Source organism: Geotrypetes seraphini, chromosome 2, assembly GCF_902459505.1.
Source record: "Geotrypetes seraphini chromosome 2, aGeoSer1.1, whole genome shotgun sequence".
NCBI classification, from domain to species: Eukaryota; Metazoa; Chordata; class Amphibia; order Gymnophiona; family Dermophiidae; genus Geotrypetes; species Geotrypetes seraphini.
Window position 1 is genome coordinate 426,900,542 of NC_047085.1, and position 576,716 is coordinate 427,477,257.

The 576,716-nt window shown below is 43.7% G+C and overlaps 5 protein-coding genes and 1 long non-coding RNA gene across 13 annotated transcripts; 4 read left to right on the plus strand and 2 right to left on the minus strand.

The window, feature by feature from the left end:
• Positions 1 to 21,085: 21,085 nt before the first annotated feature.
• FAM171A1 (family with sequence similarity 171 member A1) lies at positions 21,086 to 314,067 on the plus strand. 2 transcript variants are annotated; one of them, XM_033931204.1, is made up of 8 exons: positions 21,088 to 21,495; positions 131,206 to 131,433; positions 154,549 to 154,641; positions 171,737 to 171,895; positions 179,021 to 179,197; positions 280,228 to 280,344; positions 297,929 to 298,043; positions 310,215 to 314,067. In XM_033931204.1, exons 1-8 carry the CDS (start codon positions 21,375 to 21,377, stop codon positions 311,830 to 311,832), a joined length of 2,628 nt encoding a protein of 875 aa, XP_033787095.1. In that variant the 5' UTR covers positions 21,088 to 21,374; the 3' UTR covers positions 311,833 to 314,067. The 2 variants fall into 2 exon arrangements, with proteins under 2 accessions (XP_033787096.1, XP_033787095.1); XM_033931205.1 differs by lacking the exon at positions 280,228 to 280,344 and having other exon boundaries at positions 21,086 to 21,495.
• Positions 314,068 to 341,058: 26,991 nt separating this feature from the next.
• Positions 341,059 to 429,884, plus strand: NMT2 (N-myristoyltransferase 2). Of its 6 annotated transcripts, none has more exons than XR_004538133.1 (12): positions 341,060 to 341,418; positions 356,431 to 356,569; positions 369,522 to 369,666; positions 377,982 to 378,100; positions 378,218 to 378,309; positions 378,418 to 378,534; positions 391,168 to 391,338; positions 396,694 to 396,802; positions 397,758 to 397,928; positions 398,598 to 398,765; positions 399,712 to 399,810; positions 410,379 to 410,435. XR_004538133.1 is itself a non-coding variant. In XM_033931208.1 (12 exons), exons 1-12 carry the CDS (start codon positions 341,309 to 341,311, stop codon positions 427,612 to 427,614), a joined length of 1,497 nt encoding a protein of 498 aa, XP_033787099.1. In that variant the 5' UTR covers positions 341,060 to 341,308; the 3' UTR covers positions 427,615 to 429,884. The 6 variants fall into 6 exon arrangements, 5 of the variants coding, with proteins under 5 accessions (XP_033787100.1, XP_033787099.1, XP_033787101.1 ...); XM_033931208.1 differs by lacking the exon at positions 399,712 to 399,810 and adding an exon at positions 427,594 to 429,884 and having other exon boundaries at positions 356,434 to 356,569; positions 410,379 to 410,516; XM_033931207.1 differs by lacking the exon at positions 399,712 to 399,810 and adding an exon at positions 427,594 to 429,884 and having other exon boundaries at positions 341,068 to 341,418; positions 410,379 to 410,516.
• A 1,072-nt stretch (positions 429,885 to 430,956) lies between these two features.
• LOC117354188 lies at positions 430,957 to 437,109 on the plus strand. Its single transcript, XR_004538134.1, has 2 exons — positions 430,957 to 435,125; positions 435,161 to 437,109. It is a non-coding gene; the product is annotated as an uncharacterized LOC117354188 (long non-coding RNA).
• Positions 437,110 to 459,164: 22,055 nt separating this feature from the next.
• On the minus strand, positions 459,165 to 465,498 carry RPP38 (ribonuclease P/MRP subunit p38). The gene is made up of 2 exons (XM_033931212.1): positions 465,262 to 465,498; positions 459,165 to 460,250 (listed from the first exon to the last, which is right to left on the minus strand). Exon 2 carries the CDS (start codon positions 460,224 to 460,226, stop codon positions 459,324 to 459,326), a length of 903 nt encoding a protein of 300 aa, XP_033787103.1. The 5' UTR covers positions 460,227 to 460,250; positions 465,262 to 465,498; the 3' UTR covers positions 459,165 to 459,323.
• A 23,002-nt stretch (positions 465,499 to 488,500) lies between these two features.
• ACBD7 (acyl-CoA binding domain containing 7) lies at positions 488,501 to 512,183 on the plus strand. 2 transcript variants are annotated; one of them, XM_033934956.1, is made up of 4 exons: positions 488,501 to 488,652; positions 490,140 to 490,257; positions 506,852 to 506,914; positions 512,040 to 512,183. In XM_033934956.1, the coding sequence occupies exons 1-4, from the start codon at positions 488,641 to 488,643 to the stop codon at positions 512,117 to 512,119; spliced, it is 273 nt and encodes a 90-aa protein (XP_033790847.1). In that variant the 5' UTR covers positions 488,501 to 488,640; the 3' UTR covers positions 512,120 to 512,183. The 2 variants fall into 2 exon arrangements, with proteins under 2 accessions (XP_033790847.1, XP_033790846.1); XM_033934955.1 differs by having other exon boundaries at positions 506,852 to 506,913; positions 512,036 to 512,183.
• Positions 512,184 to 528,481: 16,298 nt separating this feature from the next.
• Positions 528,482 to 561,751, minus strand: OLAH (oleoyl-ACP hydrolase). The gene is given in 7 exon segments (XM_033931219.1): positions 528,482 to 530,697; positions 543,511 to 543,593; positions 552,850 to 553,019; positions 555,105 to 555,204; positions 556,147 to 556,285; positions 561,621 to 561,639; positions 561,641 to 561,751. Coding segments are annotated over 7 exon segments (765 nt in total). The 3' UTR covers positions 528,482 to 530,554.
• Positions 561,752 to 576,716: the final 14,965 nt, after the last annotated feature.

Sequence of the window (576,716 nt, forward strand, 5' to 3'; positions counted from 1 at the left end):
TACAAAACACAGCCGTTAAACTTATCCATAACGGGACGAAATATGACCGTATTACTCCTTTCCTGATCAATTCACACTGGCTTCCAATCAACCATCGTATCACCTTTAAAATATTACTCTTAGTATTTAAAACTCTGTCCTCCAATGAACCACAATTTATTAACAGAATGCTTATTCCTTATAATACACCGCGCTCCCTCCGATCTACAAACCAAAAACTTTTAGTACCGTATTTGCCGGCGTATAAGACGACTTTTTAGTACCTTAAAATCCTCCCCAAAGTCGGGGGTCGTCTTATACGCCGGGTACAGTTTACATGCCCTTACTTGCGGGGCTGGATGTACTCAGTCGCGCGGCTCTTCTTCTCCCTACCTTCTCTGCTTGCAGCACAGAGCCGAACGGAAGTCTTCCCGACGTCAGCGCTGACGTCGGAGGGGAGGGAGGGCTTAAACAAAGCCCTCCCTCCCTCCCTCCGACGTCAGCGCTGACGTCGGGAAGACTTCCGTTCGGCTCTGTGCTGCAGGCATGGCAGGTAAGGAGAAGGAGAGTAGCCTCGCGGTTCGAGTGGCTACCAAGAGAGAGGGGCGGCCGCCCCGCCCCGGGTGCAGCACAGCCGGCCAGGTTCCCTTACATTTGTGGCACTTCCCCGACCGACCGATAACAGCCCGGGTCCGATAATCCTCCCTGCCCTGTAGCCGCGAATCTAAATACCTTCTTACAGCAGCTGTAAGAAGGTAATTTAGATTCGCGGTTAAGGGCAGGGAGGTTTGTCGGACCGGGGCTGTTGTCGGTTGGTTGGGGAAGTGCCACAAAAGTAAGGGAACCTGGCCGGCTGTGCTGCACCCGGGGCGGTAGAGAAGGGGTAGTCTTATACGGCGAGTATAACACAAAACTCTATTTTTTAACTAAAAGTTGGGGGGTCGTCTTATACGCCCAGTCGTCCTATACGCCGGCAAATACGGTACTTCCTTCCTTGAACTTTATCGGCACCAGATGCCACGATATGTTTTCAGTGATGGCCCCGCAACTTTGGAACTCTTTGCCTCAATATATAAGAGAGGAAAATTATCTTAGCCGTTTAAAAAATAATTTAAAAAGTTTTCTTTTTAAAGAAGCTTTGAACCTTTAATCTGTAAAGTAGTTATCCTCCAGGCTTTTACTACCGTATTTTCACGTAGATAACGCGCACCCGTGTAAAACGCGCACACGGGTATAGCGCGCGGAAAACACAAATTTATGTACAGAAATTTTTATATACCGCGCACACCCGTATACTGCGCATGCTGCCCGACTCTCCCGTCGCCGCCCGACTCTCCTTTCGCCCACCCCGACTCTCCTCTGGCCACCCCGACTCTCCTTTCGCCCGCCCCGACTCTCCTCTCCCCCTTGAAGTCCTGTCCCCACCCTGAAAACCTGATGCCCCCCCCGACGTCCGATTCACCCCAACGCAGGACCGCTCGCACCCCCACCCCGAAGGACCGCTCGCACGCACTCCCACCCGCACCCCCACCCTGAAGGACCGCTCGCACCCCCACAGCCTCCCGACCCCCCCCATCATGTAGAAGCTCCTACCGGTGTCCTGCTGCTTTCTCTTGGCGTTCCTGGCCCTTCTGTGAGCCCTGCGCCTGCGTTGCTTCCTCTTCCAGTGGTTCGCCCTTTCTCTAACGTCAAGCCCTCTTGCCCCGCCGACTCCCTGACACGATCGGGGCAAGAGGGAGCTCAAGCCCTCTTGCCCCCCCCCACACGATCGGGGCAAAAGGGAACCCAAGCCCTTTTGCCCCGCCGACTCCCCAACTCCCCGACAATATCGGGCCAGGAGGGAGCCCAAACCCTCCTGGCCATGGCGACCCCCTATCCCACCCCGCACTACATTACAGGCAGGAGGGATCCCAGGCCCTCCTGCCCTCGACGTAAATCCCCCTCCCCCCAACGACCGCCCCCCCCCAAGAACCTCCGACCGCCCCCCCAGCCGACACGCGACCCCCCTGGCCGACCCCCACGACACCCCCACCCCCCTTCCCCGTACCTTTGTGTAGTTGGCCGGACAGACGGGAGCCAAACCCGCCTGTCCGGCAGGCAGCCAACGACGGAATGAGGCCGGATTGGCCCATCCGTCCCAAAGCTCCGCCTACTGGTGGGGCCTAAGGCGCCTGGGCCAATCAGAATAGGCCCGGGAGCCTTAGGTCCCTCCTGGGGGCGGGGCCTGAGGCACATGGGCCCAACCCGACCATGTGCCCAAGGCCCCGCCCCCAGAGGGACCTAAGGCTCCCGAGCCTATTCTGATTGGCCCAGGCACCTTAGGCCCCACCAGTAGGCGGAGCTTTGGGACGGATGGGCCAATCCAGCCTCATTCGGTTGTTGGCTGCCTGCCGGACAGGCGGGTTTGGCTCCTGTCTGTCCGGCCAACTACACAAAGGTACGGGGAAGGGGGGTGGGGGTATCGTGGGGGTCGGCCAGGGGGGTCGCAGGTCGGCTGGGGGGGCAGTCGGAGGTTCTTGGGGGGGGCGGTCGTTGGGGTGAGGGGGTTTGCGTCGAGGGCAGAAGGGCCTGGGATCCCTCCTGCCCATAATGTAGTGCGGGGTGGGGGTAGGGGGTCGCCATGGCCAGGAGGGTTTGGGCTCCCTCCTGGCCCGATATTGTCGGGGAGTTGGGGAGTCAGCGGGGCAAGAGGGCTTGGGCTCCCTTTTGCCCCGATCGTGTCGGGGGGGGGGGGGCAAGAGGGTTTGAGCTCCCTCTTGCCCCGATCGTGTCGGGGGTGCCGCGGTTGGCTGGGGCAAGAGGGCTTGAGCTCCCTCTTTCCCCGATCGTGTCGGGGGTGCCGCGGTTGGCTGGGGCAAGAGGGCGGGAGTGCGTGCAAGCGGTCCTTCAGGGTGGGGGTGCGGGTGGGAGTGCGTGCGAGCGGTCCTTCAGAGTGGGGGTGCGGGTGCGGGTGGGAGCGCGTGCGAATGGTCCTTCGGGGTGGGGGTGCGTGCGAGCAGTCCTTCAGGGTGGGGGTGCGAGCGGTCCTTCGGGGTGGGGGTGAGGGTGCGTGCGAGCAGTCCTTCGGGGTGGGGGTGCGAGCGGTCCTGCGGGGGGGGGGGGGAATCGGACGTCGGGGGGGGGGGAACTATGTAAAAAAAATTTTGTACAACGCGCTCATGCGTATACCACGCAAGGTTATGCACGGTTTGTAAAAACACGTATAACGCGCGCGTTATATGCGTGAAAATACGGTACTCCTTCCCCAATGTTTCTTTCCATTTTTTGGTTCTTTTTTCTACTTTAAAGCATTGATTTGTAACTTTATTCCTCCCTTCCATGTGTATCAATTAGTTTGTAAGTTTGTCAGTCTAACCCATTATTTTAAAAATTTTAAATAACATGTCTAAATGTATGTTCTTTTTTTTTATTATTTTACTGTAATTCGCTTAGTAAATTTGAATAAGCAATTATCAAATCAAAATAAAACTTGAAACTTTTAATTATATCCATTCAAATATATACAGCATATAATGAATGCAGTTCTCAAAAATCATTTAGCCAGGGAATTTCCTGCCCTTCCTCTAGGTAAAATTTGCCTGGACTACTGCTTTGCTTTCCATGTAAATGTTGTTTATCTCCCTCCCCAAATCAGGAAAACTGCCATCCCAGGTTACTACCTGTATTACCTGTGGTTAAACCCAACCCTTTTGTTCTGCAATTTTCCTGGAGACCATAACTACAATCTATGGCCAGTTTTAGCAGACCAAAGCTTCAAATGCCAAAGGTCTTTCCTGACAGGATACAGCAGAGATGGACATAAAGGCCACTGTGTTAAGGTAAAAGTACTTTCAAAGAAAAATTAGGACAAAGATCGTGATTATGCTGACTCTGCCCCAGCTCGCAATCCCCACAATGACCAGGAAGTCTGAACACTGCACACAGCAAGATGCAAATTCACGGTGGACTTATAGCCTATCTGTAATAGTTCACTGCTAATTGGTAATCCAGTACAGCTAACCTCTATTTATTTGTTGCCTTTAATTATATACGTACTTTCAAATAAATCTTTCTCATTGCTGGCCTGTGGGTTTGTTAACTGCCCACACTTCCTAGGAAAAGCACAAAAGAGGTTAAGGTTCTGCATTTGCTTTCAGCTTGATCTGAAAAGGCCTAACAAGGATATAATATAAATGAAAATAATTATGAAAAAAATGTGACGCCGAAAGGCAGACATGACTACAAAAGCATATTCCCCAGGTCAGCAATCAAAAACAACCTGAGCAATTAATGCTACCCTTCATGTGAAAGTTTAATTGGTTGAAGTATGCTCTCTGAATTGGCAGTATACTGTACTGAAAATGCACTTAGGTCTAGGGCTCCTTTTACTAAGGTGCGCTAGCGTTTTTAGCGCACGCAGGAAATTACCGCACGCTACGCTTCTAGAACTAACGCCAGCGGCAAATGTAGCGTGCGCTATTCTGCGTGTTCAAGCCCTAATGCGGCTTAGTAAAAGGAACCCCTAGATGCACTAAAGAGGATCGGTAAGACCATGTGGTTCTGCTCCAATCTGATTTTGGGCCGATTCAAAAAGCTATTCATGCACTAAAAGAGTTTGCATGCAAATGATTCACGCGGAGGTTCTTCATAATCCCCGACTCTGCCGTCCGATTAAACGCTGTAAGAGCGACTCTCACACATACGCAGAGCCGGTAGGGGATGCCCGAAAGCAGCCTCCTGCCCTTCAGTTGTTCGGGGCAGAAAACCTTTTTTTTTTTTTTTGTCCATATGGGCACAAATGCTGTGTGTGTGTCACTGCTGCAAATACTCGCTGTGAGACAGCAACCTCTGCTTTTCCTATGCAGATATATGAAAGGACAAAGCAAAGCATACAAATGCAAATTGAGGCTTCCCTGCATTTCTAATGTATCATAAATACATCAGAAGGATAACTATGCAAATACTGCTCTGATGAAGTCCCCAGAAGAATACAAAATTCCAGAATAAAAAATACACTGTATACTACAATGGAAAACCAGACTGTGGGCTGAATTTGACTTCAAAGCAGTGGTGTAAATTCCACTCATTCAGCCCCTGCAGTGTAGGAGAAAGGGGGGGGCCCACTTATAACTACTGCCGTACCCTCTGAGATAGATCTCCCTCTCCCCCCCTCCACCCCATCCTGCTCTGTGGGGTCCTTAATTTAAACTTCTGACACTGTTTCAAAGAGATGCTTAATAAGACTGCAATCCATGAAGGGACGGTGGGGGGGGGGGGACAAAGCACAATTATGTAACAGGATATGGAACAGAACCACAGTTCACTTGAAGACACTGTGCTTGCCTGCATTGATTATTCAGCCTAGCAAAGGCAGAAACACTGAGGCAGTGTGTCCAATCTCTGTTATTGTTGTCTGACCACTGTTGTCCAGCACCACCAGATAGCATTGTGCATACTCCAGGAAGTAGGGCAACACACATTAGTGAATTACATGTGCTGGATAAGACTAGCTTGTTGTGTAATAACATCAACACACCAGTATCCCTCCTCTACCTCTTATTTGTTTGGGGGGGGGAGTAGTATGGTCATACCTTCCCCCCCCTCCCAAGAGGTAAGAGGCAGATTTTTTCTTTGTGTGTTTCTGCAACCCCAGGACCTTTTTCAAGGTCTTTTCAGTTTTATTACTGAATAAGCCCAATCCTACATCAAAGATAGGTGCTTTGGGCTTCTTTCTCCTCACCCAAGCCTTATCCTATACTCCTTGCCGAGTAATCCACTTGTCTAACTACCTACGAGTATATACCATTTACACAGGTCCAGGTTAATTAAATTTGCTTAACTGCTTAGGTACACCAAGTCATTCAAGTGGAGTACAAACAACTAAATTAAAAAGCAATGACATGAACACCATAATTCAAAAGAAAGATAAGAGCAAAGCAACCTATCCCCTTATAGACCACAATGCCATAATGTCATACCATCCAACACTGAGCCCCAGGAATCCATGCCACTACTGTTGCAAAATCCTTCCAGGTCACCTGAATGAGCTTCCTGCCATGGATCGTTCTCCTTCAAATGGCTTACTAGTATTTCTGACAGAGGACTGGATTGACATTTGGAAATTTATCTGTGGTAGGAACCTGTCCCAATGCATTCCTTATAGCCCTATCAATACAATTGCCACTCACAAGGATTTCAGCGCAAGATGAAGTCCATAAAGCCTTTCCAGGGCTCTCTGGAATACCCAGTCTCAACCATTCTGACACCAAGCCCCCAACTGTTCTTGATCTAAAACAAAAATATTAAGTTATTCGTTTGCCCTCACTTCTTATCTATGTGGTTGTATCTCACAAAAATCCTTGATTTTCACTTGCCAATGCATTTGATTGTAACTAACTGGCTTCTGTTGTCCCTTTTCCATAATCATCCCATAGTGCTAGGGTGGTCTCGAAATTTGCTTGGACAGCCTAAATGTTTCTAGCATCTGGAGTAGCAGCCAGCTGGAAAGGTTGCAGTAGGGTCAAAGTGGCTGCCAGCATCATTGATCCACATATAGCTAAGAAACTTTTTTAAAAAAATCTTTATTGATTTTCCAAACAACAACAGTGCAAAACACAAATATATATACATATAATAATACCAAGAAAAGCACATTCATCTTACAGACATACATGAGCAATCATTTTAACTCACCCAATAATTAACAAGAAAACACAAAGCCTTAGAATCTTTCAATAACCTTTCCCAATTTGAAATAATAGTGCAATTTCCCCTTCCACCTGCCCACCCTGGATGAGTATGTTGAAAGGGCCAAAAATAAGATCAATTATCATTCCTTACAGAATTTTGTCAATGGTTCCCAAACATCCATAAATTTCCTATAATGTCCCTGTTGTATGGCCATCATACATTCCATTTTAAAAGTGTGGCATAGAGATTCACACCAGAAAGTATAATTTAACTGATCCCAGTTTTTCCAGTTCTTCAAAATAAGTTGTATGGCAACCCCTATCATTATAAAGAGAAGTTTGTTATTATGAGAAGATATTTGGCTTTTAGCCCTCATTAACATGCCAAATAGCACAGTAACGTACGTCAATGCCACTGGATTTTCCAATATTTATTCACTTGACCCCAAATGGATCTCCAAAATTTAAGTATCAAGAGACAATATAACAGTAGATGATCCAATGTCCCTAATTGAGGTGACAGTGCCTGCATCTATTAGACTTAGAGCTATCTAATTTCTGTAATCGAACTGGGGTCCAAAAATCTCTATGTAACAAGAAAAACCATGTTTGTCTCATAGATGCAGATGCCGTATATCTCATCCTCCAAGTCCAAATTCGTGGCCATTGAGACGCAGAAATCTGCTGCTTTATCTCAATGTTCCTAATGTCACAAAGACCATAGAATCGCATAGAAAATAAATTTACAACCTTAACATCATACATCCCAGGCAGACTGGGCCTCTGAATAAGCCAGATTCAAACAGTAGAAAAAGTTTACAAAACTACCTGCCAACAAAAAACCACAGCCAAAACTTGTAATCCTAATCAATACTGTCATCAGCCTGACCTCTAAGCCACTGGATCAAGCCATAACTTGAGTACCTGAATGTAAAACACGTGTAGGCTATAACTGTAGAGTTGCCAGATTTTCCTTTCGGAAAATCCGAACCTCTAGCCCCATCCCCAAGCCCACCCTAGCCCACGTCCCCACTGCCTGCTCTTGTTGGGCAGGGAAGAAGGCCACGTATGCACAATGCCTACTTCGGAAACTGAAGAACCATGGGATGGAAGGAAACATACACAGATGGATCAGAAATTGGTTGGCGAGGAGGAAGCAGAGGGTAGGAGTAAAAGGCCACTACTCAGACTGGAGGAGGTCACGAGTGGTGTTCCGCAGGGGTCGGTGCTCGGACCGCTGCTATTCAATATATTTATAAATGATATAGAAACAGGGACGAAGTGCGAAATAATAAAATTTGCAGACAATACCAATCTATTTAGTGCTGCTCAGACTAAAGATGACTGTGAGGAATTACAAAGGGACCTGAATAAAGCTAGGGGAGTGGGCGACGAGATGGCAGATGAAGTTCAATGTAGAGAAATGTAAAGTATTGCTTATGGGAAGCAGAAACCCGAGGTACAGCTATACGATGGGAGGGATGTTATTGACTGAGAGTACCCAAGAAAAGGACTTGGGGGTAATAGTGGACAAGACAATGAAGCTGTCGGCACAGTGCATGGCGGCCACTAAGAGAGCGAATAGAATGCTAGGTATAATCAAGAAGGGTATTACAACCAGAACGAAAGAAGTTATCCTGCCATTGTATCGGGCGATGGTGCGCCCGCATCTGGAGTACTGCGTTCAATATTGGTCGCCATACCTTAAGAAGGATATGGTGATACTCGAGAGGATTCAGAGGAGAGCGACGCGTTTGATAAAAGGTATGGAAAACCTTTCATACACGGAGAGACTGGAGAAACTGGGGATTCTGTTCCCTGGAGAAGAAGGGGATTAGAGGGGATATGATAGAGACTTACAAGATCATGAAGGGCATAGAGAAAGTGGAGAGGGACAGATTCTTCAAACTTTCGAAAACTACAAGAACCAGAGGGCATTCGGAAAAGCTGAAAGGGGACTGATTCAAAACCAGAGGGCGTGATAGGACAGAGTACGGTAATAGGGTTCAAGAAGGGATTGGACAATTTTCTGAAGGAAAAGGGGATAGAGGGGTACTACACAGGTCCTGGACCTGTTGGGCCGCCGTGCGAGCGGACTGCTGGGCACAATGGAACTCTGTTCTTATGTATTTATTACCTTCTGTTTTGAAGCAAGACATCAAGATATTTGTGTTATTAATGTCTATTCTATCAGCAAAACAATGTAACTTTATTGTCAGGCATCTGTCTCTGCCTCATTAATATTCATTCTTCCAACATGAGAATGAGGCTTTACTGCACAATATATATTGTTGAGTGAGCAAGCGTGATTTATTTTTGGTACCCGTGCTTTTACAGGGAACTGAAGAAGAGAAGGTATGCTAATATTTTTATTTAAGTTTTAGAAACTATCACTATTTATTGTTTCTATTGCTCTTGTATATTTCTTTAGCCTTCTTGTATCAGAGTGATGTAAATTAGAGGTGTTTTAATGTCATCTGCCTCGTGGTTTAGGTGCAGTTAGAATTTAAACAATGGAATTATTTTAAATAATAGGTTTATTCCTGTTTTGTTCTATTTTTATGTTGCCTCTCTAAATATTGTTTTTTAAAATACATTTTTGTTCACAGTTTATCCCTGGCTATACATCCATTTTAGAGTTACAAGATTGTCTTGCATCTCTTTTATTAGAAGATTCACAGGATATGGGATGTTTTCCCTTGTGGATGGTATTAGTGATATTATCATCCATAATTTATTACACAGTTTGGATATATATATAAAAGTTTACACATGATATGCATTTAGAGTACATTCAATTATCCATTTATTGATTTTGTCTGTACATGTATTGATTTCTACATTTACTTTTTTATATGAATATATATATTTATGGATGTATTCTAATGATGATGATTAATATTTGATCTTAAGGTGGCCAAACAGGTTGAAAAGGTGACAGTGAAAGCTAGAAGGATGTTTGGGTGCATAGGGAAAGATATGGCTAGTAGGAAAAAGAAGGTATTGATGCCCCTGTATAAGACTCTGGTGAGACCTTTTAGAATATTGTGTACAATTCTGGAGGCCGCACCTTCAAAAAGATATAAAAAGGATGGAGTCAGTCCAGAGGAAGGCTACTAAAATGGCGTGTGGTCTTCGTTTTAAGGCTTATGGGGACAGACTTAAGACCTCAATATGTATACTTTGGAGAAGAGGGGAGATAAGATAGAGACATTTAAGTATTTATGAATGGAGCAGATACAGTAAAATTATTTACCTGGAGAGGTGAGGAGCTCTGTTTCTGAGGCTTTTCCTACCCTACAAGAAGAATAGACCATTAGTCATTTCAATGGGATTTTTTTGGATGATTGGTAATTATATACAAGTGCTAAGATTGCCATTAGCGCATGGCCAGTAGTGCATAGACCCTCACCTTCACCCAAACAACTACCTTCCGCATACAATTCCAGGTACTTTCCTACATTGATCTTCCCACATAAAGTTGCTGGAGCCACACTGTTTCCCTGATTGTCTCCTGGGGTACTCAGGCATCCCATCATTATGTCAAAGTGAAATGGTGAGTGTTGTTACAGTTTGTGTGACTCAGAATTAGCAGTGTAATGTTAAATTGAAGGGATGTTTGGGGTGGGAGAAGTTATTACCTTTGACTTTCTGAATAGAAGATTTCAAGTATTCTAATGCATCCAGTAGCAATAAAAAGATTGAACATAAAAGGGTTTGGGCAGGTTCCTAGAGGAAAAGTCCATAAATGAGAATTAGCCTGGTAGTTTAAGGAAAATCAGTGCTTGTCTCTAGGAGTGAGGCATTAAGTAGGGATCAACTCTGTGGGAACTGCCAGGGATTTGCTGTTCACCCTGAACTGGGCACTGTTGCAGACAGGGTGCTGGGCTCAATGAATTTCTAATCTGACCCAGCATGACATGTTTTGTTTTCTTATGTACATTAAGATTGGTTTATAAAAATAATTGAAATCCTGTCATTTAAAAAGTGATGCAAAGGTGTTTTTCTGATAGCTGTTTGGCTACCTTAAGATCATCACATACAATCACACCCAAGTCCTGCTCTTCTGTTGTGCATATAGGTTCTTCACCCCCTAAACTGTACTGTTCCCTTGGGTTTTTGCAGCCCAAATTTCAGACAATTCTTCAAGCTTCGCCAGGAGTAATCTAAGAAATTTTTTTTTTTACAGAAAGTGTGGTAGATGCGTAGAACAGTCTCCCAGTAGAGGTAGTGGAGACAGAGAATGTGTCTGATTTCAAGAAAGCCTGGGATAGTCACGTGGGATTTCTTAGAGAGAGGAAGAAATAATGGTTACTGCGGATGGGCAGACTGGATGGGCCATTTGGCCTTTATCTATCATCTTGTTTCTATATTTTCCTTGGCAGTTCATACTAACCCTTGATCAGGGAGGGTTAGGTAATATGCCATCAGCTTCTTGCATTTGAATCTAAATTTTTAGTGCTGACCCAGGCTCTAGCTAGTTACTTTACTAGTAAAGATATGGAAATAGAAAAACATCTCCAGGAACAGCAAAATGCAAAGTTCTAGATGGGGTACTCTCTCTGCTGTACCCCATTTAGAACTATGTGCAAAAAGAAAAAAATGCTGAACCATACTTGATTCATTACATTGCCTCATTTCTATCAGCTCCATAGCAATCAATGGGGGAAACAAAAGAAAATTAAAACACACATGGCTACACCAAATTTAGCCCTGTGTGTTTTAATCGGGAGGGAGGGAGGTTGCTGGACTGCGCACGCTGAAGGTAAGTGGAGAGAGGGGGGTTGATAGGAACAGACGCTGAAGGGAAATGGGGAAGAGAGAGTGGGCTGAAGACATTGAAGGGAAATGGGGAAGAAAAGTGGAGAGTGTGGGGAAGATGCTGAAGAGAAATGGGCAAGAGAGAGTAGGGAGAAGACGCTGAAGGGAAATGGGGAACAGAAGTGGAGAGTGGGGATAAGACGCTGAAGGAAAATGGGGAAGAGAAGTGGAGAGTGGAGAAGATGCTGTAGGGAAATGGGGGAGAGTGGGGAGAAGACACTGAAAGGAAATGGGCAAGAGAAGTGGAGAGTGAGGAGATGACGCTGAAGGGAAATGGGTAAGAGAGTGGGGAGAAGACACTGAAGGGAAACTGGGAAAAGAAGTGGAAAGTGGGGCAAGACACTGAAGGGAAATGGATGAGAGAGTGGGGAGAAGACGCTGAAGGGAAATGGGTAAGAGAGAGTGGAGATAAGATGCTGAAGGGAAATGGGGAAGAGAAGTGGATAGTGGGGAGAAGATGCTGAAGGGAAATGGGGAAGAGAGATGCCAGACTGTGGGGGGGGAGAGGAGGGAAAAGATGGGTGCCAGACTAATGGGGGGGAGGAGAGATGGAAGAGAGAGCCACAGTAACAGCATATGGAAGAGGCATCGAAAAGGCAGAGAGTGGATGAAAGGAACTGAATGAGGAGAAGATGAGGAAAGCAGAAACCAGACAACAAAGAGAGAAAAAAAGTCTTTCTTTTCTTTTTTTTTTGCTTTAGGATAAAGTAGTATATTAGTTGCGTTGATGAACATTTATAAACAAAGCCCTGCCAGCTGAAAATCTGTTTCTCTAGTTTGGCAGCCAGAAATTTGATTTATAAAATGACAATTGTACAGAATATTGTTTCTTTATTTTACTTTAATAAGTTCAGTATTTGAGGCTTGTGTGGATGGAATCAGATGGTTTGTGAGGAAAGAGACCAAGCTTGTGGGGACAGGGCACTTAGTGATTCTAATAGGCGATTTATCAAATTTATTAATAAACTTGAAACTTGAGACAAATTTTTTCCCCATCATTCTCTACCTGAAATCTCAACAGACATTCAGTCTTGGGTTTCAACCTGCTTGTCTGACCTCGGTACCTGAATGGCTCACTACCATCTAAAATTAAACTTGGCTAAGACTGAGCTCCTTATCTTTCCACCTATCTTATCTTGTCCCCTGATACACCTTATCTTTCTTCTTCCCCCATTATGCTTCTGGGGTAATCTTTGATTCATCTCTTTCCTTCTGTTCACTTATCCAACAGACTGCCAAAACCTGTTGTTTCTTTCTCTACAATATCACTAAAATCTGACCCTTCTTTTTTGAGCACACGGCTAAGACCCTCATCACCTCTCACCTAGATTACAACAATCTGCTTCTCACTGGCCTTCCACTAACTCTGCTGCATGCCTCATATTCCATCAATGTCTCTATGCCCACATTACCCCTCTCTTCAAGAAATTTCATTGGCTTCTATTCGTTTCTGCATACAGTTCAAACTCCTCTTATTGACCTACAAGTGTATTCGCTCCACAGTTCCTCAGTTTCTCTCCTCTCCCCACACTACACCCCCCCCCCCGGCACTCCACTCATTGGATAAGTCTCTCTTATCTGTTGTAACCTTCTCCTCTACAACCAGCTTCAGACTCCATCCCTTCTACTTTGCTGCACTGTATGCCTGGAACAAACTGCCTGACTCAGTATGTTAAGGCTGTCTCTGGCAGTATTCAAATCCAGACTCAAAGCCCAAATCTTTGAAGCTGCTTTCAATTTCAAACTCCAATCACCTTCTAAGCACCAATATCTGTCTTATCATTCCCTCTGTTAATTCCCCCACCTGAGCACAGTATATTGATGTACTTTCTTGTCCAATTTGTCTGTCCTGACTAGATTGTAAACTCTTTTGAGCATGGACTGCGCTGCGTATGTCAGGTTCAAGTTTATTATATTTTTTATATACCACCCATCAAGGTTATCTAAGCGGTAGACAAACCTGGTTTTATGTATTTATGTTATATTTTTGTTGACTAGTTATTGGATGGGTGGGTTTAAATGCTGACTTTTCCAGGAAATGAGTTATATCCAAATTATCAAAGGGCAGCTCCAGCCAATGACTTTCAGCAATTAGACATTTTTTTTCTTTGTGAGAGGTAATGCATTTTTGATATCTTAACTACCTCATAAGCTGATCTAGTCAGTAATTTGGAAATTAATCAGATGCACATTCCTGGATCGCATTTTCCAAATTTTGTATCTTCCCATACATATTCCTACTCTTCTTCATCAGAATAAAATTACTTGTTTCATGTTTTGATTCTATCCTCATATCCCGCATTCATGTTTCAGTTTTAACTATGTCCAATATAACTTGAATAGAGTCCCAGATATTTGATAATGGTGGAACAAAGTCTGAATTTTTACAGAAAGTTGCATTAGCCTCCCATAGAGTTTCTATATTGAACGTTTGAGGACTCTTCAGCATTAAAGTAGCAAGAAAAAATTCACTCATAATTCTTCCCGTTTCGTTGCACACTGACCTTCTCCTGCCAGATATCTCAGATAGAGACATAAGACTTTGTGTCCTCTCTCTATACCACTGAGACTCCACCATCTCCATCCATTCAAGACATACCTCACTGGCTGTCATCAACAGGTACCAACACACCCAACAAGACTGCACTGTTCAATGCCTGGGGTCCTGGAGGCACTTGTCCCCTGATACACAACAAAAATGGTTCAAAGAAGGGGGATCTCCAAAACTCATGTATGATGTCAGTGAGGCCCCCAAATTGGGTAGAAGAGACTGTACCTCAGATGATGAAAGTATGGATGGGGTCCTGAGTAAGTGTCACAGATGTTCTCACAAAGGGTTTCTGAGGAAATGGGTGGGATAATGATAAGCACTTCCTCACTGATAGCACAGTTTAGCTGCCTGGCAGCAGGTGGCGCTAAACTGGCAGAACAAGTCCTCAGTTAGTAGGCATGGAGGAGTTTAAATATGCTGGAGTAAAATAGTTCAGTGAGGGACGAGGACTTTGCATTTTGCTGTTCCTGGAGATGTTTTTCATTTCCATCTCTTTACTAGTAAAGTAACTAGCTAGAAGAGCCTGAGTCTTCACTAAAAATCTAGATTCAAATGCAACAGGTATTAAGCAAGTGATGTAAGATTTACGAATGTCATTTTTTACCCATTCTATAATGAAAATATAAGCTATGACTGTGGACTGCTTTGCAGTGTTTGTCGGGAAAGGCAGCATATCGAATACAATAAACTACCACCTCCTTATAGGAGGTTCCTCTGCCTAATCTGAAATCCAGTTTTGTGTCACTTTTTAAATCACAGGATTCAATTATTTTTATTAACCAATCTCAAAGTACATAAGAAAACAAAACATGTCATGCTGGGTCAGATTAGAAATTCATTGAGCCCAGCACCCTGTCTACAACAGTGCCCAGTTCAGGGTGAACAGCAAATCCCTGGCAGTTCCCACAGAGTTGATCCCTACTTAATGCCTCACTCCTAGATACAAGCACTGATTTTCCTTAAACTACCAGGCTAATTCTCATTTATGGACTTTTCCTCTAGGAACCTGCCCAAACCCTTTTATGTTCAATCTTTTTATTGCTACTTGATGCATTAGACTACTTGAAATCTTCTATTCAGAAAGTCAAAGGTAATAACTTCTCCCACCCCAAACATCGCTTCCATTTAACATTACACTGCTAATTCGGAGTCACACAAACTGTAACAACACTCAACATTTCACTTTGACATAATGAAGGGATGCCAGACCTTCAGAAAACACTGTTTGTTTTTCATGGATCTACTAGCAGGCAGATGCCACTAATGCACTGGCAGTACTTCTGCATGCAAAAGATATACATCTTGACATCCCATCCCCAGCTCAAAATTGTTCATGCTATCCAAGAGACAAAGTGCCACACTCACACTCATCTTGATGTTCAATAACTGATAAATCTTCAGACATACTCGTTCAAAATGCATAGGAAATATCAAACATCTTATTTTTGAGTTTGTCTTTTCCCACAATTTTTGGTTTGAAATCTGGGTAACAATCAGTGCTATACCACATATCTCAACATCTCTTACTTACAAAATAATTATTTTGGAAAATACTTTTATACGAACGCATAGCGTCAGTTTTAGCGCCGACAGCGGCGGTAACTGCTTCGACATTCATAGGAATTCTATGAGCATTGTAGCAGTTACCGCTGTTGCCGGCGCTAAAATCCGCATTCGTGAAAGAGGAGGTATGTTTCCAACATATTTTATCTAGTACTGAGTGTCAATTATTAGATCTGCTTATAACCATTGATTTAAAAATTATATGTTCTTCATGGAATGATTTGTCGCAATTATCATTTGACAAATGGTGGAACTTAACTTGTTTTACTTATAGATATGAATGTCATATTGCTAGAAAAGAAAAACTTGCCAGAAAAGATAACAACAAATTGCCTGTTAAAAGACTACTTATCTCAGTGAATTTATAATCTTAACCTACTTTACTCCATTTCTTCAAGTTTATCAGGTCTTCTCATAAATTGTATTATCTGCTCTATGTATTTTGCACTTTATACATTTTTGTTGATCCATTTTGCCTTCTAATGTTATGAAGGATGTTTTTCCCCTTATGGTTTAATTGTTGTATGATTCTATTAATAAATGAAGACTAAAAAAAGACAAAACAAAACCTCATTTATACACATATATGACCAAACTGGGAATGAGGTCAAATATGTTTTTTCAGCTGCACTATCCAGAGACTGCCGTTGAAAATCATTGCAGTTTGTCCTCCCACGATCTGGAAAGCGCTGGGGAAGTCCATGGGTGGAACAAGAGTAAGCCCCTAAGTTATCTAGTTAGCAGCGATATTTAGTCCAGTAACCCAATAACAATCTAGATATAGGGCTCCTTTTACAAAGCGGTTTTACATAGTAACTTAGTAGATGACGGCAGATAAAAGACCCGAATAATCCATCCAGTCTGCCCAACCTGATTCAGTTTTAATTTTTTCTTCTTAGCTATTTCTGGGCAAGAATCCAAAGCTCTACCCGGTACTGTGCTTGGATTCCTACTGCCGAAATCTCCGTTAAAACCTATTCCAGCCCATCTACCCTCTCAGCCATTGAAGCCCTCCCCAGCCCATCCTCCACCAAACGGCCATATACAGACACAGACCATGCAAGTCTGCCCAGTACTGGCCTTAGTTCAATTTTTAATATTATTTTCTGATTCTAGATCCTCTGTGTTCATCCCACGCTTCTTTGAACTCAGTCACAATTTTACTCTCCACCACCTCTCTCGGGAGCGCATTCCAGGCATCCGCCACCCTCTCCATAAAGTAGAATTTCCTAACATTGCCCCTGAATCTACCACCCCTCAACCTCAAATTATGTCCTCTGGTTTTACCATTTTCCTTTCTCTGGAAAAGATTATGTTCTACGTTAATACCCTTCAAGTATTTGAACGTCTGAATCATATCTCCCCTGTCTCTCCTTTCCTCTAGGGCAGTGTTCTTACACCCGTGGACCGGCAGAAAAAAAAGAATTATTTTGTGGACCGGCAAACTACTAGGACTAAAATTTAAAAACCCCGTTTCTGCCCCATCTCCGCGAGCTCGGTCCCCACAAATCATCTGATCCCATCCACACAAGCCTCAGTTATGATTTTATATTGAATGTATTTTATTAAAGTATAAAAAGAAACAATATTCTGTAGAATTGTCATTTTATAAATACAAATAATTCAAAGCAAGGATCAACAAAACCCCTGTCTCCCCTCCCCTTAACATATATCCCCTCTACTATCAAGAAAACTGAACAAGCCAAATTATTACAGAATGCTACACAGAAATATCATGCTAACAGAATACTGAAGTAACACATGACAGGAATAGTTTTAGGGGAGTGCAACTAGGGCAACTGCCCCCTGGTCAGAGAGCGCCCTAAGCCAGCTGGAAGCTAAAGAAGCACTGCCTGGGTTTTGCAGTCCCCAGTTATGTCTAACACCAGCTCTAGCAGGATATATATTTCAAATCTGATATATTCTAATCACAAAATAGAAATAAAATTATTTTTTTCTACCTTTTGTCGTCTCTGGTTTCTGCTTTCAATCTTTTTTTCACTCTTCCTTCCAGCGTATGCTCTCTCTGTCACTTCAATCCAGCATCTGCCCCTTCCATATGGTATCTGTCTTCTTTCTATGTCCCTCTCCCCTTTCCATCCAGCTTGTGCCCCTCTCTCCTTTTTACATGATTCATTCCATCTTCACTGCTCTCTTCATTTTTATCTCTCCTACATCAGATCTATCATCGTTGTCCCTCTGCTTATTTTTCTGCTGACCCCTTCCTATCATCAATCTCTCTACTTTCTCATACCTGTGTCTCCCCTTCCCCTCCTCTAATCTCTCTGCCTAGCTGTTTCCTTCCTTTTTTCATTCTCCCTTCCCTCCTCCTCCTGTCCAGCAGTAACTCTCTTCCCTTCCTCCCCTCCCAGCAGCATCTCTCCATCTCCCTCTCCAGTAGCAGCTGTCCCTTTTTTTTCCTAGCCCAGCAGCTTCCCAGATTCCTTTCCCTCCTCCCCTCCCAGAAGCATCTCTCCTTCTTCTCCCTCTCCAGTAGAAGCTGTCCTTTTTTTTTTCTGGCCCAGCAGCTTCCCAGATTCCTTTCCCTCCTCCCTTCCCAGATGCATCTCTCCTTCTCCCTCTCCAGTAGCAGCTGTCCCTTTTTTCCCCTGCCCAGCAGCTTCCCAGACTCTGATAGTGGTTTTCTCCCCTCCCAGCAGCTATTCTTATTTCCCAGCGCAGCAATTCACGAAGGCAGCCTCGGGTCCTTTGTTGGGTCGCGCCGCCTCTGAGGAAAGAGGAAGCTGCATCATCAGAGGTAGCCGCGACTCAGCAAAAGCCTCGAGGCTGCCTTCGTGAATCGCTGCGCTGGGAGGTAAAGGAGAGCTGAAGAGAGGGGAGAAAGCCACTGTCGGAGGCTCCCCAAGATCTCTCCGGCCCAGCGCACGCTTCCAATGCTGATCTTGCCGGTCCTGCGCGGACCGGCAGGAAGTTGAAATGAGTCAATCTTGCCGGTCCTGTGTGGACCGGCAAAAATTTCCTGCGGACCGACACCGGTCCGCAGACCGGCGGTTGAAGAACTGTGCTCTAGGGAATACATATTCCAGGCTTCCAGTCTTTCCTCATACGTCTTCTGGCGCAAGCCTCCTATCATTTTCGTCGCCCTCCTCTGGACCGCTTCAAGTCTTATTATGTCCTTCGCCAGATACGGTCTCCAAAACTGAACACAATACTGCAAGTGGGGCCTCACCAATGACCTGTACAAGGGCATCAACACCTTCTTCCTTCTATTGGCTACGCCTCTCTTTATACAGCCCAGCATCCTTCTGGCAGCAGCCACTGCCTTGTCACACTGTTTTTTCGCCTTTAGATCTTCAGACACTATCACCCCAAGGTCCCTATCCCCGTCCATGCATATCAGCTTCTCACCTCCCAGCATATACGGTTCCTTCTGATTATTAATCCCCAAATGCATTACTCTGTATTTCTTTGCATTGAATTTTAGCTGCCAGGCATTAGACCATTCCTCTAACTTTTGCAGATTCTTTTTCATATTTTCCACTCCCTCTTTGGTGTCTACTCTGTTACATATCTTGGTATCATCTGCAAAAAGGCACACTTTTCCTTCTAACTCTTCAGCAATGTCACTCACAAACATATTGAACAGGATCGGCCCCAGCACCGAACCTTGAGGGACTCCACTACTCACCTTTCCTTCCTCCGAGCGACTTCCATTAACCACCACCCTCTGGCATCTGTCCGACAGCCAGTTTCCGCCCTACATGGCTAGAACTAACACCAGCTCAATGCTGGCGTTAGCGTCTAGCGTGGCCGGCAGTTTAGCGCACGCTATTATGCGCGTTAAACCGCTAACGCGGCTTTGTAAAAGGAGCCCATAGTAATGACAGCAAAACGGCTGACCTAACTTTATCCAGTTATCCATCCAAATTTAGTGAGTCACTACCATCTGGACAGTGCTGGCACCAGGGCCAGGGTTAGCCAAGCTGAGGCCCAAGGTAGAAATTTTCAAAGGGGACCCAAAGCCTGCCAGCAGGGTGTACTGCCTTGAGTTTGAGGCAGGCTTGGGGCCCTTTCTTGCATGGAAGACTAGAACAAGTGCTCTGTTTGTAACCCCTATAATGCTGGCCCTGACTGATCAGTCTATCCAGATATTCAGCACTGGCCACTATCCCTATATCAGCACTGAATATCCAGATATATTTCAGTCACAGTGACTGGGAATTGCTGATTGCTTTGGTTGAATATTGACCCTTATGTACTTAATTACAATTAAATAGCACTGGTCCAAACATTAGGCAACTTAGGCATTGCCTAGGGCAGCAGCAAAGCAAAATAAATTTTGACAGCTACCCAGACTCAAAGAACCATCAGAGAGTAGCTTTACCTGCAGAAAGAACAGGCAGTTTTAAAATAGCTCATTTGCCTTTGGTAATGGTTTTTGGAAATTGCTCTCATTATGTGTATAGTCACAAAATAAAGTTTAATTAAAAAAAATGATATCCAAATATATCTTTTCATAAACAGTATTAAATTTGACATCAAGTCTTGAGGTGTTGATGCTAGCTTCCTATGAGTATAAAATTAATTGAAGCTTTGCCTAGGGCAGTTCTTCTCAACCCATTCCTGGGGGCACACCCAATCAGTTAGGTTCCAGAATATCCATAATGCATATGCAGGAGATAGATTTGCATACCGAGGAGATAGTGCATGCAAATCTATCTTGTGCATATTAATTATGGATAGCCTGAAAACCCTAAGGCAGGAGTAGAGAACTCCGGTCCTCGAGAGTCGTATTCCAGTCATGTTTTCAGGATTTCCCCAATGAATATGCATGAGATCTATTTGCATGCACTGCTTTCAATGCATATTCATTGGGGTAATCCTGAAAACCCAACTGGAATACTGGCTGTCAAGGACCGGAATTCCCTACCCCTGCCCTAAGGGCTGGATATGCCCTATAGCAGGGATCTCAAAGTCCCTCCTCGAGGGCCGCAATCCAGTCGGGTTTTCAGGATTTCCCCAATGAATATGCATTGAAAGCAGTGCATGCACATAGATCTCATGCATATTCATTGGGGAAAACCTGACTGGATTGCAGCCCTCAAGAAGGGACTTTGAGACCCCTGCCCTACAGACTATGTTGCGAACTACTGCCCTAGATAACTGACTACCCTTATTAAGGCCCTGTTACTAATATGCTTTAATTAGTTAATGCAAATCAGGGGAGTGAAGCCTAGGTTTGGGTACCAGAGGCACTGGAAGCTGTATTGTCCAAACAATATCAACACAGTAGATGCCATCCAGAATCTCCACCATAAACTCTTTGAAAAATAATTTAAGGAGCTGGCTACACAAAAGCAAGAAGAGGAGCAACTGAAAAATAAATGCACAAAGTCCTCCCTCCCATAAAACGGTAGAGCAGGGAGCCCCGCCGGGATGATGCTGAAAAAGCATGGGCCCTGGAAGCTGCTCTACCAGCGATGAGCCGGCGGAGGGCGCCCTTGTCCTGCGTTTCCATGCCCGTCCCGGGCTCGCAAGAGTTAAAAGCTCGCTGAAGTCGCTGTGATTCCTCCAGGGAGTTAAAAAAAAAATAAATAAATAAATAAAACGGCTGTAGAGAAGAGATCGAGGGAAGCGGCAGAGGAGTTACAATACGGAGCAAAGGAGCAGCGGTCGAAGGAGGAGGAGGGGAGGGAGGGAAGGAGATTGCAGCAGTGCACCAGGGAGCAGCATGGAGGCGGCTGCGGGAGGAGCAGCAGCGCTCTGCACGTCTCCTTCCCCTGGCTGCTGCTGTTAGCGGTACCGGCGCCGGTGCTGGAGCCGGAGCGGACATGAGCGGGGGGGCGGCGGCGGCGCTCCTCCTCCTCGTCTTCTGCTTGCTGGGCTGCAACGAGCGGAAAGCTCTGGGCAAGAGTCTGCGGGAGACGAAGAGCCCCGCGCCGGTGGCTGAAGGTCAGTGGAAGGGAAAGCGGAGGGGAGGGGGGAGCTGCAACCACCACCACCACCACCACCGCAGGAGAGGATGCGCCCAGAAAAGTTACGGGGAGGAGTGGACCTGGGGGGGGGGGGGTGTCGAGCTGCGATTGGGGGAGGGGCTGTCACTGCGCTGCTGCTGCCACTGCCACATTGCTTCCAGTCCCCGTTATAAACACCCCCTCCCTGTGCAGACGGAAGGGGGATGAAGGTCTGCAGATTGAGAAGTAGGGTTCACCGGGGGGGGGGGGGGGGGAGCGATGATTGCCGCGCTCTGACTGGAGTGGAAGTTGATCCAGCGGAGATGGGGGGCGGATGCTGCGCCCCCTCCCTCCTCGGTGTCCTTTGCAGCCGAGGGTCCTGCGGCGCCGCTCCGCATCCGCAAAGTTTCCTATGGCTGCGGGAGCCGCGGCCTCTCCGCTTCCCTTTGTTTATCGCTGCGGCTTTGTGGTTCCTCCCCCCCCCCCCCACGCTTGCAACTGCGCGCGAATAAAAGGAGCGTGCTCTCGCGCCGGAGCAATCACACCGTCTCTTCCGTTTTCCAGGATATCAAAATTATTTCAGCGTGTTTCCTGCTCCCCCCCCCCCCCCACACACACACACACACATTTGTTATTTTGCACAGAAATCACAGCAACGACCTAATGTTTAAAAAAAACCACCTCCTGTAGCTAGTAAGGATTTTCCACTTCAGATGTAGGGAAAATGCAGCCTTGATACCATTTACGGAAATGCAAAATTTCCTTGCACGAATCGTCGTTATTTCAGTTGTGGCATGAAAGTGTGATGTACCGTAATTGAATTTGAAAACCAGCCACACAGTACGTGAAAGTGGGTTCAGCTTCCTGCCACTTTGTGACTTTTTTAGTGATCTCTGATTTATTTTTTTTCTCTCACAGGGCTGTTCCATTATTCTTGGCAATGAAAAGATCCGGGTCTTTGAGGCTCGGTGCTGTATTTCTCCTTGCTGTTTTTCATATCATCACAGAAAGGGTGACTTGGTTTTAAACCGTGGAAAAGCCGCCTGTTGATGGTAGTTGGGCAGCTGCAGTTTTCAGACTTGGGCAATTAGATATGCTTCTAGCCGTTTAGAAGCAGTCAAGTCTTCTCTACTCAGTTCACTGCCACAATTCAAAACTTACCCTCCTCTCTCCTTTTATTTACTGAGTCTGATGGATTCAGTTTTAAGGGTCCAAATCAATGACACTTGGGAGAATTGGTAAATACCACCAAAGTTCAGAAAAAAGGAGAGCCTCTTGCTCAGTGGTCTCAAACTCACAGCCCGCCAGGTATTATTTTGAGGCCCTCGGTACGTTTATCATAATCACAAAAGTGAAATAAAAGAGTTTCTCGATCATATGTCTCTTTAGCTATAAATTAGAAGATTATTATTAAGACCAAAAGGAAAGATTTATAAACTATAAAGAGTTTTACCTCATGCAAAATTGTCGTTTCTTTAATGACATTAACTATTTTTTTCTGAGGCCCTCCAAGTACCTACAAATCCAAAATGTGGCCCTGCAAAGGGTTTGAGTTTGAGACCACCGCTCTAGCTACTCTAAACCCTTTTGTGATCACAGTGATTCCAATGGTGAGTGTCACTAAATGAATGGGGTACCAGAATTTCAGACTGGACTCAATGGGAACCTGTGCCCCTTGTCATCATGCATTTACCCCATCTACAGGCCATTATAATAAACTGTTATGTAGTCGGTGACATAGTGGTGGGGGGGGCAACGGCTGTCTGCCCTGAGCGTCCTCCTCTCTGCCCCCCTCCGCTCCTTCCTTGCCCCTCCCCCCACTACCACGCGCATGCCCCTTCCCTTGTACCACTGTAACATTCTTGATAAGAGCAGCAACCTCAACTTGCTGCTCGCGCTCTTCCTGGACCCGCCCCTAGAAAGTGACATCAGAGGAAGAGCCAACGCTGGCACAAGCAGCAGGTTGGGGTTGCTGCTTGCGCCGGAAAGGTTAAAGAGGCAGGCGAGGACGGGGAAGGGTGGGGGTGGGGGCAGAGAAGAGGGCAGGGGAGGGGCGGCGCCGCCCCTGGTGCCTCTCAACCTCGCTACGCCATTGTCTGTAGTGTATTTATTTATTGTTGACTGGGATTTATTAACCACCTTTTTTCATTAAGAGATTCACCCAATGCAATACACTGGATAGTAGTCGGGTACGCAAGTATTTTCCCTATCTGTCCTTGGGGCAATGAAGGGATTAAGGCCCTGATTCTATAAAGTCCACCCAAAGTTAGGCGCCAATATTGGTGCCTAATCTAATTGAGCAATAGGCTCAGTCAGTGTCTATATTGACGCTCAACACCTCACAATCAGCTTTAGTTGGACTTAATTGAAAGTTGGTCGCTTAACTCGAAAAACTCAATTCTGCAAAAAGTAGGTGCCTAGTCCAAAGTGCCTATACTAAAACTGGGCATGGTTAGGGGCGTGTTTTAAAGTTAGGCATCTCTTTGTGAATCAGGTGCAGTTGGTTAGGCACAGAAAACCTTAGTATAGATTGGTGACACCTAAATGTTGGGATTCTGAACGCCATCTAAGCTAAGTGTGATTCTAAAATGGGTGCCTAAGATTTTATAAAATCGGTGCCTGTGTCATCCCCTAACTTTAGGAGAACTTCATAGAATTGGGGCCTGACTTGGCCCAGAATTACAAGGATCAGGCTGGGAATGAACTTGTAACCTCAGGGTGCTGAGACAGCAGTTCTAACCAACGCTAGGCCACACCTCAACTCCACTGTAGTGGTTTTCTTTGGAGGTAGCATAGATGTTTTTCTGCTCTGAGATAATGTCTAATGTAGCAAAGATTTTTGTGCACAAACAAAATTTGCTCTGAGTGGGAAGTAAAGCACTGTGCTAATCTTAATTCAGTTGTCATGAACTGCATGCTAACCACTACCTATGGACTTATTTGCTTTGCAACAAAATGCACAAAGTTTTAGCTCAGTGTATTACTTTCAGCTTATTGCGGAACCTTTCCTTCACCCCTGGAGGTGAAGCGGGCAGGAGCGAGCTTTTCGCGCTCCTGCCTCGCTGCTAACCCGGTCATTGGTGGCTGCGGTGAGCTCTCCTTTCTTCAGCCGCTGTACAATAGCGAGCAGGAGTGCGCTTTGGCGCTTCCGCTTGGCACTGAGCAGCTTCCTGACTGGCTCCGAATTCGAGAAGTCACGGGAGCCAGTCAGGAAGCCACTTAGCACCGAGCAACAGCGCCAAAGCGCACTCCTGCTCGGTACTGCTCAGCGGCTGAAGAAAGAGCTCGCAGCAGCCACAGACGATTGGGATAGCAGGAGGGCAGGAGCGTGAAACACCAGGGATCGGCAGATAACATACAGGACAGACATGGCAGGAAGGGGGGGCAGGATGCAGAGGCTGACAGGGGAGGAAGGGGGCTGGGTGCAGAGCCAGGGTGGGAGGGGGGCTGGATGCAGAGCCTGTCAGGGGCAGGGAGGGAGCTGGGTGCAGAGTCAGGGAGGGAGGCTGGGTGCAGAGCCTGATGGAGGAGGAGGGGGGCTGGGTTTACTGCCTGGCAGGGAGGGGGCTGGGTGCAGAGCCTGCCAGAGCAGGGCACTTGAATATTAAGCCACCCGGCTTATATTCAAGTCAACCATATTTCCTCCTTTTGGGGGGGAATGGGGGTCTCGACTTATATTCGGATTAACTTATATGCGCATATATACGGTATTTCCTTCCTTCCCCCCTAGCGGGACCCTGCCGCACAACCTCTTTCTTCGGCTTTCAACTCTTGACTCCCGACTCCCAAACTCTCCCACATACCTACCTCCTCCCCGGTGTTTGTTTTTTTAAATCTACGGGCAGTGTCGATGAGATAGCGTCTTGCCATTGGCCTGCCTCGAAGTCTTCTTTCAGCAGCAATTTCCTGTTTCTGCATAGGTGGACTACTGCTGAAAGAAGACTTCCAGGGCAGGTCAATGGCAAGATGATGATTTCATCTACGCTGCCTGGAGATAGGGAGTTGGAAAAGTTGGGAGGACAGATGCTCAGGGGGTTAGGAAAGTCAGATACTGCACGTACTGGGAGTGGGTTGGGAAGGACAAATGCATGGGCCGGGGGGGTGGTTAGGAAAGGAGGAAAAGAGAGATGCTGCACAGGTGGGGTAGTAGGAATGGAGAGAAATAAATGCTGCTGGTGGGGGAGGGAAAAGGAATGGAGAATTGTTGGACATAGTGTGTGGCATGAGAGGGGAAGAGAGATGATGTATATGGAGAAAGGAAGAAAGAAGGAGAATTGTTGGACATGATTGTGGTGGAGAGGAGGGAGAGAGAAATATTATACTGGGAGGGAGGATAGATGACTCAAAGAAGGGAGAGATGTCAGACCACTAGAATGGGAAGGAGAGATAGAGATGTCAGACCACAGAATGGAAGGGAAGAGAGAGATGATAGACCGCAGAAAGAAGAGGAGAGAGATGTTAGACCTCGGGAAGAGGGAGGGAAGGGGAGAGAGATGCCGGACCATGGGAGAGGAGAGAGATTCCAGGCTATGAGAAGGAGAGGAGAAAGATGCCAGACCATATTAGGGGGGAAGGGGAAGACAGAGGGAGGAGATGGTACCCAACAATGGGTGCGGCAGGGAAGAGATAAGAATAAATGCTTCTTATGGATAGATGGAAGTAGGGGAGAAGAAAGAGGGAGGAGAAGGTACATATGAATAGATGGGAAGGGAAGGGAAGGCTTGGAAAATAGATTTTGAGAAGAAAGCAGAAAAATGGAAGAAAGTTTAATGTTAAAAGTTAATGCTAAAGATGGATGAATGGCATAAAGTGAAGGAGAGAAAAACAGCAAATGGATAAGGTGGCCCTGGATACACAGTTAAGAGCACAGACAGAAATAAGGAAGTACAGCCAGAGTCTGGGAAAGATGCTTTGAAAACCAAAATCACCAGACAACAAAATTAGGGGAAATGATTTTATTTTCCATTTAGTGATTGAATTGTGTCAGTTTTCAGAATTTACATCTGCTGTCTATATTTTGCACTGTTTAGGAAGAAATACATTTGTTTCTATTTCTCTGCGGTTGTACTGCATGCAGAGTCTTGCATCTTAGGGTTTTGTTTGTATATATTAGTACTTTTAGTTTGTGGTCCTGTATTTGTATCTGCATGTGTGACCAAGGCCAGGTGTTCTGGTAGGAATGAATGTTGACAAACATACAGTGTGCTTTGTGTAGTTTAATTTTGTAGTTAACCATTATGTGTTGTTAATAAGATTATATTGTGGGTGTATACAGCTCTCCCTCTGGATTCGCGGTTTCCCTACTTGCAAATTTGATTATTCACGATTTTTTTTTTTCTTTTTGCAGACTGCCCAAACCTTACCTGGTGGTCTAGTGGTGAGGTGGGGCAGGAACAATCTTCCTATGCTCCTGCCCTGTGCAGAGCCATCATCAAAATGGCTGCCGTGAGTTCCCGTTGTAGTCTCGAGACTACAACATGAACTCACGGCAGCCATTTTGATGACAACTTTGCACGGGGCAGGAGCATAGGAAGATCGCTCCTGCCCCGCCTCACTGCTAGACCACCATGTAAGGTCCAGGGACACAGGAGGGAGGCGGGGGTGGGTCAGAGCCAGCCCAATTATTTGTGATTTTTCCCTATTCGTGAGCCGTCTCTGCACCTAACCCCCATGTATACGGAATGAGAGCTGTATATGAAAAATGAATGGAAAAAATGGTATTACAATTAGTACTATTATGAGGGCGGGGTCTGTGGGGGAGATTGCGCTCCCCCAACAAAAAAGCGTTCCACTGCCTATGTCTGTATTTAGGTACAAGCACTTTCACCGGTTTGTATACCTAAATTATAGGCTTGTATTTATATTTATGCTGATTTATGCAAAAAGAAAAAAAAATCATGAATAATAATAAATGAAAGTAGGCATCTGCGTTCCTGTATAGAATAAGCACAGGTGCCCTCTGAACTCCTATTTATAAGGGCACAGTTACAGAATTACCAGTTCTCTGCAGGACATTGCTTCCCATTTGAAGTGGTTATGTCCTATCCTAGCATTTTCCTGTTTCTTGACTTTTGATAGCATTTACGTTCTTTTTAATACAGATTTCACTGTCTAATTCCCATTTAGCACACATTTCTTTTTATGTGTCTCATTAATTTATTGCATCCAGTGTTCTGTTAAAATTTAATACAGATTTTTAGTTCATTGTTACATCAGCTTCCTGGGATCCCAATGTCTTTATACTGTAGTTTTTCATTTGCAAAAAAAAGCTGATGCCACATGATTTTTATATCTCTAGCCGTAGATTGATACAATGAAACTGAGCTTCACTGGTTTCCTGGCTCTTGCAGTCTTGTGCTAAAAAAGTTTCATTTCACCTTTCTTTTGAGACAGCTCTTGCGCTCTAACATGCGGATCTGTAAGCCACAAGTTGTCTTCCCACATGTAATTTCTAACAGCAACATAGAATCACATATACCGCATTAGTGGTCTGCAAAGGAGCCAACTTTTCAAAATAATTGGGAGTGCTCAACTCATCACAGATTACTAAGTGCATATCAAGGAAATTAAAGCATGGTGGGTTATGAACACAACTGGCAAGGCTGTCCTTAAATTAAAAGCAGAGCAGGTGGTGCCAAACAGGGAGGACTTATGGGTAAAAGAAATGCTAGCGGTGGCACTTTAAGTCCCATCCGTCTTCCTTCTCACCCCAACCCCAATTCATCGCCACAGTTTACCATCCTACTCCCAGACCATCTATACCACACTCATGCTATATGCCTTCCAGTCCATCCTGGTCCATCTATACAACCTATATTCTCCCCCTCCCATCCAGTCCTCAATAGTCTCTCTTCCCTAGCAAACCTATGCACACTATGCACTTTATTTTCTCTTAGACCATCTTCTTTCTCAGTCTCTCCCTACCGTAATGTCTTCTTCCTGCTTTTCTTATTAGATTTTTCCCTCACTTCAATGCAGTTTGACTTTTTTGTTTTAGGGTAGGATGCTTAAAATCACCTCCTGTCCCCCATTCCTACTCCAACCCCCTTTTCTATACTTCTCTGCTCTCTACTTCCTCCTGACTTAACCAGCCTTGACCTTTATTAATTCCTTCCGCCAATGGGTTCCCTCTCAACCTTGATCTGTGCCCCTCCCCTGCAATCTAGGCACACCCATCCCTCATACTTTCTAAACAGATTCATTTTACATTTCAAAATTTTTATCCCCACCCTTCCTGGCAAGGATCATATTCTAAACTAAACCTTAGGCTTCTATACCGTATTTTTTCTATAACAATAGAGCTTGGCACGGTTTACAAAAAATTAGAAAAGAGTACAAGTACAATATGAGTTTGGAATAGTATGGAAAGGAGCGGAATTTACAGCTTTGAAAATAGCCAAGTTTTCAGATGGTTTTCGAAATATTTGGAAAGAGTCCAGATCACGCAGTTGAAAAGAAAAATTCCACAACTCAGTAATTTTGAAAAGTAGAGCTTTCCCTAGTTTGCCAATGTAGATAACGCCTTTCGACATTGAAAAGGACAATTTAAATTTTTGAATAGATCTGGTGATATCAGATCTTATAGAATTCCAAGACAGGGGAATTAAAGGGGGAAGGATGTCATGCAAGATCTTGAATGTTAAGCAGGCACATTTAAAATAAACCCAGAGCCCCAGACACCATTCATATCTAGAGCTCACAGACCAGTTCCACATCCAGAAAGGCCCTATGATCTGCTCCAGCACCTGAATGCACAAACCTTGGAAGCTTAGCAATCAGTTGCTCCACAGCCCCTAGGGCTACATTTGCACATGGTGCTTCTTGCTCTCAGACTGAAAATCCCAAAGGAGAAAATCAGTGAACTTAGAGGTGTTCATTCATATCAACCCACTGTGTGCCAGCCCACCTGCTAAAACTCCTGCAGTTACCGAATAAGTGCTTGCTCAGTGGGGAGCTAAGTTAGCACTGACTCTAGTGCCTTCTGCAAAATTGGAAATTGTCACTTCATTTGGTGGTAACAACTTTAGCACAATGCCCCCTCCTTTATTAAGGGTGACTCTAGCACATCCTTCTTACTCTCTGCTTTTACCAAATACCCCCTTCTTTCTCATCCATTCTCTGACCAGCAGCATTATACCCCCCACTCCCCTCTTTTCCTGGCCCACATTATGTGGAAGGATATAGGGTGGCATCCCACTATAGCATTACCACCTCCTCATTCATGGTGCCCTGCATAGCCTCAAAGGTCATAGACCCCATAAAGCTAGCCTGTAGCAGAGCTGTGCTGGCAATGAGAATGGAAAGTAGAGAGCTGCACGAGAACAGGGATGACGGGAGTCCTGCTGAAACTGCGGGGTCCCCCTCTGGGGATCCCGCAGGGATGGAGGCACCTCGAGGGGCTCAAATGCTACCTCAGTAATACACCTCCTTTTCCTGTCCTCCAGCCACACTTGACCCTTCCACAAAGCAGCATGTCGCGCTCCTGGAACACCGCCCACAAGTCGGAAGCCTTCCCTCTGACATCAGAGCTGACATCAGAGGGAAGGCTTTCGGGTCAGCCATGTGTAGCATGCAGGAACTGTGGCACACGGCCCTGCCAAGAAGTAAGTGCAGCTGGAAAGCAGAAAGGAGGCGGCCGACCTGGATGGCTCTATTACAGTCTCATGGGAGAGTGGCATGGAAATAGTTGGGCCACAGAAAGGAGGGTGGGAGTGAGCAAATGAGCACATGCACATTGGGCCAAGGAAGGGAGAGAGTTCTAAGGAACTTGAACTTGGAATAAAGGAGGGAGCATGTTGGAGCACGAACTTGGAACAAAGCCTGGAAGGAGAGAGGGGAACACAAACTTGGGACACAAAAGGGAGGGAGGGAGCGCATTTGAACACAGAAGGAAGGGAGGGGGCACAAACTTGGGATATAGGATGGAGGGAGGGAAAGAGATGCTGAGGTGGGGGAGAGAATAGAAAGGGCAAATTGTTGGGCATGGGTGTGGCACGAACTTGGAACAAAGCCTGGAAGGAGGGAGGGGAACACAAACTTGGGACACAAAAGGGAGGGAGGGAGGGAGCGCATTTGGACACAGAAGGAAGGGAGGGGGCACAAACTAGGGATATAGGAGGGAGGGAGGGAAAGAGATGCTGAGGTGGGGGAGAGAATAGAAAGGGCAAATTGTTGGGCATAGGTGTGTGAGTGAGATGGAAAGAGAGATTGTGCACAGGGGGTGGAAGAAAGAGGAGAATTGTTTGGCATGGGAGGGAGAGGAGTGAGGTAGAGATGCATGGGGAAGAGAAAGACAAGAGGAAGAAATGTTGGATGTGGTGAAGAGGGAACAGTGGGACAGATTGAAAAGGATGCAAGACGGAGGAATGTTGGACATGGTGATGAAGGGAATGGTGGGAGAGATGTGACATGGTGCTAGAGAGGGGTGATAGAAAGAGAAATTGTTGGGCATGGGGCTGGTGGGCAGAGACGAAAGATGCTGCACATGGTCCGGGGGATGAAAGAGGGAGAAATGTTGGATGTGGCAGTAGAGGGGATGGGAGAGATGCACCCTGGACCCCTCTCTTTCCTCACTCCCATTGCAGCAAGGGAGAGAATGAAGGAAAGAAAGATGATGGACAGTGAGGGAGGGAGAGAGAGATATTTACACACGGGCGTGGAGAAGAGAAGAAGAAATGCTGTGCAGGAATGGGGAGGGGAAAAAGAGGGGAGAGGAAAGAGAGAGAAGAGAGAAATGCTGGACATGGTACAAGGAACCAATGGACAGCAACTGCTTGAACAAAAATTTGCAGAAGACAGGAAAGCAGAAAAAAAGAGAAACTGGGAGAAACTTGATGGATAAATAAATCTCCAGGCAACAAAGGTATTAAAAAAAAAAAAAAGGAATTTATTGAAATATGTTAGCTTTGGGAAATGTATATAGCAAAAGTCTTTGTATTGTGTTCAAAAGAAAAGGAAATGCATTTCTGCTTTTATATCTCTAGTGCTGAAGTACTTGCTGACCCTTGCTGTGGCTGGTGGGGATCCCCACGCACCGTCAGCTGAGGACCTCCTCCAAAGGTGACTAGAACTTCCCTCCACCAGGCCTAGCAGTTGCTGAGATGCCAGCATCTGTGACTCAGGGATGCTGCTGCTGCCTGTCAAGCTTGGCAAAAGGGACCCCTGGCCATATTCAGAGGAAGCTGACATAGCTTGAGGGTCCTCATCAGCTGAAATATTTATATTTTATATTTACATTAGTGGCTCTGGCAGAGACCTGTTTACAAAGTATGTATTCTTCCCAATTAATATTTCCAAATTAATAAAGTGTCTTTGCTTATTTGTAAATGGGTCTCTACCAGAGCCCTTAATTCAGTAGCATAATTAGCCCCTCCTTTTACAAAATTGCAAAAGCGGTTATTAGTATGGGCAGGCGCGCTGAATACTCTGCGCTGCTCCCAATGCTCATAGCAACTCTTTGAGCGTCGGGAGCAAGCGCAGAGCATTCAGCGTGCCAGCTGGTGCTAAAAACTACTTTCACGGTTTTGTACATTAAAATCCTTTAGGTCTTTGCTGGCAGTGAGCAGCAACATATTTCCCCTGTTTGCACCGGCCCAAGTCTTCCTCTGATACAGCTTCCTGTTCGTGGGACTAGGAGGATGCGTCAAAGGAAAGGCTCAGCTGGTGTGAGCAAAGGGAATGAGTTCCTGCTCACTACTGGTAAAGACCTAAGGAATTTATAGGTAGTGGGAAGGGGAGGTCGGAAGAGTGAAGTGAATCCCCCGATTGCCTGTAGGGGGGAGGGGAGATGTGGGATAGGGTGGAATGTGTGTGATGGGGGGGGGGGTGTCATGTCCACCCACTTTGGGCTCAGTTCTGTCCACAGTTGGGTGTCTGGCTATGCTCCTATTCTGCTAGAGACAGCAATGTACAGACGCTGCCTTTAGCCTGCTCTGGAGCATTCCCTGTGACCAGTCCTTACCCTCTCTGAGTTCACTTCCTGTTACCGCAGGGGTGTCAATGTCCCTCCTCGAGGGCCGCAATCCAGTCGGGTTTTCAGAATTTCCCCAATGAATATCCATGAGATCTATTAGCATATAATGGAAAACAGTGTATGCAAATAGATCTTATGCATATTCATTGGGGAAATTCTTAAAACCTGACTGGATTGCAGCCCTTGAGGAAGGACTTTGACACCCCTGTGTTTCCACATACACAGGACGAATCAGAGGGAAAGCTTCAGAGCAGGCTGCGGGCAGCATCTGTGCATTGCTGCTGGGAACTGATAGAAGACCACCTTTAAGATAGACCTTGGGAGGGGATTGAGAGAGGGGGTATTGAACTGCTAGGTAGAAAGGGGGAGAAGACGCTGGATCACTCCGAAGATTGGGGTTTGGAGGAGTGGAAGAGAGAAGGAAAGACGTTGTGAGAAGACAGGAAATGTCAAAATGACTGATTTTTTTTAACCATGACTAATAGATAATGTATTAATCATAGCGTTAGCTGCGATTAACGTGCAACTCTGTTTAAAATGTGAAAGGAATTTAGAAACCCACATCTTTGTTAAGTCCTGTCTGATTGGTTTCAAAATATTTCATCGTAACTTGAAAAGGTATTTCTGTGTATTCCTGGATTGTTTTAAAATTTCCTTTTGAGTATTCCAACCATTGATGTAGTGCTCTGGCCTTGCAAAGAGTTCTCCCAAGATTGGCAAGAATGGCAGTTTGAAGTTTCATTTTAAATGCAGGAGCCATGCAGACATGACTCTGTGCAGATTTAGATCTATACTGGAAGATGAACATACCAGAGCAAGGAGAGTGTTGACTGAGCAGCATCAAGCAGTATCTGGCACATGCAAAGGGATTTTCCTCAGACCTTGCCAGTTGTTTATACACCACACAGACTCCACTGTTGGGGTTTACCACAGAGAAATGTGCCTGCTATAAATTTCCTTTTCCTTAACAGTGCTAATTCTCCCTGGGCTAGATTCCAAGCTTGACAGAAAATGCAGCAGCACTAGGGGAAGGTTTAACTGGAATAGTTTGTAAGCCGTTATGAACTTGTATTAAACAAAAAACAATGAAAACCCCAGTGCGAGTGATGAGACGATTTGAAGAGGAAAAAAAGTTTTTTTTTAAGGTGTTTGTAGACTGCTTTCAAAGTATTGCTACAAATACCACCGGCAACCCCAAGCGATATAAACATCTGTAACAGACTCGAGAACCTCAGAGACACCACTCAGGACTCATAATATTCATTGTCCTAAACTTTATGTGCCCTCTCCTCACTGGTTCGTATACATTTTGTAATAGCATTCAGCATTTGATACAATTCAAACTTCAGGCACTTTACTGAATTTAAATAGCACTTAGCTTTGGTGGTCTTGTTTCACTTCCCCTTTAACTCGCCGACATCTGTCCTGACCACATTCTTGAAAAAGCGGGACGTGAAACGTGTTGACTTTCTCCTCAGCTTACAAGACCACCAAAGCTAAGTGCTCCTTTTACAAAGGTGCGCTAGGGCCTTAACGCGCGGAATAGCACGTGCTAAATTGCCCCGCGCTCTAGCCGCTACCGCCTCCTTTTAAGCAGGCGGTAATATTTTTACTAGCGCGCGATAACCTAAAAACTCTAGCGCACCTTTGTAAAATTTAAATTCAGTAAAGTGCCTGAAGTTTGAATTGTACGAAATGCCAAATACTGTTACAAAATGTATACGAACCAGTGAGGAGATGGCACATAAAGCTTAGGACAATGAATAGGTATTATGAGTCCTGAGTGGTGTCTCTGAGGTTCTTCAGTCTGTCACAGAAGTTTATATCGCTTGGGGTTGCAGGTGGTATTTGTACTGAAGATTTCCTCAAGTTAATATAATTTAAAGTCAAGTTGGAATCAGTATTCAAAGCATGTGTGTTTCATTTTTAGTTTAAAATTTCATTTCCTAAAAGGGCTCTGTGTAGATTTTAGTGGTTAACTGATTTATAAATCGTATTTCTTTCCAAGGAATTCAGTTCAGTAACTGGGAAATAAGGCTAGTGCTGGGCAGACTTCTGTGCTCCCCGATTATGACTAGACACATCTAATAAGGTAGCTTGGGCTTTGACAGCAACTCCAATAGTGGGGAGTATGTTCAGTGCCGGGCAGACTTCTGTGGTCTGTGCCCTGAAAATGGGAAGGACACATCAAGATCAAAAATGAACTGTAGACTCTCTGTTAACTGGAACTCAAGCAACCAGAGCTCTCAAGCAACCAACAAAAAAAAAAAATCTCAAAGAAATACTGTAATACTTTATATAAAAATGAAAATAATCTATTTCTGGCAGAAATTTAAGTGTAAACCTGGCCCAGTTGGTGTTCCTGAAGTTTTCCTTTGTGAATCGCTTCCTTCCTACATGTTCATGCAATTCCCTCTCATTTGCATGCACAGATCGGATTGGGTAGGAATCAGATCAGGAGTAAGGTTAGTGAATGGGGACGGGGTCGCAAAGTGATCGCAAACAATCGGTTTGCTTAGTGAATCTAGCCCTAAGTCACTCACATGATAAAGCTCAATATAAAATCAATAGGACTGGCTGCAATCAAGCCTGGCTGTTTTCAAACAGCTCAATCTAATTATCAGTTAAATTAGGTCAACTGGTTGATTGAGTAACTAAGGGCGTTTTACTTTTTCATGACATAGGTGATATGAGTGTTGGATAACTCTGAGGCCCTTTTACTAAGCCTGAGCAAAATCTGGGCTTAGTGCATGCTATTTTCTCACCTGGTAAACCCAGCTTTACCGTGGCTTAATTTTAAAGCGTTTTCTTTTTTTGCAGGTCAAGTGCTAATTACATTACATTAGGGATTTCTATTCCGCCATTACCTTGCGGTTCAAGGCGGATTACAAAAGGTTAATTTAAAAAAAACAGAGTTACAATGATTAGCTAGAGAGGTAAGTTGTAGATCTTATAAACATTTAACGGGTTGTTGAGGGTGAGGTGGTTTGTAAAAGAATTAATAGGTGGTCATAGTGGAGGTTCTTTTGTTATTATTAGTGCGGTAATGGGTAGATCAAATGTCAGTTTTAGAGTTACTAAGAGGTCGTGATGTTATTGCTGCTTCAGGAATTTCTTGAAAAGTATGGTTTTTATTTCTTTTCTGAACGTCCTATAGTCTGGGGTGGTCATCAGAAGGTTGGATATCTGGTTGTCCAGCCTTGCGGCTCGAGTGGCTAGGAGGCCGTCGTGTAGTTTTGTTCTTTTTACTTCCTTGATTGGGGGGGTATGAATGGGGAGTGCGTTTTTCTGTGTCTGGTAGTGGGTGCTTGGATGAGGCGATTGTTCAAGTATGATGGGCTGTCTCCGTGTAGGGTTTTAAATAATATGCAGTAGAATTTGAATTGGATTCTTTCTTGGATTGGAAGCCAATGTGAGTTGATGAAGGCTTCAGTGATGTGGTCATGTTTTCTCAATGAGTAGATGAGTCTCAAAGCTGTATTTTGGATTGTTTGGAGTTGTCTAATCGTCATTACAGGGCAAGGAAGGAAGAGGATGTTGCAGTAGTCCAATATACCTAGTATTAGGGATTGTACTATAAGTTGGAATTGTGTTCTTTCAAAGAATTTTCGGACTTGTCTCAGATTTCTCATGATTGCGAATGATTTCTGAATTGTTTTATTTATTTGCGGTTGCATAGTGCAGCATCTGTCTATGGTCATGCCAAGTAGTTTTATGGTGGTTTGGATGGGATATTTGATTGCGTTTATATCTAGGTTGGTTGTGGTTTGGACCTTGTCATTTTCGAGAAGGATGAATTTGGTTTTGTCTTGGTTGAGTTTAAGTTTGTGATTTTTCATCCAGGTTGTGACTGTTTCAAGTGTTTGGTGAAGTTTGTCTGTCATGGTAGGTTTAGAATGATCGTATGGGATGAGGATGGTGATGTCATCAGCATAACTATAGGTGGTTATGCCTAGATTGTCCAGATGCGTTCCTAGAGAAGCAGTGTAGAGATTGAAGAGGGTAGGGGATAGTGGAGATCCTTGTGGTACGCCGCAGGGGTTTGACCAGGATTCTGACTTTTCTTTGTTTGATTTTACACTGTAGGTTCTGAGTTTTAGGAATCCTTCAAACCAAGAGTATACTTTATCTGAGATGCCTATTGCGTCTAAGATCTGTAGAAGGATGTTGTGATCCACTAAGTCGAATGCCGCAGTTAGGTCCAGTTGTATGAGAAGCATTTTTTTCCCTGTACTAAGGTGTTGTCTGACGGTATCCATAAGGGAGCTTAGTAGTGTCTCTGTACTGAAGTTTGTTCTGAATCCTGATTGCATGGGGTGGAGTAGGTTGTGGTCATCTATGTAATTGGTGAGGAGTTTGGCTACTAGGCCTTCTATAATTTTGACATATAGCGGAATTGAGGCTATAGGTCTAAAGTTAGATGGGTGGTTTTGTGGTGCTTTTGGGTCTTTTTGGATTGGGGTGATGATGATTTCGCTGAGGTCAGCAGGGAATGTGCCTTCTGTGAGCGTGTATTGAATCCATTGTAGAATTATGGTGCGGAATTTTACACTAGAGGTGGTAAGGAGATATGAGGGGCAATGGTTGAGGTCACAGGAGGCATGACTGTATTTTTTGTAGAATTTGTTGAATTCTGACCATTGTATGTTGGGGAATTGAGTCCAAATTCTGTCTGCTGCAGTTGCCTCTTTTCCTGAAGGGTGGATTGTGATTGTGTTTTGATGGGATGGGTTAATGATGAGAGTGGCTCTGGTGTTTGTAATTTTGTTCTTCAAGTGTTCTGCTAAGAGGGTGGGTGATGGTGGAGGGGTGTTCGTGGTGGTTGTGTATGGTTTGGTGTCTGTTAATTCTTTCAGGATTTGGAATATTTTTTTGGAATCTTGGGTTTCCGTGCCTATGAGATTAGTATAGTAGCTTTTCCTCTTATCCCTTAGTAGATTTTTGTATTGTTTGTTGATTTTTTTCCAGTCGGTTTTTGTTTGATCTTGGTTCTTTTTTCTCCATTTTCTTTCTAATCTTCTACACTGTCTTTTGAGTTGGAGCAATTCATTATCAAACCATTGGTCTGATTTCCTGCTGGTTCTGGTTTTGGTTTGTAGGGGGGCCAGATCATCAAGGATGTTGGTGGACACATTTTTCCAGTGGGAGATGAAGTTTTTTGGGTCGCAGTCTTGGATAGTTTCGTCTACATTTGACCAAAAAATGGTTGGGTCGATATGTTTGCATGTGGTATATGTGGTTTTTTTAGATTGAGGTGTGTGTTTGGTCTTGGTCCAGTTGATGTTGAAGTTGTATGTGTAGTGGTCTGACCATAGGGATGGGGACCATGTTCCGTTAGGAGTTTGGATTGCTGGATTGGATGGTTGGTGAGTCATGAATGCAGCAATGTCCAGTTGATGACCTTTTTCATGGGTGGTTTGTGGGTTTAGGATCTGGAAGGATAAGGCATTGAGGAAGGATAGACAGTTATTTGCTGGTGTGGAGGTTGTGTCTTCTAGGTGCAGGTTTAGGTCTCCTAGGATGAGGTTATATTCTGCTGTTAATGAGTTTTGGTAGATGAAGTTTTCAAATTCAGGTCTTACTGTGGTCCAGTTTCCTGGTGTTATGTAGCAGAGCAAGCAGTTTAGTGAGTTTTTTAGTGTTGGGTTTGTGAGATGACACGCTAGGAAATCCATTTGCGGAGTGGATGTTTTTTCAAGTATGTTTAGAGTTAGGGAGTTCTTGAATATTATTGCTAGTCCTCCTCCTCTTTTTTTTTCTCTGCAGGTTACTGTTATTTTGTATCCCGGCGGGCATACTTCTTTTATTCTAGGGTCTGTGTCTGAGGTTAACCAGGTTTCAGTGAGAAATAGGCAGTCAAGTTTTTCTGTTTTTATCCAATTTTTTATGTTTTCTGTTTTGGGTCCTAGTGCTCTGATGTTAACATAGGCACATGTAAGGGAGGTCGTGTCAGTCTGGGGAATGTGAGTTGTTTCCGGGTATATGAGTGTTGTGGGAGATGGATGAGATTTTGTTTTCGGAAGTGTTGATCTTCTTCTCCAGGTAACAGTGATGGAGTGTTGAGTGCTGGCGTGGTGGTTCGAGTTTCTTGATGTGAGTATTCTTCTGTTGGGAAGTTGGAAGTTGGTTGTACTGGAGGATGTGGTTGTGGTGGGTAAGTTGTTTGCTGCTGCTTTCCAACTAGAAATGAGGAGGATTATCAAAAGGGTGGCTAGAGTGTGTGTATGCAGGGAGAGCTTCATTTTTTATGTCTGGTTCGGAGTGTTAGATAGAAGGAATGGTTCTCCCTTTGAGTCCCGGCTGGATCGGGAGTGGCTGGTTTTTTCGTGCTGGGAGGAGGGGGAGGAGCGGGGAACTCACGCTCCTTACCTTATGTTGGAAGTCGGCGGGAGGTCCTGTGGAGTGGTATTTGGGGCGTAGGTGTTCCCGGTTCCAGGTCCGCAAGTGCTCCTCTCAGGTGCTCCACGAAGGCGCTCACTAAGGCGCAGGCGCCTTTGTCGTGCGCCTTCGTCGGCACGCCGAACGGCGGCACGCCGTTGGCGCTGGGTCGTTTTTAAATGTAAGATGTCCTCCAGCTGGATCGGGGGGGCGGAGCAGGGCTCCCACGCCGGCCCGATCTGGCTGGCTTCTATGAAGTGGTGCGCTGGGTCGTTTTTAAATGTAAGATGTCCTCCGGCTGGATCGGGGGGGAGGAGCAGGGCTCCCACGCCGGCCCGATCTGGCTGGCTTCTATGAAGTGGTGCGCTGGGTCGTTTTTAAATGTAAGATGTCCTCCGGCTGGATCGGGGGGGCGGAGCAGGGCTCCCACGCCGGCCCGATCTGGCTGGCTTCTATGAAGTGGTGCGCTGGGTCGTTTTTAAATGTAAGATGTCCTCCGGCTGGATCGGGGGGGCGGAGCAGGGCTCCCACGCCGGCCCGATCTGGCTGGCTTCTATGAAGTGGTGCGCTGGGTCGTTTTTAAATGTAAGATGTCCTCCGGTTGGATCGGGGGGGCGGAGCAGGGCTCCCACGCCGGCCCGATCTGGCTGGCTTCTATGAAGTGGTGCGCTGGTTCGTTTTTAAATGTAAGATGTCCTCCGGCTGGATCGGGGGGGCGGAGCAGGGCTCCCACGCCGGCCCGATCTGGCTGGCTTCTATGAAGTGGTGCGCTGGGTCGTTTTTAAATGTAAGATGTCCTCCGGCTGGATCGGGGGGGCGGAGCAGGGCTCCCACGCCGGCCCGATCTGGCTGGCTTCTATGAAGTGGTGCGCTGGGTCGTTTTTAAATGTAAGATGTCCTCCGGCTGGATCGGGGGGGCGGAGCAGGGCTCCCACGCCGGCCCGATCTGGCTGGCTTCTATGTGGTGGGGTGTGAATTAGAGCGGCAGGCAGGACCGGAAGGGGAGGGAAAGACATTGGACTATGCAGAGAGGGAGGAAAGGTGTAGTCCTGGGGGACCTTGGGGATCTAAGCCCCCTACTGTGGGCTCAGGCATTTTCTAAAGCTGCAGTACCTGAGAAGGTGATGCTGGATGGGGAAGAGAGTCCTAGAGAGAGAGAGACTGGATGGGGGGAAGAGAGACAAAATGTGCTTTTCCATCAGTTCTTTAGTCTTTCCTTAAATTTGAATTTTGAAAGTACTGCCTGAGAATCTTGAAAATCTGCACCGACCCAATTCCCAAGCAGTCTAGATTTATCTGGGGGGTTTCAGAATAGCTAAATATATATAAATTAACCTGATTCACAGACCAAACATAATATGAGGAGGCTTGATTGTGGATCATCTAAAATAGATCTTTTTTGCTGCCTTGCAGACTGGATTTTCATATTCCTAGACCATAGGTGGCCCGCAGTGCAATGCGGCATTTTCATTGCCGCCCCCAGTGTTATCTTCTGGCCAGCTCCCTCCTCCTCACTGCCGCAGTGTACACAAAGCTGGGGGCGGTGGCTCCTACATGCGTCCCGCGCTTGAACCAGAAGCCTTCCCTATGATGCGCAATGTCAGAGAGAAGGCTTTTGGATGAGGCGCGGGATGTGCGTGGAGCCACCACTCGCAGCTTTGTGCACACCAAAAGTGAAGAAGAGGGAGCAGGCCAGAAGATAACACCGGGGCCAGCAATGAAAATGTGCAGGCCGCATAAAATGGCCAGGCGGGAGCAGGCCAGAAGGTAAGACACCCGCTGGAGGGAGGCACCTAGTTGAGGCACAGCATGGAGGGAGGGAATCAACAAAGGTAGGGGGAATGGTTTTATTTTTAATTTAGTAATTGAATTGTGTCAGTTTTGAGAAATTACATCTGCTGTCTATATTTTGCACTGTTCAGGAAGAAATGCATTTGTTTCTTTTTCTCTGGGGGTTGTACTGCATGCAGAGTCTTGAATCTTAGGGTTTCGTTTGAATATATTAGTACTTTTAGGGCTCCTTTTAGAAAGCTATGATAGTGTTTCTATCGCACGCAGAATTTTAGTGTGCGCTAAACCCGCGCTACGCGGCTAGAACTAACGCCAGCTCAATGCTGGCATTAGCATCTAGCGCACGTAGCAATGTAGCGCTCGCTAAGCCTGCCCTAAAATTGCTAGCGCAGCTTTGTAAAAGGAGCCCTTAGTTTTCGGTCTCGTATTTGCATAAGGGTTATCTGTGTTCTGGTAGGAATGAATGTTGGGAAGCATGTAGTGTGCTTTGTGTAGTTTAATTTTGTGGTTAACCATTATGTTTTGTTAATAAGATTATATTGTGTGTGTATATGTGAAAAATGAATTGGAATGGTCTTAATTATTGTTTCTGGTGGAATTTGGTTTGTCATATATATAAAATGGAAAGAGCTTTAGCTGTCCAAAAAGGGAATTATAACAAATTTCAAGATGTGTGGAGGCCATTGATAGTCTATTGTAAAGATTAAAAATTAATCTTCCCTGAATAAAAAAAAAAGTTTAAGACATTAAGGGAGGGAGGGGGGTGGGTATTTTTAAATATATTTGAAATAAAATATCTTAATAAATGAATAAGGGAGAGGGTATTATTTTATTTTAAAAGGATCAATTATAAGATGTCAAGTGTATTTGAAAGTTGAATTGATATACGTATTTTTGTACTTGAATTCAGATTTAAAATGAATAAAGTTTAAAAGAAAAATGGTGTTAAAATTAGTACTATTATGGTGGTGGGGACTGGGGCGGAAATGGGCAGGGTTTGGCCCGTGACTTAGCCTGTGTTTTGGATTTTGGCCCCTTAATGTGATTGAGTTTGACAGCCCTGCCCTAGATATCATGAAAATATATATATTTAGTAAGGAAATATTATGGTCATATCGTGTATAAAGTTGTTTTAAGTCTGCTTTATAAAGGATTTCATAAAATTACATGACCATATGTACACATAAATACCAGGTACTTTGCACTTATTTTCTTTGTGCCAATCCTGAGGGCATCTCCTTGTCAGCCATTGTGCCCCTGTGAATGACTGTGAATTCAGTTGGACCTTGCAGAGAATGTATTCTGGGTCTTTCTCTTGCTCAGCGCTGCGATCTTTGAACAAACTTCAATAGGCGTATTGGAAACATTAAATAAGTAAACAAACTGTTCTGGAATGCTTCACTTCTTTAATACCTTGTTTGCATGCTGCAGATTTGAGATGTGCCTCGGCATTGCTGATATTACGTTAAATGGTATTGTTCAAATCAAGGTTGAGATAAGGGGGGCCCAGTTCTGCTGCACAGTATATGCCTCTGCTGCCTCCTTGGCCATGTCTCTACAGTGTCAACAGCAGGCCGTAACATCTGGTGCTCATTGCACTAGGGCATGACCTTGTCTTCAGTCCCTTCTCCTTGTTATCCTCTCTCTTGTCTGCTCTCTGATCGCCCCTTCCCACATCTGTTCTATCTCCTTATAAGCGCCAACTCTCTCCCCTCCCCCACCCCTTGGCTCTTCATTTTTCTGAAGCCCTGTGTGCATGCCTGTTCCTTAATGCATGCTATTTCCAATTCCTCTTGCCATCCATGAGATGGTGCTCACCTGAGCCTGATGGTGAAGTCTTACTACGAACTCTCAATTTACTAAGGCACTATAGAAATACCCAAAGCCAGTTTTGCATTTCAAAATCATTCCTTACTGGTTCAGCGCTGGTCTTATTAGGTTACGTATATACTTAAAGAATGGGTGATGGGGGAGTGGTTTATTCTGTTCTTTTAAGCTTTCAGCTTTGTTTGAATTCATTCTTGCTGGGGTTATAGTGCTATGAGGCTTTATTCATAATCATGCTGTGTTCCAACTCTTCCCATGTGACTGAGCCACGCAATGACAGAGACAGTACTCTTGCTTACAGACACAGATCACATGGCTCTCTGGAACATTTTACCAATACAATAAGCCAATTTCAATGCAGTTTACAAAAGATTAATGAGAGATGAACAAATGAATACTAATTACCTATAAACTTATTGAAAAGATGAAGTTTTAATTGCTTCATAAAATGAAGATAGGAATGAGACGAGGATAACAAATGCCTAAAATCCTTATCATATGTGGCTGCCTGAAAGTAAAGTAAATGCTCGTGATATTTTTTTAATTTACAGTCATTGGCTAACGGAATTATGAAATAAGCATGAGTTTTTCTGGGATTCCTCTGAGAAGAGAAAACGAATGAGTCTATCAAGTACAGTGGTGCTTGGCCAGTAGTGACTTTGTAATAAATTTAGCCCAATTTGAAAATAATGCGTGCTTCTACAGGAGTCAATGTAAATCTCGATATAAAGGGGTGACATGAACAAACTTCTTCAGATTATATATGTTTGACTGTGGTGTTCTGAATAATATGTAATCTTGAGATATTTTTCTTGATACCCGCAAGATATACAACATTACAGTAGTCCAAATGGCTAAATACTGGACCAGGGACTTAAATGTTGGAACATCAAAATATACGCAGTTTCCACAATATGTAGAAACCCTTATGGACCACAGCATTGACCTGATTTTTCATTGTTAAATTTTGGTCAAGGATAACTCCCAGTATTTTAATAGTGGAGTGAATCGGATATTGCATGGCATTTACAGTTATGACAGAATCAAAAGGTAGCTGTCGAGGAGTGGCAAAAAAGAATTTTGTCTTGTCAGAATTCAACTTCAATTTAAATTCCAACATCCAAGCCTCAATTATGCCAAAGACAGCCTCAATGATGTGAGTTATTTTACTAACCAGTGTTTTGCAGGGAATTATAATAGTGACATCATCAGCATAACTAAATAATTTTACTCCAAGATTACATAATCTTGATCCAAGAGAAGAAAAATAGACATTAAAAAGAATTGTAGATAGAGGTGAACCCTGAGGAACTCCGTAAGGGTTTTTCCATGATGTTGAGTCAACGTTGTTAACTCTAACTTGATAAGTGCAGGATTCAAGAAATACCTGAAACCAGGAATAGACTGTGCTTTAAATACCAAGGCCATCTAGGCATTCCAAAAGTTTGTTGTGGTCAATCAAATCAAACTGCAATACAAGTGCATTACTGCCCTTACTGAACAGATTATGGAGATAATCCAGATTCGCAGCCATTACCAACACAAGGCATCCCCCACCTCACCCTGCTTGACTGTATCTGTGTCCATCCCTCTCCTGCATCCCTTCTGATGACAGGCATTCCTACCCACCCACTCTTCCTCCCGGTGCTGTCTCTCCTCCATCCGCACCGCACCAGCAGTTCTCCCACCATCATCCCTAGCAATTTCCCTGTCAATGTGTGCTTCCCTCCCTCTCCCCCCACCCTGAAGAGGCACAACCCACCTCCCCTCCTGGACCCAGCAGTAGGACCCCCAGGCCTACCTAGATAGTCTAGCGGGGCATTGGGGCAGTTACGATTCTCACTTGCTCCTGCCTGCACTCTCTTGGTGCTGAAAATAATAATAATAACTTTATTTTTGTATACCGCAATACCACAAACAGTTCAGAGTGGTTTACAGGGGAAGAGACTGTACATATACAGCGATGATACAAAGAAATATTGTCAAGTACATTAGTAACAAATTTCAATTACAAGAGAGTACCGAGAGGGGATAGGCAAAACCGGAGGGAATGAAGTACATTCAGAGAGAGGATGCAGAGAGAGGAAAGGGAAAATCAGGAAAAGAAAGAGAAACGGTGTTTCAGTAGTATAGCAAGGAGGGAAGGAGTTAGAGAAATTTATCAAGGAGATATGATTTGAGTGATTTCCTGAAGGATTGGTAAGATGGAGCATATGAGATGAGGGTGGTCAGGCAATCATTCCATTTGCCAGCTTGGAATGAGAGAGTTTTGTCGAGGAATCTTTTGAAGACACATCCCTTCGGGGAGGGGTAGGCAAACAGGAAGGCACTGCATGTGCGGGTGGTGCCTGGAAACCCCAAGTGGCATGACAGGTAGATCGTGGATGAGCCCGTTAAGGTTTTGAAGCAGAGGCAGGCGAACTTGAAGATGATCCTTGCTTCTATTGGCAACCAGTGAAGTTTTCTGTAGAAAGGGTTAACATGATCTGACTTTTTGAGGCCATAGATGAGACAGACGGCGGTGTTCTGAATGATTCTCAGATGTTTAATGGTTTTCTTGTAGGATCCCAAATATATGATGTTGCAGTAATCTAGGGTGCTTAAGATTAGGGACTGGACCAGCAATCGAAAGGAGGGGAGGTCGAAGTAGTGTTTGCTAGTACAGAGTTTCCAGAGGGTGCAAAAGCATTTTTTGACCTGGGCATTGGTATGGTCTTCAAAAGTAAGGCAACGGTCCAGAATGACTCCGAGAATTTTAATGGTGGAATTGATTGGGTAAGTTAGCCCGTTTAATTGCAGAGTGGTATTCATTAGTTTGTGGTTGGGACTTGCAAGGAAAAACTTAGTTTTTTCTTGGTTTAATTTTAGTTTGAACTGCATAGTCCATTGTTCTACCATAGTGAGAACAGATGAGATGAGTTGTTCTGTCTCTTGTGTCAGTGATGTAATAGGGATGATGATTGCAATGTCATCTGCATATATGTAGGATTTCAAATTTTGGTCAGATAACATGTGTCCCAGTGGTGCCATGTAGATATTGAACAAAGAAGGAGATGGGGGGGGGGAGCCTTGAGGAACTCCACAGGGGTTGCACCAAGTAAGGGAAAAGGTTCCATCACTGTGGACTTGGTAGGTGCGGTTTTTTAGGAAGCTTGTGAACCAGGTTAGTACCTGTCCCGAAATGCCAATAGAGTCGAGGCATCTAATCAGTATGTCATGATCTACAAGGTCAAAGGCACTGCTAAGGTCAAACTGGAGTAGCAGTGCGCTATTTCCTAGAGAGAACAGATAGAAGAGGTGATCAGTTAGCGAGGCTAAGATGGTTTCCGTGCTGTAGTTAGTGTGAAATCCTGACTGGGAGTCGTGAAGAATGTTGAACTTCTCTAGGTATGTCATGAGGTCAAGATTGACTAGACCTTCCATTATTTTGAGGAAGAGAGGTATATTGGCAGTGGGTCTGTAATTGGCGGCTGAAGAGAGTGGTTCTTTGGGGTTTTTGATAATTGGAGACACGAGGATGTGGCCGAGTTCCAGTGGGAAGTAGCCGGTAGACAAACAGAGAGAGACCCAGTTGAAGAGTTCGGCTTTGAAGGGGAGGGGGGCTGTTTTCATGATGGTTGGTGGGTAGTTATCTAGTAGGCAATTGGATTTGGAATATTTAGAATATAGCTTGAGGAATAGGTTCCAATCTGGGTTTTTGAAATGACAGCCAAGACTTCTGGCAGCAGCCAAGGCTACCGCTGGAAGTCTCGGCAGCCATTTTCAGTACCGAAAGAGCATGGACAGGAGCGAGTGAGAATTTCTCCTGCCCTGTTGCCCTGCTAGACCACCAGGGAAGCACAGTAAACCTGGGATCCTATTTCTGGTCTGGGGGTGAGGGTTGCGCTTCTTTGGGGTGGGGAGAAGTGGGAGGGGTACATTTACAGCAGGAGTGTTTCCGAGTCAGGAGGGCTGACGACAGGGGAACTGCCAGTTCCGGGTAGAGAAAGGATGCTACTGGAGGGAGGGTGGCTTCAGCCTAAAAGTCATGAAACCAGACCTGTTACTGAGAATAAACACAAGAGTGAGGTTAATCAAGGACAGCAAAAGGCACTAGGAATTAAAGATATTTCTAGTCCAAAAAACTTATTTGCCCTTGTATAATAAAGGTCCTGTGAATAAGAATCCAGTCCCGCATTCCACATTTCCCACACCAGGTAAAGCCAAGAGAGGGGGTGGGCTGGAACAAACAGGAGCAAAGAAAACGCAGGAGAAAACTCTAGGGCATGCAAGTGGCTGCCTAAGCAGCAGCCAATTAGAGCCTTAGATTCACCTGTGGAGGTAGTTAAGCAAGCAAGGACTCTGACATGGGTGAGAGAGAGCCTCATTCCAGGAGAGAGCTTCCACCACAGCAGGCAGCTGAATCCAGTACGCTCCATTCCTTTGAAGCAGCAGGGTGATTGCAGAGGCCCAACTATCACAGCCACTAAAGGGAGAAAGGCTGACAAAAGGAACCGGGTTAAAGAGCCAAGCAGCTAAGTCTCTCCGAGGTATAGAACTGATACCACATGAGCAAGAGATAGAAATACTTTCACTGTCTGGAGAAAGTGGGAATGAGCCTTGGTTAGCGGAAACTATGGATTGTGTTTCTGTTTGTTTGCTCAGATGATAACAAAGAAATGCAATGGGAGCCAGAAGTTCAGACTTAATGTATGTGTGGTTTCAGCATGAGTGTAGTGTTTATGAGCGTTAAGCCTAGGTGAAAGTAAGGCTAACACATTGTCACAGTATTTTGTTATGGAGAAAATTCCCAGAGGGGGGGAGGGATTACTTAACCCTTCCTTTCTAGTGCTAGTAATAGCAGTGATAAGAGTTCTAGTGTTTATAACCAGCAGAACCTTATTACTGGGGTTTGGGAGGGAATACCATCCAAGGGAGGAACACCCCTACCTCACTGAGAGATAGTAAGAGCTCAGTGAATTACTGTTTCTAACAATAAATAAGGTGAGAATAATTTAGCCTAGTATGCACTGCTATGAGAGAGAGCATGAGAATGCCATGTAGAATTGCATAGTGGTTGGTTAACCCAGGAGAAATGAAAGGGAACTGAAGCCACTTGTAAACCAGGCCAAGATAAAGCCAAGCTGGAACCCAGAGGGGCTGAGTGGGAAGCCCATACTGGACTGTGCTGTACAGCCTGTTTAAACAAAGACTGACAGAAGCCAGTGATCCAGAACTTGGGGGCTTGTGTTTTGTTATTTGAAAGCTAAAAGGAAAGAACCCAGAATTTGGGGGCTTGTGTTTTGTTGTTTGACAATTAAAAGGAAGAAATGTTTTTGTGCTTAATTTGAACTGCTATCCTGAGGAAACAGCAAATGAAATTAGACTGTGCAAATACTGTTGTTTATGGCATTGATGATGCACTAAGTTTGGGGTGCAAATGAAAGCACCTGCATGAACTCTTTTTGTGTTTGAAGTTTGTGGAATAAATAAGAAAGTTCACACTTATTTTTGCAAGACATATTTTATTTTGAGTTTGTAATCATACTTGGCCACTCCAGTTCCACTCGGCTGATGCAATGTGAGGATTAAGGTCAAGCCTCGCACTTCCCTTACTCCCTGCCATAGTGGATAGACTCGAATGTAAACTGAGACTCCCATTTTTGAGCCATTTGTTTGGCCCAAAAATCTTGGTTTATATTTGATTATATAATTGCTGAGGCTTAAGATGCTTCAAATATTTGTTTAGTTTGGTGTGCAGGTCATGGTTCTCTTCCTTTTTTCTTTTAATTTTATGTAAATTGCTTTGGCTTATTTTATTGGTGAAAGGAAGTGTATCAAGATTCTGTATAAACGAAGCTAAACTATGGTTGCCACTTAAGCCCATATCCATTGGACAAACTGCTCTAGGCCTGGTTTTGCAACATTGCTTGAATGAATTTACAATTCTGTTTTAGCCCATTGATTTCTACAAATTCATGCATGCTTTGGGGCAAAACCGGGGAGAGGCAGCCTTACCTGAACTCTAGCCAGACTGAAAAGCAGACTCTGGATTAGGTTTGCACACAATCTCCCAAATTCTGTATACTGTATAGTGTATACGATATAGGTATGAGTGCAAATTGGTGCGCAGGGCCGATTTGCATGCACAACTTGTTTAACAAGACCAATTGGTGCTGATAATTGGCAATTGACACCTTATAACTGATGCTAATTGACACTAATTAGAAGTTATGCATACAACTTGGTAGGCACATTCTTTAAAGTGGTGTGCGTCAGTTCTAGTGCTTGAATCTGAAAACAGGGTGTGGCCAGGAGAGGAGCAGGGGCAGATCATGGGCATTCCCAAAAATTAAGCACACTAATATAGAATATGCCCAATCCTCACACAACTTAGGTACAGGCATTTAGGCCTGGTTTTCCTTCGCCTAAATGTTATGCATGTACAGCTACTAATCTTACCTGATTTACTTGATTTTTTGTTGTTGTTGTTGTTGTTGTTTGTTTTATTATTACTGGCTCACCTTTGAGCTTCATTTTTTTTAAAGATGACCCGGTCTATAAATTTAAGGTCTAGTTTAGTTTAGTTTAGTTTAATCTTCTCACTATCCCCTCATTATGTTACATTGTTTACAATACTACGTAACAGTTTTTACTTTTTGGAATGCTATGCCTCTATATCTTCATCAAGAATCTTCCATGGACAGGTTCAAATCAAACCGCAAAACTTTTCTATTTAAAGATGCTTATAACATAATAATTTATTTTCTTGTATACCGCCCCACCAACAGTTCTAGACGGTTCACAACAGAAAACTGAAACATTTCAGCAGAACATACAATTTCAAAAATACACTACTACATACAACAGCATTAGTTAAAATACAATTTCAGTGCATTGCTATCATTTAAAACATAGGTTAAAAATAATTGAAATGTAAAAACACCATCGTAAATATTAAAAAATCAGCATTCTTGTTTATCAAATAAGTAAGATTTTAATAATTTCCTAAATGTAAAGTAAGAGTAGGCTTGAGCAGTCAATGGGCTCATCCTGGAGTTCATCTTCCCTTCCTGATACTCCAATGTCCTGTCCAAAAAAGTCTTGTAATGGCAGACCCTTGGGGTAGGGAAGATAAACATACCTGAATTTCTGGTACATTTTATTGAATATGACAATTTCAAGTAAGATACCAAATAAGAGGGTAATAATCCAAAAAGTGCCTTATAACAAATACACCCAAACTTAAAAAAATACTCTGGCCCCAAATGGCAGCCAGTGCAGTCTGGCATAAAAAGGATTAACATGATCATATTTTTGAAGACCAAAAATCAAGCGGACCGCAGCATTCTGAACTAATCGGAGTCTTAATAAAGTCTTTTTTGGTAACCCTAAATAAACAATATTACAATAATCCAAGGTAGATAATACAGTAGACTGGACCAGCAACCGAAAGGACTCCTTATCAAAAAATCTTCTTAATAGTCCTCAGTTTCCACAATATTGCATATATAGCTTTTTTTTAATTAACAAGTCTGTATGCTTCCTAAAAGTTAAGCTACGATCCAAAGTTATTCCCAAAATTTTCAAATTTGGCACTATCTCAAAGCTTTGATCCTTCAATTGAATAATTGTTTCCTGAATTTTTTTGTTAGGGCTAGCTAGAAAAATCTTGTCTTTTTCAGGATTAAGCTTCAACCTAACTTGTGACATCCACAACTCTACCTTTTCCAAAATATTAGAAATTTGGGTAATCAATTCATTTGAAATAGCCTTGCAAGGTAATAATATGGTAATGTCATCTGCATATATATAAAACATTACATTTAAACTTTGAAGTAAATATGCCAAGGAAACTAAATATATGTTAAACAACGTTGGAGATAAAGGAGAACCCTGCGGAACTCCACATGAGTTCTTCCATGAAAAAGAGTATTTATCTTCAGTAAACACTTCATATGTTCTTTGTTTCAAGAACCCACTAAACCAGTTTTTTTACATTACCACTAATCCCAATTGAATCCAAGCAGTTTAACATGAAAAACAAGACTGAGATTATTTTAATCTAAACTTACAACTCTGGACAATCTACTATAATAAAACGCTAAAGTGTGCATGCGCACTCCTATCTGTGTGTTCCGTGATCTGTATGTCCTTGGCAGGCAGGAGAGCGCATGCGCGCTTAGGGTTCTATTAGCTTGGAAGGAAAAACGGCACGCAGAAGTTATTTGTAAGTTCATCGAACCCCAAAGTAATGTTCTGACCAAAGTTATTTTTAAGTTCAAAGCCGCCGCCGCGACTCCTCTCACGAGTCTCACCTGCATCGGAGAAGGCTTCCAACGCAGGCGGGGATCGTGAGATGAGCCGCCGCCGTGGCTTTGAACATAAAAATAACTTCCGCCACAACTAAGGGAGTCATGTCTCCAGAGGCCCCAATTGTAACAGTCGGAGACAGAAATCGGCAATTCCTCGTGATCCCGGCTGCTCCTCACACCCACTAGCCCGCTAAACAGCTTCCCGATTACCCTCTAACCTGGTTACAGCCACGGCTTCTCAACCTGCCGAGCATGCGCCGAAGGGTACGCGAACGCACTGCCCCTGCGTGACTAGGCGACCACTTTAGCTGGGTGCCTGATTAGGTTTTCTAAAACAGTTTGCAGTTCTGCACTGAATGGCAATCGGCTCCCTGTTACAAAATAGTTCCTGCTGATGAATTCAAATAGAACTTCCCGATTCATTGCTTTTCTTCTGTGATGTAAGAGTGAATTTGAACAAAAAGTAAATAAGAATGTGGTTTTTATAACTTAACTTCGTGTTCAATCGTTCCCTCATCGCTGTGTTTCCTTATTCTTCCACAGGGTCGACGCACATTAGCTTAGCTGCTCTGACTTTTAAAAACTGACGCTTCAAAATCTTAACTTTGGTCATGTATCCCCCCTTCATTGGATTTCTGCTTATTCCCCACAGATTCTGCACCTCTTTGAAACATCTCTACACGTTCTAAGCAATTTAAAGGGGACCTTTCTTATGCACCAAGATTTCCATTGCATCCCTGTAAAGGTCAAGCCACCGGTGCACCGAGTCCAAGGTCCTTTCTCTGCTAGCTGGATGGTTATTATTAGGTCACACCCTCAACATTTAGCACCACAGTTATAACAACGGAGAAGTGAAATCTGTCATTTTCCTGCTTATCCACTGTGGGGGAGGGAAATGCTGCTGCTGCACAGGGAAGTGAGGTGGGGGAGGGAAATGCTGCTGCACATGGAAATGGAGGGGGAGGGAATGCTGCTGCTGCTGCACAGGGAAGTGGGGGGAGAGAGACAGATAGAAAGAAAGACAGCAGACAGTGGGAGGGAGACAGAAAGAAAGGAAGAAAGACACAGAGGTAGGGAGAGAGACAGAAAGAAAGACAGACAGACATATATTCTAGCACCCGTTAATGTAATGGGCTTACAGACTAGTTTTAAATATATTTCCCCCTTCATTTTATGTAATACCTTTATATTCTTTTTTTTTTTCTCTTTATATAAAATATTATATTTCTCCCCCTTTATCCTTATGTTTCTAGTTGACTGTTTTGGGAGGGTTTGGGTGTGTATTTGTAAGTTAACCTTTTTTTTTCTATTTACTATTATTGTAAACCGCTTAGATATTTGATAAACGGTATATCAAGATTTGAATAAGCTTGAATCTTGAAACTACTAAGCGTGATTCGTTCTAGTCGGCACCAATTTCTTTGGTGCTGTATATATAACCAGGCCCATTATACAGCCTGGCTGGTGAGCCATCAGCTCAACCCTTCTAGTTTAGTCTTTTAAGGTCATCTCCACATACCCCAGTTCCAGACTTGAACTCATGTCCTAGATACACTGACTAGAACGGTTGTGTATTTTTAACTTGGAAACATGTTTACAAGTGGCGTATAATATGTGGGAATTTTTGTGGTCTCTCCCACTGTAATCCATCCCAGAGTATGTGGTGCCCAGCAAAGCTTTCTGTGCCTAGGCTGTAATTTTGCTTTTCTTCCTTGCTCTCTATTTAAAACTCTACTGCTAAGCAATCTTGTAGTTTATGCAGCTGACTGTGCGTTCTGAGAAGAGATGTAACTAGATTAAGGGAAAACAAATTAAAAAGGTTTGTGTAATCTGGCCAGAGGATTGTGTTTGGCAAGCTGGAGAAATGCCTCAGCTGTATGTAACACAATACCTGAAGAGTGCACTCAGTTTTACATACCAAGCTTAGTATTTGGACTGGTCACAGTGTGTTTAGGAATGTGAAATTTAGCTTTTTAGTCTAAAGGAATGTTTAAATCACATATTATCCCAGGACAAGCAGGCATGATATTCTCACATGTGGGTGACGTCATCTACGGAGCCCCAGCGCGGACAGCTTTTCAAGCAAACTTGCTAGAAGTTTCAAGTTTGCACACTGCACCACGCATGTGCTAGCCTTCTTGCCACTAGAGGGCGCATCCCCACCTCGTGGTCCTCAGTTCTTTTTCATCCGCGGAGCCAGAAGCCCTGTGGAGAATTTGTGCTAATTGTGCCTTCTGTCGCCGCGGCTGTGTAGGGTTTTTCGCACGGTCGCTGCGTTTTTTCGTCTTTTTCTTGCTTTTTTCTTTCTTTTTCAAAAAAAAAAAAAAAAAAATCTTTCGTATCCGTTACTACCGGGGGCTCCCGGTAGCCGTGGCCGAGGAACCTCGCTTGTTCCCGGCTCTCTTGTGGGCCCATGTCCCGGCCCGTAACGGGCTTTAAAAAGTGCGGGCGCTGTGAAAGACTCCTTTCGATTACTGACCCGCACGGGTGCTGTTTGCGGTGTTTGGGGCCCCAACACCCGACGGCATCCTGCGATAAGTGTGCCACTTTTCAGAAGCGGGCACTTAAACGCCGCAAGGCCCGCATGGCGGAACTTTTCTCTGTAGAGTCCCCGCCGGGGAAGGCCTCGAGTTCGGCCTCGGCTTCGGCCCCGGCCTTGACCTCGGCCTCGACATCGGCCTCGACCTCGGCTTCGGGACCGTCGGCTTCGCCTCGGGCCTCGGTGCCTTCGAAGCAGCTGGCCTCTTCCAAGGCCTCGGGTAAGTCTCCGCTTCCCTCCTCAGCTCCATCCAAGAAGCCATCCTCGGGCTCGTCGGCGGGTGGGTCCGCCTCGGTGAAGCCCAAGTTGCCAGCGTCCGCTGCCCCGAGGGAATACTCGAGACCGAGGTCGCCCTCTGAGGAGCAGCGGCAGGTCTTGCCGCAGGGGATGTCAATCCCCGTGTTCCAGGAATTGCTCCGGGCGTTAATCGCCTCGGAGCTCACCGGGGCCATTGACCAGCTGCACCAGGCTTCGGCCTCGGCAGCTTCGGCCTCGGAGGCTTCGGCCCCGGTGGCCCCGCAGTTGGCGACCTCGGTCTCGGGTACCGGGGCCTCGGCTCCCGAGGCGCCCACGGCCTTGCCCTCGGTAGTTCCCTCGGACCCGGCTTCGCGAGATCCGCCGGAGCGTAGTGTGCGCCCGAAGGACAAGGGGCGCCGAGTACGAAGACTTTCGTCTTCGTCCTCGGGGTCCTCGAGGGGTTCATCTCCCTCGGGCAGGTCTCGAGCGAGGCGCAGGCCGAGGAAGGCTAAGCGGTCTCGGACCTCGCCTCGGCGGCGTGGTCGCTCGTCACCGGCCGGGGGCGGTGCCTTGCAGGTACGGGACTTGCGTGTCGATAACCCCATTTTGTTCCGGTCTCCGGCCAGGGAGAGCTCTCGGGCTTCCTCGCCCGGGCCGAAGGGTCGGGCCTCGGTGCCTCGGACCCCGGGGGGATCCCCGAGGGGTTCCTCCAGGCGCACCCGGTCTCCGACTCCGTCGAGGTCGCAGGACTGTGCCTCGTTGGGGTCGGGGTCGGGTAGGGAGCCCAGATACTCCAACCAGGCCTCTCCCTTCGGCTCTGCCGGGAAGTCTCGGTCTCCCTCTCCTGCTGCTAAACCCTCATCCTTTACGAGGTTTGTGCAGGATATGGCTGCGGCTTTGGGTGTTGACTTGTCTGAAGGGTCCACTTACACCAAGGAGTTTTTGGAGGAGCAGGATCTTCCTGCCCCCCCCAGGGAGTCGCCGCGCCTTCCAATTAACAAGGTCCTCTGTCAGACCTTTCTGAGGAATCTTGAGGCTCCATTGACGGTCGCTGTGGTCCCCGCCAAAATGGAGTCTAAGTATCGCACCCTTCCCATCAAGGGGTTTGAGAAGGGCCAACTTTCCCATACTTCGCTCCTGGTGGAATCGGCGGTCAAGAAATCTCAGCCTTCCCGGGTCTCGGCGACGGTCCCGCCTAGTAGGGAGGGCCGGACCCTTGACAAATTTGGGCGCCGTCTCTATGCGAACTCTCTGATGGCTACCAGGGTCCTGAACTATGCCTTCTCGTACTCTTCCTTCCTCCGTACGATGGTGAAGGACCTCCCCTCCTTTCGTGAGGTGATGCCTGAGTCGCATAGGGACCGGTTCGCCACCTTTAGTTCCAACCTGACCCAGCTGCGCCTATATTTATTCCACGCGGTTTATGATGCATTTGAACTCGCCTCGAGGGTGTCCGCCTGTGCAGTGGCCATGCGCCGGCTGGCGTGGCTTCGTACCCTCGAAATGGAGTCCAATTTGCAGGAACGCCTGGCTAATTTGCCTTGCGTTGGGGTGGAATTGTTTGATGACACTTTGGATGCGGCGACGGAGCGACTTTCCAAACAGGAACGCTCCCTGGCCTCTCTGGTGAAGCCGAAGCCTAAGGCTCCTGCCCAGCGTCCCTTCAGACAGCCTCCGAGGAGATACCCCCAGAAGTCCACACCGGCCTTCTCCAGACCGCCCCCTCGAAGACAGCCCCAGCAGAGTAGAGGCGGCCCCTCTAAACCTGCCGCGCAGGGGGCAGCCAAGGCCGCGCTGTCCTTTTGACGGGATAGGCGGTTTGGGGCGGGCCCTCACCGCAATATCGAGCCACCCCCTCCCCATCGGGGGTCGGCTGACGGCCTTTGCCGGGGCCTGGTCGGTGATCACGTCGGACGCCTGGGTGCTCGGGATAATCTCAGACGGCTATTCGCTGAACTTCTCCTGTCCGCCTCCGGACTTGCCCCCCGGGGCTTGCCCTCCCAATCGGAACCAGCTGGCCCTTCTTCTGGAGGAAGCCAGGGCCTTGTTGAGCCTCAGGGCGGTCGAGGTGGTGCCTCGCGATCAGATGGGCCTGGGGTTTTACTCCCGTTACTTTTTGGTCCCAAAAAAGACCGGGGACTTGCGCCCCATTTTGGACCTCCGGAAGCTCAACAAGTTCCTGGTCCGGGAGAAGTTCCGTATGTTATCGCTCCCGGTTCTCTATCCTCTTTTGGAGGAGGGGGATTGGATGTGCTCCCTGGACTTGAAGGAAGCTTACACCCATGTTCCGGTGCATCCCGCTTGCCGCAGGTTCTTGCGTTTTCAGGTCGGGGATTTGCACCTGCAGTATCGGGTTCTTCCCTTCGGGCTGGCATCTTCCCCTCGGGTATTCACCAAGTGTATGGTGGTGGTGGCGGCGGCCCTGCGCTCGCGGGGTCTACAGGTCTTTCCCTATCTGGACGATTGGCTGATCAAAGCCCCGTCCAGGGAGGGGGTTATCTTAGCGACCCGACAGACTATCAGTCTTTTACAGGACCTGGGGTTCGAAGTGAACTTCCCCAAGTCCCAATTGCGTCCGGCGCAGTCTCTCCAGTTCATTGGAGCCGTGCTGGACACGGTTCGCCTTCGCGCTTTTCTCCCCCCGCCCCGGCGGGAGACTCTGCTTCGGTGGAGTCGTCATTGTCGAGGGCAATCGCAGGTGTCGGCCCAGCACATGATGATTTTGCTGGGTCACATGGCGTCGACGGTTCACGTCACGCCGTTCGCTCGCTTGCACCTGAGAATCGCGCAATGGACTCTGGCGTCGCAGTGGCGCCAGGATCGCGATCCGGTGTCTTCCCGGATATCAGTAACTCCTTGTTTACGTCGATCGCTCCGTTGGTGGACCGACTCTTCCACTTTGTCAGGGGGTTTGCTGTTTCGCGTTCCTCCTCACACCAAGGTCTTGACGACGGACTCTTCCGAGTACGCGTGGGGAGCGCACCTGGACGGTCTGAGGACGCAGGGTCTGTGGTCGGTCGAGGACCGTCGGTGCCACATCAATGTGCTGGAGCTTCGCGCCATTTTTCTGGCTGCGCGAGCTTTTGTCCACCTGCTGCACGACCAGGTAGTACTCGTGCGGACGGACAATCAGGTAGCGATGTACTATGTCAACAAACAGGGGGGTACGGGCTCTTGGCCTCTATGCCGAGAGGCTCTCCGTCTTTGGGACTGGGCAATTTCCCAGAATATATTCCTGCGGGCGGTCTACATTCAGGGAGAGCAGAACCAGCTGGCAGACAAACTCAGTCGTCTTCTCCAGCCGCACGAATGGTCTCTGAACTCCCGAGTACTTCGCGAGGTTTTCGACCGCTGGGGAACTCCTCAAGTGGATCTGTTTGCCTCTCCGGAGAATCGCAAGTTACCCCTCTATTGCTCTCGGATCTACACTCCGGATCGTCTCGAAGCGGATGCCTTCCTCCTCGAATGGGAGGGGAGGTTTCTTTATGCGTTTCCGCCGTTCCCTCTGATTTTGAGAACGCTGGTTCATCTCAGATCGACCGGAGCCTCCATGATTCTCATTGCACCTCGGTGGCCAAGGCAGCCCTGGTTCTCCCTACTTCTTCAACTCAGTACCAGGGAACCTCTGCTTCTACCGGTGTTTCCCTCTCTGCTGTCTCAGAGTCGGGGTTCGCTGTTGCATCCCAATCTTCAGTCTTTACATCTGACTGCTTGGTTTCTCTCCCTCTGACTTCGTTTCCGGTCTCTCGGGCCGTGAGGGACGTTTTGGAGGCCTCGCGTAAGGTCTCGACTCGGCTTTGCTATACTCAGAAATGGACCAGGTTTACATCCTGGTGTTCTTTGAATAGTCTGCGACCAGATTCGGTGCCTGTGGCTTCGATTCTGGAATATCTTTTGCATTTGTCTGAGTCTGGCCTGAAAACGACTTCCATTCGGGTGCATCTCAGTGCCATTGCAGCATTCCATCGGCATCTTGAGGGTCGTTCTCTCTCTCTTCATCCTCTGGTGACACGTTTCATGAAGGGGCTAGTGAATATCCATCCTCCTCTGAAACCTCCTCCGGTGGTGTGGGATCTTAATGTGGTCTTGGCTCAGCTTATGAAGCCTCCCTTTGAACCCATCGACAAGTCGCATCTTAAGTTTCTTACTTGGAAAGTAGTCTTTTTGATTGCACTCACATCTGCTCGTCGAATCAGTGAGTTACAGTCCTTGGTTGCGGATCCTCCTTTCACGGTCTTTCATCATGATAAGGTGGTTCTTCGCACCCATCCCAAATTTTTACCTAAGGTTGTGTCTGATTTCCACCTCAATCAGTCTATTGTCCTTCCGGTGTTTTTTCCGAAGCCCCATTCTCATCCTGGTGAGGCGGCGCTTCATACCCTTGACTGTAAGAGGGCGTTGGCCTTTTATCTCCAACGCTCCAAGTCTTATCGGAAGGTTCCTCAATTATTTTTGTCCTTTGATCCTAATCGTTTGGGACACCCGGTTTCAAAGCGCACCTTGTCCAACTGGTTAGCTGCTTGCATTTCTTTTTGCTACGCTCAGGCTGGTCTCCCGCTTGCGGGTCGCGTTACGGGTCATAAAGTCCGGGCGATGGCAGCTTCTGTGGCTTTCCTCCGATCTACACCTATGGAGGACATTTGTAAAGCTGCCACTTGGTCTTCGGTTCATACGTTCACCTCCCACTACTGTCTGGATACTTTGTCCAGAAGCGACGGCCGGTTTGGCCAGTCGGTGTTACGTAATTTGTTTTCATAATTGCCATCCTCCCACCTGCCCTTTTTTGGTTGGCTTGGAGGTCACCCACATGTGAGAATATCATGCCTGCTTGTCCTGGGATAAAGCACAGTTACTTACCGTAACAGGTGTTATCCAGGGACAGCAGGCATATATTCTCACAACCCGCCCACCTCCCCGGGGATGGCTTTCTTTGCTATGTTATGGAACTGAGGACCACGAGGTGGGGATGCGCCCTCTAGTGGCAAGAAGGCTAGCACATGCGTGGTGCAGTGTGCAAACTTGAAACTTCTAGCAAGTTTGCTTGAAAAGCTGTCCGCACTGGGGCTCCGTAGATGACGTCACCCACATGTGAGAATATATGCCTGCTGTCCCTGGATAACACCTGTTACGGTAAGTAACTGTGCTTTTCTTTCCTTCTGTTTTAGTTGAAAGGAGCAAGGGCATCTGAAGTAGGAAGAATGAGGGTTTGGGTTGCATTTTCCTTCCTCTATTTTAATGGAGGAGAAAATGTCTACATCTGTGTACAGTAAACCCCCGCAAATTCACGGTTCGCAAATCACGGACTCAGTAATGCGCGGTATTTTCCAACCGCCTCTTCCTGGTACTAAAGTCATGGTTACACCAATCAAGAGCTGCTTTGACACGCTATTTGGCGTATCAAAGCAGCTCCTGATTGGTGTAACCATGACTTTAGTACCAGGAAGAGGCGGTCGGAAAATGTGCCTGTCTTCGTAAGTACAATTTAAGCACCCGCCGGCACCCCAACTGCCCTCTCCTGCCTTCGATCAGCTGAAAAACCGTATTCACGGTTTTTCAAAATTCATGGGTGTTCTTGGTATGGAACCCCCACGAATTTCGGGACGGACTACACCTTAACAAGGAAGGAGCAAGAGTATTGGCAGGCAACGTGAAGAGGGCCATCGAGAAGGCTTTAAACTAAAGGATAGGGGAAAGCCGACAGTTGACCACCAGTTGATGGCCCGGGCGACAGGATGCCCTGAAGAAGGAACTACGGACAACTACTCAGACACAGGAGGGGACGACCACAAAGCAAATAAGGGAGGCAACGCAGGAGCAGAAAAGGATACCATGAAAGAAACAGTAGAGACTGCTAAGCTTAGAAAGTCCAAGAAGGTAACACAAAGGGAACTCAAATGTATGTATACGAATGCTAGAGGTCTGAGAAACAAAATGGGAGAACTAGAGACAATAGCAAGACACGATGAACTGGAAATCATTGGCATAACAGAAACGTGGTGGAATGATGAAAACAAATGGGACACAGTACTACAGGGACACAAACTATACAGAAGAGATAGAATAGGGCAGAAAGGTGGAGGTATTGCCCTATATGTTCAGGAAGGAGTAGAATCTGTTAAAGAGGCTACGCGGAAAGGAAAGAGAAGCTGGAGTCCCTCTGGATCAAGATTCCTAGACACAATGGTGCAGACACAAAAATTGGCCTTTACTATCGACCTCAGGACAGATGGAGGAGACAGACTCAGAAATGATAGAGGAAATTAAGCAAGAATGTAAGACAGGTAATGTAATAATCATGGGAGATTTCAATTTCCCGGGGATAGACTGGAACCTGGGAACCTCGAACTGCGGCAAGGTGGCCAAGTTCCTGGAAGCGCTAGGTGGACTGCTTCCTGGAACAAATGGTGGGAGAGCCGATGAGAGGAAACGCCACCTTGGACTTGGTCCTAAATGGCATTATGGGACCAACAAAAGAAGTAGAAGTCACGGTCCCGCTGGAGACGAGCGATCACAACATGATCAACTTTAAACTTGACATCAGAAAAGGGAAATGTACCAAAACCTTAACCACAACCTTAAACTTCAAGAAGGGAAGATACAATAGCATGAGAGTCATGGTGAAACAACGGCTCAAGAAAAAGATGGACAAAGTTAAAACGGTAGATCAGGCATGGTCCCTACTGAAAAATACTATCACGGAAGCACAAAATCTCTACATTCTGCGGATTTCCAAAGAAAGGAAAACTAAAGGCAAAGGAGAACCGTCATGGCTTACTAGAGAGGTGAAGGAAGCCATAAAAGAAAAGAAGGATTCTTTTAAAAAAAATGGAAATGCACGAAAACAACTGAAGCATGGAACAGACATAAGGATGATCAGAAGAAGTGTCACAAGGCGGTGAGGGATGCCAAAATGGACTATGAGGAGAAAATAGCGCAAGAGGCCAAAAATTTCAAGCCCTTCTTTAGATACGTAAAAGGGAAAAAACCCACAAAAGAGGCAGTGGGACCGCTGGACAACCTGGGAAGAAAAGGGTACATCAAGGAAGACAAACAAATTGCAGACAGACTAAATTCCTTCTTCGCGTCTGTCTTTACGAAGGAGGACATCGCAACAATACCAGAAACAGTGAAAGTGTTCAAAGGAGTAATAGAGGCAGCCTCACCACAGTAGAAGTGGACTTGGACCAGATATACTACCAGATCGACAAAAAGTGACAAATTCCCTGGACCAGATGGAATTCACCCGAGAGTCTTAAAAGAACTGAAGGTTGAAATCGGAGAACTATTGCAAAAACTTGCCAACCTGTCAATTAGAACTGGACCGATACTGGACGACTGGAAGATAGCGAATGTCATGCCAATTTTCAAAAAAGAGGAAAACCGGGCAACTACAGACCTGTGAGTCTTACGTCTGTCCCTGGAAAGATGGTCGAAGCACTGATTAAAGATAGCATATTCCGGCACTTGGATACACACGACTTGATGAGAGCCAGTCAACATGGCTTCAGTGACACTGCCGCTAGCTGCAGAGCTTGGAGATTTCTGGCTACTAGACCAAAGGAGGTAGTTTTCAACTGGAAGGGTTTTGGGATTTCCACTATCCCAGGCCCAGGTCCACCAAAAATTAGCCACCTCCCATAGCAAGGGCCTGGGATCTTTGTGTATTCAGTACAGAAAGAAATGCATATCTATTTTTATTTCTCCAGTGTTGTAATACTTACTGAGTTTAATTTCTTAAGGTTCCCAGTTCAATTTCTATTTGTGATCTCTTGTTCTGTATTTGGTGAAGGTCTATCTGTGTTTTGTGTGTGAAGAAGTCATTTAAAGTTATTTTATGTGTGTTAGTAATGGGAGGGGATATCGGGAGGGGGATTATGTGTGGTAGTAATGAGAGGTGGGGATATCAGTAGGAGGGTACAGAGAGGAGAGGCGATCAGGGGCCCCTCTCCTTAATTTTTGCCCTGGGCCCCAGAATGTCTAAAACTGGCCCTGCAGCTGCTGGTGACTTTTCCTCCTTTCCTGCAGCTGCTGGTGGCTCTTCCGTTTAAATTTTACATTTCTTTAGAAACAACAGCAGATGAATCCAGAGACTAGTGGGATAGCACACTTTTACCAGCAGGTGGAGATATAGAACTGATTTACAGGTGTCCCTCTTGGATGCAACAACTCCTGTCCACTCAGGGCAGGATTAATTCGTCGAGGGCCCCTAGGCACACAAGTACACTGGGCCCTCTGTCCCACCCCACCCCACCATGCGCCCAGGCTGAAACAGGAAGCTGCGTCAGAGGGAAGCTTTGGGCAAGTAGCACCGCTTGCACAATTACAGTTCCCGTTGTCTTTCTTACCCACGTTGCTTGCTTGTCTTACTTTCCGTCGATGGCGGGGGGGGGGGGGGGGCCCGCGTTGCCGATCAATGCTGGAGGGGCCCATCGCCGTTTGGAAAAAACAATGTTGATGCCCTCCTTCATCGGGCCCCCCTGACCATTTCGGGCCTTAAGCACATGCCTACTTGGCCTATTGGTCAATCCTGCCTTGGGTCCACTCAGTATTCTATATCTCCAGCAGGTAGATGGTTGCAGTTCCACTGGTTCCTGGAAGTTTGCTGTGTTTGTTCTGTGTTTCTCCTGTTGGGGCTACCCTTCAGTGAGATAGGGGTGTCCGGCTGAGTGGTGCCGACTTTGGGGGTTATACCTGGGCTCCCCCCAGTTTCCTGCCCTCCCCTCCCCTCAGTGGAAGTGAGGTGGTGTAGAGTCTCTGCATTTCTTCTTTCCCATTTTAAAAATTTTAAAAAGCGGAGTAACTTTTCAGTAGTAGTGTATTACTGTTTAGTATGTATACAGGCTACAACTACCAGGCTGCTATTGATTTCGGATACAGTCGGGTATGCAGTTTAACTTTTGTTCGGGGCAGTTTAAGCGGCTATATTGTACAGTATTTGTTGGCATGAATTTATTCAGGTACTCAAGCATTTTTCCCTCTCTGTCCTGGCGGGCAATTGCCTCTTTGTTTCACCTATCTAGATAGTGCTGCCATAAAGTTGACAAATGAAAGAACCTCCCTCACCCCAAGAAGTCTACAAAGATTAAGGAAAAGAGATGAAGTCCAACTCCAAACTGAGCAAAGAATGAAAATAATTCTATAATTTAATTTAAGAGTATTAACCGGACAAGCCCTCAGTCACACAGCAACCTCTGGAAACTCCAGGGAAAAGCTGTCGCGGATTTACACCCAGGAAGGTGTTAACTGCGAAACATCCCCGGGCTTGCTCCGGATAATATTTGTGGTGCTTAACTAGTGCAATGTGTGAAAAAACTCAAATGAAAAAAACACACATTATCAAAATAAAGAAGGAATTCATCTCTTACCCCTAAGCTGGGGGCCAAACTGGAAAGTTAGTGTCCAAATCCAACCAAAGCTCAAAAATACACAGGCTGTAAGAACTTAGCTTCTCCGTGTGTAATGGAAATGGTGATCCATGAACAGTAAATGAAGTAAATGTGAATTATTTTCATTCTTTGCTCAGTTTGGAGTTGGACTTCATCTCTTTTCCTTAATCTTTGTAGACTTCTTGGGGTGAGGGAGGTTCTTTCATTTGTTAGCTTGTTGTTGTACCTCCTCCATTTAGGGTTCTATTTTTTGTCTTGGCCATAAAGTTGACAGCATGCTTTGGAAAGGGGGGCTACTGGCTTTCGCCAGTGATTTGCAGAGTCACTGATTTACTAAAGTTTTTCTTTTTTCCCTTAGTAAATCAGTTTCTAAGAGAGCTGCTGATCTGGAAGGGGATTCCCCTCCCCCACCCCTTCACTGGGGGCAATGTTGGGAGGATGGGAAAGGAGAAGCAAAGCGGTTATCTCCTAAATTTGGGGACTGGCTTCTAGATTTTGTGAAAATCTGTTGAGTTCTGTTTTACAAGATTTGGCTTAACAGGCACATGTACAGTATCTTTTGTTTTGGACTTTTAAGTTTAAATCCTCAGTGGCAAAGTGATATAGAAATGATACGTTGCCCTTTAAAAGCCCTTCTTGAGGGTGGAGTTCAGTGTCTGATGGTGAGCTTCAGGAAGAGAAGCCAGAGCTGTCATTTTTTTTGAGCCCTCTTCCTGAGCACTAGTCCAAACAATACAGACTGTTTCCTGCTCAAATGTCTCCACTGATTGGCGCTCTGCTTCCTCTTGATTAAATCTGCTTCACAGGAGCACTGAACAGTACCAAGAGTTGTTTGGCTTTACACTGGCATAAATGGGTGTCAAATGTCTGGCACTGATCTGTAGTGGTGTGTGTATGGGAGGACAAAGAGATTGCTGTATAAGAAGTGTTACAAAGGAAAGTGGGCCTTGGGTAGATTAAACAGACCATTGTAGGCCAAACTCAAGAGATACCAATCAGTCAAGTTTTTTAGGATACCCATTCTAGATTCGCATGCCCAATCTCATACATATAGAGTTTGAGACCACTGTATTACAGTGATAGGTAAGATGCAGTGTGAATAATTTAAACCAATTTATGGGTTGTCATCAGCCAACAGATATGTGAGGGCATGATATGTGAAAAAAAACCCCAAGCATTCTGTATGAATGATAGTAGAGAATGACACGGTGACAAAATTCATCACCGTTCCCGTCCCTGCGGGAAACCATCTTCATGTCATTCTTTAAGGAGAGAGGGAAGAATCAGAGTATGAATGGCCACAACCACTGACCCTCAAGCTTTGCGTTGAAGAATGCTGGGGTTGAAGGACTGAGGTTGAAATAGACACTACAAAATTACATGGGATTATTTTCCGCGGTTATCCACGGGGACGGGGACGGTGATTAATTTTGTCACCGTGTCATTCTCTAAATGATAACTAGAATGTGTTGTTAATACAGTGGATAGACTAACTTGGCAGACTGGGTGGGCCGGCTGGTCTTACACTATCATTTTATCTTTTTTTTTCTTTTTTTCTGAACTTACTACTGCTTTGTCGAGCAGAGCAAAGCAGCTCACAAAACTAAAAAGGTTGAAACAGAAAGGAACTCCAGGCAATACTAGGAAAGGAACAGCATTTATACAGAGTAAGTTTATGATGTTCCTGGACCATGTTCTCTGGGCACTTTATACAGCTATCCGTATCTGGAAAAAAAAGAATAATGTACCAGTTTTCCCCAAATTGCATCAATTTTTGGACAGTGACTTCTGGATTTTAAATAGGTCACCCAAATTTGGGTGCAGATCCCAAAATTCATGCATAAAGTAATTAGTTAATGAGCTATTAAAAATCAATAATTTGTGTTAATTGGCATGCAGTTGGATTAACGTGACTGTCTGCCATGTCCTATTCTATAATACGGACGACTAAATTTTATAGAACACGACTCAAAAGGGGCATGGCCATGGGAGGGGCATGGGTGAATCAAGTGTAGTGCAGTAGTTAGAGCTACAGTCTCAGCATCCTAAGATTGTGGGTTCAATCCCCACACTGCTCCATGTGACCCTGCACAAGTCACTTAATCCTCCACTGCCCTGGGTACATTACATAGATTGTGAGCCCACCGGGACAGATAGGGAAAATACTTGAAGTCCCTGTATATAAACCAGTTTGAGTGTGGTTGTTAAACGACAAAAAGGTGGTATACAAGTCCCAATCCCTGATCAGCTGAAAACACTGCACTGTGTAGACTTGAGGTGGGTATTGCTTTTATTTCTCATCTGCAAAGCAGCAAACATAATTCAGGTATCAACAGCAATTGTTTATCTTCAGCAACAAGGGGGATAAAATAGATCCAGGAAGGGAAGGCTAGAGAAAATATTGGCAGTAAGACCAGTCACGAGGAGCCTGTGCCTATGCCTGCAAGCAGGGATCTATCCCTCCCCAGGGAGTGGCCCGGCACACAGAGCTTGGCTTTTGTTCAGGCACAAGCTTTCTTCCCATTGTGCACAATAACCACCTTTGTACTCAGTGTTGTGGCTGGCAGAGGCTTCTTGGATTCATTACGACAGGTTCTCTGAAAACATTAGGCTAATCTCTCCTTTTCGTACCTGGGGCAGTAGAGGGTTAAGTAAGTCACTTGCCCAGAGTCCCAAGGAGCTGCAGTGGAAACCGAACCCACTTCCCTAGTTCTCAGCCCACTGCTCTAACCATTAATCTACTCTTCCGCTCCTTTTTGAACGTGTGGGAGGTATAGAAAGCAAAAGTGCAGGGGGGGGGGGTCTGCACACAGGTTTGGAAAATTGAATTGACGTACATACAATACGTCGGCACATAAATATTGGTATTACAAAAATGTTATGCACAGAATAGCATTCCGTAGCATTTGCAGATGTGTGAACACATGTAACTCCAGGTACCAATCTGTGCATATGTTATAGCTCTTCTAACACAGATTCGAGTGTGCATACATCTAGTGCACTCCCCTATGGTTGATATACATTTTTATGTGCGGGGCAAATTTGCTTATTATTGGGCTACGGCCAATGTTGAGCAACATTTTGGCATTACTCTTGCATTACAAAAGCATGCACTAAGCATTAGCACATAGCCCTATGAGTAGTGCGAGGTTTCTGTATCAGCCCCCAAAGGATCTGAATTTTAGATTTCAGAATCCTGCTGAGTACGCTCTTTATACACAATAACTTAATAAAACAGCAGCGCTTACTGGATTCCTGAGAAATACTGGCTTGTCCACTTTTGGCTGCTTTTTTTCATCTCTCAGACACTTTTCTTGGTTTCATTTTTAAATATTGTGGAGTAAATTTTTAGATGCCTAGTTAGGAACAGGCGGATAAAATCGGAGGATACACAGAATGATTGAATTTAAGTGGCTTTTCACCTGGCTGAAATTGGTTGCATAGTGGATAACTTTGAATAGGTGTGTTCCCTCTAAGCTGAGCAGGAGTCCTCCACCCACAGTCTCACCAATAGAGGGTGCTGTTTTACTGTCACATTTTTCAATTGTGAGGGACAGGCAAGTTCTGCAGGACTCCAGGGAACATACCTGTCCTTAGCGACTGAAAATATTCCACCCCCTAGTGGTAGCAATGCAGCTGGAGGACACCTGCTCAGCTTAGAGGGAACAGGCCCATTTAAAAATTATCCTAGTATTTTATAAAAGGCTTAATTAGTACTGAGCCTTTTATAGAATACCTAGGATGTCACTGAAGGAGTTGATTATTTTAAATGAAAATCTTCAAAACAAAGAGCAGCATCAGTAGTCTAATCTAATTTAAAATTTATTGGTCACTCTATTGATATCTAAGTTCAAGGTGACTTACAAATTAACACACACACCCCTCCCCGTTTACTAAACCGCAATAGCGGTTATTAGTGCAGGGAGCTTCTCCATCTGATCCCGATGCTCATAGATTTTTTTTTCTCAAATATTTTTTATTAATTTTACCAAGTAAATACATCAAATACAAATAAAACTAGCAACATCAATTAATTACATACAATAATACACTATTATATTGAAAACATCAGAATAGAGGAAATAACCTAAAACAAATTAAACATAAAATAAAACAAAATGCACAAGAGCTGCAGATAACCTTTTCAGATATAGAGAAGCCAAGTGAGATTACAAAGTGTTTCTACAGAAATTGTCTAGTGGGGCCCATTTCTTATTGAAGCTAGCAATAATGTTATATTTGAAAGCAATTATTTCTTTAAATTTTCTAATTATACCCAAATGATTCCACCATTCATGAAAACTGAGATTAGAATTGTCTTTCCAATTGCAGGCAATGTGATGGATAGCCAGAGCTATCATAGTGTCAAATATTTTAAAGAACTTTGATGAAATTGAGATATCTGGGTTCGAAGAGCACAAAATAAAGGCCCTATAAGAGATAGGCAAACCAATGTCTAAATGAGTTATAGAAATAATTCTAGGCCATACACTTGACCAGAACAAATGTACGTTATGACATTTATAAAGGAGATGTATAAGAGTGACACTCATTTTTGTTTTATATTTGTGATATATTAAATAATTTGTTTTTAAAAATTGTTTGGATCCCAGTTTCGGTAACAGCCTTCCTCAGTGGACTAGTGAAAAGTGCTATAAAAAACCACCGTGTTGGTGTATCAAGCTCCCATGATCTCTATAAAGCTCACGGCTTCTAAAATTTATTCCATAGTTTTGCACTGTCCATACTTTAGCTGCAGTAGAAAGAGTTATTTGTAGGGGTGTAATTTTGGTCAGGGGAGAAAACTGTGACTTGAAGTTTTGAAAAATCTATTCCCCCCTTTTATGAAACCATGTTAGGCTTTTTTATCACTGGCCGCGGCGGCAAAAGCTCCAAGGCTCATAGAATTTCTGTGAGCGTCAGAGTTTTTACCACCACGGCCGGTGATTAAAAAAAGCCTAACGTGGCTTTATAAAAAGGAGGGGAGGGGGTATGTGTATTGCCAACCCACATACTTTTTATGCTTCTGCTGGATATGACTGAGAATGTAACCATCTGATCCTGAAACAAACATGCAGATAGTTTGTACACTGATGATCAGGTATGTTTGTGTGGGCTAAAAATATGCATATACTTTGTCAGCAATGCTCTTTACATACAGCATTAAACTTCAGGTTTTTCAGAATATTGAGGCTCATATAGTTGTGAGCGGTTCACTTTTGACAAGCTTTTGTTTCACAGACTAATTGGCTTCCTGTAATGAAACACCCATAACATACATAATATAACATAACAAGTCATTTCTATACCGCAGAGCCAGTAAGTTCAATGTGGTTAACAAATATTAAAAAGACAATATAGATTAGGAAGATTTGATTAATTAGCAAACAGATATGTCTTCAGTTGCTTTCAAAAATGATGATAAGACTCGGAGCTCAATAACAGAGGTTTTAGTTCCTTATTCCAGCAAGCCGCCTGGTAAGAAAGTGAACATTGAAGATGTTTTTAATAACAACAGCCTTTGATTAGAAAATTAAAGAGACTATGGACTCCAGAATAGCCCTTATGGCTGCAGGAAGCACCCATTTAGCAGTAGGATTTGAGGGGATTTGGTGGGCTTACATTTTCCACCATGAATGTAGTGGTTAGAGTGGCTTATGGGACTTGCCACTCCTTTCTATGGTTTACTAGCCCATCCACCAGACTACTTAAGACACCTGTCTACTAGGCTTTCCTATGCCAGGTGCTGATGTTCTAGAGACACATATGTACGTTTGTATTCTGATCTTTGTGGGTGTGAGGGGGTCTATTAGTACTGGGGGAATGTGGGGGTGTCTTACCTTGATGCATTCAATGGTCATCTGTTCAGTTTGGGCACCTTTGTGGTACTTGGATCCTTCCAAAACAGGTCTAGTTTCAAACATGTAAGTTCTGTCCAGGATGTCTTGCAAAATGTTTGATTATCGCTGCAAGACATCCATCTCTAACCTGCCCTTTAGACTGCCCAAAGCCCACTCATAACATGCCTCCACCATGCCCATCTCGTGCTCTGAATATACAGAGGCTGGAACACCTTGTTGGACGTACAGAAAGACAGTTTTGATTATCAGCACTTAGATATCCTGGCGATTAGGACGGTCAAGTGCTGATTTAGGATGCTTTTTGGACGTCTTTATTTTTTGATTAACAGGTTAACAGGTTACAATTTGCCATAGTTACAGTACAAGTTTTTTTGGTACAAGCTTTCCTTGGTCTATAAGAGACGCAACCCAGTTGGGTTTTCAGGATTTCCCCAAAGAGATATGCATGAGATCTATTTGCATGTACTGCTTTCATTGTATGCTAATAGATCTCATGCATATTCATTGGGGAAATCCTGAAAACCTGACTGGATTGTGGCCCTCGAGGAGGGACTTTGACACCCCTGCATTAAAGCGAGCAATAAATCGATAACCAGTCATGCTTCTTGGAAGCCAATAAAACTTATTATCAAGATCATAGGATCAGCAGCATTTAAAAAGGTAACAGGAAATGGGAACACTTTGATAAATGGGGTCAAGAATACCCCCCAATTTATTTTTTTTTTAAATAAATCTTTATTGATTTTTAAACTTTGACAATGCAATACAATTATCTGAACATAAATATTTCATAAAACGCATTATTAAACATACAATTTATACTTAGAACAATCATTTTCTCCCCCCATTACCAAATTACCACAATAAGACAAATTATGTAATTATAATATTATAATTAAGTATTTTAATAAACAAAATATCTTTCCCTCCCCCTCCCTCCCCTGGATGTGTAAGGAATTCTACCATCCTCAAAAAATATATAAAATAAATACATTACAATTATTATGATGTTACAAATATAGTCAATGGACTCCATATTCTATTAAATGTACTGCTAAACCCCAAACACTCTGCATTCATTTTTTCATATTTATACGTGCTACAAACATTTGTCCACCAAAACGTGTAATTTAGTCTGTCATACTTCTTCCAATTATGTGTAATCAATTGGATAGCTATTCCTGTCATTATCATAAAAAGTTGACTTTTATATTTATCCAAAGAAGGCTTGACATGTAAAAGTGTACCACAGATTATGGCTTCATATGTTAGGGGAATTGCTGAATCAAGAATAAGATTAATTTGTCTCCAAATTGATTTCCAGAAATTAAGTATCAAAGGACAATAATATAACAGATGATCCAAAGTCCCTATATCATTATGACAATGCCAACATCTATTAGACCTGGAATTATCTAACTTTTGTAAACGAACTAGGGTCCAAAAAATCCTATGCAATAAAAATAACCAAGTTTGTCTCATAGATGCTGACCTTGTACACTTCAACCTCCAAGACCAAATTCGTGGCCAACGAGATTCAGAAATATACTGTTTTATCTCGATGCTCCAAATGTCTCTAAGACTATTTTTTGGCTTTTTATTCAAAAATTTAGAAATTAATTTATACCACTGGGCAGCCTGATGTCCTACTAAATCTGTCTGGTAGCAAAGGATCTGCAAGCTGTAATAATTTTTAAAATTTTTCCATTCAGGGAACCCACTCCGAATGGCCTGCTTCAACTGCAACCACCTATATTATTGAGACCTCAGAATGCCAAATGATTGTTGTAGTTGTATAAAATCAAGCAGTTTTACATTAGAAATAACATCATCCAATGTTCGAATATCTGCCTGCATCCAATTCTTCCAGGAGATCCCAGCACCACCCACTTGTATCTTGGAGTTTAACCATAAGGACTGAAAAGTAGATTTTATTATAGGAATATCTGTTAATTTATCAATAAATTTAATTGTTTTCCATGTGTCCAATATTATTATGTTGTCTTTAGCATATCTAGGTATAATAATACTTAATACATGAGATAATCTCATGGGAGACATAATTTTCCATTCTAGATATAGCTAATCTGGATGATGTTCCATGAGCTCTGGGATGATCCAATACATTCCCTAGCGCATTATATAGGCCTGATGATACCTATAAAAGTTAGGAAAATTTACCCCACCCTCCACAATTGGTTTTTGCAAAGATACTAAAGCAATTCTTGCATTTTTCCCCAGCCAAATAAATTTTGTAAGAATACTATTTAGTTTCTTATAAAAGGACCCCTGAAAATAAACTGGTATCATACCCATTTGATAGCAAACCACAAACAAAATCATCATTTTTACTGTTTGAACTCTCCCCCACCAAGACAAATGTAATGGGTTCCATTGCTCACACATTTCAGTGACCTTCAGCAATAAGGATTTTTCATTTATTTTTATCGTTTCTTCCAACGTTTTCTGAATCCAAATACCTAAATATTTTATGCCCTCTTCCTTCCATAGGAAAGGGAATTTATCAAATAATCCTTTGGAACAATAAACGTTTAAAGGAAGAACCTCTGATTTACTCCAGTTTATCTTATATCCTGAAAATTTCCCAAATCTATCAATCATATTAAGTAAATGTGGAATGGTTGTTTCAGGATTCCTCAAATGAAGCAAAATATCATCTGCATAAGCAGAGACTTTGTATTCCCGACCTGCATAAGGAATACCCTGAATCTCCTCTGCCTGTTGAATAGCCAATAAGAAGGGTTCCAAAACAATATCAAACAGCAGAGGAGATCTCTGTCTAACTCCCCTCTCCAGACGAAAGCGTTCTGAAAAAGTATTATTAATATATAATCTGGCAAAGGGGGAGCTATACAAGGTTTGAATCATTTGTATAAATCTAGAACCAATACCAAACTAATCCATAGTTTGATACATAAAGGTCCATTCCACACAATCAAGGCCTTCTCTGCATCCAAAGAAACAGAGAAAGCCAGATCATCCATGGCTTTTGTTAAATTCAACATATGAAATGCTAATCTAGTGTTATTAGAAGAATGCCTTTGAGCAACAAACCCCGTTTGATGCATACCAATGATGTAAGGGAGAGCCTTAGCCAAGCGTAAAGCCAATAACTTAGCCAAAAGTTTTCCATCCACATTTATCAAAGAAATAGGCCTGTAATTTGAAACCAACATGGGATCTTTATTTGGCTTTGGTAAAACAATAGTTAACAATTCTGCCATAGTACCTGATATACAACCTTTAGTTAGTTGAGCCTGATATAAATTTAAAAGATGAGGTAATAGGGGTAATTTGGAATGACTTGTAAAACTCTACAGTGAAACCATCACCACCTAGAGCGGATCTAACTCTAAGGGACTTCAACGCTGTTTGTAATTCTTTCATTGGTAGTCAGTATACAATAAAAATCAATATTCCACACGTGTGAAACGATCTATATTCTGTCACTCATTCTTATATTCTTCTTAAACCAGTTGATTAATAATGTGTTGAATATTTTTTAAGCATTTTTTTAAAGCACACTGTTTATGCAGGAAAATGCCTCAGAGTTAAGGAGTACTACGCTTATAGACATTCACTGTCAGTGTAGATATAGTCCAAATATATACTCCATACTACAATCACTGGCCAAAAACCAACTTAGTGCATTTTTACTATTAGTCTTTAACTTATAACTCTTTAACTATTTTTAACCTATTTTATCTTTTTTTCTTAATTATAACTTGTGATTAATATATTCAACACTGGAGCTCTGAATACAGACCACTTCACAGTTTGAAAAACTAGCAGAGGTTTACTTATCTTTAGTGTTTGTAGTTGTTCAGTTTTCAATCATAGATTTCATTTACTGTGTGCCACCACAAACTACCAGGACCGGAGCTGTTCCCTACTCTTGGAGCTGGAACTGGAGCCGACACGGCTGGCGTTTCGTGGACCGCTAGTTTGTCCACTGCTACAGGGCCAATTTTAGGGCACAATAGTATTGCCTCCTTAATTAAATTCAAAAATTCTAAACCTTCATTTTCATTATTTGAATAAGACTCAGAAGAATACAAAGCTTTATAAAACTCCAAAAACTGTTTTAAAATACTTGCAATTTGAGGGTGAGTCTTACCTTTTTCATCTTTAATCGCAACAATTTTTACTTTTCTTTTTTTAGCTTTGAGATAATTAGTTAAAATTCTTCCCGCCTTATTTGAGTTTCCATAATATAAAGCTTGCTGAGAAAACAATTCTTTTCTAGCCAATTGAAATCTCATTGTATTTATATTTAGCTTTTAAAAGAGCCTGTAAAATTGATTGTTCCCATTTTAAAGCCAGTTGTGATTCTAATTATTTAATGTTTTGTTCAAGATCAGAAAAATCCTTTATAAGTTGTTTCCTAATATGAACCGAATATGAGATTATTTGTCCCCTCATGGTAGCTTTAAAGGCATCCCATAAGATCTCGAATGAGATTTCCTCTGAGGCATTAATTTGAAAATATTCATTCATTTTTAATTGAAATTCTTCAAGAAATTTTGAATCTGCAAGCAATGTATTATTAAATCTCCATGGATCTCAAGTGTTCACAGTCATAACGCCACTAGATCATGTCCCGGCGTAAGACTAAATCGTGAACTATCATCGGTCCATAGAATTGTTTAAGATTTTGTTTACTCGAACTATGTTCTTAAAATCTCATTTATTAAACACTTTTTAATATTTTTTTATATCTCTTTATGTATATAGCCATGTTGCACTGCATATTCACTAATTTCATTCAAAACTTTTTCATCTATTGGTGATATAAAGGTACTTAGCTCAGGTTTTAATAAACCCGGCCAACCTTACATATATTTGGATTAGTGACTCTGCAGTAGTCTATTTATAGTATTTTTGAGAAGTGGGTGCGTAGCACATCAACATTGAAGAAGGATTTATTTATTAAATCTCCATACAGGTCTACTAGAATACCCCCAAAATTTAAAGAGAAATCCTGGCTCTCCTTTCACAGGAGACTTTGTTAGAAGCAGTATGAAATCCCAGAATGTTGACGACTGAGATTGTCCAAAGGAGGGGTACGGTGGAGAACCAGAAATCTTGGGATATTTTTGGATAGAATATCTTTCATGTATAGGTGTGTAAAAGGGTTTCCAGAGCATACAGAATACTTTGCTTATCAAACCTGACGTTGACTACTTTATCATATATTGATCTGTATTTTGTTATTCTAGAGCAGTGGTCTCAAAGTCAAACCCTTTGCAGAGCCTGAAAATCCATTGCCAATCGTGTGACACCCTGATTATGGCGCCATTTGCAGACTCGTGGCCTGCGTCAAAGGTAGGTGCCAGAAATGTAGGTTAGGGTTTTACGGGCCTACTTTTCTGGTGCCTACCTTCGATGTAGAGTCACACTTAGCGGTGTCAAATGCCAATCCTGCCTATAATTACACCTCTTTTGATATTCGGCGTTGCTAAGCATCTGCATAGATGCAATTCTGGCACTGTGCTTTGAAGGCACCTCATGGCACCTACTTTTTTTCTTTTACACACTCCCCCCCACACACATTTTATGAAGCCACGTTAGGCTTTTTTATCGCCGGTCGTGGTGGTAAAAGCTCCGACATTCATAGAATTCCTATGAGTGTCAGAGCTAATATCTCTGTGGCCAGTGATTTTAAAAAAAGCCCAACGCAGTTTTATAAAATTACCATACCGTTAATAACCAATTAAAACAATTAACTTAGGCACCGGTAGAGTGTCTACCAGCGCCTTCCTAACCGCTGATTTTAGAATCCGGGCCTCTGAGTCTTATTAACATCTTTAGAAGGCAGTAATAAATCAACTTGAAGGGTGTTCAGACTTTTGCATCGGTGATATTCTCTTTCTTTTTCAATATCTTATAATGCAAAAAAAAAATAAAAATTTAATATTTCATTATTTTAATTTACAGAAAGATGGCTCTATTTAGCTTTGTTCCAGGCAGAGGTTGCAGCTTCTGTCCACGTAGGGATTAAATAAAAAAATAAATAAAGTACAGTACAGTGATACCTTGGAATCCAAACTTAATCCGTTCCACAACCCTGTTCGAGTTCCAAAACGTTCGAGTTCCAAGACAATTTTTCCCATTGAAAATAATAGAAACTGGATTAATCCATTCCTGGGTCCCACAAACTGAAATTTTAACACGAAATACACTGGATTTTAAGGTAAAATATTAACAAATATTCCAAAGCAGCATTCAGATTCTGGGACACAAACACACACATACAATGTGCAGGGTGTTCGGATTCCAAAGCAGAGTTCGGATTCCAAGACAAAATTTACTACAAAAAAAGTTCGGATTCCAAGTCGTTCGAGTTCTGGGACATTCGGATTCCGAGGCACTATATATAGTTTTACCTCAGGTACCAAACTTTTGCATACACCTCTATTATTGCCTACAAGGAATCTTTTTAAATAGAAATCTCTGTTTCAGAAATTTAACTCAATGACAAAGAGACGTTAGGGATCAATTTACCAAATCATTCCTTCCTTGGATATGGAATAGAAGAAAAGCTGGGTAAGTCAAGCCCATATTGACTTTCTGTGTTGTAATTACCTCCTTATTTATTTGATTGAATTCATTGGAACGGGCAGTGTATGATGTGTGATAGTGTACACATCTTTTTTTTTTTTTAACTTTAGTTTTTAATGCCAACAAAAAGTGCAATACAAATAATGATAATTAACCAAGCACTTATAATCAATCAGTATCTATACAAAAGATAAAAATTCCCTCCCCCATCCATCATTACCATCACACACAGATCTAATTCTGGAGATCCTTAAGTAGGTCTGGTGTTTAGAGCAAGCAAAAGGTAGAAATGGATTTGGTTTTTAGACCAAACTATGTGTAAATATATCATAAATATTCATGTCTATCCTGAAAACTCACCCTTTTTGGCAGTCTCCAGAACTGAATTTGAGAACCTTCGGCCAAGGGCTTAGCAAAAATAACAAGATAGCCAAGAATTTCTACAGTGTGGAGAGAAAAACTCGAGGTGGTGTTTATAAGTAATAAAATGAAGATTCCTTTACTGTCAGGCTTCAGTATTGTATTGCATGGCACTGGGACAGTGAGTCCATCTGGATTGGAGTCCAGCTGTTTCCCGGGGAACACCGATTAGAGTTTAGCTCTGAACATCTTTGTATAACCATACAGTTGTTCTCTTGCATTATCCACTGGCAGTGAAATCTCCACCCAGGGATGAAGAGGTTAGAGTGCAAGTGGACTTGGAGGGAGTAGATTTTTGAAAAGAAACTAATAAATGTCTGTCTTTTTTTAAAAGATGAAGCTTTAGTGCTTGATAAGTAGTTGATCCTCAGTATTAACTTGATATAAATGCTCCAGAGGCAAGAGGCTATCAAGAGGGTGTCTGGACTGTGTACCAAGTTTGACTGCAGTAGAGTTGAGGAGAGGTGCAGAAGTTGGCAGACCTTTTAAACTGAAAGCAAAGTTGACAGCAGTAGTATTATTGTATATCTTGTCACAAGAAGTAAAGATTTCTAATTTAATCTGAGATTTATGAATCACACTATGCTAAAATTTCCGTGACATCCCTGGGATATTACAAAATGTGTGTGGGGAGTTATCCACTCTGTGTATGTTTTTTTTATCTAGTCTCTCTTCTGATAGAATAGATTCACTAGGTTAGACCTGAAAGCCAGAAGGATGCTTGGGTGCATAGGAACAGGAATGGCCAGCAGGAGCAAAAATGTGACAGTAGGGTATGTCAATCAACAATTAGCTTTAAATTCTGTGTAATATATTATTTACCTACCTGGAATTTCTAGAAAGTTAAGCAAAAATACACAAATTATTGAGATATGTTTAAGTGCTCCACTAGACACATCTACAAGAAAGAAGATCTTTATAGTGCAATGTGTCTAGTGGTTCTGGATGCTAGGGACATATCAAAGCAGTCCCTGGAGTCTAGGGCAGGTCCGCTAAGCCTGCCTTTAAAACGGAGGACCTGAAAGTGATGTCCAAAGATTGGATGTCCTGCCTGCCAAGATGTCCAAGTAGAAGAGTTTAAAAAAAAAAATGTGGACATCCAGCAGTTTTGAAAATGAGCATCGGGAGCTGCGTGCAGTGTTCAGCGCGATAAACACTTCTGGCGATAAACACTAGCGAGGTTAGTAGAAGGGGGCCCAGTCTAGAAACGGTTCCACGTCCCTCCACTCGTTGTCTGTCAACGTCGTTATGGTGAAGAAGCCCGCGAAGGAGCAGGATGAGGTCTGGGGTTGGTGAGTACAGGAGCTGGGCTCCAGCCTGCCCAACTGCCACTGCTTTGAGTGTAAGCAGCACGGGGTGACGTAAATTGACATCACCGTCGGAAGCTTCGTGTGCACCTCCTGCTCTGGCCTCATGTGAGTATCATCTAATAGGAGTCCCGGCTGGTAATAGGGTTTATGCTGTTCCTATGTGTATTCCCTCTTTCCCTATCATAGTAATGCAACTGTCTGTTCTGTGTCCTTTCTGTGAATTCTAACAGTATTGCTAATACCATAAATGTCCGCGAAAAAAACCCATTATTGGCAAATGCGCTTTAACGTGGAAAAATGCAAGGTCATGCATATAGGGAAAAAGAACCCGTTGTTCAACTACAAATTGGGGGGGGCATTGTTGGGAGACAGCAGACTTGAGAGAGACTTGGGTGTACTGGTGGATGCATCACTGAAGCCATCTGCACAGTGCGCAGCAGCCTCGAAAAAAGCCAACAAGATGCTGGGCATCATAAAGAGGGGCATAACAACCAGGACGCGGGAAGTCATCATGCCATTGTATCGAGCGATGGTGCGTCCACATCTGGAATACTGCGTTCAGTATTGGTCGCCGCACCTCAAGAAGGACATGGCGGTACTTGAGAGAGTCCAAAGGAGAGCAACGAAACTGGTAAAGGGGCTGGAGCACTGCCCATACGCCGAGAGATTGGATAGGCTGGGGCTCTTCTCTCTGGAAAAAAGGAGGCTCAGGGGAGATATGATAGAGACCTTCAAGATCATGAGGGGCATAGAGAGGGTGGATAGGGACAGATTCTTCAGACTGAAGGGGACAACAAGTACGAGGGGGCATTCGGAGAAACTGAAGGGAGATGGGTTCAAAACAAATGCAAGGAAGTTTTTTTTTCACCCAAAGGGTCGTGGACACTTGGAATGCGCTACCGGAGGAAGTGATCAGGCAGAGTACGGTACAGGGATTCAAACAGGGATTGGACGGATTCCTGAGGGATAAAGGGATCGTGGGATACTGAGAGAGGTACTGGGATGTAACACAGGTATAGAAAGCTAACCAGGTAATAAGTATAGAAACCCAACAGGTCGTGCATGTGCAAGACCGGAGGGTTAGGACTTCGATGGGAAGCTAGGACTTAAATGGGAAACCAAGGTGGCAAGGGGACCCCTTCTGGAGATTCAGACAGGTCGTGACCTGTTTGGGCCGCCGCGGGAGCGGACTGCCGGGCAGGATGGACCTATGGTCTGACCCGGCGGAGGCACTGCTTATGTTCTTATGGCCCTGTACTTAGTTATTCCTGCCTACACTTCTTACATGGATTGATTGCTTCCCTACATCAGCTTTAAAAAATGAGCAAAAAGAACAAACTTTTTTGTTTATTTTGTTTACACCACACCGCCTGTGTGGGTAGGAGAGGGCAAATGGGGTGAAGAGGCTATAAAATAAACCCACTAGGACGTTTGAAAAAAACATCCAATTGGGAAAGAAATCGAATCGGAAAATCGATGTAATAGGCTGAATCGAATCAATTTTTTTTCCTGAATCGGGCAGCACTAACCACTACCCCGTCATCTTCCACTCAACCAGTTCTTGACCCAGGCTGCCACTTTGGGGCCCATCCCGAGGGCACTCAGTTTATTTATTAGACAGTAATGCCCTGTGAGGTATGGTATTTTTAAGCCGTCAAGAACAGCTAAACGTGGGTGTAGAGTAGCTGTTATTTGTAGGACCTCTTTGGATTTGTATAAGGTTTATCTTCTAAGTCCACAGGATTGTGATTGCCTACTGATCAAATTCCTACAGTGTTAGTAATTTATAATCAAGCTGGAGGAGTGCAGTAAGAGTTGGATCCTTGTTAGGTTGTATTATGGAATTATTAACAACATTACAAGGGGGTTGTTATTCTTGGAAATAGAGGAACAGAGGAGAAGCCTAATAGTTACAGCAAGGAACTGAGAACCAGGGAACCCAGGCTCAAATCCCACACTGCAGCTCCTTGTGATCTTGGGCAAGTCACTGAACCCTCCATTATAAGCCTTCCATTGACAAGAACATACCGGTATCTCCTGCACCTGAAAAAGGGATGGGCTAAATCCAAAATCCCTTCCCTTGTTGATTTTACTGTTTATTTAGATTGGTTATCTTTTTATCTCAGGGGTTCATATCAGAAATGCAGTTCATGATTTAATAGTTTATTTGCCAGAACACATTTCTGGGATCACACTAGATGTTCTTTTCATCTCTGAAACTTTATGATAAACTTACAGCATTTTATTTTTTTGTCCTTTTCCATTTTGTGGTCAAATTATTTCCTGATGTGGTTTAAGTTACAAGGATGAGAACTCAGTTGCGGGCTAAAGGGTAGAAAGGGTTATTCTGTGAATCACATAATAGAAAACTGTAATTGAGCCCGAAGCTTTTTGGACTAGGGTTGGTGTTGCAGTCCAAGAAACAGATGATAGCTTTATTGATTCACTTGTAGAGAGATGAAACCAATCTGTTATGAGGGTTGTAGAAGAAGGTTAAAGGAAAGAGTCGTGCATTTCCTTTTCTCTCAAAACCTTCTGTTTCTGAAAATTCAGGTTCAATTGAATTAGACTTTTATGGAAAATTATATTTTCTGAGTATTAAAAATTTAAGGTTAAAGTTATCAAGCTATGTTAGGGCACTAATCTGTGTTATTTGCCCCTTAATGTGTGTTAAAAGGGTCTAGCACAGGGTAAAGTGCTCTAACACAGTAATAATTAAGTCACCTGGTGCTGCATAGTAATGAGATGAAAAATATGCAAATGCATGTAAAGTAACTCATTATTATATAAATACATTACCATAGGTACACAATGCAAGCCATGATATAGTCGAAGCTGAAGTTATTTTACAAAACTGTTGACTCCAGAACACCCTCTCCCCAAACAGAAGGCCCCTCCAGGATATGAACCCCTACATAGAAGTCCTGCTCCTCCAAGGTCCCCTCTTGAACCTCGCCCATCCACACCCCAATGTACCTTACATAGTTCCTGTCCGTCCAGTAGATATCAGGAAATATCTCCAATCACTCCTATCCTTACCAGCAAATGACACCAGCACCCTCTAGTGGTAGTCTCACAGTACTACTCTTAGGGAGTCATGATTGTGAAGGGTCTATTAGGACACTCCACTCCCCCTGCTAGACATTTCCTCTCAAGGAAAAACCCATACTATGGAAGATACACCCTGCCCAAGGAGGGGGAGGCGAGAAGGGGACAAAACTGTGAAGCAGACATCAGGAAATATAAAAGAAAGGGCTAGACCGAAAGCCCAGAGTGGGATGGGAGTGAGGGGTTTTACAGAGAGAAGACTGTGAAAAGAACAAATTCCCTGACTAAGATAAGCCAGAATTGTTCCAAGCAGTAAAGGTTCATTTTTGTTGTTGTTGCAGCTGGGCTACTGAAAGAAGGTTTAGGGTGTAGCAGCAACTGAAGAACTGATTTCTAGCCCAGTTTCTGACCTGAGATTTTTTGTTAAAATCTTAATGTTTGATATGCGGGCTGGTGGAGACCACAGGCATGGTTTTTGTAAAGTTACTACTAGTGGCGTAGCACAGGTAGATAATGCTCCCCCACGCCCTCCTCTCTGCTTCCCCCACTCCTTCAACCCACCCCTGATACACTTGGGCCCTCCCTTCCCCGTACTTCTTAAATCTTCATCAGCACGAGTAGCTTCTCCATCCTGCTGGCATTGGCTTTCCCTCTGATGTCACTTCCAGATCTCTCTCTCTCTCTTCTCTTCGCTCCCCATCCCCAGGCCCATCATCTTTCTCCCTTTCTCCAGGCTCTCCAGGTCCAGTAACCCATCCCTCCTCTGCGGGTTCAACATCTTTCTTACCTTCTTGCCTGCTGTTATCCAAACATGTGGTGGGTCACTAGTAGAGCTACCAATGAAAACAGGCTGCATCTGGCCAGCAGTGTTAGGACCTTAACTTCACGGTGTCTCACCTCAACATCCTATGGGCAGGATGCTCGTGACAGCGTCTACAGGAATCTACCACTCCCCCTGCTGGCTACTCCTTCATAGTGTCAGAACAACCTAAACATAGATAGCTTCTTCTTAGGGGGAAGTGACATGGGAAGGAGGAAACAGCAAAGCAGCTACCTGGAAGTATAAGAGACAGGGCCAAAACTAGGTTAGAAAGGACCAGAGGAAGAAGTGACCATAGCATATTCCTTAACTACTAGACTTTCCTTAACTAGCTAGACTTTCTGCTTGGCTGAGATAAACCTAATATCTTCTTGCTGAGTACTTGGGAGCTTGACTCATAGGTCTGGCTAAGACCAGACTTTGTTGCTTAGCTGAAGGAAGACTCTGTTTAGGGTCGGGCTGTTACAAACTACGGCCCATGTCTTGGGCTCCACCAGCTGCAGGCCCATCTCAGAATTTTTGAACTAAAGACTGTCCCTTGTATGTTTGGCCCTGTGAAGTAACAGGGTGCAGGATTTTTCTTTTTGAGTTAAGAAATAATTTTCCTTTAGCTTTAGGGTTACCAGATTTTCAGGAAGGAAAATCCAGACCATGGCCACGCCCCCCAGGCCTGCCCAGTTCGCCTGTGTCATACCCTGTTCCGGATGCCCCATTCTGACGTGATTTTGACGGGAAGCTTTTCAAAACCGGGCAAAGTGGTGTAGTGGTTAAAGCTACAGCCTCAGCACCATGGGATTGTGGGTTCAATCCCACGCTGTTCCTTGTGACTCTGGGCAAGTCACTTAATCCCCCCATTGCCCCAGGATAGATTGTGAGCCCACCAGGACAGACAGGGAAAAATGCTTAAGTATCGTTCCTGGTCAGCCTGTCTTCTAGGACTCCAATGCGCAAAAGTCATGGAGCCAATGGACATCTGAATATCCCTGGTCCCTGCCTGGAGTTTTCGGCCTGCATTGAAATTTGTCTCTCTTTCTGCTCCTTGGTTTTTGTCATCAATCCTTCACCCAGCCTTCCATCAGACTGGTATGAAGACAGGACGTTATTTATTTGTTTATTTATTTATTTTATGTTTATGTTTTTATTAACATTTGATATACCGCTTAAGCATATTACAGATCTAAGCAGTTTACAATAAAATACAGATAAACTAGGAAAGAACTCTATTAGAGATAGGAAAGCTAGAGATAAGATAGTTTGTTTTTTTTATTCTGTTGAGTCTTATTCTAATTTTTTGCCTTCCTGTTTAATTTCCTCTATTTCTTTTATATTTTGCCAAATATATACATATTTCCTCAGGCACTTTAGTTGAGAATGTGAGCCCGCTTGAGACAGAGGGAAGTTTTCAACGTGCTTTAAGACGATGCAATTTTTATGCTTAGGTTTAAGTGGAATGAAAATGTTAAAAATAAATAAATAACATCCCTCCCTTAAAACCACACTAGCGTTTTTTTAGCACAGGCCGGAGCACTGAATACTCTGCATTGTTGTTAACACTCATAGAGTTCATATGAGCATCGGGAGTAGGGTTAACAGCCGTCCAGATTTTCCCAGAAAACTCGGCACTTTGTCCGGGCTTTGAAAAGCCTCCTCAAATCACATCGGGCAGGGAGGAAGTCCGCTTATGTGCGGATGCCATGTGATGACGTCACACTCACGTGCATGTGTGTGTGATGTCATCTCATGGCATCTGCACATGCGTGGACTTCCTGCCTGACAAGGGTGGGGATGGGCGGGCCTGGGGGCAGATCTAGGGGGGGTCCAGATTTTCCAATTGGAAAATCTGACAACCCTAGTCGGGAGCAGCGCACCGGCCTGTGCTAAAAACTGCTATCGCAGTTTTGTTAAAAGGGGGCAAGGGTAAATAAGTTAATTTAAACTATTCTGAGTTCCCTAGGGAGAATGGTATAGAAAACTGAATTAATGAATTAAAAAAATAAAAGCTTTCCATGTAATAAAGAGTCATTAAAGCACTCTTACTGGCATAGAAAGCTGTCCTCCCAATGCAGAAAAGAGCTCTCCTTAGCGGCTACCGAACGTCGTAGCGGCCATCGAGAACCCTATGCAAATACTTAGCTAGAAGCTCATTAGTATTTAAATGAGCTCCCCTATCAATGCACAAAAGGGAATGCCTCCCCCAGCACCAAATAATCAGTGTAGAAATTTTATGGCAGCTCTGCACCAGCGGGGGAAGCCCTAAACAGCTGAGCAGCACTTGCACAACACACCAACCGCACCCCTCAAAAAAGGGAAAGCATCTGGGACTGGGGCAGAGGAATCAGATGAGTGACGGGGAAAGTCCCAAACTGCCAATTGGCGGCTTCGGAGAGTCCTGCCGGATCAGCAGACTGGGGAATCCCCCTGCTGCAATCAGCTCAGCCGGCAGGGAGTAGCAGCAGTTAAAAGAGCCCCAAAAAAGCTCTTTAAAATTTTTTTTTTTTTTTTTTGTGATAGGAGGAAGGAGCTGTGCCTAGCAATTGCTCTTCTGAGTAAGCATCAGGCACAGTTCCTCCCCCTTTTACCTAAGCTGCTTTTCACAAAGAGCATGCATATAATTTGCATGTTTTTGTGCTGATCATCACTTGGTTAAAAAAAAAATAAATTGATCCCACCATGGTATTTTTTTTACCATGGTATTGGAGTATTGTGCATTGGCTCCTAAGTGAACAAGTAGGAGAAGCCTGGTCACTCTTTTTTTTCCTTCCCTGTTATTTCACTCTTGCAGATATTTCTGCTTGACAGAGAAATAGCATTTTCCAAGAAATCCCTGTGCCATCTGTTTCCATCTTGGGTCAGATCAGGATTAGATGCTGGTACCACATATGAAAGGGTTTCTGGCTTGCTGCAGTAACGCACAATGCCACATCCTATATTACTAACCCAAAGGTTTTAAACTTGCAGTCTTTGGCAGCACACCATGGAAGCTGAGCTCAGAGAACCTCTGTCACTTACTTCTAAGTTGTTCATTTTCTTTCATTCTTATTTTTACCCTGTCGAATATAGTACATCAAATTAAGACAGGGGCTCTCAAACCAATCCTCAGGACACACCTAGCCAGTCAGGTTTTCAGAATACCCACTGTGAATCTATTTGAGATATATTTGCATAAAACGGAGGAAATGCATCATGTGCATAATCATTGTTTCGAAGACTGGGTTCCCTGGATTAAGTGTGATCATCTATCTCTAGCACAGCATTACTTTTTTTTTTTTTTTGGTCAAAACTTCCTGTGAGAATTTTGAAAAGAAATACGATTTTATGTTTTAGTAGTAGCCACATGAGAAAAAGATGTTATCACATGTGCTAACAACAATTTATTATTTCTATAGCGCTACCAGACACACACACACATTGTACACCCAAGAGACAGTCCCTGCTCAGAAGAACTTGCAGTCTAATTCTGACAGATACATAGGACAAAAGGGGAGTCAGAACATAGTGCACCAGTATCTTTGAGATGCCCTTTCTTAATCTCCCTCTCTTACAGGATGCATATGCTTAGGTCCTTATGTCTTAATTCTGCACCATTTTAATATCCTTCCTCTTGTCTAGAATTCAGCATGGTATGATACTAAACTTGCTACCTGAAAACTCTTCAGATTTCACAGATACTTTTTTTTTTAACCTGCTTGATTTGCTTTACAGAAGATATGTGGTGAAGGTGGGGATTGAAATGATAGGGAGTTTCTCTGCTTCTCTGCTTTTATTTGTACCATGTTGCTTCATTTGCTAAATATGGTGCTCACTGGTTCCAACGATCTCCCTCACCAGATTCTCCCATGTGGCTTGAGATGGAACATTTCATTTGTATTCCATACCCTATTTTTGTTTTTGCCACTATGAATATTCCTAAGCGTTTGTGAGAATACACCTTGCTGAGTGCAACACAACAAGCTTTATATTACCTGGATGCTGCGGCTGATATATCTTTCTATAATAGCCCTGATATGTCTATCTGGAATAACTTGAAACTCAAATATAATGGCAAAACTTTCTGCTGGAAAAAATGGCTAACAGCTGGCATATGGACAGTAAAACAATTGTTAACCTCGGACTCGATCATTCCGTTTACATCATTATGCTCTCAATGCCCACTACTTCACAATTGCCACTCTCAATGGCTTCTCCTAACCTCAACGATTTCCAAAGTTTCATTGCTTTTCAATGATAAAACATCGTTGAACACTGTTCGGCGTTGGTGCACTTTAGTACTCACCGGTGGCAAAGCTGTCTCTATTTTCTATCATATCCTGCGGGATCATCATTTCACCTTCTCTGTCCAGTCTATGAAACACTGGGAGAATATGCTTTCCACACCTCTGCATAATATCAACTGGGAGCTTCTATGGTCAGCGACGAATCGGCCCTTGATGTCTTCCAGAGTCTCCCAGTCTATGTTCTATGTTATGTGACATGCTGTTTGGACACCATTTTGTATGTGGAAGGCCAAGCTTACAGCAGATCCTAAATGTTGCCATTGCCTGGAAGTTGATGGTACTCTTGATCATATGCTGTTCCACTGCAAAAACATCTTTCTATTTTGATCCTGTATCTGGACTACCATGAAAGCCATCACGTCGTGCACCTCTGAATTAACCTTTGATGTTATTATTATCCGATCTCAATATCCATGCTTTGCTCATTCTGACTGTTTCCCAGGCTGATTGATGCCATGCTTGTGACAGCAATTATGCATATTCTTAAAAACTGGAAATCAGCCTCTCTGCTAGATTACACCTTCTGGTGGAACTCACTATGCCTTTATAATAAATATGAATCTTATGCTTTTGAAAAACGCTGTATCTCTCGAATGTCAATATGCTCTTCTCAACCTCTTTCACCATGGAAATTCCTGGATCGTTTTATACAATCTAGCTAGCCGACCACTCCTGCTACTCGTTGCTTCTTCTCTTTCACCTCCCTTTTTTCTTTCTCATCTTTTTATCCCCTCTTTACCTGCTATATTCTGCCTCATTTGTATTTGTATTATCTATCTCAAATTGTTTAGTTACTTGGGGCTACTTTGTGCAGTGAATCGTAGTTACGATGTGTAGACATTTTTTCATCTTGATTGTATTTTTTCTGTTTGTTATCATTCCCAAATCTTTCAATAATAAATTTGAACAAAAAAAAGATTTCACAGATACTTTTTTTTTTAACCTGCTTTACAGAAGATATGTGGTGAAGGTGGGGATTGAAATGTTAGGGAGTTTCTCTGCTTCAGTAATTTCATGCAAAAGGTTCTATTGAAAATATCTGTGCTTGGGCAGTAAGTACAAGGATTTTGTCCAGTGCTTTTTTTATTTTTTTCCTCCTGGAAGCAGCTCTTGGCACCATTTGTGAAAATAAATCAGTCTTAAGACTTCTTTTTCACCTTAGGTCAGGGGTGTCCAATGTCGGTCCTCGAGGGCCGCAGTCCAGTCGGGTTTTCAGGATTTCCCCAATGAATATGCATGAGATCTATGTGCATGCACTGCTTTCAATGCATATTCATTAGGGAAATCCTGAAAACCCGACTGGACTGCGGCCCTCGAGGACCGACATTGGACACCCCTGCCTTAGGTAAGCTGGTGTTTAGGTTGGTCTAGCCCAGGAGTAGGCAATTCTGGTCCTCGAGAGCCGGAGCCAGGTCAAATTTTCAGGATAGCCACAATAAATATGCATGAGATAGATTTTGCATCTCAAGGAGGCAGTGCATGCAAATCCATCTCATACATATTCATTGTGGATATCCTGAAAACCTGACCTGGCTCCGGCTCTCGAGGACCGGAATTGCCTACCCCTGGTATAGCCAAACGTTCTATAGCATCACTAGAAAATCAAATCGCCATTCAGTGTTTGCAGTTCAAGGCGTGTTGTTGTGGAACGCCTTGCCATTTGAAGCAAAGAAAGCTCCGTCTTTATTAAGCTTCAGAAAATTAACTAAAACAGTACTGTTTGAGCGATTCTATTCAGTTTAAATGCTACTTGTACCACTGCTTCAAGATGCAGCAGCTTTTATGTTGTTATGCTGTCTGTTTTATGATTGTGAAACTGATGTATGTGTTTAATTATGAACTAGTCTTTAAGCCCGTTACATTAACGGGTGCTAGAGATTCCTCGGCTTCCTCCCCCTCCCTTTCCCCTTCCCGTCCCGTCAACCCCCTTGTTTCCCTTTGCACAGTCTCCCTGCTTCATCCGCTCCTTCTCCTGCGCGGGCCACCGGAGCAGAGAGGACTGGGCAGAGGGGGCTGCCAGCCGGGGCCGGCGGAGAGGAGCTAGGCGGCTGGAGGAGTAGCAGCAGCCGCTGCCTATTGCAGCCTCCGTCCCGCCTTTGCCTCCCTGGATTTGCTAGAGCGGCCTGTAAGGTTCGCTACAGTGGCTGGCGAACCTCAGCAGGCCAATTTGAAAAGGACCGGCAGTGGGAGGGAGGAGTCGCTGGCACACGCACTAGCGCAGGCGCCGTGAGCACTGGCACAGAAGCACAGCTCACGCCACCAGGACTCACGGATTTTCGACAGCGCATGCGCGCTTAGCCTTTTATTATTATGGATGTTTTTTTGTGACTTGCACAGAATTGTAGGATGTTGCGAGTAAGAAATTTTTAAATAAATCAATCTCTGTTGGTATTAAATCTGCCACGTCTGTTCTTATTTTCTCTGTACCTTCCATCGCTGTGGTTTATGTAGCCCCTGATTTATTTGTTTAGAATAGTTTTCTGATGTAGGTGCTGACTTGTGGCACACTCTGAGCTCTTTCAGTTGGAAAAACAATATATTAATGATGCTGGTGGTGATAGAACATCTAAACAGTAAGTTAGTTTGGATAATAGAGTTTATATTGGCTTAACATGCAGTAGTTTAAAGAGGCTACAGATGGGACAGACTAGAGCAGCAGCTCTCATTATGGGATTAAAACATTGGAATTTGGTTAATTCTACAAGAGGGTGCTGAAAAATTCTCAGCCCAACCAACCAACTTCCCAAATTCTGAGCATTATTTTGCCACTCTAGCTGAAAAGAGTCTTATCTTCTTTCATTGGGCAACAATTTGCAAAAAACAAAATTCTGTGTTTTTTTGACATGGTTTCAGATCATTGATTGAACCATGTCCACGTCATTCTCTTCTTGGTTAGGCTGAGAACTTTTCAGGACCCCCTCGTGCTTTGGCTTCTTGCTGGGGCAAAGGTTCATTTTAAAATAGCATTCTTAGGGGTAAATTCTTAAAAGGTCACCAGGTTTAGGCCCTGGAATGATGTGCATTACGCTTGAATTCTATAACAACAACTGTGCACACAACCGCCATTATAGAATACTAGCGTAAGTCTGCATTTACATACCCACCTTTAGGTGCGAGCATTCATACTACCTCAGTGGTTGGTGTAAATGCTTGCATTAACTCTAGGCAGTTAGATGCATAAATGTTAGTATTCTGTAACCCACATGCATAACTGCTTGGCACGATCCCGATTCACCCATGCCCCTCCCAGTTGTGTGCTCTGGAATTTGCGTGCGCAACTTATACGGTAGAATAGCGACTAAGGGCTAGATTCACAAAGAAAACCAATCGTGTACCGATCGGTTTGCGACCCCTGTACGACCAGATTTCCCTCCTGCACTATTCACTAATGCCTGTAGCGATCCGATCCTCCCATGCAAATTAGTAAAACCCCATGCAAAATAGCCAACAATTGCTTGGCTATTTTGAATCGGGTTATACTACATAAGAACATAAGAATTGCCGCTGCTGGGTCAGACCAGTGGTCCATCGTGCCCTGCAGTCTGCTCCCGCAGCAGCCCCCAGTCAAGGACCTGAGCCGTAACTGATTCTAGCCTTACCTGCGTACGTTCTGGTCTAGCAGGAACTTGTCTAACTCTATCTGGAATCCCTGGAGGGTGTTTTCCCCTACATCAACCTTCAGAAGAGCATTCCAGTTTTCCACCACTCTCTGGGTGAAGAAGAACTTCCTTACGTTTGTACGGAATCTATCCCCTTTTAACTTTAGAGAGTGCCCTCTTTGTTCTCTCTACCTTGGAGAGGGTGAACAACTTGTCTTTATCTACTAAGTCTATTCCCTTCATTATCTTAAACATTTCAATCATGTTCCCTCTCAGTCTCCTCTTTTTCAAGGGAGAATCTCTCACTGTATGACAACTCCTCCAGCCCCTTAACCATTTTAGTCGCTCTTCTCTGGACCCTTTCGAGTAGTACCGTGTCCTTCTTCAAGTACGGCGACCAGTGCTGGATGCAGTATTCCAGGTGGGGGTCGCACCATGGCCCAGTACAGCGGCATGATAACTTTCTCCGATCTGTTCGTGATCCCCTTCTTAAGCATTCCAAGCTTTCTGTTCGCCCTTTTCACCGCCCAACTGCTGCAGACCTGTCAGTAACTGAGTTACCGCCAAGTCTGCAGGTTTTTTGACAGGCCTGCCTGGTTTTTTTTAATTCATTTTTTTCCATGGCACAGATGTTTTGCGTGGTTTACACATGCAAAATATCTGCCCATTAAAAAAAAAAAAATGAAAAGACAAACAGGCCAGCACGACATCTCCCTTGTACCTAAAAGTTGGGAGCAGGAGGGGTGCTCAGTCCCTCCTGCTCCTTAGACCTCCAGCGCTGTCTTCCGAAGCAGGAGGAACCACAAAATCCTCCTGCATGACGCACCGCAAATGTGGGCCTTAGGCCCCGCCCCCGTGCATCATGTGATGCATAGGGAGGAGCCTAAGGCCCTGATTGGCTTAGGCACCTCAGGCTCCTCCCTTGGGAGGGGCCTGTGGTGCCTGAGCCAATTAGGGACTTCCTTAGGCTCAGTCCTAAGGAAATCTCTGATTGGCACAGGCACCACAGGCCCCTCCCAAGGGAGGCGCCTGAGCCAATCAGGGCCTTAGGCTCCTATCCATGCATCACATGGGTGTAAGGCCCACATTCGCGGTGCGTCATGCCGGAGCAGGAGGAGGAGAAGGAGTAGAAGGACTTTGTGTTTCCTCCTGCTCCAGAAGACAGCGCTGGAGCCTAAGGAGCAGGAGGGACTGAGCACCCATCCCAACTTTTAGGCACAGGGGAGCTGTCGGTTCAGGCTGGGCCGGTCTGGTCAGGGGTGCAGTGGGCTGGTCGGGGGGGTGGTGCGGTGGGCCGGTTAGGGGTGTGGTGGATCGGCTAGTTGCAGTCGTTTCGTGGCATGAAGGAGTTGGCATCCCTCTTGCCTTTTGTGCTGCATCGGCGCAGGGGGGGCATTTTTTAGGGGTTTGGAAAGGGAGGAGGCACTTCGGGGGGGGGGGGGGGGCTTTTTGTTTTTTAACCGAGTAGTTATTTTGCATGTGTAATACATGCAAACTATCTGCCTGATTAAAAATAAAAAAAAACCGCAAAAGCCCTGATAGCAGTGACAGGAGGCTGCTTCTCCTGTCACTACTGTCAGGGTCTGCGCATGCAGGCCTTTTGTAAATTCATCGGCCTGCATGCAATCGGGAACGGATCGGAGACAGACTCGGGGGGTTAGTGAATCTAACCCTAAGAGCAAATGTGTGCAGAAGTACTAATTGGTGCAAATTATAGCTCATTAACACTAATTTTCAGCTAATTATTAAATTAAGTTACATGCACAACTGACCTTATTCTCTAACATGGGACAAGTGTATGTTGGATCTCTAAGGGAGAAGAGGGCATAATAGGTGGCATGGTTAGGCAGACTACTGTAGATAAGCCATACGGTCTTTATCTGCCTTATTTTTATGTTTCTATGTAACTTGCATGCACAAATTTGTACACTAGTCACAAATCTGAGTGTGCAATTTTCTAGCATTAGAGGATTAATATATAAATATATTTATTTATTTTGATTTCTATCCCGTCCCCCTGGAAGCTCAGAACGGGTTAGAAAAAAATAACAATTTACAGTAAATTAAACATTCAACAGTAAGTCAAGGACATGACGACATGAGACATAGTATCCATAAGAGGAGTGTTATAATGTGGTGTCTGTCTGCTGGTGTCCGTTTAGTTGACGAGGAGGGTCTTCACTGCTCTTCGGAATGCCATCAGTGAGTTCTATGATCTTATCTGTTCAGGCAGGTGGTTCCATAGTCGAGGGATAAAGTGGCTGTAGGAACGCTCACAAGCCGTTTCTATTTGGAGGGACCTTCCTGGGGGGGATGTATAGTCGTCTCTCTGCTTTGGAGCTGAGTGAGCGGTTGGGGTGTAATGATGTATCTTGGATGTAATGTAATGTTCATTTCTGTAGGGATTGCTGTCTTCCTCCAAACTTAGGGCTCCTTTTACAAAGCTGCTGCTACGGTAATTGCTCTGATGCCCACAGGGCATTAGAGCTTTTGCCTCACGGTAGCCTGGCATCTACTCATGAAAGACTTTTTAGCTAAACAGGTCTTTGTATTTGGAGTAAACTTCCTCTCTCATTAAGAGAAACTATTATTTCCAGTTCAGGAAATTGCTTAAGGTCATGTTGGATTATAGCTTTGGCAGTAATGCGGCCATTTTATTGAATTTTGACTATATGATTTTACTGTATTACATTTGAGCGATGTATGTGTTTATTTTATTTTATCACTGCATTATATATTTTTCATTGTAATCTGCCCTGGTGCTTTCTGAAAATGGAATATTAAGTCAGCAAATCAAACATATGTAAAAGACAAACAAAACATAACAAAATTACAACAAATGTGGTAGTGTCTGCTGGGTGTAAGGCTGAATTCTGTAATTTGGATTTTAGGGCTCCTTTTACAAAGATGCGCTATAACACTATAGCGCACGCTACCCGAAAAACTACCGCCTGCTCAAGAGGAGGCTGTAGTGGCTAGCGTGCACGACATTTTATCACGTGCTAAAACCACTAGCACGCCTTTGTAAAAGGAGCTGTTAGTATAGCATCATCTATATGCATGGTATTTTTGTTATGATTATTTAATTAGCATCTGTTAACAATATTTTGCATGAAAGAATGCAGAAGGGGTCAATGTAAGGCTATGTAAATGATCAATTTTCTCAGCAAAAAGGTGAATAATAGAGTGTTCCATGGATCTGTACATTTTAACATATGTATTAAAGTAACGTGATCAAATATGCAAGGACGCAACCCCCTTTTACAAAACCATAGTGCAGTTTGTAGCGCTGGCTGCGGCGATAACAGCTTCAATGATTATAATGCTTTAGTGCAGCCGGCACTAAAAACCATGCTACAGTTTTGTAAAAGGAGGGGTGAAGAATTAGTCAATTTTATTAAATCATAAGAGGATTGTGAGAAATTGCAGGAAGAACTTATGAGACTGAAAGACTGGGCACTCAAATGACAGATGAAATGTAATGTGGACAAGTGCAAAGTGATGCACATTGGAAAGAATAATCTTAATTATAGCTACATGATGCTTCTACCTTGGAAGTTGCCAGCAATGACAATATGTTGAAAACCTTTGCTCATTGTGCAGTGTCGGCCAAAAAACTAAATAGAATGTTAGGAATTATTAAGAAAGGAATGGAGACTAAAACAGAATATCATCATGACTCCTGTATAACCCCATGATGCTGCTGCATCTTGCATATTGTATGCAATTCTGATTTCCACATCTCATAAAAGGTATGGCAAAATTACAGAGATACAGAGAAGGGTGACCAAATGATTGCGGAGATAAATTGCTTCCTTATGAGGAATAGGCTAAAGAGGTTAGCGATCTTCAGCTTGGAGATATGAGGGGAGAGGTCCATTTTGACTTTTTCAACTTGGATAAAGGACCGGAGCTGCAATACAGGTCTAGAAAACACTAGGGGTCCTTTTACTAAAGCGCACTAACTGATTTAGCTGGCGCTAACGATTAGGGTGCGCTAAATCGGTTAGCGCGCCTTAGTAAAAAGACCCCTAAGTGGAGTGGATATACATTGCATTACATTAGTGACTTTTATTCCGCCATTATCTTGCGGTTCAAGGCGGATTGCATAAGAGGTTATCTGGACATTTCCAGAAGAGTTAGAGTTGAATGGGTTACTTCGGGGGACTGAAGAGCTTCCTGTGGTGTTAGGTTGTTTTGATGGATTTCTTGAATAGCAGGGTTTTTATTTCTTTTCTGAAAGTTTTGTAGTCTGGAGTCGTGGTCAGTAGATTGGATAGTTGGCAGTCTAGGTTCGCTGCCTGCGTGGCCAGTAGGCCATCGTACATTTTTTTTGCATTTGATGCCTCTGATTGGGGGTTGTATGAATGGTGGCTGGGTTCTCCTTTGCCTGGTTATGGTGGTTCTGATAAGGCGGTTGTTTATATAAGCTGGGCTATCTCCATTCATGGCTTTAAATAGTAGACAGTAAAATTTGAATAGTAATTGGTTAATTGGTTGTTTATGCTTTAAGGAGAAGTACCTTACAATGTAGAGTAGTTGGAGAAAGTATTTTTCACTCAACACATAATTACTCTGGAATTTGTTGCTGGAGGATGTGATAGCTGTGATTAGTGTAGCTGGGTTTAAAAATAAAGATTAGAACAAGTCCCAGGAGGAAAAGTCATAGTAACATCATAACATCGTAGATGATAGTAGATACCTGTATGGTCCATCCAGTCTACCCAACTTAATAAACTCTTAGCATAAATCCATAAACCATTATTAATGTAGAAGATGGTGAAAGCCACTGCTTATCCCTAGAGGTAAACAGCATGGAATCTAACTACTTTTGGGGATCCTGTCAGGTACCTGTGATCTGGATTGTTCACTGTCAATAAAAAACGAAACAGGATACCAAGCTTCATGAATCTTTGGTGTAGCTCAGTATTGTATTTCTTGTGTTCTCCTGTTAATGTTCCTTTTTCTAGTTTGGCTTTATCCTTAGGGCAACCAGAGTTGCACACAGTGCTCATGAAGCGATTTCACCATTGACTAAGAGAGATAAATAATTTTGAGAAATTTAAATCTTTTCTTAAGACATTCCTTTTCAAAGATGTCTTTCAAGTGTGAGTGTCCTTTTAAGGATTTTAAAATTTATCATCTTTTATGATGTCAGAGGAGGGCGGAACCGCGGCGCAGGAAGCAGCGCCGAAGCAGCTCAGGGATCGCTAACATCGCGATCCCTCTGCGGGCTGCTTCATAGGTGGTGCAGGGAGGCCAGGGGGGCGAGCGGTCCTTCGGGGGTTGGGGGGACTGAACGGCAAGGCCAGGAGCACCCCCTCAGGGCTTGCACCCGGGACGGACTGCCCCCCCCTTAGTACGCTACTGATTGGGGCACTAAAAACCTGGGAAGGGAGCACTAAAGACATAGGAAGGGACACTAAGGACTTGGGAAGGAGGCACTGGGGGCACTAAAGACATGGGAAGGAGGCACCGGGGGCACTAAGGACATAGGAAGGAAAGAGGGAGGGAATAGAAAGGGACAATTCTTGGGCCTGAGCGCAGAAAGAAAGAAATGAAAGAAAGGATACACAGACAGAAGGAAACGCAACCAGAGACTCATGAAATCACCAGACAGCCAAGGTAGGAAAAATTATTTTATTTTCAATTTAGTGATCAAAATGTGTCAGTTTTGAGAATTTATATCTGCTGTCTATATTTTGCACTATATTTGTCTATTTTTCTATAGTTACTGAGGTGACCAAGCTTGTGGAGATGGGGCAGAAACGGGGTTTTTAAATTTTAGTCCTAGTAGTTTGCCAGTCCACAAAATAATTATTTTATTTCTGCCAGTCCACGGGTGTAAAAAGGTTGAAAAACACTGGTCTGAATGACAGCTCAACTCCTCTTTTGCTTATGCTGCCATTACAATTTGGAATAATCTACCTGTTTACATTAGGACGGATATCAATTAGATAAGGTTTTGTAAAATTCATGTTACGATGATATTTTAATTATTGATTGTTTTTGTATTTTCCCATAGATTTTACAGCCTCTTTGAATGTAAATTAGAGAATGACACGGTGACGGTTTACCCGCGGCCACCGCATTTAAGCCGCGGGTCACCGCCGAAAACGGGGAAGAAAACTAGCAGTCGCTGCGGTGACGGGGACAAGGCCATTCACCGACCGCGGAAACGGTGAACAGGTTTGTCCCCGCGGGCCAATGTACCCCCTTCTAGGAACCGCTATTTACCTGTGTTTCACCGTGCTCCTCATTTGTCAGATCAACCCTTCCTGCCAATCGCAGCAGAAGGGTACCCAACCCCTCCTGCCGGTCCTCCCAATGGCCTCCCCTAAGATCGCCGGCAGGAGGGTACCCAACCCCTCCTGCTGGACCCCCCCCCAACGAACCCTCCCACCCCGGAACCCCCTTAGTCTTACTTTCCAAGTTGGACCGGACAGCTCCTCGCTCGTCTGGCCAGCAGGCCTGCCTCCGTCCAAATGAGGCGGGCCCGCCCCTCCCCTCCCCTGCCTAACCCACAGGATCCTAGGGCCTGATTGGCCCAAGCACCTAAGGCCCCTCCTATAGCGGGAGTGGCTTTAGGTGCCTAGACCAATCAGGCACTAGGATCCTGTGGGTTGGGCAGGGTAGGGGCGGGCCCGCCTCATTTGGACGGAGGCAAGCCTGCTGGCCATACGTGTGAGGAGCCGTCCGGTCCAACTTGGAAAGTAAGACTAAGGGGGTTCCGGGGTGGGAGGGTTCGTTGGGGGGGGGTCCAGCAGGAGGGGTTGGGCACCCTCCTGCCGGCGATCTTAGGGGAGGCCATTGGGAGGACCGGCAGGAGGGGTTGGGTACCCTTCTGCTGCGATTGTCGGGAGGGCCGTTGGGGGGGTCTACAGGAGGGGTTGGGTGCCCTCCTGCCGTGATCGCTGGGGGGAGGGGAGACTTGCAGCCGTAGCCGCGGTCACTATGCTAATCACGGCAGGGAGATCTTTGCCGCGATTAGGTACAGCGGCCGCGTCTAATTACCATATAGGCTAACATTGTAAGCATTTAAAGTACATGTCGTGTTTGTTTTTGCATTGCTAGCCCCAGGGGTGGTGGAAGATTAGTGATTGAAAAACTGTATGAAAAATAACTATTTTAAATTTAGTGATCAAAATGTGTCAGTTTTGAGAATTTATATTAATTAATTTTTTCTCTGCGTGTTTTGTTTTTGTATAGTTATTAACTAATATTTAACTAAGTTTTAAAGTTTTAAAGAATGTTTCCTTTATACGTAAATAAAGAAAAGTGAATGGGATTGCAGTGGCGGTGACGGGGCGGTGAATGGGGTGGCAGTGGCGGTGACGGGGCGGTGAAGAGGATGGTGAGACGGGGACGGGGCGGTGACGGGGATGGTGAGACGGGGACGGGGCGGTGACGGGGATGGTGAGACGGGGACGGGGCGGTGACGAGGACCAATTTTTTCACCGTGTCATTCTCTAATGTAAATCACCTTGAACCTTTTTGGTTTAGTGCAATTAATAAATTGTGTATTGGATTAGATTAGATTAGAACCTTTCTGCTGTTCTACCCAAGATGACTGAATGCACAAAAAAGACTTAGGGACTCTTCAATTAAACTGTGCTAGCAGTTTTTAGCGCAGAGAGCTGCACTGAATGGCCCGTGCTGCTCCTGACACTCATAGGAACTCTATGAGTGTCGGAATCAGCGCAGCATTCTGTGCTAAAAACTGCTAGCACAGTTTAATAGAAGAGGCCCTTAATCTTGCACTCGCTAGCAGCTGAAAAGTATCCTTATTGGAAGGACAGAATAATTGCACAGACTGAATAGGCCAGATGGCCTTTTTCTGCTAATATTAATTGTGTTTCTAAAGCTGGCTTTCCTGAAGTCCCTTTTCCTAATATTATTTAGTTCAGGTCTGAATCTAAGGAAATCTGAGGAAGGATAAACACAGAATTTATACTGCAAGTCCTTAGACTGGAAACAGAACTGTTGAAATAGACCATTTGTTTGTTGCAATAAATCTTCATGGTTAAACTGTAAGACTCAGGCAGTCAACAGGCAAATCCACATATATCACTCGATATTTTTGGCAGATAAGGCGTTCTTCTGTTATTCAAGATTTCTGATAGTTTTGATTTTAGACAGATGGGTTTGAATATTAAAATTAAATCTGTTCACAATGTCCCAAAATTAGAGACAGGATACCACGTAAGCTGCAAAGATCCTCATTTTACGGTATTATCTTAATTATTATGTTAACGTCTCCGTTAATTCCTTAGGCCACATAAAATCTTTCAGAAGATGCAAGTGAGACAGGACCATGCCTGGAAATGTGGCAGGTACTCTTGATTTTTCTCTTGACTGATGGTAGCCTGAGAGCTTTACAGCCCATATTGTATAAACAGCATCTTAACTTGAAAACCCTGGCCTACCTTTTTGGCACTTACCTATCCCGAAGGTGTGATTCTTTAAACCACGCCATTGCTGGCCTACATTTCAAATAGACGTGGCTGCAGCAATGGAACTCCCATTTTAGAATGTTGGGCCTGCCAGCCAAAGGGTGTAAGCATCCCTCCAGCTGAACTTTCTCCACCAGGTATGGGGGGGTGCTGGGTGGGGGACCTGCAGCCTTGGAGGGGGGGTGTTAGGGAAGGGGGTAAGGTTCACTGAGTATCGGGAGTGCTCGGGGGTTTGTGGGGGTGGTGGCAGGAGGGAGTGGGCATCCCTCCTGCCTGGCTGCTTTGGAGTGGGGGGGGGGTTGGCAACAGGAAGGAGTGGACATCCATCCTGCCAATTTTGGCGGGACTTGTGGGGGTGCCGCAGTTGCTCAGCCGATCATGGCAGGGGGATTACCTTGCTGTGATCAGCTGATAGCAAGGAATCAGGTGCGATTCTCTAACCAGCGCTTGTGATGTGGGCACCAGTTAGAGAATTGGGGCGGTTAGATAGGGTTAGGCATCTGTCTTTTAGGGCAGACGTAATTCTGTATAAGACGCCAGTGTGCTATTCTCAGCTGCTTCTTAGGCGACTGCTGAGATCGACGTCCTATACAGAATCAGGCCCTATGCATGTAAGAAACAGTCCCTGCTCAATAGAACTCATAGTCCATTAAAGACAGAAATAGGACAAGTAATGGATTAGGGCAATGGTCTCCAACCTTTTTCATGTAAAGGGCCACAGTGTGAACAGGAGAGAGCTCTGAGGGCCACCAAAAGAGTTCAAGCTTACACATACTACTGATTTTGTTCAGACCGGGTATTAAGCATTAAAAATTAATACTAATATTGATTCTACAAAACTTCAAGGATATATTTTAAAAACTCACTTTATTTTGGATTGTCAACGGTAGCAAATTCCATAAATGAGGCACCTTAGTAACACACTTAAGAGATTGGTAAACCTTGAAGATGTACACAAGCAGATAGAAAGATTAAAAACTGACAAATCCCCGGGCCCGGACGGAATCCACCCTAGGGTACTGAAAGAACTAAAGGAGGAAATAGCAGAACTACTACAGCAAGTTTGTAATCTATCCCAGAAAACAAGCGTGATCCCGGAGGATTGGTAGATTACCAATGTTACGCCCATCTTTAAAAAGAGATAAAGAGGTGACCCAGGGAACTACAGACCAGTAAGTCTGACCTCAGTTCCGAGGAAAATGGCGGAAGCGCTGATAAAAAGACAGCATCAATGAGCATCTAAAAAGGAATAAACTTATGATAACAAGCCAACATGGCTTCTGCAAGGGAAGATCGTGCCTAACGAACTTATTGCACTTCTTCAAAGAAATTAACAAACGGATGGACAAAGGGGACCTCATAGACATCGTATACTTAGATTTCCAAAAAGCCTTTCACAAGGTACCCCATGAACGCCTACTTCGGAAACTGAAGAACCATGGGGTGGAAGGAGACGTACACAGATGGATCAAGAATTGGTTGGCAGGTAGGAAGCAGAGGGTAGGAGTGAAGGGCCACTACTCGGAATGGAGGAGGGTCATGAGTGGTGTTAGGCAGTGGTCGGTGCTCGGACCGCTGCTGTTCAATGTATTTATAAATTATCTGGAAACAGGAATGAAGTGTGAAGTAATAAAATTCGCAGACGACACCAAACTATTTAGTGGGGCTAGGACTAAAGAGGACTGCGAAGATTTACAAAGGGACCTGAACAAACTAGAGGAGTGAGCAACGAGATGGCAGATGAAGTTCAATGTAGAGAAATATAAAGTCTTGCATGTAGGAAACGGAAACCCGAAGTACAGCTATACGATGGGAGGGCTGTTATTTGGTGAGAGTACCCAAGAAAGGGACTTGGGGGTAATAGTGGACAAGACAATGAAGTCGTCGGCACAGTGCGCAGCGGCCGCTAAGAAGGTGAATAGAATGCTAGATATAATCAAGAAAGTTATTACAACCAGAACGAAAGAAGTTATCCTGCCGTTGTATCGGGCGATGGTGTGCCCGCATCTGGAGTACTGCTTCCAATATTGGTCGCCGTACCTTAAGAAGGATATGGCGATACTCGAGAGGGTTCAGAAGAGAGCAATATGTTTGATAAAAGGTATGGAAAACCTTTCATACGCTGAAAGATTGGAGAAACTAGGGCTTTTTCCCCTGGAAAAGCAGAGACTTAAAGGGGACATGATAGAGACTTACAAGATCATGAAGGGCATAGAGAAAGTGGAGAGGGACAGATTCTTCAAACTTTCAAGAACTACAAGAACGAGAGGGCATTCGGAAAAATTAAGAGGGGACAGATTCAGAACCAATGCTAGGAAGTTCTTCTTCACCCAAAGGGTGGTGGACACCTGGAATGTGCTTCCAGAGGGTGTGATAGGACAGAGTACAGTATTGGGGTTCAAGAAAGGATTAGATAATTTCCTGAAGGAAAAGGGGATAGAAGGGTATAGATAGAGGATTACTATACAGGTCCTGGACCTGATGGGCCGCCGCGTGAGCGGATTGCTGGGCACGATGGACCTCTGGTCTGACCCAGCAGAGGCACTGCTTATGTTCTTATGTTTACAATTACTATATCAAATGGGCAAGATTGAAATTTAACACATTTGCAGATTTGAAGTGCATTTCAGCCAACAGTTTTGAGAGCCACAACGGAGGACTTCAAGGGCTGCATGTTTGCCCTAGGTTCCACACAGAGACCACAGGATTAGGGAGTTATTTATTATGGGAATGATGAAAACAAACATGGGTATTGAACAGGTGAATAAGGGGTTAAGAGTTAAAAGAAGCCTCAGAGATATGGAGGGGCATAATCAAAAGAAATGTCTAAGTCTCCTTTTGGCCCAAGTCCCTAGACGCAGAAAGTAGGCAGCAGGGAAACGTCCATTTTCAAAAAAAGTCCAAAATGAGTTTTGTTTTGTTTTTTAGAATGACTTACCTCTACATTCAGCAATGTAATCGCCCAGACTGCCACTATGTCTATCCTTACCACACATTCCCGACCAAAAAAATCCCAAATGCCCAAAACAAGACCTTTTAGGCAAAGGAGGGGCCAGTCCTCCACCTAAAAGCAGAATTCTCTAACCGGCGTCTGTCAAAAACAACGCCAGTTACAGAATCCTGGAACTGTCATGTCCCCCCTTTCCCCATCCGCTCGCAATGATCACGGCAGGAGAGATGACTAATATCTCCTGCCGTGATCCCTCCTAACCATCTCGGCAGGAGAGATGCCCAATCTCTCCTGCCGGACACAAAGCACCCCCAAACACCCGCACAATTACCGGCAGGAGAGATGCCCAATCCCATCTGCCAGACAGAAACCCCTCCAAGCCCCCAACACCTGCAATCATCGGCAGGAGAGATGCCCAAGACCCCCTCCACACACACACACACACACACATACTGATCATCGGCAGAAGGGAGCCCAAGCTCAGGGAGTCTAATGATAAGACCAACAAAAGACCAGGAGCCAATTTTGATCTTCCTTGAGGATGCTGGACCAGTTTAGAATATGATAGAAACTGGATTCTTCGATTGTATTTTTGTTTTAAATATGCATGAGATAGATTTGCATCTCAAGGAGGCAGTGCATGCAAATCCATCTCATACATATTCATTGTGGATATCCTGAAAACCTGACCTGTCTCTCAAGGACCGGAACTGCCTACCCCTGTTCTATGACATAGAAATTTGGCCATGTCATTGTCGCTGCCCCACCAGTTCTGGCCATGACTGGTCCAGCCTCAGTGAGGCACCACTGCTTCTCCTGCTCTGATAAGCCATTGTTTCCTTATCCAGCTATAGAGCTGCTGCTGCTGCTGGTGCTGCTTTTTTCAGACCCAGCCCCATCTTGCCAAATGCATCAAGTTTTGGAGAACATAGTATTCAGGATTTGTGCAGCCATGTATGCGGGATGCCAGAGGTGTAGAAAAACATGCTGGAGTGAAGGATGCGAGAGCACTGAAAGTACCAAGGTAATACACTGATGAGGGATCCGAGTTATTTTATGAGAAATGAATAAGTGTTCACTGATCTTGGCCTCATACTCTGCTGTGAGAATTAATGTGAAAAAGAAATTGACAGTATAAAATTCTTCTGAATTGTAAAAGCATAAGGTAGATCTGTTGAGTTAAATTGGTTGGCTAGGTTTCCTTTGTAAACTAAAAAAAAAAAAAAAAAAGAACAGCTTGAAGATCATGAACTTGGAGTCCTTGTATGATAAATGAAGCTCAGATGAATTTAAGTCTATGCCTGTGTTGCATGGTTATGGAAAACATGTGCCTTTGAGCTTCTACAATAGTGCTTCGTGTCGTCAGTTACAAATATTTGCAGAATAGTCCAGAGACGTGATAGGTAGTATAACAGAAACCAGCTGTGTTTGCCAAGTTCAACATAACGTTATCTCCATGACTTCATTGTTCCATCTCAGACGCTCTTCCAAACGCATGATAATCTTTCCAAACTGGCTTGCCCTCAACTGTATTTCTAAACTTTTGGCTGATTTCTTCTCTTCATGAAAGACTATTGTTCAAATCATTTTTTTGCAAAACACACAGATTTGGATACATTGCCCCTTTTATATTAGTTATCATAATGTGAAAATGCCAAGTGATACACCATAAGAACATAAGAATAGCCTTACTGGGTGAGGTCAATGGTCCATTTTGCCCAGTAGCCTGTTTTGTGACCAATCCAGGTTACAAGTATCTGGCAAAAACCCAAAGAGTAGCAAAATTTCATGCTGCCAATTGAGAGGAAGCAGTGACTTCCCCCATGTTTGTCTCAATAGTAGACTATTGACTTTTCCTCCAGGAACTTGTGTTCCAGAGGCTAACCATTCTCTGATTGAAAAAATATTTCCTCCTATTGGTTTTAAAAGTATTTCCATGTAACTTCATTGTGTTCCCCTAGTCTTTGTAATTATTGATGGAGTAAAAAAAAAAAAAAATCAAACCACTTGTACCTGTTCAACACCACTCAGGATTTTGTAGACTTCAATCCTAACTCCCGTCAGCTGTTTCTTTTCCAAGCTGAAGATATTTTTGTTGTAATGGATTTATGTTTGTGGAGTTGGCATATCCCTCATATCATTTTAATTTTTTTCTTTATTGGGAAGTATTACTCACCTTGGGCTCCTTTTACTAAGCTGCGGTAGTGTTTTTAGCGCATGCTGCAGATTAGCGCACGCTAACCCCCACGCTATGCGGAAAAATAACACCAACTCAATGGAAGCATTAGCGTCTAGCGCGTGCGGCATTGCAGCGCTCGCTAAAACCGCTAGCGCAGCTTAGTAAAAGGAGCCCCTTGTGTTCCAGAGCCTGAAGGTTTAAACATAAAACTTACATTTTATTAAGCATAATAGTAAAATGACCAAATATAAACATAGTTGAGGTAAACTTAGAACAGCAAATTGAAATCTAATAGGACTAATATGAAACCATGGCTTATTTTCTAGGGGAATGGCCTAGATTATAATGCCGTTCCGCCTTTTCTTTTCAGACTCCAGAGCAAAAATGACTGTTCACTCTAGTACATCTTTTACAGTATGTCTGGATTTCCCCAGACATGTCCTCTCTTTAGAGGACTGTCTGGCATTTTATCAAAAAAAGCCAGCATTTTGTCCAGATTTGTGAGCTTGGGGGCCACATCGGGAGTGCATCCACACATCTCATAATGTCACATCTGCACATGCTCGGAGGCCAGATCTGGGTGTGAGAGAGAAGGGAGAAAAGTGGTCATTGCTGAATTGTCTTGGGTGGGCCTGAACCCACCCAGGCCCCCTCATAGCTACGCCACTGGTCCAACCTGCATCTTCTGTCTTCTGATCCTATATATCACATGTGTCAAGCACAAGGCCTGCGGGCCGAATTCAGCCTGCCTGGCCATTTTATGCTGCCCGCAGTGACTGTACGCCAGCTTGAGGGCGATGTGATGTTTTCCTCATTGCCGGGGTGTTTTATCTTGTGGCTGGCTTCCTCCTCCTCACTATCGCATTCGGGTTTCTATGCACAAAGTCGCATGCAGCGGCTCTTCGTGCATCCCGCGCCTCATCCGGAAACCTTCTTTCTGATGTTGCGACGTCAGAGAGAAGCCTTCTGCTTCAGGCTCAGGACATGCATAGGAGGGAAATAATTTTATTTTCAATTTAGTGATTGAATTGTATCAGTTTTGAGAATTTATATCTGCTGTCTATATTTTGCACTGTTCAGGAAGAAATGCATTTGTTTCTTTTTCTCTAGGGTTGTACTGCATGCAGAGTCTTGAATCTTAGGGTTTGTTTGTATATATTAGTATTTTTAGTTTGTGGTCCCGTATTTGTATAGGGGTTATCTGTGTTCTGTTAGGAATGAATATTGAGAAGCATACAGTGTGCTTTGTGTAGTTTAATTTTGTGGTTAATCATTATGTGTTGTTAATAAGATTATATTGTGTGTGTATATGAAAAATGAATGGAAAAAATGGTATTACAATTAGTACTTTTATGGGGGCAGGGTCTGGGGTAGAGATTGGGTGGGATCTGGCCTGCAACTTAGCCTGTGTTTTAGATTTGGCCCCTTAATGTGATTGAATTTGACACCCCTGCTATATATGATAGGCTTGCTTAACCCTGTGGGGATTGAGGGGGAGTCTAATAGTTAAAGCAGAAAATGGAGCACCAGGAAGGCCAGGGTTTAAATCCTAATGGTGCAACATGTGATCTTTGACAAGTCACTTAACCCTCAAGCACAGATTTAGATTTAAATCCATCTGGGCAGGAAATTAGTATCTGAAATTAGGAGTTTGCAACTCAAATATTTGTGTAGTATCATGCTTATGTCTTTTACAGGAATGTCAGGGTTTTGTTTTGGGGGGGGGGGGTTCACTTTTTGTTATGGGAGCAATGCCATTACAAGTGTGCACTCCATTGTTCACACATGCATGCACTATTGGGAAAGTGTACACTTTCTTTGCAAATAGTGTGTATACTCTTTTTTTCATTTGGCACTAATTGCAAAAGTTCTGATTGGCATGTTATATTTGCAGTGCACTAACTACAAAGTGGCCAGAAAATTAGATCAGAGAGAACAGGGTCAGGGTATTTCTATAACTAGGTGCCAGCAGCTACGTACAGCTAGCATGCATCAAGACAGTTGGCTTTTATGTATGTCATTACATTATGTGCTGTTCTGTAAGCTAGCATGTAACTGCAAGAAAACCCTGAAAAAAGAAATAATGCCACAAGTTTCAAACTCTACTTCTCACTAAAGCCAACTACCCCCAAACAAATAGCCTTACCCATTTCTTACTCTCTTTGAAAATGACCAATTTTCTTTTTCTTTTTTTTTTTTTGTAAGTTCTTGTTGTAATATATCCTGGATAATTCTTTTGTAATCCGTCTTGAACTGCAAGGTAACGGCGGAATAGAAATCCCTAATGTAATGTAATGTATACACATGGGCAGAGCGTGGCAGGGAAGCCAGATATTGGACGAAAGATGTTTGCTAATGCAGTTTGAGATAAGTCCTTTTCATATCTGACAATTTTTCTTGTTCCACGATATCAAGAACTCTTTTGAGACTAAGGGGTCCTTTTATCAAGCTGCGGTAGGGGTTTAACGCGCGTTAAACCACCTGCCGTGCTAGCCGCTAACGCCTGCATTGAGCAGGTGTTAGTTGTTTAGCCGGCCGCGGGGGTTAGCGCGTGATGAAATGTCCAACGCGCTAACTAACCCCACTCGCGCGGCTTGATAAAAGGACCCCCTAAGCTGTTGCCTTTACAATTGTTTTAGATAGATTGGATTTTGATTCACACATCGCGATGCACGAGACTAAGTGAACTTTGAAAAGAAGAATTTTTTGGAAATGAATGAAATGAAATGAAAGTAGATTGATATATTTGTACAGAGTGTTTTTTTCAAACCAGTGACGATACAGATGGCTTAGGGCACTTGTGTAGTCCCGGCTGCCTGCGTATGAGGTTTGTTTTTCTCCGTTTTTGTATTTATTGTTTTTGTGTCCGTGATCTTTTTAATGTGGTATGAATGAGGCCCTTGTACTAAAATGATTATACAATACGTTTTAGATTTTTTTTCTTTTGGATATATAAGATTGTAACCCTCTAATATTAGGTTTATCACAGAGCGTGGCAGGGACATGAGTGTGCCTTCAACTTATATACCTAACTTGTAGAATACTACAGTATAAGCCTTTCAAGCGGGTAAAGCTCAATCTTGGTTAGGTAATTTGATTCATCGAACTAAATCGTATTGTTCTTTCAGGAAACTAGTAAAGACCTACTTGTTCGAGAAATTTTTATCTGTCTAAGAACTATGCAATTATATCTGTCTTATGCTCATTGTATTTTTATCACTGATTGTCCAGTTCCTCTTATCTGTAAACCGCCTAGAACTCTTCTGGGTGTTGACGGTATAGAAAATTAAAGTTACTATTATTATTAGGTTCACTCATTTAAACCTGCTATTGATCTAGCATAAATGTTTGCACTTAAAAGTAGGCATGACCAATTTGGGGTTATGCTAGTGTTTTAGAATGGAAAAATCAGTGGAGAAACTGGAGTATAAATACCATACCAAACACAAACTAACCTCCAGTGTTATGCACTGAGTTTATCGCCTTTAATTTCTAGTCAAATATAAAGCGTTTCTTAAAGGATGGCACACAAAAGCTGATATAGAACTGGCACTCAGCACGTGGCCTTGGTGTGCCTAATGACAGGATGCCAAAAATCAGTGCTCTCTGTTGTTGGAACCCTTGAGAAAGCCTGCTTAGGTGAAACGGGCATACAATTGTTGGGGCAAGCAATTTATACTGCAATAAAGGATAAGTAAACAATGATGGACTAGCTGTTGATTATTGAACTATAAAGAAGAAGCTTGTTATAGACTGAGCAAATTTTGCCTTTTTTGAAATTTGGTGATTTAACCCTGATAAGTGAGGGAATTTTTGTACTGTGGAGTTTTCCATTTTACCTCACTTCCTGTCTTCAACAATTTTCGTTTTAGAGGTACCTAATGAGGCACCAAGTTATAGAATTGCCCCCTCCCCCAATCTACTTGTTGTGTACTTGGATTTTTGCAAGGCCTTTCATTTCCCAATGGATTTTGAGCTCATAAGTGGTTTTATTTCTCTAAAAAATTTCTATTACACTTATAGCCTATGCGGATTACAATATTCACATACAGTACATAAATCCATAATAGGATAACAATAATACATCTTTACAGATAGTGAAACAGACTTAGCCATAAAAGACATCCTATAATCTTTGGAATGAGGCAATGTTGTGGTGTGGAAAATATCTCCCATTAATTTTGGCCACTTGCCCTAAATTTGAGGCGATGTCAGTCAGGGCGTGCTCATTGTGTCTTCTCCACCCTAATCCAGCAGTGTCAGGGGAGCCTCTTTGGGATTTAGGAGATTCCTGCACATTGTAGTGAGGCTGATATTGTAAAAGCAGACTGAAAACCCACCTTTCTGATTTAGTCTTCAATCCATAACCCTACTCCCCTCTGCTCATTTCTCACCACCCTTGCCAGCAGATTAACCACCCCCCCTCCCCCTAACTGTATCCCACACTGGCATCCTGTTTGTCCATCTTGTCTGTTTAGATTGTAAGTAGAGAATGACACGGGGAGCGATCCCCGCAGCGAACCGCTGCGTGGCTGCGGTTTGGCTGCGGGTTATGGTGACCTCATTAGCAAATCGCCGCAGACGCGGGGACAAATCCTTTCACCGACCGCAAAAACGGTGAATAGATTTGTCCCCGCAGGCCAATGTCCCCCCTTCTAGGAACCGCTATTTACCTGTGTTTTCACCGTGCTCCTTATTTGTCAGATCAACCCTTCCTGCCAATAGAACCCGCCCCCCCCCCCCCCGACGATCGCCCTCACTGGTAGGAGGGCGCCCAACCCCTCCTGTAGACCCCCCAACGGCCCTCCCGACAATCGCAGCAGAAGGGTACCCAACCCCTCCTGCCGGTCCTCCCAATGGCCTCCCCTAAGATCGCCGGCAGGAGGGTACCCAACCCCTCCTGCTGGACCCCCCCCCCCCCAACGAACCCTCCCACCCCGGAACCCCCTTAGTCTTACTTTCCAAGTTGGACCGGACGGCTCCTCACACGTATGGCCAGCAGGCCTGCCTCCGTCCAAATGAGGCGGGCCCGCCCCTCCCCTCCCCTGCCTAACCCACAGGATCCTAGGGCCTGATTGGCCCAAGCACCTAAGGCCCCTCCTATAGCGGGAGTGGCTTTAGGTGCCTAGACCAATCAGGCCCGAGGATCCTGTGGGTTGGGCAGGGTAGGGGCGGGCCCGCCTCATTTGGACGGAAGCAAGCCTGCTGGCCATACGTGTGAGGAGCCGTCCGGTCCAACTTGGAAAGTAAGACTAAGGGGGTTCCGGGGTGGGAGGGTTCGTTGGGGGGGGGGTCCAGCAGGAGGGGTTGGGTACCCTCCTGCCGGCGATCTTAGGGGAGGCCATTGGGAGGACCGGCAGGAGGGGTTGGGTACCCTTCTGCTGCGATTGTCGGGAGGGCCGTTGGGGGGGTCTACAGGAGGGGTTGGGTGCCCTCCTGCCGTGATCGCTGGGGGGAGGGGAGACTTGCAGCCGTAGCCGCGGTCACTATGCTAATCTCGGCAGGGAGATCTTTGCCGCGATTAGGTACAGCGGCCGCGTCTACTTACCATATAGGCTAACATTGTAAGCATTTAAAGTACATGTCGTGTTTGTTTTTGCATTGCTAGCCCCAGGGGTGGTGGAAGATTAGTGATTGAAAAACTGTATGAAAAATAACTATTTTAAATTTAGTGATCAAAATGTGTCAGTTTTGAGAATTTATATTAATTAATTTTTTCTCTGCGTGTTTTGTTTTTGTATAGTTATTAACTAATATTTAACTAAGTTTTAAAGTTTTAAAGTTTTAAAGAATGTTTCCTTTATACGTAAATAAAGAAAAGTGAATGGGATTGCAGTGGCGGTGACGGGGCGGTGAATGGGGTGGCAGTGGCGGTGACGGGGCGGTGAAGAGGATGGTGAGACGGGGACGGGGCGGTGACGGGGATGGTGAGACGGGGACGGGGCGGTGACGGGGACCAATTTTTTCACCGTGTCATTCTCTAATTGTAAGCTCTTTTGAACGGGGACTGTCTCCGTGACTCTGTACAGCGCTGCGCACATCTGTAGTGCTCTAGAAATAATTGATATAATAGTGGTAAAGCAGGGGGTGATTATTTTATGGTTCAATTCAAAGCTGCATATCAGGTCATTTGTGGGTTTTCTGAGATATGCAGGGTATCTGAGACAGGTAACCATAATAGAAGGTGATTTTATTTTTTATTTGCTAATTTAGTAGAGGGTACATCTAGTTCTACTTTATTTTTTTTAAACCCCAATGACAGTGAGCTCTCTCTCAGTTGTGCACATGTGCACGCACACAGGTCAGAAAGGATTCATTTTCAAAGCACGTAGATATACAAAGTCCCATAGGTTTCTAGAGCACTGTTCTTCAACCGCCGGTCCGCGGACCGGTGACGGTCCGCAGAAAATTCCTCCTAGTCTGCGGAGGGCCGGCGAGATCGACGCGGTAAAATTTCCCATCGGCATCTCTTCCCCTTTCCCTTCCAGGGCTTAGGATCGGCTGCAGACAGCAAAAAGAAACACAGAAGCCGCGGGACTTTTCCTCTTGCCTGCATCGCTATAGGCTCTGCCAATCCTGATCCCGCCCCCCTCTGAAGTGACTTCCTGTGTTTGAGGGGCAGGATTGAGACCGGCAGAGCTTATAGTGAATAGCAATGCAGGCAAGAGGAAAGGTCCCGCAACTTCTGTCTTCGTTCAGAGTTCTGGGCAAGGGAACTGTAAGTAAACTGTTAAGAACCAGGCTGCTTCCAATTTAGTGTCAGTTATGGTGAGACCAGCCATTGTGACACTCTGGGGCCAGCAGCAAAGGGAGGAAATAAGATATGCTGGATTCCCACGTGTTGTGGGAAGGGGATGATAGACCCGGGGGGGGGAATGGTGTGACAGAAGGGAGATGGTGGATCCCCTTGGGGGAGGATAGTTATTGGAACTAGGTGGGAGTTGGAAGAATAGGGACACAAAGACAGATGCTGGACCTTGCAGGGGGCAGAGAGACATGGAAAATGCTGAACAGGAGGGTGGAATATGAAGACAGAAGTAAGATGTTGGACATGGGTAGAAGGAGTAGGGAGACAGAGGGGATATGCTGGACATGTTGAAGGGGGAATAGGGAGACAAGGAGAAGATGCTGAATAAGGAATGGAGGGAGTAGGGTGATGGAAGGTATCTGCTGGATTAAGATGGGGAAAAGAGGGGGAGTACTGGAATACATAGAAACATAGAAGATGACGGCAGAAAAGGGCTGCAGCCCATCAAGTCTGCCCACTCTGCTTACCCACCTCCTGTCTATGACCTAATGACCCAATTTTCTTATCTTGACCCTCGTAGGGATCCCACATGGGTATCCCATTTATTCTTAAAGTCTGGCACGCTGTCTGCCAATATAAAATCATAACTGAGGCTTGTGCGGATGGGATCAGATGGTTTGCGGGGACAGAGCTTGCGGAGACGGGGCGGAAATGTGTTTTTTTAAATTTCAGTCTTAGTAGTTTGCCGGTCCAAAAAATAATTCTTTTATTTCTGCCGGTCCACGGGTATAAAAAGGTTGAAAAACACTGTTCTAGAGCACTTTGAGTGTCCAAGTCCTTTGAAAATGAGCCCCATGCCTAGCAACTGCACACTCAAATTTTTTGCTGGCTTTCTTTATTGTGAGCATAGGCTGTACCACACACATTGGGTCGAGGCTGAAAACTTGCACACAAAAGCACAAATTCTATAAAAGGGGAGGGGGGTTGCGATGCATAGGCCATATGGTCTTTATCTGCTTTCATTTTTCTATATTCCTCTCTAGTCTGCCTTGAACCATCCAACATACTTGTCCCAAGCTTTCATGAATTCAGATACTTTTTTTTTCTCTACCACCTCCACCGGGAGGCCATTCCAAGCATTCCCCACCCTTTCCTTTGGTATGGCTTAATTTGTAGCTTATTAATTCATAGAAATTGTTTGCATTGTTACATTACGCAATGTCTCTTGTCTTGGAGAAATCAATTCTATTCTTAACAGACGTATAGTACAACCCTTATTTAATGTTCCCATAAGTGAATTTGAGATGTATTCTGGTTCATTGCAATTACGTTTGTGTAAAGTGAACCGTAAACGAAATATGCTTTGCTGTGCTTATTTGGAAAAGGCCTCCAGCAAGAAAGATCTTCCCTAATTTAAAGGGAGCTTAGTTAGGTTTTTTCCTTCCAGCGCTTGCTGCATTTTTATTTAAAAAAAAAAAAAACCCAACAACCAATTGTGAGGTTTTTTTAAATCTACCGTACTTTTGATAGACAAAAATTGGTCTCCATTTAGGTAGTTAGAAAAACATTACAAGGCATTTGTAACTTTGTACAAGGCAGCGGCTAACCCCAGAGGAAAACTACGCTAGCTTGTAAAAAGTAGAGGTTTCTGACACAGGCCGGTGAGATACGGTAAATGCTCCGACACATAGAATTCCTATGAATATTGGAGCATTTACCTCGCTGACCCGTGGTAGAAACCTTTACCGCAGCTTTGTAAAAGGGGCCACAGGTAGGTAATGCTGCTGAATATTGCCTCTGACCTGTATGGTACTGTATGGCTAGTGCTGGGGTGGTCCAGAGGCAGATCTTGGGTAGAGCTGGCACTTAACTTGTTAACAATGATATTCAGTCCCCTAATTGGTTAAGTAAGCATATAAAGTTAGGGGAAAGGTTGTCCTAACTTCATCCCTTGAGCTTACCAGGCACTGGTCTGAATATCAACCAGTGCCTAGCTAACTTCTGAGTGACAGCACTTACACAACTCCCCCCTTACCTTTTACAAAGCTACAGTAGCGGCTGCTGCACAGCAAACACTCTGACACCCATTAAATCCTTTTGGACGTCAAAGCGATTACAGCCGCAGCAGCCATTACTGCAGCTCTGTAAAAGGAGCCCCTAAATGCAGTAAAACTCAAGATAGCAAACTACTGTATTTGCTAGCCTTAAAAGAAATGCCAGCCATGCTTTGCATGCATTGGTCAGATTAGATTTTCACTCTTGCACTTTGCAGTGGATTCAAACCATGTCACAGTACAATAAAGCGCTCCCTGTTCTGTCTGAATGCTCATTTACAATAGAATTTGGAATTTTTAATTCTTTATCCACTACTTTGGGTGAACAGTACTCTTGGCTTTCCAGTATAAGAGTCTATCTGTCGTTTCTGTTGCTTTGCTGGATGTGACATCATAACCTTGGGGGTGGCTGACCCCTGGAGAATGAATGAAAGAACAAAGAATATATTTAATTTGTGACCTTTAAATAGTCCCTTAATGTTTGGCTTCACACTAATTGATATTTGCAGGAATTTTTACAATGGAGCAAAGAGCAGGAACACTACAACGTCCATTTCATATAGTCAAGGGCTGTCCATTGGGGATCGAAAGGAAATACATCATTTACTGCTGTTGGGGTGTCAGAGATGATTCTTTTTGTCTGTTTGTTTAAGCTTGTTGAAATAAAATGGTTTCATCACTTTGCTTCTGTTTCTGGATTTCTTTTTTGTTCAGAATCAAAGTGTCACAAATGCCAGTCACTGAGATCCACAAATCAATCATTTTTTTAGGATATCTTTAAAGCAGGAGTTCTTAACCAGTGATGCGAGAGGTCAGGGTGAAATCGGAGGCAATATATTGAAATTTTCTAGACAGAGTGAAGTTTCAAGTTTAATAATTCTCTTGATTAATCGCTTAATCATACTTCAAAGCGATGAACAAATTTAAAATACATTCAATAGAAAACAATACAGTACACACTTTAAATAATAACATTGGGTTAAAAACTAACACATCATTTAGTTAACACAAGGTAAAAAGGGATTGTGAAATACAATTCAATATAGAAAAGCAACACAAAGGAAAAGTACAAGAGGGAGACAAGTGAAAACATAGTTTAATACAATAAAATCTTTGGCCTAAGGATTATTAAATTAAGCACCAAAGGCATCTTTAAAAAGAAATGTTTTTAGATTACTTTTGAATTTTCCTAGATCCTGCTCCTTTCGCAAATAAATTGGGAGGGAGTTCCAAGTCTGTGGGGCGGTTACCGAAAAAATAAACTGCCGTCTAGTATTGATAATCTTAAGCGAAGGAATAGTTAATAAATTTTGTTCATTGGATTTTAAAGTTCTGTTTGGATGATATAGAATTAATAATTTATATATAAATGCTGGAGTTTTATTGAGAAGAGTTTTAAAGGTAAGCAGACAAAGTTTATATGTTATCCAATGAATAATTGGAAGCCAATGCGCATTTTTTAGAAGAGGTGTAACGTGGTCAAATTTTCTAGATTTGGTTATAAGTTTAATGGAGACATTTTGAATAATTTGGAGACGTTTAATTTCATTCAATGATATTCCTTTAAAGAGAGCATTGCAATAGTCTATTTTGGAAATCACCAAAGAGTGAATAAGAATATTTAGTGATTTCGGACATAAGAATTTTGAAATTGAAGGCAGTTATTAGGACTGTTTTCAAAGGAATTTGACCAGAATAGAAACGGATTAAATGCATGTGATGATATGCATGTTGTTCTATCAAAGACTGAACCACAGTTTTGAGTGTTGGTTGAGGGTAGCCACAGCAGTAATGTTCTTACTAATGGCAATGAAACAAGTTTGGGGTTTTTTTAAAAACTTCATTTGCATTCTTCTTCTCTGGGTTGCACAATTATGTTTTTGTGACAAAGGCTATGACTTAATGACTGAAATTGCTGAATTGTTTGTTGCAGTGCTTAGGAATGAATTATTTCCTTGCATGTATCAATCAAAGCTGAAAGTCATAAAATGGGATTAGAACTGAACATAAATAAGACAAAGATCATAAACTTGAAAAATGAAGATTTTGAACGAAGGAACCCAAAAGATTAAAACTATTTACAACTTCTATTCTAAGGTGATAGAATAGAAGTTGTAAATAGTTTTAATCTCTTGGGTTCCTTCGTAAACAAGGAAGCAACTAGTAGTGAAGAAATATACTTTAGACTGGCACTTGGTTGCTGTATAACGAAGGCTCTTGACTAAGCATTTAAAGGCAAGTAAGTAACACTCAAAACGAAGATCAGACTTGTCCACACACTTATTTTCTTGGTTGTTAATTATGGATGCAAAAGTTGGATGTTACAGAAGTAAGATCAAGAAGATTGATTCATTTGAAATGTGGTGCTGGAGAAGGATTTTATATGTGCCATGGACCTCCAGAAGAACTAATAAATCAATTTGGGGAGAGATTGAACTGACTATGTCGCTTGAAGCCCACATGATGAAGCTTGTCTTATTTTGGTCACACCGTTAGGAGGGAGAGATCATGGGAGAAAAATTTAATGTAAGAGAAGATTGCAGGAAACAGGCGAAGAGAGCATTCTGCAACTAGATGGCTGGATACATTGAAGACAACTATGGGATGACATTGGAGGACCTTGTTGGACTAGCACAGTACCGATTTCTTTTTGCATAGCTCTCTAGCTTTAAGTGTGACTTATTTGGTAGTGTAACTGTAGACTACTGCAATTTAGCGGCATGTCAGCACTGTTAGCGGCTAACAGCAACATATGTAACTGTCAGTAGTTGCTAGTGAACATATGATTTAGAAAGAAGGTGCAAGGGTTTCATTTATCAATTAAAGGAATGCAGGAACCAAAAAAAAAAGTTAATGACCCCTGTTTTATATGTGAGATGGATTTGCATGCTCACTGCCTCCATTAAATGCACATCTCTTGTACAGTATATTCATTAGGGATAGCTTGAAAACCTGTCTCATTTTTGACCCTACAAGGACTGGAGTTTGAGACTTCTGAAGACTCCTTTTTAAAACTAAAGAAAGATGCACAGTTTTTAACCGTGGAGCAGTAATGCTTCATGTATAATAATTAGATAAAACCATGATAATTGTGTATGTTTTTCCACCCTAAATTGATATTTTGAAACATAGGAAAGTGAAGACTAAACAGTAATAATCAAATATAGCCCTTGTATGCTTTCATTGTGGAATGTTCCAGAAAATCCTATACTGAGCCCTAAGTCACACAGTCTGGGTGTATGAAGGACATGGCGGTACTTGAGGGAGTCCAGAGAAGAGCAACTAAGCTGATAAGGGGTATGGAAAACCTCTCATATACTGACAGACTGAAAAAGCTGGGGCTGTTCTCCCTGGAAAAGCGGAGACTTAGAGGAGACATGATAGAAACCTTCAAGATCTTGAAGGGTATAGAAAAAGTAGACAGGGACAGATTTTTTAGATTATGGGGAACCACAAGTACAAGGGGGCACTCGGAGAAATTAAAAGGGGAGAGGTTTAAAACAAATGCCAGAAAGTTCTTTTTCACCCAGAGGGTGGTGGACACATGGAACGCGCTTCCGGAGGCTGTGATAGGCCGGAGCACGTTACAAGGCTTCAAAGAAGGTTTGGATAGGTTCCTAGAGGATAAAGGAATTGAGGGGTACAGATAGGAGTAGCAGTTATAGGGATAGTCTGGGACCATTGCTCAGGCAATGGGCCTGATGGGCCACCGCGGGAGCGGACCGCTGGGTGAGATGGACCTCTGGTCTACCTCAGCGGAGGCAACTTCTTATGTTCTTATGATCTGAGCATGTTCCAGGAATATCTTTGTTGGAGGGTGAGTAGGAGTGAGCAGCCTGTCTGGGGTTTAGCAGGTTCTAGGCTCTGTTGTATAGAGAAGTTGGTGTGTGAAGTAACAACAAATCATTTATATACTGCATCTTCCTCGCAGTTCTGTGCGGTTCACAATTCCAAGATAGTGTACATTTGCAGGAAAATACAATTCAGCCTATTTAAGTACTTTTCTGAAAGTAGGTCTTTAATGATTTCCTAAAGCTTAAATATGAGTTGGGTGTTAGAATCAATGTGCCAAAATTACAATCCCAAAAGGCCACCTAATAAGCCAGTATTCAATTCAAAAATCTTTTATATTGGCAATCCTTTACTGATGGAAATTCAAACAATCTAGGGCCTTGCACATAACGCAAGGTACCTGCAAACTTAAAATGATCAGGAAGATAAATCGGAACCAGGCCATTTATTATCTTATAACACGTGCAGCCAAACTTAAAAAATACTCTGGCCTCTATCTGTAGCCAGTATAAACGGAATAAGAGGAGAAGTACTGAACTGGTTTCGAGGTTTCCTTATATCACGCACATACCAAGTCCGTTTTAATCACGATCTCTCAGATACATGGAGCAATCCATCTGGCGTGCCACAAGGATCACCGCTATCCCCTTTGCTCTTCAATGTTTACATGTCCTCATTGGGTGCACAACTATCCCAGCTGGGGATAAAACTATTTAGTTACGCTGACGACTTCACAATAATCATCCCATTCACCAACTCTGTCTCAGAAGTCACCCCCAAAGTAACAGAAGTATTAAATCGGATGGAGCAATGGATGACCGAATTCAGACTAAAACTAAACTCAGAGAAAACAAAATTTTTCATAGCAGCGCCATACCCACTCAACACTAAAGCACCAATGTGCATCAACAACCTTAGTTATCCAATTCAACCCACTATGAAGATATTGGGTATAACACTGGACCAAAACCTGACCATGAAAGACCAGGTAGACTCCTTAATCAGAAAAATCTTTTACACCCTCTGGAAACTTCGGTCCATCAGAGCTTACTTCGACGCCTCATCATTTCGAATTCTAGTACAATCCCTTATTCTGAGTCAACTCGACTATTGTAACATCGCCTACTTGGTACTCCCCCAGAAGTACATGCGGCGATTGCAACTAGTTCAAAATACAGCGGTTAGACTACTTTGTGGACTGAAGAAGTTTGATCATGTGACACCTTCCTATCGACTTTTACACTGGCTACCGATGGAGGCACATGTGAAATTCAAGTTTGGTTGTTTTTGCTTCAAGGTACTCTATGGCTTAGCCCCTAAATACATAACAGACCTTTTCTCTTTCTCAACCAACAGACACAAGCGAAGCTCACACCTGAACTTTGTTTCGCCACCGGTTAGAGGTTGTAAATTTAAAAGTCATCATCAACATCTTCTAGCACATCAAGCAGCTTTATGGGGTAAAGACCTTGAACAATTGCTTGTGCCTACTACCTATGGAGAATTCAGGAAACGCCTGAAAACACATCTATTCCTGAAATACTTAGGAAGCCAACCTATTCAATCTTAGTCCTTAACAACCGAACGCAAGAACCACCTGTCGCTAAATCTGTACTTTGTTTATTCATTCAATCTGTAACTTTGTTTATTCACTCAATCTGTAACATTTCTAATCATTGTAAACCGCATAGAACTTCACGGTCCTGCGGTATATAAACTGTTATTATTATTATTATTAAACGTCGGTAGTATTCCAAAATATGATTGAATTTATTTAAGTTGAATATCAATTTGATGTCTGTATTTTGAATGATCTTCATGCTTTTGATGTTCATTTTACTTGTAACTAACTCATATATCAGGTTACAATAGTCTAGAGTATTTAAAGCTAAGGATTGGACCAAAAGTCAATGCATCGAAAGTGAAATAAGGTCTGATCGTCTCCATAACAAAAAATGGCATTTTTTAATTAAAAAAATTAATTTGAACATCTAAGGTAAGTTCTTGATCTAGATAGACCCCTAAAATTGTTATTGTCGAAAGGATGGGATATTCTAACATAGTAACATAGTAGTTGACGGCAGATAAAGACCCGAATGGTCCATCCAGTCTGCCCAACTTGATTCAATTTTAATTTTTTTAATTTTTTCTTCTTAGCTATTTCTGGGCAAGAATCCAAAGCTCTACACGGTACTGTGCTTGGGTTCCTACTGCCAAAATCTCCATTAAAACCTACTCCAACCCATCTACACCCTCCCAGCCATTGAAGCCCTCCCCAGCCCATCCTCCACCAAATGGCCATATACAGACACAGACCAAATGGCCACCCCAGCCCATCCTCCACCAAATGGCCATATATAGATACAGACCGTGCAAGTCTGCCCAGTACTGGCCTTAGTTCAATTTTTAATATTATTTTCTGATTCTAGATCCTCTGTGTTCATACCACGCTTCTTTGAACTCAGTCACAGTTTTACTCTCCACCACTTCTCTCGGGAGCGCATTCCAGGCATCCGCCACCCTCTCCGTAAAGTAGAATTTCCTAACATTGCCTTTGAATCTACTACCCCTCAACCTCAAATTATGTCTTCTGGTTTTACTATTTTCCTTTCTCTGGAAAAGATTATGTTCTACGTTAATAATATCTTAAATCACAGCTCTAAAATTCTTGTTAAAATATATCAATATTATAACTTAATTGTGACTAGCTCAGACCTATAATCCGTGATTCAGTGATAACACCGAACTGAGGTTAACTGGAGGACCATCATCTCCTTCACTGTCCCCTTTGCCATCCACATAACTATTACAAAAACAGTCACAAAATCGAAAAATCAAAAGAAAAAATAACTTATCTGAAAAGGATGGATGGTTGACCGCTGCTAAACCTCAGAGGTGTTAAAGTGATGAGTGCTTGTGAATATCAAGCAAACATTTCTTTATCATACCATTCTGTTATCCCTGTCCCCCCAACTCGAGTTTCAAGTCTTCTTCAGGGAGGGACACTGTTGAATATAAAATATAAGTGTGTTAAAAACTTGTCTCTACGGGTGCCAAAATCTTACCTCGTAACTTATAATTCGTTAATACGTTAATACCCTTCAAGTATTTGAATGTCTGAATCATATCTCCCCTGTCTCTCCTTTCCTCTAGGGAATACATATTCAGGGCTTCCAGTCTCTCCTCATACGTCTTCTGGCACAAGCCTCCTATCATTTTCATCGCCCTCCTCTGGACCGCTTCAAGTCTTCTTACGTCCTTCACCAGATACGGTCTCCAAAACTGAACACAATACTCCAAGTGGGGCCTTTCCAATGGCATCAACACCTTCTTCCTTCTACTGGCTATGCTTCTCTTTATACAGCCCGGCATCCTTCTGGCAGCAGCCACTGCCTTGTCACACTGTTTTTTCGCCTTTAGATCTTCGGACACTATCACCCCAAGGTCCCTCTCCCCGTCCGTGCATATCAACTTCTCTCCTCCCAGCATATACGGTTCTTTCTGATTATTAATCCCCAAATGCATTACTCTGCATTTCTTTGCATTGAATTTTAGTTGCCAGGCATTAGACCATTCCTCTAACTTTTGCAGATCCTTTTTCATATTTTCCACTCCCTCTTCGGTGTCTACTCTGTTACAAATCTTGGTATCATCTGCAAAAAGGCACACTTTTCCTTCTAACCCTTCAGCAATGTCACTCACAAACATATTGAACATGATTGGCCCAAGCACCGAACCCTGATGCTATTTGTGATTTGCACAGAGTTGACTAGAATGAGATGACTTACTACCATGTTTCCCCGAAAATAAGACACTGTCTTATATTAATTTTGGGTCTTATTTTGGGGGATGTCTTATTTTTTTCTTGTACAATGATCATCTCTCCCTTCCTCTCCTCCATCCCAATTCTTCCTATTTCCTTTCTCTCCCCCACATGTGCAGCATCTTTCCTCCCCTCTCACCCATCCCCTTGTGCAATATCTTTCTATCCTTCCCTCTCATCCCTTGTGTAGCAGAACCCTTGCAGCTTGTATCCCTCCCTCCCATCCCTTGCAGCTTCTATTCCTCCCTTCCTCCCATCCCCTCATGTAGCATCTTTCTATCCTGCCCTCCCCCCCACCCACTGACCCATTTCTCTCTCCAACCGCAAGACAGAAAGAAATGTACCTTATAATAAACCGGCAGCAAGCTAGACAGGCTCCTTCACGGCCTGGGCCATTCTTCTGCCACATCACTGATGACATCATCAGCAATGCAGCAGAGGAACAGCCCAAGCCACAAAGGAGCCTGTCTAACTTGCTGCCGATGCTGCCAGTTTGTTATAAGGTACATTGATTTCTGTCTCGCATTCGGAGGGAGAGATGTGTTGGCTGGGGGGGGGGAGCGCTGCTGCTGCTGCTGGCAACTAGGGCTTATTTTCGGGGGTAGGGCTTATATTAAGACCTACCCTGAAAATCATGCTAGGGCTTATTTTCGGGGTAGGTCTTATTTTTGTGGAAACACGATAGCTCCTTTTAAACCAGTTTGGATACTCTTGAATTGAGCTGTCCAACATGGAGGCCTCTTTAAACGAGGATTAAACCATAAGTATTATAAATTACCTCCATGGAGATGAGTAAAATGGGGAGACAAGACATTTATTAGATATATTAGTGGTAGGAAGAAGTTCAAAAGTAGCATTGTGAGACTCAGAAGGTGAAGAGGAGGAATATGTAGAAGCTGATAAAGATAAGACCGAATTGCTTAACAAATATTTCTGTTCTGTGTTCACAACTGACGCGCCGGGAGCGGGATAGCAGAAGCCAAACATAGAAAGGGATGGAGGTGTGGCAGACCCTGATTTTTCAGAGGATTGTGTTTGTGAGGAGCTAGCTAAACTAAAGATGGACAAAGCAATGGGGCTGTACATCCAAGGGTAGTGAAGGAACAAGGAAGTTCTGGTGGCTCCTCTAGCTGACCTTTTCAATGCTTCTCTAGAATTGGGAGAGGAGAAGAGCGGATGTGGTCCCTTTCCACAAAAGTGGAATTAAGGAAGAAATAGGAAACTAAAGACCGGTAAGTTTGACTTCTATGGAAAGTAAATTAATGGAAATGCTTTAAAAACAGAGAATGGTGAAGCTTCTGGAATCCAGTGGATTACAGGACTGGAGGCAACATGGATTCACTAGAGGTGGGTCTTGTAAGACAAATCTGATCAATTTCTTTGATTGGGTGACCAGAGAATTGGATAGAGGGAGTGCGCTAGATGTGGTGTACTTAGATTTTATCAAAGTCTTTGACAGTGTTCCACACAGGCATCTAATCAATAAACTGAGTTCCCTCAGTATGGGCCCCAAAGTGACAGAGTGAATCAGGAACTGGTTGAGTGGAAGACAATAAAGGCTAGTGATCAATGGAGATCACTCTGAGGAAACAGATACTACTACCAATGGTGTGCCTCAAAGATCAGTTCTTGGGCCTGTTCTTTTTAACATTTTTGTAAGTGATATTACTGAACATCTGTCAGGTAAGATTTGCCTCTTTGCAGATGATACCAAAATCTGCACTAGAGTAGATGCCCCTGTTGGTGTGAATAACACGAGAAAGGACCTAACAAAGTTTGAAGAATGGTCTGAAATTTGGCAGCTAAGATTTAATGCTAGGAAATGCAAGGTCAGCATTTGGGCTGCAAAACCCCAAAAGAACGGTATGGTTTAGGGGGTGAAGATCTTCTGTGCATGAAAAAGGAGCGGGACTTGGGTGTGATAGTATGTGTTAATCTTAAGGAGGACAAACAGGTTGAAAAGGCAATGGCGAAAGCTAGAAGGATGCTAGAGTGCAATGGGGGGTGGGGAGGGGTTCGGCAGGAGGGAGTGGGCACCCTCTTGTCAAGTGGCTGTCATGGCGAGAAGGCGGCAGGAGGAATTCAGCACTCCTCCTGCTGCGGACATTTAGGGGTGGGGTGGCTTCAGAGATTCCAGCAGGAGGGAGTGGGCATCCCAAGTGTAAAAAGATCTTGTTCTGGGTGTTTGGGACTTGGACAATGTTTTGGTCAAGAATGTGATATAAAGATAGATGTAGTTGTGGTCTGGCTGATTAAATGCCTGGACGTACAGGTAGATGATTTTTTTTTTATTATTATTATTATGGACGTACTTTTCGGGAATGGACGTTTTGCTTCTGCCAACTTTGGGCAACTAGCGCGCTACATCCAAATAGGATGTAGACGTTTCTTTTCATTACATGTAATCAATCCCTCCCTTTTGATTACGTGTAGTCAATCCACGTGTAATCCATCCCTCCTGATGTAGAGTTAATAGGCACTTGTGGCAGCAACACCACAGCAGTTTCAAACCTTGTAAGTTGAGAGACATTGCTAATTTTGATTGTGGGTTTGTATAACCCAGAGTCTCACAAACCATGTGCCGCAGCACAGTGGTGTGTCATGAAGAGATTCCAGGTGTATCGTGAGAGATTCCAGAATATTTTTAAAATTCATAAGAAATAATTCATAAAATAAATATACACTAGAATAAATGACCTGTAACATAGTAGATGACGTCAGATAAAAACCTGAATGGTCCATCTAGACTGCCCAACCTGATTCAATCTAAAAATTTGTTAGGGGGTTTTTTCTTCTTCTTCTTAAATATTTCTAGGCAATAATCCAAAGCTCTGCCCAGCTGTTCTTAGGTTCCAACTACTGAAGTCTCCATCAAAGCTCACTCCAGCTGATCTACACCCTCCTAGCCATTAAAGCCCTCCCCACCACATCCTCCCCCAAACGGCCATATACAGACATAGACCGTGCAAGTCTGCCCAGTATTGCCTTAGTTCAATATTTACTATTATTTTCTGATTCTAGATCCTCTGTGTTCATCCCACGCTTCTTTGAACTCCATCACTGTTTTCCTCTCCACCACCTCTCTCGGGAGTGCATTCCAGGCATCCACCACCCTCTCTGTAAAGTAGAATTTCCTAACATTGCTCTTGAATCTACCACCCCTTAACCTCAAATTATGTCCTCTGGTTTTGCCATTTTCCTTTCTCTGGAAAAGATTTTGTTCTACGATAATACCCTTCAAGTATTTGAATGTCTGAATTATATCTTCTCTGTTCCTCCTTTCCTCTAGGGTATACGTCATGTACACAAGAGTCTGTCACCGCCAGTGCCTCCTTTCTACCCCCCGTGTAAATGTTCACCAGCGCAAGCAGCATCTTCCACCTGCTGCTCCTTCTAGCCTCGGCTCCCTTCTGATGTCACTTCCTGTCACGGGACCAGAAGGGAGCCAAAGGCGGCGCGATCAGCAGGTGGAAGATGCTGCTAATGCCAGCGAACTTGTGCAGAGGTATAATTTTAGTTATAGTATGCCGCGAGAAACATATGCTCTGTTTAGTGTGCCAGAGCTAAAAAAGTTTGCGAGATACTGGTATAACCCTTGATTAGATATGAACATCAGATGGGCTATAGAAGAGGTTCTCAACCCAGTCCTTGAGACTCGCCAAGCAAGCGTGGTTTTTAAGATATCTACAATGAATATGTATGGGATAAACTTGCATGCACTACCTCCATTGTATGCAGATCTACTTCATGAATATTCATTGTGGGTATCTAAAAACCTGACAAGCTAGGTGTGTCCCAAGGACTGGTATGAACACCCCTGGGCTACAGAAATTTTATTTGGGCTGGTTGAAGGCAGAGCGTCAGAGCAGTTACCGCCACTGCCAGCGCTAAAATCTGCACTGTGCATTCATAAAAGAGGGGATTAATTTCCTCACCAGCAATATATGCTCAATTATATTCTGTCTTCATCTAAGACATTTTCACAGAAAATCTGGGCTAAATGTATAAAATGATCAATATCTTGAGAGGATCTTGTCTGATGCAGTATAATATTTCAATCTTTTATTCATATCTCTTTGAGAAGGAAGTGCATTTCTAGGCCATCATCACTCCTATCAATATATCAATTTCTTTTCTGTGCTCTTGCCAGATTAGCAGAATAGTTTTCTCTTCTGATCTTGCTTCTTTCCTCTGCTATAGATTTTTAATTTTTTTTTTGATCACAAGTGTTTCTCAGATCTGAATTTTGAAAACAGATTTCTAAAAGCAATGCAGGCACTACTGCAAAGGACCTGATTATATTTTGGCAGTGATTAACACCCATATTTTTGTGAAACTTGGGTTAGATGCTAATTGGGGGTGCATATTGAAAAAGAATCTCTGCTGTCTTAAAAATGTAAAAATCCCCTTCCGGGGATGTGCATCACCTGGAGCAGCATTAAGAGCAACCTTGCAGTATGATCAGAGTTCAACCCCTTTACATCTGTTGTCATCTGTTGTGGCAGCACCAGGAGGAGGCTGAAGTTTGTCCTTGCTGCTTTTGAAAACTTGCCCTATGCTGCTGATGCTAACGAGAAGCCACGAGCCCACCTCTGTTTGCCACCATCACTACCCAATGATGGTGGCAAACAGAGTTTAGTTGGTATCCCAACTAAAAAAAAAAAAACAACCTCTATTGTCAAATAAATGCTCCAGAATCTGATGGGTACAGTGACAAACGTGTGCACAAGGCTGAAATGAGGGTAGTGAGGATACAGTGCCCAGGATGATTCAGCTGGATTGGGTACCTCCTTCTTTACTGTGATAGAAGGCCACCTACTCCCCACTCCACCCTCAAAGCTATCGAGAAGCAGATGGATTGGGGAAGGAAGTTAGAAACTTCACATCCTGACCTGGCCTGTCACTGTCATAGCACATCTTTCTCCATGACACTCTTGGTTGTCGGATGGAGTGGAACTACTGTGGCAGCATAGGACCCCAGAAGTACAGGGCTAAAGCCCCGACAAGCTTCGGCCGCATCTGGAGGTCCTCTGACATCACACACATCAGTGCATGCTCCAGGCCCTCCAGACATGGCTAGAGCTCATCCAAAAGAGAGGAAGCTTTGTGGGGGCGGGACTGGGGGTGCAATAGGATGGGGCTGGAGGTGGGACTGGGCATGGCTAGAACTGGGTAGGGCTGAGGCAGGGGTTTCCTGGAGAAAAATATGGTAACGAGTGTTATGCTTCTTGGTAACTTGATTCATTTGGACCTAAAACTCTCTTGATTCATTTCAGTATTTAAGTGACCGTGGATTGACCTTGCGATGTTTGGACTTTTTTTGTGTACCATTATATGAAGTGTCATTTTCCAAACAGAATATATCAACAGTTTGATTCCAGAGGAAGGCACTAAGGTGCTGAAACCCAGGCTGTGTTGAGTCTGCTGTTGGTTTCAGTGCAATAAAGTCCCAGTTGAAGCATCACTTTCATCTCAATTTTTGTTGATTGAGTGTGATATTTCATAGAAGTGTTCCTCCGTTGTTTTTTTTTTGTTATACCTAATTCAGCCCAATGGACAGGTAAAGTGAACAGTCAAAATTTGAAAGAACGCTTAATGAAATAAAGGTCAGACCATGGTATAATGGTAGTGCTTCTTAGCATTTTTTTTGCTACTTCAGCTTGTCTGCGGTGTTCTTTGCTCACATGTTTAAAGACAATAGACTGTTTTCAGTCCAATTCTTTATATGTGAGGTTGCAAACCATAGGACCCCTGAGGAAGGCGTGTTCGCCGAAACACAGACCGTGTAGGGTCCCGTTGGATTTTTATCACAGTATTTTTTATCATTATACTTTTTTAATTGAATTTTCATGGTTTTATATGTCAATGTTTAATAAATTATCTCCAGAACATCTGTATCCACAGTTTTTGTTTTTGTTTTCATCGGTGGATTGTTTTCACTGTGGATCATTGGGTCTCCCCATTTTTCTTTGTAGTGCTGAATATATTCCTTTAAAGAAAGCATATACTTCTTAAATAGAAACTTAGAATAGAAACATAGAAGATGACGGCAAAAAAGGGCTACAGCCCATCAAGTCTGCCCATTCTGCTTACCCACCCCTTGTCTATGCCCTAATGACCCAATTTTCTTATCTTGACCCTCGTAGGGATCCTACATGGGTATCCCATTTATTCTTAAAGTCTGGCACGCTGTCTGCCTCGATCACCTGCACTGGAAGCTTGTTCCAATGATCAACCACTCTCTCTATGAAGAAATACTTTCTGGTGTCGCCATGAAATTTTCTGCCCCTGAGTTTGAGCGGGTGCCCTCTTGTGGCCAAGGGTCCCTTGAGAAAGAAAATATCATCTTCCACTTCGACACGTCCCGTGAGGTACTTAAATGTTTTGATCATGTCTCCCCTCTCCCTACGTTCCTCGAGAGTGTAGAGCTGCAATTTGTTCAGTCTCTCTTCATACGAGAGACCCTTGAGCCCCGAGATCATCCTGGTGGCCATCCGCTGAACCGATTCAATTCTGCACACATCTTTACTGTAATGTGGCCTCCAGAATTGCACACAGTACTCCAGATGAGGTCTCACCATGGCCCTGTACAACGGCATTATGACTTCAGCCTTTCGGCTGACGAAACTTCTATTGATACAACCCAATATCTGCCTTGCCTTAGATGAAGCCTTCTCCACTTGATTGGCAGTTTTCATGTCTGCACTGATGATTACTCCTAAATCTCGTTCTGCTGAAGTCCTAGTTAAAGTTTCTCCGTTCAAGAAGTACGTCCTGCATGGGTTTCCGCTTCCGGGGTGCATGACCTTACATTTCTTAGCATTGAAGCCTAGTTGTCAGGTTGAGGACCAACTTTCCAATGTAAGCAGGTCCTGCGCCATATAATTCTGTAAACTGCATTCACTTACTATATTACATAGTTTGGCGTCATCGGCGAATACTGTTATTTTACCTTGAAGCCCTTGAGTCAGATCCTTTATGAATATGTTGAAAAGGAGTGGACCCAGGACCGAGCCCTGCGGCACTCCACTGGTCACCTCCGATGTTTTAGAGAGGGTACCATTAACCACCACCCTCTGAAGTCTGCCACTCAGCCAATCATTGACCCATGCAGTTAGTGTCTCTCCTAACCCCATCGATTCCATCTTGTTTAGCAGCCTGCGGTGTGGGACACTGTCAAAAGCTTTACTGAAGTCCAGGTACATGACGTCCAAAGACTCTCCCAAGTCCAACTTTCTTGTTACCCAGTCAAAGAAGCTGATGAAATTGGATTGGCAGGATGTACCCTTGGTGAATCCATGCTGACTGGGATCCCGAAGATTCCCTTCATTCAAGAACGTGTCCAATTTGCTTTTAATTAGTGTTTCCATGAGTTTGCACACTATTGATGTGAGACTCACCGGTCTATAATTCGCAGCCTCTGCCCTGCAACCCTTTTTATGCAGAGGAACGACATTAGCTAATTTCCAGTCCAGGGGAACTTTCCCCTTACTTAGGGAGAGATTGAATAGCTCAGCCAATGGTTTCGCCAGGACATCGCTCAATTCTCTGAGCACTCTTGGGTGCAAATTGTCTGGTCCCATGGCTTTGTTCACCTTGAGTCTTGCTAGTTCACTGTAAACTTCACCTGGTGTGAACTCAAAATTATGAAACGGGTCTTCTGTGCTTTGTGTTGCCTTCAACTGTGGACCGTGTCCCGGTGCCTCACAGGTGAAGACTGAGCAGAAATATTCATTCAGTACTTCGGCTTTATCGGAATCTGCTTCCACGTAACTTCCGTCCGGTCTTCTAAGGCGTACTATCCCACCTGTGTTCCTTTTTCTGTCACTAATATACCTGAAGAAGGATTTGTCCCCCTTTTTAATGTTTTTTGCCAGAATTTCTTCCACTCGAAGTTTTGCCTCCCTAACTGCCATTTTGACCGCTGTAGACCTGGTCCTATATTCTACCTTTGCCTCTCTTTTCTCCGTGCGCTTGTAGGAGAGAAACGCTTTTTTCTTCTCCTTAATGGTGCGAGATCTCCACAGTGAACCATTGGGGTTTGTTTCTTTGTCGTTTATTTACTGATTTTATGAAGCGGCTAGTTGCTTCATGTATGGTTGATTTCAGTGTTAACCACTTAGCTTCTACATCATCGGTCTCCGCTTGGTCCTGCAGCGTCCGATGGACGAAATCTCCCATGCGTGCGAAGTCTGTGCCCCGGAAATTGAGTACCTTTGTTTTCGTGTTTGATCTAGGGAAGCCTTTCCTAAGGTTGAACCATACTATGTTGTGGTCGCTGGAGGCTAGTGTATCTCCTACTGAGACCTCTGAGACGCTTTCCCCGTTGGTGAGTACCAGGTTGAGGATCGCCTGGGCCCTAGTGGGCTCCGTTACCATTTGTTTGAGACGTGCTCCCTTTATGGAGGTTAAGAGCCTCCTGCTACCACTGGTTGTCGCTGAAAATGAGTTCCAGTCTGCATCAGGCATATTGAAGTCCCCTAGCAGTACAGCTTCTCCTCGTAGAGTAATATTCTCTGTCTTCAATTAATTCTGCGTCCATGTCTTCCAGTTGTCTTGGGGGTCCCAGACTTTAATCATGTGTATAATATTTTTATTTTTTTTTTAATCACCAGTATGCTCCGTTGTAGGTTTTAGACCCTTCATTCCCACAGCAAGTTATTCTTAAGTCATAAGGTGGCATTTCAGTTCTTTTAAGCTTTCCGGTTGGAGGATTATTAACCAGTAACCTTGCTGTGCAAATTTATAAAGATGTGAAACTATTCCATGATTCTCTTAATTATTGAGCAGCTATCGGAGACAAAAATTTGCCCAAGCTGACCTTCTTCCACCAAGTAAACAAGCTGCAAGACCGAGGGTTTACACAGCTTTGTCTGTTCCCTTTACTGCTGGAAGATTTTGAAATAAGTGACACACAAGCTGCAGTGCTCAAACCTTGTCAGCAGTTTCTCACAGCTAGTATATGGGTGTTGAACTAGAATCGGTGCCCATCAGATATAATTCATTGTCCTGAAAATACAGCTCCTAACATTTTGTCCCAAACTAAATGTGATGAGTCATCTGGCCTATCTCCCTTTGCTCATTATCACTGCCTCAGAATAAGTGATTAACTCACATATAATTACTCTTATAAGATAATTTAAGACTGGCTTCAGTAAGCTTCTTTACCATAGGCACAGAATGAGAGAAACCCAATAGAAGGAAATTCTGTAAACTAACACCTAGAGGTTTGTGCCAATTACATGCATCAAAGCCGCCATTAATTGACAGGCATTTTTTGTTCACTATTCTGTAATATACCAAATAAGCGCCATAGGGACCGATATACAGACCACAGGAGGCAGCCTGGCTACCTCCTGCAGTCGGCAGTGAACCTGGAGGTTCAATGCTGGGGCCGTATCTGGCCACCAGCATTGAATTTCTGGTCTAAGTTCAGCAGCAGTAGACATAGCCTGCCAGGCCTGGATTCATTGCCTGACCATCTATGTCATAGCAACCAACGATAGACCTGCTATTTAGGTGGGTCTGTCTGGCCGCTAGATTTGGCCAGTCTGCCAATGAATTTTGGTGCTGACTAAGCTATGTCACACAGTGTAGCCAGGACCGGGTTATTCAGCGGGAGATAGCCGTCTCTCTCCCACTGAATATCAGCGGTTAGCCAGCTGAGCACTCTTTAGCCGACCAGAAGCCATTCCCGGCTGGCTATATAGTGCTGAATATCGGGCAGATAGTGCCTAACTGCAAAAGAGTACAACATGGGCATGTCTTCCAATTAGTCGTTTCTAGAATACTATAAATTCCATGTATAAGTTTGCACATCAATCCCCAGATACTAAATACGGTGCAAAAAATTGGGCACGGATATTTGAGCGCCAATCCAAGATGTGTGCCAAATTAAATTGGCTGAGGTGCCACTTAGTGCTGATAATTGGGTTTTAATTGGCATTGATGATCACCAATTTGGAACTGGGTGCACATTTTGCTGTGCATTATGCTATAACGATGTGCTTCCAAATCCCGTAGCTCACTAGCCAAAAGGAGGTGTGTGGCGAAGGGAGGTACATGGGAGAGTCAGGTGGGTTCCTAAAATTTGTACACAATGTTATAGAATGCCAGGGATGTGTGCCCAAGTTGGGTGCCGCTAAGCTCGATTTTATAATGGGCGCCTAAGTTTGATTGATATGCAATAGGCGCCTAACTTTATGCACCTACCTTTTTTCTGCACCAATTAAGAATTGTCATACTGTGACAAACCAAAGGTCCGTCAAGCCTAGTATCCTGTTTCCAAGGTTCATAGGAAGAAGGCACTAGGGGCAACAGACCACAATACTGCAAACACAATATAGACCTGCGCCCATTTACCTTGCGCTATAAAGTCCTGCACGCTATTGTCTTGCGCTATAATGACTTGCGTGCTATTGTCTTGCGCTATAAAGTCCTGCGCGCTATTGTCTTGTGCAATTGTCTTGCGCTCAGTTGTCTTCGCGCAATTGTCCGTGCGCTATTGTCTTGCGCTATAAAGTCCTGCGCGCTATTGTCTTGTGCAATTGTCTTGCGCTCAGTTGTCTTCGCGCAATTGTCCGTGCGCTATTGTCTTGCGCTATAAAGTCCCGCGCGCTATTGTCTTGAGCAATTGTCTTGCACTCAGTTATCTTCACGCAATTGTCCACGCACTTTTGCCTTGTGTGCATTTGCCTTGCCACCTGTTTCCAACAGTGGCCAATCCAGGTCCCAAGTCCCTAGCTAGATCCCACTTACAGAATCTGGCCCTCAGTGCTATTCTATAATGGGTGCTCATCTTTGAGTACCCATTGTAGAAATAGCATTAGGTGCTGGGGTTTTTTTCAGCTCCAATTTTTGAGTGCCATTATAGAATTTTCCCCTCCAAGTGTGTTATCTTATGCCTACCAATGGCATGGTATAAGAGGGCATGCCTAAACATGGGTGTGCTGATTCTGATTTTTGTAATGGATTCTTGACACCAAGATGCCATTATAGAATTGGCATTAAGCGCACAACTTTGGGTTGCTTAAACTGAAGTGCCAATTTATAGATTTGTCTGTTTAGTGACCAAGGCACTTGGTGATACTTCTACTACTTATCACTTATATAGCACTGATAGGCGTACGCAGCGCTGTACATTTTGACATTTATAGATGGTCCCTGCTTGGAAGAGCTTACAATCTAATTTGGACAAACAGACATGACATATAGGGTTGGGGATGCAGAACCCAAGGTGAGAGGAATTAGGAGTTGGCTTTTAACAGGGACTTGAACACTTCCAGTGATGGAGCCAGTCATAGGGATTCGGGCAGCTTGTTCCAAGCATATGGTGCAGCAAGGCAGAAGAGACGGAGTCTAGAGTTGGCAGTTGAAGAGAAGGGCACAGATAGGAGGGACTTACCAGCTGAGCAGAGCTCACGGAGGGGAGGGGGTAACATAGAGGGAGATAAGTGAAGAGAGATAGTGAGGGGTAGCTGAGTGAGTGCATTTGTAGGTCAGTAAAAGGAGTTTGAATTGTATTTGGAAACGGATGGGAAGCCAATGAAGTGACTTTAGGAGAGGAGTAATGTGAGTAAAGCGGCACTCCCGGAATATAAGTCGTACAGCTGAATTCTGGACAGATTGGAGGGGAACAAGATGGCTAAACGGAAGGCCTGAGAATAGCGAGTTACAGTGGTTTAAGCGCGAGGTGATGAGGGTGTGGATAAGTGTTTTGGTAGTGTGCTTAGAGAAGAAGGGTCACATTTTGAGCCATTTGAATGGCCTCAATCAAATACTTTGGTAACCCCAAAAACAAAATAATTAAACAGGAAACACAAAAGCTTGAACCACTGTACGAAAATTGCTGCTACTCAGGAAATCACAAACATTAGGCAGCAAGAACACACATAAATGCTGGTATTCTAGTCATTTATGCATATGGGCAGAGTTTTGGCAGGTGCACTTAATTTCTTATAATGTATATGGAATCAGCTGGACTATAAAATCAGCCTTGCAGCAGAGAGCAGAAACAGGAGGCTGTGCCAGTGGCTTTCTCTGGTTTCCTAAGAAATAGAGCTTCAGGCTGCTTTGTGCAAAGACAATTGATACATTACTGAGGGAAATGATTAAAAGCAAGTGACCGACTATATATATATATATATATATATATATATATATATATAGTCTGATGTAGTGATAACGGAAATAGTCTGATGTAGTGATAACGGAAATTGCACCATCCATGAGCAGGTAATCTTTGGTAACGCTTTCCATGCATGAACTCAAAAGGCCGGCCACGGAGGCCCATGTTGTAACTTCTGTTCTTGCATTATACTTTGGTGGTCTGCTGGTGTAACTTGTTTTATGTTTTGCTTTTATGTTTACAGAAGTGACGTTGAAGGTTCAAGTAAGCGATGCCAGTACTCATCAGCCAGTGACCGATGCTTTCATTGAGATTTTTACCAACCAAATTTCCATTGCCTCGGGCTACTCAGGAGCCGATGGTACTGCCTTCATCAAGTTCCAGTATAAGCTGGGCAGTCACCTGATTGTTACTGCCACTAAACAGGCTTATGTACCAAATTCTGCACCGTGGAAGCCCATAAGACTGCCTGGTAAGATGCATCTCTTCTCTCTGCTTTTGAAATCAGAAAAATATTTTAGGATGAGAGTTCTGCTTTCACAATTTAGTGCTGCATTGCTGGTCTGTGTTTTGCATGCATAGATTTTGTGATGCTGCCACTCAGCTGTTGTAGAGAGCAACTTCATCAGCATTTATCATATGTTTGACCTAATGTCGAAATATATGACCTTTGTTCGGGGAGATTTGCTATATGAAGCACTTTGTCCTGGGAGATTTGCTTCACTGTGTGTCAGGAACCTCCATTTTACTATCTCAGATAAATCTACAGCTTTGCTACATCTGTCGCTCTCAGATCCTGCAGAAAGCATTGCTTTTGGCACCGATTTAGAAAGATATTAATTTAATTTTAGTTCATGCATTTATAATTCCACCTACCTATAGAATCCTAAAAGGCTTTATTATAACTCTGGTACAGTTAAAGCCTTTGACAGTTCGTATTATTTCCATTTCATCTTCCAGTAAGTTCTGTCTTTCCATTTTTGAATTACGAATCAAGCCTGTCTTTTGAATTTGATGCTGAATAAGAGTTTTCACTGTCTATATAGAGCCACACAGAAATGTGGTGAGGACAAAATAACAGTAACAAATGGGAGATTTGGCTCGAGTTCTAATATCAGAGTCCTCTTCAAGGAAATATTTTGTGTCTGTAATATTCCAACATCAGACTTGGCATTGGGGGGGGATGGGAAGATGAAATGGAGATGATTTTTATTTTTTTTTTTTTTTTTTAAATGGGGAACAGTAACTTGTGAGAGCTGCTCATAGAAATTTTTCAGCACAAGTCAGGTAAAAAATACCTGAATCCTCTATTCTCTCCTTTCCTGCTCAGTGCCCCCATCTCCACCCCTTGTTTTTCTCCCCCTATTCTTCACCATCTCCATCATGTGTTTTCCTCTGTGTCTGCTGTCGTAAGAACAGCAGCAAATCATTGGGAGCTTGTGCTGTCAGCTCCCCATGGCTGTTTCTGCCAACTTATGCTTCACACAGGAGGTAGAGGGCTCAAGGGAGAGTGGTGATTTTGTTTGTCACTGTGTTGGTGCTGCCTTTCTTGTCTACGGTGACAGGGAGGAAGAAAAAAGAGCAATGCTTTGGGTAGTAGGGGGGAAAAAAAAGAAAAGAGTAATGTCAGTGCAGGTGTATAGAGAATGAGGGATAAGGAAATACAGGCCTGAGAGGGAGAAGGAAGAAGGGAAGAGTGGATTCTCTGCAGTGAGGTGCCAGGTTAAAGTTCGATTGTGTTCTGGGCCCAGTGAATTGCTGGCTGGTTTAGATGCCATCTCCCAATCTGCAGCTTAAGCACTGATAGATTTTTATACATGTGTGTGCGTATGAAAAAGAAATTGGGCTAACCTTGATAGGCAGTATATAAATATCTAATAAAATTAAAATAAATATACTGCACACCAAACACACTCCTGTAGTGTAGCTATGGGAGGGCCTTGGGGACCTGGGACCTCCCCCCAAACAACAGTACCCTGAATAGCCAGTGGGGATGGCCAAGCCCCACCAGCTGAGGAGCTCCAGACCCTGAATCTCCCCTGGCATGAGGAAGTTGTTGATATGCTTTCCAGCCACCAGTACTGGCATGCATGAGGAGTGGCAAGCACGCCTCTGAGTTCTTCACACCAAGAGAGGTTCAGGCTGTGGAGTTGCTGAGGTGGCGCAGCTTGAATAAAGGAAGATAAATTTTCACACACACACACCCCATGTTTGTTTGGTTTATTTGGTTTTGTGATTGATTAAGGTCTATTTTTCAGTCCTCTGTCCATAGAACATTATTTCTGGATAATCCAGATGCTCTTTACTACAATGCTTCATGCTCCTGTTCTGGAAGCATACCAACAAGTCAGGTTTTTTGGATATCCGCAATTAATATGCACGAGGTAAATTGTGGATAAAGGAGGACCCGTTATCCTCATGACCGCTGCAGAGATTAAAGGGTTGTGGATTTGATATATTGCCTTTTTGTGGTACAACCAAAGCAGTTTATATTTTATTCAATGCAGGTTCTTTCTCTGTTCCTAGTGGGCTCACGATCTAAGATTTTATTCCTGGGGAAATGGAGGATTAAGTGATTTGCCCAGGATCACAAGGAGCCACAGTGGGAATCAAACCCAGTTCCCCAGGGTTTAATTACTCCCAGAATAAATGAAACTCCCTATTTGTTTTGTTTGACTGTCTTGAATAGATTGTAAGCTCTGTCTAGCAGAGACTGTCTCTTATGTGTTTATGCACAGTGCTGCAGAAGTCTAGGAGCACTACAGAAATGATAAGCACACTAGTAGTAGCGTTCACTGCAAGTAACTTATGTTTATGTTTATTAAAAATCTTTATATACCGCTTAACTAGCCAAAAAAAGGATCAAAGCGGTTAACAACATAATTCAAAATAATGAAAAGAACTCCATTTAAATAGTATAGAAAAAAATAATACATTTCTAATATATAATGCAACAATCTAAAATAAAAATTAATTGATTGATTCATTAATTAATGCAGATTGAAGTACTGAATTCAAATCCTCTCAATGTAAGAAACCCAATTGAAAGGCTCCTTCTACAAAGGTGTGCTAGTGTTTTTAGTGCATGCACTAGATTAGCACGAGCTAGCCGAAAAACTACCACCTGCTCAAGTGGAGGCGGTAGCAGCTAGTACGCGCAGCATTTTAATGTGCGCTATTCTGCACGTTAAGGCCCTAACACACCTTTGTAAAAGGAGCCCTAAATGTCTTTTAAAATTTAGGAAAGATTCTTCCTTTTTCAATTCTACAGATAAAGTTATTCCATAAAATTGGAACCAAATAGAAAAATGCACAATTTCTAGTTGAAGCAAGATGGGCCTTCGATATATGAGGTATAGCTACTCTGTTATAGTTCAATGACGGTTGTAGTTCAAATAATGCATCAATAAATCAGGGGAAATCTTTCTGAAAGAACATTGCTGCCCACCTCAGGTCTACCAAAGCTGTGCTTCTCAACCCTCTTCTGGAGGCATGCCTAGCCAGCTCGGATTTCAAGATCACTCCAGTGGATCGTGAGCCCACTAGGAATGGAGAAAGAACCTGCATAAAATAAAATATAAACTGCTTTGGTTGTACCACAGAAAGGCAATATATTAAATCAACCACCCTTTAATCCTCAAATTGCAAAATGCTAAAGATTTGATTCAAATTTTGGATAGCGGTGCCTAGCAAATAAATTGCCATCAAATGTGGTCACATCTTAGAACTTGTGCAAGCCTTTAGGTGGGTTTATTTTTATTTTCTTAATTGAAACCTTGTCTATTAATGCTGTGTCCGAACACAGGATTCCAGTCCTAGCATCGTCATTGTTTCTCCATATATTTATTGTAATGGTTAAAAACTGCCCAAGGCTATTTTCATTTTTCCCTCTTTGACATTTACTTAACAAAATTAGCTTGTGTTCTGCCTTATGATGCTTCCACTTAGTTTCAGTTTGGTTGGTAATTAATATAACAGGTGTCTTGGGAGCGAACTGTCATATGGTTAATTAGAAATGCAAGGGGAATATTGTTGATATTTGCACTTACTGGGTTCATGAGAGTGAGGGAGCTCATTTGTCATGTCTCATGTCAAGAGATGAGTGTGCATTCCATGGGTCAGAGGTTATCTATGCGCCAAGTAGTCTGGGCTGGATTCTGCACTTCAGCTCTGGTCTCCAAAGATGCTTGATTTACACATGCTTTCATTTAACAAATTGATTTGTCTGACTAAAAGCCTACATTAAAATTTTACAAAATCATGGTTTACTACACTGTACTGTATTACCATTGTCTCTTTGGGTCTGCCTTTTTACCTTTGGGTTCCTTTTTCTGCTTGAAGATTCGTTCGTTCACTATATAATTTTGTAGGAGGAGCATATGATGACATCTTCTGAATTTATTTTCAAGCTTTTTTTTTCTTTGCATCAGCAAACTTGCATCTTTCAAATCAGAAACCACTGTGGTAGTTCCTACCGTCTCCTCACTCTCTGCAGAGGTCATGAGGAACGACCTCAGCAGCTTCTCTGTTGTGCTACTTTAGAACCCAGTAGCATGTATTTTCAGTCCTAGGTTACTCTATGTGACTCCTGCTGGGAAAGAAGGCCTTTGTGTATGTAAGCTTCCAGTTGTTACTCTATCCATATAAAACAGGGATCTCAAAGTCCCTCCTCGAGGGCCGCAATCCAGTCAGGTTTTCAGGATTTCCCCAATGACTATGCATTGAAAGCAGTGCATGCACATAGATCCCATGCATATTCATTGGGGAAATCCTGAAAACCCGACTGGATTGCGACCCTCAAGGAGGGATTTTGAGACCCCTGATATAAAAGGACTGCTGGCCAAAGCCTTGATACATAGCAGACTACCTGACTTCAGTGCTGGGCAGAATGGTTAAAGCTCTACTAAAAAGCAAAACTACGAGCCAGCATGGTTTCAGTACAGGCAACTCTTGCACTACCATTCTATTTGATTTTTCTGAAAGTCTAACCAAGCAAGTTTGACAAAATGACAGATTTTAGATAGAACAAACAAATCATAATTTGAATGTCCAGGTTGAGAGCCCTATATTTTAGAAAAAGAAACCCCAAAAACTGCTGATGTCAACCTTTTCTAAAACAGATGCAAGAATAAATTTTTCTGTGCTGGTTATGTGCAATGGGAGCAGCCATTTTACAACTGGCAACATTGGAAACTTCAGCAGGAGCATCACAGCAACATACATGTCTAAGTCACAGCACTTGGCGCACATGTGTTGACATTTCAGAACATAGATGTGTAAATGCTGAAAAATAGGCATGTAGGTCTGAAAGTTTGGAAATGTACACATCTACATTTTCCCAATTAGGTACAGAGCTTATAATCATTTGCAGCAATTGATTTGGGGGGTGGACAAAAAAAAAACCCTCTGTGGGAAAGTAAGGGGACAACCTCTCCTAATCCCTTCAGTGGGGTGCTTCCCAAAACAAGCACTTTTTCAGAACTTAGTTGTGTCTAGGAGCAGCCATCAATCCTGATGTTGATGTCTGTGCACGTAAACACACATTCCCCTTCTGAAATGTGGAATGTATGGGTATTTTTTGGGCCACACTCAAAATATGCCCAGACCATTTCATAAGAACATAAGAATAGCCTTACTGGGTCAGACCAATGCTCCATCAAGCCCAGTAGCCTGTTCTCACAGTGGCCAATCCAGGTCCCTAGAACCTGGCCAAAACCCAAGGAGTAGCAATATTCCATGCTACCGATCTAGGGCAAGCAGTGGCTTCCCCCATGTCCTTCCCAGTAACAGACTATGGACTTTTCCTCCAGGAACTTGTCCAAACCTTTCCTAAAACCAGCTACGCTATCCACTCTTACCATATCCTCTGGCAATGCATTCCAGAGCTTAACTATTCTCTGAGTGGAAACAAATTTCCTCCAATTGGTTTTAAAAGTATTTCCCTGTAACTTCATCGAGTGTCCCTTAGTTTTTGTAATCTTTGACGGAATGAAAAATCAATCCACTTGTACCCGTTCTACTCCTCAGGATTTTATAGACTTCAATCATATTTCCCCTCTGCCATCTCTTTTCCAAGCTGAAGAGCCCTAACCGTTTTAGTCTTTCCTCATACGAAAGGAGTTCATCTCCTTTACCATCTTGGGCGCTCTTACTTTCTTGCAGTAATCATTAAAGTAGTCAGCTACATTTTCACTATCCTAGTAACTGTAATTAATTGCTGTTCAAGAGTAACTATCACATGACATGACATGGCAGAGGATGTGGTTGGCATGAATTGGTCAAACCTGCTTGAAATAAACATCAAATGATGAAGTTATGCAATATTCACATTGAGGTTGTATATAAGATGGATATTTTATCTCTTCACGTACCTTAAGACTTTTACCATAAGTTTTCTTGGATGTGGTATTGGTAAAGGAAAAGTGATTAGTTACCCTAAGCAGGCAACTGCAATCAGTAATCAATTACTTTCCTAAATGATAATATGTAGAAATAAAAAAAAGGCATTATATATTTTTTTCCTTTGTTTTTGTTTTATTTCTACATATTACCTTGAAGAATGGACTAATACGGCCACCATACTTTTCTAAATGAGTAATTTAATTACTGTAACTAATTTAAGCTGAGAAGTTACTAGTAACTGTAATTAATTACTTTTGAAGAGTAACTAGTACAACACTGGGTATCAGTAGCATGGCTGTAAAATGGCTACATTTCCTATTTCTCCCCATTATTTCCCAATTAGTGCTTGACTAAAATACTTAACAATGAAAACAGGTCACGTATATCGACAGATAATCCAAACACCAGACCTGTGTCTATAAAAAAATGGTTAAAGATTTATTCAAGTGCATTCTAATGAAGATAATGTTATAGACAGGTCTGGTGTTTGGATTATCTGCCAATTAGTGCATGGCCATTCATGTGGGAGTCCTTATCGGCGCCTATTTACTAGGCAGTAAGGACTCCCGTGCTAACAACACACTAATTGGTTTGTGCATAGTGATGCAGCTGTACTAACCGATTAGCACTATGCACGTCTACTCTCTACCTTCAAACACTCCCCAGCGCTAAAATATATTTTGGGTTTTTTTTTATCACTTGGGTAGTGCATGCCAAACACAAAACTGCCACAGGACACCTGAACATGCCCAAGGTAGTGGATTTTAACCTGTGGTAAACACACATTAAAAAGGCCTTCTAGACTGTATGCCCTCTAGAGCGGTGTTCTTCAACTTTTTTACACCTATGGACCGGCGTAAAAAAAAAAAACGTATTTGATGGACCGGCAAACTACTAGGACTGAAATTTTAAAACCCTGTTTCCGCGAGCTCGGTCCTCACTAGTGCTGCCCGATTCAGGGAAAAAAATTTCGATTTGATTCAGCCTATTGAATTGGTTTTTCAATTCGATTCGATTTTCCTGCCCAATTGGGTGTTTTTTCAAACATCCTGGTGGGTTTATTTTATAGCTTCTATGCCCCCTTTGCCCTCTCCTACCCACACTGGCGCTGTGGTGTAAACAAAATAAAGAAACAAAAAGGACTTTTTCTCTCTCTATTAAATCCTAGGTCACGTTTGTGGTCTACCAGCTCTGGCAGGATACACTTTTCAAATCTGACATATTGTAATCACAAAACATAAAATAAAATGATTTTTTTACCTTTTGCTGTCTTCTGATAACTCGCTTCTTTCTTCTTTCTCAGTGCTAACCATCCATCTTCCATCTGTGTCCTCCCCTTCCATTTCCATTCCTTTCCCCTGATCTGGCATCTGTCTCCTACCCCCTCCCTCCCCCACCATGCCCTGACATCTCTCCCTCCATGGTCTAGTATTGCCTTTCCTTTCCCTCCCTCCCATGGTCTTGGCATCTCTTTCTTCTCCTCTCCCTTCCTGGGCTTCCTTATCCCTCCTTCCCTCTCTCCCCAATTGGGTGCAGCAACAGCATTTCTCTTCCCCCTTCCCCTCTCACTCTCCTCCTCCACTGCTCTCCCCCTCCTCCTCAACTGCTCTCCCCTCAGTCCTGCTGCAGCTTTCCCTCTTCCATTTTAAGTCCAGCAGCACTCTCCTCTGTTCCCAATCCAGCAGCACCTCTTCCTCTCACCTCCCTCCTCCACTCAGCTCCAACATTACCTCTCCCTCCCTTCTACTTCCGTTTCCCCCACCAACTAGCTGCAGCACTTCTCCTTTCCACCCCCAGGGCAAGCAGCATCTCTCCTCTCTGACTTACAGGGCTCCTGTCCCTTCCCTTTCCCTCCCCTCTAACTAGAAGCAGTACCTTACCCACTCACATCCCAGGTCTAGCAGCATCATTCCCTCATCTCTTCGCCTCCTATTAGCCCCCCTCCCTCTTGTCTCCCAGGTCCATCGGCACCATGTCCCCCTCCCAATTAACAGGTTCTCATCGGCTCTCACTGACTTGTAGATTCCCCGGCCTGACTCTGCACAGCCTAAAGTTGTGTTTGACTCCAGCTAAAGAAAGTACAAAAGAAAAAAAACAGGCGATTTTTCAAACCCTCCCCGTAACACTAGCCTTTATTAGAAGCTACACCGCTCTCTCCTTCTGTAGCTTTAGTGAATCAATTCCCTTCTGCAGCCTCAGAGCCTCTGCTAGGCCGTCCCGCCTCTGATGATGCAACTTCCTTCTTCCTCGGAGGCGGGACGGCCTAGCAGAGGCTCTGAGGCTGCAGAAAGGAATTGATTTGCTAAAGCTACGGAAGAAGAGAGCGGTGCAGCTGCTAATACAGGCTAGTGTTACGGGGAGGGTTTGAAAAATCGCCTGTTTTTTTTCTTTTGTACTTTCTTTAGCCGGAGTCAAACACAACTTCAGGCTGTGCCGAATCAGGCCGGGGAATCCAGAAGCTGGTGAGCAGGGCAGGATTAATTTGTTGAGGGCCCCTAGGCACACAAGTACACTGGGCCCCCTGCCCCGTCCCACACCACCATGCGCCCAGGTGGAAACAGGAAGCTGCGTCAGAGGGAAGCTTTGGGCAAGCAGCACTGCTTGCAAAATTACAGTTCCCGTTGCCTTTCTTACCCGCATTGCTTGCTTGTCTTACTTTCCGTCGATGGGGGGGCCGCGTTGCTGATCGGGGGTCCACATTGCTGATTGGGGGAGCCCACGTTGCCGATCGATGCTGGAAGGGCCCATCGCCGTTTGGAAAAAACAATGTTGATGCCCTCTTTCATCGGGTCCCCCTGACTGTTTTGGGCCCTAGGCATGTGCCTACTGGGCCTATTGGTTAATCCTGCCCTGTCGGCGAGAGGGTTTTTTAAAAAAAAAAATGTTTTGAGTGGCAGGATTCGTGAGCGCGATGATAGCTGGGCACGGGGAAGTTGGGCTCCGAATCGAAGATGCCGATTTTTTAAAAATACACATCGATTCGAATTGATTCACCCAAAGTGTACACCTGGGAGGGCATCCGCATGTGCGGATCGCCGGACTTGATGGACCGAAGGTCTGATCCGGAGATGGCGCATCTTATGTTCTTATGTAAGTGAATCGGTGAATCGATTCGAATCGAAAATCGGGCAGCACTAGTCCTCACAAACCATCTGATCCCATCCACACAAGCCTCAGTTATGATTTTATATTGAATATATTTTATTAAAGTATAAAAAGAAACAATATTCTGTACAATTGTTATTTTATAAATACAAATAATACAGAGCAAGGATCAACAAAACCCCTGTCTCCCCTTCCCTTCACATATATCCCCTCTACTATCAAGAAAACTGAATTAGCCAAATTATTACAGAATGCTACACAGAAATATCATGCTAACAGAATACCACAGTCACACATGACAGGAATAGTGTTAGGTGAGTGCAACTAGGGCAACAGCCCCCTGGTCAGAGACAGCCCTAAGCCAGCTGGAAGCTATAGAAACACTGCCTGGACTTTGCAGTCCCCAGTTATGTCTAACACCAGCTCTAGCAGGATATATATTTCAAATCTGATATACAGTGGTGCCTCGCATAACGAACGCCTCGCACAGCGAACGCTGCACACAACGAACTTCATGTCTTGATTCATACAACGAACTTCGTTTCACACAACGAAGTCGCCCAAGCTGCGTTACTCACTGCGCTTAACTGCCCTCTCTCACAGCCCTTCGCCTGGCTCCCTGTGCAGTGGCGGACCGTCGGCTCGCCTCCTTTTATGGAGGGGCCCGGCGCCTACTGCTGATGCGTTGGGGGGGCGGAGCTACTCTCGCCGCTTCCCCGATGCTAGAAAAAAAAAAAGAAAAGTTAAGTCCCAGTTTTTGCCGCTGAGACTCTGCCCTCTCTCACTGTATACAGTCGTCCTTTTAAGATAAACTCAATATTTTTTATATATCATGGCTTCTAAAAAAAGCAGGAAGGTGATTTCTGTTGAAATGAAACGGGAAATAATTAGAAGGAGTGAATGTGGGGTAAATTTATCTTTTTTTATGTCATCTTAGCATATTATATGCTACAGAACGAATTATTTTTTTTAACATGTATTGTTATGGGAAAACGCGTTTCACATAACGAACTTTTTGCATAACAAACTTGCTCCTGGAACGAATTAAGTTCGTTGTGTGAGGCACCACTGTATTCTAATCACAAAATAGAAATAAAGCTATTTTTTTCTACCTTTTTGTTGTCTTTGGTTTCTGCTTTCATCTTCTTTTCACTCTTCCTTCCAGTGTCTGCCCTCTCTGTCTCTTCAATCCAGCATCTGCCCCTTCCATCCACTGTCTGCCCTCTCCCCCTTCCATATGGTATCTGTCTTCTTTCTATGCCCCTCTCCCCTTTCCATCCAGCCTGTGCCTCCTCTCTCCTTTTTACATGATTCATTCCAGCTTCACTGCTCTCTTCATTTTTATCTCTCTTACACCAGATCTAGCATCTTTGTTCCTCTCTATTTCTCTGCTAACCCCCCTTCCCATCTCTCTACTTTCTCATTCCTGTCTCTCCTTTTCCCCTCCTCAAATTGCCAGCTGTTTCCTTCCTTTTTTCTTCTCCCTTCCCTCCTCCCCCTGTCCAGCAGTAACTCTCTTCCCTTTCCCCCTCCCCTACCAGCAGCATCTCTCCTTCTCCTTCCCTCCAGGTCCAGTAGCAGTTGTCCCTTTTTTTCCTTGCCCAGCAGCTTCCCAGTCTCCAACAGTGGCTTTCTCCCCTCCCAGCAGCTGTCGGTACTTACCAGCGCAGCGATTCAGGAAGGCAGCCTTGGGTCCTTTGATGGGTCTCGCCGCCTCTGAGGAAAGAGGAAGTTGCATCATCAAAGGTGGCCGCGACTCAGCAAAAGCCCCAAGGCTGCCTTCCTGAATCGCTGTGCTGGTAAGTACCGACAGCTGCTGGGAGGAGAGAAAGCCATTGTTGGAGGCTCTCCATGTCTCCCCGACCTGCGCAGACTTCAGCTTGATCTTGCCGGCCCTGTGCGGACCGGCAGGAATTTTTTGCGGACCGGCACCGGTCCACGGACCAGCAGTTGAAGAACAGTGCTCTAGATACAGGCAAATATCTACTGTACCTGAATGTACATTGCTTTGTCTTTGGGCTAAAAGGTTATATATAAGTAATTAAAACAAACACACCTCAAAAACCCAGGTCAGAAAGAGCAGCTAGCTCACACTTACATATAAAGTATAAATGACAGTGGGAAATTTTTTATTTTTAAATGTACATGTTTTCCAAGTATAAAATGGGGAGTATGTATACCTGTATATTTTAAAATTCCACTCACACCATACCCAGACATGCCCTGTAAAATTTGTTCAACCGCCTCATCCAAACTACCTCAACCAGACTAGAGGAATCCCCCCTAACCCAAGGGACTCCCATGGGGACCCCCCCTCTAGCCAATGGGACTCCCACGGGGATGGAAGGCTTTGGAAGCAGAGTTCGTCCATATAATATAATGGACACGTCAGCCTTTGTAAAAGAGGGGGTTTATAAGTTAATTACCTGAACAGAAAACAAAAAAAGGGTTCCACCAAAGAGATTCCACAAGGAAAACAGCAGCGCAAACACAAAAGAAACTGTGGAATTGATGATCCTGTCAGAAGTAATTGCTGCTTTTTATGGGGATGGGCGGGGATGGAGGTAATTCCTTGCGGGGATGGATGGGGACGGAGAGGATCCTGGCGGAGACGGGCGGGGATGGGTGGGATTTCTGTCCCCACGCAACTTTCTAAACCAGACATAGAAAAACACACACCCCATCACACACCCTCCAATCAAAGAAGTTAAACGGAAAAAACTATATGATGGCCTCCTGGCCACTCAAGCAGCAAAACTAGATAACCAAATCTCCAATCTACTGATAACTACCCCAGACTACAAGATGTTCAGAAAAGAAATAAAAACTATATTCTTCAAGAAATCCCTGAAACAGACTTAACATCACAAATACCTCTTTCCTCCCACATTCCTCCTGCCGCACAGATACTACCTGATCCACTCTCTACCTTCTCTAGAAATGACCAATGATCTTCCTTTGTAACCCACAGTTTATAACTCTTTTGTAATCCGCCTTGAACCGCAAGGTAATGGCGGAATAGAAATCTCTAATGTAATATAATTACAGATACATATGTATATAGAGGCTTCTCTAAAATTATTATGGCGCTCATTTTCAAATCAGAAATATGTCTAAAAGACATTCATGTCTCCCTCCCCTCCACCAGATACAGGGTTTCCCCCTCTCACCCCTTTCTACCTCTTCCCTCCCTTCATTTCCTCCTCCCCAATAATTCTTCCTCTCTCCCCCCATGTGCAGTGTCTTTCCTCCCCTCTCATCCTTCCTCTCCTCTCACCTATTCCCCTGTGTAGCAGCTTTCCATCTGTTGCATCCTCCCATTCCCCTGTGCAGTAGTTTTCCATCCCTCCTTCCTATCACCCTGTGCAGCAGCACCCCACCAACTCTCACACCGTGAGACCTGACATACCTCCATGGCCTCCTAAAGCAGCAGTGGCGGTGGACAGTCAGCAACAGCATCGCTATGAACAGGCTACCCATGGCCTGCCCCGCTAGAGCTTCCCTCTGCCGTGTCATCAGTGAATTCATCAGTGACACGGCAGAGGGAAGGCCCCAGCGAGGCAGGCCACAAGCAGCCCATTCAGAGCAATGCTGCGAGCAGCCATTTCAGAGTGATGCTACTGCTAATCATCCACCACTGCTGCTTTAGGAGGCATCGGAAGTATGTCAGGTCTCACCTGGGAGGAGGATGGTATAGGTCGCTGAATCAGTGTGTCAAATCGATTCACCGAAGTGAATCAGTGAATTGATTCAAATTGATGAATCAGACAGCACTGGTAAGCAGGTCCTTGGAGAAGCCTAGTGGCTAGTGCTTTGGACTGTAGTTAAGAGAAAACAGATCCATATTCCACTCTATCTGGTACACTTATGATGGAGCCTTCCAAAGACTACAAAATACCTACTGTGCCTACATATTGACACCTACAGACCATTGTAGTCTCCTGGAAGAAGTGATGGAGACAGAGACTGTGTCTGAATTCAAGAAGGCTTGGGATAGGCACGTGGGATCTCTCAGAGAGAAAGAGATGATGGGAAAGACTAAATGGGCCATTTGCCTTTTATCTGCCATCATGTTTCTATAATTTACATATGTAACTGTGCCACATTCCCATGCATAGCCCATCTTCAAATTATATGCCATCACTTTTAGGTACCATGTTATAGAACAGCCTGAAGCCGGATGTGCATGTGTTAACACATATGCCAGTATTCTGTTCATTTGTACTCATTTTTGGCACCTAAACGTTGGCATCCACTTTATAGAATTACCCTCTTTTGTGTCTGAACAGGAAAAGGTCAAAGGTTCTTAACAGACCAAGAGGTGCAACTGCAGCAGAAAAGTAAACAAATGAAAGAAAACAGTCCTCCTTCCCTCTTTAATTTAGCTCCATTACATTTTATGGAGCATTGACCAAAGGACCAGGAAGTTCTGAACCACAGCATATGTACTTTTCTGTAACACTTCCTCTGATAGTACATCCTGAATTTATATTGGTGTTTAAATGTATTGTCAATTAATATAAATGGGATAAGTGCACTGCAGGAACTGTTCAAGCAAGCATCTACATCAGATCTGCATTGCCAGATTGCTAATAGTTGGATGAGCCAAACTGTACACATAACATAATTTCTTATTACAGATTTATAGCAGCATGGCAAATCAATAACGCAGTTCTTTGCTTAGATGTGGTATGATAGGTGAGGTGTAAATACTCTAATACTAAAAATTGGAGTGCATTTTTATAGTGGTTATTATTGCCCAGCACAATGCTTATTAGACGCCTGAAAAGCTGTCTAAACTTCCACATGCAACCACCGATATTTGCTGGTCATGTAATACTTTTACAGGTACCTTATCTCATATGATATTTCACTGTAAGAACGTATCACATTATTGGTTTCAAATATGGAGTGTTATTTCTAATGTATTCTCCTTATCTGTTCCTTTGTCGTACAATATTGTTATATTGAGGTCATCTAATCCCAAAATCGATATTACCCCCATTAGCACCAGATTATTTAATCTTATGCTAGCTTTAGCTCTGCACATTATTGTTCTCCACTGGAAAAATAACCAACATGTATTATATCATGATTGGTGGAATCATTTATGTGCATATAGGAAGTATGAAGAGATTTCAGCAATGCGACAAAATCGTCTACCATCCTTTATTAGAAACTGGAAACTCCTAGATACTTATTGTACGCAGCAATCTATAATTAATGTACAGTGCTCCCCTGCAAATTCACGGTCGGCGGTTTGTGATCCCGGTCATTTGCGGTATTTTCCGACCACGAATGACCGGGCAGGAGAGGGCAGCCGGAGCGCCGGCAAGTGAAGGAAATCACTCTCTGTATACTCCGACCGCCTCTTCCTGTACTAAAGTCGGGCCTTACCAATCAGGAGCTGCGTGTCAAAAATTGGGATATGCTGAATTATAGCTTTTGGTGGAACTCTTTATGTCACATATTCAAAATGGAAAGGGTAATTGCCATGCAGCAGGGGAATTTTAAGAAATTTCAGGTTATTTGGGAGTACAAGATATTGTAGGTCTCGACTTTTTGACAAAGAGTGCTTGATATGTTGACACATTTTCACTATGCAAGGTCTATCATGTTGATGATCTGAAAAAAAACAGCTGTCATTCTGCAAAGTAGGATGAATTAATTGAAAGACTCTTGATGCAGGCCGTTTGAGCCGAAACACTTACGTGTTAAATCATTAACCCCCTCGTTTACTAAAGCGTGCTAGCCGATTTAGCGTGCACTAAATGCTAACATATTAATTATATTCTATGGTCGCGTTAGCGTTTAGCACTTGCTAAATCGGTTAGCGCACTTTAGTAAAAGAGGGGTAAATGAATAAAGCAGGGTTTTGAAATAAATCATCACACCTGTTTCTTCGGACATCTCCACTGTTTGCTACTGGAGGTGACTCGTGGAGGTGACTCCTGTTTTTTTACGTAGAAGTTAATGCAGGGGTAGGGAACTCAGGTCCTCGAGAGCCGTATTCCAGTCGGGTTTTCAGGATTTCCCCAATGAATATGCATGAGATCTATTTGCATGCACTGCTTTCAATGCATATTCATTGGGGAAATCCTGAAAACCCGACTGGAATACAACTCTCAAGGACCGGAGTTCCCTACCCCTGGGTTAATGGAACAGGAATTTGGTGGTAATGGGAAAAAACTACAAATGCTTCATTATTTTATTTGTAATTAATATCTACATTGCCTGTAGCACAACTTATTAAATGTAATGAGAAATCTGTGCAATAACTCGGGGTCCCTTTTAATAATGTGTGTGGTATGTTGTTGTGCTTTAATAGCAGATATTAATGCACCGTCCCTCTCATTCTTGAACAGATTGCCTAATTTAAGGGCTTTTGCTTGCTTACATTTATAGAATACCGCCAGATTAGTGTACATTTACAGGTTAATGGCAGTAGTGTGACTAAACACTATTCTACGAGGGGATGCTGAAAAGTTCTCAGCCCAACTTGTCATAAATGCATGTGCCAAAATTTTCCCCCATTTCACAAAAAACAGGAACTTTTTCCTTGATTTTAATTAGCAGCCTAATCAAAACGACTTCTTAGGCCCTCAGCGTCACCACTCAGAACTCACAACTTATCACTGTTCTGAGCTTTACGTGACAAATCATCTCTGGGTCTATTTTTCCTTTTTGTAAATTATCAAGAGCTTAAAATAGCTTAATTTATTTTATCTTCTTTAAATAATCTGATTTTACTTAGCTTTATATCTCATTTTCTCTATGGAGAAACATCTATGTCATGTAGGGTGTCACAGCCGACATGTTTCGCGGGAACCGCTTTATCAAGGCTCCACCCCCCATTCCTTAGTCGACAGCAAAGGAATGGGGGGTGGAGCCTTGATAAAGCGGTTCCCGCGAAACATGTCGGCTGTGACACCCTACATGACATAGATGTTTCTCCATAGAGAAAATGAGATATAAAGCTAAGTAAAATCAGATTATTTAAAGAAGATAAAATAAATTAAGCTATTTTAAGCTCTTGATAATTTACAAAAAGGAAAAATAGACCCAGAGATGATTTGTCACGTAAAGCTCAGAACAGTGATAAGTTGTGAGTTCTGAGTGGTGACGCTGAGGGCCTAAGAAGTCGTTTTGATTAGGCTGCTAATTAAAATCAAGGAAAAAGTTCCTGGTTTTTGTGAAATGAGTGATATGTGGTAGCCGCCTGAAAATAATTTTCATGCTAAATATATTTGATGAATTGAAAATGTGCCAAAATTTTGGCATGTTGATGTGGGTTTATGCTAGTTGCTAATATTCTGTAAGAACACTTATGCGCCTTTGGGGGGAATTCAAAAGATGTTCCCACATTAGCGTGCTAACTGTGCCCATTATGCTCCTATGGGCGTTATTAGTGTTTAGCATGCGCTAATGCAATTAGTGTGCACTAACGTGGTAGCTCCCTTTGATGAATTCCCCCTCTTAGGGCCTTAGGCATCTGAGCTAATCAGAGCCTCTGTATCCCATGTGATATACAGGGCGGGGCCTAGGGTCTGAAGTCTGATTTGCTCAGATGTCAGACCTTAGGCCCCGCCCTATGCACAACTTCCTAAATTCTGAGCGTTATTTTGCCACTGTAGCTGAAAAGATTTAATTAAGTGCCAGTTTGCAGAAACAAAATTCTAGGTTTTGACATTGTTTCAGATCACTCATTGAACCATATCCACGTCATTCTATTCTTGGCTGGACTAACTTTTCAGCACCCCCTCCTATAATTGTGTGCTAAAAGGGTTTGTTAAGGAGCATTCACAGGAGAGGAGCTTGTGCAGGGGCAGGGCTATTATTTTGTGCACCTATCTTACAGAATACTGTACTGTAAGTCATGCAAGTAAATGTTGCCTTTAGGCACTAATATTTTGTTCAGCTATAGTCTTCTCATAAATGCACGTGCCAAAATTTTGCCATGTTGATGTGGGTTTATTCCAGTTGCTAATATTCTATGAGAACACTTATGCACCTTTGGGGGGAATTCATCAAAGGATGTTCCCACATTTGCGCGCACTATATGCTAACAATGCCTATTATGTTTCTATGGACGTTGTTAGTGTTTAGCACACGCAAATGTAATTAGCGTGCACTAACGTGGTAGCTCCCTTTGATGAATTCCCCCCCTTAGTGTCCTTTAGAATAGGCTCATTATCCTTGGAAATGTGACATGTTGGTGCTGTTTTCTAGAATTGCCTCCTGCAATTGCATGGGCTGTGTGGTAATGGTTGGAGATGTGCCTGGCATGTGTTTTACAGTTGCCACATTCAAATGTTCATTTCATACATGAAGACTATTCACATAGCACGGGATGCGTGTAACATCTCCTCTTGAGGAGACAGTAAGGTTGCACAAGCTAAATGCACGAATGATAAATACCATACCCTAACTCCCAGATCCTATAAAGGTACAGATTCCAGATCCACATGCAAAGTAATTAGTTAACAAGCCATTAACAGTTAATTATTGATGTTAATTAGCATGTCTTAGGATGTATGCATGGATCTGCATATGCCCTTTTCTATAGTACTAGACACCTAAATTGTCTTGCATGCAACTCAAAAAAGGGTGTGGCCAGGGGAGAGGCATGGGTGGGTCAAGAGCATTCCCAAAATTTAGGCACAGTATTATAGAATAAGGTCCTTTAGGCCCCAACTGCCTCTGGTTACGTGCCAACATTTACAAAAGGGTTCATTAAATGAAAGTCCTTGCACCCATAGTCGGGTGCGGTAATCCACACTAATGCCCGGATTCTGTAACTGGTGCTGTTGTCGGCAGCCACTTTAAAAGTGACCGCCGATCGCATGTCAGTCATGCAACGGTGCCGGGTACAAAATCATGCCTCTGGCAAAGAATACGCTGGAAACGTAGGTTTTTATGTTTTCATGGCCTACATTTCCGGCACCCATCTATGATGTGAATTGCGCCTCAGTAGGTGCTTTAGACCGCCTAATGCCACTTCTGGTATTAGCCACACCCACAGTAGCATTAGTGCCGTACAGCGAAAGATTAGAGAAACTGGGCCTCTTCTCCCTTGAACAGAGGAGATTGAGAGGGGACATGATCGAAACATTCAAGGTACTGAAGGGGATAGACTTAGTAGATAAGGACAGGTTGTTCAACCTCTCCAAGTTAGGGAGAACGAGAGGGCACTCTCTAAAGTTGAAAGGGGATAGATTCCGTACAAACGTAAGGAAATTCTTCACCCAGAGAGTGGTAGAAAGCTGGAACGCTCTTCCGGAGTCTGTTATAGGGGAAAACACCCTCCAGGGATTCAATACAAAGTTAGACAAATTCCTGCTGAAGAAGAACGTGTGCTGTTAGGGCTAGTCTCGGTTAGGGTGCTGCTATTTGATCAGAGGGCCACCGTGTGAGCGGATTGCTGGGCATGATGGACCACTGGTCTGACCCAGCAGCGGCAATTCTTAGGTTCTTATGTTCTTATTAGCCTGCCTAAAGCGCCTCCAGAGACGCGATTCCGGCACCTTGAAACTCAGCTTAAAATTTCATTTCAATGGTGTTTTATTTACTGAGTTTGGGCACCTACCGGCGCCTAAAAAACGGCGCCATTTAGAGAATCCGGGCCTAAGTGCAGCCTTTATAGAATTGGTGCTTGGCACAGATCTTCCTGGTAGCTAACCTTAACTGTATTGTGCGGTCCACGTCCATTCTTTGCCCATATCCAGCCCAGTTCCTACTCCCCTCAATAAAGCATGCAGTTAATGTATGATTTAGCGCAGTGTTCTTTAACCTTTTTACACCCGTGGACCGGCAGAAATAAAAGAATTATTTTGTGGACCGGCAAACTACTAGGACTAAAATTTAAAAACCCCGTTTACGCCCCATCTCCGCGAGCTCGGTCCCCACAAACCATCTGATCCCATCTGAACAAGCCACAATTATGATTTTATATTGAACGTATTTTATTAAAGTATAAAAAGAAACAATATTCTGAACAATTGTGATTTTATAAATACAAATATACATAGCACGGACCAACAAAACCCCTGTCTCCCCTCCCCTTCTACTATCAAGAAAACTGAACAAGCCAAATTATTATAGAATGCTACATAGAAATATCATGCTAACAGAATACTGCAGTCTCCAGTTATGTCTCTAGAAGGATATATATTTCAAATCTGATATATTCTAATGACAAAATAGAAATAAAATTATTTTTTTCTACCTTTTGTTGTCTCTGGTTTCTGCTTTCATCTTCTTTTTTCACTCTTTTCCTTCCAGCATCTGCCCATTCCATCCAATGTCTGACCTCTCCCCCTTCCATATGTATCTGACTTCTTTCTATGCCCCTCTTCCCTGTCCATCCAGCCTGTTCCTCCTCTCCTTTTTGACATCATTCATTCCAGCTTCACTGCCTTCTTCATTTTTATCTCTCCTACACCAGATCTAGCATCTTTATCCCTCTCTCATTTCTCTGCTGACCCCCTTTCTAGCATCAATGTCTCTCTACTTTCTCATTCCTCTCTCTCCCCTTTCCCTCATCTGATCTCTCCATTCCACCCTGACCCCCTTCCCCTCCTGTAATCTCCCTGCCAGCTGTTTCCTTCCTTTTTTTCTTTCTCCCTTCCCTCCTTTCTTTTTTTCCTTCTCCCTTCCCTCCTCCCTCTATCCAACATTAACTCTCTTCCCATCCCTTTCCCTCCTCCCTCTATCCAACATTAACTCTCTTCTCTTCCCATCCCTTTCCCTCCTCCCCTCCCAGCAGCATCTCTCCTTCTAACTCTCTCCAAGTCCAGTAACAGTTCTCCCTTTATCCAGCACCTTCCCAGCCTCCTACAGTGGCTTCCTCCCCTTCCAGCAGCTCTCAGTACTTGCCTGCAGGAAGTTGCCGGTAAATCACTGCCCTGGCAAGTAGGAGAGCTGGTGGGAGGGGAGGAAGTCACTGTGAAGGCTCCCCAGGATCTTGCTCGCACACGCTGACCATCTCCCTCCACCTGCACCTGAAGCTGCAGTTCTCTCCGCGGCCCTCTTCAGCAACTCGGCAGGGGCGGCGATCAAGACAGGCTGCCACGTCAGGACCTTCACTCTCTGAATCCCGCCTATTTTGCTTCAACTTCCTGTTTCCGAACAGGCGAGACTCAGAGAGGGAAGGCCCCGACGTCGGCAGCCTGTCTTAATCGCCTGAGGCTGGGAGGAACATTAATGAGCAGGAACCGCAGTCGGCAGGAAATTTAACTGCCAAATTAATCTCGCCGGCCCTGTGTGGACCGGCAGAAATTTTCTGCGGATCGGCACCGGTCCGCGGACCGGCGGTTGAAGAACTGTGATTTAGCGTACACTATCATGCCACCATAAGTTACTGCACTCATTCAGTAACAGTACATATTAGCGTTGCCCGATTTAGGGAAAAAAAATTCAATTTGATTCAGCCTGTTGAATCGATTTTTTGATTCAATTTTCCTGCCCAATTGGGTGTTTTTTTCAAACATCCTTGTGGGTTTATTTTATAGCCTCTTCACCCCCTTTGCCCTCTTCTACCCACACTGGCGCTGTGGTGTAAACAAAATAAACAAACAAAAAAGACTTTTCCTCTCTCTGTTATATCCTAGCTCACGTTCGCGGTCTAATACCAGCTCTGGCAGGATACACATTTCAAATCTGACACATTGTAATCACAAAACAGAAAATAAAATTAGTTTTTCTACCTTTTGTTGTCTGGTCATTATTCAAATCATTTTGGTCCCAGGCTCTGCGACAAACATCTTCTGATATCTCGCTTGACAGGGTTTCTTGCCCATTTGTCATTTTCTTCTTTCTCCGTGCTAACCATCCATCTTCCATCTCTGTCCTCCCATTCCGTTTCCCTTCGCTCCCCCCACAGGTCTGGCATCTTTCCTTTTTTTGTCTCTATTCCCGTAGCTGCAGCGATGGACCCCACAATCCCCAGATCCACCATCTCTCCTTTTCTCAACTACGCTTTCAACCAGTATCAAGTTTATTAACTTTTTAATATACCGACCATCAATAAGTATCTGGCCGGTTAACAGTAAAATTTTAAAAAGAGAAAGAAAAAAGAAAATAAAATAATAAATATTTAAAAATAAATAGAGTGAACATCAAAGACATTAACTGGACAGACTTGAAAGTGAGGGTAAAAGGGAAAGGAGAGGAAAAGTTACATATTTTGAGAAGAAGAGGAGAAAGTGGGAGTGGGGTAAAACATATTGGATAGGGTATCTCTCCCTCCTTCCCCACCAGCTCTCTCTTTCTCTTTCTAACTACCCTCCTATCCCGTATCTCTACCCCCCCCCTCCACACACACACACCATCCCTGGTGTCCAACTTCTCTCCATTTCTGTTATTTCCCTCCCTAAATCCCATTGTCCACCATCTCTCTCCCTCTCCTGTTTTTAGATCCATTATTTATTCTATCCCTCCCCCCATGTCCATGTCCCCTGTCCATGATCTCCCCAAGTTTATCTCTCCCTCCCCCATATCCATCTCCCCCCTCCACCATCCATCTTCCCCTTCCACCATCCATCTTCCCCCCTCCAAGTTCATCTCTCCCATCCATCTTCTCCCCATCTCTCCTTCTCCAGTTTACCAACTCCCCCAAGTCCATCTCCCCCAAGTCCATCTCCCCCCCTCCACCAAGTTCATCTCTCCCATCCATCTTCTCCCCATCTCTCCTTCTCCAGTCCACCAACCCAAGTCCATCTCCCCTCTGCCTCATCTACCTTTATTTTGATGATACAACATGTTGTCACTGGTGGTAGTGATTTAGTGATTCACTCCTGCCGCCACTCCTTGCATCTTCTCTCCACTGCAGCCCGCCCTCAGTGAAAACTTCCTGTTTTCGCTTGGGCGGCCAAATGGAGAGAAGATGCCCGGAGTAGCAGCAGGGTAGTGAATCACTTTCGCTACTGCCGCTTTTGCCTGGCCGGGGAGGAGAGAGCCTTGCTGCCTCCGATCTGCACGCAGAGACCCATTCGGGCTTTCCCTCTGCCACCAGAGTCCTTGCTTCTGATGTAACTTCCAGTTTCGCAAAACCGGAAGTTACATTAGATGGAAGGACTCTGGTGGCAGAGGGAAAGCCCGAACGGGTCTCTAGCAAGGGGGCCAACAAATCGGTAAGTTTGATTTTTTTTTTTTTTGCCAAAACAAATCGATTCAAATCAATTCACCCGAAGTGAATCTGTGAATCTATTAGAATCACGAATCGGGCAGCACTAGTACATTCTAATTTGGATGTTAACTGATTAGTGCAGTTTAGTAAAAGGACCCCTTATAGATTTCATTATTTTTTTACTGAGCTATAAATAAAACACCTAGTTAAAATTCTGGGCATGTACTATTACCTTTCAACAAGGAGAAGCAGAGGATAGGTTAGCACTTATCTTGCTCTAGTTTGGCAACAAAGTTTGAGGTGATAGAAATAGAAAGTCAGAGGTGTCTTTTAGAGGGAAATAGAAAGGAAGAAGAGGGGTAAGACATTGGGGTTTAAAAAATGAGGTTTGATGCTCAAATGGAGAAAAAGCCTGATACTCGGAAGGAAGAAAAGAAAAGGGAACTTTGGAGGAAGTCATGAAGTGGAGTGTCTTTGAATAATTGTCAGTTCCCTCACAGTAAAATATATTTGTTATGTTAACATTTGATTTTTTTTTTTTAATTATTTATTGTTTCGCTGCCAGTCTAATATTTAGATATATTTTTGATTATTTTAAAAGATATAGAGCAATAAATTGGTACAGCATTATGCTTTGCAAACTGTATTTACAGAGTGACTTTTCATGTTACCAGTGTATGGGCATGAAAAATGTAGCTTCTTGTCAGAAACTCTTCAGCTAGATCTCTTAATTTAAGCATGCATGGTCTAAAAGCCTATCTATCTTAGTGATTTACCATGAAGATTAATCGGTGTTATTAATTTACAAGCCCCTGATGCATGAACAAAAGATGTTTCCACATTAAGGAAGTGAATTGCTAGGAAAGGAACATGAATACAAACATTGTGCTTTTGTTCCATTAAAAAAACATGAAGGGTACAGACAATATTCTCAATTTAGTTTTTTTCCCACAGTGTTTTCCTCTCTGAGCCTTGGTCTCCTTCCGGAAAGGTCAGCAACACTAATGGTGTATGATGATATCGTTCAGATAGTATCGGGATTTCAAGGTATGTATTTATTTATTTGGTATTTAAACATTGCTTACAGCCTAAGTATTTCTCCCTATCTGTCCTGGTGGGCTCACAATCTGACTAATGTACCTTGGGCAGTGGATTGTTATGTGACTTGCCCAGGGTCACAACAAGGAGCAGTGCTGGGCTTGAACTTGCAACCTCAGGGTGGTGAGGCTGCAGCCCTAACAACTAGGCCTGATTAGTCAATATTCAGAAACATTGTGCACTTAGTTTTGGATGCTAATTGCTTCTGCTTTGCTTTAAAAATTTGCCGCAAGCAGACAGATACATTTTGGCCATGTATTGACTTCTACAGACAAAGTTTATTTATCTAAGTTGAAGCAGGGCTGAGGCATTGGAGTTGGGTTGAGGGTTGGGTGAGTGAAATTCAGTTGCTATCTGGATAACTTTATAAGTGGACAGCATATATAGTAAATTTCCTAACTTTAACTAGATAATAACATAGGGCAGTGTGTCGCAAACATTTTCAGCTACTGGTGAAAGGTCACTTGGACACACAAAGTCAGAGGCGTGAAGAAAGTACAAGAGTTTTATTCACAGCATGCATGCTGGACCCCTGAGCTCCAAGCTGGCTCAGAAGTGCCGAAACCAGGAAGTTACAGAGATATTTATTCATTTTTCTGGCTATACAACTGAATTCTAGAAAAAGCTTTTCACGTGTTACTTTTCTTAACACTCATTGGTTCTAAGCTCACACTAGCAGGTCACATTCCATTTTTAGCTAAAACAATTGAAAAAATTGTATTTAACCAACTAACAGAATACATCGAAAAAACCAACATATTGCACCCAAACCAAACAGGATTTAGACAAAATCATTCTACGGAACACTCACTAATTGGTATGACTACGTCTTTAATTTATCACTTAGATCACCACTCATCTGTAATCTTGATTTCCCTTGATTTATCATCTGCATTCGACACTATTGATCACTGTCTTTTAATAAATAGACTTAAGACAATCGGTCTAACCGACCAAGTTTTGCTCTGGTTTCAATCGTACTTCAATAACCGTTCTTCAACTGTCTCCTTCAACGATTCAACATCAAAAAGCTATTCACTTCCCTATGGAATCCCACAAGGATCAATATTATCGCCTATTCTATTTAATATTTTCTTAGCTCCTCTGATGACATTATGTCAGTCCATAGGATTTACAGTATTCGCGTATGCAGACGATATACAATTATTACACCCAATTAATACCAAAAATCCAAATGAAATAGTAATAATTAATGACAAACTGGATCAAATCCAATATTGGCTTGAAAGTAATAAATTATCTTTAAACATCCAGAAAACTAACACTATGTTCTTTCCATGGAAAGAAGACGAAACACTTTCCTCTCCTATATCTATTAAGGGTATTCCTTTGCAAATGGCCAAAAACATTAGGATCTTAGGAGTAATATTTGACAACAAATTATCTTTTCATGACCATATAAGCCAAGTGGTCAAGTCAACCTTTTACAGACTCCGTCAGATTCGTTCTATATCAAAATTTTTATGTACTCAATCTCTGAATATCCTACTTCATTCTCTTGTAATTTCTAAACTCGACTATTGTAATTCCCTATTTATTGGTTTGCCACAAAAAGAAATTAGACGATTACAGATAATACAGAACGCCTCCATTAAAATTATATATAATGCTAAAAAATTTGACCATGTGTCACCTTTACTCAAGAAAGCACATTGGCTTCCGGTCGCACACCGCATCATTTACAAACAATGCTTACTTACACATAAAACTTTAGAATCTAAAACTCCTGCCTTTATCTATAGAGTATTAATACCGTATACTTCTTCTAGATCTCTCAGATCACAGGATCAACATCTCTTAGCTATCCCCTCATTGAAAGTCATCAATACAAGACGAACCACAATCTTCTCTATAACAGCCCCTCAGTCCTGGAATAACCTCCCACTCTACCTAAGACTAGAAAAAAATTTAGGAAAATTTAAAGCTCTTCTTAAAAGCTTCTTATTTATAGATGCATTTAATGATTAAGTCTACTACTGAATAAATCTCTCTGCTTGTCAAGCTAATTCTTTGAATTTATTGTTTACCCATCCTAATGTATTTCCCTTGAATTTTTAAACATAATAACTGTATGTAACCCCCGAATTAAATAATTTTCCTTATGTTTTAGTATTGTCAGTTAAATCCCATTTAAGGTTTAATTTTTCTTTTTTATATTTGTATTTATTGTAAATGATATTAATTTGTACATCGCCTAGAAATGTGAATAGGCGATAAATCAAGACATTTAATAAACTTGGAAACTTGGTCACTAGCAGGACACTTATCTAACTCTTACAGTTAAATGTACAGAAGGGCAGGGTAAATCATGGCTCAAACTCTTATCTATTTAGCTTACAATGTGGTAAGGTAGGGACATACATTTTAGGCAGATGAAGTAAATAGATTGTACACTTTCTTCAGCTATGTAGGCCAGAGCAATATTTTAAACAACAGTTAACCATTTCATGACCCTACACTGGCACACTAATCTCGGGGCTTTGGCTGGAGGGCACCCGAAAACGCACAGGTGTCTCCTGCTGCGATCGCGATTCACCCCCACCCCCGAACCAATACCAGCAGGAGGGAGTCCAACCCCTCCTGCCGAGGTGCGAGCCCCGCGACCCCCCCCCCACCCGACACAATACCAGCAGGAGGGAGCCCAACACCTCCTGCCCACGGTGACCCCCAACCCCCCCTAAAATACTGGCAGGAGGGATCCCAGGCCCTCCTGCCCACGGCGACCCCCCACCAAGTTGCAACAAACTATCCTCCCTCTGTGGTAAGTGCTAAATGACTTTCAGTCTTCTCAAAGGACATTTATTTATTTATTTAAAAATTTCTTATATACTGCAAATCTAAGCAGTTTACAATGTACATAGAATATATATAATATTAAAACATACTTCTCTTCAAGACGTAGACTAGTTGCAAAAACCCAAACAGCAGTAACATTCCATGCTACAATCCAGGACTTTCCTCATATCTTTCTTAATAGCAGGAGGGTGGGCAGAAAAAATACCTAAATTGAAGCCAAGAAAAAACTGCCTTCCTGCCACACCACCATTCCTCCTATTGGCTTCCAACCCTGACCAATTGCCTCACCCCCTGCCAACAAATTATAATTACTGGTTAGGGCTGCAGATGATCAGTCTGGTGGTGGGGTGGGGTGGGGGGGGGTCCTAGCTATTTAAGAGCATATATTGAGCAGTTCAACTTATACAGAAAGCCTAGGAGGAGTGTGTGGCGCAGTGGTTGAAGCTACAGCCTCAGCACTCTGGGGTTGTAGGTTCAAACCCCGCACTGCTCCTTGTGGCCCTGGGCAAGTCACTCAGTCCTCCACAGCCCCAGGTACGTTAGATAGATTATGAGTCCACCGTAACAGATAGGGAAAATGCTTGAGTACCTGATTGTAAAATCGCTTAGATAACCTTGAGAGACGGTATATAAAAACCTAATCAGCTTGAAACGAGTAGTTAGTGCAGCAGCCTGAGGACCTGGATAACTGGGTTCAATTCCCACTGCAGCTCCTTGTGACTCTGGGCAAGTCACTTACACCTCTGTTGCCCCAGGTACAAAATAAGTACCCAGATATGATATATAAACTGCCTTCAAACAGAAAGGCAGTATATAAAGTCTCATTTCCTTATATGTTTATAATTTTTTTTGAAGGGGTCTTAGACCAGACACATGTATTTAGGGCTTGCAGTCAGTGGCGTACCTAGGGTATGTGACACCCGGGGCCCATAATTTTTTGACACCCCCCCCATGTAAAAAAATATTTTTTGTAATAACCATGAAACTGAATAAATGGTCTTAATAGAAACAGGCAGTGAAAATTTTCTTTTATTGAACCTCATATATGTAACCATTATTCCAAACATACCATAACATAACATAAATTATGTCTGAATTATCATGACATCAGAAGTACATATGGAGTAGTTGCAGGTGATGCTTGGGACAGTTCTGATTGTGTTAGTTCGGTTTTATGTGTTTTTGAATAGAAGGGTTTTTATTTCTTTTTTGAAGGTTTTGTAGTTTGTGGTCGAGGTCAATAGGTTGTAGAGTTGGGGGTCGAGTGTTGCAGCTCGAATGGCTAGGAGGTTGTTGAACTGTTTTATTCTTTTGACGTTTTTGGTTGGAGGGTGTGTGAATGGTGCGTGAGTTCTCCTATGTCTGTTTGAGGTGAATTGAATTATTTAGCTGAAGAAATTAGTTACCCCCCCATTCCACACACATTAATTCTCTTCCATTTTTGTTCCCATTATAAAAAAACACTGATAAGTTCCCAGAAAAAAAATACATTAAAATAAGAAGTGAAACCAAAGGCCCCTACAGATGAGAACATAACATAAGAATAGCCTAACTGGGTCAGACCAATGGTCCATGCCCAGTAGCCCATTCTCATGGTAGCCAATCCAGGACACTAATACCTGGTCAAAACCCAAAGAGTAGCAACATTCCATGCTGCTGATCCAGGGCAAGCAGACACTTCCCCATGTCTTAATAACAGACTATGGACTTTTCCTCCAGGAATTTGTCCAAATCTTTCTTAAAACCAGCTAAGCTATCTGCTTTTACCATAACTTCTGGCCACTTCATTTTTAAGCTTAGATCTTTCCTTCCAAACAGAGACTTTGCTAGATGTCAAATACAACACAAGGGAACTTCACACGGACTTAGCTGTGCAGGGAATGTGAATCTCCTCATACACCCACTTATAGTGCAAAAATGTGCAAAGGTCTGTTTTTTTTCTTTCGATCACTAGATAGCCTAATGTCACACAAGCAGCACTGTTACAAAAGGTCAATGCTAAGGTTAACAAAGTTTCCTTCCTTGGACCACAAGGAGATATTGACAAACCACTGGAAGAGATCCCAAAACAACTACCTAGGCACAATACCCAAAGACCCACTCAGTGTGTGAACCAGTTGAGTGGAGTGGACTAACTGGGGGGTGTAAATGGGCCAGGAGTTTGCTCAGGAGAATTTCCCAGACCACCTCTTCCTCTCAACACATTGACACATTGCCACCACCACCACTAGGAACACCTCACTGGGTAGGCCAGCAATGCTTATAAACTTTATAAAACACATTATTATATTTTTTTTATAAAGCACATATTTTAACTGAACTCTCTGACATCCTCAGCCTTTCCATTCACAAAAATAGAAGGAAGAAAAGTTCCCATTTCCTGCTGTCTCATGTCCCCGGCCTATACAATATTTTTCTTCTGCAGACCCTTCAAAAGTCTGACCAAATCCTCATTTCACTTGCATTATAAAGTACTGAGGATGCCATCTCTCCCCAATCCCAGGTCCTAAAGACTGAGACAGTAGCTCAAACTGCCCGATTCAGGAAGAAAAATTTTGATTCAGCCTATTTAATTGGTTTTTCGATTCGATTTTTCTGCCCAGTTGGGTGATTTTTTTTTCAAAAATCCTGGTGGGTTTTATAGCTTTTTCACCCCCTTTGGCTTCTCCTAACCACACTGGCGCTGTGGTGTAAATAAAATAAAGAAACAAAAAGAACTTTTCCTCTCTCTGTTAAATCCTAGCTCAAGTTTGCGGTCTAACACCAGCTCTGGCAGGATACACATTTCAAATCTGACATATATATGAAATTAAATCGACAGATATATTTCAGAACATTATTATATAAATAAAATGTATTGATTTCAGAACAATATTGTCTAAATAAATGTCTGCTTGACTTTTGATATTGCATTCATGAATAAGCATGGATATCACAGTTTTGTTTTGAAATCATTCTCTGTGGAATACACATTGTTAACAATTTTGCCTGGAATGTGAAGTAATGCAGCTAGTTTGCTTGAATTTGAGCTGTCCTTTTCCACAGCTACAAGTAGTCCTAGAAAAGATAGAAGGGGTGGGGGGGTGTTTTGGCTTTAATCTATTAGGAATTTTATTCTGCTGCTTTATTAGAAACAATAATAGATTCAAAGTTGGAGATAATGATATGTCAAATTTCTGACACAGAATTTGCTAGTAACTTGGGATTAATTTTGATTTATAGACCTCTAGGTACCCAGTTATTTATTTATCTGAAATTATATGATATTATATTGTGTTATTCAGCAATTTTATCAAATTTAGGCCCTCTTTTACTAAGCCTCATGAGGCGAGTCTCTTTCATTTGAAAGGAAGCTCCGGAATGAGAGAGCATAGGATGAAGTTAAGAGGTGATAGGCTCAGGAGTAATCTAAGGGCATACTTTTTACAGAAAGGATGATAGATGCATGGAATAGTCTCCCGGTAGAGGTGGTGAAGACAAAGACAGTGTCTGAATTTAAAAAAAGCATGGGACAGTCATGTGAGATCTCTTGGGGACAGGAGGAGATAGTGGATGTTGTGGATGGGCAGATTGGATGGACCATTTGGCCTTTATCTGCCATCATTACATTACATTAGTGAATTTTATTCTGCCTTAACCTTACATTTCTAGATGGATTTCAAAAGAGGTAATCTGGACATTTCCAGGTGAGTTACATGATAAAGAATAGATTACAAGAATTAATTGAAGGTCTGAGATTCGTTCCGATGATCACAGGGTCAGGGATTATTAAGATATAGAATTAGTTTGTCTTGACGAATTTCCTGAATAGCAAGGTTTTTATTTCTATTTGGAGGGTTTTGTAATCTGGAGCTGAGATCAGTAGGTTGGAGATTTGGTGGTCTAGTTTTGCTGCCTGAGTCGCTAGTATACCATTGTACATTTTCTTGTGCTGTGTACCTTTGAGTGGGGGGTGGTTGAATGATTCTCTCTTTCTCTGTTTTACTCAGGGAAATGAGAATTTTTTTTTTTTTTTTAATCTTCATTCATTTCAAATCTTAAAACAGGTACAATCAATATATATAATAAGATAACTTTCAAATATACCTGACATCTTATAATTAATTCTTATAAAATAAATATTATATCTCCCTCCCTTATACATTTATAAAAATGACTTATTCCAATTATACTCAAAAATACCCACCCCCCTCCCCCCCTTAATGTCTTAAACATTAAAAATGAGAATTTTTTTAAAAAACTATTCACCATGGTTTAATGAAGAATTATTAGAACTTAAAAGAAGTTGCAAAAGATTAGAATGAAAATGGCAGAAATAAAGGATAAGTCACACTTTATCTCGTATGTTACGATCCTCTTCTCAAAATCTATTGACAGTTCTCTCGGCACAAGATATAGAAGTAGAAGGAACACTGGGAAACAGCGATCACAATATGATCCACTTCAACCTGGAATTAGGGGGCGAAACATTGGTCCAGAACAACGGCGATGGTGCTAAACTTCCGAAAAGAGAATTATGAAGGGATGAGACGCATGGTGGGGAAGAAGATTAAGAAGAGGATGAACACTGTAAAGACGCTAAAGCAAGCTTGGTCTCTTTTTAAGGATAAGGTCACCGAGGCACAAAATCTATATATACCGTGTTTCAACAAGGGATCAAAGAGAAAAAAGAATAAGGAACCGGCATGGCTCACTGTAGAGGTAAAGGAACACGTTTTTTCGTATGTATTTACTGAAGAAGGTATACACAGCATACTGGAACCCATCAGGTTATATGCTGGAAGTGAAAACGGAAAACTGGCAGGGTTAAAGGTCAGTCTAGAAGAGGTATGCAGGCAGATTTATAGACTTAAGGGCGATAAATCCCCGGGACCGGATGGCATCCATCTGGGGGTCATCAAGGAACTGAAAGGGACCACAGCTGAACTTGATCTGTCGATCAAATCAAGAAAGTTTCCGGAGGACTGGAAGGTAGCGAATGTTATGCCAATCTTCAAAAAAGGTTTGAGGGGAGAACTGGGAAACTACAGACTGGTGAGTCTGACCTCGGTACCAGGAAAGATGATAAAGGTGCTGATAAAGGACCGCATCATTGATCACCTTGACGGACACGGTCTGATGAGGACCAGCCAGCACGATTTCAACAAAGGCAGATCTTGTTTGACAAACTTGCTGCACTTCTTTGAGGGAGTAAACAGGGAGATAGACAAGGGCGACCCAGTTGACATTGTATATCTGGACTTTCAGAAGGCATTTGACAAGGTTCCGCATGAACGACTACTTCGGAAAATTGCGAGCCATGGAATTGAGGGTGAAATACTCTCGTGGATTAAAAACTGGCTGGAGCATAGGAAACAGAGAGTAAGGGTAAATGGACAATACTCGGACTGGAAGAGCATCACCAGTGGGGTGCCGCAGGGCTCAGTGCTTGGACCCGTGCTCTTCAACATCTTTATAAATGATCTGGACATAGGTACGATGAGCGAGGTGATTAAATTTGTGGATGATACGAAGTTATTCAGAGTAGTGAAGACGCAGGGAGATTGCGAAGTTCTTCAACGTGACATAATCAGGCTTGAGGAATGGGCATCGACATGGCAGATGAGGTTCAACGTGGATAAGTGTAAAGTGATGCATGTCGGTAGCAAAAATCTCATGCATGAATACAGGATGTCCGGGGTGGTACTTGGAGAGACCTCCCAGGAAAGGGACTTGGGAGTTCTGATCGACAAGTCGATGAAGCCATACACACAATGTGCGACAGTGGCGAAAAGGGCGAACAGAATGCTAGGAATGATAGAGAAAGGAATCATGAACAGATCGGAGAAGGTTATCATGCCGCTGTACCGGGCCATGGTGCGCCCTCACCTGGAGTACTGCGTCCAGCACTGGTCACAGTACATGAAGAAGGACAAGGTACTACACGAAAGGGTCCAGAGAAGAGCAACTAAGATGGTTAAGGGGTTGGAGGAGCTGCCGTACAGCGAAAGATTAGAGAAACTGGGCCTCTTCTCCCTAGAACAGAGGAGATTGAGAGGGGACATGATCGACACATTCAAGGTACTGAAAGGAATAGACTTAGTAGATAAGGGCAGGTTGTTCACCCTCTCCAAGGTAGGGAGAACGAGAGGGCACTCTCTAAAATTGAAAGGGGATAGATTCTGTATGAACATAAGGAAGTTCTTCTTCACCCAGAGAGTGATAGAAAGCTGGAACGCTCTTCCGGAGTCTGTTATAGGGGAAAACACCCTCCAGGGATTCAAGACAAAGTTAGACAAGTTCCTGCTGAACAAGAACATGCGCTGTTAGGGCTAGTCTTGGTTAGGGTGCTGGTCTTTGACCAGAGGGCCGCCGCATGAGTGGACCACTGGTCTGACCCAGCAGCAGCAATTCTTATGTTCTTATGTTCTAATACACTGTTCTTCAACTGCCGGTCCGCGGACCGGTGTCGGTCCGCAGAAAATTTCTGCTGGTCCACGCAGGGCCGGCAAGATTAAAATGACCATAGGTCCGTTTTCAGATCTCCTGTCCCGTTGTCCCCACACATAGCTTCGGGACAGCATTCCGAAGCTATGCTCGGGGACAATGGGACAGGCGATCATTTACTGTCCCTCCCTCCTTCCTTTCCCCGGGTCCCCTTCTCTTACTGCCCTGCCGCTACTGCTAAAGCCGACAGGAAGTCTTCTTTCCGACGTCAATTCTGACGTCGGAAAGGACGTTCTGGACAAGCAAATCGCTGCCTGGTTGGCCCAGAACGTCCTCTCCGACGTCAGAATTGACATCGGAAAGAAGACTTCCTGTCGGCTTTAGCAGCAGCAGCAGGGCGGTAAGAACAGGGGAAAGGAAGGAGGGAGGCTTTTTTTTTTTGCGGGGCAGGGAGGGAAGGTGGTAGGCAGGCAAGTAGGCTGGCTTTGGCCAGGGAAGGAAGGAGAAAGGTAGACAGGCAGGCAGAATGGCTTCGGGGGTGGAGGTGGGACAAAATGTGTAAGGCAGTGAGAGGGACATAGGAAGGATGCACTGGGGGCACTAAAGACATGGGAAGAATGCACTGGGGGCACTAAAGACTAACCCAACTAGGAATAAAACTATTCAGCTACGCAGATGACTTTACGATCATCATCCAATTCGCCAACTCCATCTCGGAAACCATTCCCAAGGCATCCGATGCCATAAATGAGATGGAACAATGGATGACAGATTTCATGCTCAAGCTCAACCCAGAAAAAACAAAATTCTTCATTGCCTCCCCTCACCCGCTTGACAATAAAACCCCACTATGCATCAATAAACTCAACTACCCTATTCAGCCCACCATGAAAATACTAGGTGTTATTCTAGACCAATGCCTAACAATGAAGGAACAAGTGGATTCCCTATTCAGAAAAGGTTTCCTTACTCTCTGGAAACTCAGAACCATTAAATCATACTTCGATACGTCAACATTCAGAATCCTAGTGCAATCCCTCATACTGAGTCAGCTTGACTACTGCAACATCGCCTATCTAGCAATCTCACAAAAGAATATGAGACATCTCCAAATAATGCAAAATGCTGCGGTCAGACTTATCTTCGGGCTGAAGAAATTCGACCACGTGACACCCTACTATCGGCAGCTGCACTGGCTACCAACGGAAGCCGAGTAAGGTTTAAATTTGCCTGCCTCTGCTTCAAAGTACTATACGGCCTGACCCCCAAGTACATAACGGACCTTTTCGCATTTTCTATTAACAAACTCAAGAGAAACACACACCCAAAACTCATTTCCCCTCCAGTTAGAGGCTGCAAAATGAAAAAACACCACGAACACCTTCTCTCTCACCAAGCAGTCCTATGGGGCAAAGACCTAGACCAACTGCTTTCGCCCACTACATACGGAGAATTCAGGAAACACCTAAAAACATACCTGATCCAGAAATACCTAGACAATTGACCCGCTCTCCCTCTCCCTCCCCCCTCCCTATTCCACCTGAACTTACAGCACATAAATATAATCTGTTATCTTCATCTTGTCGTAACTTTACGTTGCTATTTATCACCAACAGGTCCTGTCGGACATTACCTACTAAAATGTACATATTACATTTTCGCTCAGCAAATTGTATTTCTATACTATTGCCTCCTGAGGTCTCTGATCTCTGTATTTCCTCTGAATATCTACTTATTGTATTTCGCTGAATGTCTAGCACTCTTGATTGTAAACCGCCTAGAAGTCGCAAGATTGTGGCGGTATAGAAGAATAAAGTTATTATTATTATTAAAGACAGGAAGGGGCACTAAGGACATGGGAAGGAGGCACTGGGGGCACTAAAGACAGGAAGGGGCACTAAGGGCATGGGAAGGAGGCAATGGGGGCACTAAAGACATGGGAAGGAGGCACTGGGGGCACTAAGGACATAGGAAGGAAAGAGGGAGGGAATAGAAAGGGACAATTCTTGGGCCTGAGTGCAGAAAGAAAGAAATGAAAGAAAGGATACACAGACAGAAGGAAACGCAACCAGAGACTCATGAAATCACCAGACAGCAAAGGTAGGAAAAATGATATTATTTTCAATTTAGTGATCAAAACGTGTCAGTTTTGAGAATTTATATCTGCTGTTTATATTTTGCTCGCGGAGATGGGGCGGAAACGGGGTTTTTAAATTTTAGTCCTAGTAGTTTGCCGGTCCACAAAATAATTCTTTTATTTCTGCCGGTCCATGGGTGTAAAAAGGTCAAAAAACACTGTTCTAATACACGCCGTAATACATCGTTTTCCATAACAGCACCCCTTATATGGAACTTGCTTCCTGCTTTTTAAGGGCTCTCTAAAGTGCTTTCTTTTTAAAGATGCTTTTGAATCCTAACTCGGACATACCTCCGCCATATTAAATCATTAATCCGCTCTTTCCTCTTTAAGGTTTTTCCCCTCGCCTCTCATGTTACCCTTATATATTTTTTTACTTTACAAATTGTAGTTCTTCCTTTTCTTTATGTTCCAGTTTGCAATTGAAGTCTCTGTCTTTTTTTTTCATGTTTTTATATAATTACTTGTTTCCCCTCATTTTAATTGTAAATCGCTTAGAATTTTATGTAAAGCGATCAATCAGATATTAATAAACCTAAACTTGGAATGGAAATATAAATTTAAAATATTTAAAACTAAAAGGAATTAGGTGAAAAAAGCTTACTATGATGATAGAATTAGTCAAATAGTGAAATTTAAACCATGGGCTCCTTTTACGAAAGTGCGCTAGTGTTTTTAGCGCATGCACAAGATTAGCGCGCGCTAGCTGAAAAACTACCGCCTGCTTAAAAGGAGGCGGTAGTGGCTAGCACGCGCTAAGCACACGCTAAAACCTCTAGCGCACCTTTGTAAATGGAGCCCCATGTTTCAAATTTTTAGAGTTGACCAATCATGACCCTGTTAAATTTGTGGCAACAGAATCTATCTAAATCTAAAGTGGAAAATATTTGATTGGTCCTTTAAAAATCTGGCTCCATGTGAAGTACCAGATTCTGATATTTTTAATACGGAAACAGGAATTTTGGGAGACTTGAATTAGGATGTGTTCTCCAGAGTCTCAGAACAACAAGTTTTAAAGGTTTGGTTGTGATTTTTGCGTAAATCATGTGTTTTTGATATTTGTCCTGCTGTTTTACTGCCATCAATTCCATTTGGGATTTTATATTGGTTGACTAACTTTGGTTCTCTTTTACTAGGCCGCCGTAGAGGTTTCTATTGTGGCTTGGAGCACCAAATGCTTTGACACTGCTCCAATGCTCACAGGAATTCTATGAGTGTCAGAGCAGCATCAGAGCAGTTAGTGCTCTGGACGGCGATAGAAACCTCTACCGCGGCTTAGTAAAAGGGAGCGTTTGTTAATAAGGTGTTAACAGAAGGGGTATATCCTGTTCAGCTTACTGATATCATATGTACACCAATACCAAAAGCATCAAATGCTGATTTAAGTAAAGTTGAATTCTGTCATCCAGAGGCTGGTATTCCATGGCGGGCCAAATGGTTAGAATTTGTGGTATATCAACAATTTTCTGATAACATATTATCCAAAGGTTGTTTACATACAACCCAGCCTGATTTCTGCCCACTCCACAGCACGGAAACCTTATTAATTTTTGTTTCTTTTGGTTCTCCTTCAAGCAAGGTTGTACCCATATTCATATCCACCTCTTGTTTTATGAGTATATACTGACCTAGAGCCAAAACACAGACTGTGTTGGGTCCGCCACCAACCCCTTTTTAGGTCAGCCGCTCTTTACAGTGGATAGTTTTGTTTAATTTATCTTAATAAACATCACATCAAGAACATTGAATTCCACAGTATCTACCGTCTTTCGGAATTTTAAAAGTGCCATGCATAGTGCTCATTTCAGTCAGGGCTTTACACAAAGGATTAACACCCCCTCCTCCCCCTTTTACTATGCCATGATAGAGGTTTCTGCCATTGCGCAGAGCGCTAAATGCTCCAAGTCATAGAATTTCTGAGTGTCGGAACAGCATCGGAGTATTTAGCATTCTAGGCCACTGTAGAAACCTGTACCGTGGCTTAGTAAAAGGGGGCTTAAAGGAGTAGATTCAAAGGCAACTCTACTTTACGGAGAGGGTGGTGGATGCCTGGAATGCGCTCCCGAGAGAGGTGGTGGAGAGTAAAACTGTGACTGAGTTCAAAGAAGCGTGGGATGAACACAGAGGATTTAGAATCAGAAAATAAGATTAAATATTGAACTAGGCCAGTACTGGGCAGACTTGCACGGTCTGTGTCTGTATATGGCCGTTTGGTGGAAGATGGGCTGGGGAGGGCTTCAATGGCTGGGAGGGTGTAGATGGGCTAGAGTAAGTCTTAACAGAGATTTCGGCAGTTGGAACCCAAGCACAGTACCGGGTAAAGCTTTGGATTCTTGCCCAGAAATAGCTAAGAAGAAAAAATTTAAAAAATTTAAATTGAATCAGGTTGGGCAGACTGGATGGACCATTCGGGTCTTTATCTGCCCTCATCTACTATGTTACTATGTTCCTTAATCTTTTTATTTATTTCCACCTTCAAATTAAAAAAAAATAATAATAATGTGCTGCTTAATAAGTGGAAGCTGCCAAGTTAATTTTGCTCTTTCTGTGCATTAGTATTTCTGGAAAAGGCTATGCCTGCTGTACTTGCTGACAAATATACATGCACTCCTAGTCCTTATATAGATTTTACCAAAGGCTCCACGTTCAGCAGAGCCTTATGTAAAATACCACAGGAACTGTAAATATCCTGACTTGGATGTACCAATTCTTATCTCAACATTCTATGCAAAATGGCCATTTTGGCTTTGAGCTGTTGGTTTTAATCAAGGTCCTGCTGTCAACAGGTAAAAATCAAAAACACAGTATCACAATTGGTCTAAGTAAATCCTATGTACTTATAATACCTAACTCTATTTAATATTCCTGACATGTGACCTGCTGTAATTTATATTAAGATGACTTTGTATAAGTAAAAAATCAACCCCAGAAGCATATATGTCTTACTTCACAGAAGGACCACAACTAAGGAGTCTTTTTATCAAGCTGCGGTAGGGGTTTAACGCATAATACCGCGCGTTAAATCGCCTGCCGCGCTAGCCGCTATCGCCTGCATTGAGCAGGCGTTAGTTTTGTAGCTGGCCGCGGGGTTTAGCGCGTGATGAAATATCTGACCCGCTAACCCCGCTACCACGGCTTGATAAAAGGACCCCTAAAAAATATACTCTAATTCCAGCACTCCTGCAATGACAATTAAAAGAGCTCTTTTTTTAGCTGCTGGAAAATGCATTTTCTGACTGCTGTTGATGGGTATTGAGCTTGGCACAGGGACTCCACAATCCATATGCATGAAAGCTAAGCAGCCGCTCTCGCTCTGCTATAGACAGGCCAGAGCTTTTAATTTTTCACTGGGCCAAAGCAGCCTGGGGGATTCCAAGCAACACAAGTAAATAATATCAATAAGTATTTTACCAGGTGCTTGCAATCGAGTTAAGTTGCTCTTACAAAAATGGGAAGGGCGTTCTGACAGCAAAAAGCAGCATAAGGACATTTGTCCCTGTAGCTGAGGTAAGTGTTGGCTGGGGTTTGAATTTAGGATAAGGGAAATTTATGTGGGTGGTTAGGAATAAGACAGCTTGGTTTTGGACCTGCTACACAGAAAATGAAAGCAGAGTAGCTTTTTCTTCCTCTCTGGTAGGTGAGCTGTAGCTCAGCTATATTATTTTGTCTTCTATGACCAGTGGCATAGTGAGGGTGAGCGATACCCGGGGCAGTGTTGCCTCTCCCTCACCCCCCCCCCTCCAGCCACTCGTGTACGCCCCTTCCCTGTTCCTTTTTAACTTCCATGCGAGCAGCCACCAACTTACTGCCCGCGTTGGCTTCAGCGCTTTCTCTGACGCCACTTTCTAGGCACGGATCCCGGAAGTGGCATCACAGAGAGCGCCGAAGCCAACGCGGGCAGCGAGTTGTTGGCTGCTCGCGCCAAATTTAAAAAGGTACAGGGGAAGGGGCACGTGCGCAGCAGGGGGAGGAGAGAGGGAGGCGGAGGAGGAGGGGTGCTAACGCTCCGTGCAAGATGGCTCCTGGGGAGGACCGCCCCCCCCACCCATTACTGCGTCACTGTCTGTGACCAATGGGAAGCATGAAGCAATGAAGAAATTGCCTAATACCGTGTTTCTCCGAAAATAAGACACTGTCTTATATTAATTTTGGACCCAAAAAAGGCACTAGGACTTATTTTTGAGGATGTCTTATTTTTTCATCTACAATGATTATCTCTCCCTTCCTCTCCTCCACCCCAATTCTTCCCATTTCCTTTCTCTTCCCAACGTGTGCAGCATCTTTCCTCCCCTCTCACCCATCCCCTTGTGCAGTATCTTTCTATTCCTCCCCCCCTTCCTCTCATCCCCCTGTGCAGCAGAATGGGGGTATCAGAGGATATTTTATTTTGTAAATGCCAAAAAAGAGGAGGACTGCAAACTGAATACTTTGAGGGGCATAATCAAAAGGGACGTCTAAGTCTGTTTACGTCCATTTCTCAAGTCGTACAAAGTTAAAAAGAGCCTAAGACACATTTTCGAAATGCTGCTCACATTTAAACCAGCTGTACGACTGATGTAACTACAGATGGCTAAATGTTAAGTGCATTGATAGTGGGTTATGCTACGTAGTACGTTATAACAGAACCTAGGCAATTAGGATCCATTATAGAATAGACTCTTATCTTGTGGCCTCATGGTGCCTAAATGGAGGTGATCAGTTCTAGAATTGTCTCCTTATTGTCTGGCAGTAGTGGTTTATGAATTATGGTTATGGCTTTTTGCCCTTGATCCTACTGCCTTTCATTATAGCATAACAAAACAGTTTACATAGCAAATTCAAAGAGAGGAAAAGAATGCATAATATTATAGGATAGAGGATAAATAGGTAGAGAGAGAGAGAGAGGGAGGGAAAAGAAAAGGTGACAGGACTAAAGAAAACATCAAACTGAACGCATTTGTTAACAAAGGAGGAAATGGAGCTCATTAGAAAATACTTGGTAAATGTAATCAGTGCTTGATGGATTGTGAGATGAGTGTAAGATGAAATGCACAGTGTTACCTCTCTTTGGAAAGCTGCAGCTGGCTGTGCCCTATAAACAGGTCACGCACACATTGTCCTTTATTTCAGTAGGCGCTTTGAAGCCGACAGCTGTTCAATTGAAATTAATTAGTGGTTTGTTGGGTTTTTAAAATTTTTAATTTTATTGGTAGCATTTTAATTAAGTTCTCTGGGAAGTACTCAATTAGTGTTGATGATCTTTATAAATTCCTTACAATTATTTCTCCCAAAGAAGAATGGTTTAGAACAGTGTTTCTCAACTCGGTCCTGGAGCACCCTCTTGCCAGTAAGGTTTTCAAGATATCCACAAGAAAATGCATGAAAGAAATTTGCATATAATGGAGGCAGTGTATGCAAATCAAGGGGGTACTCCAGGACCGAGTTGAGAAACACTGGTTTAGAAAATATGCTGACTATTTTTAAGTGTTATGTCAAAGTTGGGGATGATAAAAATATACTGGAGACTACTCGGCTCTATCCTGTTGTGATTTACACCTAGGTACCCAGACGTGATGCAACCCACTGTCCTAACTGTGCAGTGTTGCATATGCTGCTGTATAAAGAGGGAAAGAGAGAGGTAGCTAAAGATTCCATACCGTCTAACGTAATGGTTCGTTTTCCCAGGCTCACGGGTCCAGCCTCGAGTTCACTTTCAAAGAAGAGCATTGAACTTACCTGGGAATGCCACGTACAACGATCTGACTGCATTTTTGACTACTGCCAGCTCGCCGTGGGAAGTGGATAGCTTTCCTTACTTACAAGGCTTAGATGGAAATGGAACTGGTAAGTGTGTGCTTGTTGGTTTTATATGAACATAAGAATAGCCTTACTGGGTCAGACCAGTGGTCCATCAAGCCCAGTAGCCCTTTCTCAGGGTGGACAATCCAGGTCACTAGTACCTGGCCAAAACCCAATATTCCATGCTACCGATCCAGGGCAAGTAGTGGCTTCCCCCGTGTCTTTCTCAATAACAGACTATGGACTTTTCCTCCAGGAATTTGTCCATATTCTGCACAGAGTGTGGAATGAAATGAGTTTCAAGTTTATTAAAACTTGAAACTCTTATTTCATTCCACACTGTATGCAGAATAAGAGCAGTAATTGTAGGGCCTAAAACTCAGCCAGTAGCAATCAGCATTTTGGTGACTAGTGCATGGCCCTATTAAGTGTTTATCCAGTACTTATCCAGCTATGGATTGCCGCATACAGATGGAGCTGACTTTTATGTGGTCCTCTTTATGTGTTAGCCTGGACGGTTACATGCTGAATATTGGCACTTACCTGGCCAAGTGCCAGCTTTGCCCCAGAACACCCCCAAAATAGCTGGTTTTCAGTTCAGTACTAACCAGTTAAATGCTGCTTAAAATTAGCAGTTGGCCCTGAGCAGGTGATTTAATCAATTGAGAGCATTGAACTTACCTGGGAATGCACCTTGAATATTGACCCCCCTTGCATAGGCATCGGAACAGGGGAGGCCACAGGGGCCATACCCTCCCCAAAAACTGGTGCCCGCCCGCCCGCCCTCCCGACTCCCAGGGTTTAACTTAAAATGACCAGGCAGCCGCCGCCACGCAGCTTCAAGGAGCAGGCCTGCCCCCGGAAGTAGAATGAAGACTTCCGAGGGCAGGCCTTCTTCTTGATGCTGCGTGGTGGCTGCCCGATCATTTAAAATTGAAGCTGCCGTATGATTTCTGCCGGGGCTAGGGCGGAGCGCCTTGGTCCCCCTAAACAACATGGCATTCCGCTGCCCTGCCCCCTTGATTTAATTTGGGTTTCTGTTTTGTTTTGGTACTGAGTATTTTCCTCAATTCTGTGATCATATAGATAGTCTGAATACTAATTATTGTGGTTCTATTTAATCAAGAAGTATAAGCATTTATTTACACAAATCCAAGAAAGAGACAAGGGATCAGCCTCGATTCTAGTGCTGCTGGATTTCTCAGCAGCCTTCAGCATTCAGGACCATATCATCATGCTTGCTTGGCTGGCAGAAATAGGTATCAGTGGCACAGTATTTGCATGGTTCCAAATCCCATTTGTCAGACAGACAACAGGGATCCATACTGTCACCCAGTGACGTAGGGAAATCTCCTAACTTTATTCCCCCTCCACCCTGGCTGTGGGTAGATCTGGTATAACCATCAGCAGAGAAACCCAGCATCTCTCCTTCCCCCACCCCTCCCCCAGCGATGGGGGCATGGATAGGGTTACCAGATTTTCCATTTGGAAAATCTAGACCCCTAGACTTGCCCCCAGGCCCACCCAGTTCCACCCATCCCTGCCCCATCACGTCTCCTGCCTAACACAATGTGGAGGAAAATTTTTCAAAACCCTGACAAAGTGCTGGGTTTTGAAAAGCTGTCCAGACCCCTGGACATGTCCTCAAAAGGAGGACATGTCTGGGGAAATCCATACGTCTGGTAACCCTAGGCATGGGGGATCTTTTAAATACACTGTACTTCCACCCCCCATACCTCTTAAATCATGCTATTCTTCATCGGCAGTGAGCAGGGTCTTCTACCTGCTGCTTGTGCCAACTTGAGCCTTCCCTCTAATGTAACTTCCTAGTCCTGCAAACAGAAAGTTATATCAGAGGACTCGGGGATGCTTTTTAGTAATGGTGAAGAATAGCAGGATTTAAAAGATACTGGGGGAGTGCAGTGCAGTTAGGAGACCCCCCCCCCATCACTAGGGTTGTGGGGGTGGAAGAGGAGAGATGCCAGGCTTCTATGCTGCTGCTGGGTGGCGCCCTGCCAAGACAGCACTTGGGGAACACTGCCCCCTCTTACTACACCATTGCTGTCACCTATTTCATTCAATATTTACTTCAAATCTCTATCTGAGCTGCTTTGTTTAGTGAACATACCGTACGTTTCTACATCTGGACTGATGATGTACATCCTCTCCTACCAGATCTACCCATAGCTTTGAGAGACAGCATGATAGCTGTCAAATAAGTAAGCTATCTAATAATGAAACGGCCTGTTTTGTATCTGAAAAATCAAGGTACTGCATAGAAAGACTATTAATCCAAAATCAGCTCTCACACTTCTTTGCTTATTCTCTGTAACTAGAGCTAGTTAGCAATAATAGAATTTTGTCCATACTAATAGAAGAAAAAAAATCTCAACACAAACCCTTCTAGAGGAGAACTCACAGGGTCAGGCACATTTCAGTCATTGGTCCTAAAATACACTCTCCAGTCTTAACTTCTTCAATCCAAAATAAGTTATTGGCATTTATTAACTGCCTATATGAAGATTCATGTTATTTAATTAATCTTCTGAAAAAAATTATCCTTGGAAGGATCATTAGGACTTCACCTCCTATATATGCCCAGTAGAGGCCTTAATTTTGCAGAAAGAACTGCTGCATCAGGGCTGAAACTTCCTCAGTCTTCTAATAACAGAGGTCGCATTCAAAATCATGGCAGGGCTGCTGTTATATAGACTTTCACCTTGAAAACAGCCAGTCAGCACATCCAATTGAAAAAACTAAAAGAAAACCATCCAGTTCGTGGAAACATTCAGACTATTTGGCTCTAAAGTTTTTGATTTCAAAATCCATTTTTGTTCAACCCCACCCCCACCCTCAATTCCAGAATCCTATCCAGTATTATGAGGGCCTTTTTGAAAAGTTCTCAACCCAGCCAGCAAAGCTGGGACAGTCTCGATCAAGGGCCTTATACTTAGGCCCAAATTCTGTAAAGGACACCTAAAGTTAGGCCTCTTTTGCACCTAATTTAATTGGCAAAATACCTTTAATAGGCTCAATAATTGGAAAAAAAAATTGTGTGATAGACGCCTATCGCACAGCGTTTAGCAGCTTTTTATGGTCAGAGCGTGACTTACACTGGTCAGAGCACGATTCTCCAAAAATTTAGGCACTTGAAATGTAGGCCTTTAAAACCCTCACCTCCATTTCAGACACCTAAGTTTTTACATAGGCATCGCTAGCCACGATTCTGTAACCGGTGCTCATGAGCGTCAGAGCATTTAGCACTCCGGACCATGGTAGAAACCTCTACCACGGCTTAGTAAAAGGGGAGAGGGTAAATAAGTACAATTCTCACAGAATCTCCCCAAATCAATAAATCTTACACAGCTGAAAACCTAACTCTCCATAAAAGCTTTCACAAAACAATGAGTTGTCATTCCTTTTCTAAACTGTTGAAAATTTGAACAAATTCTCAAATATAAGAACATAAGAATAGCCTTACTGGGTCAGACTAATGGTCCATCAAGCCCAGCAGCTCGTTCTCACGGTGGCCAATCCAGGTCACTAGTGCCTGACCAAAACCCAAGGTGTAGCAATATTCCATGCTACCGATACAGGGAAAGCAGTGGCTTCCCCCTTGTCTTTCTCAATAACAAGAGTATGGACTTTTCCTCCAGGAACTTGTCCAAATCTTTCTTAAAACCAGCTATGCTATCCGCTCTTACCACATCCTCTGGCAACGCGTTCCAGAGCTTAACTATTCTCAGTGAAAAAAAATTTCCTCCTATCGGTTTTAAAACTATTTCCATGTAACTTCATCGAGTGTCCCCTAGCCTTTGTAATTTTTGACAGAGCGAAAAATCGATCCACTTGAACATGTTCTACTCCACTCAGGATTTTGTAGACTTCAATCATATCTCCCCTCAGCCATCTCTTTTCCAAGCTGAAGAGCCCTAACCATTTTAGTCTTTCCTCATACAATAATAATAATAATAATAATAACTTTATTTTTGTATCCCGCCATACCCGGAAGAGTTCTAGGCGGTTCACATCAATTAAACAAGGTTACAAGTGGTTTACAGCAGTTGAGCGGGGTTATGAGCGGTTCAATAACAAATTGATCAAAGTTGCCAGGGGGGGGGTGAGGGAAGGATGTAGAGGGGAGAGTTCCATCCCCTTTACCATCTTGGTTGCTCTTCTTTGAACCTTTTCTTTCACCACTATATCTTTCTTGAGATAAGGAGACCAGAATTGAGCGCAATACTCCAAATAAGGTCGCACCATGGAGCGATACAGTGGCATTATGACATTCTTAGTCTTGTTAACCATCCCTGACAAAGAATTCCACATTGAAACACCAACCACAGAAAACACACAAAATGAAGTTTCAGATTAATTATAAGTTGAGACAACGAGAACATTCAACTGCGTTCGCCTTCTATCAGCATTTACATGCATAGAAACAGAGAAATATGATGGCAGATAAAGGTAAAAAGGCCCATCCAGTCTGTCCATTCAGAGCATCTACTAGCTCCTCCTCTCCCTAAGAAATCCCAAGTACTTGAATTCAGACACAGTCATTACGTTTGTATTTTGCAGTCCCGCTACCAGCTATGAACACAGAACAGAAATATTTATTAACCAATTCAGCTTCTGCATATTTCTTCCATTCACTTTTGAGCCTCACAATGCCACTTTTGCACTTCTTCCTATCACTAATATACCTAAAAAAAATGTCTTGTAATAACCCCCTACCATGTCAGCTATTTTTTTCTTTCATTTGCATGCTTTCCTGACTACTCGACCAACCTCTCTTAACTTTTCCAGATATTTTTGCTTGTCTTCCTCTTCTTGTGATCTTTTGTAGTTTATAAAAGCTAACCTCTTTTTCTTTACCTTCTCAGCTACTATTTTTGAGAATCTCTTACTTTTACTTACTTTCCTTACAAAGTGGTTAGTTGATCTTACAATAACTCCTTTCAGTTTTGCCCACTGCTTTCCTGCTTCCTCCAGATGTTCCCATCAAGACAACAATTCCTTGACGTACAAAGTTAGTTGTTTTTTTTAAGTCTAGAATCTTTATTTTTAAATGAGCCCTTTCTACACCCATCTTAACAATTAAACTACATCATGTGGTGATCACTGGATGCCAGATGATCACCCACTGTAACATCAGAAACACTTTCCCCATTTGTAAGCACTAAGTCCAGTATAGCCCCATCCCGCATGGATGCCATTAACAACTGCTGGAACAGTTCTCCTTGTAGAGAATCCAGGAGCTCCCTACTTCTAGGAGATCCCACAGTAGGGATGCCCCAATCAACATCTGGCATATTAAAATTATCTATTAGTAGTACTTCCCCTTTTACAGCTATATTTTGAATGTCTTCTATTCAATCTCTTTCCACTTCTTCCATATGTGAAGGATGTCTGTATATCACACCAATTCCTTTACATTTCCTCTCTCCAGTTTGATCCACAGTGCCTCTTCCTTCCCCTGTAGATTCTACAATTGTGTGGTTTTAATACGATCTTTAACATTTAACATCACTCCCTCTCCTTTTCTTCTTACCCTGTCTTTCCTAATCTAATCTAATTCTTAGTCTTATATACCGAATCATCTCTTAAAAATAGGAGCTCGATTCGGTTTACATAATTAGATCACAAAGAAAGATCCATTAACATTCATTGGCAATATTGCCTAAAAAGCGATGAAACATAGTGGTTTTTAAGGTTTTGTGAAAGATCTGAAGAGATAAACACGATCTAATTTGAGGAGGTAGTCCATTCCATATTGTAGTTAGTAAGTATGGAAATGAGTGTGAAATTTTACTAATGGACTTGATTCCTCTCAATGATGGAAAATAGAACTTATTCATATGAGTTGTTCTTGTGCCCAAAGATCTCATGGTGTTTAGAGATAAAGGCATCAGAGGAACAAATAGTCCATGTAAAATGTTAAAGACTATACAGGCACATTTAAATTGAACTCTCAATTGAAACGGAAGCCAATGTAGTTTCCTCAGCAGAAGTGACACATGATCAAATTTTTTTCTTTCCAAAAATCAGTCTGGCTGCACAGATTATAGCCCAGTATAACTATATCCCAGGATAACTGTATCCCAACATAAGTGTATGTTTGCCCATGTTAAATGCTAGTATTCTGTATGGGCAATATTCAGCCAGTGGCGGTCAATGTTTTTTAAAATGCTGATCGTCACCAGCTAAATTAACCCCAGTATTCATTGCTAGGCTATGTCCCGGCACCGGCACTGAATATCAAGGGCTAATTTGGGGAGGGCTGGCCACCTGAGCTTATGTGGGCCCAACTGATCTCCCTCTCAATCTCCTGACAAAGCCTCCCTGCTTCTCCCCCACATACACAGACAATCTAGGTAGCTCACCCCTCCCCCAAGGCCTACCTTTGCTCCTTGGTGGTCTATTGGGGGCAGGAGCAAAGCCCTTTGTGTCTGCTGGTACCAAATGGCAGCCACAAGGAGCTGGAGTGAGGGGGCTTTGCTCTGGCCCCCAATGCCCCCACTGGGCCACCAGAGAGCAAAGGTAGACCCAGGGGTGCTACCCAGACTGTGGAGGGAGTCATCTCATGGCTTGGTCTGGGAGGGGGTAGGAAGTTGAGAGCTTTGTCAAGGGGCTTTCAGGCCAATCAGGGACTTTTTAAAGCTACAAATGGTTATGCAGGTGCTGGCATTAAATATTGCCGCCACATGCATAACCCCTGGTTCCTCCTTAACTTCGCCCCCCTATACTGCCCCTGACCTACCCACTTTTTTGGCAGCAGTCAGAGACGATATCCAGTGGCACTGTCCATTTTAGGGCCACTGAATATTTGGGTAGGCAGTGACAGGTGATTTAAGCAGGAAGGAACCCCTACTACCCACTTAAATCGCTTTGAATGTCGGCCTGTGTAAATGTAGGGGAGCATAAATGCAATCACCCAGTCTTGGAATTAGGGGTTATGCTTCTACTTAAGTATTTTATAAAATATGTAGATTGCAACTGGGAATACTTGCACTCCTCCCGCATAAGCACGTACCATCTTGTTGGCGCTTTTGCTTGTGTGTATGTATTTGGCCACAGTTTTCTGGATGTAAAATGTGCTTTTATCAATTTTCCTCAGATGGGTGTTTGTGGCATGTTGTACACAATGTTTATTTTTTTTGTTCTTGGTAGGAAATAGCACCAGGTACGATCTGACTCCTGTCACTGCAGTCAGCGTTCATTTGCTCAGCAATGATGGGACAGAGATCCCGGTGAATGGTCCCATCTACGTGACAGTGCCTCTGCCATCCAGCAGCAGCCTGAAGCACAATGCTCATGTTCCAGCATGGAAATTTGACCAAAAACTTGGTAAGTAAGAGAAGCTGGCAGTGCCATCGCAGGATGTAATAATGGCAGACAACTGAAATCCTGATGTAAATCCTGGTGTGTGCATGGATCCTTGGAATCCTTGCGCGCTACATTTGTGAATGTTCCTGACCCACCCATGCCCCTCCTGTGGCCATGCCCCCTTTTTGTTGTGTGTGAGAGGATTGGGTGCAGATCATAATTGAATTGTGCGTAGCCAGATTCATGTGCACATGCAGTGTAGTGCCAGTTAACGTCAATTATTGCTTTCTTAGCCAAATATTGATTGCTGAGGGCTCATTATCTAATTTATTTGTGTGTGGCTCTCAGGATTGCATGTAAATTTGAATGCAATTCATAGAATCTGGGAGCAAGTGCATGGTTGAGTTTTGTGAGTCTAGTGTTCAGCACAGGAGCCAAAGTAATATGTATATATATATATTTTTTTTTAATAAAAGTCAAAGAAGGTGGGAATGGTGCTTTATAGACTATAAGAGTCGAGGCCTAGCTAGGAAATGTTTTTGTCATTTGAACAAGAGTTATTGCTGGGAAGGGCGTCTTAATGACATTTTCCAGGTCCCCTTGACTCTTTGTAATGAGTTCTCTGCCTTGCTTTTATTTGCTTACAGTGATATAAAGGCAAGGATTACCACCAAACTCCAGTTTATTTTTCCACTGCTGATCCTTTTCTGATTTTACCCCATTTCATGCATCCTAAGAAAACCAGTAGGACTAAATCAAATTTGGATTGGCCTATCTTGAAAAAAAAAAATGGAGCCAGTTGTCAATCCTAAACTGAGTGGGAGGGGAAGATTCTCATCTCTAATGTAATGCATGTTAATTTGTCACTAAGGAAGGTTCATCATAGATACCATATTGAATATGAAGGTTGGTTAAGTAAGATGCACCCGTCTCTCTCTGTTCATTGTTCCTCTTTGTTGTATCCATGTTTCCAGATCTTGAGTGTGTTAATATCATCACACTACAGTGCACCCTCATTCCCTCTGTCTCTCTTTCCTTATATTCTGTCAACAGGTTCTATGAGAAACACAATATTAACGACCCCTCTAGTGAATCCAAGGGAACGTGGAAAATAACCAAACATACAGATAAATATTAATAACTAGTATTTTAGCCCGTTACATTAACGGGTGCTAGAATATATGTCTGTGTGTCTTTAGTTCTGTCTCTCTCTCCCTCCCGCTGTCTGTCTCTCTCCCTGGCCCCCTTGTCTGTCTGTCTTTCTGTGTCTCTTCCTGCCCCTGTGTCTTTCTTCTTTTCTTTCTATCTATCTGTCTCTCTCCCTGCCTCCTATGCACTTCCCTGTGCAACAGCCACAGCAGCATTCCCTCCCCCTCCATTTCCCTCCCCCCACACCACTTCCCAGTGCAGCAGCAGCATTTCCCCTACCCCCCCTTCCCCTTCCCGCGGTCTGGCCGGCTCCCTTAGTTCCCTTCCCCCCCCCTTCCCTTCCCGTGGTCCCGACAAACCTTCCGATTCCAGCAGCGTCTGTAACACTCTACACACGCTGCTTCGGGGCCTTCTACTGCCCAGTCAAATCAGGGCAGTAGAAGCCCCCGAAGCAGCGGGTGTAGAGTGCTGCAGACGCTGCTGGAATCAGAAGGTTTTCAGGACCCGCAGCCCTTGCCAGACCCAAAGCGAGCTCTGGGGGTTTTGGGGTTTTTATCCTTCAGACGGCAAGAGCTGCCGTGGCAAACAGGCTCTGCGCCGCTGCGCGCATGTGCACTCCTACCTGCGGGTCCCTACAGCGCATGGAAAACGGGAGCACGCAGGTGGGAGTGCGCATGCACGCTTAGGGCTTTATATTATATTATATATGACATATGATGTGATTACAATATTCTCTCTATCCCTTCCTCTGTATCTTAATTTCCCTTCTTATCCTTCAGTTCAGTCTCCTTTTTTTCTTTCTCTCTTATCCCCTGTATAGTTTCCTCCCCCCCCCCCCCCCCACACCTTTCTTTCTGGCTCCCTGGCTTCTCCATCAGCTAGAGGGAGCAGTTTCCTCAGCAGTTGAGTTACTTGCCGGATCAGGCGCTTCTCTTTCCTCTTCTAGACCTGGCCTCAGCCCATCCTTTCCCAGCACAGCCCGGAAACAGAGAGGCAGGGACACGGTCGCTGGAGACACTGAGACTCGCTGCCACTTTCCTTCGCGTCATCTTCCGCCGCAGCCTGCAGCCACCAACAGCCGCCGCGGCGGCTGACATCCGCCTCAGGGGATTCTTGCACATGCGCACTCCTACCTGCAGTGCCCTACAGCGCACAGAAAATGTGGTGGGAGTGCACATGCGCACTTAGGGCTTTATTATATTAGATAAGTGAATCCTCAGTGTGAGGTTATGAGCCCTAAAGAGCACTATCCCCCAAAAGAGGAAATAAGCTCCTTTGCTCATATGTTGCCACAGAGAAACCAATTCCCACTGTTTTAGCTACACACCATCATCGGATATCACTAGCATGCATTCAAACAAAATGTGAAATCACTGAATCAAAATGAAAATTTTTGCGAGAGTCGTAACTTTCCACGTTTCACAAATAACAAAGAAGTCCCTGGAACCAGCCACATAAAAAGCAAGCAATAAAATGGCAAAGACAAAACCACAACTTGGTGCAATAGCGCGTTTGTAAATTCATCGGGAGGTCCGTTATTCAATAGCATTCAATATACTTAAACTGAAAATTGTGCTGTGGTTTTGGGGAGGATGCTGTGTATGTTGAAGATGGTCGCTGTTGACTGTTTTATATTTTTATTGTTATTTTGTATGCTTTGATGTTTATAATGGTATTTATTTTGTCTGTTCATTTGTCCTTCGCTTTGTATAAGGCGAATAATAAATAAACACAATACAATACTTCCACTGGCTTAAAGTTATGCTTTCAGGTTCAACTAAGCTTAGGGCTCCTTTTACTAAGCTGTGCTCGTAGAACTGGCGTTAGTATTTTTTGTGTAGTGCAAGGTTAGTGCGCGCTAATGCTGGGGTTAAGGTCTAGCATGCGCGGCAATGTAGCACACGCTTTTCCATGCGTTAAAGCCCTAGTGCAGCTTTGTAAAAGGAGCCCTTAGTTTCAGGGAGCCACCCCTTCTTCAGGAACCTCACAATGCTTCAGAGAAAATGTTTCACAACACCACGTCTCCACTGCATTTGGTACTTCTGGTTCGGAGAGGACAAACCGATGAACTTACAAACGCACTATTTCATCAAGATAAGTTTGGGGTTTTTTTGTCTTTGTCATTTTATTACCAGATTCTATGAGAACATAATCAGCAAATTTAAATTTTACATCCAGTTAGATCCTCTGGGTTTTTCCACCTTCAGTCATCTCGTGGACTCCTTCAAGTCAATATTCATCCTTTTTGCTGTCCTAACTTTAACTAGGTAGCTATCCATATATACATAATAATGTACACAAGAGTTGCTGTAATGGGACAAATCAAAGATTCACCAAGCACAGTATTCTGTTTCTAACAGTAGTCAACCCAGCTCACAAGTACCTAGCAAGAATCCAAAGAGTAAAACAGATTTTATGCTGCTTATCCTAGGAATAAGCAGTGGATTTTCCCAAGTCCATCTCAACAATGGCTTAAGGATTTTTCTTTTAGGAAATTATCCAAACCTTTTTTTTTAAACCCTGCTAACCTAACTACTTTCACCACATTCTCTAGCTTATTCCTAGGATAAGCAGCATAAAATTTGTTTTACTACTTGGGATCTAGCTAGGTACTTGAGACCTGGGTTGGCCACTGTTGTAAACAGGATACTGGGCTTGATGGACCTTCGGTCTGTCCTAATATGGAAATTCTTATGTTCTTAACAAATTCCAGAGTTTAATTACATGTTGAGTGAAGAAATATTTTCTCCAGTTTCTTACTACTTTGTGACTTTATTGCATGCCCCTAGTTCTAGTATTTTTGGAAAGAGTAAGCAAGCCATTCACATCTACCTGTTCCACTCCACTCATTATTTATAGACCTTTGTCATATTTCCCCTGAGCTGTCTCTTCTCCAAAATGAAGTGCTCTAGCCACTTTAGCCTTTCCTTATAGGGAAGTCCTCCCATCCCCTTTATCAATTTCTCTGTACCTTTTCTAATTCCGTTATTAGGGACATTTTCAAAACATTAAGATGTCCAAAATATGGCAAAAATCTTGCCAAAACATCTAAGTGCAGATTTTTTTAAACTATCTTTCTGGACATCTTACAAGGCTTATCTAGGTGGTTTACAATCAGATACTCAAGTATTTTCCCTGGCTCACAATCTATCTAACGTACCTGAAGTTCACAGCAGTGCCCTCTAAGGTGCTCCACTGCTCTATTGGCATGTCTGTGTGGACAGTACCTACCTACCCACTGTGTGTCCAGAATTAAAGGGGGCATGTTGGGGGTATGTTCTGGGCAGCCTTTTGACAGGCTTAGACTTGGATGTCTTGTAGCAATATTCAAACTTTTCCCAAGACGTCCTGGATGGAACTTAAGATGTTCTGAGCTAGACCTGTTTTAAAAGTGAATTAAGTGTCGAAAGATACCCAAACTGACCAGATGACTATTGGAGGGATTAAGTTATGACCCTCTCACTGATCCCCTTCCACCTACCCCCCAAAAATCTGAATGAAATAGTACATACCTGTATGGGAAAAACCTAGTAAGCATCACACAGGTATCTTAAGTAGCATGTTGAGTGGACTAGTAAGCCATAGAGAAGAAGACCCTGGCCCAGAAGCCATTCCTAATCACTGAATTAATGGTGGAAAGTGTGAGCCCACAAAAATCCTAGTATACTGCCATATAGATGCCACCTGCAGCCATAAGGGCTATTGGGGTGGTAGACAGTAGGTTTTGGGGGACTATTGGAAGGCTCACCTTACATTATAAGGGGATTATGGTGAGATGTTCTTCTGGCACCCTTTATGTGAAGTTCACAGCAGTGCCCTGTCTGTATGGCCAGTGTATTCCAATGCTGGCCCTTCCCACATTCAAATGGTCTGAATTTGGACGTTTTGAACTTGGATGATTTTGTGGTAAAACATAGCAAATAAAATTGGACATCCTAAGGGTTAGACATCCTAGCAGCCAAGATGTCCAAGTAGGCGATTAAAAAAAATTGGGGGGGTTGTCATGCAGTGTTGCTGGTTTTTAAAATGGTTGTTTCTTTGCCTCCAACTTTGTAAGTCTTGTGGGAAATGTCCAAAATCGTACTTAGACATCCTATTGAAAATCTCTTTTTGAGATGTGACCAGAATTGCACACAGTATTCAAAGTGTAGTCATACCATGGAATAATACAAAGGCATTGTAACATTCTCATCTTTGTTTTCCAATCCTTTCCTGATAATTCCTAACATTCTATTTGCTTTCTTAACCGCTGCTGAGCGCTGAGCACTGAGCAGAAGGTTTCAACATATCATAAATGATGACATTGCATTACATTACATTAGTGATTTTTATTCCACCATTACCTTGCAGTTCAAGGCAGACATGGCCAGAGGTGTTACAGAGTAGAGCGGGTTGCTTCAGAGGATTGAAATGTTTCATACGGTGTTAGTTTGTCTTCATAGCAGGGTTTTTATTTCTTTTCTGAAAGTTTTGTAGTCTGGGGTCTCGATTAGTAGATTGGAGAGTTGGTGGTCTAGTTTTGCTGCCTGTGTGGCTAGAAGGCCATCGTACAGTTTTTTCCGTTTGATGTCGCTGATTGGAGGGTAGGTGAATGGTGTCTGGGTTCTCCTGTGTCTGGTTGTGGTAGTTTGGATTAGGCAGTTGTTCAAGTAGGCTGGGCTGTCACCATTTATGGATTTAAATAATAGACAGTAGAATTTAAATAGTATTCTTGCTTGAATTGGGAGCCAGTGTGAGTCGAGGTATGCCTCGGTGATGTGTTCGTGTTTTCTTAGTGAATAGATTAGTCTCAGGGCTGTGTTTTGTACTGTTTGTAGTTATTTTATCATTGTTGCGCGGCGGGGGAGATATAGGATATTGCAGTAGTCAAGGAGACCTAGGACTAGGGACTGGACCATGAGCTGGAATTGTTTTCTGTCAAAGAATTTTCGAACTTGCCTTAGGTTTCTCATGACCGTGAATGATTTCTGTATTGTTTTGTTGATTTGTGGTTGCATGGTGCAGCATCTGTCTATCGTCATTCCCAGAAGTTTTAGAGTGGGTTGAATAAGGTATGTGATTGAGTTTATTACTAGGTTTGTTATGGTTGGGATTTTTTTTTTTTTTAGAAGTATGAATTTTGTTTTGTCTGGGTTCAGTTTTAGTTTGTGGTCTTTCATCCATGTTGCCACTGTTTCTAGAGCTCTGTGTAGTGTGTATGTCATGGTAGGCGTTGGCTGATCAAAAGGAAGGAGAATGGTGATGTTGTATGCATAGCTATAGGAGGTTAAGCCTATTTTGTCTAGGCAGGTGCCGAGGGATGCAAAGTAGAGATTGAAGAGTGTTGGGGATAATGGCGATCCTTGGGGTACACCACAGGGATTGGACCATGGTTCTGATTTTTCTTTGTTTGTCTTTACTCTGTAGGCTCTGGATTGTAGGAATCTTTGAAACCATGTTTGTACTTTGCCTGTGATTCCTATTGTTTCTAGTATTTGTAGCAGGATTATCGTGGTCTACCAGGTCAAATGCTGCGGTGAGATCTAGTTGAATAATTAGCATTTTTTGCCTGTGCTGAGATGTTGTCCAGTTGTGTCCAGAAGGGAGCCTAGTAGTGTCTCAGTGCTGAAGATGGTTCTGAATCCAGACTACATAGGGTGGAGCAAATTGTGGTTTTCTAGGTAGTTGGTGAGGAGTTTAGCTACGAGGCCTTCCATTAGCTTGACATATAGTGGAATTGAGGCTATGGGTCTGTAGTTGAATGGTTGATCTGTTGCTCCTTTTGGGTCTTTTAAGATCGGGGTGACGATGATTTCAGAGAGGTCTTGTGGGAAAAGGCTATCTGTGAGCATGGTTTGTATCCATTGCATGAGAAGAGTGTGGAATTTTAGGCTGGAGGTTTTTAATAGGTATGGAGGGCATTGGTTGAGGTCGCAAGCTGCGTGGCTGTAACATAGTAGATGACGGCAGATAAAGACCCGAATGGTCCATCCAGTCTGCCCAACCTGATTCAATTTAAATTTTTTTTTTTTTTTTTTTCTTCTTAGCTATTTCTGGGTGAGAATCCAAAGCTTTACCCGGTACTGTGCTTGGGTTCCAACTGCCGAAATCTCTGTTAAGACTTACTCCAGCCCATCTACACCCTCCCAGCCATTGAAGCCCTCCCCTGCCCATCCTCCTCCAAACGGCCATACATAGACGCAGACCGTACAAGTATGCCCAGTAACTGGCCTAGTTCAATCTTTAATATTATTTTCTGATTCTAAATCTTCTGATAGTATTTTTTATAGTATTTTTATAGTATTTTTTATAGAGTTTGTTAAGGTTGGACCATTGTACTGTGGAGAAGTGGGAACAGATTCTATCTACTACAGATGATTCTTTTTCTGTGGAGGGCATTGTGATCTCTTCTAGGTGGGTTGGGGTTCCTGCGAAGTTTGTCCTGGCAGTTGTAATTTTGTTTTTAAAGTATTCAGCTAAAAGGGTGGCTGAAAGGGGAAGGTTGTCGTTTTTGGCTAGGTAGGGTTTGGTGTCTATGAGTTCTTTTAGTAATTGGAATAGTTTTTTTTGTGTCTTGGGCTTCTGTGCCTATTTGGTTTGTATAGTATGTCTTTCTTTTTTCTTTTAGTTTTAGTTTGTATTGTTGGTTTAGTTTTTTCCATGCTGCTCTTGTGTGTTCTTGGTTACTTTTTCTTCATTTTCTTTCTAGTCGTCTGCATTGTCTTTTGAGTAGGAGTAGTTCGTTGTCAAACCATTTGTCTGATCGTCTGCTGATTCTGGTTTTTGTTTGTATTGGGGCTAGCTCGTCTAGGGTACTTATATTGCACCATTGTGAGATGAAGTCTTTGGGGTCAGATTCTTGGATTGTAGCGTCTGTTTTATTCCAGAATTTGGAGGGGTCAATATATGTACGTGATTTGTAGGTTAAGCTTTGAGATTTTGGTTTGGTTTTGCCTTTGGCCCAGTTGATATTGAAGCTGTATGTGTAATGGTCTGAACAGATGGATCTGGACCATTTTCCAATTGAGGTTTGAATCTCTGGTAGAATGGACTGTTGGGTCATGAAGGCTGCAATGTCTAGTTGGTGACCTTTCTCATGTGTGGTTTGTGGGTCTAAGATCTTGTAGGTTGAGGCTTCAAGGTAAGATAGTAGGTTTTCTACTTGCTTAAAGGTATGGTCTTCGAGGTAGAGATAGAGATAGAGGTTTAGATCTCCTAGGATTAGGTTGTAAGTTGCCGTTAGTGAGTTTCGGTATATAAAATCTTCGAATTCTGGACTTGCTGTGTTCCAATTCCCTGGTATTATGTAGCAGAGCATGCAGGTTATGGATCCTTTTAGTGTGGTGTATGAAAGTTGGCAGGCTAGTAGATCCATGTATGGGGTGGACGTTTTGTCTAGTATGTTTAGGTTTAGGGAGTTTCTGACTAAGATGGCTAGATCTCCTCCTCTTTTTTTTTTTTTCCCCCCTGCAGATCACTGTTACCTTGTATCCCTTCGGACAAACTTCTGTTATCCTGGGGTCTGAGTCTGATTTTAGCCAGGTTTCAGTGAAGAAGAGGCAGTCTAGATTTTCGGTTTTTATCCAGTCTTTTATGTGTTCTGTCTTTGGGCCTAGAGCTCTGATATTTATGTAGGCACATGTTAGTGTGGTGTATTCTGTTTGCGCACTCTTTGTTGCTTTTGGGTAGACAAGTGCTCTTGATTGGGGGTGTGGTTTAATCCTAGAAGGGTTTGTTGGTCTTCTCCTCCATGTTGGTGTGATGAAGTGGTGTATGCAGGTCTGGGAGTTTATGTTTCCGTCTGTAATGGTTCTCCTGGCTGGGTGGTAAATTCTATTTGTAGTTGAAATAATTGGTATTGGGCAGATGTTGTTTGCTGCAGCTTTCCAGTTGGTTAGGAGCAAGATGATCATTAGGATAGTTTGTGTTTTGGTGGCAGTATATATAGATAGTGTAGAGGCGATCCGTAAGAATATTCAGCCATAGTTTCTGGTCTGTAAGGATATGCAGTGCAAAATAGGACTTTTGGGCACAGCCATTTGGGCATCTATACACATTGGCGCCCAAATTGGCAGTGTCTAAAAGTCCTCTCCCATACTCACCAGGATCTGGGGGCTAACAGAAGCATAGTAGTGCAGGTGGGGTGGTGCTCGAAGCTTAAGGGAGAGCATAGCTGCCCCATAACATGCCTGTGAGAAAAGATGGAACAGGCAGCTTCCTCCCTCACAGGTAATGCCTGAAGTAGCTATGATCTCCTTTGCAACAACAGTTCTCAGAACAGAAGGGAGAGCATAGCTACTCTAGTCAGTGTCTATGAAGAGGGACACTGCCTGTTCTGTTCTCTCTCATAGGCACCTCCTGGGGCAAGAACCACTCCACCTGTAGCATTGTGCCTCTGCTGGTTCAGATGATCCCCAGCTCAGATTTCAGTGAGTGTAGGCGAGTGGGGGGAGGACTTTTGGGTGCCCAAAGGTCCAGTGCCTAAATGATATCACCCAGAAGTCACAGGCACCAAAACAGCAGAATCTAAACAGAGGTTCCCAAAACTCATGCTCCCTATTCAGTGGCACTATCTTTAAGTGGTCTTAATTCAGTGCGCTGTCCGAAAAATGCAGAGGTGGTATGCAAGGATATTCAGTGCTCTGAATCTCAGCAAAAAAGGCCCAACTAAGCCATGTATCTGGAAAAACAGCAGCTATTATCTGGATAAATGGCTTTGACTATTGAGTGGTTCAGAATTCTTTTATAGCAGCACATTTCCAATGCTTGTATCTTCTTTCTGATCCCTTTGCTATGCAGCTATGATAATGCCAGTTTTTGCCTAGTAGTAGACTGCAAAGACTCTTTCCGCTGTAGAGAAGGAACATCAGAACCTCTAGCACAGAGATGAAGTACCATCCATCCTTACAATGTAAAGGCCAAGTTTTTTCCATGCTGCTTCTTCTATTGCTTCCTCTAAGAAATATTTTTGCTTAATTTACCACTAGAACGCAGCTGGTCATTATTTGAGCCCTCCCCAAGGTCTCCTTCAACAACTGATTCCAGCATTGGATGGCAGTCTTTCCAAATACATTCACAGGCAAATTGTGTTATGTGCAGCACTGGTCTCCTTGCTCTGCCTTTTCAGAGGGTTCAATAGTATTTTCCAAGTTCTGACTAAACAGAGTCAATGTTTCTTCTTCAGGTAGCTAGAAATTGTTCTTTTTTTATAAGCATGCAGCCCTGAATTAAAAAGAACTGAATCGATCACCCAGGGGAGAAATAGTGCATGAAATACCTTCTGAATCTGGCTTTCATTCTTTTTGGGGGGTGAGGTGGGGGGGGGGCGCAAGTTCTTGTTTTCAGTACTTGCCTGTCATTAGAAAGAAAGACAGATTTCCATGTACTTTTCTACTCAAGAAGCAATCCATCTCAAATCCTTCCTGTCCGCTGTATCGCAGCTTGCCCATGAATATGTGGAAACAGACATTTATAAGATCAGAACAGGAAATCTTTCTGTTAACATTTTGCACCCTTCAAAATGACAGTGGCCATTATTATGTCTCATTCTTAGCCAGGATAATGTGCATACTACAAAACATAGCACTGAAAATCTGTCCAGCTGTCACTGTTTTGTGGATATGATGATGCCCTCCTGATGTTTTTATTTTTAACATTGCATTTTGAAGTTCCCATGGTTCTCAACAGTAGCACTGTATTAAGGGAAAGGGAGCAGCACTGGGATTTGATCCCACAACCTCTGGGTGCAGAGGTAGCAACTCTACCACTAGGCCAGGGGTAGGCAATTCCGGTCCTCGAGAGCCGGAGCCAGGTCAGGTTTTCAGGATATCCACAATAAATATGCATGAGATAGATTTTGCATCTCAAGGAGGCAGTGCATGCAAATCCATCTCATACATATTCATGGTGGACATCCTGAAAACCTGATCTGGCTCCGGCTCTCGAGGACCGGAATTGCCTACCCCTGCACTAAGGCGACTACCGTATTTTCTCGCATATAACGCGCGCGTTATACGTGGTTTTTACGTACCGCGCACACCCTTGCGCGTTATACGCGTGAGTGCGTTGTACAAAAATTTTTTTACATAGTTCCCCCCCCCACGTCTGATTCACACCCCCCTCGATGGAAGCACCCCCACCCCGAAGGACCGCTCGCACGGACCCGCACCCCCACCCCGAAGGACCGCTCGCACCCCCACAGCCTCCCGACCCCCCCCCCCCCATCATGTAGAAGCTCCTACCGGTGTCCTGCTGCTTCCTCTTGGCGGTCCCGACACGATCGGGGCAAGAGGGAGCTCAAGCCCTCTTGCCCCAGCCAACCGCGGCACCCCCGACACGATCGGGGCAAGAGGGAGCTCAAGCCCTCTTGCCCCCCTGACTCCCCGACACGATCGGGGCAAAAGGGAGCCCAAGCCCTCTTTCCCCGCCGACTCCCCAACTCCCCGACAATATCGGGCCAGGAGGGAGCCCAAGTCCTCCTGGCCCTGGCGACCCCCCCCCCCCCGCTAGTTGTTCGGGCCAGGAGGGAGCCCAAACCCTCCTGGCCACGGTGACCCCCCTACCCCCACCCCGCACTACATTACGGGCAGGAGGGATCCCAGGCCCTCCTGCCCTCGACGCAAACCCCCCTCCCCCCAACGACCGCCCCCTCCAAGAACCTCCGACCGCCCCCCCAGCCGACCCGCGACCCCCCTGGCCGACCCCCATGACACCCCCACCCCCCTTCCCCGTACCTTTGTATAGTTGGCCGGACAGACGGGAGCCAAACCCGCCTGTCCGGCAGGCAGCCAACAACGGAATGAGGGCGGATTGGCCCATCCGTCCCAAAGCTCCGCCTACTGGTGGGGCCTAAGGCGCCTGGGCCAATCAGAATAGGCCCGGGAGCCTTAGGTCCCACCTGGGGGCGGGGCCTGAGGCACATGGGCTCAACCCGACCATGTGCCCAAGGCCCCGCCCCCAGGAGGGACCTAAGGCTCCCGGGCCTATTCTGATTGGCCCAGGCGCCTTAGGCCCCACCAGTAGGCGGAGCTTTGGGACGGATGGGCCAATCCGGCCTCATTCCGTCGTTGGCTGCCTGCCGGACAGGCGGGTTTGGCTCCCGTCTGTCCGGCCAACTATACAAAGGTACGGGGAAGGGGGGTGGGGGTGTCGTGGGGGTCGGCCAGGGGGGTCGCGGGTCGGCTGGGGGGGCGGTCGGAGGTTCTTGGGGGGGGGCGGTCGTTGGGGTGAGGGGGGTTTGCGTCGAGGGCAGGAGGGCCTGGGATCCCTCCTGCCCGTAATGTAGTGCGGGGTGGGGGTAGGGGGTCGCCGTGGCCAGGAGGGGGGGGGGTTCGCAAGAGCCAGGAGGACTTGGGCTCCCTCCTGGCCCGATATTGTCGGGGAGTTGGGGAGTCGGCAGGGCAAGAGGGCTTGGGCTCCCTTTTGCCCCGATCGTGTCGGGGAGTCGGGGGGGCAAGAGGGCTTGAGCTCCCTCTTGCCCCGATCGTGTCGGGGGTGCCGCGGTTGGCTGGGGCAAGAGGGCTTGAGCTCCCTCTTGCCCCGATCAGTGTCGGGGGTGCCGCGGTTGGCTGGGGCAAGAGGGCTTGAGCTCCCTCTTGCCCCGATCGTGTCGGGGGTGCCGCGGTTGGCTGGGGCAAGAGGGCTTGAGCTCCCTCTTGCCCCGATCGTGTCAGGGGTGCCGCGGTTGGCTGGGGCAAGAGGGCTTGAGCTCCCTCTTGCCCCGATCGTGTCGAGGAGTCGGGACCGCTAAGAGGAAGCAGCAGGACACCGGTAGGAGCTTCTACATGATGGGGGGGTCGGGAGGCTGTGGGGGTGCGAGCGGTCCTTCAGGGTGGGGGTGCGGGTGCGAGTGGGAGTGCGTGCGATCGGTCCTTCGGGGTGGGGGTGCGGGTGCGTGCGAGCGGTCCTTCGGGGTGGGGGTGCTAGCGGTCCTGGGGGGGGGTGAATCGGACGTCGGGGGGGGGGGCATCAGGCTTTCAGGGTGGGGACAGGACTTCAAGGGGGAGAGGAGAGTCGGGCGGGCGAAAGGAGAGTCGGGGTGGCCAGAGGAGAGTCAGGCGGCAACGGGAAAGTCGGGCAGCATGCGCGGTATACGGGTGTGCGCGGTATATAAAAATTTCTGTACATAAATTTGTGTTTTTTGCGCGCTATACCCGTGTGCGCGTTTTACACGGGTGCGCGTTATCTATGTGAAAATACGGTAGTCCATTCCTCACCTCCTTTAAGTATCCCTCTCTCCACAATGTTCTTTATGCTTCAATCTAGTCAATATTCTAAAACATGTATGCGGGCAGCATTATGTGGTAAAGAATTCTGGCCCAGCCAGCAGCTATGTTTTGCCCATCCTACTCAACGCCTGCCAAATTTTATCTCTTTATATTTAGAAGATAACCAAGGAGACTGAAAGGCCAGAAATTGATAGAGGCAAAGAATTAAACAATCCGGAGAGGTCAAGATGTTGGACATACTAAGATGGGATTGGGTCCCCTGACTCTCTGTCAGGCTGTTCTGACCATTAGGCTATTATGTGGCTATTTTATAACATGCGAGTGCGACTTTAACACGGACCATTCCGTGCTGTCGGCTCTTTCATTTCTAAGAGCAGCCTTGACAAAGCAACAGGCGAAACATGTTGACAGCACTAGTTCCCCATGCATAAAACCACAAGCTAAGTAAAATCTAATTAATAATACCTTTACTTCAAGTTTAAATTAATAAATTAAAATATTAATAAAGTAAGAGCCGATGAAGAGCAAACACATAAAGCTTTAAGTGATGAAGATCCTGAGCTTTAAGTGGTGTCGCTGAGGCTCTGGTTCAGTAAGGATAACGTGCTTGCATATGAGGAAATACCTTTACATGCATAATTGATGTGAAGAGTTAAAGTTATCTGAAAATAAATATTGAGCTTGAATTAGGTAATATTTTATAACATGGACATTCTTATACTGCTACAATGACATCCATATTTCTTTTTTTGCCCTATTCATAGATTCAGTTTGTAAAATGGAGCAGGCTGTATTCCCGTAGATCCTGTACTGACTTATTCTGAATTATGGAGGCAGATTTTGGAAAGGACATCCAACTCAATAAATGGAGTCTAACGTTCAGGAAACTATTCAAAGAATAGAAATGGTGGAGGAATCCTTTAAAACGTTTTCTGATTCTGAGCCAGCTTTAGTTAAAAGACAATTTGGCTCTCCATTGTAGGCTTAAGAACTTGGTTAATGTAATGAGAAGAACTTTGAGGTTTTTAAATGTTCCAAAATTGACAGTTGTGACTCCTATAACTACGTTCAAAATATATGTGCTTGAGATTTAGGAGATACCTGAAGCTTCTTGTTCTCTCATCATTAAAGCTTACTGTTTACCACCTTCTGTAAAAAAAAAAAAAAAATCTTCTCAGACTTTGGGTATAGAGTTTGAAGTATGCTTAGAGTCTGTGAATCTTTCTTAGATTGTGGAGAAGAAAGAAGCTGAGACAGTTATACTTGCAACTTTGATTGTGAATTTTATGTTAGAACCAGTTAGAGACTGGGTCTTGAGATTAATTTTTTGTAATTGTGAAGCCCAGTTCCATGGTTATAAATTTAGAGCTTATCCCGATATGGCAAGGGCTATGCAAAAGAGTGAGAAAGATGTTCTCCTTCTACATTTTAGAGTAACACAGCTTGGCTAAATTTTCCTTATAAATGTGTTATCAAATTGCAGTCTGTAAGACAAATATTTTATGAAGTAATCCATCTGTTGGCTTTTTTTTGACATCCAAGTCAGGGACTATCATTTCAGTACCTTCCAGGTGCCCTTGGCTGTTATAGGGGAAAGCACTCTTCAGGGATTCAAGGAAAGGTTAGATAAGTTCCTGCTGTACCAAAACATACGCAGGTAAGGCTAGACTCAAATAGGGTACCGGTCTTTGACCTAAGGGCCGCCGTGTGAGCGGACTGCTGGGCACGATGGACCATTGGTCTGACCCAGCAGCGGCAGTTCTTATGTTTTTGCTGTAGATGTTACATTACATTAGTATTTATGGATCGCTAATATGCCCCGGAAGGAATTCAATGCAATTTATAATTTTGAAGAGCCTGGCCATGTCCAGGATTTCATTAGGGTTCATGACATAGATATCTTGATTTGTGTTAGTGTACGCATACGAGGGGGGTGCTGAAAAGTTCTTAACCCAACCAACCATCTAACTAAATTCTGAGCGTTATTTTGCCACTGTAGCTGAAAAGAGTATTATCTTATTTTGTTAAGTGCCAATTTGCAGAAACGAAATTCTGTGTTTCTTGACATTGTTTCAGATCATTAATTGAATCACGTCCACGTCATTCTCTTCTTGGTTGAGCTGAGAACTTTTCAGCATCCCATCGTATGATTATGATATATGGGGCTCCTTTTACTAAGCTACGCTAGTGGTTTTAGTGCGCGCGCTAGATGCTAACACCACCATTGAGCGGGCATTAGTTCTTACGCGTAGCGCAAGGGTTAGCGTGCACTAATAGTCAGCGCGTGCTAAAAACGCTAGCGCACCTTAGTAAAAGAGGGGGATGGGGTTTTTTGTCTTGTGTTTGTAGAAACGGGATAACTGTACAAGCAACATCTAATAAGACTCCTGAGGAAGGCTCCTCTTTGATGCCGAACGCTTGCAGCATTGAGTCAATGAGTCAATAATTATCTCTAAAAGTTTCCATTAAGAAGACATCTTGATGCTTCACACTGTCTTTGGTGTCTTGGAGAGAAGATTGGCCATATCTACTGTTGTAATCTTGACATTATGGGTTCTGGTATGAGTAAATTCCCAAGAAAAAATTGGAAAGAACTCCAGGTCTCATGGAAAAAATGTTTGGAAAATAAAGAAACAGCAAAACTATCTTGAAATAATGGATATCAGTATGAGCCTTGGAAATGCCACACGAGAGATTATTTGGCTCAGGCAGGAACTCATTAGTGACTAGCACTAGACCTAAGTCTGAATATGAACTGCCTCATACATCAGGTCTAGTGCTAGTCACTAATGAGTTCCTGCCTGAGCCAAATAGTCTCGTGTGGCATTACCAAGGCTCATACTGATGTCCATTATTTCAAGATAGTTTTGCTGTTTCTTTATTTTCCAAACATTTTTTCCATGAGAACTGGAGTTCTGTCCAATTTTTTCTTGGGAATTTAGTTTTGATTCTATTGGCAGATTATTTTTTAGGGTTATAATTGTTGAGCTATTCTGGTATGAGTGTCATTTTCCTGGTTTGTGAGATGATAGTCATGTAGAGATCGTGATATGTTTGGCTGTAGATGTGTTTAAGGTTAGTTGACAGTGTCCAGGTCTTCATGTCCATTCTTAGGAAAGGGAATTTTGTGTCTCCTTTGTTTTACTTAAATTGAGATTCTTGATTTCATGATTCCTTTTGAATTGGTTTGGAAGAGAGATTTTATTTTTTTTTTTTTTTTGCCTTGTACCTTTAGGGTGATAAGAATGTGGCTACCTGGGCTACACCTGCCTGAATTATGATTTATATGGAAGTCTTTTTATCTAGCTTCTATTATTTTTTACTCTTTTTGGATGTAATTTGGTGGAATCTAATTGGAAAATTCTTATTAAAAAATACATTAATAGAAAATTATCCAGATAAATATATTTATTTAGGACAGCTGTTCTCAACCCAATCTCGGGACACACATAGGCAGTTAGGTTTTCAGGATGTCCAGAATGAATAGGAATAAGATGGACTTGCATAGAATGGAGGTAGATTATGCAAATTTCTCTCATGCATATTCATTGTGGATATTAACAATACCTGACTGGCTAGGTTTGTCCTAACTTCTTAGAGAATGACACGGGGACAAATTTGTCCCCATCCCCATGGGGTCTGCCTCCATCCCCACCCTGTCCCCACAAGCTCTGTCCCTGTTCCCACCCCGTTCCTTAAAGCTCCATCCTCATCTGCACAAGCCTTGAATACTTTAAACTCATAAGTGCTTGAGGCTTGTGCAGATGAGGACAAAGCTCACAGGAATGGAGCAAGGACAGGGTCGGAGTTCACAGGGATTGGGTGGGGATGGGAGACCACAAATAGTGGCCATTACTTTAAATAGATGTCATTATTTTATGTTTACAGCCGCATATTCAGTGCTCCCTACCTGAATGAATAGGGTTGCTGAGTATCAGACATTAAGATGAGCAGATAATTTGTCCTCTGCATCTTTGAATACTGAACCCCCAATGTATTTAGGATATCCCAAGTTCTATTTTTTTTTCTCACCATGGTGCCACCAGCTTGCAGTTTCTTCTCTCCTCTCAGGTCACTAATTGCCTTAGTAGCTGTCATGGGCGTTTTTGTCCTCTTTTCCTGAATGTTTGGAAACTGACATGGTTCAGTAACAGAAACATCAGAAACCAAGGAGAGCACTGAGTGTGGTCTACCCCAGCAAAATAATCAGTCTCTGTAGTCAGGGGGGATGACTTCAGACCATACCAGCTGCCATTCCTGCTTTCTTGGAACAATACTTGAATTTAAGAATGTATTTTTTTTTAAAATACGTGGGAAATAGAATCTGCTGGAGCCGTGGAGAGTCCCCGATGCAGAGTCGAATCGAGAGAAGCCAGCAAAAAGTCTCTTAAAAAAATACATGAGAGAGATTTATTATGATATAACGTTTGCTATTGCTGTTAAGAGCTTATTGCTCCACGTATAGCGCTTTTTGAGCAGTTTGCACTGCCGTGTTATTGAACGTATCGCTCTTTTCATGTTAGATTAGTTATTAATTTTCAGATTTCTGTTAGTATTTGGGTTCAAGGAGCAGCTTTAGCCAAATAGTCTGAAATACATCTGTAGCCACAAAATTGTCTTTAAAATGTAATTTATACAGTTAATTTCATGTTATTTAACAAAATCCAGCAAAAAGGTCATATCTTGTTTGTTTCTGTTTTGGCTCCTAAGCTCCCTGCTGATCATCTAACCCAGTGGTTCCCAAACCTATCCTGGGGGACCCCCAGCCAGTCAGGTTTTCAAGATATCCCTAATGAATATGCATGAGAGAGATTTGCATACCTGTCACTTCCATTATATGCAAATCTCTCTCATGCATATTCATTAGGGATATCTTGAAAACCTGACTGGCTGGAGGTCCCCAGGACAGGTTTGGGAACCACTGATCTAACCCCTAACATAATGTTCCCTCCTCTCCTGATTGTACACATGACCAGCAACCTCAGTTGCCATTTTTACACACCTTTCTATAGATTAGGTGTGTGATGACCAGTCTGGAACCACCATGGACTTGCTCAGAAATGCCTTGAGCTCTGCTGTTGTCATGATACAGGTCAGAGGATGCTCAACTACTCCGGAACTCCAGTCAAGTAATTGGGTGCATGTAGTTGCCTCAGTGTTGATGGATGGTGTTTTCCTGGGACTCACCCTGCTGTCTCCAAGTGTTGTCTTCTCCTCTGATCGCTTCGGTTTCTTCTCCATTGTATCTCTTCTCTCCTGTTCCTCTTCACTACGCAACATACGAGTAGCTTGCAGAACAGACTTTGCTATAACCATAACAAACTGACTTTCTCACTGTAGACATGACTATCTTCCTTACCTCTTCACACTTCTTTCAACAGTTGCAGGTGGAAGAAGAGATGCCTGGGACCTTATGTACAATTCCTATTTATTTTTATATTAAACCCCAGCACAGAACTCTACAATCATTCTTAAGTTTTTCAGATTCTTTCCTTTTAGAATAGGCTTAGAAATTCATATTGTCATGAACGTTAGAGCTGTTGTGAGCCATCTGCTATGTGACATATGTCCTATTTCCAACAGAGCCAGATCCTTTTTCAAGACACCTGTTTTAATGGTAGTTATAATTCCGTATCCATAATTTTGGTCTGTGCTTAAATCTTTGATCACTACATCACTGAGCGGAGGAAGATTAGGATTTGTTTCCCAGATCAGTAACCGAATTTAACATTTTTTGTAATGGGACCTGCCCATTTGTTGTTGCTTAATGCCTTCCCATCTAAATCAGTCACCAAGTAGTTCACCTGTATGCAGGTTAGACAATCCACACCAGCTTCCTTTGTAATGTATCACCCCTTCCTCCCAACCAGTCTTTACATTACAGGAATCGCCTCCAATAGCTTGAAGAGTTTTCTCTGCTCCTCTTTCTCTTAGCCATGCAATCAAATTATTAGTCTTCTCTTTAGTTGCTTTTGCAGGAACAAAATGACACAGATATCTGCCTTCTGGTCCAGTGGCATCCCTCCTGCTGATTTTTGTATTGAAGGTACAGGGGTGTGTGGGGGATGTCAGGAATGTTTAGAGATGGCGGGGGTGTCGAGGGATGTTGGAGGGGAGGGTTGTAGTGCAGACTCTCTGTGGTGAGGGCTAGGGGTCAATGACTGTGAGAGAGGAAGGGAGGGAGAGAAAATCTCCCTGCCAGTTCAGATGATCCTGGCAGGGGAAATCCCAATCAGCTGAGCCGGCAGGAATCCCCAAAACCAGTTCAGCTGATGGGGATTCCCCTGCCACGATCAGCTGATGGGAAGCCTACTTGGGGGGGGGGGTTTGATTTCACAGTTGGTGGGAGGGGGTCATGACTATTGGGGGAGTAAGGGGGAGGGGGGTCATACATTAAACCCTCCAGTGGTCATCTTGTCAGTTTGGTCACCTTTGGAACACTTAGACCAGTGGTCTCAAACTCAAACCCTTTGCAGGGCCACATTTTGGGATTGGCCTCAGAAAAAATTGGGATTGGATTGGAGGGCCTCAGGAAAAATAGTTAATGTCTTATTAAAGAAATGACAATTTTGCATGAGGTAAAACTCTTTATAGTTTATAAATCTTTCCTTTTGGTTAAGTCTTAATAATAATATTGTAATTTATAGCTAAAGAGACATATGATCAAGAAACTGTTTTATTTTACTTTTGTGATTATGATAAACATAGCGAGGGCCTCAAACTAGTACCTGGCGGGCCACTTGTGGCCCCTGGCCTGCAAGTTTGAGACCACTGACTTAGACCCATGTAAAACAGGTCTAAGTAAGTTCTGCCTTGGATATCCTGGGAAAGCTTTGATTATTGCTGCAGGATGCCCAGGTTTAAGTTCGCCTGATGCCCTCCCGTAACAACAGCTCCCAACACGCCCCTTTAGGCTCTGGATGTTCAGCAGCTTGAAAGTCCCGCTGGATATCCAGAAAGTTAGTTTCAATTATTGGCACTTGGAGACATGCTGGCTGTTTGGACATCCAAGTGCCGACTTAGGCTGGTTTTTGGATGTTTAAATGTTTTGATTCTGAGCCTGTTTACCCCTAGATAGAAGATATTTGGTGTCTGATACAAGTGCAAGCAATGCTGTTTTGGTACTATGAAAGGTTATGAAACTGAACTGTAAAGGGCTAAGACGATCATGATATTCCCAAAAAATTGGTTAACAATTCTCCACAGTGGCTTCAGGCATGTTTTTTCTAGTAACGGAATTCAAGCCACAGTAATGAAACTGGAAGGTTGCCTGAGTCTAAATTAGCTTGTTTTATGATTGAGCAATAACACAATGCCACCTAAAGATGTTGGAAAGTAGCCAATCTTCAAAGACCATTCTGGAGAGAAGTAAGCCACTCAAGAATCTGTATAGGAGGTTTTGTCATTAAATAAGACTGAGAGCTGTTAGTAAGCAAGAAAAGGCAGACAGTTTCCCTAATAACAACCTGATTTTGATTATGTCTGCTGTTGAGAAGGAATTCCAAAATAGCTAATGTAAAGAAAATAATAAGACAACTACAATAACAGTAATGTTAAAAAAAATGTCAGAATGTAGTAAAATGAGGAAAATAGGTAGAAGAAAATTAAAAATAACACAGAGATTAAAAACATGCTTGAAGCATAGAGAGTTTTAAAATACAAGCAATCTGGGCTTACATGATAGTATTCTATAAACAAGCAAACAAAAAAAAAGGAATATGTATTCATTTCATTAGTGCAAACTAAATCTGTTTAATGTTTAATCGTCTTCATAAGTTATTGTTATGGGAATTCCGGGATCTTCGTTTGACTTTTAGGAAATCAAAACTTTTTTTTTCTGTATGGGGCCCCTATATACAATCGTTGCCTCATCGTGTGCACAGCTCTCTCAATCGCTTGGGGGATGCGGCCGTTCCTCCTATTGGGGGGATTTGATATGGTGGTTCTGACTGGTGCACGCCACACACACTTTCATGCTTATCTCTTTCTTTTTCATTGCATGACTGGGGGGAGGGGGTTTGGGAGGGCTGGGAATTAATGGTCTAAGAAGGGGTTTCACTGGGTTTTCATAATAATCCAGGGTCCTGGTGTGTTATAATGTTCCTTTGGGTTATTCCTCTGTTGGCTTATCAAAGAGTTATTTATTCTTTTTGTATAGTCATGGCCTAATCTCTTTATTGTTCACATCTCTTGAGGTTGTGGGGGGTGGAGAGGTAGGAATGTTGGTATATTATGTACTTTTCATGATTGTATTTTCATTCTTGCAGTGTCAATATTTCTGTATTATTCTGTCTTCTGATGCTACAATTTTAAATTGATGCAGGACTTTAGATGTTCTTTGTATTAGCTATATTCCTAAATTTGCCATTGGTGATTATATTTGGTTTTTGCATCAATAAAAAATTGTTTGGTCGTAAATCTATTTAATGTGCCTTAACCTTTGAACTGACACACACTAAGGGCCCCTTTTACAAAGCCGCAGTAGTGATGCTGCCACGATAAACCCACCAAAGCCCATTGAGTTCCTATGGGCTTCAGTGTATTTACTGCAGCAGCATTACTACCACTGCTTAGTAAAGGGGGCCCTAGGTCAGGGGTAGGCAATTCCGGTCCTCGAGAGCCAGAGCCAGGTCAGGTTTTCAGGATATCAACAACAAATATATATGAGATAGATTTGCATGCACTGCCTCTATCTCATGCATATTTATTGTGGATATCCTGAAAACTTGACCTGGCTCTGGCTCTTGAGGACCGGAATTGTCTACCCCTGCCCTACGTCAATCAGTGTGCTTTAATGTCCTAACAAATTTTTAAAAATCTTTATTAAAATAATCAGGAAAGACCCTTATATTTAGTTCTTATATCCAAAGGGTCGTAGTTTGTTACATATTCTGGATTAGGTCCCTGTGGGGATAAGCATGAGTGAGATGGGGGAACAGAGATTTTGTTGGCAGGTACAAGGAAGCATTATACCTGTGTTCTGTTATTTTCTGTTGTATTGGGCAAGTTTACTCTTCCTCAGTTCTCTGAAAATGTGATGACTTGGATTTCGGGTTTTCTATTCCTTGTGTAACTTTTTCTCTGCTGTTGATTGCACTGTTTTATTGTTCTGCCAATGGTTTGTCATCAATAAAAAATTGTTTAAACATAAAATAATCAGGGAAAATGAACTGAAATTGTTTGACCTATGCACATATTTATTTAAAAAAAAAAAAGGAACATCTACAGGCAAGGTTAAATGGTGCTGTGAAAGAGGCTATTGAGCCAAAAAGGCATCCTTTAAAAAATTACAGATTATGGCAGTTTCTGGCAGGAGATTCTCCAGTGGCATGTAGGAGCAGTACAAGGAACCCTCCTTGGCAACTTCACACCAGGGGAGTTTTACCAGCTAAAGCCAGGAACAACGCTCCATACAAAATACAGGGGGGGGGGGGAGAGGCCTGGACTTGATTACTGCCAGAAGTATACTCTCGGCGGCAGGAAACACCAACCAGGAACTCCGGTGAGGTCAGCAAGCATCGATAATAGCTTCAAGGGTAGGAAACAGGGGCAGTGGCAGAAGATGGGTCCTCGCTTCAAAGCTCCACACAGTCAGACACTTAGCCACCTACCAGTCCTCCAGAACAGGTCTGGTATTTATAGGGTTACCGTATGGCTTCAGAAAAAGGAGGATGGATTGAGACATATGGATTTTACTTCCATTGAAAGCAATAATAATAATTTATTTTCTTATATACCGCCCAACCAGTAGTTCTGGGCGGTTCACAACAGGAAAAAAGCTGAGACATTTCAGCACATGATACAATTTCAAAACACCCTAGCTGCGTACATCAGTCTAATATTACATAATAAAATATTATGGAAGTAAAATCTGGAGCCATATGGTAACCCTAGGTATACAGTTCTCAGAGAACTTCGGGTAGCCAAATCTGAGATTGTGGAGGTGGTGGCTGAGGAGCTGGAAGACCATTTTGACTCATTAGTCACTCAAATAGAAACTTTGGAAGGGAAAATGTTGGAGGCAGATGAGGAAAGGCAGAGGACAACAGTGAAAGAGATTCCCTTAAGTCTCACTTAGAGATGTTGCATGAAAAAGTGGAAGATCGTAAAATCATATCAGGAGGGTGAATTTGCTTATACTAGGAATACCTTAGGGCAGTGGATCCCAAACCTGTCCTGGGGGACCCCCAGCCAGTCAGGTTTTCAAGATATCCCTAATGAATATGCATGAGAGAGATTTGCATATAATGGAGGTGACAGGTATGCAAATCTCTCTCATGCATATTCATTAAGGATATCTTGAAAACCTGACTGGCTGGGGGTCCCCCAGGACAGGTTTGGGAACCACTGCCTTAGGGGATAGAAGGATCCAATTGATATGGGCAAAAAAGTACTAAGCGCTTGCTTTTCAGGGATGCATGCTAACCTTCCTTATGAGATAGATAGGGCTCACAGAGAGCTATGCCCCAGACTGGGCACAAATATGCAACCTAGAGCAATGATGGTAAAATTATTGGTATCCCCAACTACACAAGCCCAATGAGAAAAACAATAATACTATAAACCACACTCTCAAAAAATTCACATCACAGCAATCATATGCACCATTCAAAACAAACGGAGCCACTTAGAAAATGTCTTTGTATTCACATGAGATACATTCAGATACCTCCGGTTAAGCACATTTAAGGTTTTCACTGCAAAAATTACCACGAGGTAGGAAAAAGCCTCAGATCCCCTCCTCCACCAACCAAACAACAAAAGTCATGAAAAAGTGGAGGCTGTCGCAGTGCAAAGTTAAATCACTGGCATAAAAAAACCTCGTTTAATATTTTACTAAAGAAAAAGCCTTGTGCAGTTCAAACCAAGAAGGTATCTGGATCCACCATGAAATAAATATCTATAGCGACTGGTGCTCTTATAATCACAATAAAAAAAATACTCATCTGAAATAGGAGATAGGAAGCACACCACACATCGACGATGGCCAGCGTTTCGCCAATCACAAGCTGCCTCAGAATGTAAAGGTGGTTAATCTTTCACTGGAGCTCCGAGTTTACACATGGCGGGTCCTCGAACATTGTTTTGCATGGTGCATATGATTGCTGTGCTGTGAATTTTTTGAGAGTGTGGTTTATAAAATGATTGATATACTGTACCACAATGGCTGCTGACTGATTAAATCACACATAAATAGCTTTCTCGGCAAGAGATTACCGGTTAACCCCACTGAATATTCACAGTTAATATATAAATGGGAGCTGGCTGTCTCAGGGGGGCATTTCAGGGGTGGATCACACTTAGGGCCCAATATTCAGTCCTTTTTTTATTCACTAGACCAGGGGTGCCCACACTTTTTGGGCTTGCGAGCTACTTTTTAAATGACCAAGTCAAAATGATCTACCAACAATAAAATTAAAAAAAACACACAAAGCACACTGTACGCATAGAAAATGTTAATCATCATTCCTATTCCAGGGTCTTTCAAAGATGTCAAAGCAGATGACTCTATGCACTATCACCTCAGTAACAACCATACAAAAAAAAACCCAAATATACCCCCCTCCCTTTTTACTAAACCACGATAGCAGTTTTTAGCGCAGGGAGCTGCGCTGAATGCAAAAGCGCTGCTCTCGACACTCATAGGCTCCCTGCGCTAAAAACCTCTATTGCGGTTTAGTAAAAGGGGACCTTAGTGTAAAATATAGACAGCAGATATAAATTAAGACACATTTTGATCACTAAATTTAAAATAAAATCATTTTCCCTACCTTGTCTGGTGATTTCATGAGTCTCTGGTTGTATTTTCTTCTTCTGACTGTGCATACAATCTTTCTTCCCTTCTTTTAGCCTGTATGCTTCCTCTCCTCCAGACCTCATTCCTTCCCCCAACTTTTCCTTCCTCTTCCCTGACCTTTCTTTCTCTCTGCCTCCCTTTCATTTTTTTCTGTTTCTCTTCTTTCCTTCTGTCTTCCTGCCTGCCCTTTTTCTTTCTCTGCCCTCCCCCAAGCCACTGCCACTGCCATTACCATCGGGGACCAGGACCCAAACGCCACCAATAACAGGCCCCAAGCTCTCCCTGCTTCGGCCAACCAGCATTCCTCTCCCCGACGTCAATTCTGCCGTCGGGAAGAGGAAGACTGATCAGCCCAAGATCGTGATCAACCTATTGGGGGAAATGCTGCCGGGTCCTGCCTTCGCAGAAACAGAAAGTAGGCAGGACCCGGCAGGAAGAAGAACAAATGCTTCACTAACCTGTCTCCCGCATTAGCCCGTAGCGAACGCTTGCTTCAGGGCTCTCAACATGTGCGTGCCGGCTTCCCTTCTCCCCCCCCCCCCCCCGGACATAACTTCCGGTTTCGGAGGGAAGAGAAGAGAAGCCAGCACGCACACGTTAGAGCCCGGAGCATAAGTTGCTACGGGCTGAAATCTCCAAGCCAGTTTTTTTTTGGGGGGGGGTTTAATGTTCAGCAGCGGCAGATGACACCTGGGCGGACCGCCCAGCTAAAAGGCCCTAGGGAGAACACTGGAGAGAAAGGCTGATCGGCCCGTAGATCAGGACGGCAACACGAGTCTATCACAGAGCCCGGGATGGGCTCCGCGATCGACTCGCGTTGCCTTCCTGAGCTACTGGTCGATCACGATCGACGCGTTGGGTACCCCTGCACTAGACAATGGCTGGTTAGCACTGAATACTGGCTTAACCGGTTATTGGCTAGCAGCTAAAAATGAATCCAGATATTCAGTGTCGGTCACCAGAATTGGCTTGGCATTGAATATCCAGATTCAGCACCACCAGCAGGCAGTGTGGTGAAAGCCTGCCACCAGCTGAAATTCAGGCTGTATCGCCTCAATTTTAGACAACAATTGGTCTAACTTAATTGATTATATTCTTTGAATATCTGGTTAAAGATAGCCAAATCTCCAGCAGCTATATATCAGCCACTGAGAGAATAAAGTCATAGCAAAAAAAAAAATGTCATGAACTGTGTGCTCTGCTGTTTATGGTAGAGGATGCTGAGGAGATAGTCACAACAGAATCATTTTTTCTAGATGATAATTCAGAGGATCTGATGATACTCATTGCAGATTTCTGAAAACTCAGATATAAAATTGCATGTCTGTTACTGGTATTCTGTAACCCATTATACAAATCCGTCTCTGTACTAAGGATTGAAAAGTAGTCAATGTAACAAATTCAAAAAAGGCACCTGATATCCTTGCTAGGTAAATTGTTAGAAGCTATTAAGAACAAAATTATTGGTCTTATGGATAAACATGGATTTAGCAAAGGGAAGCAATAAGGCATGAATAAGCAGGTGGATAAAGGCGAAGTAGTTGATACAGCAGGTTTGAATTTCCAGAAAGCATTTGATAAAGCCCCTGGTAAGAACCTCAAGAATGTAAAAAGCAAAGGGATAAGAGGTGATTAACTAATATTAAAAGATAGGAAGTGGAAATAGAACTAAACAATGTTCTAAATGGAAAGAGATAAATAGTAGACTCCCTCAAGGATTTGTAGCAGGACCAGTGTTTTTAACGTATTTATTAACAGTCTGGAAAAAGAGAACATGTAGAATGATCAGATTTGCAGATTTTCAAGGTAGTTAAACACACATAGCCTGTTGGAGAACTGCATCTTTCCAGTCAGAGGCACTAAGTATCTGAAAGGCAGATCAAATTTAAAGGGGACAGGTGAGAAGTGATACACATAAGAAAAAAATATGCCCAACCATAGGTACACAATATTGAATTCCTTATTAAGAGTTGCCATTTGAATGATCTTGGAGTTATTGCAGATAACACTGAAATCCTCAGCTCAGTATTAGGAGGGATAGGAATTGGAAAAGAATGGAAAATAAAACCAACACTATCATAATGACACTGTACAAATCTATGTTGCGACCGCACCTTGAGTATGGTGTGGAGCTCTGGTCATCCCATGTCAAAGATATAGTGAAAGTAGAAGAGGTACAATGAAGAGTGACCAAAATTATAAAGGGGTTGGAACAACTCTCTTTTAAAATGAGGCTCAGTAGGTTAAGGTTCTTCAGCTTGCAGAAAAGACAACTGAGAGGGAATATAATAGTTTCTGCACTAGTGACAGGGCCAGGCCATGGGTATTGGCCTTTAGTTGTACCCCCGACACACATAGGATAGCTTAAGGCCCTACCTCATGTAGTTCAGCATCTCCCCTTCCCCTCTCTATACCCCCTCTAACTCCAGATAGTCAGAATCTCACCTTTCCCTCTCTACCTTCACTCTACTGCTTCCCTACAGTAACCTGTGTCTCCCTTTTCCCTATCTACCTACCCCCCACAGCAGCCAGCATGGTTACTTCCCTTCTAATCCCTCCCTGGTTGGCCAACATCTCATCTCTCCTTCCCCACCACCACCATGTATCTAACAACTTCCCTCCTCATTCCTGGGCCTGCTACCATTGTGGACCCCTTGGCCAGTAAGTTTAAAAATCATCTGGCGCTGTGTGTAGGGTTATCTGATTTTCCGGTTAGTTATATGGGAGTTGATATTCTACCTCCCCACAACATGCAGATCAGAACTAGAATATTTCTCTATGGAAGTCAGCATACCAAAAAAAAAAAAAATCCTGATTTTCATGTTAGCTGAGCAATTGCAACACAAAGCTCTCCACTACCAGGCACATTGTGAAATACAAAATCTGAAAAGGGACTCCATATTTTGTACTGAATACAGTACAAAGACATCTGCAATTAATATTTCCCAAAGCTAACATATTTCAATTAATACATTCCAAATAAAACACTATATTCTAACTTTATTTTCTGGACAGTTTCATGTTCTATTATACTGGTTCCAGTTACTTGTCTGCTTTCCTGTCTTTCTTGTTTCCAGTGCCTGTTGTCTCTTTTTCAATTCTCTCTCCTCCTGCCTTGTTCCCTCAGTATCTGTCTCTGACATACTGATTTTTCCTTTCTAGCTCTTTCCTTCCTTTTTTATTTTTTCCCTGCCACTCAAATTTCACGCTACTCCTTTCTACTTTTCTCCTACCTATCAACCCTCTCACCCCTAGCTGTCCTATTTCCCATCTTGCCCCTTCCCCAGCCTTCTATTCCCATTTCTCTCTTTCTCCCCATTTTCCCCTCCTCCAAGTCCATCTCTCTCTCCCCATTTTCCCCCTCTACCAAGTCCGCCTCTCCCTTTTGCTGTGTCTCCCTTTCCTGTCCCCTCTGTCCTTCCCCGAGGCCATCTCTCCCTCTCTCCCCATTTTCCCCTCCACCAAGTCCATCTCTCTTTCCCCATTTCCCCCTCTACCAAGTCCTCCTCTCCTTTTTGCTGTCTCTCCCTTTCCTGTCCCCTCATCCTTCCCCAAGGCCACCTCTCCCTCTCTCCCCATTTTCCCCTCCACCAAGTCCATCTCTCTCTCCCCATTTTCCCCCTCTATCAAGTCTTCCTCTCCCTTTTACTGTCTCTCCCTTTCCTGTCCCCTCATCCTTCCCCAAGGCCATCTCTCCCCATTTTCCCCTCCTCCAAGTCCATCTCTCTCTCCCCATTTTCCCCTTCTACCAAGTCCATTTCTCTCCCCCCCATTTTTCTCCTCCACCAAGTCTACCTCTCCCTTTTGCTATCTCTGCCTTTCCTGTCCCCTCTGTTCTTCCCCAAGGCCATCTCTCCTGCCCCCTCCATCTTCCCTGAAGTCTCTCTCCCTATCCCTCTTCTACCCCCAACCCACCATCTCTTCCTGTCCCCTTCTAATCTCTCTGTCCTCCCCATCCATCTCCCAAATCTAACATCTCTCCCTCCCTTCATCCCTTCCTCCCTTACCTCATCCCTGAGTCTATCTTTCCCTCCTTTCCTCACTTGAGTTCAACATCTCTCCCTTCTCCCACTTCCTCCCCTGAGTCCAATATCTATCTTCAGGCGGCACTGTTGAGGGAGCAGCATCTTGCTGCCGGCCCTCTGTCACTCCCCTTCCCAGCATCTAATGCTCTCTCCCTTCTCCCCACAATTGGCATTTTTCCCATTCTAACTCCACCCCCCGCCGCTGCACCTACCTTTAGTTTTCTGTAAAAGTTGCCAGTCGTCAATCCCGTGTCCCTGCGTCTTTTCTCCACTGCAGCCCACCCTCTCTGACAACTTCCTGTTTCCGTTGGGACCGGCAACAAGGAATCAGTACCGCCGCCCAGCAACTTTTACAGAAAACGAAAGGTAAGCACAGCGGCGGGGTGGGGGGAGAAGTAGAATGGGCAAAATGATTGTGGGGAGGTGAAAGCATTAAATGCCGGGAAGGGGAGCAGCAGAGAGGGCCAGCAGCAAGATGCCGCTCTTTCAAGAGTGCTGCTACAGGCCGCCGCCTCGGTCTCATTATAGGGCCACCCCTATACCCCACTATTCATTCAGGGCTGGCCCTGCCACTAAGTGAACTAAGTGAATAGTCAGTTACCCTTTCAGATATAATTAGGACTGTGAAACATGCCTTGAAACTAACAGGTAACAGTTTTAAAATAAGAACATGTTTTTCTCACTCAACGCACAAGCTATGGAATATGTATGTTACCAAAGCATGTGGTAACGTTACTTATCCCAGGACAAGCAGGCCGCATATTCTTTACGCATGGGTGACGTCACCGACGGAGCCCCCGGTACGGACCTTTTTACTAGAAAGTTCTAGTTGGCCGCACCGCGCGTGCGCGAGTGCCTTCCCGCCCGACGGAGGAGTGCGTGGTCCCCAGTTTCTTCGTTTCCGCGGAGCGAAGAAGACGTGCGTTTTTCAACTCCGATTGAAATCCTCTTTTTGCCTTCCCGCTCGCGTTCTTTTTCATTTTTATTCACCTTCGGGTGCTTTTTTCTTTCATTTAAAAAAAAAAAAAAAATATTTTCTTTTGACTTCGTTTTTCGTTCTTGCCCCGGCGGGGCCTGTTGTCACGATCCAGGCCTCGGGGTTTGATTTTGCGGAGGCCGTGTTTCCATTCATGCCCCCGCAGCCCGGTTTTAAGAAGTGCCAGCGGTGTGCACGCCCGATCTCCCTCACTGACCCACACAATTGGTGTTTACAGTGCTTGGGACCTGAGCATCGGGCGGACTCCTGCACCCGCTGTGCCACTCTTAAAAAACGCACTTTGAAGAATCGTCAAATCCAGCAAAGTCTACTGTTCGGCACCGGCCCGACTATGGACTCGACTTCTTCAACTGCGGCACCGTCGAAATCGGCACCGACCACTTCGACACCGCCTGAAACTACATCGGCGCCACCGGCGCCAGGTAAGCCGGCTAAGAAGCCTTCCACCCTTGAGCGCCCTCCCACCTCGGTGGCGACACCAGCTCTTTCGGCTCCACGCCGAACCAAAAAGCGCTCCGCTCCGATATCGGTGAGTGCCTCGTCATCGGCCTCCTCATCGCCGGAGCGTAGAGCGGCACCCATGGAACCAAAGCAGAAAAAAGTGGTTCCGGTGCCACCCCTGGATGACCGCATTGCGGCCATCCTCCAGGATAAGTTGCAGGAACAACTCCAACAGCAACTTAAACAGCTCTTGCCCTCTATCCTGGCACCGCTACTTTCGGTACCAGACCGGCCCGAGCCCCGCACCGTCCAACCGGTATCCACGCCATCGGTACCTATGGACTCCTCCATGCCCATTCTCTCGGCGCCACATCTCCAGGCCCATGCCGAGGCTGTCGCCTTGACGACGACCAATCCTCCTCGGGACCGAACGGAACACCGGTCTTCCCGCGAACCTGACCGGCACCGTTCTTCCCGGGACCGAGACAGACACAGGTCTTCATCCCCCGGTACCGTCCCGGTACGCTCAGGCAAGTCTCGGTCTAAGACTCACCATACCGAGCCTTCCACTCCAGTCTCTCGACACACGCACACCGATGTCAGAGACCCGGACCTCTGGGAAGAATCCCCCCTCGGTACCGAGGAGGATGCATCGTCGTCGGACGAAGAGCCTTCGGCCCCCGATACCACATCTAAACCTGAGCAATCTTCCTTTTCTAAATTTCTCAGGGAGTTATCGGGGGCCTTATCCTTGCCTCTGGAATCTGACTCTAAGAAGTCACAGGCTTTCCTGGAGGCATTAGATTTCGATCAACCCCCTAAAGAGTTCCTAAAGTTGCCCGTGCATGACATCCTACGGGAAACTTTTTATAAAAATTGGGAGAATCCACTGACTGTCCCTGGGGCGCCCCGTAAACTGGATAGCCTTTACAGGGTTATTCCAATCCCGGGATTTGATAAACCCCAGCTGCCCCATGAGTCTCTCCTGGTAGAGTCCACTTTAAAAAAGACTCAGGGCTCTAGTGTTTATGCCTCCACCCCTCCTGGCAGAGAGGGCAAAACTATGGACAAGTTTGGCAAGCGGCTCTACCAGAATGCCATGCTTGCCAACAGGGCAAACAACTACTCTTTCCATTTTTCTTTCTACCTGAAACATCTGGTAATGCAACTCTCCGCCATGCAAAAGTACATGCCGGAGCACAAGGTTCCACTATTCCAGCAGCACATCTCCAGCCTGCTTCAACTGAGAAAATTTATGGTGCGCTCTATCTATGACTCTTTTGAGCTCACCTCCCGTGCATCTGCCATCGCTGTGGCTATGCGCCGCCTGGCCTGGCTCAGGGTCTCTGATCTGGACGTCAACCATCAGGACAGACTAGCCAACGCCCCATGTCTGGGAGACGAATTATTCGGAGAGTCCCTGGATACCACCACACAGAAACTCTCCGCCCATGAGACCAGATGGGATACTCTCATTAAACCAAAAAAGAAGGCGCCTCCTGCTCGTCCTTACCGACCGCAGACTTCTTATCAGCGCAGGTTCTCCGCTAGGCCGCTCAACCCACCTTCGCAGCAACCTAGGCGGGCCCGCCAACACCAACACACCCAGGCTCGTGCACAGTCTAATCAACCTGCCAAGCCTCTTCCTCCTGCCAAACCTTCTCAGCCCTTTTGACTTCTCTCTCCAGGGCTTAGCCAGTCTTCCACCCTCATTGCCTCTTCCTCAGCCAATCGGAGGCAGGCTACACATTTTCATCAGCCGTTGAGAGGTCATCACATCGGACCAGTGGGTCCTCAACATCATCCGCCACGGCTACTCTCTCAACTTCCAGACTCTTCCACCAGACAATCCTCCCGTAGAGTCTGCTTCTCTTTCAACTCAAACCCCCCTCCTTCTGAGGGAGGTCCAATCCCTCCTTCTTCTCAATGCCATCGAAGAAGTACCTCCGGAACAAAGAGGCCGGGGATTCTACTCCCGTTACTTTCTAGTTCCAAAGAAGACAGGAGACCTACGTCCCATTCTCGATCTCAGGGACCTCAACAAGTGTCTAGTCAAGGAGAAGTTCAGAATGCTCTCCCTTGCCACGCTTTACCCTCATCTCTCTCAGAACGACTGGCTATGTTCCCTGGACCTCAAAGAGGCCTACACTCACATCCCAATCAATCCAACTTCACGGCGCTACCTCCAATTCCAGGTGCACCATCGCCATTATCAGTACAAAGTGCTACCTTTTGGCCTCGCTTCATCACCCAGGGTGTTCACCAAATGCCTCATTGTGGCGGCGGCCTTCCTCAGGTCTCACAACCTTCAGGTGTTTCCCTACTTGGACGATTGGTTGGTGAAAGCACCTACGTCTCCGCTTGTGCTACAAGCCACTCATCATACCATCTCTCTCCTCCATCTTCTGGGGTTCGAGATCAACTACCCCAAGTCGCACCTGTTTCCCACACAGCGCCTTCAATTCATTGGAGCAGTTCTCGACACCACACTAATGAGGGCGTTTCTCCCCTCCGACCGTCAGCGGAATCTGCTCCGCCTGTGTCGTCAGGTGCTCCTTCATTACTCCATTCCTGCCAGACAGATGATGGTCCTCCTGGGCCACATGGCCTCGACGGTGCATGTGCTTCCCCTGGCACGACTCCACCTCAGGACACCTCAATGGACTCTGGCCAACCAGTGGTCACAGACCTCGAACCTTCTTTCTCATCCCATCTCTGTGACATCGTCTCTTCAGCGATCTCTACAATGGTGGTTGAACTCCTCAAATCTTTCCAGGGGCCTTCTTTTTCATCTGCCCCCGCATTCCATGATCATCACCACGGATGCCTCCCCTTATGCATGGGGAGCTCACCTGGGAGACCTACGCACCCAAGGTCTTTGGACCCCACAGGAGCGTCTACATCACATCAATTTCCTAGAACTACGAGCCATGTTCTACGCTCTCAAGGCCTTCCAGCACCTTCTTTGTCCTCAGGTTCTGCTCCTGTGCACGGACAACCAAGTCGCCATGTACTACATAAACAAACAGGGCGGCACCGGATCTCGCCTCCTTTGTCAGGAGGCTCTTCGCATTTGGACCTGGGCCACGGCCCGCAGTCTCTTCCTCAAGGCTGTCTATATCCAGGGCGAACAGAACTCCCTGGCCGACAATCTCAGTCGCATCCTGCAACCTCACGAGTGGACTTTGGATCCTCCCACGCTCCTCTCCATTTTTGCTCGCTGGGGCACTCCGCAAGTGGACCTATTTGCAGCCCCTCACAACCATCAGTTGCCCCAGTTCTGCTCCAGACTCTTCTCTCCTCACCGTCTGGCCCCGGATGCATTCCTTCTCGATTGGACGGATCGGTTCCTCTATGCCTTTCCTCCTCTACCTCTGATGTTGCGGACTTTATCCAAACTCCGCAGGGACGGAGCCACCATGATCCTCATAGCTCCCCGGTGGCCTCGTCAACACTGGTTCTCCCTCCTGCTTCAACTCAGCTCCAGGGAGCCCATTCCTCTACCTGTGTTTCCTACTCTACTTACACAGCAGCATCAGTCTCTACTACATCCCAATCTGTCTTCGCTCCACCTGACAGCTTGGTTTCTCTCGGGCTGACCTCTCCAGGAAATCTATCTCAGCCTGTCCGTCTCATTTTGGACGCCTCCAGGAAACCGGCCACTCTCCAATGTTACCATCAGAAGTGGACCAGGTTCTCCTCTTGGTGCCTCCGTCATCATCACAATCCCACCTCTTTAGCGGTGGAAACTGTTCTGGACTACTTGCTCTCCCTGTCCAACGCAGGCCTCAAGTCTACCTCAATCAGAGTCCATCTCAGTGCCATCACGGCATTTCATGAGCCTGTCCTCGGAAAACCTCTCACGGCTCACCCTCTGGTTTCCCGATTCATGAGGGGCCTCTTCAACATCAAACCACCTCTGAAGCCTCCTCCGGTCGTCTGGGACCTGAATGTGGTGTTGTCTGCCCTCATGAAACCTCCTTTTGAGCCACTTGCCACAACTTCACTCAAATTTCTGACATGGAAGGTGCTTTTCCTCATTGCCATCACCTCTGCCAGGAGGGTTAGTGAGCTTCATGCACTAGTTGCCGATCCACCGTTCACTATTTTTCATCATGACAAGGTGGTTCTGCGCACCCATCCAAAGTTCCTCCCCAAGGTGGTCTCAGCTTTTCACCTCAACCAGTCCATTGTGTTGCCTGTTTTCTTCCCGAAACCTCATTCACATCCCGGGGAACAGGCATTGCACAGTCTTGATTGCAAGCGTGCCCTGGCTTACTATCTTGATCGTACAAGGGCTCACCGCTTGTCCCCTCAGCTCTTCCTGACCTTCGACCCGAATCGTTTGGGTCGACCGGTCTCTAAACGGACGCTATCCAACTGGCTTGCAGCTTGCATCGCGTTCTGTTATGCTCGGGCCGGTCTGTCACTGGACGGTGCTGTCACGGCCCACAGGGTGAGAGCTATGGCCGCTTCTGTTGCTTTCCTCCGTTCCACACCCATAGAGGAAATCTGCAAGGCGGCCACCTGGTCCTCAGTTCACACATTCACTACTCACTACTGTCTGGATGCTTTCTCCAGACGGGATGGGCACTTCGGCCAATCTGTACTTCAGAATTTATTTTCCTAATGGCCAACCATCCCTCCTCCCTCTTTGTTAGCTTGGAGGTCACCCATGCGTAAAGAATATGCTGCCTGCTTGTCCTGGGATAAAGCACAGTTACTTACCGTAACAGGTGTTATCCAGGGACAGCAGGCAGATATTCTTACGTCCCACCCACCTCCCCGGGTTGGCTTCTTAGCTGGCTTATACTAACTGGGGACCACGCACTCCTCCGTCGGGCGGGAAGGCACTCGCGCACGCGCGGTGCGGCCAACTAGAACTTTCTAGTAAAAAGGTCCGTACCGGGGGCTCCGTCGGTGACGTCACCCATGCGTAAAGAATATCTGCCTGCTGTCCCTGGATAACACCTGTTACGGTAAGTAACTGTGCTATCTGGACAAGGCAAGTAACATAGCTCGGTTTAAAAGCAGTTTGGCAAGTTCATGGAAGACAAGTGTATCAATTAATAGCAGGGTAAACACATGGAAACCCATTGCTTATTTGTGGAAGTGAGCAATAAGGAATGAATCTAATCTTTGGGACCTGTTCAGTATTTCTTAGTGCAGTGTATCTCAAACTGTGTGCCGAAGCATACTAATGTGCCTCCTGAAATTCCATGTGTGCTGCAGCACACTGAGGAGGAAGAGAGGCCCTTGCCAGCTGACTTCCCTACGCGATACAGTGCCAGCACTGCCTGATTCACCGAAGGCCTGCATGTTTCCCCCTTCTCTCGAACATCCTCCAGCTTCCCCCATGGCCTCCCGGACTCACTTTTAAAGCTAATTACAGCAGCCTGCAGAGGATCGCCAGTAGCTAAAATTATTTTATTTTCAATATAGTGATTGAAATGTCAGTTTTGAGAATTTAGATCTGCTGTGTATATTATGTGTATATGAAAAATGAATGGAAAAAAATTGCATTATTAGTAAAGGGGATGGGATCTGGGGCAGAGCTTGGGTGGGCCTAGGGAGGTAAGTGGTTGAGGTACTCAGCTGATAAAGAAAAAGAAACAAAAAAACTCTACTCTTCAAAAAATACTTAAAACCTATTTAACATGACCAGTTCCTTCCCAAGCTCCATCTACCACACTGTCTACTCCTATCAAATCAAAAATGTTCAAAATACCCAACATGTATTACCTTAATTTCTCGACAATTCTTATGTAATCCGCCTATATATCTTGTAACTTCATGACAATTCTTATGTAATCCGCCTTGAACCACAAGGTAATGGCGGAATAGAAATCACTAATGTAATGTAATGAGATTTGTTAGACTTAGGGGGTACTTAGCTTGAAGTAGTTGAGAAACACTGCTGTAGGCAATCAGCTGGCACCAGTGCCTCTCCTTCTCTCCGGCCCTCTTCCCTGCTGGCATTTCCTACTGGCGTCTCAGGGCCTATCTGGAGGGCCTCTGCACATGTGCGAACATCGACGTGATGATGTAATGCATATGCGTGATGTCATCACGGCGACGTCCGTGCACTTCTGGGTGCCTCAAGCCGTGGCCACTACCTTTAGTGTGCCCCGGCTCGAGAAAGTTGGAGAGACACTGTCTTAGTGATTGGCATTGGCCATTGTTGGAGACAATATCCTGGGCATGATGGACCTTTGGTTTGACCAAGCAATGTACATTATATGTTCTTTAGTTATAGATATTCACAAATGTGAAGCCAGACTTCATTATTTAAAACAGATTTATAGTCAAGAGAGCTGTTATTCCCAGAGATGGACTCTGCTCAAATTCTACTGTGCAGTATTCCAAGGCCCTTAAAATACAGCAGAGGACTATATGTCTGCTGCATTCATGTAGACAAAACTATTCAAGGGCATTATTAGCTTTGGGGCTTTTATTTTTAAATCAGTAATTTAAAGGTACTGTGGTTATTTTTATTCTACTGCTATTTTAATTGCTAGGGAGGGTAGTGAAGTTAGAATGGTGAATTAGCTTTAGGGTGAAACATCTCATTTTACCTTCCTCTCAGAATGGCTTTATCCTCCTGCCCTCCTACTGAACTAATGTATTATTGACCTTAATGTGTCAACATTTTTTTCCATTACATGCTGATAAAAGAATGTTAGAGTGGGTAAAGATTAGGGTCTAGAGCTGGCTATACGATAGGATTATTCCCATTTTAGGTCCATCAGAAATGTGCTTAATGCATTTACCCCCGCCCCTTTTTTTTTTTTTGTTACAAAAGCGTAGTGGGGTTTTTAAAGCCGGCCATGACGGTGACAGCTCCAACATTCAAAGAATTCCTATGAGCGTAGAAGCTGTTACCATCGCGGCCAGAGCTAAAAACCGCACTACACTTTTGTAAAAGGGGAGGTTGCTCATAGTTTATTTCCATCTCTTTTTCACATACTGATACTTCAGTGGTAACATTACAAAGAGGTCATATGTGTAAAAATTATCCAAAACTATTTTGAAATCTTTTTAATAGTTAAAATGAGTCATTACTACTCAAGAGCTAAAAATTAGCATTATTCCAGCAAGGTTTACATTAAATATTATTTTAGTTCTTTCTATCTGAATTACAAGGGGACGCTGAAAAGTTCTCATTACGTCTTCCAGGTTCACTGAGATTTCTTTCAGTTCCTCCGCATCATCACCCTTGAAAACTATTTCCAGTTCAGGTAGATCTCTTCTTCCGTAAAGACTAAAGCAAAAAATTAATTCAGTCTGTCCGCTATGGCCTTATCCTCTCTGGCAATTTTGAGCCAATCAAAGCCTTAGGTCCCTCCCACTGCATCCCAAGATGCATTGGGAAGGGAAAGGCCCATCATTCTCAGCACGTGGCCCTGTAGGAAGGAGGGAATGGGCTTACCTCCTGCCAATTTTGCATCAGAAGGTACGGGGGGTTGGGTGATGTGGGGGGCAGTGTTGTCTGATTTTGGGGGTGTCAGGTGATGTGGGAGGTGTTGCCTCATATCGGGTGGCGTCAGGTGATTTGTATGTAATGTCATATTTTGTCCACCCTTTTTTTATTTATATGCATTGGAAAATTGTTATACGCATTGAAATATATGATACTGCGTAGATAACAAATCTTATTAAACTTGAAACTTGTGGTGTTGCCTCATGTCAGGGGTGTTGGGTGATGGGGGGTCCATGGATGTGGGGGGGATGTTGGGGTGTCAGCCAAGGGGTGTAGGGCTCCAGCTGAACCTGGCAGGGGAAATCCCCATCAGCTGAGCCAGCAGGACTCCCCTAAACTGGCTCAGCTGATGGGGATTTCTCTGCTGTGATCAACTGCTGATGGCAAACCTTTAATGTGCTCTTCCCACCCCCCCTTCCCATCTGTGGGTGGTGGAAGGGAGTCATGATCACTGGGGGAGTAAGGGGGGGGTCATGCCTTAAACCTTCCAGTGGTCATCTTGTCAGTTTGGTCACCTTTGGGGCACTTAGACCTGTTTTACTTTGGTCTAAGTTCTGACATGTAAGTTCTGCCTAGGATGTCCTGGAAAAGCTTTGATTATTGCTTCAAGATGTCCAGGTGGAAGCCTGCCCAATTCCCGCCCATAGCACACCTCCCAACGCGCCTCTTTGAACTCTGGATACACAGCAGTTTAGAAGTGCTGCTGAACATCCAGAAAGTTTTTTTGATTATCAGCACTTGGACATCCCTGTTATTAGGACGTCCAAGTGCCATCTTAGGCACGTTTTTTTGGATGTTTTAAAGTTTTGATTATACCCCTCATAGTATTATTGACCATATAGATCAGTGGTCTCAAACTCAAACCCTTTGCAGGGTCACATTTTGGATTTGTAGGTACTTGGAGGACCGCAGAAAAATAGTTAATGTCTTATTAAGGAAATGACAATTTTGCATGAGGTAAAACTCTTTATAGTTTATACATCTTTCCTTTTGGCTAACAATAATATTGTAATTTATATGATCAAGAAACTGTTTTATTTTATTTTTGAGATTATAATAAACATACCGAGGGCCTCAAAATAGCATGTGGCCCCCGGGCCACGGGTTTGAGACCACTGATATAGATGCATATTTCTTTTTGGGAATGTCACCATGGATTCAGCAAAGGAGAGTTTTGCCTTATCAATTTCTTATATACTAGTGTTTAAGCCCGTTACATTAACGGGTGCTAGTAAAGCCTCCTTCCCTCACATGTCCCCTATTTTCAGCCCCAGCTCTAAACCCATTTTTACCCCCCCCCCAACAGTCCAACAACACCTCTTCCCTGCTCCCCCGGTCAGCAGCACCTCTTCCCTGCTCCCTCGGTTCCTCTTCCCTGCTCCCCCAGTCAGCAGCACCTCTTCCCTGCTCCCCCGGTTCCTCTTCCCTGCTTCCCCAGTCAGCAGCACCTCTTCCCTGCTCCCCCGGTCCCTCTTCCCTGCTTCCCCGGTCAGCAGCACCTCTTCCCTGCTCCCCCGGTTCCTCTTCCCTGCTTCCCAGGTCAGCAGCACCTCTTCCCTGCTCCCCCGGTTCCTCTTCCCTGCTTCCCAGGTCAGCAGCACCTCTTTCCTGCTTCCCCGGTCCCACTTCTCTGCTCCCCTGGTCAGCAGCACTCCTTACCTGCTCCCCCGGTCCAGCATGTAGCCTTGTGAGCATCACGGCCAGCTTTTGCGAACCTCGCAGGCCGCTCTGCACTTCAGTAGCATGTTCCCTCTGACGCGATCACGTACGTCAGAGGAAACGTTCTACTGAGGTGCTGTGTGGCCTCCACAGTTTGGTACATCCGGCTGCGATCCTCAAAGAAACAGCACCCGACCCTCTGCTGCACTTTGGAGAGAGTCTTCAGTGGCTCGAAGCCCTCCTCCTGGCAGACGCGGCCAGCACAGCTCCGCACCGCATCAGGCCGCCGAATACGGACATTGAGGGCAATCAGGGCGGCCAGGACACAGGCAGGGAGAGTTGGTGAGTGAGGGCGGGAGGAGGGGAGTGGCCAGAGTGTTCCCTGCTGCCACATTCTAAAATAGAATCTGGCCAAGGATCAGAAAACACGGCGGCAGGGATCACGAAACCCTAAGTGCGCATGCGCGCTTAGGGTTTTATTATATAGGATATTTTGAAGGTACAAAAAAAAATGTGGATGAAGGTGAGCCAGTTTATGTGAAGCTCCATTGTGGAGAGGGGAATTGATATTCGCAATTCCCACTGTATTTTATAAAGGCTCTGTCAGACATGGAGCTGCTTGTAAAATATATATAAGGTCATGTAGGATTTGCAGCTACATCCACTGGGACAAAATTAAATTTGAATATACTATATAAACTTATGCTATTACCAATCAAAAAAGGATCTACTTAGCATCCATGTTTTTAAATCATTGCACTCTCTCATCTTTGTTAACCATTTTTACTTTTTTTCTACACCCACGGTGCTTAATATAACTCAGTCCAAACACATTAATCCAAAATATATAGCACTTATTTTCTGGGGTTCTGACATGGCTACTTCAGGGAACCTGGTAGAGCAATGTTTGTGACTCACGTTAAAGATTTAAATTCATGCTGATCTCCTTGCTGACATGCATAACAAAATTAATCTCTCAGCATGTCACCTGTTTGAAAGAAGATGATAGTAGTGAATATTGGGTGGGTAGAATTCAAATGAGGTTTGGACAAGTTCCTGGAGGAAAGGTCCATACAAAGTTATTAGCCACATTGACTCGGAAGGAACATTGCCTATCCTTTGGAATCTTTAGACCTTTTTATATGTTCTTATTAGGAAGGTGTCTCTAGCACAATAAGAGCCTCTTTTATCAAGCTGCGCTTGCAAGTTCTGCGCAGCAAATGCATCGAAACCCTTTAAATCCCTATTGGCTTCAGTTCATTCGCTGCGCCAGCCCATGCTATTTGACTTGATAAAAAAGGCCCTAAGCGTCGGTTGCATAAGGTGGCTTATATTTTCAAAAACTGTAGAACTGCTGTAGTACTTTGTATTTAACCTAATAACGCCATCCAGTACTACTTTATAATAGTGTCTGCCAGTCTAGCCGGGGGGGGGGGGGGAAGGGGGCATACTTAACCTATCTGGTTTTCAGAATAGCCATTAGTATTTATGGAGCACTAAATATGCCCCAGAAGGAGTTCAATGTGATTTTACAATTTAGAAATCAACAAACAAACAGAAGAGCTTGGCCATATCAGGGGATTACATTATTTCATTAGGGTTCATGACACAGATAACTTGGTTTAGTGTTCGTGTAGGCGTATGGTTTGGAGAGAAAATTGGTTATATTGAGTGTAGTCTTGACATTACAAGTTCTTATATGGGTGTCGCTTTCCCAGTTTGTAGGGAGCTTGGACATCTATCGAGATAAATTGGTTATCCCAGGACAAGCAGGCAGCATATTCTCACATGTGGGTGATGTCATCCACGGAGCCCCGACGCGGACAGCTTTTCAAGCAAACTTGATTGAAGCTTTCAAGTTTGCTAGTGCTGCACCACGCATGTGTGTGCCTTCCTGATCCACTAGAGGGCGCATACCCTCCTCATGGTCCTCAGTTCTTAGTTTTCCGCGGAGCCAGAAAGCCCTGTCTCTCTTCTCTCCGTTTGTTTAAGTGCCTTTCTAGCACCGCGGCTTCTTTATTTTGTTAGGGAGTCGCTGTGCGCTGTTACTTGATCGTGTATTTCTTTGTTTTCAAAAAAAAAAAAAAAAAGGACTTTTTATTGTGTTTCTATCCGGCAGGCCCTTCTTGGGCCTCAGCCATGCGGCTAGGCCTCTTCTGGCTGCAGCTGTATTTCTTCTTCCCGGGCCTCTCTCTGGGCTCACCTCGTGTGAGCAGGATGGCCGGGACCCTTGTTCCTTCGTGGGAATCGGACTGAGTAGCTTCGATCCTTGGTAAGTCTTCTTTCTTTCTTTTTGTCTTCTAGCTGCATTACCTCGGTAATGCCATCGGCTGAGTCTCGGGCATTCCAGGCATCGAGTGCAGTCGTGCCCGCCTCTACGAGACCTTCAAAGCGTGCCTCCTCCCATGGGAATACTCATATCGAGGTTGCCCTTATGGAGCGCACTGCTGCACCTTTCTTACCTGTTCATGGGTACGGTGCTGACTTCTAAACCTCGATGTGCCTCGATGTCGGCTGGAGCTTCGTGCCTCGACGTCGACGAGGGCTTCCTGCCTCGACGTCGACTGAGGCTTCGTGCCTCGGCGTCGACTGAGGCTTCGTACATCAGTGTCGACTGAGGCTTCGTGCCTCGACGTCGATCGAGGCTTCGTGCCTCGACGTCGATCGAGGCTTCGTGCCTCGACGTCGACTGAGGCTTCGTACCTCGACGTCGACTGAGGCTTCGTGCCTCGACGTCGACTGAGGCTTCGTGCCTCGACGTTGACTGTGACTTCGTGCCTCGACGTCGTCTGAGGCTGCGTGCCTCGACGTCGTCTGAGGCTGCGTGCCTCGACGTCGTCTGAGGCTGCGTGCCTCGACGTCGGCTGAGGCTGGCTTCGTGCCTCGACGTCGGCTGAGGCTTCGTGCCTCGACGTCGGCTGAGGCTTCGTGCCTCGACGTCGACTGAGGCTTCGCGCCTCGATGTCGACTGCGGCTTCGTGCCTCGACGTCGACTGAGGCTTCGTACGTCGACTGAGGCTTCGGGCCTCGGCGTCGACTGGGGCTTCGTGCCTCGGCGTTGACCGGGCTTCGGGCCTCGGCGTCAACTGAGGCTTAGTGCCTCGACCTTGACTGATGCCTCAACGTCGACTGAGGCTTCGTGCCTCGACATCGACTGGGGCTTCGTGCCTCGGGGTCGACTGGGGCTTCGTGCCTCGGCGTCGACCGGGCTTCGTGCCTCGGCGTCAACTGGGGCTTCGTGCCTCGACGTCGATCGAGGCTTCGTGCCTCGACGTCGACTGAGGCTTCGTACCTCGACGTCGACTGAGGCTTCGTGCCTCGACGTCGACTGAGGCTTCGTGCCTCGACGTTGACTGTGACTTCGTGCCTCGACGTCGTCTGAGGCTGCGTGCCTCGACGTCGTCTGAGGCTGCGTGCCTCGACGTCGGCTGAGGCTGCGTGCCTCGACGTCGGCTGAGGCTGGCTTCGTGCCTCGACGTCGGCTGAGGCTTCGTGCCTCGACGTCGGCTGAGGCTTCGTGCCTCGACGTCGACTGAGGCTTCGCGCCTCGATGTCGACCGGGCTTCGTGCCTCGACGTCGATCGAGGCTTCGTGCCTCGACGTCGACTGAGGCTTCGTACCTCGACGTCGACTGAGGCTTCGTGCCTCGACGTCGACTGAGGCTTCGTGCCTCGACGTTGACTGTGACTTCGTGCCTCGACGTCGTCTGAGGCTGCGTGCCTCGACGTCGTCTGAGGCTGCGTGCCTCGACGTCGTCTGAGGCTGCGTGCCTCGACGTCGGCTGAGGCTGGCTTCGTGCCTCGACGTCGGCTGAGGCTTCGTGCCTCGACGTCGGCTGAGGCTTCGTGCCTCGACGTCGACTGAGGCTTCGCGCCTCGATGTCGACTGCGGCTTCGTGCCTCGACGTCGACTGAGGCTTCGTACGTCGACTGAGGCTTCGGGCCTCGGCGTCGACTGGGGCTTCGTGCCTCGGCGTTGGCCGGGCTTCGGGCCTCGGCGTCAACTGAGGCTTAGTGCCTCGACCTTGACTGATGCCTCGACGTCGACTGAGGCTTCGTGCCTCGACGTCGACTGGGGCTTCGTGCCTCGGGGTCGACTGGGGCTTCGTGCCTCGGCGTCGACCGGGCTTCGTGCCTCGGCGTCAACTGGGGCTTCGTGCCTCGACCTTGACTGCGGCTTCGTGCCTCGACCTTGACTGCGGCTTCGTGCCTCGACGTCGACTGAGGCATCGAGGGCAGTCGTGCCCGCCTCTACGAGACCTTCTAAGCGTGCCTCCTTCCATGGGAATACTCAGATCGAGGGTGCCCTTATGGAGCACACTGCTGCTCCTTTCTTACCAGTTCATTGGTACGGTGCTGCCTTCTGACCCTCGATGTGCCTCGAGGAGCTTCGTTCCTCGACGTCGACTGGAGCTTCGTGCCTCAAAGTCGACGGAGGCTTCGTGCCTCGACGTCGACGGAGGCTTCATGCCTCGACGTAGAATGGGGTTTCGTGCCTCCACGTCGACCGGGCTTCGTGCCTCGCAGTCGACTGGGACTTGGTGCCTCGCCGTCGCGTGGGGCTTGGTGCCTCGCCGCCGCCTGGGGCCTCGTGCCTTGACGGCGTCTATAGCTTTGTGCGGGATTTTCTGCCTCAATGTCGACTGGGGCTTGAGGTCTCGATGTCGACGGAGGCTGGCTGCGACCGTGTGCTCCGCGCCCCTTGACGCTTGTGCTTCGACGTCGCCTGAGGCTTGTGCCTCTTCGCCGCCTGAGGCCTTGCGCCTCGATGTAGAAGGCGGCTGGGTGCCTCGACGTCGTCTAAGGCTTTGTGCTTGGATTTTCTGCCTCAATGTCGACTGGGGCTTGAGGTCTCGCCGTCGACGGAGGCTGGGTGTCTCGGCGGATGCTTTGTACCTTCGCCGTCGGCTGCGGCCGTGTGCTCCGCGTCCCTTGACGCTTGTGCTTCGACGTCGCCTGAGGCTTGTGCCTCGACGTCGACTGAGGCTTGGAGCCTCATCGTCGGCTGGAGCTCTGTGCCTCGTCGTTGCCGAGGCTTCGTACCGTCGACGGGGGCTTTGTGACTTGACGTCGCTTGGGGCTTTGTGCCCTGTGGTTGACTATGGCCTTGTGTTTCGAAGTCAACTGTGGCTTGGTGCAGCAACGTCGCTGGGGGCTTTCTCCCACGGCAGCGGCTGGGTTTTGGACCTCGGTGTCGACTGCGGGTTTGCACCTGGGCATCTCCAGCTCCGGTTCGAGAGGGTTCAGACTCTCTCCCTGCTCCGGTTCTATTGCTCCCGCCATGCGGCCTCTCGCTAGGCGCCGAGTGTGGCTGAGGTTCCGAGCCTCCAGGCTCGTCTCGCCGTTTTTACTTACGTGAGTTCAGCGCTTATTGAGGCCTCTCTTGCGGTGGCCACTAACCGCCTCTCAGATCGCGACCTATCGGGACGCCTTCAGCTGAATCCCGTCTGTCCTGGGGGTTTGGACTCCTCCGGAGGGGGCCTCCGGACTTTCTTGTGTTACCTCGGCCTCCTTCGCAGCAGCCGCAATAGCTGCTGCAGCGCCGGGGTTGGGGTTAGCCGCCGGCTTCGGCGACTCCTGGTCGTCTTTTGTCTATTCTCGCATAGCCTCTGGGCTGCTCTCCTTCTGGGGATTCCTCCCCTCCCTTCGGGAGGGGTGTCTCCGTGTCTACGCACCGGGAGTATAGCCTCCCTGCTGTCGGTCGGGCATTCCCTTCCTCCATCGGCGTCTGGTCCTGGCCCTTTGAGGCCTGCACTAGTTCTAGTACGGTAGTGGGTCTGACTCAGCCCGCCCCAGTCTCGGGAATCCGTCGGGGCGGACCTGGATCTTTGTCTCGGCCTCACAGGAGGCCCTTGTTTGTTTATGCCGGAGGGTAGGCCCTCTGTCATCGGTCCGCCTCCGGTCTTTTCTGCCTCTGCCTCGGCAGGCTGCCTGTCGGCGCCTGTGTCGGCTGGTGTCTCAGCGGTCTTCGGCCTCGGCCGAGCTGATGCTGATCCTTTTGGGATCAGGGGTCTCCACGGTGGATGTCCCGAGGTTCGCCTGGTTTCATCTTCGTGTTCCCCGCTGGACCCGAGCATCTTAGTGATGGCAGGATCGGGATCCCGCTTCCCAGCACATTGAGGTGCCTCCCTCCTTGACACGCTTGTTTCGTTGGTGGGTCACCTCTTTGTATTCCCGCATCAGAAGGTTCTGCCGATGGACTCCTCGGCATGGGCGACGGCCTTCGGACTCAGGGTCCTTGGCCGGGTGCGGACTGTCGCAGCCACATCAATCTGCTGGTGCTCCAGGCCATTTGCAATATCAGGGTATTGGTTGCAAGATAGTGGGGTCCTGGTGCGTCCCGACATCTCGGTGGCGATGTATTCGGTGACCTAGCCAGGGTGTAGAGGTTCCCTGTTACTTTGCAGGGAAGCCCTTTGTCAATGGCAGTGGGCGTTACATCACTGCTTCTTTCTTGGGGCGGTGTATTTCCGGGGCGTGCAGCATTGTCTGCTGGACGCGTTGAGTCACCTTTTTAAGCCGCATGAATGGTTGTTCCATTCTCAGACTCTGCGGCAGGTGGTTGTTCGATGGGGAACCCTACTGGTAGTGCTGTCGCTTGACCCCTCACTCACTGGTTGCCTCGCTTTTGCTCGAGGATGTCTACCGAGTTCGCATCGAGGTGGATGCTTCCTTCTCGATGGAATGGGCGGGTTCTATGCATTCCCTCCCTTGACTCTAATTCTCGGGTCTTTGATACACCTCCTGTGGGTCTGCGCCACCAGGATCTTGATGGCTCCTCTGTGGCCTTCGCGGCCATGGTTCTCCCTGTTCCTCCAGCGTGTCAGGGAGACTCAGCTTCTACCGATGTTCCCGTCTCTGCTGTCTCAGTGTTACGGGTTCTGTTGCATTCCAATCTCCAGTCTCTACACTTCTCAGCTTGGTTCCTCGCAACATGCCTCCCTCCTTCTATTTCTCTCAGTCGGTGGGGGTGTTCTCGAGGCCTCTCGAAGGATCTCCACTCGGCAATGCTTTTCCCAGATATGGGCCTGAATTGCTGAGTGGTGGGCTGAGCACCGCATGGATTCGTTCTCTGCCATCCTTGCCTTTAGTGCTGGATTATTTGTTGCCCTGGTCTCGGTCTGGTCTCTCATCTACATCTATTCGAGTCCACCTCTGTGCATTTGCTGACTTTCATCGGCCGATGAATGGGACTTCGTCCTTCCGACGGTTTCCCGCTTTATGAGGTATCTCTTCATTGTACATCCTCCGCTCAAAGCCCCTCCGGTGGTTGGGATCTTTGTGTGTTCCTGGCTCAATTGGTGGTATCTCCATTTGATGGAGCTCTTTTGAATTCCTTCACCTGGCAGGTGGTATTCCTGGTTGCTCTCACGTCTGCTCGCAGAATCAGTGAGCTGCTAGCTCTGATTGCGGACCCGTCTTTTCCTGTCTTTCTTCATGACACGGTGGTCATGCGTGCTCCACCCCAGTTATTGTCCTGGGTGGTTTCGGACTTTCCTTTCAATCTTTCCATTGTTCTTTCGGTCTTTTTTCCGAAGCCCCACTCGTCTCCTGGCGAGGTGGCGCTTCGCACACTTGACTGTAAGAGGGCGTTGGTTTTTTGTCTTCAACGCACATCAGTCTCCTTGGACGGTTCCTCTATTCTTTTTGTCCTTCGTCCTAATTGATCGGGACGCCCAGTTTCCAAGCGCACCTTGTCCAACTGGTTGGCTGCTTGTTTTTCCTTTTCAGATGCTCGGGCTGGTCTCGCACTGTATGGTCGAGTCACAGGACGTAGAGTCCGAGCGATGGCGGCTTCTGTAGCTTTCCTCAGGTCGACGCCTGTCGAGGAGTTTGGCGAGGCTGCCACTTGGTCTTCGGTTCATACTTTCACCTTCCACTACTGCCTGGATACTCTGTCCAGGAGCGACGGCCGGTTTGGCCAGTCGGTTTTGTATAATCTGTTTTCTTGGATTGCCAACTTCCCTCCGTCCCTTTTTGGTTAGCTTGGAGGTCACCCACATGTGAGAATATGCTGCCTGCTTGTCCTGGGATAAAGCACAGTTACTTACCGTAACAGGTGTTATCCAGGGACAGCAGGCAGATATTCTCACAACCCGCCCGCCTCCCCGAGGTTGGCTTCTTTGCTAGCTATCTGAACTGAGGACCATGAGGAGGGTATGCGCCCTCTAGTGGATCAGGAAGGCACACACATGCGTGGTGCAGCACTAGCAAACTTGAAAGCTTCAATCAAGTTTGCTTGAAAAGCTGTCCGCGTCGGGGCTCCGTGGATGACGTCACCCACATGTGAGAATATCTGCCTGCTGTCCCTGGATAACACCTGTTACGGTAAGTAACTGTGCTTTTCTGGTGGTCATAGCCTATTGGGGAGGAGGAGTAAGGTATTTTCCAAATAGATATGTTTTTAGGCCTTTACGAAAGTTTTGGTAGAAGGGGGTGTTCCTTAATTGTGCTGGTAAAGGATTCTACCATTTTGCTGCCAGGTATGGGAAGGTTATGGAATAGTTTTGTATTTGATTCTTAGGATTTGGAAAACTTATTCTCATATGGTTGCTGATCAGGTTGTATTTGTCTTTGGGTGGTATTTTAATTACATTCAGCGTGTAATCTAGTGTTTTACTACGGAAGATTAAAAAGATTAGTGTACATACAGTAGTTTAAAAATACACCTTGCTTCGAAGGGAATCCAGTATAGTTCAAGGTACAGAGGTGTCACTTTGTCATATTTGGTTGCTGAGAAAATAAATCTGGCTGCTACATTTTGAATGGTTTGTAAGGTTTTTTTTCTGTATATTTTCTTTGAATCCTAGTTGGTCTAGTACCAGTGACTGAACCAAGATCTGAAAGCTTTCTTTAGCAAAGCAATGCCGAATTTGTCTCAGTTTTCTCAGTGTTGTGAATATTATCTTGGTTAATGTTCACGTTTGTGCCTCCTGAGATAGGTTCTTGTCATATATAATCAATCCCTAGTATTCTCGGTTCTGATGTGTACAAACTTAGTTCGTGAATATTCATTGTGGATATCTTGAAACTGTTACTGTAATGTAAGGTATGTTTCCAGGACAGAGTTTTGAAAAACTGCTCTATCAAAGCTTTTTTTTTTTTTTTTTTTTTTCCATTTTTAATAGTGTAATCTTTTCCATCACACAGACATTTAACTGTAGACTCCGTTTTCTCTGAGATGGATAGCAGACAGTGGTGTCTAGAAGCCAAGTGCACAAATTGATGGAAAGGAAACCATCCATTTATCAGGTCTAGTCCTAAGGGTATTCTCTCCTCTCTTCTGTAGCTTTTCTTAAGCACACATCTCTAATTTTTGTGGAGAAAATAAAATATGCATGGTGAGAGTGAGAAAATTATTTTATTTCATGTGTTATGTTATTTTTATTCTACAGTCGGCTTCTCACCCTTGTCCAGACTTCACAACTTTGTTTTTATGTGTACAAGTTCCCCGCATTCTTACATCTCCCTCATTCATAGCCCTGTGGTGAGATATACCCACAGAAGCAGAAGTAAATAGCTACAGATGCTTAATCATAGAGTCCAGATGTGAAGACCAAGAGGCTAGGCTAAGCTGTACCATTTTTAGCATTCCCTTAGTTGCTTTCCTCAGAAATCCAGATGCAGTCAATCCCAGAGCAGTATCTGGAAACTGGAAATTTCTGGTCTTTTTGTATTTAGCGAAGTTTTAATATAGCATTAATACTAAGAAGGGGTCATTACTAAGGTGTGTTAATGTAATAATGCATGATAATTTTCCTCTTAATGCATGCGTTATATTACCATAAACAAGCAAACAAAGTAGAACACAAACGTCCAAGTCAGCTTTAATGATACATAAAAATGTCCATCAAATCAAGCTGCGCTTAGAAAAGGCCCCAACACTGTTCCAAAGTAGTCAGTGGAATCGAGAGAAACTGACTACTTTGGAATAGTGTTTGCCTTTCCGGAGAGCAGCTTGATTTGATGGGCGTTTTAATGTATCATTAAAGCTGATTTGGTCTTTTGCGTTCTACTTTGTTTGTTGACACTCCGTGGAATTTTTTTCTGCTCCTTTTGTTTGTTATATTACCATAGGGCACATTAGTTTAAGTCAGCACAAGAAACATAATAATGAGCTACAAAGGCATGCAGAATACCTCTCACTCGATATTCAAAATGATTTAATGGCTCATGGCCAGCTAACCACTGATATTTGGCAGCATTTAACCAGCCAGTGCCACTGAATATGAACTCTTGACTGTTCATCAAAAAAGTGGTCAGGAGAAGGGGTTAGTGAGGGGTGGGCAGTTATATGGGTGCACACCTGTACAGCTAAGATGGTGATTTTATGACTGCTTTTGAGTAGCACTAAATTCATCCACTTAGCTATGTAAGTACTGGCAGATTATAGGCCAGCACCCGCACAACAATAAAAATATGCAGATGCTTTCCAACAACCCACCTCCAATCTCAATCTCCCTCCCTCCTCTTTTTCAGGGGGGGCTTCTTATTAAGGTGCGCTATAAAGTGGCCAGCGCTATCCCTAGTGTGGGTCTTTCCTGTGCGCTGAAGCCACTTTTAGCACAGCAATAAAATGACTGATTTTCCATAATTCTTGTCATTTTCCCAGTAGAGCCTGAACACTTACTGACACCTGTTTTATAAGCAGTAAGGGCTCATGCACTAACCACACACACTACACTTCCCCTTCCGTATTCACGGGGGTTAGGGGTAGAGCCGGCCCGCGAATATGGAAAAACCACAAATAATATTCGGTCCAGTTCTGCCCTTATCCCCCGCTTCCCCTGGCCGTTTTTAGCCCTGTAAGCCTCCCCCCCCTTAAGCCTTACCTGGTGGTCTAGCGGGTTTTCAGGCAGGATCGCCCACGCGCCTGCCCCGTGCAGATTGCTCACAGGAAATGGCCACCTTGAGCTCCTGTAGTCTCTCGAGCCATTTCCTGTGAGCGATCTGCACGGGGCAGGAGCGTGGGAAGATCGATCCTGCCTGAAAACCCGCTAGACCACCAGATAAGGCTTAAGGGGGGGGGCTTACAGGGCTAAAAATAGCCCGAAAAATGAAAAAAATTTCTGGTCAAAAATCTCGAATAACCGAATCCGTAGATATGGAATTCGCGAATACGGAGGGGGAAGTGTAGTTGTAATAGCATAAAATCTGTTTTTCTCTTGGGATCTTGCCAGGCACTTGTGACTTGGGTTGGCCATTGTTGGAAACGATACTGGGCTTGATGGGCCTTCAGTCTATCCCAGTATGACAACTCTTATGTTGGTTATTGCAATAACCAATTAGTGCAGTACATGCTTACTTCCTGCCCCCAGCGCTAAAAAATAAAATCTATTTTTTAGCATGTGGGAAACATGTGCCAATCCCAAAACTACCGCAGTACACCTGAGTGTGCCCTGCATTAGTGGTTTTTGACCTACGATAAACATGTATTTAGTGCTTACCGCAGCTTGGTAAAAGGGCTCCTAAGGTTCTAGGAAAATTCCATTTTGGGGAGAATAGCAATGAGGCTGTGGGGTATTCTATGTTTGTTTTATAAGGCAGAGATTGTTACAGGGAATCACGCTTTCATATGTTTCATTCCTCAGAAAAAAAAATGTATTAGCCTGCTGAAAGATTTGTGAGAAAAATCAAATGCTAGTCTTATGTTAAATAGGATTTGCTCCCTGTTCGGTTTGTCCTTCATTATGATGTTATGGGCCTGGCAGCAGTGAACACGTGCTGAGAATGTATGCTAGCAGCCTAACAGCTGAATAATTCAAATGCAGTGTGCACCAGGGTGGATATGATTTAAATTAAATCAGTTTAGATCAAAATTTAAATCACTAGTCAGGAATGCTCTGTAAATTTGATTTAAATCAAATCCATTTAAAATCACTAGGCAGGAATATTCTGCATCAATAGAAATGAAATTGTAAAAGGGATATCTGCCCCTTTTATTTTAACTGCCTTAAAATGATCCCACGTAACAACTGACTTTGTTCGTGCACAAGAATTCAAGTAGTTGACTTCAGAAGACCACCCAAAATCTGTGGCCATGGAAGACAGATAATCATATTGGAGGTCTTTTACATTACATTAGTGATTTCTATTCCGCCAGTACCTTGCGGTTCAAGGCGGATTACATAAGATTTATCAGGAGTTACAAGAATTGTAACTTTACATAAGAATTGTCATAGGAATTACATAGGAGTTATATAAGAATTGTCGGGAACTTGAGACGATACATGTTGGGTAATTAGAAACATTTTAGATTTGAGAGGGGTAGTGCTTCCATCAACATCACTTTGCTGTTCTCGTACAATCCATCATTCTTTCCAGACTGGATTACTGTAACTCCATCTACTTAAGCCTGACAAAGAAAAGCCTTCATAGACTCCAGCGGATCCAGAACACTGCGGCTAAACTAATCTTCGCAAAAAACAAATTTGACCATGTCTCCCCACTTCTGTCTAAGCTTCACTGGCTCCCAGTAATCCTTAGGGTTCACTACAAATGCGCCTGCCTAATCTTCAAGTCTCTACACGGTATCCTGCCTCCCCTTTTTCCACTATCTTGGAACTCCTCTAATCCCAACACCACCAGATCCACTCAAAAATTCGAACTATCCTTCCCCTCTTTAAAAGGCATATACCATGCAGGAAAATTAGGGACTTCCCTCTTCTTCAGGATCACCGAACTCTGGAACAGCTTTACTACCCCACTTCGGAGCCTGACCTCCCTCCAACTCTTCCAAAAACATTTGAAAACTTGGCTCTTCTCTAAAATGCAATGACCCCTCCCTCATCGATATTCCCTCTAAACTTCTCTTTCTAAGTCCTTCTACTTTCTTTGTAGTTCCTTTCTGTACCAATTCCTGTAAACCGTGCCGAGCTCTACTTCTGTGGAGATGATGCGGTATACAAACTTAAGGTTTAGTTTAGTTTAGTTAGGGTGTGGTGGGTGGAGATTGGGAAGGAACTGGTTGTGTTAAATAGGTTTTATGTATTTTTTGAAGAGTAGGGTTTTAGTTTCTTCTTTGAAGGTTGTGTAGTCTGTAGTTTTGCACTGGCCGATTTAGCGCACGCTAAATGTTAACGCGTCCATAGAATACAATGGATGTGTTAGTGTTTAGCATGCAGTAAATCGGCTAGCGCGCCTTAGTAAAAGACCCCCAATTGTGAGAAAAATATTAGGATAGACTATTTCATAATCTAAGGATTCTTCATGTTCAGATATACGTCTTTCATATCTCCAAATCAGGAGAAACTTTTATGATGCTGTTTGATTCAAGAACCACACCTTATAGTTTTTTATATTGTACTATTTGCATTTTGCACGTTTGCCTTACCCAGAGGCAAAGGAACTTCATTAAAACATTCCCAAATGGAGTCTCCCTTATGGCTTGTGGTCATGATAGATTTACGTTTCCTCAGTAGACCTAAAAAGGTCAGTGGAGGATACTTCAGCGTTAGAATGTTATTCCTTAGATGTATGGTTTCACTTTCTATTTCTCTTCTCTGTCTCTCTTATTTATATTCAATCTCTTTCTCCCCTAAATCCTTTATTCAGTGACCTTGTCTTTGCACTTTTAGAGAGAAAAGTAAGGACTTGTGTGCAGGGCCAGATTAACACCATATCAGGTCCTAAGTAAACATGTATTTTTGGGCCTCTCTCCCTCACCATTATTTCACCTCTCCAGGAGTAGCAGGGAAAAGAGCAGGGCCTAACTGTGGATACGATAGCAGTAATAGTTAGTGAGTGAGCATGGAGACTATGCAAGTACAGTAAACTTTCAGCTATCCAGCACCCTTGGATAGGATTTCCAGATTTCCCCGGACATGTCCTCTTTTTGAGAACTCTGTCAAAAGTCCAGGCGGATTTTCTTTTTTAAGTTCAGTAAGTTTTTATTAAGACTTTTACATAAGTCTTCCTCCCCACACACACCTATCCAGAATCCTCCTCCCTCCCTAAGATTACCAGATGTCTCTGTAAACCTGGACATGTCCTCTTTTTAGAGGACTGCCTGGGCAACCGGAAGGACTTCCAAAACCTAGCACTATGTCCAGGTTTTGGAAGTCCTGAGCTCGGAGGCCATGTAGGAAGCCTTTGCGCAAGTGCGGCCGTCACCATGATGATATGCATGTGACGTCATTGCGTCAATGTCCATGCATGCGTGAAGGCTTCCAAATGCGGCCTTTGAGCTGGGAGAGGTTTGTGTGGGGGATGGGAGGGGCTGGGGAGGAACAGGGCGGAGCTGGAGGCGGGTCTGGGGTAGAACAGAGCAGGGCCCGCCATCCTCTTTTTCAAAGAGGAAATTTGGCAACCCTATCCCTCCCTCCCCCCCCCCCCCCCCCACACACACGCGCACCTATCTGGAGTCCTGTTGTCTCTCCACCTCCCTGTGCACCTATCCAAAGTCCTGTTGTCTTTCCAGCCTCCCCCCCCCATGCCATGCACCTATCCGGAGTCCTCTTCCCTCTCCATCCCCCCCCCCAGAGCACCTATCTTTAGTCCTCCTCCCTCCCTCCTCCACACACACACACACACACCCGCGGGATCCTGTGTTTGCTCATCCAGCACTTTTGTAACTCTTTGGCTGTTATCAGCATCAACTAACTAATCATGCCTCATTCGACGACCTGGAAGCGGTCTCTCTCCTGCTATGGGGCTGGAGAGAAGGAGGGAGGGAAAGGGGTTGGCAGGTCAGGACTTCTGCTGCTGCTGGTTCAGGTAAATGAAGAGGGGGAGGGTTAGTGGGTCAGGACCACTGTCACTGTTGTTTCAGGAGCTGGAAGGGGGAACAGAGGAGAGTTTGGGGGTCTGGACTGCTGCCGCCTCGTGGGCTGGAGGGAGTACGTTTTTATTTTTGCCAGCAATTTTTTTTTCCCCCCCGGTTGAGTGAGAGTGCCGGTTGCTTGAGTACTGGATAATCAAGATTCTACTGTATATGCTTTGAATGGAGAAGCTTAATGGGTACTGCCAGAGAGCAGCCAAGTTACCCAGGGAAACTCAGTCCTGGATTTCTGCAACCCTTTCTTAGTACTTGGTGTTTGGGATAAATGCTGCCCAAACTAATTGCTGAATATGATTCCTGATGTGATTGAGCAGCATACCATACCATCTGACCTAGGTTTGTCCCTTATTACTGTGCTGGTTATTCCTATACAGGTACTGACCTCCTCTGGGCCTGTTTGCTTGTAATATGACACCCAGACCTGCCCTAGCATGCCAGGATCCCTTGTTAATGTGCTTTACAAAGACCTTTACAGTTCTGTGGGTTTTATCTTTTTTTTGGGGGGGGGTTATCTTTTAATTGCCTCTTTGAGGATATTTGGAAACTTTATACAATTATTTGGAAGCTGGTATCTGCTCCTACAGGCCTGCCTTTAGAGTTTAGAGCATGCTAAACAAGCATCTAACAAACTTAAAGACAAGCTATACATCAGGAGATGGGTTTCTCTCATCAGAGGTCTACTTCCTGTGAAGATCTAGCCTGGTCTGCCTGCAGACACGCCCAGGCAGCTTAAATATAGTTTTAATTAGGAATATATAGCACCTGCGTTCTCCTCCCAGCCTGTCTGCAGGAGGATTATAATTCTGGTGTCCCCATTGGATTATTCCAGTGAAGGTATTACACATCCCATCACATTTGGTAAGAAAAATAAATGTTTATAAAATCGAGCAGGAGTCGGTCAAATACTTTGCTTAGCTGCCATGCTGGTTTTTTCTCTACTCATAACATGCCTGCTTGAATGCAGGAGACCCTCTGTTGAAAAGAAGGAGAATTATTTATTTTTAGTATTTATATACCACTTATAGCTTAAGTGGTTTACATTCAGGTACTTGAGCATTTTTTCCCTGTCTGTCCTGGTAGACTCACACTCTAATGTATCTGGAGCAATGGGGGATTAAGTGACTTGCCCAGGGTCACAAGGAGTAGTATGATGAGGCTGTAGCTCTAACCATTGTGCCACACACTCCCCCAGAGGCTCCTAACTTTTTTGGTTAAGTGGATCCCTTCTTAACCTCTGAAAAGTTCAAGGATCCCCACCACTCTTCCCAGACTTCCTTGTCGCAGCATCATTCCTGTACACACCATCCCTCTTTATCTCCCTTCCTCAGAGATGCCAAGGGTGGCCCAACCCAAGAGTGAAATTCACTTCCCCTTCTTATCTCCACCAATCTCTCTCTCTCTCTCTTTTTTCTTTATGTTATGTCAAACAGTTTGTGTTTTTATATATCTAGAAATTGCGTATTTAGGGGTCCTGTTACTAAGGTGGCTTTAGTGTGCCCATGTGTGTGCAAAGGCCACTTTTACTGTATCTAGAAAATGACTGATTTTCCATATTCTGATTTACAAACACCCCACACACACCCTTTTACAAAACTGTGCTAGCGTTTGTTATCGCTGATTGCAGCGGTAACAGCTCAGACACTCATAGAATTCCTATGAGCTTCAGAGCTGTTACCACCAAGGCCAGCACAAAAAAAATGCTAGTGGGTTTTGAAAAAAAAAAAAAAAAGGGGGGGGGGGTAAAGTGGCTATTAACAAAAACTAGCACTTGAGCTCTTGCCAACACCTATTTTGTAGGTGGCAAGGGCTCACCCGCTAATCCTGTGCTAATCAGGTAGTGCGCAGTAATGTAGCTGCGCCAACCGATTAGCAGAGATACAGCCATTTGTTACCTCGCAATAAGGGTCATGTATCTTTCCTTTTCTTAGATTTCCTTACACATCCAGGGTGGGTAGGTGGGGGGGAGGGAAATGTATTTCGAGGATTTAAATTACTTAATTATAATATTGTAATCACATCGTATGTCTTATTGTATTAATAATTGGGAGGAGGATGGGAGAAAATGATTGTTTTATGTATTACTTGTGTAGTTAATAGTGCGTTTTATGCAGTATTTTATGTTCAATTAATTGTTTTGCACTGTCAAAGTTTGAAAATTAATAAAGATTTTTTTTTTTTTTTTAAAGAGATACACCTACTCTCTACTCGCTAGACATGCCCCCTCAGCAAAAAAAATTCTTTTTTTTTTTGTGCACTAGTAGCTTGTGCACTAGAGTTGTACAGAAAAATGTGCAAATTGAAGTTTTTCCAATGAATTTGATTGTGCTTGATCAAAAATATATATTTTTTAAATTTTTTAAAGCTCATCCTGGGGTCGCTCAAAGCTACTGATTACATAGAGCACTGGTTTTCTTAAAATTTGCTATTATTTTTGCTTAATGTAGCAAATTTCATGGTATTATTGCTATAACTTTTATGTTTTCACACTCAGCAATGATACTTTGATTTTAAAAAAAGACATTTTATGCAAAAAAACTAGCAGTATTTTATGAAATGAACCATCCATATCGGCTCTTTATTGTGGAAAATAGACATTTTTGCTAATACCGTAGCTAATTAAACACGTACACTTTGGTGTAGTCATCTACCAATGGTGTTCCAAATACTCAAGCATTCAAGGCTGACTCTAAACAGTGCTGATGGTAGCGGCCGCTTAGAAAAGCAGCACCCATCACGTGTCAATCACGTGATGGCGCCATGTCGAGAATTGCGGCCATGTCGAAAGTAGGCGCAGAAACGTAGGCCAGGATTTTACAGGCGACGGTGAGAGGCGCCCGGGGCAGTGGTTCCCCTCCCCTGCCCTCTTCTACGCCCTCGTCCTTCCCTGCCTGCCTACCGCGCACACGCTCCCCTTCTCTTTCCCAGTACCTCTCTAACTTTCGTGGCACGAGCAGCGTCATCAGCTTGCTGCCCATATCAGCGGCGACTCTCCCTCTATGTCACTTCCTATGCACAGGACCCGGAAGTGATGTCAGAGGGAGAGCTGATGCACGAGCAGAAGGTTGGAATTGCTGCTCACGCCAGTGAAGAGCTAGAGGTAAGGTGGAGGGAAAGTGGTGTATGCGTGGCGGTGGAAGGAGTGGGAAGGAGCGGAGGGGGGGCTGGAGAGGAGGATGGGTGCCAGTGTCCAGGGCAGACCACCCCACCACCACCACCACCACACACACACCCCTTTACTACGCCACTGAGTGTAACAAATGAATGACTGTCAAAACAAATTCAGCCTGTCTTTCAATAAACTTCCAGCACATGGAAGTACAGTGGTGCCTCGCATAAAGAACGCCTCGCACAGCGAACGCTGCACACAACGAACTTCATGTCATGATTCATACAACGAACTTCGTTTCACACAACGAAGTCGCCCGAGCTTCCACGATCGCTGCCGATGTATTGCATCCTTCCGCGCAGGCACTGCAGGCAGTCGTTAGTTACTGCGCTTAACGCGTTTCACATAACGAACTTTTCGCATAACAAACTTGCTCCTGGAACGAATTAAGTTCGTTGTGTGAGGCACCACTGTATACTAACAACATGGAAGGGGGGAAGTCAACCGACACTGTCAAAGACCTGCAGGAGAGAGAGAGCATTAGATTAATTGCAGCAGGAAACACACTCTCCTGTGGCACTGCAAAATAAAAAAATATATATAGCAATGCAGAGAATGCTTAAACACTTAAAATTAATGAAAGGTACTTAGGGGTCCTTTGATCAAGCTGCGGTAGGGGTTTAACGCGCGTTAAACCGCCTGACGCGCTAGCCACTAACGCCTGCATTGAGCAGGCGTTAGTTTTGTAGCCAGCCGCGGGGGTTAGCGCGTGATGAAATGTCCGCGCTAACCCCGCTAGCGCGGCTTGATAAAAGGAGCCCTAAATGTGTATGTTTGTAGATTTTTTTTAAATATACTGAGTACCCGAGGATCCCTTTTTATTTTTACTCTAAGGATCTCCATGTGTCAGGGGTTTTATTTTCTAATGTGTTGGATGAGCCACGTTGAGATGTCTGATGAGCAGGGGAGAGTTTGTGCAGTTTTGATGCTCTTGGCATACACCATGTCTCTCAATTAGAGGTAACGTGGCTTTCTTGTACCTGACATCCAGAGGTAGCATAAAGTGCAGAGCATTTCCCTCTGTAAATAAAGATGGTTTTGTTTGTAACACAGAGGGATGTCGATGTGGAGGGTGCTGATCTCCGGGGATTCAATTATGTTTCATAAAATATAATGATTTCTGTGTTTTCTGTGATCATGTAACCAATTCTTTCTGCATATATTAGTATTTAAAATAATGAGTCTATAAAAGAGACACTGTGTCGGTTTTCAAGAACTGCGTAATTAGAACATTCCTCTTGGTAGCTCATCATCTTACAGTGAAGCTGTAAGGAGAGGTTATACGTGATCATGTGGCACTTGCCTACCTGGTTGTGTTTCAGTTCAACGTTATAATCCTTTTGTTAGCTGCTAAAAGGAAATCCAAATCTGTTTATGATTTGCCTCTCCTAGAAGATAGCATATAGGCAGTGAAAAGGGTAGAGCAGACCAAATCATTTTGCTTGGTACCCTCCTCAAGGACCAACCACAGTGATACAACCTAATTCCCCATGGACTTGATGCTCCAAATATTTGACTCTTCCTCAGGCCTGGATTTAAGATTTTGGTGCCCACAGACAACACCAAACAGTAGATCCCAAAGATTGGAGGGCTAGGAAGGCCGCGTATGTGTATGGCACTAAAGTAAGTTAGATCAGGCTCCTCATTGGTCTGATTATTTCGTACCTTCAAAATTTGGCAACCAAGGCAGTTGTCTGTGTTGCCCTTTCCTAAATCAGGGCCTTTTTCTTCTTCCTCTTTTTGTTTCCTCATGGATTTCTATAAACTCATGGACTGAGGTAGGTGTGCAGCTTGTGCTTCTGTCCTTCTTTTGACTCGCCAGACTGTAGGATCGTTCAGGAGTACCACCAGAGGAACTCTTCTGCATGATCCTTTGCCTTTAGTACAGGACACTATTTGTTTATGTATTTATTTATTAATTTCATTTAATATAGGTCAAAAGGCTTTGCCAAGGTTTCTAAGCAGTTTACAGAAAAAAAAAAAAAAAAAGAGTTGAAAAGGGAAAGAAGAAAGAAAAAAATAAATAGGAGAAAAGTAGAGGGAGAGGGAAAGGTGAAAGAAAGAAGATAAAAATTATTTAATTGCTGGTAAGGCTGAAGGTCTCAGTGAACAGGTATATTCTGAACTGTTTCTTACACTCAAAGATGAAGAGTTGGTTCCTGAGGTGAGAGATAACTCCTGAGTTGTGAGGTACCTAAATTCCATTTCCTGTGAGATTAAGTGTAAGCAGTGGCCTAGTCGGGGCGGGGGGGGAGGTTGGCCTGCCCCAGGTGCCGTCTTTGCGGGGGCACCCGCACCTCTTCGCCCCTCGCGTACCTCTTTAAATGTTCACCAGTGCAAGTAGTATCTTCTACTTGCTGCTTGCGCCAACCTCAGCTCCCTTCTGACATCATATCCTAGTTGCGAGACCAGGACGTGACATCATAAGGGATCTGAGGCCTGCACAAGCAGCAGGTGGAAGATGCTACTTGCACTAGCAAACATTTCAAGAGGTACGCGCGGGCAGGCAGGGGGTGCTCAAGCAGCAGGGAAGAGTGGGGGAATGCATGACGCAGTGATGTCGGTCACCATCACCCTGGGCACCAACCTCCCTCATTACACCACTAAGGGGTCCTTTTATCAAGCCACGCAAGCGGGGTTAGCGCGTCGGACATTTCATCACACGCTAACCCCCGCAGCCGGCTAAAAAACTAACACCTGCTCAATGCAGGTGTTAGCAGCTAGCGCGGCAGGCGGTTTAACGCACGGTATTACGTGCGTTAAACCCCTACCGCAGCTTGATAAAAGGACCCCTAAGAATAAGTTTGAGAGAGATGGAAATGAAAAGAGGTTATTGTCTGCTGAACAGAGGCTGTGGAGGGGATTATAGGGAATAAGAATTGTAAATTGATTTTACTGGATCTAATTATGTTCATCAGATATATTATATGATTCTGATTTTATTTGTATTATATTTAAGGCCCTAACACACCTTTGTAAAAGGAGCCCTTAGTATAACTGAACGATGAAACCACTGTTGGTCAATATCAGTGGTTCATTGCATGGTCTATCTAGCTCTCTATTTTCTTTCTGAAATGTGTTGCAATTTTTCAGTAAAGAAGAATCGTACAAAGAAAATAGATAAAGCAATCAATGAGATGAGCATAGATTCAAATTAATTATTTCCCCATTCAAAGGGTGTGTCTGGCCCTCTTCTGGAGATAGACAAACCCTATGATATGAACATTTATACTACCTCTGTTTAACAGATGCATTTTTGTATAGGCAGCTTGTGCTCCAGTCAAACTTTATCCAATGCCCCCCCCCCCCCCCCCCCCAAAAAAAAAAAAAAAGTTTTGCTGGGGGGCATTGTCAGGGCACAGTTTCAGTCCAGCTGTCAGCAGGATATACAGCAGTGGCTGATTTACAATTCTCCAAGCAGCTTAAGAGGAAGAACTCAGTAGCAGGCCTGAAGTTAACCAGGCATTTTTGGTCATCTTTATACTGATTGCTCAGCCCAGATTCAAGCTGAATATTCAGATGAAGTTAGAAGTTAAGTGGAAAAAGTTACTTGGTTAACATTACCCAGACATAGTCAATCAAATATTAGTCTCAGTGAGTGCTCAGGGGAGAGAAACAGGCTACTCCTCCGCCCTCCAACCCAGCCCGCTGATTAACCATTTCCCCTTAACTGTAATCCATGACATCCTGTTTGTCTGTCTTGCCTGTTTAGATTGTAAGCTCTTTTGAGCAGGAACTGTTTTCTTATTCTTTGTGACTCTGTGCAGCACTCCATGCATCTGGTAGTGCTATAGAAATAATTAATAGTAGTAGTAAACAAGAGTGAGAGGAAGCTGATAGACTCCAGGTAAAGCCGGAGGAAGTGAGCAGAAGCTACATGAGATATGTTATTTACACCTCATATAGATGCGTGTTTATCAGTATGCTTAAGAACCCCTGATAGACTGTGGGTATAAGGCCAATCCAATAGCTACAGAAGATGCATTAGTACAATTGTAGTTCTAATTGAGGGCTCCTTTTACAAAGCTGCGCTAAATTTCCGCACGTGTTAGACGCTAACGTCAGCATTGAGCCATTGAGCCACGTAGCACGGGTTTAGCGCACGCTAAAATTTTGCATGTGCTAAAAACGCTATCGCAGCTTAATAAAAGGAACCCTGAGTTTGAGAGGTTTTTATAATAGAACACCTATTTTTAAAAAAAGGTTTATTTAAATCCTATTTTAGGCAACAAAGCAGCAGAGCAATGAAAATTGTCCAAAATCAAAATTTATTCACCACAACAGGATTAAAATTGCTCAGCTAAAAGCCCAACACAGCCCGTTTTGTCCTTACAAAGGCTGCCTCAGGGGCTATAAAACCTGAACTTAAGAGTTGTCACACTGGGACAGGCCGAAGGTCCATCAAGCCTATGATTCTGTTTCTAACAGTGGCCAACCCAGGTCACAAATACATGGCAAGATCCCAAAGAGTAAAACAGATTTTAAACTGCTTATTCTAGGGTTTTATGGACTTTTGTTTTAGAAAATTATCCAAACCTTTTTTAAACCCTATAGGTAAACATTTAAAGGAATGTTAGTAGAAATCACAAAAACTACTCTGCTCACAAATATTAAGATGATAGAAATTAAAACTATTAAGAGACATTAATGTGAGAGATAATGAAGAGCTCACATACCGAAAAATCTAGTATATCACTTATTAGTTAAAAGCTAAAACAAATAGAAGCCATTATTAGAAAAGGCATACAGGGGGGCATTTTCCATAGCGTGTCTTAAGTCCAATTTGTATAAAAGAGCACTGTTGTTTAGTCAATCAAATCATATACTGTATTTGTCTTGTTTAGTATCACACCAAGGACTAACAATAGATATATTAATCAAACCACTTAAGGTGTACTTTTCATATGTATGGACCTGACTGCTCTGAAACATTGGAGAGCTTGTCAAAAGCAAGCCCATATTGGGGCCCCATAACAACAGGGTTGTGGCAGATGTCAATGGTGCCACCTTACCACGTCAGGTCAATGTTGGGTGCACCCGGACACTGGGGTCAAATATTATAGTCAAGCTTCTACTAACTGCGACTCCACATGTGTGGTATATTTAATCCAGTGCCCATGTAATAAAATTTACATTGGGCGCACGATGCGTTCCATCACAACCCGTTTAAATGAGCATAAATTGCGGGTTCGTACTGAACGGGATACTGCCCCTTTGGTTAAGCATTGGCAGCTGATGGGTCATGAGTGGGCTGACATCAAATGGAGAATCATTGATGCCGTTATAGTAGGGTGGGAGGGAGGAAATATTCAGAAAGCATTGGCTTTCAAAGAGCAGAAATGGATATACAAACTTAAATCCCTGGCTCCTACAGGATTAGATGAGGAAACTGAGTGCTTATCGATCCCTATGAGTGCCCGATAATACTAGTTCCGGTCCTGTCAGAGATGAGCCTCGCACTGGGATGATGATGATGTCATACGTTCTGTGATGTGCGTCTAGCCAGCTGTATTTAATGGCCGTAATTGCAAACCGTGGCCATGTTACAAGTTTATATTCAGCTCCCTCAAACGATAAGCGTCGGGTTCTTTCTATTTAATTTAATTTACTTTATTTAAGAAAGGCATTATCTTTTGTAGTTTGTCTTTTATATATGAGAAAGTAAGGCATATATTTATTGTATTGTAGTTTCCCTCAACCCTGAAGAAAGGTTTCTTTTTGAAACATGCATGTCGGGAGAGGTGAAGACAGGACAGAATCACCATAAGCTAAGTGATGTTCCGTTGTCATTAAACAGAGGATATTTTAAGAAATACTAAAACAAAAACAAAGAAAAAATTTTCAAAATGAGTTAAATATAAATAATTAATAAAGGCTGGACCGACGAAGAGCAAAGCAATCGGTAGTCGTGTACCCAACTGCGGTCTGAAGGTCCATACATATGAAAAGTACACCTTAAGTGGGTTGATTAATATATCTATTGTTAGTCCTTGGTGTGATATTAATCAAGACAAATACAGTATATGATTTAAGTCCAGTTTGGATATTCTGAGAAGTGTGTCCAAAATTTGGATACCAAAAAAGTCCATTTTCGAAACCTCTAGACATCCATCATTCTTTTTTTTTTTTTTTTAATTCACCTATTTAGTGTCTTGGCTATTAGGAAGTACAACCTTAGAACACCTAACTTTTTCGGCCATTTTAGACTACAAAAATGTCCAAGATCAAAACGTCCAAACCCAAGCCATTTTGACATAGGGCCATCATTAATTTTTTTTTGGTAACTCTGTATTTAAAGGGCCACCATTTATAATACACTGGCTACACAGAATTTCTATCAGAGCAGTGGAGCACCTTAGAGGGCACTGCTGTGAACTTCACATAAAGAGTGTCAGGTACACATTGCACCATAACCTCCTTATAATGTATGGTGAGCCCTCCAACCCTCCCCCCCCTGCAAAATCCACTATATCCACCTATCTACCACCTATATGGCAGTACAATAGGGTTTTGGTGGGCTCACACTTTCCACCATAAAAGTGGTATGTAGGATGGGATATGGGCCTGGGTCCCCCTCTCTATGGTTTACTATACCACCCAACAGCTTATGCCAGACATCTGCTTGCTGCTGTACTAGGATTTCCCATACCAGGGGCTGCTGTTATAGGCACATGTATGTACTGTTTCTTTCACATCTTTGGGGGGGGTGAGAGGGAGTCAGTAACCACTGGGGGTGTGGGGTGGGGTGTAGTCATGACTTAATCCCTCCTGTGGTCATCTGGTCAGTGGTACCTCTGGCACTTAGATGCTTCTAAAAGAGATCTAGCTCCAGATGTCTAAATGGCATTCTGGACTTCTTGGGAAATGTTTGATTATCACCGCAAGATGTCCAGGTGCTAAGCCCACCCATAACATGCCTCCAACATGCCCCCTTGAACTTTGGATGCTCATCGGAAAAAATCTAGCAAGAAGACTAGAAAACTGGTTTTGAAAATCGGCAATTGGAGATTTCAGTTATTAAAACATCCAAGTGCCAATTTATGCCATTTTGTGATGTCTTTTTGTTTTAAAATGAGCCCCACAGGTTTTTTATATTTTATTTTGGTTATTTTCCTTTACAAATACAGCATTATAAACCATTACAAATTTCCATAGTATAATTCTAACAAGTCAAACTGGTAAACAATAAACCTCCATGTTGTTCCTTCATGGTGGTCTAGTTATACAAAACCATTATAAACCCCACTGTCCACCACCCCCATCCCTTCCCACCCATCTCTCAGAAAACTCTATTATCATAAATTCAATATAATACTACAAGCCCGTTGTGACAATCCTTTCCATACTGGAGGCCAAGTTTCTTGAAACATTCCCCACTTCTTAGGTGATCCTCTCCTAGCGTCTAGACCAGGGCTGCCCAAGTCCAGCCTCGAGATCTACTGGCAGGCCAGGTTTTCAGGATATCCACAATGAATATGCATGAGAGAGAGATTTGCATACCAAGAAGGTAGTGCAGGCAAAGCTCTCTCATGCATATTCATTGTAGATATCCTGAAAACCTGGCCTGCCAGTAGATCTCGAGGACCGGATTTGGGCAGCCCTGGTCTAGATAATCCATTTTCAATAGATAAAATACTTCATTTCTCCATAAGGTAAAAATAGGAGCCTCTGACTGCCTCCATCCCAAAAGTATACATTTTCTTGTCAGCAAAAAGGCCTTATGAAGCAAGGCATTTCTACCCCTATGAAGACCCAAAGAGAATATACTGAAGAACAATTGTATGTCCACCCACAATGGAATTCTTCTTTGCAATTTATCCTATAAATATTTCACAATATAGGTCCAAAAAACTTGTATCTACTCACAGGACCAGAACATATGAACCAAGGTTGCAGGTGAAAGGCATACAGTTTTTAAAATCTTTAAACAAGAAACACCCAAGCAACTCTAAGCCATAGTATTGCCAGAGTCATTATACTGTAGTACATACCAGTCTTCTGTGCCTACACATGCTTCCTTAACATGCTTGTGATGAGGTCATAGGTCACAGCATAGAATAAAACTGAGAAATATGTCTTAAAATGAGAATACATTTAAAATTGCCTAATGATAATTGCTGGGTAATTATCACTCACTTAAAAAGACTAGAGAAGATATATATTGATTAATTCCTCTGTTTAATTGCCTCCTAAGCATTAGGAGAATAGTTTTAACACTTCAAAATATTTAGCAATCTAAAAACTGCAAAATCAATGGTGGAACAGGAAGAGCATGGCCTAATTAGCTGAATCTGTAATTTTTCACCATTAATATCACTTTAAAAACCACAAAAAAATGCTACAAATCTGTGCATTCCAAAATGCACATTCCAGTGGTATCACTGCATTCCAGTGACATCATCGTGCCCTCCAATGTCAGGGAAAAGCTGGAACAGTGTAAAAAGGAGACAATAAGGCTCGTTAAAGCACTAACATGAGCAAAAAACACTTATTTCAAAAGTAATAAATCTCAAAGGAATAAATCTCAAGTAGTAATAGTAGTAGTAATAGATCTCAAAGTAATAAATACATTAAAAAGGACATGGATATAAATAATGCACGCAATAAATAACAGAACCATCATAAATATAATAAATAAAAACCTCCTTTTATAGTGTTAGGCTTTTTTATTGCCGGCCGCAGCAGTATTGGCTCCGACACTCATAGAATTCCTATGAGCGTCAGAGCTAATACTGTTGCGACCAGCAATTTAAAAAAGCCTAACGCAGCTTTATAGAAGGAATAAATAACTAAGGGCTCCTTTTACAAAGCCATGCTAGTGATTCTCACACGGCAAATACGATGAAGCTCATAGGAACTGAATGGGCTTTGTCGCATTTGTTGTGTGAAAACTGCTAGCGCAGCTTTGGAAAAGGAGCTCTCAGAGCACTTAGTAATTATTAAAGGAATACTGACAGGTCCATTTCCATGTTAAGAGTGGTATATGTTGCAGTATGCCCTTGTAACCTGTTCTGTACTGGAAAAAAACAAAGAGGAAGTTCAGTGTAAGGATCATTGAACATAAGAGTGCAATTGGTAGCCAGACGAAAGAGAAACCGCTTGTGCAACATAGTATCCAAGCTGGGCGTGTTTTTGAGAGGGTGATGTGGACAAACTTCTGTGGACAGAAGAGACTTATTTTCAAATACTAAACACTGACCCTTGAGAAATCATCCCCCCTTTTATCAAGCTGCGCTAGAGGTTTTTAACGCAAACTGGCAAGGTAAGTGCTCTCGTAGGAATACTATGAGCATCGGAGCATTTACTGCGCTGGCTCGCACCCATAACCTCTAGTGTAGCTTGATAAAGGGGCCCTGCCTTACTGGTACACATGTTAGCCACACAAATCAAGCGGGTGCCAAATCTGAAGTGCCCATTCGGTAGTTTTTTTCTTTGACGTGACAATAGATGGTAATGCACACAGGACAAATACTGTATATCTCTTAAATTGTGCACTCTCTTATACGAAATCATGAAATATTTTCCTATGAAGTGATCTAAACTTTATATGATATGCCAATGCTGTTTCAGAATTTTTAATGTATCATGAGATACAAGGGGCTGCAGAGAAGTTAGCCCAACCAACAAAGTTGGGGCAGTCTCCCTCGAGGGCTATACACCTAGTCCAGCGATTTTCTACTTTTTTCGTTCCGTTTTTCTGATGATGGAAGAAAAAAAGTAGAAAAATCACTGGACTATTCCTCCCTCCCTTTTTATAAAACCGCAGTAGCAGTTTTTAGCGCAGGCCAGCACGCTGAATGCTCTGCGCTGCTCCCAACGCTCATAGGAAGGAACTCTGAGTGTCAGGAGCAGCGCAGAGCATTCGGCGGGTCAGCCTGCGCTAAAAACTGCTACCACAGTTTTGTAAAACGGGGGGGGGGGGGGGAAATAAGTGTATAGCCCTTGATGGAGATTGCCCCAACTGTGTTGGTTGGGCTGAGAACTTTTAAGCGGCCTCTCGTAAATCCGTGAAGGGTGAATACATTTTGATTTTGGACAAATTTTCATCGATCTGCTGCTTTGTTGCCTATTATGGATCTTGCTGATGGCCTCTCTTTCCCCTTCCTATACAAAGCCGCGCTAGTGTTTTTTTAGCACCGGCCACCGCAGTAACAGCTCCGACACTTACAGAATTCCTATGAGCATCTGAGCTGTTACCGCCATGGCTGCCGCTAAAAACGCTAGCACGGCTTTGTAAAGGAGGGGGCTTGTGTCTTAAATCCCATTTTATAAATGCAACAAAGGCTCCAATAATGTGCAAATGCTGACACAGAAATGTATACCTGTTCTGAATGTGTGCGCATGTACTCCATGTGTGTATGCAAATATTTTTTAAAAAGTTTTTCATGAGAGACTCCTGAGACAATTAAAGAGTCATGGGATAAGAAGCAATGTTCTTTTTTGGATTAGGAATTGGTTATTGGACAGAAGACAGAGGATATGGACAAATGCAAAGTGATGCACATTGGGAAGAATAATCTAAATCATAGTTACCTGATGCCATAGGGATCAGCACCTAAAAAAAAAAAGATAATAGACAAAATGCTGAAATCATACTCCCAATGCATGGCAGTGGCCAAAAAAGCAAACAGGATGCTAGGAATTATTAGAAATGGATGATGAATAAGACTAACACTGGGTTTTACTAAGCAGCGTAAGAGCATTTTACCACTGGCTGGTGAGGTAAATGCTCCGACGCTCATAGGAATTCAATGAGCGTCGGAGCATTAATTTCATTGGCCCATGGTAAAATCTTCTTACGCTGCTTAGCAAAAGGAGCCCTAAGTATATTACAAGAGAAATTCCTCTTTATCGCTCCATGGTGCAACCTCACCTTAAGTATTGCATTCAGTTCTGGTTGCCTTATCTCAAAAAAGATATATTGACATTAGAAAAGGTTCAAAGAAGAGTGACCAAGATGATAAAGGGGAGGGAACTCCTCTCATATGAGGAAAGACTAAGGACCTCTTTTATCAAATTGCGCTAGCAGTTTTAAGCGCAGTGAGCCGTGCTGAATGGCCCGCGCTGCTCCCGGCGCTCATAGGAACTCTATGAGCATCAGGAGCAGCGCAGGCCATTCAATGTGGCTCACTGCACTAAAAACTGCTAATGCAGTTTGATAAAAGAGGGCCTAAAAAGGTTAGGGCTCTTCAACTTGGAAAAGAGACAACTGAGGGGAGTCTATAAAATCCTATGGTGCTGAATAGACACAATTGAATTGATTTTTTACTCCATCAAAAAATTACAAAGACTAGGGGGCACTCAATGAAGTTACAGGAAAATACTTTTTAAACCAAAAGGAGGAAATATTTTTTTCACTCAAAGAATAGTTAAGCAGACGACGTGTTAACAGCAGTCAATATAGATGGGTTTATAAAAGGTTTGGACAAGTTCTGGAGGAACAGTCCAGAGTCTGTTATTGAGACAGACTTGAAGGAAGTGACTGCTTGCCCTGGGATTGGTAAGCATGGAAGGTTGCTACTATTTGGGTTTCTGCCAGGTACTTGTAACCTGGATTGGCCACTGTGGAAACAGTTTACTAGTCTAGATGGACCATTGGTTTAACCCAGTATGGTTATTATGTTTTCCACCAAAACTGAACCCTGGAAGCACCTACAGGTTTTACTTGCAGAAAAACAACATAAAACTAATCCCCTAATGTTTCATTTTAAAATTCTGTTCCTCCAATTTGTTCTTGGTATCAAGCCAGCTGTAGCTAGTCAAGCACCAATAATACCCTGGCGCCAGATGATCCAGTTAGGTTTTGCCAGTCCTGGGCTTGCCATATGGTAATTTGTGATGTCTGACTTAAAAAAAAAGACCGCAAAGTCCATAGATGCAGGTGGGGCAAAACCAGAACTGGCCCAGCCTATCCACAGTAACAGGAGTGTCTGGTATTGTACCCAGTGATGCTGTCTTATCAAGCAGAGAAATGAATCAGGCAGATGGAACAAACAGGACTGAAAAATCATTGCTGTGTTTTTCTTTTGATGTGTATTGCTCCACTTTAGATGCTTTTCCCCATTTATAGAGAATTACACATTTTTATTGTATTCCAATTTGTTTAATATTTCTTATAATTTTAGGATGGTGAAAGAGTAAAAGGACATTTGTTTAAATGCTGGGTAGCCATACAAGAAATTCAGTAAAGAGAGTAACACGTTTGATCTCAGAACATAGGCTTTAATGTTTTGTGTTGCTTAGCAACTAAATACACAGTTTTATTATATTGAAAACTAAATTCTGAAGTCCTTCTGCAATTCTGACAAAGTTATTAGTGTGTGGAAAAAAATAACTAATTCAATGCAGACCTGTGACATTTGGTTTTTGGAATCAGTTTATCATGTTTCCAAATCCGAGCTCAAGACATGTTATAATTCAGATATGCTAGGTAGGTGCCTTCCCAGAAGGGCTTACATTATCAAATAAATAGAGGATGAAGTGACTTGCCCAAGGTCAAAATGAACATACTCGTATATGGAAGGAGCAGGATTTGAATGCTGGCTTTCTAACAAATAGACTACCCCTCCACTGTTATATGTATCAACTTGTATACTGTATATTGTTATTATATGGCTGACCTTGGGAATATTTTTATCAACAGTCTTTTAAGTCATCTACACCAGTGTTTGAAAGCTGTGAAGAAACTCCAGTGGCTGGTTGTTTGGGATGTTTTTTCCTAAAGGTCCTGAGGTCCTGAAAGAAAAGGATCTCAGTAGTAGATGCCCTGGAAGTAAGAGAACTGCTAGGAGGGGGTAGTAAGGAAGTCTTTTAAGTGGAGTGATAGTAGCTCAGCTACAAATCACTGCACAGTGACAGTGACCTGGTGACAGTGTTTTCCATTTGACATGGAGACATGGCTGTGTGAAGTATTAGATCCCAGGGGGAGGGGAAGATTACATAAGAAATCTAGTGGTTAGAGAAGCCGATTGCAAACCAGAGAAGCTATGTTCAAATCCTGTTTCTCCCACTGGCAAGCTTCATAAACTTGGCTAAGTCACTTCACCCCGCCTCAGGTGTGAGCCCATTTGGGCAGGGAACAGCTCATATTCCTGTATTGACCTCAGATTTGGAAAAGAAAAATAATGCACCTAAAATCTAAATCTAACTGGAGGGAAAAAAAATTAGTGTGCCTTTTTGCGGGTTTCACAAATGCATGCAACAAAATGGGCACCCTTGAGGGGATGAGATAGAATGAGAAGTGATCTTAGAAGGCATTGCAAAAAAAAGTGGAGTCATATATTTCAAGTGTAGTCATCTACTGTAAAAGAGCAATGCGCTCTGATAAATGAAAAGTTGATGTGTGATCACCTCTGTTGATCTCAAGGTAGCAAAATGGTGTGATGCAGCTATAGACACTACCAGAGGGATGTTGGGAAAGAATAAAACAGCAATAAAGGTATTTTGTTAAGATCCAACATGGGCACTGAGCCAGCACACTCTGAGGCTATGGGGTCATTTTAAAAGGCGCGGTAGCGGTTTAACGCATGGAATACCGCGCGTTAAACCGCCTGCCGTGCTAGTACCTAATGCCTCCATTGACGAGGCGTTAGGATTGTAGGCTGCCGCGGGGGTTAGCGCGTGATGACATGTCCAAGGCGCTAACCCCCATAGCGCGCCTTGATAAAAGGAGCCCTATGTGGCTCTTATTGCTTTATGTCTGTGTTTTTCGCCTAAACCTTTTCCCCATTCATTTGTTATGTACAGTACTTCCCCGGTCATTCGCGGTCGGTGATTCGCGGTCCCGGTCATTCACAGTATTTTCCGACCACAAATGACCGGGTAGGAGAGGGCAGCCAGAGAGGCAGGAGAGAGCAGCAGGAGCACCGGCGAGTGAAGGAAATCACATGCGGTATGCTCCAACTGCCTCTTCCTGCACTAAAGTCGGTCCTCACCAATCAGGAGCTTGCGTGTCAAAGGAGCTCCTGATTGGTGAGGCCCGACTTTAGTGCAGGAAGAGGAGGTCGGAGTATACCGTGAGTGATTTCCTTCACTCGCCGGCGCTCCGGCTGCTCTCTCCCTCTCCGGCTGCCCTCTCCTGTCTCCCCCGCTAAAAAACGTATTTCAGGTTTTTCCAAGATTAGCGGGGGTTCCTGGAACGGAACCCCCGCGAATATCGGGGGAGTACTGTATTCCCGTGCAACCAACTTGTACGAAAGTTCTTTGCCTATGATGCTTGGGTGGAAGAGTGTGAGTACGCCTCTCCGTTTGTCTGAGGCTTTTCTTTCGGTTAAGTAATAAGCTAGCTTTCTTGGCTTGTGTGGTGCTTTTGTGATATTTTTGGATTACACTTCCCTCCATTCCTCCCTGGTTTTTTGTGGTTCCCCAGCACCCAACCATAGGCTGATTGACAACTCTGCCCTGTAATGGTTGTGAAGCTGGAGCCACAATATAAAAGAAAGCCATGTGGCAGTCCTGCATCTATGGGGATGCATCGCTGAGCTTTGACCCATGGTCGCTCCCTTACCACTGACCCCTGCTGCTTACTACTACTATTTATCATTTCTATTGTGCTAAAAGGCATACTCACTGCTATACATTTAACATACAACAGACAGTCCCTGCTCAGAAGAGCTTATAATCTAATTTGGACAGATAGACAGGACACCTCATGGTTGGGGAGTTTCTGGTAGAGGAAATGATACAGTGGGTATAGGTATCTGGCAGCAGTAAGTGGGAGTTAAGAGTTGAGAGCAGTTTCAAAAAAGTGGGCTTTTAGCTTGGATTTGAATACTGCTAGAGACGGAGAATGACGTATTGACTCTGGCAGCCTCTTCCAAGCATATGGCATGGCAAGAAAGACAGCACAGAGTCTGGAGTTGGCAGTGGAGAAGGGTACAGGTAAGAGGGACTTACCCGATGAACGGAGTTCATGGGGGTGAGCATAGGGGGAGATAAGTGAGTGTTGTGGGGGGCTACAGAGTGCACTTGTAAGTCAGTAAAAGGAGTTTGAATTGTATTCAGAAACAGATGGGGAGCCAATGAAGTGACTTGAGGAAAGGAGTAATGTGAGAATAGCGGCCCTCCTGGAATATGAGTCGTGCAGCAGCACTTTGAACGGATTGAAGGGGTGAGAGATGAATGCGCGGAAGGCCTGAGAGAAGTGCGTTACCCCTGCCAGACCTAATGTCTAATGAAATTTAATATGAACAAGGGCAAAATAATGCACATTGGAAAGAATAAACCTAATTATAGCTAAATAATGCTAGATTCTATGTTAGGAGTCACCACCCAGGGAAAAAAGATCTAGGTGTAATCGTGAACAACATGTTGAGATTTTCTGCTCAGCGTCTCACAGCAGCCAAAAAAAAAGCAATGTTAGGAATTATTAAGAAAAGAACAGCGAATAAAACAAAGAATATCAAATTGCCTTTGTATTGCTTAGTGGTGCAACGGCACGTTGAGTATTATGTGCAATTTTGGTTGCCACATCTCAAAAAAGATGTAGCCAAATTTTAAAAGGTTCACATTGCCCACCTGGACAGACATGGAAAAATACTTGAGTACCTGATAAATTCTGAGCTCCCCTGAGAGAATGGTATAGAAAATTGAATGAATAAAAAAACGTTAGCCCCAAACAAGTAATTTAACCATCCGGGAGTCATGGAGGTTTAAATCACTTTGAATATCAACCCCTTTAAAAACATTATGATAATTGTCCATTTACTTACTTTACATTACATTAGTGATTTCTATTCCGACAATACCTTGCGGTTCAAGGCGGATTACAAAAGGAGTTATCTGGCCATTTCCAGAGGAATTGAAGGGAAGGGCGGGTTGCTTCAGAGAATTGGGATGAGTCTTGTGGTGTTAGTTTGTCTTCACGGATTGCTTGAATAGCAGGGTTTTTATTTCTTTTCTGAACAATTTGTAGTCTGGGGTCGTTATCAGTAAATTGGAGAGTTGGTGGTCCAGTTTTGCTGCTTGTGTGGCTAGAAGGCCATCGTTCAGTTTTTTTCGGTTGACGTCTCTGATTGGGGCACGCGTGAACGGTTTGTGGGTTCTCCTATGTCTGGTTGAGGTAGTTTGGATTAGGCGGTTGTTTAGGTAGGCTGGGCTGTCTCCGTTTATGGTTTTAAATAGTAGGCAGTAGAATTTGAATTGTACTCTTGCTTGTATTGGGAGCCAGTGTGAGTCGAGCTAGGCCGCCGTGATGTGGTCATGTTTCCTCAGTGAATAGATAAGTCTCAGCGCTGTGTTTTGAACTGTTTGTAGTTGTTTTAACATGGTTGCGGGGCACCAAGCACCAAGCTACACTCTCAGGGGACCCTCGGACGCAAGAGGACATCCGCTCAAACTCAGGGGAAGGAAGTTTCGTGGAGACGTCAGGAAGTACTTCTTCACGGAACGAGTGATAGAGCATTGGAACAAGCTTCCAGTACAGGTGATCGAGGCCCGCAGTATCCCAGACTTCAAGAATAAATGGGATACCTATGTGGGATCACTGCGAGAGTCAAACCAATCAATAGGGTCGCTAGGATATAGACTTAATAGAGCAGGTCAGTAGAGTTAAGGGGGTCAGTAGACTTAAAAGGGGGTCAATGGTATGGGCAGACTTGATGGGCTATAGCCCTTATCTGCCGTCATCTTTCTATGTTTCTATGTTTCAGGGTGGTCCTGTTCTCCAAATGCACTAGGCCTTCTTGTCCCCAAAGCCTAGGCATGCTCCTTGAGCCCTTGTGCTCTGCAAGAGGGGCAGAGAGGAAAGAATCCCTCCCAAAACCTAGCCCTAAGCTTTACCTGCAGATGCCTCCCTTGACACCACATCTTTAGTGTCATCAAAATGTACTCCTATGACAAATACATTATTGCCAGGAATTTTGGACTCATTGAGGCCACTTTTTCACTGACCCACTTATATTCAAGTAAGATAATAATAATTTATTTTTATATACCGCCCTACCACATAGTTCTAGGCGGTACATATACAGTAAAAATTATACAATCGGTGAATAAAATACAATTTACTAAAAGTACATTAAAATCCACTAAAATATGCAAGCTCAAGGATGATGTCTAAAACTAAGAAATAGCTGAAGTTTTGAACAATCTAGCTAGTATAGTACTTTAAATCAACATTTCAGAAGGGAAGTGGATAGGATTCCTCTCATATGAAGAAAGGCTAAAGAGGTTAGGGCTCTTCAGTTTGAAGGAGAGAAGGCTAAGGAGAGATATGATAGAGGTGTACCAAATCCTGAACGGAGTGGAAATGTTAAGTATGAACTGATTTTTGACATGGAAGATATGGATTGTAAATATGGGTCCCAGATTGAAAGAGATAGCTTTTCCTCTTTTGCTGAGAAACCTACCCCCTTACTTTGGTGGGACCAAGATAGCGTCAGAGACAGACACATAAACTGAGAGCTCTGAACGGAGTGGCTTACATTAGCATTCTCTATGCTTATGGGTAAGCGAAAAGGAAACCCCTGGCCAGGTCCTCTAGTGGCAGTGACCTCTTCTCACCATGCGCTGGAGGTACTGCCAGCTTTGGGAGGAACGCAGGAGTTAGCGGCGAACCTCTGCACGGATTGGGCTTCATTGAGCCCAGATCAAAGACAGGCCCTCTTCAACCTGGAAGAACAAACCTAACAGAAACAGAGGCTCATCTGTTTCCTCATGAGGAACGAATGATACCTAGCCCTGGAGGAACAGTGAGGGAGGATATGGTGGTTGAGAACTCTCCTGCTGAAGCCCTGAAATAGGCAATCTGTATGGAAGTCAGCCAGCCTTTGGGAATTCAGTTTGGAGAGATGTTATCATTAATTTGGATGCACTGTGGAAGGCCATTGAAGTTATGGACTCCAACCTAAAAGAGGCAATTAACTTTATTGAGGAATGACTGTAGTACTATCAACTCCTTGGTGAACACTCAAGGTGAGATACTGCGAGAGCACAATGAGAGTATTAAAAAAAACATGAAGAACAGTTTGTTCAGATTAAGACTGTAGAAATGGAAATTATATCCAGAAAAGTTAGAGCATATGGAAAATAAGCAAAGGAAAAATAATTTGAGAATGTTAAACTTTCCTAAATCTTCAATTGTGTCAGCTGTTGAGATGGTATGGAGATACTTGCATGAAATATTATTAATCCAGCAGAGAATTTGTCACCAGTTCTGAGAGCTCAATATCTCACTATTAAAAACAAGCCAGAGAGCTCTACTCTGTCTGGCACTGTTGGAGAGGCTGGTGGAGAAATGAATTTAACTAATTTTCTGGAAAATTCTGGAAGTGATTACTGAGAGAACTACTCTTATAGTGATGTTTGCCTTAGAGCAGGGGTGTCAAAGTCCCTCCTCGAGGGCCGCAATCCAGTTGGGTTTTCAGGACTTCCCCAATGAATATGCAGGAGATCTATTTGCATATAATGAAAGCAGTGCATGCAAATAGATCTCCTGCATATTCATTGGGGAAATCCTGAAAACCCGACTGTATTGCGGCCCTCGAGGAGGGACTTTGACACCCCTGCCCTTAGAGTATGATAGAGATCTAATTCTTAGGACTTATTTCAGACATATTAATGAGCAATTTCTAGGTTCATCAATTCATCTATTTCTTGTATCATAAGTGACACAGAAAAGAAGGAAGGAATTTCTGACCTATCGGTCTAGAGTCTTGTCCTTGGGAGCTTCCTTCATAATAAAGTTTCCAGCAAAATGTTGTGTCACGCTTGCTATTAAAAATCTTCTTTTTTTCTTAACTGAAGCAATTGCTGGACTTTATCATGGCCAGAGAAGGGGTAGAGTTAGACGATTGGCCTCTTCTACAGATTAATGCATACCAGCTGCTGACATTGTACCTCCTATTGCTGTTTCCCTTAATATATATAATTCACCTCCCTATTTTTGTTTAGATTTGTTCTCTGAGATATTGTGGACTGAATAATGAAAATTTCTTATAGTTAGGTGATTTGTTTATTTTTTACCACAAATTTTCCTGAGAATTTATGAATCTGTATTCAAGCATTGTATGCTTGTCTTTAAATTTGTAAAGTTATAAATGCAATAAAAAAAGAGAAAACTACCTCTTTAGCTTCCCAGTGGGCCAAGGCATGAACACAACCACTCCATACCCAATAAGATGGTGGTTTCAGAGCAGACCAAAAGTATTAGGTTTCCTTTTATCAAGCAGCAGTAAAGCTTTTTACCGTGGGCCGACAAGGTAAATGCTCTGATGCTCATAGGAATTGTATAAGTTTTCAGAGCATTTACCTCACTGGCCTGTGGTAAAAAGTTGCATCGCGGCTTGATAAAAGGAACTCTTAATTTACAAACCAACACTTTCTGTTCCCCACCTACCATTCCCAACCCCATAGTAGTATTAAATAATATAAGGTCAACAGATAGGTGAACTCTCTGTTCTAAATAGAGCTCAATATTTAAAACAAATAGGAGAAAATATTTTTTTCCATTCAATAAATAGGTAAGCTCTGGAACTCATTGCTAGAAGATGTAGTAAAAAGGTTTGGACAGATTGCTAGAGGTAAAGCCCATAAGCTGTTTTTAAGGTAGACCTAGGAAAAACTGCTTATCCATGGGGTTAAGTAGCATGGACTCGGAATACCTTGAGGGAGATTCTGCCAGGTACTAGTCACTGGCCTGGACTGGCCACTGTTAGAATGCTGGGCTAGATGGACATTTACGGCCTCTTTTACAAAGCCGCGCTAGCGGCTGCGCTGTGCTAATGGCCCCGAAGCCCAGAGAGATTTAAAGGGCTTCGGGGCCGTTGCCGCGCAGCTTTGTAAAAGAGGCCATAAATCTGATACAGTATGATATTTCTTACGTTCTTATGCTGCTTTTTAAAAAATGAATGATAGTAGTATTTTGGTGAGTGTGCTAGTAGATTGTTCTTGGTTATCTATCACTCCTTCTTTTGTTGTTTTGACCCAGTTGTCTAGACTTTTATTTCTAGTAACATGTTGTTGGCGAGTCTGTTTAATGTTTCTCTCCTTAACATCTGAGTTAATCTCAGTGCCATAGTTAAAAAAATTTGCTGACGTGCCAAGGTAGCATCCATTAAATTGATAAATTGAACAGTGGATCCATTTCAGCAGCAGGTTTAGTGTACTGCCGTAAATACAGAAGGATTAGAAAAATGTACATCGCTGTTTGTAGATAATTAGATTGTTGGTTAAAATGTAAGGACCTGATATATAGCTGGCAGCGCTCAGCATTTTGCTGACCACCACACCAGCATTATCCCTTAAAATTCAATGTCGAGCCATGCCCGGGCTCTAACGTTGAAATTCCAGAATTATAGAGCCAGCAAAACATTGTGATTTTCAGCACTTTAAACCCCTCCCTTTTTTTTATAAAATCGTGAAAGTGGTTTTTAGTGCAGGCCAGCGCACTGAATGCTCTGCACTGCTCCCAACGCTCATAGAGTTCTATGAGCATCGGAAGCAGCGCAGAGCATTCAGTGCGCTGGCCTGTGCTAAAAAACGCTTTTGCAGTTTTGTAAAAGGGGGGGTGGGTTAACCAGCTATGGGACAGCACAAAAAGACAGAACTGACTTTTATGCGATTGTATTTATGTGGCTATCTTCGATGGGCCGGAACTTTCTCTCTGATGTCAGAATTGACGTCGGGGGGGAAAGTCTTGTGCAGTCGCTGCACGCACATGATCTGTTGCTGTGTCAGCGTTGGGGAAGCAGAGAGAAATCCTGGGCTCCGCAATCGCCTGTCCCTTTGTCCCCACGCACAGCTTCGGGACGCTCTTTCTGAAAATGGGACATTTCGGCGTCCCGAAGCTGTGCGTGGGGACAACGGGACAAGTGATTTCCAAACAGGATGGTCCCATTCAAAACGGGATGTATGGCAAACCCCCTCAGCATGCTCTCCAGCCTTCCAGCAACCATTCCCACTATACAGCCCCCGTCTGCTCTATTTTTCCATGTGCAGGGGAGGAGCCCAGCTGCTCATCCAGCCACATCCTCTTCCTCCGGCCACTCAATTTCAAAGTGATTTGAACCACATGGCCGCATTGTATCCCATGCCGTTCAAATTAACAGTCAGACCCAAGGCAAAAGAGGAAGTCTCAGCCCAATAAGAAGCCACTCGTTTACTCTTCACTACACATTGACAAAATAGAGCAAGCTGGAGCTGTGGCAGCGGGAGTGGTTATGTTGTTGCTGGGAGTGGAGGGAGCACTCTTAGGATGTTTGCCATGGGGGGAAAAGCAGAGGAAACCAGGCTAGCTGTTGCCACTACCTGTGCTACATCCTTCTGTAGAGGAGGGAAATGCTACATTGCAAAGAATTCCCCCAGGAGAAGTATGATGGCTTGTGTTTTTTACGACTTTCATTTAATAAAGGTCTCTGTTTTCTAATTTCAAGTTAAATGTGGGAGTACCATCTTCATGATGTGGTATACATTTCAACTCACAGTGAGAACAGAGAAAAGGTAAAAGGGGTAACTCTACAAACTGGCACCTCCTTTTGGCATCCCAGTGCAGCATGGGGAATGCCAATTCTGGAGCAGCATCAGGATGCTCTGATTCCATTATAGAATATACTTGTGCAGATGGGCCCTATGCCACTTAACATATGAGCTTCCTGAATACCGCTTTGGGCAGAAGCGTGCAAAAGTGGCACTTATTCTGCAGTTATGCATGTCGGACGCATGTAGCTGCAGGCAACCCTTCTACAGAATTACCCTTAAAAATATTTGGTGGGTTTACCTCTGCTCTCCCCTGTGCATCGGTATCTAACCAATGCATTCTGGCATTTCTATCTCCCCCCACCACTGTTGTCTGTGATGTTTGCATCGTAGACGATCCATTTGGCATCACCCACACATCTATATATGAATCAGCTGCTTCAGTGTGTCTGTACAGGGAATGAGAAAAGAGAATAACAAATGGAAAATATTCTGTGATTGTTTCCTTTTTAAATTTGCTTTTGGCACTAATATTTTAGTTTCCACAGCATGTGAGGAAAAGAATAATGAACGGTGAGAGCTTTGGTGCCGCCACCTGATCCAAAGGTGGTGTGGTTTGGGTGTTTGTTTGTTTTTCCTCTGTGTGTGTGTGTGTTAAGATGCTTATGAATAGAATTTTGCATGTCTTCACATTCAGAATCTTGAACTCTGTAGCCAGTGTCTGAGTTATTGTACAAACTCTTGACATAGTCTTCCCTGCCGCATGTGAGAAGATAAGTTATTTTCATTCTCACACGTTTAGGGTGAATTCTAGATAGTGAGTGGTAATATTTACATGCTGAACACTCCTAGGGTTACCATATTTGTAAAGACAAAAAGAGGACACATGACCCTGACCCCACCCACACCCTGCCATCCGTCATGGACTTAAAAACTTTAAAGCTGTTACATGGTCTTATGGCTTTCCTGACTCCCCCCATCTACCTGCTACTACTTTAGCGCTATTAGACCTAAGCATAGGGTCACCATATTTGTGGCAATTGGGAGAAACTTCCTGATACATCCTCCTTTTGGTTGCCCCTAAACTTAGGACAGAGAGCATTATTTTATTTTGTCCCAATGTCAGGCTAACTTAGGCAGCAGAACTCTGGTGCACCTGCACTGTCCGTGTAATAAGTCCCTCCCGTATCCCGGCTGGCCTCTTGAATGTTTCCTTTTCTCCTCGGGCCTTGGTGGCTGCCGGCTACATGCAGTGCAAAAGACTGGAGGAGAAGGAAGGCTCTTTTAGCTTGCCGCACGGCACACACCAGGAGATAAGGTGATCCGTGTGGCCTCTGCGGCTGCATGCTGTGCGTCTGTGATAACCGTCGGTGTTGACTGCTACAGCAAAGGGTCTAGAACTCCCAGTCCATCCATCAGTGGCATACCTAGCATATTTGACACCCAGGGCCACTCATTTTTAAACACCCTCTCCTCTCTATATATTTTTAGCAGTAATCCACGAGTCATACCTAGGAAAAGGCAGCATCTTAACCTTTGCTGTGAGCACTAGAACATCAATACACTCAATGTAAAACTAAACAAGCCAGATTAGTACAGATTGCATAGTAAATAGTAGATGACGGCAGATAAAGACCCAAATGGTCCATCCAGTCTGCCTAACCTGATTCAATTTAAATTTTTTAATTTTTTCTTCTTAGCTATTTCTGGGCAATAATCCAAAGCTTTACCCGGTACTGTGCTTGGGTTCCAACTGCAGAAATCTCCATTAAAACCTACTCCATCCCATCTAAACCCTCCCAGCCATTGAAGCCCTCCCCAGCCCATCCTCCACCAAATGGCCATATACAGACACAGACTGTGCAAGTCTGCCCAGTCCTGGCCTTAGTTCAATTTTTAATATTATTTTCTGATTCTAGATCCTCTGTGTTCATCCCACGCTTCTTTGAACTCAGCCACAGTTTTACTCTCTACCACCTCTCTCGGGAGCGCATTCCAGGCATCCACCACCTTCTCTGTAAAGTAGAATTTCCTAACATTGCTCTTGAATCTACCACCCCTCAACCTCAAATTATGTCCCAACAGAAAAGCATATCTTTTTTTGCATGCATGGAACACAGCTATAATCTCACCCAGTATAGAATATGTAGACAGCAATGAAACTGCGCCCTAAGAAGCCAGATTCTGCACAGAATGCAGCACCACATAAACAGTGATACATGTCTTCTAGGACTGTGCAAAATATAAAGGCAGCAGATATAAATTTGAAAAGACTGACAAATACCAATCATCGCACAGAAATAAAACAAAAATGGAAAATAAGATACCATGTTATTGGACAAACTTTCAGAGACTAAAATCTCCTTCCTTAGGTCAGTACTCCTCCTGAGCTGAGGAAGGAGGCTTTGGTCTCTTAAAGCTAGTCAAAAATGTATTAAAATTAGTCTATTAAAAAGATCACCTTATTTCCATTTTCAAATTATAAACATTATTAACACAGCTTTAATATTACTTTATCCTCAAGCAAAACAAACAACTTTTATCTACCTTGGTTGTCTCTGCTTTCCTCATCTTCTCTTCATTCTCTCATTCTTTCCTATGTCTGTCCCTCTTGAAATAGCAGGCCCCTCTCGCACACGAAACGCCCACCTATTCACCTTTCCCTCCCTAAAAGGCTGCCTCTACAAGAGATTCACTGATAGAACCCTAGCATTCCAAGCGGGCAAATGGAACAATTGCCTTACCGCCCTCATCTCCAACTCTCCACCCTACCACCTGTTCAGGAAGTCACTAAAAACCTACCTCTTCGACAAATTCCGCTAACGCTGCCTTCCCCCCTTCCCTGCACCCTCCTGACCTCGACATGCCTCCATTCCCTCTGACTACGCCCCCCTCCCAAGCCACTATGGCCTCTCTTTCTCAAGCTCTGTTTTATCTAATTGCCCTGCCTTTTCATAGCCTCATATTTAACATCACTGTAAATGTACCACCGCTTTAACATGGAACATCGCTGTATACGTACAGTCTCTTCTTTAGTATATGCCTTTTTATTACTGCTATTTATGTAACATCTTTGTAAATGTAATAACACTGTAATATGTATCATCGCTGTAAATGTACAGTCTCTTCTATTGTTAACCGCATTGAACTTCCATGGTATTGCGGGATACAGTGGCGTACCTAGGGGGGGGGCGGGGGGGGCGGGCCGCCCCGGGTACCAGCCCTAAGGGGGTGTTCCCGGCCTTGCCGTTCAGTCCCCCGCCACCCCCGAAGGACCGCTCGCCCCACTGACCTTCCTGCACCACCTGTGAAGCAGCCCGCAGCAGGATCGCGAAGTCAGCGTCAGCATCCCTGCGCTGCTTCCTGCGCCGCGATCCCGCCCCTCCTCTGACGTCAGAGGAGGGGCGGGACCGTGGCGCAGGAAGCAGCGCAGGGATCGCTGACGCTGACTTCGCGATCCTGCTGCGGCTGCTTCATAGGTGGTGCGGGGAGGCCAGGGGGGCGAGCGGTCCTTCGGGGTGGGTCGGGGCATCAGGCCTTCAGGGTGGGGCGGGCGGGCAGGCAAGCAGGCTTTCAAGGGGGTGGGGATGACAGGCAGGCAGGCAGGCCTTCAAGGGGGGACAGGCCTTCGGGGGGGGGTGCAGACCTTCAAGGGGTGCAGGCCTTCAAGGGGGGCAGGCAGGCCTTCAGGGGGGTGCAGGCCTTCGGGGGGGGTGTAGGCCTTTGGGGGGGTGCAGGCCTTCGGGGGGTGCAGACCTTCAAGGGGGGGACAGGCCTTCGGGGGGGTGCAGGCCTTCGGGGGGTGCAGACCTTCAAGGGGGGGGACAGGCAGGCAGGCCTTCAAGGGGGGGACAGGCCTACAAGGGGAAGGGACAGGCCTTCAAGGGGGGTGCAGGCCTTCAAGGTGGGACAGGCAGACCTTTAAGGGGGGGACAGGCCTTTGGGGGGGGACCATGATTTAGAAGTACACGGAGGGAAGGGGGTGTTCAAAGAGACATGCATATGCCAAACTTTGGGGGGGGGAAGAAATAATGGGTCTGAAAATAGAGGAGAGGGAGAGAGATGATGGACCATGGGATTTAGGAAGGGAAGGAACAGAAAGGGAGAGAAATTGGACACAAGGGATGGTGTGGAGGAGGGATAGAGATACTGGATAGGAGGGTAATTAGGAAAAGAAACGGAGAGATGGTGGACTCTGGGATGGTGGGGAAGGAGGGAGAGATGCCGGATGAAAGGGTATTTAAGAAAAGGTGGATCTGTGGAGGGAGATGAAAAAAAGGAAAGATACCAGACTTCCTGGGAAGGGAAGGGAAATGGAAAGGGAGGACAGAGTTGGCAGATGGATGGTTAGCATGCAGAAAGAAGGACACCCTGGCAAGCAAGTTATCAGAAGAAAACCAGAGCCTTGGACCAACAAGATTTGAAATATAACCAGACAACAAAAGGTAGAAAAATTAATTTTATTTTCTGTTTTGTGATTATAACATGTCAGATTTGAAATGTGTATCCTGCCAGAGCTGGTGTTGGACTGCAAACGTGAGCTAGGATTTAACAGAAAGAGGAAAAGTCCTTTTTGTTTCTTTATTTTATTTACACCACAGCGCCAGTGTGGTTAGGAGAAGCCAAAGGGGGTGAAAAAGCTATAAAACCCACCAGGAGTTTTGAAAAAAATCACCCAACTGGGCAGGAAAATCGAATTGAAAAACCAATTCAATAGGGCTGAATCGAATCAAAATTTTTTTTTCCTGTATCTGGCAGCATTAGTTTGTGCTACTGTCTTAGACTTTAGGACCTGGGATTGGGGAGAGATGGCATCCTCAGTACTTTATAATGCAAGTGAAACGAGGATTTGGTCAGACTTTTGAAGGGTCTGCAGAAAAAAAATATTGTATAGGCCGGGGACATGAGACAGCAGGAAATGGGAACTTTTCTTCCTTCTATTTTTGTGAATGGAAAGGCTGAGGATGTCAGAGAGGTCAGTTAAAATATGTGCTTTATAAGAAAATATAATAATGTGTTTTATAAAGTTTATAGCATAGCTGGCCTACCCAGTGAGGTGTTCCTAGTGGTGATGGTGGCAGCGTGTCAATGTGTTGAGAGGAAGAGGTGGTCTGGGAAATTCTGCTGAGCAAACTCCGGGCCCATTTCCACCCCCCAGTTAGTCCACTCCACTCAACTGATTCACACACTGAGTGGGTCTTTGGGTGTTGTTTTGGGATCTCTTCCAGTGGTTTATCTCCTTCTGGTCCAAGGAAGGAAACTTTGTTATCCTTAGCATTGACCTACAGAATATGTTTGTAACAGCGCTGCTTGTGTGGCATTAGGCTATGTAGTGATCGAAAGAAAAAAACAGACCTTTGCACATTTTTGCACTATATGGTGGGTGTATGAGGAGATTCACATTTCCTGCACAGCTAAGTCCATGTGAAGTTACCTTGTGCTGTATTTGACATCTAGCAAGGTCTCTGTTTGAAAGGAAAGATCTAAACTTAAAAATGAAGTGGCCAGAAGTTATGGTAAAAGCAGATAGTGTAGCTGGTTTTAAGAAAGATTTGGACAAATTCCTGGAGGAAAAGTCCATAATCTGTTATTAAGACATGGGGGAAGTGTCTGCTTGCCCTGGATCGGTAGCATGGAATGTTGCTACTCTTTGGGTTTTGACCAGGTATTAGTGTCCTGGATTGGCTACCATGAGAATGGGCTACTGGGCATGATGGACCATTGGTCTGACCCAGTTAGGCTATTCTTATGTTATGTTCTCATCTGTAGGGGCCTTTGTTTTCACTTCTTATTTTAATGTATTTTTTTTCTGGGAACTTATCAGTGTTTTTTATAATGGGAACAAAAATGGAAGAGAATTAATGTGTGTGGAATGGGGGGGTAACTAATTTCTTCAGCTAAATAATTCAATCCACTTCAAACAGACATAGGAGAACTCACGCACCATTCACACACCCTCCAACCAAAAACGTCAAAAGAAAAAAACTGTTCGACATCCTCCTAGCCATTCGAGCTGCAACACTCGACCCCCAACTCTACAATCAATTGACATCGACCACAGACTGCAAAACCTTCAAAAAGAAATAAAAACCCTTCTATTCAAAAAACACATAAAACCGAACTAACACAATCAGAACTGTCCCAAGCATCACCTGCAACTACTCCATATGTACTTCTAATGTCATGACAATTTAGACATAATTTATGTTATGTTATGTTTGGAATAATGGTTACATATATGAGGTTCAATAAAAGAAAATTTTCACTGCCTGTTTCTATTCTGACCATTTATTCCATTTCATGGTTATTGCAAAAAAAAAAATAAAAAAAATTTTTTTAAATGGGGGGGGGGGGGGGTGTCAAAAAATGATGGGCCCCGGGTGCCACATACCCTAGGTACGCCACTGGCGGGATACAAGAATAAAGTTATTATTATTATTATTATTTCTCCCCATTCCATCCAGCCTGAGCCCCCATCTCTCCTTGATCCAGCATTTCTCTTCTGTGACTGTAAGTGTCACCATTCCACCCCTGTTCCAGCATCACTCTTCTGTGTGCCCATCTCACCTCTATTCCAGAATCTTCATTGTGTCCCTGTCTTTATCCTCTCCCCATGTTCACTATCTGCCTTCTCAATGTCCTTATATTTCTCTCTTTTTAGCATTGCTTCTCTCTGTCTCTATTTTACCTCCCCTTTTCAAGCACTATCCCCCTTCAGCATTGCTTCTTCTCTGTATCCCTATTGCCTCTTCCTCTTTTCAGTATTGCCCCATCTGTAGCCCCATCAGCCCTCCATTTCAGTATTATCCCCTTCTGTGTTCCAATCTAGCCTCTTTTAGCATTGCCTCCCTCTGTAAACCCATCTTTCAGTATGGCTCCCTCTGTGTTCCTTCTTCCCCCTTTCAGCATTTCCTCTCTGTATCCCTATCCTTATAGTTCCTGCTTGCCCCTTCACTATGTCACTGTTTGTCTCCATTTTCATCGTATCCCCTCTCTTCCTTTGTTAATCCGGTAGCCAGCATCTTTCCAACCTCCCTCCACTCCAGCCCAGCTCGTTATGACATCTTTCCTTTCATTTCCCTCCCCTCTCTCTCTCTTTCTCCCCCCTCACCCACAAGTTCTGCATCTGGCCCTCTCCCTTCCACCTGCATCCCCTTGTCTGTGGCCCTCTTCGGTGACTCAGCAGTGGCGGCGATCAAGACAGGCTGCCGGTGTTGGGGCCTTCCCTCTTCAAGACCTATGCGGAAACAGGAAGTTGAAACAAAGAGGTGAGACTCACAGAGGGAAGGCCCCGACACCTGCACCTTGTCTTGATCGCTGCCACTTCCGAGTCATGAAGAGGGCTGCTAGGAAGGGGGTGTAGGTGCAGGTAGAAGGGAGAGGAAGGAGCTCCAGAGCATGAAGCTGACCCAGGCTGGCATGATTTCTTTTTCAGTGCTGCCACTGCCGCCCCCCAAAAAAGGCAAAAACCAAACTAAAGAGATAAATTTAAAAAGCCGCCCAGATGCCTGAGGGAGTCCTCAAAAAGAGGATATGTCTGGAGAAACCCGGACATCTAGCAACCCTACATACTCATCACTGTACATCAAAACATAGAAGAGACAGTTCCTGCTCAAAAGAATTTACAATTTAGTCACGACAACCTGGACAAGAAGGTGCATCAATACATAGTGCTCTGGTGGGGGAATTACAGTGGGAATGATAAGACAAATATTGGTGCTTAGTAGGTGGGTTGGAGTATGAAATTGAAAGCAACTTCAAAGAAGTGGGCTTTAAGTCTGGATTTGAATACTGCCAGAGATGCAGCATGACATACCGAGTCCGGCAGTTTGTTCCAGGCATACGGTGCAGCAAAGTAGAAGGGACAGAATCTGGAGTTGGCTGTTGAGAAGAACGGTACAGATAAGTGAGAATTATCTGATGAGCAGATTGCCCGGGGGGAATGTGATGAGTTGCTGCAGAGCGAATACACTTGTAGGTCAGTAAGAAGAGTTTGAACTGTTTGCGGAAACAGGTAGGAAGTCAATGAAGTGACTTGAGAGGAGTAATGTGGACATTGTCGAAATATGAGGCATGCAGCAGAGTTGTGAACAGATTGAAGGGGAGTGAGATGGTTTAGCGGAATGCCAGTGAGAAGCAGGTTGCAGTAGTCTAGGTGAGAGGTGATGAGGGTATAAATAAGGATCTTAGCAGTGTGCTCATAAAGGGTCTGATTTTAGTGATTTTTTAGAGAAATAACAGGTTATGGCAGTCTGTTGGATATGTGAAGAGAAGGAAAAATATGAGTTAGATTACAGGGGGTTGCGAGCTGACGAGACAGGAAGGATTAGGGCGTTGTTCACAGAAATAGAGAATGGGGGAAGAGGAGAGACGGGTTTAGGTGGAAAGATAAGGAACTCAGTCTTGGCCTTGTTTAATTTTAGATAAGAACATAAGAATTGCCATACTAGTACAGCCCATCAAGCCCAGCATCCTGCAATACTGGGACAGCCCAGCATACTGGGACAGGTCCATCAAGCCCAGCATCCTGTTTCCAACAGTGGACATCCTAAGTCCCAATACCTAGCTAGATCCCAAGCAGTAAAACAGCACCCCTTTACACAGTGCCGCCATTCCCCTCATTCTCACACTGCTTTCATAAGGCAGATGTCAGCAGCGTGTCTAAAGCCACTAATGCCAGAACTTCTTGTGCAAGCGCTGACTTCCGCGTTAAGGATGCAAAGGTGAGGAGAGGAGTGGCAGCACTGTATTTATTTGGCTGGTGGGGCCTAAGGTATGTTTGGCATGAAGGGTGGGGGAGGATAAAGATGAGAAAACAATGTGTTACTCCCCCAGTCCGCCCCTGTGCGCCTCCAAAATTGGAGGGCTGACTACACCCCTGATATGAATGCATGAAGAAGCAACTTTATGGATTTCACCATCTAAAAGTGGTCTAAGAAACCTAATCTTCCAGAGTGCCCATAAAGAATTCTAAGCTCTTTTTGAAATCTAGAGTTGAAAAGAAAGGGAACGATCCAGAGAAACACCTGCAGAGAGGTATCTTTCAAAGGCACATGTACCCCTACAGTCGCTTTACTGACACTGAAAACGTTCTGGTTTTATTCTGCATCTTCATACATACAAGTTAATGCATAAATATAGGTACCCCATTATAGAAATGCCTTTTTATTGGCTAAAAGCTAATCAGATCATGCTAGATTTTTGTGAAATGCTGGCTTTCTTATGGTTAAATGGCTTTAATTTTCATTTGACTGCAGATTTCTCCAGATGATAGGGGGAAAGAAAAAGCCAGTGACATATTTAAAGTTTTGGATAATGAGGTAGCAGGGCCAAAATGCATACTCGGACTGTTGTCTATTTGTCTCTATTTGGAAGGGCAAAGGTGAAGGTTGTGGTGCATAATGACTGGCAAAGAAGACAGCCCACACTAGAACAGGAGGGATGACAGTCATACTGCCAAGGGAGAACTGTATACAACGTATTCAGTAATGAGCCGGCATGTCACAATATAGTAATATTAAGTGCTATGAAATGAGAGGAAAAGTATGCCAAGTGGTGCTAACAGAATAGAAGGAGGTAAATACTCTATGAGGAAAATGTCAGGATGACATGGTATATATAAAGTGAGATGCTTAGGTTATTTGATCTGATAATGGGTAAATAGTTCTTTGGAGGCATAATGGGCCTCAGCTAGGGCTGCATTATGCTTAGGTTATGCTGATAAACGAATGCCAACAGCAGGTGGGCAAAGCAAAGGATCAGAGAAAGCAATAAGGAGGCCGCCCGGGCCTTTGTTTACATTGTGTCTATGTACAGTGCTTCCTATTGTTAGTATAATGTGAACTGTCACTGGAACAGATGTAACACCTGATGGATCCTGCATGGTATGATAAGTGTAGCTTGAGCTGCCTTCTTGATCAGCACATGCAGCAGCATGGTTACAAAAGAGCGTTTGAAGGGGCACTGAAGTGACCTCTGGTTTTGTTTCCCATATGAGTAAAACATGGTGGACATCAGCTCCCTCTAGTGGTCAATTGCAGTAATTATTGCTATGTCTTATCTCTAAAGTCATTGACAAGAATAGGACACAGAAAAGAGTCAGTCCTGAGAAGAGCTATCGAGCGTGGCAGGAGCACCAAAAGCAAGCTTATGTGGAGTAATGGGGTAAGAAGAGGATATAAACAAGTGATATGAGGCTTCAACAGAATAGACTCAGGAGCAACCTTAATTATTTCTTCCTAGAAAATGTGGTAGATGGATGGAGACAAACACAGACAACCTAGGGGAAGTACAGTACAAGAGAATCCTTGAGTGCAGAAAAGTGAAAGGAAATACAGAGAAGAACTGGGGTCTGTGACACTGAACTGGGAGGCAGCCTGCATGGACCTTCCTGTTTTTTCTAGTACAATAGGTGTGTCATTTTGGATGGATGGGTATTCAGTCTGAACCTGCAAGCTGTGCAGAAAATATCAATCACAGTTTTCAACTCCTCCTCCTTATCCAGTGCATTGTGCTGCCCCCTTTAGTTTTCCTTTCTGCACGCAAGCTGGAAGGTGCCTCTCTGATCTGCTCTGTTAACATTTTTTTATTTATTTGGATTTATATCCCGTCCTCTCAGAACGGGTTACAAGTTTACATACATAATAAAACATACCAGGGTAAACATCATAAAACATAACAGAGTATAGAGATGTACAGCATGATGATACATTTTAGATCGTGACATGATAGGACAATATGGGGGGGAGCATGGTAGTATTCAAACAGCATGGCAATGCTTAATAGGATATGACAGAATAAGACCTCATACGGTGATGGTGATGTTATATGGATTTGGTATGACATTCTAGTAACTAATAGGCTTGGTAGTGGATTATGATGCATGACAATACATGGTATAGAACGTAACAGTGCATGACCTGGTAGGACAATACATAACTTTGAATAGTAATATATGCATGGTATGGTATAGTATGGATTGTCTGGCAAAATGTGGAAGTTTCAGCAATGACAGTGCATGGCAAGGCAATGTAATACATAATAGCGCTTGAGAAGATGTGTTAGATATGATATGGTATGGAATGCATGGAAGGGCATGGTAGAATCAATGATGGCTGATCTTGTTGTGTAGACATTGTATTTAAGCTGGAGTTATTTTATGGGAGTTTGGAGGAAGAGGTGATTTTTTTTTTTTATTGCCTTCCTGAAGTTCAGTAGTCTTTCTAGTGATCTGATGTTTGGTGGTAATTGGTTCCAGAGGTGGGATAAATAGTGTGAATAGGATCTTTTCCGGGCAATCTCAAGGCAAAGGGAGCATCCTGAAGGTGGGAATAGTCTTTTTTTCTTCTTGCGAGTGAAGTTGCCGGTTTGAGGTATAAGGTGGTAGTTTGGAGGCCATATAGGTTGGTACCACGTTGTGGAAGACTGTGTAAGCCATTACCAGGCCCTTGAATACACATCATTTGTTGATAGGTAGCCAGTGAGCTGCACACGGTGCTGGGGCGATTGGATCGTGTATGTCAAGGTTTTTTTAGGAGGAGGTTGGTTGCATTTTGTACTTGTATTCTATGTAGATTTTTTTTTAAGTGAGACCGTGTAGTAGTGTGTTGCAGTAGTCCATGCGGGAGAGGACAAAGGCATAGATTAGCTGCAAAATGTCGGATTCTGAAAAATATCTTCTGATTTTTTGGAGTTGCTAGAAGTAGTAGAATGAGGTGGATACCATTCGAGAGATATGGTCAGAGTGATAGTTTTGAATCAAGGGTGACTCCTAGGCTGTGTACATTGTCTTTGGCTGTTAGGGTGGTGGATTACCAGGAGATCAAAGAATGAGTGAACAACTGCAGAGTTATCTTTCTATATCCAAAGGAGCTCAGTTTTTACGGTGTTTACTTGGAGCTGGTTAGAGACATTCAGATTTTTATTTCCATAAAACAGTTGTGTAGTTTGGATATTTGGGTGTCTGTTTGAACCTAGTGGCAGTTATAGTTGTATGTTGTCAGCAAAGGAGTGGATTTTTATCTGGTATTTTAAGGCAATATCTATTACTAGTTTGATAAAGAGGTTGAAGAGTAGAAGGGATAGGAGGGCACCCTGTGGTACTCCATATTTTATCAGTTTTGGTTGTGATAGAACATTACATTACATTAGTGATTTCTATTCCGCTTGTACCTTGCGGTTCTAAGCGGATTACATTAGAAGATGGCTGGTCATTTCCAGGCGATGACAATACAATACTTTACATTACTTTACAAATTTTGCATACCTTACTTTACATGACTTTTCGTACATAACTTTACGTAGTTTTACATTCCTTTACTTTACATTACCTTACAGTACTTACATAAGAACATAACATAAGAACATAAGCAGTGCCTCCGCCGGGTCAGACCATAGGTCCATCACGCCCAGCAGTCCGCTCCCGCGGCGGCCCAAACAGGTCATGACCTGTCTAAATCACCAGAAGGGGCCCCCATGCCACCTTGGTTTCCTGATGAGTCCTATCTTCCCATCGAAGTCCTAGCCCTCCGGTCTTGCACATGCACGACCTGGTTGGGTTTCTATACTTTCTCAGAATCCCACGATCCCTTTATCCCCCAGGAATCTGTCCAGTCTCTGTTTGAATCCCTGTACCGTACTCTGCCCGATCACTTCCTCCGGTAGCGCATTCCAAGTGTCCACGACCCATTGGGTGAAGAAAAACTTCCTTGCATTTGTTTTGAACCTATCTCCCTTCAGTTTCTCCGAATGCCCCCTCGTACCTGTTGTCCCCTTCAGCCTGAAGAATCTGTCCCTATCCACCGTCTCTATGCCCCTCATGATCTTGAAGGTCTCTATCATATCACCCCTGAGCCTCCTTTTTTCCAGAGAGAAGAGCCCCAGCCTGTCCAACCTCTCGGCGTATGGGCAGTGTTCCAGCCCTCTTACCAGTTTCGTTGCTCTCCTTTGGATTCTCTCAAGTACCGCCATGTCTTTCTTGAGGTACGGCGACCAATATTGAACACAGTATTCCAGATGAGGACGCACCATCGATCGATACAATGGCATGATGACTTCCCACGTCCTGGTTGTTATGCCCCTCTTTATGATGCCCAGCATCCTGTTGGCTTTTTTCGAGGCCGCTGCACACTGTGCAGATGGCTTCAGTGATGCATCCACCAGCACACCCAAGTCTCTCTCAAGATTGCTTTCTCCCAACAATGCCCCCCCCATTTTGTAGTTGAACAACGGGTTCTTTTTCCCTATATGCATGACCTTGCATTTTTTCACGTTAAAGCGCATTTGCCATTTGTTTGCCCAGTCTTCCAGCTTGTCTAGGTCTCTTTGCAGGTCTTCACACTCCTCCCTGGAGCTAACTCTGCCGCACAGTTTGGTATCATCTGCAAATTTTATAACCTCGCACTTTGCCTCCTTTTCCAGGTCATTGATAAATATGTTGAAGAGTAAAGGCCCCAGCACCGATCCCTGTGGCACACCGCTCGTGACTCCCCGCCAGTCAGAAAATTGGCCCTTTACTCCGACCCTCTGCAGTCTACCCGACAACCAGTGCTCGATCCATCTGTGCACATCCCCTCCCACCCCGTGGTTCCACAGCTTCCTAAGCAGCCTTTCATGTGGAACCTTGTCGAAAGCCTTTTGGAAATCGAGGTAAATGATGTCGACGGGTTCCCCATTGTCCACCCGACTGCTTATTCCCTCAAAGAAGTACAGAAGGTTCGTTAAGCACGACCTTCCCTTACAGAATCCGTGCTGGCTTTTTCTCAGTAGGCCATTTCTCTCAATGTGCTCGCAAATGCTGTCCTTGATCATAGCTTCCACCATCTTCCCTATAATCGAAGTCAGGCTCACCGGCCTGTAGTTCCCGGGGTCACCCCTCGATCCCTTTTTGAAGATAGGTGTGACATTCGCCAATCTCCAGTCCTCTGGTACCACTCCAGTTCTTAAGGATAGGTTGCAAACATGCTGGATTGTGCCCGCTATTTCTTGTCTTAGTTCCTTCAGAACCCTTGGGTGGATCCCGTCCGGACCCGGTGATTTGCCGCATTTTAACCTGTATATCTGTTTGAGGACATCCTCCTTACTTACCTCTATGTGCTCCAATTTTTTAGCCTGTTCCCCACTCATGAGCTCCTCTGAGTCCGGTATATTAGATATATCTTCTCTCGTGAAAACCGACGAGAAGAACGTGTTCAACCTCTCAGCTATCTCTTTATCCTCCTTAATCACTCCCTTCCTATCCCCATCGTCCAACGGCCCCACCTCATCTTTCGCTGGTCGCTTCCCCTTTACGTAACTGAAGAATGCCTTGAAGTTTTTCGCCTCCCTGGCCAGCCCCTCTTCGTATTTTCCTTTTGCTTTACCTTACGTTATTTTACATATCATAACTTTACATTACAGAGAGCTAGATTCTGTTTATAGGTGGAGGTATCGGTCATTTTGAGATATTTGGTGGTTTCAATGTTTCCGGGTATGTATTGACGTATCGTCATAGCGACTTTATAAGATGTTGCCTGAGGGGAGGAATTGCAGGGAAGGTGCGGAGGGGATAGGAGATGAGGGGAGATTATGTTGTTGGTATGTGTTTTTTGAATAGTATGGTTTTGATATCTTTTCGAAATGCTTTATAGTCAGTAGTTGTGGTCAGCAGTTTGGAGATAGTGGGGTCAATTTTCGCTGCCTGTATAGCAAGTAGGTTGTCGTATAGATTTTTGCGTCTGGTGCCTTTGAGTGGAGGGTAGGTGAACGGGATCTGGGTTCTCCTTATTCTGGGTGAAAGGTTTCAGTGTAGGCGGCTGTTTAGGTAGATAGGTGCAGTTCCGTTTAGTACTTTGAATAGTAGACAGTATAGTTTGAATTGTGTTCTTGCTCGTATCGGTAGCCAGTGAGAGTCTAGATAGGCATTGGTGATGTGATCATGTTTTCCTAGCGAATAGATGAGTCTGAGAGCTGTGTTCTGTACTGTCTGTAGTTGTTTAATCATGTAAGTGGGACAAGGTAGATAAAGGATGTTGCAGTAGTCTACAAGTCCTAGCACTAGTGATTGGACTATGATCCTGTATTGTGCTTTGTCAAAAAATTTTCTTATTTTCCGCAGGTTGCGCATGGTGAAGAAAGCTTTTTGGATAGTTTTGTTGGTGTGTATCTGTATTGTGCAGCACCTGTCTATCGATACTCCCAGAATTTTAAGCGTGGGCTGTATTGGATATTTGATTGCATTTGCCACCAATTCAGTTAAGGTTGGTTCTTTGTTTTTTTCTAGCAGAAGGAATTTGGTTTTATCCGTGTTCAACTTCAGTTTGTGGTTTGTCATCCATGTTTCTATGATTTCCAATATTGTTTTTAGGCGTCCTGATGAGTTGGGGTCTTGAATGTTGAAGAGGAGAAGGATTGTTATGTCGTCTGCATAGCTGAATGATACTATATTTAGGGTGTCTAGGATTGTGCCTAGGGAGGATACGAAGAGATTGCAAAGTATGGGCGATAATGGAGATCCTTGCGGTACTCCGCAGGGGTTTGACCAAGGGTCCGATATTAGATCTTTTGACTTTACTTTATATGTTCTAGTTTTAAAGAATCCTTGAAACCAGTTGAGCACCCTACCTGAGATCCCTATGGCGTCTAGTATCTGGAGTAGAATGGAGTGGTCTACTAGGTCGAAAGCTGCTGAGAGATCTAGTAGGATGATTAGTATTCTGTTTCCTTTACTGAGGTGCTGTCGGGCTATATCCATTAGAGATACAAGCAGTGTCTCTGTGCTGTGGTTTTTTCTGAATCCTGATTGTGATGGATGAAGTATGTTGTGGTCTTCTAGGTAGTTGGAGAGATATTGAGCTACGAGACCTTCTATTAGTTTGACATATAATGGGATTGAGGCGATGGGTCTGTAGTTGGCTGGGTTATTGGTTGGGGCTTTGAGGTCTTTCGGTATTGGTGTGATAATTATCTCGCCTAGTTCTGATGGGAACTGGCCATCAGTGAGGGTAGATTGTATCCAGTTCATGAGGCTGGCTTTGAACTTGATGGATGGGGTTGTTAGCAGGTACGATGGGCAGTTATTCAGATCACATGATTTTTGACTGTATTTGTTGTATAGCCGGTTCAAGTCGGTCCATTGTACTTTAGGGAAGTTAGACCAAGTTCTGTCTGCTACTAAGGCTTCATCTATTGTTGGGTTTATTAAAATCTCATCGAGGATGGTTAATGAGTTGTTGAAGGTGGTTCTGATAGTGGTGATTTTGTGCTTGAAATAGTCTGCTAAGTGGTGGGCTGATGGACATTGGGTTCCTTGGGTGGCTAGGAAAGGTTTAGTGTCAGTGAGTTTTCTTACAAGATTGAAGAGTACTTTTGAATCTGGAGTTTCAGTTCCAATTAGTTTGGAGTAGTAGGCTTTTCGTTTTTCCTTTAGTTTGATTTTATACTGTTTGATTTGGTTTCTCCATGCTGCTTTAGTTTGGTCTTGTTTCTGTTTTTTCCATATTCTTTCGAGGTGTCTACAGTGCCTTTTTAGATGGAGTAATTCGGTGTCGAACCATTTGTCTGAGGGTCTACAGATTTTATTTTTAGTTTTTATTGGGGCTAGCTCATTCAATGTAGATTCACTTAGTGTACGCCAGTGAGTCACGAATTCTTTGGGGTTGATGTGGTCGAATGCGGGGTCTACCGTGTCCCAAAAGAACAGTTCTTAGAACATTTTAAGTTCTTTGGCTTAGGAATGATGAGAACCAATGGAGTGCAGTTTCATGGATTCCAATATCTGCGAGTCTGGAAAGGAGGCAGGGATGATCGATGGTGTCAAATACAGCACTGAGGTCTAGAAGAACCAATAAAACAATCCGAAAGGAAATTAAAACCCTCTACTCAGAAAATTTATCAAGACAAACTAATACATCACCTTAACTATTCTCAATCTTGTAAATTTCCCAGATAAGACTCAATCATGTAATTAGTATCCTATCCTGTAATTCTCCTGGAAATGTCCAGTTCTTATCTTTTGCAATCCGCCTAGAACTGCAAGGTATTGGCGGAATAGAAGTCACTAATGTAATGTAATGTTTGCTTTGTCTAGCATGTTCCAGCAGTCATCAATGATGTTTGCCAGGACTGTTTCCGTGCTGTGGAATTTCCTGACACCACATTGGTAGGAGGAGAGGGCGTCTTGTTTGTCAATGAAGGTATGGATTTGCGATAGTACAGCTTTTTCTAGGATCTTGGAGATAAATGGAAGGTTTGAAACTGGTCTGTAGTTACTAGGGTCATTTGGGTCCAATATGTTTTTTGTTTTTTAAGATAGGTCTGATGATGGCTGATTTCCAACTTTGTGGTACTATTCCTGTTTGAAGGGAGGAATTTATTAGTGGAAGGATTGATTTAGTGAAGACGTCCCTTGTGAACATCAGGAGGTTGGGTGGACACAGATGGAGCTGGAGGGTCGTAATGTGCTGATTGTTTTGGCGATGTCATTGTGAGAAACTGGTTCAAAGTGACTTAGGGCTTCAGATCTCGGGTTTCTATCTGGGTAGGAGTTGTTTTAGTTGTTTGGCGAGGTATAGAATGTGGAATCAAGATTCGAACATATTCTGTCAATTTTTTCTTGGAAGAAGGTGGAGAGGGTTTCACTGTTAGCTGGTTTGTAGGTCTTGGCAGTTTCCTTGTGAGGCTGTCAGCAAGCTTTTGTCAGTATAAGAGGTTCTTATATTTGTTTGGGATTTGTTGTAGAAGTTTGGTATAGTAGGCCTTTTTCGTTTTGTGGATAACTAATTTGTAATCTTCTAGTGGGTTTTGTCATTTTTGTCTTTGGATTTATGGGGTTTTGTCCGCATTACTGAGGCAATTCTATCCGGGAAAAGAAGCAGACTAGGTGTCTGCAGCTGGCAGGCTAGTCTCTCGGGTACCTGTTCAGCCAGTTTGCTTAAATAAATAAGGAGCATGGGGTTCATTCCCCTAGAAGCTAGCTCATCCTCTGATTAATTATCAGAAGCTTGAGTGTAGGCTGTTTTGGCTCCCATAGTGGTCCATTTGGGCTTTTAAAGTGTCAACTGCGTTCCATCTCCCCTCTTTACACATGGGTCCATAGGGGTCTAAGACTTCAGTCTGACTGGCAGCTGAAGATCTCATTGTTTTGGAGCTGGACATTCCTTTCTGAGGCAGGACTATATATAGAAAAAACCTCTAGTGGTGATGTGATGCAATTATATTACAATTTAATTACACTTCTCCCTCCTTATTCGCTGTGATAGGGGATTAACAGAACCACAAATACAGAAAAACCGCAAATAACTTTTTCATATGTTATTCACTGTTTTCTATTAAAAACCAACATAAATATGGTAAAACTGCGAATAACATGGTGGGAGACCTGGCCTGTTCTTGAAGGACAGGCAAAACACGGTGAAGAAAGTGCTGGGAATCAGCAATTTTCTCTGTAAACGCTTGGAATCAGCGATTTCTCTATGCAAGCTGATGAAATTTGTGGGGAGGAGCCAGCAAGCTAAAAACTGTGAATAATCAAAACCGCAATTGCTGAAACCGCGAATACGGAGGGAGAAGTGTATTACAATAAAATATATGAGATGTAATAATCATAGTCAGATGTTTCAATAAGTTTCCCCATTCAATTCACACCAACACAGAGGTTCAACATTTAAATATTTGTATTTGTTACAACTAAGAAAACAATGCCTCCTGAAAAATGATAAACACTGTGGGGTGGTCTACGCCATAAAGGCAATCCTACCTTCCACAGCAATGGACCTAGGTGCCACAAAAGTCAAAGGATATGGAACAAAACAGTGGAACCAGGCCCTGGAGTCCAGGAGTTAAAATATCACAGTATACTTAATATTCTTTCCTGTACAAATCATGCTACCAGAGGATCTGACTAACAGTTGTATAATCTGATGCCTGTAAGCCTGTTTTGGCATACTACCATCTGTCTGAACGCTAGCCCACTCTGTTAAGGTTTGTTCTGATAAGTCACTCAATATCTATCTGGATGCTCGTTTATTATTCTAAGGACCCATGAGGAAGGCAATTATTTGCCAAAACACGGACAGTGTAGGGTCTGTTTACCTCAAACACAGTACAATTTTGATGTTTTGATGTTTTTATCTTGTTGGCATCTGTTGGATTTTGATTTTATTGTGACACTGATTTGTTGTGAATACCAATAAACTGTGATATTTTAACTCCTGGACTCCAGGACCTGGTTCCACTGTTTTGTTCCATACACTAAAAAAACAAGAACAGTTGAGGGTGAAAGAAAATTAAATAAGTATGCCCAACAATCGTTGTTATTAGATATAGTTTAAACAAGGTAAATTAAATTTAAATATAAATGAATAGCAAAGCTAATTTACCATTCACATGTGATCAACTTTACATTGATAACATCATTATAGTTAATAATAATATTCAAACTTCAAACAAACATGTCTTTCTTTTCAACTTAATACCAACTTTGTTCCAGGACATTCAGAACCACAAGTAAGTATTTGACTAGGTGACTTTTAAAACCAGAGAGTGTTTCTCAGTCTCAGAGTTCAATAAAATACAAAAAATGTATATATGTGTGTGCACACAAAAATAAAGTATTTTTTAACTCTATTTTCACTTGTACCATTGCTTTCTTATGCTGGGTATTGATGAGTTGTTATCACATCACCTATCTGGAACCAGTAGCTCAACTGAAGATCCGGATGTTTGCTTCTATCCTATCTGTAAATAAATGAAAGGAAACACAACCTTAACCTCCCTGGATAAATGCAGGCTAAAGTCAGTGTCTTCTTATTCTGAGGCCATGCATTTCTAACTACATGTACAAAAGAGCAGATAATTTTTTTTATCCCTAAACTGACCCTCCCAGGAAAACAAAAAATATGCTTCTGATATGAAATCAGATTAGTTTCAACTCACACATTCACATAATACCTGAGCAACCTCATCTTTATCTGTTTATCCAAGTATTTTTGATTCAGAAATAATAAAACTCCTCAGTACAGGCAGTCCCCAGGTTAAGAACAAGTTACATTTTTTAAGCTGTTCTTAAGTCGGATTTGTATGTAACTCAGAACTTGTAGATTTTAAGATTCTTGCTGCTTACCTCTGCTCCCAAAGATTCGGTTGGCCCATGTGTCTAAAGCCCTGCCCATAGGAGGGGCCTTAGGCACCTGGGCCAATTGGAATTTAGTATTTTCAAGTTTCACTAATTATTACTTATCTTTTCCCAAGCTCAGAATCCAAGTTCTGACATATCACATTTTTTAACTGGTACATCAGAGAACTCAAAACTTCACACATCCCATAAGTCCACTTCAGTTTCTTTTTTCAGCTATAGATAATATTGAATACAGGCAGACTGTTTCTGATTTCAGATAATGAATATTACCTTTCATCTAGTACAGTGTAATTTTTATTTTCAACTCCACTCCCTTATTTGGAACTGACCTGTTCAGATATTTAGGTTGCACCAGCTTGCAGGTCTTTCTAGCACAGAATATTTGTAAAATAAACATATGCTAAACATGAAATGTAAAAATAGAAATGCCTTAGTCTTATGTTAAAACTGAACTGTCCCTAGTGAATTTTCTGTCTTAAAAATGGTAACAAAAGTATAGAATGGTAACAATGTATAGAATTCATTTGTTACAAGATTAGAAAAAGAAAAAAGTTATTCCAATTGCTTCAGAATTTCTGGAAATTTTATGGGCCTGATATTTAAAATGATTTAAAGGGCCAGTAGAGGCTTCTTGCTGTTTAAATCACCTGTCCAGGGCTAACCGGGCATGTTCATTGGAAATGTCTGGTTAGCGCCCAAACCAAAATCCACTATTTTGGGGATGTTCCAGGGGCGGAGTCAGCACTTGGCCAGTTAAATGCTAAAATGTTAAATTCAGCACTTAACCAGCCAAGATAACTACATAAAAGTCAGTTCTGTCTTTGTGATTCACCATAACTGGTTAAGTGCTGAATATTGCACTCAAACAGCTATGCTTTTGCTACTCTTGTATACCTGGAAATTCAATGCCAGAGCATGGACGTTGGCCAACACTGAATTTGTGGGGATAACATCAGCAGCACTCGGCAAGACTTGGGAGTACCATATGGCTCCAGAAAATGGAGGACGGAGTAAAACTCAGATGTTCTTAATTCCATTGCTTTCAATGGAAATAAAACCTGGATATCTCAATGTACCCTCCTTTTACTGGAGCTATATGGTAATCCTAGACAAGACCAACTTGTTTATTTCATAAAAGGACACAAGCAGAAGCTTTGGACCTGACACAGCACTGTGTTTCGGTGTCTGAGGAACACCTGCATCAGAGGTCACTAAAAATGGAACCAAACCTGTGGCGTATATGTTCACAGATGACAGGTCTGGGATAAAACAAAGCTCGGTCCAACTAACATGCCAAAAACACTGAAAATCTATGGAAGCATTTTCAAAAAGTTTTTCAGTGTTTTTGGTTACTCTGGCATGTTATCTGGACCAAGCTTTGTTTTATCCCAGACCTGTCATCTGTGAACATATATGTCACAGGTTTGGTTCCATTTTTAGTGACCCCTGATGCAGGCGTTCCTCAGACGCCAAAACACAGTGCTGTGTCGAGTCCACAGCTTCTGCTTGTGTCCTTTTATGAAATAAACAAGTTGGTTTTACATCAGCGTTCTTCAGTAGAGTGCTTATTGTCCGTTCCCACTTCCTTTTGTACTGTTTTATACCCGTGGGTTCTATTTCCTGTTGGACTTTTTGGTGTTTACTAACCCTGGACAAGACACCACTGTCAGCTGAATACTGAACCCCTACAGTTCTAGTTAAGGCTTGCTGAGCTAGGGATAAAAAGGAAAAATAAAAGGTGGTTTGTGTTTTGTTTCAGTTAGCATACTCTGAAGCTGTCATACCTCAGGTTTTGCAGTGTGCTTTGTGTTCTGGCTGTCCTGCAGGAACGTGGCTGAAGAGTAGCTTAGGTCTGGTACAGCAGGAGGGGAATCAGCTTACCTGGACTTACATCGCACCTCAGCTGGGCTACTGGGTTGCTGCCATGTCTCCATCTAACCCAGGTAGGTCTTTGGCTCTGATTACTCACCTCATAGCTGTTTGTTTCTCCAGCTGTTGACAGCATACAGCATCCCCTAGATAACAGCTGTACTAATTATGTGGCTCTGTCTCTGATCGTGTAGTCTTAACATTTGCATTGTATTAAGGTTATTATTTGAAGCTTTCTTTTTACGCTGTAATTCCTTTCTTGTTTTCTTGTACATTTTGGGAGATATTTGATAGGAACCCGAAAGCCCGCTGACAGGCTGTGTCTTCTCAAGCTTCAGGTCGATTGGGGAGCCTCTTTTAATTTGGAGGACTAAGGTGATTGCCCTGTTTGCTTCTCCCCCCCCCCCCCCAAGTCCAGGTCACAAAAGTGTAAAACAGATTTTATGCAGCTTATCCTAGAGGCCAATGTACCCATGCTAGGACATTTGTATATGGTGGTATTTAGGAACTTAATAATATACAGATCAGCTCTGTGCTAATCCCAAAAACCAGAGAACAAAAAAGAAGAAACAAAGCCTTGAGCTAATATGGAAAAAGCAACAAAAAGAGGCACTGGAGATGTCACAACCACCAAAGGGATACAAGTCTTTTATTGGAGTAAACTCACTAAAATATGTAAAAACAAACAAAATCCCTGCAGAATTTTCCTGAAGTTCACATCTGTCCATTGAGGAGATTCTGCCCTAGCATTCACTTTCTTTCCCCCATGGACACCTTGTACTAAGGTACACTAATTGATGGAGCGTGTGCTAACCGCTAAGAAGCCCATAGGAATTATGGGGTCCTTTTACTAAGGCGCGCTAGCCGTTTTAGCGCACGCGAAACGCTAACGCGTCCATAGGACATAATGGACGCGTTACTGTTTAGCCGCTAAAACGGCTAGCGCACCTTAGTAAAAGGACCCCATAATGCCCACGCTAATTGTTAGCACCCACTAAATCTTTTAGTAGCGCAATTTCTGGCTTTTCTGGATTAATGACAAAAAAAAAAAAGTGTTATCACTTTTAATTTCCTGTTAAAAAAAAACAGAATACACCCAGGATCTGCCCTGAGGAACTTTTTGTATGGGAGGATGCGAATGAAAAGTCCTGTCCTCTTAAGTCATTTAATCAAACAGTAGGAACTGCAACTTTCCTACTAAGTGAGGAAAACAAATGATAACTAAACGCCCCCCTTTTACGAAGCCTTGTTAGTGGGTTTTTTATCACCGGCCGCAGCGGTAAAAGTTCCGTCACTCATGAGTGTTGGAGCTTTTACCGCTGAGGCCTGTGATTAAAAAACACTAGCTTGGCTTCATAAAAGGGGGGCTAAATATCATTGCTTGGGGATTGGGTGCATTTCTTGTTGGTGCAGACCCATTCCTTTTGATCTTTTTCTTCTGCTTCTGTCACTGAGATATACAGAATCTAAGGATTTTCCCGCTGCAGCAACCATCCCTCCCATATGTGCTGCAGCTTATTCCTGCAGTTGCAATCGCCACTTCCTCCAAAGAGTCCAGACCTGCAGTTTGCACCAGCAGAGCTTCAGACTAAAGAAAAATAAGGAGAATACACAGATCAGTGATGTGCCTGCCACTGCCACAAAAGATGCTGCACTGGAAGGGAAGGAAAAAGCCTACTAGCATTCTTCCCAGCCAGTGCTCAGCCCACAGCAGTCAGTGTTTTTTAGTCGCCCCTATCTGGGTACCAATTACAAAAGGTTTAAATATGTCTGATTCTTATAAACACAATCTATATCAAAATTGACCAGATCATATGCAAAGGTTCATTCATACAAATTATATATTATTTTAAAATGTTTTTCTTTTATACTTTTTTCTTTTCTTAAATGTAATATAAGAATTGCCATACTGGGACAGACTGAAAGTCCATCCCAAGTCCCAAGTACCTAGCTAGAACCCAATTAGTAAAACAGATTTTAAGCTGCTTATCCTAGGAATAAGCAGTGGATTTCCTCAAGCCTTCTCAATAATGGTCTATGGACTTCTCTTTCAGAAAATTAGCCAAACCTTTTTTAAACCCTGCTAAGCTAACTGATTTCACCACATTCTCCAGCAATGAATTCCAGAGTTTAATTACACATGAGTTAAATAAATATTTTCTCCAGTTTGTTTTAAATATGTATGATTTAAACACCCTCACATAATGAAATCACTCATACAGCACCAATAACCAGAGGCACTTGAAGGTGAAACTCATATCTTTCATTGGGTAGTTTCACAATGCTTGTGTGAGTCAGTGAAACCAAAACCATATAATGCTCTGAATAAATAATTATAATATATCCAAATTAGTCAGTCATATAAAGGACAACTTACAGTATATTGATCATACTCTTCATAATAATAATACTCTTCTTTACAGCAGTCCATAAAAAGGAGGCAATCTGTACTATTTCAGGGCAGCAGGCGCATGAGTCAGGAGCGCGAAGGTCAGGACCAAGCTTTCCATGCTCTCGCTTGGGCCCATGCTGCTTTCTGAATGGCTGGCGGCAGTTCTCATGGGACTTGCAAGAACTGCCAGAAGCCATTCAGAAAACAGCACAGGGCCAGGAGGGAACGCGGAAAGCTCACGCCTGACCTTCACACCCCTGACTTGTGTGACTGCTGCCTGGAAATAGTACGGAGCCATCGAGGGAGGGAAGGAAGAATTTTAAAGGTACGGGTTTGTTGGGGTTTTTTTTTTTAAAAAGAAAAGGTACATGGGTATGATTTAAAAGGTACGGGGTGTTTAAAAGGGTACGGGGTATGGGGGATGATTTAAGGTACTAGGGGGTACTTGGGGAGTATGGGGGATGATTTAAGGTACTGGGGGGTATGTGGGTGGAATGGGAGGATGATTTAAAGTATTGGGTACGTGGGGGTATGGGACCTGCCTGCCTGTCTGTCACTAGGCCACTAGGCCTGCCTGCCTGCCACTAGGCCTGCCTGCCCTGTGCCCTGTCCCTGTCCTGTGCCTTATCCTGGCCTACCACTAGACCACCAGAGGGGGGGAGAGGGTACAGAGCCTGGCAGGGAGGGGGGACAAGGTGCAGAACCTGGCAAGGAGTGTAGAGTAGAGTGCAGCGCCTGGTAGGGAGAATTTGGTTCAGAATGTTTTTTTTTTTGTTTTCCTCCTCTAAATCTAGGGTGCGTCTTATGATCGGGTACATCTTATGGAGCGAAAAATATGGTACATTTTAAATGAGGTTTTTACAACATCTTTCTCCTACCAAGCTGTGAAACACTGGAACTCTCTTCCCTCATTCTGAGGACTGAGTCTTCTTACATTAACCCCCTCTTTTATGAAACTGCGATAGCAGTTTTTAGCGTGGTGATCCACGCTGAGTGGCCCGCACTGCTCCCGATACTCATAGAGTTCCTATGAGCATTGGGAGCAGCATGGGCCATTCAGCGCAGCTCTCTGCACTACAAATTGCTAGCACAGTTTAATAGAAGAGGGGGTAAATTTAGAAAACTGCTTAAAACGCATCTTTTTAGAGTTTATCTTAAAAGTATAGAATGAGGAAAATGTGCCTGTTTTACTAAATGAATATGATGATTTTAGTATTCTCTGTATTTTTATTATTATAGTTGCTTTTTGTGACTTTAGGATTTTATGTTCCTTCTCTTAGGCTTAGTGCGGATTACATACAATACTATCAAGTAATGTAGTGGAATATAAATTCCTATATTGTATTGTATTTTATTGTATTGTAATGATGTTACAGTGGATGATCATCTAGCATCCAGTGATCACTGGAAGGAGTAGTTTAATATTAAGACAGGTATAGAGAAGGCTCATTCAAAAGTGAATATTCTAGACTTCCCAAAAAACTAACTTTGTTCAGATGGAGGATTCCATCAAGGAGCTGTTTGGATGGGATCATCTGAAAGAAGAAGGAAAACAGTGGGCAAAACTGAAAGGAGCTATTGTAAGGACGGCAAACAATTTTGTAAGGAAAGTGAGTAAAAGTAAGTGGAAAAGAAGGCCACTTTGGTTCTCAAAAGTAGTAGCTGAAAAGGTAAGGAAAAAGAGGGTAGCTTTCATAAACTATAAAAAAAATCACAGAAAGAGAAAGACAGGCATAAACATCTGCAAAAGTTAAGAGAAGCTGGTAAAGTAGTCAGGAAAGCTAAGATGCAAATGGAAGAAAAAAATGCCAACATGGTAAAACAGGGGAGACAACACTTTTTAGATATGTTAGTGATAGAAGGAAGTACAAAAGTTGCATTGTGAGACTCATAGATAAAGGGGAGGAATATGTAGAAGCTGATAAAGATAAGGCTGAATTGCTCAACAAATATTTCTGTTCTATGTTCACAGTTGAAGCACCAAGAACAAGACCATGGAAGACAAACACAAAAAGAATGGAGGTGTGGTAGACCATGAACGATTTGCAGAGGATTGTGTTTGTGAGGAGATAGCTGAACTAAAGGTGGACAAAGTGATGGGGCCAGATGGCGTACATCTGAGGGTACTGAAGGAACTTAAGGAAGTTCTGGCAGCTTCATTGGCTGACCTTTTCAATGCTTCTGTAGAGTTGGGAATGATACCAGAGGACTGCAGAAGGGCAGATGTGGTCCCTCTCCACAAAAGTGGAAGTAAGGAAGAAATAGGGAAGTACAGGAAGTAAGTCTGACTTCTGTGGTAAATAAATTAATGGAAATGCTTTTGAAACAGAGAATAGTGAAGTTTCTGGGATCCAATGGACTACAGTATTCAAGGCAATGTGAATTCATTAGAGGTAGGTCAATCCAATCAATTTCTTTGGGTGACCAAAGAATTGAATAGAGGGAGAGCATTAATAATAATAATAATGATTTTATTCTTATATACCGCCAAAGCCATGATAGTTCGAGGCGGTTTACAACAAGATGTGCTGTACAATCAGCGAAGTGGTCATAATATAAAGTCATCGAATACAAGCTTACAGAATGGAAGAAGAGAAAGACTGTACAATTCTTAGGTTACAAATCGTTGTCTCTGCAGGTCACCATACAAAGTCATCGAATACAAGCTTACAGAATGGAAGAAGAGAAAAACTATAAACTTCTTAAGTTACGAATCAATTAAACAAATTTGTTTTTACTGATTTTCTGAAATTGAAGTAGGATAAGGAGAGCGGGATGATGTTACCCAACCAATCATTCCATTTACCTGCTTGGAAGGCGAGAGCTCTGTCCAGGAATCTTTTGTAGTGGAAGGCCTTTAATGTTGGATAGGTGAACAGATGAATTCTACATGTGGGCCTGGTAGAACTATCCAGATTAAATTGAGAAACCAAGTACGTGGGGGCCAGACCAAATATAGATTTAAAACAAAGACAAAAGAATTTAAACAAGACTCGTGCTATTGAAACAGATCTCAATAGCAGACTATGGACCTTTCCTTCAGGAACTTGTCCAAACCTTTTTTAAAACCCGAGGGAACAGTACAGTTTAGGGGGTGAAAAACTTTTGTGCACCAAAGAGGAGCGAAACTTGGGTGTGGTAGTATGTGATGACCTTAAGATGGCCAAACAGGTTCAAAAGATGATGGTGAAAGCTAGAAGGATGCTTGGGTGTATAAGGAGAGGCATGGCTGATAGGAAAAAGGAGATAATGATGCCCCTGCATAAAACTCTGGTGAAACCCCATTTAGAATATTGTGTACAATAGATAAACAGGATGGGGGTCAGCCCTGAGGTCATTTAGTAAAATGGTTGATGATCTTCATTATAAAGCATAAGAGGATAGACTTAATGATCTCATTTAGTATACTTTGGAGGAGAAACAGGAGAGGGAAGATATGATAGAGACATTTAAATACCTATGTGGCTTAAAGGCACATGAGGCGAGTCTCTTCAGTTGAAAGGAAATTCTGGAATGAGGGGGTATAGGGTAAAGGTGAACGGGAATAGACTCAGAAGTAACATAACATAACATAAAAATCGACTTCTTGACCGCATAACCTTGCAGAACCTCAGAAAATACCTTTTAACGGAAAGGGTAGTGAATGCATGGAATGGCTTTCTGGTGGACATGGTAGAGATGAAAAATGTATCTGAATTCAAGAAAGCTTGGGACAAATACATTGGATCTCTGTGGCAGAGGAAGAGATAATGGCATGGCTAGGCAGACTAGAAAGGCCATATGGTCTTTATTTGCCGTCATTTTTCTCTGTCTCTATGATGAGTGCCCTCACTTAACTCTGGGCTATCTCCAGGAGTCCCTTAAACTTCGCAAATGCCCAAGCACCAGATTCTACTACCACTACTATTGTTCGCTTCTATACCGCTATTAATGACTGGGATGTCAATTCAGAGCGGTTTGCATGAGCTTCTGTAAAAGATGTTACAATACTTGAGCTTCTGTGGAGGTGTTATAATACAGAGTTACAAAGAGCTTCTGTGAAGTGTTACAATACATGGGCTCTACACAGAGTTACAGGGGCTTCTGTAGCGGTGTTACAATACAGAGTTATTAATACTAGCATAAAAATGGCATAAATCAATCATCCTACTTATGTTACCGACACATCGATAGTCCTACTTATATGTATATGTTCATACCAAATCAATCGTCCTACCTATCTTCACATCTAATATTAGGTTTACTATTGCAGCTAAGTATACAATATTTACATACCTCCTAAGGAGTTTGGCCTATTCAACTAAATATAGTCTATATATATGTATCTGTTTTGTGTTTTATCTTTGAAGTATTATCTTCCTCAGTCTAGTTTTCTGGGCCTCAGCCCTTAGTCTATTTATATCCTGTTATGTTCTTCCTATTGCGTTCTTGACTGGGGGGGAGGGGGGAGCTAGCCAACTCTATGTCTCCTCTATGTTGTTTTATTGGCTAAGTAGTCTACTACTTTTAATTTCTATAGCACTGCTAGATGTACACAGTGCTGTACATTAAACATGTAAGTGACAATCCTGAATAGAACTTACAATCTAATTAAAATAGACAAACAGGACAAATAGGGGACTCGAGTGACCTCCTGTCAGCTCAAGCTGATATTTTACAATTTTAAAAGCTCTCCAGCAATAATCTTCACAACACAGAGTAGTCCACCTATCTGGGTATCAGCATTGAATATCTGGGTGTTCAGAAGCGTCCAGATGTTTTCAGGGTAAGGCCGATATTCAGTGCCATACCTGGATAGTTAACTGGGCATAATTAGAACTGCTTTTATGCACTCCACCATGTCTAGTTAGCTATATAAGTATTAGCATTGAATATTTATGATGCCCAAATAACTTTTGGGTCATCCTTGCTTCTGCCCCAGACTACCCCTACACTAGCCAGAAAGTTCTGTGGCAGTCAATGCTAATATTTAGCAGTAATATCCAGTACTGCTGCCCTATTCAGGAAAAAAAATTTCAATTTGATTCAGCCTATTGAATTGGTTATTCGATTCGATTCGATTTTCCTGCCCAATTGGGTGTTTTTTCAAACACCCTGGTGGGTTTATTTTATAGCCTCTTCACCCCCTTTGCCTTCTCCTAACCACACTGGCGCTGTGGTGTAAACAAAATAAATAAACAAAAAAGACTTTTCTTCTCTCTGTTAAATCCTAGCTCACGTTTGCGGTCTAACACCAGCTCTGGCAGGATACACTTTTCAAATCTGACATATTGTAATCACAAAACAGAAAATAAAATTATTTTTTTCTACCTTTTATTGTCTGGTCATTATTCAAATCTTGTTGTGGTCCCAGGCTCTGGTTGTCTTCTGATAACTTGTTTGCCAGGGTCTCCTTCTTTCTCCCTGCTAACCATCATCTTCCATCTCTGTCCTCCTCTTCCATTTCCCTTCCCTCCCCCGGAGGTCTGGCATCTTTCCTTTTTTTGTTTCTATCCCTGCAGCTGCAGCAATGGACCCCACCATCCCCAGATCCACCATCTCTCCTTTTCTCAACTACCCTTTCATCCAACATCTCTTCCTCCTTCCCAACCACCCCAGGGTCCACCAGCTCTCTCTTTCTCTTCCCAACTACCCTCCTATCCAGTATCTCTATTTCCCCCCTCCAAACCATTCCTTGTGTCCAACTTCTCTCCCTTTCTGTTCCTTCCCTCCCTCCATCCCATTATCCACCATCTCTCTCCCTCTCCTGTTTTTAGACCCATTATCCCCACCCCTATCCCATCAACCCCTCCAATTAATAACTGACTATAGGGGTCTGAGCAACCTTGCAGGAAGGAATGACCCCCCACTAGCTCCTGGTCTGATGGCTACTATTGCCCTAGTGGTAGTATTATGGGATTACTGCTAGGGGTGAGACAATACAATTTTCACAGTAGCAGCCACCAGAGCAGGAGCAATAAGGATCACACCTGTCCCCAACATTACTGGTCCCCTTTGATGAGTTGGAGTCCAAGGATAGGGTGCAAGGTATGCTATTTGCCCTCAGTGCAGCCGATTGTAGTTGGAGAAGCTTAGGGGGGGCAGGGTTTTGTGGGTAGTTTTGATCATTAACACCTCGAGCTGGGAAGTAGCCCACTAAGGGGCTTAAGGTCCTTTATATTTTGTGCCCTGTGCTGGAGCAGGGGATGGGGAGGAAAGGCCCTTGTGGCATCCAAATCTGACTATGAGGGCCCTCTAAGCCTTGTCACGATCCCCCACAAAAAGACAAGACCTGTTTTTTAACACATTGCAATAGCCAGGAGTATGTCAAGTTCTCTGCCGTGGCAACAAGCAAACAATTTCTTAAAGATTTTATCTATGAAGCAATTGGATTCATTTGCAGACTGTGCTTAATTCTCGCAGAGGGAAAAATATATATAATGGGTCCTAAGCCCTGCACAGGAGGCCCGAAGAGAGAAAAATAAGATACGGGTTAAACAGCAGCAGGGGATTGGGGGAATAGAAGTAACAAAGGGAATTAAACAATCTGTCTGTCACTCTCCCCTTTTCGATGAGCACTCGCATCTACACTTCAGTTGGAGGGAAGCAGGAAACAAACAGAGCAAGATTATTAGCATGTCAAAGCCCCCACACGCTCCTGCCACCGCAATTGCCCAAGACCGTCTTCCCTTCTCTGGCCAAGAATACAATTGCCTGCCTCACAAGCGAGGAGCAAAGCCAAGATGCAGAGAAAGGAGAATCATGAAAATCTACCGGGCACCAGCAGGCGCTTGGAAACGATCTCCAGTTTCACTCCTTCCAACTGCCTATTGCCTATTAGAAAGCCCATGGCGAGCAGCGCATTGTTGTGCAGGCGAGGGGTAGGGGGTGCCCGTGCGAACTAGGAGGCGGAGCCTTGAGACAGGCTAAAGCAGGAGCGGCAGCGAATGGCCAGCAAGAGGCAGCTTCCGCTCCTGCTTTAGGAGATCTGAAGGCACGGGGAGGAGGGTTGGTCACCCCGAATCGGGAGACCGATTTTTTTTTTTTTTTTTAACGAACCGATTTGAATCGATTCACCCGAAATGAATCGGTGAATCATGAATCGGACAGCACTAATATCCAGTGACGTGCTGCTGAATATTAGCCATTGGGCTGGCCAGCAAAATCATCTTCTTCCCAGTTCAATTATTTTGATTATTGGGCTCTTCCAGCCTGTATGTTCTTCATTGTTGACTGCACTATAACAACATAACAAAAAAAATAGCCATTCTGAGTCACACCAGTGATCTGTTTAGCCCAGTATCCTGCTACCGACCCAGGTGACAAGTACCTGGCAGAAACCCAATTAGTAGCAACTTTCCATGCTACCAATTCCAGGGCAATCAGTGACTTCCCCTGTGTCTGTCTCAATAGCGGACTATGGATTTTTCCTGCAGGAACTTGGTCAAATCTGTAACCACAACCTCCAGCAACAAATTCCAGAGCTTAACTATTCGTTGAGTGAAGAAGTGTTTCCTCCTATTTGTTTTAACACAGTGATTTTATTGCAGAATTTTCTGCCCTAAAACCGGTTGCCACATTGGGTAGGTAGTAACCAGGAAATCTGAGCAAAAAACAGGTAAACAGCTGCAAAAAAGAATAGTGGGGCTTATCTCATTGGTCACTTGGGGATATTTGTTTTTCTGAAAAGTGATCTAGTGCATAAGAGAGAGCTTATAATGCCTTGAAAGTTCTTGATAATCAGAAATATTCAGCTACTGACTAAAGACAGTAAGATTTTCTTTTCCAGTTCAGAACGGCTACCATCAGTATTACAGTAAAGATAATACCATCCATTTTTATTTTTTTTTTAGAATTCCTTGCAAATGTTTAATATCTTATCAAGGTGTTAAGCATGTAATTTGTAAATGCTATGCAGTTGGAGAATTTTCTAGAAATACATGAGACAGTGTTTCCCAAATTAGGTTGTTTCTTTCGCAAAGATAATGGAGGTCAAAGATAGGTTCTTTGTAAAGGGTAATTGGCAATGACTTCTTATTGTTTCAAATGTATTTCTTTGTTTTCCTGGAATTTCTGTGTCCATAATGGGAACTAGAAACTGTAAATTAATATCTTTTGGTTTTGATTGCTGGTTTGATATGATAATTGGTTTCTGATTGGTTGGTTTGGGGGGGGTTCGTTTTGATAAATTTAGGGGCCCTTTTACTAAAGCTTAGCACATGCTAATGAAAATCAGTGTGCACTAAAAGCTGCACATCCTATTTTATACCTTTGGGTCACGTGATACAACACACACTAATGTCTTTTAACACACCAAGCTTTAGTAAAAGAGCCCTTTAGTAATTTAAAAAACAAATAAACCTCACAACACCTCATACAAGCAGTAATCAATGCACAGGGTAATGAGTGACCTGCACAATGCTGCATACCCCACCTAGCTGAGAAATATTTTTAATTTCATGAGTAATGCCGATGTATTCTTTACTTCTTTCTGCCATAGTTTTGTTGTTTGCTTGTTTGTTCAGTAATTCTTATTTACTCGTGTATATCCTCTTAGCTTCTCCCTCCAAACTCAGTACCTTGTAAAGGGAAGTACAGTGCTGGAGACTTGGCCTCAGTGTTATCAATTCAGTTGGCACTTTCAAAGGGTGCACCGATCTTGCCATTCCCAACAATCCGAAGTCCTCTGCAAGATGAGCTATGAGGAAGTCCCATGCTAGGAGCTTTTTACATACAGTTCAGTCTCTTCTTTCTGACTGAAGTCAGTGCTTAAATATTCAGTCCTCTTAACATTCTTAGCTAGTCAGTTTAAACATTGATTTCAATCTATAAATAGACAACAGTCTTGGAATCAATTGAAAATTTGCAGACAGCCTGGTGACTCAGTGGAAGTGCTATACTATTGCAGCAGATCCCCAGTTCTTGTATAATAACCTCTGGAATCTACACCATAGGGTCATTTACCTTTTCCAGCATGGAAACTGTAGGGAACTTTAAACCAATTTCTAGCACCTCCCTTTGTATGCATCTGCTGTAATTTACCCCTGGATATTCAGTTTTGTTTCCTAGGATGTAGGAGCTTGTCTTTACTGCTCGTGTTTTATTTTCTAAAAATTTTAGTCCACTGATTGATTCTTGGCATGGGTCTTGCCCTGGTGCTGTGGATTCACCCTGCGGGGTAATCCTTCGACGGGAGATTGCAGATTTTCTGAAAAAGTCTGCTTCTGGGAAGTTTCCTGTTAGTAGAACTGCAGTAAGCCCCCTGGACAGCCTGCTGGTCTGATCGGGTCTACAGGTTCGAGAGCCATCTCTCCCCAGTTCGTCCGCTAAGGAGTAGAGCGCAGGCAGTGCGGTTCTGTGGAGACACGCCCGGGATCGGAACAGGACCGTGTGTCTTCCCTAATCACCCAGAGGGGTCCTGGTAGTCACTGTTTGAGGAGGCAGGGAAGGTGAGGTGGTTAGAAGACCTGAAATCCAGTTTTTCTCAGCTCCTGAGATAATGATCTCCTTGCATGCTTTGAATACAGTCTGTCTGCTATTCTGTTCTATGCAGCTCCTGCCTCTGTAAGTGTCTGTGTGCACGCTAGTTTGGCAATTTGGGGGGGGGTCCTCAAAAGGGGTTTTTGGGTGGTTTCCCTCCATACCCTACCCCCCATCACCACCACCACCTGTAAAATTGCAAAATCACTCTTTCCCAGGTTCCCTGAGTTTTTCCCGGATCGTTTTAGGGCAAAATCAGCACCCGCGGTGGCCATCTTGGATTTTCTTCAAAACTTTAAAAAGTATATTTTTGACCTTAGAAACTTCATTTTTGCTCCAAACTTCACAGATGGCCTCCTCAGGACATGTCGGCATGGATTAATGCCTTAATTGTTGCGGATGGCTAGCGGTTTCACAGCCTTGTTTCATGTGTGCCACAGGCCGTGAGGGGGACGAAGCGTGCGCGAATCACGCACTACCCTCCTCCAGAGAGGCCCCACTTCCCTCCAGTTCGGAGACATCACTGAAGTGTCCATTGCACCTAAAAAGGGTGCAGAGGGTGTTTAGGTGAAACGCCAGCGCAGTGCTGGGGGAAAAGTCCCAGACATCTGCTAAGCGCTTCTTAAATCTGAGGCACGCAGAGTGGCCCTTGCTGAGGGTTCATTTTTTCCACCCAGAATTTGTGAATATGCTGTTTCAGGCTTTTTCTGTTCAAAAAGGCTATGCCTGTTTCTTCTCCTCAGAATCTTGTACAGCAGATGGGGTCTGCCCCTCTTCTGGATTCCAGCATGTCTCTGTGTTCGTTTGCAGGGACACCGGAGAGTGGACGGGCGGTTCCAGCCATCGTTTCTGCTTTGATCTCTGTACCTTTGCTGTCACAGGCTTCCTTGGCGGTGTCCACAGATCTAGCTAATCTAGCGGATCTGCATGATTCTCATGTCAGTGGGTCCCTGGAGTTTCCGGATGACCCGACAATGCGACGGCTCTTTAAAACTAGTCACTTGCCTGACATTATTTCTGAGTCCCTAAGTACACTGAACCTGAATGCAGATCTTCCGGATCAGGCCACAGGTTCTATAATAAGTGATCAGCGTCTCCTGTCTGTTTCCTTCCTGGACATTCGAATATGGCTAGGACACTTTCAGAAGTTTGGAAGTCCCCAGAGGGTCACCTTACATGTGTTAGAGCCATGGCACGTTTGTATCCTATGGCCTCGGAATTCACCAAACGCCTCGCTCCGCTAAAAGTTGATGCAGCTGTTGCGCAGGTCACTGAGCACACTTCCTTGCCCTTTGATGGAGGGGTGGTCCTGAGGGATGTTCAGGACAGCGCATGGATTTCCTCCTTAAGCGCCTTTTTGATTCTGCAACAGCGGGAGTGAGAGCTACTGTGGCCACTTCCTTTATTGCCTCTGCAAGGGACTCCAACCTGAGTCAGGATCCTGAGGAGGTGGTCCTTTGGGACCTAGATTTCCTGGTCTCTGAGGTGAATTTTGGGCGGATGCTCTCTATGTCATGTGGCAAGTCTTTGCTAAGCTTGGAGCTTATTTTCACAAAGCTACAGGAAGGATTGGTCAACCTTCAACTAGTAAACTACCTGGACAAATTTAACATCCTTAGTGAACACCAATCAGGATTCAGGAAAGGATACAACACAGAAACTGTCTTAGCCTCCTTACTGAACCACCTCTATGATCTCTTTAGTAAAGGCAAAAGCGCACTGATTCTTCAATTAGACCTCAGCAGCGCGTTCGACCTGGTAGACCATGAAATCATGCTACTGTGCCTTGAAATAATGGGAATTTCTGGAAAGGCAAAGAAATGGTTCCAAGAATTCCTAACAAACAGATCCTACCGAGTAATCAGCAATGGAAACTACTCCAAACCATGGAAAAACCCTTCAGGCGTACCTCAAGGTTCCCCCCTATCGCCCACCCTTTTCAATATCTACATTGCCTCCTTAGGTCACCTCCTAAAAAAACTAAACTTAATACACTACATTTACGCAGACGACATATCCATTCTAATCCCCTTAAACGACATCACAAAAGAAATTGTAGACAACCTCTCAAACATAATGACCGAAATCGATAAATGGACCACCAATTTCAAACTGAAACTAAACGCAGAGAAAACAAAAGTCTTTTTGGCGAGTCCTAACGACAAAATTACGAGAACATCGATAAAAAATAAACAATCACGAATACCCAATATCCAAAAACATAAAAATACTTGGTATCACCCTAGACACACACCTAACTATGACTGACCACACAAACTCACTAGTGAAAAAAATGTATTTTCACGCTATGAAACTAAGGACCATAAAAAAATACTTCGACCCAACATCATTCAGGTTGCTGGTACAGGCGCTGATCTATCCCATTCTATGACTACTGCAACATCATCTACCTGGGTATCCTACAAAAAACATCTAAAAAAAAAAACTGAGACTAATACACAACACCGCCGTGCGCCTAATTTTCGGACTAAGAATAAAAAGACCACATCAGCCCCTACTATAAAAAGCTGCACTGGCTACCAATAGAAGCGCGAATATTATTCAAATTTGCCTGCACCTGTTTCAGACAAGCCTGGGGACTAGCACCTTCTTACCTACAATCTCACTTCACCCTACACAACCCCACTCGAACAACCAGAAACAAAAACATCTTTGCATACCCAAAGATTACAGGCTGCAGGTACAAATCTTTCCTGGACAGAACCTTTAAGTTCCAAGCGAACAGACAGCAAGTTTGGCTGAAAAACTACATAAACGAACCCAATCTGACATATAGTGCATTCCGAAAATCGATTAAAACCGCCCTGTTTGCCAAATTCATTGACTAAAACTGTCCCCTCACTCACTAGGACTTCCCCCCTGTAAACACCTTTTTCTTCCTCTCAAGAAGCTCCTCTCATGTATTCAGGTATTCTCTACCCATAGAACCCCAATCAACATGTATGTACTAAAGTATTCAGGTACTCACTAACCATAGAACTCCAATTAATACGTAAGTTTCCCTCTTAGATTATTGTTTGTATTTAGACCCATTGTATGGTATTGTACTTAGACTCATTGTATTGTATTGTATTTAGACTCATTGTAATGTATTGTATTGTATTGTATTGTATTTAGACTCATGGTACGGTATTGTAGGTTGACTCATTGTATTGTATTAAGACCTTTTGTTATTCGCTGAATGTCCAGCCTTCTTACAATGTAAACCACCTAGAAGTCGCCTGACTATGGCGGTATAGAAAAATAAAGTTATTATTATTATTTCAGTGTCAGCCCGGCGAATGGATTTGTCAGTGGTCTGGTGTTGCTTCTTCCAAGGCCCCGGTGAGCAGGTTGCCTTCCAAAGGTTTGCTCTTGTTTGGGCAGGGTCTGGATGACCTCATGGCCAGTGTTCAGGACCGTAAGCCTAGGGTCCTGCACGGTTCTAAGCCTCGCCCAGCACGGGGTTCATACTTTTCATCCCTATAGGTGCCCTCACCAGTACGCCGGGCCCCCGGCGACAGGCCAACGATTTGGAGCCCTTTCCTGGCCTCGCTTTGGAGGTCTGGCCCGACAACAGTCCATACACTGAGAGATTGGAGAAACTGGGTCTCTTTTCCCTGGAGAAGAGGAGACTTAGAGGGGATATGATAGAGACTTATAAGATCATGAAGGGCATAGAGAGAGTAGAGAAGGAAAGGTTCTTCAAACTGTCAAATAATAAAAGAACAAGAGGGCATCTGGAAAAGTTGAAAGGGGACAGATTCAAAACAAATGCTAGGAAGTTCTTCTTTACCCAACGTGTGGTGGACACCTGGAATGCGCTTCCAGAGAATGTAATAGGGCAGAGTACGGTACTGGGATTTAAGAAAGGATTGGACAGTTTCCTGCTGGAAAAGAGGATAGAAGGGTATAAATAGAGGATTTCTGCACAGGTCCTGGACCTGTTGGGCCGCCGCGTGAGCGGACTGCTGGGCATGATGGACCTAAGGTCTGACCCAGCAGAGGCATTGCTTACGTTCTTATGTTCTAACAACGTCCTCCTGCCTCCTTTTACAAAACTGTAGTGTGATTTTTAGTGCTAACCAAGGTGGTAACAGCTTCGACGCTCATAGACTTCCTATGAATGTCGGAGCTGTTACTGCCAAGGCCGGCACTAAAATCCGCACAATGGTTTTGTAAAAGGGGGGAGGTTATTTGTTTAGGCAAGCCTATAGAGATTACGTAGCAGAATCTATGACAATGATGATGTTTTTTATATAATGAGGGTCTTTTTTTGCTTTTGGTAGCTACTTATGATTTTGTATGTTTAGCATATCATTTTATTGTTTCATACGTTTTTAATTGCTTTAACGATTTATGTATAGCACATGGAGTGCTCAAATAAATAACTAGTACAGTGCTTCCAAAACTATGGGTTGCGACCACAAACGGGGTCCCAAAAACCACATGTGGTATGATCATTAGACCAAGACGAAACACCTCATGATTAGCTCGCACCACCCACTGAGGCTTCAACAGGTTCCATTGAAGGAGGGGAGTGATTACAGCCAAAACTTTAAGTGGGCCAAGACTAGCAGCATAAATGGAAAGGTGGCGCTTGGGGGTTGTGTGCTCCTTGGTGGCTGCTAAAATGAGTTCATAGTCACAGAAAGTTTGGTAAGCACTGAACTAGTAAAAAATAATGGGGCCCTGGCACTAGAGAACGACACAGGGGGGACAAATTTGTCACCGACCCCACGGGATCGATCTCCATCCTGTCCCTATGAGTTCTGTCCCTATCCTATCCATGCAAGCTCTGTCCTCATCTGCACAGGCCTTGAACACTTTAAAATCATAAATGTTCGGGGCTTGTGCAGATAAGGACAGAACTCGCAGGGATGGGGCTGGGGCAGGGACAGAACTCGCAGGGATGGATTGGAAATGGAAATAGATCCCATGAGCATGGGAAAAAATTTGGCCCCCCCCTGTCATTCTCTACCTTTTACTAAGCGACAGTAAGCACTGCTTACCACTATTTAACAATGGGACTAGCAGGCCGCATTCACGAGATAATTGTGGGTTCTGTGTGCACCACCCACACGCAAAAAAATATATATTTATTTTTTTAGCACAGGGGCGGAGAGTGAGCATGCTCTGTTCTAATCAGTTATTGCATGGACATTGATGCACACTGACTGATTAGCGCAGTAGCTCTTACCACATTCAAAATAAATGACAGTAAGTCTCACGCACTAATTTCTAAACTGGTTCGTGGCCATCAGTAGGCATGTTAGAACAACGCATGGCCATTGCAGGCATCTTAGAACCATGCTGAAAAGTGGCCTTAGGTATTGGGTAACCCATGGGCGTGGGAACGGGCCATGCCCCCCCCCCCCCAAAAAAAAAACAAACAAACAATTGACATCCAGTTGCTGCAGAATTAAGACTTCCAGGGCAGGCCAATGGCAGCAATCTCACTCGTTGCTGCGGCCGGCTGCCCGAAGATGTAAAATGGCAACGGCCAGGGAAGAGGTAGGTGGAGGAGCTGGGAGCCGGAGAGAGAGGTCTAGAGTGGAGCTTTTGCCCCCCTCCCAAACAAAAAGCATTCCGCTGCTTGGGGGGTAACCCACTTGCTAAAAAATAGTTCAGGTAATTTTTGCGCTAATTAAAAGGTCCCCAACATTTGTAATTCATCTGGATTGCACAGTGCAGAAAAACACAGGAACATTGCATGTGGCTTATACTTTTATTTCTGTCATTTCAAAATAATCAAAAGTGACCCAAGTGCTAATAGATATGCATATTTCTTTTTTCTTTTCTTTCAGGTCCCATAGTCAAGCAGGACATTACTTCCTATCATACATTGTTTCTTTTGGCAATATTAGGAGGAATGGCCTTCATTCTTCTAGTTCTGTTGTGTCTCCTTCTATATTATTGCAGGTAAGGGCACCCACTCTGTTTTGTTAGGGGTGTTTTATTTTGCAGTAGCTAAGTGCTACCAGTATATATTTATTTTATTCATTTATTTTGTCATTTATTTAGCCCGTCCTCCCAAAGGAGCCCAGAACGGGTTACAGTATGGATAGAACAAATTTTAGTGAGACCTACAGACTTTACAGCATTTACAGCATGGACAAGGATTACAGCAATTACAGTATAGATTAGAGCAATTACAGTATAGATATAACATTTAGGGGTCCTTTTATCAAGCCGCGCTAGCGGGGTTAGCGCGTCAGACATTTCAACATGTGCTAACCCCCGCGGACATCTAAAAAACTAACGCCTGCTCAATGCAGGCATTAGCGGCTAGCGCGGCAGGCAGTTTAACGCGCATTAAACCCCTACCGCAGCTTGATAAAAGGACCCCTTAGACTTACAAATACAGACCTAGTGGACATAGGGTGGTATAAATTGCAGCATTTTTAGTGTAGATATACTAGGAGATATACAGGGAGGTCCTAGGCACAAAGGCAGTTCTGCCTAAGAAATCCAGAAAGTTTGCTGAAATGGAAATATATCCTGGGGGGCTTTGATCCCAAAGCAGAACTCCAAAAGTCTCAAGAGGTTGATATTTTTTCAATAAGAAGCTTTCTGTCTGGTAATTCAAGTCTTGGCAAACACTAGGAACTCACAGTTCCTTCCCAACGGGGTGACTGGGGGGGAGGGGGAGGGAAGACATCCAATAGGCTAAGCAACAAATTGCAAGGAAGCTGGTTTGCACACACAGAAAAAAAGCCTTACGTTAACAAAGTAACATAGTAAATGACGACAGATAAAGACCCAAATGGCCCATCCAGTCTGCCCAAACATACATTCTCTATAATTTAATGACTTAATTTAAATTGTTCTTTTTCTTAGATATTTCTGGACCAGAAACCCAAAGCACTGCCCAGTATTGTGCATAGGTTCCATATTCTGGAGTCTCTGTCAAAGCTCACTCCAGCCCATCGAAACCATCCCAGTCCATCCTCAATTGAATGGCCATATACGGGACACAGACCATGCAAGTCTGTCCAGTACCAGCCTTAGTTCTTCAATATATACCAGTATTTCCCAAAACAGAGTATCTTTTTTTTTTTTTTTAACTAGAAAGGTGTCATCTTCTAAGGATATGTATGTGGCACGTTCTTTTAGCACTGTACCCTTGGAGAACATTTTATTTTTGACACTGTGTGCAGTTTGCTAAACTGTAGGAAATCACTGTATCGGGAAAGCACAGTGCCTCCACTAATAAGCAAAACAGGGCAGGCGCTCGCTGTTTCCTATAAACCCCTGGACTCTATATATGGTGCTGAATATTGCATGTGGAAATTTGGGCACATGCTCAAATTCTGCATGCAATTTGATTGTATAATGAGCCAATTGGCTCCAATAACTGGGCACCAACAATCAATTATTGGCAACAATTTAGGTTTTCACACGCAGGATCAGGGGCATTCACTAAAGATATATGCAATATCATAGGATTCGGGGGATCTGCGCCTAATTTAGGCAGAAGAATTTATAAGTTAGGCGCGGATCCTCCAAATTCTATAAAGCATATCTTTCGTGAATGCCCCTGGTCTACCCATACTCCTCACATAGCCACACCCCCTTTTTCAGTTATGTGATAAATTTATTCATGCATATTTATAAAATAGCGTGCAAAGAGTTGTACCAAATTTTGAGTACATTATATAGCAGTCCCTCCAAAATGCATACCACATAAAGACATCTCTATTACTCTGCACTGATGTAGTCACAAATGGTTGGGGCAGCAAGCTGGGAACTAGAAGGTCCAGGTTCAAATCTCACAGCAGCTCTCTGTGGCCTTGGGCAAATCACCTAATCCTCTATTGCCTTTTTATCTTGGGAAATCAGGCGCAGCGTTGTCAAACCCACCTCACTTGAGGCCTGTTGTGGATAAATCATGCTTAGCTTTGTGCTTTTGCCAATCAAAATATGCTCTTTCTTCATATAACTGCCTAGGGTCCAGCACAATCAGGTTTGCATTTAGACAGTGGAAATCTGAGGCAGTGGAACCACAGCAAGCATACTATGCCACAGCGCCCACTATGCTGCTACTAGTACGCTCCAGGCAAAATAAACCGAGATAAAGGGCTCCTTTTACAAAGGCGCGCTAGCGGGGATAGCGCGTGAGTGACTTTTCATCACGCGCTAACCCCCGCGCTGGCCAAAAACTACCGCCTGCTCAAGAGGAGGCGGTAGCAGCTAGCGCATCCGGCGGTCTAGCGCACGCTATTATGAGCGTTAAACCACTTGCGCGCCTTTGTAAAAGGAGCCCAAAAGCTCCCTTGCTGTAGAGTAAAATTATCAAAAAATATACAACTGCCTCATTCTGTATTCTTGCATGTATAGTTTTATGCTTACCCCCGATTCTATATATGCACCCCAATTTGCTCGCCCAAGACGCATGTGCAATTTAACTGAAGAACAAGCTCTGAACCAACAATAATTAGGTGCTAATGTTAACTGGCACCCATTAAAATTTGCACACACATCTGGCTGCACGCTTTTCTATACGGCAGGGAGCACAACTCCCATAGCTTGTATCTCAAAAGGGTGCATGTTTTGGAGGGGCATGGGCAGTCCAAAAAGTTACATTCATAATTGTGGAAGGCTGCCTCAGCGTGCTCGGCTTGAGCGCCAACACGTACACTAGGTTTCATTAGGCATAAGTCCGGTGCCCAAAATTAAGAGTGTGAGAATCAGTGCTAAGCACTATTCTGTACAGGGCATGGACCCAGTTAACAGAAAGCTGATTGATAGGTTTCGTTGATTTTATTTATTTATTCATTCATTCAATATTCTATTCTCCCAGAGGAGCTCAGAATGGTCTTACATTAATTTTTTCAGGTACTCAAGCATTTTTCCCCTGTCTGTCCTTGTGGGCTCACAATCTGTCTACTGTACCTGGGGCAATGGGAGGATTAAGTGACTTGCCCAGGGTCACAATGAGCAGAGTGAGTTTGAACCCACAACCTCAGGGTGCTGAGGCTTTAACCACTACGCCACACTCTCCCTACTTCATACGTGCTATGGGGACATAGTTTCAGCTTTTTTTAAGGTAGTATGGCCAGATCAATAAGTCTTAATAGTGCCGAACAAATGCTTCTTTAAGGTTTTATTGGCCATATTTCTGCTCAACTACATGGATAATTTTCTTGCTAATCTTAGGGGTCCTTTTACTAAGGCTCGCTAGCCGATTTAGCGCGTGCTAAATGCTAACACGTCCATAGACTATAATGGATGTGTTAGCGTTTAGCGCGCGTTAAAGCGGCTAGCGCGCCTTAGTAAAAGGACCCCTTAGTTTAGGTATTTTCAGGTGACAAAACGCAATTTGCAGTGCTGTATAGTAACTAAGTAAATGGAACTGATTACTATACTTAAGTAAAAGATTTGTTATTTTTACTTGTAAAGAAGTGCAGGATAAGATTTGTTACTTTTACCTTTACTGAAGTAATAATTTCACCAAATTTCACTACTTTTACCTGGTTACATCTGATTGCAGTTAAAAGTAAAAGCGGAAGCAACGTGTAAATGATTCCTCGGTAAACTAAATTGCAACAGCAAAACCTGAAACAGGATTTTGCTATTGCAAACCTCATCATGCAAACAGTGGATCATTTCATCTTAAATTTTGCTGTTCAGGAAATATAATTTCTTTATAATGTCACTGGGGTACTAATAGTTAAATATTAGTGGAAGTCAGAAAAATATTAGAGTTCAAATAAAAGAACTGTCTTCTCATTCAAATTGGTAACCAAACTTCAGGATTGCAACCGTCACGTTTGAAAGTCACTCAGAGGTATAGAGTTCTTCAAGAAGAGAGTTGCGCCCTCTAGTGATGAACAAAGTATATTTTTCAGTCGTTGCAACTTTATTAGTTCTGGTTACGCTCCAAGTTTGATTACAAAAGTAAATAAATAAATGTCTTTACAGTCTTTCAAACACATTGTATGAAAATACTTTGTTTTTTCTTATCTTTACAAATCTTTTCAAATGAACATCGCTCTGTGAGAAAATTGAGAGCAGCTTGATAATTCAGTTTATAACAGGTTCGGGGTCTCTACGTGGCCCCGTTTCGATTCCTTCTTCAGGAGACCCTATTGTATGTAATTGAAAAACCTTTTCAATGCTGATAGAATGCTTCAAGTTTGCGATGTGGTAACATCTGAAATATAGAGTATATATAAACAGCCGGGTATGAGAGTAGAAATTTCACTATCCTCACTACGGCAAAAATTCTAAATTAATTATAAAGCTACTATAGGAAGCGAGGCACAACAATACATACCGTCAAAAGAACGCTGTCGGTGCTGTGAATTTAAACTGTCAGAGAAAACATAGCATCAGCTGTCTGGTTTAAAAGAGTACAGGGGGAGGAGTTTATTACACGTCAGAATTAGAATTAGAACTGACGTGATTCCTAGAATGTTGGTGAATAAGTACATAGAGTGATGAGTTACTGTTTAGCATTAAAAAATACTATTTAGCATTAAAAAATACAGGGAAGATTTTAAATGTTATTGTAAAGACAGTGAAATATGACTGTGTGTAGTCTAAAAGCCTTGTTCATAGGAAAGCGATCCATTCCATATCACTATTTAGGCCATGAGGCTGCAATGTATTTAAAGTGAAAATCCACTTTTGTTCTTGTCTCCAAAGTATATGGGCCACATCTCCTCCTCTGATTAAATTAATGACATTGAGCACTGAAAATTTGAGATCTGTGATCGCATGTTGGTGTAGTAACCAGTGCTGGACTAGGGGAGCCTCTTTTACTTCAGAGCGAATTCTACTAATATGTTCTCCAATCCTGATTTTGATGCAACGAGTGGTACAACCTACATATAAAAGATGGCACGGGCATTGAATCACATACACTACTTGTCTGGACTCACAATTTGTGGCAAAGGTTTTAATTTTGCTAAGACAGCTATTGTGTATGGACATGTGTTTTAAGGTGACACTGTATTGGCACATTTTACAGTGTCCACATGGAACATGTTGCCCTGCCATTTGTTCTACTGGATGTTTTACAAAATGGGATTGTACCAACTGTTGTTTGAGATTACGTTGTTTGGAGAATGCAAAGCGGGGTATTTGATGGAATGTCTTGTGGTATTGCATAATACCCCAGTGTTTCTTAATGATCCTTTTAATGTCAAATGCTCTGACTGAGTAGGGGAGGACACATACTAAAGTGTCCTCATCTTCTTTAGAGTTGGGATTTAACAATAAAGATCTATTCGCATACAGTCCTCTTTTATATGCTTTTTTGATAACTGATGTTGGATACCCTCTTTTTATGAATCGCATTTTCATGTCATTAGCCCTACAGATATACTCTTGAACTGTGGTACAGAGTCTTCTGAGTCGTAAAAACTGTCCTACGGGAATATTATTTCTTAAATGTTTAGGGTGAAAACTGCTGTATTCCAATAAGTTATTTCTGTCCGTGGGTTTACGAAAGATGGTAGTAGAAAAACTACCTTGATGTAAACAAATCTGTATATCTAAGAATGATAACTGTCTCACATTAGTACTCATGGTGAATTGTAAATTGCTGTCACAGGAATTTAACCACTCTAGAAAAGTTTGAAATTCAATAGGTGTACCTATCCATACTGCAAAGATATCATCGATGTACCTTTTCCAGAGTAAAAAATTATTCCAATATCTGGATATGTATAAAAAAGTTTTTTCGAATTTGGAAACATACAAACATGCCACAGATGGAGCCATCTTAGGCCCCATAGCCGTACCTTTGATTTGTTTATAATATTGCATGTCAAACTGAAAATAGTTCATACTTAATGCAATATATGCTAATTGTAATAACAAATCTATTCTATGTTGAGATAAATCCAATGCTGATAATTCCTCTTTAATAATTTCCATTGCGGCATTTTGTGGGATGTTAGTATATAATGCTGATATGTCTAACGTAATAACAATGGCGTGTGCAGGTACATCATGATATTGTTCTAAAATATTAATCATGTTAGTGGAGTCACGAACATAAGATGGAGCTAAAGGAACTCTATCTTTTAAATACATATCGATAATGGTAGATAAAGGTTCTAAGATGGAGCCTATTCCAGAGACTATGGGTCTTCCTGGAGGATTGTGGAGAGATTTATGAATTTTAGGGACAAAATAAATTACAGGGATTCTAGGGTGTTTGCATGAAAGAAACTGAAATTCTTTATCTGTAATGGTCCCTGCTTCTACGGCGTATACTAGAAGTGTGGAAATGGCATCTCGTATGTGTGGGGTAGGATCTTCTTGTAAAGGAGTATAATAATTTAGATCTGATAATTGACGTAAAGCTTCTGCTACGTATTGATCAGAGTCCATAAGTACTATTCCTCCCCCTTTGTCTGCAGGGCGGATAATAATGTTATGATCAGACATGAGGGATTGTAAAGCAAGATGCTGAGACTTAGTTAAATTGTGGCGTATTTTAAGTGAATTTTGTTCCAAAATGTTAATATCTTTTAATACTAAATTCTCAAAAGTTTGTATATGAGAATCCACTGTTCCTGGAGGACACCATGTAGATTTAGTTCTTAATACATTGTCAGTAGTAGATGACAATGTTTCAGTTGACTCATCTAGATGAAAAAAATGTTTGAGTTTGCATTTTCTGATAAATTTAAACATGGATACTCTGGTGTCAAAAGATTGATATGGATTAGTTGGCACAAATGATAACCCTTTGTTTAGTACAGATAGTTCTGCCGTGGTTAACTTTCTATGTGACAGATTAAATACATTGGATGTTAAGGTGGAACCCTGTTGTATTTTGTTCTGGTTGGTCTGCGTGGGTTTGGTAATGATCCCTCCTGAAAATGGACCGACTGAGTTTGTTTGGGGACAGAAGTAGATGTTTTGTCGTCATCTGAGGAATCAGAGGATGTGTGTGTATATGTAGATCGTTTTTTGTTTTTATTACTACTAGATTTGTCCATCCACGGATAGACAAAACCTTTTGTGTAATCAAGTTCATCACGTCTTAGTTTTTTTATTTTGTTCTTACGTAAATCTTCTCTAAATGCAGTAATTTTAAGATTGAGTTCTGTTAATTTTTGGTTGTAGTCATCTATAGTATCTAGAGATTTTAAACTTTCCTTAGCTTGATCTAACTCAATATTATATGTCTGTAATTCTGTTTTTGTTGTTTCTATTACTAGTAACATTAAATCTAGGGAACATTTATTAAGCACTGCATTCCACTTGTCCAAAAAAATTAGGATTATCTAAAAACAGTCTGGGCGCTGTTCTCATCCTCAATCCTCGTGGGATCCTCTTCAGGCGACAATATTCAGCAAGCGTGGCTGCGTGTAGATCTGCACGAGCTATTCGTTTAAATAAAGACTCTATGTGGTCCCAATCTGTGGGAATGGTTGTTGTATCTTCTGACGTGAATAAATGAAAAGATGCTAATAAGTCATTGGCCTGTTGATCATTGTAGGAGTGTGCTTCCCATCCCATAGATGCCATTATGCCCCAAAATTAGGTACAAATATAATTTCTTTATAATGTCACTGGGGTACTAATAGTTAAATATTAGTGGAAGTCAGAAAAATATTAGAGTTCAAATAAAAGAACTGTCTTCTCATTCAAATTGGTAACCAAACTTCAGGATTGCAACCGTCACGTTTGAAAGTCACTCAGAGGTATAGAGTTCTTCAAGAAGAGAGTTGCGCCCTCTAGTGATGAACCAAAGTATATTTTTCAGTCGTTGCAACTTTATTAGTTCTGGTTACGCTCCAAGTTTGATTACAAAAGTAAATAAATAAATAAATGTCTTTACAGTCTTTCAAACACTTATATGAAAATACTTTGTTTTTTCTTATCTTTACAAATCTTTTCAAATGAACATCGCTCTGTGAGAAAATTGAGAGCAGCTTGATAATTCAGGAAATATAGCCTATGAGAACAGTGGAGTGGCCTGTGTTTATTGAACTGGTTACTGTCCTTCGCCAAATATAATAGTGATATGATGAGTCACTTTGAAGTGGAGAAAAAAAGTGAAGCTGGTTGCACTTCTTGGTGAGCAGATGTCTCTACCACAACAGCTGGTCATCCAATGGGAAGTTTTACATTAGGGTGACTGTCCATTAGATTGATCATCACAAGAAGAGCCTTACTGGGTCAGACCCATCAAGCCCAGTAGCCCGTTCTCACAGTGGCCAATCCAGGTCCCTAGTACCTGGCCAAAACCCAAGGAGTAGCAACATTCCATGCTACTGATCCAGGGCAAGCAGTGCCTTCCCCCATGTCTTCATAACAGACTATGGACTTTTCCTCCAGGAATTTGTCCAAACCTTTCTTAAAACCAGCTACACTACCTGCTCTTACCACAACCTCTGACAACATGTTCCAGAGCTTAAGTATTCTCTGAGTGAAAAAATATTTCCTCCTATTGGTTTTAAAACATATTTCCCTGCAGTTTCATCAAGTGTCCCCTAGTCTTCATAATTTTTGACAGAGTGAAAAATCGATCCACTTGTACCCGTTCTACTCCACTCAGGATTTTGTAGACTTCAATCATATCTCCCTCAGCCTTCTCTTTTCCAAGCTGAAGAGCCCTAACCTTTTTAGTCTTTCCTCTTACAAGAAGAAGTCTGTTTGTTTGGTCTCAAGAATGACTGGTCTTCACACATTCAACGTTCTTGCATCATTTCTTGAAGATATTCAGAGTTTGTCATTAGATAAAAAATTGTTAGAACAATAATAGACAATGATTTCAACTTTGTGAAAGCCTTCTCTGTAATTGACCAGCAGGATGATAATGAAGATGAAGATGCCATATCTCAAAAAAAGGTATAGCGGAATTAGAAAAAGTTCAAAAAAGAGTGATCAGGATGATAAAGGAGATGGAACTTCTCTCTTATGAGGAAAGACTAAAAAGGGTTAGGGCTCTTCAGGTTGGAAAAGAGACAGCTGAGGGGAGATATGATTGAAGTCTACAAAATCCTGAGTGATGTAGAATAGGTGCAAGTGGACGATTTTTTTTTTAATTTTTTTTTTACTTGATCAAAAATTACAAAGGCTAGGGGACACCAATAAAAGGAAATACTTTTTTACTCAAAAGAATAGCTAAGCTCTGGAACACTTTGTCAGAATTTGCGGTAACAGCGGTTAACGTAGCTGGTTTTAAAAAAGGTTTGGACAATTTCCTGGAGGAATAGTCCATAGTCTGCTATTGAGACAGACATTTATTTATTTAAAAAAATTATAAACCGCTTATAATCAAAGCGATGTACAAAACAACATACACTGTTTGAATCTAAAACACAATAGATATCCATAAAATAAACAAAATGAACATTTGCTTTTCATAGTTGTCAAGCTGGAGTTCTTCATCTTACTTCATCCACTGCTTGCACTGGAATGCTGGTATGGAATATTGTTACTATTTGGGGGGGGGGGGGGTTGCCAGGTACTTGTGACCTGGTTTGGCCACTGTGAAGACAGGTTACTGGGTTAGATCCACCATTGGTCTGACCCAAAATGACTAGTCTTACATATGTTCTTATGCAAGTGATAAATTAGACAGCACTGCTTCTAATGAATATGATATTGACAAAAATGATGACAAAGTGTAACCCAAAATGGCCATTTTCTCTGCTGAACAGCAAACCTTGTTTTCATTACTTAATCCACAAGCCTGCTTATAGGACCTATAGGGACCCCTGAGGAAGACAATAGTGTCGAAACACGAACCGTCTTGAGTCTAACTGTTTCCAGAGGTTCAGGCCCTAGACATTTTGATGTGGATTATTTATTTATTTGTTTTAATAAAGCTTTCATCTTGGACATTGACTCTCCACAAGTCTCTTGTTTCGGTTGTGTTTCCCTTTGTGGAGGAATCAGGGTCAACTTTTTTGGTGCGACAAAGTATTCTTCGCTATATAGAAGTCAAGTGTTCCAGACAGATTCCCTTAATCAATATCTGCAGATCCAGTGAAAAGATATCAGTAATATTGCAGTCTTGTCTGATTTGAAGGATCTTTTTAATCAGACTGAGCAATCCACTTTCTACCAGTGCAGTCATTGAACACCCTTTTACATAGCTGTATTTGTTTAATAATGAGTGACGGTCAATTACAAAATTCAGTTTTACTACAAGAAAGTGAATTGAATTGTACAGCAATAATAAAATTGTTGGGTTAAAAATGTTTACAATAGTTGCATTCATTGTAGTTATGATACTTTTACTTTCTACTCAAAAAGTATTATATTAGGCAAATTGCTTTTGTACTTTCACTTAAGTAAATTTTTCAATGTGTTCTTCTCTGTACTTTTACTGTACTTAAGTATTAAAAAATAAATTTATTTTTGCTTAAGTACTTTGACCAAGTACTTTAAACCAATGGTTCCCAATCCTGCCCTGGAGGACCACCAGCCAGTCGGGGTTTTGGGATAGTCCTAATGAATATGCATGATAGAGATTTGCATATAATGGAGAATGAAAGTCAAGCAAATCTGCCTCTTGCATATTCATTAGGGTTATCCTGAAAACCTGACTGGGTGATGGTCCTCCAGGACAGGGTTGGGAATCAGTACCTATTTAAAATCTTCACCAGCATAAGCAACTACTTCTAGCCTGCTACTTGTGCTGGCCTGGCTCCCTCTGAAATCACTTCCAGGTCGTGGGGCCAGGAAGTGACATCAGAGGGAAAACCAGTACAGGCAGCAGGCTGGAGAAGTTGCGTGCGCTGGCGAAGATTTAAGAGGTATGGGGGTAGGCAGAGAGGGCACGAATGTGGAGCGGGGCCAGAGAGGAGGGCATAGGGGTATTGGTGTGGAAGTTGCAGGGGGGGCAGAGGAGAGTGTGTTGGGGTGCCACCATCCCAGGGGCCTCCTACCCTCGCTATGCCACTGGGCACACCTCTCGTGTGTGTGTGTTGTGCATGCACAACAGTTGTGCCCATCAAAAAAGAAAGCTATTTGGGGAGTCCCTTGCCAGCTCCAAAGCAGAAGCTGGCAGGGGACACCTGATTTATAGCCTACAGCAGCCACTCTCTCTTCTGCAGGCTATCAGCTAATTGCAGCTGGTTAGAGGGAAAGAGAAGGCAGAAAGAAGAGCTGTTCCTAGTGATTGCTCTTCTGAGTAGTGGCGAAGTAAGGGTGAGCCGTGCTGGGGTGGGGGTGGTGTCCCTTCCCCACCGCGCCACCCCCTTTCCATAATCCTTTACCTTTTTAATTTCTCCGGCATGAGAAGCATGCCCACGCTCTCTCTGCCCATGACACACTCCCTCCAAAAACATTTTTTAAAACAGTTAACTTATGGTTAGTGCACAACAACAGGGAAATTTCCAAACACATTTTGCAGTAAGTACTTTCTCATGCGTGAACCACACATTAGGGCAGTGCTACTCAATTCTGGACCTCAGGGTCCATGGGCAGGCCAGGTTTTTAGGATATCTACAATTAATATGCATGAGAGAGATTTGCATAACGAGGAGGCAGGACATGCAAATCTATCTCTTGCATATTTATTGTGGATATCCTGAAACTTGGCCTGCTCGTGGACCCTGAGGACCAGAATTGAGTAGTCCTGTATTAGGACTTAATGTCCTTTAGTAAAAGGGTCCTCCAATTTTTTTTTAATAAACGTGATTATTTATATTTGTTTTAAGACTACAGCTAGAGAATGACACAGGGACAAATTTTTTCCCTGTCCCTGCGGGAACTCATTTTTCTGTCCCATCCCGGCAAGTTCTTTTCCTGTCCCTGCCCCATTCCTGCAAGCTCTGTCGTCATCTGCACAAGCCTCAAATACTTTAAAATCATAAGCGTTTGAGGCTTGTGTGGTTAAAGCAGACCTTACAGGAATAGGACAGGGACAGTGACAAAACTCACAGGAAAGGACAGGGAAATTGAGTTCCTGCGGAGACGGGAAAAAATGTGTCCCCGTGTCATTCTCTAACTACAGCTATATAGTTGTAGCTAATTGCCTACAACAACTTACATGTACCAAAAAAATGAACAAAATAATTTTGCTGATATTAACACTGTCTGTGAGCATAGCTGTGATTCTTACAGTATGGTAATAAATTATGAAATTCTATTTCTTTCTTTAACCCATCGTAGGAGGAGATGTTTGAAACCACGTCCCCATCATAGGAAACTTCATATTTCCACAGCACTGGACAGTTCCAAGAAGGACCAGGCAACCTCCATGTCCCACATCAATTTAATCAGCGCAGTCCGTATGGAAATGACGTCATCTAATGGAGACGCAGATCTGCATACTCCTATGCTGAAGCCTTCCTTTAGCATCTCACGAGAATTTAGCTCCAGAGAGGAACTGCTTTCCCATCAGGAAGACAAAAGCAGAATCTCCTTGGATAACTTGACTCCCAGTGGGACTTTTCGGAAAGACTACCTTAAATCGGTGGAAATGTTTCCTATGAAATGCAGAAAATCAATGGAAATGCCAGAAGGCTATGAATCTTCCCTTAAAGATGACTATAGGAAGAGTTACAATTCCATGCTGTCTCAGCCATTATTTGCAAGGCAAGACAAAGAGGTTCAGGCATGTGGCAATCACGTTGGGGCAGGGAGTAAACACAATGTTCAGGAGCAAATGTACATCATACCTTCTGCTCCTGAAAAGGAACCACCAGTGGACCGTAGACCTTCTGACTATATGATGTCTAGGTCTGCTGATCATCTTGAAAGGCCTACCTCTTTTCCTCGCTCTGGCCAGTTGATATGCTACAATTCTGTGGACCAAGTAAGTGACAGTGCTTACAGAAAAGTATTGCCTACATTGGTCATCCCAGCTCATTACATGAAGTTACCAGGAGAACACCCTTTTGTGAACCAGCCATTAATTGTGCCAGGTGACCAGCAGTTTGAATTAGAAAAACTTCAGGCTGAACTCTCCAAACCTCATACACAGCTCCTATCACATCCTCAACCACAACTGCAGCCTTCACAGTTGGTTTCACAAGCAATGTCTCAACAGCACTTACAAGAGACAGAAGAAATGGACTGGAGCCCTCAAAATGTATCAATGTCCGAGTCCATGTCCATTCCTGCATCACTTAGTGATGCTGCTCTGGCCCAGATGAACGGTGATGTACAGCTCCTTACTGAAAAGGCGCTAATGGAGCTGGGGGGAGGAAAGCCAATGCCCCACCCTCGGGCCTGGTTTGTATCTCTAGATGGACGGTCAAATGCTCATGTCCGGCATTCATATATCGATTTGCAAAGAGCAGGAAGGAATGGAAGTAATGACGCCAGTTTGGATTCTGGTGTTGACATGCATGAGCCAAAATCTGTTCACAAAGGGAGAGGAGAGAAGCTTTCACTGCTACAGAAACACCAGGCCCTGCATCACACAGCCTTACAGGAACATCAGCAAAGGGAACAGAATGTTTCTGACAGCACAGTGTACACCCAGCTGGTATATGTGGACGAGATGGATCAAAGTGGCAGTGAAAGTGGCACAGCAGTTTGCAGCCCGGAGGACAACAGCTTGAGATCATTCTTTGATGCAGCTGCCAGGAAAAGTTGCAGTCAGTTGCCTAGCCTGCAAGAAGAAACTGTAAAAAGAACTGTCGAAACCTCTTTGGAGCCTTTAACCAGTCCAGAGCATGGAACTTCCGAGCATGATGACAATATGGAAGATCAAGGAGAAAATAAAAAGAGTCCTTGGCAAAAGCGAGAGGAGAGGCCACTGCTGGCTTTCAATATGAAATGAGCTATTGTACATCCACCTTCCAGTGGAGTTTTAAGATTGCCAAATATTCTTTCTGTGGAAGTGCTTATTTGTTTTGGGAGAACTGCCATGTCTAGAATCAAAACACTAATGAGATGGCCTGTATTTTACAAGGTGACTCATTAATACATTGCAGTTTGCTCTTCAAATGTCAAAAAGAACTGAAAAAAACCCCCTCAAAGTTATTTTTAGAGAAGCCTTTAGTTTACCTGCTGGAGAAAAGAGCATGCATACTTACTCAGTTATCTTGGTATTGGCCATCTAGGGGATGGTAAAGATCAGAACAGTTCCTTGGTGCAGGTTCTTTGACCTTAATCCTCCTGCTGATGGGAGCAGGTGAAATGTCAAAAATCAATTTTATCTTGATGATGTTTACTGTAAACCTCTACTGTACATGTGTATGACACTTGGTGTCAAGGGTATACATTTTCTCAAAGACTATGCACTGCATCTTTTAAGTAACATTTCATTTGGAAATGCATTTATTTGGTTTTCAGTTTTTAAGATTTTTTTTAATTTTTATTTTACAGTTTGGTTGTAAATGTTTTGGGGACAGTTCTACAACTAGGCGCTTCCATTTAGGCACCCCCAAGGATGTGCAGTTGGAACCTAGACTAGCCCACCCTTTTATGAATCCGTGTTAGCGTTTTTTTATTGCCGGCTATGGCGATAAAAGTTCTGACTCTCATAGGAATTCTATGAGCACTGGAGCTTTTACCGCCACAGCCGGCGATTAGAAAAGGCTAGAGCGGCTTCATAAAAGGGGGGCTATAATAGCATCTGAGTGCCCAAATTCTATTACAGAATACTAGTGTAATCCAGTTTCAGTGCACTGCATATGTAGGCACCTGCAATTACACCAGCTATAAACCTGGCATACCTGCAGGCGTGTAATTGGGGCAAGGGGGCATATAAAGTGCAGTGTTTTGTAAGGTATGGAAGAGGGAGCTCCGCCCATATATACACCCCTTGCATTTACACACTAGGTAAGTTATGCGTATCATTACAGAACAGTATGTAGGCACCCTGCTGGCACTTTTGCGGGTAAGCCTACCCTTATGCATGTAAATGCTAGTATTCTATATATTTATGTACAAAAGGGGGCACAGAAGTGTAGATCTAGAGCCCGATATTCAGCTGAGGGCAATCAGTGTTTTGCTGACTGCTGCCAGCTTTGCATCCAGAAATTTAATACCAGGCCATGACCGAGCATCGGCATTAAATTTCCAGGTTTCCAGATCCAGCTTTGCCATAGCTGGTTAAGTGTGATATTCAGTGCTTAACTAGCTATGGTTTACTGCATAAAGATAGGACTGACTTTTTGGCAGTCCTCTATGCAGTTAACCTGACCTATAAAGAGCCGAATACTAACACTGAACCAGCTAAGTGCCGACTCCATCCCCGGAATGCCTCCCAAATGGCCAGTTTTCCATTCGGCGCTAGCCAGTTTTCAGTGGCACTAATCACTTAAATGCTACTGAAAATTAGCAGTTTACCCTGAACAGCCAATGTAACCAGCCAGGGGCCATCTCTGGCTGATTAAATCGCTTTGGCTATCGACCCCCTAGTTTATAGAAATGCCCTTCACATGTCTTCACTGTAACATGCCATTTTTATTCTGCAATTTTCTGTTGTGTTTTTACAGGAAAACTGTGAGAGAGCTATTCTTAGTATTAAAAAGCCTTCCTTATGAAACCAAACAGAATTTTGTATCTGCGCTGAGCCCTCGGAATCCAGTCCCTTTAACTCCAAGTGCCTTTTTTTTTACTGTTAGAATAGAGTCACCTTTCCTTACTAACTCTGTTTCATCCATTGGGTTGTTATAAGTTATACCGTTGTTAATTTTGATTTAACTTCATGTTGCCAATTCCCAGATGGCTGAGCATTTCTCGTTTTGGTGCCATGTATACTGTGGTCGTCATTGCATTTTGGGAACCCTCTCCAGCAAGGGTAAGCCAGGACACATTTTACAAAGCCTCCACAAACTTTCAGAGTAGCAAAGCATCTAGTTTCATTGATTGTATATATGGTTATTTTAGTCTGGAATTCACCTCATATATTATGAACTGTGGATGGAGCAAATGGGAGTGTATTAATCTTGGAGAAGACGCAGCGTGTACCATCCTAACATGCCGGAATGACTTTTCTTTCTGAGTTTTCCTTAAAGACTTGCTTGGTTATCCAAGAACAATAATTAAAAATAAACTAAAAAAAAAATTGGTGGCCTTTGTGATTTTCATTAGACATTTCAGCCATTTCTTATATGTATCTAATAAAGTTTTTTTTTTTTTCTCTCTACATGGAGGTCCTTTAGCACTAAAGATGATTTGTTACTCAGAATATGTTGTAAAGCTTAGCTGGTCATACATCCACAAATCCTTTATAAATAGTACAAAACAAAGTTGCAACTACATATAGTACCTCCTGCTTCATTAAGTACTTTTGTTAATTCTTTGTCTGGCCAGCCCTAGCAGGGCCTTTCCTCTGCTGCATCGGCAGTGACGTGGCAGAGGAAAGGCCCTTCTGGGTCTGGCCAGACAAAGCCTGTTTACGGCGCTGCTGCTGCTTCGGATAAGTAAGTGAGGGAGGGAGCGGGATTGTCAGGACCAGCTACCACTGCTGCTTCAGGGGCCAGAAGGAGGGGGATTTTCAGGACCGGTTCTGCTGCTTCAGGTGAGGGAGGGAGGAGGTTGTCAGGACTGCTTTGGGTGAGGAAGAGGGGGAGGGGGTTTGTCAAGACTGGCTGCCTTCTGCTTTGGGGACAAGAGGGAGGGAGATATGTGGCTGCCATGATGTTTCAGGAGCTGGAGGTAAGGAGATTTGTGGTTGCTGCCAATGCTTTGGGGGCTGGAGGGAATGAGAGAAGGGGGTTGTTGGGTTAAGAGCACAATTTTGGACGTTGTCTGAGCAGCACAGGAGACAATTTTTTGGGGGGGAGAAGGGGGTTCTGGCAATTTTTTTGCTGCTTGGTTGAGTGTGCCAGTTAGTTGAATACTGGTTAATGGAATTCTACTGTATATAGGTTGTAGTTTGAAAGCTATAGAAAAAAAAATGGTGGTTTCACTATTAGGAAACAGTAAACATTATTTCTGAAATAGTGCTATTTTCATATTCTATATATTGTGCCTTAAAAAATTAGTGCTAAAAAAAGCGTGCAGGTGCTGTTCTATAATGGCACCTAAAGTTAGACAGTTTATAGAATAGCGCTTACACCCAGGAACTGTGCCTTTTAGGTATGGCCATTTACACAAATGGAAATAGGTGTAAATCCTCACACCTAAAATGAGGCGTGGCTGCCTCTTATTCTATAATTAAGTATGTAAATGCAAGGAATGCCCCCAATTCACCCATGGCCCTCCCATCTCTGTGCCCCTTTTTTGGCGCCACGTACAAATTTTAGGTGTCGATCCTGCACTTAAATGTACATTTAATCTAATTAGCACTGATAAATAGCAAAATATCAGCACTAATTGGCTCTTTATGCAATTAAGTTGCATGCCCAAATTAGCGCACACAGCTCAAAGCAGCATATAGAATTCAGGGAATAGTGTGTATAATATGCACTGTTATCATGGAACCAGCACATGGACATGGATGTCCAGTACATGGACATCCATGTACTGGAAATGTTCCACATGAATGTCCATTTTACAAACAGAAATGTCTAAATTATGAACAGGGCAAAATGGATATCAACAGCTATGTGGCAACAGGGTAAAATCCATATTATAAAATGCCCACATAGACATCCATGTGGAGGAACAGACTTTTAAAACCATTTCCATATAGTAAGTTTTCAGGTCAGTATTGCTGAAGAATTGATTTACAGTATATGCAAAAACTACTGTATACCATTAAACAATGGTTAGTACTCACAGATATATCCCATCCAGCCCTATCAGTTTGTCTACTTTTACTTTAGGTATCTTCTCATGCACAGTTTTTTAAAAATTACTCAAGATCTGTCTCATTTCCTTTCCTGTTTGTGTATCTTTTCTAAGTTCCTATTTCTGACCTTATACTTTTTTCCTCATCAGCCATTACATATTCCTTCCTTTTTATTTCTGAGACTCACAATGCCACTTTTGCACTTCTTCCTGTCACTAATACACCTAAAAACATCTTGTATCATGTCCCCCTATTTTTACCATTTCAGCTATTTTTTTTCTTCCATTTGTATCTTTGTTCTCCTGATCACTTTCCCAGCGTCTCTTACCTTTCCTAGATATTGTTCCTCTTTTTGTGATCTCTTGTATTTCTTATCTTTTCAGCTTCTTTTGAAAACCTTATTTGTGCATGCAACTTTAAGCACTGTTTATAAAATTCCCCGGTTTATGGTTTTTTTCTATTATACTTTGTAGATGTGAGAGTTGGACCATCAAGAAACAGGACAGAAAAAGTATTGATGCATTTGAGATTGGTGGTGGTGGTGGTGTATCTTGCGAACACCATGGTCAGCTAAAAAGAAAAACAGCTGAGTCCTGGAACAGATTAAATCTGAACTCTCACTTGAGTCACATATAAGTAAAATTATGTGATGACTAGATTCCTTAGAGAAGAATATTATGCTTGGCAAACTTGAAGGCAAAAGAGGCCATTAAAAGACCAGCAGCCAGATGGATTAATTCAATCACATGGCTTTGAATATACTATTGAGGAGATTCTGGAGACAAACAAAAGATTAACTTTCTCCAGTGTGCTCTTCCTATATAGTTTCCAGGAGTTGTCCTCAACTTAATGATACTTCATCATCATCAGTGTTTTACTTACTTCTGAGCCTTTCCACCTAGTCCTGTCATTATTAGTTTGAGGATATTTTTTTAAACAAGATAGTCACTCCATTCTTTCTCGCCAACACCACCAATGAGGAAAAGGCACATTCAACTTTTCCTTTTCAGTGCTAAGAATTCCCTATGAGAGATTTATTTCTAGTTCTACTTCATCAAGGTTCTAGTTAGTACAATGTAAAATCTTTTCAACTGGGTGGTGATTCATCCGTCCATTTTCAAAGTTACCATTTATATTTAAACACAGATATTATCCACACAAAAACTTATTGCTCATAATGTCCATGCAAACATATTTAAATTAAATGTTATCCTAGATAACTAAATTCAAATTTGTACAATATTGTTTTAGTAAAATCAGTCAACACACACCAACCCTTATATGGTTTCTGCGAATGCATCATCCCAGAACTATCAAGTGTAAAATTACCCTAAACACAGCCATGAGCTACATTCAGAAAACATGCAAGCAAAATCTGTTGTCCAGCTTTTTCCCACACTCTGCATTTCCCATGAAAGATCTTACTTCCTACCAATGAGTCTTAAAATAGTGATCTAATACAATATGTATTGGACACAGTCCCCCCCCCAAAAAAAATCTGATCCTCTTTCATTACCCTTCCACTCATTCAGTTCCCAAACTCATTATCTCATTTATTAAAGACATATTCCTACATTTTTCCTCTTCTTTCCTGTCATCTAATTACCAATCCTTACAGGACTGAAGAATAAACATCAATTACAACATCTACAAGAGTCCTGAGGGTCACAGCAGAGCATATTGGACCTCTGAGTCACAAAACAACCGTTTCTAAAATATAAGTGGAATCCTTAAATGAACAGGGTTATTTTATTGCCCCCATGAGCAAAGTGCTAAAGAGAACTTTGTTTAACCCATTGCCTTGTAGTGAGATAAATAAAATGAGTTTAGGCCCAATAATTTCAGCTATTGAGCAGTGTAGCTTACATTACCACTTATTTGCTGATGATGTATAATTGTGGCTAAAATTTAAGAAAATGACAACACTAATTGAAACTTAATTTAGAGAAGACCTACTAAGGGAAGATTAGGTTCTTACCTCGATAATCTTTCTAATAGAAAGGTATGTATGTCTTGAACCAGTGGGTTATTCTCTTTTAATTGCAAGTTTTGTAGAAGACATCATATATATTTTTCAGCTCCGCTTTCTGCATCCCTTGGCTGTGCTGTAGCTCCTCAGTTTGTACCAAAGCAGTAGAAAACCACTATAAGCAGAGCAAGAAAAACAGGAGGGTTATGGAGACTTCCCTGACAAATCCAAATCTGCTCTGTTCTGTAAGGATTACAATAAACAAATCAATTTCAATAGGAACATAGCAAACAAAAGATTGACAAGGTGGAAATGAACAAGCCACCTACCTGAGTACTAACACTTATGGAATACTTTCACTTGCCTCTTCACAGTAGAGAGGCATCTCATCACTCTTCAAACTTGTTTGACAGTAGAGACTCAAATATCTGAAAATACAAACTTGTCCGAGACAGTAAGCAGGCTGAGTGAAATCTGACAGAATGGGCCTTCAAGAATCATATGCCTTTCTACTAGAAAGAAGATTATCAAGGTAAGAACCTAATCTTCCCTTCTAGAGCTCAAGGCATATGAGTCTTCAATCAGTGGGACATACCAAACCAGTCCCCTGAGTCTAGGGTGCGGCAGATGAGCCTGCTGCTAGCACCGAGGACCCAAAAGTAGCATCCAGTTGTGCTACCACATCCACCCTGTAAAATCTCATGACAGTATGAAGGGTGCACCATGTAGCCATCCTACAAATCTCCTTGGGCAGACCTGCCTGGGACTCCACCCATAAAGAAGCCACATGCCTCATCGACTATGCTCTCAAAGAAATTGGTGGTTGCATATTATACTCAATATAAACTGAAGAAATCACCATATAAATTGATCTTGAAATGGAAGCCTTAGAAGTCGGCTTCCCCAGGCAGCTAGGCTCGTTAGTCCAAAAAGATGACCTGAGAGACAAAAATTACTTGTCACCTTCAGGTAACGAAGAACTAACATCTAGCAATGCCAAGACATTGTCTTTTTTCTTCAAACTTATGAAATGGAACGCGGGTGGCTGGATTTTTTTTTGGCTCTGTAGGCTGAGACCACTTTTGGCAGAAAGGAAGGTACTGGGTGTAATACAGCACCTGTCTCCATAAACCGGAGGAAAGGTTCTCTGCACGACAGAGCCTGCAGCTCCGAGACCCTTCTTGCTGAGGAAATAGCAATCAGAAAAAACATCTTAACAGTAAGATCCATCAGCAGCACCTCTTGCAAGGGCTCGTACAGGACCTTGGTGAAAGCATGCAACACAATATTAAGGTTCCAAGTCGGGAACAGCCATCGCACATGAAGATGCAGTTGCATAGCTCCCTCTAAAAATCTGGCTACATCAGGATGAGAAGCCAAAGAAACTTTCTCCACTCACACCCTAAATCACGAGAGGTCTGCCACCTGTACTTTGAGAGACCAACCACCAAGTCCTTTTCTAGTCCATCCTGAAAAAATGCTAGGACCACTGACAGCAGAGCTTTGAAAAGGCTCCATATCCTGCTTAGCACACCAGCACTGAAAGGTTTTCCAAGCCTTACAATAGGCTGCAATAGTTGCCAGTTTCTTAGATTTAGGAGGGTAGCCATGACCACCTCCAAGTAGCCCTTGCACGCTAAGGCTACACCCTCAAGAGCCGTGCCATAAGCCCAAAGTGTTCCAGATTTTCCAGGGTAACTGGACCCTGCAAAATGAAGAAGCAGTTTGAGACACTTGTCCTTCTGTAGATGAACCAGATCTGCGTACCATGGCCAACATAGTCAATCTAGAGCAACCAGGATAATCAACCCCAGGTGAGTTGCTATTCTGCAGATGACCCAGCCTATCACAGCACATGGGGAAAACACATATAACAGCCCTCTCTCTGGCCATGGTTGTAGTGTGGTGCAGTGGTTAAAGCTACAGCCTCAGCACCCTGAGGTTGTGGGTTCAAACCCATGCTGCTGCTTGTGATCTTGGGCAAGTCACTAAATCCCCCCATTGACCCAGGTACATTAGATAGATTGTGAGCCCACCAGGATAGACAGGGAAAAATGTTTGAGTACCTGAATAAATTCATGTAACATGACAATTTTTAAAAAGGGTTCCAGGTGTGATCCGGAAAATTATAGACTGGTGAGTCTGACATCGGTGCTGGGCAAAATGGTAGAGACTATTGTAAAGAACAAAGTGACAGAACATATATGTAAGCATGGATTAATGAAAGCCAACGTCAAGGGAAATCTCGCCTCACAAATCTACTGCATTTCTTTGAAGGGGTGAATGAACATGTGGATAAAGGTGAATTGGTTGATATTGTATATTTGGATTTTCAAAAGCATTTGACAAAGTACCTCATGAAAGACTTCTGAAGAAATTAGAAAGTCATAGGATAGGAGGTAATGTCCTTTTATGATTGAGAACTCGTTGAAAGACAGAAAACAATGGTCAATATTCTCAATGGAAAAGGGTAAATAGTGGGGTACCCCAGGGGTCTGTGCAATGACCACTGCTTTTTAACATATTTATCAATGATCTAGAGAAGGGAATAACTAGTGAGACAAATAAATTTGTTGATGACACAAAGTTGTTCAATGTTGTTAAATTGCAAGTGGATTGTGAAAAATTGCAAGAGGACTTTGTGAGACTGGAAAACTGGGCGTCAAAATGCTGACATGCGATGAAGCTGCGATGAAGCCGCTAAGTAGTAGATTTAAAATAAACTGGAGAAAATATTTCTTCAAAAGTGTAATTAAACTCTGTAATTCATTGCCAGGGAATTTGGTGAAATCAGTTAGCTTAGCAGGGTTTAAAAAAGGTTTGGATCATTTCTAATAAGAAAAGTCCATATGCCATTATTGAGATGGCTTGGGGAAATCCACCGCTTATTCCTAGGATAAGTAGCATAGATTCTGTTTTTGCTACTTGGGATCTAGCTAGGTGCTTGGGACCTGGATTGGTCACTGGTGAAAATAAGATACTGAGATTGATGGTCTGGTCTGTCCCAGTATGGCATTTCTTATGTTTTGAGCTCCCTTGGGAGAATGATACATAAAATTGAATACATAATTAAAATACCGCACTGTTCACGGAAGAAAGTGTTTATGAACACCTTGAAAAATTGAAAGTGGACAAAGCTATGGGACCGGATGGGATCCATCCCAGGATATTGAGAGCGCTCTGAGAGGTTCTGGTGGGTCCTCTTAAAAATTTGTTCAATAAATCTTTAGAGATGGAAGAGGTTCCGCAGGACTGGAGAAGAGAAGATGTGGTCCCTCTTCACAAAAGTGGTCGCAGAGATGAAACAAGAAACTACAGGCTGGTAAGCCTCACTTCGATTATTGGAAAAATAATGGAAATGTTGCTGAAGGAAAGGATAGTGAAATTCTTAGAAACTAATGGATTACAAGATCCAAGGCAACATGGGTTTTCCAAAGGTAAATCGAGCTGAATGAATCTGATTGAATTCTTTGACTGGGTGACCTGAGAATTGGATCAAGGACGTGCACTAGATGTAATTTACTTAGATTTCAGCAAAGCCTTTGACACTATTTTTCATATGAGGCTCTTAAATAAACTTCATGGGCTGAAATTAGGACCCAAAGTGGTGAACTGGATGATGGACCAGAGATTGGTGGTTAATGGAATTCACTCGGAGGGAAAGATGGGTAGTGAAGTGCCTCAGGGATTGGTACTGGGACCGATTCTGTTCAATATGTTTGTGAGCAACATTGCTGAAAGGTTAGAAGGAAATGGTTAGCCTTTTTGTGGATGATACCAAGATTTGTAATAGAGTGGACACCCCGGAGGGAGTGGAAAATATGAAAAAAGATCTGCAAAAGTTAGAAGAATGGTCTAACGTCTGGCAACTAAAATTCAATACGAAGAAGTGCAGAGTGATGCATTTTGGGGATAGAAATATGAAGGAACCATATGTGTGGGAAGTGAGAGGCTGATAAGCACAGACAGAGAGATCTTGGGGTGATTGTGTCTGAGGATCTAAAGGCATCTAAACAGTGTGATAAGGCGGTGGCTGTAGCCAGAAGAATGCTAGGCTGTATAGAAAGAGGAATTACCAGCAAAAGAACAGAGGTGTTGATGCCCCTCAATAGGTCATTGGTGAGGCCACACTTGGAGTATTGTATTCAGTTTTGCAGGCCATATCTGGCAAAGGATATTAAAAAAACCTGAAGCCGTCCAGAGGAAGGCAATGAAAATGGTAAGGGGTTTGAACCAAAAGAGGTACAAGAAGAGACTGAAAGACCTAAACATGTATACTCTAGATGAGAGGAGGGACAGGGGAGATATGATACAGATGTTTAAATACTTGAAAGGTATTAATATAGAACCAAATCTTTTCCAGAGAAGGGAAAAAGGTAAAACTAGAGGGAAAAACTTGAGGTTGCAGGGAGGAAGACTTAGGAGTAATGCTAGGAAATTCTTTTTCACGGAGAGGGTGGTGGATGGCTGGAATGTCCTCCTGAGGGAGGTGGTAGAGAAGAAAACGGTGATGGAATTCAAAAAAGCATGGGATAAACACAAAAGATCTCTAATTAGAAAATAAACAAATGATATAAATTAAAGAACTAAGGCCGGTATTGGACAAACTTGTACGGTTTGCGTCTCATATATGGTGATTCAGTGTAGAGATAATGCTTGAGTACCTGAGTGTAAAAAACCGCTTAGATAACCTAGATAGGCGGAATATAACAAACCTAATAAACTTGGAACTAGGAAGGGCTGAGGAGGGCATCAATGGGAACTCCACTAACTTGGAACATGAGGACTTTACTGGCCAGACTTTACGGTAGATATCCTGCAAACATGGGATGGTTGGATAGGCTGGAGTGAGCTTAGATGGGAACTTTAGCAGTTGGAACCTAGGACATTACCAGGTGGACTTTAGTCTGTGGCCCAGAAATATCAAAGAAGAGACAAGTTAACTTAATCATGTATTTCTAATGAGTATAACTAATAGGCAGACTGGATGGACCGTTCAGGTCATTATTTGCTGTCATTTACTATATGTTACTATGACCTGGCATCATTAAGACTTCTTGGAAGCTGCTGCAGGGTGTGAACTGAAGGGTGGAGCTCGCCTCAAACCTCTAAACCTCTGCTGAGCGCCCTGAAATTATCACTGAGCAGAGGACCCCACTGAGGACTGATAAAATCATCTAGAACCATAGAAAGTACCACAATATGACCCCTCCCCAGGGGCACCCGGTCTACTGTCAGACAGAGACTTAGGACGATGATCTGTCATCCAGCCCCTTGCCAAAGAGCATTTGGCCTCTGAAAGGTACCCTGCTCAGCATGGCCTTGGAAGCAAAATCTCCCACCCACTGCCTCATCCAGAGCATTCTATGGGTAGAGATAGAATAACCAGACACCTTGCTCATGACCCTGAATATAATCCAACCCCGAAATTAGCAACTGGTGGTAGGTTGTGCCCGAAGCAAAATATTATGACAGGCATTTACAACAAATGAAGCCACAACCGCCACTTTCATACCTAAAGCCAAGGCCTCAATCTGTCTCTTGAAGACTAAATTTAAATCCTTGAGTCTAATTGTGGATACATATTTAACATTTTCAGATCAGGTATCAAATGTTATAAAAAGAGGATTTTATATCCTGAGATTTTTACAGTCTGTTAGAGGTCTATTTGAAAATAATGATTTCCATACTTTAATTCATGCATTCTTTATGTCAAGATTAGATTATTGTAATATTATTTACGCTGGTCTTTGAAAATGTAATATTAGATGACTGCAAACTTTACTGAATGCTGCATTAAAATTTCTGGGACATAAAAGTACATATGATCGGGTTACCCCGCTTCTTTTACATTATCACTGGTTACCATGTTATTTTTAGAATTAGATTTAAAACCTTAGTTTTAACTCATAAAGCAGTTCACACCTTAGAACCTAGCTATTTGTAATCTCTGACTATTCCATATACTCCTGATTGGACACTGAGATCTTTGCAGGACAACAGATTGGTTCTACCATCAGAAAACAGAACTAGATGGGAATCAACTCGAAATAAGGCATTCTTTTTTTTTTTTAGCTCCCAGTCTTCAGAATCAACTTCAAAATATTATTCAAACTGAAGTTAATCATAAAGGGGTCCTTTTACTAAGGTGCGCTAGCCGTTTTAGCGTGCGCTAAATGCTAACGCGTCCATAGACTATAATAGACACATTAGCGTTTAGCGTGCGTTAAAACAGCTAGCGCGCCTTAGTAAAAAGGACCCCCAAAGCGTTTAGAAAGTTATTGAAAACCCATTTTTTTCAACAAGCTTTTGGCTTTGACTCCTTTCTGAATGATCATATTCTTAATTTGAGAGGTACACAAGCAACTGAACTACAATTCGATATTATTTTACTCTTTGGATGGGTTTGAATGTATCTATGATTAGAATAGGTTTTTTCTTTATATTATGGAGTTCTTATTTTATTGTATTTGTAATTTTTAACGTAATCTGCTGAGAACTTTTGCAAGATTTGGTGCAATGACAGATTTTAATAAACATAAACACTGCGGTCTTGCACATCCTTTAAAATGGCTCCACCTTCACTAGGCAGAGCCACTTAATAACTTGTGCCACTGACGAATCCACTTTAAGTGTGACAAACAGATGCTGAAAATCAGGAGCTATCTTGTCATAGACTAGTCCTGGCCACCTACAAGGAGCCCTCCCGATATTCCCAGTGCTCCATTAGCATTGCTGTAATGTCCAGATGTGAAGGAAAAAATGTGGTATGAGTCTTAGAGCTGCTCATGACAGAAAACCGAGTAGCAGAGGTCTGGGTGGGCGGGGGGGGGGGGGGGTTCAAGCTTTAATTCCCTCAGTGATCTGTTTTAATACTTGGGATCTAGCTAGGTACTTGGGATCTGGATTGGCCACTGTTGGAAACAGGATGCTGGGCTTAACAGACCTTCGGTCTGTCCCAGTATGGTAATTCTTATGTTCTTAAGGATTCTGTAATGACTTCCAGCAAAGTTGCTGGTTTAAAAAGATGGTGCACCGTCGGGTCTTCTTCCTGGTCCAGGGGCTGACTGGTGGCCTGCGGCTGAGACCCTGAATCCTCCAAAACAGAAGACTCACTTTGAGGGAATAAAGGCATTGACTCTTGACTCCCCGTTCTTCCAGTCCTTTTCTGATTGGATCTCTGGCTCCAGCAGACGTACCTCTCGGGAGAGCTACATCAAAGTTAAAAAAAAAATTAAGGAAGGGGATTTTTGGAGGTGGGGGATCCCAAATCTAGTTCCAGAAACCCCCAAACCTGAAATTTGAGGCCTCCCCTGACATCTCCCATAGACAGCAATAGACTGTACTCTTAGTTAAGAACATAAAAATGACCATACTGGGACAGACTCAAGGTCCATCAAGCCCAGCATCCTGTTTCCAACAATCACCACTCCAGGTCCCAAGTACCGAGCTAGATCCCAAGTAGTAAAACAGATTTTATGCTGCTTATCCTAGGAATAAGCAATAATGGCCTATAGAATTCTCTTTTAGGAAATTATCCAAGCCTTTTTTAAACACCACTCCACTAAGCTAAGTGATCTCACTACATTCTCCAGCAACGAATTGCAGAGTTTAACTACATATTGTGTGAAGAAATGTTTTCTACTGTATATTTTAAATCTAGTACTTAGTAGTTTCATCGCATGCCCCCCTCGTCCTAGTATTTTTGGAAAGAGTGAACAAGCGATTCACATCTACCCTTTCCACTCCACTCAGTATTTTATAAACTATATCATTCCCTCAGGTTTTGCAGCCCAAATACATAACCCTGCATTTTTTATCATTAAATTTAACATGCCAAATTCTGGACCATTCTTCAAGCAAGTATGAGAAATCCCAGCATCGGCATCTCAACTCACGCCTTTGACTTCTGTCTTAAGGAACCAGCGCAAAGAGAAGGGAAGCAGCTGCACTGTGGTTATTTGGCTGGTGGGGCTTCAGCAACCCAGTTACAAAGGTAAAGGGGTTCCAAAATGACGGATGAGATTAAGAAGGGGATCACGAACAGATCGAAGAAGGTTATCATGCTGCTGTACCGGGCCATGGTACGCCACCACCTGGAATACTGCATGCAATACTGGTCGTTGTACATGAAAAAGGACACAGTACTACTCAAAAGGGTCCAGAGAAGGGCAACTAAAATGGTTAAGGGACTGGAGGAGTTGTCGTACAGTGAGAGATTAGAGAAACTGGGCCTCTTCTCCCTTGAAAAGAGGAGACTGAGAGGGGACATGATCGAAACATTCAAGATAATGAAGGGAATAGACTTAGTAGATAAAGACAGGTTGTTCACCCTCTCCAAGGTAGAGAGAACAAGAAGGCACTCTCTAAAGTTAAAAGGGGATAAATTTCGTACAAATGTAAGGAAGTTCTTCTTCACCCAGAGAATGGTAGAAAACTGGAATGCACTTCCGGAGGCTGTTGTAGAGGGGAAAACACCCTCCAGGGATTCAAAACAAAGTTAGACAAGTTCCTGCTGAACCAGAACGTACATAGGTAAGGCTAGTCTGTTAGGCCACTGGTCTTTGACCTAAGGGCAGCAGCGGCAATTCTTATGAATATCTGGAGAAGGCCCAAACTAAGTGTGTTCATTTTAACTTAAACTGGTTAGTATTTAATGCTCTTAAGTTTAGACTAAAGGGTCCTTTATATTTATGAGACTTATCAGCCAAATTAAGTGGAATCACATGTAGAGTGTGATGTAGTGGTTAGAGCTACAGCCTCAACATGCAGAGGTTGTGGGTTCAAACCCCACACTGCTCCTTGTGACCCTGGGCAAGTCATTTAATACTCCACTGCCCCAGGTACATTAGATAGATTGAAAGCCCACTGGGACAGAGAAGGAAAATGCTTGAAGTACCGTACCTGTATGTAAATCACTTTGAGTGTGGTTGTATATCTACAAAAAGGCAGTATACAAGTTTAGATTACAGGGTCCTTTATATTTATGAGACTACAGTAGTCAAAATTGGATTGCAGCACATTATCTTAAGTTGAATCAGGACTTTTTATGGTTGTGTCTTTTGAACAATCCTTTGAGAGGTCAGAAATTCATGGAAAGTCTGGATCCATTTTTATTTGTCACTTGCTCTAAAATTCTAAGAGTTATAGAAAGAGAGCTATTTACTATGAACTAGCAGGCAAATTTAATAGGTTCTATATAAGTTTCATCTATTTTTAAAAATTAAGAGCTGTACATAAGTGCTTTGAACAATCCGTTTTTTTAACTTATAGTACAAACTACGATATTATCAAGAATAGATTTTTGCAATGTAATATTTGCTGGATGTTCAGTAATGATTATCAAAAAGTTACATTTTGTACAAAACACAGCTACAAGATTGATTTATTCACTAACAGCTGGATTCTGCAACCAATGCTGGCATCAGCTGGTGCCTCCAAAACTGGCACCAGTCACATGTCAATCAAGCACCAGTTGCAGCCAGGTCAAACATAGGCACCAGAAATGTAGGCCAGTGATTTTAAGGACTACATTTCCTGTGCCTGTGTTTGACGTGAATTGCATCTAAAGCTCATTTCCAGCATTAACCACGCCTCCGTTGACCTTAGGCACCTTCGTAGATGAGATTCTGGAGCCAGAAATGTAGGCATCGGCAGGCACATATCTTTATTTTATGTGATATTAATTGCTTTTAAATGACGCAATTACCAATTAAGTTAGACGGTGGTAGGGTGCTTACCGCACCCTATATTCTGGCACCACTTCCAGATTCAGGACCTAAGGACCTGATTCTATATATCACACCTAAAATATTGGCGCTGATTAGTGTGGTGCTAAGCGCAATTCTATAAAAGTTATGTGCAAGTTATAGAATCATGCTTAGCACTAGTTATACATCATAAATTTTAGGCACATCCACAGCCAAGGGAAACTTAGTCTAAATGCCTGCACTTAAGTTGTGCTCAATATAGTTCAGCTGCTAGTGTCTTGTGTTTACTATCCGTCCAACAGTCTCCACTAGTACGTAAATATAGGACCGGATACTAACAGGTTTACATCAAAAACTTTTCAAATGAGTAAATGTGAACGCCTCAGTCCCACCACTCCACCGCTGTTAATCCTTGCAACTGCGGGAAGAATCACGTGGCGACTATCATCATTGGCTGTTCTGCATTTGTCACTTATAGTTTCTTAAAATTTTTATATAGCTTGCATATATTAGTTTTTCTTTGTGTTTTTAGTTTTTTATATATTCATAAATACATTTAGTAGTACTTATGCACTTATCTCTGCATCCTGACAAAACCTGGGAGCCAGACCCGACATGTTTCACGCTATGGCACTGTATCAAGGGTCTCCCGGGTGGCCGCTGTCATCCGACATCTTTCTCCTTTAAACTTTTCTTGTGGAGTCGGATGACAGCGGCCACCCGGGAGACCCTTGATACAGCACCATAGCGCAAAACATGTCGGGTCTGGCTCCCAGGTTTTGGCAGGATGCAGAGATAAGTGCATAAGTACTACTAAATGTATTTATGAATATATAAAAAACTAAAAACACAAAGAAAAACTAATATATGCAAGCTATATAAAAATTTTAAGAAACTATAAGTGACAAATGCAGAACAGCCAATGATGATAGTCGCCACGTGATTCTTCCCGCAGTTGCAAGGATTAACAGCGGTGGAGTGGTGGGACTGAGGCGTTCACATTTACTCATTTGAAAAGTTTTTGATGTAAACTTGTTAGTATCCGGTCCTATATTTATGCACTTAAGTTGTGGGTACATCAGCGCATAAGCTAAAAATTTTTTGCTTAACTTAAAAGTACGCCCAAGATCTGCCCCTAACCATACCTACACACTCTAAATGACGTATAACATTTTGGGCAATGCCCATACCAAGTTATTCACATATCAAGTTGCATATATAATTTTCAATTAATGCAAATTAGCAGCAATTATGAATTGTTAATTGCCAATTATCGGCACTGACTAGACTAATTGATCAATTCAATTGTGCACATACATCGGCTATGTGCACCGATGTACATGCACAACTTTAGGCGCTATATACAGAATTTTGGGGTAAGTCTATATGATTCTCTTCATTTGGGGTTCCATGAGCTTCATTTGCTTCCATTACTACTACTTATCATTTCTATAGTGCTACTAGATGTACACAGTGTTGTACATATTATAGGCGGGTACTTTTCCTGTCCCTAGTGGGTTCACAATCTAAGTTTTGTACCTGGAGGGTTATGTGACTTGCCTAGGGTCATAAGGAGGTGGGAACTGAACCCAGGATCTCAGGCCATTGCACTAACCATTAGGCTTACAATAACTTCTAGACTGCATAACCTTGAAGATCTGTGCAGTTTACAAAAGATTACATTAATTTACAACCGAGCGATCATCACAGAATTTAAATACCCAAAAATCTAGAGATTATGTAAGTTTTCCAACGCCTTCTAAATTCCAGATATGAGAAAGACATAAGAGATTATTGCTTGAATTCTTTGTTCCAACTGGCAGCCTCATATGAAAGCATGCGTTCATGGAATCTTTTGAACTTACAACCCTTCACTGATGGATAAACAAAAAAAAGCATGAGCTTTACGTGAATGTTTTTGAGTAGCAAAAGAAAATGAATTAATCAAATAAAATGGAGCTTGACCCAACCAGACTTTATAATAGACACAACCCAACTTAAAAATAATGCGTGACTCAACAGGCAACCAATGCAATTTACAATATCTATTTAGCTGAGAAGCCAGTACAGTTGAGATAGAATAGAAGGGAACAAAGATAAATAGCATAAAATTAGGTGTCAAAACAGAAAGGGCAATTATATGTACAGTTGAATAATATATGAGGAACTGGTCCAAATTACAGGGTGTGCAGAGCGAGAAGATAGTTAGTCACTTCATAGAAGCTAGGATTCAATATAACATATGTACACTGGTATTTAAAATCCTTTATGGAGAAGCACCATCCTATATGTTGAAGCTTGTTCATTTACTGTTGCCCAATTTATGAAACAAGAAATCCATTAATACTTACTTTTCCAACATTTTGAAACATTAGATGAGAAAATCCTTTGATATCATTGCCGTTAATGTTGAGGTGTAAACAAAATTAATTGAATTTCAAAAAACTATTAATGACTTTCACATTTAAGATATTTTTAGTCAGATAATTGTTTGGCTTACTTGGATGGAACTAGTTATGTAATTCCAGGGTAATATGTCCCTGGTTCTTAGCTACCATGATCCACAATGAACTGCTGGCATTTGTGAAATATAAGAACCTGTGCAATGTAATGAGATCTCTTGAAAGCATATGAGCCCTCTAGGTAACTCTGCTCTTTGCAGCAAGCATTGCTAATGATTCCAACTGGGCTCAAATTACAAGATTTTCACAAATTGCACAGCATTTTTTGTGCTGGTAAATGTCGGTACAGTGTACCAGCTCATTTTCTACTCAGCCCTTCTTCCCCCCCCCCCCCCCCACTAGTAGCATAGTAAGGGTGAGCAGCACCCAGGGCGGTGGCACCCCTCCCCACCCACTTCCCTGTACCTTTTTAACTTCTCTGGTATGAGCAGCATGCCCACATTGGTTTTGGCTCGCCCTTTGACGTCAGTTCCTAGGCGAGGGTCCTGGAAGTGACATCAGAGACAATGCCGATGCTTACGGGCCACCAGGGTGATAGGCTTTAAAACAAGCCGTAGCGCATAAATTCCTCAGAATGCCACACGATTTTAACGTATGGTAGCTATCCTCATCGGAATCTTTGTGATATGCGATTTTTTCATAATATATTATTTTCTTTTTATATATAATTGTAAAGTGCTTATGCTTAATGTTGTAGTAGCAAATATATCTTTTACTTAGCTTTTTCTAAACAAACTGGGTCTGGCTCAGACCCAGTTTGTTTAGAAAAAGCTAAGTAAAAGATATATTTGCTACTACAACATTAAGCATAAGCACTTTACAATTATATATAAAAAGAAAATAATATATTATGAAAAAATCGCATATCACAAAGATTCCGATGAGGATAGCTACCATACGTTAAAATCGTGTGGCATTCTGAGGAATTTATGCGCTACGGCTTGTTTTAAAGCCTATCACCCTGGTGGCTAGTCTAAGTTAAGTTTTGTTAATTGACACGATATTTTGTGCACCAGTTTGATGCTTACGGGCAGCAACCTCTTGCCGGGGAAGTATAAAAGGTACAGGGGTGTGCGAATGGCAAGGAGAGGAGCGAGGGGACAGAGAGGAGTTGGGGTGCTGCACCCTTACGAAGACCGCGTCCGAGGTGGACCGCCTCCCCCCGTTACCCCACTTACTACGCCTCTGCTCCCCACCCCCGAGTTCCAGCATCTTTATTTCTTCCTCTCATCCCTCCCTGTGGTGCAGCCTAGGACCTCCTCTCCCTCCTCTCCATTTCTCCTCCTCTCCCCCCTCCCTGCAGTCCTACAATCCTTGGCCAGTAGTGTCAGTCTTTCAGGCAGGCTACTGCTAGCTGGTTCCAGAGGTGTTCTCTGTGCTGCATTCTCACCTACTCTGATGCAAATTCTTGTTCCCAGTAGGTGGAAGTGGGATGTGGTAGAGAGAATAGTTCCTGAGCTGGCCAGTGCTCGTCTGCTTGGTTGGCTGACACTGCCGGCAACGTACTACATGATTGGAAGACAATTGGGAGTGAGGAAGAAGGGAATGGCGAGGAGGTGCTGGAAAGGTGGAGGAAGGAAATGGAGAGGGGGGGCATCGTACCGGGGTAATGGGGAAGAGAAAGATGCTGAACTTGCGAGGGGCGAAGAACAGAGATGACCGATCATGAGAGTGAGGTGGGGTAGAGAGAGATGCTGAATGTAGTGGGTGGAGTGGAGAAAACCGAGAGATCAGATGAAGTAGTGGGGAAATGATCAGAGAGATGCTGTTGCCATTGAGGTAAAGGGATGGAGATAGAGAGATACATGAATGATAAGGGATGAGCAAAGGGAAAAGCGAGAGGCTGGATGGTGAGAAAGTGGGGGGCAGAGTTGCAAAACAAAGAGAGATAGCAAATGAAGTGAGATACTAGCCCTGGAATGGAAGGTGCAAGAACTCTGCAAAAGAGGAGAAGTTGGTCATGAGGAGGGACAGGCACACAGAGTGGTGATGCTGGACACAGGAAGGGTTATGGAGACAAAGAGGATAGCTGCTGAACATGAGAGAGGGATAGAGGAGAGATGTTAGAACAAGTAGTAACACACAGGGAATGAAGATAGTCATTAAGAGAGAAGACATGTCAAGAAGATGGGTGGGACTCAGGGACAGAGGATAAAGGAACAAAGTAGAAGATGAATGGGATAGAGGTGGGAGTAAGGGAACAGAGCAGAAGATAGATAGGGGAGCTTGAGATTTAATATGAATGACCTGGAAGACAGGAGAGAGGATGAAAGGCTTTGAAAAAAGATGGGAGTATTGTGAAGGGATAAGAGACGAAGAGGATGGATCTCTGAAGGGATTGAATGCGAGTAGAAATGGGGTTAAAATGATGGTGTGTGAATAAGAGAGGCAATAGGAGATGAGGTAGAGGGTAAGAGAGAGAAGAATATCCTGGAGGCAAGAGAAGAATAGAGACAGGGATGGAGCTGGACTGATGAGGGGATGAGATGCAGTGAAGGGTAGGTGAGGGCTGAAAGGGTGAGTACTAAGGATGGAAATGGAGAACTAGGGAATGGGTGAAAGAAAGGGGAAGGAGAAGAACTTGGGGAAGGAGAGGGACAGACAGAGCAATGAGAGCTGTGGAGAGTTGGGGGTCGAGTGTTGCAGCTCGAATGGCTAGGAGGTTGTCGAACAGTTTTTTTCTTTTGACGTTTTTGGTTGGAGGGTGTGTGAATGGTGTGCGAGTTCTCCTATGTCTGGTTGAGGTGGATTTAATTATTTAGCTGAAGAAATTAGTTACCCCCCCCATTCCACACACATTAATTCTCTTCCATTTTTGTTCCCATTATAAAAAACACTGATAAGTTCCCAGAAAAAAAAATACATTAAAATAAGAAGTGAAACCAAAGGCCCCTACAGATGAGAACATAACATAAGAATAGCCTAACTGGGTCAGACCAATGGTCCATCATGCCCAGTAGCCCATTCTCATGGTAGCCAATCCAGGTCACTAGTACCTGGTCAAAACCCAAAGAGTAGCAACATTCCATGCTACCGATCCAGGGCAAGCAGACACTTCCCCATGTCTTAATAACAGACTATTGGCTTTTCCTCCAGGAATTTGTCCAAATCTTTCTTAAAACCAGCTAAGCTATCTGCTTTTACCATAACTTCTGGCCACTTCATTTTTAAGCTTAGATCTTTCCTTCCAAACAGAGACCTTGCTAGATGTCAAATACAGCACAAGGGAACTTCACATGGACTTAGCTGTGCAGGAAATGTGAATCTCCTCATACACCCACCTATAGTGCAAAAATGTGCAAAGGTCTGTTTTTTATTTCGATCACTACATAGCATAATGCTACACAAGCAGCACTGTTACAAAAGGTCAATGCTAAGGTTAACAAAGTTTCCTTCCTTGGACCACAAAGATATACTGACAAACCACTGGGAGAGATCCCAAAACAACTACCTAGGCACAATACCCAAAGACCCACTCAGTGTGTGAACCAGTTGAGTGGAGTGGACTAACTGGGGGGCTGGAAATGGGCCCGGAGTTTGCTCAGGAGAATTTCCCAGATCACCTCTTCCTCTCAACACATTGACACACTGCCACCACCACCACCACTAGGAACACCTCACCGGATAGGCCAGCAATGCTTATAAACTTTATAAAACACATTATTATATTTTTTTATAAAGCACATATTTTAACTGAACTCTCTGACATCCTCAGCCTTTCCATTCACAAAAATAGAAGGAAGAAAAGTTCCCATTTCCTGCTGTCTCATGTCCCCGGCTTATACAATATTTTTCTTCTGCAGACCCTTCAAAAGTCTGACCAAATCCTCGTTTCACTTGCATTATAAAGTACTGACAATGCCATCTCTCCCCAATCCCAGGTCCTAAAGTCTGAGACAGTAGCGCAAACTGCCCGATTCAGGAAGAAAAATTTCGATACAGCCTATTTAATTGGTTTTTCGATTCGATTTTCCTGCCCAGTTGGGTGATTTTTTTTCAAAAATCCTGGTGGGTTTTATAACTTTTTCACCCCCTTTGGCTTCTCCTAACCACACTGGCACTGTGGTGTATATAAAATAAAGAAACAAAAAGGACTTTTCCTCTGTCTGTTAAATCCTAGCTCACGTTTGCGGTCTAACACCAGCTCTGGCAGGATACACATTTCAAATCTGACATATTATAATCACAAAACAGAAAATAAAATTAATTTTTCTACCTTTTGTTGTCTGGTTATTTTTCAAATCTTGTTGGTCCCAGGCTCTGTTTGTCTTCTGATAACTTGCTTGCCAGGGTCTCCTTCTTTCTTCATGCTAACCATCCATCTGCCATCTCTGTCCTCCCTTTCCATTTCCCTTCCCTCCCCAGGAAGTCTGGTATCTTTCCTTTTTTTCATCTCCCTCCACAGATCCACCTTTTCTTAACTACCTTTCATCCGGCATCTCTCTCTCCTTCCCCACCACCCCAGGGCCCACCATCTCTCCCTTTCTTTTCCCAATTACCCTCCTATCCAGTATCTCTATCCCTCCTCCAAACCATCCTTTGTGTCCAATTTCTCTCCCTTTCTGTTCCTTCCCTCCCTAAATCCCATGGTCCATCATCTCTCTTCCTCTCCTCTATTTTCAGACCCATTATTTCTTCCCCCCCCCAAAGTCTGGCATATGCACGTCTCTTTGAACACCCCCTTCCCTCTGTGTACTTCTACACCAGGGTCCCCCCCAAAGGCCTGTCCCCCCCCCTTGAAGGCCTGCACCCCCTTGAAGGCCTGTCCCCCCCCTTGAAGGCCTGGCCCACCCCCTTGTAGGCCTGTACCCCCCTTAAAGGCCTGCCTGCCTGTCCCCCCCCTTGAAGGCCTGTCTGCTTGTCCCTCCCCGAAAGCCTGTCCCCTCCCCCATGAAGGCTTGTCCCCCCCTTTAAGGCTTGCATCTCCCCCTGAAGGCCTGTCCCCCCCCTTGAAGGCCTGCACCCCCCGAAGGCCTGCACCCCCCTTGAAGGCCTGTCCCACCCCCTTGTAGGCCTGCCTGCCTGTCCCCCCTTGAAGGCCTGCCTGCCTGTCCCCCCCAAAAGCCTGTCTCCCCCCATGAAGGCATGTCCCCCCCCTTTAAGACCTGCAACTCCCCCTGAAGGCCTGTCACCCCCCTTGAAGGCCTGCACCCCCCGAAGGCTGCACCCCCCCAGAATGCCTGCACCCCCCCCCGAAGGCCTGCACCCCCTTGAAGGCCTGTCCCCCCCTTAAAGGCCTGCCTGCCTGTCCCCCCCTTGAAGGCCTGCCTACCTGTCCCCCCCCCGAAAGCCTGTCTCCCCCCATGAAGGCTTGTCCCCCCCCCCCTTTAAGGCCTGCATCTCCCCCTGAAGGCATGCCTGCCCGCCCCACCCCGAAGGACCGCTCGCCCCCCCCCCTCCCACCCCCATCCAGACGTCCGGTTCTTCCCCTCTGGCCTCCCCGCATCATTTAGAGTAGAAGCAGCCTGCAGCAAGATCGCGATGTCAACGATCTTGAGCTGCTTGTGCTGCCTCCGCCACGGACCCGCCCCCCTCCTCTGACGTCAGTGCCTCCGACTTTACACTGGAGCAGAAAGTAACAATCCTGATGTGGCGACCAAAAACTTTGATTCTAGGTCCAAGGTAAGTACCCCTATTGCAAGAGATTTGTCAGGAGACACTTTAACTCAAATGGGTGGCTCTCTACAGGAGCTTAGTAAACACAAAGTGTGGAGAGCTATGTATGTCAACGCACGCAGCCTAGGGAACAAACTTCTAGAACTGGAAACAGAAATAGAAATAATGCAGACCTAGACGTAGTGGCTATATCCGAAACGTGGTTTACAGACTCTCACGGGTGGGATACTACTATACCAGGATACAACCTGATTCGCAAAGACAGAGAGGGTAAGTTAGGAGGAGGGGTAGCACTATACATCAAAGAGAACATCAAGACAACCAGGATCATGGATGTCAAGTATACTGGGGAATCCATCTGGGTAAACCTGGCCAGAGGTGGAGAAAAATGCCTGTACCTTGGTGTGGTATACAGACCTCCAAGGCAATCAGAGGACATGGACACAGAATTAATTGAAGATATTGAGAACATCACGTTACGGGGGGACGTTGTTCTATTAGGAGACTTCAACATGCCTGATGTAGACTGGAACACACTCTCAGCGACAACTTGTGATAGTAGGAGGATATTAACATCCATGAAGGGAGTACGGCTCAAGCAAATGGTACTAGAGCCCACTAGGGCCCAGGCCATCCTGGACCTGGTACTTACGAATGGAGAAAGCATCTCGGAGGTCTTGGTGGGAGCAACGCTAGCCACCAGTGACCATAACATGGTATGGTTTAACCTTAGGAAAGGCTTCCCTAGATCACACACTAAAACGAGGGTACTCAATTTCAGGGGCACTGTCTTCGCATGCATGGGAGATTTCGTCCATCAGACTCTGCAGGTTCAAGAAGAAACTGATAATGTGGAAGCCATGTGGTCAACCTTGAAATCGACTCTTCAAGAGGCAACTATCCGCTACATAAAATCAGTAAATAAACAACAAAGAAAAAAGAAACCCCAATGGTTCACTGATAAGGTCTCGTACCTCGTCAAGGAGAAGAAAAGAGCATTTCTCTCATACAAACGCACCGGGGAAAAAGAAGCAAACATTGAATACAGGACAAAGTCTGCAGCGGTCAAAACAGCAGTCAAGGAGGCCAAACTTCGAATGGAAGAAACTCTAGCAAAGAACATTAAGAAAGGGGACAAATCCTTTTTCAAGTACATTAGCGACAGGAAAAGGAACGCAAATGGGATAGTACGCCTTAGAACGCCAGACGGAAATTATGTGGAAACAGATTCCGATAAAGCCAAACTACTGAATGATTACTTCTGCTCAATCTTTACCTGCGAGGCACCAGGACACGGGCCACGGCTGGAAACAAAGCAAAGTATGGAAGCCCATTTCAGAAACTAGAGTTCACACCTGCTGATGTTTACAGTGAACTGTCAAGACTTAAGGTGAACAAAGCCATGGGACCGGACAATTTGCACCCAAGAGTGCTCAGAGAGCTAAGCGATGTTTTGGCGAAACCGTTAGCAGTACTCTTCAATCTCTCCCTAAGTACGGGGAGAGTCCCCCTGGACTGGAAAACAGCCAACGTCATTCCTCTGCACAAAAAGGGTTGCAGAGCAGAGGCTGCAAATTACAGACCAGTAAGTCTCACATCAGTAGTATGTAAACTCATGGAAACTTTACTTAAAGGTAAATTAGACACGATTTTGGACGAGGGGAATCTAAGGGATCCCTGTCAACATGGATTCACTAGGGGTAGGTCATGCCAATCCAATCTGATCAGCTTCTTTGATTGGGTGATGGGAAAGTTAGACTCGGGAGAGTCTCTGGACATAGTGTACTTGGATTTCAGAAAAGCTTTTGACAGTGTCCCACACCGCAGACTATTGCACAAGATGAAGTCGATGGGGTTAGGTGAGAAACTAACTGCATGGGTCAACGGTTGGCTGAGTGGAAGACTTCAGAGGGTGGTGGTCAACGGTACCCTCTCTGAGACATCGGAAGTGACTAGCGGAGTGCCGCAGGGCTCGGTCCTGGGACCATCCCTTTTCAACATATTCATAAGTGACTTGACCCGAGGGCTTCGGGGTAAAGTAGCACTGTTCGCCGACGACACCAAACTGTGTAATATAGTAAGTGAAAGCATTCTCAAGGATAATATGACGCAGGATCTGATCACATTGGAAAACTGGTCCTCGACATGGCAGCTGGGCTTCAACGCTAAGAAATGTAAGGTCATGCATCTTGGTACTAGAAATCCATGCAGAACTTATACCTTGAATGGAGAAACACTGGCTAAGACTTCGGAAGAACGGGACTTAGGAGTAATCATCAGTGCAGACATGAAGGCTGCCAAACAAGTTGAGAAGGCCTCATCTAAGGCAAGGCAAATGATGGGATGCATCAAAAGAAGTTTCATTAGCCGCAAACCTGAAGTCATAATGCCACTCTACAGAACCATGGTGAGACCTCACCTGGAATACTGTGTGCAATTCTGGAGGCCACATTACCGTAAAGATGTGCTTCGGGCTGAGTCGGTCCAGCGGATGGCCACTAGGATGGTCTCCAGACTCAAGGGTCTCTCATACGAAGAAAGACTGGGCAAGTTGCAGCTCTACACTCTAGAGGAGCGTAGGGAAAGGGGTGACATGATTGAGACGTTTAAGTACATCACAGGTCGTGTCGAAGTGGAAAACGACTTATTTTTTCCCAAGGGACCCTCGGTCACAAGGGGGCATCCACTCAAACTCAGAGGAGGGAAATTAAATGGCGACACCAGGAAGTATTTTTTCACAGAAAGGGTGGTAGATCACTGGAACAGACTTCCAGTGCAGGTGGTCGAGGCCACCAATGTGCTCGACTTTAAGAATAAATGGGACATCCACGTGGGATCCCTACGAGAGTTAAGAAACTAGGTCATCAGCATTCAGACCTAATGGGGTGGGTAAGTGGGGTGGGCAGACTTGATGGGCTGTGGCCCTTTTCTGCCGTCATCTTTCTATGTTTCTATGTTTCTACTTACATTATTCATTATTCTTTGGAGGGTGTGCGGCCTGTAACCCTCTCCACCATCATCTTCTCCTGCTCGTCTACTTCTCCCCCTCAGCTCCTTGGGGTGCTTGCAGCCCACACTCCTCTCCAGCTCTTTCTTCCCCACTGCATCCAGGCACTTACTCCCTCTACGGACTTCTCAGAGGAGCTGCAGTTTGCAGTACCCTTCGCGCCACCAGCTACTCCTCTTCCTCCTTCCCCACTGCGCCCAACACCTGCACCAAACCCTCCCCCCGGAACTCCCTCTTCATGCATCCCGGAGCTGACCCTCCCACAGCGCTCACCTGCTGCAGAGGCTCCCGCATACATCCCATAGACGAAGAACACTCATACAGCTGGCGGGTAGCAAGATCAGCCCCAGCACCTGTAAGCGGTGCTCAGCCCAACGCTTCCCTCTGACGCGAACTGCCCAGGCGGAAACAGGAAGCTGAGTCAGAGGGGAACTTTGGGCTGAGCACCGCTTGCAGGTGCTGAGGCTGATCTTGCTGTCGATGCCGTGGTGGGTCCCGATCTTGCTGTCATCAGGAGGGGGGGCCCGATCTTGTTGTCATCGGGAGGGGGGGCCCCGATCTTGCTGTCATCAAGAGGGGAGGGCCCAATCTTGCTATCATTGGAGCAGGGGTGGGGAGGCCCGATCTTGCTGTCATCAGGGGTGGGAGTCCCGATCTTGCTGTCATCGGAGGGGGGCCCAATCTTGCTGTCATCGGGGGAGGGGAGGCCTGATCTTGCTGTCATCGGAGGGGGGCCCGATCTTGCTGTCATCGGGGGGAGGGGGGCCCGATCTTGCTGTCATGGCCGTTAAAAAAAAAAAAAATTGGAAAGATGACGGTGAGTGGGCCCCATCACAATTTCAGGCCCTAGGCACGTGCCTCTTAGGCCTATCCGTTAATCCGGCCCTGGGGAGAATAAGAACGCAGAAGGAAGATGGTGGATGGGGGATATAAAGGAGATATAAAGGAGTGATACTGTACACCTGAGGAGGGTATCATTGAATGATGAGACGATGAAGGCAGGGAGATGGGCACAGGGGAAATACTAGAAAGGAACATATAGGAGACATAGAGAAGGGAGATGATGAACATGGGAAACAATATATATATATAGAGAGAAAGAGAGATAGAAGATGGATGGTAAGCATGGAGAAAGAAGAAATGTCAAATGGAAAACCTCTTATATACTGACAGGCTGAAAAAGCTGGGGCTGTTCTCCCTGGAAAAGCGGAGACTTAGAGGAGACATGATACTTTCAAGATCCTGAAGGGTATAGAAAAGGTAGACAGGGACAGATTTTTCAGATTATGGGGAACCACAAGTACAAGGGGACACTCGGAGAAACTAAAAGGGGACAGATTTAGAACAAATGCCAGAAAGTTCTTTTTCACCCAGAGGATGGTGGATACTTGGAACGCGCTTCCGGAGGCTGTGATAGGCCGGAGCACGTTACAAGGCTTCAAAGAAGGTTTGGATAGGTTCCTAGAGGATAAAGGAATTGAGGGGTACAGATAGGAGTAGCGGTAGGTTATAGGGATAGTCTGGGACCATTGCTCAGGCAATGGGCCTGATGGGCCACCGCGGGAGCGGACCGCTGGGCGAGATGGACCTCTGGTCTGCCTCAGCGGAGGCAACTTCTTATGTTCTTATGTTAGAAGACCCTGGCAAATGAGTTAATAGAAGACAAAAGAAAACAGAGATCAGCACCTGAGCCCAACATGATTTGAAGAATAAAATGGCAAAAGGTAGAAAATTAATAATTTTATTTTCCATTTTGTGATTAGAATATATCAGATTTGAAATATGTATCCTGCTAGAGCTGGTGGCCATGCTTCTTTAACTTCCAGCTGGCTTAGGGCTATCTGTGACCAGGGGGCAGTTGCCCTAGTTGCACTCCCCTAACGCTTTTCCTGTCATGTGTGACTGCGGTATTCTGTTAGCATGATTTTTCTGTGTAGCATTCTGTAGTAATGTGGCTTATTCAGTTTTCTCGATAGTGGAGGGGATATTTGTGAAGGGGAGGGGAGACAGGGGTTTTGTTGATCCTTGTTCGCTATTATTTGGGTTTATAAAATGACAATTGTACAGAATATTCTTTTTATACTTTAATAAAATAAGTTCAATATAAAATCATAACTTTTCGAAGCTTGTGCAGATGGGATCAGATGGTTTCCGGGGAAGGGGACCAAGCTAGCAGAGACAGGGCAGGGACAGGGACCGAGCTCACAGGGACAGGGAACATTTTTTCCCCTTGTCATTCTCTAGTTGTGATACAAAACTGAAGGTGCAGAGTTCATACTGAGATTCAGTCCAATCCTGACTTTAAGACACAGAATAATTTATTGAATGATGCAATCAATTAGTGTATAATAGTGGTTTTACAGGTAGCTGAAATTATGTGGAGAGAGAGAGGGTTTCATTATGCACAGAAGGCTTTATTTAGGTGTGATGTGGAGGGCATGATGTGCACCACCCCAACTATTTCTGGCTGGAGCAGACATGAGAAAGAAGAAGCCCTCTCTTTGGGTTCTCATTGAGCCTTTCCTGAGACCCAGATGGTCACCAAAAAGCAAAACCTAATTCTAGAATTCTCTGGAGTAGTTGCATGCTGGTCTTTGCCACCAACTGGGCGTCACCTGCGGTGGGAAAAGTGTGGGGCTCGTGAAGCCGCGGCGATAGGCGGGAAGCGCGAGCATAACAGGGAACAAGCGAGGCAGCAGGAGGAGTTTCCCGTGCGCGTCTCTCACACACAGAGACGCAGGTTCCTAGCCGTGGACAGCCGCTAGAGGGAGCTCCCCCGGGTCGCGCTGTCTCGCTCGCGCTCGTGATGGCGGAGGACAGCGAGTCCGCGAGCAGCCAGCAGAGCCTGGAGCTGGACGACCAGGACACCTGCGGCATAGACGGTGACAATGAGGAGGAAATGGAGCACGCCAGGGGGTAAGCGGACCCGGCCCTCTCCTCTCCCCGTGCCGATGGCGGCCGCTGGATTGTGTGCACTCTTCCTGGGCCCGGCTTTCCGTGCACCTTTGCATCACGCCGCCTCTTCTGCAGGGGCGGACCGCGCTCCGGAGCGAGCTTCCCGGTCGCCGGCGTGTAAGCAGATAGTTTTCATTGATTCCGGGCTGCCGGGGACGAGGAGACAGCACCGTTTAAGTTGCTTAGGACCGGTTCGGCTGCCAGCGTTTGATAGTCCCCGCTTTACTGTGTTGTGGGCTTTGCTGGTTGGGTTGCACTCCCTCTCGCTGTTGTGCCCACCCCGGGCCGGTGACGGAGGGGATCGGGGGAAGGTGCGATGGACTGCACACTTCGTATGTAGAGGAATGTATAGAAACACCGCTAGGCCCCAGAGCAAACACCTGATATTTGAGTGCCCAGGGTGTACGAGTGTATTCGCACCATTCGAATCCCTAGTACCTTTCACTCTTCCCATTCGCCCTTCGTTGTTTGGTGGGAGGAGGGGGATGTCGCCCTACCTGGCTTTTTCATTCTTCTCGGCATGACCCAGCAATACACCTAGCTTCCGTCACCAGCAGGAAAACCTGTTTTCACTGAACAGTTTGTTTCTCAGGAGTGGTCAAAGTTTGCCAATCCTAATCCTGCAGGGGTGGGGGGAAATATTGGCCAGTATTAAAGTGCCAAATTGCTTGTTTGATTTTGTTGTCTCCTGGCCTTCTTATAGCCTTTGCTTTTAGTTTCTTCTGTTTTAGCTTTTTGGGGATCAAAAGTTAAAAATATTTAGGAGCTTCGCTTAAATTATCACTGATTAGTTAGTATTTTGGTTAGGTAGCTTAGCTGATTAGAACATTTCAACAAAGCTAAAGGTTGTGTTTGTATCTGGCCTATACCAATCAAAGAGTTTATATATGGTTTTAAAGTTTGTAAGGTCTGCTACAGTAGTAGTGTTAATAATCCCTGACATTTGTCCAGGTTTATAAAAAGCTGTTATAGAAAAGGTTTTCTTTCCTGCTGATGTCACAGTATATGCTGTTCTGCCTTGCTATGTGGAAGTACAGTATATATATGTGTGTGTGTATATATACAGTACATACACACATAGTATTGGCCTGATTCTATAGAGGATGCTCGGTCTCAGCAGCCACCTAAGCGGCCTTTGAAAATCTCACATGGGCTTCCTATATAGAAATGCCTAACCATACCTAACCACCCTGATTCTCTAACTGGCATCCTTGTCACAGACGCCATTTAGAGAATCACATTGACACTGAGCTGATTGCTGCAAGGGAATCTCCAGGCCTTGATTAGCTGAGCGGGAGGGGCAGGGAACCCCCAAACCCCACTGCAAGTTGGCCAGCAGGAGTGATAATAATAATAATAACTTTATTCTTGTATACCGCATTACCATGGAAGTTCTATGTGGTTTACAGATGAAGAGACTGTACATTTACAGCAAAGTTACATTTTCGTCAATGCTAGGTTTACAGTGATGTTCACTCCTCCCGTTGCCACACTGTCTGTGGCAGGAGGGATGCCCAATCCATCCAGCCACAAACTGCAAAACAATCTGTGGCAGGAGGGATGCCCACTCCTTCCTGCCAGCATCCCCCCCCCCAACATCCACATAGGAAGAGCTTTAGGCACCTGGGCCAACCGAAGTCCTAGGCCTCCTTCCCAGTGCATTCTGGGATGAACTGGGAATGGCCTAAGATTCTGGCCAGATCCCCAAGGCTCCTCCCATGGGAGTGGCTTTGGGGATGTTGTGGGTTGCCGGCAGGAGGGAGTGGGCATCCCTCCTGCTGGGGGGGTGCCAGCAGGAGGGAATGGGCATCCCTCCTCCCGGGATTGCTTTGCGGTTTGTGGCAGGAGGGAATGGGCATCCATACTGCCATGAATGGGGGGAGGTTGCGGTGGAGGGACTCAGGGGTTCCCTGCCACGGCTGCTTAGCTGTTGTGGCAGGAAGATTTCCTTGTCGCGATCAGTTTAGCAGCCGTGGCTATTTGAAATAAAGGCCAGCATTTTGCTAAATCGGTTAGCGTACCTTAATAAAAGGACTCCTATGTATCTTAATAAAAAATTTGGCCTGCAACTTAGCCTATGTTTTAGATTTCAGCCACTTATGTGATTGAGATTGACACCCCTGCTGTAGGTACAATGTCAGCATAATATCAATGAAACACCTAATAAACGTGCATTAGAACAGTGTTTTTCAAACCTATCCTGGGAGACTCCAGCCAGATGGGTTTTCAAGATATCCCTAATGAGGCAGATTTGCATGCCTGTCACCTCTATTGTATGTAAATCCACCTCATGCATATTCAATAGGGATATCTTGAAAACTCGACTGGCTAGGGGTCATCCAGGACCGGTTTAAGAACCACTGCATTAGAACATTCAGATGGCAGATATAATGCTGATGCTTTTCTACAATGCAGCTTATCTTGTAGCCAAGGGGCCAAGATTTGTAATAACTGCTGAGATATGAGTGAATTATATACAGTGGTACCTTGATTTACAAGCATAATTCGTTCCAGAAGCATGCTCGTAAACCAAAATACTCGTATGTCAAAGCGAGTTTCCCCATAGGAAATAATGGAAACTCGCTTTGATACGTTCCCCCCCCCCCCCCCCCCCCCGAGGCCAGTGGCACTGTTCCCTCCCAAGAACCGGCATTGCTCCTCCCGCTCATGAAGGCCCCCCCCTCCCCCGCATGATCTGCCATCTCCCCCGCTCATTTTGCCCTCCCCCGTGATCCGGCGACACCCCCCCTCTTGCATCGCACCCCCTCCCCGACGTGATCCGGCATCCCCCAGGCATCCACCCACCCACCCAATCACATTTCTTACCCCTGTTTGGCACCAGCACCAACACACAGGACATGCCGGTGCCCGAAGATCTGCCTCCTTCGCGCTGGGCCTTGAGCATCTGCGCATGCTCAAGGCCTTCGGGTTCCCGTTCTCTCCGAGATTCTGGAACAACCTTACCTCCCCTCTTCGGAACTTGAGCTCTCTCCAAGTTTTCCGCAAACATCTGAAAACCTGGCTTTTCTCAAAAAATGTAAGTCTCTCTCCAACTTAGGAATCAAGGGAACTCTTATATCTTGGCATCCCAAGTCCTCTAAATTTTCTTCACACTTCTACCTCTAACCCTCTGTTGTAGTTCCTTCCTATTTCTCCTACTGTAAACCGCGTCGAGCTCTACGAACGTGGAGATGATGCGGTATACAAACCTAAGGATTAGATTAGATCTCTGAGAATCTCGGAGAGAACGGGAACCCGAAGGCCTTGAGCATGCACAGATGCTCAAGGCCCAGTGTGAAAGAGGCAGATCTTCGGGTACCGGCATGTCCTGTGCGTTGGTGCCGGTGCCAAACGGGGGTAAGAAATGTGATCGGGTGGGTGGGTGGATGTCTGGGGTATGCCGGATTGTGGCGGGGAGGGGGTGTGATGCGAGCGAAGGGTGCCAGATCGCGGGGGGGAGGGTGCCGGTCGTGGGGAGGCGCTTGTAAATCGAGGCACGCTCGGTTTACGAGGCGCCGATTTTGCGAATGTTTTGCTCGTCTTGCAAAACACTTGCAAACCAGTGCACTCGCAAACCGAGGTACCACTGTATATAGCACCAATTAATAATTTTATATTTAGCACTTTGGTCATGCTTATCTTGGAAATACAGAAACAGGGAAACTCTGAAGGTCTGTGAAAGGAATGTGAGGCAGCCCCATGACACATCAGATTTTCGGCATCTGTAAGGAAGTTTTATGAGCCAGACATGCTTTTACAGATAAATCAGAAATGGAAAAGGAGAGTGGGATTTAGGTTCCAACAGTAAGGGGTCATAAAATTCCTTTAGGTGTCAGCAGATATTTTCACATTGGGGCCAGAGGTAGGAAGTAGAGAATGACATGCAAACAAATTTTTCCCATCCCTGCGGGAACTCATTTTTCTGTCCCATTCCGGCAGGTTCTTTTCTTGTCTCTGCCCCATTCCTGCAAGCTCTGTCCTCATCTGCACAAGTTTCAAACACTTTAAAATCATAAGTGTTTGAGGCTTGTGTGGTTAAGGCAGAGCTTTCAAGTATGGGACAGGGACAGTGGCAAAACTTATGGGGACGGGGAAATTGAGTTCCTGCAGGGACAGGGACAAATATGTCCCCCCCATGTCATCCTCTAGTAGGAAGAAAGAAGAATTGGATTTGGTTACTGTGGCACAAAGGTAATAAATTGACTTTGACAAAATGCTGATGGGAAGGGGCTATAAAATTTGTGATATGGAGCTTAGCCTTTGGTCTAGGAAGGAAAGGCTTGGCAGACTGGTTTAAACTCCAGGGTCTTCTTTTTTTTTTTTTTTTTTGTATATTGTATTTAAATTTGTGAAGTACATATAGGTGCATACAATTTGTATTTACTTTAAATTTTTGATTTATCAAAGAAATGGTAAAGATTAAATCAATTTTTTATTGGCAACAGACCCTGAGTTTTAAATTAATTTCTTTTTCAGGGAAGAACGCATATTATTTGGCATGGTCAGATATAGATGGGTGGCTAAGCTCAAGGCAAGTTCTTTGTACAATTAAACAAGATATAAAGAACTGGTCTAAGTTACAGTGTGTATAGCAAGCTAGTCCAGGTATAGATTGTAGAATGAGTATAGTCAGTCACTATATGTATCAAAGGCTTGGGAGAAGATCCCGTTTCCTGAAGTAGAGAGTCTCAAGTTAGGTGTAGTCCCTCTAAGAGTAAGGTCCAGAGTGTGGAGGTTACTCATGAGCAGGCTTGCTGGCAGGTATCGCATCACATCTTCTTTTGATGAGAGTAGACAGTGATGTTCTTTGAGAGGATCTTACGAGGGGTGCTGAAAAGTTAGCCCAAGAAGGGAATGACGTGGAGCCATGAAACCTACATATTTACCCCTGAGTTCAACACACTTGATCATGTCTGAAGTTTCTTTAAGTCAAACCAAGGAAAAGCAAAAAGAGTGACTCAAAACAAAACAAAGCTGTTGAAACAATGTCCAAATCTTTGTTTTATTTCTTCAAAAAACTATACATATGTATTAAATGGACCCATTTTTTAAATAACATGAACCATGTTTCAGTAAAACACCTTCCTCAGGGATCCTAGACTATTAGTAAACACATAATGGTAATAAATAAATTGAATGAATGGAACTATGTATTAATATGTAGTATGTGGAAAGACAAATGGTGCCAACTAAATAATATGTAAAGAGAAATAAAAATGTTATAGTAGAGATGCTGGAAGACATGAAAATAGAAAAAAGGCCATAAAAAAGACAAAGTGGACCTCTGGACATGAGCGGAAAGTCATGCAAAGTCCCTGATAAAATTACAGAGAAGACAGAAAAATTTTTTTAAAAATCATATATACCGATGTTATACAATGACGTACCTAACTTTATGGAACCAAAAGGGCAGAGAAAAATAATAATAAACAGTCATGAAAAGCATAATGACAACCAAAGATTAAAAACAATATACAAGCAAGAGATTGCATTTATTGTGTATTTAAAAATAGTAAAATGAGATGAAAGACTGCATGGGAAATTGTAATCGCAACCAAAGATCAAGAAACAATATACAAGTAAGAAATTACATATATCGTCTGTTTTGATCACCAGCGTATATTATGAAAAAATACAATTTTTATAAAAACATGTGGCCCTGGTGACATCAAATAATAAACAATACGGGGCTCATAATTGAAACGGAAGTACGTCTAAAACCTTGCCTAAATCAGTACTTGGATGATCAAAAAGACAGGTCGTCCAAATTCCAATGATAGAAACGGGTTTTAGACGTATCTAAAAACAGCATAGGGGTCATTCCATGTCAAGTGGACCAATAATTAAAACCGCCCATGCTCAACCCCCTTGAAATCCAACCAAATTTTACAGGGGTGTTGTCTAGGGTCTCAAATAAAACTCTGCAAAAATTTTTGGATCTATCTCAATTTGGTCAGGAGCTAGGAGTGGTTAAACAAAAGCAATCGATCCACTCCCATGCCTTGTGTGACCTAAAACACCAACTTTGCTTAAGCAATGCGGCAGAAGAAACTACCTAGGAGTCTGAAATTTTGCAGTTTGGTACAACACCTTGGGGCAAGTTTTTGTGCCAAGTTTGAAATTTTTTGTGAACGTGCTTCCATTTCTATAGTTTCATAGTTTATTAAAATTTTATAAAACGCTTCTGGAATACAAAGCGTTGTACATTAAAAATTTAAATATAAATAGGGAACAAACAACAAATAATAAACATAGACCTTCCAAGACTGACATACTTGGTTTGGGGTTGCGACATGAGAACAATAGGAAAAAAGGGAGGAACTACAATTTATTAAGAAAAAGCACATAAAAGGGAGGTACAATAGGGAAAATGTGACAGGTTAAGTGATAATAAAGTAAATATATATGTCTGATAAATCAATTGTAGGCATCTTTAAAAAGAAAGCATTTTAAACTATTTTTGAATTTATCCAAGTTTTGTTCAGCTCTGAAGTGTAAGGGGAGAGAGTTACAAATTGAAGGGGCAGTAACTGAGAAAATAAGAGTACAATGGGTGCCAATTTATTTTTAAGGATGGGACATTAAGAGAGTGTTGTGGGGCTAATCTTAAAGTTCTGGGGGGGTCATATGGAATTAATAATCTATCTATAAATGCAGGAGCATTAGTTGGTAGAGTTTTGAAAGTTAGAAGAGCAATTTTATAGGTAATCCGGTGTGGGATAGGTAACCAATGAGCTTTCTTTAACAAAGAGGTGACAGGTCAGCAAAGTAGGCAAAAAAATTCACGAACAAAAATTTTTGGCAAAGTTTGGCTCCATATTGCTGCTGGTAGCTAAGTCAGCTGAGGGTACAACTTTACCAGCAGATATGTACCATGAGGTACTTCCAAGATTTGCAATATGAGCTTTTACAGTCAAGTGAAACTGAAGATATGACCATCCCAAAAATATGGCTTTATATATTTATGCAAATTTTCACTGTTTTTCAGATTCAAATATTTCTAATGTGTAGTTTTTTTTTGTATATCATTTGAAAGAGCATGTTTTTTGCTACAGAAGCTATCCTGTTTCATCTTGGACCTGATCTTTCTTTGATGAGAATTGATAGTTTAAAGATAAGCATTACTTGCTTGTGTAAACATGTTATGTTGAAGGGTCATTGGCACTTCATTGTGAATGTGCAGTGGAACTATATTGATCTGAAAACTCATAACCAAGCTTTGCCAGCCACAAGTACTCGTCTCGTACTATGTTCAGCGTTTGACAAACTTACTGTGCACTTTTGCAAGATGACAGTCAAAACATGCATTGACTTGCACAAACTACTTACTGCATGCAAACCCAAACACATAATCATGTGATTCACAAGAATGTACGCATAGCTGTAATAGTATGTCTGATACATGCAGCTTTTCTGAACATGTTCTGACTTGCAACTATTACAGCACAGTGGCTGTATGAGCAAGTCTGGCTTTAAGGTTCATCATGACCTTATAACACCATATGACTTCATTATTTGACAAAGCTTGCCTTTGGCATGTTGCTTTCCATCTATTCTTTCCGTGCAGCATCTGATTCTTTCCCTAGTTAACTGGGCTATGCCTGTGTGGATTTTGGAAACTTACTCTGCACTTGCTGACATGTACAACTTGCTTTGCTCTATTTTCATTGTGTTCTCGCACTGATATTTTTCACCTTACTTTTATTCTGTATTTTTAGGTGACTCTTATCTTATAGAGACTAATAATAAGCTAGAGCCCTGTAGTATTGGAATCTATGATAGTTTTGAGTGCCAGAAACCATCTACCGTCTATTCTGGAGAAAGCTGCTTGAAGCTTATTTCTTATTTCTCTTTGCCTGGCCAAGAATTAATTAAAAGACGCTCTAGACTTTCTACTTTGTCCATGGAATCTAATATCTGTACTCATCATGAAGCCTTGATTCTGACGAAGTTTGAATTTCTACAGAAAAACTGCTGTAATCCGTTTAGAAAACAGAATCACAGCAATATCAAAGGTCTACGCCCAATTGATCTTCCTGCAGCTGATCATTTAAAAGCTATCACAAAGCACGAGTTTAAACCAGGCCAAAAGCTGATTCTGAGAGTGATGACCCTACCAATGCATCTGAAAACCTCAATGCCAGCTTTTCACCACTAAGAATCTCTCCTCTAAAGATTCAGTGGATTAGCAAGCAAAATTTCTTGTTATGCTAAACGCAAACTCTCTGAAGCCCATAATGCAATTGCAGACCAAATTACAGTTATTGGTGACTTAACTCCAGCTGGTATCAAAGCAGAACCAGAAAGTGGCCAATGTAAAAGGTGTTCTGACTATGACCTTCTATTGACTGAACTGAAGCAGAAGTAGGAACTATCTAGTAATAGGGAGAAAATACAAATTCTCACTCTTGCTCCACACAACTGTACTATTGAGAAAATTGCTTTGAAATCTGGCGTTTCAACAAGAATGGTTAAAAAGGCCAGGAAGCTAAAACAGCAGGGTGGCATTCTTGCTGTTCTAACAACAAAGAGAGGAAAAGTGCTTGCTCAGCAGATTACACAGAAAGTCCTGAATTTTTATGAAGACGATAAAATCTCTAGAATATGCCCAAGCAAAAAAGATTGTCTCTGTTTGGATCAGTGGTGAAAAAGTGCAAAAGCAGAAAAGATTGCTATTATGCAGTCTGAAGGAACTGTACACCACCTATCACAGTCAGCATGGGCCTTAAATTGGGTTCTCAAAGTTCTGTAAGCTTCGGCCAAAGTGGTGTGTCACAGTCAGTTCATCAGGGACTCATTCAGTCTGTGTCTGCACAATCCACCAAAATGTGAAACTTATGCTTTCAGCAATTGCAGTTCCAGATGACTACAAGGTGCTTCCGAATAAAACTGTCTTTGATATGAATTCAAAAAACTGCATGTTGCAGCGGTGTGAAATATGTCCTGGGCAGATCCCTCTGGAAAAATATTTTTCTGAGTTTTTTGGTGAATATGATCCAGATGATATCATTGAATTTAAGCAGTGGATTCACAGTGATCGGGATACACTGGAAACTCAACAGTTATCCATAGAGGACTTCACTTCTGAATTAATTGGAAAAATTTCTAATTTGGCCAGCCACCATTTTCTTTCCAAGTACCAAAGTGCTTATCTGAAGGAACTGAAAGCAAATATAAAGGAGGGGCATGCTATTGTTTTGACGGACTTCACTGAAAATTATTCCTTCATTGTTCAGGATGCAGTTCAGGATTTTTACTGGGAAAATAGCCAAGCAACATTACACCCCTTCGTTGTCTACTTCTGCAATCCTGATATCCAAAGCCTATGCATATGCATGATCAGTGACTACTTGCATCACAATACTATTGCTGTTCATGCATTTTTGAGGAAGCTTATTCTGCATCTGAAGGAAGTCTTGCCTGTCTTAAGCTATATTCACTACTTTAGTGATGGTTCTGCTGCGCAATATAAAAACTTCAAGAATTTCATTAACCTCTGCAGCCATGATACTGACTTTCAAATTACTGCTGAGAGGAACTTCTTTGGCACCAGCCATGGCAAATCTCCATGTGATGGGATTGGGGAACAGCCAAGCGTTTAGCTGCTCATGCCAGCTTACAATGCCCTCTCAATAACTAAATTTTGATACCAAGGGATCTATTTGAATTCTGCGATAAATCTGCTCGGGAATCAAATTTTTCTTCATTGCTAAGGAAGACATTGAAGCAATAAGACCTGCTCAGGAGCAAAGGTTTAGTAAGGGCCACACAGTGGCTGGAACAAGAGAAAATCATCATTTAAGCCCATAGACACTGTTAGACTCTGCATTAGCAAAATTTCAAGTGACACCAGCTCCTTCATTGCCATTGTCTTAGAGCAGGGCTGCCCAAGTCCGTTCCTCGAGATCTACTGGCAGGCCAGGTTTTCTGGATATCCACAATGAATATGCATGAGAGCGATTTGCATACCAAGAAGGCAGTGCAGGCAAATCTCTCTCATGCATATTCATTGCGGATATCCAGAAAACCTGGCCTTCCAGTAGATCTCGAGGACCGGACTTGGGCAGCCCTGCCAGCCTAATCCTGAACATGTCCCTACCTTTCAAGCATCCAGCTTTCAACCTGGACAATACTTAGCTTGCATATATGACAATTCTTGGTAGATTGGTCATGTATGTGAAATTTCAATGGAAGTTACTTAGCTTATGATTGTGGTCTTATTTCAGGGATTGTACCACCAACATGTTTCACCCAAAGGGGTTTTCTCAAGGCGCATATCCTTTTGTTAAGTTTACCGCCACAACAACCGACCACTGAAATTTACTTCAAAAAATGTATTAAAATTTTGATAAGAGCTGGAAGATCCAGTGAGGAAGTAGTACATAAAGCCTAATACAATAAAATTATTTGAGTATTAGGTGGTACTTCTGAGGGTCTGCATATGAACTTCTTCTGAAATGAGGGGCTATTGAAGGTATTGAGAATTGTACAAGTTCAAGATAACAGTTGAATGTATTATATACTCTCACAAAAGATTCTTTATTAAATATAGTTCTGTTTTGTAATCTTTTCAATATTAAACATTCGTGCGCATATACAACTAATGCTTTTCTTTGAAGCTTTAATTCTCACCAAAGAAAGGTCGGGTCTGATAGCTTCTGTAGCAAAAAACATGCTCTTTCAAATGATATAACAAAAAAAACCTACACATTAGAGATATTTGAATCTGAAAAACGGTGACAATTTGCATAAATACATAAAGCCATATTTTTGGGATGGTCATATCTTCAGTTTCACTTGACTGTAAAAGCTCATATTGCAAATCTTGGAAGTACCTCATGGTACATGTCTGCTGGTGAACCATAGAGAAGAGGAGCCAGGCCCATAAGCCACTCAAACTACTGCATTCTCCCAAAACCCTATTGTACTACCATAGAGGTAACATCTGCAGCCATAAGGGCTATTGGGGTGGTAGACATGTGGTCTAGTAGGTTTTGGGGGGCTTGCCATGACCTATAAGGGAGATGTGGTGAGATGTTTATGTAGCATCCTTTTTGTGAAGTTTGCAGCAGTGCCCTGTAAGGTACCCCACTACTCTGTTTCCATGTCTGGGTGTCCAGTCCGTTGCTGACCCCGCTCACGTCTAAAAGGTCTTGTTCTAGGCATTTTTGACTTGGACAAATTTTTAATGAGAATGGGGTATAAAGATAGACGATATAGCGGTCTGGACAATTAAACAGCTGGATGTAGAAGTAGACGATTCTCAAAAAAAGAAACATTTTGGACATATTTTTCAAGAATTGACTTTTGACATTCCAACTTTGGGCGTCTAGCAACTTAGGACCAAAACGGACTTAGACGTATTTTTTTATTATGCCCTTCCACATCTAAAAGGTAAAGTGTTATAGCACTAATGTCCTCGGGGGCAAAAAAACATGAACATGCTACATGATAACAAACTATTAAGAAAGCATAGGATCCTTTTTAAATGAAAAACACAATGGTGGGAAGCCATGGCAGTGAGGTGAAAAGTCAACAAACTTCCACACAGTCTAACGCAGGGTCTCAAAGTCCCTCCTTGAGGGCCGCAATCCAGTCAGGTTTTCAGGATTTTCCCAATGAATATGCATGAGATCTATGTGTATGCACTGCTTTCAATGCATATTCATTGGGGAAATCCTGAAAACCCGACTGGATTGCGGCCCTCAAGGAGGGACTTTGAGATCCCTGGTCTAACGTGAGCTATAGTATATAATTCTTAATATGCAGAGGGTCATCAGATTGCCGATGGTGTAGCATAACACCCCATGGCTGCAATCCTCACTAGTTCCGTGCACCTACTCTTTCTTCTTGTGCTTAATCTATAATTTTAAATTTACTTTTCATTTTATAAATAACTAGTCTTATAGCCCGTTACATTAACGGGTGCTAGAATATGTGTGTGTGTCTGTCTATTTCTTTCTCTCTCCTTAGGCTGTTTCTGTATTTCTGTCTTTCTTTTTCCTCGGCTGTCCAGCACCACCCCTTGGCTGCTCCCCCTGTTCATTCTCTCTTCCTTTTACCTCCCCTGTGTCCACCAGCACCCCTTCACTGCTCCCCTTATCCAGCAGTAGCCCTTCTCCCTTTGTTTTACCTCCCCCCTGGCCAGCAGCACCTCTTTTCTGCTCCCCCTGATGGCAATTTATAACAGCCAGGGCCCCGAGAGTGGAACCACAGCGGTGGTTTTGAGTTAGAATTTCTGTGGCATAGTAGGGTCTATGGTGCAGATTAAAAAAAGGAGTGAATCCTCCATATCCGCAAGTTCCGTTAGACTTCCCTTAGCTTTCCCAATGTCGTATTTGCTGGCTCCGGATGAAAAAGTTGATTGAAATCGGACCCTTTCCTTCATGCTGGGGTGGAGTTTGTTTCGGCAGCAGATCGTTGGCTTGGACAGCCCTCCTCCTCCCGGCAGCCGCCACTCCGTGCGTCCTGGAGTCCTGGTGACGTAGCAAGTCAAGATTCTAATCTGATCATCACGCGCACTGACAAAGGAGGTGCAATAGTTATGCAACATTTGAACCGATATTCTCAGGAGGCAAATCGTAGAGGAGGGGACATGGACCTGGACTGCAAATGGGGAGGGAGGAGGAGATATGGATCCTGGACTGCAAGTAGTGTGAGGGGGGAGGAGACATTGGTCCTGGACTGGGGGGATCCATACCTCCTCCTCATCCTCTCCCCCCCCCAACTTGCAGTCCAGGATCCATATCTCCTCCTCATTCTTTCCCCTCACTTGCAGTCTAGGATCCATATCTCCTCCTCCTTCCCCCCCCCCCCCTCATTTGCAGTCCAGGATTTAGCATTATAATTTAGTACAAAAGTTATTGATCTAAGATGAATGTCTATGGGAGTGGTTGTTACAGATCCTTTGATGATACTTCCATCAAAAAATATCTTTCTTGCATATTTAAACTGGAATTCTTTTATAATTCCAGATTGGGATCAATTTATTAAACTTTATACAAAATATGCAAAATCATATTGTTCACTTGATATGAAATCAGCTCCTATCAGTTTTAAAAAGGAAGTTTATGAATGGCTACTTACTTTAATATGTACAGGAGAATTTCCAAAAGAGGTCATATCATTATTACGCCAATAACAAAAAAATCCAAATGAATCTTTTTCTTTAATTACTAATTATAGACCAATTGCAGGTATTCCATTTTTTGTAAAACTGATGGATGGTCTGATTAACACTGAATTGATTCATTATTTGGATCAATTTTCTATCTTACATAACTCCCAATCTGGTTTTTGTCCCCTCCCTAGTACAGAAACAGTTTTAGCTTCTTTACTGGATCATGCCAGATGTTGATTGGGGTATCCCTATTGTAAGGTCTTCTAGAAGTAGGGAGATCCTAGATTCTTTACAAGGAGAACTGTTCCACAAGTTGGTAATGGAACCCATGTGAAATGGAGTCATACTGAACTTAATGCTTACAAACGCCAGGAAAAGTATTAAGACAAGTATAGAGAGGGCTCATTCAAAAATAAAGGTTCTAGACTTTAAAAAAATGTAGGAGTTATTGTATGGGTGACATTTTTTTGTGAGGCAAGTAAGTAAAAGTAAGAGGAAAAGAAGGCTACTTTGGTTCTCAAAAGTAGTAGCTGAGAAGATAAGCTTTCATAAACTACAAAAGTTCACATAAAGAGGAAGACAGGCAAAAATATCTGTATAAGTTAAGAGAGGCTCATCGAGAAGTCAGGAAAGCAAAGATACAAATGGAAGACAAAATAGCTGACACGGTAAAACAGGGAGACAAAACATTTTTTTTAGATATATTGGTGATAGGAAGAAGTACAAAAGTGGCATTATGAGACTCAAAAGTGAAGGGGAGAAATATGTAGAAGCTGATAAAGAAAAGGCTGAATTGCTTAACAAATATTTTTGTTCTGTGTTCACGGCTGAAGATCCGGGTGCGGGACCACAGAAGACAAATACGAGTAGGGATTGTGGAGTGGTAGACCCCGATCGATTTTCAGAAGGTTGTGAGGAGCTAGCTAAATTAAAGGTAGACAAAGCGATGGTGCTGGATGGTGTACATCCGAGGGTGCTGAAGGAACTTAGGGAAGTTCTGGTGGCTCTGCGATTGACCTTTTCAATGCTTCTCTAGAGTTGGGAGTGGTACTGGAGGACTGGAGAAAGGCGGATGTGGTCCCACTACACAAAAGTGGAAGAAGTAGGGAATTACAGGCCAGTAAGTCTGTGGTACAAGCCAGTGACTTCTGTGGTAAACAAATTAATGGAAATGCTTTTAAAACAGAGAATGATGAATTAGGACTCGCTACGGATTAAAAATATCAGCCCAGGCACTTCTATTTCTTGCAGGAAACAGGAAATGCCTGTATCATTTTAAACCCACCCATGGCCGTCATATGATCCTGCCCCTCCTGGAGCAGATGAAGAAGATTGGTAGCTGGAGAATGATGCTGGGGCTGAGAAAGGGGAGGGGGGAAAAAATTGGTATGGTGGAAAAGGCAAAGACAATGAATGCCTGGAAAAGAGAGGCAAGAGGGCAGATTTAAGGACATAGGAATGCAGGAGAGCAGGGCTTAGGTAAGAATTGTATGTGAGCACTAGTCCCTCAGTTGTATTTGCTGCTTACCTTGCATGTCTATTCCTATTACATCAATTCTCTTTCTTTTCAGTTCTGCAGGACCCAGTTTGCTCCTGCCTTTGCCTCCCACCCCCTCTCCATTCCAGACCACTCGCTTGTAATTCATTGTATTTGTTGAAAAGGCTGTGTTTTATCTTTGCTTACTCTTTTTAAGATGCTGGTGATTATAGAAATGATATTTGAAGTAAAGTGCAACATTATTCAGAATCATTTTACTTTCTGTTTTTTATGGGTTTTCTATCGTTGTTTCTTCACTCTCTGAGGTGTTAGGTTTTGAGACGGTTCTATCTTCACTATTCTCTGAATTTCTTAGCAGAAGCACTGGAGAGGACTCGGGAGCCAAGAAAAAGAAGAAAAAGCAGAAGAGAAAAAAGGAGAAACCAAATTCTGGAGGTACCAAGTCTGACTCGGCATCTGACTCGCAGGAGATCAAAATCCAACAGCCTTCAAAAGTGAGAGTTTAATAGCTTCTATGATATTCTTTGTAAGCTAAGATTGGGTGTTGCTATTTAACAGGTGATTTAAAACTATTCTTGATTGCTGGTGGAGGAACCCAGAACAGCACCCTGGTGTTAGAAGGTAAGCAGTCTAAAAAACAAGGCAAACTACTTCATGGTAAATACACAATAGACAAAAAAGTGGGGAAAGGACTGTACACATTAACCTGAGATAAAGCATAGTTTTTTTTAAATACAGTCAGCTAATACAAAACATATAAAATGGCCAATCTTTATGGTTCCTTCCAGACCTGACATGGTCCGTGTTTCAGTTTCAAAAGAGGGGTACAGGTGGCAATCCAGTAGATGGTGCAGAAGAAACTGGCGAGAGATATTAGGAAAATAATGAATACTTTTAAAAATGAATAAGGCGAGCAGCAAATTCTTTTGACCCGCTAGCAATTTGGTTGTATTGGAGATTGAAGAGCAAAACGTGAGCAGTTGTCTGAATTGCTGGAGTGTTGCTGAGTGCTGTATTGCCTGCCTGCCTGCCTGTCTGTATCCTTCTCTGAACCCTCATCTAACCAGCTCTGCTCCTCTGCCTGACACCTTTCTCACCCCACACCCATACCTTCCAGGCCCCAGCTACTCCCTTCCCACCCTCCTACCTGTTTCTCGTCTCTCACTCACCATTCCATTCTCGGTCAGCTACCATACTCTGTCGTTGTGCTGTCTCTGTGTGTCTGTTCTCCGTATTAGGAGCTGGAGAGTGAGTGCTGATTGTGTCACCTGTGTATGTCTAGAACATGTGCGAGGGTGGGGTGCCTGAGTGAGAACTGCTGTTGCTGTGTATGTCCTGAGGACTGTGTGCCAGAGGTTGGGAGAATGAGTACATGGGTGTCTGTCTGAGAAGGGGAACACTATGTGCGGTAAGTGTAGGTACACATAGTGATGGATGACCTAAATGCACTGGTGGCAGTGGTAGCTATGCTGCAGGTGGCAGAGAATGGTCAGGGTAGCCCTGCAGGAGATACCCCTGGATAAGAGTATTCAGGCCCCGCTTAACCCTTTCAGGACCATAAGGATCGTAGGCCAATTTTTGTGGTTTTGACGACATTTTTATGGTAAAAAGGGCTTGCAGATGCCAAAAAATTGATTTTTTTTGTGAAATATCATTATTTTTTTTAAAAAAAATCACACTTCTGGCTTATGGACAGTGTGGCAAGTGAATCTTCTCGTCAAACTGGCAACGATGCTAATGAATGAATGTCGGAACCAGTTTGTTTACATAAAGGCAGTATCATATGGAATCCGTACATATCAAATTTAGAACTGTAGACTATCCCAATCAAAATTTATAGGATTTTAAAGTTATGGGACAAATATGTCCCTTGGTCCTGAAAGGGTTAAGAACGTAAGAACATCCTTATTGGGTCAGACCAATGGTCCATCTAGCCCAGTATCCCGTCTTCATGGAGGCCAATCCAAGTCACAAGTACCTGGCAAAAACCCAAATAGTAGCAGCTTCTTCCAGAACCTCACAGACCAGGAATGCATAGACAGATATCACTTTGACAGGGCTGTCATACAGGATCTTTGTGAACAACTGAAACCTTTCCTTCAGGCCTGCACTCGCAGGAACAATCCCATACCCATCCACCTCATGGTCACCGCTTCCCTCACATTCCTGGCTACCAGGAGTTTCCAATCAATCCTAGCAGTCTACAAAGGCTTTACCCAGCCTGCATTTTCAGCTGCTTCATCAAGTTCCTCCAAGCCTTGCTCAACCACACCTTGGACTACATCACCTTCCTGAGCATCCTCAGGCTCTACAGAACACTGTGGTACAGTTCTGCACCATCCCCCCCAAACACACAGAGTCCCACATCCCCTCTGGGATCTCCCTGATCCTCACCCCGTGTTGCTGCAGAAGCTGAGGAGGCTGCCTTTCCAGCCTCAGAGCCACTGTCTTGAGTCCCCATCATCTCCTGTGCTGCCATCACTGATTCCGTGGGGAGGCCAGGTGCTGCTGCAGAGCAGGCTGTCCTGTTGAAATCAGGCCATCTCCTAGTCACTCCTTTTGGCTGGCATGCCCCACCCTTCCCCATTTGGCTGGTGAATGGGCCTTAGCAGCTTCTGTAGTTCTGGAGGTAGAGGGTGCGGGTGGATGCTCAGTAGGGGTGCTGTAGTAAGGTCCCAGCAGCTGGCACCAGATGTATTCACAGGACTAATGGAACCCTTCCCTTATCTGCTCAGGTGCCTGGAGGAGCTGCTGCTGCAACTCATTTTATCTCTGGGCTTCCACCCCTTGGCACAAGAGCTCTAGCTTCTGCTGCCTGTAGTCAGCCAGGTACAGGAAGTGGCCCAGGAGTTTTTCAGCTGCTTGTGTCTCTGGGGTCTCCTCTGACCAGGCTGGCCTCATCCAGCTTCCTGCCTTGATCTGAAAACTTGGAGAGCGGGAGGAGAGAATAAGGTGCTGCTGTTGCACCTGCTGGTTGGCCTCCCCCATGAAACCTGCTGCCACCTCCACCCCACTCCTCCTCAGCAGGTGCTCCACAGAGCTCCTGCTCATTCTTTGTGCCTGGCTTGCCTCTGGTTGTTGGGGAACTCTCTGCCTCTGCATCCCCTACTGCAGGTTGGGCCTGGCTATCTGCAGACCACTGGTTCCCAGTTCTGGCTCTGAGTTGTTATCTGCAGACCACTGGTTCCCAGTTCTGGCTCTGAGTTGTTGTCTGCAGACCACTGGTTCCCAGTTCTGGCTCTGAGTTGTTGTCGTCTGCAGACCACTGGTTCCCAGTTCTGGCTCTGAGTTGTTGTCATCTGCATGGGGAAAGGGGAGGAGATGTGGTTTATGGCCATCTCTCTATCCTACCACTGCTCATTAGCATTCCTGTCCTTGCCCCTCCAGGTGCCCTTCCAGTCCTCAGCTGAGAAGCAGTGCCAGTGTCTGCCCCTACATGTACGCCTGCCAGAGCCAAATATGAAGGTGAACTGTGTCCCTCAGATGACAAGGTGCCAGACAGCAGCACATCAAGGTGAGGAAGACAGAATGAATATAGTAGGACTGCTGAGGAACACAGTTCTGTGGAGATGAAGGTGTGCACACTTTGGGGAGATGGAGAGGTATTGGCCACTAGCAGGTACAGAGGCCCTGTCACTTTCACTTTTTTAACCAGTGCCCATATCATATCAATATCAGCACATAGGACCAACAGCTCTTAGTTTTCTGTAGAGCTAAAAAGCTGTGTCTTGTTTTCTCTTCAGCGCGTCAAATTTTTTTGAATTTTTGTGCCTTCCCATCTTTATTTTATTTTTCATGCTTTTTGTCATAATTCTTTCTTTTTATAGAGGTTCAATACTTCTCTCGAATTTGGTTCCATTTTGTGATTTTTTTTTTTTTCTTCCGGTTTTGGGCCTTTGGGCTACCACAAGCCCTTTTTTCTTATAGAAACATAAAATACTCGTATGATGGCAGATAAAAGCCAAGTGGCCCATCCAGTATGCTCATCCACAGCATCCACTATCTCTTCCTCTCCCTAAGAGATCCCACACACAGTCTTTTTCTCCACCACCTCTATCGGGAGCCTATTCAACGCATCTACCACCCTTTCTGTAAAAAAATATTTTCTTAGATTACTCCTGACCCTATCACGTGTTAATTTCATCCTGTGCCCTCTCATCCCAGAGCTTCCTTTCAAATGAAAGAGATTTGCCTCATGCACACTTAAGCAATGTAGGTATTTAAACATCTTTATCATAGTTCCCCTCTCCTGCCTTTCCTCCAAAGTATGCATATTGAGATCTTTAAGTTTGTCCCCATATGTCTTATAACAAAGATCACGTACCATTTTAATAGCCTTCCTCTGGACCAACTCCATCCTGTTTATATCTTTTTGAAGGTGCAGCCTCCAGAGTTGCACACAATATTCTAAATAAGGTCTCACCAGAGTCTTATACAAGGGCATGAATACTTCCTTTTTCCTTCTGGCCATACCTCTCCCTACGCATTCTAGCATCTTTCTAGCTTTTGCCATCACATTTTCAACCTGTTTGGCCACCTTAAGATCATCATATACTATCACTCCCAAGTCCTATTCCTTGGAAGATAGCCGGTCTTTTCAGCACCTTCCTGATCCCAAAAACACTGTGGCCGTGACCTTTCCTGCTGACTTTTGGGTCTTGAATTTCCTTGGCCTTGGAGGACCTAAGTAACACCATTGCTTGGACTGTTGTTTTGTCTCAGGATCATAGTGGTATAACCATGTTTCATCGACAGTAACTAGTCATTCCAAAAAGTTGGCACCAACTCACTGAAAAAAATCAACTTGGAAGTGTCCACTCGACGTCATTTCTTGTCAGCATTCAAACATTTAAGTATCCACTTGGCTGAAAGTTTCTGCATACCTAGTTGCTTGTGTATTATACACCCAGCACATTCCCTGGTTATCTGTAGTGTCTCAGCAATTGTTTTAGTCGATATTCGCCAATCTTCCAGAATCAGGTCATTGAAAGGTCAACAATTTCAGGAGTTGACACCATTTGAGGTCTCCCAGACCTTGCTGCATCTTTGGTCTCATTCTCCATGCTGAAAGTTTGCACACCACTTCTTTATTTTGGAGTATAATGGGCTTTGTCATTCAATTTTTGCATCCTACATTCATGGAATTTTTTTTTTAGGTTTTCTGCTGCAGGAATAGGAATTTCATGATGCCTTGGAAAGTTCAAAACTTTTTGTTGACATAGTTCAATCAGTGATCTGAAATAATGTCAAAACATAGCATTACAATTCTGCAAATGGGCACTTTGAAAAATAAAATAACACTTTTCAGCTACAGTGACAAAATAACACTCAGAATTTAGAAAGTTGGTTGGGCTGAGAACTTTTTAGCACCCCCTCATAAATAATATAGCAAAAACCACAACAGCATAGCCTTGTAGCCTTTAAACTCAAACTTTAACAGGTTAGGGTGCTACAAAGTAGCCTGATGACTTATGTTGGCATGTTGTGTATAGGAGATCTTTAATTAGTCTAATTGCACATAGAGGAGTCAGAGGTACCATAAATTAAGGAGTTGGAGTCAGAGGCTTTTTGTACTGACTCCACAACTCTGTTTTAAACCTTCTAAGATTCCAGACCTGTCTATTGGACAGTTGAGTGGGTATACTCAGAAGATTTATGCTGGCATAGGTGAAACTTAATTTGATAAAAACTGACAAGTGCTGAGTGAGAAGTGTTAATTTGTCAGTGAGTGTATGGTATGTGTGGAATTAATTTTGAAGAGGACATAAGATTTTTGGCGCTAAAGGACTTTATGGGAGAGTGTGGTGTGAAAGTCAAGAGAGAGGTATGATTTAAAGAGAAAGGAGACTGAAAATGATAGGAGCTTTGTAGTAAGACATGTCTAGTGTTAGAAGAAAACAAACTGACTTAAGTGCAACTTTGCTGTGCAACTATTTTTGAAAGTTTCAAAAGGTTTGACTTAAGTGCAACTTTGCACAGAAGATTTAACTTAAGTGCAAGATTTAAAGAGAAAGGAGATTAAAAATGATAGGAGCTAATACTTTGTATTAAGACGTGTCTAGTGTTAGAAGAAAACAAACAAGACTTAAGTGCAACTTTGCTGTGATGAGAACGACAGAAATAGCTGTAAATCTGATGTGAAAATATAAGCACCTGAAAGAGCAGGGTTGACTTTGATGTACAGCTTCTGAAAGAATTGTCAGCATGAGATGAGCATGGCAGAACCGAAGTGACTGGTCTTTGCTTGAAGTAATTGAGAAATTAATGTGCCAGTGGGTGAGAACTAAAGTTCTTTTATGGAAGCTGGTCAAAATTTCCAAAATATTATACGAGCTGTAAATTGCTTCCCCATTGTTATTCAGGAACAACTTGCTTAATGTTATGTTTAATGTCCAACTTCAAACATTGAAGGAGAGAGTGATTTTTGCAGGTGAATCTGTTTGAAGTGCTAGACTCTTAGAACAATCATGAGTTGGGATAGATAGAGAAAACTAATTATCAGTTGATTTCATTGGGTAGTTAGACACAGCTAGAAACGTGAATGAGGACAAACTTTTTTTTTTTAAGTGGGAGAGAGAGAGACCCATCTGTGCTTTGTAAAGATAGGACAGTAGATGTTCTATTCAAGGAGAAAGACTTAATTAACTAGGAGGGATCCTGGAAACATTTATTTTATTTATTTCATTTTATATTCAGTTCTCCCCAACAAGCTCAGAACAGGTTACAAGTTAACATACTTACTAGTTAGCATTTTAATGTGTTATTCCCATGGTCAGTTGAGAGTCCAATTGAGATGTCACTAGAGATCTGAGGAAAGAAGAAGGCTACTTGGGATCTAGCTAGATACTTGGGACATGGGTTGGAGACAGGATACTGGGCTTGATGGACCTTCGGTCTATCCCAGTATGGCAATTCTTATGCTCTTTTGTTCCAACACAAAAGAATCATAAGAAGAGGAAATAAAGCCATAGCTGAGTGACTTGAGTAATTACCGTATATACTCAAATATAAACTAATCTGAATATAAACCGAGGTGACTAAAGGTTGACTCAGATATAAGCTGGGGGTTATTCAGTTGCCCTGCCAGGTTCTGCACCCAGCTCCCCCTCCCTCCCCTATCCTGCCAGGCTCTGCACCTAGCCCCCCTGCCTCCTTGATGCTTTACAGGCCTTCTCTGAGCCTGCCGTAAGCCCTAGTGGGCCAGCGATGGGCGGGGAGTGATCCCTCCTGCCTCCTGTCCTGGCTGACTCTGACACAACTCACCTCCCTCCCGCCTCCCAGTCTTTTAAAAAACCTATCTTTAAAGCCCTAGCGGTCCAGTGATGAACCAGGGCAGGAGCGATCTTCCTACACTCCTGCCCTTGAGGTGCCACGAGAACTCACAGCAGCCATTCAGATAGTGGCTGCACGGGGCAGGAGTGTAGGAAGATTGCACTTGTCCCAGTTCACCACTGGACCACTAAGACTTTAAAGGTATGGTTAAAAAAAAAAAATAAATAAAAAGTCTGGGAGGTGGGTTGTTTCGGAGTTGGCTGGGACAGGAGGTGGGAAGGATCCCTCCTTTCCCGGCCTACCACTGGACCACCAGGGCTTACAGCAGGCCCAACATGTCTGGGAGGGACAGGTGGACACTGACCTGAATATAAACAGAGACCCCCATTTTTGGGCCCAAAAATCTTGGTTTATATTTGAGTATATACAGTAACATAATACAACAATATGCTTGTATATTGCCGCTACCTCTCAGTTCTGTGTGGTTTACAGAGTAAAGATACTGGAAGTTCACAGTGAATTACAATCCATTAGTTAAAAAATTTACCAAACAAGTATGTTTTTAACAATTTTCTAAATGCCAGATAGGTGTTGGAACTTAATATAAAATTACCAAGATGTTTATCCCTTATACAGTCATGTAAAAAAATTAGGACACTCCATGAAATATTCAGTTCTTTCTTAAGAAATGTTCACATATCGATGCCAAATCTTTTTTTTTTTTTAAATTTATCTCTGGAAAAGAAAGTGACGTAATTGCAGGTAAACAACAAAAATTTCCTTGATTTACTCAAGAAACAAGAGATATCCACAAAAATGTGTATTCTAACTGAGGAATAAATTAGGACACCCTAATAGCTAGTGTTACCCCCTTTGGCAGAAATAACTGCAGTGAGATGCTTTATGTAGTCATCTACCAGTCTTTGACATCGGTCTGAGGAAAGTTTGGCCCACTCCTCAATGCAGAATTATTTCAGCTGTGAGATGTTTGAAGGGTTTCTTGCATGTACAGCCCGTTTCAAATCACTCCACAGCATCTCAATGGGATTAAGATCAGAATTTTGACTCAGTCACTCCAGGACTTTCCATTTCTTAGTTTTCAGCCAGTTCTTGGTGGATTTACTGGTATGTTTTGGGTCATTGTCGTGTTGCAGAGTCCAGTTCCACTTCAGCTTTAATTTTCTTACAGATGGTCTTGCATGTTCCTCAACCACCTTCTGATACACGGATGGTAGAATTCATGGTGGATTTTATGATGATGAACTGGCCAGGTCCTGCTGCAGCAAAGCATCCCCAAACCATGACACTTCCACCTCCATACTTTACAGTTGGTTATGAGGTTCTTTTCCTAGAATGCTGTATTTGGTGTATGCTAAACAAGTCTTCTTTTCGGGTGTCCAAATAATTCAATTTTAGACTCATCTGTCCATAGAACACTGTTCCAGAAGTCCTGGTGTTTGTCTATGTTCTCTCTGACAAACTTCAGTCTGGCCTTGATGTTTCTCTTAGAGAGCAAAGGTTTCCTCCTTGCACACCTCTCATGCAAGTTAAATTTGTGCAGTCTCTTTCTGATTATAGAGGCATGCACTTTCACATCAACAGTAGCAAGAGCATGCTGTAGGTCCTGTGATTACATTTTAGAGTTTTTGGAGACTTCTTTTAGCATCTTGCGGTCTGCTCTGGGGGGTCTACTTGCTTGGATGGTCAGACCTGGGCATGTTGGCAGTTGTTTGGAAAGTCCTCCACTTGTACACTATTTTCCGGACCATAGAATAGCTAATGTCAAATTCTTTTGAGATCTTTTTAATTCCCTTACCAGACTTATAAGCTGCTACAATCTTCTTTCTGAAGGCCTCGGACAGCTCGTTTGATCTCACCATGGTGTTCACTCTCCACAGCAGTCATGAGCACACCAAACAAAATGTTTGAGGTTTAAGTGGGGCAAACCTCCTTTAAAATGCTGAGTAATGATGTTCTAATCATGTGTACCTGATGTGATACACCTGTGTATGATTTGAGCCACTTTTAAGTGGGAGGATATATGAGGGTGTCCTAATTTATTCCTCAGTTAGAATACACATTTTTATGGATATCTTTTGTTTCATGAGTAATCAAGCAAAATTTTTGTTGTTTACCTGCAATTACATCACTTTCTTTTCCAGAGATAAATAAAAAAGGATTTGACATCGATATGTGAACATTTCTTAAGAAAGAACTGAAAGTTTCATGGGTTGTAAACATCCCTTAATAGATGGAAAATCAAATATCTGCAAACCTTGGGTGGGGCATTTTCTATTAAGAAATTCAAAGTGGTCAAGAAAATAACTAGGTAAAAGCCCATATAAAGACTTTAAACATATATAACCAAACTTAAACAATATTTTCTCACCTTAATTGGCAGCCAGTGCAATTTTTGGTAATATTTTATCACATGGTCAAATTTTTTTCAGACTGAATATCAAACGAACAGCAGTATTTTTAATAATTTGCAACCTCTTCATGTTTTTCTTACAGATTGACAAATAAAGGGTGTTACAGTAATCTAAAGTGCTTAGAATAAGTGACTACCAATAGCCTAAAGGAGGAAAAGTCAAGATAGGGTCTAATTGTTTGAAACTTCCGTAACAGAAAATAATGTTTTCTAACAAGAGTGTTAATGTGAATATCAAATGATAAATTTCGATCAAAGTGGATTCCCAAAATTTTAATAACTGGTAGAATGGAATACATTATCCCATTCAAATTTATGGAATCCTCCTTAGTCTTATTTGAAGGAGAAGCCAGGAAAAATTTTGTATTTTCTGGATTAAGTTTGTCTGAAATCTTTCATCCTTGTTTCTACAGCTTCTAAAATAGTGAGCATGAATTGTAAAGTATCCTTTGAGAAAGCCACAATCAGAATTACTATTATGATATCATCTGTATAACTGTAGAGCTTAACTCCAAGGGAGGAAAGCTTAATTCCCAAGGGGGCTAGATACAGGTTGAAAAGTATGGGAGATAATGGGGAACCCTGGGGCACCCCACATAGATTTTTCTATTTAATCTAATCTAGTCTTAATAGAATGATCCTGGTAAGTACGACTTTCCAGGAAACCCCTAAACCAATTAAGGACATGGCCTTATATTCCAATTGCGTCCAAACATCTCAGTAGGATTTGATGATCTACTAAATCATTTGCATTGCTGAGATCAAACTGCATAATCAAGGCACTCATGTCTATACTGAATTGTTGTTGTCTGTTTCAGTACTATGAAGTGGACGAAAACTTGATTGGGGATGGTGTAAAATAGAATATCGATCAAGATAGTCATTGAGTTCGATACTCATTAATCCTTCCATAAGTTTAATTGGAAAAGATATTCCTGCAATGGGTCTATAATTACTAACAGTAGATTTTGGATATTTTGGATCCTTACTTATCGGAGTGATTATTATATGACCTATATTTATAGGAAAATTGCCATGTTGTAATAATGAACTAATCTAGATTAGCACATCTAACACAGGTGTGCAAAGAAAGAGACAAAAAAGCAAAATCAACAGAGACAAAGAGAAACAGAAAGGAGCATAAAGAAAGAGAGAACAAGAAATACTAGATAAAAAAATCCTTAAGGATGTTCAAATTGTAAACCTGGAAGACAAGAAGAGAGAAAATTTTAAAGAATAGTACTTTTGATGAAGGGTGTTTACATTGAATAGTCTTAAATAAAGGAACTGTGTGTTTAGTCATATACTTATCTGAGGTTCTTGGAGACAAAGCTGTTTTTACTCTTGACAGCCCTGTGGTTGAAATATGTATATGTTGATCTGACATCCACAAGTTTGAAACTAAATAACCACTTGATGAATTATAGTTACTAATACAATAAAAGCTACTGTTTAAAGTTAAATCCCTTGACTTGGTATGAGATTAATTGGGGAACCAACCATGACATAAGGCACTGTTCTTCAATCGCCGGTCCGCAGAAAATTTCTGCTGGTCCACGCAGGGCTGGTGAGATCGAGTCGGCAGTTAATTTTCCTGCTGACTGCGGTAGTGTTGGATGGCTGCTGTTCCTCCCAGCCTCTGGCAATCAAGACAAGCTGCTGACGTCGGGGCCTTCCCTCTGTGAGTCTCACCTGTTCGGAAACAGGAAGTTGAAACAAAATAGGCGGGACTCGGAGAGTGAAGGTCCCAACCTCAGCAGCCTATCTTGATCTGCGCCCCTGCTGAGTTGCTAAAGAGGGCCGTGGGCAAGGTGCAGGTGGAAGGGAGAAAGCTGCATGTACAGGTGCAGGTGGAAGGGAGATGGTTAGCGTGTGCGGGAGCAAGATCATGGGGAGCCTTCGACAGTGGCTGTCTCCCCTCCCAGCAGCTCTCGTACTTGCCAGGGCAGTGATTCACCAACAATTTCCTCTTTCCTCAGAGGCGGCAACGGACCCAAGGCTGCCTAAGTAAATCACTGCTGCAGACAAGTACTGAGAACTGCTGGAAGGGGAGGAAGCCACTGTTGGAGGCTGGGAAGCTGCTGGATAAAGGGGGAGCTGCTACTGGACCTGGAGGGAGGGGAAGAGGAAAAGGGATGGGAAGAGAGTTATTGTTGGATGGGGAGGAGGGAAGGAAGAAGGAAAAAAGGAAGGAAACAGCTGGCAGGGAGATTACAGGAGGGGAAGGGGGGAATGGAGAGATCAGATGAGGGAAAGGGGAGAGAGAGGAATGAGAAAGTAGAGAGAGATTGATGCTGGAAAGGGGGTCAGCAGCGAAATGAGAGGGATAAAGATGCTAGATCTGGTGTAGGAAAGATAAAAATGAAGAAAGCAGTGAAGCTGGAATGAATGATGTAAAAAGGAGAGAGGAGGCACAGGCTGGATGGAAAGGGGGAGAGGGACATAGAAAGACAACAGATACCATATGGAAGGGGGAGAGAGCAGACAGTGGATGGAACGGGCAGATGCTGGATTGAAAAGACAGGGCAGATGCTGGTAGGAAAAGAGTGAAAAGAAGATGAAAGCAGAAACCAGACAACAAAAGGTAGAAAAAAATAATTTTATTTCTATTTTGTCATTACAATATATCAGATTTGAAATATATATCCTGTTAGAGACATAACTGGGGACTGCAAAGCCCAGGCAATGCTTCTTTACCTTCCAGCTGGCTTAGGGCTATCTTGGACCAGGGGGCACTCCCCTAACACTATTCCTGTCATTTGTGACTGCAGAATTCTGTTAGCATGATATTTCTGTGTTAGCATTCTGTAATAACTTGGCTTGTTCAGTTTTCTTGATAATAGAGGGGATATATATGTGAAGGGGAGGGGAGACAGGGGTTTTGTTGGTCCTTGCTCTGTATATTTGTATTTATAAAATCACAATTGTACAGAATATTGTTTCTTTTTATACTTTAATAAGATACATTCAATATAAAATCATAACTGTGACTTGTGCAGATGGGATCAGATGGTTTGTGGGGACTGAGCTCGTGGAGACGGGGCGGAAACCCAACTCTCTCTCCTCCCACCCCACGCCCTTATTATTTTTCCTCTCAATTATATATCTATAGTAGGTTTTACCACCATCTGTGGAGTTGGTTCTTTTTTTCTTTTTTTTTCTTCTTTTCTCTGTTTAGCCCTTTTACTTTGCCTGATTTTTTTTTTTAACTTGATGTTGTCTTCTACTTCTTTGACCATCCAGTTCATTCAGAACTTATGCTGGAATCTGGCACCTGTCTTCATTTTTTTCCCCCTGATTTGTATATCCTTTCCCAGCTTACTCGCTCCTGGTGGTACTTTTGACGGTCCCCATCCAAGCGCTGTACACTAATGGCCTCTTTTACAAAGCCGCGCTAGCAGCCCCGAAGCCCATAGAGATTTAAAGGGCTTCGGGGCTGTTGCTTTGTAAAAAACCGTAAGGTTCCTTTTGGAATCATACAGTCATAAGCCATTAAACTGACCAATAGATGTGATCATTGTATGACGTTTTCTCCCCCTCTTACTGAGAGAATATGAACGTTTCCTCTCGGACAACCTATAGACCTGGCTAGCACAAGGTTAAAATCTGAGCAATGAGCAAGAAATCAAATCTAGATGTTTATATAGCCACGTGCAGCAGTCACTGAACCACTGTTTCTGCCTGGACCCCGTATACTGTATATTCTTATGGGTCTTTGTTTTGTTTTTTTTTTAATTTTGCAGAATCCAGCCATTCCAATGCAGAAGTTGCAAGATATTCAGAGAGCTATGGAGCTTCTGTCTGCATGCCAGGGCCCAGCTAAGAATCTTGACGAGGCAAGCAAACGGAAATATCAGTTTTGGGATACACAGCCTGTACCAAAACTTGGTGAGTTTTTACATAAGGAAGATCAAATATTTTAAACATGACTATGTTGTAGAAAAGTTAATAGAAGAATATCCTACTTTTGTACATTAAATCTTAAAACTTCAAGCAATATATACATTCAGCAAATGATTGGCATTAACACTAAACATAGTATCATTCAAACTGCTCCTCCAGTATATCTTAAAACTCATCTACTAATTACGTGGGAGCAATATCTGTGCCATGTCAGTTCCCTCATTCCACTATATTCATACCTCTCTTTCATTCCCCCTTTTGCCCAGGTAATCTTCACTAGCTTTGTTTGATTTCTTCTCATGTTACCGGCTCCTCCAAATAAATAGTAAGGAATAAGGTCCCTAGCCTTACAAAAAAAAAAAGTATATCTTAATCTGCTTAGTCGGTTCCCAAACTTTGAAAATAGCCTTTACTCTCCCTCAATTCTCATGTCAGCTTTTCATTTTTCAGCATCCGCCATTTCCTCCTTTCCCTACGAGATTCCACGTGCCTGTCATAAGCTCTGTTGAATTCAGACATAGTCTTTATTTCTACCACCTCTACCAGGAAACTGTCTCGTGCATCTACAACCCTTTCTGTAAAAAAATATATCCTTAGATTGCTCCTGAACCTATCACAAAGTTATTCAAGTTCTTAAATCGCAAGAGGATTATGAAAACTTGCAAGAGGATCTTGGGAGATTGGGCATCAAAATGGCAGATGGCATTTAATGTGAGCAAGTGCAAAGTAATGCATGTGGGAAAGAGGAACCTGAACTATAGCTACGTGATGCTTGGTTCTATGTTAGGAGTCACTGCCCAGGAAAAGGTTCTAGGTGTCATTGTTAAGGATACTTGAAACCTTCAGCTCAGTGTGCAGCAGCGGCTAAGAAAGCAAATAGAATGTTAGGAATTATCAGGAAAGGAATGGAAAACAATGATGAAAATGTTATAATGCCCTTGTATTGCTCTATGGTATGGCCACACCTTTGAATACTATATGCAATTCTGATTGTTGTATCTTAAAAAAGATATAGCGGAATTAGAAAATGTACAGAGAAGGGGTGACAAAAATGATAAAAGGAGTGGGATGACTTCCCTATGAGAAAAGGCTAAAGCGGCTAGAGCTCTTCAGGTTGGAGAAGAGAAGGCTCGGGGTGATGATGATAGAGGTGACACCAGGAAGTTCTTTTTTACTGAAAGGGTGGTTGATCGCTGGAATAGTCTTCCACTTCAGGTGATTGAGGCCAGCAGCGTGCCTGATTTTAAGGCCAAATGGGATAGACATGTGGGATCTATTCACAGGGTAAAGGTAGGGGAGGGTCATTAGGGTGGGCAGACTGGATGGGCCGTGGCCCTTATCTGCCGTCTATTTCTCTGTTTCTATGAGGTCTATAAAATACTGAGTGGAGTGAAAAGGATAAATGTGAATCGCTTGTTCACTCTTTCCAAAAATACTAGGACTAGGGAGCATGCGATGAAGCTACTAAGTAGTAGATTTAAAACAAAATGAAGAAAATATTTCTTCACACAACATGTAATTAAGCTCTGGAATTGATTGCCAGAGAATGTGGTAAAATCAGTTTAGTGAGGTTAAAAAAGATTTGGATAATTTCCTAAGAGATGTCCGTGGGCTATTGAGAAGGCTTGGGAAAATCCACTGCTTATTCCTAGGATTAGCAGCATAAAATCTGTTTTACTACTTGGGATCTAGCTAGGTACTTGAGACCTGGGTTGGCCACTGTTGGAAACAGGATTCTCAGCTTGATGGACCTTTGATCTGTTCCAGTATGGCAATTCTTATGTTCTTTGTAACTTCATCCTATGCTGTCTCACTCTGAAGTTTCCTTTCAATTGAAAGAGACTCGTCTCTTGCATATTTATGCCATGTAGATATTTAAATGTCTGTATCATATCTCCCCTCTTCTGCCTTTCCTCCAAAGTATACATATTCCATTCTAGCTTTTGCTCTTGCCTTTTCTATCTGTTAGACCACCTTAAGATCATCACATACTATCACACCCCCAAGTCTTGCTCCTCTTTCATGCACAAAAGTACTTTACTCCCTAAACTGTACTGTTCCCTTGGGTTTCTGCAGCCCAAATGCATGACCTTGCATTTCTTAGCATTAAATATTAGTTTTCAAATTTCAGACCATTCCTCAAGCTTCACTAGGGCCTTCCTCATGTTATACACACTATCAGGGGTGTCTGTTGCAGATTTTGTTATTATCCACAAAGAAGCAAATCTTACTAGACAGCCCTTCAGCAATATGACTAAGTGTTAAAGAGAACAGACCCACAGTAGAGAAGGAATGTGGGGGGGGGGGGGGTGGATTGGGATGTCTTTGTGAATGCTGGATGTTTATATCAGGGGGATGCGATTAGAGCAGAAGTATGTGTGTTTAGGTAGGGAAGGGCTACAGCGGGTATGTGTGGTATTCATGAGTAGTAAACCACTAGACTTATGGTCTGGTGTTGCTTATCCTTAATGTGTGGGGCCTTAATATACAACGTAAACAGAGAAATATGATAGCAGATAAAGGCCAAATGGCCCATCAAGTCTGCCCATCCGCAGTAACCATTAACTCCTTCTGTCTCTCAGAGATACCATGTGCCTATCCCATGCTTTCTTGAATTCAAACACAATCTGTCTCCACCACTTCTTCCGGAAGACTGTTCCACGCATCTACCAACCTCTCTGTAAAAAAAGTATTTCCTTTGATTACTCCAGAGCCTATCGCCTCTTAACTTCATCCTATGCCTTCTCGTTCCAGAGCTTCCTTTCAATTGAAAGAGAATCTACTCATGCGCATTTATGCCACGTAGGTATTTAAACGTCTCTATCATATCACCCCTCTCCCGCCTTTCCTCTAAAGTATACATATTGAGATCTTTAAGTCTGTCCCCATACACCTTATGATGAAGACCACACACCATTTTAGTAGCCTTCCTCTGGACTGACTCCATCCTTTTTATATTTTTTTTGAAGGAGCGATCTCCAGAATTGTACATAATGTTCTTAATGAGGTCTCACCAGAGTCTTATACAGGGGCATCAATACCTCCTTTTTCCTACTGGCCATACCTCCTGTTATGCACCCTAGCATCCTTCTAGCTTTCGCCATCACCTTTTCAACCTGTTTGACCACCTTAAGATCATCACATACAATCACAACCAAGTCCCGCTCTTTTGTCATGCACAAAATTTATTCACCCCCCCTAAACTGGTTTTTGCAACCCAAATGCATGACCTTGCATTTCTTAGCATTAAAGTTTAGCTGCCAAATTTCAGACCATTCTTCAAACTTCGCTAGATCTTTCTTCATGTTATTCACACCATCCAGGGTGTCTACTCTATTGCAGATTGTGGTATCATCCACAAAGAGACAAATCTTACCTGACAGCCCTTCAGCAATATCACCCAAGAACAGAACTTTGAGGCACACCACTGGTAACATCCCTTTCATCAGAGCGATCTCCATTGACCACTACTCTCTGTTGTCTTCCACTTAACCAGTTCCTGACCCAGCCCATCACTTTGGGGCCCATCCCAAGAGCACTCTGTTTATTTATTAGCTATCTGTGTGATACACTTGTCGAAGGCTTTGCTAAATTCTAAATACACCACATCTAGCGCACTCCCTCTATTCAATTCTCTGTTCATCCAGTCAAAGAAATTGATCAGATCTGTCTGACAAGACCTACCTCTATTAAATCCATGTTGCCTCTGGTCCTGTTATCCACCAGATTCCAGAAACTTCACTATTCTCTGTTTTAAAAGTGTTTCAATTAATTTGCTTACCACAGAGGTCAGACTTACTGGCCTGTAATTCCCTACTTCTTCCTTACGTCCAGTTTTGTGTAGAGGGACCAGAGAAGTATTGAAAAGGTCAATCAGTGGGGGCCACCAGAACTTCCCTAACTTCCTTCAGCACACTTGGATGTACACCATACGGCCCCATTGCTTTGTCTACCTTTAATTTAGCTAGCTCCTCATAAACCCAACCCTCTGAAAATCGATCTGGGTCTACCATTGTATTTCAACTCCTTCCAGACGTTTCCATCTCTATTCGCATTTGTCTTCTGTGGTCCCGCTCCTGGATCTTCAGCTGTGAACACAGAACAGAAATATTTAAGCAATTCAGCCTTTTCTTTATCAGCTTCTACATATTCCTCCCCTTCATTTATGAGTCTCACAATGCCACTTTTGTACTTCTTCCCATCACTGAAATATCTAAAAATGTTTTATTTCTCCATTTTACCATGTCAGCTATTTTTTTCTTCCATTTTTATATTTGCTTTCCTGACTTCTCGACCAGCCTAGCTTAACTTTTCCAGATATTTTTGCCTGTCTTCCTCTTTCTGCTATCTTTTGTAGTTTATGAAAGCTAACCTCTTATTCCTTACCTTCTCAGCCACTACATTTGAGAACCAATGCAACCTTCTTTCCCTCTTACTTTTACTTACTTGCCTCGCAAAAAGATTTGTTACCCTTACAATAGCTCCTGTCAGTTTTGCCCACTGCATTCCTACTCTTTCCAGACGTTCCCATCCAGACAACAATTCCTTGACATAATCCCCCATCCGAACAAAGTTAGTTTTTTTAAAGTCTAGAACCTTTACTTTTGAATGAGCCTTCTCTATACCCATATTAATGTTGAACTGTACCATGCAGTGATCACTGGATGCCAGATGATCACCCACTGTAACATCAGAAACACTTTTCCCTTTTGTAAGCACTAAGTCCAGTATAGGCATTGCCCACCATATCTTCCAAGAGTGGTTTACCTCCTTGGTGGATCTCTTTGCCACTCACCTCAACAACAAATTCCCCTATTACTTCTCTAGACTCAGGTCACATGGCAGGCTAGCATTGGATGCTTTCTTCCTCAATTGGGGGAAGGCCTTCTATATGAATATCCTCCAATACATCTTATAGGGAAGGTTTTCTTGAAACTCAAGCAGGACTGGGGAGCTATTGTGCTCATTATGCCTTATTGATTGAGGTAGATCTAGTACCCTTTCTTGTGGAGTTGTCCTTTGAAGAACTTTGGAAATTGGAGTGTTTTCTGTCCCTTATCATGCAGAATGAGGTGTGTCTCCTGCAACCCAACCTCCAGTCTTTGGCCCTCAAGGCCTGGATGTTGAGAGCATAGAATTTGCATCCCTTCAACTGCCTGTGGGTGTTTTCAGGGTCTTGCTGTCTTCCAGATAAGATTCCACTAAGAGGTGTTATATTTTCAAATGGAAGAGGTTTCCTCTGTGGTGTGAGGGCAAGACCCTAGATTCTTTTTCTTGCCCTACACAAAAACTGCTTGAATACCTTCTAAACTCTATGTCTGATTTAAAAGCCAACTGTATAAAGATCACTTTAGCACAACTGGTGCACGCTATAACCATGTAGAGGGTAAGCCCATCTCTGTACAGCCTATAGTTGCTCGTTTTATGCAAGCTTTATTTCTGACAAAGCCCCTTCCTGTTGAACTTCCCACATAGTCATGGGACCTCAACATTGTCTTCACTCAGCTGATGAAAGCTCCTTTTGAGCCACTTGATTCATGCTATTTGAAGTAGGTAACATGAATGGTCTAACTTGATAGCAGTCACTTCAGCTCACAGAGTCAGTGATCTTGTAGGCCTTAGTGGCTGATCCATCTTACACAAGATTCTATCATAACAGATTAATTCTCTATGCCCATCCTAAGTTTTTAAGGTAATGTTGGATTTCTACCTTAACCAATCAGTTTTCCTCAAAACCTCATTCCCATCCTGATGAAAGTGTACTGCACACTAGTGCTGCCCGATTCAGGAAAAAAAATTTCGATTCGATTCAGCCTATTGAATTGATTTTTTGATTCAATTTTCCTGCCTAATTGGGTGATTTTTCCAAACATCCTGGTGGGTTTATTTTATAGCCTCTTCACCCTCTCCTACCCACACTGGTCTTGTGGTGTAAACAAAATAAACAAACAAAAAATACTTTTCCTCTCTCTGTTAAATCCTAGCTCATGTTCACGGTCTAACACCAGCTCTGGAAGGACACACATTTCAAATCTGACATATTGTAATCACAAAACAGAAAATAAAATTATTTTTACTACCTTTTGTTGTCTGGTCATTTTTCAAATCATGTTGGTCTGGTTGTCTTCTGATCAGGCTCTCCTTCTTTCTTCTTTCTCCGTGTTAACCATCCATCTTCCATCTCTGTCCTCCCCTTCTTTTTCTCTTTCCTTCCCCGGAGGTCTGGCATCTTTCCTTTTGTTCATCTCCATCCCCCTGCAGCTGGAGCAATGGACCCCACCATCCAAAGATGCACCATCTCTCCTTTTCTCATCTACCCTTTCATCCAGCATCTCTCTTCTGTGTCCCTATTCTCCTCTCCAGTACTGTCCCCCTTGTGTCCCTGTTCCTATGCTCCCTCCATGCCCAGCATCTTATCTCTCCCCATATCCAGCTTCTTATTTCTCTCTTCTTTACCTCCTGTGTCCCCTTCCCCAGGTACAGGCTTTCTCCTACTATCTCTTCCGCCATCCTGCACCCTGGAGCAGTATCTGTCCCTTTTGTACCCTTCCCCTTGTGGTCTTGCATTTCTCTCTCCCTCTCTCCATTAGTCCAGCACCTCTCCTCTGCTTTCCTCCCCCTCTTTTTGGTTTGGTCTCTCTCTTCCCTTCACTTCACCCCAGGTCTGGCATCTCCCTTCCCCTCTCTTCCTCCTTCCTCCTCCTCCTCCCTCTGCACAGGCCTGCCTCCTGCCACGAAGGCACTCTTCCTCCTCCTCCCTCTGCACAGGCCTGCCTCCCCGCCACAAAGGCCTGCTCCCCCCCCCCCCCATGCTATGAAGGTACTCTTTCTCTTCCTCCCCGCCGCGAAGGCCTGCTCCCCCCGCAAGCCTGTATGTTCCCCCAGCGTCCCCGCTCTTACTTTAAGCAGCTAATACAGCAGCCTGCAGTATCGCTGGTACTATAGTGATCCCTGCAGCTGCCCGTCATCCTCAGCAGCACGTTCTCTCTGCCGCGATCCTGGGTTAGGACCGTAGCAGAGAGAATGTGCCGCTGAGGATGATGGGCAACTGCAGGGATCGCTATAGCACCAGCAATCCTGCAGGCTGCTGTATTAGTTGCTTAAGGTAAAAGCGGGGAAGCTGGGGGAACATGCAGGCCTTTCTGACTGACTCTCTCCCCTCAAGCAGGAGCGGCAGCAGATGGCCAGCAAGTAACAGCGCTGCCTCCTGCTTTAGGAAGGCACAGGGGAAGGGTCAGGCATTGAATCAAGAGGCCGATTTTTTTTTTTTTTTGTAAATCGAATCGATTCACCTGATTTGAATTGGTAAATCAATTTGAATCGTCAGTCGGGCAACACTACTGCACACCTTGGACTGCAAGCAAACCTTAGCCTTTTATCTGGAGTAGACTAAAGCTCATAGACAGTCCACTCAGCTTTTTGCTTCTTTTGACCCAAACAAGATGGGGGCAGAGCTGCTATGTTGTCTTCAGGCCCCACAGTTACATCTCACTACTGTCTGTTAGGCAGTTCTTCAGAATTCATTTGGCATCCAGAATTCAACTCCACCCTCCTTGGCTTGTTCATTTCTGTTCCAGTCTGCACCTTCACAGCAGGAAGTGCTTAGAGTTATTGGCTGAGGGGCCTTGCTGCTACAAGTCCCTATTGACCATCACTTATTGTTATCAATGAGCCTGGTAGCTAGGGATTCCCAACTGAGATTCTTTTGTCCTTCTAGTCCTACAAGAAAACAAAGTTATTCAGCTGTAGTAGGTGTTCTCCAAGGGCAGCAGGACAAAGATTACCATATCCATTCCACCTCCCCTAAGAGTTGTATTCTTTGGTTTTTTATCCAACTGTGGGAGTAGAGCAGGTGGGAAGGCTCCCGCACATGCCTGGCAAAGGCTTCAGGAATGTTCTGAATACTGGGCAACATCCATTCTATCTGTGAGGTCCTCTATCTGTGGTAATCTGACCTGCTGTCCTCAGAAAACATCTGCTTCAGGTGAGTAACTTCACTTTTAGATATGCTTCTAGATGTGGTCTTACCAATGGAAATCCAGGTAGGCTTGGTGACAAAAAGCATTTTGCAAAATGCATATGGAGAAGCAATTGAACAGTTTTCTACAACCACACTAGTTCAGAAATGATTGACCAGTTCAGTTTACTGCAGTTCAGTTTGTATAGGTCTTCCTCAGCCAGCCAAAGCTGTTTTATAGTTGAATATTAAAGCATTCAAATTACTAATCTCTAAATGTTTTGTAAAGGAATTGTTGCCTTGGTAAATTCAATTTCATATTTCATTCCTTTTTTAATATTAGATGAAGTTATAACATCTCATGGTGCAATTGAACCGGATAAAGACAATGTCCGTCAGGAGCCATACTCTTTACCTCAAGGTTTTACGTGGGACACTTTGGATTTAAGCGATGCTGAGGTTGTAAGTAAAAATTTCTGATTTATTAGGTACTTGAATAAAATTATATGTTTAATTTCAGCTTTCTTTGTGTTCGTGGGTTCTAAAATATTTTTTCTTTATTTTAAATTTACATTACAGTTAAAAGAACTCTATACATTGTTAAATGAGAATTATGTAGAAGATGATGACAATATGTTCAGATTTGATTACTCCTCTGAATTCCTGCAGTGGTGAGTATAAAGCTTTTCTATATTTTCATGAAAGAGGGGGGGAGGGTTGGGTTTAACATCATATATTTTTTAATTGAATACAAATTTATAATATGAAACTTACTTCAGGGCACTGCGTCCTCCAGGCTGGCTACCCCAGTGGCATTGCGGAGTTCGAGTCTCTTCAAACAAGAAATTAGTAGGGTTCATAAGCGCCATTCCTGCTAACATAAGTATTTATGACAAGTAAGTAAGCATCCTGTTACATTTCAGTGTAATCTGGTTATTTCATAAACTGTTTTAGTCAAGAAGTGTAATTCTCTGCTTCAGAGACAGTGGTACAAATGACATATGTAATGAAATGTTTGAGTTCCTTATAAAACAAACATTATAGCATGATACTCCCAATTCAATATGAGTTTGACTGATTGTCATGTCCAACTCATCAATGTTGCTCAGAGAGGAAACTTGCCTGTGCTAAGATGCAGTGTAGCCAAAGAGATTTTTGGAACTCTACATTATATGCAAAGCTTCAGAAGGGGATTTTTCGGAACAGCCTCTATTTGGCAGTAGTTTTTGGACTGACTTTGCACATCAGAAGCTATCTGACAAAAAAAAAAAAAAATCACCATGATTACTTAAATTCTGATAGGAAATATATAATTGGTTTGTATCTAGAGGGGCTAGTTGTACACAGGGAAGATTATTTATTTATGCAATCCTTTATTAGAGCAGAAACACGATTAGATAAATTCAAAAGTTCACTCAAAAGTTTCTTTTAACGACGCATTTGAGAGTTGAAGTTAGAGACACATTTTAGATTCATAAAATTAATTACTTTCTCCACAGTTATAACCAGCCTTTTTTAGGCTACCCTTATGTGTTTACCTATTTATTGTTTCTCTTCTGTTACATTTGTAGTTCTCCCCTCCTTCCTTGTTGTTCCTGTTAGTGACTGTCTTGTTTTGGTCTGGTATGATTTAAGTGTTTTACCCTGATTCTTTTAATTGTAAATCGCTTAGAAATGTTTGTTAAGCGTTTTATCAAATTTTTAATAAAACTTGGAAACTTTGGTATCATCACTACAAAAGGATGAGTTGCAGAAAAATAAAACTTGGAATAAATGTATAAGAAAGTGTAGTGAGGTGCTATGTCTACTTGTATGACTTCATTCATCAGAGCTGATAATAAAGAAATGATAATTCCTCCCAAGATAAGCAGACTAAAGTAATCTCACATGGGTGGCGTCATCCACAGAGCCCCGGTTCAGATGCTTATAAAGCTTATTTATGCCTTTAAAACTTTGAGACAGCGTCCCACCACCATGCACGGGTGCCTTCCTGTCAGCCTCTCGAGCGAGGGACCAGCAATATTTTCTCATCTGTAGTGAGAGATTGATGGTCAGCGGCTCCTCTCAGCCTCGTTTTCATCTTCAATGGGTTTTGTTGTGGGGTGCCTTCCCTTCACAGGGGCAGATGCTCAAAAGCTTACCAAGCAAGCAAGACTGGTTGTAACCAGAACAAAAGGGTTCTTGATGGCTTTACCTGTTTACCAATAGCAGTAGTAGCCACCAAAAACCTATGCAAGTGCAATACAAGGATCTCATTAAAATTAAAATGAGCATACCGTGTAATGCACAGCAAGGAACACCCACCTTTTAGCATGCAAACTTGTCCAGCAGGTCCAGTAAACCCCCTCCTGACCTCCCTTCGCTTTAAATGCCCCTGGTGGTTCAGCAGACTCCCGCCTGAAATCCCCAGGCCAGGCTAGGTGTTCCAGCTCAACAATTCTCCTTCCCCCTGATTGGGGGTGGGCTGGCCGGCCGGGACCAAAACTAAGCACCCCTCCCTCTCCTGTACCTTTTCCGAAGTGGCAGGAGGAAGTAGGCATTCCTGTCTCTGCTGCCCACCTCTTCAAAATAGCAGTGCCCTGCCTGGGATGAAGGGACAGACCAGGAGGCATGGGAGAGGAAAGGATGCCAACTCCCTCCTGCCATTTCAAAAAAGGTACAGGCTGGCCCACCCACAGCTGGGGGAAAGGGAACAAGGAGTGCTGTGAGGCGTGTCCCAGCTACTGGACCACCAGGGATTAATGTGTTTGGGCTTGGGAGGAGTGTTGGAGCATCAGGGATTTTTTTAGGCTGGGGGAGGTCCACTGGACAACTTTTTTTTTTCAAGGGAGTCGGGGTTCCCTGGATATGCACAGAAGAGTTGTGCCTAGTGCACAGCTCTCTTGTTGGCATGCCCCAGGGTGTAGCGACCCCTTTAGCAACCAAAGCTAAACACCTAACAGCATGAATATAATTTGCATGCTGTTTGTGTTGAGCATCATTCGTTAAAAACAGACCAGTATATGCCCCTTTTTTCACCATAGAATCATTTGATTTTGCCACAGCTGTTTTTCCTTCCATGTCTTTAAGCATTGTACCCAATGCAATTAAACCATCTCTGTATCTGACGCCCATTCCTGGTGTATTCAGTGCTTAGGGCTAGAACATAATCATTTAAACTTCTTTGCTTGTGTATGCAGAAAAGAACATGGAAATCCAGAGAAGCTCAGAAACAATGACATCATTATCGGCATCAGGACCACAGCCTGCATGAAGCAAAGACCTCTAACCATCACTGGGAGTCACCACACACATAGTGGGTCTTCATCTGCCTTGACGCAAGTGATTGAGCAGGATCATAGGGACTGATCAGCATCGGACCTAACACTGAGACATGGGAATTTAATGTCATCCTCATCAGTACCAAGAGATCGATGCAGTGCCAAGAGATCGATGCAGTGTGTCAGCAAAGGCCAAGAAGCACAAACATTGGTCTCTCTTGATGCTTGCTGCTGGAAACACCGGGACACCATTGGATGTGACACCCAAGAAGCATTTATGCCAGAGGACTGCTTCCCCTCCCCTCCATCCAAGAGGTGTGTACACATAGGCACTAGTAATTTTGCAGGCTGCTACCGACCCAATGCCCCAGCCTTTACCGATGGTGGCCCTTGATAGTTGGATCTGGGCCATACTCTGTGGATGCTTAGCGGGGTTGTTGGCAATGCAAACTAAATCACCATCTTTGGCATCTGCAGGGTTTCCAGCCCATGATGCAGTCTCTAATGTCAGCGCCAGCCCATGCGGGCACTCTCTTGACGTTGATGGAGGAAGTTTTGCTGTAGTTCAGAGGAGAACCTGCTTCTTGGTGCCGTTCAGGCATGGGGCATGGTTCCTCATGACTTAGGCCAGGTATCAGCTCTTCCATGAGGATGTTTGCTGACACCAATGCAGACTGTTTATAGGAGTCTGATGAAGATTTACATTACTTCTCAGAGGAGTCATATGGAATTCTATCAGACACCTCCCTGCTTGAAGAAGAAAGAAGATCTCCACCTGAGAGCCTTTTCCTTTCCATCTTTTGTAAAGGAGATGGGGCTGCCAATTCATTTGAAAATGGAGGATGAGCCCAGGGCTAAGATGACTGAGGTCCTGGCCTATGATTCACCTAGAGAGGCTGTAACTGTCCTTCTTCACAGGATCTTGAAGAACATTCCACTGAAGAATTGGGAGTCCTTTCTCTGTCCCAGTTCTGCCTAAAAATATTGACACTATGTATTGGATCCAGAGCACATAGGCTTTGATAAGCCCCAACTGCCTCATTGTTCCTTGATAGTAGAATCCATGCTCAAATGAGCTAAAAGTTCTAGAGATTTTGCCTCAGTGCCCCCAGGCAGAGAAACTAGAACTTTAGATTCATTTGGGTGGAAAATCTATCAGGTCTCTATGCTCATTTCCCATGTTCAATCATACTAACTGTACACAAGCATCTGCTTGTTGTCTTTGATATGCAGTATAAACAAATGATTTGGCAAATATTCTCCCACCAGAGCGGGCTGAATCTTTGCCAGTTGACCAGAAAGCAGAAGGCCTGTAGAAAATTTCTGGCCAGGGGTGTGTATGATACCTTTGATGTAGCATCCACTATCTCTGCCCAAAGTATAGCGATGCACAGACTCATGGCTGTGTGCCTCTGACTTGGACCTAGCTGTCCAGCTGAGGTTGGCGGATGCTTCCTGCTGTGGAGATAACCATTTCGGAGAAAGGGTGCAGGAGGTCATGGCCCTTATCAAAAAACATACTAATACAATCGATGCTCTTCTCCCAGCAAGCACCTTCTGGAGCCTCCTCCTTGAGGAGATTTTTGAGCAAGTTAAATCAAACATCCTATTATTCACTTAGACGTAAATATGCTTTTTCTTTCTGGCCCACTCAGCAACTTCACTCCAGTGCACTTGTCTACTTCAACAGCGTACACAGAAGCCCTAGCTGGTTCCTCAGTCAAAACAAGCGACAAATATTTGACTGGCTCCATCAGAGCATAGCTACAGTCAAAGTAACTGTTCTGGATGACCTACCGGTAGGTAGGAAACTGAAGTTTTTTTCAACAAAGGTGGCCACTTATAGCTTCTGACCAGTGGGTTTTGCAAATAGTCTGCTTAGCTTATGCTCTAATTTGGCAGAAAGACTATCAAATTACCTCCCCCCACCTAGAGCCACTACATACAGCTCTCGAAAGAAGGAATTACTTCTGGAGGAACTCTGTCCTTCTGAAAGCCAATGCAGTCAAACATTTTACACCAGGAGAAGAAGGTCTGGAATTCTATTCCAAGTATTTCCTTATTTCCAAAAAGATGGGGGGGGGATGCATCCCATCCTAGCCCGAAGGGTCTTGAACAAATATCTAGTCAAAGAAAAGTTTGGTATGGAAAACCTCCCTTCTCCCAGTGATTCAAGAACAAGATTGGCTATTCTCGCTTGCCTTAAAGGATACCTTCACACATGTCCCGATTCTTCCATATCACAGGGAATATCTCATATTTTGGGTGGGAACACATCACTTCCAATACTATGTTTTGCCCTTTGGCCTTGTGTCTGCTCCCAGGGTCTTTACCAAATGTCTAGCGATAGTCGCAGCGCCACTATGCAAACAGGGAGTGCATGTGTTTCCTTACATGGACAATTGATTGGTCCCATCTAACTCCAGTGCAGGTGCGAGCATTTCTCCCTGTGACACAGAAACTTTAGTCGCCCTAGCCATTCGGTTTTGCACCTGCCAGCTAGTCATAACTCGGCAGATGTTGAGGTTACCGGGCCACATGTCATCCAATGTGCATGTCATTCTTTGGCACGAATACACATGAGAACAGCCCAGTAGACTCTAGCTTCCCAGTGATCTCAGGCCTTTAGGAACCTAGCAGATGTGATCTGGATAACACCAGACCTCGTAAAGTCCCTACTATGGTGGACAATTAAATCTATTTTGATGATGGGACTCTCATTCCACATTCCTCAGCATCACAATGTGATGATGTTGAATGCATCCAACCTAGGGTAGGGAGCTCATTTGGATGGGTATCACACTCAGGCTGCACCTCCAGGTTAATTGATCTTTGAACTTGCTGTTGCAAGTTCCTATTGTCCTAATGTTCTTGTTTTTGATTAGACTGGTAGCTAGGGATTCCCACATGTGAGATTACTTTGTCCTGCTTGTTCTCAAAGAAAGAAAAGGTCCATATCTATAGTAGGTGTTCTCCGAAGACAGCAGGCCAATAATTTCACATACCCTCCCACTTCCCCCTAAGAATCTGTTCTTTAGCGATATATTATACTGCTGGCCTGGTACTTGTGAAGCCTGTGGCAAGGCACCCACACATGCACAGTGGGATGCTGTCTTGAAGTTTTAAAGGCATACACACACTTTTTAAACATCTGCACTGGCACTTCGTGGATGACTTCACCTACAAGTGAGATTATTGGCCTGCTGTCCTTAAACACCTACTACAGGTAAGTACATTTGCTATTTTACTCAATCACTAGTGATACAAAAGCAGAAAGTTTTGAGTATTTAGATGATCCAAACTTCATTGCTGCATCTGGCCAAGGTTTATATAAGCTATGCATGAACAGAAAATGGAGAGACTCCAACGAGGTTGATGAGTTCTTTATTATAATAACCTATTTTAGGTGCTTTTGATAGTTCTTGGTGTTTTGACATTGCAAAGGATACTCTACAGAATGTCTGGTGCCATATCTGTGCTCTCTGAATAAAGGAACCCTGTCATTTGCATGTTCCTGTCATATAACCAAGTGTACTATGTAGAAATAAGTAGTAGCAGTAGTAGTAATAGCCTTGCCAGATCTAGGGAAGATGTTAGTTGATTTAAAATGTTAATATTTTCATTTATACCTCCCTAACATTATTTTACAAAGAAAATTTCATAGGAATCTGTAGACCTAGAAAAGACATTAATGCAACAGCAAAGTTGAAAATAAAAATTTTCTACCATTATCAGACTTGATTTTTCTCTCCCTCCCTACAACTTTCCAACTTCCTTCCATTCCTTTTTCAAACCCCTATACTTCCTCCCACAATGAATCCCTCTATCGACTTGTACTCTGAATGTCCCCTTCCTCCCTGCCTGACGCAGCTTTTCAAAACCTGGACAAAGTGCCAGGTTTTGAAAAACCGTCCAGAGCCCTGGACATGTCCTCAAAAGGAGGACTTGACCGGGGAAATCCGGATGTCAGGTAACCCTAACCCTGAGCAGTGTCCATGTTGCTGTGCCAGAGTATGAAGGTAATAAGGATGGAATCTTGCTACTTTTTGTGAATCTTCCAGGCACTTGGCCCTGCTAGAAACAGGATACTAGGCTAGATGAACCATTGGTCTGACTCAGTATGGCAGTTAATTTGTTATGTAGAAGCAGAAAGTCATAGTCAGTCATAGTACCTTTTTTATCAGCAGAATTGGTATAAGTATTGGGAGCAGGAGAGATGACGAGGGAAAAAGGAAAAGGTAAAAAAATCCTAAAGAATCATTAAATTTGTTCTGCAATTACAAACCGGAAGCATCCATACCTCTGTGTGTAAAACTGATGGGTTCAGTTTGTATCCAGCTTAACGACTATCTTCACATGACATATTATGTTTATCTCTATCAGGATTTAGAAAATGTCATCATAATATAGAATTAGTTTTATGCTTGTTATTAGATGTAGCAAGATCTCTACTTAGTAAAAACTATAAGCCCCTTTCTTCTGTTGTGTTGGAAGGGACGCAGTATAGGAAAGTCCCTGCCAGGGCTGACCTGAAGCTGCCTGTTTACCAGCGCTTCCTCTGCTTGCCAACTGCCACTACATTGACAGGGAGGGGGGGAGGAGATTGTCAGGACCGGCTCTACTGCTTCGGGAACGGAGGGAGGAAGGGGGTTGTCAGGACCGGCTCTGCAGCTTCGGGAACGGAGGGAGGGAAGGAGATTGATGGCTGCTGCAATACTCTGGAAGCTGGAGGGAAGGAGATTGGTGGCTGCCGCGATGCTCCAGGAGCTGAAGGGAGGGAGGAGAGGTTATTGGGTCAGGAGCACGACTTTGGACATTGTCTTAGCGTGGGAGACAATAATTTTTTGCAAACGATTTTTTTGCCGGTTGGTGGAGAGTGTCGGTTAATTGAATGCCGGTTAGCTGAGATTCTTCTGTATTTTGTTTTTTTTACAGTCCTGTTTCAGTTTGTAGTACCAGAGGCAATTAAACAATTCCTTAATACCAAACAATTTGGCTAAGAGAAATTTCTTCATTTGATTTAACTAATGTGTAACTTTTTATTTGTACTGCAATGCAATGCAGATTCCTGAACTTCTTTAGCATTCCTCTAGACCAGTCTAAACATTTAGGAATACTCACTCCTACTAGCACATGGAAACTGAGAATGCTTCAGTGTAGCATATAAACCCCTATTCAGCCTACATTCTGCCAGTTTTTTTCAATGTCTAGCAGATGATGGATTAGTGTGTATTCCTGTGCAGCCCAGATTGGTTAGATGTAGGACAAGGGTTTTGGCAGGGGGAGTGTATTATGTCAAGGGACAGGGCCAGTGTTTTCTACTTTTGCCCCAGGAGTGTTGTTGCACCTGATGGTCAAAATCTCTTTTCTGCTTTAGGGATGCAGAATTTTAGTACTTCAGCAATCCTTCCTCCCCTCCCCCTCCCCCTCCCCCTCCCCCCAGGGGTAAAACTTTGAGTGTTTAGGAGAGGACAAGTGGCAACGTAGTAAATGACAGTAGATAAAGACCTGAATGATCTGTCCAGCCTGCCCAATAATTACATGCATTATAAATTCATTATTAAATTGTCTTATATTTCTGGGCATAGACTTTAGAAGTCTGCCTGGTACAGTTCTTAGGTTCCAACTGCTAAGAGTTGCTATTGAAGCTTACTCCAGCTTATCTAAACTATTCCAAATAACTGGATTTCCCAAAGTCCTCCCCAGCCCATCCCAATTAGCCATATACAGGACACAGACCATGTAAATCTGCCCAGTTCCATCCCTAGTTCTTAAATTTGTACTAAAAAAGATTTTGTTTCTGTTTCTCTGCTTGGCTGTCTTGGAGAGTTTGGATTGCCTCCCAAACTACTTGCCCCTCAGTTGTTGCCTGGAGCTGTGTTTTGGTGAGGGGGCATGAGTTGTGTAGAGTCTAGACCCTGCCTATAGCATCCTTCTGAACTTGATACTTCTAGTCATTGCTTTAATGCGGTGTGACCTTTCACTTGGGTTGGTACAGCAATACCAAATTGTTTGTGGAATATTTAGTTTGCTGTCCTGCAAATGCTGCCAATACATGGAGAGACAGCTGTAACCAAGAAGACTGCTATCCCAGTGGAAGGTGGGGTTGCCAGTTGAAGATCCACAAGATTGCCTCTTGAAGTTCTTTCCCAAGCAAGCATTAGATATCTTGGCCTTTGGACTCGAGGCGGTGTGAAGGTGGCAGATATGTGGCTAGAGCTTGTTTGTTGGGTTGAGTTGATTTTGACTGACCTGGGGAGTCCCTGCAGAGGATTTGCACGGAAATCAGTAAGATGGAGATGGGCTTAGTCTTCCTAACAGACATATATGATCTCATTCAGTCTTCATTAAAAAGGAATGATACTCATAGTGCCAGCACACAGGTCACTGTTGTTGCACAGTGGGTCAGCAGATGTGCATTGAAAGTGAGGCTTAACAAGCTCCCCTCCCATGGGAAATTGCTGTTTGGAAAGAACTTTGATAAGTTAGTTAAAAGTTTTGAGGAGGCCCTTGGCTTCACCACCCTCACAAAATGCATCACTTACTGATGAGAAGTTGATATGGACACCCCATCCCATGACACCCAGTGGTTCCACATTGTCACAGCAACCCTTTGAGCCACTGAAGACAATCTTGTTGGCGATTTGTTCCGCAAGGAGAATCTCGTTAGGAAGAAGTGAAAATAGCGTCAATCACATCTTTTGGATGTGAAGAGAGGTCTGAGGATATATATCAAGAGTACTGAGGAGTTCCAGAGATTGGATCAACTGTTTGTCCTAATTGGAGGGTACAAGAAGGGAGCATCAGCAGCTGTGAAAGCGACTATAGCAAGATGGATTAATAATAATAATATCTTTATTTTTGTATACCGCAGTACCACAACAGTTCAGAGCGGTTTACAATGCAAGAGAATGTACATATACAGCGAAGATGCAATGTAAGGGAATGTACTATTCAGTTGAGAGCAGTTTACAATGCAGGGGACTGTACATAATCAGCATAGGTGTTTATACAGCGAAAATACAATGCAAATTTACAATGCAAGAGACTGTGTGTATATATATATATATATATATAGCAAAGATATTTATACAATGAAAGTACAGTGCGAGAGACTTGTAGAGCAAGATACAATGCAAGAGACTGTATAATGCGGTTGAAGCGGTTTACTATGCAAAGATAGTTGTACATATGTAGCGAGGATACAGAGTGGTAAATGACAAGAAAGTGCAACCAGTATCAATTACGGGAGGGTGCCGAGAGGGGAGGGGTAAGTAAGGAGGATGGGAGTGTTGGATTGAGGGAGAGGAAAGGAGAGATCGGGGGGGAGGAGAGGTGGTAGAGTTTGGTTAATTGGAGGGGAGGGGTTAGAGAAATTTATCATAGAGGTAAGATTTGAAAGATTTCCTGAAGGATGAGTAAGATGGGGCAGATGAGATGAGGGTGATCAGGCAATCTGTCCATCTGCCAGCTTGGAATGAGAGTTCTATTAAGGAATCTTTTGTAGGTGCATCCCTTTGGGGATGGGTAGGTAAACAGATAGGCATTGCGCGTGCGATTGGTGCCTGGGAACGCAAAGTGGTGAGACAGATATATCGGGGCCAAGCCAGTTAAGGTTTTGAAGCAGAGGCAGGCAAATTTGAAAATGTAGTAAGGACTGATATGGTTTTCTCGTAGGAGCCCAAATATATGATATTACAGTAATCCAGGGTGCTTAAGATTAGGGATTGGACCAGCAGTCTAAAGGAGGGGAAGTCGAAGTAATGTTTGATGGTACGGAGTTTCCAGAGGGTGTAAAAGCATTTTTTGACCTGGGCATTAGTGTGGTCTTCGAAGGTCAGGCAGCGGTCTAGGATGACTCCAAGGATTTTGATGGTGGGATTGATAGGGTAAGTTAGACCATTGAGTTGTAGGGTGGTGGTCGTTAATTTGTGGATGGACTTGCAAGGAAGAGTTTAGTCTTTTCTGGATTTAGTTTTAGTTTGAACCGAGTGGTCCAGTGTTCGACCATGGTGAGTACAGATGAGATGTGCTGTTCTGTTTCTTGTGACAATGAGGAGATGGGGATGACAATTGTAATGTCATCTGCATAAATGTAGGATTTCAGCTTTCGGTCAGATAACATGTGTCCCAGTGATGCCATGTAGATATTGAATAGGGAAGGTGATAGGGGGGAGCCTTGTGGAACTCCACAGGGGTTGGACCAGGTATGGGAGTAGGTTCCCTCATTATAGACTTGGTAGGTGCGGTTTTTTAGGAAGCCTGTTGTTGCCTCAGTTTAGGTGCTCAAGGGTTGTTCTGTCTCATTTATCTTTGGAGTGTATTCGACCAGGGGATAAGTGACATCCAGGGCAGAACATAGCCTTATTCCTCTACAGGATATCTGCAAGGCAGCTAACGAAATCCCTGCATTTATTTATGAAACATCATAGATTTGATCTGCAAGTTTGGGAGAATGCATAATTTGGAGCCAATGCAGTAGCCCACCTATAGAGTTACTGCAGTGGTATATCCCACATATTTGGACTGGTCTAGGGAAGTGGTTTTCAACCAGTGTGTTGGAAGTTTTTGTGTTGCTTCACAGTATCTAGCAATGGAGGGATTTTGTGTTGCTCTTACTGGGGTGACACTAGAATTTGAATATATATTTGTTTTTTTGTATGTCAAGTGAGAAATCAGCTTTTTGATATGGGATGGGCAAATTCATATGAAACTTAGTTAAACAATGAAATATTTGTGTGTGCTTTGTTCAGCTGTGAATTTTAGTGTTTGATGTGTTACAACAGAAGAGAGGTTGACAACCACTGGTCTAGAGGGATGCTAAGAAAGGTGAATTAGCTCTTACCTTCTAATTGTCTTTACTTTTTAGTCCTTCTAAGTCCAGTGGTCTCAAACTCAAAACCTTTGCAGGACCACATTTTGGATTTGTAGGTACTTGGAGGGCCTGAGAAAAAATAGTTAATGTCTTATTAAAGAAATGACAATTTTGCATAAGGTAAAACTCTTTATAGTTTATAAATCTTTCCTTTTGGCTAAGTCTTAATAATAATATTGTCATTTATAGATAAAGAGACATATGATCAAGAAACTGTTTTATTTTACTTTTGTGATTATGCTAAACATACCAAGGGCCTCAAAATAGTACCTGGCGGGGGCTGCATGTGGGCCCCCTGGGCCACAAGTTTGAGACCACTGTTCTAGACCTATCTAAAATGTGCCTGGTTAGAGATAGGTGATGGGACTTAGGTGTTTTAGAGGTACAGTAGTTTTTCCCTAGTACAGGCCAGGACTGAGGACAGAAGAAATTCCACTCATTCTGTTTGTTATCTTTTGTCTTGGAGACCATGGAAGTTTTTTTGGGGGGAATGAAAAGTAAGGTCAAAAGTAACTAATGGAGTTGTAACAACATATGATTAGATATAGGCTGCACAGTGGTCTTATAGGTCACATTGAAGTTCTCTATATGCTGGTAGGGGAATGTATACCCCAGTGTTTGGCCTGCTCTCGAGAGACTAAAGGAAAGAAGGTAAAATGTAATTTCATATTTTCCAAGTATAAAATCAATGAGAAAATGGCTTAGGTCATGGTATTAGGGTCACTGAAAACTTCAGAGCTCCTAGAAATGTGGTTGACCCAGATCCCCAGCTACCTACTTTTGTCCCCTAGGTCCTTGTCTATTTTACTGATTTCTTCCCTCTGTCTCCCACCCCACACTTCCTGGAAAAAAAAAAAAGAATTTTTGAGCCAGGCTTATATAGTTTTTAAGACTGTAGTGATCACTTTGCACAAAAAAATCAGTAACTGCAAAATTTTCATCTCAAAAGGAGCAACTAGTGTTTGAAACTTCCTTCAACTTACCTTCACTCAATATTATGAATCAAATAAATCTCCTGATTAATTTAGTGCTGACTCTTAACCAGAATCATCCTACACATGATCTTGTGTATATATAGGAACAGAAACAGCTGGTATAGTTGGAAGAGGGAGGTAAATTTCAATAACAAGGGCTGTTGCCCTAATGCACATTTAGTACCAACAAAGTAGCTTATAGTTGGATAATGCTGCAGCTCATCCCTTCTCCTTTCAGGGACTGGATTGAGATACTTGATCAGTCTCTTTTTGATACCCAGTGTTCAAAATCGTCAGCAAGTTAAAAAAAAAAATGGACAAGAGTCTAGATTAATGGATTTCTGTATTAAATTAGAGAAATGTAAATCTTTATTTGCTGAATGTGTTAATTGTTTTCATGCTTTTTTCCTTTCCTGTTAGCATGAAGAAGATGGTAGAAATCAATTTTCTTTGTGTTCATAAAAAGCTGCGGTCGAAACGAGTGGCACCTGTACTGATCCGTGAAATCACGAGGAGAGTAAATCTGGAAGGGATATTTCAGGCCGTGTACACGGCGGGGGTTGTCCTTCCTAAGCCTGTGGCTACTTGCAGGTATTTCAGGCTCTCCTGATCACAGCAAGAGCAGTCCCAAAAAATACCAAATTACATAAAGTCTTTGTAATAAGCATTTTAGAATACAGAATCTCATAGATCAGAGGTTACAAAATCATAGTGTGAGAGGGCCATTTAGCTACAGTTAATCCTGATTGGTAGGCTGAATGTACGTCATTGTTTACAGGATGGGTGCACTCATTGCTACCATACAACCCAATGGTTTCCTCTTTTTTTGGCTATCTCCCCACCTAGCCCCCTATAAGCCTTCCTTCTTTCTGTCTTTGTTGCCTCCCTGTTCACCCTCTTGCTACCTTCTAACTTTCTCCCAACTCCCCTCCTTTATTTCTTGCACTACTTTCACTCTCCCATAAACTAACCCATGTTTTTTGCTTTCTTATCTCAGCCCTATATTTTTTTCTGCTTTCACCCATATCTAATTCTGTTACATAAAGCATATGAGTCCTGAAAGTAAGTGAACATCCCATACTTGTGAATTGGTTGCAGGAGGATGAAATTTATATTCTTCAGCTCCACCTCCTTCTATGGTGCTGTGGAGCCCCCTTCAGTTTTTCCTTCAGAAAGTGAGTTGAAAAGGATGTTTCTGATCTGCTCTGACCATTTATTATTTTGAGGTTTTTCAGAAGCCGAGGCTTTTGGTTTTAGAGATGGCTCCCAGTGATCCTGGTAGCAGCTCTGCCTGAGAGAGGATGCAGGCTCTGTGTCTGAAGTCTGCAGCTGGGATGGTAATCTTTGAGTTTCTGTCCAGCCAGCCTGCTTTTGAGCTCAGGATCCGTTCCCTTTGAAGCTAAATCGCATCCTGATTTATCAGGTGCTTGAGTGCAGGCTATTTGACCCTGGTTTTCGGTCCAGCAAGACTTAATGTGTGCCGGCTAAGTAAATCCCTCCTCCCACTCGCACGTGAATTCACAGGGGTTGAGGTCCTGATCAGATGTTTGATCTAATTGGCATCTTGAAGATTTCAACATGTGGGCCTTGATGGCAAAGTGAGTCAGTGTCCTCTCCATTTCCCAGCTTCTATATCAGCTGCAGCACACACACAGACAGTGAGAACTGCCTGTACAAATCTATGGGAAAATTGGAGGAGAGGGTATGAATTTGATGGTTTTAAGATTTTCTAGGGCTGTGTTTAGGATCCTCTTCCTAGAATTTTTTGACCCTTGGATGGGTTTTTTTTCAGCTGTTTTTGCCACAACCACGTTTTTGTGGTAGCCATCTTGGATTTTCCCATTTTCTATTAAAAAAAAAACCATATCTGCCTCAAGACCCACCCAGTTTGACTGGAAAACACTAGGGATGGACTTCTCTAATGGATAGCCAGCTGAACAGTGGCCATGCGGTGTGTGCTGCAGGGCATAAAAGGGAGGTGCGGAAGCTGTGGGCTTAGCCCCATCTGTCAGCAGTAAGGCTGAGGGATCGCAAGAGGCCCCTTCTTTGAGAAAAAGAAGCCTCCTGGAGTCTTGTGAAGGAGTGCGGACGAAGCACAGATGCATGGACAAAGACAAAGAGATTCCCAGATGGACACCAACAGGTCCCTAGTCAGAGATTTACTCCAGACTTTGTAAGCTTGTTATGGAAAGCCTATTTAAACTGTCAGGGGTCTCCTTCCTCAGCTGGGGAAGATGCTGGAGGCTGTGTATGGCATGGTCTCTCCTTGTGCACTATTGACAGCAGAAGTGGTTGAACAAGAGCTATAGAACTGGTCTGATAATGACTGGGGAGCCTGGAAGTTGGATTCCATGTCGATACTGACTCACAGTGAGACTTCTCCTAGGGGATTCGGAGTTCCAGGCAGAGGTTGGAATCCCAGCAACTGCTAGTTCCCTTGAGCAAGAGGAAAACCCGAAGTACATCACTTCTTCAAAGTGGCAGCACAGCACTTTTTCAGGTAGCAGCAGCAGCACAGTGCTCAATTATGAATGCTTCACAAGCGCAGACTTCATATTTTCCATCTCATCCAGACCTTATTTCTTTAATTACTGAGTAGAGAATGACACGGTGGTTGTTACCCGCGGCTAGCTGCAAGTAACCCACCAAAACGGGGAGAGAAAAAATAGTGGTCGCAGCGGGGATGGGGACAAGGCCATTCACCGCCCCATGGAGCGGTGAATGGTCTTGTCTCTGAAATGAGGCAATCAAGGATCGCGTGGTCCAGCAGCCCCCTCCCGCCCGATCTCAGCGTTCCACCATTTCCCTCCCTCCACCTCACCTTAGATGCTGACTCCGAGTTTGCCGACTTTAATTCTTTTTCTCCCAGCCGCACGCTTTCAAAAAGCCACGCACACGCGGCTGCTCAAGTTGTTCAATCTTCTTTGACACAACCGGAAACAGGAAGTTGCAGCAGAGGAGACAATTGAACAACTTGAGCAGCACATGTGCGACTGGGAGAAAAAGAATTAAAGTCGGCAAACTCAGAGTCGGCATCTAAGGTGAGGTGGAGGGAGGGAGATGGCGGAACGCTGCGATCGGGCTGTACATGCAAGAAACCCTTCAAACATCTCACAGCTGAAAGAATTCTGCATTGAGGAGTGGGCCAAACTTTCCTCAGACCAATGTCAGAGACTGGTAGATGGCTACAAGAAGTGTCTCAACGGCAATTATTTCAGCCAAAGGGGGTAACACTAGCTATTAGGGTATCCTTCATCAGTTAGAATACACATTTTTGTGGATATCTTTTGTTTCATGAGTAAATCAAGGAAAATGTTTGTTGCTTACCTGCAATTACATCACTTTATTTTCCAGAGATAGATTAAAAAAAAAGATTTGACATCGATACGTGAACATTTCATAAGAAAGAACTAAATATTTCATGGGGTGTCCTAATTTTTTCACATGACTAAATACTATAGAGCCTTTCCCTTGCAAGTATTACTAATTACCAATAATGGCACTTGCCCAAGCATCCAGCCGCCTGAATCCCTGAGGTATCCTGCCAGGCATACAGTACTTGGCTTGGTGAGTGCTTGTGTTTTCACTGGGATATCTGATGATTACTGTACTTCCTGCCTGCCGAACAGATCCAACTGCTGGTTTATTCTGAAACTCGCGCTATCCCCTAGTCATCCATCTTGTTTTCTCACGTTCTCTCTCATTTCTGACTCTCAGCCTTTCATATCCATATCTCCTCCCAAGCTCTCTTTCTTGCTTCCACCACTATCCCTTTTCTAATGCTCTTACCATTCTCTGAAGCATGAAAATAACAAAAGTGCTTTTTTCAAAGTCCCACCCTGCCTCTTTATCTTAATGCAGGGGTAGGCAATGCCAGTCCTAGAGAGCTGGAGCCAGATCAGGTTTTCAGGATATCCACAATAAATATGCATGAGATAGATTTGCATCTCAAGGAAGCAGTGCATGCAAATCTATCTCATACATATTCATTGTGGATATCCTGAAAACCTGACCTAGCTCCGGCTCTCGAGGACCCCTGTCTTAATGTATTCTGCATTTGCAACCTAATAGGAAGTGTATCTCAGAGAAGAGTAGGAGAAAAGGACTGACTACAACAGGGACAGTGAATACATCCCTCCTTTAGTTCCCTAATTGCTGCTGTTTGCAGTTGTGTTCCCCATCTGCACTGCTCCCATTTTATTTTTGGTCTTGGTAGAGGACTATTTAAAAGATAAACAGCCCAAAGACCAGAATTTTGCAACTCTACCATAGATGCTAAAGCATCAAACATCACCATTCCTTTTATCAACTTTGTTCTGTAAGCATGTTAAATATGTACAAAGATGGTTTGAATAGCTTTTTATAGTATGATAAATGACAGCATAGCCCAGATATCGCCTGATATTCAACCAACTGTATAGTTCATAATATTTGGAGAGTTAACCCCCCCCCCCCCCCCACCTCTTTTGGGCCACTCATCTGACTTAGTATATGTAAAGTTTCAACTTAACTTCTGCCATTATAGCAATTCCAAATTACTTTCATTACTGCAGTAAAATAATTTGTTCTATTTTTCTTTAGTGCCTGTTTGTAGATGTTCTGTTCAGGAATTTTGTTATTGCAGTGTGTCAGGGTTGTAGTTGGGTACAGGTGAATTGGTGCATGCAGTGTAGAGTAATTTCTTTAGCAACCTTTTTCTGTATTACATTGCAGAGTCCTTTAAAAAATGCACCAGAAACAAAAAATAAGCTCTTTTGAGGACATCATTACCTGCATGAGTGCAACTTGTGATTTGGATATTTGTTTCATAATACAGCTTGAACAAAGTACATATGCGAGTGTAGCCAATATCCTTGGAAAAACAACTATTGTACAGAGAGGTGCAGCCCACCTCCCAATTATTATTATTTTTTTTTTTTTACCATTTTTTTAATTTTGGAGTTGGGCTGCACCTGTTTCTTTTTATAACAGTTGTTTTTCAATGTTGCTTGGTTACGTACATAAGAACATAAGAATGACCTTACTGGGTCAGACCAAAGGTCCAGTAGCCCATCTTCATAGTGACCAATCCAGATCACTAGTACCTGGAAAACCCCCCAAAATATCAATATTCCATTCTACCAATCTAGGGCAAGTAGTGGCTTCCCCCATGTCTGTCTCAATAACAGACTATGGACTTTTCCTCCAGGAAATTGTCCAAACCTTTCTTAAAACCAGCTACACTAACCGCTCTTACCACAACCTCTGTTGTATTCCCTTTATAGTATTGTTTAGATTGATATCCTTCCCAGAAAATTTTCTGTAGAAGCTGCTGCTTTGGAAATGTTTAAAATTTCTTCTTTTAAGTTTGGAAATAGATAATTAGTTTGGCTCCCTATTCACTTTTAAGAATTAGACTCCCAAAAGGGTGCACTATATAAAATGGGAGTTAATGAGTTTGGGTCAGTACTTTGCTGGCATGCCAGTTTCTCAACCCTAATAGTAAGCTATCTTGTTTAGTGAAGTGGCCAGCTAGGAATATTAGTGCTTGCAAGGGAAAGGTCTGAAATGATATACTGCATTGGAGAGGAGTGGAGGTAAATGAGCTGGATATTTTAGTGCCATATTCCGACAATAATAATAATAATGGCAATAGAAGACTTAAAATATTTTCCAGTGTTTTTAGTTTTGTTTTTAATTTTGCATATTCTACACTTCAAGAGCTGCTGTTGAGCTGTACTACTCCATTCTCCATAGTTACTCTGGTGCCCTTCATAAGGTAGTAGGTTGGGTTGCATGGAGTGAAAGCTCAATATCTGTTGGAGACATGGGTGATTTTTCTCGCCATTGCTGAGTCTGATATCAATAATAAGTGTCTTCTTAAAGGGATATGGTAGACAGAAATGATAAAGAGTAACATCTTATGAATAGAAGAGGCACTAAAATGCTCAGGAATTTTATTTTCAGGTACTGGCATCGATCGCTAAACCCAAGAAAACTAGTGGAGGTGAAGTTTTCACATTTGAGTAGAAATATGACTTTACAAAGAACAATGAAGCTTTACAGGCTACCAGATGTAAGTTCTTTTGTGTTCTCAGAGGGTCTTTGTGCTTGATGCAAAGGTCAAAACACCATTTTTTTTAGTCTTTAATATTGAATACTTATAGATTGGGAAGGTTAAAATTCACACAGTCCACTGGGAAAGAAACTAACATTCTCTTGGTACCTCCAAATTGCACATGAGATGATTTTGTTTTGAGACCTGTTAGACCAGACAAATGGGTTGTATACCTAACCAGCAACTGGAGGAAGAGAACACTAATTTTGTGGCATCACCACCAGTATAATTGGTGCAGTCTTGGAATTTCATAGTATACTTTTGCCAAAGCAGAAACTGCCTGTATGCTGTTTTATGTTCTTATGTTTAGAGCGTGGCAAAACTCGCTGTTTTTATATTCACCCCAACTAAATAAGGAAACAAAGAAATGTCCAATAAATATAAATACCAAATAATGAGGACAAATCTGTATTAAGTGAATTTTTTGCTAGACCTCAAACACCCAAGGCACTACTTTTTAATTCTATTTGTGCCCTTACTGGGTGGTGTTTTCATCATTGGTCTTAGCAAATGGCGTATGCAACTAATTCTTTTATATGAATTAATTTTCAACAAGTCTACATAAATTATAAAGTGCTATAGAGTGCTGTAAAGGAAAGGCACTTGTCTTTATGCCCGACGGCTGCCCAACCGTTTCACTCCTAGTTTCGTCAGGGGCTATGCCTCCTTTAATACAGACACCAACATCTTCCTGAGTAGCGCCCTGCTACCACACACCATGTTGTGCTTCTCGGACCTGCTGCAGGCGACCTCTACTCAGGAACTTCACTCTAATGGGCATTTTACAGTGAGTGGTATGGACTTACATACATTAGGTACAGCAAATTGTTGTGCGTTTTCTAAGCTGTTGGTGTTTCTGTGCATAACTTCTCTATTTTCGTTGTCTCTTCTTTTTCTCTCTTGTCCTGGCAAGGCCACAAAAACTGCAGGTTTGAGACGAATGGAATGCAAAGACATTAAAGCTGTACAGCAGCTAATCGGCAGCTATCTAAAGCAGTTTAATCTTGCTCCTGTAATGGATGAAGAAGAGGTTGCTCATTGGTTCCTACCTCAGGAGCACATAATTGACACCTATGTAGTAGAGGTAACTTAAGCAAATAAACTGTAAAAATATTGTGAAATAAAAGATAAATAAATGGGGGTTTGCTCACTTTTACCTCATATAGATATTGGGCGTACAGTATATGTTTGCAAATTTATGTATGTATGTGTGTGTGATATGTACATATTCATGCGCAAGCATATAGAGAAAGCAAGCCCAAAATAATTCATATTTGTCTATAAGAAATTACAAATTGACTACGGCAGTGGTCTTTGCTAATTTTTAAGCAAGGGCCATTTTGGGTCGTATCCATCATAAATGGAATTAGTGACATCAACCGACAGACATTTGTAATACAGTAACAATGAAAACACTATAACTGCAGCAAAATGTTTTGACACAGGGCAATTGAACGTCAGATGAATCCCACACTTTGTATAAGGTGAGGGTGTTTTGCTGCATTGGCCATGTTTTTGTGCTCTGTGGTTTTTAGTGTACTGTGGAAGTAGGATTTGCTGAGAACACTGCATTTATAGGAGAGGCAGTCACACTATGTCCTCTCATATTTTGAATAGTACAGCATTGTGAAGGATCCCTACAGAAATATATATGTACAGTGCATGCTTTGCATTGCTTGAAAAGCAGTTCCATACATTTGCATAGACGATGGCATCTCCTTAACTGATTCTTATTCTTTCTTTCTTTCTACAGAATTCAAATGGCGTTTTAACAGATTTTTTGAGTTTCTATACCCTACCCTCTACAGTAATGCACCACCCTGTCCATAAAACCCTCAAGGCTGCATATGCCTTCTACAATATTCACACAGAGACCCCTCTCTTGGACCTCATGAATGATGCACTTATTATTGCTAAATTGGTAATTTTTTTTTTTTTTTTGTCTGTCTCTTATTCCAGAAAATCTAGTGAGTCCATAACAGGAAGCAGAGTATGAGCTTCTTCTCAACAGTTAGTCTCTTACAGAGAAGCTGAATTACAGGATGTTCCAAAGTGCCATGTTGCTTTCCATAGTTGTAAAGAGTAAGTTGCCTGCTGAAATAAGCTGCAACTTGAGAAACATATTCCAAAACATTTTAATTATACAACTTGAAGTCTCAAATGCCTTTCAGTACATTCAGGTAGATGAAAAAGTATCCAACGTCTGAAGAAAAGCTTACAGCTCAGCAAACATCTACCATTCCCCTTCTCTTTGTGACTGTATTCAAGGACTTTCGAGACTTTGTTTTGAGTTGTGACTTGAAACATTTTGGACTGTGTATGTTTATGTGCAGTGAAGTGCAGCAAGTATTTGTTATACTTGATAGATATGTCGAGGCAAATTTCTGATCTTGTCATACCAATCAAAGTAAACCTCTGTCTAATGAAAATAATGCAAGAATTGCCTTAAGAGTGAAAAGCCGAATGTGTTTCTTTGAAAGTGGCAGGTGACAGGTACCCAGGCATACTCATGGGAAACATTGATTTCAGTTGGTCATTCCATGACTGTGCTTCCCCCCCTCCCCACTCCCAATCTAATCTAATTTTTGTATACCATATTATCCCCTCATTAGGGTCCAGAACAGTTAACAATCAAAATTATATCCAAGTATCGCACAAATGAAAGAAAAAAAGAAAATTCAAACCTAAAAAACAAATTTCATGAAGATCAACCCAGGAATTTCTGGAATAATTATTTCTTAAGGAGCTTACGAAATTTCTTTTAAGAAGATTGTAATCTAAGTGAAACTGGAAGATCATTCCAAACCTCTACAGACTTGTACGAGAGTGTTGATTCTAATAAACTTTTAATTCCTTCTCATCAACAGCAGATAAATCCAGAGGTGTGTGGATTATGACCATCCACCAGCAGGTGAAGATAGAGAGCATCAAACGGAGCTCTGTCATAAAGGATGATAAGCTCCTTGGTAAGCCAGTATTCTCTTTTTCCAGCAGGTGGATGGATAGTCTCTCGCATGCTCCTGGTTTCATCTTCTGGATGGCTCCTGTTCTGGGTTTCCCAGTTCAGTTGAACTTGGGGGCATTTTGGCTCTCAGCTGATCTGTTGTAGGGACACAGGTCCCTCCTGCACAGCCCTCTATTCTCCCTCCTCATAAGTTTAAAAAAAGGGGGGGGGCAGATATTCTGCTGATGCTGCAGTTATAGGAAGGGGGCTTTCTTTGGCATGGATGTCCCTTTTAGGCATGTTGGCTTGTTGCTGAGGGCTGCCAGAAAAGTAGGACCACACAATGGGTGAGAACTCCTTTTTAATTTTATTCCCCCATTGATTTAAAACAAAAAAGGATGCTGTTGTATTTTCTTTCGTGGCAGAGGATGTTTGTCCTGCCTTAACTGAGGGGCATCTGGGAATGCAGCTTTGATTCATTTTTGTTTTTTTCTCATTAGGTGCACAGGGCATATTGAAGGTAGCAGGGCCGTTGAATTCCTGCATAGTGGTTCGCTGGCGAGCATCTCTTTATCAGTGCTCTATTTGATTGTTGTGCAGGGAACAGGTGTTCCTAGAGCCTCCAATACAAGTTTGCTTTATTCTGTACTGAACTGGTGCTACTACAGAGGGGAGGATGAACAGATTTCTTTTAGTCTTGGAATCCCGGCCTCTCCCCCACCCCCTCCTTATGAGCGACTACAGCGACTGTGCATGGAACTGGCCTGACTTGGTGAGGCTGGTTCTCTTCTGGTCAATTCTTGTTTTTTAAACAGGGCATATTGGAGGACATTTGTTTCTGCTTTCTGAACCTCCTGTTTGGTTGGGTGGGGGGGACACTTAATTTATTCCAGTCTCCTATCACAGGGATTCTGCTCAGGCCTTTCCTGATAGAACTCGCATTGAAGTCTGCCATTTTCTGGTGCTTGAGGGCCTTGGGAGATTGTCTGGTTCTCAGCCTTCTCACCCTGTTTCTCCCACTTTTGTGCTGCTGAGAGTTTCATTTTGTTTCTCTCATTCAGTGCATGTCTCTACTCCAGCCAAAAAACCAACAGCATTCACTGCTATGCCCTCCTTTGGAGTCAGGCTCTTCCCTAGCCACTGTCATTGAGGGCGCAGCTCAGCAGTCTGTGGTGATTTTTCTATTTATTTGAGCTGTCTGCTCTGCTTTACCTTGGTTAGCTTCCGGGCCCTGTTAGGATGGATTTGACTTTTTCTTGCTGGGCAACAGTCAACTATGGTACCGGCTCATCTTCCTTACTCTAGGGGTGTGCTTCATACCCAGGATAGGTATGGAGCACATCTAGGTACACCCATCTCTGGGTGTCAGGCATGGACCTAGCACCACAGTTTCTGCCCCCCTTTCATTCTTGTGGGTAGGGTTCCTCTTCTTTCAGACTCCTACCTGCTGGGGAACGTGATTGCATGTATATCTATTCAAGTGCCCCATTTTGAGATTTGGGACACAACAAGGTCTCCAAATGGGCAATAGCATGCACAAGTGCTTTCTGTATAGGGAGCTCAGTTCTCTACCTCTGATGATGGAGCACTGCTTCTTCTTACACATGGGGTCTCTGCGTATTGTGGGTAGACTACTCTCCCTTTTCTTTTTGGAAATTCTGTTCCGTCACAGCATTGGGTGCGCAACTACTACTCTGGATGTGGAGCATGGGGCTAGAACATACCTTCCTTGGAGGTTGAGCTGATGGCTCTGGAGCTTGGCCCCATCTCTAACTGTTTGGCTCACTTCCCACTTCGGGAACTGGGGCATGGGCTAATTCACTTCGGGAACTGGGGCATGGGCTAATTGCTGCAAGTTCTCTGGTTGTGGACCCATTGCTGTACTTTCTCTGGCTGTAAGCTTCTAGTTCAGGTCTGGATAGTCAGTGTCATTCCGGGCTATGTTCTCCACTTTTGGGTGGAGGTCCATTTTTGGAGATTCCGTTGCTTTTTCATCTCTGGGGGGTGTGTACAACTCAATTTATGATGGTAGAGCCCAGCTATGTTTCTAGATGATGTGCTCAGCTCCATCTTCAGATGTAGAGAACAGTGGCTTACAAGCAGTGCCGTGAGGAGCAGTGGAAGTAGTGCACACCAGCACAAATAGTCTCTGGAAGTAGTGCACCACCGGCACATATAATGTTAGCACGTCCTCTGCATGTTGAACACAGCTGCACCTCTGCATGTTGAGGGTGTTCTCTGTGTATTTGTTCTCAGTGGTTGTTCTTTTGCTTTATGAGAAACCCTGGCTTTCCAAGGAGCTTACCATCCTATATGAGGAGAGTGTGGGGAAGTGGTTAGAGCTACAACCTCAGCGCCCTGAGGTTGTGGGTTCAAACCCTGCACTGCTCCTTGTGACCTTGGACAAGTCACTTAATCCTCCACTGCCCCAGTTGCATTAGACAGATTGTGAGCTCACCAGGACAGACAAGGGAAAATGCTTGAATTACCTGTATGTAAACCGCTTTGAATGTGGTTGTAAAACTACAAAAAGGTGGTATTCAAGTCCCAATCCCATCCCCATGATATAGCTCAATTTGATGCTCCTTATCTACAGCTGCTGGTAGATGGTCATAACCCATACATCTCTAGATTCATCTGTTGTGACTAAAGGAAAGAAAATTATCAGGTGATGCATAATTTTACCATTTAACTCCCTTAAAGAGTAGGAACAACGGTGATATAGTAAACAACAAAATTCTGCCAGGCCTAGTCTATTGGATAATGGTCTTTCCTGCTAACCATGACACCGAGTTCAGTCTCCAGCATACTTTCTGATTCCTGGAGTGAGGATCTGATAAGAGGAAGACAACTCCACTGGAATATCTTACCTGCTGGCATTCAAACATAGGAAAAGGTGCAAACACTTCTGCAACTACAGTATGACTGGGAAACATCTTGCGTGCTTGTACGTGGTGAGCATGTTGTCGGAGCAGCGGCTAGCTTAGCTCAGGCTTGGATCGGGAGCCGGGAGGCGTTGACGGACGGCAGAGGCATCGGCCGAAGCGGGAGGGCAAGCCGCACGGGGACCCTGAGGGAAGGAAGCCACCACGCTGAAAGCGCTGCAGCACCCACAGGCAGGTACCCACCCCTGGGGCCACAATTGCTGAGAGCTTGTTTATCGGGGCGGTGCTCGGTTTACGAGACAAAAGTTTGCTGAGTGTTTTGCTCGTCTTTGCAAAACGCTCACATACCACGTTACTCACAAACCGAGGTTCCACTGTATGTATAAACTTTGTAAACCGTTTAGTTTTAAACGGTATATCAATTTTAAAAATAAAAATTTATAAATAAATAAAAGTTCTGGCAGCTCCACTGGCAGACTTTTTCAGTGCTTCTTTAGAATTGGGAGTGATACCGGAGGACTGGAGAAAGGCAGATGTGGTCCCTCTCCACAAAAGTAGAAATAAGATGTAGGAAACTATAGGCTGTTAAGTCTGACTTCTGTGGTAAGTAAATTAGTGGAAACATTTTTAAAACAAAGAATAGTGAAGTTTCTGGAATCCAGTGGATTACAGGACCCAAGGCAACATAGATTCACTAGAGGCAGGTCTTGTCAGACAAATCTGATCAATTTCTTTGACTGGGTTACCAGAAAATTGGACAGAGGCAGTATGCTAGATGTGATGAATTTAGATTTTAGCAATGCCTTTCACCGTGTTCCACACAGGCGTGTAATAAACTGGGTGCCCTCAGCTAGACCCCCAAATTGAAGGACTGGGTCAAGAACTGATTGAGCTGAAGGAGATCTCTCTGAAAAAAGGGATGTTACCCTTTGGTGTACCTCAAGGTTCATTTCTTGGTCCTGTTGTTGTTGGGTTTTTTTTAACATTTCTGTAAGCGATCTTGCTGAAGGGCTGTCGGGTAAGATTTGCCTCTCTGCAGATAATATCAAAATCTGCAACAAAGTAAACACCCCTAATGGTATGAATAGCAAGAGGAAGGACCTAGTGAAGCTTAGAGAATAGTCTGAAATTTGGCAACTAAGTTTTAATGCTAAGAAATGTAAGGTCATGCATTTGGGCTGCAAAAACCCAAGGAAATGGTACAGTTTTAGGGGTGAAGAACTTTTGTGCACAAAAGAGTTAGTGGGACTTGGGATTGATAGTATTTGACAAGGTGACTTTGAAAGCTAGAAGGATGCTTGGGTGCATATGGAGAGGTATGGTGAGTAGGAAACAGGAGGTATCGATGCCTTTGGTGCTAACTTACTAGATGTGCCCTGTTTTAAGATGATACATCTTGAATATAGAGCCTCTATATTCTGTTATTGGAATGTTCTTCCAGGAAATATTCGATATGTACAGACTTGAAGAAATTTAAAGCTCTTTTAAAGACTTTTTTATTTCAGAATGCTTTTCATTCATTTGAATTGACTCATTTTTCCATACTGATAGACTAATAACAAATAGTACTGTTGTAAATTTTATGTCTTTTTTTTTTTTGTTATTTTGTTTTATTGTATGCAAGATTTGTCGTAATATTGCAATTTTTAAAAATTATTGATTTACGATGTATGCAAAATTATCTGCTCGTTATACTAGTCTTATATTCCTAGAACCTTTAATAGAGTTTAATTAGCTCAAAAATAAGATGCAGTTAGTAGTCCTGCAACAAGAGGAGTACTATCTAGTCTTTTGCATTGAGTTTCACATGTATGATTATCTCCCACTTGATGAGAAGTTATATGTGTGTGCTCGCTGCAAAGAGCTCCAAGCTCTCAGAAGAAGTCTGGCTATTCTGCCTCCCAATAAAGTGTCAATCTCCCTTTACAGAGTCAAAGAGATACATAGAGGAGACCTATTGGGACATTGTAGAGAAGTCCCACCTCCAGTCTGACAGCCCCTGTGCTGCCTTAGAGGAGGGAGGTCTCCTAAAAGGAGAGCATCACCCTGGTGAAATAGGAAATAATCATGTAGCCAGGATGTACCCACCATGGGTTGCAATATTCTCTCGCACTGAGGATGTGTCTCCAGGAGGAAAGGGTTAAGACAGCTCTTTTAGTTGGTGATTCAATCATTAGACATGTAGATAGCTGGGTGGCTGGTGGGCATGAGGATCGCTTGGTCACTTGTCTGCCTGGTACAAAGGAGATGGACCTAATGCATCACTTAAATAGAATTTTAGATTTTGCTGGGTTGGAGCTGGCTGTCTTGGAATATGTAAGAACAAGAGACATAGGAAAATATGGGAGGAATGTTATGGAAGCCAAATTTAGGCTCTTAGGTAGAAAACTGAAATCCAAATCTTCCAGGGTAGTATATACAGAAATGCTCTCTTTTCCATGCGCAGCACCTTAGAGGCAGGCAGAGCTCCAAAGCCTCTATGTGTGGTTGAGACGATGGTGTGGGAATGAAGGATTTAGATTTGTTAGGAACTGGGGAGCCTATTCCAAAAGGATTGACTCTGGCTTAACTGGGATGGAACCAGGCTGCTGGCGCTAACATTTGAAAAGAACATAAGAATTGCTGCTGCTGGGTCAGACCAGTGGTCCATCGCGCCCAGCAGTCCGCTCATGCGGCGGCCCCCAGTTCGAAGACCTGTGCCCCAGCTGAGACCAGCCCTACCTGTGTTCGTTCCGGTTCAGCAGGAACTTGTCCAACCTTGTCTTGAATCCCTGGAGCGTGTTTTCCCTTATAACAGACTCTGGGAGAGCATTCCAGTTCTCCACCACTCTCTGGGTGAACAAGAACTTCTTACGTTGGTACGGAATCTATCCCCTTTTAACTTCAGAGAGTGCCCTCTCGTTCTCTCTACCTTGGAGAGGGTGAACAACCTGTCTTTATCCACTAAGTCTATTCCCTTCATTATCTTGAATGTTTCGATCATGTCTTCTCTCAATTTCCTCTTTTCAAGGGAGAAGAGGCCCAGCTTCTCTAATCTCTCACTATACAGCAACTCCTCCAACCCCTTAACCATTTTAGTTGCTCTTCTCTGGACTCTTTCGAGTAGTACCATGTCCTTCTTCATGTATGGCGACCAGTGCTGGACACAGTATTCCAGGTGAGGGCATACCATAGCCCAGTACAGCGGCATGATAACCCCCTCCGATCTGTTTGTAATCCCCTTCTTAATCATTCCTAGCATTCTGTTCGCCCTTTTCGCTACCGCTGCGCATTGTGCAGACGGCTTCATTGACTTGTTGACCAGTACTCCCAGGTCTCTTTCCTGGGGGGGTCTCTCCTAGTACTGCCCCGGACATCTTGTATTCGTGTGTGGGATTTTTGATACCAACATGCATTACCTTACACTTATTCACGTTGAACCTCATTTGCCATGTCGCTGCCCATTTCTCAAGCGTGGTTATGTCACGTTGCAGATCTTCACAATCCCCCTGCGTCTTCACTACTCTGTATAACTTCGTATCGTCTGCAAATTTAATCACCTTATTCGTCGTACCCATTTCCAGATCATTTATGAATATGTTGAAGAGCACAGGTACAAGTACTGAGCCCTGCAGTCCAAGTATTGTCCATTTACCCCCACTCTCTGTTTCCTATCTGCTAGCCAATTTTTAATCCACGTGAGTATTTCACCCTCTATTCCATGGCTCTCAATTTTTCGAAGTAGTCGTTCGTGCGGAACCTTGTCGAACGCCTTCTGAAAATGTCGACCGGGTCACCCTTGCAGCAAGTGCAGCAAGTTCGTCAAGCAAGATCGTCCTTTGCTGAAGCCGTGCTGAGATAGAGCAGGTTGTTGCTGTTTTCCGAGTCTCGATGCATCTGGGTAGGTTGAACCGATGTTTCAGCCATCATGCTGTGGCTTTCTTCAGTGTATGCTTTGAGGCCTGCAGTTTGTCTATAATTTATATATAGTAGATCCACTGACCTGATTGAGCACAGGGAAGACCATTGGTCATGAATTTGAATTTTGGCAGGAAAGTTAGTTGGTTAAGAATTTGAATTTTGATGGGAAAGTTCATTGGCCACCACTTTGCTCAAGAGTTAAGAAGCCTTCAACGGTGGCAGCCTATGCTAAGGCCTGGAAGACCTTTCAGTGCTGGTGCACTGTGGAGGATGTAGAGCCCTTCTGAGTTCCAATTTCAGTAGTCTTGGACTTTTTGCAGGAAGAACTATAGATGGGTCTGTTGTTCGAATCACTGAAATAGCAGCTATCCGGCCTTTCCTGTTTCCTGTGGGGGGGTATGGCCTCCCTGACCTCTCACCCAGATGTCACCTGGTTCATTAAAAGGACTCTGTTTGTGCACTCCAGTGCATTCCTCTTTCTATTCCTAGAATCTTAATGTATTACAGGGTCTCAGTGGACCTCCATAATGAGCCCTTACAAGAAGCTTTTATTCTGGATCTTACAGTCAAGATGGTATTCTTGGTAGTGATTACGTCGGTAAAACGAGTCTCTGAGTTGCAAGCTCTTTCCTGCAGGGAGCCATTCCTCAAAATTATGGAAGCAGTGCTCTCCTTACACATGGATCCGTCCAAAAGTTGTCTCAGCCTTCCATGTTAATTAGGAAGTCCATTTGCTCCTTTCCACCCTACAGGATCGGAAAAGAAGAATAAAGCGTTGCATTTGCTGGATGTCAAGCAAGCTCTCCTGAGGTACCTTGAGGTACCAATGAGTTTTGCTTATCTGTATCACCTTTTCTGACCAGTCATGCCAAGAAAGGGAGGACTATGTCACCCTGCTTGATTTAAAAATATCTCTACTAGAGACAACTACATTAAAGCTAAGTAAAATAAGCTAACTAAAATGAAGTAAATGTATAAGAAATTTATAAGTATTTAAATATATAAAACTCTTGAAAAAGTGAAAATAAGTAAAACTTGGACCCAGTGAGGATTGGTCACGTAAAGCTCAGAACGGTGATATGTTTGAGTTCTGAGTGGTGACGCTGAGGGTCTAATAATAATAAGTGATAGTAACAGATTGCTAATTGGAATAAGGAAGAAGTTCCTATTTCTATTGAATTGATATTTAAATAGCCATCTGAAAGTCTTACATGCTATTAAGTTGATTTGAAGAAAGGGAGGACAGCATCTAAAACCTCAATTTCCAGATGGATTAAAATGGCCATTTCTGCAGTGTATGTGGGCTGTGGTAAGCAGCTGCTAATCTCATTGAAAGAGTGTTCCACTGGATGAGTTGCAACTTTCATGGGTGGAGACTAGAGCTGTCTTATCTCAGGAGATCTGTAGAGCGGCTACATGGTCTACCCTCCATACCTTCATCAGGTTCTATAGGGTGGATGTGGCAGCCAGGAAAGATGCCACTTTCGGGATCTCTGCACTAGACTCTGGGGACTGCTTTGGTATGCCTTTACAGTTCAGGACCACTAGACAAATTGTACTAGAAAGAAAGATTAAGTTCTTATCTCAATAATCTTTTTTTGTAGATATGTCTAGTGGCCCTGAAGCCCCGCCCTGTACATGGCCTCTGAATCAGTCTGAAGCTGTAAAACTCTTGTCTTTCAGGTGAGCTGAGAGAATAAAAAAAGGAACACACTCGAGAGTTTATAGAATCGGATCCTTAGTAGTGTGTGAATTGGTGCCTGCTGTCATCATGCTAGCATGGTAACTTACACCAGTAATTCAGGTCTCAGAACAACATCCTGTCCAGAACACCAAAACCATATTATAGAGCCATTGGGGCAGACAGATGATTGACATACAAATGATGATGCTTACATAGTATTCTTCTACTTAACTGCAATTCATTGCCATATCATGATGCAACACTTAGCACATGTTTGTATATGACTCACTCATTCGATATTCAAAGTACTCCCACTGAGTTAACTTAAATCTGGAAGGTAGGTATATCATAAATACATTTGCGGGTCAGATAATAGAACCTCCTATAACTTATGTTATTTCAGGTCCACATCCTGAAGCTTTAATCATATATAGCAGGGGTGTCCAACCTTTTGGCTTCCCTGGGCCGCATTGGCTGAAAAAAAATGTTTCTGGGGCCGCGCAAACGCTGCAGCAAGACAGAGGAGGGAGCCGACAAGACGGTAAACACCCGGGGGCAGCAGAGGAAAACACTGCATTGCCCTCGACCGGGGCCACACAAAATACTTCACTGGGCCGCATGCAGCCCTCGGGCCACAGGTTGGACACCTCTGATATATACAGTACACATACCTCCTTCCCTTCCCTTCCTTTCACCAAAAAGATATAAGCGATTGTCAGCTGCTACAACTTATTTTTATTCAACAGCTGCTAATACTCTCAATTGTATTTCTTTAACCTATAACGTTGTATCCATTAGTCTCTTGAACGGAAACAATGTTTAAAAAGTTTTTTTGCAAAAGAATGGCAACGCTTGTCTTCAGTGGTGATTGTCACTCCCAGCGCTGGTGATCTGTATACTCCCTATTAATATGCTATAATATAGCTTGTTAACTTACTACAGTCATTTGCTAAATTACCATATTAAAGTAAAAGGACCCGTAAGACTCTAATTCATAATTTCCTATTGCTTGTCTTCAGCATCAAAAAGAAGGAAGACTGCCTTTTCAAAATGTGTTTTGTTTTGTGTTTTGTCTGATAATTTCATCATTGCTTTCTCTAACATATTTTGCCCATAATATCTTTTGAGAAAAGAGAAAACTATTCTGCAGACATGAAACTCCAGGCATCATTTAAGATGTCTTTATTATGTAAAAACTCTGGAGGCATTCACAATGTCTAGTGCTCTGAACAGTCGCAGTATTTCAAGAAATCTGCCTCTCTTTAGCTCTGTACTACCGGTGGTTCAGCATAGACTGTGTCTGAAGACTTTGCCCTGCCTTGGGGACAATTATCTCTCTTCAGCAACTGACTGTAGAGTCTTCCACTTGAAATGCTGCAGTTTTCCTTTATATATAGACATTATAACAAAATATGATGTTACAGACATTATATTACTGATAAATATTATGTTTCACAAATGTTTTATTTTTACTTGCTAGAGCTGAAAAACTTAAGGCTAGGATTGTTTCTCAACTAATGTGCCTTTGGACCTGATTCAGTTGACGCCTCAGGTTCAGAACAGCACATTGGCTTTGCTCTCGGCACCCCAGAGCAGAGAGAGTGGCAAGTGATGGCTCTTATATGTGCAGGGGCATCTCTTCTAGGTACAGCTTGAGCCCCAGATAGTGAGAATTAACAGCCAGCGTGTAGGGCTCAGATAGTTGAGCCCTGCTTTGTGCAACACAGACTGTAACAGAGCACCTCCTCCTTTATCCTTCTAGCCTCTGGTGGCCTTTCAGAGCTCCCCAATTAAAATTCTGATTTTTGACCACGAGTCCTCTCCCATGTCCACTGCCTGTGTCATGGAATTTGGTGTACTGCTAGTTGTTTTTGAAAATGTATGTAAGCCTTAAGTTTGGATAGGTTAGTTAGCATTCTCGTCTAGGAGACCCTAATATCTTTAAGCAAAAGCAGTGCATATTTACAGTTAATAATAGATGAAGGTCTAATCATAGATGCAGTATTAGGTTGGGGTTTTTTTTAGGAGAGAGAGTGTGATTATGAATACAATGCATAGCATGGTTGAGAGAGCAATCCCTGGTTTGAATTATACAATAAATTAATGTTTTGTTGTTGACAGAAAGGATTTGATGTGTTCAATGCACTAGATTTGATGGAGAACAAAACATTCCTGGAAAAACTCAAGTTTGGTATAGGAGATGGCAACTTGCAGTATTATTTTTACAACTGGAGGTGTCCGGTTATGGAATCTGAAAAGGTAAGAAGTGAAAAAGAAACAGTGAATCTCCAAATATCCTGTAGAACCATAATCCAAAATTAGTTTCTTTATCGTCCCTCCAGACCAACACAGCCAGATGGGTTTACATTCCTCTGCCAGCAGTAGGAGACTGAGAACATACTGAATTCTTACAGTACAAGTGGGCTGCAGTCCCTTATAGAATCAGTCTATTCTCAGTCTTCAGCAGGTGAAGGTGGTAAGCCTGTGTGGTCTTCTTTTACACCTTAGTAGGGTCTGTTGGAAAGATTAGACAGTGCTCCTATTTTCTGGTTGGACTGAGCTGGGGTCCCACAGGACCATTACCACCTCGGGGGTGTCACACTCGGGTGGTCGAGTCCCTCCCCCTATTTCCTCCACCTCCCCACTTTTTTCTTTAGAGGAGCCTCAACTTTACGCCTTGCCAAGGACAGGCAAAGACTAAACTTTTGAGTGCCTGTGGGGTGTTCTCCATTTAATTTAAGTTTCATTTGAAGAAAAAAAAAAAAAAGACCCATGGCAGTGCTTTTCTTTCTGTGCCGGTTTGCAGGGACTGTGTTCATTCATATTTTTTTCTCCCATTCAACTGCCCATTTTATTCAGTCTGCTTTACGGTTAACAATGAGCACTTCTCACAAGCCGAAGAAGTGCTCAGTGTGTTCCCGCCGAGGGCTTAATGCATCCGGCCTTTGTTGTTTTTGTTTGTGGCCAGAAGGGGAACCCTCGTTAGTTTCGGAGCCAGGCAGCTCGAGGATTTCCCCAGCAGTCGCAAACGGTGCGTCGGCGGTGGATGGTGGGGAGGCTCGAATTTCCCTAACTGCCGACAGTGCTGGGGATTCCCCAGCCAATAGCGGCTGCTGATGGGGGGGTGGAAGACCGGGCTTTCCCTACCACCAAAAGTACTGGCACTTCCCTTACTGCCACATCGGGCTTTTCTGGGGATTCCCTTACCATGGCTTTGCTTTTTCAAGCCTCTTCAGTGCCCTCAGCCTCAGAGATGCCTTTTTTGGTGGGCTTTTCTTCTTTGGTGGGAAACTGCCATTTTGCCTGAGTCTTCAGCTCAGTTCTTCTATTTTTTCATCTGAACATTCATTGTTATTAATCACCAGGCAGGAGGGGGAGGGAGGCCGATGAGGTAATTTCCCTTTCTAGTGTGGCTGATAAGCAGACTGCTGGCAACACACGGGGATCTAAGGCCCCTCCTCTTAGCATAAGAGCTGTATCACATTTAAGTTGGGATTGGGCTAGTGTGTAGAACAAGTTATAAAGTGTGCTTAGAGAGGTATTAGGATCCAATACATACCCTGACACATTATATAGGCTTGATGATACCTATAAAAATTTGGAAAATTTACCTCACCCTCCACAATTGACTTTTGTAAGGATACTAAAGGAATTCTTTTTGTTTTCCCCAGCCAAATACATTTTGTAAGAATACTATTTAATTTTTTGTAAAAAGACCCCTGAAACAACACTGGTAACAAACCAGAGGCAAAATCATCATTTTCACCATCTGAACTCTCCCCCACCAAGACAGATGTAATGGGTTCCATTGTTCACATATTTCTGTAACCTTTAGCAATAAGGATTTTTCATTTACTTTCATCGTTTCTTCCAGCGTTTTGTAAGTCCAAATTCCTAAATATTTTAAACCCTCTTCCTTCCAAAGAAAGGGGAATAAATCAGACAATGTACGTTAAGCGGAAGAATCTCTGATTTACTCCAATTTATTTTATATCCTGAAAATTTTCCAAATCTATCAATCAAATCTAGTAAATGTGGAATGGTTGTTTCAGGATTCCTTAAATGAAGCAATATGTCATCTGCATAAGCAGAGACCTCGTATTCCCGACCTGCGTAAGGAATACCCTGGATCTCCTTTGCCTGTTGAATAGCTAATAACAAGGGTTCCAAAACAATATCAAACAGCAAAGGAGATAATGGACATTCTTGTCTAACTCCCCTCTCCAGACAGAAACGCTCCGAAAAAGTATTATTTATATATAATCTGGCAGAAGGAGAACTATACAAGGTTTGAATCATTTGTATAAATCCTGAACCAATACCAAACCAATCCATTGCTTGATACATAAAGGTCCATTCCTCCCGATCAAAGGCCTTCTCTGCATCCAGGGATACAGAGAAGGCTGGATCGTCCATGGCTTTTGTTAAATTTAACATGTGAAAAGCCAGTCTGGTGTTATTTGAAGAATGTCTTTGAGCAACGAATCTAGTTTGGTGCATACCAATAATATAAGGGAGAGCCTTGGCCAAGCGCAAAGCCAATAACTTAGCAGAGGTTTACCATCTACATTTATCAAAGAAATAGGCCTGTAATTTGAAACCAACATAGGATCTTTATTTGGCTTCTGCAAAACAATAGTTAGGGATTCTGCCATAGTACCTGCAACGCAACCTTTAGTCAGTTGAACCTGATATAAATTTAATAGATGAGGTAAATAGGGTACTTTGAAATGATCTGTAAAACTCTACAGTGAAACCATTAAATTTATTAATGTCTTTCTATCCTGCACCAAGGGTAAAAACCATCTGAACGGTAAAAAACGTCTGGGTGGCATACAATCTAAAATCGTGTTCCAAAACAGTCAAATCACTTTACATCGAACATATAAGATAAATAGTCAAAATACAATTATAATAGAAAAGTAGGAGGGGAAATATAATTAGGGTCGAACTTTGCATGTCTTGCAGAATACTCTCCCAGGATTCAAATCAACTATCTATTACAGTAAGCATCTGTAAAAAGAAATGTTTTTAATTCAGTTTTAAACTTATCTACTATATTCATCAATCGAAGATTCATAGGCTTAGAGTTCTAGAGTTGGGGGCTTTTCACTGAAAAAATTGTGGATGTGGTTCTTAAGTAGGTTTTTGAGTGTTGGCTTTGGGAGTCAGAGCAGTCTCAGTGGCATCCTTTGTGACATATTTCTGTCTTTTCAGGCTATATATGCCGGAACACAAGAAGCTCGTACCACAGCTCCTTTTGTCTGTAGTGGATTATTTGGCAAATGCTCTCTATGACATTTTTTGGGTCATGAGTAAAGCTTCAGCTTATTTGATCTCTGTACACATAATGCTCTGGATCAGACAATGGACTGGAGATTCCATCTCTAAAGCTAAAAGGCAGTTGTTGTTCGGAAATAGTCTGGATGACCTTATGTCTTGTGCGGTGGACTCTCGACCCAAGACTCTGCCTGGCAGCAGACCCAGAACCCCTCTAGAGGCTCAGGTCGCTCTAATTTTCATGGCTCCAGGTGGTCTTGCCAGAGGTTGTGGTAAGAGTGGATAGCATAGCTGGTTTTAAGAAAGGTTTGGACAATTTCCTGGAAGAAAAGTCCATAGTCCGTTATTGAGAAAGATATGGGGGAAGCCACTGCTTGCCCTGGATCGGTAGCATGGAATATTTCTACTCCTTGGGTTTTGGCAAGGTACTAGTGGCCTGGATTAGCCACCGTGAGAACGGCTACTGGGCTTGATGTACCATTGGTCTGACCCAATAAGGCTATTCTTATGTCTTGACAGTATTTCAGCTCAACTTCCCAGAGATTCTCCTAGAATTACAAGCAGAAGTTTTCTGGACCCAGACAAAACCAATCTTCAGCAACCTGTGTTGTCTCCTCCACCAAGAAGTCGCAGTGATACCAGGTCAGAGGTAGTCCCTCAGGATAGGGGGTGAACTCTCGGGCTTTCTGCAGGCTGGACTCGGATTTCATCGGACTTCTGGGTTCTGGACATCATCCAGAGCGGCTACAAGCTGGAATTTGCCCGGTCTCTAACTAATTGGTTTGTGGATTCTTCCATGGGGCGCCAGGAAAAAGTGACTTGGGTGCAAACCTCCGTGAGCAGGCTGCTAAATATTCAGGCCATAGATCCAGTGCCACTTGAAGATTTGGGCTTCTGCAGATATTCCATATACTTCATCATGCCAAAGAAAGGCTCAGACAATTGGAAACCCATTCTAGACCTTAATCACGTGATCACAGCGCTCAGGGTCCCACGTTTTCAAATGGATATTATTTGATCTGTCATAGCAGCAGTGTCTCCAGGGGGAGTTCCTGACCTCTCTGATGGAGGCCTACTTGCATATTCCTATTTTCCCAGACACAGAAAATTCCTAAGGTTTCATATCCTGGAGCATTTCCAGTTCTCTGCCTTGCTCTTTGGCCTGGCAACAGCTCCCCACACATTCACCAAAGTGATGGTGGGGGTGGCAGGCCACCTACGAAGGATGGGTCTGCAGGTGCATCTGTATCTGGATGACTGGATAATCCAGGCCCCCTCATCCGAGGCTCAGCACACAGTAGATCAGGTAATCCGATTCCTGGATGGTCTTGGTTGGATTGTAAATTACTGAAAGTGTCATTTATCTCTGACACAGTCCCTGGAGTACCTGGGTGTCTTATTCGACACAGCTGCAGGCCATGTCTATCTTCAAGAGGTTTTGCTCTCAGATAACGTGCCTCCTGACCAAAACCAGCTTAGTCAGCGTGGGACTGTTTTCAGTTCTTAGGATCAATGTTAGCCACAATTAATGTGGTCCCTTGAGCAAAAGTACATATATGTCCTCTCCAGCATATGTTACTCAAGGGTTGGTCTCCGCAGACAGACTCATTACAGAAGTCCTTTGCCTTGGACACCAGAGTCTCAGGCCAGCAAGGATTGGTGGCTCCGACCTCAGTTCCTTACCAAGGAATTGTATGCATCTTCAGATAGGATATTGGGTGGTCATAATGATGGATACCAGCCTCTTCAGCTAGGGAGCTCATTGCAACCGACGTCCGATTCAGGGACGTTGGTTGCTCACTCAGAGGAAGTGGTCAATTAACAGGCTGGAACTCCAAGCCATTCGGCTAGCTCTGGTGAAACTACAGAAGACTCTGGAAGGCCAGGTGGTCAGGGTCTTCTCGGACAATGCTACTGTGGTGGCCTATGTCAATCGCCAGGGAGGGCACCAAGAGTGTCCATCTGGGTCTGGAAACCCGCTTATTCTTCACCTGGGCGGAACATAATCTGCAGGCGCTCTCAGCAGTGTATGTAGTAGGAATGGACAATGTTCAAGCTGACTTTCTCAACAGACAGACCATGGCTCCAGACAAGTGGACGCTTTCTGAGCCAGCATTCCAAGCCATAGTTCACCATTGGGTTTCGTCATGATTCGACCTTATGGCTATAGCAAAAAGGTAGACAGGTTCTTCAGTCAAAGATACAAGCCGAAAAGTGTGGGTCTAGATGCTCTGGTCCAGCCGTGGCCGTACTTCTTTGTCTTTCCCCCATGGTCCATAATAGGCTGAATCCTTCAAAGGATTGCAGGTCATTGGGGAAGGGTCATTCTCGTAGTTCCAGACTCACCACACAGACTGTGGTATGCGGATCTGGTGCATCTACAGACAGGTTCAGGTCTCAGGTTACAGGTGTATTTGTATCATCTTTCTCAAGGTCCAGTGTACCTAGAAGATCCGGAATGCTTTGCTCTCACGGCATGGCTCTTAAACGTGAAGTGTTAGCGTGAAAAGGGTACTCAGAGGTGGTCATTACCACTCTCCTCAAGTCTAAAATATCAACCACGATCTCAGCTTATACTAAGGCATGGCAAGCTTTCTAGCACTGGTGTGCCCAATAGAAGGTGGAACCATTTTCAGCTCCGATATCGGTATCGGTGGTGTTTGCTTTCCTTCAAGCCAGCCGTGACAGAGGACTTATAATAATAATTTATTCTTATCCCAGGACAAGCAGGCAGGTATTCTCACTAGTGGGTGATGTCATCAGACAGAGCCCCGGTACGGACGTCTCACAAGCACGTGTTGCTTGTAGAAACTTAAAAGTTTCTAGATGCCCGCACCGCGCATGCGCCGGTGCCTTCCCGCCCGGAGGTCCGGGCGTGTCTCCTCAGTTCTTTTCTTTCCGCGGAGCTGAGAAGTTCAACTTCATCATGCGCTAGCTGAATTCAGTTAAATTTGCCTTCCTTGTCCGCGTTTTCGCTTTCTTTTAATTACAGTTAACAGTACTTTTCTTTTTCAGTAAAAAAAAAAAAAAAAAGAAGATTATTTCCTCCGGCGGGTCGAACGGGCCGGCCACGTGGCTCAGGCCCACTGGCTTCGACCTCGCGGCGGAGATTTTCCGGCCTATGTCCCGGCCAATCACCGGGTTTAAAAAGTGCAGCAAGTGCCAACGCGCGATTTCACTCACGGACCCTCACCAGCGCTGTTTGCAGTGTTTGGGCCCTGACCACATTCCGAAATCGTGCAGGCCTTGCTCTACCCTTACGGCACGCTCATTCAAGCGGCGTTGCCTATTGTGGGAATCGATGTTCAAGATGGACGCAGCTAAGGATCCCTCAGCCTCCACTTCATCTGATACCTCCCCGGTTCGGGCGAAACCGGTATCGACCCCTCCTGCATCGAGTGTGGTGAAACCGGCATCGTTCATCCCGACACCATCCACGAGCTCGACGTCGGTGCCTGCCCCGGTCTCCTCGGTTCAGGTACCTCTTCCTTCCACAGTGCCACCAGTGGTCATCAAAGTGCCGAAAGCTACTAAGCAGAAGCACTCGACCTCGAAGGAGCGCGATGACCGTGCAGGAGGACCCCCTTTCGGTGCGGATCCCTCCTTATCGGCTTCGCTACGGTCCATGCTGGAAGCTCAATTCGTTGAGCTCATGCAGACCATCGGACCCGGGCTCATCGCTGCCATACAGGGTGACCTCCCGGTACCGGTCCAAAGGGGCGGTCCGCCCCCTCCCCCTCCTCCACGCCGTTCGACCTCGAAAACCGACGAGGACGAACGGGGGAGGGCGGCGATGCCCATGCGGCAAGCCTCGCTTACCGATATGCCGCCATTAGAGCCCATTACGCCTCCGCGCCAACATGGGACCAGACCTCCGATCGATACTCAAAGCCCTGGGCATAGTCAGGAAGAGTTCTTCCGTACTCCTTACCAGACTTGGGTAGCATCGCAAGAATCCGCATCGCAACCCCAGTTGCGATCCACCGCTTCCAGCCCTATCCACCACTTGGGGGCCTCGGGAGACCATGCGATGCACAGACGATCCCGATCCCCGTCCCGCCACCGAGACGGGCACCGATCAAGACACTCATCCTGGCACTCTTCACGCCATTCGGAGGTGTCACCGCAGAAAAAACTGCAACGTATGGGATACTCCTCATCAGAGGTGTCCCCTCCGGAGGGACCGGAGTACGAGGAGACACCCGTACCCGATTCTCCTTGCCACTCCCCGATGTCCATGGACCCGGAGGCCTCCTCCTCCTCCAGCCCGTCCCACAGACCGACGCTGGCGGATCAATTGTCTTTCTCATCATTCCTCCGACAAATGGCGGATGATCTGGATGTGACCCTTGACACGGGCTCCCGATACTCCAAAGAGTATCTGGACACCATGCATTTACCTAACCCTCCAACGGAGTCGCTTCGGCTCCCCCTGCATAAATTGCTGGATCAGACCTTCATGCAGTGTTTCGAAACACTGTACTCCATACCGGCGATTCCCAGCAAACTCGATGCTCGATACCGCATCGTGCACCATAAAGGGTTTGAGGGCCCTCAACTCTCCCACCAATCCCTACTGGTCGAGTCCTCTCTTAAACGCTCTCATCCCTCCCAGGTCTACGCCTCTGTACCGCCGGGCCGAGAGGGGAGAACGATGGACAAATTTGGTAGAAAATTCTATCAAAACTCCATGATGGCGTCACGGGTGCTGAACTACAATTTCTTTTTCTCGTCCTATCTGGAGTTCTTCTTGCCGGTGCTCCGCAAGTTCACTCCGTTCATAGACACCCAAGCTCGATTCGAGTTCGAGGAAGTGGTAGCCTCCCTCTCCCAATTACGCCTCCAGCTGATGCAATCCTCCTTCGATGCATTCGAACTCTCGGCACGTGCTGCCGCAAGCGCGGTAGCCATGCGTCGCCTGGCATGGCTCCGTACAATCGATATGGATCCCAACCTCCAGGAAAGACTCGCCAACGTACCATGTGCGGGAGCTGACCTGTTCGATGAGTCTATCGAAACTGTTACCAAGAAGCTGTCGGATCATGAAAAATCTTTTCAATCCATCCTGCGGCCCAAACCCAAACCTCAACAGTCTCGACCTTCCAGGCCACCCCTGATTTACCAGCGGCGTTACATGCCCAGACAAACGCCTGCTGCGAGACAACCTGCGAAGAGACAACCTCCCCAGAAGTCTCAGCAAAAACCTCAGCCACCGGCTGCACCTAAGGCTCCCCAGCCCTTTTGACTCCCCTCCCGGGAGCATAACCGACACCGTTCTGCACTCAGCCTCTCCCATAGGGGGCCGCCTCCATCTTTTTTACCATCGATGGGAGGCCATAACCACGGACCTATGGGTCCTTACCATCATAAGAGAAGGATACTCTCTTCAATTCCATCGGGTCCCCCCGGACCATCCTCCAAGAGAGTATCCTTCAAGCTCGACGCAGACCGCCCTTCTTCTTCAGGAAGTCCAAACCTTACTTCAGCTTCGGGCTGTCGAGCCGGTCCCGTCAGACCAATTGAACCGAGGGTTTTACTCCCGGTACTTCCTCGTCCCGAAGAAAACGGGCGACCTGCGACCCATTTTAGACCTTCGGGCCCTCAACAAGTTTCTGGTCAAAGAGAAGTTTCGCATGTTGACTTTGGCTTCTCTATACCCCCTCCTCGAGCAGAACGACTGGTTATGCTCCCTGGATCTCAAGGAGGCCTACACTCACATCCCCATTCACCCGGCCTCCCGAAAGTTCCTCAGATTTCAGGTGGGAAATCTGCACCTACAGTATCGAGTGCTACCATTCGGCCTATCTTCGTCCCCCAGAGTCTTCACAAAGTGCCTGGTGGTAGTGGCCGCGGCACTCCGGGACAGGGGTCTACAGGTGTTCCCATACCTCGACGACTGGCTCATCAAGGCCCCGTCAGCCCCAGAGGTCACTTCGGCGGCCTTGGCTACAACCTACTTCCTCCAGAATTTGGGCTTCGAGATCAACTTTTCCAAGTCTCATCTACAACCCACCCAGTCCCTCCCCTTCATCGGAGCGGTCCTGGACACCACCCGACTCCGAGCATTCCTGCCTCTGCAACGCATGGAGTCTCTTCTTCATCTCTGCCAGTCGGTGTCTACTCGCCAAACCCTACCGGCGAGACAACTGATGGTGCTCCTGGGCCATATGGCCTCCACAGTACATGTGACACCCTTTGCCAGACTCCATCTCAGGATCCCCCAGTGGACCCTGGCATCACAGTGGAATCAGACGTCCGATCCACTATCCAAACACATCTTAGTCACACCTGCTCTTCGGCAGTCTCTACTTTGGTGGATGACCTCTTCGAATCTATCCAGAGGTTTGCTGATGCACTCTCCCCCCCATCAGAAAGTTCTCACAACCGATTCGTCGAATTATGCATGGGGGGCCCACCTGGATGGTCTCCGCACCCAAGGATTCTGGACCAGTGCGGAAAGACTACACCAAATCAATCTACTGGAACTCAGAGCCATCTTCAATGCGCTCCAAGCTTTCCAACACCTACTTCACGACATGGTGATCCTCATTCGCACAGACAATCAGGCCGCCATGTATTATATCAACAAGCAAGGAGGCAAGGGCTCGGCCCTCCTTTGCCAGGAAGCTCTACGAGTCTGGGACTGGGCGGTGCGCCACAACGCCTTCCTCAGAGCAGTCTACATTCAGGGGGAGAACAACGTCTTAGCAGACAAACTGAGTCGTCTACTACAACCGCACGAATGGACTCTCCATTCCAGCCCCCTTCACCAAATCTTCACACAGTGGGGGACGCCTCAGATAGACCTCTTTGCGGCTCCCCACAACTCCAAACTGCCTCAGTTTTGCTCCAGGATCTACACCCCTCATCGCCTCGAGGCAGATGCTTTTCTACTGAACTGGGGGAAACGATTTCTATATGCGTTCCCACCATTCCCGCTGATCCAGAAGACTCTGGTCAAGCTGAAACTCGAACAGGCCACCATGATTCTAATAGCTCCTCGGTGGCCCAGACAACCTTGGTTCTCCCTCCTACTTCAACTCAGCAGCAGGGAACCAGTACCACTTCCAGTGTTTCCTTCACTACTTACTCAACATCAAGGATCACTGCTTCATCCCAACCTGCAGTCTCTCCACCTGACAGCTTGGTTCCTCTCAACGTAACCCCTCACCAATTCTCTCAAGAAGTGAGGGAGGTCTTGGAAGCTTCCAGGAAGCCCGCCACTCGACAATGCTACTCCCAGAAATGGACTAGATTCTCCTCATGGTGTGTTTCTAAATCAAAGGAACCTCAGCGAGCTTCCTTATCCTCCGTGCTGGACTATCTCCTACACCTATCTCAATCCGGGCTCAAGTCTACATCCATACGAGTCCACCTGAGCGCTATTGCGGCGTTCCACCAGCCCCTACAAGGGAAACCCCTCTCGGCCCATCCGGTGGTCGCCAGATTTATGAAAGGACTCTTCCATGTTAACCCTCCTCTCAAACCACCCCCAGTAGTTTGGGACCTCAATGTAGTCCTTTCCCGTCTCATGAAGCCCCCGTTTGAACCACTCAACAGGGCCCCTCTTAAGTATCTCACCTGGAAAGTGCTTTTCCTGGTAGCCCTTACGTCCACTCGCAGAGTCAGCGAACTCCAGGCATTGATGGCGGATCCACCATTCACAGTATTCCATCATGACAAGGTGGTCCTCCGCACTCACCCGAAATTCCTGCCTAAGGTGGTCTCAGAATTTCATCTCAACCAATCCATTGTACTTCCAGTATTCTTCCCTAAGCCCCATTCTCACCACGGAGAATCGGCCCTTCACACTCTAGACTGTAAACGTGCGTTGGCTTTCTACCTGGATCGCACCAAGCCACACAGAACCACTCCTCAACTTTTTGTCTCCTTCGACCCTAATAAGTTGGGAAGACCCGTATCAAAGCGCACCATCTCTAATTGGATGGCGGCTTGTATTTCTTTCTGCTATGCCCAGGCTGGATTATCACTTCCTTGTAAGGTCACAGCCCATAAGGTCAGAGCAATGGCAGCCTCAGTAGCATTCCTCAGATCAACACCAATCGAGGAAATTTGTAAGGCTGCCACCTGGTCCTCGGTTCACACATTCACCTCACATTATTGTCTAGATACTCTCTCCAGACGGGATGGACAGTTTGGCCAAACAGTATTGAAAAATTTATTCTCTTAAGTCGCCAACTCCCCCTCCATCCCACTGAGGTTAGCTTGGAGGTCACCCACTAGTGAGAATACCTGCCTGCTTGTCCTGGGATAAAGCAATGTTACTTACCGTAACAGTTGTTATCCAGGGACAGCAGGCAGCTATTCTCACGTCCCACCCACCTCCCCTGGGTTGGCTTCTCAGGCTAGCTACCTGAACTGAGGAGACACGCCCGGACCTCCGGGCGGGAAGGCACCGGCGCATGCGCGGTGCGGGCATCTAGAAACTTTTAAGTTTCTACAAGCAACACGTGCTTGTGAGACGTCCGTACTGGGGCTCTGTCTGATGACATCACCCACTAGTGAGAATAGCTGCCTGCTGTCCCTGGATAACAACTGTTACGGTAAGTAACATTGCTTTATATACTGCCAAACCTTCTGTTCAAGGCGGTTCACAGCAAATAGAGATGAATGAACAATAAATTACCAGCATAAGCATCAAAATGTTCCTCGGAAGATAGAATTACAATTAAGTATTTCTCAAACAAATAAGTTTAAAGATTTTTTCAAAACAAATAGTAAGTATGAGCTTGGGAAATTAAAGCATTCCAACATGAATTCATTGTGCCAGCCTGAAATGCAAGGGTTCTTCCCAAGAATCTCTTGCTGCTACATGCTTTTACTGATGGAAACATAAACCAACTAATTCTTCGTGTATTCTTTTTTGGATTAAGGTGACTTCCCTTCGGGTCCAAGTTGCTGGGCTCTCGTGTTTCAGAGCTCAGGACTGCATATCTACACTAGCATTTCATCCAGACTTAGCCAGATTTTTGAAGGGTGCTGTACATATCGGACCCCAGGTCAAAGCCCCGTTCCTTTCATGGGATCTTAATGTGTGGTTATGCTGGGCCTCATCCAGGCTCCATTCAAACCACTGAAGGAGGCAATGCTTATGAACTTGACTCTCAAGACAGTTTTTCTGGTGTCTGTGACCTTGACAAGATGGGTCTCGGAACTTCAGGCTCTTTCTTGTAGAGAACCTTTCCTTAAAATCTCCGACATTGGAGTCTCTTTACACACCATTCCTTCCTTCCTGCCGAAAGTAGTTTCGGCATTTCATGTCAGTCTCTATTATTAACGATAAGTTGGGAAAAATTGACGATTGGCTTAGTTCTAACATGCTATCTCTTAATGTAAACAAAACATAGAAACAAAGTCTATGGTTTTCCTATCAAGAACGATTTAACATTACTTTCTCCTATTGAAATTAAGTCCATTCCAGTCCAATCTGTTAGAACTATCAAGCTCCTGGGAATCACTCTTGACAAGAAACTCACCTTCCACGACCATATCAGTTCTGTTGTACCTAAATGCTTCTACCGGCTCTGCATGATACGGTCACTTGCTAAGTTGCTGGGTCAGGCTTCCCTTAACATTCTTATTCATTCTTTAGTTATTTCCTGTTTGGACTATAGCATTGCCCTTTATAAAGGTATCACAAAAAAAGAAACTTTAGACGTCTGTAAATTATTCAAAATACTGCCGTAAAATTATTTTCAACGCAAAATAATTTGATCACGTTACTCCCCTTCTGATCAGAGCACACTGGCTTCCAATTAAACACCGCATCGCCTATAAAATCACATTGTTGATGTTCAAAACTAGACAAACGGGGCTTCCCGAATTCATCAATAGACTTCTTATACCCCATTCACTTAACCGTACTCTTCGTTCATCTAATCCAGGGGTGTCCAATGTCGGTCCTCGAGGGCCGCAGTCCAGTCGGGTTTTCAGGATTTCCCCAATGAATATGCATTGAAAGCAGTGCATGCAAATAGATCTCATGCATATTCATTGGGGAAATCCTGAAAACCCGACTGGACTGCGGCCCTCGAGGACCGACATTGGACACCCCTGATCTAATCAAAACTTACTCGCAGTCCTTTCACTAAGACATGTTAACTTCATGAGAAATAATATCTTTTCAGTCACTGCCCCATCACTCTGGAAGTCAGCCCCAAACTATTTACGAGAGATCACAACGTCAAATAAATTTGTCTAGTTTAAAAACTATGATTTTTAAAGATGCTTTTGCAGTATAACCGTCCTTTTAACCCTTTCAGGACCATAAGGATCGTAGGCCAATTTTTGTGGTTTTGACGACATTTTTATGGTAAAAAGGGCTTGCAGATGCCAAAAAATTGATTTTTTTTGTGAAATATCATTATTTTTATTTAAAAAATCACACTTCTGGCTTATGGACAGTGTGGCAAGTGAATCTTCTCGTCAATCTGGCAACGACGCTAATGAATGAATGTCGGAACCAGTTTGTTTACATAAAGGCAGTATCATATGGAATCCGTACATATCAAATTTAGAACTGTAGACTATCCCAATCAAAATTTATAGGATTTTAAAGTTATGGGACAAATATGTCCCTTGGTCCTGAAAGGGCTACGGATGTTTTAACTCCTCCTTTATCTTGACGTTAACTAGCCTTCTTGGCTAGTTCATCCATTTAGGTTGGGTTCTTTGTTTCTCCATCCTTAAGAACATGAGAATTGCCACTGCTTGGTCCATCGTGCCCAGCAGTCCGCTCACGCAGCGGCCCTTCGGTCAAAGACCAGTGCCCTAACTGAGACTAGCCTTACCTGCGTATGTTCTGATTCAGCAGGAATTTGTCTAACTTTGTCTTGAATCCATGGAGGATGTTTCCCCTATAACAGCTTCCGGAAGAGTATTCCAGTTTTTCCCTTTTTGTTCTTTCCTATCATTTATTGTAGTTTTTCCTCCTCCTCTCATGCCAGTTTGTCTTTGGTTAGTCACGTCAGTCATGATAGTTTGTCTTTAGATGTTTATCTGATGAAAAGTCTGTAGTGTTTTTAGTTTCCTGTATTTTGTAATATTTGTTTTATTATGTAATGCCACCTTGATAACGGATAGGACAGGATAACAAATTTTAATAAACTTGAAACTTGAAGTTTGATATCCGGTGTTCCTGTTCGCAAGCTCCAAGAAACAGGACCAGATTTTGAGGAAGTTGGATGTGAGAAGAGTTCTTTGATATCTGGAGGTCACCAGTGAGTTTAAGCTCTCTGACCATCTTTTTGTGCTGACTAATCCAGCTAAGCAAGGCATAGCAGCTTCCAAGGCCACGATTTCCCAGTGGATCTGTAAAGCCACTGTTTGTGGGAAACAGTCCCCTGTGTCCATGTTGGCAGTTTCGACCAGAAGTGGGCAGAAACTAGGGTAGTTTCTCTGATGGAGATTTGTAGGGTGGTTTGCATACCTTTGTTAAGTTTTACAGGGTGGATGTGACGGCAAGAGAGGACTCTGCTTTTGGGTCCTCAATGCTATGTGCCAGCGCAGTCAACCCACCCTAGATTTCTAGAGCTGCTTTTGTATGTCCCACTTGTCCAGAATGACACATCTATTGTACTGGAAAAAGAGATTAGGTTCTTACCTTGCTAATATATTTTCCAGTAGTTAGGTGTGTCATTTGGACCCCTGCCCTGTCAGTTATTTCCTGTGCCTGTCTACTGTCTCATTAGGAATATTCTTCTCCAGGTCTGATACTTGGAGTCCAGTAAGCCCTTTGGGCCAGGAAGAATAGTCAATTGCTAGTTTATTGTGGGGTACTACTTCAGTTCCTTTAATGCTTCTGTTGGCATGTTTGTTGTACTGTTTGATTGTTCATAGTTCTTATGTTACTTGTTTTGAGCAGAACAGATTAATTAGTTGGGGAAGTTTTCCCATGTCCCTACTTCACCTCATTTCGGTAGAGCTCTTGCTGGCTTGGGGACTAGGTGTAGATGGCATTAGAACTCCCAGTGAAGTAGGAGGGTTACAGAAAAAATCTGAAATGGATTCCTTATGCACAGGTTCACGGCCATGGGGAGATAACCCGTTTGTCCAGAAATGACACACCTATCTAATGGAAAAGATATTAGCAAGGTAAAAAACCTAATCTCTTTTTATCTGTTTGCCATCAATTCAAGGGTATTCAAAATATTTAAAGTAAGAAAAGGTACTCTGAGGAAGATACGGCTGTTTGGATGTTCCTAAATGCTTTTCTATACAGCCCCTCCCCCCCCCCCCCCCCCCCCACACACACACACCATTTTTCGCTTCAGACCCACTCAGTGGCAACGCACATTGTTAATGTAGTTAGGCCGGGACCCTCCTGGCAGTCAGTACATTTCCAACTGCTAGCGTTGACACATTCCCATCCTTTGTGCAAGCTTAGTTCACTTGGAACCCCTGTTCATGCATACATTAGGGATGCTGGTTGAACTGTGCATTTGCCGTGGGAGGGGGTTGAAGTGCTGGTGTCAGCAGCTGGAAAAGTGGTGCTGATTGCTTGGAGGATGAGTCTTTTTAGTTCTCCAGAAAGGGATTCTTCAGCAGGCAAGGCTTGGGGATCCCTGCCAGCTAAAGTATTTACTGTTGTCGGTGGGGGATAGAGTAGAAATACATGGATCAGACCCACCCAAAAACTGAGGTCTTGCTATGCTTCTGGAGCACAGAAATTGGGAGAGGAGGGAGGAATCCTTGATAATTCACTTTCATTGCTTTAATCTGTACAAATGTCCAAACTACACTTTGTTAAAATATGTTTTAAATAAATTATCTTGGTTGTGATTTATCCATTTTGTCCAACATGGCTGAATTGGATCTCTATTCCTCAAAAATTTGTGCAACTAGTCTGCTCCCAGGAATTCAGGCAAAAGATATAGGGGAGCAATTTAGAAATAAGCAAGAATTAGACTTTCAAGTTTTAGTTCATTCGCTGAGGACAAACAGGATAGTGGTATCCTCTGAGAACAAGCAGGCAGTATATTCTCATATATGGGTGATGTCATTCAAAGAGCCCGGCAAGAAGCCTATGTCAAGGGTCTGTTAAGTGCATCCGGCATATCAAGGATAGCAAAATCTCATAAAATGGAAAATCCTCATATGTATACAATCTTAGCTGCGCTGAAATCTCCTCAATTCATTTCAGCACGGCTAGTGTTGTATACATAATGAATATTTTCCAAGAATTGGGATTTTCCATTTTATGAGACTTTGCTATCCTTGATATGCCGGATGCACATAACAGACCCCTGACACAAGCTTCTTTCCAAAACATGGGCCATGTCAGGTCATCAGAATAAAGAATATTTTGATCCCTGTTCTTCAGGCCTTTGTGCTTTTATTGTTCGCATGCTGTTGAGCAAAATACCCGACATGACAGTCAGTTTGATGTCTAGAATCCAACTCCATCCTCCTAGAGTCCATTTTATTCAGTTCCAGGCTGCACCTCCACAACCAGTTTGCATTTACAGTACTTTGATGTTGATTGGTTCAGGATAGCCTCGCTGTTGCAAGAATCTATTGTACAATTGTTTTTGGTGAGTCTGGTATCTAGGGATTCCCAGATGTAAGGATACCACGTCCTGCTTCTCCTCGGAGAAAGCGAAGTTCTTTACCCTGTAGCAAGTGTTCTCTGAGGACAGCAGGACAGGTATCCTTATAACCCTCCCTCCCTCACCTGGGAGCAGACTTCTTCTCTGTCTATTTTGTTATGAGGACCCCACGCTCGGGCATTAGGTGGGAAGGTACTTGCGCATGTGCGGTAAAGCCACTGTCATAAGCCTCTTATTTATAGCGTGCTGGGTAGCGTCTGCACCAAGATCTGAAAGGATGACATCACCCAGATGTAAGAATATTTGTCCTGCTGTCCTCAGAAAACAGCTGCTTGACCCTGTGTTCTGGATTATTGGATTTGGACATAAAAGATTCAGCTTTAAGATGTGACTCATCATGTAGGCACAGAATATTATTTTTAAATACTTTTTCATCCTTCTGTATGGTCTTGTTTACACTAGAAATATGGTTTCTTTTTTTCCCTTAGGTTGGTCTAGTGTTACAGTAAGTCTACTGGCTTTCTTAAGCTCCACAGACATACATTGAACTGGGACCATGCTTAATTGTTGTGGGAATTGCTGTTCAGACCAAACACAAGCACAACTTCATGATACTGAAATTCATATGCTGAACCTGAAAAATAATGGAGAACAAATCTAACCTTTATATTGCCCATCTATTGTGGGATGGGATGGAATGGAATGGTCCTTAAATTCACCCTCATTCCTGAGGCTTGAAACAATACATTCCTTTTTTATGCTTGCAAGCAAGAAAAAAAAACAAAAACAAAAAGCAGCAAAACTTCATCTTGCTGAAGAACATAAAAAAAATATCTCCTGCCTCTTGACTGCAATAGTTGATATTGTGTGAAAAACTGTAGATCCAGGGAAGAATGGCTGAATTTCCATTTTAAGTGATGGTGTATGTTCGACAGTGCAACTGAATGAAGGAACCAAATGGTGTGTATCGGCTTATATACACATCATCAATATTGTATTGGGTGGGGGAGAAAATCATATGGGTATCATAATATCAAAGGATGAGGGGGTGAAATTATTGAATTGTTATGTAACTGTGGGGGCAATAATGTTCTGGTTTAGCTACCGCACTTCCCTCCTCCCCTTTTGTGAAGCCACGTTAGGCTTTTTTTATTGCCAGCAGTGGCGATTAGCTCCGATGCTCATAGGAATTCAATGAGCGTTGGAGCTAATACCGCCCCGGCCGGAGATAAAAAAGCCTAATGCATCTTTGTAAAAAGGGGGGAAGGGGGCTGTTTGGTAAAATGTTATCTATAAGCAGTATTACCAGTCCAGTAAGACTGATTTTTAGATCAGTATCTTGATTTGCACTGTGGAGTGCAGGCATCCTATTCATGCTGCTCCCCTGATTGCATATTTTCTGCTGCATTCTTATTACCAGTTACATAAGGGAGTTTGCATTTCCTTTCTCTCCCTGCTCAGAGCTGACAAAGTCTTAAAATGATGTAAATTTGAAAATGGAGATTTGTACTTGCCGGTTAGAAACTGTTCAGTATTTGTGCAAAAAAAAACAAAAAACCCCACCTTTATTTTTCCCTTTCCTCTGAAAATGTGTTAGTGCTGAAGAAAAGATCTTATTTGTAAATAAGATTTAATAACTCAGCAAAAGAGTTTGTTTCTTTTCTGGAGCATGGCTGGATCATGAAAGTGCAAAAGATTCTACACGTGTGACTGTAGTAATCACAAGGAAAAATGTCAAACAGTACGTCCTTGAAAATCTTGGACTTGCTAGACAAAGAGAGGGGGGGGGACCTACCTTTCCCATGTGACCTATGAATATTTAATGAATAGTAGCTGCTACAATCCTCTTGCTATTCTGTATCTTCACCAGTCATCATGTTTACATACAGAACAGTATTAAGAATAAGGCTATGCCTATGTGCATTCTGTATTCTCAGGATAAGTAGGCGTAATTATTTGCATATACAATTGTGCTCAAAAGTTTGCTTACCTCTGGCAGAATATGTCTTAATATGTGTATCGTTTAAGGAAAATGAGTGATCAGAAAAAACACATTTCTTTTATTTTTGTGTTTCAAATTAAACCATTATGAATAATAGAATGGCACAATCATTAAATAAGCCATAATATATTTTATTTATATCCCATAATACCTTGCTGTTCAGTGCAGTTTACATCAAGAAAATCTGCAAAAAACGCAGCAAAGTGGCATACGTGAACACATGCCTGAAATACATCTCTAAGATAGTTTTTAGACAAATTTATCATATAAATAGGTTTTCAAAAATCTTCTATATGTTTGATATGTAGAAAAAATTGCACTAAAGGAAATAATAAAATGGTCCTGTTGAAAAGTTTTCATTCCCTTAGTATTGTGTATTGCCCCCTTGAAGCCTTCTTTAATAGTTTTGAATGAGGCCCTTTATTTTCTATTGTGGTAAAGCTTCCTCATTCTTCTTGGAGAAAAGCCTCCATATCCTGTAAATTCTTTTGCTATCAAGCATAAACTGTGTTTGCTTTCTCCCCAAAGTGGCTCAATGATGTTGAGGGCAGGAGACTCTGATGGCCACTCTAGAACCTTCACTTTTTTCTGCTGCAGCCACTGAAGGATCAACTTGGCCTTATGTTTTGGATCATTTCCATGATGGAAAGTCCATGTATGCCTCTTGTGCAGCTTTCTGGCTGATGAATACAAATTCTCCTCCAGTAATTAAGATGCTGCATTCATCCTGCCATCAATTTTGAGCAAATTCCCTGTGCCACTGTAGCCCCCCCCCCCAAAAAAAAAAAAAAAAAAAAATAGATCCTCCATGCTTTACAGGATGAATGGTGTGCTTCTCTTCATAGGCATTGTTGACTCCTCTCAAAACAGTGTTTATGGTTATGACCATAATGTTGAATTTTGGTCTTATCACTCCAAATTATTTTGTTCCAGAAGTTTTGAGGCTTCTCTAGGTGCTGTTTTGGCATATTGTAAGTGGGCTGTTTTGTGGCGTTGGTGCAGCAATTGCTTTTTTTTTTTCTGGCAATTCTACCATTGAGCCCGTTTTTGTTCAAGTATCTCCTTATTGTGCATGCTGAAACAACCATACCACTTTGTTTCAGAGAAGCCCATATTTCAGTAGAAATTGTTTGTGGTCTTTCTTTGCATTACTACAAGGTTTCCTGGCAGTTGTGTCTGAAATCTTTCTGACCATGGTTTGGTATTAACAAAACCCATAATTTTCCATTTCTGAGATCAGTTTGAACAATACTGATTGGCATTTTCATATCTTTGGATATCTTTTTATATCCTTCTCCTGATTTATAAAGTTGAATTACCTTTGCTCACATATCCTTTGACAGTTTTGCTTTCCCCATGTTTCAGTAACCAGCAAAGTCAGTGAAGCCCTTCATGAAATGCACAATTTCTCAAGAGCTAAGTAACTCATTGACTATAGGAAATGCACAACAATTTATCAAGAGCTAAGTAACTCATTGACTATACACAGACAATAATCACAATCAAACAAGGCACAGGTGTGGATACTCACCCTTCATTGCCATCTCAACCTGTGTATGTCAGCTTGCGTGTATAATATCAGCCAAACATTCAAGGGTATGTAATGTTTGATCAGGGCAATCTGTATGAGTTCAGATGTTGTCATGATTACTAAAGGACTCACACAATTCTGTGATAATAAATAGCTTCACTTGACCAGTATTTCTAAATTAAAGAATGGTGTTTTGCAGGATCACTCATGTTTTCCACAAATGGTACACATCTTAAAAATTCTGCCAGGAGCTTGTAAACTTATGCTTACAAATATATATATATATATATATATATATATATATATATATATATATATATATATATATTCATACATACATTTTCTAAGAGCAACTTAACAATCAAAATTAGACAAGTTTCTCTAGTGCATTGGTTTTGTGTGACATGACACAACAAAATATGCCTCTACAACTCAAAAGTCTAAGGAAGGCCAATTTTAAGGATTTGAAATTATTTTCCCCCATCATGGAAATTTGGACTTACCTACTAATTTTCTTTCCTTGAGTCTTGCTAGCCTAGTCCAGAAAGAATGAATAACTGTTTACCACTGATGAAAATGAACAAACACTTGTGAGCCCTGCCCTATATACTATTTTCTGTAACAATATGTAGTACTTGATGTCAGTGATTCTTCTTAAATAATTCAAATGGTGCAGGTATAGTAAAAACAATCCATACAACACACATCAATGAGTTGTGGTGCGGACCCAACATGTTCTGTGTTTTGGCTTTGAATGCCTTCTTCAGGGGGCCAAATGCCACAAGACTTAATTATGCTCAAAGACATACAACTGCTCGTCTATCAATAGTTGGTTTTTCGATTATTGATAGATGAGCAGTTGCTGCATGCATCTGTACTGATGTTTTTCTCATTCACATACCATAGTATGCCTTTGAGCATAATTAAGTGTTGTGGCATTTGGCATTTGTACCCCTGAAGAAGGCGTTCATAGCCGAAACATGGACCATGTTAGGTTCGCACCACAACTCATTGATGTGTGTTGTATGGATTGTTTTTGCTATACCTGCACTGTTTAAATTATTTGAGAAGAATCATTGAAATAAACTATGACATTAAGTACCTCGTATCCAGTTTTGTTTTGCTTTTTGGCTTTCCATTGGTACGCTGTGGAGCTTGGTGTTGTGGACAGAGTATTCATAGACCACCCCTTTGGATGAACCACAACGAGAGGAGGGAAGGAGTCTCAGTTCATGCAGCCAGAAGAATTCCCACACCAGATTCCAGCATCCTCATAGATCTCTCTCTTGTCAAAATGACAATAAAATGCAAGTATGAACAAGAGCAAATCAGACTACAGCATAAACCAAGGAGCGAGACTGGATTGGCCTAGTAGGCCTAAACAAAAAAAAAAAAACCTAGCAAATAAATCCAACTTGTTCATTCCTTATCCACCAGATCAGTCCTTCACACTGAGTGGGATTTGCTAGCCTTGGCTCTAAGCATCCCTGTGCCAACAACTGCTTCCGCTCTCAAATACATGTAACCTAAAGTGCTGCAAAAACAAATGCAATAGTGACCATATTGCTGCCTTAGCAATCTCTTCTGAAGAGACCCAGTGCCCTTCTGCCCAAGAAGCCACCAATCCTGGAGTTGAATACATACACATTCCCTTAAGGACTACAAGTCTTCTGAAAACACTGGCCGAAGAACCATTCCCTCAAATCATTGCATAGTAGTGGAGTTGAGCAGCCGATTCTGTCCTAGTACATCCAAACTGGACAAACAGTCCAACCTCTGAAATCAAAGCTCATCTATAAACACTGGAACAGTGCCCTGTGTCCATCTAGAACACAAAGATCTGAGGGATCCTCCATTTAAGCTTCCCTAGGAATGGAGTGGAGAGGGAAACCTGACTATATGAGATGACCAACAGAACCCCCTTCTAAAGACAGAAACTGTACAGAGGTCCTTTTTTTCCCATGAAATGCAAAAAGGATGGCATTCTCAATATCTGTCTGAACAAAAGCCACAAGTGTCATCTTCGGAGTTAGATGCTTTCGGCTTCAAAAGAGAAGATGCCCCAAGTGAAGAACAGCCAATTAAAATTTCATGCCAGGACAATCAGATGCACCAGGGATCAAAGGTAAGACTTCTATCAGAATCAGTCTGCATGAGTATATGGAGCTCCAGCCAATCCCTAAAGAACTATTGAATCACTGGAACTATTCCTTGAGCTGACAATCAGGCCTTCCATGAAGCCCTCCTGTAGAATGAATAGAAGGAGCACCATTGACACCCACAGTGGAAATGAGGCTGTTTCTGCACACCGGGATTCAAAGACCTTCTGAGCTCTTGTATATACTACAGCAGTAAACCTGTTCCTCACCTGTAACTCCTTTGAGGACTGCTGAGTACTGTTTCTTCCTCAGACAAGCCATCCCAAAGGCCAGACCAGGCCATAAGACCAAAGTTAGACTGAATTTCCAACAGGATGAGTCCCTGAAAGCTAAGAGACTTCTCCTCTATGGAAGCCTCTGATCTTTTCCTACCCTGAACTTATTCTGGTCCACCTAATGCATATGTCTGGGCCAATTCAGCTCTACCTAGGAAAAGTAATAGGGAAAATGCAGAACACATCAACAGTTAATTGCTATAGCAGAGCAACTAGTCTTCCAAAGCTTGCTCAATCCAGTTAGAATTGCAAGGACTTTGCAAGCTTTGAGGATGGAGAGTGCCCATTCCCCTGGATCCAGAAGTGCCTACAGAAGCAGTCTGCCTACAATGCATTTTACCAGCACTGCCTTGTTCATTAGAACACTTCTGTGCTCTTCATGCTTCCGCCATTAGTTAACATAGGTCTTCACCCCAGCCTCATCTCAAATTATGAGTTCACAGGTTTGCAAGGCTATAAGTAGGTCTCCTTTTCAATTGATGTCCATTGTCCCTGAACCTGACACAGACTATGCAAACAATGAGGCTGGGATGCATTGTCACCACTAGCAAGCCAGATTCACCAGATCCAGTAAGCTGACACTGACCTACAGTATCCACAGAAGATTAAATACATAGCTCTGTGTCCACACCACTTCTCTGGCCTAAGACATCATATATATATATCTGAGCCCAGGAATATACCTGAGATCAGACAGTTGGATTCCTCGGCTTATATATAGCTCTATGTCCAAGGCACTCTTCTTGCCAAGAGAGCTCAGCTTGCTACTGCATTGAAATAATTGCTCAGTTAAAAAATATATATTTTCCTTCCCAAGGATTGAAACAGACATCTCAAGTATTGCCAACACTGAAGTTGCTCATTTTGAAGTTAATCCCCACTAAAGGATTGCCACAATTTTATTACCTGAGCAAACATCATCTCTGTGGTTCAGATTTGCTCTGTGGAGGAGACAGTTGTCCAGATGTGGGTGCACCATAATTTCTTCCTTGCACAAGGCCTATACCACAATGGCAATTACTTTGGGAAAGGGGCTGTGACAAGACCAAAGGTCAAGGTTTAGAGCTTGAAACAGTCACCAAAAACCTCAGGCATCTCTGATCTTTTCAGCATGGGAAAAAGAGGGTACACTTCTTTTAGGGTCAAGGACATTGGAAACTGCCCCTGAAGAAGTGGCACTATTAGACCTCAACATTTCCATGTGGAACTTGAATGCACAGAGCTAAGATAGCCCCCTTGAGATGTGTGAGAGTTAATAGACCTTCCCTTTTGGAAGCAAATGGAGTGGCTCTTTAGCCACAGGAACTACCACATCACTACAGCTTCTCCAGGGAATCTTATGTATTTGTGCCTTCAATGGGGCCCAGCAAGGAGAAGTATAAAAGAAACTGTGAGGAAGTGAAAAGCTCTAGCACAAGCCCCATTAGTCTGATTTGATCCAGGTCCACATCACAATAAAATGAGAGATAAACAGTCCTCTTATCATCTTAGGAAAGGACCTCCAGACCATTAGACATCTTTATGATAGTAGGGCCCTTCTAACCTGTGGTACTTGTTCTCCTACTTACTCAGGACAAAGACCTGTATGGAAATCTAAGCTGCTGAGAAACTACCTTGTCTGGTTGATACCTGGGTGCCTTACAAAAAAAGAGTCTTTCCTGCATCAGAGTTCAAGCCTTCCTTGGGCCTGTCCTTCAGTAACCTCTGAGACTTGGACCAACCTAAAATCCAGCTTCTCTATTTTTTTCCCTAAAAGGCATTTTACTAAGAAAAGACTTGGAAAGGGAATCAGTTGCTAAATTTCAGAACCATAGGAGACATTAAGTTGAAACAACCATTGCCATATTCCTGATGGAAGTCCTAATGAGTCCATGCCAGGCATCAGTTTATATAAGCCAGCCCAGTCACTTATCCTCCAAAGGACCAGCCCTGGATCAATATACTACAACCTGTAGACTTGTTATTTGAAATGCCTGAAGCTTCTTATCCTGAAGGTGTTTTGAGAGTTATACCTGCCTCTGTCAGAACAAGGCAGGTGACTAGTGTAACAAAGGTATCTTCACCAGGTACCCTCTGAGCTAAACAAAGGTATCTTCACCAGGTAGCCCTCTGAGCTAAAAGACAAGCTTTCTCATAGCTCTGTGAGCCCTGAGACTAGTTTCTGCTGAATCAGGGCCTGGATAGGATCACCAGATAGCATGACTTACTGCACTGGAAACTTCGAGATACTTTGCATCTCTAAAGTTAAGCACTAATAGCCAAAATTACCTTCCTTAGAAAAAGCTGGACCACAGAAATGCAACTTCCTTCAATTGCCAGCAGCTCTTCTAAGTCCAATATTTCCAAAGGTGACCCAACACAGTCCAACAAGCTTCCTGCTTTCTGGGTGTCTGAACTTGCAGCTGAATAAGGCTTCATAGTTTCCTCTATAGGTCAAGCCTTGGTCTCTAACAAAGAAGGGCAATGATGCCTCTCTGCCCCCCTCCCCTGTTCCCTCCTGGAGCATTGCTAGTCTTTGTGACAGAAGTAAAAGAGATGCTTGGTCAAATAGTAGCATGAATTCAAAGGAAAAGTAGACCTCAAACACAGGAAGCCTTTGTTTCTAGATGTCTTTTCTAGTTCTTGCTGAGGAACAATATAAGCTCCCTTTGTAGCACATTCCTTAGCCAACACAGGAGAATTAAATAAAGCCAGTGGTACATATAAGAAGGCTGCCATTCCTGCACTGCTATAATCAACAGGAGCCTCCTGTGATGATGCAGCTTGAGAGTGCACTGAATGTCATCACTTTACTCTGGAATCAACCCTATGTGAAGCAGCATAAATGGTTGCCATAGCACTTGGCACATCCAGTTAGTACTTCTACCGTAAAAGCAGCTTCTCACACACTTGGCCACAGCTGCCCAAAAGGCCCTCACCTTTCCCAGTATGAACTTGGCTCTGTGACTGCCACTGATTAGGCACTGCTCCTAGTGCTCTGCACAGGCTTTGTCTTCCCCTTGTCCATCACACACTGCACAGGAGTTCCCTTCTGCTGTTGGGCCGAACACCTCAGCACAAATGTTACTCTCCACGGGCAGCCTACCTTCCTTTGAAAGTGCGGTAGGAACAAATCCCTCTTACCTTCACATAGTTCTGAGCACTCTTGTCAGTAATTTTTTTACAATCCCCTTCTGGTATAAGGTATTCCCCCCTGGGCTGGTCAGAAGTCCAGACCTCCTGCCTAATTGACTCAATCAGGCAACCAGTTCTGCAACTGAGCCCAGGAGTTATGGTCTAATCCAGGGTTGCCCAAGTCCGGTCCTCGAGATCTACTGGCAGTCCAGGTTTTCAGGATATCCATAAGGAATATGCATGATAGAGATTTCCCTGCACTGCCTTCTTGGTATGCAAATCTCTCTCATACATGTTCATTGTGAATATCCTGAAAACCTGGACTGCTAGTAAATCTCGAGGACCGGACTTGTACCGAATGAACACTGCACAGAACACCTGTCTATCATTGACTGGGCAAAATACAGAGCATGATGTAGCTGCATGGAGCCTCATCTAGGATACAGCTTTCAAGTCTGTTTTCTGTCTCCATTTGTGGGTAAAGGGGCATAATCCATCTGGTGGACAATAAGGAAGTGAGCTATGTGAAATCATAAAAGTTCACCTGCTAGATAACACTGCTTTCAAATTTCAAACCATGCATTTTCTCAGTAGGATTTTATTTAACAGTTGTCTCTTATATCTCCACTTTATTTTACAGTTATTAAAAAATATTTTCTGTGGCATGTATATTGTCACTTTGCTTGAAGGATGTTTCAAAACTCTAGAGTAAACTATTTTGATTATTGTCAAAGTAGTCTGAACTTTTAAATATTTACATAAAATTAATGCAAGGAAATGTGGCAAGTATTTTGAGAAAGTACTGTCTACATTGTAGACACTAAACTGAATAAAAAAGGCATAACATGGTTAATTGGTGCTTGCTTATAACTGTATGCCTGGAAAATTTATTGAGGAAATGGAATACAGGTTTATATATCCTCCCTTTTAAGACAATGTATGGATTTGTTAAATATGTCTTGAAATTAGCCAAATGTCATTATATTTTTCAAATTTATTGTAGTGATATAATCATGCAGAAATAAGATAATCCACATTATTCTAAAGTCATCTAGCTAAGAAAATTAGAAGGAAGTGTGTCAAATTGAAGAGGAAAAAATAGCTATTGGTTATTTTTTAAAAATCACAAATTATCAATGCAAATAAGTTCTGTTAGCGGGTGGTCCACACCTATAGGAGACTCCCAAGATGCTGTTAAATGTAGGTCTGTGTTTGGGGTAAAATGATATTCTATATTACCGAATGCATACACCAATGCTAAACAACATGGACATAATGTCTAGTAATAACTCCTAGCTACCCCCATCCTCGAACCCCAAACAAAAAAAATTGAAGAAAAAAAAAAAAATCAGCTGAGGCATGATTTACTTCTGTAGAAGAATAGCTTGGAGTTTGGGAAATGCTATTCTAGTATCACAAGTATATCAGTCTTGACAGGGAGCCTTTTTTCTAGATGTTTTCTCTAGTTCTTGCTGAGGAACAATATAGGCCCCCTTCGTTGCACATTCCATAGTCCTCCTTTACTACAAAGTCTGTAGAGAGCCTAATTTACATATTCTTCAGCTCTTCCTCCTCTCATTCTGGGCTGGGCTAGATTTCCTCAGTCTTACTCTCTATAGCGAAGTTATAGGAGCTTCTCTTTATTTTTCAGGATTTTCTTCCATAAGCTGAGGCTTTTGTTTTTGCTGCTGCTGCTGTAGAAGCTCTCGGTTCTCCAGAGACATCTCTGTATGCAAGAAGATAGACAATCAGGGCAGAGAGCTGTAGCCCACAGGTACATGCTGTGCATGAATCTTGTGTGGCCGGCCTGCATTAACAGTCTGGAGCAGGGGTGTCAAAGTCCCACCTCGAGGGCCGCAATCCATCGGGTTTTCAGGATTTCCCCAATGAATATGCATGAGATCTATTAGCATACAATGAAAGCAGTGCTTGCAAATAGATCTCATGCATTTTCATTGGGGAAATCCTGAAAACCCAACTGGATTGCGGCCCTCGAGGAGGGACTTTGACACCCCTGGTCTGGAGGCTCAGGGACCCTGCCCCTGGCAGTGACTTATTTCCTTTGGACTCAGATAAGTTGGATTGTCATTTATATTGTATTTTGATTATTTATTTTTGGTGTTTTTGGGTTTGAGCAGTGAAAGAAAATTGAAGATGACAGTTTTTAACAAACTTACAACTGCCAGATGAGTAGAATACACTGAATAGTTTTCACATTATTACTATTTTCACTTACAATTATTTTGTCCTGTGGGCACTAGCTCAGGCTCCATATAAGCCTTTGGAGTAAGCCTTGCTCATGGACTTAACAGTCAAGACTTTTTAGTGGCCAAAACATTTTTTCCAGAAAGCTCTGTCCTGCAGGGAACCCTTCTTAAGATTTTAGAGACTGGTGTCTCGCTTTGAATAGTACCTTCCTTACTGAAGATAGTTTCCAGCTTTCACATAAACCAGGAAGTATTTCTCCTGGCCTTTTTTGGCCTCCGGACCAAAGAAGGAAAACAAGATCCTGAAATGCTTGGAAGTCCGAAGAGGAGTTCTTTGTTATTTAGAAATAATGAATGGGTTTCACCTGTCTCTTTGTGCTCCTAGGTATAGCATGACAGGGAAGATCAGCATCAAAGGCAACCATTTCAAGATGGATTCGCCTGACAATTTCTTTGGCCTGTATCAAGAGCGGAAAACAGTCTCCCATGGGAGTAAAGGCAGACTTCACCAAAGGGGTGATATCCTGGGTGAAGGCTAGAGTTGTCTCACCTGAAGAGATTTGTAAGGCAGCCATATGTTCTCACCTCCACACTTTTACCAAGTTTTACAGGGTGGATGTGGCAGCCAGAAGGGATGCAGAGTTTGGTTCTGCGGTACTGACAGCAGGCTCACTTGTCCCTCCATAGACTCTAAGGACTGCTTTGGTACATCCCATTAGTCAAGACTCATATTCCTGTTGCACTAGAATGGAAGATTAGGTTCTTACTTTTACTAATCTTCTTGGTTGTAAACAGAAATTTCAGTCTTGATGCCCGCCCTATCAGTTCATTAGCCTGCTTTCTGTCTCAGACATGTCTGGAAGGTCAGGTGTCTTTACTTCCACTATCCCTTACAGTTAAAAATTTATTACAGTAGTATAAAATTTGCAAATTGAGTATTTTTTTGAATTGTTGATACAGATAGCAAACAAGTGTTATTTTACCTCATCATTGCAACATGTTTTAATTAATGCTGTTTTTGTTGAGCAGAACAGACTTGTGTTATCCTGGGGAGAATCCCAGCGTCCCCTCTTTCTAGGGCTGACTCACTGCTTTGATGCTTTCTAGGGTTGACTTACTGCTTTGATACAGACTGAGGAAATCTAGTACAGCCCTGAGTGAGAGGAGGAGTAGCTGAAGAATATGTAAATTAGGCATTCTATAGACTTCACAGTAAAAGAGGGTAAATATGCATTGGTCAAGCCTGATATTTCTGTTTACAAGAATAGCATGTATGTTCATTATAATTGCTTGCTCCATGTGATCAGTCTTATAACAAGCTTTGCTTTAGTTTAGTTGTATTGTGCCCTTTCCAAGAAAAAAAAATAGTTTTCCATACAGAGCTTTCCTCTTCATCTGCATCTTTGTCATAAATCTACTCTGATTCAAACACACTCACAGGCTGAAAGGTCTGACTCTTTTCCATTCATGGCAGCTAGTCTCATAATCTGATAATAGGGTAGATGCACTACTGATGAAAGACAGGATTTCACTAAACTTACCAATTGAACAAGTGGTTTCTTAAAATAATGCAGAAATAAAAATAATCCAAGTGATACCGTTTTTATTGGACTAACCATGCTCTAGTTCAGCGTGGCCAACAAGGGATGCAATTCAGTCAGGTTTTCCCCAATGAATATGCAAGAGTTCTATTTGCATGCACTACCTCCATTATATGCAAATAGATCTCATGCATATTCATTGGGGAAATCCTAAAACCCGATGATTTTGGCCCTCGTTGCCCACCCCTGCTCTGGTTAGTCCAATAAAAAGCGTATCACTTGGATTCTTTTCTTTTATTTCTTTTTATTTCTACATATCTTTGAATGGTCTAACACAGCTGCCACACAATTGTGTGCAAAGAACCAAGCAGTTCCTGGTCTGCTTATTTTCAACTGCAGGCCGTTCTTATTTCCCCAAGCAAAGCAGGCTTATTTCCCTGCACATAGGGCTAGAAGATTCACTAAGCCCACCAATCATTTTTATGATTGTGTACCGACCCAATTTTCTTCCAACCCGATTCAATAACCTCTGTGCTGATCATCATCCGATCTGCGCATGCAAATGAGGGGTATCAGCGTGCAAAGTAGGAAAGATACGAGTCACAAAATAATTTCAGGAACACCAACTGGGCTACCCGATCAAAAAACAAGCGACTGCTGAGGACCAGTCGCTGGTGCAAAAATCCTGCTCTCCGCCCTGATTCTCCTGCTCTCTGCCCCGATTCTGCTTCTCCTGCTCTTTGCCTTAACTCCGTGGTTTTAACCCACAGTGCAGGCCCGCTTTCAACCTGCGAGTTAAAACCACAGGCTGGCGAAAATTTCCAGCTAAAAAAAAAAAAAAGTTTCTAGCTCTTCCTTCACGGTGAGCATGCGCAGACCATCTATAGGCAAAGAAGATGGTCTGCGCATGCTCAAGGATCACTCTCCAGTGATCCGGTCAGTGGGGGGGGGGGCGTGCCTCCGATCACCCTCATTTGCATCACTCCCATTTGTGAATCAGTCGGCCTGCCTCGGATCGGACAGGTTAGTGAATCTAAGCCATAATGATTCCACCACCATCCACATTATCCTATAGACCAGTGATTCCCAAACTTTTTCAGTTCAAGGCACGCTTAGAGGTGCCATGAAAAAATTACTGACACACTAAGTCAAAAGAAATACCTAACACTTCTCATCCCCCATAGTCTGGCATCTCTATCTCCTCTTCCCCCCTTTACAATCTGGTATCACTCTCCTTCCCTCCCCTTTTCTCTGACCTCTCTCTATCTTCCCTTTCCTTCTCTTCCCTGGTCTGGTGGTCTCATTCCTTTTCTCCCTACCCCCTCTCCCTGATTTTGGCAGCTTTCTCACCCCTTCCAATTAGGTGTGGCATTTCAGTCCCTGCAGCAGCCAGTACCTCTCATTAGAGAATGACACGGTGGCGGTTTACCCGCGGCCACCGCATTTAGCTGCGGGTAACCCGCCAAAACGGGGAACGAAAACTAGCAGTCGCTGTGGGGACGGGGACAAGGCCATTCACCGCCCGTGGAGCGGTGAATGGTCTTGTCTCCGCAGTGAGGCATGAAGGATCGCGCGGTCCCCGCAGCCCACACCCGCCTGCCCAATCGATCCTAGTGATTAGCCAGCTCTCTCCCTTCTCCTAACCTTAGTTTGTAGGTTTTCTTTTTCGGCGACCCACACGCTATCAAAAAAGCCGCGCACCCACTGCTGCTCAGTTTCGATCTTCTGCTCTGATGCATCCGGAAACAGGAAGTTGCAGCAGAGCAGAAGATTGAACACTGAGCAGCCGCGCGTGCGCGGCTCTTTGGGAAAGCGTGCAGGTCGCTGAAAAAGAAAGCCTGCAAACTAAGGTGAGGAGAAGGGAGAGAGCTGGCTAATCACTACGATCGATTGAGCAGGCGGGTTGGGGCTGCGAGGACCGTGCGATCGCCCGTGTTCCCGGCTCAAACTGGAAGGAGGGAGTGAAAGGGAAAAGGATTCTGGGCCAAGGGGATGAAAATGGAAAGAAAAACCCACAGCAGGAAAGAAAGGGAAGAACAGGCAGGTGAGCCAGATGCTAGAAGCAGGGGGGGGGGGGAGAAGAAGCTAGATGGGGTTGAAAAGAAGAGACACACTGGTATGGAAGAGGAAGATAGGGGAAATCTGGACACAGGAAGGTAACAGAAAGAGGGGAAATTATGTGCATGGGGCATAGGGACAGAGACATAAAGGGGACATTCCATGGGGATGGTATATGGACACGGGGGGGGGGGGGCAATGGCAGATACATAGGGGAGATATTAGAAATGGGGAAAATAGGAGCACAGAAGCGAGATGGTTTGTGGGGATGGGACAGGGACTGAGCTCGCAGGCTCCAGTGGCTTGCACAAATTACATTGTAACGTGCCATGAAAATAAGAGGGAGGAAGGTAGATAGATAGGCCACGCGAGAGGAGCTGAAGGGTGGTAGAAAGGACAGATGGTAAAGGAGGGAGGGAAGGGTGGTGGAAAGGAATAGGACAGACATTGAAGGAGGGTGGAGAGGAACAGACCCTGAAGGGAAATGTGGAAGACAGAATGGGAAGAAGACAGATGCCAGACTATGGGGGAGCGGAGGGAAGAAGATGGGTGCTAGACCAATTGGGGGGGTGAAGGGAGAGGCACAGTAACAGCAAATGGAAGACGCAGAGAGAAGACACACAGTGGATGGAAGGAATTGAATGAGAAGATGTGGAAAGCAGAAACCAGACAACAAAGGTAGAAAAAAAATTCTATTTATTTATTTTTTGCTTTAGGATAAAGTAGTATATTAGTTGTGTTGATAAAAATTTATAAAGAAAGCCCTGCCAGCTGAACATCTCTCTCTCTAGTTCAGCAGCAGGAACTTTGATTTATAAGAAAGGAATAAGCTAAATATTACAGTACTAAGGCTTATATGGATGCAACGGTGACGGGGCGGTGAATGGGATGGTAGTGACGGGGCGGTGAAAAGGATGGCGGTGACGGGGCGGTGCAGAGGATGGTGGGACGGGGCGGTGGCGGGGACAGATTTTTTCCCCGTGTCATTCTCTACCTCTCATCCTTCCCCATGTTACATTTTGCGATCTTCAGCCCAACAGCAGCTTAAACATGCTGCCTTTGGCAGCCCTGGAAATTTTCCCCTACTACTAATCATCTCTATAGACATACGCACCCCTCTGCTTTAACTTCCTGTCCCCACAGAGGCTGGACACTACAGCAGAGGGAAAGCTTCCAGGTCTTTGAAGGCAGCATGTCTAAACTGCCTGCTACCTAAAGATTATAAACTGCAGTGGGGAGAAGGGAGGTGGGGTACCAGATTGGCAGCTTACTTGTGTCTTCTCCTTGACCACCCCTGTGAGTTAGCATATTTTAAAATGCTAATGAGCTAATAGCCCAACTGGCACCCCACCACCACCTGTAACTAGTAGAAAGAAAGAAAAAAAAAAAAAGCTCCATTAATGATCATGTTCATAAAACACACAAACTGCATGTGTAATTCCCCCATATTCCAACAAAATGAAATCCCCAAACAGCCTAGTACTGCTATGGTTACATTGCAACGCTAGAGTTGAAAGTGGACTGAGCATCTGTGATTGTGAGTCCTATCTTACTGGTATGATCCAGGCAAGCTTATTATTGTAACAATGCTTTATGACATCACTAAACCCTAACACAGTGGTTCTTAAACTTGTCCTGGGGGACCCCCAGCCAATCAGGTTTTCAATATATCTGTAATGAATATTGCATGAGACAGATTTGCATATTATAGAGGTGACGAGCATACAAATCTGCCTCATGCATATTCATTAGGGATATCTTGAAAACCTGACTGACTGGGGGTCCCCCCCCCCAAGACAGGTTTAAGAACTACTGCCTTAACACATTGTTTCCCAGCCCTCTCCTGTCTGTACACTTATCCAGTTCTACAACTTAAGCTTCAAGTGGTTCTTTTCCATCCCCAGGAAACAGGGTGAGGGGGAAAGAAAAGGGATATTTGTAATTTCTTTCCTAATGGTACATTAACCTATGTGAATCTGACAGCAAGAGAATGACCATAATTCAGTATGCATTACGTAATATGCACATCCTGTCCAGTATGGCCAGGAATGCATATGAATACACAGCTGAATACCAATGTGCAAAGAAAAAAAAATGCTGGCAACTCCAGCTTTATTCCAACCAGCAACTAATTGACTGCCAGCTCTTAAGCATTGAATTTATACCAGCATGAATGTTTATTCCAGCAAACTTTACCTTTTGATATGCATTCTGCTGAAGCATTTTAAGACATTAATGTTTACAGATTTTGAATACCAAGGGTAAAATAAATAAACTTTTAAAAAAACCAGCTGTTCAATGTATTGAGGTTTTTTTTTTCTGCATTGCTTCCAAAAAGAATGAATAAATAAATACCATACTTCATGGTTTATTTTACTAAGCCAGATGCGTGTGCATTATTGGGCACGTAACACATGGTAAAAATACATTTAGCAGGGCTTTTAATACAATTTATGCTAATATAATAAACTGCAATGAAACTGCATTACCCTAAATGGGCTGGATGTTATTTTGTTGCTCGTGTCTATATAGTATTGGAAAGGACGCCTCAGCCCCACCAGGGTCTGGCTCCCCAGGTTTGGCTGAGATAAGTACTATTCTAAAGTTTGATCATTATCAATAAGTATAATATAACAGTGGTGTATTTAAGAGATGACCAGATCAAAAATATAACAACGAAGTTAAAAAATGCAAAAATAAAGCAAAAACACTTAAGTTGGTTAAACTCAGAAAAGACAGCCAATGATGAAGCACCACACAATGCTTCCCGCGATCTAAATAATTTTTGCGGTGGAGTGGTGGGGCTGAGGCGTCCTTTCCAATACTATATAGACACGAGCAACAAAATAACATCCAGCCCATTTAGGGTAATGCAGTTTCATTGACGTTTATAAGGCTGGATTAATATTATAAGATAAGTGGCCACTACAGTAGTTAATATAATAAACTGCGTCATATGCAAAGCAGCATAGTTGTATGTTAAAATAGCACAACTTGCATTAACTTTTTCAGTACAGGCTGACGTGGCCCGGAGATTAGAAAAGATGAGGCTTTGTGGGGCTGGGGCCAGAGCCATGTGTCCAAATATCTCCATGGAAAAACCTGGTTCCACTATGTTAAGTCATAAGGGAGAAGAGGGTTATATAATCACACAAAGGGCTTAGTCATTAACTGATAGTTCACACTCCTTCTCTGCTGCTACTAATCATTTCTATAGCACTCTACATTACATTAACCATGTAAAAGATAATCCTTGCGGCGGAGTTTACCTAAGATGGCAGCTTGAAGCAGACACAGAGATGCTGTCGGCAGGAGAAACATTTTCTTCAGTTTACCTGATGGTAAAAAGGAAATTTAAACTCTGGGTTTTCCCAGAGGAATCGCCATTGCCAGCCGGGCCGATGGACGCCTTCGTGGAGCGTAACTCCCGAACACAGTTGCTGGATGAATCCTCGGCAAGAGGAGGCACGCTGACTGGGGCATATGGGTACTCTATTGAGGACACCACCTTATCTCCAGAGGAACAGAGTCCACCGGCATGATCTGTGGCAACAGAGGTTAGGCAGGCCCGAGACACTCCCCTGATGCACCACTAGAGCGCAAAATCTGAATCTGAGCAGTGCCAGGAGAATTTACCAACTTTGCCAACATTGCCAGTAGAGGAAGTGGATCCAACCCACGATGAGGAGACTAGGATTTCTTTTGCAGCTGCAGCCCTAGGAACTATAATTGCATAGGAACCCAGGGTGGAAGTTGCTCCTCGGCAGAGACCTAAAGTCTTTAACATGGAAACGATATGGGAGGCTTTATCGAGTCTTCAGTCTTCTTTGGGCAATCAAATGCAGCAACTTTCTAATTGTACAACAGTGCTATCAGGACATTTTGAACTAAAGAATAAGTCTCAAGTCTGGAAAATAAGTCATTGGACTGTGACGCCAGGTTGAAATTATTGGAGGGACAAGCCCTAGTCTGGGTTAAAGACAGCAGGAATTTTCATTTCAAGTATGAAATGTTGGAAAATGCAACTAGAAGGTACAATTCTTGGGGTTATAAATTTTCCAAAAGTAGTGTCTATTGCTGCATTGGATATGTTTAAAAGGTATTTAAATGAGATTTTGAAAGTACCTGAGGCATATCCACCTCTCTCTAAAATTTATTACCAGCCCAGGAAGGTAAAATCCCAGAGTCCTAACCAGAAGAATTTTTCTGCTGATAGTCTGGACTTGACTAATTTCCTGGAGAGGTCAGATATGGATGCCCAGGTCCCTGCAACATTATTAGTTTGCCTTGCTATCGACTCAAATAAGGAATGGTTACTTAAATTGATTTTGTAGGTACAGAGAGGTTATCTTTATGACACAAAGGGCCTCTTTTACAAAGCCGCACTAGCAACTGCCATGCGGCAACAGGCCTGAAGCCCTTTAAATCTCTATGGGCTTCGGGGCTGTTGTCGCATGGCAGCCGCTAGCACGGCTTTGTAAAAGAGGCCCAAAGTGAGGATGTACCCAGATGTATCTAGGTCTATCCAGAAAAGGAGAAAACAGTTTTTGCTTTTGAGACCACAGGTTTTGCAGTTAGGAGCAACTTTCACTCTGCACTACCCTTGTAAATAGTGCTGCCTGATTCACAGTTCTAATGGAATCGATTTGGTTTGGCTAAAAATCGAACTCACTGATTCAAGTCGCCACGAGACCCATTCACGGCCTTCATGCTTTCCCTCTGCCGCCACCACCCGCTGGAGTTACATAGAAACATAGAAACATAGAAATTGACGGCAGAAAAGGGCTATAGCCCATCGAGACTGCCCATACCAATGACCCACTCCCTGATTCTTACTCTCCTAGAGATCCCACATGAATATCCCATTTTCTCTTGAAATCTAACACGCTGCTGGCCTCAATCACCCTCTGAGGCAGCTCGTTCCAATGATCTACCACCCTTTCAGTGAAGAAGTACTTCCTCGCATCACCCTGAAATTTCCCTCCCCTGATTTTCAGCGAGTGTCCTCTGGTTACTGAGGGCCCTGTAAGACTGAAGATATCATCTTTCACCTCTATACGCCCAGTAATATACTTAAAGGTCTCAATCATGTCCCCTCTCTCTCTTCGCTCCTCCAGTGAGTACATCCGCAGTTTTTTTAACCTTTCTTCATACGTGAGTTCCCTGAGCCCCAAAACCATCCTGGTAGCCATTCGCTGAACCGACTCAATTCTCAACACATCTTTTCGGTAGTGTGGTCTCCAGAATTGAACACAATACTCGAGATGAGGTCTCACCATGGATCTGTACAGCGGCATTATGACTTCAGGTTTTCTGCTGACAAAACCCCTACGGATACAGCCCATCATTTGTCTTGCCTTGGATGATGCCTTCTCTACTTGATTGGCAGCCTTCATATCGTCGCTAATGATCACTCCTAAATCACGTTCCACCGTGGTCCTGGACAAGGTTTCACCATTTAGTGTGTAAGTTCTGTGTGGATTTTTTTTGCCTAGGTGCATTACTTTACATTTTTTAGCATTGAAGCCCAGCTGCCAAGTTGATGACCACTGTTCAATATGTCTTAGGTCCTGCGTCATAAAGTCAGGCACACTGCTTTTGCCAACTATGTTGCATAGTTTGGCATCGTCGGCAAACAGTGATACTTTTCCTCTAAGTCCTTGGGTCAAATCTCCTATGAATAAATTGAATAGAATCGGCCCTAAGACGGAGCCCTGAGGTACTCTACTCATCACTGCTGACGTTTTGGAGGGGGTACCGTTTACCATCACCCTTTGAAGCCTACCATCTAGCCAATCCCTTACCCATGTTGTGAATGTATCCCCTAATCCCATCGATTTTAGTTTGTTCAACAGCCTGCGGTGTGGAACGCTATCAAAAGCTTTGCTGAAGTCCAAGTATATCACGTCAAGGGACTCACCGGCATCCAGATGACTGGTCACCCAATCAAAGAAGTCAATCAGATTAGATTGGCAGGACCTTCCCCTGGTGAATCCGTGTTGATGTGGATCACGTAGATTTTCTTCATCTAGAATTTTGTCAAGTTCCTGTTTGATCAGTGTTTCCATGAGTTTGCACACTATGGATGTAAGACTCACCGGTCTGTAATTTCCTGTCTCCGTTCTGCAGCCCTTTTTGTGGAATGGAATTACGTTAGCTGTTTTCCAGTCTAGGGGTACTATTCCCGTGCGCATGGAAAGATTGAAGAGTACGGATAGTGGTTCAGCCAGAACTTCACTCAGCTCTCTGAGTACCCTGGGGTGTAGATTGTCTGGCCCCATAGCTTTGTCTACTTTGAGTCTTGAAAGTTCGTGGTAGACATTACTAGGTGTAAACTCGTAATCACGAAACAGGTCATTTTGGCTGTTTCTTAGTTGTAGTTGCGGACCATCTCCCGGTGCTTCACAGGTGAATACTGAGCAGAAGTATTCGTTTAGCAGTTCTGCTTTGGTAGTATCAGATTCTGCGTAGTTTCCATCTGATTTCCTAAGGCGTTCTATTCCATTTTTGTTTCTCTTCCTGTCGCTAATGTACCTGAAGAAGGATTTGTCCCCTTTTTTAATGTTCCGTGCTAGATCTTCCTCTGTTTGAAGTTTGGCTTCCCTGACTGCCTTTTTGACAGCCTTAGATCTGGCCTGATAGTCTTCTTTTGCCTCCCTTTTCCCAAGATGTTTGTAGGTAATAAATGTTTCTTTTTTTCATTTTAATGAGGTCAGAAATTTCCTTGTTGAACCATTGTGGTTTTTTGTTTCTCCGGCGTTTGCTTACTGTTTTTACGTAGCGGCTAGATGCTTCGTTCAGGATGGATTTTAGGTTTGACCACATAGTTTCCGGATTGTCAGTTTCTGCATGGTTTTGCAGCTTTTGATGGACAAAGTCTCTCATGTGGTCGAAATCTGCCTCCCTAAAGTTGAGGACCCTCGTTGCTGTGTTTGATTTAGAGAAGCCTTTCCTGAGGTTGAGCCATACCATGTTGTGGTCGCTGGAGGCCAGCGTGTCTCCCACTGATACTTCCGAGACACAGTCTCCATTTGTGAGTACCAGGTCCAGTATTGCTTTTTCCCTGGTGGGCTCTAATACCATTTGTTTTAGTTGTGCACCCTTAATGGAGGTTATTATTCTCTTGCTACCGCTCGTAGTTGCTGAGAGGGTGTTCCAGTCTGCATCTGGCATGTTGAAGTCGCCTAACAGTACTGTGTCACCACGCAAAGTGATGTTCTCTATGTCCTCAATCAATTCTTTGTCTTCGTCTTCCTTTTGTCTCGGAGGCCTGTATACCACACCGAGGTAAAGGCATTTTTCGTTCCCTCTGGTCAGGTTTCCCCAAAGTGATTCCCCTGTGTATCTAACCTCTGTGATCCTGGTAGTTTTGATATTATCCTTAGTGTATAGTGCTACCCCCCCTCCTAATTTGCCCTCTCTGTCCCGACGAAGTAGATTGTAGCCTGGTATAACCATATCCCACCCATGCGAGTCTGTGAACCAGGTCTCGGATATCGCTACTATGTCAAGGTCTGCATTCCTTATTTCTGTTTCTAGTTCCAGGATTTTGTTGCCCAAGCTGTGTGCATTAACATACATTGCTCTCCAAATTTGTGATGATATGCCTATCCCCGTTAGTGTACTTGCCTTAGGCTCAGAAGTGTGTATACTATGGGTACTTACTTTAGGCTCAGAAGTGTGGGTTTTACTTGCTTCACCAGGATGGATCCTTACTGCTCTAGTATGTATGTGTGAACCCTCCCCCAACTTACCTAGTTTAAAGCCTTCCGAAGTAGATGTGCTAGTCGATGTCCAAAAACTTTCTTGCCTCTCTTTGTTAGGTGAAGTCCATCAGGTCCCTGTAGTCCTTGTAGCGCTGCTCCGCTGAGTTGTTCCCATTTAACTTCCGGTTTTGTGAAACTTGAAGTTACATCAGAAGGACTTGGGAATGCCAAGCGGACCTCATGCTGGCTCTCTCGTTCGCGTTGCGAAAACATTTCTCCTCTCCTCCACGCGATTCCCAGTGTAAGTTTGAGAATCGAGCAGGAAGGCTGGGCAAGCTGAGAATCGAGCAGGGGGGCTGGGGAAAATTAGAATCGGGTAGGGAGGCTGGGGAAGATGAGAATCGGGCAGGGGAAGCTGAGAATCAGGCAGGGAGGCTGGGGAAGATGAGAATCGGGCAGGGAGGCTGGGGAAGATGAGAATCGGACAGGGGGGCTGGGGAAGCTTTAGGGATGATTTGCTTTAGGGATCTGAAGCTGCAAATTAGGCAGGGGGCTGTGGAAGCTGAGAATCGGACGGGGGCTGTGGAAGCTGAGAATCGGACAGGGGGTGGGGAAGCTTTGGGGATGATTTGCTATGGGGATTTGAAGCTGCAAATTGGGCAGGGGGCCGGGGAAGCTGAGAATCAGGCAGGGGAAGCTGAGAATCGGACAGGGGGGCTGGGAAAGTTGAGAATCAGGCAGGGAGGCTGGGGAAGCTGAGAATCGGAAGGGGGGCTGGAGAAGCTTTGGGGATGATTTGCTTTAAGGATTTGAAGCTGCAAATCGGGCAGGGGGCTGGGGGAGCTGAGAATAGTGCTGCCCGATTCACAATTCACTTTGGGTGAATTGATTCAAATTGATTTGCCACCACAAAAAAAAAAAAAAATCGGCCTCCCGATTCGTTGACTGACCCTCCCCTCTCACTCCTAAAGCAGGAGCGGCAGTGCTGCCTCTTGCTGGCCCGACGCTCCTGCTTTAGAGGGCGAGTGGGGAGGGTCAGTTGGGAAGTGGCTTCCCCACTGGTGTCCGGCTTCCCTGCATCAATTTACCTAATTTCAGCAGCCTGCCCTGCATAAGATCACTGGCTCTAGCAATCTTTGCAAGCTGCCTTACATCGTCCGAGTTGTCTTCTCTCTGCCGCGGTCCCACCCCTTCTCTGACATCAGAGGAGGGGCAGGACCACGGCAGAGAGAAGACAACTCGGACAATGTAAGGCAGCTTGCAAAGATTGCTAGAGCCAGTGATCTTATGCAGGGCAGGCTGCTGAAATTAGGTAAATTGATGCAGGGAAGCCGGACACCAGTGGGGAAGCCACTTCCCGACTGACCCTCCCCACTCGCCCTCTAAAGCAGGAGCGTCAGGCCAGCAAGAGGCAGCGCTGCCGCTCCTGCTTTAGGAGCGAGAGGGGAGGGTCAGTCAACGAATCGGGAGGCCGATATTTTTTTTTTGTGTGTGGTGTATTGTGTATTTCGCTATCCCTTCCTTCCCTATGTTCCTTAAATGATGTCTTAGTTTTTAGCCCAATGTTACTATTCAAAGTTTGTATTGTATTGTTTATTTTGTAATTTCTAATGAATGTATTTTAAATTGTTCATTGCTTTGAAACCTGACTAAGCGATCAATCAAGAGATATATTAAACTTGAAACTATAAATTGAATATGCAGGCCTTTGGAGGGGGGGGGTGCAGCCTTCCAAGGGGGGTACAGGTCTTAAGAAGGGACAGGCAGGCCTTCAGGGGTGGGGGTGTAGGCCTTCAGGGGGGTGCAGATGTTCAGGGGAGGGGGTCCTGGTGTAGAAGTACACAGAGGGAGGGAGGGAAGAGGGGTTCAAAGAGACGTGCATATGCCAGACTTTGGGGGGGGAAGAAATAAGGGGTCTAAAAACAGAGGAGAGGTAGAGAGATGGTGGACAATGGATTTAGGGATGAAAGTTACAGAAAGGGAGAGATGGTGGAGCCTGGGGTGGTGGGGAAGGAGGGAGAGATGCTGGATGAAAGGGTAGTTTAGAAAAGGTGGATCTGTAGATGGAGATGAAAAAAAGGAAATATGCCAGACCTCCAGGGGAGGGGAGGGAAGGGAAACGGAAGGGGAGGACAGAGATGGCAGATGGATGGTTAGCATGGAGAAAGAAGAAAGAAGGAGACCCTGGCAAGCAAGTTATCAGAAGACAACCAGAGCCTGGGACCAACAAGATTTGAATAATGACCAGACAACAAAAGGTAGAAAAACTAATTTTATTTTCCATTTTGTAATTACAATATGTCAGATTTGAAATGTGTATCTTGCCAGAGCTGGTGTTAGACCGCAAACGTGGGCTAGGATTTAAGAGAGAGAGGAAGTCTTTTTTTTTTTGTTTATTTTGTTTACACCACAGCGCCAGTGTGGTTAGGAGAAGGCAAAGGAGGTGAAGAGGCTATAAAATAAACCCACCAGGATGTCTGAAAAAAACACCCAATTGGGCAGAAAAATCGAATTGAAAAATCAATTCAGTAGGTTGAATTGAATCGAATTGAAATTTTTTTTTCCTGAATCGGGCAGCACTATCAACAGAAAAGATATGTTTTTTATGAGCCGCAGCAGCTATCTAAGTTAATTGCTACTAAAGGTCAATTAACCTCCTCACGGTGAGGACTGAATCAAAATAGTTCTGCTCAATGACAAATGCTTCTGGGGTTGTCAAGCCGTGTCTTTTTTTTTCTTTTTGAGTTTTCCTGATGATATTACTCAGTCCATGCTTTAGCTCCGTCTCCGGTAATTGTGGATTAGCTATACTTTGATAAGCTGTTTATTACCCTAAAATTCTGGATTAAGAGTATTTGATCCTTGTTGACGAAAATTATTTCAATTCATTGTATTTTTGCTTTTTAACTGATATTGTCAAATGTTTGAAAATTATAAAGAATTTAAGAACATAAGAACATAAGAAGTTGCCTCCGCTGAGGCAGACCAGAGGTCCATCTCGCCCAGCGGTCCGCTCCCGCGGCGGCCCATCAGGCCCATTGCCTGAGCAATGGTCCCAGACTATCCCTATAACCTACCGCTACTCTTATCTGTACCCTTCAATTCCTTTATCCTCTAGGAACCTATCCAAACCTTCTTTGAAGCCTTGTAACGTGCTCCGGCCTATCACAGCCTCCGGAAGCGCATTCCATGTGTCCACCACCCTCTGGGTGAAAAAGAACTTTCTGGCATTTGTTTTAAACCTGTCTCCTTTTAATTTTTCCGAGTGCCCCCTTGTACTTGTGGTTCCCCGTAATCTGAAAAATCTGTCCCTGTCTACTTTTTCTATACCCTTCAGGATCTTGAAGGTTTCTATCATGTCTCCTCTAAGTCTCCGCTTTTCCAGGGAGAACAGCCCCAGCTTTTTCAGTCTGTCAGTATATGAGAGGTTTTCCATACCTCTTATCAGTTTAAATTTAAAAAAATTTAAATTTAAAAAAAGATAATCCTTGCTTCACAGAGTTTACAATCTAATCAAACAGGACGATTGGGGTAGGGAACTACAGAAGTTTTGATAAGCGAAAGAATCAAATTTTTTTATAAAAACTTGACAAAATAGGCCTGAATGCCCCTTGCATTGAAGCACTATGCCATTTAACGTTCACCTTTGAATCGTAGTAAGTGCATAAGTGTAGTTACCTGCAAAAGCGGTAGTATTCTGTACAGCTGCTATGCATGCTCAGAACGTTGACTAAGTTCTGAGGTGTGGAACAACAATTCCATTCCTGAGCTGTCAGATGGTGTTACCCACTTATGTGCTTGATCGATCCTATCTATAGAAATCTAATACAGCTGAAAAACATTGTTTTTCTTCAAAAAGGAAATGGAACTGGGTAGAGAATAACATACACTAGCATTTCAGGCAGTTTCCTGTGATAAAGAATTTCAACCCTTGTTGCTTACAGCTTGTTCTTATAAACATTTCAGAACCCAGTTGAAAACTTATCTCTTCTCAAAATACCTGGCCAAGTAGTTCTATTGTGTTTCTCTTGTTACTTTTTTATATAATCTTTTGTAATCTGCGTTGAATTTACGGTTACGCGGTTTAGAAGCACAATGTTATGGTATAGGGATGGGGAAGCACAGTAAACATTTTGAAGGGATTCCTGCAGAAGAAAAGCTGCTTACCACCCCCAGGAATAGCAGTTTTTTCCTTGCAGCAAAACAAAGTATTTCCTGATGATTACTGCACACCCTATTTCCTCCTGCCCCCTGACTATAGCCAGTGATATCCAGTAGCTCCTTTTACCTTTCAAACTCACCCTCAAGTACCTTTCAAAAGTGGTACTTCTCTCCACTGGTCTCTGGCAGCCAGCAGCAATTCACCTGCACTACCCATGCTGACCCAACAGCTCTCCGCTTGCCATAACTTCCTGCTTAGGCTAGTAGTAGAATGCTGTTAAGTCAACACGAGTGGAAAACACAACCACCACCTACCTTTTCCATGGACATTGCATTAAATCTTTGGGCAGCTGGCGGCAGCAGCAACAAAGTAAGCCTGCTGTTGGCCTACCCCAGAAGCCACTTCTCTGCAGCAACTTCCTGTTCCCACATAGGCGGGACCTGCAGAGAAGTGGCTTTTGGAGAAGGCTGACAGCAGCAGGCTCACCTCGTTGCTGCCTGAAGATTAAATGCAGCAATTGGGGAAGAGGTAGGTGGGAGAGTCAGGAGAAAAAAAAAATCTGGGCCCGGACAATCCTCATAAAAATACGTTTCCCCAGAAGTATGGTGACTTTAGAAACTGACTGAATTTTGAATTTGGTTATAGTACTGAAACCAGCCCAAAATCCATTTTCTGCAGAAAGATTTTTAAAATTTTTGGCCATATTTTCAGTTTTGGTTGAAAATAACCATGCTTTCAATGGGAGCTGAAAGTTTGAGCTTTGTTCCATTTGGCTTCCTCCTGCCCAAATAGAAGCTGTCCTCCCTTCCTGATTCCATCCCACCCCCATGAATGTCTGACTCCAACCCATAGCCAATCTCTGGTGGTCTAGGGCTATAGTTGGGTCAGGGGCAATCCCCAGTTACTCCTGCCCATTCCGGCTCTGCTCTCAAAATGCCTGCTGCAACTGGGGTACTCCTCTCCCGGTACACTACCAGTGAATGGAAAGTAGCCAAGGGGGTTACTTTTTTTTCCCCATTGCATTTGTATGTAATTTTAGTTATGATCTTGCACAATAGTTTATATAGTATACAGAATGTTCAAAATAAATGTTTTTGATAACAAATTTTAGCAGGAATTGAAGTCTATAATTTTGGGATAGGCTCCCTAAGAATTAGTTTTTCTGTGGAGTTATGATGTCAGCTGTCAAGAGTATAGTGTAAAATCAGCTTCTGTAAAAGTACCGTGATTTTTAAATTTGTCTTAATTAGCTATAGTCCATGTAAAGGGACATGGATTTGATATACTGTACCATCTTTATGTACAATCCCACTCTATTCCTTGCCTCTTAGCTCAGGAGTGCCCTCCAGGAATCCAGGTTTGTTTTTTTATAAACCAGACTGTAAAAGCTTGTAGTTTCTGCTCGTTTATTTTTCTTTAACTTCAGTAGTTTTCTTTGCAAATTCTGCCCTTGTGCTGCAGAGATTCCCTATAGGGACAGCTCTGGCAGCAGGAAATCATAGACTTTGCATAAAACCTGTTTCCAAGGGGTTGGCTGCCAGTTGTTGCTCCCTCTAGCCAGCCTGAACATCGGTTTGGGACCCAGGGTCCATTCCCTTGCAAGCTGGCTCACCCTGGGTTTATCCACTAGTGGGTCTGAGTGCAGGCTGAATAGCTTTGTGGAGGTGCACCCAAAGAGGAATCAGAGCTGATTGTGTCCCTCTGCCAGGTTCAGTGGCAGCGGAGGTCTCTTGCCATTGGTAGTAGGTGGACCAGCAATCCAGTTTTCATGCTTGCAGAGGTAAAGGAACTCTCTGTTAGCTGTTTCAGCTTCCTTTGCAGCAATACACAGCACCTCATGCACAGTGAGTACAAAATAGAGAAACATGATAGCAGATAAAGGCCCAATGGCCCATCCAGTCTGCCCATCTGCAGTAACCATTCTCTCTTCCTCTCTCTGAGATGCCTATTCCCAAGCTCTCTTGAATTCAGACACAGTCTCCACCACTTCTGCCAGGAGACTGTTCCACACATCTACCTCCCTTTCTGTAAAAAAGTATTTCCTTAGATTACACCTGAGCCTATCACCTCTTAACTTCATCCTATGCCCTCTCATTCCAGAGCTGTATCAAGGAAAGTCCCCTATAATAAATGTGAAGCACCAATAGAAATCTAACTCACAAATTTTAAATAACCCAGCAAAATAAATCTATATATACACATTCTCACAGTAATTAAGATCTAGAAAGATTTTTTAATTACCGCGAGCAGAAATGGATCTCCAAATTGAAAGCTGTCAGCCCTATGGGGCTGAACGCAGAGATAGAATGGATGACATTGCTTTGAAAGTGGGAGAGCTTTGTACGGAGAGCTGTGTGATTGCATGAATGAGAGTTAAATGTATATTTAATTGTTGCACTAAGACGACGACGCCATATTGGAACAGCACAGAGTGTGTAGTGGTTTGATCTAAATGGTGAGAATGTGTATATATAGATTTATTTTGCTGGATTATTTAACTTTGTTAGTTAGATTTCTAATGGTGCTTCATATTTGTTATAGGGGACTTTCCATGAAACAGCTAATAGCGAACGCGAATTCACGCTGGGAGTCCCTCCTTGCTGCTAATCAAGATAAGTGCTATAGGCATAATATTAATCTTTAAAAAAATGCATGATTAAGTCTGACCGATGAGGAAGCTTGCTACATAAAACTTGAATTATACATGAAATAGATAATTCAAGTAACCCTGAGATCAATTGAAGAATGGAAGATTGTGAATAAATCCTTAATATATGACTGAATGATGAAGTTATTTTTTGAAGCATGCTAGAAGAAGTAAAGAGGAAGAAAAAATTGAATAATATGAGCTTTGATGAGTGTTGCAATGTTTGGAGAACTTATTTCCTGAATGCATCACAAAATGAGTCTTTAATTCTTGTTTAAAGTTCAAATGGGAATTGCCTAATTTGAGGCCTATGGCAACAAATTCCAAAGTGTAGGAGCTACTATGCTAATAAGTCTAGTTCTAATGGTATCGCAGCCAATAACATGACAAGGAGGGCATAAAGAATCAGTAGACAAAAAAAGACGACAGTTGTCCTGAATGGTAAATTTTATGAGTGAGAACAGGAGCAACTGGCAACTAGTGTTCCTGATGAAGTAAACCAGAGGGCTGGGGGCTAACATGATCATATTTATGTGAGTTAGTAATGAGTTTTTAATAGCCAGCCTTTGACCTATTTATAGGAGTCAAATGTATATCAGATATATAAGAACTACTGAAGAGGGCATTGCAGTAATCAAGTTTGCTGATAATGAAGAGATGAATTAACACCCAAACTGCTCTCTAAGTGAATAGATGTCTTACAGAATACAGCATCCACAGTTTGTAGAACCAAGAGCATACAATTTACAGACTAGAATTTAAAGGGATGATCTAAAATAACACTTAAACTCAAAGGCTGCAATACTAATGGGGATTGTAAGTTCAGGTTTACCTTTCCAAAAAATAGGACCCCCTTGGGTTTTGTCCGGGTTAATTCTAGATAGGTCCTGTATGCTAATATTAGCACACAACCTACAAAATCAAAAAGGATCACCTAAAATTTGCAGGAAGTGTGCAGTAAAATCCTGCATTACAATACAAGGCCCTAGTGCTGCATAGAGCATTAATAGTAAAAAAAATAATAAAAAATGATATTTAAAAACTCAGGATGTACTACATTAATTCACATTTCTTTTGTTTTATGATCCACATTGGAATTTAGTAATTGATAAATATTAGTTTTCAATACATTATGGCAAGCCTGAAAACCCCACTGGATGGCTGTGCTCCTAGCAGGGCTGGCAAACATGGCAGTAGGGTCAATCAGATAAACAAGGGCAGACTGACCATCTAATGGTACCTTTTGCTGTACTGTTAGGGGTCAGGCACCACTAGGGCATTTTCCTACCACCTGATAGATTTCAGCAAACAGCATCTGAAAGGGGAATTGAGGGGGGGGGGAAGGAGGATAAAGAAGTGTTATGGCATCATACCAGCCTCTTTAAAAAGGACAGCAGGCTGGGGTCCACTATCATGTATTCCTGCAACAAGACACATGCAATATGCCCAGGCACCACAATACTGGAAAATATTACTGCCTAATATGCTACTAACCCAGGGGTGTCAAAGTCCTTCCTCGAGAGCCGCAATCCAGTCGGGTTTTCAGGATTCCCCCAATGAATATGCATGAGATCTATTAGCATACAATGAAAGCAGTGCATGCAAATAGATCTCATGCATATTCATTGGGGAAATCCTGAAAACCAGACTGGATAGCGGCCCTCAAGGAGGGACTATGGACACCCCTGTACCAACTTATTGATTTGGTTAATAAAACCTGCAAAATTGTACAGTAAATTTTCTCCAAGTTACAGACTTATAAGCCACAGCAAACATCATCGTCATTTATATAGGAAATACCTATGGTATTTTCATCTTTTGATACCTGAATATGCCAATAAATTAAATGGCTAAATAGTACGTGTGTGAAGCTGTCTATATGAGGTTTTCTTCATAGCTTCTCACACCTGTAGGTGTGGGTACATGGGCAGAGTAACCAAAGCCTCCATGCGAGTCACACCAATAAAGCTGCAGCCACCCATGGTTACCTGCATCCTGATTTATACAAGCTAACTCCTTACTTATTGCAAACATACCTAAAAGTAAGAGCACACACACAATCCGTCTCTCTTCATACTACAAATCTACCTTCCTTTTGTGCCTGAGAAACATGCTTAATACACAGACCCCTACATAAAAGGACAGTAGATATACCAAATATTAGTACAATTTTACAACACACTTCCACATGGGAAACTCACAAGGCACTCTATAATAAAGTTCATATGTAAAGTAGTGTTACCAGGGGTCTCAAAGTCCCTCCTTGAGGGCTGGAATCCAGTCGGGTTTTCAGGATTTCCCCAATGAATATGCATGAGATCTATGTGCACGCACTGCTTTCAATGCATATTCATTGGGGAAATCCTGAAAACCCGACTGGATTGCGGCCCTCAAGGAGGGACTTTGAGATCCCTGTGTTAGACATATCCTTTCCATACAGAACTTGTTTGCCAAACAAAAGCAAGATAGCACTCTCCTGCAAGACGCTAGTCACCTCAAATTACAGGTCTCATATGAGATGGTAGGCTGACATATGGTATGCTTCACCCTTGCAGAGACTGTAGGTAAGACTGTGCTGAGTGCTAAATGAGACTTTTATTTTTCACATACATCAATCACTATTTAAAAAAAAAAAAAAAGTGGTGGTTTTTAGCACTTTTTAGTAAACAAACCAAAACTTTGGAGTTGAAAATTGGTGTCGATATCTTTCATGCATCTAAAACACTTCCAAACAATCCAACAGCCTGTATTTAAAGATAGAAGAATACACTAAGATTTTTTTATTGTTAAAAGGTGAAGTATACTTTTTTTTTTAATCACTTGGAAGTCAACTTTTTTTTCTTCACCTTACGCACTTTATTCGGATTTGGAACTAGCTTTTTTATTTTAAGGGTCTGTAAAGTTAAACTTGATGCAGCAACCTTGGCATCAGAATCAAGATAACCTGGTTCATGTTTACGTTTAAGATTCCGGGGTGTTTTAGAGGTTGACATCTCCATGGCTTCAGTCTCTTGCACTTCTTGGGGTCTATCCTGCTCAGCTGCTGTTAAGTTGTGCTCAAATGTACATTGAAGCCAGGGTACATACAAAAGAGGCACCCTTGCAGTTATTGCTCTTACTTCAGCATCAAATGTATTTGTGGATCTTCGGAAACCCAATGCCAAGACAGACTTTAAGCCAAGAAGAGGTGCTATGTTTTCACTGAGGCGTGGGACCTGGCAGGCAGGGATAGCCCGGCTCACACTTAGCTCAATAAGATGCATGGTGATCAGAGCAGGTTTGACAGATTTACAAACAAGCACCAAATTCAGGTCATTTTTCTCCAAAGCTCGAGTAACCTCGTTGACACCAAGTGCAAGCTCTTTCCGTAGGAGAACACTGGTCCACCCTTGTTTGACCTCAGTCCTTTCTGAACTAGCTTCCTTGCTCTCAGCTTCTTGCACCTCTTTATCACCTGCAAGTTTTTTAGTACCTTTACTGCACTGTCTGTCTCTGTTTTTCCTTTTTGCAATCTTGCAGCTTTTTCTCCTGTTTGGAGTTTCAATCTTTTTGAGTCCAGTCTCTGTGAACTTCTCTCGTAATGTCTGCACTATAAAGTGCATGTCATCTCCTTGCAATGCACTCCACTTCACAGAAAAGGGACTATTTAAAGATGTTTTCACAGCCAATGGCTTTGCTTTCCGTATGGACCCTTTAGCTATTTGGGCAGGGGAAGTCATCTCTGCTTTTGCTCTTTCCAACTACTAATTTAAAAAAAACAGAACATGAAAGTGTGTTAATTAGGAAATTGACACTATACAGAGCAACAATTCAGTTTATCAGCCTCATTTATTAAGATTGTATGCACTTCAAAATGACCACTGCCATCTATACATACCTTGACTTGAGGTAAGCTCCTCAATCAAAAACACTCCACCCAGCCAGCTGCTCATCAGACCATATTTTCATCATTGCAAAAGTGGCCTGTACCAGTGTCATGTGTATCTTTGTTAGTCTGTCACCTCTCACACATACAGGGGGGACCCTTTCTGTGGACCAATTTGACTGAGATGTGGTAGGTGTGTCTCAAATTAAGATTCCTTTGTTCTTGCCAAATATGTTGGTCCAGAGGAAGGCTACTAAAATGGTCAGTGGTCTTCGTTATAAGGCGTATGGGGGACAGACTTAAAGACCTCAATATGTATACTTTGGAGGAAAGGTGGGAAAGGGGAGATATGATAGAGAACTTTAAATACCTACATGGCATGAATGTACATGAGGCGAGGCTTTCATTTGAAAGGAAGCTCCAGAATGAGAGGCATAGGATGAAGTTAAAAGGTGATAGGCTCAGGAGTAATCTAAAAAAAAAAAAATACTTTTTTACAGAAAGGGTGGTAGATAGCATGGAATAGGCTTCTGATAGAGGTGGTGGAGACAAAGACTGTCTCTGAATTCAAGAAAGCATAGGTTAGGCACGTGAGATCTTAGGGAGCAGAGGAGATAGTGGATGCTGTGAATGGGCAAACTGAATGGACCATTTGCCTTTATCTGCCATCATATTTCTATGTTTTAATGTTCTTGCTAGGTTGGACAAACATGAAGAGAGATCCCCTAAGTCAATAGCATCATCATTGTATATTTTCTTGGGTTGGGTTTATTTCCTGGTTGATGATTGTTTTGTTGTGTAGGTGTGGTTGAATGTGATCAGATCAGAGTACATCTTTCTGAATAAAGATTAGGTAGGATGTGGCCACAGAGTTAGTCAGTGAAGCAGTATAGTAAGGCTTTGGTGGACTCATACTTAACACCAAAGACGTTGTGGTTAGAATGCCTATGGGTTTGGCTCCTCCTCTTATACAATCCAGAGAGTACATAAAAAAAATGACCATGAACCGAGAATTATTGTCCTTTAGTTTTCTTGAATTTATTTGATTAGAAATAGTAACATGTTCTCCCCATTAATGTGGGCTTAAAAGGAATTATGTATGTATGATTTGATTATGTATTGTTTTGTGTGATTTTTCCTTTGGAATTATTGGATATTGTAATGTATTCAAAATTATAATTTTAAAAAATGACCATGTTACAAGAAGCGTGGGACTTGTTATGCAAGGAAGGTCTGGTGCCTGTGGAAGATTCTACGCCTTGCAAATCTGCTGCACAAAAGCTGGACTGGTACAGATGGCAAGCGGCTCGCCAGCGTACTTTATCCAACTTCTCTATGCCTTCGTCGTCTCCAACATGGTCAACCTCAAAGCACTATTTATCGGGCTAACAGCAAAGAATATGCAGCATCTTCAACATGTACAAAATGCAACAATCAAACTTCTAAAGAACCTTCATGCCCATGACCCCCATCTCCAATGCTCTATCAATCCATTGGTTACCCATAGTCAAACGTTACGTCTTTAAGGGTTTGATGGTAGTGTACAATTCCGTGCACAACATGGCACCTAGCTACATGTCAGCTAAGCTTCCTCCATACGTCCCAAAAAGGTTGCTCTATTCCAAGGAGGAAACATCTCCAAATACCCCCTAGTTGTTCCCTCCAATCACAGAATGCGCTTGGTACTGCTCAGTGGCTGAAGTTGTAACTCGTGACAGTGACCGACCAGGTTAGCAGCAGGGCAGGAGCGTGGAAAGCTCACTCCTGCCCGCTTCACCTCAGGATCACCAGGGATTCCAGCGGCAGAGGAGGTATGATGGGCAGGGCAGGGAGGGGGACAGGGTGCAGTGCCTGGCAGGGAGGGGGCTGAGTGCAGAGCCTGACAGAGAGAGGGAAGAGGGCTGGGTGCAGTACCTGACAAGGAGGGGGCTGGGTGCAGAGCCTGACTGTGGAGGGAGGGGGCGCTGGGTGCAAAGCAGGGCACTTGAATATTAAGCTGCCCGACTTATATTCGAGTCAACCATTTTTCCTCCTTTGGGGTGGAAATGGGGGTCTCGACTTATATTCGGATTGACTTATATTTGGGTATATGTGGTAGGTTATTTAGGATTCTTAATTATTGATGTAATTAAAATATATCCTAGATTTCTTGGAAGTTCACTGAATCACAAAAAAATATATAAATTTATATATACATATAATGAAAGATGACCAACATAGAACAACTCTCATATCATATGCAGTACCTGACAAGGAGGGGGCTGGGTGCAGTGCCTGACAGGATGGAGAGAGGAAGAGGCTGGGTGCAGAGCCTGACTGTGGAGGGAGGGGGCGCTGGGTGCAAAGCAGGGCACTTGAATATTAAGCTGCCCGACTTATATTCGAGTCAACCATTTTTTTTTCCTCCTTTGGGGTGGAAATGGGGGTCTCGACTTATATTCGGATTGACTTATATTTGGGTATATGTGGTAGGTTCTTTAGGATTCTTAATTATTGATGTAATTAAAATATATCCTAGATTTCTTGGAAGTTCACTGAATCACAAAAAAATATATAAATTTATATATACATATAATGAAAGATGACCAACATAGAACAACTCTCATATCATCCCATGCCAGGTTACAATACTGCTGACCAGCATGTGTCAGATGTTCATCCCTTCCAGGATACATTCAAACTTTTCATGGGGGTTACCCTCAAGGAAGTGTGTATTTCTAAATGAATTTTCTTCTTATTGAAAAAGGCATTGTCCTTAAAGCAGAATGGCCTTCCCCCTAGCCACTTCCCCTTTCTGTTGTGAGCTTAGGCAGACAGGCAGTGAATAGAGAAAAAAAACCTAGAATAATGATGAGGGCTGCCCAGAGGTCTTCAGTGCCATCATTACCCCACCCTCTCCTCCCAGAGACCTTGCACTGAAGAACACTGCCCTAGGGCTGCATTTCTCAACTTCTTCAAGCCAAGTACTCCCTAAGCCTAACAAATACCAACTGAGTACTACCGCCAAAGCTCCACCCCTGACCCCACCCCCATAATAGTACTAATTGTAACGCAATTTCTTCCATCCATTTTTCATATACAGACAATATAATCTTATTAATATATAATGGTAACCACAAAATTAAAAAAAAAAAATCCCAAAGCACAGAGAAAATGTTAATTTATTTATGTTTGGGGGGTTTTCAAAGGCCAAGGCAGATGACTTTAAAATAGGCAATCCATAACAACTATAGAGCAAAATATAGACAGCAGATTTAAATTCACAAAACTGACACATTTTGATCACTAAATTGAAAATAAAATTATTTTTCCTACCTTTGGTGATTTCATGAGTCTCTGGTTGCATTCCCTTCTGACTGTGCATCTAATATTGCTTTCTGCCTCCTGCACACTTCCTCTCCTCCGCACCCCATTCCCTTCCCATCTCTCTCTGTCCCTCCATGAGTCCAACTTTTCTTCCTCTCTCCTCCACCCCTATTGGCAACTATATCGCCCTCTTTCTCATTGTCCATCTGTCTTGAGAGATGCAGGCATCTCTCCCACCCCCTCTACTGCCACATCCAACATTTCTCCCTCTCTCATCCCCCAGATCTTATGAAGCATTTTTCACCACTGCTCTCCAGCCCCATGCCAATTTCTCCTTCTATCACCCCTCTCCAGCACAATACCACATTCCCCCCCTTGCATCCCTTTCAATCTGCCCTCACCACCACCATATCCAACATTTCTCTTTCTCATCCTTCTATTCCCCATGCCTCACTCCTCTCTCTTTATGCCCAATTTTCCTTTCCCCATGTGCCACCATCTCTCACTCAAACACTCATGCCCATCATTTCTCCCTTTCTATTCCCTCCCTGCTATGTCTCAAGTTAGTGCCCCCTGCCTGCCTCCCTCCCTTCTGTTTCCCATGTTCATGCCCCTTCCCTTCCTTCTGTGTCAAGTTCGTGCCCCCTCCCCTGCCTTCCAGGGATGGCGCGTGCAGCAATTCACACGTTGCACGTGGCTGGCCTACATGCCTTCCCTCGTCAGAGAAGGTTCCAGGTCAGCTACACAGTGTGCGAGTCCCTGCACGGAGTGCTGCTGGGGGAGGAGGGAGCCAGTCCGGCACCAATGACTTACCAGGGTTGGCTTTGGGGGTGGGGGTGGTGCAGCAGGCAGGTAGGGAGGGATCCCCAGCAGCAGGTTGCGTACCCCCAACAAGCAGCCCACGTACCCCCAAGGGTACACATACTACGTGAGAAACACTGCCCTAGGGGAACCTTCAATTTTAAAGTATCCCTCAATTCAGTCTCTTTATCTGCTTTCCCTCAATATGACATTCTTTTAAATATTACATCAGTGAAGGATGTGTGTATATATCGCAAACAATGAGGGTAATTTCTAAAAGCTACTTAAATGGGCTTTTGAAAATAAACCACTCTTCCTGTAATTAAAAGTGTAAAACTGATGGTTGAGTGGGACTTATTTTATTGCTCTGGCTTTAGCTGCTGTGCGATTCCCTCCCTCCCCGTGTGACTATCTAGTCTTGCCTAATAGTTTTGTTTTTTTTCTATAAGCTGGGTGAGCCCAATTAACATGTGAAGACACGGAACCCCAGGGGCGCATCAGGTGCATCCTCCGTCCCAGCTACTTAAAAAAAATAAAAATAAAAAAAGACTCAAGCTTTCAACCCCTAGCCAAGTCTCTCTTTGCTCGCCGAACAGAGCAGTACATGCTTTTGCAGAAAAAAACAACTGCATACTACAAAGCAGAAGCACCACTATTATAGCTTCCGCAACCCGCTCTACTCTTAATCTTTCCACTCTGATAATATTTCGCAAAAAGCCTAACCTTGCACTTTCCACGTGCATCTAATACCAATTAAACCCACGAATAAAATAAATCCATACCAAGAATATCCAATCTTTCCTCAGACGTCTGGAACCAACACCACCCAGGAACTGGGGGTGGGGGGGAACTGTTTAATCGGACGCTTTAATGTTTTCTTTTCCACCAAACTCTACTTCTCGAGTAATTAGCAACACTTTGAGCAGAAAAACCACCACCACCACCAAACTCCAGCAGGCATAGAAATAGTTAGCTGCGCCAGAGTGAGGCTTGGAACACAAGAAAGTTGAAAGAAGTTATTGGAGCATCAGTATGAGGCACGTAAATACATTAGAGAGGTTATTGGAGCATCAGTATGAGGCTTGGAATACAACCCCTCCTCCGCCTAAAATTGGCAGCACTGGCTTTCCTTCGGTAACACTCATTTTGATACGCATTCGGGCTAAGAATTCTGAGCTCACAAATCCATCTTTTACCTTTTGCCATCATTGTTATACTATTACTACTTATAACTGGATGTCTTTTGGCCCAGAAATATCAAAGAAGAGACAAGTTAATTTAATCATGTATTTTTTTTTATGGGTATAACTTATGGGCAGACTGGATGGACCGTTCAGATCTTTATCTGCTGTCATTTACTATGTTACTATTTATCACTTATATAGCACTGAAAGGTGTACACAGCACTGTACAGTTTGACATTTAAGAGACGGTCCCTGCTCTAAAGATCTTACAATCTAACCTGGACAGGCTTCACATATAGGGTTGGGGATGCAGAATCCCCCAATGTGAGAGGTGTTAGACATTTAAAGCAGTCTTAAAGAGGTGGGCTTTTAACTTGGCCTAGAACACTGCCAGAAAGGGAGCCCATCCTTGGGATTCCAGCAGTTTGTTCCAAGCATACAAAGCAGCAAGATAGAAGGGACGGAGTCTGGAGTTGACAGAGGAGGAGAAGGACACAGATAGGAGGGACTTACCAGCTGAGTGGAGCTGGGGGGGAATAAATGAAGAGCCATAGTGAGGAACAGCTGAGTGAATTCATTTGTAGGTCAATAAAAGGAGTTTGAATTGTATTTGGGGATGGATGGGGAGCCAATGAAGTGATTTTAGGAGAGGGGTAATGTATGTATAGCGGCTTTATAGAAACATAATGGCAGATAAAGGCCAAATGGCCCATCCAATCTGCCCATCCACTATCTCCTCTCTCTAAGAGATCCCATATGCCTGTCAAGCTTTCTGTAATTCAGGCACAGTCTTTGACTCTACTGCCTACAGTAGAGCAGGATTCCTGATGCAGCTGCTGATTCAGTCAGATAGTTAACTTCTGCAGAATTTGGAGCCTGGAATCCAATTCCACCCTTCTAGGCCCATTTTTTTCTTCTTCTGTTCCAGGCTGAACCTATGCAATAGGATTATACCTAAGAGTTTAGTTTAATTGGTTTCTGGTTGACTTTGCCTGTTGCAAGTCTCTATTGTCTTTTGTTTATTGTTTTTGGTGATCCTGATAGGCAGTGATTCTCACATATGATAATTATTGTCCTGCTTGTCCTTAGAGAAAGCAAAGTTATTCACCTGAAGCAGATGTTCTCCAAGGATGCATATTACAACATGCTCTCCCACCTCTACTAGGAGTTGTATGCTTTAAGCTTTTGTATCCAACTGCCTGGTCCTGTGTGATTGAGGCAGGTGGGAAGATATATGCACAGTTGGGGCTGCAAAAAGCTTCTAGTAAATAGAATGCTGGGTACCATTTGTACTGGGCTCCGTCAGATGACACCACTCACATGTGGTATTATGTGTCCTTGGAGCACACTTGCTGTAGATGAGTAATTGCTTTATCCTAGGTGACATGCGATCAGTATGTATCCTTTATCCTTCCTACTATACTTATACAGTAGTGTTGCTTTACCACGATTTGGTACAGATATATTTGTATACATATACATGGCATACATATTCATTGTGGACATCTTGAAAACCAAACTGTGTAGGTATATCCCGAGAACTGGGTAGAGAACCCCTCCAGGGCCCTGCCAGTATAAAGTAGGTTTGTGGCAGAATATAGTTCTTATATGTAGACCACAAGTGGGAAACCACGGTCCTCGAGAGCCATAACCCAGTCAATTTGAGATTAATTTGAATGTACTGCTTCCATTGTACATAAATTGATCTCATCCATATTCTTTGTGGAAATTTTGAAAACCTGACTGGGTTGTGATCCTTGAGGACTGTGGTTGCCCACCTCTGATCTAGACTCATACATTCCTCCTGAATGCCAATGTTCAGGTTAAGTTATTGAATCCAAATATTTTTGAACTACTTTTTCTGAATCCATTCATTATATGCATCCATAAGATTACTTGTATACCCTGCTTTAGATATGCATAATCCTATGGATGCATATAATGAATGGATTTTGCATCCTGTGTTTTGGAGGGGACTGTTAAAGACCCTATTGCTCAGATCTTGGGGCTCAGCCTGATTGGTCAGGCAAGCTGCTGGAACACAGTGGCTTCCTCTGTGGCCAGTTAGGCTTTGATAAAGAAAAAGAGATAAAACTGTCAGGCTGACTTGGTCTACAATAGAACTGAGAGAAAAGACCTTGGAAGGTTTGGAAAAGATTTTTGGACATCCAACTAATTATTGTAGCAAATGTTTTGCAACAGGTGGCTTAGAAGAGTCCAATTAGGATATGCCTAAAAACAAGGCTGCAATGATTTTTGGCATTCCACTGGGCTTTGTATGATCAAGAATATGCATCCCAGCAAATATCCATGGAAAATCCATACTGAGCTATGAAGGACCAAACCTGAATGCATCTTGAGAAGATAGTGAGGATCTGTTGAGAGAGTCTGTGACATTTTTGTGTTTTGGAAAATTTTGTGTGTTATTTCTTTTCACCAAAAGTACATATTTTTAAAAGATTGTGGTTTTGAGGATTTTTCAGAAAAGCTCCAGAACACAGGTACAACAGGGAACTTCAAATATGAGTACTGTAAAGGATGCTGGAACTGTTGTAGAGTGGTGTATTCCAGAAAAAATATTGAGAAAAATGGGGATACCCAGGAACTCTTTTTTTTTTTTTTTTTAATTCTTTATTGATTTTCTAAACTTCAAAAGTGCAATACACAAATATATATCAAACAATAAGTTAATAAAAGCACATTCAACTTACAAATATGCATAACCAACCATTTTCTCCCCCCCACCCAATGATTATTCAGTAAAACACAGAAACATAGACTATCCCAATAACCTTATCCTATTCAGATTAAAACTAACCTCCCACCCCAGATGGACATACTCAAAAGTCAAATTAGACAGAAATAACCCCTACCCACCCTTTCCTGGATGTGTACAAAAATAAACAAAAACTGACTCAATCAAAGACCTACTAAAGTGAAGTAATATATGATGTCAATGGCCCCCAAACCAGCTTAAATAAATTACTGTGTCCCAAACTATTAGCATTCATTTTTTCATATCTTTAGCTGGAGATCTTAAGAAAAGATAAAGGCCAGTCAATAGGGAGGCTAATATATGAAGATCCAGGAGATGGTTACTCAGCTATAGAAAGTTAGAGATGATTGGCTTGCATAAATTAAACTTTGGAAAGGACTTTAAGTTACTGAATTATTATTCCTAAACTTCAGTTTTACTTTCTGTGCACTTCTGATTTTGAGGATTTTATTCAATAAAGGAAATTTTTAAGAAAAATCTCACAATATCTGGATTAAGGTTTTGGGTTGGTTTTTTGTATAAAGTGAGGGAGAGAGTGGTTTTGCAGATTAGATAGCGAGGCTCTGATTCTCATAATGGCGCTCTAACCCCCTTTTACAAAACTTAAATAGTGATTTTTAGCTCAGGCCAGTGCACTGAATGCCCTGCGCTGCTCCCGACACTCATAGAGTTCCTATGAGCTTTGGGAGCAGCGCAGAGCATTAAGCACACTAGCCTGTGCTAAAAATTGCTATCACAGTTTTGTAAAAGGGGGGTAAGTTAGGTAGCGGTCGGCACCCCTACTGCCACCTAACAATTGTTTTAATTGAGGATAAATGGCATAATAATTAACTGCATCATTTAAAACCAATTAAAAATATTAGAAAAAAAGGCGGCCATCTCCGATCTATAGAGGTGCCTACATTGAAATTAGGCATGGTTTACACTAGAAGTGTAGGCACCAGTGGGCACCTCTATGGATGTGATTCTCATCAAAAGTAGGTGCCAGAAATATAAGCCTGTAAAACCCTGGCTTATATTTCCAGCACCTACTTTCAACTTGGCTATGATTCTGTAAATAGTGCTATCACATGATTGACATACGAACAGTGCCACTTTTCTGGGCAGTCACCGATAACAGCACCGTTTATAGAATCCCGGCTTGAGTGCCTCCCTCACCCACTAGGATTCATAATTTAATTAAAAAGTAATGTCCTTGGAAAGGAAAACACAAGCAGTTGTGGAAAGATAGTTACAATGAGATTAGCTTGATTTTTCAGTAGGAAAATGGCAGAATTATATATATCTATTGCTATGAACTTAGGGATCCTTTCATTAAGCTGTGTAAAAACTGGCCTTAGCACATGCACATTTGGCACTTCTGCGTTATGCCATTTTAAGTAGCGTTAGGTGTACATTAGCACCTAACACAAATTAGTAAAAGGGCCTCATAGGAATTTATGGCAAGATCATTGTATTAAATCTTATTCATACAAATAAAGTTGCATCTTACTAAAGTTACATCTTTTAATCTGAATAAATCTTGCCCCAAGAGGTATGCGTAAAAATGGAAGGTTCTGTTTGCCAAGTATTCTTGGTTTCCTCTAGTTTTATGCTGGAATCAGTATTGGTTAGAAAACAAATGAAAATTAGAGGCTAAAATCAAGCTACAATTTACTTTGAGGATGACACATTCTGATTATCCCAACAAATACACTAAAGATACAGGTACTAATTGCAATGGCCAATTTAATATTTTTAATTATGTCATTCTATTGGCATATGCAAGTTAATTTATAAAGAAAACTCTCATTACCTCACTTGCCAGGTCATGTTATAAGGTACAACAAGCCCAGAATCATATTCCAACAGTGGGTAGTCTGGGTCACTTGGAAATAACTGGCAGATCCTAAGGAAAATCTCATCCCTTTTAATCCTTGCAGAAGCAAGATATGATAGACCTCATGGATACCAGTCTAATCATTGTTAATGGATCTGCCCTCTAAAAACTTGTTCTACACTTTTTCAAATCTCGTTTGTACTACTAGCCTTGACTACATTCCAGGGCTGTGGAGTCGGTAGATAAACCCTTCGACTCTGACTCCTCAGTTTCTGGTACCCACGACTCCAACTCCAGTACCCAAAATTGTCTCGGACTCCTCAACTCCGACTCCACAGCCCTGCTACATTTTCTGTCACTTAAGTCCACTGTCACTTAAGTCCACTGCTACATTCTCTGTCACTTAAGTCCACTTAACTGAAAAAAATACTTTCTTACATTTATTTGAAATCTATTAATTTTCATGAGGTAACTCATATTGCTATTGTTATTTGTAATGGTAGACTAATGAGTGGTAGGAACCTGTTTTATAAAGCTCTATCATAGCCCTTCTCAAGTTGGCATGCATGCAGACTGCAACTCCATGCATCGCCCCCTCCCACCACCACTGCGCCCGGAGGAGGGGAGTGTGCTCAGCCCCAGGTGGCAACCAAGCCAGGCAAGCCACTGCTGTGCTGGCAACTTATGCTGTATAGTGGCTGTTGTCAGTGATGGTATAGAGAAGGTAGAGAGGGACAGATTCTTCAGACTGGCAGGGGCAACAAAAACTAGAAGGCATTCGGAAAAATTGAAGGGAGACAGATTCAGAACAAATGCCAGGAAGTTCTTCTTCACTCAGAGGGTGGTGGACACCTGGAATGCACTTCCGGAGGAGGTAGTAAAGCAGAGTACGATTTTGGGTTTCAAAATGGGACTGGACAAATTCCTGAAGGAAAAGGGGATTGAAGTGTATAATTAGAGGGGTACTATACAGTACAAATGCTTTAGAGTAATAGATCACTTACAGGTCATTGACCTAGGGAGCCGCCGCGGGAGCGGACTGCTGGGCATGATGGACCTGTGGTCTGACTCAGCAGAGGCGATTCTTATGTTCTTATGAGGATCTCTGTACTCTTTTCTTGACTTTTGAAGGATGTTTCCTATACTCCTCAGTATTCCTGGAGCAGGACCTACTTCCTAGAGTTCATCTAGATCAGTGGTCTCAAACTCGCGGCCCAGAGCACACATGCAGCCCGCCAGGTACTATTTTGAGGGCCTCAGTATGTTTATCATAATCACAAAAGTAAAATAAAACAGTTTCTAGATTGTATGTCTCTTTAGCTATAAATGACAATATTATTATTAAGACTTAGAAAAAGGGAAAGATTTATAAACTATAAAGAGTTTTACCTCATGCAAAATTGTCATCTATAATAATAATATGCTACGCGCACATGCGCACTCTAATCCCGTGTTCCCTGAGTCCTGATCTGTCGGGATGTGGCCGGCAGAGTGCGCATGCGCTCTTAATACGTCACCAGGACTCCAGCTGGGACCACAGCCAGCCACCGATCACCTCCACAAGCCCGCTTCGCTCCTCCAGTCTCCCTGGGCCCTTTTTCCCCATCCACCCGCTTCAATCGGAGGCAGGGACACCCTTCGCCCCCACAGACCTCCCCCCCCCTTTCATCTTACCTGCTGTGCCCCGGCTGCGGCCGAAGTTCGCCGCTAGCCAGGCGATCGTAGCCCCAGCGCAGCGCTTCTGCAGCCCCGACAGCGACCAGCCACACATTGGCAGCCCCAAAATTTCCCAGAGTCACATTTTCAGCCCTCCTGCCTCTGCCCAGAATAGCCCAGATGTGCAGCCAGCGGGAGCGGTGCTGCGATTGGTCCCCGCCGCCTCTGGCTGCCAAACCCCTCTTCCGGGCGGGTGGAGCAAAGAAGGATGCGGAGTGCGAGCGGCCTCTCTCTCCATCGACACGTGAGCTGCCATTGAACACAGCATGGGGACCCGGGCTCTTGAAGCCCTTTCGAATCGGGCCCACAAGCTGGAAGAGGTTTCCTGTGTCGGGCCGGCTGTAAAAATAGTTCAACCTGTCTTGCCTTCAACAGCCGTCTCCCCTCTCCTGCATAATGGTAGCGTCTGCCCCCTTAACTGTTCCCCGCCCCCGGCGCTCTCGGTTCTCCCCCTCTTCCAGGGCGTTTCGCCCCCCCCCCCTCTGTCACTGCCATTGTTTCCGCACTTTCAGGGCCATTCGCTGAACGGACACATCAGAGGGGGCGGGGCAGGCAGGTACTGGAAGGCCGTCAGCGTTTGAGGGGCCCGCCTTTATTTTTTCTTTTTCAGGTGAGCAGCAGCAGACTTGGGAGATGTGGAAAAAGGGGTTGACTTAGGGTTTCCACATTTGTGAAGACAAAAAAAAGGGACACGACCCTGCCCTCAGCCTCCCACAAACTGAGCCATATGCAGGGAGAAGGACTACTGCTAGACAGGGGGGAAAGACAGAAAGAAAAACAGACAGTGGGCAGGAAGAGAGACAGAAAGAAAGACAGACAGACAGACAGGGGGCCAGTGAGAGAGAGAGAGAGAAAGAAAGAAAGAAAGGAAGGAAGGAAGGGGGCACGGAGAGAGAAAGAAAGACAGACATATAGCAAGAAATGCCTAAGTCTACACATCTATTCTAGCACCCATTAATGTAACGGGCTAAAAAACTAGTTTCTTTAATAAGACGTTAACTATTTTTTTCTGAGGCCCTCCAAGTGCCTACAAATCCAAAATGTGGCCCTGCAAAGGGTTTGAGCTTGAGACCACTGCTCTAGATGTACTGTAGATCAGGCACAAGGTTATGAAACAATTTGGATGGTTTCCCCCCACCTTTACTAACAAGCCAGAAAGAAAGAGAAACAGTCACAAAGGAATCTTCATGCAAAGTTTATTTTAGTCAAAACAATCTGACAAAGAAAATATCCTAAAAAGAGGATTTAGTATTTAGCGGGGAAGTTATCAATGTGGGCTACTGTTAAGTTGGGCTATTTTAGCATGCAGCATCATTGCATAAAATAATCCAACTTGTGGTAACCTAACCTAACAGTAGCCCACATCCCCTACCCCCTTAGTCTTTTAAAGTAAGTGAATGCTTCTTCTTGTTATGAATGATTCTGTCCCTGTACTGATTTTGGAGTTCCTTTTCTCACTCTCATTTTAGTCTGTAAACTGCTCTGGCCTGTTAATGAAAGAAAGCAGTATAGTAAAAGATTAAACAATCATAAACATAGAAACATAGAAGATGACGTCAGAAAAGGGCTACAGCCCATCAAGTCTGCCCACTCTGCTTACCCACCCCCTGTCTATGCCCTAATGACCCAATTTCCTTATCTTGACCCTCATAGGGATCCCACATGGGTATCCCATTTATTCTTAAAGTCTGGCATGCTGTCTGCCTCGATCACCTGCACTGGAAGCTTGTTCCAATGATCAACCACTCTCTCTGTGAAGAAATACTTTCTGGTGTCGCCATGAAATTTTCCGCCCCTGAGTTTGAGCGGGTGCCCTCTTGTGGCCGAGGGTCCCTTGAGAAAGAAAATATCATCTTCCACTTCGACACGTCCCGTGAGGTACTTAAATGTTTCGATCATGTCTCCCCTCTCCCTACGTTCCTCGAGAGTGTAGAGCTGAAATTTGTTCAGTCTCTCTTCGTACGAGAGACCCTTGAGCCCCGAGATCATCCTGGTGGCCGTCCGCTGAACCGATTCAATTCTGCACACATCTTTACTGTAATGTGGCCTCCAGAATTGCACACAGTACTCCAGATGAGGTCTCACCATGGCCCTGTACAACGGCATTATGACTTCAGGCTTTCGGCTGACGAAACTTCTATTGATACAACCCAATACCTTAATGGTCCTTGTACACAGTTCACTTCTTCTTTTTTTTTTTTAGTCTGTTTATTTATAACATTATAATAAAATATATCAATATATATATATATATAGTATGTCCCTCTCTTATTTCCCAATCATTTTTACACAGTTCACGTTTATTAGAAGCCCCAGATTTACGCCTTTATAATGTTGAAGAACTGATGCAGCTGATACAGGCGGGAATTACAGGTCATACTAGGTTTTCTCCCCCAGGTTAGATGAGTACCTGGGGTGCCCCATATTCTTTTTTGGAATTTGCTACATATCAAATCGAGCAAATTGCCAGTGGTAAATCACAAAGTTAGATTAACATGGAAATGGTGGCATAAGAGACAACAGAAGACCCAGGAAGCCTCTTTATTTTTAAGTTTCAAGTTTCAAGTTTATTTACATTTGATGTATCGCTTATTACAATATCTAAGCGATGTACAATTTAAAAACCAACAGATTGTGGTAATACATATAATTTATATGAGTTAGACAATTGACAAAACAATTTGGACAAACATGAATAAGTAGGAAGGAGGGGGAAAGTTACAATTACATTGTTTGTTAAAATTTTACATAAAACGGAAAATACATTAGGTATGAATGGGGTGAGGCGAGAAGAAAATATTGTTGATTATTAGAAGAATATGAAAAATCTAGAATAGGTCATATCATAAATCAAATGCATCTTGAAATAAATAAGTTTTTAGAAATTTTTTAAAAGAAATAAGATCTTTTTCATTTTTAATAAAATTTGGAAGGGAGTTCCACAATGAAGGGGCCACCACTGAGAACATATCATTTCGTCTAGTGCCGATTATTTTTAACGATGGGACTGAAAGCAGATTTGACGAAGATGATCTTAAAGAGCGAGAAGGGTAATAAGGGACAATCATTTTTGAAATAAATTGGGGTTCATTAAAGATTAATGTTTTATAAACCAAAAATATGGTTTTGAAAGTGATTTGGTGAGAGATGGGGAGCCAGTGTGATTTGATAAATAAAGGGGTAACATGATCGTATTTTTTTGCTTTGTGAATTAATTTAATTGCAGTGTTTTGGATAATTTGAAGCCGTCTCTTTTCTTTCTGGGTTATGTTGATTAAAAGGGAATTACAGTAATCTAATTTTGAGATAATTAGAGAATGAACTAGAATATTAATTGATTTGGGGTCTAAAAAGGTGGAAATTGAACGCAGAAGCCGTAGTCTGAAAAAACAGGATTTAACTGTTTCGCTAATATGGCTATGAAAGGAGAGATCCACGTCTATTATTACTCCTAGAATTTTCATTTGGGATACGGATTCAATAGGAGCGTTGTCTAATATGAATGGTGTTTTTGAAGTTATGTTTCCTTTCCAAGTAAAAAGCATTGTTTTTGTTTTTTGAGTATTCAAGGATAGTTTATTATTGTTTAACCAGTTTTTTATTAGTTCTAGTTTGTCATTGATAATTTTTATTTCTTCTGCATTTTCAGGGTTAAGAGGATGCATGAGTTGAATGTCGTCTGCATAAGAGAAGGCTGTAAAACCCAGTGACTGTGCAATAGTAATAAGAGGGGATAAAAAAATGTTAAATAAAAGAGGCGATAGTATAGACCCTTGTGGTACTCCATATGATAAGGTGAAATTTGCAGAATAAGCATCACTGAATTTAACTCTAGCAGTACGGTCTGATAGGAAAGAAGTTAACCAATTAAGGATTTGGCCTTCTATACCTAATGATTGCATACGGTTAAGTAGGAGTTCGTGATCAATTGTGTCGAATGCAGCAGATAGGTCTAGAGAAAAGAGAGCTACGGATTTATGGTGATCGAGAAAATAATGGATATTTGTTATGAGACCGATCATGGAATGTTCCGTGCTGTGATGTTTTCGAAAACCGGTTTGGTTAGGATGTAGTGCATTCGAGGATTCGATGAATTCTGAAACTTGTTCAAAGACTAGTTTTTCAGAGAGTTTCATTAAGAAAGGTAGATTGGAAATAGGGCGGTAATTGGATATGTCGTCTTGGCTAGTTTTAAAGTTTTTTATAATTGGAGTGACGATAGAGGTTTTCCACAAGATAGGGACGGTGGCAGAAGAAAAACTGTTTTGGATAAGGGAAAGAATAAAAGGGCCGACGTAATGAAAAAATTTCTTTAAATAGAACGGTGGAAAAAGTTCTAAAGAAGAGCCTTTTAGATTGATTGTCTTAAGATGTCTTTCAAGATCCTCCAAGGATGGTATTCTAAGGTTTGTACATTTGGCTGTTGGAATGAAAGTATTTGTGTTTGGATTTTCCAATGCAGGTGAGATTGTTATATTATTTTTTTGTATGATATTTTGTCTAATCGTTGCGATCTTTTGGCAAAAATAATCAGCTAGTTCTTGTGCTGTTAGAGATGGTTTATGATTTGATATATTCTTTTTTTTATCTGGATTAATAGATTTTAGAATATTAAATAGGACCGAAGTGTTTTTTGCTTTTTGAATCTTGTTATTGTAGTAAGATTTTTTAGCCTGGATAATTTTATTTTTATAATAAGTAGCATTATCTTTAAATCTTTGGAGGTTAATAAGGGTTTTAGAGGAGCGCCATTTCCTTTCTGAGGCACGAAGTTTTGTTTTTAGTTGAGATAGTTCTTTAGAATTCCAGGGGTTTATAGATTTTCGAGTGGATATTGTTTTGGTGATTAATGCTACTTTGGTATTTACTATGGATTCTAGGGTTGAGTTCCAGAATTGAAGTTGTTCTTCAATAGTATTAAATTTTTGAATGTTTATGGAAGGGCTGAAATATGGTGTAATATCAGAATTCTCCAATTTGGAAAAGTCTCTGTATGAAAATGTTTTAATTTCAGAGTGAAGATTTGGGTTAAGAGGTTCTGTAAGATAAAAGTTAATAGAAATAAAATTATGATCGGACCATGGGACTGAGAGAATGTTTGGAGCAGAGTGGGAAATTAATTGAGAAGTAGATGTCAAGATCATATCTAGTATATGTTGGGCTTGATGCGTGGGTTCATGGATTAATGTTTTCAGATTTAAGTCTTTGAAAAGGTTTAAGGTGTCTGAGGTATTTGGGTTATTAAAATTATCGAAATGAATATTGAAATCTCCCATTATGATTGGGCAATTGGCAGTTGAACAGAAGTCGAAAAGCATGTTATGGAATAGTGTTAATTTAGAGTATTCAATTGGAGGTGGAATGTATAATAGAAGGAGATCAATTTTTTGTTTTACGTTAATTTTGATATGAAGAAATTCAATTGTGGAGTTATTGATAGATTGGTCTTAAAGTTTAATTAGGTTTTTTAGAAAAATTATGGCTAATCCTCCACCTTTACGATTATGACGGTGGTTCCATATAAAATCATAGTTAGAGGGACAACAAAAAGAAAGGTAGGCTTCCTCACCTTCGGAGAGCCAGGTTTCGGTGATACAGAGGATGTGTAGGTTATGTTGGAGAATGGAGTCTTTTAAAAGGTGGTATTTGGTTTTAAGGGATCTTGAGTTAATTAAGCCTAGTCTTAGATTCGAAAATTTAGGGGTATTATATGTTTGAAGTGATAGTATAGTATTTGATACTGAATTGTTTAATTGAGAGTTAAAGGTAGTTATTGGTAATAGTGTACATGGTGTTGATCTAGGGGGTCTATAAGGGGTGGGTCTATTATTTAATTGAACTGGAATGTTTTGGTGGTTCATGTCCATGATTATATTTATATTAATAGATATATTTGAGGAGAATGACAGAACAATGAGAAATGCCAAACATATGTGAGTCGCTCGGATGAGTTTGGGTATCAAAGGCGTTGAACAAGTGGTGGAATAGTGGTTACTGGGGGCGTCCTCGGGAGGCGACCGAAGGAGCGAACTAAGGAGCAGGTCCTGCTCCTTTTGCGCGCTCCTTCGGCGTGCGCCGCAAAGGATCCTATTAAATAGCACATGCGCTAACCTGATTGGGGGAGGAGTCCGGCGGGCCGCCACTTTGCGGCGGCACAGGAGAGGAGAACAGATAGACTACAAAGTAAAATTAAAACAATAAATATGACTTAACACAGATAAAAATCAATAAAACTTTAAAATAAATTCCTCGTGCAGCCAGGAGGTGAGGTGAGTTAAGGTGCAGTAGTAACTTACAACTGGTAAGAAATGTGGACTTCTCTTCAGGTGTAAATAGATCATGGTTTCAAGCTTGGACATAGAAGAGTTGCAGCAGCCTGTGATATTTGCTAGAGGTGGGGGGAAGGAACCTTTCATTTTCCTAACTACAGACCAAATGGGCACTCCCCGGTAATAATTTTTGAGCATATGTACAGGCTCGGCACTATTATCAATCCTTGCAGAAGCGATGAGAAAGACTCTTGGTTGTTGGAGACTTTAGATACCCAATTAATAAGAATTCTAACCATTCTCAACAAGCTATTCACATGGTATAAAATATTTAAAAATGCTAGTAGCACGCAACCTATGGATAGGATATTCAATTTCTGGCAACAGGATTTAGTGATAGATTACACACATCTGCAGTTTTTGGAGCTTTTTGCTAATCTTCATGCCTTAGTCGGTTCGATGGAACTTAAAGAAATGCAATTTTGGATCTTACACCGAGCAGGGAGATGTTGGGATTGTAGGAGGGAGGACAATGTACCAAATGTAAAATCTCTCTGGGTACTCTAGTATATTCGTTTTTGGAATCTGATCTAATGGCATGGTGACAAAAATTCAGCTCTGTAACAGCAGTTTAGAATTTAAGAATGTACCTGGAGCAGTTGCAGAGCTGAATTTTTGCCACCATGCAATACAGATAAGTAACAATCTTCTTATCTATGTAGAGTTTTTAGGTGTAATGAGAAGCAGGTGGCAGAGACAGTGAACATGCTATGATGGTCTCATTTGCAACTGGCTCCGTGAAAAATCACTAGAGTTCAGGTTGTGGGTCTGAGCATTCACTTAATATCACTTTTTGAAGCCAGTTTGATAGTGTAATTTTATTATATATATTATATTTATTATCTATTTAAGGTGATCGGTGATAGACTCTTAGTTTATCACCATTGAGTAATTTGAATCTCCCTAGTATATAGTGCAATACATAGAGGGCCATAATCAAAAGAAACATCTAAGTCCGATTTAGACGTAAGGTGCTAGTTGTCTAAAGTTGGAACTGGTAAAATATCCATTCTCGAAAAGTACGTCTAAACTATTCTGCTTTTCGAAAATCATCTATCTGTACATCCAGGTGTTTGATCGTCCAGACCGCCATATCTTTGTACCACATTCTCAACCAAAAATTTGTCCAAGTCCCAAACGCCCAGAACAAGACCTTTTGGGTGTAGGAGGGGCCAGCAAAGTGATGGACATGACAGCAGAGCAGTGGGGCACCTTACAGGGCACTTCTGTGAACTTCACAAAATGGATGCCAGATAAACATCTCACCAGAACTCCCTTATAGGTTATGGTGAGCCCCCTAAAACCCACTACACCCACCTGTCTACAATCCCAATAGCCCTTACAGTAGGGTTTGGGGTTTTTTTGGTGGGCGCACATGTTCCACCATAAATGTATTGGTTAGTGTGGCTTATGGGCCTGGGGCCTCCCATTTATGGTTCACTAGCCTACTCTCCCAGACTACTTAAGCCACCTCTGTGCAGCTCTACTAGGCTTTCCTATGCCAGGTGCTGATGTTCTGGAGGCAGGTATATACGTTTTTATTCTGAACTTTGTAGGGGTGCAACGGGGTCAGTGAACATGAGGGGAGACTTTACTTTATCTGGTCACTTTGGATACCTTTTGGGCAATTATACCTGTCTTTACATCGTCTAACTCACAACGTATAAGTTTTGTCTAGGCAGTCTCATCAAATATTCCATTATCCCTGCAGGACAACTAAGTCTAGGACGGCCCACATCCCATCCTAACCACTCCTCCAAAAATGCCCTTTTCAGCTTTGGGCACACAGTGGGATTCAGAGGCCTAAAATGTCCCTGGTTATGTCTAAAAAGCCATTTTGATTATCGGCACTTGGACGACCTGTCTTGTGATCAAATATATTTTATTGAGCAATCAGGAAAACAACAGAGTGACACAACAAGATCAAAAACCAGCTCAAAAGAGTTTGAATCATCCCCCCAAAGAACCTCCCTCCCCCAAACCCAACCTAAAACACCCCCCTCCCCCCCAATCCCACCCCTGGGTCCTCCTTCCAATTACCAAAAAGAAACAAAGAACAAGCTATACAGAAAATGAAACAAAAGGATGAGTACAAACAAGAATCATCAATTAAGTATCCGGCTACGAGCCAGAGGGGTCAAAGTAGTCCAGAAGGGTTCCCAAGTAGTCTGGAAAAGGCGGCCCTGGCGAGAGGACAAATCAGGCACATCCCGTCGCTCCCACATCAAGAGAGCAATCATACGGCTCCTCCAAAGGGAATAGTCCGGAGCCTCGGCCTCAAGCCATTTCAGCAAGATGCATTTCAAAGCAATCAGGATTGACCACTTGAGGAAAGCTGCAACTCCTTTGGAACGTGGAAAGTAGTGAGGAATAGTCCCAAACAAAAGCAAAGGTGAGCTGCGGATGTTAACATGCCAAAGATTCTCAATAAAAGCAAAGATAGCAGTCCAAAAATGCTGTACCTGAGGACAAGTCCAAAACATGTGTCCTAAACTGGCTTCCGGAGCCTGACAACGAAGGCAGGCTGCGATTGTACGGAAATGAGCCAAATAAGCCCTTTTAGGAGAGATATATAAACGAAAAATCAGTTTAAAATGTTGTTCCCAAAAGGTGGTATATTTACGAAATGCTGGCAGACGTCGGACAGACTGAATAAGTATATCCGAAGGCAAGTCTACAGCAAGATCACAAGACCAAGCATCTCGCAGCCGAGAATGGTCAAAGGGCATTCATCTTTCAAGTGGCGATGATGGAACTTGAGAGGGACCGGCTCCTGTGAACCAATGGTAAAGGCCGTGGACAACAACTCTTGGCAGGATGCCTGCAAGGAGCTAGGAGGTAAGGAAGAAATGTAATGGTGGATTTGCATATAAGCAAAAAAGTCAGAAGGGGGAAGATCAAATTCTGTTTGTAATTGAGCAAAAGATTTAGGGGTACCATCATCATTAAGCAAGTGAAATAGATAATGAATGCCCTTCGTTTCCCACCGAACAAAATTCGGCCCATCAATCCCAGGCAGGAAAGAACCATTAAAGCGAAGAGGTAGAAAGGGAGAAACAGAGGAAGAAAGAGTGTGAAATTTACAGACCCAACGCCAAACCTTCTTCAAGGGTCGATGCAATACTTTCAGAGAAAGAGACTCAGGTGCAATAGAAGGGACAGAATGTAGATAGGCACTAAAGTGAGCAGAATGAAAACAAGTAAGTTCTAGAGAAGTGTTAGTAAACGCTGAAGTACCCCTAAAGAGACCGTTAATATGCCGCATGCCACAGCCAACTGTCAAATATTGAAGATTCAACAAGCCCAAACCCCCTCTATACCAGGGAGTCGCCGCCCGCTTATAAGGCAAACGAGGTCTCCTACCGGCCCAAAGAAATTTCTGGACCAGGCGCTCCAGTCTGCGCTCGTCACGAAAAGTCAAATAAAGGGGAAGGACCTGAAAAACATAAAGCCAACAGGGAACTAATAGCATGTTATACAAGTGTACTCGACCCAGAAGTGAGAAAGGAAGAGATTCCCAAAGGTGTAACTTATTTTGTAAAGCCTGAAACAGCGGCGTCACATTTAACCGATACAGACCAGATAAATCTAGCGGAATGGTAACCCCCAGGTACCGCAAAGCGGAATCAGCCCAACGAAGAGGAAAAGCACCCCTCCAGGAAGTTCGTAAATCCAGTGGAAAAGGTAAGGCCAAGGATTTATCCAAATTAAGGGACAGCCCCGAATAAAACCCAAATTCCGAAATGAGATCCAGAGCCGCCGGGAGAGAGTCTTCAGGGCGGGTAAGAATTAAGAACATATCATCTGCATATGCCAGAGTCTTAAGTTCAAAGTCGCCAACCGAGAGACCTCTGACCTCCACGAACCCCCGAAGAGTGCATAACAAGGGTTCCAAAGAAAGAAGGAACAGAAGAGGGGAAAGAGGGCAACCCTGCCGGGTACCACGAAGAATAGGGAAAGAGTCTGAGCGTGTCCCATTGACAAGCAGAGAAGCATGTGGATTAGAGTAGAGTGAACTCACAGCATCCAAAAAGAACCCTCAGAGCCCCACATACTCCAAGGTACGAAACAAAAAGGACCAGTGAATGCTATCAAATGCCTTGGATGCATCCAGGCTAACAAATAGCGTCGGAATTTGGCGAGATTGGCACTGAGCAAGAGCAAGAAGTACCTTGTGGACATTGTGTACAGACTGGCGGCCCCGAACAAAACCAACCTGATCCTCATGTATAAGCTGTGGTAAATGAGGAGCAAGACGATCAGCCAGCATGCGTGCAAAGAGCTTGAGATCAACATTTATTAAAGAAATGGGGCGATAAGACCCCGGCAAATCAGCATCCTTACCCGGCTTCAAGAGCAAAGTAATAAGGGCCTCGTTCGCAAAGCGCGGAAAAGAACCACGGGCAGTAGCAGCATTAAAATACGCCAACAAAGGTCCATAAAGAGCCGATAGAAGTCACCCGAGAACCCATCGGGGCCCGGAGCCCGATCAGAGCGGAGCAATTTAATGGCAGACTGTAGTTCAATTGCCCGGAACAGACTATTAAGAGAAGAAATCACAGCCTCTGACAAACGAGAAAGCCCAGAAGAGTGAAGATAGTCCGTCATCATCTCCAAAGAAGCATCATCCGGAGCTTCATATAACCGACGAAAAAAGTCAAACAAAACCCTGGAGATCTCAGAAGTTTGAGACACCACCCCGCCGCCCCGGGTCCGCAAAGATAAAATCGGCTTTCTACCAGCCGTTGCGTTAACCAAACGAGCCATAAGGCGTCCAGGTTTGTTCCCATAATGATGGAAATGATGTTGATAAAAGGCTTTGCATTTTTGGGAACGAGAATGAAGAAGTGAGTTCAAGGCCACCTGAGTAGACAGATAACAGTCTCGAGTCTCCTGAGAAGGGTGAAGAGAAAAGGACCGCTTCGCCAAACGTAAGGCCCGTTCGAGAGTTAATACGCTTGTTACGAGCATACAGAAATGAAATGATATGACCTCGAATCACCGTCTTCCCAGCCTCCCAAAACAAAATAGGATCATCCATGTGGGAAGCATTATTCGTTGAATAGTCATCCCATTGGGCCTGCAAAAAGGTACGAAATTCCGTATCCTGTGCCAGATAGAAGGGAAACCGCCAGGATGACGCTTGGAGGTACGAAGAATCCAAGAAAACATCTACCCAAATCGGGGCGTGATCCGAAATAGACAGAGGTCCAATCTCAGCCGATTGAACTGAAGGAAACATAGAGGAAGATAAGAAGATATAATCTAAGCGAGACCAAGTGCCATGGGCACGAGAAAGATGAGTGTAGTCGCAAACCTCAGGGTGCAGGAGGCGCCAAGGGTCCACAACCGAAAGAGATTCACAAAAGTCCGAAAGAAGGTGACCCTTAGAACCCAAAGAAGAAACGGGAGATCCGGATTTATCCTGATCAGGAGTCATGACCAAGTTAAAATCTCCCAGGATAAAGATAGGATCACCTGGAAAACGAGAACAAATTTGGAGCAACCGCTGTAGGAAGGTTGATTCACCAGAATTAGGGCCATAAACCACTAACAAAAGATAGGAGCGCCCTCCCAAGGTAAGTCGCAAAAGCAGGGATCGACCGTCAGGCTCCTTTTCCAGAACCTGGACACCAATGGGAGAAGACTTGCGGACCAACACAGCAATGCCCCCATGACGGCCCGAAGAGGAAGCAAAGTACACCTCCCCCACCCAAGAACGACGCAACTTAAGATGTTCTGCATCCGTCAATCTAGTTTCTTGTAAACAGGCAATATCTGACCGATAGTGCTGTAGAGCAGCAATTATTTTGGATCTCTTAACAGGCGATGTAATCCCCCCGACATTCCAAGATGTAATTCTAAAAGGGGTACTCACAGCTGAAAGTCAGAAAAGATGCGAGAGAAGAAAAAGGAATCCAAAAGAAAACTACCCCAAGGGCCCAGCCCCCCCCAGAGTAGCAGTATCCGGTTAAGGAAAACAATGCAACAAATGAGGAACAGTAAATCACAGCAAAAATAAGGCAAACATAGCGAAGGAGGACCCCCCCACCCCCCAATACCAACCCCACCCACACCCGAACCTCCCCCAACCCAAGTCTCCCTCCCATCCACCCTCCCTAGACCCCCCAAAATCCCCAGAAGTCCCACTACAAACATACACCCCAGTCAACGGACGTGGAGTGAGAGAAAGTCACAAAAAGATGGCAACAAGGCCCCCAATCCCCCCACCCCCCAAAGAAGTTGATAGCAAAATCCCCCCACACACACTGGGAACAACCCAGCAGAACCACAACACAACAGTCCTCCTCCACAAGAGCAGAAGGAAGAGAAAGGGAAAGCCAAGGGCAAAAGGCCCAAACAACCCTAAAAAGGGGAAACCAGGCAAAAGAATACCCGAAAACCCCCCCTTCTCCCCCAGCAATCACGCACACACTCAATCCCTGGCAAAACAAGAATAAAAGACAGAAACCCCTTTCCACAAGAGACAAAGAGCCCAGAAAGAAAGATACCCTGTGAAAGCCCCAAACCCCAAACAACCCCCCATACACATTGCAAACATCCAGAACAAGCAACAGTCTCCTCCAGATATCAGAGCTCCCCACCAGACCATCAAAAACTCCCATACCCTGTACAGCCATGAAAGAGAAAGAGGGGGAACCAAATTAGGGCAAAAATGGCTAGCACACATCATAAACCTCCCCAACATTAACAATCCCCAAAACAGACCATAAACCCCGTCAAGGGAGTCCACATAAGGCAAGCAAGGTATAGGGGACACCCAAAATCCAACAGTAAGCCCAGGCAAAGCTAGAACTGTCTGCCCGGCTCAGCAGCCAGGGTGGCCCAAAACACAAAGTCAGCACCCCAGTGCTCCAGGGAAAAAAGGTCACCAGGGTCCAGGGAAAGGAATGTCAGAGGCCAAATCCTCGGCCGGACCGGAGATAGGCCGAAAACTGTCTGCCCGGCTCCGCAGCCAGGGCGGCCCAAAGCACAGGCACACCGCCCCAGAACCTCTGGGAAGGAGAACACGGTACAAGAGTGCAAGGGGCCAAACCTCAGGCAGGACTCCAGGTGAGATTAGAACCGCCTGTCCTGCGCAACCTCCAGGACGGTCCAATACACAGGCTCACTCCGCAGCACCCCAGGAAAGGGGGACACAATACAAGAACGGGAGATGATAAGCCACAGGCAGGATTGTAACAAAGATCCTATACAAAAAACAAACTCCAAGTAACCACAAAAAGAACCAATGCAAACAGAAATCATCACCAGGACTCTCAAAACCTCAAGGGGCTGATGACGGGCCAGATTCCCTGGGTAGGGCATCCAGATAGGCCTGTGCTTCCTCTGCTGTGGCATAACTCTTCCAGCCGTCGTTCGTCCAAATCTTCAGGAGGGCAGGATAGGAAAGCTGGAACCGATGTCGACGTTCATAGAGGGCCGAGCAGACCCTGGAAAACTTACGATGCCGGTCCTGCAGTGCAGGGGAATAGTCCTGGAATAAGCGGACTGTGGCCCCGTCAAAAGCAAGCGTGTTTCGTTTCTTTCTATAATGTCGCATCAATTCAGTCTTATGTGCTGAATTCAGCACTTTGAAGATAGTTACCCGCGCCCGGGTATGGTCGTCGGACCGCCGCCCCAGGCGGTGCACGCGCTCCAATCTGAGGGGCCCCATCCCATCAGGGAGCGGCAGTTCCGATTGCAGCCAGGCCTCCAAGGTGGTAAGTAAACCGGCATCCGAGACCGTCTCAGGCAGCCCAATGAGACGCAAATTATCCCTTCTAGAGCGGTTTTCTAAATCCTCCAGCTTTTCTTCTTGGCGCCGAAGCAAAGTTTTTAAAGAGGAGAGTTCCGCTGCCGAGGCATCGTGGGCGTCTTCCATGTGGGCCACGCAGTGCTCCAGCTCCCCGGTGCGTCTGGTAGTATCAGCGATTGTAGATTCTAGGGAGGCTAACTGAGAGAAGAGTTGGTCAAATCGAGCTTCTAACGCCCGCACCACGGAAGCTGACAGTTCTTCTATATGCGCCGCAGAAAGCGGGAGCGCGGAACCCGGCTCAGCTCCCGCCGCCATCTTGGTGTCCACGCGCGAGGATCTCACCTCCCGATCTTTGTGAGCATGACTAGATTTCCCGCTCATAGTAAGGCTGCCCGACAGAAGAAAACGGTCCATACACCACAGAAGCATGAGCCACTGCCAAAATTATGAGAGTTCAGGAAGAAACGGGTGTAGGGGGATCTAGGGCCCCGGAGCTCGAGCAAAGCACGTCTTGCTCGGCTCAGCACATCACGTGACTCTCGACGACCTGTCTTGTAGGACGCCCAAGTTTTTAGACATACAGGGGCTCTTAATTGAAAGAGAAAAAAGTTCAAAAACCGGCCTAAGTCAGCACTTGGACGATCATCAGTCAAAAACGTCCAAGTGCCGATAATAAAACCTGGGTTTGGACATATTTATAAACGACCTAGGCCTTCATAGTGCCGCTGAACGACCATAGCTAAACGGGGCGTGTCAGGAGGAGTGTTGAGGGCGGGATTTTGGGTGGGACGTGGACAGACTTAGACTTAGTTGTACAGCACGTATAACCAAAAGTTATACAGCACAGGATCGACGGAACTTGGACGTTGTGACTTAGACCATTTAAAACATGGTCTAAGTCACAAAAACCCACCTAAAGTGATCAGATAAGCACTGCAAACACATAATACAGACCCCCACACACTACCTCAGTGATCACCGACCTCCCCGCCCATAAAAATATTAATCACAACTTGAAAATTGTGCCTTCAGAACATCATCACCTGGCATAGGAAAGCCTAGTCGTACTGCACAGAGGCATCTTAAACCATCTTGGGGGTGGGTTAGGGACCCATGGAGAGGAGGACCCTTGCCCATAAGCCCCTGTAATCACTCCATTGATGTTGAAACATGTGCACTCCCCTATACACCCCAAAACCCTTTTTACTGACATATAAGTGACTCCTGCAGCCATAAGGGCTATTGGGGTGGTAGATAAGTGGGTCTAGGGGATTCTGGGGATGAGATGAAGACATGGCACCCTTTTTGTGAAGTTCACAACAGTGCCCTGTAAGGTACCCCACTATTTTGGTGCCATGTCTGGGTGTTCAGTCCATCACTTTGCAGTCCCCTCCCTTGTCCAACAGGGCTTGTTCTAGGCGTTTTGATTTGGATGAAAAGTTGGACAAAAATGTGGCATAAAGACGGATGATTTAGCGACTTGTATGATCAAATTGGTAGGACGTATACTTAGACAATTTTCAAAATGAAAAAAAATTTGGACGTATTTTTCGAAAATGTGTCCTAAGCTGTTTTTTACTTTGGATGACTTGCGACTTAGATGAAAATGGACTTAGACGTTCCTTTCGATTATGCCCCTCACAGTATTTAAGTTTTGATTATGAGCCCCATAGAGTCCTTCTTTATCTCCCAGTCCCTGGAGTTGTTACACCGGTTTCCTGTGAAGTTTAGAACTTGTATGTTGAATTTGAAAGCACTACTCATATCTGAAGACTTTACTATCTCTCTGCTCTGATAACTGGTCTCCTTGCAGTACCTTCTTTGCCAGAGCTAAGCTTTCTAGCACTAGAGCATCTGTTTTGTTGTTTGTTTGTTGTTGTTGTTTGAGGGTGTTTTTTTTTTTGGGGGGGGCAAGCTGCTCTTTGCCTTTGGAACTCCTTGCTTGAACACTTATTTGGGGGAGGTATGAGTTAAATGTTAGTTATTAAAACCCATTTATTTTATAGGCTTTTGCTTAGTTAATTATTAGTAGTCACAGGTATGTTGTAGGAGATTTGTATTTTTAAATCTTTATTTTGAAAGAATCTGCTTTAGGCATTTAATAAGAATTTTGAGGTTTGACTAATAATAGGATTTGAGGGGTAAAAGAGAACAGAGTATACTATTGATTCCATGGGCAGAAGTGAAATGATTGGGCTCCCCTTTTTGTTGAACCCTTCCCTTATGCTAGTTCCACTACACTCTCACCAGATTGTGAACTAGTGTTGCATACCATAAACTACTAGTACAGCCAAAAGCAATCCCACGGAATGTAAATTGTGCAAATGAGGGCAATATTCAGAGTTGAATGTAGTACTACCTTAACTGCTTTAAATTACTAGTGGTATCGAGGAATACTGCGCAGAGTGCAGGCTGACGTCAGCCTTGAGAGGTCACAAACAACAGCCACCTCAGAATGGTTTTGACTGTAGCCGCGCCTGCGTCGTCCTCTTTATAAGCAGGGGAGCACGTGACAGCGCTCAGTAGTGCAGGAGTTGTTTGGTGATTACTGGAGGCGCAGTCATTCAGAGCCGCAGACATGTCTTTGGAGGTAAAGCACTGTAAATGAGTGAAGAGCTATTGCACAAAGAGAGCCTTGATGGTTCTGCTTCAAAATTATTGTGAATGTTTTAATGTATACCGCTTTGGCTCCAGCAGTATATAAATGATTTAAATAAATAAATATCCAGTAGCCTTCCACACCATGTGCACGTCCTTTTTAAAAACTATTTAATGTGTTATTAAACCCGCGGTATGGAATATAAAGATATTTGACTGATATTGTGCCTCTCCACCCAAATGAAAAAAAGTTTACTGGGGAGACTTATTTTTAACCTTGATTCCTAGAAGGTGTACTCCAGGGCTCAAAGTTATCTCTATTTTTATTTAATGTCTTCAATACAGCTAATTTTAAATGTGTTATGAAATAGATATAGAATACGATTTGATTTGTCAGTATCTTTAACCCAACTTGGTTGTGCAAAAGAACCTTGCCCCACAAGTGATCCCATCTCTCCTTTTCCCATCTGGGAGATCTGATCTCTCAAGTCCTTCACCCGCACAGCTGCCTACCTTTCCAAGAGTTGATCTCTTCATCATCAGCAAGATTGATACACGCTGCTGGTGCCCATCCCAAGGCCTTCCTTCTGACTGACTCCGCCTATGCGGAAACTGGAAGGCCGTGGGGTGGGCGAGAGCAGCGCGTATCAGTCTTGCTGCTGGTGAAGATTGGCCCTTTAAAGGTAGGCGTTAGGAGAGGTTTCTGTGTTTAGCTGGTGGTTGTTGGGTATCCTCACCAGCTAAATCGTAGATATGCTGCTACTGTGTAGAGCCACTTTAAATACCCAGGAAAGCGTGCTCGCAGTAGACTTTTGAATCTTTAAGATTTTATTCCCACTCTCAGCTGTTGGACTGGCCATGGATTCTTGGGGAGGGGAACTGATTATATTGTTGAAAATGTTATTTCCTGAATGGTACTACTGTTTGTATTTGCTTCTTACTGCTGGAATAATAAAAATCATTTAAACATAAATACCCAGGAACCTCTTTGGCCTCCCTTTAGGCTTCAGGTACTAGGACCGATATCTATCTGCTCTAAACCTCAACTGGAGTGACACAGGCACATGGGCCGTGGAGGGGGCTGAGAGTATTAGGCAAATTATTTACTTGAACTTTCTATATGGGATTTAATTGCGGTACATATGCAGAGCAAAGCAGTCTTATAATCTACACAGTAGGTATTAGAAAAGAACTACAATTTCAGCTAGGACAGAATCAATCATACTCCCTAGTATAGGGTTCAGTGTGCAAATATTTTGGTTGCATCTCCCACATTGGCTTTTCTGTCACCTGTACCACCATTCTGTCCAAAGGTCAATTTGAGCAGTCTACAATTAGATATAACAAAAAATGTAATCATAAAAGTTAATAAATAAGTTGTAGGTGATAACTCTTTTAAAATAATTGAACTAATCTGTGACGAGCTTTGAAGTGTTGTCCAATGTAAATTAAAAACCTGCTGTTTTTCCCTATAATCAGGTTGACTTTAAAAAAGCGGCAGATGATGTAAGGAAGTTAAAATCAAAACCAGCTGATGATGAAATGTCAGAAGTGTATTCACTTTACAAGCAGTCAGTGGTTGGCGACGTCAATAAAGGTGTGTCTTAATGTTGACAAGAATTTCAGAGGATTTGGCAGCCAGGGACCCAATTTATAAAATAAAAATTCATTGCACGTACAACTTAATTTAATTGGCTGTTAGACTTAAAAGCCAATTGTTGGATGTTAAGGTGCACTAATTGGCAGTTGCACATGTAACTGACCTTAACTTGCTATGCTAGAAGCTAGGTACCCAATTGGTCAGATGCAGCCTCTAGGGGGTGTGGCCATGGGAGGGACATGCCTTCGAGTTATGTGCCCGTGTTATAGAATACTAGAGGGTGCTTGTGCCTAAGGGTAGGTGCAAACCGACACCAGTATTCTATAAGTGCAGTTCTAAGTGAAACTGATGTTATAGAATTTGTGTTAAGTTGCCCATTATATGGGCACCTAAATTTTGGCACCATTTATCAGATGTACCCCTTAAGGCTTAGTGAGTTGGCAAATGTGTGCCTTTGGTGTGCACTTGGGAGAGATTTCCTGAGTTAGACAAATGTAAACTTATACACCACCTTAGTAACTTTTTTACATTTATTTGCATCAAATTCCAGTGGTATCTGGTTGGTGCTAAAATAATTACATATTGAATATGTAAGTCTGATAGTATATATACGTTTGAATGGGCTCCTGGTTGTGAAATTAATATGACCCTTATAATACCATAATATGCCCAAGGATTGGGGGCTAGTAGATCCTCTGAACTTCAGTCAGGGGGAAGGGGGGGGTGGAAGGGAGAATATTGTGCAAATTGAGCTGTATCTGGAGCAGATATGTGTAGGAAGTAATGATATGATGAATATAAAGGATATCTTTGACAGTAGGAGATTGTATAGAAGGGGATCTACTGTGGGTGAAATGGATGAGGAGGAGCTTGGGCTGTGGTATGTAAGAGTGTGGGCACATGTGGAGGGGGGGAGTCATTTGTAAGTGGGATGTCTGAATCAGGATGGGTGGTATGTATATATGAACCCAAAGAGAAGGGGGGCACCAGGTACATAATGAGCAGCCTTTTTTCCCCACCATACACAGACAAAGCATTTCTTTATGCTGGGGTGAGAGAAGGTGAGTGTGGCAAACAATGAATATGTTACCAGGCAGAACGAGAGGATTGATGAATGAAATTGTGAGATGCACAGCTACTACTCCTATCACTGTTCCCCCTACCCCCAAATCTTCTTAGAAGATGGAGTCTTTGTCCTTCCCTCCACCACACCACACATGCACACACTTCTCAGTCTTTCCCAGCCATCTTCAATGATGGCTATTCCACTGAATGTGATCATTCCTTTTCATGTTAACTTAATTGAAAGATGCACTGTATATGCCCCTAGGAACTTGTTTAGAGATGCTAGTTGTTTTTTTTATTTTTTTGGGGGGGGGGGGGTTTACAATACTACTACTGCTATTATTTTTATTATTTCTATAGCATTGAAAGGCATATGCAGCACTGAACATTTTAACATACAATAGACAGTCCCTGCTCAGAAGAACTTACAATCTAATTTAGACAGAACATTTCAGGGTTGGGGACAAATGATACAGTGGGTATAGGTATCTGACAGCAGTGAGTGGGAGTTAAGAGTTCAAAGCAGTTTTAATTGCAGACATTGGTTAGGGCAACCAAAAATGCTGCTTGCTAGCAATAGCTATGCTGACAGTGGGCTTTTAGCTTGGATTTGAATACTGCTAGGTATGGAGCACGACATATTGATTTAGGCAGCCTGGAGTCTGGAGTTGGCAGTGGAAGAGAAGGGTACAGATAAGAGGGAATGAATGGAAATCACGGGGGGGGGGGGGAGCATTGGAAGAGATAGTGAAGAGAGATATTGGGGGGGCTTCAGAGTGAATGCACTTGTAAGTCAGCAAGAGGAGTTTAAACTGTATTCGGAGCCAATGAAGTGACTTGAGAGGGGTAATCCTGAGAATAGCGGCTCTCACGGAATATGAGTCATTCAGCAGAATTTTGAACGTATTGAAGAGGTGAGAGATGAGTGCGCAGGAGGCCTGAGAGAAGTATGTTGCAGTAGTCTAAGCACGAGGTGATGAGAGCATGGATAAGGGTTTTGGTAGTGTGTTCAGAGAGAAGAGGACAGATTTTGGTAATATAGAGGAGGAAGCAACAGAATGTGGCTGTTTGTTGGGTCTGAGCAGAGAAGGAGAGAGAGGAGTCAAAGATCACCCCAAGGATGCGAGCTGATGATGAGACAGGGAGGAGGATAGTGTTAGCCACAGAAACGGAGAACGGCGAGAGGGGGGGGGGGAGGTGAGTTTAAGTGGAAAGATAAGGAGTTCAGTTTTAGCCATATTTAGTTTGAGATGGTGGTGAGACATCCAAGCGGCAATGTCGGACAGGCAGGCTGAAATTTGGGCTTGAACTCCTGTAGAGATATCTGCTGTGGAGAGGTAGATCTGAGAGTTGTCAGCATAGAGGTGATATTGAAAACCATGAGAGGAGATCAGTGTACCAAGAGAGCAGGTATATATGGAAAAGAGGAGAGGGCCCAGGACAGAGTAATAAAGAGTTCTCCTTCCTTCAATATTGTAAGCTTTGATTTGTTATATTCTCTCAGACTGAGAAACAAATATCACAGTTCCATGCTGGTCATGCCTTGAAAAAAAATCTCCCTATCGCACACAGGCAAAATAGATTATAAAATTAATTTCTTCCTTGGAGAATGGGAAGCAATTTGGAGTCATAGAAATATAGAACATGATGACTGAAAGAAAATATGGCCTTTCCAGTCTGCCCATCCAAACCATTTTCCCAGCCCCTGCCCCCAAGACATTCTTGGTGCTTGCCTCCTGCTTTCTTGAATTCTGATAATACCTTCATAGGGAGGCTGTTTTACATTATAGAAGTTCATGTAAACTGCTCTGAATTGACTCCCCAATCATTAATAGTGGTATAGAAGCTTCCAATAAACTTTGTAAAGAAATTTTCTTGAGTCAACCTCCTTTTTCCCTCATCCCAGAACCTCCGAAAAATTCAAGTAACACAAATGCATTTAAAGTGCTCCTGCATTTCATGCAAGTTTACCTTCTCAAAACTTTATTGCCAAATCTAGTGCAATAAAAAAAACATTTGGAAAAACTTATCAGTTAAATACAGCAATTTCCACTTCCGATGGTGCCCAGCAATCCAACAACTGCTTCAGGAAAGAATGAGGATAATACATAATTAAGTAGACGCCAGCTCAAATTAAAACAATTCTTAGCATTCTTGGTATATTCGGCACCATTGCTTTTGCAGATATATAAGTAAAATTTTAAAAACATTGATCACAGTATTTGAATATTAACTTGAAAGTATGCTATATTTGGACTCCCCAAAATCTCTCTCTGGGCACCTATTCAGAATTTGACACCTACCGCTAATAAAGCCTTCTCTTATGTGCCTGCCGGATTCTATACTCTAGATGGTCAATCCCTTCCCACAATCTGGGAGTTGCAGAAATCCAAATACTTTTCTGAGCATGTGCTCCTTCAATCTTGAGAGAGTTGCAGTTTCAATTTCTGCATGCAGGTCTTCTGATCTGCTCTGCATCTTTTTCTTATTTTTCGCTTAAAATTCAGGTTTTTTTTTTCTGGTGGCTTCAGTGCCATGACTACTACTACTACTATTACTACTATTTATTATTTCTATAGCACTGAAAGGTGTACACAGCGCTGTATATTTTAACATACAGTAGACAGTCCCTGCTCAGAAGAGCTTACAATCTAATTTAGACAGGACATTTGAGGGTTGGGGAGATTATGGTTGAGGAAATGATACAGTGGGTATAGGTATCTGACAGCAGTGAGTGTAGTGTCCTTTGCCAGAGGAAAGGATGCAGTCCCAAGGAGCCAGACTGCTGCTTTACAGAGAAACTTCAGTGGACCTGTGGAGCCAGCCTGCTGTGTGCCACCCTTCTCGGACTTGGGATCCATTCCCCTGGGAGCACGCCTGCCCTTTGACCATGTCAGGAGTTTAAGTGCAGGCTGTATGCATCCTGAGAAAGTCCCTCCAGGTTTCAGGGTGCAGGCTGCGTTAACTGCCCCCGGTCGTGTGGAGAGGTTCTGTGGGGGCAGAGGTTACAAATGGAGCCCATCTAACTGGCAGTTTGAAGATTTTCAAGTTTGGTCATTTTGGAGCAGTTCTGAGGCAGAAAATCCTTTTCCTCCATTGAGCTGCAGTGTACAGAGCTGTCAGGCAGGCACTTTAGATTGTAATTATACCTCCATTATTTCCTATAGGAGCTTTGGGGATGGTAGGATTACCAGACGTCTGGATTTCCTCGGACACGTCCTCCCTTTTGAGGACATGTCTGGGGGTCCAGATGGCTTTTCAAAACCTGGCACTTTGTCTGGGTTTTGAAAAGCTTCCATCAAATTGCTGTTGGATAGGAAGGCATCTGCACATATGCGGATGCCCTCCTGCCAAACAAGAGCAGGGGGCAGGACTGGGGTGTGACAGGGTGGGGATGGGTTGAACTGGGCGGGCCTTGGAGTGGGTCTAGGGGTCTGGATTTTCCAAACGGAAAATCTGGTGACCCTCCTCTGTGGAACTCTGTAAAACTAATTTTTCAGAGTTTTTGAGGGTAGGATTCAGGTCTTCCACCTCCCCAAACCCCAAATCACTATTTTTTTTTTTTTTTTTTTTGCCGTTTTTGGTGCGAATTTGCTGGTGGATTTTTATTGATCTTTTTTTTCCAAAGCTTACTTTTTGCCTCAAAACCCATTGATTTTGTTTCAGATCAATTGGGATGGACTCCTACGCCCCTAATCTGTTGACTACATGTATTGCGCTGGATTGGCTCCGGAACAACCAGTGGCGTAGTGGTGGTGCCCCTTATCTCTAATTTTCCCGGCATGAGCAGCATCACAAACTTGCTCCCTGCATCAGCTCTCCTTCTAACATCACTACCTAAGCGCAGGCCCTGGAAGTGATATCGGAGGGAAAGCCAACACAGGTGCGAGCAGCAGGTTGGAGTTGCTGCTCATGCCCTGAAGAGGTATGGTGGTGGTGGGGGAATGAAGGCGTGCATGCACAGTGGTGGAAGGGGCGGAGAGGAAGATGGTTGCTGGGGCGGACCACTACCCCAGCCCCCACCTTACTAAGCCACTGGGAACAGCATCTGTGTCTGGAGGAAGGAGCGGGAGCTTCGGGTTTCACCTCCTCTGGGTCCTCCAAGACTGGGGAGCAGGGTATGAATTTTCCCAGGATTTCATTCGGCTCCTTTAAGAGCATATTCTTCAGACCCAGCTCATTTGATGCAGCCAGTGGGCCCGTCACCACCTTCCAAGCTGGTCACTCTGGTGCCAGAGTTCCCTGTGTAGGAACCCTCTCATCCAGTTATGACATATCTCGATTGCATTAGTTGTCACATGGATATTATGCCTATCCTGTCTCCTGACACTGTCTCTTTTGGATGCTGATGATACCCGTGCTGGAACTAGTCAGTATGATATCTTGGCTTATGTGGTGTCAGTGCATCGGACTCTTTGGATCTGTCATTGGGCTGGGGTCTCTGTCTCCAAGGCCACTTTAAGCAGACTTCCTTTCAAGGATCAGCTTCTTTTTGGGAAAGGTCTGGATGATGGCCAGTGTTGCTGATTGCCCCCCTAAGTCTCTCCCTGTGAACAAGTCTTGGTGGGCTTCAGGAGGGGACCGTAGTACTCTTCGTTCGTCCCTCCCGCAGATTTCATCAGGGATCTTTGGGCTCTTCCGCCCAGAGATATTCTGAGGGATAACGACCCCTTTACAATAATTTCAATTCCAGACATCCAGGGGTCCGGCTCCCGTTCTGCTGCTGCCATAAAAATCCCCAATGATGGCAGAAGTCAGGTGGGGGCTTCCTCGTATCGAGGGCTGGCTCTCTGTATTTATCTGGAGTGGGCTTGAATATCCTCAGATCAATGGGTGTTGGACTTCATTCAGGAGGGGCACAGGATAGACTTATTTTGCCTCCCTCCAGATCTGTTTCTGGACTCTCCAGCAGGTCGGCCAGAGGAGTCGTTGAAAGTCTACACTACCCTGCAGAATTTCTTGGACATCCGAGTGGTAGAGCCTGTTCCAAACGTTGAATTGGGCTTAGGCAGATGCGTCTTAAAACTTAATGCCAAAGAAAGGCGCGAGGACTGGAGACCCATTCTGGATCTCAAGTCGGTCAATCATTTCTTGCAGATTCCTCATTTCCACATGGAAATAAATGTGCACCGTCATAGCTTCTGTCTCACCTGGGGAGTTTTTAGTGTCCTTTGATCTCATGGAGGCTTACCTACATATTCCAATCTAAATGGAGCATCACAGGTTTCTGTGTTCATGTTCTTCAACAGCATTTTCAGTTTGCAGCTCTGCCCTTTGGCTCGCAACAGTGCCCCACACTCTCATCAAGGTGAAAGTTTCTTCCCAAGCTATGCAGACAAACTTCAGAAGCAAATCGGAGATCTCCTGGATCATCTGGTTCCCACAGCCTGGCATTATTTGCAGGTGCTGGGGTCCATGGCAGCCTCTGTGGAGGTGGTCCTCTGGGCCAGAGTGCACATACGCCCTTTACAGGACTCCCTCCTCTCTATGGTCTCCACAGTGTCATCCCCTTCAAATCCTGTTTCCCTGGACGGAACCAACTTGCAGCAGTCTGTGCTGCTTGCTTCAGGGTGAGGCTTTCTGCCAGGGCAAGCCTCTTTGGCTCACAAAGTGGATTACTCTTATGATGGATGCAAGTCTGTTGGGCTGAGGTGCTCACTGTAGGGACTGCTCCATTCAGGGGCAATAGATTCCATGTTAGAAGCTTTGGTCGATCAATCGTCTGGAGCTTCAGGCTATTTGGATGGCGTTACTTGCTCTCCAGTGCACTGTAGAAGGGAAAGAGGTGCGAGTGTTCTTGGACAACGTCAAGAGAACACAAGAAATGCTCCCTTGGGCCAGGAAGTTCACATGCTTTATCGCTGTGTAGAGTTACATCTTCTGTCTCTCTCTGCAGCACACATGGCTGGACCTGGGAGAATGGTCACTCTCATGAAGAGTATTCGGTCTTAACATGCAGCACTGGGGCCAACCACAGATGGACTTGATGGCTTCAGCCAGGAACTTGAAGTTCAGGAGCTTCTTCAGTCAAAGAATGAGCACACAGAAGTTCAACCTTGGCCAGCTCACAAACTCCTTTGTGTTCCCTTCATGGCCTCTGGTCGGGTCATCCGACAGATAGCATCGAATCCTGGCCTAGCGATCTTAGTTTCTCTGGACTGGTCTCATCGTCCATGGTAGGTAGATCTTGTACCTCATCAGCAGGACCGGAAGCTCAAGCTCCCTCTTCATCATGACCTTCAATCAGAGGCTGATGCCCATGGAGAACCCACAGTGCTTTGGTCTTACGGAATGGCTCTTGAGCACTCAGCCTTGATGGGCGCAGTTATTCTGAAGTATTTTTGACACTTTTGAAGTCCAGGAAACCCTCTTACTATGGCTTCTTATGCCAAAGCCTGGAAGACTTTCCAACTATAGTGGACAGGTAGAGCCTGAGCGGGCTCCCATTTCAGTGGTTCTGGCTTTTCTTCAGTCAAGCTTGGATAAGGGTTTAGCTGTGGCCTCATTTAAGATTCAGGTAGCAAACCTGTTGTGCAAGCACATAGGGGTTCCAGTTCGCTTACTGCTCATCCAGATGTGACCAGATTTCTGAGAGGGGCACTTATCTTGCGGCTTCCCTTGCGTCATCCTTTCCCTATGTAGAATCTTAACATCATTCTGCAGGGCCTTGTGGAAGCCCCATTTGAGCCACTTAAGGATGCTTCTCTTCTGGATCTGATGATCAAGACTGTATTTCTGGTCGCCATTGTCTCGGCATGGCATATTTCGAAACTTCAGGCTCTTCTGTGCAGGGAACCCATCCTATGGATCACGGAAATGGGAGTGGATCTCGCAGTACTTTCTTTTCTACCAAAGGTGGTTTCCGATTTCCATGTCAACCAGGCGGTTGCCTGTGTTTGCCTGTGTTTCACTCCATGGGATCAGAGTGAAAATATCGGATCTTACGCATTGGATGTCAGGTGAGTCTTGCTCCACTTTCAGCTGTCTGATCATCTTGTCCTCACTGCCTCATATGACGAGGTAGGCCGGCTGCTAAGACCTTGATCGCTCGTTTGCTTCATATGGCCATTTCCATGACTTACATCACCTGTGGCAAGCAGCCGCCGGTTTCCCTTAAGACCCACATGACGAGAAGTGTTGCTGTGTCGTGGGCAGAGTCTCAAGCGACTCATCCAGATGAAATTTGCAGGGTGGCAACTCTGTCCTCTCTTCATACCTTTACCAAGTTTTACCGAGTGGATGTGATGGCTTACTCTGCCACTTGTGGGGGACCTCTGTAATGAGGACAGGCTCTTCTGTCCCTCCCTATTTATTTATTTATTTAAAAAATTTCACCGCTTAAAGCCTAAGCGGTTTACAACGTAAACATAGTCATGTACACCACGCATGTAATCAGTAATAACATTTTCTACCTAATCCTCCAAACTCTTCTAACTGTTGCTAAAACTAGCACATAGCTAAAACTTAAATAAAACAGATGATCAAAATCTAAAACATTGCTACCTAGTAAAAAGCTGCCATTGCTTTGGTATGTCACCTAAAGTATGAAATCTAGAAGGGATGTAACAGAATAGAAGATTAGGTTTTTACCTTTAATAATCTTCTTTCTGTTAGTCCCTGAAGAATTCCATTCTGCCTGCCCTCTCTGTGTAAGCTCCCTTGTTCGGAATTGCCTGCTTCTTTCTGCCTCTTTTATTCTCCTTACAGGCTTAAGGAACTTCCAGCCAGTCGGTGGATCCGGGAAGTTTGCCCTTCTGTGAGTATGCATATTGCCAATGGCTGTATCATGTGGGTGCTCGTTGCACACAGGTTGGTTCTACATTGTTCCTCAATGGTTTCTCTGTGTTGCCCTTTGCCTATGGGTTACTTGTTTTTATATTTTGCAGAGCAGATCATAACAGAAATTGTTTGTTGCCCCTGTGTCTCCTTATTTTATCATGGATTATTCTGATGTAGTTGCTTGGCTTTGGGACTGAACTGCAGGGGGCTGTAACTCTCTCTCTAAGGTAGGAGGAGCACATGCTCAGAAAAGTGTTTGGATTTCTGCAACTCCCGGATTGCAGGAAGGGATTAACACCTAGAGTATGGAATCCTACAGGGACCAACAGATGATTATTGAAGGTAATAACCTAATATTCCAGTGCTGCAATTGGTTTGTTTTGGGTTTTTTTAATCCACTGGATTTTAGAAATTGCTCTAGCTTCTGTTTTTTTTAGTGATACCATTAATTTATTCAGCACCTCAATCTGACTAAGAGTTCTGTAATTCTTAGCCTCTTCTCTTTTTTCCACTTTTATGAAGAGCACCACATTCCTGCATCTCCAGTCCTCATTACCCACTATTTATGATTCAACACCAGGACTTTGCCAAATGCCTTTTATTTAGCATCTCAATTAAATTAAATTATATTACATTAGTGACTTCTATTCTGCCAGTACCTTGCAGTTCTAGGCGGATTACAAAAGAAGATAACTGGACATTTCCAGGAAAATTACAAATTAGGGTGCTGTTTATATGGTTGAGACTTTGAAGGGAAATTTACAAGAGTGGCGATAGACATGGAGATGTGTTATGATTTCTTGATAAATTTTTTAAATAGCAGGGTTTTGATTTCTTTTCGAAATGATTTGAAGTCTGTCATTGTCAGCATGTTGGAGATGGGGTGATCAAGTTTTGCTGCTTGCGTTGCTAGTAGGTAGTCATACATCTTCTTGCGCTGTGTACCTTTGAATGGGGGGGGGGGTAAATGGGGTCTGAGTTCTCCTTTGTCTGGTTGTTTTGTTCCAGTTTAGGTGATTGTTTAGATATGTGGGGGCAGTGCCATTCATTACTTTGAATAATAGTAGAATTTGAATAGTATTTGCGCTTGTATAGGTAGCCAGTGTGAGTTTAGGTATGCTATGGTGATGTGGTCATATTTGCTTAGTGAATAGATCAGTCTGAGGGCTGTGTTTTGTATTGTCTGTAATTGTTTTATCATGTTTGTGGGGCACGACAAGGAGAGGATGTTGCAGTAGTCAAAGTCCTAGGACTAGGGATTGGACTATGAACCTATATTGCTCTTTGTCAAAGAATTTTCTTATTTTTCGCACATTGCGCATGACTATAAAGGCTTTCTGGATGGTCTTGTTGATTTGGATTTGCATGGTGCAGCATCTATCTATCATCACTCTAAGGAGTTTTAGGGTGGACTGTATTGGGTATTTGGCTCCTTTCACTGGATGCTTACTTTTTTATTTTTTTTTTTTTTTACAGTACTGTTCTCCATTACCTCATGTTCATAGGCTACTCCAGGTATCTACCACATTCTTGGGAAAGAATTCTCCCATTTCCTTTCTACTAACATATAGTAGATGCGGTTCATAGACAACGGCGCGAAAGACAAAAGTGCGCGCCGACAATTGAGCGCAGCGCGCGCTGTCGCGCCGCTCTAAATTACAGTTTTTAGGGGCTCCGACGGGGGGTTTTGTTGGGGAACCCCCCAGTTTACTTAATAGACATCGCGCCGGCGTTATGGGGGGTTTGGGGGGGTTGTAACCCTCCACGTTTTACTGTAAACTGAACTTTGTCCCTAAAAACAGGGAAAAAGTGAAGTTTTCAGTAAAATGTGGGGGGTTACAACCCCCCACACCCCCCACAACACTCCCACAACGCGGCGCGATGTCTATTAAGTAAAGTGGGGGGGTTCCCCCCCACACCACACCCCCACGTTGGAGCACTAAAAACAGTAATTTAGAGCGGCGCAGCAGCGCGCTCTGCGCTCAATTGTCTGGGCGCGCCTTTGTCCCGGCGTGCTTTTGACCTGACACCAGTAGATGCAGATGACCGTACTGTCTGACTTTGCAATTCTTCATTAGTCACTTGAACTTCCTAGTCTTTGAAAATCAATCGAGGTCTACCTTGCTTCCATTTTATGGGTCATTTTCTGATTCTACTTTTAGCACTTCCCTAATAAACAGTGAATACAAATATTAAATAAATCTGCTTTTTCTTCATTAGTTTCTGTACATTTCTCTACTTTATCTCGAGTATTGAACTTCCTTCCATTATTAAAACTATCTAAGAAAAATACTTCACTTTTTTGCCCTTTTAACTATTTTAATCTCATTTCATCTCCTCTCTTCTGACTTCTTTCCCAGCTTCTCTCAGCTTTTCTAGATATTATTGCCATTTTTTTTTCCTTGCAATCTTTCTGCAGTCTTTTATAGTTTGACTGCTAACTTTTCCTGACCTTTGCAACTACTTTCAAAAACCATAGTTTGGACCATAGTTTTATTTCCTCTAATTTTACTATTCAGCTTATAGTTCCTTTGAGATACTCCCCCCTTAACAAATGTAGTTTTCTTAGTCTGGAACCTTCATCTTTGAATGAACTATCTCAGTGGTCTCAAACTCAAACCCTTTGCGGGGGCCACATTTTGGATTTGTAGGTACTTGGAGGGTCGCAGAAAAAATAGTTAATGTCTTATTAAAGAAATGACAATTTTGCATGAGGTAAAACTTTCCTTTAACAGTTAAAAGGAAAGATATAAAAACTAATAGTTTTACCTCATGCAAAATTGTCATTTCTTTAATAAGACATTAACTATTTTTTCTGTGGTCCTCCAAGTACTCTATTTTTTCTGCAGCCCTCACATTTAAAGTTTGTGTTTTCAACTATGTTTCTAGGGCCTTCTTGTCCTTTGACTGTTTTTCTCTCCGTCTTCACTTTCTGCCTTGCATCCATCTTTGGCATTAACTTAATGTTCAATTTTTCTGCTTTCTTTTCAAAATCTACATTTCCATGTCTTATCTTCCCTTCCTATCTCTCTCTTCTTCCGTCCTATTTCCATGGTCTGGCATCTTTCCTTCCTTTCTCTCCCTCCCTCCTTCCTTCCTTTCCCCTGGTCTGGCATCTGTCTCCTTCCCTTCCCCCATGCCCTGGCATCTCTCCCTCCATGTTCTGATATCTCCTTTCCTTCCCTCCCTCCCATGAACTTGGCTTCTTCTCTTGTTCCTCTCCCTTCTCCTTCCTTCCCTCTCTTTCTCCAATTGGGTGCAGCAGCAACAGAAGCAGCATTTCCCTTCCCCCTTTCCTGTGTAGGAGAGGCATTTCTCTTCCCTATTCCCTCCCTCTCCCTTTCCCTGTGCAGCAGCAGCATTTCCCTAGGGTCCCTCTTTTCTATGTAGTAGAAGCATTTCTCTTTCCCCTCCCCTTCCGTTCTCTTCCTTGTGGAGCGGCCCGCGGTCTGGACGCAATCAACAGCATTTCTCTTCCCCTTTCCCTTCCTTTTGGAGCAGCAGCGTGTCTGGCCGGCTCGTTCCGTTCAAAGCCGCGGGTGGCAGCTCCTTGCGAGATCCGCGCCTGCGTCTGAAGCCTCTCTGATGTTGTGACATCAGATGCAGGAGTGGATAGCATGAGGAGCCGCTAACCCGCGGCTTTGAATGGAACGAGCCGGCCAGACACGCTGCTGCTCCAAAAGGAAGGGAAAGGGGAAGAGAAATGCTGTTGATTGCGTCCAGACCGCGGGCCGCAAATAACACCCGAGAGCCACATGCGGCCCGTGGGCCGCGTGTTTGAGACTGCTGAACTATCTCTACCTATGCTTCAATATTGATCCCCACTATCTTGTGATCACTGGATCTCACATGAACAAATCAGGTCCCATATCTCCTCATCCAAGTTAGGAAACAGAAGAGTACCAGTACCAACAACACAAGCAAAAAACAGCAGAGAAAACAAGAGACCAATGGCAAATGATGTCTAAAATTACCAATGAAATGGAAAAATGGGGGGAAAAAATCAATCTAGCTGTCTTCTTTTTAAGAAGTGTAGATGGTTACCAGGATGCTAGACCATTCTGGTGTACAATTTACTTCATTGATTTTTTTTTGCTTGGAGTGGGAAATTTACTTTGATGTGATTCCTCATTATATAACTTGACTCCTGAGGCAGGCCTTACAGCCAAAACATGTGTTGAATTGGAGCCATTGGTTTGTCAAAGACTCTATTCCATTTCATTGGTATTTTGGGACATCATTTTGTCACTGATATCTAATCCTCTCTGCTGTATTTGCTTGTGTTGTAATGAAGTCTGTTTCTCTTCACCCTTAAAAGGGCTAACCACCAGAGTCCAGCTGCACAAGGAACAAGCCCTGCCCACCTGATGAAGGAAGCCTGCTCCTCTTCGTCCCTTAAGAGCCAGCCAGCAGAGACTGCTCCCTTTCTCTCCTGAAGACCAGCAGGGTAAAAGGGAAGCTAAATCTGATCCCTCCTTACTCCACTGGGAGTCCAGCTGCACGAGGGAACAATCCCTGCCCACTCCATCGGAGAAAAAAACCCCCCATACTTGCATACAGTCACTTGCACTGAAAAACCCAGGATGGCAATTGCGAATGGCCACAGATCACAATGGTTCACAGTATTACTGCTCAGCATACTGATAGGCAGCAAAGCCACAATCTCCTACTCAAATCTACCCAACCACAGATCATTCCTTAACCATGATGCTTCCTAAGAAATGCTGTAGCAGCATGGGCCAATAACTTACTTGAATGTGTTGATTACATACAGCACTCAATCCCAACACTGTCTAAATATCCAAAATACAGAAAATACCACCACAAAAACATTAAAGTTCCTCTTACCCATACCAAAGACAACACTTGCGCTCCCATACCTTGCGGCTACTTAAACACATGATCGGTGGTAAACAAAACTTTCTGTTCATGATGGAAACATGGTTTCCAGCACAAGGTGACCTATGGCTACTTACACTATGTCTAAGTGGATACAATCTTGTCCACATACCCATAATAGAAAAGTATGGCGCAGTGGTTAAAGTTACAGCCTCAACACCCTGAGGTTGTGGGTTTAAGTTTATTCAAGTTTTTGATTACCGTAAATGCTTATCCAAAGGTACAAAACGTTGTACAGAGAAAATTTTAAAATAATAAGTAGACAAACCTTTTAGACCTATTAGACATATAGGACATTCTTGGGCTGACTGACATGCTTAAGCCTCAGAAAACAATGGGAATGGGGGGAGAACTACAATATTTAAAGAAAAGGTACACAGAAGGACAATACAAAAGGGAGTAGGAAAGATAAAGAGATTGCTGGAAAACGGAAAAAGAGAGGAATTTTGGACACTGTTAAAAGTAAAAAAGAAAACACTTTAGACTGCTTTTGAACTTTTGCAGGTTTTGTTCAGTTAAGTATAGAGGAAGAGAGTTCCAGGTCATTGGAGCGGTCACTGAAAAGATAAAGGTACGACGAGTACCAATTATTTTCAAAGAAGGAACATTAAGGGTATGCTGTGAAGTTGATCTGAGGGCTCTCGGGGGGGGTCGTACGGAATCAAGAGTCTGTCTATGAATGCTGGGGCGTTGGTTTTTGTATAGTTTTAAAAGTCAGAAGAGCAATTTTATATGTTATCCTATGTGTAACAGGCAACCAGTGGGCTCTTGTGTCCCTGTGCAAATCACTTAATCCCCCCCCATTGCCCCAGGTACAGCTTGGAAATCTCATATATGAGAATATCCTGCCTGCTTGTCCTCGCATGTGAATGTGCGGTTTAGGTAGTGCTAAAGTTTTTTTTTTTTGTTTTTTTTGAGAGACAATACACTTTAGTACAGGTCCATGCCAGGCTCTGGACGACATCGCCAATATGTGAGAATATCTGTCCTCTGAGAACACCTGCTACAGGTGGGTAACTATGCTTTTCCTCAGCCTCTAGGGACTCTTCAGGGTCAGATTGTATGTACTGGCACGCTCTAAGATGTGTGCTACAATAGGTTTAGGTTCAATGAGCAGGATCTTCTGGGGCGATTTGGCTATTCTGTGCTATAGCTGATTCAAGGACCTTGTCTTAGGCTTCAGGGGCAGAAGCTCTGAGAATGCTGCAGTAAGAAAAGAGGCAACTTCCCAATTCGGCCTTTTTGTGTGCAGCAATGGCAGCAGTTGTTACAGCTGCTTCAGGAGCAGCAACTGCAACTTCCCTCTGGTCCTCATCTTCTGTTTTGGTTCTTTTTGACTTGTAGAAGAGGCCCGTACTTTTCCCACTTCTGCTTCAGCATATACTTTAGGAGCAACTGCGTTTGTTGATGGACTGGTCTGAGTGCACTAACTTAAGCCATCGTGAAGATCCGGACATGTGCTTTGAGCTGCGACATGGTTTATTTTCTATGCTCTCCCTCCCTTTTGACATTTATCATAGGATCTAGTCTACACGTTTTTAAGGTCTTTCTAAACTCTCCTCAGTGTTAATTCTTATTTAAAATTTGAGACACTTTTCTAACATGAGTTGGTAAGACTTAACTAGACTGCAGTTACATTTGAAGAGATTTTTTTAAGCCTTGCCCATCCATATCCTATTCTGCCAAAACCTATTTAGATTGACGTGTTTCTCCTTCTGTGTTTAATTATAAGTATCGCAAGCCTTTTGTGTCAGTTTATAGGTTCCTCTGGATTTAATGTGCTCTTCTTACTTATTATGATTGTCTTTCATTCACTATATTAGAGTACTTTTTGCACAGCTTGCATATTTGATTCAACGTTTTCTTCATTCAAATCACTTTGGTCCTCTTTTAGAAAGCAGATTACCGCGGCGGCTCACAGTAATCGCACTGAAACCCATTGGGAATTAACGGGCTTGGGTGCTGTTGCTGTGTGGCTTTGTAAAAAGAGTGGGGGGTTGCCTGTATATAAAGGCAGATTCTTTGCAATAAGTAAATTACACTGTCAAAAAAAGGGGGGAAGAGGTAGGGGACAGTCAACTTTTATTGAACTGCAACCCCAAAAGCTTATGCTTTTAATAAATTGGTTAATGTATAAGGTGCCACCTGCCTCTGTCGTATTTGGATGGGAATAATAGAGGAAAGGGACTATAGAGAATGACCAACAGGGAAAGAGCTGGACTTGGTGAGGAGACTAGGTCTGAGAAGGGCGCAAGCAGATGATGGGAGGAGGGAAGGGAGTAGGTGAAGAAAAATAGAAGGGAATAAAACTCTGGGGAATAATTAAGACAAAGCAGAATGGGAGGGTTAGGGAAAGTATAAGAGTGGGAAGTTGGGCTGGGAAGGAGAGAGAGAGAGAAAGTTGATAGATGAAAGGTGAAAAGAAAAAGGGTTGAGGGGTGAAAAGGGAGCAATTTGAGTAAAGAGAATGAAATGGAGGAAAGAGCTTTTGTATTTTGCTCATCATAAGAAAAAAATGCATTTCTATTTCTCCAGTGTGTTGTACTACATGGAGAATCTTGATTTCTTGATGCTGTCTTTTAAATTAGTGGGTATATATTTCTGTTTCTAATTTTGTGGCTCCTTGTTCTGTATTTGGTGAGGAGCTGTGTTTTGCATGGGTGCCTGGGAGCTGTGTTTTGAATGGGCAGTATTCTCTTAGTAGTTTTTTCTGCATAAGGATATATAAGCAGAGAATGACACGGGGACAAAATTATCCTTAAGGGTGTGACTTTTTGGACAATAAATACTAAGCATAGTTAATGCAAAACTAATGAAGGAGTGATTATTTGTCTTTTATGAAATGCAGCTGATCCTGGAGCAGCAGATGAACTTGCTAAAAACAAGTGGGATGCATGGAACAAAAAAAAAGGTACTGGATATGCTTTAAAAATGAGCTACTTTGTGCATTAGTGAGCAGGGATTGGGCTAATTCCATATTTCTAATGCAATGTGTCTAGTAGTCCTGAATGCTAGAGTTATGCATCTGAACCTGCAAGCTGCTTGCAGTGTGATATCACTCATCTTTCAACTCTGCCTCCTTCACAGTAGGCCTCCTCAGTTTTTTTTCTGTAAGCAAGTTGCTCTGATGTGTTTCTGATTTGCTCTGTAGCTTTGTTTTTTGGTTTTCTTTCCTTTCATTTTAAGTTTGAGGTTCGGTGCCCAGTTTTCCCCTTTTTAGGACCTCTGCCTGGGAGAAGATGCAGACTCGCACAGTAGAAGTCTGCTAGTAGGATCAGCCCTTGGGGACACTTGTCTAGCTAGCCTGCTGTAATATTTTTGGAGCTCGGGGGCCTTCCCCCTGAGTGCTCATATCCAGGGCAGCTCAGAGCTCAGGATGCTCAAGACTCTCGAAGATGCTGTTCTTATGTTGGGAGGCCAAGAGATGCAGAGTTCCTTTCGGGGGTCGTGACAGGTTCAGCGGAGGTAGAAGGCAGCAAGCCTTCTCTCTCACTCCTCTCCAGCCTCCAAAAAAGCACAATGATGCCAGGTCAGTGGTTGCACACCCTCTCCCCCTCCAACCTTTGCCCTGCCTAGATAGGGGGGCAGGCTCTCAGCTTACTGAATGGTCTGGGCACAAATAGGCACAAATTATTGGGTCTTACAGATCTCTTTGTAGATTCCCCGGCTGGTCAGAGAGAGCCCTCAGAATCTGGGCAATGGTGCAAAGGCTCCTGGATATGGTGGCAAGGCAAATATGCACAGACATGCACAGATAATCATGCGCAGGAAAAATGTGCACAAAACAATTGCATAAAAGACAATTGCGCACAAGACAAATAATCGCAAGACAATTGCACGCATGACAAAAACGTGTGAGACAATCGCGCGCCAACAAACGCGCAAGAAAATCGTGTGCAATATAAATGGTGTATGTGTGTCAGAAAGACGTGTATGGCGTAAAGTGACATGGTGTGACGCTACCTTGGGTTACATGAGTGCATTTTCATTGCTATGGTTACATAAGCATTTTTTGAGAACAGGTGCATCGCTAGGTCAAGTGAGTGCATTTTCATTGCTATGGTTATTTATGCTCTTTTTATACGTGTTGAGAACAGCACGCCCTTCTTTCTCTGCATGACTTTGTCTGTTGCAGGTATTGGTCTTGGTGAATGGTATCTCGCTAGAACTTTGTAGCAGGTATAGGAAGGGGGCAAGGAGGACATCAAAGGCTGCACTAGGAGCTTGGAAACAATATAAAAAAAAAAGATCAAAAACAATCTTTTTTTTGCCTGTGAGTAAACATATCTGCACCCATTCCCATGCGTTTCTCCTGCGTGTATTTGTCTTGCGCATATTAGGCCTGCGCGCGTTTGGCCGCTTGTCTTGCATGCTTCTGTCTAGTGCAAAGTAGACCAGCGTGCGTTAAGTCTGCACATGCCTGTCTTGCGCGTTCTACAGCTGCATGCAACTGTCTTGCACGCAAATGTCTGCGTGTATTTGACTATGCGCATTTGTCTTGCATGCAATTGTCTATGAACCCCTGGATATTCATACCAGATGAAGACTTGGGCTCAGGAAGGTACTCTGTATATTTCAGTGTCAAAAGAAGGGCTCAGATGACTGGAGGCCGATTCTGAACCTCATCAGTCAATGCTACACTGAAAATACCGTTCGCTCAGTCATTGTGGCGGTGGCACCTAGGGAATTTCTTGTCTCCCTCAAATTTGAAGGAGGCCTATTCCCATTTTTCTGTGATTCCATGTTCTGAAGCAGCATTTCCAATTCTCTGCTCTCCCCTTTGGCTTTGCCATGGTTCCTTGCACCTTTCAAAAGTTTCATTTAAAATCTGATTAAATCGCTTATCAAATTCAAAGAGACATACAAAAAAGGTATAAAATGGGAACAGACATTTGGGAATTACAAACATATTAAATTTAATAACAAAACCAAAACTGACAGACACACAGAACCATATGGGTAAATACATCAATAATAGGACAGCAAAACATGGAAAAAAAACAATAAGATGGGAGTTTCCAAAAACAGGTGATGGTGGTGGTAGTAGCACACATGTGCAAGGCAGGGAAACAAGTACACCCATATTTGGATAATTGGTTAATCAGATTCCCAACCAAAGAAAGGGTGAACTGGCAGTCTTCAGAGTGGTTCAACTCCTGTAGGACTTTGGATGGATAGTCAACTTCAAGAAGGGTCACTTAGAACTGCCTCAGTGCTTGGAGTAGCTATGAGTTCTGTTCCACATGGCTGTAGGCCAGGTTTTTCTTCCAGAGCCACGCAGACAGAGGCTCTGGAAGCAAATATTGGACCTGCTATTGAGTCTGTCTCCAGTAGCATGACATTATCTGCAGGTCCGGGGGGTCGATGGAGCCATAGATGTGGTCCCCTGGCTCAGGGCACACATGCTACTCCATGTATCCTCCTAGGAGATTCTAACAGCTAAATGCCAACCTTTTACCATTGGGTGGATCATTGTAATCATCACCCAGTTCAGGGTTGTTGGTCCATAAATACTGAAACTCAGCCATTCACTTGGCATTGCAGGCCCTGGAGAAGTCCCTGGAAGACAATGCGATGGCGGTGGCATACATCCACTGACAAGGAAGCACCAGGAGTGCCCCATTACATCTAGAGGATCGGCTCCTCTTTTGGTGGGCAGAAGCTCAACTGCAAGCTCTATCGGGAATGGAGAATGTTCAGGCCGACTATCTCAGTCAGAAGATGCTCGATTCAGGGGAGTGGTCACTGTCTCCGTCTCCACAAGCATTTGATGCTATTGTTCAGTGGTGGGGGTACCGATTGGATCTCTTGGACTCAATAGCGAACACAAAGGTGGATTGTTTTACAGCTGAAGATACAAGCCTGGAAGCACAGGGTTGGACGTGTTGGTCCAGCCATGGCTGGAGAAGGGGCTCTTGTATGCGTTTCCCCCGTGGCCCATGCTAAGTTGTCATTTGCAGGATCATGAGTCATCCAGGGTGGTTATCTTAGTAGTACGCAATTGGCCTCACAGACCATGGTATGCGGACCTAGTTTGTCTACAGAGAAATGAAAGCCAGTTAATAATTTTATTAATAATAACTTATTTGTATACCACAAGCAGTTCAGAGTGGTTTACAGAGGAAGAGACTGTACATATACAGTGATGTTACAGAGAATATTGTCAAGTACATTGGTAACAAATTTCAAATACATTAGTGAGTTGAAAGAGGTTGGGTATAACCAGAAATATGTCCAAGATACAGCAGATAATGCAGAGATATAGCAAGATAGGAAGGAGTCGGAGAAATTTATCAAAGAGATAGGTTTTAGCTGATTTTCTGAAGGATTGGTAGGAGGGTGCACATGAGATGAGGGTAGTTATACAATTAAGACAGATCTCTTGACTCGGAGCTCAATCCCCATAGAGAAACTGGAATACTTTGGGCTTATGGCATGGCTCTTCAGTGGGCTACCCTAGTAAGGAAGGGATACTCGGAGGTGGTCATTTTCACTTGAGCCAAGAAGCCCTTGATGGTGCTGGCCTATGCCAATGCCTGGAAGACTTTCTGATAGTGTGCTAAGATCAATGTGGAGCCCTTACAAGCCCTGATCTCGGTAGTCCTAGAATTTTTGCAAGAGGAACTTGAGAAGAGCCTGTCAGTCGGATTGTTGAAAGTAGATTTGTCAGGCTTTTCATGTTTTCGAGCTCTGGAAGAGGGAACATCTCTGGCCTCTCACCCAGATATGTCAAGATTCTTTAAATAGACTCTCAGGTTGCACATCCAAAGCAACTACCATTCCCTTCCTGGAACCTTAATACCGTTTTGCAAGGTCTAAGTAGGGCTCTGTATAAGTCCTTACAGGAGTCTTGGATCTGATGGTCAAGACGGTATTCTTGGTAATGATTACGGTTGAGAGGCGTTTGAGTTACAAGCTCTCTTGCAGGGAGCCATTTCTCAAGATTACAGAAGCAGGGCTTTCCTTGCTTCTGTAATCTCTGCAGTAGTCTCTGCCTTCCATATCAATCAGGTAATCCATTTGCCCACTTTTCAGCCTAAGGGATCGAAGGAAAAGGACAAAATATTGCATTTACTATGCATCAGGAGACTGCTTCTTAACTACCTAGAAGTTACAGAGTTTCGATTCTCTGATTACCACCTTTTTGTTCCGAATAGTCATGCTAAGAAAGGCAGGCCTGTGTTCAATGCCTCGATCTCCAGTTAGATTTAAATGGCAATTACCTCCACGTTTGTGGGCTGTGGTAAGCAGCCACTGATCATGTTGAAGGCACACTCCACCAGAGGTTCAGGCGGTCTCCCCTGTGAAGATTTGTAGAACAGCGACATGGTCATACGTTTACCAGGTTGTATAGAGTAGACATGGCAGCCAGGAAGGATGCTGCCTTTGGGTCTTCAGTTCTAAAGGCGGGCTTCAGTAGTCCCACCCTAACTCAGGGGACTGCCTTTGGTACTTCCCTAGAGTTCAGGACTACTAGAAACATTGCATTAGAAAGATTAGGTTCTTGTAATGCAATAATCTTTTTTTTGTAGATATGGCTAGTAGTCCTGAAGCCCTGTCCTGTGAGTAGGCTTCACCTGCCTATGGTCTTAATTTCAGTTTTAATCCGATTGTGAAGAATTTCTCTGTCTCTTAGCTAAGCTGAAAGAAAAAAAAAAAGATAAAAGTCTTGAGTTTTTGCTTCTTAGCAGGACATGCAAGTAACTTATGAGCTCCATAAATGTTAGTGCCGGTTGCACACAGTTTTGTATAATTTTGATAATGTTATACTGTACTGTACTCTGTTTCAGAGCAGAACAGAAGTATAGTGTTGGGGATATCTCCTTCTGGTGATGCCTTCCATTACAGTGGTGCTTGACTGCTTATGTACAAACTGAGGGGGCCGGCGCAAGCCTACTGGGAAGGAGGTTGAATTGAAAGATGAGATCATTCTGCAATCAATTTGCAGATGCATAACCCTAGTGTTCAGGACTACTAGCCATATCTGAAAAGAAGATTGAGGTAAGAACCTAATCTTTCTTTCTGTTTCTGCATAGGTATGTCAAAAGATGACGCCATGAAAGCCTACATTGTTAAATCAAAGGAGATGGCAGCAAAATATGGTGTTGACTCGTAGTTACCACAACCCTGTAACTACCTTCAGTTATCCTGTGTAATAAATGACAGCAGAAATGAACAGGCCCAGTGTTTTTATGTTTAGTTTTTTTAGCCCATTATCATTGGGTTGCTCTTAACATACATTGATTTTCTATTTCTGTGGTGAGATAGGAATTAGAGAATGACATGGGGAAAAAATTTGTCCCTGTCTCCAGCTTGTCCCCATGAGCTCATCCCTGCCCCGTCCCCACGAGTTCTGTCCCGTCCCCGCGAGCTTGGTCCCCGTCCACACAAGCCTCAAATAGTTTTATATTGAACTTATTTTATTAAAGTATAAAAATAAACAATATTCTGTACAATTGTCATTTTATAAATCAAAATTCTGGCTGCCAAACTAGAGAAAGATCTTCAGCTGGCAGGGCTTTGTTTATAAATGTTTATCAACACAACTAATATACTATTTTATCCTAAAGCAGGGGTGTCAAACTCAATCACATAAGGGGCCGAAATCTAAAAATAGGCTAAGTCGCGGACTGAATTTTTTATTAAGATACTTAGGGGTCCTTTTATTAAGGTACGCTAACCAATTTAGCACACGCTAAAAGTGCACCTTAATAAAAGGACCCCTTAGTCTTAGTAGAAGTATAGGGTTACCACTCCAACCTCACGCCGGCTCTGTGATGTAAACAAAATAAATTTTTTAAAAATTTATTCTCTCTTTAGGTCCTAGTTTACGCTTGATGTCTAACACCAGCTCTGGCAGGATACACATTTCAAATCTGACATATTGTAATCACAAAACAGAAAATAAAATTATTTTTCTACCTTTTGTTGCCTGGTCATTATTCAAATCATGTTGGTCCCAGGCTCTGGTTGTCTTCTGATAACTCGCTTGCCAATGGTCTGGCATCTCTCTCCTTCCTTATACTTTTCTATCATGTGCCCTCTTTCTCTACCCCTACCTTCCAGCATCTTCTCCTCTGTCAACTTCCATCCAGCATCTGCCCCCTCTCTCCACTTCCGTTGTCTGCTCCCCTCTTTCGCTCCTCCCCAATCTATTTGTGCTAATCACTAAACCTATTCCTGTTTATCCATACACTCCCAGTACTGTAGAAAATGCTATACCAGAAACAGATTGAAAAGGACCAGATTGCACAAAAAAATACACAAAAAACTCTCAGATTTAAACCATTGTTCTACATATAAGAGTAGACAGATGGCTCTTTGAAATTACAAATGTATTTATGTAATAATCATATTTTATGTTGGAAACCCTGCAAGCATTTATGCCATACAAAAAAAAATTCTCTGTAAAATGACTTAGGATATTTCTTTCCGCTTTGTGGCCTATTAATTACAATTGTTTGCTTCACTGGTTAAAATCACTTTGGCTCTAAGACTCGGCTGTGGTCAAGGCTTGTGTATCTTTGTGATCCAGCAGCCCCCTTGTCCCCTCCCTCCCCAATTGCCGCCATCTGGGTATCTCCTGCCCTTCCCCTCACCTTATCTTCATGGCGACTTTTTTTCATTTTTGTCTCCCAGTGGCACAAGCGATTCAACAAGTAGCACGGCTGCTTGAAAGTGGAAACTTCTCTGATGCAACTTCCTGTTTACTGTTGCATCGGAGGAGACTTGTTGAAACTCTCGTGCAGCTGGAAGACAAAAATGAAAATCACCACAAAGGAAAGGTGAGGGGAAGGGAGGGAGATGTGTGCTGGACCACGCAATTGGTGACTGTGCGCGCTTCCTTACTTCACTGCAGAGACAAGGCCATTCACCACTTCACGGGGCGGTGAATGGCCTTGTCCCCATACTCACGGCGACCACTTTTTTTTCTGTTCCCATTTTGGCGGGTTATCCGTGGCTAACAGCCACCGTGTCATTCTCTAATAGGAATGGAAGGGGTAGCATCATATGTACTAGGGCTGTGCATTCATTAGTGTACCTTCAAATATTTAGTGTGAATTAAATTGAATAAACACACACTAATTGACTTAGTGTGCATCCATTCATTGGTTAGTGCCCATTATATCAATTTAGCAAACATTAAAATATCCCTATTTCAAATGAATGTGTAGGCTAACTGGAAAAAATACCCAAAAAGAATAAAGATTTGTGAAAAAAGCTAAAAACTAACTGACCTTTTCATGTCTGTGTGCACACCTAAAATGTACTTGCAGACATATTCTCACTAGATTAGCTCGATATTCATCAGGTTTAAGTGGGGAAGAGAGGCTCCTGCTCACTTGAACTCCATTCAACAGGTCATCCACAGGTATTCAATAGTATTAAAAGGAAACTCCAGAGTAAGAAGACATGGGCTGAAGTTAAGAGGTGAAAGGCTCAGGAATAAACTAAGGAAATATCTTTTTTACAGAAAGGATGATCGATGTGTGGAATAGTCTCCTGGTAGAAGTGGTGGAAACAAAGACTGTGTCTGAATTCAAGAAAGCATGGGGAAAGCATGTGGGATCTCTTAGGAGGAGATAGTGGATGGGCAGACTGAATGGGCCATTTGGCCTTTATCTTTTGTCATATTTATATGTACCCAGTGCCACTAATTATTTCTCCTTTGATGGCCACAGCACTATGCAGTTAGTGCCAGAAGTGGTCTGTGGGAAGTTGTGCAGGTACCCACCTATCTAAGCGGCCAGATAGGATCATGCAAAAGGCAATCCTATATACTACTACAGGTACAAGATCCTTTATCCAAAATCCTCGGGCCCCATCTTGGTTTTCAGACAGGTACAGATACAAGATCCTATTGGAACAAAAAGTTAGAAAAGGACAGACCAGAAGACTGAAAACTGCCCTCAGGAGTGGTCTAGTGGTAGAACCACTGCCCCTGCATCCAGAATCCCAGCACTGGTCCACAGGTGGAAAACAAGTCCCCCATCCCCTTCCCTTTTTATAGTTTACTAGTCTTATAGCCCGTTACATTAACGGGTGCTAGAATATATGTGTGTGTGTCTCTCTTTATTTCTTTCTCTCTCTCTCCTTAGCCACTTTCTTTCTGTCTTTCTTTTTCTTTGGCTGTCCATCACCACCCCTTGCCTGCTCCCCCTGTCCATTCTCCCTTCCTTTTACCTCCCCTGTGTCGACCACCACCCCTTCACAGCTCTCCTTATGCAGCAGCAGGCCTTCTCCCTTTGTTTTACCTCCCCCCTGTCCAACATTAGGCCTCTGTTCCTTTTTCTTCACCCCCCCTGTCCATCAGCACCTCTTTCCTTCTCCCCCTGTCCAGCAGTAGGTGTCCCTTCCTTTTTCTCCCCCCCTCCTTCTTCTTATCCCTATGATACACTTACCTTGCTCTGCCCCTGATCAGAGGCTCCCGACAGCCGCCCAGTTGCACCCATTTGAAAAGTTCCCTCTGCGGCATCCCGCACCCCTCCTGACACGACTCCCGCTGTCCCTCACCTGCCCCTGTATCTTTCTTCTTGTCTTTGTGTCCATTCCTCCCTCTGTCTGTCCAAAGCAGCATTTCCTCCCCCCACACCAGTTCCCTGTGCACCTGTCCCTGTGTCTTTCTTCTTGTCTTTCTGTGTCCCTTCCTCCCTCTGTCTGTCTGTGCAAAGCTGCATTCCCTCCCCTTTCCATTTCCCTCCCCCCACACCAGTTCCCTGTGCCTGCATTAGCGTTTCCTCTACCCTCTTTCCCTTCCCACAGTCGCGACTACAAACGCGGGTCTGAGTCCTTTGCCACCCCCCATCCCCTTCCCTTACCGCGGGCCCGACTGGTGATTTAAGCAGCGTGTCAGCAGTCTTCACACGCTGCTTCGGGTCCTTCTACTGCCCTGATTTACTCTGTCACATCCGGAGCAAATCAGGGCAGTAGAGGGGCCCGAAGCTGTGTGTGAAGACTGCTGACATGCTGCTTAAATCGCCAGTCGGGCCCGCGGTAAGGGAAGAGGGGGGGGCGGCAAATGAGTCAGGTCCCGGGCAGTGGAAAGTTGCTGGGTTCCTCGGTGTGGCCACGAAACCTCTCCTCCCAGACCCCCCCTCCCCCGGAGGAACGGAGATCGGCGGCTACAGCCCCTGGCTTTGTCGTCTTCTATCCACTGCGCCCAACCCTAGCGGAAACAGGAAGTAGTCAGAGAGGGCAGGCCGCAGTGGACAGAAGACAGCCAAGCCAGCGTGAAGACAGCATTTAAAAGCGGGTGAGCCGGCGAAAAGGAGGAGGTGGTGGTTTTGGCAGTGAGTGAGGGGGGGAGTCGCCGGCTGTGCTTTCATGATCTGTCCTCCGCATACGCACTCTGGCCACGAGGCCAGACTGTAAGCCGCGCATGCCACTTCCTAGCTGCAGCTCACAGAAAACGGACCCACGCATAGGAAGTGCGCATGCGCGGCTTACCGTTTTATTATATTAGATTGCAAAATAAGACGAACACTGAACTTTTCAAGCTGTGCATTCTGGACCCCTTGCTTGTTTACAGGGAGAGGGTCTTGCACCCTCCCTCTAGAGCTCTGCTGGTTTTGGAACAGTAATGTGAAAAGGACAGAAAACTGCCCCTCGGAGTAGCCTAGCAGAGAATATATTAAGCAGGAACTACTATGCTCAGACTTTTTCTTTATTTAGCACAATTTCAGCAATCTCGCTGTCACTTAAGGAACAGGTGCATTGATGTCAATATTCAACACCTCATCGATATCTGCTTTGTCTTATTGCATTAAGAGCTTCAGAGGATAGGCTTCTGGCATAAGCAATGAAGTTGGATATCGCCAATATTTCCTCACTGACTTGGAAGCCTTCAAAATCTTCCTGGTCAGATTCACTGTCAGTGAACACAGATAAAGGCCAAAGTTTATGCCAAGCATTTTTTAAGACTGATCTGGTTACCTCTTTCCAGGCATAGGCAAGTATACACATGGCGTCCTTAAGACTGAACTCCTTGAGAAAGTCTTGAATTCTTATGCCTGTGTTAAGTGCATCAAGCATGCCATTTAGAAAGCAGTCTTTATATATTTGGTCTTCAAGGAATGTATAACTCCTTGGTCACAAGGCTGTAGTAATGATGAGAGGTAAATGGCAGAGGTAATGGGATGAGAGGTAAGGGGAAGTAAATAGTAGAAACATTATTGTTCACAAGATGTTCTGGAGGTGGATGGGCAGAGCAGTTGTCTAGAACCAGTTAAACTTCACAGTTCTCTCCTAGTTCAGTCTCTACAATGGGCTCTTGCAGCTGGCACAAAGTGGTTATGGAGCCAATCAGTAAATGTTTCTTGGGTTACCCATGCTTTCCTGTTAGCAGGTAGATGTTCTACATCAGGGGTCTCAAAGTCCCTCCTTGAGGGCCGCAATCCAGTCAGGTTTTCAAGATTTCCCCAATAGATATGCATGAGATCTATGTGCATGCACTGCTTTCAATGCATATTCGTTGGGGAAATCCTGAAAACCTGACTGGATTGCGGCCCTCAAGGAGGGACTTTGAGATCCCTGTTCTACACCCTTTAAACTTTCTGGATATTGACTTTTTCCAATCACTGCCAGCTTTAATTTGTGCGTTCCAGCAGCATTGCAACAGGTGAGGACAGTAACCCTGTCCTTTATGTCCTTAAGCCCAGCAGGTGCCAGTGTTTTTCTCGGAGCATAGCACCAGAAGAGAGCTGTTTCGTCAGTGTTGTAAATTTGCTCAGGACCTAAGTTTCCATTGGCTATCCTCTTAGCAAATTCAGCAATATACCTTTCAGCTGCCTCGTGATCGACAGCAGCTTTTTTACCACAGATTTTGAGACCTTTTAATACCATGGCGCTTCTTAAATTTCTGCAGCCAATCTTCAGAATATACACAGTCACTGCCAGTGTTCAGTTCTTGTTAGTACTTTTTGGCTTGCTTCATTACGATTGTACCAGTCAAGGGCATGCATTTGTGTCTTTTCACAGATCATAGCAATTAGCACACTGTCTAAATCTTCATTTTTCGCTCTCTGCAATGTTTTTCTGGTTGCCATTAGTCTCTGATCCTCACTCTCATGGTAAAGCAGAAATGTTTGTAATGCTGGAAAATGGCAGAGAGAAATACAAGGTCCATTCAGAAGCAGAAAAGGAAGCATTTATCTCCATTGATAGCAAAGAAAGTTAAATTATTGAGGAAGCTTGATGAAGGTGTGTCTGTATGCCAGCTGGTTGAAGAATATGGTATTGGTACTACAACTATATATAGATGTAGATATAGGTGTCGGAGGGCAGGCTTTGGCATCAGTCACATGCAGCGTGCAGGGCCCACTGCCCTGTTAAGAAATCCAACTGGAAGGCAGGAAGGTACAGTCTTACAGGAGGGGGCAGAAAAAGAGGAAGGGAGTGAGCGGGCATGTATGTGTTGCAGCAAGGAGAAACTGAGGAAGTGAGTTGAAAGGGAGTACAAAAAGGAGGTTGTATCTTGAAAAGAAAAGCACAAATAAAATTATAAAAAGGGTTTCCTTTTGATTTTAATAATATGGCAGCCTCATTTTGAAAATATCTGACAAATTAAATAATACCTGCTGTTATCCGGACTCAAACATGGGAGGCAAATGCAGGACACAGAAGGGGGGAGGAAGTGCGGTTTTGGACACAAGGCATGAAATTGGGAGAAAGGATGGAGGAAGAGAGGGAAAGAGTTGCTGAGATGGGGGAGGGAATAGAAAGGGAGAAGGCTTGGGTGTTTCAGTGAGAGGGAAAGCGAGATGGTGTACACAGGGAATGGAAGAAAGGAGAATTTTTGGTCATAGGGAGGGAGTGAGGTAGAGATGATAGGGAAGAGAAAGATGAGAGGGAGAAATGTGGTGGAAAGGGAACAGTGGGACAGATTGAAAGGCATGCAAGAGGAAGGAATGTTGGACATAGTTGTGAAGGGAATGGAGGGAGGGATGCATGGTGCTGGAGAGAAACATAGAGTATGACGGCAGAAAAGGGCCGACAGCCCAACAAATCTGCCCACTCAAGAACCCTCCCTCCTTCGAGAATCCAGATAGAAGGAGAAATGTTGAGCATGGGGGCTGGTGGGTAGGGGCAAAAGATGCTGCACATGGTCCGGAAGATGAGAGAGGGATAAATGCTGGACCATGGTAGGAGGAACCAATGGTTTTGCAACAGAAGAATTTACAGAAAATGGGAAAGTGGAAAAAAGAAACTGGGACCAACTTGATGGAAAAATAAGTCTCCAGCCAACAAAGGTAAAAAACATAATTTATTGACTAAAATATGTTAGTTTTGGGAAATGTATATAGCAGATGCCTTTGTATTGTGTTCAAAAGAAAAGGAAATACATTTCTGGCTTTATTTCTATAGTACTGAAGTACTTGCTGACCCTTACTGTGGCTGGTGGGGATCTCCAAGCACCGCCAGTAGAGGACCTCCTCTACAGACGGCCAGAACTCCCCTCCACCAAGCACAGCAGTCGCTGGCAGCATCCATGAGCCACTGAGATGCCAGCATCTGTGACTCAGGGACGCTACTGCTGCCTGCCAAGCTTGGCAGATGGGACCCCTGCCACCTGCAGAGGAAGTCCTCAGCTGAAATAGCTTGGGAGTCATCATCAGCTGAGTATTTATATTTTATATTTACATTAGAGGATCCAGTAGAAACCCGTTTACAAAGTATGTATTCTTCCAAATTAATATTTCCAAATTAATAAAGTGTCTTTGCTTATTTGTAAATGGATCTCTACCAGAGCCTTTAATTCAGTAGCATAATTAAATGAAATAACTACTTCTGAAGTTTATAGGGATGGGCGGGAACGGGTTTGACTCCTAGTGGGGATGGATGGGGATGGGTTTGATTTCTGTCCCCATGCAACTCTCTACTTTCAACTACAGATCAGTCATGTAGTCAAATCATGTTTTTATTATATATGCTTATTAAAACAACTGAAACCAATTCTGACTAAAGATAATCTTGTAAACTTGGTTCTTTTATCACAAGCAGATTGGACTATTGCAATTCTCTTTTTCTGGGTTCTAGCAAGGTCAATTTATGTTTGCAACTTGAACAAAATATGGCTGCTAGATTAATATGTGAAGAAAAGAAAACTAATTGTATTGCTCCCATATTGAATCAAGCTACTTTGGTTGCCTGCATAAAAGCGGATTGAGTTCAAGTTACTTTGCTTTGTTTTTAAGGCTTTAACCTTGAATCAGCCTGAACACTTGTCCAAAAAAGTGTCGGGTCCATTCCCATAAGATCATTATGATCTTCCTAGGAAAACTCTCTTCAGTAAACCATACGGTTTGAACGGGAAGATCAAATGGCAGGCCCCCTACTGATAGGAACTAGTTTATGGTTCTTTAAAAATGTTATGTGAATTGATTGGTTCAGAAGCGCTGATGATCTATGGGGCCATTTTGTTTAGAACTTATTCTCTAATGTTTGCCTCCTGATGTGGCGGGATACTCCCATGAAATAAGGCTCTTGTCAAATTTGAATTGAAAAGTGAATTTGGAAAATATGTTTTATATCTAGGAGAACTAGAGAGCATTGCACATGAGAATTGGAGAGGAAGAGAGAGAATTACAGCAGTGATACTCTAATGCTGGTTCAGTGTCTGTTTTTATATTTTTTGTATTATTTTAAACCTTATTGGAGTGGAAGATATCATAGCAGTTTGTAAAGAGTTCATTGCATTGGGGACTGATGTATTATATATGAGATTAAGACGACTCTACTCCCCGGGATTCATCAGCGTGCGAGTCAAGCATATGAAGGAAGCACCGCTGCTTTGAAAAACTGGTTTCTCCTCTTTAAAATGTGTTTAAAGTTTGACTTTCCTTATTTTGGTTTTCTTTTGTGATTTTTTTTTTTTTTTTAGAACTTTTTTGAAAGTAAAAACCTTTTCTTGATTATGGGAGTGATCTATAATTTTTGAAATTATTTTGAATAGGATACCAGGTTTTTTTGGAGCATTTAAAAATGATAATTAAGTGCTATTTTTTCTGGTACCTATCGGCTAATGATATGAGTCTGTGCTCCAGTATAGCCTAGTGTTGCAGGAATAGACTGAACAGTCTACTATATATACAAACACACTAAATCTCCCCCCCCCCCCCCTTTAAAAAAAAAAAAGCACAGAAGCGATTTTTAGTGTCAGCCAGCTCATAGAATGCCCTGCGCTGCTCCAATGCTCATCGGAACTCTGACCATCAGAGCAGTGCAGAGCCGGGCTTAAAAACCTCTTCCATGCTTTTGTAAAAGGGAATATATTTTTTATTAATAGCTAGTTATTTGGAGATACTTGGAGTGTGACCCTATAGTTGTGAAGTTACCTAACTAGTAGTAAAGCTTTCATCACCTAGAAAAATCTGCTTTTCCTTATGTGGGTCCAATGCTTGGGAATCACTGGCAGGACAGCTAACGCTAGATTTGTCTTATTTTTCATTTAGCAAATTGCTTAAAAGCGTCGTTTCAGTAACACTATATATGAACATTTAGGGTTATGGCTTATGATAGTCAATTATTAATAGTGTTGCCTTATTATTGAACTACCATTGATTTGTCATGTTGTATTTCTTATTTGGTTAGACAATGTGCTAGGTACTTGTAGTTTTGCACACCGCTTAATACTAATGTAAATGATGGTATATCAAATCAGATAAATCCAGTCCCTAACTAGCAATAATTGGGTGCTATCAATTATTGCAGTTAATTAGCTCCAATTAGGATATGCATATACATTTTGCTAAGAGCTATTCTAAAAAAGATCTGTCCGCATATCATTTAGCATGCAACTGAAAAGAAGCCTTGTCATGGGAGGGACATGGGTGGGTCAGGGACGTTCCTAAAGATGTGCACAATATTAGAGAGAATTTGAGGGATTCGTGGCTAACTTAAGTGCCAGGATTTACACCAGGTTTCTGTTAGTGTACATCCTCACGCCCAACACCTGGCACTAAAGGTGAAATTCTATAAATGGTGCTATATCAATTTCAAAATTAGAGTTAATGATGTTATTAATGAGCTTTAGCAAGCTCATAACAAAAAATACTACTCTCGGGCACCTACCACCATTTAGGCGTGGCTAAGGGGGGGTGGTTTAGACATTGGTAGGCACTCTAACAGAATTGTGCCTGCACTGTAGGCTTGGTAACCCTGGCCTATATTGGAGACGCCTACAATATATGCATGATTCTGTTAGACATACCTAACGTGACTTCACACGTTTAGATGCCTACATTTTAGGTGTCAGCAGTGGCCCGGAATGGTGGTGCCTCTCTACTCCTTTTCTGCATCCCTGCCACACACTCCCTTCCCTTCCACCCATGCCTCTAACTCTTTGTCAGCATCTGCAACCTGTTGCTTGCGCTGGCCTTGGATCTCCCTCTGATGTCACTTCCTGGTCCCATGATCAGAAGATGGAGAAGCAGAGAGGTGCCAGCACCCTTACTAAGATGGTGCCCGAGGTGGTCCTCCCCTGCTACACCTTTGGATGTCATTAACAGAATCTGTCCCTAAAAAGCACACAACTTGAAATAACATTTATAGAATAGAGCTTTGTGTAGATATTTTTTAGCACCCAAATTTGGACATCATTTACTGAGTCTAGTCCTAAGTGTACAGTTACCCATGAAAATGCTGGTATTTTGTACATTTACATGTATAAGTGGTGCATAAAGGCAGGCACCCTTGCCTTTTTCATATGCGTAACGCTGCTGAAAATTTACTCCTACTGCTTCGGCACTATCTGCATAGTACTGGGGGTGGAACAAAGGCAGAGAAAGAGCACTGTGTTTTACTATAGGGATAGCGGTGATGTTCTGCCACTATCTGTTTACTTAAGTAGGTTAAGACAGCATATGTTGTCCTAACTTAATGCTTCACCTACATAAACAGCAGCTGAATATCATTGCTATTCATTTAATGGTGGCACTGGGCACGGTCTATCAGCACTCCTATGTCTATAGTGGCACTGAATATATGTGGACTATCTAAACATTGCAGCTGGCATTTTAAAAAATTGCTGACTGCAGGGTTTAAATATTGACTAGGTAATTTTTTTTATAGTAGATCTGGAAAAAAGTTGCTTCATTCCTGGCAAGAATAGCTTTCATAAGGAAATTAGCTGAGTAACCAAATAGATAGATTGCTCTGGTTAAAAATTGTCTCCATCAAAGCACCAAAATTCTTCTTCACCCAGAGAGTGTTAGAAAGCTGGAACGCTCTGCCAGAGGCTGTTATAGGGGAAACACCCTCCAAGGATTCAAGACAAAGTTAGACAAGTTTCTGCTGAACAAGAACGTGCGCTGGTAGGGCTAGTCTCAGTTAGGGTGCTGGTCTTAAACCAGAGGGCTGCTGCATGAGCGTTCTGCTGAGCATGATGGACCACTGGTCTGACTCAGCAGTGGCAATTCTTATGTTATGTTCTTATGAAAGGCATTGAAGAAATTCACCTTTTCTTTTACCAGGATGTAACTACATTTTGGATTTTCAAAAGGTTAAGCATTTTCTCTCGTTTCTACTATCCCAGGAAAATAGTGTAGCACATCTGTACTTCATAAACTAAATTTTCAAAGGCAACCTACCTAATTTCCTCTATAAAATTCACTAAAGTGCCCATTTAGTTTGCAATAATAATACAAGTTATTAACCTTTAAACTTCTATTAGCCCTTAAGTCTGAAGAGACAAATTTTGGACAACACATGATGCTTTATTTTGTGACTTTCAGATCTGACCATCAAAGCAAGCTGACTTTATTTGCACAAAGACAGAGAAATAAAGAGGCAAAGACCAGCTGCATTCTAAGAGCATAAGAATAGCCTTACTGGGTCAGACCAATGGTCCATCTAGCCCAGCCCAGTATCCATCTTTGTGGAGGCCAATCCAAGTCACAAGTACCTGGCAAAAACCTAAATAGTAACAGCATTTCATGCTACTGTCCCGTGTCTGTCTCAACAGCAGACTATGGATTTTTTCCTCCAGGAATTTGTCCAAACCAGCTACATTAACTGCTCTTACCATTCTAATAAATAGTGATTGTGTTTGCATAAAGTGTCACACCATGGCCCTCCAATGGCAAAAGGAAGCAAATAGCAAACTCATATTTTGAGAAAACCTGGGCCAATGAAAGATTAGCTTCTTGATCCTGGATAATCTTTTTTTGTTAATACACACAGAAGTCTGTACATTAGGTGATCAATCCATTCTCACAAACTGTTTGTAGAAGGGTGTCAATCACATCTTTCAGCACTTCCTCCACCAGTGGAGTATTGTGCCAAAGCAATTGATCTCCAGTGTAATAGAAGAGATGGGGCACAGGGAACTTCCCCAGAGATGTCCTTTTTCATGAGTTGCAGAGCAGAACAGAAATGTATGATTATCATAAACTTGCAACATACAGTAGATGCAATGAACCAACCTGCTATGTGCGACTAGCACTAACATAAGAAACTCCAAAGTTCAACAAATTCATTACTAGTATTACTTATTAGTAATTTAATAACAATAACTTTATTTTTCTATACCGCTAACACCCAAAAAGTTCTAGGCGGTTCACAGAATAAAGAGGACTGGACATTCCAGTGATGATACAAAGCTCACAGAAAAGCAGTACAATATGTCAAAAGTGAAAAATACAATAAGAAACAATCAAGTAGCAAATTTTTTGAACAAATAGGTCTTAACCAATTTTCTAAAGGTGCAATAAGATGCAGATTGTTGAATCAGGCCATCTAACCATACTTGAACTTTACCTGCTTGATAAGCCAAAGATCGATCAAAATATTTTTTGTAACAGCAATTTTTGGGATTAGGAAAAGTAAATAAACCAGAACATCAAGTAGGCCTAGTTGAACAGTACCATTCAAAATGAGAGAGGAGATATAGCGGAGCTAATCCAAATAACAACTTATAGCAAATACAAGCAAATTTGAAAAGTACTCTTGCTTCCACTGGCAACCATTGCGGCTGACAGTAGTAAGGACTGACATGTTCCTGTTTTTTTAATCCAAATTAAACGGACCGCTGTATTTTGGTTTAGCCTTAATCTTCCTAAGACGGTTTTATAAGCTCCCAAATAGATTATATTGCAATAGTCAAGAATAGATAAAATTAATGCTTGAACTAGTAATCTGAAAGAAGTAGGGTCAAAGTATTTTTTTGATGGAACGCAACTTCCATAATGCAAAGAAACATTTCTTCACAAGCATATCAGTATGCTCCCCCCAGGGTTAAATGGCGGTCGAGTATGACTCCTAAAATTTTAAGAGAGACGAGGCTATTAGATATTCTTGTCCTCTTAAACAGAGTTTTATCTGTAATTTTATCGTTAGGACTAGCCAAAAAGAATTTGGTCTTTTCAGTGTTTAATTTCAATTTAAATTCAATGGTCCATTGTTCAGTCTGATTTAGGATAAAAGTAATCTGATTTTTTTATTCATAAATGTACACTAGATCCACATACCAAGGCTGTCGAGGTCAATCAGGAGCGACCAGATCACAAGTCCCAGATGATTTGCAATTCAGTGAATGACCCAGCCCACCATGTGCCAAGGTGAAAATACAGAAGCCTGTCTTCCAGCCAGGGCTGGACCAATGTGTCCAACCCTACGTTTCGCGGTTTGTCTCTTGGCTGAAGTCAAGTCCATTGCCGGTCTTCCCCAATGCTGGACAATGAGTCTGAATGCTATTTGGGACAGTGCCCACCTCCCCTGCATCCAGGCTGCTGGCTGAGAAAATCTGCCTGTATGTTTTATACTCCCATTATATGGGCTGCAGAGAACATGAAGATGAGCTTCTGCCCACTTGAACTGCTGGGCCTCCAGATGTAACAGAGCACTTATGATGCCTCCCTGTCTGTTTACATAAGTTATCGCAGTGGCATTGTCTGAGAACACTGTCTGCCTTTCCTTCCTGGTGCTTCTCAAACGCCCTCAAAGCTAGATGGATGACTCGAAGTTCCAGATGATTTATGGACCACTTTCTCTGCGGGAGGGTCCATTGGCCCTGCACTGGATGACCAGTACAATAGGCCCCTCAGCCAATCAGTCTGGTGCTGGTTGTCATCCATGAGGAGATTCGGAGGGACTTGCCCTTCAATAAGGGGTCCCCATGAAGCCACCAGTGCAAGCTGTTCCTCATTTTTCCTGTCTAGGGAAGTTGCACTGGAGAGATTGTCGATTGTCCAGGGACCACCTGGAAAGCAAGGGAACCCTGGAAGGGACACATATGCACCCTCACCCAGGGAGGCAGCCATCGAGCCCAGTACATGGAGGTAATGCTAGGCTGTGGAACTCTCCTTATGAGATGGCGGGGATGTCACTAGTGAAAACTAGAAGAAGTCAGAAATTGCTTTGATAAATAATATATGAACTGACTTCGCATTCAACACAAACCTGTCTATGAAGTGTAATCAATATGTTTTAAGTTGCTCAGAAATGTGAAACTCAACAAGGGGGGAACGCACCCCCCTAGAGTGGGAACAGAGTTTACCTCCCAGTCATTGCAACTGTTTCTGTAGAGATCACACTTCAAGCCAGGATGTTGGTTAATAAAAATTATTACAGTCCTTGAAATGATATAAAGTACAGTGGTGCCTCGCATAACGGACGCCTCGCACAGCGAACGCTGCGCACAACGAACTTTATGTCTTGATTCGTACAACGAACTTCGTTTCACACAACGAAGTCGCCCGAGCTGCATCCTTCCGCGCAGGCACTGCGCTTAACTGCCCTCTCTCCGCCTGGCTCCCTCTTGCCCCCCCCCCGACTCCCCGACACGATCGGGGCAAGAGGGAACCCAAGCCCTCTTGCCCCCCCGACACGATCGGGGCAAGAGGGAGCTCAAGCCCTCTTGCCCCCCCGACTCCCCGACACGATCGGGGCAAGAGGGAGCCCAAGCCCTCTTGCCCCCCCGACTCCCCGACACGATCGGGCCAGGAGGGAGCCCAAGTCCTCCTGGCCACGGCGACCCCCTAACCCCACCCTGCACTACATTACGGGCAGGAGGGATCCCAGGCCCTCCTGCCCTGGACGCAAACCCCCCCTCCCCCCAACGTCCGCCCCCCCCAAGAACCTCCGACCGCCCCCCAGCCGACCCCCGACCCCCACGACACCCCCAACCCCCTTCCCCGTACCTTTCTGTAGTTGGCCGGACAGACGGGAGCCAAACCCGCCTGTCCGGCAGGCAGCCAACGACAGAATGAGGCCGGATTGGCCCATCCGTCCCAAAGCTCCGCCTACTGGTGGGGCCTAAGGCGCCTGGGCCAATCAGAATAGGCCCGGGAGCCTTAGGTCCCTCCTGGGGGCGGGGCCTGAGGCACATGGGCCCAACCCGACCATGTGCCTCAGGCCCTGCCCCCAGGAGGGACCTAAGGCTCCCGGGCCTATTCTGATTGGCCCAGGCGCCTTAGGCCCCACCAGTAGGCGGAGCTTTGGGACGGATGGGCCAATCCGGCCTCATTCCGTCGTTGGCTGCCTGCCGGACAGGCGGGTTTGGCTCCCGTCTGTCCGGCCAACTACAGAAAGGTACGGGGAAGGGGGTTGGGGGTGTCGTGGGGGTCGGCCAGGGGGGTCGCGGGTCGGCTTGGGGGGCGGTCGGAGGTTCTTGGGGGGGGCGGTCGTTGGGGGGAGGGGGGTTTGCGTCGAGGGCAGGGGGGCCTGGGATCCCTCCTGCCCGTAATGTAGTGCAGGGTGGGGTTAGGGGGTCGCCGTGGCCAGGAGGACTTGGGCTCCCTCCTGGCCCGATATTGTCGGGGAGTTGGGGAATCGGCGGGGCAAGAGGGCTTGGGCTCCCTCTTGCCCCGATCGTGTCGGGGAGTCGGGGGGGCAAGAGGGCTTGGGCTCCCTCTTGCCCCGATCGTGTCGGGGAGTCGGGGGGGCAAGAGGGCTTGGGCTCCCTCTTGCCCCGATCGTGTCGGGGAGTCGGGGGGGGGGGCAAGAGGGCTTGGGCTCCCTCTTGCCCCGATCGTGTCGGGGAGTCGGGGGGCAAGAGGGCTTGGGCTCCCTCTTGCCCCGATCGTGTCGGGGAGTCGGGGGGGCAAGAGGGCTTGAGCTCCCTCTTGCCCCGATCGTGTCGGGGGTGCCAAGGACCACACGGAGTCACCCACCGTACCACCCGATTCGGGTAAGCGCAGGTATCGGTGGGTGGCTTATTTGCGGGGGGGGTGCCTTATTTTACATTTTTTTCTAAAAAGGGGGGGCTGTCTTATTTGATGGCCCTGCCTTATCATCGGGGAAACACGGTAGAAAAAAAAAAAAATGAACAGTTAAGTCCCAGTTTTTGCCGCTGAGACTCTGCCCTCTCACTGTAAAATTAGACTCTACTTAGTCTGTCTTTAAATTTAAAAAATGTGTGTTGTTTTAAAAAAACAATTATGTTTTTAGATGTATCTAAATAAAAATAATAACCAAAAATTTATCTTTTTTTATGTCATCTTAGCATATTTTATGCTGCAGAACGAATTATTTTTTTTTACATGTATTCCTATGGGAAAACGCGTTTCACATAACGAACGTTTCACATAACAAACTTGCTCCTGGAACCAATTAAGTTTGTTGTGTGAGGCACCACTGTATAGGATTTTCTCCTTTCTTCTTATACTTGTTTTATACTTGTCAGAACATCACTTATGCATGATTAATAGAATCATAACTTAGCTCAATGAGGGGTTTGGGGTCCCTTTAGGCTGTGGAACTCGGCATTAGTAAGAAGTCTGAAATTTGCTTTCTAAATTTCTGTGTGCTTGGCTTGGGAAGAAAAACACAGCCTTTCACCATGCCAAAGCAGACTCCAAGCATTGGGTCGGTTCTAGATGACTCTTATTTATTTATTTATTCAATTTTCTATACCGTTCTCCCAAGAGAGCTCAGAACGGTTTACATTAATTTATTCAGGTACTCAAGCATTTTTCCCTGTCTGTCCCGGCGTGCTCACAATCTACCTAATGTACCTGGGACAATGGGGGGGGGATTAAGTGACTTGCCCAGGGTCACAAGGAGCAGCGTGGGTTTGAATCCACAACCCCAGGGTGCTGAGGCTGTAGCTTTAACCATTGCGCTACACTAGAAGTTGATATCCAGCTTAGATCCTGTAGGACAGGAGTAGGGAACTCTGGTCCTCGAGAGCCGTATTCCAGTCGGTTTTCAGGATTTCCCCAATGAATATGCATTGAAAGCAGTGCATGCAAATAGATCTCATACATATTCATTGGGGAAATCCTGAAAACCCGACTGGAATACACTTCTCGAGGACCAGAGTTCCCTACCCCTGCTGAAGGAGATCCACAGCTTGTTACACTGGCTGCTTGCCCTCCAGTTTTGATGGTGCACTGATCAGCCAATCGGCCAGGTGTGGGTGTACTTGTATCCCCATCCTATGGAAGTGAGCTTTGACCACTGCCATCACCTTGGTATAGGTGTGTGGGGCCATTGCCAACCCAAAATGTAGAGCTGCAAACTAAAAATGCCTTTGAAGGACATGGAATCTCAAATATTTCCTATGGTCCGGGAAAAAGGAAATATGAAGGAACAGTATCAGAGCTAGGGAGGCTAAGAATTCCTGTGGAGCCACCACTGTGAGGACTGACTGAACCTTTTCCATGCAGTATTCTCGGCACCGCATTCACATATTTTAGGGCCAGGATCGGTCTCTAGTCTTTTTGTGCCTTGGGCACTATGAAGTATATGGAGTATCTGCCAGAGCCCGATTATTCGGGAACTGGTTCTATGGCTTGAATGTCCAATAGTTCGCTAGCAGAAGGAAAAACTGGAAAGGGCACCAAGCTCCACTGGTGAAGGAGGTGGTGCTGAAAGATGTGATTGACACCCTTCTGCAAACAGTTTGTAAGCACAGATTGATCATCTAATGTATAGACTACTATGTTTATGTAACAGAACATATTCTGATCTGCAGTAATTAGTTTATGCTGCCAGGTAAACTTTCACAAAAAGGATCCTCTACATAATTTAGTTCAAGCAGGATTACACATATGTATATCCCTTGCTTCCCCAAAGTCAGATATATCATTAACCCAATTTTGATAAAAATGTCACTTGTCTCTTTTTGCCATTGGAAAGCATACCTGGCCCAAGATTTGTTTGTGGAATAGGTACAGCATTTGAAGTGGAAATAAGACAGCATAGATGTTTTTTAAACAGTTGTCTTTTCCCTGTTACTGGAGAAGATGTGTACACCTATTTGTATTTGCAAAAATGTAATTAATGTTTAATAATTAAGTTTTTCATTCTTTCTTAGTATACATAAAAAATGCCAGTCTTTCTTAGGCTTCCATTCTGCTTTGGCCCGACCTTGAGTTAGTGAATGATTAGGTAGCATTAGCACTGTGGAAGTGAAGACTGTGTCCCTGAGAGGAGGCCAGGCAATAGTTGCATGACTCATTAGCCAATCTAAGGCAGTGGAGGATCACCAGAGCAAGCTTTTGTCAGAAGGGGAGTTGATGGAGAACAATGTAGTTAAAATAGTAGGGATCCCAGACCTCCTATATTTATTGACTGAAGAAGCACCGCACCTGCACAAAAAATGGAAATCCTCTCAGAGGTAGTCCATTCCTGCAGTTTCTAAGTGCTTTGTGATATGGTCCATTATGATCTTTTCATTTGCAGGTTCTTTGAGATAAAAATGTCCTCCAGGAAGCATGTGAATATTGAAATTTCCACTTGTTAGTTCCTTCCAGGCTAAAAAGAAAAAAAAAAGTACTTTTAATGACTTGGTAGCTTAAGACATATAGAAGCCTGGTTTAAGGAGTATTCTAGTAGAGATTTCTTGAACATTACTACTATACTACAGCACTAATTTATATAGTGCTGCTAGACATACATAGCACTGTACATTAAAATGTGCAAGAAACAGTCCCTGCTCAGTAGAGCTTACTATCTAATCAACAGACAAACAGGATAAGTAGGGGGGTTAGGGAGTTTCTCAGACAGGCATGTGTGCTTTATCAGTGAGCAGGGTCAGGAGTTAAAAAAACAACCTCGAAGAAGTAGGCTTTTAGTCAGGATTTGAATACTGCCATAGCAAGAGCTTGATGTCACAACTTGGGGCAGTTTGTTCCAGGTATGTGGTACAGCAAGAGAAAAAGAACGTAGTCTGGAGTTGGCAATAGAGGAGGATACAGATAAAAGGGGCTTGCCCAATGAATGGAGTTTGAGTAGAATAGTGTAAAGAGGGATAAGAGGAGAGATACTGAGAAGCTGCAGAAAGCACAGTTACTTACCGTAACAGGTGTTATCCAGGGACAGCAGGCAGATATTCTTGACTGATGGGTGACGGCACCGACGGAGCCCCGGTACGGACAATTTTAGAGTGATTGCACTCTAAGAACTTTTTAGAAAGTTCTAGCTCGGCCGCACCGCGCACGCGCGAGTGCCTTCCCGCCCGACAGAGGCGCGCGGTCCCTCAGTTAGTATAAGCCAGCTAAGAAGCCAACCCGGGGAGGTGGGTGGGACGCAAGAATATCTGCCTGCTGTCCCTGGATAACACCTGTTACGGTAAGTAACTGTGCTTTATCCCAGGACAAGCAGGCAGCTATTCTTGACTGATGGGTGACCTCTAAGCTAACAAAAAGAGGGATGGAGGGAAGGTTGGCCATTAAGAAAACAAATTTTGTAATACAGATTGGCCGAAGTGACCATCCCTTCTGGAGAATGCATCCAGACAATAATGAGATGTAAAAGTGTGAACTGAGGACCAAGTAGCAGCTTTGCAGATTTCCTCAATAGGAGTGGAACGGAGGAAAGCTACAGATGCTGCCATTGCTCTGACTCGATGGGCCGTGACAGAACCTTCCAGTGTCAGTCCGGACTGAGCATAACAGAAAGAAATGCACGCTGCTAGCCAATTAGACAACGTGCGTTTAGAAACAGGACGTCCCAATTTGTTCGGATCAAAGGACAGAAAAAGTTGGGGAACTGATCTGTGGGGTTTCGTACGCTGCAGATAGTAAGCAAGAGCCCTTTTACAATCCAAAGTATGCAGAGCTTGTTCCCCAGAATGAGAATGAGGTTTTGGAAAAAAAACCGGTAGGACAATGGATTGGTTGAGATGAAATTCCGAGACAACCTTGGGGAGAAACTTTGGATGTGTACGCAGAACCACCTTGTCATGATGAAAGACCGTAAAAGGTGGATCTGCAACCAGTGCATGAAGCTCACTGACTCTCCTGGCAGAGGTAAGAGCAATAAGGAAAAGTACCTTCCAAGTGAGAAATTTGACAGGAGAAGTAGCTAAAGGTTCAAATGGAGGCTTCATTAAAGCTGAAAGAACCACATTGAGATCCCAGATAACCGGAGGGGCTTTAAGAGGTGGTTTCACATTGAAAAGCCCGCGCATGAACCTGGATACCAGGGGATGAGCTGAAAGAAGTTTTCCATGGACTGGCTCATGAAAAGCTGCAATGGCACTGAGGTGTACCCTGATGGAAGAGGACTTCAGGCCAGAATCAGACAAAGAGAGAAGATAATCCAACAACGTCTCCACCGCTAGGGAAGTGGGATCAAGATGATGAAGAAGACACCAGGAAGAAAACCTCGTCCACTTTTGATGGTAACATTGTAGAGTGGCTGGTTTCCTGGAGGCATCCAGAATGGAACGAACGGGCTGAGATAAAAGAGTATCAGTCGAATTCAGCCCGAGAGATACCAAGCCATCAGGTGTAGAGACTGGAGGTTGGGATGCAGAAGGGTTCCCTGCTGTTGCGTAAGCAGCGAAGGAAACAGAGGAAGAAGAAAAGGTTCCCTGGAACTGAGTTGAAGTAGAAGGGAGAACCAATGTTGCCTGGGCCACCTCGGAGCAATCAGAATCATGGTGGCTCGTTCCCTCTTGAGCTTGAACAAGGTTCTCAACATGAGAGGCAGAGGAGGGAAGGCGTACAGGAACAGATTCGACCAGTCGAGGAGAAAAGCATCTGCTGTTAGACGGTGTGGAGAGTAAAGTCTGGAGCAGAATAGGGGCAGCTGATGATTGTGAGGAGCTGCAAAGAGGTCTATCTGAGGAGTGCCCCATTGATTGAAGATAGAGTGCAGAGTTACGGGATCGAGTGTCCACTCGTGAGGTTGGAGAATTCTGCTGAGTTTGTCTGCTAAGGAATTCTGTTTCCCTTGAATGTATATAGCTTTCAGGAAGAGATGATGATCTATGGCCCAAGTCCAGATCTTCTGGGCTTCCTGGCATAAAAGGCGAGAGCCTGTCCCACCCTGTTTGTTGATGTAGTACATCGCAACCTGATTGTCTGTGCACAACAGAAGGACCTGAGGAAAGAGAAGGTGTTGGAAGGCCTTGAGGGCGTAAAACATCGCTCTGAGTTCCAGGAAATTGATTTGATGTTTCCTCTCCTGGGCTGACCAAAGACCTTGAGTCTGGAACTCGTTCAAGTGAGCTCCCCATGCATACAGGGAGGCGTCGGTGGTGATGACTAGTTGATGAGGAGGCTGATGGAACAGAAGACCTCTGGATAGATTTGAGGATACCAACCACCATTGCAGAGACTGACGAAGAGATGATGTCACAGATATGTGTCGTGAGCAAGGGTCCGACGCTTGGGACCACTGGGTCGCAAGGGTCCATTGAGGAGTGCGCAGGTGAAGACGGGCATGAGGTGTGACATGAACTGTGGATGCCATGTGACCCAAGAGCACCATCATTTGCCTTGCTGAGATGGACGGCAGAGGAAGTACCTGGTGACATAGAGACTGAAGGGTCTGAAGACGATTGGATGGCAGGAAAGCTCTCATGAGGAGTGTATCTAGGATCGCTCCAATGAATTGAAGTCTCTGAGTGGGAATGATATGGGATTTGGGTAGATTGATCTCGAATCCCAGAAGTTGTAGAAACTGGATGGTTTGGTTGGTGGCCAGAAGGACCGCTTGGGCAGAAGTGTCTTTGATCAACCAATCGTCCAGGTAAGGAAATACATGTAGGTGGTGAGAGCGTAGAAAAGCCGCCACCACAATGAGACATTTGGTGAATACCCTTGGAGATGAGGCAAGACCGAAGGGCAGCACCTTGTACTGGTAATGACAATGATTGATCATGAATCGGAGATATGGTCTTGAGGTTACATTGATCGGTATGTGAGTGTAAGCCTCTTTGAGATCGAGGGAGCATAGCCAGTCGTTTTGATTTAGAAGGGGATAAAGGATGGCTAAAGAAAGCATCTTGAATTTTTCTTTTACTAGATGAATGTTGAGATCGCGAAGATCCAGGATGGGTCTGAGATCTCCTGTCTTTTTGGGAACTAGAAAGTAGCGGGAGTAGAATCCCTGCCCCTTTTGATCTAGAGGAACTTCCTCTATAGCGTTCAGAAGGAGGAGGGATTGGACCTCCTGAATAAGGAGGGCTGATTGAGGACTGTTCAAAGCAGACTCTTTTGGCAGGCTTTGAGGTGGGAGAGTCTGAAAGTTGAGAGAGTAGCCGTGGCGGATGATGTTGAGGACCCATTGGTCCGAAGTGATTACTTCCCACCGGCTGAGGAACAGAGAAAGTCGACCTCCTATGGGTTGAGGCAGGAGAGCAGGAATAGGGATACTGGCTATACTGCGGAGAATGAAGTCAAAAGGGCTGTGACTTTTGCTGAGGAGGTTGTTTTACAGCTTGTTGCTGTTGCTGTTGTCTGGGAGGCTGACGTTGCTGTTGTCTCTGACGCCTAGGTTGTTGAGCAGTGGTAGGCAATGGACGGGCTGTGAAACGGCGTTGATAGGCCGATTGCTGCCTGTATGGTCTTGGCGGAGGAGGCTTCTTTTTATTTTTGAGCAGGGTATCCCAGCGCGTCTCATGAGCAGAGAGCTTTTGTGTGGTTGAGTCCATGGAATCCCCAAAGAGCTCATCCCCTAGACATGGGGCATTGGCTAACCGATCTTGATGGTTAACATCAAGCTCGGATACCCGAAGCCAGGCCAAACGACGCATAGCTACTGACATTGCTGTCGCTCTGGATGTAAGTTCAAAAGTGTCATATATGGATCTCACCATAAACTTACGCAATTGGAGAAGAGACGACAAGCATGTGTGAAAAGCGGAATGCTTTCGTGAAGGAAGGTATTTCTCGAAAGAAGCCATGGTGGTAAGGAGATGCTTTAAATAAAAAGAAAAATGAAAAGCATAATTACTAGCCCTATTAGCTAACATAGCATTTTGGTAGAGCCTCTTACCAAATTTATCCATGGCCCTTCCTTCTCTGCCAGGAGGGACAGATGCATATACACTGGCTCCTGAAGTCTTTTTAAGGGTGGATTCGACAAATAAGGATTCATGTGGTAGTTGAGGTTTGTCGAACCCAGGAATGGGAATTACCTTATATAGAGAATCCAGTTTACGTGGGGCCCCTGGGACAGTTAAAGGAGTCTCTAAATTCTTATAGAAAGTTTCCCTCAGGATGTCATGAAGAGGAAGTTTCAAAAATTCCTTTGGAGGCTGATCAAAATCAAGGGCATCCAAAAAAGCTTTAGACTTTTTGGATTCAGCCTCCAAAGGAATGGACAAGGACTCACACATCTCTTTCAAAAAACTAGAAAAAGAGGAAGTGGCCTGTTTGGAGGATGGGTCAGGGACAGCCGAATCCTCCTCCTCTGAGGAACATTCGCCTTCAGAAAGAAAGGGTTCCTCTGAGTCTCCCCACAGATCAGGGTCCCTTACATGGGAAGAATGGTCCCGAGACTCAGGTGTCGACGTTTGCATGTGTCGGGTTTTGCGCATCGACTTACCCGACCTCATCGATACCGTGTCCGGAGAAGTTATCGGACGCACCGGTGCCGAAGTCTGCACCGATTGATGGTGAGCTCTCGGCTCCGGTGCAAGGACTGGCATCGATACCGATGAGGTTAGGTGAAGCGGTACCGAAACAGTGGAAGCGGTTAAAACGGGTTCCACAATCGGTACCGATACAGGTTGTTCAACAACCGGTACCGATGGCTCGGTGCGAACTGGCACCGGAAGGTTCGGTGTCATGATAGCAGGAAGGAGTCGTTCTAATTGTTCCTTCAGCTGCACCTGAAGGATGGCCGTAATGCGGTCATCGAGGGATGGCACCGGTACCGCTTTTTTCTTCTGCGGTACCTGCGGTGCCGCTCGACGCCCCGGAGATGAGGAGCCCGATGTCGAGGGACTCACCTCTATAGGGGCGGAGCGCTTCCGCTGGCGTCGAACCGGCGGCAGGATTGGGCTCACTGCACTCGAGGCCGGAAGACGTTCCAGCGGGGAAGGCTTCTTAGCCGGCTTACCTGACTGTTGGGATGCCGGTGTGGAATCACGCGGCGTCGAAGACGAGGGTGCCGACTGAATCGGTGCCGAAGCCGGAGTCGAAGGAACGGGGGTCGGACATCTCGGCACCGAACAACAATCGCTGTTGAATTAAGCGATTTTTTAAAGTTCGTTTTTTCAGAGTAGCACAGCGGGTGCAAGAGGAGGCCTGATGCTCAGGACCCAAACACTGTAAACACCAGTTGTGTGGGTCCGTGAGAGATATAGGCCTAGCACACCGCTGGCACTTTTTAAAACCCGGTTGAGGGGGCATGAAAGGAAAAACGGCTTCCGCCAAATCGAAGGCCGAGGCTTCGATGGTGGCAGAAGGCCCCGCCGGGGAAAACCGAAATTGAAGAAAAAATTGGAAAGATTTTTTTTTTTTTTTTTAACAAAATAAAAGAAAGAAAAAAGGCAAATTAGCCAAACGTTTACGCGAGCGGGAAGGCAAGTAGGAAAAAATTTTCAACAGCCGTTGAAAACGCGTCTTCTTAGCTCCGCGGAAACTAAGAAACTGAGGGACCGCGCGCCTCTGTCGGGCGGGAAGGCACTCGCGCGTGCGCGGTGCGGCCGAGCTAGAACTTTCTAAAAAGTTCTTAGAGTGCAATCACTCTAAAATTGTCCGTACCGGGGCTCCGTCGGTGCCGTCACCCATCAGTCAAGAATAGCTGCCTGCTTGTCCTGGGATAATGAATGTACTTGTTAAATCAATAAGAAGAGTTTGAACTGTATGCAGAAAAGGATAGGGAGCCAATGAAATGACTTGAGGAGAGGAATGAGTATAGTGACTGGTGGAATATAATTTGTGCAGCAGAATTTTGAACAGATTGAAGGGGAGAGAGATGGTTACGCAGGAGATCTGTTAGGAGCAAGTTGCAGTAGTCTAGGCTAGAGGTTCTAAAAGTTTTGGTGGTAGGCGCAGAGAGGAAGGTTTGGATTTTGGAAAAGAATGACAGGTTTTGGTCTCTTGGATGTGTGCAGAGAAAGGTAGAGGGGAGTCAAAGATGACCCCGAGGTTATGAGTTGATGAGACAAGAGAATGGAGGGAGAGAACAAGAAGGATTAATAGCTCAGTCTTGGCCATGTTCAATTTTAAAGTGGCAATGGGACATCCAAGCAGTGATGTCAGACAGGCAGGCTGAGACTCTGGCCTGGATTCCTGTAGAGATTTTAGGTGTTGAGAGGTAGATCAGGGAGTCATCAGCACATAAGTGATATTCACTAAGAAGAGGGCCCAGGACACCCCAATAGATAGTAGAATAGCAGTGGGAGGAGGATCCAGCACTGCATAAGGTGTGATGAGAGATAAGACTAGAACAAAGAAAAACAGCCTTGAAATCCACGTGAGGACAGCATGTCAAGGAGAAGGTGGCAGCAGAGAGATCAAGTAAAATGAGGATAGAGTAGAGGCCTTTGGATCTGGCCAGGAACTTGGAGACTATAGTAAGGGCAATTTCCATAGAGTGCAAGGGGTGAAAACCTGGCTAGATCAAGAATAGCTAGGGCTGAAAGAAATTCAAGGTAATGGTGTGGAAGTAGTTGGAAGGGCAGGTAGGGTCTAGTGAAGGTTTTTTGAGGAGTGATATAATCATGGCATGTTTGAAGGGATCAGGGACAGTTGCAGTGGCCAGTTATAAGTTGAGGATTTGGACAGATAGAAGGAAGGACAGGGGAAAAACAGTGCTGATGAAGATGGGTGAGAATGGGATCAGAGGAGCAGGTTGTGAGTTTTGGAGGAGGAAAGAAAATGAGCAATTTCCTCTTTAGTGATTTCAGAAAAGGTTGCAGAGGTCAAAGAAGGGTTGGATAGAGTGGATTGGAGGAAGGAAAGGTGGGGTAGCTTGGTTGGGAACTCAAGGTTGATTTTTTGAACTTTGTCATGGAAGTACTCGGTCAAACACTGGGGGAACAGTGATGGAGGGCACGTTGAGTAAAGTTCAGTGTGGCAAAGACCCGGCAAGGGTTGGAGCTGAGTTAGTCAAATGGGTGACTTGTTTGGTAACAAAGAGCAGACTGGAAAGAGGTAAGGAGGAATTTGAAATTCATGAAGTCTGCATGAGTGTGGGATTTGAACCAAAGGCGTTCAGCAAACCTGGCACAAGAAAAGTAGCAAATTTTGGAGTCAGCCAGGGCTAGAGTTTAGTGTGTCCTACAGAACGTGGAGTGGGAAGAGAGAGGGTATCTAGAGCAGAGGAGAGAATGGAGTTATAGGAGGAGATGGACTCATTGACAGACTTGTGTAGCATTGTGGTTGAGAGGAGGGGTGAAACAGCGGTGGAGAGAATGCAAGGGTCAACAGACTAGTGACTTCTGAAGGTATTGGAGATTGGTCGATGAATTGTGAAGGTTAACAGATGTTCAGAAAGGGGAAAAACTGCGGTGGAGAAATTTGTGATGGAACAGCTGGAAAAGACAAGATCGAGGCAATGACTATTTTGGTGCATACGGGTAGTGGATGCACAACTGGAGACTGAATGAGGATGTTAAAGCTAGGAGCCTGGAAGCATAGGATTTGGAGGGGTCATTAGTGTGAAATGTTAAAATTGCCAAGAATGAGGGAAGGGGATGAAGGTTCAAGAAAGAAGAAGGCCCGGAGTCAAAGTCAGTGAGAAAGGAAGGAAAGGGCTTATCGGGGTGGTAAAAGACTGCTATTTGAAGATGCAGTTGCACAAATAGATGAATGGAGTGGGCTTCGAATGAAGGAAAACAGTGAGCCTGAGATGGAAGAAAGGTTGAAATCGACAGGAGGGCAAGAGTAAAAGCCTAGCACCTCCACCATGACCAAGATGTATGGGAGAAAAGGTAACATCCATGATACAGGGCAGCAGATGAAGCTGAGTCTTCATTGCAGAGCCAGATCTCACGTAGTACAATGAGGTGGAGAGTTCAATAGATAAAGAGGTTGAGGATGTAGGCAAGCTTGGAGACAGCTGGTGCTCTTAGAATGTTGGTAATCCACACCATTCTAGAATAATCCATCCCTTCTTCCCTTGCAGGACATGTTTCCTAATGTGAAAAATCAACATCCTATAATTCACAGAATTTACTATTATACTGAGGCATTGACTTAACTGGGGAGAATGTTCCCAAACTCAAGTTCTGCGTATTGTTCCCATTTAATCTTCCATGATGATTCTGGCCTGTCCTAAAATGAAACGCTCATTGCTGCTGGGAGGCTGCACTGGGAAGGAGGACATCTTATATCTGAATAATATCATGCAATTTTTATGGCCAACTGTTAATTATCACTAATGTTTTATGTATTTTTCATATATATTTATGCGGTATATAAATTTTAAATAAATAAATATTTTTTAATTCTTTATATTAGAATGTGTTTTTGTAAATTACAATGAGCATTCATGGATGTCCAATTAAGAAAAAATCAAATTCTTTGAATCACAGCTAGCATGATAGAAATATTAAATCACTTTCTCACGAATGTTTTCTGTGAAGCTACAGTGTTTTTATTGCTGTATTTGAGGACCCCTGAAGAAGGCAAATACAGTCAAATCTCGGTTTACAAGTGCACCGGTTTGCGAGTGTTTTGCAAGACGAGCATAACATTCTCACAAATCGTGACTCACAAACCGAGCATTGACTCTATTTGCGAGTCCCCCCGCCCGCTAAGCGGCATCGCCCCCCCCCCCACCCCCCTCCATGCGAACTGGCATCCCCCCACCCACCCAAAGTGCAAGCTTACTCCCCAATGTGGCACCGGCATGCAGCACCAAGCCACAGGAAGTGCCGGTGCCCGAAGATCATGCCTCTCCTCCGACTAGGCCTTGAGCATCTCTGCATGCTCAAGGCCTTCTGGCTCTCGTTCTCTCCGAGAATCTCTCGAGAGAACGTGAACTCTCAGGCCTTGAGCATGCGCACATGCTCAAGGCCCAGCACAGGAGGCAGATCTTCGGGCACCGGCAGGACATGCTGGTGCCGGTGGCTACACTGAAGTAAGAAGAGGGTTGGGGGACCTCAGGTCGCGGCGGGGGGGGGGTGCCCGATGGCGGCAGCGAGGTTGCTGGATCGGGGGGGGGGGTGCACCTATCAAAGCGAGTTTCCATTATTTCCTATGGGGAAACTCGCTTTGATAAACGAGCATTTTGGATTACGAGCATGCTCCTGGAACGGATTATGCTCGTAATCCAAGGTACCACTGTATATAAAATATGTTTTTCAAAACCCACTCATGTTTAGTATACCTTCAGACATCATTCATTCGTTCATGGGTCCCTTTCATCCACAACACAATATATTACATTCATATTTAATGCATGTTATACTCCATTTTGGGATACGTAATCTAATATGCTCTTCCTAACTGGCCTAAGCACATCTGTTGTCAATTTTCCCATGAAGCTCAAGACGGGAAAACCCTGAACAAAGACAGACAGAGAGAGACAGAGAGCGAGAGAAACATGGAAGCAGTTTCATATCTCTAGAAATGTGTCCTGATTTCCCTTATGGTCTTGCTTCACCGAACAATTCACATAAATATGAAATTCCCATTTTCCTACGCTACACATTGATTTCCTGGTCTTTTGTTAATTATCCTAACTTTGTCAAAGTTCTAAATGTGTTTGCATGTATATAAGACCCTCTGATCAGAACTAGGGAGGTCTCTGTCACGCCCTGCTAACGCTTCTGCATAGTATGCGCCAAACCAGGCCTCTTCAGCGGACAGTGCCGGTTCGCAAGGGGGGGGGGGGAGTCACGTTTACAGGCGGGGTGGCTACACCGGTTTGCGGGAGGGGGGAGATGTAGAAGCGCACCAGTGGTTTCAGGGGGGGGGGTCTTTTGGAGATGTGGTGGGATGGAGTGGAGCAGCGCCGGTGACCGGTGGGGTGGATGGGAGGTGGAATGAATCAAGCGAGTTTCCCTTACTTTCTATGGGAAAGTCGCTTTGATTTATGAGTAAATTGTGTTATGAGCATGCTTCTGAAGCGAATTATGCTCGTAAACCAAGGTTCCACTGTACTGCCAAAACATGGCCCGTGTAGGGTCTAGATATCTGTTTACAGCTTGCAAGTGACTTTATTATTTGTTGGCTTTTATTACATTGTGTATTGTATTTTAATTTTGCATTAATAAACATCATCGTTTTAACTTCTGGGAGTCCAGGGATTGGTTCCAAATTGTTTTGGTGGGGATCATATAAAAGGCACAATTTTTTTTTTTTTAGCAATTATAAAATGTGAAGAAAACACTATAATATTGGGTTCTGTAGGTGAGTGCGAGTATATATGTGGGAGCTGTTGTGAGTGTAAGGATAAGGTGTAAAATATTGAGGGATGGGTATAAATGAGGCATCCAACTCTAGTTAAGTAATACAACAAAACATCAAAAAGTGCTTTAAATATCTTTAAATAAGGGAGGAAAAGATTCTAAGCATGGGTTGTACAGTTCAGCTCACTGCAGGTATAACTAGCACCCTTTGTTTGTTTTTTATAAATGAGGCATGTGAATGGGGATAGTCAATGTGTGGTTATGGCAGATATGGAGAGGTGAGTATATAAGTGTAAATGGCTTGTGGGGGCTGGTTGTTGGGTATTACGTATATGATGGCTAATACAAAAGTGAGCATAACTTTTTTTTTTTTTTTCCATTAACTGACAGGTCTTTCAAACTGCACATGTTGGTAAAGTAACATTTCTTTTATACAGGTGTTCCAGAATATTTTTCTTCAATGCAGGTACATAATGGAAGCCAAACAGAAGCAAAGTGCTGGTATTGAATTCTTAACGAAGGGGTGCAGGCTATCTGACATCCACAGAAGGCTACAGAATGTTTACAGAGATGACACCACTGACGAGAGCAAAACAAATGCAGAAAACAAAAGGGGCAGTATGGCAGCTCAAAAAGGGTAAATAAAGTTGATAAAGATGGTTCCAAGTATATAAAATATATCTAGACTTCAAAATCAATTGTAAAAGCAGCCAAATGTGTTTCTGCATCCACAGCGCCTGCATGGTAAATGTTACATTGATAAAGAGTCAAAATGTTATATCCACCTTCTGGATTATACCACTTAACACAGAAAAAAAGAGCCCTTAATGATACTGCATATTACTACAAACCGGGAAAGTTGCTTTTTAGTTTTATTGCTGTGGCTACTGAAACACATTAGACTGCTTTTACAATTGGTTTGGAAGTCGCTTATTGACTTTTTGAGTTGCCATGCCACACTACTCCTTTTGTTCTCTTTGTTATTCCATGCCAAAGTGAGGGGGAAGGGGAAGTTTTTAGAAGAGAGCATTATAGTCAACATTTCTTTACTCATAGAGAACAGTAGGGAATTATTTGGAGAATCAAGCCTCCAAATTTACACACCCTAGAATTTTGTTATTTAAACACATGCAAAGCTTCATGTTTTCTTCCTGCTTACCCAGTTTGAAATTTATCACTTTTTAAAATTGTGCCAATAGACAGACATGCAAAGCCATCATTTTTTCCCTTTTTTAAAAAATAAGTTCTTTCCAATATTCTGTATGTTGATAAACATAAAAAACAGATAGTGCTTTTACTATACTCTTCTATATACATAGAATTTTAGTTTCTGGATAATGCAACATGTGGAAAATGTCAATTTAAGTTTTCTAATAGCTGGATTATATCAGGAACTTTTGTTTTAGCTCCTATGCTCTCAAACAACTTTCCTTTAGACCAGGTATTCTCAACCCTATGGATGAGATAGGTTTACATACAGTGAGGCAACTCTTTGGGATCTTAACAGGTACTTGTGACCTGGGTTGGCCACTGTTGGAAACAGGATACCAGACTCGATGGATCTTCGGTCTGTCCCAGTATGGAAACTCTTATGTTATCCTGAAAACCGACTGGCTGGGTGTTTCCTGAGGACTGGATTGAGAATCCCTGCTCTAGGCATTACTGTCCTCTTACTTTAAGATATTTAAAGACACATTTGAAGACTTATTTATTGAGATTTATTAACTGCCTTTATGTTGAGATTCCCTCAGCAGGTTCAGCTTAAGATACGTTTTTTTCCCCAGGCTTTTCCACATGCCATTTAATGTTGTTCATTATTTCTATACCTCCCTTATATCCTTTTGTGTTCTCTGTATTGCATTTATGATATTGTAATTAGCTCATTTTTGTTTTAATCCAATTCTTTATCTCCTGGGTTGTATCCCTCACTTTTTTTGTAAACCGCTGTGATGTTATTGTCTAACTCTAAGCAGTACATGAAATAAACTGAACTATGAACTATAAATACAACATGCTCAGTCAGTTACCTTCCAAGTCATGTGGCACATCCTCTGTCCCATCAAAGCAAGTAATATCACAAGACAGAACACTACAAGAGGGTTTCTCATAGCTGTAACAGAAAAACAAAATTATAATCAAAGTGTCCTTAAGAAAAGCCCCAACTCCATCAGTTTACTTGCTAGGCTTTGGTTGTGGCCATTACAATAGAAGAGTTAAGAAGCCAAAACACAAAGTCAACCCTATAGATTTTTAACAGGATCAGATGCTCATGTAGCACCAGCATTCTAGCTGAATTCAAATGGTTATGCCTTCACTGACAGCCAGTGAAAGAACTCTGCTATCAGCTGCTGTCTGGATAAATGATATATTTAGTTTAAGCCTACCAAATGGCATAACATGTTATGCTATATTAATCAGGTTTTCTATTCCAGAACAATTGTAAGCCGCAATGATTCCTTGCTGAAAATTGCGGGATATAATAAACTATATGGTATACCACCTTTACCTATTCATTACAAGAGGTTGGGCCAGTTACCTAGGAAGTTACAATGGACAGACTGACACAGACATTCACTAGGGTTGCTAGTACAGGTAGATCAGTATAACTATTAATAGTTAGATCATAGTTTCAAATAGCACAGTTACTTACCATAACAGGTGTTATCCAGGGACATCAGGCAGATATTCTCTACATGTGGGTGACATCATCCATGGAGCCCCAGCACAGACAGCTTTTCAAGCAAACTTGATTGAAGATCTTAAAGTTTGCTAGTGCTGCACCACGCATGCGTGTTCCTTCCCGCCCCACTAGAAGACGCGTCTCCTCAATGTGGTTCTCATTTCAGATAGCTAATAAAGAAGCCAACCCGGGGAGGAGGGAGGGTTGCGAGAATATCTGTCTGCTGTCCCTGGATAACACCTGTTACGGTAAGTAACTGTGCTTTATTCCAAGACAAGCAGGCAGCATATTCTCTACATGTGGTGACCTCCAAGCTAACCAGGATGGGATGGAGGGAAAGTTGGCAATTTAAGAGAACAGATGACGCAAAACCGACTGGCTGAACAGGTCGTCGCGTCTGGAAAAACAGTAGTGAGAAGTGAAGGTATGAACCGAGGACCAAGTGGCGGCCTTGCAGATCTCCTCAATAGGCGTGGACCTGAGGAAAACGACAGATGCCGCCATCACTCGGACTTTATGCCCCGTGACCCGACCCGGCAGTGGGAGACCAGCCTGAGTGTAGCAGAAGGAAATACAAGCAGCTAACCAGTTGGACAAGGTGCGCTTGGAAACAGGATGCCCCAACCGATTTGGATCTAAAGATATGAAGAGTTGAGGAGCCGTCCGATGAGACTGGGTGCGTTGGAGATAAAAAGCCAATGCCCTCTTACAGTCAAGAGTGTGAAGCACCACCTCCCCAGGATGAGAGTGGGGCTTAGGAAAAAACACTGGAAGAACAATGGACTGGTTGAGGTGGAAATCCGAAACCACCTTAGGTAAGAACTTAGGATGAGTACGAAGGACCACCTTGTCATGATGAAAAACAGTAAAAGGCAGGTCCGCAACTAGAGCTTGCAGCTCACTGACTCTGCGAGCAGATGTGAGAGCAATCAGGAACCAGACCTTCCAAGTGAGATACTTTAGATGAGCCTTATCAATGGGTTCAAATGGAGGTTTCATCAATTGAGCCAGAACCACATTAAGATCCCACACCACTGGGGGAGGCTTGAGTGAAGGATGAACATTGAAGAGGCCCTTCATAAATCGGGAAACCACCGGATGGACAGAAAGCGGTTTCCCATCAAGCGGCTGATGAAAGGCAGCAATCGCACTGAGATGGACTCGAATAGATGTCGATTTGAGACCAGACCGAGACAAGGGTAACAGGTAATCCAGCACGGAAGACAAGAAGGCAGACAGTGGCTCCATGCGGTGTGTAGCACACCATGCAGCAAATCTAGTCCATTTCTGGGAGTAGCTTTGACGAGTGGAATTCTTCCGAGAGGCATCGAGAACATCCCTCACCGACTGAGAGAAACTGAAGGAGGGAGGCACATGGAAAGGAACCAAGCTGTTAAGTGTAGAGACTGCAGATTGGAATGCAGCAGCGAACCCTGACTCTGAGACAGCAGAGAAGGAAACAGGCAGAAGCAGAGGCTCCCGGACACTGAGTCAAAGTAGAAGGGAGAACCACGGCTGCCTGGGCCACCGAGGAGCTATCAAAATCATAGTGGCTCAGACTGATTTGAGCTGGATGAGTGTCTTCAGAATCAGGGGAAAATGAAGGAAATGCGTATAGGAACCGGTCCGTTCCAATCCAGAAGGAAAGCATCCGCCTACGAGACGATCCGGGGAGTAAATCCTGGAGCAGAAGAGAGGCAACTTGTTGTTGAGGGGGGAGGTGAACAGATCTATCTTGCGGCATCCCCCAGCGAGCAAACACCTGATGCCAGAGTGGAGCAACCGCTCGTGCGGTTGGAGCAGGCAGCTCAATTTGTCCCGCCAGGCAGCTCTGCTGACCCTGGATGTAGAATCGCTCGAAGGAATATGTTGTGATGTATCGCCCACTCGAAGAGCCTCCCGGCACAGAGACAGGGATCCCGTACCCCCCTGCTTGTTCACATAATACATCGCCACCTGGTTGTCCGTTCGCACCAGGACCACACGATCCTGAAGCAAATGCCGAAAGGCTACCAAAGCATTGTAAATAGCCCGAAGCTCCAGCAGGTTGTTGTGGCAGCGACGGTCGGAGCTGGACCAAGGACCCTGAGTGCGGAGGCCGTCGAGGTGAGCCCCCCAGGCATACGTGGAGGAGTCCGTTGTAAGGACCTTCTGTGGCGGGGGCGTGTGAAAGAGAAAACCCCTGGAAAGATTGGAAGAGAGCATCCACCAGCGGAGCTATTGCCTCAAGGAGGAAGTCACCGCAATGTGCTGAGAGGTGGGATCCCGGTCCTGTCTCCACTGGGATGCCAGGGTCCACTGAGGTACCCGGATGTGAAGTCTGGCAAAAGGAGTCACATGAATGGTGGTGGCCATGTGTCCCAACATGATCATAATCTGCTTGCTGAGGCCTTAGACTGAAGGGAGACCTGCTGGCACAGGTGGATGAGGGGGGCTTGCTGAGGTTGAGGCAAAAACGAGCGGAGGCGAACCGTGTCCAAAATTGCCCCAATGAACTGCAGAGACTGAGAGGGGCACAACTGGGACTTGGGGAAGTTGACCTCGAAGCCCAGACATTGAAGGAACGTAATAGTCCGTTGGGTCGCTGAAATAACCTCCCGCAGTGACAGTGCTTTGATAAGCCAGTCGTCGAGGTATGGGAACACTTGAAGACCCTGTGACCGCAGAGCCGCCGCCACCACCACGAGGCACTTGGTGAAAACTTGTGGGGATGAAGCAAGCCCAAACGGGAGGACCCGATACTGCAGGTGAAGGTCTCCCACTTGTAAGCAAAGGAACCTGAGGAAAGCCGGGTGAATCGGGATGCGAGTGTAGGCCTCCTGCAGGTCCAGGGAACATAGCCAATCCCTCTCGTCCATCAGGGGATACAGGGTGGGAAGAGAGAGCATACGGAACTTCTCCTTGACCAGGAACTTCTTTAGGACACTGAGGTCCAGGATAGGGTGTAGATCCCCGGTCTTTTTGGGGACTAGAAAGTACCGGAAGTAGAACCCGGTGCCCTGCTGACACAAAGGGACCACCTCCACCACCGCCCAGAGGCAAAGAAGGGCATGAGCCTCCTGGAGAAGAAGGGGAAGTAGCGCTCTGTTGGAAGGACACTCTCCTGGGGGCAGGTCCGGAGGAGGCGTCTGGAAGTGTAGGGAATACCCCTCTCTGATGCCAGAGAGGACCCAGTTGTCCGAAGTTATCAGTTCCCAGCGGTGATAAAAGGCATGGAGGCGGCCCCCTATAGGCAGAGGAGAGGACTTGAGAACAGAAGGGGGCCGGCCCGCTCCAACTGGGCCAGTCAAAAAGCCGGCGCAGGCTTGACTGGCCCAGGCATCTGAGGCTTCTGAGGGGCCCTTTGCTGCTGCGGCCGCCGAGGCGGTGGCCTGGAAAAAGCCGGCGTGAACTTTTGAGGATAACATTGGGAATGCAACTTGTAGGACTTAGGAGGAGCGGGCTTCGCCTCGGGCCTAACCAAGGAGGCAAAGGAGCGCTCATGCTCAGAGAGGCGTTTGGTGGCTGCCTTGATGGAGTCGTCAAAGAGTTCGTTGCCCAAACACGGGAGATTCGCCAGCCGGTCCTGCAGATTCGGGTCCATGTCAACTATGCGGAGCCAGGCTAGGCGGTGCACGGCTACCGCAAAAGCGGAGACTCATGAAGAGAGTTCAAAGGCATCATAGGTCGCCTGAAATATATAAAGGCGAATCTGCGACAGTGTATCCAGGAGCCGGTAAAATTCCGTCTGGTGACGAACAGGCAAATCCACCTGAAACGAGGGCATGGATTTGATGCACTGTTTCAGATATGATGTAAATGTAAAGTTGTAGTTAAGAACCCTGTTCGCCATCATCGAATTTTGGTACAGGCGCCTGCCAAACTTGTCCATAGTCCAGCCCTCCCGGCCCGGAGGAACAGCCACGTAAATCTTGGAAGGATTAGACTTCTTCAAGGAAGACTCCATCACTAAGGATTGGTGGGAGAGCTGAGCCTTCTCAAACCCCTTACAGGGGACCGTCCGGTACCCGGACTCCACCTTGGACGGAATAGAGTAAGGTGTTTCTAAATTCCGGAAGAAAGTCTGCTGCAAAACTGGGTTCAAGGGAAAGCGAAGGGATTCCTTCGGTGGGTAAGGAAGCTCCATCTCCTCCAAATATTCCCTGGTATACCTGGATCCGGACTGGAGGTCCAGTTGCAGCGCTTTGCCCATGTCCATCACGAACCTGGTGAAGGAGGACGGCTTTCCCGTAGAATGCCCCTCAAGCGGGACTTAGGGGCAGCAGAGAACGAGGGGGAAGCCTCCTCAAATACTGCGCCGACAGGTCAGTGTCCACAAGCATGGACGTCGAGGAGGCCCCGCTGAGAGAACGAGGGGGAGTCGATGACAGCCTGCGCTTATAGAACCTGGAAGGCGAGGACCCAGAGGTCCGAGGAACAGAGGTCCGGGAGGCCTGCTTCGGCAAGCCTCGGGAGGGAGATTCCTTCCGACTCGGCAGAGAGGATGGCGTCTTTGACCTCGAAGCTCCTCGGTGCAGAGACCGAGATGGTACGGGAGAACAGCGAAGACGAGAGTCAGACAGTACGAGGTCGGAGGGCTTGATGGACCCCGTAGTGCGATGGCCCGGCGACTTACCCCGCCTCGGGGGAGAATCTCTGGGCCGTTAGGTGGACCGCTGTCTTGAGGAAGAAGTACGTTTAGGCCGGCGCTTTGACTGAGGTCAGGCGGCGGGAGAAGTCCGCCTCAAGGAAGCAGGCGAGGAGGCAATCGAGGACGAGCGTCGAGACCCCTCGGTGCGAAGCTCAGGCTGGTCAACGACAAGTGAGGTCGAGGCCAGCTGAGCTAAAGCAGAGATCTGCGAGGTTAAGATAGCCTTAAGCATATCCTCGAACATCGGCACCGAGACCAAGGGATTTGGACAGACTGGTGCGTGGAGGCACGCTTGGGAGGAGGTCTCGTCGAGGCCGGCAAGACTACATTCACTGTCTGGGTGGTCAGAGACTCTGAGGACGACTTCTTCGGTAGCTGAGCTGAACCTGAAGGAGGAAGAGGAGACTTACCTGAGGTCGAGGTCTTCGAAGCCGGAGCCATCAAGGGAGACTTGATCGGGACCAAGGTCTTTGAGGCCGACGTCGAGACCAAGGCCGAGACCAGGGTCGAGGTATGGTCAGCTTCCATGGCGAAAAGGTCCAGAATCTTGGCCCGACGCCAACGAAGAGCCCGAGGTTGAAGGGTGGCACAACGAGGACAAGAGTCCATAGGGTGATCAATACCTAGGCAAGGGACACACCAACGGTGCGGGTCTGTGATGGAGATTACCCGACTGCACTGTGTGCACTTCTTGGACCTGGTAAGAGGCCGGGACATATGGTAAAAAGAAGTCCGCGGCCACATGAGGCCCACTGGCCAAAAAAAAAAAAAACGGGATCCCCCAGTCACTGAACGATGAAGAAAAAACGAAAAATATAAATTTTTTTTTTGAGAAAAAGACGCAGAGTACAGCGACTTCCAACTAGAAAACTAGAAAAGAAGCTGCGGTGCAAGAAAGGCACTTAGGATTGCAGAGAAGAGAGACAGGGCTTTCTGGCTCCGTGGAAAACTAAGAACTGGGAACCACGTTGAGGAGACGCACCCTCTAGTGGGGCGGGAAGGCACACGCATGCGTGGTGCAGCACTAGCAAACTTTAAGATCTTCAATCAAGTTTGCTTGAAAAGCTGTCCATGACAGGGCTCCGTGGATGACATCACCCACATGTAGAGAATATGCTGCCTGCTTGTCCTGGGATAAACATAGTTACAAGTACAAGTAGGTAATTGTTGGCTCATCGTTATGTCCCAGGAGTTGCAGTAGACAGCTTTTACAATTGCCATTTCAGTAACTTCCAGTTTAGCTCTCTGTCTTGGTAGAGAAATTTTTTTAGAAGTTTTCTGAACCTGAGATAGTGGTCACAGATCGTAGTGTAAGTGGTAGTTGATTCCATGATTTTGCTAATTTATAGTGAACTAGTCTTTAAGCCCGTTACATTAACGGGTGCTAGAATACTGTTCACCCTCTATGTTGCCCCTTCCATTCACTGCCCTCTCTTCTCTTTCTATTCTCCTTTCTTTCTCTCCCATATGGCCTCTCTCCATCTCTCCTTCCTTTTGCCTTGTCTGGCATACCTTCCTCCTTCCCTCCAAGGCATTCTCTCCCTTCTGCTCCCTTTCCTCATTTAACTACTTCATTGGTCAGCACACAGCATTCACAATTCATTGCTGTTGCTGGCTTCAGGTCTTTCTCTCTGGCCGGTTCTGTCTTCATGAAAACAGGAAGTAGGCAGGACCGCGCCAGAGAGGAAGGCCTGAAGCAGCAACAGCAGCGAATTGTAAACGCTGCTGCTGCCTGAAGCACCGAGGCAGACGCTTCTCTCCCCTCCCAGCCCAACCCCCAACTGACTCTGCGACCCCTCTCCCAGCAAGATGACTTTAATATCAAACCTCCCTCCAGCGTTGGCAGTCGCTGCACGTTAAACAGGCTGCTTCTGCTTTCTTCTGCCGTTGAGGCTCTCTGTTGCGTCATTGATGACGTAATCAGTGAAGCAGCAAAGGGACTCAACTGCAGGAGAAAGGCCGAAGCAGCCTATTTAACATGCAGCGAGTGCAACGCTGGAGGGATGTTTTGTACCGGTGCAGAAGCGATATGTCTCTCCCCCTCCAGAACCTGTGCCAGCTCTTTTGCTGCGGCGCATCCTCCCATGGGGGAGGGGGGTTGCACAGTGTGAGCGGGTGAGAAGCGGTGGGGGATCTCCAGTTGGAGGGGAGAGGGGGGCTGAGGAGCGGCGAATCTCCAGTTGGGAGGGGGGGTTGCACAGTGGGAGCGGCAATCTCCAGTTGGGGGGAAAGGGGGTGAGAGTGGCGATCTCCAGTTGGGGGGGGGGTTGCACAGTGGGAGCGGGTGGCAATCTCCAGTTGGGGGGGAAGGGGGGGAGAGCGGCGATCTCCAGTTGGGGGGGAGGGGGTTGAGAGCAGCGATCTCCAGTTGGGGGGGGGGGTTGCACAGTGGGAGCGGGTGAGAGCGGTGATCTCCAGTTGGGGGGGGGAGGGGGTTGAGAGCGACGATCTCCAGTTGGGGAGGGGGGTTTGCACAGTGGGAGCCGGGTGAGAGCGGCGATCTCCAGTTGGGTTTTTTAAAAATTTTTTTGTTTTAAGTTGAAAGCCGGCGCTGCAGCTCCTCTCTCGATCCTGGTGCAGTTCGAGAGAGGAGCCGGTACCATTGACAGTGAGAGGCGGGGGTGAGGAAGGCCGCTGCAGCTGTGTAATTTTTTATTTTTATTTGAAAGCCACCGCGAGCAAGTGGTGACGTAAAACCCGCGCATGCGCAATCGTGTTTTCGCGACTGATCAGGGAACACGATTTTTTTAGTGCGCATGCGCGGCCTACCATTTTATTATATTAGATGGATAAGGTAATTTGCCTGGTAGACTTTATATTGTTAAACTTGATCCTTGCAGTTATGGGCAATGTAGTTTCAGATAATAGGGCTGTAGGTGTTCTTATTTCCATAGCCCGTATATGAGTCTTACTGCTGCATTTTGAATTAGGTGAAGACACAAGACTACAGTGAGAACTCATGGCAGCCATTTTGTTCATGGCTCTGCACAGGGCAGAAGCGTAAGAAGATTGTTCCTACCCCATTTTACCACTAGACCACCAGGTAAGGTGTGGAGAGGTCCAGGAAGGAGGTAGGGGTGAGTTAGCCCTAAAGTTATTCGCAATATTTCCATATTCGCAAGCCAGCTCTGCCCCTAACTCCTGCAAATTTGGAGGGAAAAGTGTAGTGTTATATTACAATAGCCTAGGTAAGATAGGATTTCACTAAAATTCAGAAAGCGTCTATTTCAAAGCATTTTCTGATGGATCTTAGCTTTCTCATCACAAGGAAAGATTGTTTTATTATTGATTGTATGTGGCTTTTCATAAGAAAATAATAATTGCCATACTGGGATAGACAGAAGGTCCATCAAGCCCAGTATCCTATTTCCAAGAGTGGCCAACCCAGGACCCAAGTACCTAGCTAGATCCCAAGGAGTAAAATAGATTTTATGCTGCTTATCCTAGGAATAAGCAGTGGATTTCCCCAAGCCATCTCAATAATGGCCAATGGACTTCTCTTTTAGGCAATTATTCAAATCTTATTTAAACCCCACTAAGCTAACTGATTTCATCACATTCCCCGGCAATGAATTATACGTTGTGTGAAAAAATATTTACTGTTTTAAATCTACTACTTAGGGTTAGATGCACTAAAGTCAGTCGGTAATACCAAGTGGAATGCTGTTGGCCGATTCTCTGGCCAATTGCTGAACAGCGATCGATATGCTACCAAGTTTGCATGCAAATGAATTGCATGGAGGTGGACCTATTAGACACTACTGTTGCCATATCCACGGAGGTAAAATATTTAGGGGTTTTACTAGATTCTTGTCTGACGTTCAGGGGGCGTGTATGTGCAGTGGTAAAAAAGGTGTTTTTTAAATTGTGTCCGTTGAACAGTTTGTGCCCATATTTGTCTGCCTCTATGTTTAGGACTGTCTTGCAGAATATGGTATTATCATGCTTAGACTACTGCAATTTGGTGCTTCTGGGTATATACCTGCATCCAATATATTTCTAAGCTTACTAAAAATAAGATGCTTTCTGGTTTTCCAGTGAACTAGTATAACTCACATGAACTTCTCAGCCACACCGAGATCTGCTTTTAGCACTGGAACAAACATTTTCAAATTCTCCTTGCTCTGAAGGATCTCAACAGGAGTGCCCCCAATGGTGGTCATCCACTTCAGGAAGTCTTCCTCGCTTAGTTCAGATTTTTTATGAACAGAAAAACGAGCCTTTGACTGTAAAATTCAAAATGAGGATTCACTAACTGTTTTAAAATAACAGAAGTTGGTGGCACCTTACAGACGAGCTTTTGAGGACATGAATTTTCATCGATAAATATAGAATGCTCAGCTCTCAGTATTTAGCATGCCCAGTTGGATAGAAGTGGACTTATAAATGCCAATTTTGAATTTTAAAGGTTTTTTCCTCCACAAATAGAGAAGACCCATTTTGTTCTTGGTGAGATAATGAGAACAATTAACTAGCTTGTTCTAACTAAAATTATATTCTTGATGGTGAATGACAGCTACAATTCCGGCTGGTTTCAGTGAGGTGCTATAGCGAGATACAAAAAAGTGGGCAGCCCTCTAATCTTATTGCTGAAATCCCTTTGCTAGCAGAGTTCTGAGGATGTGTGTGTATCAATCATGTCCTGAGGTAAGGCCTTTTCCCGATTTGTGAGCATCTAAAAGGTTAAAATGCTGTAGTCTTTACACACTAACCTAATAAAGCAAACAATAAAACTAGGTACTGGTGAAAGCAGTGTAATCCCAGATCTACCACAAATTTATTTTTTTAACTTAAGGGAGTAATTTTATGTCACTATGTTACCATTTAGTCATCATAGGGGAACATTCTTCAGTCCAAGCTCCTAAGCTATACCTAACTTTAATGTGATGTAGTGGAGGCTAGACTTGTCACTCACAGGACAGGAGTCTTCTCACTAAATCAGAAAGAACTGTAAAAAGATCTGCAAGTGCCCATGTTTTCTTTCCAGAAGGGTCTAAGTCTTACATCTCATGTGAACAGTAATGCTGCCCGATTCAGGGAAAAAAATTTTCGATTCAACTTGGCCTTTTGAATCAATTTTTTTTATTTGACACAATTTGTTTTTCACACCCAATTGGGTGGGGTTTTTTTTCAAACATCCTGGCCGGTTTATTTTGTAGCCTTTTCACCCACCACACCCCACTTTGCCCTCTCCAATCCCACGCTGGTGCTGTGGTGTAAACAAAATAAACAAAAAAAAAAAAAAAAACTTCCTCATTCTATTAGGTCCTAAATAAGAGTGGTCACTTGACCTTCCTGTACATACCTGTGGCTGCTGGCTATGCCCTGGAAGAAGGGACATTGGAGGGGGGCAGGCTGGCAGCCACAGGTATGTACGGGAAGGTCAAGTGACCATTCTTTCAGTCTGCTGCTGCTTTAGGAAAGTAGCAGTAGCAGAGGATTGAAGAATAGTACAGAAAGGAGAAAGTGCTAGTCCCAACCCTACTGGCTGTGTGGTGGGGCCTTCTGCCAAAAAAGAAAAAATTTGAATTTGAGTACTATATTGGATTGCTGTAGCACCAGACTATCACTAAGACAGGACATCCAAACTTGTTCTGATGAACCTCTAATCCATTGAACATACTGCGGCCATGACCCCCATTATTATAGTCACAGAAAGTGTGCAAGCTCTGAAGGTGTGGGCTGAAAATAAAGCTTCTACAGTCTGTGCCCTGATAATGGCAAAGACAGCTCAAGATCAAGTATGCATGTGTTATATCACATCATGTTTATCTTGTAGGGCAGACTGGATGGACCATTCAGGTCTTCATCTGTTGTCATCTACTATGTTACTATGAGGGCCTGTCAAGATTTCAATTCTAGATACAAGTTTTATGACCCCATTTAAGGAAGCTCTGACTAATCGGTAGAGCTTTCAAGGTTAAATTTGCTTACATTGGTTAAATTTGCTTACAAGGTTAAATTTGCTTACATTGTCTCATGCATAATCATGTTCAAATAACCTGAAAACCCGACTGTCTATGGTACCAGGTTGCATTTGTGTCCTTGAACTCAGACCTAGCAGTAGCCAGATAAGAGGGGTTTTTGTCTGATGAGTTAACTCACAATTTACATTTTAAACATTGACTGATCTAGAATGATCATTTAATTATCCTGACAATTATGAATTTTGGGCCACTAGCTTTGCGCTTTAACTATTTCTTACCAGGGAAATACTTACTATATTTGATTATAACTTACCTTGAGTTACTACTGAGAAGGCATGAGGTAAATCCAAAACAGATAACACAAATATACTTTTAGGAGCTTACATGTGGAGCAGAAGTGCCCGATACAAACAGATGCACCGGTTCTAGACCACAGATTTCTTTCAGTTTGACTGCAGTAGCAAAACTAGTAAGTGATCCAAAGCTGTAGAGGAGAAAAAAAAGAAAAGAAATTAACCTGTGCTATAAACCCACATAAAAAAAAAAATGTAAAAAAAGACAATAAAACCACAAAAAATATACAAACAGTACCATAAGACCACAAGAGCCAAACTGAACATATAACTGTCTATCCTTTTGAAGATAGAATTTTGATTTATAACAGTTTTATATATCACCACGAAGTAGCTATGCTCTCAACCTTGACAGCAGTGATAGAAGATATAATGCAAAAGGGATCTTTGGATACTCCATACATTTGATTTATGGCCTTAACTCTTTCCTGATCTGTATGAAAATTGGAAGGGATGCTTTTGTTTTCCATACTAATGAACCAACTTCCCTCTGCTGTTACCTCTGGCTTAATACTGATTACTGTATTTATTTATTGAGATTTATTAACTACTTTTATGAAGAGATTCACCCAAGGTGGTGGGTAAAATAATACTTCCAACAAAAAATTATATTATGATTATTTTGCAAGATTTTTAAGCATCTATGGAATTCACAGATCTGTGAGAATTAGGAAAGGAGTCTAATGTGAACATTTCTCTTCCTGGCCCTTGAACTGGCCAGAAATCACCAGCTCATGCCTTACAGTTCACTTTTTAAAACCTCTATCAACCTGACCTGGTGACCTCTGGGTGAAAGGCGATCAACACTGATGAATCCCTTGAACCCAGGATTTCTTACAAAACAGAACTGACTTTAAATCCGATTAGGATCACTTTCAGAATATCAGATCTTCCCTGGTTCTTCTTTCTTTCCCCTTCTCAATGCCCCATTTCCCTTCCACCAGTCTATAGCATAATTCACAGTATTCACCACCATTTTGTCCTTGACAAACTCTACATGCAACTGCAACTGATGTACAACATCTGTCTTTAACCTAACAGTTATCTGTGACAAGATATATTTTGTATGTTACCTGTGACCAAAAAATGCAAAAGGCTTTTCTTGCAACTTTGGCAAGAGTACACTGGTGATTTCTGTCACAATTTGGTCCATATCTTGTGCAAAAGATTCCCGAGAACGTGATTCCCTTCCAGGAAGTCTTATTGAGTAGACTGTGGAGAAACAGCACACAGCAGAGTCAGGTATAAAACCATTACATCCTAATATTTCAGTGACACAGTTCCCCACCAGTATCCAGTGGAGAAAGCAAACAAACAAATCCAGTAGTGTGAAATGATCAGTGACTTGATACATTTCAAAACAGTGCTCATGTTTAAAATATGTAAATACATTTTGTAAATATCTTCTTAATACATGTTTGGCCACTGTACACAAACAGATATGGGAGACTTTATGAAATAACAAAGTCCTAAAGGAGTACCGTATTTTCACGCATATAACGCGCGCGTTATACGCGTTTTTACCTACCGCGCATACCCCTCGCGCGTTATACGCGTGAGCGCGGTATACAAAAGTTTTTCTACATAGTTCCCACCCCGCCCGACGCCCAATTCACCCCCCCCAGCAGGACCGCTCGCACCCCCACCCCGAACGACCGCTCGCACGCGCTCCCACCCGCACCCACGATCGGAGCAAGAGGGAGCCCAAGCCCTCTTGCCCGGCTGACTCCCCAACTCCCCGACAATATCGGGCCAGGAGGGAGCCCAAACCCTCCTGGCCACGGCGACCCCCTACCCCCACCCCGCACTACATTACGGGCAGGAGGGATCCCAGGCCCTCCTGCCCTCGACGCAAACCCCCCTCCCTCCAACGACCGCCCCCCCCAAGAACCTCCGACCGCCCCCCCAGCCGACCCGCAACCCCCCTGGCCGACCCCCACGACACCCCCACCATGTGCCTCAGGCCCAACCCGACCATGTGCCTCAGGCCGCGCCCCCAGGTGGGACCTAAGGCTCCAGGGCCTATTCTGATTGGCCCACGCGCCTTAGGCCCCACCAGTAGGCGGAGCTTTGGGACGGATGGGCCAATCCGGCCTCATTCCGTCATTGGCTGCCTGCCCGACAGGCGGGTTTGGCTCCCGTCTGTCCGGCCAACTACCAAAGGTACGGGGAAGGGGGGTGGGGGTGTGTGGGGTCGGCCAGGGGGTCGCGGGTCGGCTGGGGGGGGCGGTCGGCGGTCCTTCGGGGTGGGGGTGCGAGTGGTCCTGCCGGGGGGGGGTGGATGTATCGGACGTCGGGGGGGCATCAGGCTTTCAGGATGGGGACAGACCTTCAAGGGGGACAGCGCACGGAGAGTCGGGGAGGGCGAAAGGAGAGTCGGGGTGGCCAGAGGAGAGTCGGGGCGGGCGAAAGGAGAGTCGGGGTGGCCAGAGGAGAGTCGGGGCGGGCGAAAGGAGAGTCGGGGTGGCCAGAGGAGAGTCGGGGCGGGCGAAAGGAGAGTCGGGGTGGCCAGAGGAGAGTCGGGGCGGGCGAAAGGACAGTCGGGCTGCATGCGCGTTATACCCGTGAGCGCGGTATACAAAAGGTTTTATACATAAAATCGTGGTTTCTGCGCATTATACCCGTGTGCGCGTTATACATGGGTGCGCGTTATCTGCGTGAAAATACGGTAGTCAATCTGACCAGTAGTACTAAAAACAGGCAAATTCCCCACTTGTTAAACTTTTTTTTTTATAGTTCCACCAAATTAGTTCTGATTAAGAAATATATTCTTCCAGCAGATGGAGACAAACAAATTCAAGCAGTGGGCTCATCACAAGATATAACTACATTCCACTCCTCTAATTTAGTGATGATGCCTTCCTGTAGTAGAAACATGATAGCAGATAAAGGCCAAATGGCCCATCTAGTCTGCCGACCCGCAGTAATCATTATCTCTTTCTCTCTCTTGAGAGATCCCACTTGCTATCCCAGGCCCTCTTGAAATCAGACACAGTCTCTGTCTCCACCACCTCTTCTAGGAGACTGTTCCACGCATCTACCACCCTTTCTGTAATAATAAAATATCTGACAGATGGGTGGAAGTGATGTCACGCCACAGAATGGCAGCCTGAATTGTTAGTTCCATGAGGGCTGTGGTATTTATTGAGAAAAAGAGAGGTTTTTAGATTGTGATTTTTACTGTTAACCGACACACGGACTTAGGGCAGCGGATGGCCACCCATAAGCACTTAGAGAAATTCCACTTTGCGGAAGAGGTTGATGTAAAATCGCTGGGAGAGAGCAGCGGGTTGGCTCTGCGGAAAAAAAAAATGGCGCCCGAACCCTCTGAGTCGGAGGGATTCTCTGGAGAGTGAGGGGATCATGCTGCTCACTTTGCAATCCTGGTTCCGGGCTCTGAAGGAAGAGATGATCGGAGTGCGGCAGGATGTGAAAGCTGCTCTTGTGGAGGTGGTGGAGGTGCGCACAATCTAGCGATTGTGGAACTGCAAAATCAGGTGGAGGACCTGGAAAACCGGTCGCACAGACACAACTTGCGTTGTAAGGGTCTGCCCGATGTGGACCCAGCAGGAACTGAGCCTGAGGTTTCAGCAGGGAAAATAGCTGTGGAAAGCCCTTACCTCTTTCAGCGAGAAGCAGAGAAGGCACCATATCCCATAGGGTAAGGGACCTGGGAGGGCCCAGGTGTTACTCTGAATAGGGTGAGGTAGGTTGCTGGGAGGGCCCAGGTGTAACCACCAAATCTGGCTGCATACAGCCAGAACACCCCTCTCGTCCATATAGCCAGGCCTGGCCCAAAATCCACAAGCAGAATCCAGGAGCTGTGAGGAAACATCCATCAGCCTGCTGGAGATAGAGTATACTGGTTGGCCAGGAGGCTGTGCATCCAATATATCTGAGGACAACTCAGTGCTCTCTATCTCCACCTACTGATTGATGGACGTAATCCCACTAGTCTCTGGATTCATCTGCTGGTGATGACAAGGAAGAGGCTTTACACACTTTCAAAAATACAGTGGTACCTTGGATTACGAACATAATCCGTTCCAGGAGTATGCTCGTAATACAAAATGCTCGTTTATCAAAGCGAGTTTCCCCATAGGAAATAATGGAAACTCGCTTTGATGCGTTCCCCCCCCCCCCATAACAGGCATCGCTCCCCCCCTGCTCGCAAAGGCCCCCTCGCTCCAACTGGCACCCCCCCCCGCCCGGACAACTTAAACTTAACACCCCCCCCCCATCTGGCACCAGCACCGGCACGCAGGCACAGATCGTCCCGGTGCCTAGAAGATCTTCCGGCTTCTGCCTGCCTTGAGCATGCACCTGCGCATGCTCAAGGACTTCTAATTCTCCCTCTTGTTGAGAATCTCGGCGAGAGGGAGAATTAGAAGTCCTGGAGCATGCGCAGGTGCATGCTCAAGGCAGGCAGAAGCCGGAAGATCTTCTAGGCACTGGCACGATCTGTGCCTGTGTGCCGGTGCCAGACGGGCGGTTAAGTTTAAGTTGTTCGGCGGGGGGGGGGGCCGTTCGTGTGGGGGGGGGTGCCGGTTGGAGTGAGCGTGGGGGAGCGATGCCGGTTATCGGGGGGGGGGGGGGTGCTTGCAAATCAAGTCAACACTCGGTTTGCGAGTCAAAAGTTTGTCGAGTGTTTTGCTCCTCTTGCAAAACACTCGTAAACTGGGTTACTCGCAAACTGAGGTTTGACTGTATTAATATATACCAGTATTTCCACAGATGTAAAAAATATTTTTTTTAATTTTTTTATAATTTATATTCTGCATATTCTACAATTCTATTTTTTTTATTTATAAGATTTTCCATTTTAATACAAGCATTACATTATACAATGCAAAAGATCCAGTAACAATATTCAACAAAACTTGTAAAGAAAAACATAATGTCATATTTAGTCCACAATTTAAACCACAATTTGAAGATCAAGAAAGGAAATAAACTTCTAAACAGTAGTAAACAAATCAACTAATCAAGGTCACGGCATTAGATTCCCAAATTACAGCCAGCTGGCAGGTCATACATTACTAGGCATGGTTACCATTTTCTCTTTTGATCGCCAATAAATTCCAAAAGTTGTTTGGGCTCAAAAAAAAAGAAAATTCTTATCTTGAAAAGATACATAACACTTTGCAGGAAATTTTAACAAGAAAAGTAGCCCCCAGAGCCAGGGTCCTTGACCTCAAGGACACGAAAATCCTTCCTACGTCTCTGGGTCGTCTGAGCTAATCTGGAAAAACTCGAACATTTGAAACCCAAAAACTTATCATTTATATGTCGAAAATACATACGAAGAATAAATTCCCTGTCACTCTCCAAGGCTAAAGTCAAACAACATGGTAGTTCTTTGAGTGACAACCTCAAGGGAATTTTCCAGAAATGAAGACAAATTCAAATCCACTACTTTATCTGCTGGGGTTTCTATAGGTGTGGATTCCCCTTGTGTTGTCTTTATAATTCAAGTAGTAGGCTCTAACAATTGGAGGTAGATTTTCTGATGGATTGGCTAAAGTCTCTCGGAAATATTTCCTTGCCATCTCAACTGGTGAAATAATAGGAACTTAGGAAAATTCAAAAATCTTAAATTATTTTTCCTCAGTTGATTTTCAAAATTTTCCATCTTACGGGAAACATAAGATCTACTCCTTAAACCAATTCCACTTGAACCTTCTTTACTTCATTCAAATTATTTTCCTGGTTTTCTACAACCTTTCATTAAACATTAGTAAGAAGCACCCCTTGTTGTTCCACCTTGGAGAAAACAGTTCCATAATCTGTTTTAATTGTAGATAAAGTCAATTTGAGATTGGAGTCCATGACTGATATGGCCTGCCATAGCGCCTCCATGTCTATCTTATCTGGTTTCTTCATCTCCCCAAAACTGATAGTATTCCCTCCCGAGGCACCTCTCACCTCTTCTTCCAAAGTGCAGGAGGATTCTTGATGGTTCCCATCTCCTCCTTCCAATGAAAGGCTTGATAGGGATGTCCCTCCAATGCTGGAATCACTCTCTCCCTCTCGGGGCTGTCGGGTTCCAAGCAGTCCCTGCACTTGTGCACTTCCGGGCTGGAGAGGAACCAGCCTCTGGTCTGGACTCAAAGTAGTCCGACTCTCTGCGCTGAGGTTCGCCGAAAGATACGGGTTCCCTCCCGAAGTAACTGGGGTCGCCTCACCCATGCGAGCAAAAGCGCTCGTTATAGTAGACTGAATCAGCCGTTGAAGGTGTTCAGCCGCTGGAGGAACAACGCGGTAGACTCCCTTCCTCTTCCCCATGTCACCACCGGGGAAGAGACACCAACGCGGATTCAGGTACGAATCTACAATTCTATGCGGAATTACAAATTATTCAGATACTCAAGCATCTTTCCCTAACTGTCTCACTCTATCTAATGTACCTGGTGCAATGGGAATTAAGTTGACTTGCCCAGGGTCACAAGGAGTAGTGCAGGATTTGAACCCACAACCTCAGAGTGCCAAGGCTGTAGCTCTAACCACTGCACACACATTCCCACAAAATGTAAAAAAAGCTACTGACCTTCTGTTGAATTATCAAAATATTTGCCCCCAATGAGCAAAATGGACAGATCCACCTCCAGCCCAGGGAAAGCAAATTAATCTGGAAACAGCATCAGGCCTTTGATAGAAGCAGGTCACGAGTCTTTCCATACCTTGGGAAAGAAAATTAGACAAGTTCCACAAATATTACTAATAAAGAATGTGCTCCTTACTCTTGTTTCTGAATCAGTGGCGTAAGCATAAACTTTAAACATACAAAAAATGACATGCATTATTTAAAGGCTCCCTAATTATCCTAGTTAACTTTTGCTCAGATTAGCCCATTCTTGACTAAAGATGAGTTAGAGTGATCTCATTTCTTCTGCTCATCTTTAACAGAAATGGAGCGGAACTGGAAGATGGCCATTTTTCAAGCTATGTATTTTGGGGGAGGAAATATCATGAGTACATTTTACACATGCACTTTGCTGCAAGTTTCAAAGCTATCGAATCCCTTCATGACTATAATTAAACACCACGGGGTCTTTTTACAAAGCTGTGGTAGAAAGTGGCTCTAGCACAGGATCTCAAAGTCCCTCCTTGAGGGCCGCAATCCAGTCGGGTTTTCAGGATTTCCCCAATGAATATGCATTGAAAGCAGTGCATGCACATAGATCTCATGCATATCTATTGGGGAAATCTTGAAACCCCGACTGGATTGCGGCCCTCAAGGAGGGACTTTGAGACCCCTGATCTAGCACATCCTTACCTGGATTTTTCCCACGTGCTAAGGCCATTTTTCAGCTGCAGTAGAAACGGCCAATTCTCCATTTCCCAAATTAAGACACATGCTAATGCTTCCATTAACATAGAGTCAACCTTAAGATGTATTTTTCAAAAAACATATTAAGCTTGGGATATCCTATATTAAATGTAACAGCCACTCTTCTTATCCTCTATTTATCTGCTGTAGTTTTTACACCATATCCCAGACCTCAGAAGCACAACTCGCTGCTCAAAGTGTAATCATAGCAGCTAGCTTAACGTGCTGCTTCTTCACCGGTCTTAATTTTTCTTAAAGTGCTTTGCAATTAAACTGTCAAATTGCTTAAAGTATTCAGAGTGCTTTAAAGTGCAAGTTGTATCTATTTCATTTTTCAACTTATAAATTAATTTATCTTTAATTTTTAAAGTACTTATAATTAAATGAACGGGAAAACTGCGATCCAACATGTTTCATGTGTGCTACGGTTTTTCATGGATCTGACAATTTTGGGGGGTCTAGGGGGGTTGGGGCATTTTGTTGGGGGGTTCAGGGACGGGGGGGTTCATTGGGGGGGGTCTGGCGGTTCATCGGGGGGGGGGGGTCTGGCAGGAGGGTTTGGGCCGGTGATCTTTGGGAAAGGGTGGGCGGTCATCAGGCAGGAGAGGTTGGGCACCCTCCTGCTGGCGATCGTCAGGGGTGGGTGGGGGTCTTTCGGCAGGAGGGGTTGGGCTCCCTTCTGCCGCGATCGTACATGGGGGGCGGTCATCAGGTAGGAGAGGTTCAGCTCCCTCCTGCAGCGATCGTACGGGGGTGGGGGGACTGGCAGTCGCAGCCGCTATACTTATCGCGGCAGGGTGATCCCGTATCTACAGTAACCCGGTTCTGTAACCGGCGTCTATAACATGGACGTTGGTTATAGAATTGGTTATTTTGTGTGGGCCTAGGCCCGATTCTATATAGGACGCCCTTCCTGGGCATCCAATACAGAATCCGGGCCTTAGCTCTGATTTCCTCATTGCATTTCTTAAGGAAAGCAAGACTACAAGTTCCAGTATGCAATGGAGTAAACCCAGGACTGGATCAACTCTATCCTGCAAGTCTGGATCTAGGTAGTAACTTCACTCTACCCCTACCTCTGATCTCACTCACACGCAGGCACCTCTCACCATCCTCATCCTGGTTCTCCTTTGGATCCTTTCCTCCCTTTTCAGTCTTTAGCCATTTCTCCTCCTTCCCGCCAGATGCCCATCACGATTTGTTCATTTCAAAAATAGCACTTCAAGTCTTTTCCTCGCTTCTGTGGCCCAAGACCAGAGTGTTGCAATGATGTGTTTTGTTCCATGCAATTAACGTGGTACATTTCAGCACCAGATTGCAATTGAAGAGGAAGTGGCCTGAGGTTGGTTTTCAATTACCAAACTGGGATCAGAAGCTGGTGGGGGAAGTAACAAGGTGCACCACCAGACACCAACACAGCTTCTGCCCTGGTCTGTCTGTTCTCAGTCTCACCACCATCTTGTTGTGATAATTGTCATCCAGCTGCTCTCTTTGCAAGAATCAAGAAATAAGACTGCAGCAGCCAGATGACATCATAGCTCTATTTTTAAGGTTTTTTCAATTTTAAACAAAAATTAGACATTACTGTAATTTTACAGAGAAGAGACAAACAGGCTGGAAGAATGTTGTTTGCAAAGGTTCACTGTTTTACAATAAAATTTTAAGATCTGCTGGGTATAAACTATTTCTTCCTGTTACAGTGCATGAGAAAATATTTGCATTCATAATTAAAGTTCCTGTTCCACATCCTCTGAACTCTGTTGGCAGAGGCAGCTGTTGAGAAAGTTACCGTTTGTCTCCACACCAATATTCAAACCAATTTTTTATGTTTGTTTGGTTTTTTTAGAGCTTTTTTTCAAAAAAATGGTGTATCTACAAGTTCACAATGATGCACAGCACACAAACCTCCTTAGGGCAAATAATGTGACCATGGACAAGGACTTATATGACCAAGGAAAAGTGAGGAAGCAAATGACAGCCTCATCAGAAGCTATAAAAATTCAACAGAAGAAATTCAGGAGGAAGGGCAGAGCTGGTGCACTACTGCATGCAGTCAAAATGATTGGGAGTACTCAAAAGCCCGGTCTGTGTTCCCCCTGCTCTCATCTCTCCCCGCCAACACCTCCACTCCTGGGCTATCTTAAAAACAGCTCCAGGGGGCCCCACAGTCCAGGCATCTCTTCCCCTTCTGTTCATCTTCCTTCCTGCCCCTCACCTCAGTAGTGTAATAAGGAGGGGGAGGACCACCCTGGGCGCCATCTTTATGGGGGCGCTGGCACCTCCTCCTCTCCGCACGCACGCCTTCCTTTCTCTCCAACACTCCAGATACGAAGCATTGGAAGAAGCCTAAGGTTCTGATTGGATCAGGCACCTAAGGACCCTCCCCTAGGGAAGGGCCTTAGGCGCCTGAAACAAACTGGGGCCTTAGGCTCCTCCTAGTGCATTACCAGTGATGCACTAGGAGGAGACTAAGGCCCTGATTGGCAGAAGGGCCTTAGGCACCTGAGACAATCAGGACATTAGGTCCTTCCAGTGAATCCAGGATGTACCGGGGGAGGAAAGGCCATCATTTTGAAGAGGCAGCCTTTCAAGACAGGAGGGAGTGGGGATTCTTTCTGCCTGATTTTGCTGAAAAGTACCGAGAGGGGGGTTCTTGAGCTGGGGGGGGGCCTGATTCAAAAAACCCTAGCCCACCAGGATGGGGGGGGGGGAGGGAGAGGGATGATTGGAAGGCGGAGAGTGCTTGATGTCAGGGGAAGATGTTAGGGGTCCCGGTTTTGGTGGCAGGGGATGGTGTGGAAGTGTACCTCTGCCCTGGGCGCCCCCTACCCTTGCTATGCCACTGCCTCGTCTTCCCAGTCTCCTTTCAAAGCAGAAATCTTCTTTTCAGAGGAGCCAAGGCATAGCAGCCATTCTCACAGGCTGCCGGTGCTGCCTTGAAGTTTTTCCCTCTGTCACAATCCACCCAGGCAGAAACAGACGTTGCCTCAGAGGGAGGCTGATTGCAGCAGAGAGAGTTTCAAGGTAGTGCCAGCAACCTGCGAGAATGGCTACCATACCAGGGTCTCTCTGAAAAAGATTTAGATTTTGAAAGGAGACCGGGAAGGTGAGGGCAGAGCCGATTTTAGACATGCTTGGGCAGAGGACAGAAATTAAAGAGAGGGCCTCTTTTCTACCTGCTCCTCTCCCAATTTCCACACCTATCATTACTACCACTTATAAAACAACTTTGAATAACTTCTTCACACACAAAACATAGACAGACCTTCACCAAATACAGAACAATGGATCACAAATTAGAAATAGAACTGGAAACCCCAAAATGTTAAAACTCAGCAAGTACTTGATTTTGTACTGAACACAATCATTAAAATACCAATTAATGAACATCTCCCTTGCTGTAACTGGTGGGGATCCCCAAGCATGACCAGCTGATGACAACCCCTTCCATCTCAGGTACAGCAACCAGAACTTTCCAAGTTCTGCAGCTGGTAGCGTATTTCAGAGCTGCTGCTGCTGCTGCCTGCCTGCCTCCCCCCTCCCCACTCCATAGTGGTATCTTAAGGATATGACCACTAGCTGCAAAGCTTGGAAATTTCTGGTTGCCAGACTGGAGGAAAAGGTTTTTATTTTTCAGGGCTTGGCGATCCCCACTAGCTCAAGTTTTGCATTCAGGCAGGGGAGAAAACTTGGTGCCTGTCCACTCATTTTGGGCCCCAGTCCCTCCCCCCTCAAATCAGCTGTGTGGTTATGCCACTGAATACAATACAAATATATTTGTGATCGGGGCAGGATTAACCAATAGGCCAAGTAGGCATGTGCCTAGGGCCCGAAATGGTCAGGGGGGCCCGGTGAAGGAGGGCATCAACATTGTTTTTTTCCAAACAGCGATGGGCCCCTCCAGCATTGATTGGCAACGCAGGCTCCACCCCCATCGATGGAAAGTAAGACAAGCAACTGGGGAACTGTAATTGTGCAAACGGTGCTGCTTGTCCAAAGCTTCCCTCTGACAGCTTCCTGTTTCCACCTGGGCTCATGGTGGGGTGGGGGGCCCAGTGTACTTTGTGCCTAGGGCCCTGGACAAATTAATCCTGTCCCATTTGTGATGCACATATCCCAAATAACATATTCCAGTTAATAAATTCTAAATAAAACACTTTTTTTTTTTCTACTTTGTTGTCTGGACATTTTGGTTTTCCATCATCTTGGTCCTGGTGCCCGGATTGTTTTTGAAAAATGGGGGCGTTTATCCGGGTTTAGCCAGCTCTCCCAATTCCCCCACCCTCCTCTGACCTCCGATGCAGCTTCCCCTCACAATCTCTCTCCTACCTCCTCCCCGACCGGCCGTTGCAATTTAATTTTCAGGCAGCCTGCGGCAGCAGCAACAACAACAACAACGTGATCCAGCTGCAGCCTCTCTGCAGTGACTTCCTGTTTCCGCAGAGGCAGGACTTGCAAAGAGGCGGCTTCCGGGGCAGCCGAGGGCAGCAGGATCACCTTGTTGCTGCTGCTGCCGCCGGCTGCCTTAAGATTAAATTACAGCGGCCGGTCGAGGAGGAGGTGGGAGAGAGATTGTGAGGGGAGCTGGAGAAACAGCATAGCGGGAGGGAGAGGGGCTAGAGAAGCATTATGTAAAGGAGAGGGTGCAGGAGAAAAGAGCATGGAGAAGGATAGTGCTGGATGGGAAGGGAGAGACAGAAAAAGCAGAAGAGGAGGTTGGAGGAAGAGAGAGAGAGAGGGGCACGGGGGAGGGGGGTTGGAGGAAGGAAGAGAGAGAGAGGGGGGGAGAGAAGGGGGGGAGGGGGAGAGAGAGAGGGGGGGGGAGGGGGAGGGGGAGGGGGAGAGAGAGGGAGGGGGAGAGAGAGGGAGGGGGGAGAGAGAGAGGGGGAGGGAGGAGAGAGAGAGGGGGAGGGGGAGAGAGAGGGGGGAGGGGGGAGAGAGAGGGGGAGGGGGAGAGAGAGGAGGGGAGGGGGAGAGAGAGGAGGGGGAGGGGGAGAGAGAGAGGGGGGAAGGGGGAGGGGGAGGGAGAGAGGGGGAATGGGGAGAGAGAGAGGGGGAGGGGGGAGGGGGAGAGAGAGGGGGGGGGGGGAGAGGGGGAGGGGGAGAGAAAGGGAGAGAGAGAGAGAGGGGGGGGAGGGGGGAGAGAGAGAGGGGGAAGGGGGGGGAGGGGGGAGAGAGGGGGAGGGGAGGGGGAGGGGGGGAGAGAGAGAGAGAGGGGCACGGGGGAGGGGGGTTGGAGGAAGGAAGGGAGAGAGAGAAAGAGAGAAGGAAGGGAGACCCAAGGAAATGGGTGGTGTTGGGCGGGGTCATATGTCCTCTTTTTTTTTGTCTTCACGAATATGGTAACCCTATACATGCTACCTGTGAATTCCCCTAGACTAGGGTTCAAGGAAGAAGAGGTGCTCAGGAATTTTGCTTCTCACTGCTTAAAAAAACAGTCACTGGGGTCTCTCCATACCTGACATATGGAGAGCAAAGTCCATACGCTGTTCTGAGGACCTGCGGGCAGTAGTGACTTTTTTTTTTGTGGTGGCCCAGTCGGGAAACACGTTTGCAAGATCAAATGTAGTGTTTGATCTATGAGCTGATTGAGAATTTGTCCAATAATGGAGAGGATGGGGGGAGGGGAAATTACCAGACTGCAGAGCAGACGATTATATCTACTGTATTAAAAAAAAAAGAAAATGCAGTGTGAACAGACAGCACGAGCGACAAAAATCATTTACGAACAGTTTTATCCCACCTTACCTTCACATCGGTCGTCGATCAATATTCAGAGGCAAAGCAATTTAGCTCGGAAGCTTCCGAGTCTTCATCCGGGAGGTCTTGGCCGCCGCGCCACAAACTCCTTCCTGATTACAGCTGTCACCAGCGCTCGCCGTTAAAGTGACCGTGTGCCTTGGAGCACTTCAGTCCGCAAGTGCCAGTCGGATCCAGACTCTCTCCCTGTTACGTTGCAGAGACGACAAGGGTGCTTTAGTGAGGGGAGAATCGAGCTCCGATGACTCCTCGACCCTCTGCAATCTAAAAATTTACAGCACGGGGGAACGGGTTGCTCCAACTTAAAAAAACACCTCAAAACACCACTATTTCCGAGGTAGGTTAAAAAAAAAAAAAAAGCTCTTGACGCGGGAGAGTAGGTAATAATTCAGCGCCCGGGGCTGAGGAAAACGTATGTCTTGCCTTTCTTCCAGCAGAGCCTCCAGCTGTTCCCCACCCACTGGGTAATTTCTAGCAGGGTGTTATCTTCCATCCACCACTGGAACACCCTGGGTTGCTCGCTCTGCTCCCACACGAGGACAAGGACAGGCTGCCAGGGGTTGTGTCTTCCCACATGGATCTTGCGCACCTGGCTAGCTGAGGATAAGTCTAGATAGGGGAGCAACTCTGTCCATAACCTCCTGTTGCCGCACTTAAATCCGTCAAACATGCTACTGCTGCTGAATGGAGAGGATGGGGGGGAACCAGCCCAATTTACAAGTCTCCGGCGTCTCTATGTTCCTGTTAGTCTGGAGTTATTTTAAGCAAACTGCAGGTTAATTTTCCCTAACCCGGAACTATATATTTTGCAAAGATCAGACACTTTTCTTAACCCCTTAGGTTCTCCTTTATTCACTGTTCCAGAGAAGTGCTCAACGAGAAAGATTTGATACTTCCTTGTACTGTTGTGAAAGAAAAAAGAATAACGTTGATCTCTCTCTCTCTCTCTCTCTGCTGGTACTAGTGATAGCATGCTTTGGGACAAGGGAATGCCTTTTTGTTTAAGGTTATCCAAGCACTGCCTCCACTTAGGGCAGGGGTGTCAAAGTCTCTCCTCGAGAGCCGCAATCCAGTTGGGTTTTCAGGATTTCCCCAATGAATATGCATGAGATCTATTAGCATGCAAATACATCTCATGCATATTCATTGGGGAAACCCTGAAAACCCGACTGGATTGTGGCCTTCCAGGAGGGACTTTGACATCCTTGACCTAGGGCGTCCAACATCTCCTCCATACCTCTTTAGTATCTCTCTTCTTTCCTATCTTATCCCATCAGCCCATGGTCTCTAGGATTTCTTTCCTTCCCTACCTCCCTCTCCTTATGTTCTTCAACATGGAACCTGGATGCTGGCACTAACATTTAAAAAGGAGATAGAACAGCTTTTAAATCGAGATGCAGGGGAAAGCCGGCAGTCACCCAGGAGCGGATGGTTCAGTGTGAGGTATCCTTGAAGGATACTATTGAAACAAGATATTTAAGAAGTCCCTGTAGAGAGGTTTCAATAATGGTAAAAGAAAGCCAGGAAGGGTTTAAGAGGAAGGCAGAGTCAAAGATTCAAATTTTCTGTCTTCTCAGCAGTCTCTATTTACAAGTAAAAAACACAATTTGAAGTGTCTGTTTACAAATGCTAGAAGCCTAAAAAATAAAATAGGAGAGTTAGAGTATATAGCACTGATTGAGGAAATAGATATAATGGGCATCTCAGAGACCTGGTGGAAGGAAGACAATCAATGGGATACTGTATTACCAGGATACAAATTATATCGCAAGGATAGAGTAGATCAAATTGGAAAGGGGTTGTGCTGTATGTTAAAGAGGGAATTAAATAAAATAAATATTATGCATGACATAGTGTGGAATCCATATGCATAGAAATTCCATGTGTGAGGGGAAGGAATATAAAGGTAGGGTTATACTACTGTTCCCTGGGACAAAATGAGCAGATAGATGAAGAAATGTTTTCAGAGATTAGGAAAGCTGGAGAATTGGGCAACAGTATAATAATGGATGATTTTCAATTACCTTAATATACTTAGGAGAATGAGTAAGTTCACAATACCAATACCTTACAAGTCTCATACTCAAAACAAGAGATCAGAAGTCTGTTGCCAAATAGAGTGTACTGCTATATCAAAGAAATTAACCAGCAGTGTTTGGCAATGGACTTCTGATCTCTTGTTTTGAGCATGTCTTGTAAGGTATTGACTTCAATTATCCCAACATTGACTGGTTAAATATTACATCTGAAAGTGCTAGAGTGGTAACATTCCTAGACTTCATAAATGACTGCTTCTTTGAGCAGCTGGTCCAGGAACCAACAATAGGGGGGTGCTATTTTTGATTTGGTTCTTAGTGGACTACAAGACATAATACAGGAGTTACCTGTGTTGGGTCCGCTGGGAAACAATGATCATAACGTGCTCAAATTTGAGCTGATATCGGGATTGATGACGCAAAAGAAATCTACAGCCGAGGCATTTAATTTTCGAAAGGGGCGACTATGATAAAATGAGGAAAATGGTTAAAAAGAAGCTAAAAGGATCAGTTGCAAAAGTTAGGACTATAAACCAGGCATGGATGTTATTTAAAAATCCACTAGAATCCAAAGCCAAAGTACTAAGGAGGGGTTGATACCAGATACTAATCAGTCCAAAAGACCTGCTCCTAGTCTTCTAAACCTCTTTCTTGCACATGAAAGCCTGAGTCCAGGCTAACAAATAATTGAGCAAATCTTGAAATAAATTCAATAAAGGGTGGTTAATCAGTTCATGGGAACTTCCTCTGAATACTCAAAGGAATTCACCTGGGTATATCCAAGGTACTTGTGCGCTCAAGATGTACTACAGGATTAAACCCACAAACAGTAAGAATCCAAATGAATGAACACCGGAGTTGCCTTAAACTCAAGTGTCACAACCCTCTCATGGTAAACCATAGTGTGGAAATGAATCAGTTTTGAAAGGATGAGGTGGTGCATTTTGGAACAGATATCACTCACCTTTCAAGGAGATAGAAAATCTTTTCTATTGTCAAGAGAACAGTTTTGGATTTATACCTCATGATCATTTGCTCCCCACGGTATGAATGAAGCCGTGGAATGGCTGACAACAGCTAATTACAGATATGGGGCGGAGTCTAAGATCAGACTTAGTAATGGGCTTTGGTTACAAATCATTGGAGAGGGGGTGGAGTGTTTTCTGATGGCCTCCTGATTATAAAAAGAACGTTGGGCTGTATAAAGAGAGGCGTAGTCAGTAGAAGGAAGAAGGTGTTGATGCCCCTGTACTGGGCTGTATAAAAAGAAGCATAGTCAGTAGAAGGAAGAAGGTGTTGATGTCCCTGTACAGGTCATTGGTAAGGCCCCACTTGAGAGTATTGTGTTCAGTTTTGGAGACCGTATCTGGCGAAGGACGTAAGAAGACTTGAGGCGGTCCAGAGGAGGGCAATGAAAATGATAGGAGGCTTGTGCCAGAAGACGTATGAGGAGAGACTGGAAGCCCTGAATATGTATACCCTAGAGCAGTGATTCCCAACCCTGTCCTGGAGGAACACCAGGCCAATCGGGTTTTCAGGCTAGCCCTAATGAATATGCATGAGAGAGATTTGCATATGATGGAAGTGATAGGCATGCAAATTTGCTTCATGCATATTCATTAGGGCTAGCCTGAAAACCCAATTGGCCTGGTGTTCCTCCAGGACAGGGTTGGGAACCACTGCAAGGAGAGACAGGGGAGATATGATTCAGACGTTCAAATACTTGAAGGGTATTAACGTAGAACAAAATCTTTTTCAGAGAAAGGAAAATGTTAAAACCAAAGGACATAATTTGAGGTTGAGGGGTGGTAGATTCAGGGGCAATGTTAGGAAATTCTACTTTACGGAGAGGGTAATGGATGCCTGGAATGCGCTCCCAAGAGAAGTGGTGAAGAGTAAAACTGTGACTGAGTTCAAAGAAGCGTGGGATGAACACAGAGGATTTAGAATCAGAAAATAATATTAAATATTGAATTAAGGCCAGTACTGGGCAGACTTGCACGGTCTGTGTCTGTATATGGCCGTTTGGTGGAGGATGGGCTGGAGAGGGCTTCAATGGCTGGGAGCTGTAGATGGGCTGGAGTTAAGTCTTAACAGAGATTTCGGCAGTTGGAATCCAAGCACAGTACCGGGTAAAGCTTTGGATTCTTGCCCAGAAATAGCTAAGAAGAAAAAATTAAAAAATTTAAATTGAATCAGGTTGGTCAAACTGGATGGACCATTCGGATCGTTATCTGCCGTCATCTACTATGTTACTATGTCTCTTTGAGCCCCGGAGAGATTGGAAAAGCAATGATTTCACAAAGCAGGTTGTGCCCCTGAAGGACACGAAACAGGAGACTTTGCAGGACATTCAACTGAGGCACCCCTAAAAGAAAAGGGTTTGGATTCTCGCAGACACGATAGCTGTTTCCTTAATAACTATTAAACTGGAGTGGAAACTATTAGTGAAATGGACCTAAAAGTCTCAACGAAAGTATATTGAAGATGTTTTGATTCCTTTAAACTGACTTCTTGCACATCACTTTTAAATAATATATTTCACGTTAAAGTTTACAGAGCACTTTTGTAATATAAAATATAAAACATTCATAATAGAGTGGTGGCAGATGATGTTTGTGGTATAATCCTGTAGTGCAGGGATCTCAAAGTCCCTCCTTGAGGACCACAATTCAGTCGGGTTTTCAGGATTTCCCCAATGAATATGCATTGAAAGCAGTACATGCACATAGATCTCATGCATATTCATTGGGGAAATCCTGAAAACCTGACTGGATTGCGGCCCTCAAGGAGGGACTTTGAGATCCCTGCTGTAGTGTGTCTTGAGCCACAAGCGCTGTGGATGTACCTAGGTGAACTCCTTTGAGTATTTAGAGGAAGTTCCCATTAGTGCTGCCCGATTCACGATTCGAATTGATTCACCGATTCAAACCCCAAAAAATTGGCTTTCTGATTCGGCTGACCCTCCCCCCCCCCTCACCCCCTAAAGCAGGAGCGGCAGCGCTGCTCTTGCTGGCCGGCCGCTGCCGCACCTGCTTTAGAGGGCGAGGGGGGAGGGTCAGTCGGGAAGTGCTGCTGTCCAGCTTCCTCCCCCCTAGCATCCGGTTTCTCTCCCCTGATGTCCGGATTCCCTCCCTGGCCTCCCCGCACCATTTACCTTTGAAGACCAGCCTGCAAACAAGATCGCAGTTATAGCGCCTTTCCAAACTGCTTCAGAGCTGTTTCCTCCGCAGTGGTCCCGCCCCTCCTCTGACATCTGCGCCAAAGCAACTGACAGCCACCTCCTCCCCTCCAACTTCCCAAGTTCTGCAGCTGGCAGCAATATTGCAGAGCTGCTGCCTTCTCTCCTCCCTGCCCCCCTTGGCTTTCATACATGCATAAAAGCAGTGGCGGCTTGAGGATATTGCCATTTGCTGCAAAGCTTGGAGATTTTGGGTTGCCAGACTGGAGGAAGATGTCTTCAGTTGGCAGGGCTTGGGAATCCCCACTAGCTCAAGTATTTATAAATTGCACTCAGGCGGTGAGAAACTTTGGTACCCATCCACTAATTTTGGGCTCCAGTCCCTCTCCCAAATAGGCTATATATGACTACGCCACTGAATACAAAAATAATTGTGATATACATATCCCAAAGCTAAAATATTCCAGTTAATAAACTTAAAATAAAACAATTTTTTCTATCTTGTTGTCTGAATATTTTGTTTTTCCATCATCTTGGTCCCAGTTTCTCTTTCTGCTTTTTGTCTATCTTCAACTAATTCTCATTCCAGTGTCTGCTGTTCATTTTTTTTTCTCCTCTTAGCTCTTGTTCCATTTCCTCCTTATGCCTGTCTTCAACGTATTGATTCAGCTTTCTTTTTTTTTCCATATCTTTATTTATAAAATTTTTACAGTTAAACACAGCCCAAAGCAATGCAAAAATCAAAATAGTAAAAGACACAAAGCTTCCCCTCCCCCCACCCCCCATTCAAAACCCCAAAAACTCAACAGCACAATGTAAAATTAGGTAGAGTATTGTCTCCAGTGGAGATATGGGTCCCAAACCTTACGATAAGCTAAAAGTGTATTATGCTTCAATGCAGTAAGATGAGACATTAAATGTAAATAATCCAAATGACAATAAACCTTTGGAAGAGAAGGCACCCTGTGAGTACGCCAACAATGCGCCAAAGCAAGTCTGGCAACTGTTAGAACAAACGCTGTCAATTTCTGCTCAGGAGTGGACAAACCTGGAACGCCCACATTAAGTAAACAACATTCTAATAACAGGCAACAATGCTTATGAAAGATCTTAACTAAAAAACAACCCACTCGCTGCCAATAAGGTCGCACTCCAGGACAGGACCACCAGATATGTATAAAATCTCCTCGCTCCCCACAGTTTCTCCAACAGTGATCCGAACCCACATGAAAAATGGAAAAAAGACGCTCAGGGGTATAATGCCACCCATAATACATTTTAAAACCATTTTCTATATAGTTAAGGGATAGTGTTAATTTAAATAACCTCTTATAAATATGATCCCAGCTAGGTAACCCTCTCCCCCCTGAAACTTCCTTCTGCCATTGTGTTTTGTAAGGATCTAATAGTGATTCTCTTTTTAGTAGGGCCCGATATACTCTAGAGACTAACCCTCTCCCCTCTCCGACCCACAAAGCCTGTTCAAGCCAACTCTCTCCCAAGGATAACTCCCAAAAAGCCTGCTGAGATAGGAAAATCCACATAAAGGAGACTCTATTCTCCAAGCCAAATTTCTCTTGCAAATCCTGAAAGGGGCGCATCTGCATAGTGTCCCAAAGTTGACTCAAGGTCTGGAGGCCCGCAGAAATCCACTTACTACGAATCACCCTTTCTCTACCAGGCGAAGCAACAGGCAAGGTCACTATTGCCATTTGAGAGAAAACCAGACGTTCTAGAAACATCCGCCTGCGAAGGACATACCAATTCCTAAGAACCACCTGCAAAAAAAGGATTGGTGGTTTTTAACACCGCACGCAAACAGTCTCCCGAAACCCAAGGCAACATCCAAAGAGACACCTGGGGTTAAAATGTTGTTCAATATGGATCCATGGGTGATCTTCATAGGTAAGCCACATCATTATTTCCTGTAAAAGGGCAGCTTGATAATACAAACAAAAATTAGGAATCCCCATACCCCCTTCCAGTTTAGATCTATACAAAATACTCCGACAGACCCTCTGAGGTTTCTTTCGCCAGATATAGGCAAAAACCTTTTGAGATAGGAGACAGAAAAAACATTAATAATTTAGGTAAAATCATCATTTTGACAGCCAAAATCCGGCCTATCCAACTAAGCTGCAACTCAAGAAATAAGACACGCAAACGCTCAGGGAAATTAAATTAATATAAATTAACACCCAGGTAAGTGATAAAACAAGAAGCCCAAGTAAAGGGAAAGGCAGATTACAAGCTGCGAGCCACACTATCCGGCAGAGTAAGATTCAAATTTCTGATTTAGACATATTTACTTTGAAACTGGAAAACAGGCCAAACCGTTGTAATTCACTAAACATCTGAATTAAAGACACCTCAGGGTCTTGCAACAAAAGCAAAATATCATCCGCATAGAGCAAAATTTTATATTGCTGTACACCCAATTGAATTCCCAAGATATCGTCTGAATGACGAATCAGGCATGTGAAAGGTTCCATAGAAAGGGCAAAAAGCAAAGGAGAGAGTGCACAACCCTGGCACATCCCTTGCGTCAAAGGAATAGCGGTCAGCAAGGTACCATTATGTTTCAACTGGGATGAAGGGGCATCATATAATAATTGAAGCCAACCATAAAATCTCTGTCCAATACCCATTTTTTGTAACACCTTGAATAAATACACCCAACTCACCGGGTCAAATGCCTTTTCAGCATCGAGGGACAAAATAAGAGCAGGAACACCCTCTCAGCAAGCATGCCAAATGAGATGCAAAGCGGTTTTGATATTATCAAATGGTTGTCGCTGGGTAATAAAACCTGCCTGACTAGGATGGACTAATTGTGGCATATAAACCTGCAATCTCAAAGCTAAAACCTTAGTAAAAATTTTATAATCCCCATTAAGCAAGGAGATAGGATGATAGGCCGCATAGGAGGATGGGTCCTTCCCCTTTTTATGAATTAATGTGACAACTGCCATATGCCTCAGGTAACAGATGTCTCAGGTAACAGATGGGAAGCATCAAAACTATTAAACACTCGAACCAACAATGGCACCAATAGATGTTGAAAGGTTTATAAAATTTATTAGTGAACCCATCCAACCCAGGGGCAATATTCAAAGAAAGAGAAAGAACCACCTCTTCTACCTCCGCAACGGTGATAGGTCTAGATAACTGTGCCGTCTCTCCCTCAGAAAGAGCCGAAAGTGAAATAGTCCTCTATTTCCTGATCCAAGGAGGATGGGTCAGCCCAATAAAGTTCACCATAAAACTACAAAGTATATGAGGAATCATAAACTCCCAAAATATCATTGCGAGTGGCCCAGGTTTTCAATCTATGTG

Coding starts and splice junctions, on each gene's coding strand:
- NMT2 (XM_033931207.1), top strand. CDS start 341,309: ATGGCGGAGGACAGCGAGTCCGCGAGCAGCCAGCAGAGCCTGGAGCTG. Junction 356,570..369,521: donor AAATCCAACAGCCTTCAAAA/GTGAGAGTTTAA, acceptor TTAATTTTGCAG/AATCCAGCCATTCCAATGCA. Junction 410,517..427,593: donor CGGTTATGGAATCTGAAAAG/GTAAGAAGTGAA, acceptor TTTTTCCCTTAG/GTTGGTCTAGTGTTACAGTA.
- RPP38 (XM_033931212.1), bottom strand. CDS start 460,226: ATGACTTCCCCTGCCCAAATAGCTAAAGGGTCCATACGGAAAGCAAAG.
- FAM171A1 (XM_033931204.1), top strand. CDS start 21,375: ATGAGCGGGGGGGCGGCGGCGGCGCTCCTCCTCCTCGTCTTCTGCTTG. Junction 131,434..154,548: donor GAAGCCCATAAGACTGCCTG/GTAAGATGCATC, acceptor TTTTTCCCACAG/TGTTTTCCTCTCTGAGCCTT. Junction 179,198..280,227: donor GAAATTTGACCAAAAACTTG/GTAAGTAAGAGA, acceptor GCTGTCCTGCAG/GAACGTGGCTGAAGAGTAGC.
- ACBD7 (XM_033934955.1), top strand. Junction 490,258..506,851: donor GGTTGGCGACGTCAATAAAG/GTGTGTCTTAAT, acceptor TATGAAATGCAG/CTGATCCTGGAGCAGCAGAT. Junction 506,914..512,035: donor ATGCATGGAACAAAAAAAAA/GGTACTGGATAT, acceptor TTCTGTTTCTGC/ATAGGTATGTCAAAAGATGA.